Consider the following 444008-nt stretch of genomic DNA (forward strand, 5'->3'; position numbering starts at 1 on the left):
GTATTATAAGTTAGGGTTAACTATATATAGTAGTCTCTTATTATTATAATCAACTTAGAATTAGAGGTTAATCTACTACCTAAATATAATATAGCTTAGGCTCTATATCTTCTTAGCTTAGTTACTATCCTATAGGTTTATAATTTATATCTAATATCTAAGAGGTTCTAGCTCTATTTAGATAGTATATAATAGTATGCCTCTTCTTCTTATAGTAGTAGTAGATTATATTAGGATATTAATTAGTAAAATAGTCAGAAGAGTTATAGCTATAATATTATCTAGGCATACTAAAACTATTACTATTAGAAGGTAGGGCTACTATTAATATTATCCTTAAGGTAGGCAGTCCTCCTATAGGACAGCCTAGTTATAGGCAATCTAAGATATAGTAGCTAGTCTATTAATATATAAAGTATTTCTCTTAAAACCCTAGGTTTATAGCACCTTCTCTAGGTTCTTACTATATATTCTAAGTAGAGAACCCTTCTTAAAGGGTCTTAATCCTTCAGGCTATTAAAACAAGCTATTACTAGATAGTAGGAAGTGCTACCTACAACTTAATAGTGATATAAAGGCTTAGCTTTAATTTATAGAATAGTATGATAACCCTTAAAGACTCTAGTTATCCTATAAAGAGTTTTATTTTAATATTATTATACTATTAAATAAATTCTACAATCAGTTCTATTAGCTCTTAGCTGATATAGGCTAGCCATATAGATATAATGATAGTATAGATCTCTAGATCTAATAACTAATTATAGAGGAACTCCTCAAACTCCCTCTAAGAGATATTCTTAGCCTTATAATCTCCTTCTAGCCTTTTAATAGTTAGATATTAAAGCTAGCTAGCCTTAAAGGTACTAGCTAAGTAGTATACTATATATATCACTTACTTACTATTACTATAAAAGTATTATAGCTATATAATAAAGTGATATTAATAATTATATAGAAAGATCTTTAAGGCCTGGTAATCTTCTCTATAATATTTAGATATAGGTAGAGAGAGAGGTTTAAAGAGTAGGGGTATAGGCGCTACACCCTTAAGATATAGGCTAAGTATTATAGGTGACATCTTATTTAGGCCTATATCTTTACTACTTTATAAGAGTATAAGCCTTACTCTTTTAACTCTTAGGTAAGTAGTAGCCTCCTTCTATAGGATTTCTTTATCTATCCTCTATTCTTCTTCTCTTAGTATAGCTAATATTAATAAGCTACTAGAACACTATATATTAGGTATAGAGTTAAGAGGCACTATAGCTATACTATTAGCTAGTAATAAACTTAGAGTATTATTAGAAGATAGCTATAGTAAGGGGTCCTAGACTTACTATATAGTTACTATATTATTAGATGGCTCTCTCTCTATAAGAGGGGAGATCATAAGGATAGGATTCTTATCTCTTATAGGTAATGCTTAATACTACTAGAATATAGCATAGCTACTATAGGTTTATATAGGGGCTATTACTAATCTCACTAGCCTATCTCTCTAGTAAAGGGTTATATAGAGAGTTTAGAATATTAGAAGTATTAATAAGATAGATAGAGTAATAAGTATTAGTAGTAAAGACATAATATAGGTATACTAAATAAGCAATAATATTAAGGGACAACTAAACTCTACCCTTCTTCTTCTAAATTTTTATTTTCCTACTTCTATTTTATATCCTTCCTTCTAGACCTAACCCTAGCTGTTATATAATAGGCTAGAGATCTTATAGCGCAGACTCTTTATCTTTAGTATGTCTCCTCTACTTCTACACTATTAGAGGGCTTCCCTACCAGCGACTGCTCTCTTAGGCCACCCTCTAGCCCCTTCTATTATGCCTCTTATAAGTCCTTCCTATTGTGCCCTAATATAATTACACTCAATCAGTAATTCTTACTGATTATAAGTAATCTATTACTCTAGCTTAATAATCTAGAATAATCTAGCAGTCTATATATATAGATATATATCTACCCTTAGATACCTACCTTAAATATGTCATAGAATCAACCGCCGTTACTGCAGGGCACTGCCCTAGGGGCGGTCAGCATAATAAGATAGGCAGAAGCGCATAGACCATACGATCACCACAGGATGAGTGATCGTAAGTGATCTAGTTACCATAGATTACAGTGATCTATTATGACCTATTGTCTATATATATAGATATATGTCTATCCTTAGATACCTACCCTAGATAGCTCTTCAATATTTAAAGTATCTTATTTAATAAAGTACCTTTAAGTAAAGCTATCTTAGCTATAATCAACTATTAATACTCAGCAATACCTATTACCTACTGCTTATATAAACCTATACACCTCTAGTCCTATAAAGTAGTCATACCTCTTAGGATTAAGGATCGTCACATATTAAATACTCTTATTTAGTAAGTGGACCATGCTCTAAGTAATATTTATAGAAACCATATCAGGAAAAGCATCTTCTACTAATATCAGGCCTACTTTTACTATAAAACAGGCATATAATAAAATCCTTCAACTTAGGAACTAAGTTAACAGCCTCTAAGGAAGTCAAGCTATAAAAGAAGGACTAAAGTATGAAAAACCTAGGAAGTTTAGTAGGAAGAAAGAGGACCTCTAAGGATGGCTTATCTAAATAAAGACCTATCTTAAGTGCTATTTAGGTGACTATAAGCTTATAGTAGATGAAGTACTCTTTATAGCAAATTGTCTAGAAGGAGAAGCACTTATCTAGTTTAAACCAACCCTATAAGACTACCTAGAGTATGACAGTAAGAATTGCGACATAAAGACCATCACTATATTTAATGAAGGGTTTAGAGAGTTTATAGCCAGACTGAAAGAAGTATTTAGAGACCCTAATAAAGAATAAGCTATAGAAAGACAGCTCTAAAACCTATAATAAATTAGGTTAGTAATCTAGTATTTAATAAAGTTCTGATAAGTAATAAGTCATCTAGAATAGGATGTAGAACCACTTATAACAGCCTTCTACAATAGACTGAAGGATACTATAAAAGATGAACTTACTAAGATAGAAAGGCCTAAAGACTTTATAAGCTATATAGCACTTACTATAAGAATTAATAACTAGCTCTAGAAAAGATATAGCAAAAAGAAAAACCAATAGCCATTATAAAGAATGGTATACACCTTAAACTAGGGAAGAAAGGTCTATTAATAAAAAGGAATTACTGCTTAGAGGAATACCTAATATATCAGACTAATAGAACTTAATGCTGTAAAATATAATAATAATAAGATATGCTATAACTATAGTAAGAAGGGGCACTTTACCTATAACTACTGATAGAGAAAGTAAGAAAGAATACCTAAGCTAATATAATAAGTAAATATAGCTTAGAGAAACATATATAATGGCAAGCATTAGACTATATACTATAATAACTCCTGCCTAGTATACCTATAAGGTAAAGAAACCTTAGGATGATTCCTAAAAGCCACCAGTTAACTAAGGGTTGTTATAGTTAGAGAATAGTACATGCTTAGTGCTTAAGAGTGAAAGCCTACTCTACTAGAAATAGTATAAGTAGGCTTAGGAGACGACTTAGATAGTGGAAATGAATTCCTTTCAAGCTATAATGACTATTTAGTAACTATAGAAGATAATAGCAAGTAAATATAAGTATAGCTTAAAATATAAGAGGAAAGGGGAGAAAACCTATTTACCCTAATTCTAGAGAGTGAAGAAGAGAGAAATAAATGACTTATAATCATTCTATAGCAACTAGTACTAATAGAAGGATAGATAGTCATCATACTTCCTAGAATAACCCCCTAATAAGCAGTAATAAGGAAGAGAAAGAAGACTGTATAAGAATAGGAAGACCTATAACTATACTATTGAAATAAGCGGCATTAAGAGGTCTTATAGGCTGTCTGTATATTCAATAAGTGCTTAAAGCATCTAGTAAAGAAGTTAAAGTACTGATTTATACCCTAGCAATAGAAAGAATATCTACTACATACTTACCTAGAGGAAGATTTAGAGTATTAGAAGATCTACCACTAGGATATGATATAAGGGTATGCTACTTTATAAATAAGAGGCGACTACTCTATTAACTACATCCTAGGACGACTAACAAGCAGTTGCACTATAATGATATATAAGATCTACTACTTAGAAAAACTAGAGTTATAGTATTAATAATAAGAAGAACGAGAAGAAATCAGGAAGAAGAGAGTATATCTTTAATACAGCCTAATATAGAAGTAAATATAAAGGATAAGAGAGGGTGCCTCTACCACCCTAACACCCAGCTTAGATGAATTATTAAGGAATAAGCCTGTTCTAGACCCTAAAGTCTTAAAGAAAAGGGCATAAAGAATCTAGCTTATAATAGAATAAGCTAAGGAGAAAGCCGACTAAAACCTATAGGTTAGCCTTAACTTAGCCTATAAGTAATAATATAAAGTGCTAGTATAATAGATAAGATATTATAACTAAGTGCTTGAAGCTACTATGCTCGCCTTAGAAGAATAATTAAGTATAGGACAACCAGTATGATATATAGAGTATATGAAACAACTCTATAAAGAAGCTATTAGCTAATTAGTGCTAAAAAACAATAAGTACTGTTATTAGAGAGTTAAATGAACAGTAGAAAGATAAAAGGTCTATAAGCAACCTTTAATCTGTTATTATTTATAGTAAAAATATGGCTTAGAGGATATAAGACTACCGTATTAATAGACAGTAGAGCTTAAGAAAACTTTATATCACTATAGATAGTAAATAAACTTAATATACTATAGGCTTATAAAAAAGACCCTTATAAATTATATATAGTAGAAGGGAAACCAGTCTAGTATAATAGAGGAATTATCAACTAAGAGATGTTATAAATCTCTATTATAATTAACTTTAAGAAAACACTAATCACTTTAGATATTATAGACATAATAGGATATAATATGATATTAGAACTACTATAGCTATAGAAATATAACCCTACTATTAATTAGTTTACTAGCCAGCTAATCTAGATAATAAGGTTTAATTAGAAATAATTAGAGAAGAACTCAACCTCTATAGCTTCTTAGAAATAGGATGTATATAAGTTATATACCTATAGAGTATTATTATACCTAAAAAAGGATATGTCTAAAGAGATTATAATGATACTAAAAGAATATCACCAGTATAATAAACTATTCTAAAGAGAACTAGAAATAAGATTACTACTATATTCATACTATGACTATAAGATACCTCTTAAACTAGAGATGTAGCTAAAATTTCAGAAGATCTACAGGCTGAATGAATTATAGCTATGCAAGCTAAAAAAGTACCTTAAGAAAAACCTTAGAAAGAGATATATTTAACTATTATAATCACTAGTAGGATATCCTATCCTCTAGATACCTAAGAAGAATAGTAAATAGAGAATATATATTAACTATTAATAACTTAATAATATTATAATTAAGAATAGGTATCTATTACTATTAATTACTAAACTCTACAACTAGTTATATAGCGCTAACTAGTTTACTATATTAGACCTACTAGATACCTACAACCTTATATATATTAAGGAGGGAGATAAGTAGAAAATAGCCTTTTATACCTAACTAGAACACTATAAGTACCTTATAATACCCTTTAGTCTTATAAATACGCCTATCTTATTCTAAAATATAATCAATAATATATTATAGAAGTACCTAGACGACTTTATTATTGTCTATCTTAATAACATCCTAATCTACTCTAAAACCCTAGAGCAGTATCAGAAGCATATCTACTAAGTACTACAAGCTCTATAGGATGTAAATCTATTAGTTAATCTAGATAAGAGTTAGTTTTATATCTAGAAGGTGGTTTACCTTAGGTATCTAATTAAACCTAGATAAGTCTAGATAGACCTAGTAAAACTAGAGGCAGTTAAGGACTAGTCTGTACTAATAAATATTAAGGAAGTATAATTCTTTCTTAGATTTACTAACTACTATTAAAGGTACCTAAAAGGTTATAGAGGACTAATAATCCTCTTAATCAACCTTATAAAGAAAGATACTAAGTTTAAATAGACACCTAAGTACCAAGCAGTATTTAACTAAGCTAAAAGGAATATACTTAAGGAACCAGTTATATAAATAGCCGACCCTAATTAACTATATAAGCTAGAAACAGACATATCTAACTATACCCTTAGAGGATAACTTAGATAATATAATAATAATAGGAAACTCTATCTAGTAGTATATTTTTTAAAAAAGCTATACAGACTAGAACTTAACTATTAAATCTATAATAAGGAACTTATAGTGATTATTAAGTATTTTAAAGAATAAAGACTGTACCTAAGTAGTATATAATATCTAATTATAGTGTTTACTGACTATAAGAATCTAATATACTTCACTATATTAAAAGAACTTAATAAGAGACAAATATAATAGGCTGAATTTCTTTTAGAATTTAACTTTAAAATTATATACTAAAAAGGATCTAAAAATAGCAGAGTAGATACACTTAGCTAAAGACTAGATTATAAATAGAAAATACCTATAGAAACATAAGCCATCTTATAGATACAGACTAATAGAAGTATAGGAGGTGTTCCTTAATAGATCATACTTATTAAACTAGTTATACTAACAGACTAAGAAAAGAAAAGAGAAATCTACTAATACTATAAAGGCAACCCCTATATTAAGAAGAAACCACTAAAAGGATCACTAGTAAGGCATAATAGGTGATTATATCTACCCCTAACCTTAAGAGAGAAATATATATAAGAAATATATAAGGCTAAAGCTTATAGGCATAAAGGAATCATATAGACTAAGGCAAGAGTCTAAGAAACATACAACTTTCCTAAACTTAATAGGATAGTTAGAAAGATATAGAAATCATACTATAAATATAATAGTAATAAGACATTAAGATATCTACCTTATAGAGAACTACAGCCTATCCCTATACTAGAGTAACCCTAGTATTTAATAGCTATAGACTTTATTATTAAACTACTAAAGTCTAAAGACCTGACTACTAGAATAGAGTATAACAGCATTTTAGTAATATTAGAGCGACTTACTAAGTATATATATTTCCTTCTGTTTAAAGAGACATATATAGCAGAATAACTTATGTTTATATTCCTATAAATAGTAGTAGCTAACTATAGGATGTTACATAAGATTGTTATAGATTAAGGACTAATATATATATTAAAGTTCTATATATTCTTAATAGGACAACTTAGAGCTAATAAAAAACTGTCTATAGCCTACTACCTATAAACTAATAGACAGACAGAATGTCTAAATTAGATGTTAGAAGTATATTTATATAGCTATATTAACTATAACTAAGACAACTAAATAGAACTGCTATTACTTATATAATTTATATATAATAGTATACTAACTAAGACAACTAAAGTCTTACTGTTTTTCACTAACTATAGCTAAAACTTAGAAGTATACTGACAACTATAAGATAAGGTTAATACAGAATCCATAATTCTTAAGGTAGAATATCTTAAGAAACTACATGCATTCTTAAAAGCAGAACTTAAATTCATCTAAGAATAAGTCTGCTATTATTATAATAGAAAAAGGATAAAGAGACCATCCTTCTTAGAGGGAGATATAGTCTATCTACTATAAAAAAACATCACTATAAAGCAACCTAGTGATAAATTAGATCATAAGAAACTAGAACCCTTTAAAATTAAATAGAGAATCTTAACATCTAACTATAAACTATTATTACTAAAGATAATATAAATTCACCTAATTTTTTATATTTTCTTACTAGAACCAGCCCCTCTAGAAGTATGGCTGTAAGAACTAGTAGAAGTAGAAGAAGAAGAAGAGGAATATAAAGTTGAATAAATACTTAAGCAGAGAGTATTAGATAGAAAGTACCTGATTAAGTAGAAAGGCTATAACACTATAGAAAATACCTAGGAATCTATTAAGAATCTAATATATTATTAATAGAAGCTTCAACAGTTCTACTAGTAAAGTCAAGATCAGTTAGTAACTGACTACCGTTTAAACTAATAGTACTCTAGTTAATCATATTAAAACTATTATTAGCCTGCACCTCTAGGACTGCAGAAGACTTCTATATAGTGGCTTCAGACTCCTTTCACTCTATTTCCTCTAGTTTGTCTAGGTTTTATAAATCTTAGGCCACTATCTTTTATAAATACTTATAGGTGTTATGTTTTTATTTATAAATATAAGAAAGACAGGTAGAGGCTTTATTAAACTCTTTCTAAAGGGCTTGCTAATACTTAAAGATAGACTTAATTATTTCCTCACCTACTTCCTCTTGCTGTTTCAGTCTTTTCTATTCAGCTAAGACCTAAGATACTAGGCAGAAAAGTCAGCTAACACAATAGGGAGACAATAGAGAAAGCAGTCACTGATAAGAGCCTACTAGGACACTGATACCATCATATAACCGACCTCTTCTAGTATACTTAGCATACCTCTTCATCTCTTCTATTATCTAGTAAGGTAGAGAATAATCAAAACACTAGAAATAGGGCATGACTTTATGACTGTGATCTTTAATTATATAAGTAAGAGCCTTATGTTTCTTAGAAGAATTAAAAAGTTTCTATTTCTTAACATAACCTAAGGATATGTTGTCAAAAGGATGCTAAAAGAATTAAGGGGAGGGTTTAATACCTACAGTAGAAGTTTCAGTTCCAGGCAGATAGATCTTAAGAACGGCCTTAGGTCATTAGGACGTCGACCTAGGAGGGGGACATTATATCATAGAATCAACCATTATTATTATAGGGCACTGCCCTAGAGGCGGTCAGTACGATAAGATAGGCAGAAGCGTACAGACCATACAATCACTATAGGATGAGTGATTGTGAGTGATCTAGTCACCATAGATCATAGTAATCTATTATGACCTATTGTCTATATATATAGATGTATGTCTATCCTTAGATACCTACCCTAGATAGCTCTCTAGTATTTAAAGTATCTTATTTAATAAAGTACCTTTAAGTGAAGCTATCTTAGCTATAATCAACCACTAGTGCTTAGCAGTGTCTATTACCTACTACTTATATAAACCCACACACCTCTAGTCCTATAAAGTAGTCATACCTCTTAGGATTAAGGATTATCAAAAAATAGCTCTTTAATATCTAAAGTATCTTATTTAATAAAGTACCTTTAAGTAAAGCTATCTTAGCTATAATTAAGTCAACTACTATTACTTAGTAGTGCCTATTACTTACTACTTATATAAACCTATATATCTCTAGTCCTATAAAGTAGTCTTACCTCTTAGGATTAAGGATTATTATATATTAGATACTCTTATTTAGTTAGTAGATCATACCCTAAGTAATACTTATAAAAACTATATTAGAATCTTAATCTACTAATAATACACCCTTATTTATAATAGAATAAGCTAGTATTGAAATCTAATAACTCTTTATTCTAATATAGGCCTTATAGATAGGAGGTACCTAGAGTATAAAGTATAAAGTTCTATCAATATATAGAGGAAGTAAGAAAGGTCTCTAAGAATTCCTTACTTAGTATAGAGGATATCTTATAAAGTATAAATCTAACTTCCTATATCTAGATAATTAGATACTCTTTATAGCAACTTAGCTTAAAGGAGAAGCTCTTATTTAGTTTAAACCTATATAAAGGAACTACTTAGAATATCTAAAGAATAATAGAGATTCTAAGGCTTAAGCTATCTTTATAGGAGGCTTTATTATATTTAAGAAAGCTATTAAGGTAGCTTTTAAAGATCTAAATAAAGAATAAACAGTAGAATAATAGCTAATAGTACTTTAATAGATAGGATCTATATCTAGCTATATTATTAGGTTTAGATAGGTTTTAAGTTCTCTTAAATAGAAAGATAAATCTCTAATAGTTATATTTTATATTAGACTAAAGGTAGAAGTTAAGAATAAACTTACTAAAATAGACTGATCTAAGAAGTTTATATAGTATGTTATAATTACAGTCTAGATTAATAACTGACTTTATAAGTAATAGATAGAATATAGAGAATAATAATAATAGGTATATTATCTAAGGATTCTTAATTAAGAAAGAAAAGTAGTATAAGTAAAAAGCACTATAGCCTAAGGATCTATATAGTATATAAGACCTATAGAACTTAATACTATAAAATAGAATGATAATAAGACCTATTATAACTATAATAAGAAGAGACACTTTATTTATAACTACTAATAGAAAAAGTAAGAGAAAGTATCTAAGCCTATATAATAAGTAAATATAGCTTAGAAGACTAATTATAATAATAAGCATTAGATAATATACTATAATAATACTTATCTAGTATATATCTAAGGTAAGAAGACCTTAGAATGATTTCTAAAAGTTATAGGATAATTAAGGGTTATTACTATAGAAAAAAGAAGGTTACCTAAAAAGAAACTACTTAGGCTAAAGAAATAAAATAATACCCTACTAAAAATAAATAGAATTAGATCTAGAGACAACTTAGATAAAGAATCTAAATTTATATAGGATGAAGATATATACTTAATAGCTATAGAAGATAATAATAAGTAGATATAGATATAGCTTAAAGAAAAAGAAGACTAGAGGGAAAATCTATTTACTCCTCTATTAGAAAGTAATAATAAGAAGTATAGATAAATAATAGCTACTTAATAACAACCAGCCCTAAGTAAAGAATAGATGGTTATTATACTTCTAGGAATAACTTCTTACTAAGTAGTAGTAGAAGGAAGAAAAGAGGTTGTATAAGATTAGGAGGATCTATAACTATATTATAAGAATAAATAATATAATTAGATTTTATAGTCTATATATATATTTAATAAATACTTAAGGTATTTAATAAAAAAACTAAAGTACTGATTTATACCTAGGCAGTAGAAAGAATTCCTACTATATATATATTTAGAAGAAGATCTAAAGTATTATATAATAATCCTTAATCCTAAGAGGTAAGACTACTTTATAGGATTAGAGGTATATAGGTTTATATAAGCAGTAAGTAATAGGCACTACTAAGTAATAGTAGTTAACTTAATTATAGCTAAGATAGCTTTACTTAAAGGTGCTTTATTAAATAAGATACTTTAAATACTAGAGAGCTATCTAGATAGGTTTCTAAGTATAGATATTGTCTATATATATAGACTATTAGATTATTCTAGATTATTAAGCTAGAGTGATAGATTACCTATAATTAGTAAGAATTACTGATTAAGTATGATTACTTATCTTATTTATTCTACTAGTCCTGACTATCTAGGTTATCTACTCTATAGTATTATGTCTTAATTTTATAATATAATGTCTTCTCTCTAGGTTAATATTCTAACAACCCTAGCTACTTCTTAAGACCCCTACTATTAGGTCCTAACTTCTACTATAGGTGCTAAACTCTCCTCTTAATTCTTTCTATATTCTTTTAATAGTTATATCTTCAGGCTATATTAAGAAATAGAAATCTTAGCTATTATATAATCATAATACTTTATTAAATGAAATCCTTTAAGATGGTTTTAAAGTAATGCTATACTTATACTACTTTAACTATAACTTAATCTATAAGATAATTAAAAGGATAAAAAGATACTAAATATATATAGGTTTAGATTAATTATATAATAGGATAGATATCTCTATAGATATCTATATATATTATTATCCTATTAATTAAGAAGATAGTATGCTGACTGTAAAGTGTCCTATATAACTACTAAAGCTAAATAATTAGAGTGAGAGAAGATAGATAAGAAAGAAAAATTCCTAGAACTTTAGAAATAGATTAATAAGATGTCTATTTACTTAATCTACTTATATAAATAATATTATTCTCTCTATAAGAAGAAGGTATAGATAGTATAATATAGTTTATAAAATTTAGATAAACTAGAGAAAATAAAGTGAAAGAAGTCTAAAGCTATTATATAGAAGTCTTCTATAGTTCTAGAGGTATAGGCTAATAGTAGTTTTAATATAATTAACTAGAATACTATTAGTTTAAGTAATAGTTAGTTGCTAACTAATCTTAACTTTATTAATAGAATTATTAAAGTTTCTATTAGTAATATATTAGATTCTTAATAGGTTTCTAGATATTTTCTATAATATTATAACCTTTCTACTTAACTAAGTACTTTTTATTTAATATTCTCTGCTTAAGTATTTATTTAACTTTATACTCTTCTTCTTCTACTTCTACTTCTACTAGTTTCTTTAGCTATACTTCTAGAGGGGCTGGTTCTAATAGGAAAATATAAAAAACTAGATAAATCTATATTGTCTTTAATAGTAATAGTCTATAGTTAGATATTAAGATTTTCTATATAATCTTAAATAGTTCTAGTTTTTTATAATCTAATTTATCACTAGATTATTTTATAATAATGTTTTTCTATAGTAAGTAGATTATATCTCCCTCTAAGAAGGATGATCTCTTTATCCTTTTTCTATTATAGTAATAGTAGACTTATTCTTAAATAAACTTAAGTTCTGTTTTTAAGGATATATATAGCTTCTTAAAGTATTCTACCTTAAGAATAATAGATTTTATATTAACCTTATCTTATAGTTATTAGTATACTTCTAGGTTTTAGCTATAGTTAGTAAAAAATAGTAAAACCTTTATTATTTTAATAGAGATATTATTATATACAAACTATATAAGTAGTAATAACTCTATTTAATTATCTTAATTATAGTTAATATAATTATATAGATATACTTTTAATACTTAATTTAGATATTCTATCTATCTATTAATTTATAGATAGTAGGCTATAGACAGTTTTTTATTAACTCTAAGTTATCCTATTAAGGATATATAGAATCTTAATATATATATTAGTTCTTAATCTATAATAATCTTATATAGCATCTTATAGTTAGCTATTACTATTTATAGAAATATAAATATAAGTTATTCTACTATATATAACTTATTAAATAAAAGGAAATATATATACTTAGTAAGTTACTTTAGTATTACTAAAATACTGTTATACTCTATTTTAATAGTCAGGTCTTTTAACTTTAATAGTTTAATAATAAAGTCTATAGCTATTAAGTACTAGAGTTACTTTAGTATAGGGATAGGCTATAATTCTCTATAAGATAGATATCTTAATATCTTATTACTATTATATTTATAGTATGATTTTTATATCTCTCTAACTATTCTATTAAGTCTAGAGAAGTTATATATTTCTTAGACTCTTATCTTAGTCTATATGATTTCTTTATACCTATAAGCTTTAGCCTTATATATTTCTTATATATATTTCTCTCTTAAGGTTAGAGATAGGTATAATTATCTATTATATCTAACTAATAATCTCTTAGGTGGTTTTTTCCTAATATAGGGATTGTTATTATATTGCTAGTAGATTTCTTATTCTCTTACTATATCTAGCAGTATAATAAGTTTAGTAAGTATGATCTATTAAGAAATGCCTCCTATACTTCTATCAGTTTATATTTATAGGATGGCTTATATTTCTATAGGTATCTTCTATTTATAGTCTAGTCTTTAGCTAAGTATATCTACTCTACTATTTTTAAATTCTTTATAGTATATAATTTTAAAGTTAAATTCTAAGAGGAATTCAGCCTATTATATCTATCTTTTATTAAGTTCTTTTAATATAGTAAAGTATATTAAATTCTTATAATTAGTAAATATTATAATTAGATATTATATATTACTTAGATATAGTCTCTATTCTTTAAAATACTTAATAATCATTATAAATTCCTTATTATAGATTTAGTAGTTAAGTTCTAGTCTATATAGTTTCTTTAAGAAGTATACTACTAGATAAAGCTTTTTATTATCATCATACTATTTAAGTTGTCCTTCTAGGATATAGTTAGATATATCAGTTTCTAATTTATATAGTTAGTCTAGATCGGCTATTTATATAACTAATTCTTTAAGTATATTCTTTTTAATCTAATTAAAAGCTACTTAGCACTTAGATATCTATTTAAACTTAATATCCTTCTTTATAAGGTTGATTAAGAGAATCATCAGTCCTCTATAATCTTTTAGATACCTTTAGTAATAATTAGTAAATCTAAGAAAAGATTATACTTCTTTAATATTTATAGGTATAGGCTAGTCCTTAACTACCTTTAGTTTTACTAGATCTATTTAGACTTATCTAGGTTTAATTAAGTATCTAAGGTAAACCACCTCTTAGATATAGAACTGACTCTTATTTAGGTTGATTAATAGGTTTACATCCTATAGGGCTTATAGCATTTAGTAGATATACTTCTAATATTACTCTAAGGTTTTAAAGTAAATCAGAATATTATTAAGATAGACAATAATAAAGTTGTCTAGGTACTTCTATAATATATTATTAATTATGTTTTAAAATAAGATAGGTGTATTTATAAGATTAAAGGGTATTATAAGGTACTTATAATATCTTAGTTAGATATAAAAGGCTGTTTTCCACTTATCTCTCTTCTTAATATATATAAGGTTGTAGACATCTAGTAGGTCTAATATAGTAAACTAATTAATACTATATAGCCTATTATAGAGTTTAATAATTAATAGTAATAGATATCTATTTTTAATTATAATATTATTAAGCTATTAATAATTAATATATATCCTCTATTTATTATTCTTCTTAGGTATTTAGAGGATTAGATATCCTACTAATAATTATAACAGTTAAATATATCTCTTTCTAAGATTCTTCCTAAGGTACTTCTTTAGCTTATTTAGCTATAGTTTATTTAGTCTATAGATTTTCTAAAATTTTAGCTATATCTTTAGTTTAAGAGATATCTTATAGTTATAATATAAGTATAGTAGTAATCCTATCTTTAATTCCTTCTAGACTAGTTTATTATACTAGTAATACTCTTCTAGTATTATTATAATCTCTTTAGACATATCCTTCTTTAGGTATAGTAGTATTCTATAGATTTATAACTTATATATATTCTATCTCTAAGAAGTAGTAGAGGTTGAGTCCTTCTTTAATTATTTTTAATTAGATCTTATTATCTAGATTAGCTGGCTAATAAACTAATTAATAGTAAGATTATACTTTTATAGCTATAGTAGTCTTAATATTATATTATATCCTATTATATTAGTAATATCTAAAGTGATTGATATTTTCTTAGAGTTAACTATAATAGAGATTTATAATATCTCTCAGTTAATAATTTCTTTATTATACTAGACTGGTTTCTCTTCTACTATATATAATTTATAAGGGTCTTTCTTATAAGCCTATAGTATATTAAGTTTATTTATTATTTATAATAATATAAAATTTTTCTAAGCTCTACTATCTATTAGTATGGTAGTCTTATATCCTCTAAGCTGTATTTTTACTGTAAATAGCAATAGATTAAAGGTCACTCTTAGGTCCTTTACCTTTATACTATTTATTTAGCTTTCTAATAATAGTACTTATTGTTTTTTAATATAGACTAGCCAGCGGCTTCTCTATATACTAGTCGCCTTATTTTTACTTATTTCTTTAGGGTAAGTATTATAGCTTCCTATACTTATTCATCTCCTAGTATCTCATCTTAAGTAAGCGTCAGGATGTTAGAGGTGTTTTCTCTTATCCTCTATATCTATTATTATATCTAACTATATTAGAGGTGCACTTACTCTTTCCTAGCTTCTTCTTATAATTCCTACTGTTAATACTATAACTTTAGTTTCCTAAGTCAGTGAATTTTATATATTACTATAGTGCAATTAATTATTACTCTTTATCTAAGTATATAATTAACTAGGTAATTAAGTCTTATCTATAGAATAATATACCCTCTTATTATATCTTAATAGAAAATCTTCTAATACTTTAGATCTTCTTTTAAGTATATATATAGTAGGAATTCTTTCTACTATCTAGGTATAAATTAGTACTTAAGTTTCTTTATTAGATATCTTAAGTATTTATTAAATATATATATAGATTATAAAATCTAGTTATATTATTTATCTTTATAATATAGTTATAGATCCTTCTAATCTTATATAACCTCTCTTTTTCCTCCTACTACTACTTAGTAAGAAGTTATCCCTAGAAGTATAATAACTATCTATTCTCTACTTAAGGCTAGTTGTTATTAAGTAGCTATTATTTATCTATATTTCTTATTATTACTTTCTAATAGAGAAGTAAATAGGTTTTCTCTTTAGTCTTCTTTTTCTTTAAGCTATATCTATATCTACTTACTATTATCTTCTATAGCTACTAAGTATATATCTCTATCCTATATAAATTTAGATTCTTTATTTAAGTTATTCTTAGATCTAATCTTATTTATTCTTAGTAGGATATTATTCTATTCCTTTAATTTAAGTAGTTTCTTTCTAGATAACCCTCTTTTTCCTATAATAATAACTCTTAGCTATTCTATAGCTTTTAGAAACTATTCTAAGGCCTTCTTACCTTAGATATATACTAGATAAGTATTATTATAATATATTATTTAGTACTTACTATTATAGTTAGTCTTCTAAGCTATATTTACTTATTATATAGGCTTAGGTACTTTCTCTTACTTTTTCTATTAGTAGTTATAGGTAAAGTGTCCCTTCTTATTATAGTTATAGTAGGTCTTATTATTATTCTATTTTATAGTATTAAGTTCTATAGGTTCTATATACTATATAGATCCCTAGGCTGTAATATCTTTTGCTTATACTACTTTTCTTTCTTAGTTAGAGATCCTTAGATAATATACCTACTATTATTATCCTCTATATTCTATCTATTACTTATAAAGTCAGTTGTTAATTCAAACTATAATTATAATATACTATATAAACTCCTTAGATTGATTTATTTTAGTAAGTTTATTCTTAACTTCTATCTTTAGTCTAATATAAAACACAACTATTAAAGGTTTATCTTTCTATTTAAGAGAACTTAAAATCTATCTAAACCTAATAATATAGCTAGATATAGATCCTATCTATTAGAGTACTATTAGCTATTATTCTACTATTTATTCTTTATCTAGATCTCTAAAAGCTATCTTAATAGCTTTCTTAAATATAGTAAAGCCTCCTATAAAGATAGCTTAAGTCTTAGAGTCTCTATTATTCTTTAGATGTTCTAAGTAATTTCTTTATATAGGTTTAAATTAGATAAGAGCTTCTTCTTTAAGCTAAGTTGCTATAAAGAGTATCTAATTATCTAGATATAGAAAGTTAGGTTTATACTTTATAAGATATCCTCTATACTAAGTAAGAAATCCTTAAAGATCTTTCTTACTTCCTCTATATATTAGTAGAACTTTATACTTTATACTCTAGGTACCTCCTACCTATAAGGCCTATATTAAAGTGAAGAGTTATTAAATTTTAATACTAGCTTATTCTATTATAAATAAGAGTATATTATTAGTAGATTAAGATCCTAATATAGTTTCTATAAGTATTACTTAGGATATAGTCTACTAACTAAATAAGAGTATTTAATATATAATAATCCTTAATCCTAAGAGGTAAGACTACTTTATAGAATTAGAGGCATATAGGTTTATATAAGCAGTAAGTAATAGGTATTACTAAGTAATAATAATTAACTTAATTATAGCTAAGATAGCTTTACTTAAAGGTACTTTATTAAATAAGATACTTTAAATACTAGAGAGCTATCTAGGTAGGTTTCTAAGTATAGATATTGTCTGTATATATAGACTGTTAGATCATTCTAGATCACTGAGCTAGAGTGATAGATTATCTATAATTAGTGAGGATTACTGATTGAGTATGATTACTTATCTTATCTATTCTGCTGGTTCTAACTGTCTAGATCACCTGCCCTACAGTACCATACCTTGATTTTATGACATATTAGAAGATTTTCCACTAAGACATAATAAAGAGATATACCATTCTATAGATAAGACTTAACTACCTAGTTAACTATATACTTAGATAAAGAGCAATAATTAATTATACTACAGTAGTATGTAAAATTCACTGACTTAGAAAACTAGAGTTATAGTATTAATAACAAGAAGAATAGGAAGAAATCAGAAAGAAGAAAGTATATCTTTAATATAGCTAAATATAGAAATAAATATAAAGGATAAGAGAGGGTGCCTCTACCACCCTAATACCCAGCTTAGATAAATTATTAGAGAATAAGCCTGCTCTAGATCCTAAAGTCTTAGAGAAAAGGGTATAAAGAATCTAGCTTATAATAGAATAAGCTAAAGAGGAAGCTGACTGAAACCTATAGATCAGCCTTAACTTAGCCTATAAGTAATAGTATAAAGTGCTAATATAATAAATAAGATATTATAACTAAGTGCTTAAAGCTACTATACTTATCTTAGAAGAATAATTATATATAGAACAACCAGTATAGTATATAAAGTATATAAGATAACTCTATAAAGAAGCTATTAGCTAGTCTATATTAAAAAACAATAAGTACTATTATTAAGAAGTTAAATAAATAATAAAAAGATAAAGAACTTAAGAGTGACCTTTAACCTATTACTATTTATAGTAAAAATATAGCTTAGAGGATATAAGACTACTATACTAATAGATAGTAGAGCTTAGAAAAATTTTATATTACTATAAATAGTAAATAAACTTAATATACTATAGGCTTATAAGAAAGACCCTTATAAATTATATATAGTAGAAGGAAAACCAATCTAGTATGATAGAGAAATTATTAATTAAGAGATATTATAAATCTCTATTATAATTAACTCTAAGAAAATACTAATTACTTTAGATATTATTAATATAACAGGATATAATATAATATTAGAACTACTATAGTTATAGAAGTACAACCCTATTATTAATTAGTTTACTAGCTAGCTAATCTAGATAATAAGATCTAATTAGAAATAATTAAAGAAGGACTTAGCCTCTACTACTTCTTAAAGATAGGATATATATAAGTTATAAATCTATAGAGTACTACTATATCTAAAGAAGGATATATCTAAAGAGATTATAATAATATTAGAAGAGTACTACTAGTATAGTAAACTGTTCTAGAAGGAATTAGAAATAGGATTACTATTATACTTATACTATAACTATAAGATACCTCTTAAACTAAGGATATAGCTAAAATTTTAGAAGATCTATAGGCTAAATAAATTATAGCTAAGTAAGCTAAAGAAGTACCTTAAGAAGAACCTTAGAAAGAGATATATTTAACTATTATAATTACTAATAGAATATCCTATCCTCTAAATACCTAAAAAGAATAGTAAATAAAGAATATATATTAACTATTAATAACTTAATAATATTATAATTAAGAATAGATATCTATTACTATTAATTACTAAACTCTATAATAGGTTATATAGCACTAATTAATTTATTATATTAGACCTACTAGATGCCTATAATCTTATATATATTAAGAAGAAAGATAAGTAGAAAATAATCTTTTATATCTATCTAGAATATTATAAGTATCTTATAATATTCTTTAGCCTTATAAATACATCTATCTTATTTTAAAATATAATTAATAATATATTATAGAAATACCTAGATAATTTTATTATCATCTATCTTAATAATATCCTAATCTACTCTAAAACCCTAAAGTAATATTAGAAGTATATCTACTAGATATTATAAGCTCTATAGGATATAAATCTATTAATCAATCTAAATAAGAGTTAGTTTTATATCTAGAAGATAATTTACCTTAGACATTTAATTAAATCTAAATAAGTCTAGATAGACCTAGTAAAACTAGAGGCAGTTAAGAACTAGCCTATATTTATAAATATTAAAGAAGTACAATCTTTTCTTAGATTTACTAATTATTACTAAAGGTATCTAAAAGATTATAGAGGACTAATAATTCTCTTAACCAATCTTATAAAGAAGAATACTAAATTTAAATAGATACCTAAGTATTAAGCAGCATTTAACTAAGTTAAAAGAAATATACTTAAGAAACCAGTCATATAAATAGCCAACCCTAATTAACTATATAAGCTAGAAATAGATATATCTAACTATACCCTTAGAGAATAACTTAGATAATATAATAATAATAGAAAACTCTATCTAGTAATATATTTTTTAAAAAAGCTATATAGACTAGAACTTAACTATTAAATCTATAATAAAGAACTTATAGTGATTATTAAGTATTTTAAAGAATAGAGACTATATTTAAATAGCATATAACATCTAATTATAGTATTTACTAACTATAAGAATCTAATATACTTTACTATATTAAAAGAACTTAATAAGAGATAAATATAATAGATTGAATTTCTTTTAGAATTTAACTTTAAAATTATATATTAAAAAGGATCTAAAAATAGTAGAGTAGATATACTTAGCTAAAGGCTAGACTATAGATAGAAGATATCTATAGAAATACAAGCTATTCTATAGATATAAACTAATAAAAGTATAGGAGATATTTCTTAATAGATTATACTTATTAGACTTATTATACCACTAAATATAATAAGAGAATAAGAAATCTACTAGCAGTATGATAATAATCCCTATATTAAGAAAAAACCATCTAAGGGATTACTAGTTAAATATAATAGATAATTATACCTACCTCTAACCTTAAGAGAGAAATATATATAAGAAATATATAAGATTAAAGCTTATAGATATAAAGAAATTATATAGACTAAGATAAGAGTCTAAGAAATATATAACTTCTCTAGACTTAATAGAATAATTAGAAAGATATAGAAATCATACTATAAATATAATAGTAATAAGATATTAAGATATCTATCTTATAGAGAATTATAGCCTATCCCTATACTAGAATAACCTTAATATTTAGTAGCTATAGACTTTATTATCAAACTACTAAAGTCTAAAGATCTAATTACTAGAATAGAGTATAATAGTATTTTAGTAATACTAAAGCGACTTACTAAGTATATATATTTCCTTCTACTTAATAAGTTATATATAGTAGAATAACTTATATTTATATTTCTATAAATAGTAATAGCTAACTATAGGATGTTATATAAGATTATTATAAATTAAAGACTGATATATATATTAAAATTCTATATATTCTTAATAAAATAACTTAAAGCTAATAAAAAACTGTCTATAGCCTATTATCTATAAACTAATAGATAGATAGAATATTTAAATTACATATTAGAAGTATATCTATATAACTATATTAACTATAATTAAGATAATTAGATAGAGCTATTACTACTTATATAGTTTATATATAATAATATCTCTATTAAAATAATAAAGATTTTACTATTCTTTACTAACTATAGCTAAAACCTAAAAGCATACTAATAACTATAAGATAAGATTAATATAGAATCTACTATTCTTAAAGTAGAATATCTTAAGAAGCTATATATATTCTTAAAAATAGAACTTAAGTTTATTTAAGAATAAGTCTACTATTACTATAATAGAAAAAGAATAAAGAGATTATCCTTCTTAAAGGGAGATATAATCTATCTACTATAGAAAAACATTACTATAAAATAATCTAGTAATAAATTAGATTATAAAAAACTAGGACTATTTAAGATTATATAGAAAATCTTAATATCTAACTATAGACTATTATTATTAAAGATAATATAGATTTATCTAGTTTTTTATATTTTCCTACTAAAACCAGCCTCTCTAGAAGTATAGCTAAAGAAACTAGTAGAAATAAAGATAGAAGAAGAAGAGTATAAAGTTAAATAAATACTAGAATAGTAGATATTAAATAGTAAGTATCTAGTTAAGTAGAAGAGCTATAATACTATAGAAAATATTTAGAAACCTATTAGAAATCTAATATATTACTAATAAAAGCTTTAATAGTTCTATTAGTAAAGTTAAGACTAGTTAGTAACTAACTATTATCTAAACTAATAGTACTCTAGTTAATTATATTAAAACTACTATTAGCCTATATCTTTAGAACTATAGAAGACTTCTATATAGCAGCTTTAGACTTCTTTTACTTTATTTTCTCTAGCTTATCTAAATTTTATAAACTATACTATACTATCTATACCTTCTTCTTATAGAGAGAATAATATTATTTATATAAATAGATTAAGTAAGCAGATATCTTATTAATCTATTTCTAAAGTTCTAGGAATTTTTCTTTCTTATCTATCTCCTCTTACTTTAATTACTTAGCTTTAATAGTTATATAGGATACTTTATGATTAGTATATTATCTTCTTAGTTAATAGAGTAATAATATATATAAATATCTATAAAGATATCTATCCTATTATATAATTAATTTAAACCTATATATATCTAGTATCTTTTTATCCTTTTAATTATCTTATAGACTAAGTTATAGTTAAAGTAATATAAGTATAATATCACTTTAAAATTATCTTAGAGGATTTTATTTAATAAAGTATTATAGTTATATAATAGCTAAGATTTCTATTTCTTAATACAGCCTAAAGATATAACTATTAGAAGGATATAGGAAGAATTAAGAGAAGAGTTTAGTACCTATAATAGAAGTTAGAATCTAATAATAGAGGTCTTAAGAAGTAGCTAGGGTTATTAGAATATTGACTTAAAGAGGAGATATTATATTATAAAATTAAGGTATAGTATTATAGAGTAGATAATCTAGATAGTTAGAACTAATAGAATAGATAAGATAAGTAATTATACTTAATTAATAATTCTTATTAATTATAAGTAATCTATTACTCTAGCTTAGTAATCTAGAATGATTTAGTAGTCTATATATATAGATATATATCTACCTTTAGATACCTACTCTAGATAGCTCTCTAGTATCTAAAGTATCTTATTTAATAAAGTACCTTTAAGTAAAGCTATCTTAGCTATAATTAAGTTAATTATTATTACTTAGTAGTATCTATTACTTACTGCTTATATAAACCTATATATCTCTAGTTCTATAAAGTAGTCTTACCTCTTAGGATTAAGAATTATTATATAATATCTCTTAGTTAATAATCTCTCTATTATACTAGACTAGTTTCTCTTCTACTATATATAATTTATAGAGGTCTTTCTTATAAGCCTATAATATATTAAGTTTATTTACTATCTATAGTAATATAAAGTTTTTCTAAGCTTTATTATTAATTAGTATAGTAGTCTTATATCCTTTAAGTTATATTTTTATTATAAATAGTAATAGGTTAAAGGTTACTCTTAGGTTCTTTATCTTTTTACTATTTATTTAGCTTCTTAATAATAGTACTTATTATTTTTTAGTATAGACTGATTAGTAGCTTCTTTATAGGGTTGCTCTATATACTCTATATATACTAGTTATCTTATTTTTATTTATTCCTCTAGGGTGAATACCTTACTCTAAGTGAGTATTAGGATGTTAGAGGTACTTTCTCTTGCCCTCTATATCTACTGCTATATCTAACTATATTAGAGGTACACTTACTCTTTTCTGACTTCTTCTTATAATTCCTACTACTGATATTATAACTCTAGTTTTCTAAGTCAGTAGATTTTATATATTACTATAGTATAATTAATTATTACTCTCTATTTAAATATATAGTTAACTAGATAATTAAGTCTTATTTATAGGATAGTATATCTCTCTACTATATCTTAATAGGAAATCTTCTAATATTCTAAGTCTTCTTTTAAATATATATATAGTAGGAATTCTTTTTATTATCTAGGTATAAATTAATACTTTAGTTTCTTTATTAGATATCTTAAGTATTTATTAAATATATATATAGATTATAAAATCTAGTTATATTATTTATCCTTATAATATAGTTATAGATTCTTCTAATCTTATATAATCTCTCTTCTTCCTCTTATTACTACTTAATAAGAAGTTATTCTTAGAAATATAATAACTATCTATTCTCTACTTAAGGCTAGTTATTATTAAGTGGCTATTATTTATCTATATTTCTTATTATTACTTTCTAGTAGAGGAGTAAATAGGTTTTTCTTCTAGTCTTCTTTTTCTTTAAGCTATACCTATATCTACTTATTATTATCTTCTATAGTTACTAAGTATATATCTTTATTCTATATAAATTTAGATTCTTTATCTAAGTTATCTCTAGACTTAATTCTATTTATTTCTAATAGAATATTATTTTATTCTCTTAGCCTAAGTAATTTCTTTCTAGATAATCCTCTTTTTTCTATAGTAATAACTCTTAGTTATTCTATAGCTTTTAGAAATTATCTTAAGGCCTTCTTACCTTAGATATATACTAGATAAGTATTATTATAGTATATTATCTAGTGCTTATTATTATAATTAGCCTTCTAGGTTATATTTACTTATTATATAAGCTTAGATACTTTCTCTTACTTTTTCTATTAGTAGTTATAAATAAAGTGTCTCTTCTTACTATAGTTATAGTAGGTCTTATTATTATTCTATTTTATAGTATTAAGTTCTATAGGTCCTATATACTATATAGATCTCTAGACTATAGTATCTTTTACTTATACTATTTTTCTTTCTTAGTTAGAGATTCTTAGATGATATACCTATTATTACTATCCTTTATATTCTATCTATTACTTATAAAGATAGTTATTAATTTAGACTATAATTATAATATATTATATAAACTTCTTAGATTAGTCTATTTTAATAAGTTTGTTCTTAACTTCTACCTTTAGTCTAATATAAAATATAATTATTAGAGGTTTATCTTTCTATTTAAAAGAACTTAAAATCTATTTAAATCTAATAGTATAACTAAATATAGATTCTATTTATTAAAGTACTATTAGCTATTATTCTATTATTTATTTCTTATCTAGATCTCTAAAAGCTATCTTAATAGCTTTTTTAAATATAGTAAAGCCTTCTATAAAGATAGCTTAAGCCTTAAGATCTCTATTATTCTTTAAATATTTTAAGTAGTTCTTCTATATAGGTTTAAACTAGATAAGAGCTTCTTCTTTAAGTTAAGTTATTATAAAGAGTATCTAATTATCTAGATATAGAAAGTTAGATTTATACTTTATAAGATATCCTCTATACTAAGTAAGAAATCCTTAAAGACCTTTCTTACTTCCTCTATATATTAATAGAACTTTATACTTTATACTTTAGGTATCTCCTATCTATAAGACCTATATTAGAGTAGAGAGTTATTAGATTTTAATACTAGCTTATTCTATTATAAATAAGGATATATTATTAGTAGATTAAGATTCTAATATAATTTCTATAAGTATTATTTAGGGTATAGTCTACTGATTAAATAAGAGTATTTAATATATAATAATTCTTAATTCTAAGAGGTATAACTACTTTATAAGACTAGATATATATAGATTTATATAAGTAGTAAGTAATAGATATTACTAAGTACTAATAATTAATTATAGCTAAGATAGCTTTACTTAAAAATACTTTATTAAATAAGATACTTTAAATACTAGAAAGCTATCTAGAGTAGGTATCTAAGAATAGATATATATCTATATATATATAGACCTCACCTTATTAGTAATAGTTAGTGATAACTAAGCACCAGTTAGCAGATAACCACTGCTAACTGAGCACTGGTTAGCATGCCGTTCCAGGCAGGCGGTGTGTGGTTTTCTGCTGGCCAGTCCTGCAGTCCGTCTAGGGCGGTGCCCCGCGGTAACTGCAGCTAGTTTCGTGACATAGGGCTAGACAGTCGTCTCTCTAGTTCTAGGGCCTCTAGGACAGTCATCCTTATAGCTCTAGGGCCTTTACAGCCTCTAGAGTGATAGCTAGTTAAACTAATTAAGTCAGTTAAGCCAGTCAAGCCCTTATTATAATTTAGACTGACTGCTCTCTTTTTTTGACCTGATGTGATGCCTTCTCTACTTGTACATCAAAAATTGGCTGTACGTTAATAGTGGGGCATTTTTGATGGTCTTTCCCCGACTAGGACGACTAGCAGGGGGGGGCCAAGGACCCACTGAGAGAGGTGCGGCCGAATAGCCTGGCCGGTGCTTTCATCCCAAAAGAGATAGAGCCCTGTAAGGCCTACTAGTGGCCAGCCGCCAGACTTGGTCGTCGCTGGAGGCGACGGCGTCGTATGCGCCAACCTGCAGAACAAGATCTTTCAACGTGACAGCCGTCCGTGGCGTGGATGCGACGAGGTACGACCGCGACACCTGCGCGCAACTCGCAAGCCCTGGAAACTCGACCCCGACATCGAACCCGTGCGGTGCCAGGGTTGGCTCCGCTGTGGCTTCCAGTATCTCCGCGGCGATTGCATCCGACATTTGCAGCCAAAGGATGGATCAGCCAGGTTGTTCAACGCAGAGGAACGGGGCCGCGGGCAGGGGGGGTGGGTGGCGATCTCTGGTCGCGGCACAGGGCGCTGGCTGGATGCTGCCTCTGGGTTTCCTGTCATGGAATTAGGTGCTACTGTCGTGTCTCCATTGCTAGCTGTTCCACTTCTGTTCGTGCCTTTCGTTTGAAATTACCTGCTACCTTGCGCAAGACTGCATCGAGTCGGGAGACCGTGCTGCACAGGCACCATCCCGCGGATCGAAGCAAGTCAGGCACAAGTCGGTGGGATGTTGGTCGTCGGCAAGGGCCTTTCATTGGAGAACCTCTGGAGTGCAGAGGTACAGAGGCGGGGAGCAATTGCGCCACATCTGCTTCATGCAGTTGGATCAAGCTTTCATGAGCGCTAACCCCACGATCATTTCCTTTGGCAGCACTGAGGTGGGTTTGGTGGGTCGTGAAAAGGCCTAGCTAACCCCTCCCCGGCGAGACCCCTGCCGATGTGTCATGCCGTCTGTATTGGCGATGTCGTTGGCGTTGGTGATATAAGCTGTGTGCATGGACATGTTGATGTTGGTCCACGACTAGTCACATCGTTTGTCGATGGCAACCGCCTTGCTCACCAAGAATGCAATATGAACGGTGCTATCCGAAACTTGCGAATGGACATCGCCACCGCCCTTTCCCTGAGACATTGTTATGGGAATATTGTTCTCTTGACCGGGCATACAGTGAATTGGCCGAGGATCAAGCGTGGCCCCGGCAACAAAAGGACCCAACGTTGGTTGATTATTTTGGTACCCCTCGGACCAGCCTCTTGTGCAGACGTTCCTTGTCCATGGTCATTCGGCGTAGTGATCATTATTTACAGGCCTGAGAGATGCCTAAAAGCAATGGGAGTGACTTACAAACCTATTCGCCGCTTCCTCTAACTCTGCCATATGTGCGGTAATACGGCACTGGGCCGAGTTTTGCACGAATACAAGTACTAGCGTGCCGGGCACGGCAAAACAGGGCACGAACGATTGCATATCCAACTACGGCACCAATATTATCCGGAGCTCGGCACCGCCTGTTTTGCGTAGCAGAGGCTACTTTGAAGGTTACGGCTTGGGCCGCCTTTGCCTCTATCAGGACGCCAGACAGATCGATGCTTCAAAATACACACACCTGCGTTTCGTCTTTGGCACTTTTACACCCGATGACCAAGTACAGATTGGAGATCAACTCTCCGCATACGAGTTTGAGAATTTCAAGATCGTAAAAGGTTCGGCGAGGATTCTTTCGTTTGGTGGTTGGGACTTCTCAACAAACCCCAGCACGTACATGATCTTCCGCCAGGGAGTGACGCCAGCCAACCGGCTCACCATGGCTGCCAATATTGCCAATATTGTCAAGGCCCGTGGCCTCGATGGTGTTGACATCGACTGGGAATATTCGGTAGTGGGTGAGAGAAATCGATGCTGTTTTCGAAAGAAAGAGATGTTGGTAGTAATCACCATAGATCATTGGCACGTCCCCGACCACACATGCATCTATCGCACTAATCGAGATTGATGGGATGCGCTTCCAGGTATTCCTCCAAAGTAGAGGGTCTCCCTCGAGCATTCTCCGCAGCCCAAGCCACCAGCTCTTTCGTATCCGGTCCCCAGTAGTCAAACTCCTCCCCGTAGCTGAGCGCCTCTATCACCTTCACATGGTCATCTGTCGCATGCGGCAGAGCTTTCCTGAACTCGTCGCTGGTGATCTGCTTGCAGACGATCGTCTTGCCTGTGGCTTTGGACATGATGGCAGCCATCTCGTCGCCGGTGTAAATCCCACCGGCGGCGCAGAAGGTCTTGCCGTGGTACTTGTCCGGCTGTGCTAGAATAGCGCCGATGAACTTGCCAGTGTCCCCGACCGCATCAATCAGCGGCATCCGGCTCCTGGAGGAGTTCAGGCGCTGCAAAGCCCAGGTGCCGTCCGGGAGGCGCTGCGGTCCATAGTAGCTCGGAGGCTGAAAGTTCTCCATGAAGAAGGCCGGCGCGAAGAACGCGCTCTTGACTGGCAAGCTCCGTATGTACTTCTCCGCCTTCATCTTGGCGTCAAAGGAGACGACCTCCTCGGGGAAGCGGCCGCGCGCCCTCTCCGGGACCGGCGGCATGGTGCTGAAGATGATGTACTCGGCGCCCATCTCGACGGCGACGTCGGCGACGGCCTTGGCGCTGCTGAACTCGACCTCTACCCCGCCGGGCGTGAAGGACGGGTTGGTCATGACGAAGACGACGTGCACGCCGGCCAGGGCCGCCTCGAGGGAGGCCCGGTCGAGCACGTCGCCCTGGACGACACGGACCTTCTGCTGGAGTGCCAGCGCCTTCTCCGAGTCTAGCCTGCGGGTGATGGCGCGGATCTCGTATTGCTTGGACAGTTCCGGGTCGTTGAGCACAAAGTCGACGACGGAACTGCCTTGCTGGCCGGTCGCGCCGAAGACGGCTAGGATCTTGGTCATGGCTGGTGGCAAAGAGGAAATGTAATTGATAAAATCAGTGAGACCGACATCGTTTATTTGCCATGCGTTTGACGAATTTGAGATCGCTTTTATACTTCTCTGTAATTTGGCTACACTTGTATGGTTTGACGGCCGAGCTTATTAATCGTTGGCCAGCTCCGGACGAAACGGTGATATGACACCGAACTCCGCCGAGAGCGTCACACGTCAGCCTGTGTGGCATGGCCGGGGCAAAGATGATCCTTAGTACAAGCTCAAACATCGAGTTCTACATTAATTTCAGTGTGCTATTCGATCCAAACTCTGATAAATGATCGAAGCCCACCCCTATATCCGGGTTTCAAGTACTGTTGCTCCTTGTGTATCCCTTCAACTATAGCAAAGACAAAACCACCCTAGCTGTGAAACCGTCGATTAATCAAGATCAAGAGACGAATCTCTCTTCCCTCCAAAGCCCGGAGCGATAGGCACGACGATGAGATCGCCCGTGCCGCGGGCGCGAAGTCTGCGGCTTCCGAGCCGGGCCGGAGGCTCGGTCTGGGACACAATGACCCGCCTGTCGGGCGTGATGCTGAAGTAGAACCTGTAGCCGCCAAAGAAGCCCGTCTGCATCTGGCCGCTGCAGGTGAAGGCGAAGATGGTCGTGACGTACTCGTCGTCGCCGTCGCTGACCCATTTCTGGCCATTGGAGCTGCAGAAAGAAAGCTCATGGTCAGCAAAGTTTGTTCGGTTCACTACTAGAGTGTGGGATATTTATTACCTTTCTAGACCAAAGCCAACCCTTCCAGATCTGTACAGAGTGAGATAGTAGACCTTGCCGCCGTCGCCGACAGTAAGATCAAAGGCGCTGTTGTACCTCGTCAGTGTCGTTTCCCGTATGCATCGGAATGGCCAGTGGTCGAACTTACCCATAAGGAGCCGAGTCGGGATGTACAGGTGTAAACATTGTAGGGACGTAGTCGGGCGTGATCTGCTGTATGACCATGGCGGTAGTATCATTCTTGATAATGGGCAGACGGGTATCAGGGTCGACAAGTTGCTGCCAGGTAGTATCAGTAGAGAGGCCTTAGTGGAGCACGGACAGCTCGAGGATACTTACAAACAATGCTCCGCGGTAAGGATTGAACGCGCATCCATTGTACGAGTCTGGGATGTCCGGAGTAAAAGTGGGACCCGTAGGTTCCGGGAACCGTGTCAAGGAGGTCTTCGAGGTTGTCGTTTTAGACGCTCCTGTCGATGGCAGGTAGATGGTGGACTCCACTACAGTCCCAGTGGGAAAGTCTGGTAGCCTGGAGAACGAGGCTGTTGAAGTGGCTGTTTGATTTGCAGTGTCTGTGGGCCGGTCGAAGGAGATGTTGGCCAGCGATGGGATGCTCGAGATCGTGATGGGGATGAGGCTGCCGGAAGAGTTGGTGACAATGACTGGGAGGACAGACGTTTCTCCACTGGTTATTGGCGCCGAGGTGGTTTCGACCGGCTCGGTCGAGACCGGGCCATTGAGGTCTCCGGTTGATGATGCCACCGTTGGACTCTCGGTTTCAATCGTAGTTGTCGGGACTGGAGTCTCAGTAGTTGACTCTTCCGTAGTGGAGGAAGAAGTCTCGACGGTTGACGATTCGATGGATGAAGAGTTAGGCTCGCTAGTCGTTGATTCCGTCGTTGAGGTTGTCGTGTCTGTGATGACAGGGCCCTGTGTTCTGGATGTTGGAGTAACTGGCAGGGTGACTGTCCGTGTAGACTCTGTAGATGTAGAGGATTGCGTAGAGGACTCTGTGGTCGATTCTTCGGTCGTTGGTTCCTCCGAGCTCGAAGATGGGATATCGATTGACGTGATAAGACTGGTTGGTGAGGTTGTCACGGGCAAGGGGGACGAAGTGGGAATAGAGGTACTCGAGGACGTGGATGATCGCGTCGATGACGTCCGTGAGCTTGGAGACCTGGTCGGCGATGCAGTTCCTTCCACCACATACTCTGTCTATATTACTGTGAGCAAATAAACAGCTCCATAATGACCTTGGGAGGGAGCTCACAGGGGTAACAGTGACAGCCCCGCCACCAGTGACGCCGCCGCATGAGCATGCCCGCTGGTACTCGGCGAAATTACGGCAGTTCAGGGCATACGTTGGAAGGACCGGAACCACGCTTGTTGTCGCGATAGCTGAAGCATTCGACACGGTCACAGTGCTGATTGTGAGAAGGCGAATTAGCATGGACTAGATAGAACAAGCTTCGATAAGCCACTTACACGGCAGATACATAGACCTTCCCCGCCAGGAGACTTGAACAGTCTGCCCTGGCAGTGGTAATGTGCCAGTCTCCGAGTCTATTTCCCAGGACCGCGCGGATGCAGTTATTTGGAGAGCATCCAGGCGGTGCAGCAACAGCCGGTGAGATGAGAACTCCGGCGAGGTAGAGCCCGGCCAGCGCCGATGATAGAGCGGTCATGGTCTTTGACAGAAAAGGATGTCAGGATTATACTGAATTGAATGGTTGTTGAAGCTGATGGGATCTACAGAAGAGAGAAAGCAGAAGCCAGCAGCGCAGACGAGGAACTGGAGAGGTCTTTATACACGATTGAGCACGAAAGATATCTCTCAAATCATCAGCTCGTATCACGATAGCTCGCGGCTGGTCGACGTTGCATTCAACCCCTTGTTGGCACTTCGAAACACTTTGTCGAGGTAGGTTCAGCCACGGGCCACGATCTATGCCGGAGCACATTCTCCAGTGATTGTTCCAGATCTATGGGTTCCAGAACGCCATCCTCTGCCCCGTGAGGTTGGTTCCACACCCAGAATCGCCAGAGAACGTTCAGCTCAGGGCGCCAGCATATCTCAGTGAGGAGACATGTCTCGGAGTATAACCAATCGAAGATGGCGCCGTTGGGCATCCCTCCCTGTAGGGCGTCTGTACCTGCATTGACGATCGGAGGGGGAATGTGGCACTTTGCTCTGGTGCCGCGTGCTCTCGGCTTGGGTTGCATCTATTGGGACTGCCGTCCCTCTCAGTTGGAGCCGTGCCGTGCCGTGTCTCCAGGGAGTTCGATGTGGCGTCTGCATTCCAAACCCCGACCGCCTGCCGGGTTGACCGATGCAATTGTTATCGGCCGGCTTCAAGAGGAGAGCTGAGAACGGACGGTCTTCCGACAACCCATAATGGCCCAGGCCTGGTTCAGAGACATCAGATATGGCGCCACGATGAGGTCAATCGAGGTTTGCAGATGTTGAGTGTTTGATCGACCAAGTTGAATTAAGGGGCAATGCCGGCGGCCTTTTAGCTTGGTGGCCAAAGAAGCAATTCCATATCTCAGGCAAGCTAGAAGCGCCACTTGAAGGAATGGTAATACCATCTTCCAACGGCCAGGAGAGACAGTACATCGATTGTCACTCTCCGTAATCTACTCAATCACCTTTCATCAAAATCAATACTCAAAGCCTCTTTGTCTTGTGCTCCTCTGGCTTAGTGGGATGGATGCTCATGCCTTGTGTCTTTGCGACAGTCATTTGCCTTTGGGCTGGTTAAGGCAATTTATTGGAGCTGAATTTCCCACAAAGTCGACGTCAGATACGAACCCTACTAAAATCCCTTTCGGTCTTCAGACCTGAGTAACTTCCTGTCCTGCCTAAGCCGCACCTGGGCCTCACCTGGGCCTCACCTGGGCCTCACCTGGGCCTCACCTAAGCCCACCTCGTGTTGGGCCGCAAATCGTTAGCCAAACGACCCAAAGGCGGCGAGGAGCGGCAGAAGATGGGCTCCTTTTTTCGGGGCGGGAGATGATGACCTTTTCGTTCCGAAAGGCATTTAGGCACCGATCTGCTCATGGATTTCATCGGATTTGGTCGAGGGGCTTCCACATCTCGACATCTCATTCAGCCAGTATACTATACGGCCTATCTATAGCCTCCGAATTCCCGCGCAACTACTTGTTGGCAGTACCTTCTCGTTTCTCACCATGGATGACAGTGCAGATGTCGGCTACTTTGTCGACTCAGAGGATGAGGGGGAGCTGGAAGACGAGTGTGAACCTCTTAGTCGGTACCGCGAGGGACTCTACTATCCTGTGTGCATCGGCGAGGTCTTGAATGGCAGATATCGGGTCTTGCACAAGCTCGGATGGGGTGGGTTTTCCACGGTATGGCTCGCTCGCGACCTCGATCAGAGGACTGTGGCACTCAAGATCATGGTTGCCGATGAACGTGGCGATACGGAGCTGCCAATACAAGCCAAATTGATCCAGAAATTAGACGACACATCTAGTCTCACCCTCTATACTGCGGCTTTCCAGCTTCGTGGTGCCGACGATCACCATCACCTATGCCTGGTGCTTCCATTACGCGGTACCTCTTTAAGTGACTACCGTACAAGAGTACAGAAGCCAATTACAGAACGCATGTCTGTAGCGAGAACGGCTCTACATGCCCTTGCTTCTGTGCATAGTGTAGGGATTATACATCGAGGTATATGTAAAGTCGCCTATTATCACATCTTAGTTACTAATTATCAATAGACCTCAATCTTGGAGCTATACTTTGGGAGCTACAGTCAATTGATCACTTAACGAATGAAGACATATACCGTCTATTCTGTAGGCCTCGCAAAATGAAAATAGGCGACCTAGGTTGGAAATCGGGTGAGATTGTACAAGGGATGAAAGGCCTGTACCATCTACTCGGCTCTTCAGCCTACCTCGGCGATTTTGGCATGTCAATCCATGCAGGCACCACGGTAGAATATACCGTCCAGGCTCCAATGTCGTTTTGTGCCCCTGAGCGATACCACGGCGCACAGCCAAGCTATGCGAGCGATTTATGGAGCTATATATGCATCTTTGCTACTCTATATCTCAGTGTCGAGGTGGTCTGGGGTCATGGTACCCTCTCTGTGGCCCGTATGGTCGACGCCTTAGGCCCACTGCCTAAAGAGTGGAAGGGATCCTATTGCGGTCCCGGAGAGGCTGAGGATTGGTGGTACGATTGTACTGGTCTGTTACCACGCCCCAAATACACTCACGAGACTCTTGAGCACAAGGTAGATAGACTACGACCAGACATTGGCCGGGAAGAAAGGAAGCTCGTATTATCGATCCTGCATCAAGGCTTTTCCTACCACCCAGAGCAGCGCCTTACTGCTACCAACTTGCTGGCCAGTCCAGAATTCGTGGCGCTCATGGGCAAGTATGGCCTCTGAGCCTCCTAGACTTAGAGGCGGTAATCATTTCAAACATGTCAAGGCAAAGTCATGCATGTATCTAGACAATGGAATATGGAGAACGGGTGAGCCTTCGCGATTCATCTGGTACGTGCACACTGCTTTTCTGGCGCCCAGGAGTTGTATATGTCGGGTCACGTGGCCAGTCAGTCCCATTTGAATGTCTTCAGGCTCCTCTCTCTCGCTTTAAGATTGAGCTTGGGTTTTCCCCATCTCACCAAATTCTCCCGAGGAGTCAATGTAGACCCCACCTCCGGCCGAGCCCGGTCCAGTGTCGTTATCTAGCAAGACACGAATCCCTTCGCCGGTCAAGATGAACATGGCCGCCGGCTCGGCCGGCCCAGTTGGGAGGAGCGATGACGGAATACCATGGCCGTACCCACCAGATCTACAGCCGAGGCTGGTAAGGCAATTTAGTTGTTCTCTTACATCCGGACAAACATTGCCTCGGGTTCAACGGAACTGACCTGCTAGGATCTATGCATTTCTTTTGGCAGCACCGGTATAATCGAACGGTTACCCTGCGGAGACAAGATCAAAAAGTCACCTCACCCCATGGCATGCTCCTGGGACAAGATCCTTATGCGCAAGCAACTCCAGCGTGAATTCGAGGTGTACCAGCGACTACCTAGCCATCCGCGCCTTATCCGTATGTTTGGCTTTTCCGAACCCGATGACGACGGCGAACGAGGACTTATACTCGAATATATGCCCAATGGCAGTCTTAAGGCTGCCCTCGAATCCGATACCGATATCCCTGTGGAACGTCGCGTACAATGGTGCGTAGAGGCGGCAGAAGCGGTTGTCCACCTCCACTCTTACGGCATCATCCACGCCGACATCAGGCCCGAGAATATGGTTCTAGATGCAAGACTTGGTGTTCGGATCATCGACTTTTCCGGCGCCTCGATTGATGGGAAGGAGGCCCTCTCGCTCGAGAGCACCAGGTTCTTCCTGATACGAAACGTAAGGGACAAGGCGAATGCAATGTCACAACAGATCTCTTCGCTCTAGCCTCGAGCATCTATCAGATTGTCGTGAGGAATCAGCCGTATGAGGAGGTGGAGTCCCAGGAGGTGGAGGCTCGATATGCGAGGAAGGAGTTTCCATCTGTGGCTGGCGTCGTGTTCGGTGATATTATACGGCGGTGTTGGATGTGCGAGTTTAACTCAGCTGCTGAAGTTCTTCATAACCTCACGGAAGTGATAGGAAGCAAGGCAAATGGGGTGCAAGTGAGGACGTTTTTGCAACATAACAAAGCCACATTTGAGGACCGCATTTCGTCCTCGCTTCTTTGACTATATTGGTATATACCACTTGAAAATGATGCCTGGACATTTAATTTCCAGAGTCAGCTTGGTTGTCAGGACGTCGCCTCTCAGAATATCCCTCATCCCGGCACGTAGGGCATTTGCCGGGCTTCTTGCTTGAGCCCATAGGACTGTCCTTCAACTTGTCGCCCGTGCATTGCACTCCGGTCTGCGTCGCATTGGCGCACCTTATGACGCTAAATTCGTCTGTAACCCGATGGACTTCGGAAATTGCGCCTCTCTAGCCTTCGATTCGTTGGGTTGGGTGGCTTGACCTTGGGACGTGCATTCTAAGCTTGGTGGGTGTTTTTGGAAAACTTACAGCTGATGATAGCCAAGGATCCAAACCGAAGCAAAACTGGGCAGGTAAAAAGCCTGGAAGCCCGTGAATGCCATGGGAAGCGTCCAAGGTCATCGGCCATAGGAGGGAAAGCAATCATCTGATGGTTACTCAAACACTATTGCAAAGATACAGAGTGAAGGAGTGCTAGATTTCAAAGCACATATCCATACGAGTTTAATGTCTCTCAACGGACGGCAAGGGAGGATATTGAGTGAAAATAGGCCCCCCATTTGAAAGGCAACGCACACAATGGTCTCGAGTGTCCCCGAGCATTGTCACATCAAGACATCTACCCTGAAAGATGATGACTGAGGAATCCCTGCTCATGCTTAGGTTCTTTTTTTAAGGCACTGCGTGTGCCATTCCACTGCGAGAACCAACTATTTGCTCAGCATATATCCCAGGCAATTTGTGGAATGGCCTCGACATTCGTCAAATACACCATTGGCTGGCCGGGTTTCCGTGGGGGGTGACTATGCGCAGGTCGATCAAGTCATTTTCATGGACCCCAACAACGATGACAGGTGGTATTCTGTAGTACGATGGGTGATATGCAAGGCATGGAAGTCCACCAAATCCGACTAGCAACACGTTTAGTTAATTGTTCTGACCGGCAATCAAAGCGACCGAGGTCTCTCTCTGCTTCAATCTTGGACTAAGCTATTCGGAAAATGTTCTGCCAAGACCCAAGAAAGTGTGGTAAGAGTCCGAGAGCTGAAACTGGAAAGCTGGGGTTGACATTCGCTCCGCGAACTAGTACGGAGAAGCACATCCGGACGCGTGAGACAGCCCCTCCGCCATATTTATCAGATTTAGCTTCACTGCCGCCACGAAGGCACGTCACTCCATGGCGTCCAATACGGATATAGTCCCATGCGGGGTCATGGTAGTGCTCTGATGGATGTGTCAGTTCGCAAAACATGATCCTCACGACAGCCACGGCGGGACAGCCCGTCCGGCCATCAGAGTCGCTCTGATAAAATAGCTGGGAAAACAGCTCTAGCTTGAACAATGTCGACCAAAAAAGACCTCTGATACGACACCAATCATAAGATCATGGCAAAGTCAGCGATAATCACAGGTGGCGCGAGCGGCATGGGGCTTGCCGTCGCCCAGGCGCTCGCTGCCCGCGGCGGCTGGGACTTGCACCTCGTCGACCTGAACGCCGAGGCGGGCAAGGCCGCAGCGTCTTCGCTACCAGGCGCGACGTTCCACCAGGCCGACGCCACAAAGTACGCCTCCCTAGCCGCCGCCTTCGAGGCCGCCTTCAAGTCGTCAGGCCGGGTCGACTTTGTCTTTGCCAACGCCGGCATCGCCGAGCGGGACAACTTTTACATGAGGCACGACACGGGCAGCGGGCCGCCGCCGGAGCCGGACATGCTCGTCATCAAGATCTGCCTGGACGCCGTGGTGACGACGACGTACCTCGCGCAGCACTACTTCCGCCAGTCGCCGCAGGACAACCAGAGCCTCGTCATGACCGCCAGCTGCGGCGGCATCTACCCGTCCGCCTACTCGCCCATGTACTCGGCCGCCAAGCACGGCGTCGTCGGCTTCATGCGCTGCGTCGCCACGCACTTTTGGCACAAGGACCGCATCCGCGTGAACGCCATCTGCCCCGGCACCGTCAGGACGAACCTCTTGTCGCAGAAGGAGTGGCAGAACTTCCCGGCCGAGTACTTCACGCCGGTGGAGAAGATCGTCGAGGCCGTCCTCATACTGGTGGATGGCAAGGACGACACACCTGCCGAGAAGACGAGGATCGACGGCGTCGAGGCGGACAAGAAGGGAGTCCTCTGGGGCGAAGCCGTCGAGCTTTCTGGCGCCAACCACTATTACAGAACGAAGCCCAAGTTCTCCGATTCGGGGATGCAGGCTGTCATGGCTGCGACTGAGATGGAGGAAATGCAACGCTAGATAGTAACCCAAGAGACTCATATAGTCTACCTAAAATCCCGATCCTATGTTATGGAGAGCTCGATACATCTGGGCTAGGCCGTGCCTTCGACATGTTCAAGAGCGGCTTTCTCCTTGCGCATCTTCATGTCTATCTCCTGCCGTTCGGCCTCGGTCGCGTCGGTAAGATGCACGATAACCTCATCGCCAAAGATCTCGGCCAGTTCCTCCAGCGACTTGCCCTTGGTCTCCGGGAAGAAGAAGTAGATGACTATGATGGTCACCGTAGTCAGGCAAGCAAAAACCAAGAAGTACCTCCAGCTAATGTTGGCGATGGCCGTCGCCCCTGGAGTCACAAAGGTGATGCAGGCGGTAAAGTACGTGGCGGTGCTGAGAGCGACGCCGCGCGAGCGGATATTCGTCGGGTAAATCTCGCTGCTGTACACGAAGGAGGCGGCGTCGATGAAGAACCCGTACGCGAACACGAAGAGGAAGATGGCAAAGATGGCTGCTTTCTGCCCGGCCACCGATGCGGCACTGTCCTTGACGACGAACTCGGCAATCATGGCCGTCTCGATGATCAGCGCGACCAGACATCCAATGAAGCCTGTCAGAAGCGCCTGGTTTAACAGCGTGAGTAACACATCTACAAAGCAGGAACCGATTGCAAGGGGATATCTCACAAATCGACGCCCAGTCCAATCGAGCGTAAGCAGAGACCCCAAGTTGCCAATGGCACCAACCAAGGTGTAAAACGCGTAGAGTAGTAGCGGCATATGGCCAGTCATCCCCAGATTCCCGTAGATGATGACACTGTAGTAGTTGATCACCAGGCCACCACTAGCGTTGGCAGCATACTGCACAAAGCACGAGAGAAACGCGCGTTTAGCGTACGAGGGAGTGGTCAGGATGGTCCAATAGCCGCCAGGGTTGGTCCTCTCCAGCTCGATCTGCTTGCGCATTTGGTAAAACTCCTCGTTTGTCGCCAACTGATCGGGGTCACTCGCGTCACTGTGCAAGCGGCTGAGCACCGTCCAAGCTTGATCGTTGCGGCCTTTCATGAGCAGCCAACGAGGCGACTCGGGTACCCAAATGCAGCCGATCAGGAGCACCAACGCAGGAACACAGGTAAAAGCCAAAGGCCCGCGCCATCCAAAGGTTAGGTTGGTCGAATACGACGCGCCGTAGCCCACCCAAGCAGAGATATTGTACCCGCTCACCATGAAGAAGCCGTGCAGGCCTGTGAGCATGCCGCGCTTCGATGGCGTCGAGGCCTCGGCGAGGTAAATGGGAGTGAGTGTTGCCAAGGCACCGAGCCCGGCACCCTGCAACACGCGGACAATGATGAGCATGGCAACGTGCACACTACCGGCCGTCAGAGCTCCTCCGATGACAGAGAGCAAGGCGGCCGAGATGAGGGCAATACGCCGGCCCCAGTGATCAGCAACGGGCCCGGCCGTCAGGCCGCCGACCACGGCCCCAAAGAAGAATAGGGCATTGACCGCGCCGATGATGTGATTTGCATATGCTCCGTTGGGCTCGAGGTTGAAGTATCGGAAGAAGCCCGGCTGGCCGATACTAGTGGCGAATGAGGCAAAACCTATGGTATGTGAGTTCTGACCTAAATGAGAAGTATTTCATAGTTGATCATTACCGAATCCATACGTGAAGCTTCCAACAGCCACCGTCATGCCGACGAGCACGTTATACAGCGTAGTTTTTGTCATAGTGTTGAACAAAGAGTAAATTGTGAGGGCTTGGCAAGGTTGTCTGCCATGCTCACTAGGCGACTGGCTGGCTGGGGGTCAGCTAAAATATCAGAAACAGACCGGCACTTCTAATTTACCCCAGATTCCCCATGCTTGCTAAACTAGATGAGTAATGGTGGTGAAGAGGGAAGTGGACAGGGATCGGCGAGGGGTCCGGGAAAGCTTCTCCTGAGGCTATGTATCAAAATCACTAATTTTGCTTTATCGAACACCAAGTAAGCTCACATCCTAAATGCCGCCGGAAGTTCATTTCGCATCGCTCCTCCTCGTATTTCCGAGGCCTTTCATCTCATGTTCACCTGGGCTTCGGTGGAGGCGGGTTTGGAATACCTGTCGTATCATAGCTACCTATGCGCCACGGCCGAAATTGAAATGGAACATTGGGTATGCAACATGTTACCGATAACACTCGAACAGAGCATAGGGATAGCTGACTTTTATTGAACCTGCATTGATCAAGAGTGTGCTTGAACTTGGTGATGTTGTGTTGTAAAGTACGATGGATGGATCCAGGCCATGCGCAAGCAGAGTATGAAGAGGTGCATGGATATCTACAACATTATACCCTGTGCTGATGACAATAACTCGCTGAGGATTTTCTTGATCAATTGTTCATCTAATGGACAGCACGTCTTAAAACCTCGAAGGAAAGCAACACGGGAAAGCTTGTCGACAAAGGTCTGTCTCTCCCGCCTCTCGGGAACGAAAATTCCCGCCTATCGGTCGCTGCTTCTCTGTAAGGACTGGAAAGGATTTAGACGTTCTGTGGTCTCGAAGGAGTAAAATTCTGGGGGTTACTTATGGGGTGAGCCTGCTCTTACAATATAAATGTAGATTCCCCTTCCAGCTCGTCGCACTAGAGTCATGGTTGAACAAGTTGAATGTGAACTTGGTGAGCAATCGGAAGAACTTGATTCTTGCCATTATTTGAGAGAGGTATCTATCTTTCTCGAGAAGTACAAGACCTCCTTGCATCCAGTCACCCACCAGCGTGCCATAGACAAACCCTTGGCAGCAGAGGACGTGCAGGTGAGCGCAGGGAAGGCGAAGGCTCAAGATGTAGAGCGCTCACTGGGAAGGCCTGGACACTTGTCCATATGTTGAAAAGGAGGATATTCATCAGGCCTCCCACAAAAAATATCGAAAGAGGGTTTGCAAATCCCAGCCAGAACCGTGCGTGAAAGACCCACTTTGATATTGATCGATGTCGCCCTTGCTGTCGCTGTGCTGTGTTAAGGTGCGCCGTCCTGGGTTTTCATATTCGGCAACGGACCCATGTTGGTACCAGCAAGCATACAAGAACATATATCAGCGATGTCTTCCAATATTCTCCAGATGGTGTCTTGCGTGAATATTCTGACTGGAGCAAAGGCTGCTCGAGCTTCATTGTGCACAGTGACGACGCTAATGCCCAGCATTCGAGGCCAAAAGAACCTGACTACGACGATGCGGATACCACACAAAGTCATTGTCACTGTTGGCGGCTGGAAGGAGCATATCCCGTGGCTTGCTTGCCTGTGGGGGCCAATCAAACATTGATTGTCTGTCCACATGCAGAAAGCCGATGATCGTCAAATGAGCCATCACCTAGCCAAAGTGCCCAATGATGTCTTGTGGACATCAATGAGTGCAACGGTAGAAACAAAATCGAAGGTAAATGCCCGTACCATCCAGCCTAGCTCAGTCGAGAGGTCCATGAATGGCATGCTGCTCTGCTGGCATCGCTAGCTTAAGGCCAGGATGATGGTCCTGATGCTGCAAATCCTGTCACGCCAGACCCCCAGCTTGCTGAGAAAGATACCGATCTGAAACCATTCGACTACGCTCAAGGTGCGGTTCAGTGCATGGCTCAGGGGTGGCCAGCTTTTGGACGGTCGGCACTCTGTTCAGGCGATGTGCATTGCTGCGGATCCCTCCTCTCCATGGCATCCATGGCCTCAAGTTGCCGGAAGAGCTCCGTATGGACCTGAGGGAGAAGCATGTTGCACCGATGACAGCCATCCCGTATTTGCCACAGAAACGAGCGAGCGGGCCGAGCAGCAGAAAGGTTGCGAACTGGGTCGCGAACCACATTTTGTCGCGAGCAGCAAAACTCGGGCCGTGTCAAGATGTGGCCATCCGAACACGCAACAGCTCAGGCTTAATCAGCTGCGACTCGGGACGCTACTTTCGGGCTAATGCAAGGTGAGAGCAGCAGAGTGGGAATAGCTGAACATAGCGAGCATGCGGAATGATTTCAATGGACAGGGCTTATTTTGTCCGCACTTGATTGGGTGCCCTAGCCTACATCTGCAAGTGGCCATCCGCGTGATATCCCTGCACAATTTCTGGTCTCGATGGTTTGTGTTGCCCAACCCTGCAGCAGCACAAACAATGTAGTCCCGAGTCAAGTCCAGGCCATGGTTCCTGATGGTCCATAAATCAACTGGTGATCCCGACTTGTGTTGAAGATGCGAGAAGCAGAAAAGGCATTGGTGCGCTCGACAACCTCCTCGCATAACCTGCTCGCACAACCTGCTCGCACAACCTGCTCGCACTACCTGCTCGCACAACCTGCTCGCCCTACCTTCTTGCACTACCTTCTTGCATTGCCTTCTTGCACAACCTTCTCGCACCATGTGTTTGAGTGTCCTGGTAAGGATCATTCCAGTCCTGGCAAAGGAAGACGCCTTGCTGACCGAGCAGATTGTGTGGAATTGCGACCACCAGGGCTCTGAGCGAGTGCGCTGCGACGACTATCCCAACTGTGTGGTTGAGCACGATGATTACAATCCGGAATTTTCCAAGGAGTTCTGCCGTAAGTGCCTTTATCCTTTCGATTGGATTGGTCTAGACGCTTGCTAATGTAGTTTAGGATCATGCAAAGAAGTCACATGGGTCGACAAGGCCATCGCCATGACCGAGACACGATTGGGTATACCGAATGATCCAGTGTTTTGGAAGAGACGCACCACCCTCGCCCGGCTTGAGTTTCTGAAGGAGTTTCCCATTGCCAAAGGCAACGGTCGCAAGCCGAACCCGGTCGAGCCAAGTCTTGAGTTGTTCAAGTCGACTGGCATGTTCAGGCCTGGAACCCCAATGCCAGAGCAGAAGAAGAACTAGGTACCTCAGTACCGGTAGAGGGGGCTGGGAAGGGGTGGTGGAACCGGCACGGCCCGGCTTTGAGGTTGGATTCCAACATAGTTGATGAAAAGATTGGCTCTATGTATTCTTCATATTAGATTGACTACCATTCCGCCGCGAGATCACTTTCGGTCAAGGCTACCTCTCCTTTTGTCGGGCCATGTAATGTCCCGTCTCTCATCAATCGGCAAAGTCTAACACTGGGGCTTGTGACCCAGTCTCTAGGCAGGAAGTAGTGCTTAGTGATGTCACCTGTGTTTGTCCGTAGGGACGCAGTGCGAACGTCCAGGTCTTTAAAGACAAGAAGCTTATTGGGCAGAATCCCGATGACATGCCCTACCAGCGCTTCAAACCCTTCCGGGAAATTGATCGGCACAAGAACCCCAGTCCCGGGAGGACTCGATTCGCTCGAAAAGGCCATCTACTGCTTTCGGCGATAGTAAATGAAATTTGTACTTGGGGCTGTTGAGATGCAAGTACGTTGTCCGCAATAGAAGATAGCGGGAGTAATAATTGACAGCCGCGAGACCTGCAGACAGTGAGGTGGTAGTCTGATCTCCATTTGTCGCCTGGAGGCTGAAGACGCGCCGACGATCTGTAGTCGCGATCAAACAGCCATCTTCACGAAACTTGAGCTCGAGTGCTCACTCTTCGGACGGGTTAGGGATAGTCAACTGTAGCAGCCCATCTTTAATCCTCCAGATGTACGTGTTTTTCATGCAGTAGCGCGCAAGCCGCGTACCAATCTGATCAAATGCCGCAGTCGAAGGGTATTCGCCCGTGCTAAAGGTCTAGTGTCTGCGAAACAGGTTGGTGTTCCAAAGCGTAATGATGCGATCCGGAAGGTCACAGCACACAGAGAAGTAACGCGGCGGTGTAGCGGCAAGGATTGCTTGCCACGTGCCCGCTGACACTCGAGCCAAACAGTCATCCCAATCCACGTTGTGTATCCCACTCACTAATAGGGTTATGGATGGAATCCTGCTGAACTTCTGATGTATGAAAGAGGCCGATGGGCTGAGTGGCGGGATGGTTTTGTATATAGAAGCCGGGTCCTGAGATAGCTGGCTGCCGAACCTTGCGTTATTCATATCGACTGCCCATATGTAGCATAGGCGGCCGCTCAACCTCGATTTTCTTTCTCTGTCGGGCATCCTCCGCAAGCCTGCGGAAACACCTGAGAAGATCTGCAAGATGTCCGCTCATGGCCATGCATTGCAGCCAGACCAGAAAATTTGGCCGGTGCAAGAATAGCAGAAGAGCATCAAGCATCCTATCCGATGTAGCCGAGCTCTGTTCAAGATGAAGTGTCCAAGATGTAGCGACGTAAGGGAGAAAGACCAGTAGCTTCGGCGAGTGAACTTTACCGCGGACATAATAGAACCAGTCGGCCCATTTAGAACAGCTCTTCAAGACAACATCGTCTGATCAAAAACAGTGTTGTATAGATCTAGGCGTTTTCTAGCGGCGGAGGCAGGAGACAACCATGTGCAAGAGTAATCTGTGACAGCATTTGTTTAGAAACTGCTTCAAGGTTGAACAACGAGAACAGCAATGTGACTAGATACATTAAGCGCCGATTATTGCCGCAGAATGGCAGAGCCAAGACACATCAACCCAAACCCACATGTTGATGACCATTTCTCTGTGTCGCTCTAAACGGAATCGGAAGGTTTCCTACCCCAGACGATTCGCTGTAGGAAGTAGGGTTTGTTTTCCGGACATTGAAGCTCATTGCGAACTTGTGATGACAGGACTAATGTCTCCTCCCAGCTCCAACCTACAGAATGAGCAACATAATTAATAGTTCCTTGAAGGTCTTCTTCCATGGCAAGCTTTGAGTACTGTCCAATCAGCCTCTTCTCGGATTCTTGTGGCCAAGTACCGATCGGATTCTACTGTTTCCATCAGTCACATCCAATAACCTTGAGTCGCCGGGCTCTGGGCTCACCTCCAGAGTTTCGTCTTGAATGTCAACAAATCCGGCCTCCTTCATAGCTTTGGCTTGCAAACCATCTTCCACTACCGTGAAAGATCGCTGGCTTCTCCTTCCTGCCTCCACGAACAGGTTTCCCCATTGGTGAATGGCTGAAGCCGATGACACCTCCGAATCACAGCCCTTTAGCCGGATAAGAGGCGAAGCCTCGTGGCTTTCGAGGTAGCCGCCCGGTTTGAGGCATGCGAATGCCTGCTTGTAAAGCGCGCACCAGTCATCTATGCTTCCGAATAACCAACTCATGTGTATGTACTCCACGGAGACCGGCGAAAATGACCAGAACTCTAGGCAGTCTTCAAAAAGGCTAGAAGGCCAAGGAGAGGTCAGTGGATTTCTAGTACAAGCCACAAATACACTCACAATTCGGTGTTTGCCACCATCAATTCGGTTTGAATGGGGGAGACGTCAGTCCCAATGACTTTCGCTTCGGGATGCTGTTCGGCAAAATCACTACTGCGAAGTAAGCGGCTGTTGATCTTCGGCGGAGAGCAACTATTGCAACCTAGCCCAATCACCTGGGATGAAACGATTAGTCCCTATTAAATTGATTTATCTTCCAAGACCCATACCTGTTCCTGTGCCGATATCTAACACCGTCTGGATCGCATTCATACAAGATGAGTGTCAATTCACGGCTGAGAATGAGATTACACACATGAAGATCTTGCTGTAGGGGCGCAAGGTTGAGCCTCTCCCCAAGTAGCAGGAATTTAACATGATGCCTAGGAAGGAAGTAAGCTCGTTTCTACTAGGTTGAAGAGCTTACTATAGCTTACCATAGATGTAGAGCTTCACTTTGCTTTTCATCATTCGGGGCCCTATGACTTCAGTTAGATATACAGGGTGGGAAAGATTGAGGCTTCTTCACTGACCAGTATTGGGCATTGTTGTTCTCATTGCTATGATACCGTCGTCCTCGAATAACTCTATATCTCCGAACAGATGAAGTTAGTGATGCCATTGATGATCTATCGTCGCCGAGAGCGGAGTCGCCTCCGTCAGAGGAAGCGGTGTGCACCTAGATATGCGTCAGTTCAAGAGCTGCACAGGGATGATGAAAGTTTCATGAGTGAATAAAAACATAGCAGTGCTACCTCCATCTCGTATTACGTGTCGGGCCAGACAACTCAGCCGTTGTAAACACGGCGTGATATCTGTTGCTTGAAGAGTGAGATGGTTGTTTGCTCCGTCAAGGTTCGCAGGTCAATTTAACGATATAAACAAGACCACTATTTGCTAGGGACAGGAACTAGTCAGCCCGAGAGTATCTTGGTTACGGGCATCATCCGTCAGGTAAGACAAAATAGTGGGCATCATTCCCAGCCCAAGCAGCATTGCTGTATCTGCAGCCGTTTCACGAGCTTATCGGATGCGACGATCCATTGGCCCTGGCTACGCCACCATGCAAACAGCACAGTGTTGTGTTTGATTCAAACAGCACAGTGTTGTGTTTGATCCATACCGTAGAGTGTACTAATGAGTGAAATTGCTTTTGTTCAGCCCAGGAGGGGGCGCAGCGCTCAGTCACCAACTGTTGTAAGATCCTTGGCAAGATCTATCGCAGAAGTGCAGCTCCATGCTGTCCGGTCTACGGTGATACCGTTCAGAGATGGTGAAAGACAGAGTACATTGGGTCGAACGTGAACAGGGTTTGAGATCCGTCGGTTCTGGTCTGTCGCTTGATCCCACAAGCTCTTCCGCTCAGCTCTTTGTCGGCAGCTCAGCGAGGCGCTAATAGGCACAGACCACCCCCATCAATATCAACCCACGCACCACCAACAAAGGAAGAAACCCTTCTCTGTCACAGCTGCGACCAGGTAGGGAGGGACATTAGCTAGGGACAAGCCTTGCGACATACGAGGTCAGCTGGCTGTCTTCGGTCTTTCGGTCTTCGCGCATCAGAGCCCGACGAAATCAGGCATAGCATCATGACGACCTTACCCCCGGCGTTGAATAAGACAGAATTGTTTAGCACGGGAAATTGGCCGGCATAGGGAGCCACCGAATTGCGATAATTCACACACTGAGGTCTAAAAGTCACATCGTAGACCTCGCCCGAGACACGTTCCTGGGCTTCCCTCTGTAATACAAGATCATTGACTCTCTCCCGGTCTTAGGTTCCTCGCCTTTTCTGGCAGCATCTCGGTACAGCCAGAACTCTCTTTCCTATGAACTCCTTCGGATCCACTACAAAGGGTCGCCACTCGCTTGCATACACTCCCTCTGGATTCGTTTCCTCACTGGGAATACAGTGATCGAATGTTACACCGTAGTAATCGATGCAACTAAATCCCAGTCAGTATGGTTTAAGAAGCGGCGGTGGTCATTCCGTACCGTAGCGGCCTTTCCTGGACCCATCCCAGATACTCATCTCGTATAACCAAGTCTTCAGCCTCTGGCTGATTCCCATAGATAACCTGAAAAGCTAATTTGGCAAGTTTCGGGCCTGCTAGCTGAGGGAATACCAAGTTCTGAGGGTCGGTCGGCCATGATACCAACGGGAACAATCTCTCAATTGACAGTGTCGGGCCCTCAATATGAATTTTTAGTGCCTTCTTAAAAGGAGGAGGGTGCAAAGGGTGAGTCGGCTTCACTATGCATTCTGGGATATAGAGATCCAGCGCCATAATAGCCTAGCGATGAGGAGAAAGATCCCTCCAACTTCTAAGCTCCAGAATACTCATATGAAAAGACCTCAGGACGAAGAGCGGGTTAAAAAGCGGTGTACTTGATCAACTCTCAAGTGCGACATGTGACTATCTGACTAATTTCCGACACATGCTTCTCTGGCATTCAACTTTGCGATGGTCCCTAATGTACTTGTATTTACTCCGCTGGAGCCGGAGGATCCGATGAAGGCAGGGTATTGCAAGCTTCCACAACTGTAAAAGAGCGTTGGACAATCAAGATAAGTTGGGAGACGTTTTCCCGGGTTCAGACAGTCCGTTTTATCAGTGCTTGTCCCTTGAGTGTGCCCACAACTGAAGTGAGTGGTGGTAATTGTGCACATCTAGATTATGTCAGCGTGAGCATGGGTGCAGAACGTTGAATCAACCATAGAATGGGGGTCAGGATGTCCTCTTTGCTCTGATGGTGTGTAGTCTTGCATCTTGACTGGCCAGGCCTGCCTTGTTCTTTGCACGAGTACATGCTTCTGCTCGGGTCTTACCGCACGCACTGTGCAGTCAATACTTCGTATGGCCCACCAGGGCATCAAAAGTGGGCGCTTGGATGGACCAGGTTTCGCCACGTCGATGTCAACTTGCTAATGGGCCATTTTATGTGTGGTGTGTTGTGCACAAAGACGATTACACGATCGCCAATCACCGTTTGGCTTCTTGCACTGTCCATACAAGCTGCAGCCCCCCCTCAAAAATTCAAGACGTCGCATTTCAATTGGAGAAAGTCCTGGGGGATGGGGGCTGCAGTGATGGTAGTTACGTACCTCGGAATGGCTTGCCTGAGTCTAAAGAGTACGGCCGACTAGCTGCCGTTTCTAGATACTGGCGGGCGAGCAGAGCGATGAACCAGAACCACTCTGTTTTGTGAGTTGGTTTTCACAAACTGACCACAGAGAAGGTCTATAGTGTGTTTGAAGTCCATGATTGACTGCATTTCCCTCGTGTATGCATGGGTCAACTCTTCAACTGAGATTGGTGACCTCGCGTGTATTGCCCAGGATAGGAAAATCTTGGAGAGGTCCGTGTCCTCTGGCGAATCTATAGCAACGATGGCATCTAGCATGCGATCATAGAGCTCTTCCATTCCGTCGGTATCAATGAGAGCACTTGGGCGACTTGTTCTTGGCGTTGGCAGACAACTAAGCGTCTCAGTACTAGAGATGCCCACAGAAAGCTACCATTGGAACGAGCCACGACCTCCTTGGTAACTTCTATCTTGAAGTTTTCAGCCCACGAGAGGTGCTGGAGATCTTCTGCTACCACCAGACAAATGTCCTCTGTAGTGTTTGGTAAAGGCATGTCGATTAAAAAGATTGACCTTTTCGCTAGTTGGAAAGATTGACTGATTGCGCTGAGGGGACGACTGAATGCGAGAACTCGAATCGGCATCTCAAATTTGTCGATTGCCCTGATCAGTTCAATCACGGCCTTGCTTAGGTTGCCTTCGTCGAGCCCGTCATATAATCCAAAAGACCGGTTCTTTCGACTAGATGGTAGCTAATATAATTAGAAAGATGATTCTCCATACTGTAATACCATCGTCTTCTTGAATAGCCATGCCGGATCGCACAAGAGCCGCCACCTGCTGCCGGAAGCCTGGTATACACATGGCCATCTGCAAGGGTATGGATCGAAGCATGCTCGCTGAAGACCTTCCTTGCATGTTTCCGTGCTTGAAAAAGTAAAACGCACACACGCTGCTGGCGAGAAGGTGATCGACGACATAGGCCGCCACTGTGGATTTGCCACTTCCCGGAGGAGCATGAGCCCAAAGAGGATGGTCTCCAGAAGTCGTCCAGCTCTTCAAGTTCAAGTGATCGGTTGCAAGTATGCTCTCACAGGTTCCATCTTTCCGTAGAGCCCGACTGGCTATAAGATCATCTCGCGGAGGCCCTGCTATGCCCAACAGTTCTTTGACTAGTCGTAGTTCATCTTCAGCAACTTTGTCTTGTGCTTCTGGAGAGGTTATTGAAGCCATGGCACTTCGAAGAGCAACTGATGCGCAGTTTGGATCTTCTGCACCGGTAAATTTGGAGACGGTATGATGGCTGGCGTTGGGAGGTTGGCGAGTCTCGTTGGAATAGCCCATGACCGACGAACTCTTTTCAATGATCATGAACTGCACTGGTCCAACAGAAGTGGCTATAGTCTCACAAAACGAGAGAATCTGCAGCCTGGACGCGTGGTGGCGAAAAGACTCATTCAACTCGTCGATGGTAGGACTTCCACGAGTAAGTTCTGTGACAAAGCCTTTCGGAGAATAACCAAACACCGAGCCGATGAGGATTCTGTTGAGTGTCTTTGCCAGGTGTGTTCCTCTGTGTGATGTGGCGAGAAAGAGCGAAGCCTTGACGTGGGATGTGATGTCATGAAACTCGTCGTTCAAGAGACCCTGGACGAATGCCGTTTTGAATACTAGACCTCCCATAGAGTCTGCTACTACAATTATCGGCACCTGACCGAAACTTTCGGGGCCATTATCCTCGTACTCCATCCGAAACAAGAGATCAGTTATGAAATCGCCGATAGAAAAGGAAGCCTGTTGTAACCAAAGTTGACTGTACGAGCGCTGGGAAGCTCGGCCGCGAGCCATAATTGTGGCCAGAGGTTATCAAGGTCCCGGTCACAACACCAAGTCGTTAAGCTCATTCCACCGAGGCCATGGATAGAGAGTATGTCAACCGATCGATTTTCTGGTCTATGCAAGACCCAATGGCCAAGGGGGCCTTTTCTTCTGTCCTGTGATCTCTTCCTCTGCTGACTGCCTGACGGTTGCGACGAGAGTAGTTGGCGGTCGAGGCGCGACGCGTCCGATGGCCTCGATTGTATATGCAGCCTTAGTTCGGGTAGAAAACCAAGTTTGGGATCGTTCGGAGATCCGTCGGGGAGGCTTTGGGCTCGCGCATGCTGCTCTTCCGCATCCTCGCGGGTCGAGCCGCTCCTGGATTTGAGATGCTTCCACTGTAATCACGAGTCAGCTGACCTCATTACAATGACGACTTCCCCATTATCATCAGAAGTCTTCGAGAGATGTTCGGATTACCATTACGCCGCTACGATTCGCATCGTTTGCTGTGATAGATAGGAGGTCGAATATCAATCACCTTTGTTTATCATACCACGAATCCTTGAACCGAGTCGCTGAGAGAGCCAGCAGACGGCGTGATATTTATCATTAGATTATCCTGTAAACTCGGAGTGACTGACCATGCGCGCGCTTCGCAAAACATGCAGGGATCTAAGCGCCGCACTCTGTACCCTACACAATGGCAGAAAACCCCGCACCAACAAGCAGGATAATTCAACAACCTCTGATCATGACGTTGATTTGTCTTCTCTTGTTCGAGTGTCTCCTACCGTACTGCCCGGTTTGCAAGAATAATTAGATCTTAACCTATGGCTGCCGAAACTCAGACTGCTGATCATGATTTGGTAGATGGCGCTATTTTAGGAGGTAAGGACAGCAATGACTGCCCATATTGGTGAAAGAGACAAAGTTGACTCTAACGTCCTCTTCTTTGAACAGTCCTCCCAGAAGGAGAGAAGGTGCTTAGTGTGGAGCGTTGTGGGACTTCAACCTGGGCTCTGACGGCTCGCATGATAGTTCGGTCTCCTGATGGCTCGGAGAGAAGCTACTTCTTAAAGGTAAGAATTTCACTACGGTATCAATTGGGTTATCATTTGGAACTTTCTTCTCACGCACCAGATCTTATCTTCTTCCGATGCTCCTCTTCGAGTTCGCGGTGAATATCTGGCCATGAGGGAGATCTATCAGACACTTCCGACCTTCGCACCCAGACCAGTAGGATATGGCCTCTGTAGTGACGAGGAAGCGTCCTTCTTCATCTGCGACTATGTGCCTCTCGAAAACAAACTCCCTGACCCAGTTCGACTAGGCCAGCAGCTGGCCGAGTTACACAAGAAAAGCCAGTCACCGACCGGCATGTTCGGTTTCTACTGCACAACGTTTGACGGAAGGCTCCCGCTCAACACGACTTGGGAAAGCAGCTGGACAGTATTCTTTCAGAAATTGATGCTCGGCGTATATCAGCTTGATGTCGAGACGAACGGTCATTGGAAGGAGCTAGATGAGGCAATGCAAGTTACCATCGACGAACTCATCCCTCGTCTCCTTGACGTATTGACGTCAGAGGACCGGTCGATAAAGCCTTGTTTGATCCATGGTGACTTATGGGAAGGGAACATCGGCACGAATGCCAATACAGGCGAGATTTCGATCTTCGACGCTTGCTCTTATTATGCTCATCATGAGAAGGAAGTGGGGATCTGGAGGTGTGAGCATCATGAGATGACCAACCCAGAGTATCGGAAGGAGTACTTCAAAAACATGAGGCGCAGTGAGCCAGTCGAGGAGTATGAGGATCGCAACCGACTGTATGCTGTAGAGACGCGGCTCATCAACAGCGCCCATTTCCCGGGCGAACCAACAAGGCAGCTTGCGCTGAATGATCTGCGTTTTCTGATCAGCATGTATCTGCCAGAGAGTCTTCCTGTGGATTGAAATGCGATGTATAATCCTTTTATCATAGCTTATCATATTGAGGGGTGTATTGGATATTTTCTCTCTTCGTTCCTCTTTTCTTGAAATATACTAGCGCTATATATGTGAACTGACCGAGAATATAACTGCTGGTCAACACATTTGACTTGTGCTAGCTGAAGTGTTCAAAGAAGACGAAATGACTGACAAGTCCACGTAGGCATTGGGACATGGTGACTTTGGTTACCGCCAAGCCAAGCCATGCTTTTGCAGCAGCATTAGTAACGGCACCATCGAGCCTAGAACGAGTCCCAGAAGCAGAAAACATCAGCCAACCCCGAGGGCTCTCAGCAACAAATGCAATATATGCGTCCAAGTAATGCACTTGCCCAGCCTGCTGACTCTACTTGGCTACCTAGATGAACCATCATAGGCTGTATCGGCAATCAATCATAGCAATGGAGCACTTCTCGTGTATCTAAACAGCGACCAAAGTATCTTTATTTGCTCAAGGACCAGGACCTCCATCAATTCCTGCCCTCGTATCGTCCTGTCCGCTTCACAGTATTGCCTCAAGGTACTGACGTCTCTTCTCAACGCTCATGTTTCCAAGCCCTACAACTCCCTTCTGTGTACTGCTGTAGTAAGTTCCGTACCGGAGCAAGTATCCTGCCTTTCTTCCAATGTCAATGCTCTTTATCTGCATTTGAGATAACGGTCCAGCGTGTTGGACGAACACCTTCCAGAACTCATCCCTCAGTACGTTCGCATTGTCGAGGTAGACCCATCCATTGGGACCCATGCTCCCAATGACCTTGTCCCGGGCGTACAGGGTAAGACCAAAGGGCTGGATGCCTGCATCAGTCCAGTCGATCACCCCTGTGATAGTACCGCTGGCGCCATCAACAAGAATATTTAACTCATTGAGGTCGCTATGAGTGAGGACTAATGGTAAATCTCCAGAAATGAGCATCGGCAAGTGCTCTTTCACTTCATCGAAGGCTAGATGGAGGCGAGCGGTGAGAATACCGGAGGAAGAGACGTTGGCGAGCCTACTAGAAAACTCTGTAGCTATGGCCGAGCGAGCATACTGGTCAGGAGTAATTGAGTTACGCCACGCCTGTGCAAAGAAACTTATTGCATAAAGTTAGCTGATCTGAAGTGAAGTTAATAGAGTCTAAGCTTACCTTGCTAGGCTATATATGACGGTCAACTGGGTTTGCAGTCCCTCCGCGAGAGAGGTGCGCACCATGGCGTAATTGTCCCCTGGGAGTCTGTTCATCTCGTAGATTGCGAGCTGTCGTTGCGGGCCATCGCCAATTCGACCCAGGGCAGTACTAACGGGCACAATGTCTCCATGAACCTGCTTTGCAAGCTCTAGCATTCTCGCGTCTAGCAGGGCATCTGTACTTCGAAACTGAACGATCTTATCGTGGTTGCGTCCCGCCACCACGGTGTAGCTAGTTGCACCTTGCACTGAAACAGGTTTGACCTGCCCTCCCAACATCGTGCGGGCCAGATCGTCACATTCAGCTCTGGTAGCGGATGTCTGCGAAAAGAAAAAGCTGATCTCGTCGTCAAGGTCGCCGCAGAGTTGAGCCATACCGTACAAATTGGGATGGGTTACGGACCTCTATTCTGATTCCGTCTGATGCCGAATGGAAAAGTTAAATGAATCTTGAATTTCCTCATAACTTTTAGTGCATTCAGAGAGGAATCCGACATTAGATGTTGCGTGTGTGTAGATCTGGCTTAAGTGTGGGGAGCTTAGCTAATCTACCGGTTGTCTCTTGTCTTCTCCCTCTAGAAAATCTCTACCGGAGACTTCTTTAAGTCGATCTTTAGTGTGCTAATCTAGATTAAGTTTAATTCTATTCTAAACCTTAGATCTCTTAAATAAGTCTTTCCTGCTTCTGTTGCGACATGAGGCGTCTTTCGGAATGAGGGCGTCGAGCACTTGAATGGAGGTATTCTTGGCACCCCCGACCCCTACTGCTCCTTTGAGTCCACGCGCCTCTGGCGATTCTTTGCATTCCTGGCGTGAGACGTAAGTATTGCTTAGATTACTATTGGGAATAGATAACCAAACATGCCTCTCCATATTACTGTACAGTACTGTACGGTGGAGTCTAGGTTCAGCGTCTGCTTTTTGGTGTGAACGCTTTTCTAGAACAAGTCACGACAGACAGTACGGAGCCATTTAATCACCAGCCCTTATGTTACTACATGCTTGCATAACAGCAGGTGAGCGTGACCTCTAAGATAGCATGTATTAGAGAAAAGATGCTAAAGCTGTCACAGTTTCTCGATAGTTTCCTATCCCGACATGTCTTCTTTCAAAGAACATGAACCGCCCTTTCTAACATAGAGATATAAGCGGTTCAAGTTGCCCAACAGGTCGCCATCTTCCGTTGAGACCGGGAAGCTAAGCTTGTCATATTCCTCCCACATCACATTCGTCCGAGGAGATTCGGCATCTGCCCACGGTTTTCTATATCCAAAGTAGGTTAGAGAGACGACGAAGAGCGAGTAGATAGAATCAGATTCTTACGCGGAGTCATTGAACACCTCAAAACCGTCAGTTATAATCAAGATGGGTCGTGCAATATCGGCGATAATCTGTTTGAGAGGCGCTTTAACGAAGACTGAAAACACCACAGAATTATCATCAACTTCGGCAAACCCTCCAGCCCCATGCTGCCCCACAACCGAAAAGCCGTTTATCTCCAGGATCGTCTTTGCTTGTTCTGTATAGTCGGGATCTTGAGCCAGTAGATCGACAGCATTTCCAGTTTTATCGTGGCAGATTTTCATCATTGTCAAGGCGATTGCGTGCTGAAGCATGCTGGGCTGAACAAAGCTCGCTTCGACATCATGCCCATGCAAACTTTCGCTTCTCATCACCCACTCTGGAGGCTTGCGACACATATCTCCAAGTCCAAAACAGACGATCTTGGTCACCTTGTCCATATCGAGCCGTTTGTTGAGTTCCAAGCTCAGCAAGTGGCAGGTCGTACTCAGATTCCAAGCAGACTGACTTTTTTCAAAGGCCAGGCTTGCGTCGGCCAGAACGCCCCGAAAATTTCGAGCCGATGTATTGATCCAGTCTATGAGATAAGCGCAGTGATAGGTCTCTTTGGGCCGATCCGGCTGTGTTTTGACAAGGCGCCAATAGTCCTGGTATACTACGCGTGGCTCCCTGGTAGAAAACACATCAGTGAGGCCCATGTTTGCTAGGTAGCTTCTTACCATATTGGTGCCTGTTCACCAAACATGGGATTTTTAATCAATATCGTGTCTCCATCAATGGACCGAACTTTGAAGTGCTGGTGCGTTGCAGAATGCTCCAACTGCTGCTCAATGTCTCGGAGGTCTTCCTTCGTCCAGAGCTTGACCCCATGATTGTAAAGATTTGATGCAGCCTGGCTACTTATTCTCCAAGGCGAGAAACCATAGTCCAAAGAATGCTGCTCTTGATTTGACAGTGATACCATGTTGCGATGAACTGTTTGACAGGTAGGGTTGAAGTTTTGTTGTGGGAAGAACGACTCATTCATTTATTTGGAGGAGGTGGAGATGGTCAAGTTATGTTGCTCACCGCTGGAAAAGCTTAGCTCCATCTCCGAGCACCAAGGCGACACACAACCGAATGCTGGCTGTATGACGACGTTTACATAGCAGACCAGTAACTATTTCGCATCTATTGTTCCCTCAACCAGACAACAAGGGAACATTTATCTATCTATATATTTCGATGGTATGTAACAAAATGTGTGGTTATTCTGACACCTTATGGGTATATAGCTACCCAGCAGTAACGTAGCTTTCCTGTCAGCAGCAAAAGAGGAATTCCCTGGTGCCATAGTACCAGGTAGCGTGTATGCCTTACGCCCGTCTAGCAATGCCGCCTCCTCTGGCAGGTTACACTCCCTGGAGAAGAACAGGCTTAACCGGCCCTCCAAAAGGTTTTGATGGCAAATGCGTCGCATTGGCTCCTCGTCGTGCATGCTTCTGCCTTCGAGAAGAAATCGGAGATAGACTCCTCACGTTTATTGTCGACAGAGGACATGATGGGAGAGTGGGAGAACGGTGAAACAGAAATCCTCATCGGAGAGTCGCTCCCTAGGGTGATCGGAGGAGGGTTGAAATGAGCAGCAGACCGCCGATACGGTTTTGCTAGGAACGGGAAGGCACGTGCGCTTGGCTGCGGCACTACTAATGTGCTGTAGGGATCAAATCTGGGCAACTGTACCTACTCTATATTCCATCCTGCAATAGACAGTCCTAGAGATGGCAACCATGGACGATAAGAGAGAGCCCAGCTGCCCAAGATACGAACTCGAATCATACGTGACCAGCATTCACGATGACAACGCCAAGTTCACGGTTCGCAGAAACGGCAAAGTATTTCACATTCGCGTGTTGCCGTCGCAGTTTGTCAACTCGCCCGCCACGATGGGCAAGTACTTATCGTAGCTAGAGGTTCTTCGGTCGGGCGAGGAGGTAATTGGCGACATCTACGACACCGACGTCTTTGAGTGGGTTCTCCAGCCATTTGAACGGCTGTTCGCCGAACTCGCGCCAAGCCCTGCGCTGCCAGATAACCATGCAGGCATCAAAGTCACTCTGCAAGAGTATCTCTTCCCCAAGTTCTTCATCTTCGTACTGGACGTTGTGAAAGAAAAGTTGCAACCACGCCAGATCGAAATGGAGAAATCGCCCTACTCTCCGTCCAATGTCTGGCTTGATGATGAGTTCCTTGACGACCTGAAGAAGTGGACAAGCCTATACAACCCGGCTGGGATTGTGTTAAGCTTTGAGAACCCCGAAGACGCCCTCTACAAGCCTCCGCGAAAGGTGCTCATTGATGGTGGGCAGACGGCATGTTTCTTCAAGCAATGTTACTCCACCGTTCAGACCACAAACGAGCTCCAGGCGTATAAGAAAATTGCCGCAGCCAACATAGACCCGCAGTTTCACATATGCCGCCTCTTTGGTGCCGTGATGGACGACGACGGTTTCATCGTGGGCCTGTTACTCACTTATATCGACCATGGCGGCCGTACTCTGTCTACAAATGTCGATCCCGACTACCCCCCAGCTTCTACGAGAAACCGATGGATAGGCCAGCTCGATGCCGCACTCGCAGAGCTACACAAGGCCGGAATCGTCTGGGGAGACGTCAAGGCGGAGAATGTGCTGGTTGACCGAGAGGACAACGTGTGGATTATTGATTTCGGAGGTGGCTACACCCAGGGCTGGGTCGACAAACAACTGGCGGGGACTGTGGACGGGGATCTGGCAGGCATGGCCAAGCTTAGAGAGTTTATCTTCCAAGATGGAGCGCAAGACCGCTGGTGGGCGCGTTAGAAACGACGGGCAGCAGGGTGTTTAGTGGTGACAGCCGGGGACACAAACTTTTAAGAAGTGATTTCTTTGGAAGATTAGAAGCGAAAACATGGCTTATAGTCCACCTCTCCATCTAGCAATGGCCCGAAAAATGTGCATGCGGTTGGCCCGATTCACATTTACCGACCAAGCTGTCGGTGTGGTGGACATACTGCCCACTTGAGGCGATCTATACATTCTATCTGACCTGTGGGACTGAGATATTCGTTCCCACGTTTCCCTGACCTGCCTTGGGGACAAGGAGCGCGCCGGCTTAGCCTCCTCCCTGCCGCCGACGCGCCGCGAGATCTACCCGGCGCCGCCCAGCCGCCACCACCGCCGTGGCGCGCCGGTCCTGTCCCCGTGGCGCGCCGACAGCTAGCGTGAGTGGTTGGTGGCGACGCGGCCGGAGTCGGCACGCCGCAGATCTCCCCGAACCGGCAACGTGGCGGTGCGCGCTGGTGACGGCCGCCGAGGACAGGTACAGCAGCCTCCTCGTTCACAACAGCTACCTGGCGGGGCCCGCGCCGCCGACGTCCGGGCCTTCGACGTCGGCTCGCACGTCTGGCCCCGGCAGAGCTTGGCGAGGCGCACTCCCTCCCCCCTCATAGCCTTCTGGCCCGGTCAGATCGAGTTCGCCAGGACAATGGCGGACGGCTGCGGCCTACCATCAGAATGACGGTGGGACAGAAAACCGCTTGTAGTGTCCCGCTGCCAATAGCTGTTTTTCCTGCTCTTTCGTCTAGAGGATCCGTGAGAGGATGCTGACGGCGATGAGACATTTCCTCTCTGACGACCACCGCTGCCGGAAACGTAGTCGCTCGCAGGCGAGAGCGACTTCGACGAGACAGAGCGAGCTCAACGTCCATCACGGAGGTGTCTGCGCGCGGGACGGCCTTGCCGGGCCATGGCTCTCGTGGCGATGGGAGCTCGACCGGTGACCGTGCTCGCCAGCGTCTTGGGATGTGTAATAGTCGCCAGCTTCGACGAAGCTCTGTTGACGGGAGGGTTGGGCGTCACGGACGTCCGCCGAAGTCGTATCATCCAACATCCGGTAAGGCCCTGTCTGCTGCCCGTGTTCAGGCCTGTGAATTGCCGGATCTGCTGCTCCTTCTGCGCGATGAGCATTTCTGCTGATTGCCGCTGACTACGGAACCATCAGACGGTGGTGGGCGAGACTTTGCCGCCTCGGAAGCGCTCTTCCTGTTTTCCTCTCAAGAATGATATCCAAGGCGTCCCCAATCTGCGTCAGGCGCGCGTCCTTCCCCCAATCAAGAATGTTTCGCACCTGTTTGCGAAAGTTCTTGAATTCTTCGGGGCGTGAGAGCACAAAGGTGTCAATCTGTTGGAGGTAATAGCTCAGATTGTCTTCTCTCCATGAGATGTACACTTTGGCAAGATTGTTGTCTACAGCTAAACAGTAGGACAGGTTGTCGACACGTTCCGTGCTCTGGTACTCTTGTCAATACAACTACAGACGGCATGTACAGAGGTTGAGCTCACTTCACACTCTTGAAGCGCCCAGTTGAGTTGACTGACAGCGTTGAGGCAGGCTGCTGAAGCGCCCGCACACTGGTTTGTGGCAACCCAGAGGTCACCTCGCGTACCTCCAGCGGCTTTGAATTCGATGGCGAAGAAGGGAAACCGGAGGCCCTGGGACGTAGCAGTCGGGTAATCCGGGTTCCTTGGATGGAGCATGGTTTGGGCTAGGAGTTGCGGTTCGGTAAAGGCCTCCATCGTCCTCTCTGAGTATCCATATAGCTTGTCTGGTTTGGGTTGCGTAACTCGGTATGGACTTGCGGGAGCAATAGGATTGAGATGCTGGGCCATGTGCGTGTTGGAGTTGCTCGTCAAGCCCGTGCCAGGCCCATATGTTGTGTCTGCTTCGGGGTTGGGAATTATCGTGCCATGAAGCAAGTCAGCTACCTGGTCTTCGGTACACCCTTCTGCAAGGGCATCCACTCGGTATATTGCCTGGTTCAGTTCATCGGACGAGAGCCCAGGGGAGTCCCGCTGAGCGCAAATTGGATCGATGTGACCGGCAGCGAGGTCCTGCAGCGGTGAAGCCGGGTGTCGGACATGAATGTGATTAAATCGTAGGTTGGTCTGACGGTATCGTGCATTGCGAGCGTTGGCTGTGCTGGAAGCCGACGATCGGTTGGAGTCGTCCCCTGAATCTGCTCGGGATGTACGCGATCTGGTGGAAGCCGGCGTCGGCAGCACTGGAAAGCCATCGGCATCCCGTGTGGAACCTATCTCCGGCGCCGATCTCGTGAGCTGCCTCGAGACGGGGTCGTGGTCTGAATGGCGAAGATGGCCATCCGACCGGCAGTGTTTCTCGCAGTCTGATCCAACAGACTCGAGCCACTCGGACACAAAGGTGTGGATAGACCCGGGATGCGGGTGGACTGGGTCGACGAAGTCCTTAAGGAACGAGGCGTATGACCGCTTGAGAGGCCGAGGCCTTGGCAGTTGTAGAGTCATCTGTATGACCTCCTCTGTTAATGGTTGGCTTGCGTCAGGGAATGCCTGCATACCTTGTCTGTCTGTTCTGCTTTCTAGGCTCCAGGCTGTTGTGCGTCCGTTCGTGTCAATCGGGCGCTCTTCACTGGCGAACAGATCACTCTCGGGTGTCACGTCAGGTTGCGGTGCGAAGAGGAACCTGAATTGTTGGTAGATCGAAGGGGCTGATTGCAATCTCACGGTGGCAATCCTTAGATACCTAGGTAAGGTACCTTAGGTATGTTGCCAGGGTCAGGTCGCAGAAATCGCCTGCAGATCGCGCAGAGTTGCCCACAGGTGCCAAACACAGCACCACAGCAAGCTCCGGCAGTGAGGGGCCCGGCGGCTCGAGCTCTTTGGCGCGCGCAGAGAACAGCGGGTGGAGACGCTATGACGCCCCGTTCATCGGCGCGCCGTCGTCCTGCTGATTTTAGTACAGTGGTCCGTTGGTGCTTAGCGTACCCGCAACGGCCCACTGCATTCAACGGTTACAGCTGGACGGGCAGCTTCTCAGCTTCATTCCATCTTGCAAAAATCTGTCTCGGTGAAGCTTCGACTTCGCTTATCGGATTCCGTTTAAACCCTCGAGTGGGTGCATCTACAGCACAACTGCACATTAAACAGTGGACTAGTTCTTTACCTCGTCGAATTGCCATCTATTTTCCGCTGGAAGCAGCCATCAGAACCCTATAAGGCATCGCGTTTTCATCACGCGTCCCTTAGGTTGCATTTCGGGCTGTGGGGCGGTGTCACTATAAACCATATTGTGGCGGGGACTTCGCCGTGAGTGGCGCCTGTGGCCCGGAGCCGCGATCTCGGTGGCCTGGTGGGTCCCGGGGATATCAAAGTTGGTGGATTTTCTAGCCTCAAGCCTAATTTCACCTCAAGACCCGCCCAGCCTGCCTCGGGGGGCTAGGCAGTCTTGAAAATATAAGGGCAAAATTGGTGGTTGTATTGATGATGCTTGTGTTGCTGCATGGGTCTAGCCCGAAAATTAGGTGAGAAGCGTGCCCATAAAAGCCGTCTGTCGGCTCAGGAGGGTTTGCTTTTGGTCCCCTTACAAGACACAAGGGTGATCCATATGAGAAGACAAAAATTGGGCGTTCCAACAAAAGACTGAACGTGTTACACTTGTCTGACAAATCAAGCCACCCAAAGTGGATGGTCTTCTGGCAGTAGGTTGGAGTTACATCAACTAGAAGATGTCGTTAATACGACCTAGTGAACGAGTTGTTCTCTCATCCCATCGTAGCCACAAAGTCCTAACAGGTCCGTCCTCCTCTCATTCCCCTACCCAACAAGCAGGACAACCAGCAGAGTATAGGGCAAACTCAGACACTCCCACAATCGAGGCTGTAGTCTAATTATTTTCTCCCATCATGGCCCCGCAGCCTCCTTGCCGAGGGGAACACCGTGCCGTGCCCCATGCTCGCGCTCAGATCCGGCATCGTCCGGTTCTCGCTGTCCGCCAGCGCCACGCTGTTGGTCGCCATGGTGCTCCGCGGCCCGCGCTTCTTAAGGGGAACCTTGCTTGCCGCCGAAGCGCTGACGTCGCTAAGCCGCTTGAGCGAGAGGGAGGGCGCAAGCATGCTGCTGCAAGCGCCGCCTTCCTCCGGGGACACGATGTTTTTCGTGCTAGCGGTATTGCTCTCTGTCGTGTCAGTGCGTATGGTGTTGATATCCAGCTGGCGGAGGGCTGTGGCACTACCAGCCGTGCCTGGCATGACACTACTGCTCTCCGTCTGCTGCCTCGAGGCACCGCACCTATCCACGAACAAAAGCGTCTTGCTAGGACTTCTAGGCCTCGCATGGAATGAAGGCTCATCTTTCGCGTGCTGTGAGCGCATGCGATCCACGAATAAAGTGCTGTTGCTCGTTTTTGGCACCACGGTGGGATAGCTGTATTCTCGGCGCCTTGGCGTCTGTCCTGTGGGAACATACTCTCCCAGCTGACCGTGCTCGACGCGCTGTCTCAGCCCTGCCAGCTGTCCGCAAATATGCACCTCCTTGTCAAGCTGCGGCAAGTTCTCGCGCAACGTATCCGTCTGTTCCGCAACATCGTTACCAATGACTTTGACGCGGTCAACTGATGCGCTAAAGGCACTGCCAACATTGGCAAACGATTCTTGAGCGTTCGAGGCGAGCGCAGAAAAGGTCCGCTCCCGGGTATCATGTGCGGTGTTGTTCTGCTCCTGGATGCTGTCGATAATGGTGTCAAGGGCGCCCATCTCCGTGTGCAGGTGCTGGACCTGCTCGTTCACTATTCGAGTAGTCTCGTCGTGGACGGAAGTAGTCACGGCTTTGAGGTTTTCCGTGTGCTTGCTTGCGGTCTAGTTTGCGTTAGTCGAGTTCGCACTCTCTTTTCATGAGCCATGGACTACTTACCACACAATCGCTCTGTATCCGTGTCTTCATCATGTCGCGGGATTCGATCAATCTGTCGCTGAAGCTGATTGATCGTCCCGCAAGCTGCTCGCTACCATCTGCAAACGAGTCTCCAGCAGCAAAGTGGCTTTGTCCTGCAGATCTGAGCTGTGCAGAGATGTCAGCGATCGCTCCAATGCGCAGCGCTTGCTGCTGCATGTTAGCCTCGATGAGGCTCTGGATGCGGAGCATCAAATCCTTATTCTCCTCCTCTCTAACAGACTTCTCTTTGTCCACGAGATCCGATAGCGTGTCAACTGATTGCGTTTGACTCCGTTGCAGCTGTTGGTTCGCCTCAGCCATCTCATCCTGCAGCCGCTGCATCTCTTCGCGCAGCTCCCTGACCTCCTTCGATATGTCTTCAAAGGCCGCCGTGAGGTCCATGCCAAGGAGGGAGTAAGATGAGTTCAGCTGCGAGTGGAAGGTCTCGACTTCAGCCATGATACCCTCTGATATACGTGTCGCAGCTCCACCCAGGTCGTTGAGTCCTGCCCCGATCTTCTCCTTGAGCTCTTCCCTAAGCGTCTTGACCTCGTCCAGCACCTCACTCAGCTCGTTCTTGCTCTGCGTCGTCTGTGCCGCAACTTCTCTGTGCAATCGTTCGAAGGCAGTACCATTCTTCTCGAGGTCTGTTCTCGCCATATCGAGACCGTCTAGCTCGTCCTTGACAAATATATCCATGCGCGTTGAAAGCGCGTTCACAAGCCCTTGGTGCTCCGTTTGGAACCTGGCGAGCCGACCCTCGACAAGCGTTGTCGTGTCCACTACATCTAGCTGCAATCCGTGATACTGCTCCCGGTTCTGGGCTTGCAGCTCCGATTGTCGTCGCAATTTCAGGTGCAGGGCTGTGTTGTCCATGGTACACTGGCCAAGTGTTGTTGTCAGCTCATGGTTGAGGCTCGTGAGCTGCTGCTCAGTGCGCTCGTGCTGTTGGCGGATGGAAGTTTCGTCCTCGAGCATGCGCCTTGTGCGTGCTAGTGCCGCACTCGTCTCTTCCAGCAAGAACTTTGTACTATCAAGAGCTCCCTTGGTGGTTTCGCTGTCCTTTTTCAACATGTCGAAATTACTTGCGAGTTCAAGTAGGTCCTGTCCTTTTCGGGCGAGCTTGGACTCGAGTGTTTGGATCTTCTCGCACTGCTCCTTGACTAGAATCCTATCCGACTCGGATTCATTCATAAGCTTCTCATATGCTTCATGTGTAAGATACACGCCATTGCGCTGTCGCGTAGCGGTGAGCTCTGACTTGAGTCGCTCAATTTCGACGGTGAATTCTTTGAGCAGCATCTTCTTCGGAATCAATCTGATCTGCGGCTTGTTTTTTATGTTCTTCGCGCGAAAAGCATAATCTAGAGACGAAATGGTTTCGTCGAGATTCGATGTCGCAGCAGACACTGTCGTGATGATGCATGTCTTCGTCCGACCACCCAAAGAATCTTGCAAAAGCCGGGTGAGTTTCGACTCGCGATACGGGATGTGTTCTGATCGATCGACAAGCGCATTGATGACGCGACCCAATGTGAGGAGACTCCTATTGATAAGCCCAGCTTCTGCCGCTCGCTTTCTCTCCGCGCCAGATCGTCTAATATTCTCCGATCCAGCGAGATCAACGAGGTTCAACTTTCCAGAGGTTACAACCTCTTCGCCGGAGGCTGACAGCCGTTTAGCGTATGCCGTGATGGTGAAGATTGTATGACTGCGAGAGCTGAGATCGTTGCACTTCGTAGCCGCGACCTGTCGCTTGAGGTTGCCATCTCTTAGTAGCTCAATACCCCTTTTCGCGCTGGTGATGTGCCGTTCCTCCATGCCCTGAACAACAGTCGCCACGCCTCGCTTGCTATCTCCATCGAAAATTTTCAAGTTGACTTTATCATCGACGGAAAGCAGATCCCGAAGTTCTTCGTTGTATAGCTCGATGAATGATATTTTCACAGAGTTTTCAGGGGCAGCATCGCTTGTTGGTGAACTTGGTACAGAGTCAAGCTCGCGAAAGAGGGAGTCCAGCACGCGAGGAATGATACCAGCGTCGTCGGGTAGTAGAGTGTGATCTGAAATGTTTCCGTACATGGTGTAGGTCTTCCCAGTACCAGTCTGTCCGTATGCAAAAACTGTGCAGTTGAAGCCTTTGAGCACCTGTACTGACGTCAGCCTCTCAGCCTCTTTTCAAACGTTTCCCACTCCAAACTCCAACACGATCATATCCTTGCATTCTTACCTCGGCTAACACAGGAGTCACAACTTCATCAAAGACCATCTGCTGATCTGCCATCGGTGAAAAGACCCCATCAAATGAATACGCCTTTTTGCTGAGGGCATTCGGCCCCATCGACAGCTCCACCGTCTTTCCATGCACCCCATCCGTGTTCACCACCACGCCGCTATTCTCTCGCACCTCTCGCTCATTCCTGCCGCGACACCGCACAAATACGTCTATCTTCGTTTCGTCGATCGAGTCACGATGCGTCGTCGACGCCGGGTCGTCAAAATCCCGCTCCTTGCGTTTCGTGCCAGCCTCGGAGGCAATCGGGAGGAAGGAATCGGCGGGAGGTGCGCGTCCGTTGTTCTCAAAAGTAGGTGTCGCCGTGGTGGCGCGACGCGAACCGGCGGCAGCTGCTCGACGAGTTGTTGGCGGGGGCATCGCGTTGCGGGGCCGCGAGCTCGCGGCAGAGGAGTCTTTCATCCAAGGCGAGCACTGAAAGCGTAGAGTCACGGCTTGCTGGGTGACAAAGAAAGATGCGTTGCGAGAAGGTAAGAGTACGGAGAGGCAGGCAAAGTCGCACAGTGTAGTAGTACCTAGGTAGTACCTATGTACCTAGTGTGGGGTGATAAACAAACCGTGGATCCTGCCCCATTTACAGTCTCCACAATTAGTCGCCGATGCATTTCACCGCAGCATGCGGCGTACAATACTTGTACAATACAAGTAGAGCCAAATCATCCACCTTCGACCCACCAACCACCCACATCTTTGCAACATCATCTTGCGACGGCGCTACTCCTGGCAGCCCTTTTTTTCGGCCATCCTCGAGCGCAGGCTCATTTCTCCCTCCTTCATATATCACCATCCTCCTCACCATGACCGACGGCGTCTCCAAGTCGCAGGCACGTTTGCCTTCTTTGAAATCGTCCGATTCCCCGGAAGGAGAGCGGGAGGACGTCGCCACAGAACAACCATCAGGGTCGGGCGAGCTTGGCTCCGAACACTCACGGAGCTCCACGGAGCAGCCCTCTGCGAAGAAAGATCCCACCCCAGACACGCACACGAAGAGGCGGTACGACGCGTCTTGTGACGTTGGCCGCTCGCCGACGAAGAGAGTCCGACTGGTACGGACAAAGCCGCATAGGCCTGAATCCCGGGAGGAGGAAATAAGACAGGTAGACGAGGTAAGACCATAAGCTCACACACAGAACGCCGACTAATGGAACGTCTCACGCAGTCGACCCAACAGCGGCAGCCAGCACCTCCCCAGCTCTCACACGTCTCGTCTCTCGAGCGCCGAGCGGACGGACAAGGCCAAGGATCACCGACTACTGGCCTGCGGAAACGACAGATTGGCAGTGACAGTGACGACGGCGAACATCGATCAAAGCAAAGCCGTCTGACGCGAAAGAACTTGGCTCTTTTCAACAAGATGGCGAAGAGAAAGGAGGAAAAAGCATCGGCATCCGCACCCGCCGATACCACTGTCGGCTCGTCAACAACAAAGACCACCTCGACGACGACGTCTGGCTTTGCTATTCAGGCCAACAACAATGGCATCCTCAACCCCCGCACCTCTAAGCCTCCCGCGAATTACAAGGAAATCCGTGAGCGATGTGCTAGATCTCGCAGAAGTGCTTCACCCACCGAGTCGGTATATGAGGGCTATGTGAAGACAGTTAGAAAGGCCGTTAACGAAGCAACCATGGTCGTTGAAGTCAGTGCGCTGCTGAAGAAAAACGACGACGAGGGTTACACAAGAGCCTTCAATCAGGCATTCACAGGCTTCCCTAAAGACGCTGGTTTCAATAATCGCCTACCTGCTCCTCAGCCTGACTTTATCGAGGGTCTGACGAGGGAAGACTACAAACCGTTCCCAGTTGATGAGCATATCGATGGGGCCGTTCTTTATAAGGACAACACCGACTCTATAACACTGCCACATTTGGCCGGAGAGTGGAAAGGCCCCGGCGGGAATATGAATGAAGCCATGCTGCAAAGCGCCTATGACGGGGCTGCTCTCGTCTACGCCAGGAACCAGGCCCTTGCCTATCTCGGGAAATCCGACCCCCCAGGCCATGCCGAGATTATGACTTTCACTACAGACGGTACCAACCTCAACCTTTTTGCACACTACGCTACTACACTGGAGGACGGCAGCCATGAATATCACCAGTATCCTATGACGTCGACAAACCTCCTAGTCTCTCACCAGGGGCATAACGACGGCCGAAGAGAGCTCAGAAATGAACAGGACCATGCATGGGAACAGTCGCGCGCCCTGAGGGACCAGTTAAAGGAGCACTGGAAGAAGCGTGGCCGCGGTCTTCAGTCCATCGCCGAGGCATATCCTCCGCCCGGGCCGGGCTTCAAGGTGCCCAGCAGCACGAACGTTTACGACGACCCGAACAACAACGAAGGCGGTCTTGATCAGGTCGAGCAGCCACGCAAACTCACTCCCCCAACTTCGTCCAACCTGGAACGCCCATCCACCCACGACAAGAAGACAAGCCCCCGATCATCGTCTTCGAAGTCACCGCCACCGGCAAGGGACCACCACCATGACGGCGGCAGTGCCCAGAAACGCAAAGCCTCGTCGCAGGAATCCTCTCGCAGATCAGACAGACAAAAGAGCAGAGGGAAAAGCTACTGGAAGCAGGATCCTGACAGCGGGCGTCTCTTTCATGAACGTTCCGATGGTAGGATCACTTGGCGAGATGATTACGACGATGGATATTGAACAAGTATCTTCAAGAGCGGCTTGATCTATCACAAGTAAGCATTCGTGTCGCGTGGCTGAGACTGGACACGTCTGGACGGCTACCACCACGACGACCAGGCAGAGTATCGCTCCACTGCCAAATATTACGATGACGAACTGTTCGTGGCTTAGTCGAATGCTTCGAGCTGGCGCTCTCGCGTGCAGTTCCTCCCATTCGATTGGCTCGGCCATCCATACCTTGCAGTGACCCGCAGCGCGAGGAGACAGCAAGCCACCCAGGTCTCGGTCCTCACCGCAAGAGCCAGCCCCCTTCTTAGGGATAGTTTTTGATTTTGTTGAGCTATGTATGTGTCTAACGCGCTGCGCTACGGTAACATGATCAAATACAGCCCTGCGTGGGCGCAACTGTGTTTTTTTTTTTTTGGAAAATTTGTTCCCCAGCAGATGCTGGGTCCGGTTTGCAAAAGCAGACTTCTCGCCAACATCCATGACCAACCAACTTGGGTCAAAGGTTGCACAAGGAGCAAATCACCGTCCCACATTCCCGTACAGTCACTCGTTTTCCCTTTCGACTGAGGAGAGGGGTTCCAGCTGCTGGAGCATGCCATGAGGTTTGCCTCCTGTGGCTTGGCACTTCGCGCCACCAGGAGCTGGTCCGCGACATCGGTCAGGCATGCTCGAGCAGTCATATCGAGAATGCTCCAGTCCTGAGGATATCTAACCAAGTCTCATGTCGCCCGGATGTGAAGTGCTGTGCATCGCGGGCCGACCCGACCCTGAACAGACAATCGAAGGAACACTGCAGCGAATCTTCACCCTGGGCTTGCAATCTCTCCAATCCGAAGGACTGACAACTAGTTCTGATAGTTGGAGGCTTGGTTGACTGTTGCTATAGTTACTTGTGATCTTGGTTTATGATAAACAGGATACTTTCCACAAGCATGATCGACCTTGTATGGTAGTTTCGAATTCCAACCCTGCTTGTCATGAAGATCCCGGAGCGAATTGTCGAGCTGGCTGATATGTCTTGGGTTCCTTCGAGCCTTGATTGCAATACGTTCGCCATCTCCGCCGAGATTGACCATCCTGACAGGCAATTCATTCATGCCATCTTTATGTGCATTCTCCCAATCATAATCATGATGATACAGGTCGCAGACGATGAGTATCGCAGCATCCCAGCGCTCTACTGCCACAAGACGACAGTCACGGCTGCTGTAGTCGTTGGTCGGCGAGACCAGGCCCTCATACCCGAGGTGTATCAATACCCGAGTGATGATTGTTTGCGGGGTGTCCCACGCCTCCTGCCGGATTGAAAGGCCTCCGTCCACGATGACGAGCACGCGAGTCGGGTCCATCAGCCGAGGCTAGAGATCGGAAGCACGTCGCAGTAGCCCAGTGTATGTTGCTGTGCTGTTCGCAGTTGAAAGAAATCGCGGCGTCTATTGGCAGGAAAATCAACATGGCTGTAGGGAATGCAATCAAGACACATCTGGCACCTACCGAGGCGCGTCTCTGTCAGTGATGCTTGCAGCTTGAAGCTTGTGTTGCTTGATGAACGAACGCGTCGGGGAAGAGAAAAGATGGATCGGATGGCAGATGAAAGCTGGAGGCAACGGAGGGACCGGAGTGCGCTCTGTGTACTGCGTCCAGCAATTGTTCCCAGTAGAGAGTGGAAGTCTTCCGATCTGCTAATCGGGGAGGTGCTGCTCCGGCCCCTCGAGGTTTAGCTACCTAGACCCACAATGATGTTCACTGTAAGCCACACGATGTTCGATGGAGGCAGACGACGTTTTGAAAAGCCGTTTGGATGATATTCGACTAGCATGTCTTCCTAGCTGTTCAATATTGGTTGGACGACAACACAATGTGAGAAGCTGTACGTTGGGCTTTGTGACTGGCACTGGCTTCAAATGCCTGGTCGACCCGGGCGCGGGCTAGGGTGCTCCACCACATTTCCAGTTCATGCTAACGACAAGATCAAGAGGTCTAGGACATTACCATTGTCTAGGGTTTCATAAATCAAATCTGGTAGCATTTCCTCGGATACGATTTGAAAAATCTACTCGTCGAATTGAAATGCCTTTGAATCGTCACCCAACCATATGCGAATCTCTTCTAACGCATCGAGGTCATTCTGAGGAAGAGAAACCCGAACCTTTTCATCATACCACTCATATGTGCGGCCAACGTTCTCCAAGCTCTCTCCTTGCCGTCGACATGAGTCGAAATCAATAATGATTGGTTCCTCACCATCCAGCATGATATTGCTGGGATTGATGTCGTTATGGACCAATCCTAACAAATGGAGATGTTTGATACCACTTTCAATGCCTCCCAGGATACGACTGTAATCCTCCTTTTTGTGATGGACGGATCTTAATTTCCTCTTCATTAACTTCGACGGATTGACCCTTTGCATCAGTGTACATTGGTATTTGGTGAAGCAAACGCCGGTTATCCTATTATCGGACACTTGGCAACCAAAGTAGGGGGCAATATTCGGGTGTGGGTGTCGCTTCAGAAGTTCGCAGGTTTCCACTTCTCTGAGGACAGAGTCTGCGATGGAAGTCGGCTGTGATCCTTGACAAATGCGATCGTAAGAGATCAGCCGAGGCCGTTTAACGAAATAGTCGTGGAGTGAGGGGTTCGGTACGCGCGCGAATTCCGAAGAGAATGGGGGATTGTAAGCGGGAAAAGGTATCAAGATGTCGTTGATGAAGTGTTCTGCTCTGATCTCTGAGGGAGATGAGTAACGAGCTTTTGAAACTGCATGGTGAAGATCTCGGCCATTTTGATACACAATGAGGGTATGGGTAAACTTGAAACATGCCTCGACCTCTTCAAATGCCTCGTTCACTTCGCGCACGTCGACATGCTGATTTGGTAGTGCAGTGGTCGACAGCATTTCAACCCTGGAAGCAGGAAAGCGGTACAGAAGCGTGGCGCGAAATTGGAAGTTCTTTTGGAATAGCTCCTCGAGTGCTTCCAAGAGGGGAAGCAATTGGCACGGACCAAGTTACAGCGCATAACTGGAACCCGGATGCTCCTAGGTAATCTGGTAATTAACGCTTAGCTTGCAAAGCCGGCAGGGTCGACTACAGGCCTCAAACCCCTACTGCGATGGGTCTTAGCTGTGATTGAGTTATCCGTTGGCGCGCTAGTCTGCGGCTGATAGCTTGTAGTCTAAGATCACGGCTGTCGTGTGGCACCGGGTTTCATATTGTACTTTCCCTCTATCGTTGCCAATTCAATTCAATTTTACAGAATGAGCCTATGCCCGTGTGATGTTGATTGAGTGTCAGAAATGTGCCAGCACGCAGACAAGGTTCAATCGACAAGGTGGCAGAGTGTCCATTCAATCCACGTCTTCACCGTAGGGCAAGTCGCCTAGCAGATGTTCTTCCAGCCCCTCCAAGACACGTCTAGCGTGGACCCTTGCGGGCTACCCATTGCGGGGATCCCGTAGTTCCCATAGCGGGGTTTATTTTAAGCCTCTCCATCGTGAGCTCGGTGTCTAAGTACATCTAGATCCACGGAGACTACACGACTTAACAGCAAGATTCATTGACCAGAAAGAGGATGGTGTTTATGTCTGCAACACTCAAGCTGCAAAGAACCACGTACACCGCACCACCTTTTGTCTTTGATGCGATACATCAATATCAGAGACTAGCCAAGATATCTCGGCCAACATGCCTCTCGTACCGCCTAGTACCAGATAGACGTCCCTCGATGACTGGGATTATGATGGCTTGAAGGAACGCCTGCAGTCTGCGCTTGCAAGCATCAGCAAAGATGCCCTCCTGAAGCATGCTCGGGAGGTGATGGGGCAAGAAATGACCATGAGCGAACCTTTCTCAGTTGGTCAGCATTGGGTTTGTTTCGAGATGATTGGGAAAAGAGACGGGAAATTGGTCATTGCCAGAGTTCGCTTGCCGCACAAGTCGAGCGATCTATCCGAAGCATATGCTATAGAGTGCGAGATCGCAACAATGAGCTTTGTGAGAGCGAGATTACCCAAAGTTCGTCTTCCAGCCGTCTACGCCTACGAGACTCCAGGCTCAGAGCGGACTTCAACGACCGGTGCACCATACATGCTTCTGGAGGGCTTCTATGGCAATACTTTGCAGGACGGAGCGGCCGATTTCTTCAGCTTACCAGTACGATGCACTCTTACGATGATCGGAGAACCGCGCTGACCATGTCTAGGACGCTATCCAACACCACATCATCACACAATGGACGAGAGTTCAAGCAGAGCTTGCAACTTTCGCGTGGCCCAGGATCGGCTCGATCTCTCAACTTGACAACGGGGAGCCTGTTATCGGCCCACTAGCATCTGCTAGCATCGATCAACTTCAGAATGCCGGACCTTTTCCAACCGCACTCGACTACTTCACTGACCTTTCAGAAGCCTTACGCAAGACGCTCGCCACTCAATCTAGCGCCGGGTCAAGTTGCGGATACTGCCGGCTTGGTACTCTTGTATTCGACCGGATTTTGAGCCATACAAAGCTCTTCAACGAGGACAAGCCAGAGACATTATTCCAACTGAGTCATATGGATCTCGGTTTTCAGAACATGCTTATCGATGATGACTTTAACATCGTTGCCGTGATCGACTGGGAATATGCGCAATCTGCACCCTGGCAAACTTATCACTATCCCATGCCATTCCCACTGAGAGAGCCAGATCAGGAAATCCAGGACATACTCAAGGATCCGAATCATTTGGCACATAGAAACGTGGAGAGACAAAACAAGGCTCGTATGATGTACAAGGACGGATTCCAAGTAGCAGAAGACGAGTTGGAAAAACAGGGAAAGGTCTTTCAGAGAAGAATATCAGACGTCCTGGATAGCCCGGCATCAAGAGTATTTGCCTGTTTCTCTACTCTCGGCGACTTACACGGAGAGGGGGACAAGGCGTTGGTGCATGCAATGCTACAGCTGGCTTTTGGAATGGACTCAGAGAGGGCGGAGGAGTATTTGGAATCGCTGTAGATAAATTTTCTTCTATCAAGACTGCCTCTAATACTGTAGTCAGATGACGCAGTCGTCAATTAGCAAGTCCTCCGGGCTTAGTGATCGCCGAATTGTCGGGAATGCAACTGATATGCACGGCGGACGCTTAGGGATGATTACTTGTCGAAAGACAAGGCCTTTATGCCTCTCCTACCGAAGAGGATGGAGCGGACCTTGTCCATCCTGCTGCCCAGGGCGCGCCATTGATTTCGGGCGACGCGGATCTCTGTGGGATCGTCCACGGCTGTCGTGATAGCGCCCGGGCGTCTGGGTGAGGGTCTCTATGCGGTATCCAAGCGGCGGCAGTAGCATGTGATCGACTCCCTCTTGTGCTGTGTTTGGGCGACGGAGATGCGATGCGCTTTGCTGGAAGAGGCGTCAAGCACGTCTGTTGCAAGGCGACGCCGTCATCAGGCAGCCGACATGGCAGGCAAGGCTCCTTCTTGCGTATTCGGCAGGATCGACAGAGCGATATACAAAATGACTTGATTGCGGTGGTGATCATCACGTACCGAGACACAAAATCTTGAACAGGGCCAGACGACGTCAACTTTACCGGGCCGGGTCAACCTCTCTGTGGCGACGAGCCATGGGCCATAAAGCCTCGAGTAAATCGACTCGTCTCCGACGATGTGATCCAGGTCTTCATTTCTAAGGCTGACCTGGACTGTAGCACCGAGTCTTGGGATATGATCTCGGTGAAGCACAGCTTCAAGTTAAGGGGAGACACCGATATCTGCATCTGAACCGTCGCCCGAGCCACCCCTGATCCCCTAGCAGCGCCGCAATCGAAATCGTGAAAGTCGACGAGGTGGATAGGCCGCTCAATAGGGCTGTGTGCATAATAGTGACCGCGGTGATAACGTATGATGTTCTGCAGAGTAGACCCTGCGGTCGGTTGATGGTAGTCGTTGATTCAGACGAAAATGGGTACTGAAGCCGGATGATGGCGGTACCCCTCGCGCCCGTCCTAATCGCGTTCCCTGTACCTAGGTAGTGTAGCGGAGTTTAATAGTAGGTCTGATCGCCTCTTACAGGCCGTACAATGCTCCCCACAGGAGCAGTCAATGTCAATACATTAAATTCATCATACCATCTGAGTGACGGCTGCTTGCTTGGCCGAGCGACCATGTCTTGCCTAACCTCTAGAAAGGATATCGACTCCCTCCTTTTTGCCTATTGCGCATTGTCTTATAAGTAGTTCACCTCTTTGTATCTCTTTCTTTATGTGGCCAGACTAGTCAGCTTTCTTGTGTCACCTTCAGGGCTTTTCCCCCTTGCCGCCTTGTTTGTTTGTTTGTTTTGTCCACTTTACACTGCACTGCCTCTTCTTCCTTTTTGCCTTGTTATCACCGACATCTTGAACGTTTACACTCTCTAACGCCTAATCCGACCCATCACCATGGCCCAAGCGACGAGCAGCGTGTTTGCCGACATCGACGGCCACATTCACGGCAGCGTCCATGGTTTCTTTGAGAAGTTCTTTGACAGGCCGAGTTGGTCTTCCCGCGCTCAGGCCATGGCTGCCACACTGCCGGACCCACCCCCCAGCCTAATGGGCGTGGACGGCGGCGAGACTGGGGAATTCCTCGCCTGGCTCCAACTACACCACGGCGGCGCTGCTGCTGCTGCTGCTGCCGGCGCGGCGGTGCTAGATGCTGATGTGGATTCTGATGCACCGACGGTTCCATCCGTCTGGTACGCCCCGCCCTCTCCCAAGTCCGAGTCCACGGCGCCCACTCCACCTTTGCCGCCACTTTTCTACCTACAGCCAGCCCAGGCCGGCAACGATTTTTCTTGGTCAAGCGTCCAGGCTGTTGGCCACCTAGAGCCCGGCCGTGGACAGTCCTCCTACTGGCCAGGCCTTCTCCGCCTTTCCAGCCATGCAGCACGCGTGTTTGAGGCCCAGCCGGCACGTCTTTTCTTGCATGGGCTGTACGTGTGGGGACGCTGGGCCGAGCCGTGGGTGTTTGATCGCGCTGGTATCTATGCCGGAACCCCCATCGCAGTGGACAAGTCGCCGAGCCGTTTCAAAGCCGTGCTGGTCGGCTACACGCTGATGAATCGGGAGGAGCTCGGCCTCAATCCCTGGCTCGTGCCCCAGTGGATCGGCGCCACGTCCTGGGCAACGTTCCTAGCCATGGAAACAGTTGATGATCGGGGTGAGGCGCGGAATTTGCGCCTCCAGCTGCAGGATGCGCCTATGTCGTCGCGCAACAATATTGTGGGCGGCGGCACCGCCGCCTTCCGGGCCAAGACGGCCGGCGACACGGCATGCAACGACGACTGCTGGGATGTTGCTGTCAAGTTCAAGTGGCAGCCCTCTTCTTCCAGCGAGACTCATGGCGGCGGGCCGGTCTGGCAACCAGAAGAAGTCATGCTCCAGCGGGTACGGGAGAAAAACGTGTGGGGCGTCGTGCGTCTGATCAGCCACAAGACATTGGTAAATGTCAAGGATCTGCGTCGTGACCTCCACTTCGACACTCCGCGGAAGTTTGCCCCCTACGCTGGCGTCCATGACGGCTCTGACGGCGATGATCCCCTGGCGAGAGGCGTCGTCGATTTCACGAAGCCCGTCCGCCGAGACGACGAGGCCCAGCCGTACTCCGATATGGTGCTCTCTGTCGTGGCTGTGGCTCCACTCGGACGTCCCTTGCAGTCGTTTGCCTCTGCGCTCGAGCTGTTGGAGGCGCTGCGCGACGCCATCCAAGGCCACCATAATTTCCTGCGCCATGGCATCCTACACCAGGACATCTCCATCTGGAATGTGATGATCGCAGAGCGCCGTGGCCCGCTCGAACCCCGGGGCATGCTCATCGACCTCGACCTGGCCTCCCCACTCGAGGACATTCTGCCGGACGGCCGGACCTGTGTCGGCGTACCCTTGTTCATGGCCATTGGCGTCCTTATCCGAAAGCGCCACACCTACCGCCACGACCTCGAGTCCTTCCTCTACGTGGTCCTCTGGATGGCCACAACCGGCCGCAGTGACGGGCTGCCGGACGCCTGCCGCATGAAGCGGTGGACAGGAGACTGGGATTACGACCAGCTCGCTGCGCGCAAGAAGCGCGATATGGAGCCTGGTCCGTTTGAGGCGTTCCTTGCCGACTTCGACACCGAGTTCCGCGGCGACGACTTCCAGGACCTCGCCCGTGCGCTGCGAGCCATACTCTTCCCCACGCTCGCTGATGGCTCCGTGGACGTCGACACGCCGGGTGAGACGCCCGCAGACGCGGATGCCGTGTATCGCCGGGTACTCGGCGCATTTGACGAGGCGATCAGCCGTGCGAGTGCAAAAATATAGACTGGGGGAAAGTAAGCTATATTCTCCACCATCAAAGAGTTCACTATCCTACACGGCTATGTAAGAGATACGTTCATTAACTTCAAACAGACAAAAAGATGTCCTCCGGGAGTACGCTGCATATTGGTGAGCAGCCCCTCGGACTCTGTACAAGCTTGATCATACCGAAAGAGGGCAATCTTCAAGGAGTCCAAGGGCCGAACTCGACACACCTGTCGATGGAGAAACCGGGATGAGAGGGTAGAAGGATAGAAGAAATGGATGAATCGAAATGTAACGCAACGTCTTGATAATCAGGTGAGGGGGTTTTGGCGCCTACTCTAGTATAACCGCCGGCCCAGAGACCTGGTCCGGCTCGGCTGTCTTTCAAAGGCCGAGCCTGCGATTGTCTTCAGTAAGAAAGCGTCGAATTTAGTAGCCCGTCCTTCCTTTCCAAGACCGGAAGAGTTTTGACTTGACGTGTCGCCCCGGAGAAGCCAGGTCGCCAGACTCGGTGCGGTAGGACGCGGGCAGGAGCTTGGGTCGTATTCTTAGGTAGCTGGCATGGCCTATCATTCAACATCTTCAGAACCAACAGCATATTTATATGTGCCTGTCGTTTCACTAAATCGACGCTGGGCAAATGAATCCCAGATCAAGTCTACCAATTGTCACGTTATGCGCTTCCAGGCAGTGGGGCGGCGCATCCGCCGACTCAAGGCACTGGTCGCAAAGACCAACAACAACAACACTTGGTTTGTCGAACGGCGAGCTGATCCCTAACGGCGAGTCGGACCAACAGGCGGCGAGCAGATTTTCCCCTTCTCAGTGCAGACAGATCCTGTACACCATACCTGACGAACCCACCGATGCGTCAAGTCCCGACGGCTGGCTACACCGGCCCGAAGTCCCCGGTCCCTTGGCCCCCCCGGCCACCGACCACCCGCTTTCGACCCTGAGCTTCACTCCTTGGTCTCCGCCGACGCCACAACCTCGACGCTGCCCTGCAAGCCATGCAGTACGTGCTCCAGATATCCACCATTCATCGGAAGTTGTTGTCAAACCGCTTGAAGGTATAACCAATGAAAGGCAAACTCATCTGAAGCGTCTCGTCTGGCGGGGCCTGTGAGACGTCAGCCACGAGATGAACATTCTCGGTCTGGTCGATCTCGTCGGTAGGAAAGTACGCGGTATCGATGTTCGAAGTCAGGCGTGGCTCGAATGGTGCCTTGATTCGGCGTAGCTGATCAAAGTGGACTCCGTGAAAAAAAGGGTGTGCCTTGATCTCGTGCGATCCGCCACGGCCAAGCCGATTCTCGGGGTTGCACACCAAGCTGAGCCATTAGTACTGAAGCTGAGAGAATACAGAACTGAGGCTTACCTTCGTATTAGATTCTCGGCTTGCGGACTCAACTGGACATCTTCAGGAAAGTACAACGCCTGGCTCCAGTTGACAATCTTGCGATACGTATCATGACGATCTTCGGCGCAGAATGGAGGCCAACCGACCAGGCACTCAAACATGATGGTTCCGAGAGACCACCAATCACAGCTGAACGAGTATCCTTGGCCGGTGAAAATCTCAGGAGCGATGTAGTCAGGGGTTCCGACAGCCGAGTATGCAATCAGTCTTCTTGACCGACGCCATTCATTGATCTGCGATCGATTGCTAACCGTGAGGTTGATCTGGTCGAGTGCGATTGAATTTCGGTCCCGTGGCTTGTTGGCCTTTCCGTGGAGCAGCTGTTGGTAGTAGCTATTGTCATGAAGGCGATGAAAACCAGTTGAGAGACCAAAGTCGGTCAGTTTGATATGGCCACCACGGTCTAGGAGAATGTTGTCTGGCTTGATATCCCTAAGAGCAGTGTTAGCAACGGTCGGTATCCTTCATGTATCACCCTACCGGTGAATGAAGCCCAACGAATGCACCGTCTCGATTGCCAGAATGCATTCCGCCATGTAGAATCGAGTGATATCTTCCGAGAAGATTTCATATTTAATGAGCATAGTCATTAAATCACCACCCGGCAGGAACTCCATCAGCATGTAAAGGAAACGTGCATCTTGGAAGGTCGTGTACAGCTTGACAATCCAGGGGCTCTCGGCTTCGGCCAGGACGTCGCGCTCGGCCCGAACGTGGGCAAGTTGGTCTTTCTCGAGCATCTCTGTCTTCACAAGCGACTTCAATGCGTAGACCTGGCCGTCGGTCTTCTTCTGCACCAGTTTGACTTCCCCAAAAGCACCCTTGCCAATCACCTTGATGGTTTGGTAGTTCTCCGGTCTATCTCTGGTCCGCAAAAACCGAAGATACTGGCCCTCTTTACGCCCCACTGAGGACCAAGTATGCTGTCGCCGTGAGGTTGATTCGTTTGGGTCGTTGAGTTTCCTTTCCATGTCGCTTTGCCTGTACAAGCCGGTTAGCATTGCTGCGATATAGGTGATCAAGGTTGTGTTCCGTGTACCTCTGAATCCTCTCTCGAGCCTGCTTTACGCTGTCCTTGAAGAAGTTGGTAGCTAACTGTGTACACTTTTTCTGGTTGTGGCTGGCGATGGGTCCGTACGCGTCTGGGTTTCGCTCTGGGGCTTGCGCGAATCCAGCCGGCGGTATTGAAGTCGCCATACGGATATTCAGCCTCAACACGTCCGGCGCGGGGGAATGCCCCGTCCCAGGACGCTCCGTCGGCACATGTCGTCGAAAGCCGTGTGGAAAGGACCCTGCATCCGCCCCAAGATTCTGATGGGAGAACTGGTGAAGTAGAGTGGGATCCAGATTGGGCGAGGTCTGGGCAGACAATTGTGTTGGTGCAAAAGCACTCGAGCAAGGCGGCTGGAGGGTTCGATTTCGGGATTGTTCACCATCGTCTCGTTCTCGTGGGCTTGAAAGAGCCGGTAGGACCGGTTGGGGGAAGGTCGAGGGAGTCGTGGGGTACTGGTCGTGACTCCATGCAAGAGCATCGTGTTGGAGGCGCGGGGAAGGCCGATTGCGGTTATCCATTGAAAGATCGTGCCTGCAAGACAGGTTTGTTCTGTGTAGAATACGACGGAGTGCAACAGCTGGACAATCGGAATAAACCTGAGATGAGGTGGAAAGGAGACGGGATTCAGAGTGGTTGCTGTTCAATAGCGGAAGGGAGGTGGGAGCGCTCTGACCACCCCGCCGGTCCCAGACTCCCAGGTAATCACACAGCATTTAAGGCAGCACTTTCAGGCCCTTCCGCTAGCTCGTAGGCATTCTCCTCCGTTCGTAGCCACGAAGACAACCGGTACGGTGCCCCGTTTCAAGCATGTTAAAGCAGTGCAGCAACCCAATTTGGCCTATGTAGGCATTGATGCTAACTTCTTCTTTAAACAGGCTGGCTCATTTCGTTACACCTTTACGTAGCGTCGCTCGGCTTCGCCAATCCTCCCAGCAACAAAATTTAAGCTTCCTACGAGACCAAATATCAGCTTCCACACGTGGATCCTCGCCGCACTATCCGCCACCAGCCCTACTATGTGGTGGTCGATCGTCGGGTTAGGCGGTAGTTGTTTTGTGTCTTCTACTGACAAGAGGACGGCTCTTAAAGGGTATCAGGTGTGGGAAGAGGGTGAGTGCCGAGCCTGGTGCCAACACAACAGCGAGAAAGAACTCGCTCGAGAGGCCCTTATATACAAGCACCTGGGCGAACATCCTCATATCCTGCATTGCTATGGCCTAGAGGAAGTACATCCAGGCATCAATTCTCTTCGTCTTGAGTATGCACCATTTGGCGACGTGCGTAAATTCATCCGAGAACACAAAGCGGCGCCACTTACGAAGGGCGTCCGACTGCGAATGGCCCTCGATACCGCCCTAGGCCTGAGCCATATCCACGCAAGGAGAGTGCAGCACTGCGACATGAGTTGCCGCAACCTCTTTCTCTTTGATAACTACCGTGTGAAGATTGGCGACTTTGGCGGCTCCTTGATCGAAGGGCAGGACGAGCTACGGGGGGGTGTTTGCGAGGAGGCCGCCTATGAGCTGCCGCTTCGAGGGAGAGAGTTTTGGAGTCGCCCTGCTCGAAAGAGAGAACTCTTCGCCCTTGGATCTGCTATCTACGAGATAATGGCCTGGGCATCGCCATATGAAGGACAGGAGGATGGTGAAATCGAGAAAAAGTATGCGAAGGGGGAGTTTCCTACCTTAGAAGGGATCACAGCCAGCAATATCATCCAGATGTGTTGGGACGAGAAATATGGAAGTGCAGATGAGGTGGCGGAAGCATTGCGGGCACTGATTGCGTCACAAAGATGAATTGGGTTTTTGGCGAAGTAGGAATAGATGGCCATAGCCGACAGTTTTGATTTGCCTACATAACCACGAAATCCTGGAGGAGCAGACAGTAACATGTTGCCTATGCATATACGTAGGCAGTCAAGCTGGAGAAGGACGGTCAAATGGAACCGATCAGGCTAGTAGCAACGGCCCGACCCAGTCTCTCTCCCGCTCCGCTGGCGCGGGATATTAGTCGGCGGATAAGCCCCACACATCCTCCGGCTTTTGCGGGGTAGGATCAGGACCCATTCCTAACAAGACGTAGAACCAGCATTTGCCCCGCTCCTGATCCCGCTGACCGCCCTTCCTTCCTGCATCCTTCTTCCATCCTCTTCTCATCCCTGCCAGAGCAGCGCTTTCGTGCCAGCGCTGATTGCGGCACGCAGCTTACAGCTGGCCATCGCATTCTATCGGCAAATCGTCGGCTCGGCCCACCGAAACACCGCTATTGGCACTTTTGCTCCGAAACTCAACACCATTCAGGCGAAGATATGGAGACGAAATCCTCTGCAAAGAGGGTCTTGATCTCCGTTGGGAGTAGGAGCTCCCATCTGTCACGTGCGTACGATCAACCTATCGAGATGATTACTATATCGCTCGAACTCTTAAAGGAGAGGATGGGGCTTTTGGCCGACTATGACCGAGACGTTCTCTACGTCGCAAGAGAGCGATCGGGAATACGAACTCACATCGTCTTCGACATCTTTAATGTGGGATACGAGCCGAGTACGGCACACATAAAAGGAAAAAATGACCTTCCAGTCATCTCCATCTTCTGCACTAGAGGCGAAGAAGTAACAGTTGGCGAGGCAGCGGTGCCGGTGGCAAACTCGGTCAACAAGCAGATTCGGGACATCCACGATCTGGAGGGGATAGGAAGCAAGCCCCCTTTCAGTATTGATCGTGCAGACGGCAAGATACCGACTTATTCACGCCCGCGAGTCACTGGTAGATGAGAACATTGGGTTATAGATCGTACTAGCTTCGATACACAGTCTCACAATCTCCTTCGTAGAGGGCTAGAAAAGTAGTACATGTTTTTTAGTCTAGCGGCCCAACAGGTAACGCCCACCTGATGCCCAACGACAAGCCTAGCATCGTCCCCAGCAGACACCCCGTGCCCTGCCGTTACCACAAAGCGACGAGTCCCAACGCTTGGCGAAGCCTTTCACAAAGTAACATTGATCAGATATCATCTGCGTCAGCTCAGACGCAGCCTTCTCTTTGTTCCTCACACATGTGTACCCTTTTTCAACCCAGCTGTGTCCCTTCCGCAGCCGGGAGCTTGCCGCCACGCTCAAAGAAATCTCTTCATCCTTTCATCTTCTCACATAAGGTGCCTAGATGTGCGGTCCAGGCGTTGGCCGTGTGTCTTATGACGACCCCCGGACCTGGGAAACCAATGGTGTTAGCTACGAAGTCGGTGCAACAACTTTCACCAAAACCTCACGACTTCCCTTCCTCTGGACTCGGCCTGATGGCTCAACCATGACCTGGTTTAGGTCTTGGTAAGGAATATAGAGCACCATTTTATTTTTTAAAAAGAATAACCCATCGAAAGGGAAAGAATAACTAATGAAAGTCGAGTGCTTAATAGGAACCATGAGCGTATTACCAATGAAGCGAGAGCGTTGATGCTCATCGCTACCAAGACGACAATTCCAGTGCCTAAACTCCTCGAGCACGGGGTTCATCCAGACGGCCGGCAATACCTAGTCACCGAATTCATCGAAGGCATTACCTTAAACCAACTTTCGAAGCAAGCATGCTCATTTTCAGGAGAACATCACTGCGCCAGCCCACCATGCAAAACCTGCCTTGAAAAGGTTTCTTCCAATGCACTTAGGTTCATTGAAGAAAGTGTTTTGCCCCAGCTCGCTCAACTGAAATCTCACCAGCGCGGTCTCGAGGGGTTTGTCATGCCTCCTCAGTGGCTAGCTGCTGACATTCGGCCTGGATGGAAAGGCCACCGTTGGCAAACTCTTCCTCTCCACGAGGCCGAGTATGTTTTCCAACACGGTGACCTTGCATCTCACAACATCATGATCGACCCGCAAACCCTCAAGGTCAAAACCCTGATCGATTGGGAATATGCTGGCTACTTCTTGCCTGGAACGGAGAGATGGTCTGGAACGCTGGCCGAAGATGCCTATGCTCAGCGCTCCTCTCAACTTTCCAGTGCCATAGCCGAGTTCATTCCCCTAGACTATCTTGAATGTTATGCTGGATTGGACGATCAAGACAGAGCGGCCTGGGATGAGCAGATTGCTGATGGACAACTTCCTGATCCATCATCGATTGAGGCTGATCGATCGAGGAAGATAGGACCATAGATCACATGCAAAACAGATGCTATCGAGGAGAATAATGTAGCTAGATGAAAAGAATACGGGCGTTAGAAACACTATAGCTGGTTCATGATGCTATGAATGAAAAAAGCTACTGTGTGCTCTCCTATTTTGTTTGGTAGCCTCCTACTTCAGTGAGACATAACTAAGACACTATCCTATCTCCCATTCATGACATCCCTCTTATAAAAGCTCAAAAGCGAATCGTTTTCTTACCAATCACGACATAATAATCTTGCCCGTCACTTGTCACATCGCGCTCTTTCTGTTTGTCCATATCCCAGATTTTCCAGGTCTGCACGTTGACTTGATCCCTCGACGGCTGCCACTTGTGCGACGAGCTACCGGATTTTCCAGAGCCGCTCGACTTGTCAGAGCTTTTCTTGTCTCTCATCTTCGCTGGGGCGCTGAGGTCGATCTCGCCGTTCAGATGAATATGACCCGAGATGACTCTCTGTTTTTTAAGCGAAAATTTTGCGCTGATCACTACTGAATGGGTCGCGACCTCATGCGATTGGTGAGCTTTACTACCACTAACCATAAAAATTCATTAGCGACAACTTAGGACTAAACAGAAAGAGGTAATGTTACGAACGAAAATGAAATGGCATCAACGGCATACTAAGTCCTTGTCAGTCTCTCCTGTTAACAGATCAGTGTGTAACTTACATATTCCTGGACCGTCTGGGATGCCGTGTCAATGGCACGCAGCCATTGTTCACCTTCCGAATTCTTCTTCATGATTTCCTCCTTTGAGACCTTGCCGATAACAGTGAGTGCTCTGACCAAAGCCCTTGAAGAAGAGGAAGCCATTTTCGAGAGAAACCAAGAGAAATAGATACGAAAGGTAGTAGTAATGAAAGTGATAGCAAAGTTGTAAATGCCGTCGAATGTAATGTTTAGTAGTATCTGCTTAGTCTTTCTTTCAAATACGAGGAGAGATCATGCGTTAAGTATACTTTTCAGGGCGCTTAAATTGAATCAACAACTTACTGGACAAGCTTCTCTGTTCTTAGTAAACCATTATTTCGAGAAGAACGCCTCTAGTTGGCTGTCTATGTTCGTTATCTGGAAATAGCCGATGTTGTTGGCCGTGTGAGAAGGGCAAGCGTTGTATCGGTTGCCGCCGGAGGGGGTCCGCCGTGCAGAACCGTCCGCTCCACAATACCATCTGCTTTGAACATATGAGGTTCTAATGTGACCTTGTGTGTAGAGAAAATGAAACGACATTGATCGCTCGAATGAAATGCGAGGAACAGCGATGACGACAACAAATTACTCTGGCGCAATGGGCTTTGTAAATAGAATAGCCGTTATTTAAGGTAGAAAATGAGAGACTCTGCAGCTCCAGCCTCGAATAAATAGCCTTGTATCCTTTGATTTCAAGGTGCAGTTACATTATTCCCAATGTCGCGCGTTGCATGCCATGCTGGGAATTAATGTGTACCTAGGCGCCAATTTTCAATCGCGCCTGCATGTTTTGGGCCGCTTTCATGGTCGAAGCTCGCGCTGGATGGAGATACCCAATCATAATTTGTGGGCGGCAATGGTATTGACCCGCTTGGGAGACTCCACCCGTCGGCCCCAATGCTAACAATCCACGCTTAGCGCGCGCGCTGAGGGTTGATGTGGCAAGATCAACCCACCGTCGTCGATTATCGACTCGCGCAGCCACGCCGCTGCAGTGTTTCAACGCCGGCATCTTGTTCATACCCTGCTCCTTTGTGGCACGAAACAAGGCCATGATGGTCGCAACGCGAACTTACGGTTTTTTTCGGCCCTCAATACGCTCGTTCTTATCAGGCAGTCGCTCACTTCCCCTGATTATGGCACGCCAAGGTTCTTCCAGCGCTCCGTCACTCCTCCCACCACGGGTCTTTCCGTCGACTGGGTTCGACTTGATCGACCGGTCTGAGAAGATCGAGGAGGAGAGATTGCCATTCTACAATCGTGACGACTATTACCCCATGAGGATTGGTGAGGTCGTCAACAAACATTACCAGGTGGTTGCGAAGCTTGGCTATGGCACGAGCTCGACGGTCTGGCTTTGCCGCGATCTGAGGTATGCTTTCCCTCATGCTTTGAGAACGCAGTCTGTATGTCATTTTATGTTGACGGTGGTGTAACTTTGACCTGTAAGAGGAGGGAAATACTGGGTGCTTAAAGTCCACGTCAACACCCTGGAACATATCCAGGAGCTCGAGATCTATAAGCATCTATCCACAGTCCCCGAAGAACATATTGGTCGCGGCTACATCCGGGATTTGAAAGATTCATTCGACATCTCGGGTCATCATGGTAAAACACACAAAGTTTTTATCATGACCCCTCTCGGGATGAGCTTGAGGTCGTTCCAGGAAATGCAAAAGGATCACGTCTTTGTGCCGGACCTTGTCAAAAGTGCGCTTCGCCAAGTTCTAATGGGTCTTAACTATCTCCATGCGTCACAGGTGATACACACGGGTAAGCATCATCTTAGTAGATTCATACTGTTCGAATCTCTGCGAGCTAATTACGAGACCGCTTTGAAAAAGATCTTCACTCGGACAATTTGCTCATCGCCATCACCGACGAATCTATTTTCTCACGGGTGGAAGAGGACGAGGCGCAGGCTCCATCAGCAAGAAAGCAAGCAGACAACGGCGCCTATATCTATGTCTCCCGCTATATGATGGGGGGTGCTGGGGCCCTGACCATAGGTGACCTTGGTCAAGCCCGCCTTGGTGTCAGCGGACTCAAGGGCCCTGCTATGCCCACCCCTTATCGCGCCCCCGAGGTTATTCTTAATATGGAATGGGGTGCCGCGGTGGATATGTGGAGTGTGGCTCTCGTGGTAAAGCTACTCTGCTTCCAGCCCTGTCATGTTCCTTGCTGACCCTCCCTGTTGCTAGGCCTGGGATCTTCTTGAGACGGAGGGGCCTTTTCGGATCTACTCCCATGACAACCAGGAGCAGAACGACGCACAGCATCTTGCAGCCATGACCGCTCTTCTTGGGCCGCCGCCGCGGGAGTTTCTCCTCAGATCCAAAGACACAGCCAAGTACTGGGACGAGAATGGCAGGTTCCCTAGCTCATGCTTGACACGTCTAGTCCTACTGCTAACATAGTGCACTAGGCAAGTGGGTAGGTCCATCACCCTTGCCGGGCGACATGAAACTGGAGACCTTGGCCAAGAATATACAAGGACCGGAAAAAGACGAGTTTCTCAACTTTATCAGGTCGTTGTTGTGCTGGCTTCCAGAAGAAAGGCTTGATTCTGGCAGCGCCTATTTCCATTCATGGTTGAAGGCACCTCAGGATCCTGAATCCTGAGAAAGCGAACAATGCCGTACACTGAGCCTTTCGTTGACATTGCCCGCTGGCCGTTGCAGAGGGAACCATATCTAGCCTAAAGCACGTTTCTGCCAGCCCGGTGTCACCCATTTCGTCCATGAAGCTGGTGGGTGCCCAACACTGTGTCATCCCGAACGACATGCAAAAGAATGTACGATAAGCACAAAAGTGCTCTCTTGAATTCTGAACTGAACTAGCCTTATTGTCGCCAATATCAGAGCATAGACCAAGCCTCAGGATGATGGTGGTGTATTGCACTTTGCATCTCCACAGTTCCCCGAAACAGTTACTTCAACATAGTTCTTAACACAGGTCCCAGAGGTTGGACAAGGAGCAGTTGTAGGGCGGCCCTTGACGTGACCGCAGTCCCAAATTGTGGTCGTTATAGTACACATCCTCCTAAATCGGTGTTAGCTATAAATTATACTTGGCGTTTATCTAGACATACTGTGTAGTATTTCAAAAGTTGTTGTAATCGATGGGATATTGAATGCGTTTCTGATGGAGATGGAGAGATATGGGTAATATCTTTCAGCGGCGTGGGGCCTCCTTTTGTACCCCGCTTTTACGACCTGACGGCCTCAGGTTCTTTGGTTCTCAACCTCCTCTTCATGCAAACTGCACATATTTCGTCATCTTTACACAATCAAGTCAGCCTAACAACCATTCAACCACAGAAGAGTACGCCTTACCTGAAATGTCTCAATCCCCGGATGAACAGGCTGCAGGGCACCGCAGTCTTGACCTTTACATTCCGCCATGTATACATTCTCCGCCACACCGTTTCCATCCTCCTCCTGTCGACCAGCCTCTCAGAATTCGCATTCAAGGGCCGCTAGAGACCATACGCAAGGCTTTGCCCGATGAAGTTTGGCATCCGCCCAAGCCTTTCCCACAGCCAGGAGGCCTTCAACTTGCAAGATTGACATACCAGTGCCTGTATGGAAGTGTAGGAAACATCACAGCTCTGGAAATACGGGATGAATACTTGGCCTGGGTGATTGAGGCCGGTATCCCTCAAAAGTTGGTCTCTATTCCTAGATATGATTACCTTATGATCGTAAGGACTAACTGCGATTACCTTAGTCATTTTGACTACTACGGGGTCACCTTTGACCATCTTATACAGAAAGATGACACAGACCCGGAAGTACTCGTCATCAATATCATTGAGGTGGATGATGGTGGTGGAGCCTACGAGGATGGTGGTATTTACGCCCAAGAAGTGCTCAGCTTTCCAGTCGATCCAAGAGAATACACGGGGAGGAAAGTTCTTGCTGTGCCGAGGTGTTGCCAGAGAAAGAAAGGCACACAGGATCGCAAATTGATAAACCAGCAAGTGGCTGAGAGAGAGAGTCCAGTTCCCAGAACCCTTTCTTGATACAGGTCGGTCAAGGGCCTTGTGAGCCCTGCTACCCTCAATCGATACTGTACGGTATGATCCGGGCAAGCGAAGAAGCTAGGCATAGTTCTCATTTCAGACACTACAGACACCACAGAAGCAAATACAATGAAGATGACTGACTGGATTGAGAAGAATACGGCCCATTTTGACATGTCCAATCCCGTGTCCGGCGTTTTGGCGGTCTAAAATACGAGACTCGGCCTTCGGACAGATCGCGTCCCTTCAAGGCAGCTTGAAAGGTGACGGATATGGGTCGTCGTGTTGGGGATTTGGGAAGAAGGGGTTTTTGATTGCTCCACCAGCAGAACTACTGTTCGCCTATGGATATGACAATTTGAGTTGCCTGGTCGAAAGTGTCAATGAGGGCTGGCATATTCCAATGCCTTTGGCTGGGCCTCGTCCGGAGCCGGACTACTCAGTCGGGTTTCGGCGAGAGAGGCATTCTGTGACGAACAGCTCGAGAAGCTGTCACCGCGCATCGGTGACGGTCTTCCCGCTGGCGATCAGTCGGTCTTCATGGCGACGTGCTATCTATATCTCCCGTTCTTTGCCTGCGAAGTGAAATGCGGAGCTGGAGCCCCGGAAGTTGCCGACCATCAGAACGCTCACAGTATGACAATTGCGGCACGTCGGGTTGCACTGCTCTTCCGATATGTCAAACGCGAACATGAGGTCCACCGGCAGATAACTCGCCTTCTTGATTTCACACGATCACTGTTCTGTACAAATGTTATATGGCTATTGTCCAGTAATGGAGTGAAGCAACATCAAATACCACCGGGATCACATTCACACATTTGACTCACGGCACTCGATGGCGAGCAGAGATGGACTGCCTATCGGTTTGCGAGAGATGCTAGATCACAGCAAACGGATCCGCTGTGCCATCGATCAATTACCAGCGGAGATAGACCTTGACTCTGCCTGCTCTAGCTCAACAGGTCTGTCACATGCCTCTGGGATATCTTTCGGCGTCAGAGGCGGACTCGGTGCCGGTGCTGGCCGAAGGAGCTGTTGTAGGGTTGCCCATGGTGTGACTGCAGTCGCAAAGTGTGGCGGTTGTAGTACATATCCTACCGTAACACTCTAGTACGAAGCATTGCTGGCATAGCAGATAGGCGACGCAGTACTGGATCGAGGAGCATGTCACAGACCCAGGCCAGGAATGTCGTTTAGCAAAGCCTGAAACTGCTTGTCACGCAACAAGTTGACCTGGGCAACGGCTCGTAGATCCACGACCAGATCCATGTGATGGGAATAAGGAATGTCGGAGGGCCTCAGCGTGGAGAGGCTCTTGCGGCTGGAGCAAAGAACAGGGTAGAGAGAGAGAGAGAGAGAGAGTCGAGCCGGGCCAAAATCTCACCGAGAACGCCTTCCCACATTCAAATGTGCAATTCAGTGTTCCCACTTGAGGCACGAGGTACATCGCCCAACACTATTTGAGCACACCAATTAGAGTTTTGCGACTGAATCGGGGCTCTCCGGTTGACGCACGCCGCCAACCATACGGATAGCCCCCCGCAGAGCAGAGCAGGCTAGGCAGCCGCACCTAGGGCTGTGCAACCACCACCCTCATGCATATGGACGGGTAGCTACACCGCTGCTTTCCAGCCTGTCGGGCACCACCAGCCTGTGGTCCTCGATTGTATAAATGCAGGTGTAGTGAGCGAACCCCCCCTCTACCGACAACATGGCTCTAGCCTTTCCCCCCCTCCCCGACAACAAGGAACCATGTCAGCCCACGGAGACTCAGCTGGCGAGAGCGCACGCCCTTGCAGGCGCCGCAACTCTCTCCCGACTGCCTTCACGCAAGAAGAGGAAGATTTCCCGCCCGAGATCGAGCCTTACCTGGAACGCATCGTCGCTCTGCAAGGAGAGAGCGAAGGCTACAAAGACAGGCTGGATGACCAGTCCTCGACTCTCGACGAGTACGCAAAGCGGCATCAGCGTCTCACTTCCGAGCTGGAAAGCCTCAACAAGACCGTGTCTTCCCTGAACAAGCTGCGGGAGATCCACGAGATCAAGGAAGCCGAGCGAGCCGAGCAGGAGGCTGCCTTTCGGGAAGCTCGGAAGGCGAGGGCCAAGGATCGAGAGGCATACATTATCTTCCTCGAGAATAAATGCCACCAAGAGACCCTAGCGAAGGAGAACCTGCTCCGGATCGCGACCAAAGAGGGAGAGGCGATGCAACGCGAAGTGGAACAGCTCAGTCACCACGTCCTCGCTCTCAGGGGTCTGTACGACCAGGCTTGCAACGAGAAGCACCGACTCGCCAAAGCGCTTCATGACCAGGTCGCCAACAACAAAAAGCAGGCTCTAGAACACCGAGAGCAAGAGCAGGCCCTGAGGGATGCGATTGAACTTTCCCGGCAGCGAATGGACAGGCTGGTGGAGGCGATGGGTTTGCAGTCTCTTGCTGAAGAAGTTCGCCCATTGGGGTCTGCCTCGCGACAATACGAGCCACTCAGAGGAAAGGAGCTCAGACTGTACGAGAAAAAGTTGTTCGGGCTGCCGAATAACTGGCGAGACTTGTGCAGTCCTGAAATCACGACATATCTAAGCGAGGTGAAGAATGGAAACAACCAGCATCCAGTGCCGAACACAAGTAAGGCAGCAGCAGACCCTGAGCATCACACAGAGGGTGCCAAGGATACCAAGGATACCAAGGACACCAAGGACACCAAGGACACCAAGGATACCAAGGATGCTGGGGTATTGCAAGAGAAGCAACATGGCCTTTCGCCGAATCTCAAGGTGGACAGCCCTGGACAGGAGAAAAGCACTGAATCTGCGCCAGCCGCCGCAGAGACGAAGCCCCGAGGAAGAAGGCAATCTGGCAAGGCTTGGGCAAGAGCTCAACGGCTCCGAAAAGGTTAGGGGGGTTTCACTCATGATTCATTCAGGTAGCTCATTTTGGTAGCCAATTGATTTATGTTTCTTCTTTGGACTGTTGAACCATTTTCAAAGACACTCAGACGTGCCCAGCCATGCCCACCCGCTCAACAATCTGAGCCATCGCTGGTGAAAGAATGTCCCTTGTTCCCCGATCTAATGTGATCCCAGGTTCCAACAGAACTTTGAAGATGTTCAAGTAACTGCGCCCTGCCGCAAGATACAGTGCCGGCCTGGAGATCCCATCGACTTCCTCACCGCACTCGTTCGGATTCGTTCCATGCCGAAGCTATAGACGGACGCACGCGATATTATTATAGAGTTGCAACAATGAGCGATGTTGTATTGAATGGGTCGCGGTTCTTCTTGTTGGTCACCTCTGCCAGATCGGGTATAATCGGTGAACCCTTTCATGTTGTTCCCCAGCAGGACCTGCATCACCAAAGAACCTGCTTGCACCGCTTCCTCGCCCTCAGCAATGAAAGGTGCGCCATGGTGCATGCAGCACAGTACCGTCTTCCTCCACAGACAGTGATGGCACTGAGGTACGACAAAGGAATGCTCCTATCTCATGCCCTGGCGGTCTGAGATATGCTGCATACTGTTTGAGCTCAAGAGTCTGTTGGGCCTGTTTGCTATACCGCGCACATATCGGGGAAATGCATTGCTTTGACGGTTTGGATAGGGAGTCGAATCTGGATCGACTGTGCGCTGTAGCTCAGTGGGACACAGGCGGCGGCCTTGCGGATCATGTTTCCACCGCACAAGCTGTCGGTCAGGAGCAAGGCGCACGGGCCGCAACCCTCACCAGGCCGGTTGCGGCCCGTGCACTCACAACCAGTCCTCCGTCAGCACGCACCACAGACACACCTGGCTGGAATCCTCTCCCTCGGGTACGACACGGTGATTTCTGCACCGTCAGGGATATCTCCCAGGGCCACGACCGACGTCCTGTACCTCCCGCTCACTCTCTTCTGTGTCAAGACCGCGTTGGGCTGGCAAGAATGGTTGAGGAGCCGGAAGCTGTTGCCTCGCCTGCCGCAGTGGATCTTGCAAACAAAAGGCTCGCCTTGGATGTCGGGTCTCGCAAAATCCAGCGTCCACACATCGGCGCGAGTCCCGACGGGGAGGATCTCGCCATTGAGGTATCCGATGATGTCGTCTTTGCGGTAGGCTGTCTCGCCTTCGGTGCTGGCCACCGCCTGGAGTCCTCGACCTTTCGCACCGTAGTACTTGATACGAGGCCGTGGCTGGGAGACGCTGTCCACGCACCGGCACTCGTCCTGGTCACAGAGGTCACAGTGCCTCCCTGAGTATAAGTGTGTGGGATCGACGGGCCACGACCACTCTTCAGGCCATCCGTCGGGAGGAGATGTGCCTTTAAAGTTTTCTGCGTCATACATATTCTCGTTCAATGTAGGAAACGGCTGCAGCTCAAGAAGCGCTGCTGCCGCCGTCTTGGCTCGCCTTCGCCTCTTGCTGCTTTCCCACATGAATTCCACATCGTCAGACTCGTAGAGCATCGCTTTCTGGAATGACGCGGCGGCCGAACAAAGATTGATGAAGAATTCGTTGTCCAAGAGGGCATGGAAGGCCTGGATCTCTTCTTCGCTGTTTTCTGTGCCGACCAGATTCATGTAATCTGTTTGTGATACGCCGAAGGGGTGGCCCTTGCTGCTGAATGGAACAAGGCATTGGAGGCCCTGGTATGGGCGGCAGATCGTCTTCCACCTGTTTCCATTGCGTCTCAACCTTTCATAGATGCTCTGGCTGCACTGAAGTTCGTTAATGAGAGCAGTCGTCACCCCGGGCGCGGCACGCAGGCCTCCCTTGGCTAGGTCTTCCAAGGTCTGCGCCAGCCGGGTTTCAAGCAGCCGGACGCGCAGCTTGTCCAGGTCGGAGCGCCCATGAGCTCCGACCAGATCCTTGACCGTATCTCGAATCGTAACGGGCGGCCTTCGTGCTCCTAGCTGTCTTGATGCCTGAATAAGCTGGCGAAATTGCTCTGTCGCTGCCTCACTCATGATGGCCGCCGCAAGCTTCAACAGGTGCGGTGTGAGTGATGAGTTATTCTCTATCGATGGGGCTTGCCATATATGACTCAGCTTCTGCAGATCGCGGAGTGTCGTTTCCAGTGCCTGTGTGGTGGGCTCGCAGCCTCCCCGAAAGCGACCCTGGCGCTTCTTCTTGAGGCTGGGCCCAACATTTGTTTCTCCGGACCTCTGTGACCGCTTCCTGGTGTTCGCTTCGAGACCGACACGGCACGCTTGTACTTGGCGCAGGTTTGGATGCTCCAGCGGGAAAAAACCACACTCCGGGCACACAGGAGTGTTTTCTGGTATGATTGGCTCTCCAGGGAGGGTGAAGTTGATGGCGATAGCAAGGCATGTAGAGAAATTGACAACCTGATGATAGCAACGAGGGCGAGTAACAATCATCTCGCCAGGGCCGCAGACTTCGATGTCAAACTTGATCCCTTCTGCCTCCAGCCTTGCAGGGCTCACCATAAGAGATGCATGACGGACAAACTGGTCGCAGTCGGCCGACGGGCACATGCTCTTGACGAAACGCTCGAACTTGACAGTCTCCTCTTCAGGGAGGATGAGCCATATCTTGAGTCCGTAGCACACATAATTGCAGGAATAGAGCTGCGTGTCCTCGCAATGGGCCGCAGTACCTGAGTTCTTTGGCCCAATATGTTCCCAAACAGTGTTGACCCCTGAAATTTCGCCAAGTCCTAAGAGATCCTGTCCTGGATGCAGCAGTCCGTCGAACCCGTCGGTCAGGGAGGGGCCAACATAATAAGCAATGTCGCCTCGAGGCGGGTTCTCAACCAGCTCATCCAGGTACTCCCGGGCCTCTTCTACTGTAGGCCTCTCGGCTGGTGCAGGCTCTGTTGGGAATAAGAATTCGCGACCTCGAGCCGCCAGTTTGAGGTGACTCAGCCCTGAGCCAAGCTTGCTCGAGGACCACTTGACGGCGACCTGGTAGGTGTCGTCCTCTGGACGCTTGCGCTTTGCTACTGTGTCCGCCCAGTCACACGCCTTGAAGTCTGAGACTTTGATCTTGTTGACGGAAGACCCATGGTGGACGAGAGGGCGGAGACTGGTAACCATGGCCTCGCCAAGCTGGGCCATTTGCAGTGTCGGAGTTGGGCGAATGATGGCGGACGCGCCAGCCGCCCGGTTGCTTGGTGGAGAAGGAGAGTCGCCCGACGTTGCGGTGCTCTCACCAGCAGGACGATGGTAGGTCAGCGGTATCGTCATTCGTTCCGCATCAGGGTCAGTCTCGCATGGTGACGTCGGCGCGGTTGTGACGTCGGAGGAACGCCTTGATTCGGTCTCAGAGGTGGCTCGATTCCTAGAGATGGACCGGACCTGCTCAGTGATAGATGCCAGAGCTACTTTCATCCGACAGATCATTTCGATGAGACCGTCTATCCAGTCAGGCAACTCGGTTGCCTGGCTGTCTCGTTGTTCGAACTCTGGCGCCGGGTTTCGGGAGAGGCGAGCTCCGTCCTGGCGCTCGGACAAGCGTCGAGAACAGAGTTTCTCCTGCAGTCGATCGCACTCCGCCCTCTCGTCTGAGCTGAGAGGAATTGACGGCGGTCGGCATTTGAGGAGAAGGAACGAGTGCACTTCCTCTAAATCCTCCGCAATCGCTCTGACCTGAGCTAGTGCCATTGTCGCGAACTTGACTAGGTCGATGGCATGGTGCGGGGAGATTGAGAGACAGCAGGAAATTGTTGCATGATGCGCGTTTGGGAGAACGGGGCCTGCCTGGCTGATTAGATAGCTTGGCCAGTGAGAGATTAGCGCTAGTACCTTACGGTTAGGGAACTTCACTAGCGCTGGAGAACCTCCATAGGTGCATAGGTGGGGGGCGCGGGGCACGGATGCCCTAGGGCTGCGAACGGGATGGATCATTCCTTCCCTAACCCATGACTAGGTACTGCACATTCAAAGTGGATCAGCTCGCCTTAGCAAAGAACAGGTAAGCTTCTTCCAAAACATTATTTTGACTGCACATCGTAGGCTCATCCATATCCTTGACACCTAATTACCTAGTTCTCGCTGTAGTCATGGCGTTGCCTATTGGTTTCAGGGGTGCTACGTCTACATTCTACCGACTCGAGCCGGGCGTGGTGCTAAAAAGTCCTCGGGAAAGCAAGGTTTTCGGCGCCGCTGAAATCGAGCAGAGTTTCTCGGTCGAGCGGCAAATCCTTGAAATCTTGGGCAGCCACTGCCGAATTGTCGGGTATGTTCATGGCCTAATCATTGACTTGGCTTCACTGACTTTCAATAAAGGTACCTGGGTTGGAAGGAAGATGCCCCGAGGGGTTTAAAGCTGGCTGAAGCTAGCCATGGAAGCCTTCAGCAGTATCTTTATGACAACCCTGTGATCCCATCGTCACTCAGGGAAAAGTGGTGCCGACAAGCTATCAGCGCAGTCGCATTCGTCCACAGCAAAGGGGTCATTCACTCTGATCTACGTCCTGATAACTTCCTTGTCCACGCCACCACCGCAACGTCTCTTGACCTGTGGCTTTGTGACTTTGGCACGTCAGAATGCAAGCAATACGGTTTAAATGAGGGTCGCTTGCCTTATTCAGGCTTCTATGATCCCAACCTCGCGCCTCAACCAGGACAAGCTATGGACATCTTCAGTCTTGCGTCTGTTCTCTACACAATCCTGACCGGACACTGGCCTCATCGCGATCCGGGGCGGTTTCAGACGATAGAGCAAGTCGATGATTACCATGAAAAGGTCGATCGGCTCTTTGGCCTAGGGGAATTTCCGGACGTGGATGGACTCTTCATGGGCGAAGTGATCATGAATTGCTGGGAACACAAGTACTGGGACGTAAAAGACATCGAGCGGGATTTGAGCTAGCAGCTATAGAAAACGCATGTCACACCTATTCAATCTGCACCGTTCCCCTGACAAGCCCTTCTCTATTGATTTGACCATATCACGGCTTCTCACAACCAGGCGTGCCGCACTTCTGTGCAACCTTGGTAGAGCCGAAAGAAGTCCCGACGACACGATGTCTCCTTTGCCTCTTGTCATCGAAAACATTCATCTCCTTCAGACGCAATCGCCCACGCCATCTACCAAACTCAGCAGACGCGAGCCTGTACTACCCGCGGTACGACTGAAACGGGCCCAGGGTGTGGTCTACGCAACCCTAAAGGCACTACGCAGCCTCGGTAAGGCTAGGGGGTGAAGCTCTCCGAGGCCAAGAAATCTTGATGCAAGGATCTAGAATATGCTGTCGCAAGGCCACGAATCCCAAGCCCGAATCTGAAAGGACCCCAAGTACTGGGAGCAGAAGCGCCAGGAACTCGACAAGATCTATTTGGCCCCTGGTCGAAGCGAGGAGAGCACAGCACCCGAACCAGACGCGGGCCCTCAGGTCGAAGAGAACCGCAACGCCGAGTGTCTCTCGGATGAAAACATGCGAAAAGAAGCGGTGTTAGCTTGGGTTCGGGCGAGCGGTCGAGCGGCTCTCGCCGAGCGGCCGGTGTCCCCGTGCACTGACCCTGACACTCCCGCGCTGTCCCGGCCGAAGAGAAAGAGAGCACATGACGAGGGAGGAATCGTCAGAAGATGGGTATCTTCCCCCGAAGCGCTTGAGGGATCACAGAACGGATTGCTCTGGCGCAGATCACGAACCAGATGTCTCCAGCGAAGGGGCCACACGGACAGCCCGGCACTGCACGATACTGTCTGGGAAACAGCGCACGAATGTCAGGAAACAGATGATCCAATGCTCCACCCAGAGACAGCTGGTACGGAGGAGCAAGCCACTGGAGGCTATGGCAATCAAGAAGAATGGCACATAAGATCCAATGGTATTGATGAAGCTGGACTCTCCAAACAACAACCCCCTGGCCTCCTCCGCCTCTTCTACATGCTCTTCTATATCTGTTCTCGTTGCGTCTGTTCCTAGCTGCCAGTCAGATGGTGTAATTTTCGAGCCAGTGCAGTCATTCACACACCTCTGCTGAACATCGGTCTTCATTCCTTCCGCTCGGGTTCATTCCCAAGTTGCGGAGAATCCCCCGCGCGAAGAGCCCGGAGGCGGCTTTCTTCGTGGACAGTCCTTTCCTGTAGTCTCGAAGCAGTCTTTCGCACCTCTTCCTGGAGTCCGCTTTCGTCGTCCCGTCATTCCTTGTGGGCTCGATTGTCTTTTGGGGCAGGTATGTGGGAAGGAAGATAAAGCTTGAGGCCTTATGCTGTACCTTTGGTAGAGACCTAACTGTCGCTATCCCGTATCAATAATACTTGCTCGGACCGTTCCCATTTGGGGGCTGGCATCCATCTCATTGCATGGCGAAGCCTCGTATCCCGTTGTGCCAGGGGCAGCGAGCTCACACGCACACGTCGGAAGTACAACACCAAAACCCGCAGCTACCGCCATCCAAACTAGCAGCCACCCCATTCGGCCATAACCAACGCTGCAGGGGGTTCGGGCATGTCATAACTTTACTGGTGTGTCTTCGTATGATTCGTGTGTTCGGTCATCTACATGCAGTTTGGTGATCGGGCAATGGTAGAGCATCGACCAGACCTCACTCCCGTGAGAAAGCAGAGGAGTCGGTAATGCGGCCAACACGGCCAAGCGTCATGATAGTGTTCGAAAAACGTCGGCACATTGGGGGGACAAACACGTCGTGTGCCTGCAGTCTTTCGAGTCACTGATCGACCAATCGTGGCAACGGGACTTTGGCACGATCCATCAGATCCGCAGAAGGATACGACTGCAGGAATGCATCACGCGACACCGTAAAGAGATAGTAGTAAGTGTCATCCATCAGGTTGTATTCAATCTTCCCAGGCCGACATCTTGGCCACAAAATAACTAGATAAGGAAGAAAACATAGATTTGAAACGCCGAACCCTGATCCAGAATAGAAGTGATCAAAATCAAAACCGCCAATCACTCGCCAGAGGAACTGGCCGGAGGGGAAATGCCCACGACGACATCTCCCACCGCCGCACCCTCCCTGCCCGAGAATCGAGACTTGTCTAGTCTCGAGCGTCTGGCTTTCTTGCGGCGCCGTGGCCCTCCCTCATAATTGCCAGGCAAGGATTCCCTGAAGAGTTCGCCCAGAGTCTGTACTGTATGCGAGACAGTACCAATTTGCTGCTCTAGGTCGTGCAGCTGAGGGTGGGTGGTCGATGGCCGAGTGCCGCCTGTGCCCTCGAAGGAGGGGTTCGGCTCTTGGTCGCGAAGCAGAACGGTGACCATGTCATGGAGGACGCCGACATCCGGGAGAATGAGGAAGTCGAGAGTCTCGGGTGGAGGAGCCAGGTGTCTGACAGCGAAGCACACCATGATCTTGGTGACAAGCATCACATGCTCAAGACTGTCCCGGGGTGGGACATACTCGTCGCTCAGGCGTCGAAGCGCCTCCCCGAAGTCAAGCGAGTTGACATCGTCTTGGATCGGGTAAGTCCACGGAGTCCAGTCCGCGGAGAGCCGGCCTTGGACTATGAGCAGACGGTCTCTGAGGGAGAGCCCCGGGGTGATGGCCAAGTCCAGCTTCTGCTCGATTCGGCCAAGCACGTGGTCATAGTGCTGAACGTTTCTGCAGTGAGTCGCTTCGGGAGACAGGTTCAGGAAAGTCTCGACATAGACGAGCGGGTGGATGTAAGTCTCAGCCATTGTGAGAACTAGGGTAGGGTGGGCTGTGAATGATCTCAGGGAGCAGGCAGATGAGGTAAATCGGTGTTGGCTAGGCTGGAGCGAGGTTGCAGAGATTCATTTGCCAGCAACAGGGCCTTGAAAGGAGCCAGGCTGAGACTTTATAGACGGCTGTTCATGACCAAGGGCGGGAATTGTGTACTCATTGATCCGAAAATGCAAGTCAGAACTGCAAACATGAGAAGGCGGCCAAGAAGAAGAATTGCACATGCGGAGGCTTGGTGACGTCGAACTGTGACTTGAACCTATGAAGGAACACCGGCCAGCGACGCGACCTACACCGTCTGCCCGGTCACGTATTGCTTGCATGGATCGTTGATCTCAATGAAGGATGTGCACTTTGTGCTTCCGGGGTTTCTCGAGCGTTGGAGCTAGACATGCAGCGACCCCTGGAAGGTCTCATTCAATCTGACCTACCTCCCAGGATGGCAGCAGCTTATTCTCGCGCGGAAGATTACAAGGGCATGACGTCTAGGTCGCAAAAGTACTAGCCCACGGGCCTAGCACCCGCAAGCTGAAAGGGTGTACATTTCGGCTGCAGTTTTCGAGCCAGGCTCATCAGCTAATGCATCAAGCCGAGTATGCGCTGTACTGTTGTTCAGCTTGGTCTTGGTCTTCTGCAGGCTCGGGTTAGTTCCGGGTGGAAAGCCACTGTTACCCGACGCATGGATTCTGTTCCACCAAACAGAGCTTAAGCAGCGTTCAATCTCCTCAGCCATTCATAACGCCACCTCACACCTCCAAGAAGGAATAGCATTCAATGGGTGTAAAGTAAAGTACCTGAGAGTTTATCTTGCACACTAGCAAGCTGCAGAACAAGATTACTTCCTCTCGGATTGAGCTTTGGTGGTGGGGGAAGCTAGAATCGGGCGCTAGTCGCCGCTGGCAGGAAAATATAAAAACCCTTCATTAAGTGTCCTTGCCGGGACCCCAATGGTCATTATTAGGGTCACGTAAATATTCTATATGACTATCCTGCTGTGTAAGTTCATTCTCATTCGCAAAAATCACCCGAACATCCTAGTGCTAACACTGCCATTCCAGCTCCGAGCAACCTCCCACCACACAATCATCAAGGACCATGGTCAGAAGAGTGGAGGGGCGAGGGGAAGATTGGGGCCGGGGCGCGTACGACACAACTGGGGTTCCTAAGCCAACACCACCGAAGCCTATGGATTGCTTGGTCAGGATGCCTCACTGTGGTAGGCGGACTAGACCTACCATGAGGGTGGCCACCAGTAACATGTTATAAAATCGCTGCTTTACATGTATAAACGGATGGAGTCGCGGGTCTTTTACACCAAAGGCTGTCGGTCAAAAGTGGTACATCTCTTTGAATTCTGCTAAGAGATCGGTGTACATATTCTCTCTTAGCTATGGGGGAAAAAACAAGCTCGGTGGAAGTGTCAAGTTCACCAGCGTGGTAGAATGGGCCGAAAGGAGCATCAGAGGATAGCTACGAAATAGGTCCGAGAATCGAAGACCACCCGGGGAAGCAGATTTGTCTCCGAGTGTTGCCGTCAAAAGCATTGTTGCGAGAGTGAACGAGCCTCCGTCGGGGTACGGTCGGAAGTGGAAATGAGGAAGCGAAGACGACGGTAAGGCGTGCGGACTCTCCGCGCTCCCGGACTGAGGTCCCAAGAGCGGGTCGGTCGGGAGTGGGGCCGTGGCACGGCCTGCTCGCCCGGCGGCAGATACTTCCAAAAATTAGTAAAGCAATCCTGATACGGTTCTTAAATGGGTACAAGTACATACTAAAGATCCAACCCAAACATGAGTGGAGAGGAGTGCCAGCAGCAGCTACTACCGACTGGTATTTGGAGGGCTTGCACTCCTCCGATCGACTGTGAGCGCACAGGCCATCACCGCCTGCCAAGCGGCTGTAGCCCGTGAAGTTCAGGTGGGGGGCACTAAGAAAAGGCTTACCCAAGCATATCTGCAACCACAACTCACAACATCTGCAGGCCCGGTTGGCAAAAAGAACAAAGAGAATCATACAACACCCTAAAAAACAATACCGTATCGCAAAAATATGAATCTCTGGTCACGGTGAGGATTGAACTCACAACCTTCAGATTATTAGACTGACGCGCTAACCAATTGCGCCACGCGACCTTTGTTGATGACGGCCGAGCTCCCCCACAGTTCAAGAAGCTGGTTAGGACCGGGCGGGGAGATATCGTGCGCTCCGTCCGTCTCCCGTCTGGGGTAAGGTGGGTGCAAGCTAAAAACGGTCCCGATGTCAACGCCCTCGAGACGCGATAGCTTAAAAGGAGCTTCGCGTGGGCCATAGCCATGTGGGAGTGGGCACCTGTCCCCACTACCCACAGTTGACGACATGGCTTGGGCTTGGGCTCGTTGCTTGACGACTTCATGTCATCAAGGTTCGATCTGGATCAAGTAGGGGGGTGCATGCGGCTCTGCTCATGATAAGCAACCAAAGCTCTGGTTCTCGGCCAACATGTCCTTCAGCAAATGCTTTCTACGCGTGGACTTTGGCGTGATTATTTCACAATGCGTTGTGCGTGGTCTGCGATCTCTACCCAAGCGGTCCATGGAGTTGAGGATGTCATCTACTTCTCTGGGTCGAAGAATTCGCAGCGAATCGGAAGGTTGAGGGTGCTTCGACGGAAAACAAATGCCAGAACACGAGAGGATGCTTTTCGGATGGGAGTCGGTCTGCACATTGGCAGTACACGTCACATACCCACCCTGCCCTGAACATCAAGTGAAGAAATTCAAGTTGCAGCAGCTTGTGTACTTTCCTTTCTGCATCTGGAGAAGGCTAGCTGCTGCCAGGAGACAAGAGAGCTGGCCATTAATAGGACTTAGGAGACCACAAGATAGAAACCGCTCCTGGCGCTTGACGCTTCCCTGGAACATCGTCCTAGTCTTTCGTGAAACGGCTTTCTGGCTTTGGACGAGCCCTACAGCAGACTCCAAAACACCCAGCCCAGCACTAGCACGCTCACATTTCGGCGATGGAGCTCCGGGTACGCTCCTGATACCTTCAGCAGTAGGCAAAGGTCTCAGTCGCCCCTGAGCTGACCTCCACCACCCGTTCCTGAGGGCCGACGGGGTTGGAGACTTTGACGGTCGACCGCTTGCCCTTATGGCTGGTATGCATCAGGCCACGGTATGGGTCGACCAAGATCGGCTAATGGGGACTAAAGCGTCCTCGACTTGAAGGGTGGAAGCCAAGATATTTGGCGCCAAGCCAAGAGCAGCGACATAGCTCCGTCGTGTTGACATGAGGGAAAATGCCATGGGATCTAACATGTTTAGGTTGCATGAAGTGACTAGTGGACCACCATCCACACCATACGTCCTGTTCATAGCAAGACACTGCATGTGCATGATATGGATAGTTTGAGTAGTTGTAGGTGGTGTAAGTGGTGGTATGGGTGGTACGAGTGGTGTGGGTGGTGTGAGTAGTTGGCGTGGTGTGGCTACCAGCGATTGGCTCTTTGCATCCCATCCTTCGTGTGTCAGTGACAATCCAGGCCTAGCTTCGGGTGAGATATGCTTTACGAGGTTCTCTGGCTCGAGCAACCACCAGGCGGGTAGACCATGGGGAAGGGCGCATGGGTGCGAGCGTCACGAATGCACAGTATCCATGGATGTTGTTCCTGTGTACTTCAGGCGGCCCTGATTCCTGGGGACCGGGACCGCAGAGCTTGTCGTCAAGCCCACAGGGTTGTCATCCGTGGAAGGTGCGGACACCAGGAGTAGCCCAGTCTGGACCGCAAGTGCACTCCACTTGGCAAGGTTCTTCTGTTTGCTTTACGCCACACCATCTTCGATGTGACAGGCTTGTTTCGCTAGGTGAAAGCCTGTTAAGGATGCTCTCGCTTAGCACTGATTAACCCAGGTGTGCTAACAGCGACTGGCCACATCGTTGTCGGCGTACAACCTGGTACGCTGAGAAGCACCGCACCTGAGGGCCACCAGCCCTAGGGCTCGACCCTGGAACCGAGAGGTCAGGTCCTACCACAAAAGCCGGCACCGACCACAGAATGAGCTAACAAATTGGTGTGGTGCTGAGCTACCAAGAGCGGCCTTCAGAGAGGTTTCAATGGGTGGCTAGAGCTGGGAGAGGCATGCTACGTCACATCTCAGGTCCGAACAAAACTTTGGTAACGCGACAGGCAGAAGCGAGGGCGTTTAGTAGTATGATAGTTCTGAGGCTACCTGGATAAAATCAAGACGGCCTCCACCACGCCTGCGCCTCCACTTGAGCGGTCAGCTCCTCGACGGGTACCAAAACATACTCAGGAGAAGGAACACCAGCAGAAGAAGTGTCATAATTGAAAGATGCACGCCAATTTCCCGCTTGGACCACAGACGGCCAAGACTCCTCCTGTGACTCGGTCGTGGTCAGCGTCCCTGCCTGCCCTAGCGATGAGTCTGATCCAGGCGCTTCCACAGCACCGGTTTCCTGGCTGGGCACGACGTATGTCGGCAAATTGCCGGTGGTCTGCGTAGTTGGGCGCAAGCCAGCAAAATGGTGCCAGCCGTCTACTAGATCAGATCGATCCGAGGAGGGTGTCGAGGTCACTGTCGACACAGTTGCCCCCTTCCTCTGGTACTTAGAAATACCCCATTCCTGAAGACGTTTCCGATAGGCTCTTGTCCTAGGGTAAGACATGTTAGTGCTTTGTTCGTTTGGCCACTTCTTCAAGGATGGAACTTACGATGCTCTGAATTGGTATTGCGCATCCATTATGCGGATAACCTCATGTAGCGGTTTATTCTCTGTCTTGTACAGGTGAATAATCGTCCACCGAAGTATTTTCCATCGCTTGCTCATGGCGCGGGAGATCATGAAGGATCCTGAAGGGAGACCTCTGGCAATGAGAGGACTCTGACGGTAAGAGAGCTCTGACAAGGAGGGAAAAGCTCAGGCAGGATATATACACATGCCAGTCCAGTGAATCAGGCGAGAGCTTGGGCAATGACTGGGCGTAGTTGGGCGAAGTTGGGCAACGGTTGTCGGTCACACTGATGAGGTGATGGAGTGAGCTGCCGCTGCACGTCTGAACATGGAGGGAGGAAGGCTTCGAGACTGACCTGAGCCTCACTGTGTTATCCAAGGGTCAAATCCGACTGGGCTTCCATTCCTCGGCCAAAACTCCCTGCGTAATAGAAGACGAGAGAATCCTGTGGCAGTCTGAACAAGAATCACAAACTCAACCACCAGGCGGGACGTTGGAAAAACACAAGCTCCTGGGGCCGTTATCTCAGTGCTTATCAGCGGCGTTGACCGTGCGACGCTGGGCCGTGTGAGGGGGGGGGGAAGCTGCATTGGTCTGTCTCATGGCGTTCGTCGCGTACCCGAAGCTGAAGGGGAAGATAGATGTTTACTTTTTTACTTGGACCGGAGTGCTTGTACGGAGTGCTTGTACCTGTACTTCCCGATCCACGGCACCGAGCTAGGCCGATCGCCCCACAAAATTAGGCGTCCGGGACCCGTCCCGTCCAGTGAGGCTGGCCCGCGTGCCACTGTCCAAGTCCCGTCCCGTTAGTTAGCGCAAAGATGGTGCATGAGCGACCTAGGTAGGTGTCTCGGTAGGTATTTAAGAAGTACAGGGGTGAGCATATCCATCTGCATGTCTCTCCGGTCAACCCCTCTCATTACCAACACCTCGCCTACTTCACCGAACCAGGGTTCCTTGGACCGGAGATGCTCACTGCCAATCCGCAGCCAATCATGCATATCCTGCTCCTCCTGCGACCAACGTGCCTCCTGCGACCAACTTCCCTCCAGCGACCGCCTTGCCTCCAGCGACCGCCTTGCCCCCAACGACCGCCTTGCCCCCAACGACCGCCTTGCCCCCAACGACCGCCTTCCCTCCTACGCCCATCTACTTCCCTGCCGCCGCCCATCGTCACTCCTTCGTCCAGCCTCGCTCCTGCGCCCGTCTTCTTTGTTGTGCCCATCTCCCTCTTGCGCCCGTCTTCTCTCCCACGCCCATCTTCTCTCTTGCGCCCATATTCCCTCCCAAGATCGTCCAGATGCCTAGGTTAGGTTCGAAGAAGACAACAAGCCCTGTCGGTGGCCGCAGCGGTGGCCGCAGCGGGCGGTTCCAGACACTCCTGCCATACTTGCTAGAACGCCACTACAGCACGACGGCAAACGAGTTCCAGGCAATCCCTATCGCAGCGATCATTGCTTTCGTTGCCTGCGAAAAACACACCATCACATACATCCGCAATATCTCGAAAGTGCCGTCGTCTCTGAAAGCGGTCCTCGAGCCGTACAAAGCAGTCGGGCTCCAGCACGACTGCCATAACTTCACGTCGAAAGTGAGGACCTTTTGCCCAACCTTTGAGCATTTGGTTGTCTTGGGTATGAGCTGTCTGGACAAGTCTGCATTCTAGCAATTAGGCTGAACAGTTTACAGAGTTGGCTTGCACCGTGTATCTGAATAAAAAGGATGGGGCCCAGGACGAAATCGAAGACACGGCTGTTCTCCCGATTGACGACCTTTTACGGGACCTCAAGGGCTTTGAGAAGCAGGGTCACTTCACTCTACCCAGAGCCCATACCTCAGAGATATCGGGCAGCTTTTCTTCCGCAACAGAGGCAGTTCCACATTCAGGGGGCAAACATGGACACGAGGGTGACATGCCCCATCCGAAACGCCGCGCCCTAGCCAGGCCAGAACGGACGAATGAGCCAGGCGGCAGACACCCAAGACGACGCTCTTCCGCTGTGTCTGATCGTTCGACAGCCTCCAGGATTGCTTTGCCTACACCTCCGTCGCACCATGAAGAAGGATCGTGTGACTATCCAGTCATTGACATGGGCCCGGTCCCCGCTCCAGGGTTGGATCCAGCCCACCAGCACGGTGGCAGTTTGTCTATTAGCGATAGCATCGGTCCCATCATGGATCCGATCACTCAGGACACTCCGGGGTATAACACTTGTCCCGGTCCACCACACCATGAAGGGTCATGGATGGAGCAATTCCCTGCTCCAGGCTTGGATTCGGCGCACCAGCATGATATCAGTGCCGCCTCAGATCCGATCGCTCAGACCCAGGTGTTGAGCCTCTCAAAAGAAAGCGTAGAGCACCTCCTGCGTTTACCAGAGATGGCAGAGGGGACATTTCACTTCGGCAAGCCGGATGGCCTACCGCCATATGCCTCACTACGGGTGCCTCATGTGCTGTACGACAAGATTGTTGGCTATCCAGTCCTCATGCCCGAATCTGATCCGAGCCTGGAGCCTCCGCATGCAGAGATATACATGCTCAAGAATTCAGATTTTCGCAAGTTTGCTGCGCAGGATGGATACGGAGATATTTTCTTCCATTGTGGCTACATCTTTATGACGGTGTTTGACGACGCCTTGCAGCAGACACTTATTGAAGAAGGTGTGAAGACGAAGGAGAGATTAGGCCTGCAGACTCGCGTCATCCTCAACTAAGATACCTTCCTTCCTCAAGGTCTCCACAAGCCCTAGGCAATCTTTGATTATGACCTTTCGATGGCCAATTGGAGGTGCATATATCACACACTGTGTCGTGCCGGCCTGCTTCACGACGTTGTTGTCGACGGTGATGCCCCATCCAGTGACTTGAAACATGTTTTGTCCGGCCATCCATTCTGCCGCCTCCCGCTTCAGCTCCTCCTTCCGAACCAGGATGCTGCCTTCAGTGAAAGAAAACTCGACCATCCTCGCGGCTTGAGCTTGTAAAAGCTCGATTCCTAATACTTTCTCCAGCCCCCTCCCTGTAAGACAGTCAATAAAATCCACAATGAAATCATGACTGAGCTCGTCGAAATTGACTGGTGGTCCTTCTCTAAACTCAGAAGGCAACATGAGTGCGCATCTCTCGCTTCCCACTTTGTAGTCTGCAGTGTTTACTGAGAAGATATGACCACGGATATTCTCCACGTCGGCGTCAACGAGGTTCGTGAGCTCAGTACACCAACCTAGTGGTTTGGTGATGCTCCGGCCGAGGAGAAACTGTCCTTTGGGGATGTCCAGATGGCGATGAAGGAGTCGCAGCTGGATATAGTTCTCGAGTCTATGTTTTGCAATGATGGTACAGAGTTCTTGGAATCCAGCTGACAGCACATCAACGTGTGGAAGGGGTGCGTCTGTGGGGTATTCGTTATGACTGCAGACGATCAGTTGAGATTCTGCACGGCACGGATCAGAGTTGACAGAGGAGCTGACAGTGTGGCTGAGGCGATCAGCATCTCCTTCGTGACCGCGGTGTTCAATCCTGGAATGCTCGCCATCTTGGGCCGACCGTTTGTGTTTCGTGATTCAAGCAAGGAATCCCAGAACGGTTTGCGGCAATTACACCTCGATCTTCTAGTTCTGATGTCAGAGCCCAAAGCATGTGAGAGCGACTCTATCCGACACTGGCCGACAGAACCCCGCACCGCCAGAACAGCCTATTACATCCATTTTGCCGTGCCTACATATGTCTACGGCGTGGGAAAAACATAGATCCAGGCATCCTCTCATGATTCGATCTGAAGTGTGCTGAACAGCGTGGAGTGTAACCAAGATTGAGTCCAGCGAAATGTGTTCTGTGCAGGGCAGATTGATAATCTCCAAGATCTGGCGATACGGGACAGTGCATACAGGGTCCGCCATTGCCACGTGCAATGTAGGTCGGATATCTGAATGAGGCTGTGTCCACGGCCGTGCTCATTATGACGTGCATTGCTCTCGAGTCACAGACCGGGGAGCCGCATGGGACTGTGGCCCAAATGAAAATGGAGAGTTCGTCTGACAGGCTTCAGAAAGACCGGTTCATCGCTCGGGCTCGAATGGAGTTCTGTTTGGCCCAACTCATCTTTGCCAGATACATCGGAAATGCTTTGGTTCAATGCAGGCTTGTGAGTTGCCACCCTCTATCGTTACTCGGTCGCTCCTCTCGGCTCAGCGCGGACGTCTGCATTGGGATGCTGTCATCAAAACTCTCACACTCAGGATCAGTAAGCAACTAATGCTCCCTTCATATCTAACGATGGCCACCGAGAGCCCGATAGGCTCTCTAAGGTTCTAGTTCTGCTTCACTCAGATAGATGCCTGTCTACACCTATCAGGATGTTTCTACAGATGTCAGTTAGCTCGACTTGCGCTTGACTGCTTCTGATGAGTTAAAGTCGGCGAGTACATGTAGTCAAGTTGTCCGTACCTTACTGTCTGGATGAAACTTGTAACACTCATACGTGCAGATCATTAGCTGTGGGCTAGGGCTGGTTGATTGGAGCCTTCCTCTTCGTCGTCTTCGTATGAACAACCATGCACTCCTTGCATTTCATCGATACTTCGGGCAGTGGCTCCAGCCGAATGGATCCAGCATCCTACAATGACCGATGCGTCACGAGAGAGGAAGCCAGTTATGGAACTGCTACAGGCGGTGAAGATGTGAGCTCTTGTGATTCCTCTTGGGTGTGTAGCTCTCGTGTTTGCTGTTACATGCCAGACTAGGACCTGCTCCTCCCTTAAACCCCGAACTACTCGACCACGACCCAATTAAACTCCTCCATAATCTCCTCGAAAGTCTGCCCCCGGATCTCCACGCCAGACTCCTCCCCAGAGTCCTCCCCAGACTCCTCCCCAGACTCGTCTCCAGTCTTCTTCGCAGTCTCCTCCCCAACCTCGTCCTCCGCCTCGTCATCAGCCTCATCCTCGGTCTCGTCATCAGCCTCAACCTCGGTCTCCACTACTTTATGGTCAGGCCGGCGGCAATGTGGTGGGACTGGGGCAGAGGGCGGGTGCCGCCCAATAAAGCACCTATGAAGGAGACCAGGAAGGCAGGCAATAGCGTCTGCGAGTGGGTAGAGGAAACCGGGATCAACCACGTCCATTGGATAGGTAATGAATGGGTGTGGCAACGCCCAATGGTGCAAGCCGAAGTGATAGAAGATCCAGATGAGCAGATGCCTGTCAGTGCAGTCGATGGGCGGCTTCTCCGCCAGGTGGGACGCTTGGATGCGGCACTGAGCATGGTTCGGGCGGTAGTCTCTCCATCTGATGGTGATGGTCCCGTTGAGTGTGGGGAAGACGAGGCCGAGAATGAGGCTGGCACGCGTTGCAAGCGATTCCGGACGCTCACAATAGTCGCGTCCAGGCAGTTGGCGCAAAAACTGCCCTTCGAGCCTGGCGAGGAGTGCATCGAGCGATGAATCGGGACAAGCGCTGAACAGGAATTTCACATCCCTCAGCTCGATGTGAGCGACGCCACTCAGATAGGCCAATAAAACGTCAAGAATCTTCACAGGCTCCATGATGATGAGGATGATGATGATGAGGATGGATGGTCAGATGTCTTGCTGCGGGATTTGAAGAGAAACACACAGGATTCAAAGAGATGGGAGAGAAACACACAGGATTCAAAGAGATGGGAGAGAAACACACAGGATTCAAAGAGATGGGAGAGTAGCCAGGGCCATAAAATAGCAGGAGGGACAGCAATGTCCTGCTGTCGGCGGCTCTGCGTGATGGTTCGCGGCCCCCAAGTATCGACATCCCTGTGTCGAGTACGAGTACATTTGACTGCCTGATGGCGGAAATCGAAGGGTTGGTGGCTTGCTTGTGCATGTCTTTCCTTCACCGCTTGAACTCATGACCTTCCCTCTTCCCTGCAGACTCGTGCATTCAACCTGAGTCCTGTCCCGCGCGCCAAGCTCCGAGTCATTCCAGACCTCCCGCGGTCGAGTCCATGATTCTTTCTTTGCTTTTTGCTTGCTGCATATTGCATATCCATGCCTGCTGATTCGTTGGCGTTGCAGGGTGGGAGGCGTCGTCTGGTCACTTGGGGCTGCAGCTCAAACCGGTCTGTGAGACATCCTTGTCCCTCATTTCGGGAAGTTAATTCCTAGGGCCCTTTGCTTTTGGGATCACCTCCCTGATGACGAGTGGTGTGTGGATTGAAGAACTCCGGCCATGTTGCAGTCTCCAATTTCCCCTACGAACACGACGATCCATCCTGCCCAGGTCACCCTTTGCAAACGCACGGGCCACAACCGTCTCAGTGTCGGTTGTGGCCCGTGCAAACTCCCCAGCCTGCGATATTACTGCGATGGGGTCGGCCTGGAACCGGGAAACGGTGGAGAGTGGGAAATGGGTGGTGGCCAGCACACATGAGGCTGAGCTGTGTAATGTTGCTTCTGCCTGGCTCATCACCTCCTCAACACACGCTAATGCAAATATTACCCCTCTGGAACTTTCCAATGTCCGTGCAAGCCCGGCGGCTCCCGGGGTGTTCTGCACGGTGCTGGCAGAGGTGCGTAACACAGGCAGGTCTAGCAGCGGTCGGTCGATGGCGATCTCGATTGTCTTCGTCCAGTAGGGACTCGGTAGCATTGTCACTGGCCGTGCTTATCAACCAACATTTCTTTTTTTCAGTTTCACCTGGACACACATTGATGCCCAACGAACTGAGCCTGGTGGTGGCGGGCGGGATACTCTATCCGATGGGGGTCGCGTGGTGTGTGTGTGTGTCTCAGCTGTCTATCTAACTTTGTCCTCGACGCCAACAATCAATCCGGGGTCGGATGAGCTACGCACTCTTCCGGGGTCCATCCTTGAACAACTGAGAAGATCCACTGTCCCGCGCTCGAGTCACCCTTGTCGATGTCTGGCTTGTGTTACCCATACATTGTCTCCTCACGCTGACCCGTCCGCCCTCATAGGCGGTGGCGATGGCAACGAACTCACGGCCCAGTTCCGACGCAGAGAGCGACGTCCTCGGGGGTCTTACGTCCTCGGGGGTCTTAGCACTTTTTGGAAGAGACTGTTGGCACCACTGTAATTGGCATATGCTAAGGATAGAGATTGATCAATTTGGGAACTTCGTAAAGATGCATACAAATGGCCGCCAGTAGAGAGACACACCGAATTTTCTGCACCGAGAACATGATAGAAAGAAAAATAGAAGAGAAAAAAGTAGGAAAAGAATAGAAAAAACTAGGAAAAAAAGAGCAGTGAATTAGGGGCTAATCGCGCACTTGTGTACGAGCAACTCTTCCAGGTCTGTCGAGGCCATACCGCAACGTGTGCATGAGGCTCGATCCCCATCCGCTTCCAGATGTTCAAGACGTTCTCTTTCGCCCTCCTCGACAGACTCCCGCAAAACGAGGATGAATGTGGCCATATCCGCTTCATTGAACATCACCAGGTCCTTCCTGTCAGCATCGAAGCACGCTTGTCTATGCCTGTTCCGTAAGAGATGCCCACGAAAATCTTTCAGTGATCTATAACGAGGCTTGGAAAGCTGGGAACAAGGGCAAGCGACCAAAAACTGCGTCTCCTCGTTCCTGACACGCCAGAACTCAAGGGCCTCGGCCTGTTCAGGACGCGGGCGTTTTGGGCTTAGGCGTCTCAGAACGGCCTCGCCTTGCTCAGCATGCGGGCGTTTCCGACTCGCCTCGCCGCGTTCGGGACGCAGGCGAAGCTCAGCAGCCTCGCCGTGCTCAGGACGCGGGAGTATGGGACTGAAGCGGCTCTGGACGGCCTCACCGTGTCCAGGACTCGGGCGTGTCTGAGCAGTATCGCCGTGCTCAGGACCCGGGCGTTCCTGAACAGTTTCGCCGAGTTCAGGGCTCGGGCGTGCCTGAACGGACTCGGCGGTTTCGGGAGTGAGCCATAAAAGATCCTGGAATGTCGTTTCGTGGTCGGGGGGGAACACGGCACGGGGGGCTTCCTGGGATGCCGTTACGTATTCGGGACTGGGGGTTAAAGGCACCTGGAATGTCGTGGCGCGTTCGGCACGGGGGGGTTCCTGGGGTGCCGTTGCGTGTTCGGGACTGGGGGACACGACACGGGGGGGTCCCTGGAATTCCCATGGGTGGTCGGGACAGAGGTACACGGCACCGGAGGGTTCCTGGAATGCCCTTGCGTGTTCGTGACAGAGATACACGGCACCGGAGGGTTCCTGGAATGCCGCTGCGTGTTCGGGACAGAGGCGCACGGCACGGGGGGGTGCCGGGGGTATCCTTGAGTATTCGGGAGGGAGGCGCACGGCACGGGGGCTTTCCTGGGATGCCGTTGCGTGTCCGGGACTGGGTAACACGGCGCGGGGGCGTGGCTGGAATGTCATCCGGCGGTCGGGACAGACGTACATGTCACCGGCGGGTTCCTCGACTTCCCTTGCGTGTTCGGGACAGAGGTACACGGGACCGGGGGGTTCCTGGAATGCCCTTGCGTGTTGGGAACAGACGTACACGGCACGGGGGTTTTCCTGGGATGCCGTTGCGTGTCCGGGATTGGGCCTTTCCTGAACTGCCGTGGCATGTTCAGGACCGTCGTTCTGTTTCGCCATTCAGCACAAGGGCTCTCTGGGCAGCGCAAAGGATCTTCTCACTTACAAGAATAAACGAGAGCCTGGATCTCTCCGCCATGATCAGTCTGAGGACGCTCAGGACTGAATCACATCCGATGATCTCGGCTGAGATCGATGTACGCAGGCCCTCGTAGTGCTCAATCGCATGGGACACCTGTGCTGCCTGAGAACAGAGCGTCTGGCGCTTCGCCTGAGCTTGGTGAATATGCTCGAGAATCACCGCGGTCGAGCAGCTGCTCAGGGATTGAACGGAGTACGGGGCTTGATCCATAACTAGGGCCAACAGCAAGGGAAGAAGATACGATCAGATGCAGTATTTAATAATACGACAGTCCACATGGTGCATCTGGGACGGCTTATCATTGATAAATATACCTGCTCGAGCTATGAGCTTGCAAATCCCAGCCTGCACCGGATGTGGGCAGACCACACACACCACAAGAGCGATGGTCGCTCTTGGCTGGGGGATCTCCTCATCTGGATGCACGGTCATCACACCTCTGGCCACTCGAGAGCCAGGAGGTAGGTCACTGCTGCATTCGCAAAAGAAAAACGAGTCTCACCAGAGTCACAACCTGAGCCGAGTGGCTGCAAACACCCCGTCTGATAGGTGGGGGTTGGCATCTTGTGGGTGTGATATATGCCGTCCTTGAACTCAACCACTTTGGAAGAAGGCTGGATCCGTTCCATGGTACGTGTCTCAGGTATCGGTACCTACGCCGTACCCAGGATGTACATTCGCCTCCGGATAAACTTCCTCCGGTAGGTAGTAAGATGAGTAAGATGAGTAAGATGAGGTAATTTGACCCAGGGTTCGGCAGTACTTAGTTACCCCACACGTCGCGCTTAATCAGGCGCCAGGCGCCAGTGTTGGTCTTGAACCAGAGCTGAACCGTGTAGTTAATCAAAATCCACCCTTGTTACCTAACCCACGCTCCGCACACCCTCCCAATCTGCCAATCTGGACGGACGGTGCGTCCACGACTCGAATGGCGGTGACAGTCGACAACAATGGCTTGTTTACGAATGATGGCGCTGCTGACCTTTTTTTGTTGGGGCGGTTCCCTTCCTGCTTGGCCCGTCAGGCCCCACAGGGCGGCGGCAGCAAAAGCAATGCCGACCACACCACCCGCCATCTCCGTAGGTTGAGAGCGGTTCAGAGACCGCTGGCCGGAGGAGTTGTAAGACACTCCAAGACGGGCCCGTTATTACCCTTGTGGAGGCTATGCGGCCTGTGCGCTCCCCTGATTGGACCTGGATGAGACATTGCGCCTTGCCTGGCCCGCACTGGGCGAGGAACGAGGACGAGGATGAGCGGGCACTAGCACGAGGACGAGGATGGGATGAGCGGGCACTAGCGAGGGCGAGGACGAGCGGGGGCACTAGCTGCGTTGCAAAGTCAGGGTTGAAGATCTGGAATTAGGTCCGAGACGGTCTGCCGTCTCCTACTCGAACTCGATTTTCCTCTCGAGCTCATCTAGCAACTCCGCTGCAGTCTCTCCCATCAATACCCCGATGATATCACATGGTCCACTCTTCTGGTGGATGAAGGTGCTCTGTGTGCTGACCATCACAGACATGTTGATGTCAACCGTACGCCCCTTGCACTCCTCTGGCATGCTACGCATAAATTTCGAGAGAGCAATCCGCCCGTAGTAGGCCAGATCGGCTTCGATATTCGCCATCAGCACTGTTCCTTGAACAATGTTGAACATGATGGCCTGGTCGGATTCGACATTCTGAGGATCGGCAATGGAGATAGAGATGTGACCACGATAACCAAAAAAGCACTTAGTGTCCATTGGAAGTGGCCGCGGTGGAGGAAGCATGGCGCCAGTGTTGGGGGCACCTGTGGGAGAGCATTAGCAAACTGAACGTCCTTTCGGGAGTCTCAGGGATACACACGGGACGGGTCTCCCTTGCCATGGTCGTACGCTGCCGTGATTTGGCTGGAAATTGCTGCCATAGTTTGGTTGGAAAGTGCTGCCATGGTTTGGCTGGAAAGGCTGCAGTCTCTGATCTTTGTGGTGTGGTGTAAGAAAGAAGGCAATTGAGAGGCGGATGGAGGCCGAGGTGCATTGAGGGCGAGGCGACCAGAGCCCAAAGTGCATTGAGAAAGCGGCTTTATGTATTTTACCTTTTGATGATATTTCCTTTGCCTGGGCCGCTTCTCTCCGTCAGTCACACACGAAATGTTTAACCACGACATGAAGGTGCAATGCTTTGATGAGATGCGGACCAACCAGCCCGGCCTCCAGTCGTTCCCAGCCGGCCTAACGTCAGGTGGCCCTCCTTCCTGCTAGTCTCAGTATGAACACGAAGCGAAATGGTTGTTGGCGTTCTTCTACCGTGACATCATGCATGATACCTCCACCCCCTCCCCAAAGCTGCATCCAATATTGGCTAGATCGGGGGTCAGGTTGGTCACCGACTGCCTTGTATGTTTGGAAGAGAGATGTGTGTTTCTGCTCTGTCCATGCCGTCTATCAGGATCGAGACATTCATGATGGGAGGGAGGCCAGGACAACACTTTCGTTCATCCCAGTGGAAGGTATTTTATGACACACTTCCCTCTCCTGACTGATGCCTTTTCTTTTCTCTCTCAAGAAAACACCGTCTACTGCCCCTTCCAACTGTCTGTCACCTTCTTCTACATCAACTTTGGATTTCTGGGAGTACTCTCACCATGACCTGGGACCTGCTTGCCTGGCCATCCTTTCAGAAAATACATGGCCATAACAGAACCAACGTTGTAAGCACTCAGGTGAAGAAAGACAATCCGCCGAGGAAAGCTTCCTACAGTGAGTCTGCTCTCTATTGGTGTTCAAGGCTATCCCTGACATGACTTGTCCAGCCGAGGAGAAGGCTGAGGCTGGGTGGAATGGCCCCAAGGACCAGGGTGTTGACCCGGGCACTGGCACTGGGGAGAAAGCCAGTGTTACTTGAGAAGGGCTTGGGATTTCATGGGTAGCCCAAGCCAGGAACGGATCCCAAGATGGCATGCAAGGAGGTTCATCACCAGGAATTCTAGGAGGGATGGAGGGATGGAGGGATGTTGGGAAGCACCGTGGGGAAGGCACCACAGGCAGAGGAAGCAGCTTTTGCTATCTAGTTCAACTCTCCTTTGAATCTTGATCAATACTATCGTGTTTCCTCTGCTTCGATACCCGCCCGATTGCTCACTTGCACCTCTTCGTTTTTCATGGGGCGCCGTGCTCTCAGTGCCGAGACTGGAGGAGATGGAAGTCCCCGAACACCAGCGGCGAGGATGTGGTCATTAGTACCGGCCACATCGTGTTGATCTTCAAGCTATCGCCATCATCGGAGGCTGTCGCCGGGGCGAGGTGGAGGTCGATCCGTGTGTTGGCATCGACGCTATCGTCGGGACCCGCCGCCGTTCCCCGGTCTGTCACGGCCGCCGCCTAAGAGATAAACTGCGGGTCGCCATTGCAAGGTTGAAGACACAGGTCACCAGCACCGGTAGGTGACAGAGCGTCCACCCTGACAGAGACACACACAATGAGGGCGCGGGAGTATCGCTAGCGTCGGGTAAGGCGTCATCATCATTGTGCATCCAAGGCAGAATGAGGAGCCAACTGCTCCACGATGACCCCGTCAACATCGGATTCGGTCCTCAGTACTGGTGACAGAACCGTCGGGGTCCGGACCTGGATCCTCAGACTTGTCAGTCATTCGTGTGGTGTGAACTTGCTCGCCATGGAGTGTGAAGCGACTTTTGCGATGGATGAGAGCTTGTCTCCCGCTTGTCTCTCCGGGTGGACTGAGTTCAAAATGGAGGCCAATCATTAGATGAGGGTCAAAGAGACTGACGTTCGAAGACAATCCGCTATGGACTACTGTGTAGAAGTGATAACAGAGATCGTGTTAGGGCTGCTGTCTACTCTCCTCCAGTATCCTAATGATGATGCAGGGCCAAGTGTTTCCTTCAGCTGCTACCGTGCTTACACATGACATGGAAAATTAAGCCTCAATGAACAATCTTCCCCAGAGCGCCCTCGCTTAGACTTCGAGTCCGTCCGGCAAATGACGACTTTTGTCGAGGAGGAGCGATCTTGATTCCTGTGGCCTGGTCCTTCCTCTGCGGCTCTGCCCGTGCCTTGGCCGTCACTTTCGACATCAAGTCAGACATGATTTTCCCCATCCACTTGGCTTGCTGTTCGTTTTTCAACACAAGTTCCGCGATATGATCGGCCTGGTCTTCAAAGGCCTCATACATCAAGTCCCGATCCTCAGACACCTCATCGTACTTCTCCTTCTCCTTCTGAAGCAGATCTTCGTACTTCTGTTTCTCCTTCCGAAGCAGATCTTCGTAGTGCAGGAGCTTTTGCGACAGTTCGGTCGTGTTCGCCTTGGTCTCCCTTCTCTGCTCTGTGAGAATGCGATTCTGGTTGTGGACCGCTTTCGAGAGACGATCTTTTCCCTTCTGCGCCTCCTCCTTGCTGTTTCTGAGGGCGATCAATTCGTTGTGAAGGTCTTGCACGTGGATGTTGAGACCTTGCATCTTCCTCTGGAGACTTTCGTTTTCTCCTTGCAGATATTGCCTTTCCTCGCCGAGCGATGCGATGGCGGCATCCCTTTGCAGGGCCCGCTCTTTGCCTCTCGACTTTGCTTGATACTCTCGCTGTTGTAGAGCCTCGACTGCTTTTTCGAGGAACTCGATGCGCTGTACCAGTAATGTGTGGTCCATGGCTGGCGATGGGGGAGCCGGAGAGGCAGATGCGTTGTGGGAGAGAAGACGGAAAGCGGACGGCAGCACCTGTGATGGCGGTGTGTTGGGCTGGACGATCGAGCCCTTCTGGACGTGCTCGTGGCCCATTGGCTTACCGCTCACAGGCGTATCACACATTTACTGGCGGAAAAGGAACGGTCTTAAAAGAGGCCGTGACGCCTTGGGTTCTGACCTAGAGCGCCTTGTTGGTTGGGAGGGGGCCGGTTTCTGCTTTGTTGCATGTCACACGCACGCTAATGTAAGCCCAGTGCACATCTAGGAGGTGTTTATCCGCACACCTTGGGAGGGAGAGCCATCGGATCGAAGGTCAAAGTTTCCTCAGCTGAACTGGCCTAGATCACAGGTTACCAGGGTTCTGACCGGGGATCCTAACCCCTCCAGGAAAGTGCAGGTGGGGTGTAGAAAAGGGCCTGGCCATTGATCACGGAGCTGGGTCTCGGTGACCTCGAGCCTTGTTTTTTGTTGACGCCGAGGCCAGCAGCGGTATCAATACGCCCACCCGCTGTGTACTCCAGGCCAGACTACCTTGGGTACCTACCTAGGTAACCTGTGCGAAGTCGGGCCCTAGTCGTCGTAGGCGTGATGCAGGCCGGGCGGGCGAGGAAAGGCAATCATTAGGCGCGCCCAGAAGACGGCCGGTGGTGCGCGAGCGTGGCGAAATGCCAGCGTTTGCATGTAGCAGGAGGGCGGCAGCATAAGATGCTCATTCCCAGTCACCCTCCTCCCTCCAGCTGCTACGATTCAGCTCCATCAAGCGCTTGCCCACTGCATCTCTGGCCCTTCACACCACTCCAGTCGCTCTTGCCGTTCTAGTCGGTAGGGTAGGTATCTTCTTCAGGCTTCAGCTGCAGGAAGGAGCTTTGCTGCCCTCTTTCCCTCTCTTTCCCTCTCTTTCCTTCTCACCTATTACTCCATTCTCCATCATGGGTGGTGGCACAGGCGAATGCCCGCTCGGTGATTGCGGCCAGCCAAGTGAAGTTTCTCCCGAGTTCGTCAAGGTTGATCCCAGAGACTGCCAGGCATCTTGCTGACGCTTTAGGTAGCTCGGCTGCAATCGATTCTACGGCCCACGGCACTTCGGGCCCTCCCATTCTCACTGCCCATGCATCCGGCTCACCTTCCGTGCCTGGAAGCGCCGTAGTGAGCGACACCGATGCAGGCGATCAGGCCGCCTCTCTCATCGGCCAGGGCGCTGCTCAGAGTGCCGAAGCCGACAAGGGGCATGATAGCCGTCCAATTACTCCGCCGCCGGTGCTCATCAAGCAACTTCCCCAGCGTTCGATCAGTAGCGGCGATTTGGAGAGAGAGACGGACGCCATCTATCGCGGCCTGATGCAGCTTGAAGCCAAATCTATCGTCGTGATGGCGCAGCATTTTGGCCAATATCCGGCTGCGCCTCGACTTCACAGAATTCTGCTGGAGCTTCATTCCAGTTTCTACTTTTCACTGCGGCCGCCTCCCACTGCAGAAGAGTCTGAGCGTTTGTCACACGCTGTTGTTCAACTTTGGCAAGAGCATCACCAATATCTCCGTTCCTTGAAGCGTCCTACCGAGCCAGAAAAGCCAGGAAAGCCGCTGTGCGCCGCCGCCACCAGGCTTGAGCCGAATCAGCTGCAGGCTCTTGTCGAGCTTCACCGCGTACTGCTGAATGAGCATCACGACTTCCTCCTTGCCTCGCAGCACCCTGACGCGTCGGAAGATCTCCGGAATCTTCCAAGGAAGTATTACCTAGTTGATAGGATCTGGGATTGCGCAATACACACCCTCCTTGAGCTTCTGAACTGCCAGCTACCCGAGTCCAAGGAGTGTATGAAACGGTTCATCGGCACGGCATACGCTATATTGTGTCTTTTCGAGGAGTTTGTGCCGCAGTTCGTGAACAGATGGCTCGAATTCAAAGGGGACTTGGCCCTATACGAGTATGTGGAAGCCGATGACCTACACCCAGATGCACTATAACTGAAACTAATACCTGCCGGGCAGATGGATTGTTCTGGAGTTGCAAGATGTGCAAGGCCACTGTGTCAGCTTGTGGTCCACCACCCGGGAGCAGTACCATCGGGTGCTGACCCAGGACCCCACGAACGGCCGCGTCCTCAAGCAGCTGGGGATGCTGGCGCGGCCGAACCCCGAGGGCCTACCCCACGTACACTTCGACAACGTTGTAGTCGAGCTTTTCTACTGGACCAAGGCCCTCGTTGTCAAACGCCCGTTCCATGATGCGCACAGGGTCATGATCACCGCCGCCAACCAGATCGTCGGCCGAAAGGATGAGGAGGAAACGGACCACAACAGCTTCCTCGCCGCCGTTGCCCACCTGGTGCTTGCTTCTGGGGCAGAGGGCGACGCGGAGCGCCAGAGGGACCATCTTCAGGCTGTCAATGGAGTATTGTGGAAAGTTGGTCGAGAGCACTGGCTTGACGACCCTACTTGTAGAATCGCTCCAAGGTAGGTGCTGACCCCGCAGCCTTTTCATCCCAGTCTCTGACTGACACCTTCTAGCGCCCACCTTGGCCTCCTGCTCTGCCAGTTGCTGCTTGGAATCCCTCTAAAGCCGGGAAGATGGAGCCCGATGATGGCGACGTGGGCTCCTGACCTTGTGACGCCTCAGGATCTCGCCAAGCTTGACATCAAGATGGATAAAGCGAGCGCCATTCACGGCGCAGCAGCCAAGATCATCGACCACATGATTCATTACTTCCTAGAGGACGCGGACACACAGGACCTGGGGTTGTGGGCGTTCATCAACGTGATCTTGGTATTCATGCGCTCCTTCAAGACAAGACCTGCCCTGCTGAAGCGGTTCGGCCCGGCGTTTCACGCAGAGCATCTCGTGCCTTTCCTCAACAAGCTCCTGAGCGAGGACGAGGCCCGAGGCGCTCGGGCCTTGGAAAGTGCGCGGCGGTCGCTGCTCCCGGTAACGCGCTCGCCACTCAACCCAAAGGAGAAGCCAGGCGTCTACGGAATGACGGTCAATGATTCCATTGAAAGGTACTTCCAGCGGCAGAAGGACTGTGGAGAGGCCGAGGCTGCTGGGAGCACGGCCACGGCCGGAGAGACCACGGCGCAGGAGGAGGCGAGGCGTGACCCCACAGACGACAAGGATCCGGGCATGGCGCCGGATGCCGAAGGGATGTTTTTCGACATACTACCGGAACATATACTGCTGCAGGGGCACTTCTTTGCCCCAGAGGCTGAGAGCTCCTATGACGCATCCCAGGCTGGTGCAGGAGAGGACGTCACAGAAGTTGTCGACGCACTCGCCTACAATATCGAAGCACAGTCTTCAGAACAAGCTCAGGGGGATGGCGAGAAGGGGCGAGAAGCATGGTGGTGGCTGCGTGACCCGCCCCTCTTCCCCATGGGTTACTTCGAGAAGTCCAAGTACAGCTTCGACGAGACACAAGTCCGCCAGGATTGCGTTCAAGATGCCGAGACGTGGAATGACCGGGCATTGCAGATACTGTGCCTAGTTGGCCAGCTGAAAGGTGTCTTCTTCAACTTTGGGACCGACGATGCAGGACACCTCAAGATCAGTGCGCTCCCGGGGGTATCCGAACCGCCGCTGTGTTTTAGCATGACCATGCCGGAAGTCTTCGAGCGCGACAATGGCAGCAGGATCGTTTTTGTCCGTCCTTACTTCTCGTCGGCCGAGATGGAGAGGGTGAGACGGAAGGAGGAAATGCGAAAGGGGGAAAGGCAAAAGGTCATGGAGGCTGGCCTGACTGCTGATGAGGCTGGTCTGACTGCTGAGGAGGCGGTGTTCGAGAAGGAAGCTGGCGGTGGCTGGACGGGAGCGGACATGATAGCTCTTGAGGCTCTTGAGGATCTTGAGGATCTTGAGGACACACAGACGGTCCAAACGGATCAAGTCGAGTGGGGCTCTGCCACTCGGACGGACTGTTCTACCGTCATATATGATCCCAGAGATCCAGCCCAAGAGTCTTGATCGTCAATGATAACGACTGTAATGAGCTATGATACTTCAATAGTTGCAATTTCCATTTCAAGCCAAGCCCTCAGGGATTCCCATATCGCTCCTGCCCGTGGTGGATTCACTGACAAGGGTATCCAAAACTGTTACTGATAGCTGCAGACAAGGCGTCTCGCATGGTGCGACCCGCTTGGGACATGGCTCGGGCGTCCTCTGTCATCTGCGACCGCCCTCCAGCCACGCAGTAGGTCCACGAGGGCTCGGGGCTCTGTCCACCCGCCGTGGCCCCGCGGTGTCATGCTCGGCGAGTTCCCCGCGGCCGGATCGGACTGGACTAGTGGAGGCGGCTCCGCTTCCCGTACTGCCGCTGGCGACTGGGGTGATCGCCGCGTATGGTCCGGGTCGGCCGCGACGCTCTCGGCGGCGCCTGAACGGATACTTCTTCCGCATGCTCGTCCGGGTCAAGAGCTGGTCGATGTTCTCCGGAAAGATGGTGGTGAGGTGGTGCACGGTATGCCCGACACCGGACTGTTGGTCTCGGCTCGGGCTCCATCAACTGGATGCGGAATGGCTCTTCTGGGCCACCTCGGTTGGCCTCGAGAGCGATGGCCTGACTTCCTGCCCATTGTCAGAAATGATTCGTTCCCATCCTGGATTAGCGAACGCAACACCGAACAGGTTTAGGTCCGCCAAAATACACCGCTTTGGCCAGAACCAACAGCATGTCCAAACCCCGCACTTCTCAGATCATCAAAGATCATCACCGTTGCCCCGTCTTTCAAGTTCGAAACTCAAACTACCCACCCGCCGCGCCGCGCACTTTATCGTGGCTAAATTTTAGTTCGAGAAGCTTATTTGAACTAAGGATCCCGAACTTTTTGTCTAGAATGGCTGAAGAACAGACAAACCGGCCGGCGGCGGTCGCGGAACCTGCCGAACCCGCCGGACCTGAAACATCGCCGCCGGCTTCCTCGCCGCCGGCTCCCTCGGCCGTTCTCCCGCCTCAGCATTGGGCTGAAGTCGCACAGGTTCGTGAACATAGACATTGGCTGTGACAACAGGCAGTCACAGCACAAACGACCACTACCTCTAACCTCGAGTGAAGAATGAGGAACAGGGCGATGTCGATGCTGATTCGACAATCGACGCCGACAATGCCTCCTCTACAGCGTCCATTACCTCCAGCATCTTTGAGTACAGGACGATCCATGGCAGAACATTCAACAGCGACCAGGGAGACGCGCAGTATTGGTAATTAACAAAAAGCCTTGTGTTTTGCCTACACCCATGAATGGAAATCGCTCATGTTCTCTCTCCTAGGGGATCCAACGATGAACCACAGCGCGAATTGATGGATATCACGTAGGTTTGCTACGATTCTCACTGACAAGATATTGCAATCTGATCTCAATCATAGTCACCACATCCTCACGATTGGGCTTGGGGATAAACTCCATCTGGCGCCATTGGACAAGGCTCACGTCCATGTAAGCTAACAGCCCGGGTTCTCCGTTTGAATGGGTCGGTGCTAATGCGCGCGGAGTAGCAAGTCATTGATATCGGCTGTGGAACTGGTACGGTTCCGAAAACCTAATCCGTGTCACCGGATAACAATCACCCGTGGAACGAGGCTAATTAATCTCTCCGGCTGACAGGCATCTGGGCCATGTACGTCGAGCCAAGTTCCACCAGATTCAGACCCTTTCTCTGACAGTAAATCGTTAGTGACTTCGCCGATGAGTACCCTGGCGCAGAGGTCATCGGAACAGACATCTCTCCCATCCAGCCTTCATGGGTGCCGCCCAACTTGAAGTTGTGAGCATTTCCCAGAGACAGATGATAGTCCCGCAGGGTATTGAGCAGTCTAACAACGCATCCCAGTGAGATCGAAGACTGCACTCGAGACTGGACTTTTAAATCCGGCTTTGCCGATTACATCCATCTGAGATGGCTGGTCGGCAGTATCAAAGACTGGGACGCCCTCTGCTCTGAGGCCTTCAGGGTCTGCAAGCCTGGCGGATGGATCGAGAGCCACGAGGCCTCCTCCAACATCGAGAGTGACGACGGCACGGTCGATGGGGACTCGGCCATGGGGCAATGGGGTAAGTTCTTCATCGAAGGCAGCAAGAAGATAGGATCGAGCTTCACGGTGGTCGAGGACGGCACGCAGAGGAAGGCTCTGGAAAAAGCTGGGTTCATCAACATCCAGGAATTCAACTTCAGGGTGAGGCATCTTGATACTATCATCACAAGTTTGAATCGCATCTGACAAGCAAAGTAGAACCCCATCGGCGGCTGGTCGAGCGTTCCCAGCGAGAGAAAGATGGGTCCGTATACCAAATACGGCCTGGAGACGGACAGCGAAGGGTTTGTCCTGTTCATGGCTCACGTCCTGGGCTGGTCGAGAGCCGAGATCCAAGTCTACAACGCCCAATTCCGACGCGAGTTGCGTTCGGGGAAGCATCATGGTTACTTTAGGCAGAAGGTCGTTTGGGGCCAGAAACCCGGTGCGGCCGCTGAATAAGCTGCTTCTCAAGGACCGGTTTTGGGGACAGGGTTCGCATGGGGTTTTGAGCATTTGCCTACCAGACACGCAGTAGTAGACGCACTATCGTTGCCAATTCAACTTGGAAACGTCTCACCTCATCCTCGCTCTCGTGAAACGGAAACTCTGACCGAGGCTGTCCTCTACAGGAAGAACCTCCTGAGCTGCGTCCACATATGCTGACCTTGGAGTGAATCTGTCCAGACTCGCCGATGTATCCCTTTAAACGCCGTAGAAACACTCCAGTGTTTTTGATCCACTGGCCTTTCCAGAGACAAGAATCTTTTGCGGGGATTTCTTACTGAAGAGGGCAACAGTTGCACGTGATGTGTTCCTACGGCGTCTAAAGGGATAACCTCCACAGGCTCGCAGTCCAGCTGGGGTTCTGGGCCATTTGAGAGGTGTGTTCTGGGCGAAGACGCGTTTGTTTGTTTGTTTGTTTGTTTGTTTGTTTGTTTGTTTGGTTGGTTGGCTGGTCTATTCATAGACTGTCCTAGACGCCGTAATGGACCAGAATGCGGTTGTTAGATGACTCGGTGTCCACGGCTGTTGCATGATGAGGTAGGACGTCACGGTCGGGTTGGCTCTGCCGACGCCCACATCGAGATCATGAGCGGTGAAGGGGGATGGCCCGGGGAGCAGATAAGGCTGCCGACGCTGGAGAACCACCGAGAAAGGGCCATGGTGTCTGTTTTAGCATGCAACATTTCGTTGACGATGGGCTTGCTTGTTGGAAGACGGATGGAGGAGCATCTTCTTTTCATGTGCCATAGCCGCCTCCGACAACCGCAACCAACATCCTCTCACCGGCGTTGGCCTCGAAGTCTTGAACAGCAGGCAGAGCGATCAGAGCGGCGCTTAGCAAGCAATGCAGAGAACAACAATGTAAACGGGTATCCAACAAGCCACAAAGGTACGCTCGCTACGCTCTTGTCAACTCATGTCACCTCCACAAACAGCCGGGACGGGTAGTGTTGATGCGCAAGTAGACAGTCAAACAACCCCTCACGAGCTTCTATTCAGGATATGATACGAATGCCCAGTCGCAAAGACACGGAAATACCTTTAAGTATGCAATATGCGTATCCGATAATGCACCAAAAAGCCGTCTGAAAAGAGAAAGAGAAAAACACCCTCAACGCCCAGTACCAAAAAAAAAAGAATATGCAAAGGCCGAGAATCCCCCCCCTGGAACGATGCAAAAGGCAAGAAGACTCAGCAGTGACAACCTTTCCCTCCTTCAAAACTTCTCCATGAAATTCTTCCTCACCGTCCACATGCGCGCCCTCTTGCCGTAGATGTACATGGGCACCGTCGACACGAGCAGGATCAGCTGTATGACGCCGATCCAGACGTACACGGCCTTGGGCCCATCGCTCGTGATCCAGCCCGTGACAAAGAGCGAGAAGACGAGGCCGTGGAAGATGTTCTTGCTGAAGTTGAGCGTGACGAGCGCCTCGCCGGCGTACTGGCGGTAGCTGTCGACGCAAAAGGTGATGGCCGTGGTCGAGCCGAGCGAGCAGCCAAAGGACACGATGCCGAAGAAGACGGTCGGCACGATCCACGCGTCGCGCTCCTCGGCCGACCACCCGAAGCCCATGAGCCCGACGACGGTGGTGACGGCGATGGGCGCGGCCATGACGAGCCGGAACTCGGGCTCGTAGAGGCCGCCGTTGCGCGCGGCCATGCGCTTGACCACGAGGTCCGACACCTTGCCGGCGACGGCGGTGCCGAGGATGCCGCCGATGAAGGGCGAGATGTAGATGAGGCCGCTCTGCAGCGCGTCAAAGTTGTAGCTCTCCTTGTTGCGGTAGATGACCGAGACCGACTCGGAGATGACGATGAGCCAGCCGATGGAGCACGAGTAGACGACCGAGGACCACAGCACGGCCGGGTACGAGAACAGGATGAACGGGCGCACCATCACCTTGAGCCACTTGTCCTTGTTCAGGCGCCCGTGGAAGGGCCGGAGCTGCTGCGCGAAGGACCGGGCCGGGAGCTCGCGCAGGTTGCGCGTGTAGGGCGCTATGCCCGGGGTGACGGACGCGGACGAGACGGACTGGCTCTCGCTATCGGCCACCCTGTGCTGCGCGTACGCCGCCGAGGACTGGTAGTAGTCCCGCGGCGTGTTCGACCCCGAGGAACGGGGGTGGGGCGGGGTGCCTGGGTGCGGCCCGCCGTGAGAGTTCTGCCGGGAGACCGACTCTCGAGCTATGTGGTCGTCGCCGCCGGGCGCAGGGGTCAGAGCCTCCAGCTTTTCCTTAAGCTCCGCTGGTTGGACTGGCCCTGAAGTGCTCGGCACAGCTTGGTCGGGGGTGTCATGATCCAGGGAGCCTTGGAACACGGGCTTCTTGGTGGTAGTAGGGTGGGTAGCTGGGACCTGAGAGGCGTTGCTGTCGGCACGAGGTCGTTCGTGTTGAGGAACGTCGTCACCAGCCGTGTCCGCTTCCGGCGCGAACCCAACGTGGGCATGCTTTTCCTTGGGTTGGTGTTGAGTAGGGCTAGTCGGAGAGGCGAGAGCCGCGTGGTCGATGCTCATCCTGGGAGTGACGGCTGAAGTGGCAGGAACCGAGCTCCGGGAGATGGGATGCCTGGACGAGAGTCTGCGCAGGAAGTTGGGCCGGCTCTGCTTCTTGGCTCGCGGCGTAGGCGCTCTGTCCCAGAACGTCTCGGGCACGAACAAGAAGAGCAGAGCACCGCAGAACCCGACGACGATGGCCACCATCCAGAATGCCCAGCGCCATCCGAGCCGCTGAATGATCGCGGCGCTCACGAGAGGGACCAAATTCTTGCCGCCGAGCAGGAGCAGCGTGTAGATGCCGATGCGGTAGGCCCGCTCGTGGAGAAAGAAGATCTCGGCGATGGTGGCCGACGGCAGGCACTCGACCGGGCTGACAGCCACGCCCTGGAAGATGCGAGCCAGGAGCAGAGACACAAAGTTTGGCGACAAGGCGCACCACACAGAGCAGCAGATGAGGAGCACCGAGCTGAACAGATACACGGGTCGCTTGCCCCACAGGATGGCCGTCGGCGAGAAGACGACGGACCCGAGGCCCATGCCCATCATGTACAGGCCCGTGGTCAGCGAGACGTGCTCGACCTCGACGCTGTAGTCATGAGCGACGTCGCCAAAGCCTGCGGCGAGCAGCGGCGTGAGACCGCCTCCGATCATGCAGTAGAGCCCGAGCGACAGGAGAGCCGAGTCTCTGCGCCAGGTCGGCCAATTCAGAGGGTCGTTGGCGGAATCCTCGGGCTGCGGTTCCAGGATGATCTTGCCGTCCGAGGTCATCTTCTTCTCCTCCTCGGCGGCCGGAGGCGGAGCCTCCTGGGCGTAGCCGACGGGTATGGAAGAGTGCGACGTCCGAGCCGGCGCGTTACGCAGACCCAAGGGCTCGTTGCGGTGCTTGGCCAGCAGCAGGACACTGCCGGGCACTTCGATGGTCTTCTTGTCGTTCAGGATGCCCATGCTCCACGTAGAGACGCGAGGCTTCTCGCTGCTTGGTTCCCCATTGTCGCTTCCCCTGCGGAACGGGGAGAACCATTTGATTCGGGGTGTTGAGGATGAGTCGGACGCCATCTTTGTTGTTTGTGGCCAACAAGGTTGCTGGTCGAAATGTCTGCGCGCCAGACCCAGAGGCTCAAAGTCTGGCAAAGGCAAGGGGGAGAAAGAAAGAAGTTAAGAAGTTGAAACAGAAGACAGAATCTCCAGCCTGCAGCCTGCAGTATCAGCAAAGCCTCGACCGTGCTACACACTTGGCGAAGCTAAGCCTCCGGTGTGATATGATGGCTTGTGGAGAAAAGTTGGGTTGGCTGTGTCCGTCCTGTCTGCTTCATCCCTGGTCGACAGGGGAGCGAGGAAGAAGGAAGGCCTGGAGACGAACTCGGGTCGTCCCTGCTCGCCAGAAGCGAGGTCTCCGGATGGGTTTAAATAGCAAAGAAAGAGTCTTGGAAACAAAGGGCGATACGAGGGCGAGGGCGATCGCAAGGACAACAAGCATATATCTTGGTGGTTTTGGACCGGTCCTCTCTCCTCGCGGCGCGCGCCTCCCCACAACTGCACGCACCCACGCACAGCCTGCCTGGGGCCTGTCTGTCTGTCTGTCTGACTTGATTTACAAGGACGCGGACATGCCTCCTTTACCCACAACAATTGTCTCGTCAGGCATGGAGAATGCTTGACCGCTCCGCGCGGTTGGTGGTGAGGGAAGAGTCAGGTGGGCAGTCGATTGGCCGCCAAGGGGGTGTAGCGTGAGCAGCCACATGAGCAGTTTTTGGAGGAGCCGAGGTGGCCGCCGTTGTTTTGGGGGGAAGAGGCCAGGAGGCAAGTAGGGCGGCTCCAGGGCTGCCGTCCAGCGATCGAGAGACCCCGTGGGCCCTATGACGACAGTGGGGAAGACCCTGGGCCTCTCACCGCGCATCACCGACACTTGGCGCAGGGATGGAATGAATCACGTTTTCGCGCCAGGACGAGCGGGTGCTCCAGAGATCAGCTTCTGGGAGGGTTGTCGCATCTCGAGGTCGACAGGACAGCATCTACAGACACCTTGGCATCCCTTACTTTGTCGCAGAGGTTTATTAGGCGACTGCTATGTGCATCCGTCCGTGTTCAATTCCTCCAAAGGGCCCTCAACAGTGAATTTAGTTAAAGGTGGTGTGTCCTGAATCAGAACAGGCTCCACTGTAGGCCAGGGACCCTCCAGCGCCCAGTCTTCTGTTCTGTAGCGAGTTTGACAGAACGAAACTCCTGGCTCTTCTCTCCAGAACCAGTACCAAAGATCAACATCAATTGCGCGCGCACTCCCCTTCTCTCGATTGAAACCCCTCAACCCTCCTCGACCACCTTTCCGCGATGCACCCTCGCGTCGCCGCCATGCGCGGCTCTCGACTCGCAGGCCCGACGTCGTCTCCCCTCCGGCGGTGGGCCCGCGACAGCTGCAAGCCGGCGTCACCGCGCATCCCGCCGCCCAGCAGCAGCAGCAGCAGCAGGCCCCTTTCGACCTCTCGAAAGCTGCAGGCCAAGAACCAGATCTACGCCTCGTGAGCCTTTCCTTTCTTCCTCTTTCTCCCTCTCTCCCTTCATCCCAGACCTCAAAAACGAAAAAACCTGAAATGTTCCAAAAAAAGATACTAACCCCCCACTGCCAAAAACGAACAGCGTCCGCCGCCCCGAAGACCTCGACACCTACATCATGCTCTCCGCCGCCGCGCGCCAGCCGCTCCTGACGCTCTGGACCGCCTCGTGGTGCCCGCCCTGCCGGACCGTCCACCCGCTCGTCGAGGCGCTGGTCGCGTCGGGCGTCGGCCAGGCCGAGGGCGGCGTCGGCTTCTGCGCCGTCGAGTACGACGCGCCCGACGTCGCGGCCGCCCAGCTCGGCGCGGTCTACATGGTCAACAGCCTGCCGGCGCTGCTGAGCTTGGACGCCGGCGAGGCCGGGCTGGTCCGGAACCGGCTCGTCGACGGCCGCAAGCTCGCCGACCGCCGGGTGCTCGAGGAGTGGATCCGGGCCGAGGCGAGGCGGCAGGGCCACCGCGGCGGCGGCGGCGGTGGCGGGCTGTTTGGTGGGAGGTAGTGAGAGAAATCAATCCGAAAAGGGAGCCGGGTCGTGTGGCTAGTTGTACTTTTTATACTTGTATTTATAGATATCACACGCGAAAGGGACCGGCCGGCGTCTAGGTGCGACTCTCTTCGTCTCTTGGACCCTTCCTCTGTACGATACTGCTCACGGATGTCCGTCTATAACATAAAACATAATACCCTCGCCACAAGTGCAGACCAAGCCAAGCCAAGCCAAACCAAAAAAAGCACAAGATGGCATTCCAAAAATGGGCTCAAGAGCAATAATGACAAGGCAAAAGATCATGACAGGCCGTTTTCCCTGTTCTCGCATGTCGCATGTCGCATGGCCAACCCAAAGCGCCGCCTCTTTTTAAATCATCTCCATGACAAACAGGAATCAAGGAGTGTAAAAGACCTCTTCTATCGGCCTCCACCAGCCCGGCGCCGGGGGCTCGGCCTCGCTGCACGTCGCCCCGGGCACCAGCGACTCCTGGAACCCGTCCGTCATCTTCCACCACTCGCGCACGCGGGGGTTCTCGCGCATGCGCTCCATGTCGCCGGCAAAGTCGTAGCCCACGTACTTGAAGCAGGCAAAGAGCATGCCCGAGGCCTCGTCGTAGAATATGCTGTCTGTTTTTGTCTCCCCCCATTAGTCTTTTCAACTCTCAATCATAAAGAGTCGGGTATTAGGCTTACAGTCTTTGATGTTGCAGTCCTTGATCTGCTTGAGCACCTCGGGCCACACGGCGGCGTGCACCTCCTTGTACCTGGCCGCGTGCTCGGGCTTCAGCCGGACGACCTGGCCGTACCGCCGCCCGTGGTTCTTCTGCCTGATGGTCGCCGGCGTCAGGGCGTCGGCCTCGGGCGTGTGGTCCGCCGGCGCGGCGCTGGGCTTGGACCACATTGTCGCCTTGTGTGTGTGTGTGTGTGTGTGTGTGTGTGAAGGAGAGAAATATTAATCCGGAACAGGGGAAATGGGAACTTCCAAAGTGAAGCTCGAGCTCTTTATTAGCTCTCACAGTGGTGGTTGACGTGCTCTAGCTCCCGAGTTCCGGTCCGGTTGGGGTGGGAATGGATTTGTAAGTGACAGCTGGAGCTTACTCTGTCCGGAAAACACACCAACTACCCCGAAGAGCACGAAAGCCTGCCAATGCGGTAGAAATCGGGCAAATAAACAATAAAAAATAAAATAAAAAAGGAAAGACGGAGAGAAACACGGTGTGTTGAGAGAGAGAGAGAGAGAAAGTGAGAGGTTTCACACACGACCCTCGAGACAATATTCCGCAGCGGTGTTCGGGACAGGAAGCAGCGCCTGGAGGAAGGTGGTGACGAGCGGCGGACGTGGGGCAACTCCGTCTGCCTACAAGTAAAACGCAACGAGGCGAGATCGCCGCGTGGAGCAGCTTTCGCTTTCGGTGGAGTTTTACCGCGAAGAGGAGCTGTGCCTCTCTGCCCACCACCGACCGACGAACTGGTGCGGGGTCCTCGATCGATGGATCTTTCGGGGAACTGTCTGGGACGAAGAACGAGAAAAAGAGGAGCGGGTGCTGGTCAGGGAAGCAAGACTACAGCTGGCCCAATGCAGTTGCGAAGCACACCCAGAGGAAGTGAAGTGGTGGGAGGCCTTTCTCCACGGACAGGACAGGCTGGCGCGCAAGAGGCCAGCAGGGCGTGGGGGAAGGGGAAAAGGAAACCGGTAAGTGTAAGGGGGGAGGGGTGTGAACAACTCATGCGGGATATGCGGGGACTCTTTGCTTATTATCTTGCCCTTTTTAGTTTGATGATTTGTAAAAATGCTTCCTTCCTTGATTACCGTGCATGCATCTCAACAAGAACAAGAATAAGAAAAGCTTCCCGCGCTGGCCGACGAGTGGTAGCGGCCCAACCCAGCGCCCCCCTCCTCCTTCCAGCGCAGGGGAGCTGGTCATGCTGGCGCGAACGCCTGAGGTATTCCTGTGTGACGGGCGGTCATCATCTCATCATGGGACATGGGACCGAGTGAAGTTGAGTGATTTGAAGTCTGAGTGCCCATCATTGCTTTTCTTTTTCCCCCCTCCCGACCCATGAGGAAGGTGATTCGGGGGCCAGCGACGCCCTCGACCTCTTCTGCAGCCTGGCGTCGCACATCTCCAAGACACAAAAGGGCTGGTCTGGTCGAGACCCCGCCCACCCATGCAGCAGCGGCAGGAGCAGCAGCAGCAGCAGCAGCAGCAGCAATCACACCAACAGGGCGATACCTCAGCTTGGAGGCAACTGCGCTGCTGCGGTTCCGAATCGATTGGGACACAATGAAGCTCTCGAGGCCTGGAGACCCACCGGAGTGGGGACCTCCCATTCTCCTCCGGACTCCGGAGCCAACAGCCCCTTCCCATGTTGCAAGGTACTTGTACATGTCGATGCTTACGGACATCAAATGTCCATCATTGCTTCTGACGCACTAGTTCGACCAGGCTGGCTCTTGGGTGCTGGGAAAAGGTGCCGTACCTACCGTAGGTACCGTAGGTGTCGCGTCAAGGTAACAAGGAACACGGGAAAACATCCCAGCCATTTTAGCCAGAGAGCACTTTTAGCCATCTGCATCACACACACCAAAAGGGTTCGTACGGATCTCTCCCGTCTGCCGCACAACCCACACCCCCCAGCTGGGCTGAGGACAAATGTCTCCGAGTAATTCTGGATCAAATGGCATAAGCCTCTTGAACACACTGTGCTCTCCAGCCAGCCTCACGCATGGCAGTCCTCTCGATCCATTCGCTCGTCACGACCCAATCGGAACTTCGTTGCACTTGTGCAAAAGAGGCTTGCCTTAGCCCTTCTCGAACCCCTCGAACCCCTAGACCGCCTCTTCGGTGCGTTGGGCCTCTGAGGTGAGCGAAGGCGGGAGAAAGGGGGGCCAGAGATGTGGACGTGAAGGCGTTGCTCATCGAGCACCCCGTAAGGGCCGTTGAGGGGCAGAGAGTTGGACATCGACGGGCATCCATGACGGTGAGTAGTCGAGCATCGACATCGCCGGTCAACCGCATCGATGCACACCACGCAACGGGCCCCTCGAGCCGCCCCCATGGCCTCAGTGCTACACCCGAGATATGCTCCAGCCCATGTAGCTATCCCTGGTTGCCCAAGTCAGGAGGAGGACTCAAGTTGGCAAAGACCCAAGCTTCATCATTCCCAGCAAAGTTGGGTTTCGCCGGTAATGGGGGTGGTGGTCTGGTCTGGTCTCCCACCCAGTGGACAATGTGTTGGGGGCCCTTGTACTCAGACCAGGACCGACCCCCCAAGGATCTTCGTCAGGCTGTGCTGTTGCTGCGTCCATTGGTCTGGCGCGACCAGAGCGTCTATGTAGGGAAGTCGTTCACGATCTTCGAACCCGGGCAGTCTCCTTGTCCCAACTACAGAGTCTATCTCTCGTTGTGCTTTAAGCTGTACTTCTGGGAATAGTACCATTACCAGCATGAAAGCGGTGAGAGAAATGATTGTAGTGTCCGTAGCAGCATCATAAAGGCTGGCCGCCGACTACATAATGGCCCTTTCGTCTATGATATCGATTAGACCACCGTCCTCAGGCTTGTACGATTCAATGAGCCAGGAAATGTAGGACGACGGGGTCTTCCCGGATTCCATTTACCGCTGAACAGAGCGGTAGGGAGTATCTGCAACTGTATGAATGGAACTCTTCTATTTGCGTGCGGTCTTTTTCAAGCCTGTTCCGGGAAACCACTCGGACTTGGGCACCCGACATTTACCAAGCAAGCACTGGCAAAGATGAGATGAACGTTGTTCAGGGCGTGCGTAAGAGTCAAGATCTAAACCTCCCCCCCTTTTCGTCGGGGGCCAGCTATTCTTTATTCAGTGTAGAACCAACCCTCCCCCCTTTCTACCGTTGCTATCCCACACACATACAACAACACGCACCTTTCTTTAAAATACAAGTAAACGGAATAGTTCTGATAAAAGCTCGTTTGCGTTTCCCCCGTCTTTTTCGCAACTCGTGACAAATATGCGTTTTTGATTTCCCCGCCAAAAAAAGTGACAAAAAGCACCGTGTTGCCCGACGCCTTCGTGGAGATGAGACGGAAAGAGACAGAGAGACAGAGAGTGGGAGACAGAGAGTGAGAGACAGAGAGTGAGAGAGAATGGGTGATTAAGAGAGAGAGAGAGAGAGTAGTTCTGTTCGACACAGAGAGTCGCCTCGCCAACAACAGTGGTGTGATGCTCGTTGCAGGGCTGATATTAAATAGGTGTACATTGGTGGTACTTTGTTGCCGGTCCGGTCTCTGTTTAAACCCCCCCAAACCGTAGGGACGCCGTAGTAGTAAAAAAGGACCTCGAGTGGTAATGCAATGAGAGAAACGCGCAAAGCATGGACCCCGTTTTTCCTTTTTATGAGGTCGAGTAGAACGCCTCGACAAAGTAGATAACTCCGAATAACAGGAACGCGACGGCACCGCCGACGGTGACGACCTTGAGGCTGACGCGGCCGGCAATGGCACGGCCGCCGATGACGGCCACGCTCGTGCAGCAGCCGTGGCCGAGGACGGCGCCGAGCGTCACCCACCAGTAGTCCTGGCCGGCGGCCATGGCGATGGTGGCGATCTGGCTGCGGTCGCCCCACTCGCCGAGGAAGGTCATGACAAAGGTCTGCACCCAGGCCGGGCTCAGGAGCAGCGAGGACAGGTTGTGCAGGCCGGCGAGGAAGCCGCCGATGGCTCCGCCGCGGGGGCTCGGGCTGCGGCCGGGAGACGTCGACGGGCTGCGAGGCGGGGTGGGGAAGCGCGACTTGGAGCGCGGCTTGCGGCCGAGGCCCATCTCGAGGGCGTACGGGGAGATGGAGGAGCGGCGGCGGCCCTGCTGGCGGGCTTGGTTCTCCTTCTCGGCCAGCTCGAGCTCGACCTCCTGCATCTCGGCCGTCACGCCCTCGTCGCGGCTCATGGCCAGACCCTCGCGGAGCATCTTCACGCCAAAGACCAGAAACAGGCCGGCAGCAAGGAAGCTGGTGACGCGCTTCGGCAGGAGCGCAGGGACGGTGTGGCCGAGAATGGCCGAAAGGAGAGTCATGGTGATGAGGGCCGAGAAGGCGGCCGAGAAGACAACCATGCGGTCGTGCTTCATGGCCATCAGAGCGGCCACGAGGAACGTCTTGTCGCCGATTTCGGAAAAGAGAATCATGGTGAGGGAGAGGACGAAGGAGTGCAAGGGGCGAATGACGCCAGCCGACTCCTCGTCGACATCGGCGCCCGTCTTGGCCGAAGAGCTCTTCGAGCCGGGTTTGGTGACATCGAGATGATCCTTGTTGGCCGAGTTGGGAACCGGGGGGCCGCCTTCATGGGTCTTTTGGGGCAAGCCATCGGGTTTCTAGATAGATCATCTGTTAGTATGCAATATAATTCGAGGATGAACGAGCACGACCAACCTCGAGGCCGGTGACGAGACCGGGAGCATCCTTGCTCCCCTTCTCTTTCGCCGTCTCCTTTGTCTGCTCCTTCTCCTTCTCCTTGGACTTTTGCTTCTCCTTCTTGTCCTGGCCGCTGATGATCTTCTCCTGTTCGCTGTGAGGTAGGGGAGGGGCCTCCTTGGGCGTCTCTGGTTTGTTCTGCGCCTTCTCCCCGGTGTTGCTCTCCTGCTGCTTGCGCACCTTGTCCTTCTCGCTGACGCCGCCCGACGTGCCCGTGGTGCCTTCCTTGGGCTCCGGCCTGTTCTTGTCGTCCATCACGCCGTCGTTGGACTCGGGGATGATCTTGCCGTCGATGATGTGGACGTCCTTGGGCTTGTCCTTCAACGGCGGCTTCTCCTTGCCATCCTTGTCCTTGCGCAGGTTCTCGACCTCGACAAAGGGGCCGGAGTGTGGCCTGCCGTCCTTGCCGTCGACGGGGGCATCTTTGGTGCCAACCTCGTACTTGACCTTGGCAGGCGCGGATTCGACCACAGCGGCGGCGGCACCGGCGGCGGCGGCAGGGACCGAGGCAGCAGCAGCGGCCGCCGCGGCTTTTGTGTCAGCCTTGTCGTAGTTTGATGATGAGGCGAGCGCGGCTGTCGCAGCTAGGGATGGGATGAGCAGGAGGAGCAGAGGTGATCGGCGCTGTCGTAGTCTCATGGTCACAGCGGGGAGCGGTCGTCAACCAAGGGTGTTATAGTCTCGACGTCTCCTGATGAAAGGAGGAATATGCTGAGCAAAAAGAAGCCCACCCTTGCAACAGTTGCGATCAAATCAACGCAACAAGTCGCCGAGGAGGAAAAGGAAAAGGCTCGTCTGTCGTCTGTCGTCTGGTCTGAAACGGATCGAAAGGACAGGAAGTCGAGAAGCAGGAGGAATGGGATTCTCTAGGTTTAACGTGTTTCTCATACACGCTAGCAGGAATGACGGGGTTTGCTGTTTGTCGAGAGCCAATCGCCACCAACCCCGATGACCGTGATGACCTCGACCTGGGAAGAATTGGATTAAAAAAGGAGAGTCGTAGAATCGGACGGAGGGACCAAAGAGAAAGGCAAGGGAGGGAGGTTCGTGTTGGAGCCTCAAGAAGCCAATGCACACACACTATGGATTAAGGAGAGATGGAGTGTGCGAATGCTGGTTGGGAATTTTTTAAGATTTGCAGCCACATTTGCCAGCCAAGACCAGTGGAGGTCGAGTTAGGACAAGATGCGATGGGATGGAATTGACTGCTAACATGCCCTCCAGGTTGGCGCACGAATAACAACTGGAGGTTAGGTAACTAGGTACAAGTAACTAGCTGTAGTACTGTAGTGCCATCCATCCTCCCCTTTCTTCCGCAGCCCACTCAGTCTCGCGACCAAAGCACCATCGAGACGCCTGTTGAGTCCACTAGAGCGTCGCTGCATGTGCCAAATGCCCACCGCGCGCACTCTCAGATCCGCACCCGCACCCGCTCGTGCCACTTCCAGCGCGCACCCAGACACAGCCACGCCATGCTGCTGGGGACCGCCCCTGGCCTGTTGCCAATTTTGGGCGGCCCGCCCTGCGCTAGATCAGGCGGTTGACGTATGCTGCAATTTGCATCCCCCAGGTCTGGACTTTCACTCACAGTCACAGACATGTGCAGATCCCTATCTAGATCTATCTACCTATCTCAATGGCATACAAAGCCAATACCGAGAATAGAACAGAAAAGAGGACTCGGAACAGTCTCGCGATTTCACTATTGACATCCATGCACAGATTGCCCGCCTCGGTATGGCTGGACTACCTAGGTAGGTAATGTAACTACAAGTACCTAGCCAGACAAGCCAGACTTGCCAGGACACCATTACGATATGCCTTCCCTCCTGGGACCCACCCCGCAGCATTTCAGTTGCACCCGTACGGAGTACGCTGTGCGCAAGCACGCCCATACGAATCCGCTTGCCTTGACTAATCGCCCATTTGCAATCCACAGGGATGGATGAAAATTGGTCGAGATCTGGTTGGGCGGATCCTCTTTTTACGGGAGAGAGATCTTGGGAGTTGACACGCACGCGCGTGCTCTGCATGCCCTGACTAGCACTGCTAACTAGGGAGGGGCTCTTTGGAAGCGATGGCGCGGAATCCCAAGATCGTTGCCAGACCTGACCAATTCCATCATTCCGCGCCGCAGATGCAGGCAGGTAATACAGTAGGTAGGTGAAGTACAGGCGAAGCAGAGAGTTGTGTCTGCGGCGGTTTGCAGCAAACATGCATGCACGTCCAGCACGTCTAACAGTAGTGAAGTACTTGTCCGTACAGTCAAGCTGGTCCGGTTTGGGATAGATCCTCGGCAAGCCGTTGCACTTCTGCCCCCTCCTGGCTGGTCTTGCTCTTTTGCGTGTAAGGGCCAGCTATGCCCCTTATCTTTATCGGGCTTGGCTCCCTGGAACAAAGCGCCCGCACCCCCCCAGATCTGTGGAGACGTAAGCAATGCTTGGAGAAGGTACATGCGACAGTGTGACACAAACGTGTGCTGACAAGTACACCGACCAGAGCTCGCGCTTTTTGGCTGAGCTGTCCTCTTGTCTGGCGCCTGTTAGCCCAAGAGACCCTTACATTCAAAGGTAGCCAGCACTCCAGCAGCACTCACAAGCGGATTATCGAGCGTCGAACTCGAGATTCTTTCTTGCGAACAGGTACCACCAGACTTGCAGGCATCCTCAATTGACCTCCGACGGGCATGCGGTAGCAGAGACCACATTTGCTGCTGTCCGGCTACACGCAGCGGAAGTGCCTGCACTTGCACGCGCACACGCACCAAAGCGAATCTTCACACCTCGAGAGTTCTCCCGAACAGAAAGAACCCTGACGAGCCCCCCTCGCCCACGATGAACGGCTACGACAGCTATGAGAAGCAGCACATGGACGAGGACGCCTTTGGCGCCAAGGCGGGAAGCATAGTCAGCGCCTTTGACGCATTCCGTGAGTAACTAGCACCACCCTCTCTCGTCCATCCGTCGCCCGCCCGCAAGCCCTTCTATTCTATATTGCCTTTCCCTCCGCAAACTAACCTCCGGGAACTCACACGCCCCCCGACGAAACAGCCAAGGCGAAGCCCCAATACGTCACCCACACCTCGGGCGGCGGCAAGTGGACCGTCGCCATGGCGCTCCTCTCGGCCGTCCTGCTCTGGTCCGAGCTGGGCCGGTGGTGGCGCGGCGCCGAGGCGCACACCTTCGCCGTCGAGAAGGGCGTCAGCCGCTCCATGCAGATCAACCTCGACGTCGTCGTGCGCATGCGCTGCGCCGACCTGCACGTCAACGTCCAGGACGCCGCCGGGGACCGCATCCTCGCCGCCACCATGCTGCAGCGCGACCCCACGGCCTGGCACCAGTGGGTCGACGGCGCGGGCATCCACCGCCTCGGCCGCGACAAGCAGGGGCGGCTGCTCACCGGCGAGGGGTTCCAGGCCGCCGCCGGGCACGAAGAGGGCTTCGGCGAGGAGCACATCCACGACATCGTCGCCCTCGGCCGCAAGCGGGCCCGCTGGGGCAAGACGCCGCGCGTCCGGGGCGAGCCCGACAGCTGCCGCATCTTTGGCAGCCTGGACCTGAACAAGGTCCAGGGCGATTTCCACATCACCGCCAGGGGCCACGGCTACATGGAGTTTGGCGAACATCTGGACCACAGCGGTATGTTTCTCGTCATTGCTCTCTCTAGGCTGGGGAGCTTAAATACTGACTGCCCGATTCTAGCGTTCAACTTCTCCCACATCATCTCCGAGCTCTCCTTCGGGGCATTCTACCCTTCCCTCGTCAACCCTCTCGACAGCACCGTCAACACCGCCTCCTCCAACTTTTACAAGTTCCAGTACTTCATGTCGGTCGTCCCGACCGTCTACAAGCACGGGTCCAACCCGCTCTTTACCAACCAGTATGCCGTGACCGAGTCCAGCGCTGCCATCTCCGAGCGGACCATCCCGGGCATCTTCTTCAAGTACGACATCGAGCCCATCCTGCTCAACGTCGAGGAGACGCGCGACGGGCTGCTCGTCTTCCTCATCAAGATTATCAACATCATCTCGGGCGCGCTTGTCGCTGGGCACTGGGGCTTCACAATGACCGACTGGCTGAAGGAGGTCCTCGGCCGGAGGAGGAGGCAAGGCACCACCGAGGGCATGCTGGGAAAGAAGCCGGGCTACGAGGAGTAGATAGAACGAGTGTACAACCACGGCCAAAACGAGCATAGGTGGATACGGGGGACGAGTATAACTATCTGAGGTTGATGCGTGCTTGCAATATACCAATCTGGGTTAGAAGAGAAATAAGAGAAATAAATCAAGAGACGACAACATTCCCATCTGGTTAGAAGAGAAATAAATGAAGAGATGACAACATCCCCAGACTGTGTTAGAAGAGAAATAAATGAATCAAGAGATGACAACATTCCCAGACTGTGTTAGAAGAGAAATAAATCAATGAAGAGATGACAACATTCCCAGACTGTGTTGGAAGAGAAATAAATGAATGAAAGAGATGGCAACATTCCCAGACTGTCGCCTAGGCCAATCTCGAGCCAGTGATAGTATGAATTGGCTGATCAGGCCCTGAGCTTCTGCATCCACAAGTCGAGGTTCTCGATCTCGCGACCCTCGCCGGACTCACCCCGATTGATAGTCGCGTAGTAGAAGGGCTCAGCAGAAGCAGCAGCTTCCTCGCGGTTCAACTCCCCTTTCTTCTCGGCCTCCCAGTCGTGGAACTGGGCGATGAGAGCGTCCAGGGCCTTGGAGATGTCCCGGACAGACTCGGGGACGGAATACTCCTGGTAGGGAATAGGGGGTCAGCAACTTTGGTCCACTCATCTCATGGGCTGCCGGGCGGGGCGGGGGCGGGCTATGATGGGATATATATATATACATCTCGTACCTCCTGCTGGTGGTTGTCGACGGCCCGGCGCCGCTGGTCCCTGAAGATGACGGTGCCGTTGGCGCACAGGGCCGCCAGCACGACGAAGTAGTGCTGCCAGGCCCTGCGCAGGTCGCCGCCCGGCTGCGCGCGCAGGGCGGCGAGGCCCGCGACGACGCGCGCCTGCAGGTCGCAGCCGGTCTGCAGCGTGAGCACGGCGTCGAGCTGGTACAGCACCATGCGCGGCATCGAGGCCTTCCCCCGCAGGGGGTAGCCCTGGTCGTCGACGACGCCGCTGCGGGCCAGGACCTCCTCGTCCGTGGTGGACGGGTCGAGCGAGGCCGAGCCGGTCTTGTGTGCTGGATGGAAAAGTAAGCAAGCAGCAGAGGTTAATATGGGTATTCATAGATAAACAACTGGGGATTTAGCAAAAGATGCAGCAACAACATACCAGCACAGAACATGAGTGCGGCACAGTCCGGGAAGAGGCTGGCGTAGGCCAAGGTTTTCTGGATGGCATTGTCAGTTTGAGAGAAGAAAGAGGGAAGGGAAGTGTTATGAGGGAGGAAGGAAGTGTCCCCCTTAGACGCCGCAGCAACACTCCAATGTTTTTTTATCCACTGATGTTGTAGATACAGGGATTTATTACAGGGAATACCTGCCTAAGAGGGCAACAACTGCACGTGATGTGTTGCTGCGGCGTCTAAAGGGATAAAGGAGGAAGGAAGTATAGGAGAGGAGAAGTATAAGGGAGGAAGGAAGTGTAAGAGGTAAGAGAGGGAGAAAGAGAGAGAGAGGGGGGGGGAGGAAGGAGGGGAAGAGAGAAAGAGAGAAAGAGAGAAAGAGAGGAAGAGAGAAGGGGGGGGGGGGGGGGGGGGGGGGAGAGGGGGGGGGAGGATAGAGGGAGAAGCCGGTAAGTGAACGCACGTACATCATTCGCCTGGGCAAGGGCAGCCACAGCGCTGATTGCCCCTCCCTGCCTGCTCGCCCACGCGAGAGCATTGTCTCTGATGTGCTTGTCAAAGCGCTTGCCAGCATCGACAACATCCTGAGCGGCATAGGGAGGCAGCTCGATGGTCTTGCTCTCGCCCGCAGGCGAAGTCCACGAGCGCGAGAGGACATCGCCCTCGGCAGGCTCGAAAGCCGCCACGGGGAGCTGGAGCGACGGGACGCCTTCAAGGACGCTGATGCCAATGTTGGCGACCGATCCGCCGGTCGCAACATGGTAGCCCGGGATGAGGGCAAGCCGGGCGCTCTGGTCCAGGTCAAGGACCTCCTTGGACACGGGCTTGAAGCGCTGGGTGCCGAGGAGCCCACCGGCTCTGAAGAGCGGCCCAGGGGCGGTTGAGAGGGCCTGTTACATGGCAAAAGGTCAGTCGACATCCGAGAGGTGTGTCTGTTGGGGTGGATTGAATCACCTGGACACCGGCCGTGTTGACGTCTGAGGATTGCTTCATGATGACTTGAGGGAACTAAGCTGAGGGAACTAAGCTGACTTGGATGTTTTGCAAAGGTCTTTGAGAGATGTTTCGAAGAATGTGAATGATGATGGAAACAGATCAGAGTCGAACATCGGGGGGAATCGAGGGCCTTTTTATACACGAGAGGGAGGGGGGAAGACCTTCAGACCCTCGGGCAACTCGTCGGGCAACTCGTCAAGCAACTCCTCAACTACCTCACTCACATCTGTCGCTTCGTGTTGGAGCGAAGACACCGGAGCCACTCCACCAAGAACAGAAAGAGTCAACCCTCCGACGAGGGTGCCATCATGCAGACCTCCCAATCCTCTCCACGGGCATGGGCGATCACGGGCTAAGAAGTTGGCACTCGCAAAGACAACGCATCTTGACCAATGGCACCGGCATGCGAAGGGGAGAAGGGGATCACCTTGATGACGCTGAGCCCAACTCGGACATGGCCAAGACGCAGAGTCCAATGGGGGCCCCTCCCTCCAGGCCTGTGTGCGTGGAGCAGATGGTGTGCATCCAGTGCATCCAGTGCATCCAGTGCATCCAGCAGTCAACATGTCATTTTCGAGGCCGGCCGAAGTCGTCCTCGATGCAAGTTGGGGGGGGGCAGGGGGGACAGCTCCCGCGTGAACGGTGCCGTCTCCACCCGGGGTGATGTGCAGCGGGAGGAAGACAGCGGGAAGACACCGGTCTCAGGCAAGTGGGCGGCACCAACCGGAACCAATGGGGTGTGTTGCCCGGCCCCGCAGCTGCGCCATCGAACGCGGAGCACGTTGGACAGGCGGGCGACTAATAAGCTTTGGCCCCTAGCTCGACTTGACGTCTTGCCACATGCACGAGGACCAGGAGGACCAGCAGGACCAGGGTGTACTTATGGAGCAACACCCCCCCCAACCGCCCAACCCGTATGCAACCACTACACTCGTGAGAAGCCTCAATTTTTCACCGGTTTCAATTCAGACTGTGGTTCGACATGCCATTGTTCGCACGCCAAGATTCCTCTGGTCCTGCATCCCTGTGAATCGAAGCCGGTGAATGCAGTCCAGCCATCACGCACCACCTCGCACCACCGCACTAGCCCCAATCAGGCACCCTCCTCCCTCCTCCCTCCTCGCATCCGAGAAAAAACGACAGAACGGCCACGATGTGCGCGAGATCGATGCGAGGGCCGCCCACAACACGTCCCCGAGGCATTTCTGCACGGCGATGGGATCCTACAACGTTCCCAGTTCGACTTCTTTTCATTTTGCAGACGACGACAAACTTCCCCCGTGAGAAACGACCGCATATTGGTCCTGTTTGCGTAACCGGGAATCTCAATTTTCGACAACCTGTACGCCCGGCAATCGAGGCATCACCAGGCCCAGTCTCCAGTCTCCAGTTCCCCCCTCCCCGCTGCGCTTGACCAGGCATCCTTGACTGCAATGCACCCGGGATGCGCACTATCACAGATTACTGCCACACGAGAAATTGAAAATTGTTGCGTAAGGATAACGCGGCACAGGACCAAAATGCGTGGTGGCCATGGCCGCAGGTCAGGTCTCGACTGAGATCAAGAACAAGGAAATCCGCAGCTTGCAGCTTGCTCCCCCCCTCCTCTTCTCCGACTATCACGCAGATCCGTGAGCCGACCTTCGCTTCTTTTCTCTTCTTCTGATGGAACATACATGTATGTCACCTCACTGGGGCCGGGAACGAGCACCCAATAGGTTCTTGTACTGTAGCGCCTGTCGATGACAGGTCATGCAGACGCTTGCTTGCCATTCTGACTGACTCGGCAATATATGACAACATGTGCAGGTAAGTCGTTGGGTTAGATGCCATCCGGGGCAACACGCAAGATGGCTGTTACTTGGTCCAATCGGCCTCGGCCGTTGTCTCGCCGTCACCCCCAACCGTCTTTCCCCTATCCCACTCTCGCTTCTTTCTTGACTCCGCAATCTATGTCCAACATGTGCAGGTAAGTCGTTAGGTAGATGCCATCCGGAGCAACACGCAAGATGGCTGTTACTTGGTCCAATCGGCCTCGGCCGTTGTCTCGCCGTCACCCCCAACCGTCTTTCCCCTATCCCACTCGCGCTTCTCTCCCTTCTTTGTCCACTGGAAGTCGCTCCAGTCCGCATCCGCAGCACTGCTCCCGAGGCCTCCTCCCTTTTCCCACTTCTTGATCTGGTCATCCGAGAAGCCTGCCTCGCGCAGCCGGTCCCCTCCCTGCTGCTTCCACTTCTGGCGATCCCTAAACGCCTCCACAGCGTCGTCCCAGTCGTCAGCTGCTGCCGGGTCTGCGTATGGCTGCACGTCCATCTTGGGGTCGTAGGAGGCCGAGAACCGGCGGTCGATACCCGACGAGCTCGACGCTGCCCCTCGGCCGCGCGGTATAGACGCTGCAGCAGCAGCAGGAGGGGGGGCGGGCCCAATGATGTCCTCCAACGGGTCTGAATCGTCGTCCTGCTTGCCTTGCTTTCCGAGCCTGCTGTGTGATTGTGATGCGTGTTTACCCTTGTTGTTGTTGTTGTTGTTGTTGTTGATGTCTGACGTGCGTCTTGCATCTCTCCTCTCGCGTCGGGCATCGGCGTCGAGGCCGGCAGCAGGAGGTTGCTGCAACGGCGACCTCTCACGACGACGATCTCTCCTCTGCCTCGCACTGGGCGAACGTGACCGCTCTCTGCGCCTCCGGCGGCTCCGCCTGTGTGTGTGTTCTTCCTCTTCTTCTTCTTCTTCTTCTTCTCCCTCATCTGACGTGTCGTGCCGCCTCTTGCGACGCTCGCGCGACCTGTCCTTGTGATCCTCCTCTCTGCGCCTCTCCCTGCGGTCGCCCCGGGACGACCTGCAGGGGGGCGACCGGCTCCTGTCTCGGTCTCTCCGATGTGACCTGGACGAGGACGAGGGGCCGTCCTCTCTGGACGACTTGTCGCCCTTCTCTCTTGACCTGGACGAGGACGAGGGGCCGTCCTCTCTGGACGACTTGTCGCCGCCCTTCTCTCTTCGTTCTGCATCCTTGACATCCCCAGCGGCCTGGTCCCTCTCGCGGCGCGGTTTACGGCCCGAGAGGATGGCGGCGATGTCGCCGAGTTGCCGCTGGCGGACGTCCTTGGGTTCTGGTCTGTGTTTCCTCCTCTTCTTGTCTTCGGCTTCGGCCAGCTCCTGTAGCCTTGCCTGCGACTCGGCGGCCTCTTTGGCCAGCAGCGCCTCGTTGTGGTTCTTGGTCTCTTTGATGATGTGTCGGAGGAACCGCGTGTTGGGCTTGCTCTTGTTGGCAGGTCTTTTGGTGGTTGGGGAAAAAAATCAACTGTTAGCAAAGTATAGGGTAGGTAGTATAGTGTCTGCAAGTTTCCGGCATACCTCGACGGGGATTTGTAGCCCTCGAGGCCCAGCGCAGAGTACTTCAAGGAGCAGTCCCTGGCTTCGCTGGCCAGGACCTCGGCCACATAGTCGTCTGTAAGGATGTCGTCGTCGTTCTTCTTGGAAGCCATTGCTCGCCACCAAAAGTATACACCTGGCTGGACAAATAGCACTGCTGTAGCTGCTTCCCAAAAACAAAACAAAAGAACAAAAAAGAACAAGCAAGCAAGTTAAAAGAGATCGCGGTCAGAGCCGACACTGCAGGGGGAAGAAATGCATGGGCGAGTTACTGGTTCTGGCTATGTGCCCTTTGCCGGAGGGCAAGCCATCCAACTTTTTGGGGGGCATCGACAGCGGGCGAGCTTATCGATAACAGGGTACACAGGGGGATGCCAGCACTGAGTGACGCAGTGATCAGTGACTCGATCAGCATGGATGTCCGTGCTGTGTTCTGGTGGGACACCAGTGATAAGACAGTGGACGCTAGCCTGGTTTCGGCTCAAGTAAACATCCATGGATGGGCGCCTGTTGACCCATCTCCATCTCGTGAACATCACAAGACAGATTCGATCCAAAGGTGTGTAGTGTTGCCCATTCACATTGCTGTTTGTCCGAGCTGAAACTAAGCTACCTGCAAGACTATAGACCAACCCCGGCAGCCCCCGTGCGGCTGATCATCACCACCAAACGCGCGGCACAGGGCTTCGAGACAAGCTTCAAAGGGGTGTCGTGGTGCCCATTCACATTGCTACAAGATTCTTTGTTCGCCCCTGAAACTAAGCTATCTGCAAGACTATAGACCAACCCCGGCAGCCCCCGTGCGGCTTATCATCACCACCAACACGGGGCACGCCTCGAGACTGTCAACAACAGTGCACAACATGGATCGCCGTCGGGTCGAGGAGGTTCTCCGCAAGCTGGACGACTTGCAGGAGGGGGGAGGGCAAGAGATATCCATCCTCAAGATCAGCGAGCCGATATCCAGCGCGATGGGCCAGGACGCCGCCAACAACACGGCGGCGGCCCCCCGCACGTCGGACGCCTCCAGCTCGTCCATGGACGCGGGCCCGACGCCGGCGAGCCTCGAGGCGGACCTGGCGCACTACAGGGAGCTGTTCGCCAAGCTGCGCTTCTCCTACGTCGAGCAGGTCACCAAGGAGAAGTTCATCCGGGCCATCGTGGGCGACCCGCCGCTCATCGTCACGCCGCAGGACACCGTCGCCCTCGAGACGCAGAACCGCACGGCCAAGTCGCAGCTCAAGGCGCTCAAGGCGGAGGTCGCCGACGCGGTGGCGGAGCTGGAGCGCAAGGGCCGCGAGCTCAGCCGGCGGTACGAGGGCGTCCGCGCCGAGGCGGCGGCCCTGCGCGCGCTGCCGGACAAGATCGCGGGGCTGGAGGAGCGCATCGCGGCCCTGCGGCGGGCGGGGGACCCGGGGGCAGGAGACAACCCGCTGCTGGCCCTACCGCTGTCGCGCACGCTGCAGCTCGTCGACGAGCGCAGGGCCGAGCGGCACGAGCTCGACCGGCAGCTGCAGCAGCTGCGGTCGCAGGCGCCCCGCAGGCACAAGGAGGCGGAGCGCCTGCAGGCCGAGCTGGGGGCGCTCGAGGCGCGGCGGCAGAACACGGCGGCGGCGGCGGGCGAGGCGCGGCGGCGCAAGGAGGCGGCGCTCGGCGGGGTGCAGGACGACCTCGAGGAGCGGGGGCGGTGGTACCGGGGCGGGGAGGCGGCTCTGAAGCAGATGCTCGATCTCGAGGGTTGATGGTCAGTCAGGGTCAGGGTCAGGGAGTTTGGTTCACTTGGGGCGGACGGGGTAGTAGGCGTTGGTGGGCAGGGCAGGGCAGGGCAGTTCAAGGATATCCGGCGGGCGACTTGGTGGAATGGGGGGCTTTATGGGACTCGGGAGGCGTTGATTGGTTTTTTTGAGGGCTACCTACCTATTATACCACAACATTTGTACATTGAATTGCAATGATTTCTCTTCTCCATGCGCGATGAATACAATACCAGAGTGTTGCTGCGAAGGATGGCTGGCGAGCAGGACAGAACAAGTGCTCCAACCAAACCATCGACCTTGCTTGGTACCACCAACACTAGCGTGCGTGCAGGTGCTGTAAGCCGCCGCACCTGGCAGTCATATCACCATGGTAAGACGGCAAGGAGACAACATCTGAACTTTGCTCTCCTTCCCTCTCTTTTTGTACAAAAACACGGAAAGGCACATCGAGGGCATCATTATCGCATGCCAAAGAATGATGTATTTTGTGTCACCAACACGAGTAAGTGCGACAGAGACTGACTTGATCGCGACGTCCGGTATGGCGGGCCCGTTTAACCTTCAAACACAGAGTGTGTGGAAGACCCAAGGAAGCTGAGCCGTGCTGCAGCTTCTCAATTGTCCAAGTGAAACCCGCCGGGCACGCTGTCTAGGTACGTATGTGATATAGCCGAAATCAGAAATCAGTACAGACATGCCTCATGACGAGCCCATGGGACGCAAAAAGTCGGTAACGCGAGCAGCAGCAGGGCATCATCCATGATCAATTGATCTCATCCCTGGCGGGGCCCTACCTACTGTAGTTCAATCCTGGTCAGGCGATGGATGGCGACAAGTAGCAGGCCGCTAGCCAAGTGCTGTGATAATGCGCGGGGGAAGCCCCGTTCCGGTGGAACCAGCTGCGTCGGTGGAGGCAGCCACCGTCGTTTAGGTCACTTTACCACTCTCGAGTCAACCATGCTTTCTCGCTTTCTTGCATTCTCAGCGTGTGTCTCGTCCCGTGGAGGACATACCTAGCGTACGGCATAGCGCCCTTTCCAGTCAGCCAGACTCCAGTCCACAACCTTGGAAGCCCCGTCCCATCCTTACCTGTCGTTCGTAGTAGCCACAGCGAAGCGGCCGCGCGTGAGCCCAGGTATTAGCGTCCCAGACACCACTACGGCGCACCACCACTTTCCGTCCTGCTCCAACCACCAAACACAAACAGCCCCTCGTCCTTTCTCGGTATTGCTGCTGCTCTGGGGTTGTTTGATTTATATCTTCTCAGACTGTCCGACCGTCCTCGACCTGGCCCTCTTCTTTCTCCCCATAGTTCTGATCTTCTCTCTTCTTGGTCCCCGCGCTGCGATTCTTCTTTGGACGAAACATCTTCTTTGCCCTTCTTCCCGTCGTTCCGACTCGCTTTGTTCCCCAAAGACTCGGGAGACCTGGGCTGGATGCTGGCCTAGATGGTCGCCGTCGTTGTGGTGCGATAGCCTGTTGAACCAAGGCCTGGCCGTGACGAGACGTCGGTCGTCGGTCGTCTGGCGCCGCTGTGCCCTTCCCATTGATCCTCTTCTGATCCAGACTATTGGGCGCAGTCCCACTGACACAGCATATCCGACACTATGCGGCCTCCGCGGATGGCCATCCTTGCCCTCTTCTTCGCCGCTTCCCTCTTCCTCCTCTGCCGCGCAGTCACCTCGTACCGCCGGCCCGACCCCGTCGTCGCTCCTGTGGCCTCGTCCAAGTCCCGACTACAGTCCTTCTTCTCCTTCACAGCGCCCTTCACACTCTTCCCGCCCAACGCGGCCATCTCGCTCACAGATGATAACAGCACCTTCTTCCCTGCGAGGCCCGCCGCCTTTGGCCCCCCGCTGCCGTCTCACGGGCTGAGTGGGCAGCTGTGGATCGGCAGCGGGTTCGGCGATGACAACCTGCAAGACGGCGAGGCGTCGGGCGAGCTGGGCTGTAACGACATCCCCGGCTGGGAGGCTGGCACCAGCACCAACTTGGCGCTCAAGACGACGACCCACGCCATCAATACCCACAGCAAGGCCGTGGCAGACCTGGCCAAGGCCCAGAATAGCAAACGTGACGTGGACGGCATGACCAGAGTTCTTGTTGACAAGGGCGATCACTACGAGTTAGAGCCTCGATCCAAAGCCAAGCCTGTCGACGACGGCACGGACGATTACCTGCACCAAGGCCTACGAAAGCCCGAGATCTCGCTCCGGGAGACGACTTCGGGGCCGACCAGCCATGCCGACATCCAGTCCATCCAAGAAACCGCCGAGATCACCGGAAAGGTCGTCCTGCTGAGGCGAGGCGGCTGCGGCTTCCTGGAGAAGGTCAAGTGGGCACAGCGACGCGGCGCCGTCGGCGTCATCGTGGGAGACAGACACAAGGGCGGGCCCCTCATCCAGATGTTTGCTAGGGGCGACACGTCCAATGTCACGATCCCGGCGGTGTTCACTGCCTACACGACAGCTCATCTGCTCTCGTCCCTCATGCAGCCCGGAAGCTTCATCGAGGACATCATCGACGATAATGGCAACGCCGCACTCAAGGTGCAACAGTTGGACAAGCCCAGAAAGAACAAGATGGTCAAGCAAGCAGGCGCGCCGACAACCACGCGACCTGGAGCCAAAGTCATCACAGCAACGCCCAAGCCCAGATCTCGGCACACCAAGAAGGAGGCTGCCGTGGGCAGCAGAGCCGCCTCGTCCGGCCGCCACCCTGGCCTGATGTCGCGGCTATTCCATCGGGACGTTCGGTCCGATGCAGGGGCTGAGGAGAGTCGTCCGCCAAGCAGTGGACGTCTCGATTGGGTTCTGGTCGACGACTGGAGCGAGGAGAAAGACAAGGCCATTAGAACTGGGCTCGAGAAGGCCTCGGATAAAGGCTCCAAGTCCAAGGCTGGCAAGGCACCCTCTGGCACCGAGGATAGTTTCCAGATCGGTGTCCAGGACTGGCGTGATCCCGATCTGGTCAGTGCAGATAGGAGCACGCCAGGCGATGACGGAGGATCACCGGGTTCAATAATCACGAAAGGCACTACTGGCAAAGCCGACAATGCCCCCAAGCAGAGTGGGAAGCAAATTAAGGATAACATCGGCCCCAAGGGCGGGAGCATCACTCCAGGCAGCGGCGAGTACACAGAGGGCAGGCAGACACCCGAGTCCCCGGCGGCGGGCGATTCGAGAGCGGCCGCTCCGGGTGGCCTTATGTCCAAGATCTTTGGCGATGATGACGGCGCCGACTTTTCTCCTACCGAGCCTCAGATGAACCCTACCACCACTCCGATTGTGCCGGAGCCTGATCTCGGAGATGTTCCCCATGAAGGGCTCTGGGTCACCATCACTCCGACGAGCAGCGCCAGCCCCTTCTTCGACACCCTCCTGGTGCTGGTCATCAGCCCCCTCATCACTCTCAGTGTGGTGTATGCGCTGCTCATCGTGAGGGCGAGAATCCGCAGGCGGCGTTGGCGTGCGCCCAAGTCTGTCGTCGAACGCCTGCCTGTCCGCACCTACCACACCATCGCTCCCTCGCCGAGTCTTTCGCCCCGAGCTCCCTCTCCCAACACGTCCTCCCCGACCACTCCGCTCCTCCAAGGCAGCAGCACGCCTCGCCCCCGGCCTCGCTCTAGGACAACTACCGGTATCCCCGAGGCCGACCTGCTGACGGTAGACGCGGCCCTGCAAAGGCCTAGGTCGCCAGCCCGGGCCGACGGCGAGCCTGGCTCGTCTCACATCTCGAGCGAGTGGAAGAAGTACATGGCGAGACAGTCGGAATGCGTCGTCTGTCTGGAAGAGTATGTCGATGGAGTCAGCCAGGTCATGAGTCTACCGTGTGGCCATGAATTCCACGCGGATTGCATGTGAGTCTTTTCTATCATCTCCTCTCCTCTCCTCTCCTCTCCTCTTTTCCATCACGGATTTTGGTTACTGACCTACCATACCACAGCACGCCTTGGTTGACTACTAGGAGAAGGACCTGCCCGATCTGCAAGGGCGATGTCGTGAGGTCGCTCGCTCGAGGGGGCGCCTCGAGTCCGAGATATGAGCCGTACCAGGACGACAGCGACGACGAAATCTCGCGCATGCCGTCCCGCGCGGCGCATCTCGCCGACGTCAGTGCGGACATCGACATCGAGCAAGGCATCTTGTCTCCCTCGCCGCAGAGGATTAGGCGTCCTCCGCGGCCGGAAGGCTTGTTCAACATCTTGCCCGGCGGGATAGGCCCGAGCCCCGGCCGGTCGAGCTGGAGCACTCCTCATGACCGGATCCGTTGATTCGACTTTGCTCGGCTTCGGCGGTGTTCGCCATGCACGACGTGTGTTGCGGTGGGGGGGAGTAATGGGGAGGGGCGACACACCACATTGTCGTCGTGGACAATGCTTTATATCACGGGTTTACTTTGTTTGTTTTATTGGTGCCAGGAGCATTTTATGGACCGGATCATGGCGCGCGCCTGCAACACACTGCTCACACAGTTCTCATTGATACCTTTTTCTTCTTCTTCTCATTTCCTGCCTTTGCTCTGACCGACCTTGATCATGTCGGGGCAACCGGGTATCTCCGGTAATTCTATTTATTTTATTGTTTTTTCGTCTAGCTAGTAGGCGTAGATATTGTGTCAGGGGACAACGCAGAGAAGGGGGGGGGGGGGGGGGGGGGGGGGGGGGGGGGGGTGGGGGGGGTGATATATACCCGGCCTCTTGCTCCTCGGTGGGGGAGGAGGAGGTTGTTTGGAATAGAAGTTGGGCCCGTCTGGGCTTTATTTTCTTAGAGACTGTGCTGATGATGCTGGATGCTGGATGCATTTGCGTGAAATGATGACTGCTCGATCTTGTGCATGTTTTGATCTGCCAGGATCCTGCAGCCCAGAGGTCACTCCTCGACATCAATGATACGAGGGGGAGTTGCGCTCTTTCTTCCTTTGCAGATGGATGTTGAACCTGCTTTGCATGCCTCCCCCATTCGGATCATCAACACAACCAGGCAGGCAGGTGGGTAGGTAGGCAGGCAGGAACGCCTGCTGTTTCTGCTTCCATTTGGACTGCTGCCGTTAAATAACTCCTGCTAATCCCAACATCTTTCTCTTCTTTCTCAACCCGAGGCATCTAAGCCCTCGCGCAGTCTTCCTTTTGAGGTTCAATCTGTTCTGTCTCCATCCTCGCTTTTGTTGCTCTCATTCCAGCTTCACCAAAACAGAACCAAGTGCTGTTTGAGTTCTTGGACGCGCCAACGTACCCTCATTTAGTGCTGTTCAGCGTACCCTCATTTACTGCTGTTCAGCGTACCCTCATTTACTGCTGTTCAGCGTACCCTCATTTACTGCTGTCGGACTTTCCTGTGTGCGCCAGCGCACCCTCATTCACTGCTGTTCTCCCCGTCACAGGCGACGACTTCAGTGAACTTCGGCGCCCATTAGGGGGCATTCCATTGGTGTGGGGCTCACTACGGCAGGTGTGTCCAATTAAGCTCATTCCGCGCTTGTCATCACGATACGCGACGGGCATCGCGCTCACCTTGGCATACACTGATGCGAACGGCAGGAAGGGGCTAATTCTCATCATCTGTCTCACTATAGGGCTCTTCGATTGCTGGATTACCACCAGTCGCTGGGACTGGGCATCGAGCGCTGACCTCTCCAGCTCACGACAACGGCTCACCCTCGCGAGACCGAAGTTGCGAAGAGCTCGTGCATCATGCGCAAACCTCTTGCGCATCACGACTAATCGTCTTTTTCTTTCACCTATCTTGTCTCCTGCCATAGAATCTTCAAAATGAGCACCCCGAGGTTCTTGACGCCCGCCAGGGTGGTGATGCTGGCACTGCTGGAGCTTTATGTTGCCGAGGCCGTGCCGAGTTACGCGTTCCTCAACGTGTGCTCCTTTCTGGCGGCCGAACTCATCGAGAGCGGTCCGTCCGATCCCGGCATGTCCGGGAGGAGCTGGTCCAAGGCACAGCGGACCGTCCGGACTATCGTGTCCATACAGGATTTCGAGGCGCTTCTCCTCCCGCACATGTCGGCCATCGGCCTGCCGGGGCGGCGCCTCTGGGATGTCTTCCTGAAGCGCCTCTGGGATCTCAATTCGCTCCACAAGATGCAAGAGTTTTTCGAGTACATCCCCGTCATGTTGGCTCTGACCAGAGAAGAGAAGCGCCGCATGGCCGAAGCCGGCCAGGACATACCGCCCGAGGAGACGATCCGCTTCACGGCCAACTCGCCGTGCGGCAAGTTCATTCGGCGGTGTTACCTCGAATTCTTCCGGCTGCGCTTCCACGACGTGGGCCATCTCTGGAAGGAATTCGTCAGGTACAGACAGCCGACGGTGGCGTATGTCTCCAAGAGATACCACGATTTGCCGGCTCTGAGTTTTGATTCAGTACTACAAGAGGGCCAGCACGAGTGGCTCGATCGAACTGGCGATGTAGCTAGTGTCGTGTATGGTGACGTACTTGTTGACCCGCAAGCTGCGCAGCTACCCGTCTCCGCGGAAGATGCTGAAAAGCTGCTCGAGTTTCAAGTCGACCAGATGCAGAGTGGGTTCACCTACCTTGTCGTCTATCTGCAACGAGGTCGCAGGGGCATCAGTGCTGACTTTCCGGCTTGCAGAGTACAACACGCGTGTTCCTCCCCAGTTGAGGCGTCAATTCCACTTCCTTCTGAAGGATGTTTCTATGCTTCCGAGTCTGTCACACTATCTGAGGTACCTACTCTCGTTCTCCCTTTGCGCCCGTGAGTGGATCGTGCTTGCTGATGCTTTATAGCTACCTCGAGGCATGGAGATCGGGCGATTACACGACCGCCTTCGACTGCCTCCATCGCTATTTTGACTACACCATGACAAATAGGGACCGCCTATTCTACCAATACGCCCTCTTGAACCTGGCGGTGCTCCAAGCCGACTTCGGCTGCTACAAAGATGCAGTCTCGGCCATGTTGGAGACGGTGTCGACGGCGAGAGAGAACCGAGACAACACATGCCTCAACTTTGCCCTGAACTGGCTCTTCCACTTTGGACAGGCGCATCCAGAGTTTGTCAGCGAGCTCGAGTCCAACAGCATGCTTGGCTCCAGGAAAGAAAGCCTGGCCTATATGAGGGTCAAGGCCAAGGAGACTGGCGCATGGGCTCTCTGGAGTAGCTCTCTGCTCAGTGAAGCCAAGATGGGCATGTCACATGGGGACAGTGTCGCAACTTGTGCCGAGTACATGGTCCGGAGCTCCCAAGTCATTGTGCGGCGGAACCTCAAGACCATCATGGGCCCGCAGCTCAACGTCTCCATTTCTTTATGGGATAGGCTTGGCTTGGCCTCCCTGTCACGCATGACGTGCGAAGTCTTCCTTCGATGTCACGCGCGCAACTCGACCTTTGAGGATGAGCTCAAAGTCATGAGTCGCCTTTCCTCGTTGCTGGCTGGGAGGGGGAAGTACGACGAGGCCATGGAAAAGCTGGAGAGCATCGACAAGAACTCACTGCGGACATGGAAGTCGAGTCAGTTCTGGCGCAAATACCGTGGGTTCTTGAAGCTGCGGAGAGATCTGCACCGCAACGACCTAGACGGCGCCGAACACTTGCTGTCCCAGCTCCTGCAATGCCAAAAAGACGAACCTCACTCCGACATGTCGTTCATTATCGACGCCCTGCACGTCGAGTTCCTCGAGCGTCGGGGAGATTTCCAAGCTGCGTTTGCTAAGGTCGAGCGGCTACTGGAAAGCATCAGCGACACGGATCATGATATCATGCTACGTATGAGGTTATTTCTCGTCAAGGCTCACCTCTACAGCAAAGCCGGACGCCCGCAACGAGGCTTCGCGCTCTCCATGCGCGCCGCCCGTCTGGCCTGGCGCGCCAGGTCCATGCCCCTGCTGTGGCAGGCGATCGGGGCCGTGGCCAACGTGCTGATATCCCTCGGCGAGTTTGAGGCCGCGGCCCAGATGCTGCTGCCCGTCATCCCGCGCGCCATAGAGTGCGACGGCTCGTACACGGTCGGCGAGCTGTACTCGCTCCTGGCGGACGCTTACGTGGGCTGCGCCGGCGAGGAGGATGCCGCTGCCGCTGCCGCTGCCGGCTCGACGACGACGACGAGGCGGGCGGAGCTGAACAAGAAGGCGCACGCGACGCTCGAGAGGGCCTCGCTCTGCTTCACGGCTGTCGAGGACGTGGAGAAGCAGTGCGAGATGCTGGCGAAGCAGGCGGCGGTCATGGCGGCGCTCAGGGACAAGGCGTCGGCCAAGGTCTACCTCGACCAGTACCGTGTCTTGAGGAAGGTACCGGGAGGGGTCTGACGAGAGCCGAAGGGCCCCTTACGTGGCCGGCTGTTATGGTTGGTTCTGGAGCTGGGAGCAGTATGACGGGTCATGTCATGCCTTGGGTGTGTGGCGGGTGGTGGGGATGTTGTAGGGTCTCGGAACTCTCTTTTGTAGCTGGCTTGGGGGTTTGCCTTTGAACATACATGACTTAATGGGAAAGGCCATGCATGGCACAAGAGGCGACGGGCTTGGCAGGGTGTTTCTCCTCGCAGAAGAATCTCGAGCGGCGAGAGGGTCAGGACGAAGCGTTCCCCTCGTTGCTAAACCCAGATAATGTACGTACGAGGCAACGTTTCTGTAAATCAATGGTACTACTAGTGGCCTTTCGGCTCCTTGAAGACACATTTGCCCTTCTCCAGAGGGAACACGTAACTTGTTTTTGAAATGGTTTGATTGATTGATGGTGAGACTCAAGGAAACATGTACCATGTTGACCAGGCCTTCTTCACCTGCTTGTCCAACCGCCTCTACAACCCCCCTGCCCCAGTTTGTTCCACGGCAACCACAGCTTCGTAGATCAACTAACTAATAGCTCAAAAGAAAGAACCAACTTATGACCGGTCCATTAGTGTTCTGCCGGCTTAGGTGGTCTTGTCCTTGTTGTGGTAGTTGACCTTGTCGTTCCAGCTGTTGTTTTTTTGTCTCGTTGTTAGTCACAGAAAGACAGGGAAGCAAAAAACCAAGTCTCTTGTCTGTAGAGTTCTTGGGGAGTAATAGCCAAAACACGTACAACAGGGTCTTGTCGCCGTCGCCCCACTGGTAGTTCTTGGTGCGGATGTTCTGGTAGGGGTACTCGACGCGCTCCTCCAGGGGGGGCATGTGGCTCCAGTGCTCCCAGTGCTCGTTCCACAGGTAGTAGGCGTTGATGGAGGCGGCGATGAGGGCGGGGATGGTGCCGCTGTGACGACTTTGTTAGCTTCCCTGGTCTTCCGAGTGCAAAAAAGTGTCGGGTCCTGCTGCTTCGGTCCTCCTGTGCCTGAGACTGCCAACAACATCTCGTCATGATGCTGTACATTCCACCTCTCCCGCAGAGTATTTCCTCTTCTCTCCCGGGTGCGGCCTTTCGGATGCTCGTTCGTGAATGCTCGGGAGGGGGGGGGGAGAGGAAATCGGGCTGGGGGGGCGCCGGCATGCATCGAAGGGTATACATACTAGATCGAGATCTTCTTCCACAAAGCTGTTCACCACGCATCATGTTAGCAACCGTTCGTGAGTGCTCGATGTGAACCCCAATGACTGGGACCCCAATGCTGGAAAAACACGCCACATTCAGGGGAGCTCCAAGCTAAGCTTCGCAGCAGCCATCCCAAATGGTCTTTCCTTTCCCGACTCGAAACGGACAGGCCCAAAAAACGTACCAGTGGTGCCGGCGGCGTGGTCCTTGACGGCCTTGCGCTCGCGGATGAAGGCGTTCTCGGTGCCGGAGCTGGCGGTGGCCGGGGAGCTCATGAGGCGGCGCTGGGCGGGGGCGCGAGCCGCCTGGCGGGCGAAGCGCGGCGCCGAGCGGAGGATCTGGCGAGCGTTGAACATCTTTTGAGAGCGGAGAGGAAACCTATAGAAGGAGCGAATTGACGGTGAGCGGAGATGGTTCTCGGAGAGAGTTCGGGTGGGTTGGAGTTGGGGGGAGGAGCACGAACAGAAAGCAAGATGGTTTGGGGATTGATTGTATGGGAGGATGGATGAGGTCAATTGAGCAATGCTCCCGAAGATCAGGTCATGTCATTTTTCCGAGGGACTTTGCTTATCCCGTGATTGGCCAATGCTCTGGGCGTGAGCTGAGGGTGCCCGAGTCAGGTGAGAGGTCATGTGACCGCGCGTCCTCGAGGCGCCCCCCGGAGATTTGAGGCACGTCATTGGCGATATTTGGCAGCGAGCGGCCGGTTTTGGAGTAAGGCTCATCTCATTGGTGATGATGAAAAGGCGTGGTGATTGTTTGACCGTGAAATCTTGATCGAGTCTTTGATTTTCCAAGTGAGGGCATGCTTTGTTGGCATCTCGAGAGGCAGGAACAAGCGACGCCCAGGCACCCCCGCCAATGTCCTCGACATCGCGTGAAGTGAAGTCACGTTGGTTGGGGTGCGGATGAGCGTTCGTACCGGTTATTCACCCGTTGAAGCCTTCTTAGACGTACCTTGCCAGTCTTCCCGGGCTGGGCGAGAGAAAGGCGCAAAGATGGGCTTGCGCATCACGACCTGGAACGGTGAGCTTTTTGTCCTTGGTCCTTCGCCTCTTCTCACAGTCTGCTAACCAGCTCGGCAGTAAATGGCATCAGGTCTGTGGAGAACGATCAGCGCCGTTGGGTGCCAAGCTGACGGATGCTGCAGGAACCCGTTCGGGTACCAGCCATGGAGCCTCGACCGGACATTCCAGGTGAGTCCTCACGTTCCACAGCCCAGAGTCCTTCACTGACCACGCTCTCTCCAGGCCATGTTTGACATCCTAGAGGCGGACATTGTCATCATGCAAGAGACCAAGATCCAGCGCAAGGATTTGCGCGACGATATGGTGCTCGTTCCGGGATGGGATGTGTACTTCAGTCTTCCCAAGCACAAGAAAGGTAAGCTCCGCCAGACATTCCCGTTCCATGCATGGCCGGCGACGGTGCTGACAGTCTCGCTCAGGATACTCTGGCGTCGCTATCTACACAAGGAACTCAAAATGCGCACCGATCCGCGCCGAGGAAGGCGTCACGGGCATCCTGTGTCCCCCCAATTCAACCACCAAGTTTCGCGAGCTCCCCGAGGACCAGCAAATCGGCGGGTACCCACATCCCGGCCAGCTCTCAAGTAGCATCGACGAAGCCACCCTCGACTCGGAGGGTCGCTGTGTCATCCTCGAGTTCCCGGCCTTTGTCCTCTTCGGCGTGTACAGCCCAGCCACCAGAGACGAGACCAGGACCGAGTTCCGGCTCGGCTTCATCGAGGCGCTCGACGCCCGAATACGCAACCTCGTCGCCATGGGCAAGCAGGTCATCCTGACGGGAGACCTCAACATCATCCGCGACCAAAGAGACACGGCTGGCCTCGCCGAGCAGCTCCGCAAGGAAGGCGTGACGCTCGACGATTTTCTCTCGACGCCGGCGCGGCGATTTTTTAACCATCTGGTGTTTGGCGGCAAAGTCATGGGAGAGCGCGACGAGGGCCGCGAGAAGCCCGTCATGTGGGATCTCTGCCGAGAGTTCCACCCGTCGAGGGAGGGCATGTACACGTGCTGGGACACGAAGAAGAACTGCCGCCCTGGGAACTTTGGGAGCCGCATCGACTACGTCGTCTGCACCGACGGAATCAAGGACTGGTTCGTCGACTCGAACATCCAGGAGGGCTTGCTGGGGTCGGACCACTGCCCGGTCTACGCCACGCTGGGAGATGTCGTGAAGCATGACGGGAAGGACATCCACATCGAGGACCTGATGAACCCAGCAGGCATGTTTGAGAACGGACAGCGCCTGCGAGACTGGACCGTCAAGGATCTGCTCCCCTTGTCTGCCAAGCTCATTCCCGAGTTCGATCGCCGCCGAAGCATCAAAGACATGTTTTTCAAAAAGCCCAGCTCATCGACGAACTCATCCACAGCCAAAGCGCCCACAATAAAGCCCGTCAACAATAACGGCAGTTCCTCGACGTCGAGTTCGAAATCCCAAGAACTCCCCGAAGACACCGTCAAGACTGAGACTCCTCCCCCGACGCCCTCGCTTTCGCAGACCTCGACACAAACAAGCCCCCAGAAACGCCAGCTGGCTCGCAGCGAGTCGGCCAGTCGGCCCCAGAAAAAGAGCAAAGCAGCCTCGGGAAGGGAAACATCAAACAAGACCACTCCTGGCCCCGGCCAAAGCAGCCTGACTGGCTTCTTCAAGCCCAAGTCCTCGACGGTCGAGGCCAGCGCTGCTTCCAGCAACCCTGGCAAGAACTCGCCCGCTCTTGCTCTTCCCTCCGAAGCAACCACCGTCCCGCCGAGCCTCCGCAGCGAATCTCTCGATCCGGAGCAACCCCCAGAAATCGCACAAGAAGAATCGCCGCTACGCACACCAGCGAGTGCCTCGGCAGACAAGGAGGTCTTTGACCCCATACAGAATAAGGAGTCTTGGTCGAGGCTGCTCGGCAAGCGGGTGCCTCCAAAGTGTGAGCACGGCGAGCCCTGCATGAGCCTCGTCACCAAGAAGCCTGGCGTCAACTGCGGTAAGTGCTGCTTCTTTTCCCCTTCTTTCCTCGTGAGATGCCACCTTGTCCAGGGTGTCCCTTGGTGTCGTCACACTCTTGACCAGGATTCGCTGACCCAATCTCCAGGCAGATCGTTCTACATTTGTCGACGGCCGCTCGGCCCATCGGGCCAGAAGGAAACGGGCACGCAGTGGCGATGCGGCACATTCATATGGAGCAGTGACTGGACTGGAGGGCAGCAGTGAGGGGAGCGACGGGAGCGAGGGCTCATGACGGACGTCGAGGAAGAGGAAATGAAGTGAAGCTATTCCCATATCGCTTTCCAGCTAGATACCCTTTCAATGTGATGATTCTTTCTACTGAATCTCGTCGCTTGCGGCTACCTTGCTCCTACGTGCGTGAAGACTATGCCATCATCGTCGCGGGGCAGTGTTGAAGCTATCACCACCATCCGCAAGTCCGGGCGCTCACGACACATCACAGGATCACAAGAGGGCAAAGGGGACGCAATAGTTTGGTGAACTCAAGAGTTCTTTTCTGTGGTGTTTTAGTCTAGTCTACCTAGGTTATTGTACAGGTGTTTCCTCCGATTGGGAAGGACTCGATGCTGATGATGATGATGCAGATGCAGATGCAGGTGTTGTACAGAGTGGTTGCTTGCAATGTTCGCTCTCCATCTCTTGCGGTGCCGACAGCCTCGAAACCTTTTGCTGTTTTTTTTTCCTGTTTGAAGAGCCGAGGAGGGGAAAAAAACAGAGGAAAGCAAGCATTCCTGTTGTTGGTCGAAGAGGCCGTTGGACTGACAGAGAGATTGGAGGAAGAAAAAACCCGGCCATGGCGATGTGGCGATGTGGTTCGAACAAAAGAAACAGCCGATGCAGATGAATGAAGATGCAAGGAAAAAAAAGAAAGATGATGACAGACACGACAAGGAGAAACAAGCAGTCGAGGAAGTAGACGATTTCCTGTCTGCTGCTGGGGCTTTTCCATCAAGACTGGCGAGATTGACGGCTACTTGGCAGCAGAAGACCGAGGTCTTTGCGAAGAGAGAACCAAGTTGAGAGCCAGTGATGATGGATGTTCTGTTCCAGCTCAAGCGGCGCCGAAAAGAACAGCCAGGTCAGTGGCAGAGGGAACCAAGACCTCATTGGCAACATCCGTGTGAAGCTCATGAGCAGACAAAAGCTGCTTAGGAGCCCGAGCACGGCCACGAGCAGCGCGAGTCGCATTGTACCGATAGTTAGGGTACAGCTCCTTGTGCTTGGCGTCCTCATCAGCAGCCAAGTTCGCGAAGTACTGTCTAACGGCGGTCTTCTCGTTCTTCCACATCTTGGAGACGATGCGAGCTGATCAGTTAGCAAGATCCTGGAGAAGGAAAACTCAGTGAGAACTTACAAATCTCAGCAGCGGTGAGGGTATTGTCAACCTTTCGAAGCTGCTTGGACTTGTTCTGGCGGTAGATGATCCAGGCATTCTTGGGGCGAGGAATACGCTCATGGGGCTGATCAATAGCCGAAGCAGCAGCAGCAGTGTTGGTAGTGGCACCTTGAGTATTGACAGGAGTGCCAGGCATTTCAGTGGTCATCTCAGCCGAAAGGTCGTAACCGATAATCTCAGCGACGACAGGGTCCATGTCTATGTGAAAGTCAGCATGCTATCAAAGCAACGGAATGGGGGGGACAAACGCTTGACTTCAGTGAGCAGGAAAAGGTCAGAGTTGAGACCCGAGTCCTTGCGCGAGATGCGGTACTGGCGCTTGGCCACAGAGTAGTGAACGTTGACATCGGCACCCTTCTGGGAACTGCATGTGTGGAATGTGAGCAGTCGAAATGTGCAATCGTAAAATAGAAGAAACTTACGCGAGTGCAAAAGCCGCCTGAAGGAGGTAGTTCATGCCGACAGTCTCCGAGACCTGGAGCTCCTCGCCATCGAGGCTGATGAGGAAGTTGCTGGAGGTTGGCTGAGCCATGATTCCGATGAAGCACCGAAGTGAGGTTGAGTGATGGTATGTAGTTGGGGAAGATGATTTGATGATGCAGAAGGTCTTTGTGAAAACCAAAAGGAATCAGAATCGAAGGACGATCACAATTCCTATTGTGTTTGGAGAAAAGACTTCTGAAAAAAGTGGTGAAAGGGGACAGGAATTGGGAGTTGGTGGGGTGGGGGCAGAGAGGATTTATAGAATCAGAAAAGCTGGCGGTTCAACTTCGGGGGCGGGTTTTTTTTGAGAGAGAAAGTGAATTTTGTGCGGTGAGTTCAGTTACGACGAGGGATACTTTGGACTGAGCAGTGAAGAACTTAGGCAGATGTGTTGCTGTGACGATGAGGTCAAAGTGAGACGAAAGTGAATGGGGAGTTGCAAGAGGTTTTTTTGGGAGAGCTACCTCCGTGGCCCAGACTACCTAGGTATATTATGCCGCCATTTCTCCCCCTTCCCCCTTCCCTATTCTTTCTTACAACCATCAAGCGAACTGCCAAAAGCAATCTCAAACCCGAGGCAATTTCCAAGATGGAGTTGTCCCAGGGTCATGACCCCGTCCTTCTGGGCCACAATGATTATCAACGGATCATACAAATGGCCAAGCTCAGCTCACCCGAACTTGCTTCAAAGCTCGACAAAAACCATCTCGTTGAACGCTCCGTGGAAGTTCAGAAGCAGGCGCTGATTTCGTCGCTCGTACTGAAAACCCAATCCTCCACCCCTTTTCAAACCGCCCTGAGCGTAATGAAGAGATATCAGCCTCCTGGAGGGCCATCGGTCTTCTCGCATGCAGCCGCATCTTTGAAGACACTCTTGGGTAATCTCATCTCCTACAGCATTGAGAAGGGGGTCCTTGAGGCGCTCTGGAGAGACTCATATCGCGTCTCTCTCGAGCCCCGAAACGACGCTGCACCAGTCATGACGAACATCTATCCCGACTTCACGGTCGGCTCCACACGACGGAAGCTCCTCGAAACAAACCTCCATGTCCTCCAATATCGAACAATTGGAATCATCCGCCTTGTCATCCAGATGGGCCTCAAGCAGCAAACTCCCATTCCTTTCGTTGCATCGCTGGTCGAGGAGCTTCTATGCTATCTTGAATTCAGAAAGAACGAACTACAGAAGTTGATGCACTGTGAGGAACAGGCTACTGTCAAGCCTGGAGGCGACTTCGATCTGAGTATCCCTAAGGATCTGAGGATTTCCTCCGAGACAGTGGAGTATTTTACCACTCGCAAGTTTTGCTTCGAGGAGGCATATTTCGATTCACCACTCATCAAGATTCCCGGTACACTTTGGACGAAGTGGTTCTGTGATCTGGACCAGGATTTCTTTCGCACCAAGGAAGCTCAAGTTGTTTCCCTCACCTTGCCGGAGTCAGGGTACTTCCTAGCTTCACCTGGAATGTACATTTCTCGCCGTAATGGCCTACGAGCGGTAAGAACCAAGCTCCCCTCGTTGCATGGCTATTGGACTAATCATTCTCTCAGAGAGGACTTAATATCCCATACGAAGATCATCAGGTTAGCACCCTCAATTGAATTCGCGAAACATCTTTCTGACAGCACACAGGCACAGTACCGAAGACTCTCACAGGCTTCAGGCGAGCAGTTCCCACCAGTAACTCGAACAGAGGTGAGTAAAATTACTCACTCAATAGTCGAAAATTTTGGAAATAACAATATCTTGCAGAGAATCGTCGTGATGACGAATGTTCAAGACACCATAGGCGATCCATTCCGAGTAAGTTTAACATCTACCTCTATATTCAAGATACATACTGATCAGAATTAGAACCGTCCGACTCAGGGTCGATACAAACTCTCTTACTGGAATGAAGTTTGCTGCGCGGTCGAGAATGAGCCGCGTCAGAACCTGGCTCAGTCACAGGAATCTACGGTCTCAAGATTCAGGACATATGGCTGGTAATGGCCGGGGGTGGGTAGTGGCTATGGGAACAACTGAGGCCACACATTCTTTCACACAGGGTTACGCAATTCAGTTCATTGTAATTGTAGCCAGATGTCTGCAGCCAGATATCTCTAGATGTCTATTATCCAGTTGAACTGTTTCTTGAGATGATTATCGCCACGACACTTTGTCCTACATGTTACCATCCCATAACATCACACCCGGATCCACGGTTGTGTGGGAATACTGACCGGCACTTATGGGTGGAACTTCGGGCTCTGATGCTCTAGATATAGACCAATGCATGGAACTCGGGCAAGAGTTGTTTGAATTGCTAGGGACAGAGCCGGGTTCCGAGATTATCTGACTCAACTCTTCCTGGTTTGATGTTTCAGTAGTAACACGCGGAATGAACATGGTGCTGCGATATTTGACGGCCATTTTGTCCAGAAGACTTGCCATGTTGTCTACCATATATCCGTTGGAAATGCAGGTACACAGAAGGTCATACTCTGTCGTGGAAATCGGACCGCTCATGATGATCTTTTGCTCGGTTCTCCTCAAGACCAGATGTCCGGTGGTGTCTATGACTGGAACCCAATGAAAGTGTTCAAGGTATTGATCTGGCGGAATAAGTCCCATCACCGGACATGCGTAGTCGAGAAATGATCGTACGGGTACATTCGCTTTGCCAATTTCATCTCTTAAGAAAGAGTACACCCGGGAAATCAGATTCCATTCGTTATGGAAGTTGTCGTTGGCCCATAGCACGGTCAAGAGCCGTGATCTCTCCTTTTGCTGAGTTTTCACGAAGATGCTGGCATAGTAGGCTATGGTTGTGCCACCATATGATGAGTAACCGATCTTCTTGTGAATTGGGCTGTGGAGGTAGCCTTGTGTATGGATTGCTTACTTCGAAAAGCGAGGAATCCGTTCAAAGCGCGCCTCTGAGAAGGCATGGCCGAACGACCCCGTGGTCTAGCCATGGCCGTCCGCCGGCCCGAGTGCGCACCGCCCCGGAGGACCGGCGGATGTGTGTTTTCGTCAAAAGGACAAAAGGTGCCGGTGCGTCGTCGACGGATTACCCCGGCGGGAAACAAAAACAGGAGAGGAAGAAGAAATAACTCTCAGGGCCCAAGAACCATCGTTTTCTCAAGCTGTCCCGTACTTTGTCCCCCTCCTGCGGGATCAAAAGCACGTTTTTTTCGAAAGAAAAGATATCCGGATCGTGGGGGGTCGTTTTCGTTGTCGTTGTCGTGTTTTTGTCGCGGCAGCAAGCAAGCAAGAGAAAGAAACGGACGAGAAGGTAATATAGGGACCGGACCCGTCTCGGCTCGCGGGAGGAGAAGACAGGGAAATGAAGCTCAGGGAAATCAGCGGATTCGCCCACGAGCCCCCTCCTTTTTGCCGTTTTCGTTTTCAGGAGAACCAGCACGGCTGGGAGGAGGGGCAGGGAGAGGGAACAAAGGGAGGGAGATCACGCAGCGTTGTAGACGTGTGCCGGGCGGTTGTCAAAGAAATGTCTGAAAGCATCAAAGGGGGAAGAGAAGGGGCAGACATTGGCACGGAAGTTAGTAGACATGGTGTTATAGTATATTTACAGTAAACACCCCTAGCTAGCTAGATCCCGGACCCGGAGAGTCATGGACGGCGATCACAGGAGTTGATACGACTCAGCCAAAGGCATCATGACAGCTGAAAGCGCCCATCCAAGTAAGCTTATACACATCGCAAAGGAGGGGGGATGGTCGGCGGTGGGCAGCCATGCCGGACGTCGGCCACTCACTCCACTCCCTCGCCAAAGTCAAGTATAAACGCCAAGCATGAGTTAGTTAGGGGCGGCGGCGGCGGGGGGGAGAAAGCAAACCCGCTAAGCAGAGACAGTACGGGGGCCATGACAGGACATGTCACGGTGCCCAAGCCTGGTAAACTATAAACTATTCCATTACACTATTCCCAATATCCCCCGCCCCGAAACGGGGGGAGGGGGTGCGCTATGCCATGTCAAATAGGGGGGGAAGGGGGCGGAGGAGGGAGGGAAGGAAAAACACACGTCTGAGCAAGAAGTTTCCTGCCCGTCGGTAAACTATACAGACCGCCAGCCCCCCTCAACTGCCCGAACCGACCTTTTTCACATCTCTTGCTATCCCATTCCTTGCTCGGGGGTTCCAGAAGTACCTCTGGTCCCAGCCCCAAGTACCTCCTGTCCGCAGAGCCCTTCCCTCGCGTAACCTTAAGCGAATTGAAAAGCCCTAACCTAGAACTGCCGGAGATCTCCCGATGGAGAGAGAAACAGAAAGAGAGAGAGAGAAGCCCGGAGTTCTCCCGACCAGAGAAAGCCGGAGTTCTCCCGACGAAAGGGGCAGTGAGTCACTCAACCTTATTGCGTCGTTTCTGCTGCAACGGGACTAGTGCGATAATATCTATATATCTATTGTGTTGTCGGGCGTGACTCACTCACTCTCGCCGACTTTATTGTCGCCTGATTATACAAGGCAGCGAGATGATGCGGTTGGGAGTGAAGTTAGCGCGAAAGCCGGGCGGCGAGGAAGGGCAGTTGAAGCCGTAGATGCTAATGCTATGCGAGCCAAGGTAGAGAGGACAACGAGCAGATATGCTGCCCGGCTGGAGAGGAGGGAAGGGGGGGCAGATACCAGGGAGGCGGGAAAACGGACCAGGCAAGAGATCGCTGAAAGGAGAGCGCCAGCTCAGCCAGCGCCATTACTCGTCTACAAGAGGGCAGCAAGCAATATCACAACGGGCAAGGTAAAAGGCTGGCGTGGACGATTCGATTCCCCTTCAGCTGGGAGAGAGTAATGCGCTCTGAAGCAAACACGGCAAACCGTCCGTCCGTCCGTCCACCAAGCCAAGCCCAAGCCAAGCCACACGCCGTTCGCGGCCATCGCTTACTTACTTCGTTGATAAAGTCGAGAAACCAAGAAAAAGACGTTGTGTTTGTCGGCGGGCGCGAATATAGTGCCCCCCCCCCCCCTTTCTTCCTGACTCGCCCCCTTTTCTTTGTCCGACTTTCTAGTATGCATACCTTACCTTACTTACTCTTGTCTCCAAAACCGTGATTTACTTACCCATGCAAACTCTCCGTTCCCCATCGCCCTGCCTGCCTGCCTGCCTTCCCTTCCTCTTATAAAACCGTGTGAATAATATCTTTCTTTTTCTGGTTTATTATATTTTAATCGTCCCGAAGATACGGATCCCGAAGGAGAGGAGGGATCAAACCAGTCGAGGTGGGACTAGCCCGCAGGCCGGGGGGCATGCGGCTAATGGGCAAGAAAACGAAACCTCCGTGGAGCTGGAGGAGCTGGGGGCAGCAGAAACCAAAGAGTACCTCGCTTCCGGCGAGGCCGGCCTGCACCTACGAAGGTACACCCTGTTAGTGAGACCCGCACCCATCCCTTCCCAGAGATGATTGCCAATTAGCGCCACGGCTCCCGTCCCAGCGTCGCTCCACCGGTGCATGGGAAAGCTGGAGCTTATCTGGACGTCGCCGTCGCAGCTGAACTAAGAGAGAACAAAGAAGCTCTGACGGAGCTTCCCATCTCCCAGGTTGCCCGCCCGTAGGTTTCAAGACTTGGGTAATTACATCACAGCGAGCCAGTCGCGCAAGAATGGAATGCCAAAAAGTGACAGGTCACAGCCATAAAAAAAAAAAGGTCGTCAATTGCAATTGCTCTAGATAGTACCTAGGTATCCATCATTTCGCTTGCGTCGTCCCCAGCCTGCACCGGATGCTCCAGGTCCGAGCACGGCATGGGGCTTCTCTCCGACAAAAATCGCAGAGAGAAGGGAGCTTGACAGACCAAAGCCCCGTAGATAGCTAAACAGTAACACACCGGAGCTCAGAAACAGTAACACACCAACGCACCAAAACTGTAACAGACCTGAGCTCCTACTTTGTAAAAACACACCAGAGCTCAGGAACTGTAACAGACCAAGGATCCAAGAGAGCAACAGACCAAGGATCCCGGACAGTAAAAGAAGCCCGAGAGCAACACACATAGCTCCCAGGTAGAGAAAAGACCAAAGCTCCAAAAAGAGCAACACACAGTACCGTAGCTCCCAGAGGAGCCACAGACAGCACCAAGGCCAGGAACTGGCCAAGGCACCAAAAGAGAGCAAAAAAACACACAAGAGCACCTAAACATGCTCAAAACACACGCACACTAAAAGGGTCCTTGAAAAGGAAGGAAATGTGCCCAGTTGCCGATCCCCGCGCAGCCCATCAGAGTCCAGCCAGCCGCCAGACCCGGTTTCCAGGCCCAGCCTCCCGTGACGCACGCCAGAGGCTTGGGTCTTCTGTGACCAGCTGCGGATTTTCCCGCGCGAAGGGGATCCACAGAGTAGAAGCTGAAAACAGGCCTCCCCCCCTGTCCACATCCACTCGCGGCGGGGATCGACCAAAATCACACGAATTTCTGTTGAAAAAAAAGAAAAGAAACCTTCCTCTGACGAATGACGAATAACCACAGCTCCCGGGTACCCGGCTAGGTTGGTAGGTAGGTAGGTAGGTAGGTAGGTAGGTAGGCAGTGACGAATGACCTCACCGTACCGTTCACCTTCACCTTGGGGGAAAAGGGAAGAGGGACCGCTTTGCGCTGGCTTGGGAACACCCAGACGGACGGGGTGTCAGACACTCCGTACCCCCCCTCTCTTGTGAATTTTTTTGGGCAACGTCTTCACAAGGTAGTCCGGCGCCGCTGCCTGGGCGGGCGAAACACCCTCGGCTGGCGGCGGCCGCCCCTCTCCCTCACCAGCCTCTCGTGCATGAGGCGGCGCACCTCGAGGAGCGTGCGGGCGTCGTCGAGCCGCTGCTCCCACGTGACCTTGTCGTACTCGGCCAGCAGGTCCATGATCTCGTGCTTGCACGACGATCCGGGGCCGGCGCCGGCAGCCGTCTTCGTCTCCCGCGACGGGGGCGGCAGCGTCGGGCGCGCCTTGCTGGGGCCGTCGCCCTTGGGGGCGGTGGGGACGGGGGCGGTGACGGTGGTGGCCTCCAGCCTCAGCGGCATGGCAGTTGGCGGCATGATGATGGGCAGAATAGCTGGCGGCATGGCGTAGGTGCGCAGTAGTGGAGTCGAGATGGATGGGGAGTCAAAGAATGGGTAGGTAGAATCAATACCGGTAATAGAATCTGGGTGGTGGTATGAGGAGGCGAAAACGTGGTTCTCGTGTGTGTGGAACGGAGTTGGGGAACAAGGGACGGACTCTTTGTCTTCTTAGCTGCTTGCGCTTGATGGATTTCAACGCGAGACAAGGCAGGAAGACAAGACACATGCTCTTGTGGGTGATGGAAGTGAGGCAAGAGGCAAGCATCTGTCTTTGTCTTGGGAGGAGGAAACACCCGTTGTTATACGCGGCGAGAGGAGAGAGGCGAGAGGCTTCTCTTCCGCTTCCGGAGCAGAGACAAGAAACCAAGTCATTCTCTCTCGCCGGTTCGCCTCCCAGTTCCAGTGCCTACTTTCGTAGCTGTGCCCACCACGGTGTGGGAGATGTTGACGTTGGTGGCAGTCCCGTGGCGTCACTGCAGAATCCCGTCCTCTCAGCGTCGTCGGGCGTAGTTTCGGCCTCGGCCTCGTGCAGGAAAAAAGGGGATCAACATGGCTCTCGCAGGCTGCCTTGGTCGCCTTTCCTCCCTCCCGATGTCTGTCGGCCCTGCAGAGAACCGTGTGATAAAAGAATGGTGGACCAATGTAGGGAGCGTCTAGCCGCTGAACCTCCCCCCGGTCTGAGATAATCTCGGAGGGGAGGGGGGGGGGCAGTTGGTTCCTGCTCCGCCAAGGCCGGCGTGTGCGATCGGCAGTGGCATGTCGTAGGTGGTTGTTGGTGTTTGCTAGAAACCAGGATCCCGGTACTCTTGTGTCACGGAGAATCGGCGGAGCAGCGTCTCCAGAATGGGCGTGATACGAAACGAACGCGAGTTGCATGAGTTGAGGAAAGGGAGGGGGGGACCTTATTGGACGGGCACGGGTTCCATGGCCCCAAAGTGACAGCTCACAAAGGGTGCAGGCAGGCAATCAAATCCCCTCAGTGTGTGCAACACGGCTTTCCCTTCCAAGTCTGTTGGTCAGAGCAAGCACATGCTGTGCGATATGAGCAAAAACGGATGGGAGAGCCAATGGGATGCTGCCCGCCAGGGATCAACAGAACGTCAGAACCAACATGACGACTTGGCATCCGAAGGGCCTCTTTCGGGGGCGGGCGAAGAGTGAGACGGGAGTCTGCAGCGAATTTGCGATGCTTGCCTTGCTTTGTCGAATGCCTGTCTGCCAGCGTGCATTCTCGTCGGCTGGCCCTCGCGGATCAGAAGCAATCCGGGCCGGCGAAAAGTGAGACGGGAGTCTGCAGTCTGCAGCGAAATTTGGGGAATGTTTGCCTTGCTTTGCCGAATGAATGCCTGTCTTGCCAACGTGTGTATTGCATTCTCGTCAGCTGCCTGCCCCCCCTCGCGGATCAGAAGCACTTCCGTCCGGCCAACGAACCAGTCGGGTGTCAGCATCAGCGCCATGGCAAACCAACAACCCTAGTTCGTTGGCGGCCACCGCGGCCAGCGTCGGATGGCGTGGTGGTGGTGGTGGTGACCTGGGTCTGGCCGGGCATGGAGTGACGGCTTCCAGCATCGCAAGTTGGAACTTGGGGGGGGCCGGGCGGATGCGAAACCGCCAGAAAAAAAAGGGATTAGCGAGTGTGTGGACGCCACTTTGGTCACTCCGTCCGACGACCCCAGCAGACCGGTATCTCGAAGGGGATGTTTCTGGCGACATGCAAGAGGTGTGGAGGGGGGGGAGGGGTTGGAACGAGGAAAAGCAACAGGTTCTCGTTGCCAACAGAGTTGGTTCCCTTGCGCGCGCAGTAGTGACAGGTTCCCGGGACCGCGGTCAACGCTAAGATCAGCCCAGGACATGGGAGGAGGGAGTTTGTCAGTGACCGGTGAGACGCAGATCCTGGATCCGATGCGTCTTGCCCAGAAGAGGCGTGGCGCATCGGGCTGAGTGTGGATCTGCGTAGGTATGCCTGTCTGCCCAGAAGAACGCTCAGACGTGTGTGTGTGTGTGTGTGTTGTGTGCACATCGGCGGCCACCAAGGTAAAAGTTTGTGTGTGGATACCTATGCATGCGTGCGTCCGTCTGTTTCGAGAGAGAGACAATCGCAGAAAGAAAGGCCGAAGGCAGAAAGGCAAGAAGAAAACAGGCTAAAAAAGAAGGCAACCAGATTTTCAGCCCCCCGGCGAGCTGCGGCGAGCTGCGGCTTGGCAGCAACGGCGGCGGCGGCGATTGGCGAAGCAGAGAAGCTGTGTCGGCGGCGGTTTGCAGAACAAACATGCATGCACGTCCGGCACACACACGTCCAACAGGGCACACTGCCGGCCATGCAGGGCTGCTCTGCTGTGGCCGGGCCGTGGGCTGATGATCCCTGCCCCAAACCAACTGCATTGTGATCCCAATGATCCCTGCCGCAAACCAACTGCACCGTCATCCCAAGGTTGGTGTCATCCCAGGGTTGGATCCGACACACGACATGTCTGTTGGTACATGTCTATTGGTACTACATGTCTGTTGGACAACGGCGGTGCGGGGTTTTCTCGGAGGATCCTGCAGCAGAAAGGGCGAGAGAGATCAATGGCACGGCAGGGAAAATTAGATTGAAGCTGCTGCAGATGTTGTGGATGTAGCGCGCCTGTGTCTTTCGCGGTTAATTGCCGGCCGATGCAACGGTGAACGGTGATCGGTGAACGGTGGTAGTGGTGGTGATGATGATGATGATGATGATGATGATGATGATGATGATGATGAAACGACGGCATCCCTTCCGTCCCGTTCTGTGCACTGCATCTCGTAACCGGGCAGCAACACTGAAAGACATGTATGCATCGAGCCGAAGATGCATGGGTTGTGATTTGGAATTCTTTTCCCTCAAAAATGAGGCGAGCATCACGGAGAGCTGCATGATCAGCATATTACGGAGGCTAGCATGGGAGCAAGGTCGGAGAGGAGCTCGGAGAGGAGCTCGGAAAGGAGCTCGGAAAGGAGCACGGGAGCAAGATAGCAAGGTCGGAAGGGAGCAAAAGGCAACCAAGATGGGATGGGTCGGAAAGGAACCAATTTTCGCGGATCGCCCGCCCAGTCTGTCTTCCAGCAAACATGCCTGTCGTGTGACAAGAAAGAAGGCAAATAAAAAAAAAAGAAGGCTATCTACTATGGAGCAAAAAAAGTAGGCAAACATTGTACGCAGGGGGACATGAAACCTCGTTCCGGCGCCTACCCGTCGGTCATGCCATGTCATGATGCATGCTGGCCGCAAGGCAACCACCGCTGATCACTACTCACTCCTCCCGGTACGAGATCTTGCGCATCTCTCCGAGCCTAGACCGGGCCGCCGACAGCGCATTCTCGAGCTGAAGGATCTCGACCTGCAGAGGGAGACGAAAGAGGGTTAGCCAAACCATGACGTGTAACTAGTATGGATGAATGCATGTATGCAAGAGGAAAACAAAGAAAAGGAAAGCCGAGAGAAGCCGTGCTCCCAAGCACATATCGTGTAACCAGTATGAATAGAATGTGTGTGTGTGTGTGATGACAGAGAGAGAGAGGAGAGAGAGAGAGAGAGAGTGAACATACCTGCTGCTCCATCTCCCGCACCTTGAACTCGTGCGCCCCGAGCGTCGCATAATCCACCCGCTCCTCTTCGGCCCCGCCCCTGCGCTCCCGGATCAGCCCCTGCACCTGCCGGACGAGGGCCCGGCACGCCGCGCCGACCGCCTTGCTCGCCTGCTCGAGCGCCTCCTGGCTGCGGCTCATGAAGCCCGCCTTGACGCGGCTGGCGGCCACGAGCTGCGCCGTCGAGGCCGCCACGTCGTTGGACGCGACGATGAGCTGCTCGGGGCTGTGCCGGCCCGAGAGCACGCCGTCGGCCGTCTCGATGAGCGTCGCCGTCGACGCCGCCACCGCCTTGGCCGCCGACACGAGCCCCTCGGTCCAGCGGTTGTTCTTCTTGTAAAAGGCCGTGCGCGACGACGTGCCCCGGCCGGCCTGCACGATCTCCTGCTGCGTCGCCGTGGCGGCGCGGATGAGCTGCGCGATGGCGTCGGTGACGGCCGTGGCGGCGTCGAGGATCGAGTCGTGCACGCGCAGCTCGTGCGTCGAGTAGCCGTCGCGCGGCTTGCTGCGCAGCTTGGCCAGGCGCGCGGCCGCGGCGGCGATGGCGTCGGCCGCCTTGCTCAGCTCGCGGTCCACGACGTCGCCCAGGTCGCCGCCCTCGCCGACAAGCAGCTTGCCGAAGCCCGGAGCGAACGCCTCGACCAGCTTGTTGAGCTTCTGCAGGTTGATCTGCACGTCGTTGTTGCCGTTGATGACCACGTCGGTGCGCTGGATGGGGTCCATGCCCTCGAGGCGGAAGCTCTGCAGGCCGCGGAAGAGCTTGAGGGCCGACTGGGCCGACTGGCGGGCGCCGTTGACGAGGGCGTCCGTCTTCTTGTCGTCGGTGGCGAGGCGCGTGAGGCCCTTGGTGTTGCTGCAGACGTCGGCGATGGCGCCCGAGCACACGTTGACGGCCTTGATGACGTCGGCGTGGGCGGCGTTGGGCCCGTCGGCGATGAAGTTGTTGAAGGCGGTGGCGAACTCCATGGCGCTGCTCGAGGCCTTTTCGATCTGCGACAGCACGTAGGCGGGCGAGGCGTTCTGGTTGCCGGCCTGCATGGACGAGTCGAGCTCGTAGAGGGCGTCGTCGACGCGCTGGACGCCCGACTGCAGCACCGAGTCGATGATGTCGTTGATCTTGGCGAGGCTCGCCAGGACGAGGGCGTCGATCTGGCCGTCGAGGGCCGAGTCCGAGGCGCCCTGGTTCTGTTTGAGCTCGCTGAGCTCGAGCAGGGTCTGGTCGGTGGCGGCCTTGTAGACCTCGAGCTCCTCCTCCTTGTCGCGCAGCAGCTGCTCGAGGTCGGCGCTGCCGTCGCGCAGGCGGGCCTGGTGGTCCTCGAGGGCGCGCGACTTGGCGCGCAGGGCCTCCTCGAGGTCGGCCATCTCGCGGTTGTACTTGGCCAGCATGGTGGAGAGCTCGTTGCCCTTGCTGCGCTCGAGGTTGTCGGCGCGGTCGAGGGCGGCGCGCAGCTCGCGGCGCAGCTTGTCGACCTCGTCCTTGTTGCTGCCCGTGAGGCGGTCGCGGTCGTGCAGGGCGCGGTCGCGCTCGCGGATCATGTCGGCGAGCTCGAGGTTCTTGGTCTTGATCTCGCGCTCGAGCTTGTCGCGGCGGTCGACGGCCTCCTGGGCCGACGCGGCCTTGAGCTGGACGCCCTTGAATTTTTGTAGCAGATCGAGGTGCTCGTGGCGCAGCTGCGAGTACAGCTTGGCCAGGTTCTCGTACTTGGAGCGCCAGGTGTTGACCTGCTCCTGGAGGGCGCGGATCTGGTCGTCCTTGCTGGCGACCTGCTGGCCGAAGCCGGCCTGCAGCTGGGCCAGCTCGGCCTCGAGGGCCTTGACGCGCTGGTCGTACTGCTGCAGCATGAGCTGGTCGCGCTCGTACTGGGCGCGGGCGTTGAGGTTCTCGCGCTCGAGCTCGGCCAGGCGGCCCTGGGTCTGCCACTGGGCCTGCTGGGCGGCGAGGGCGTCCTGCTCGCGGCGCTGCTGCTCGGCGAGGCGGCGCTGCTGGTCCTCAAAGTCGCGCTGGGCCTGCAGGGCGGCCTCCTGCTGGGCGCGGGCCTGGGCCTGCTGGCGCTCCTCGAGCACGCGCTGCTGCTCCTCGTACTCGCGGTTCTGGCGGTCGAGTTCGCCCTTCCAGAACTCGGAGATCTCGTCGGGCTCCTCGTTCTTGGGGGCGCGGGCGGGCGAAGGGGCGCGCTCGATCTCCTGCTTGGGGCGTGCGGGCAGGGCGGGCGCGGACTCGTCCTCGGCGAGCAGGTTGGGGGGGTCTTGGGGGAGTTTTGGGATGGTGATGAGGCTGGTCAGGTAGCGGAGGTTGGAGCATTCGTAGTAGAACTTGACGAGGCGGTAGTGCTGGGCGTCGTACCTGCCTCGGAGGGGCTCGAGGGCTTCGTCATCGCCGGTCGCTGTGGCAGGTGTCAGCAGGCAGCCAGTAGAAAGTCGGGGGAAGAAGGGGGGAGGCGGGGAAAAGACGTGGCGAGGCCGAGGAAAGACGGAGCGAGGGGAAAGAAGGGGCGTAGGGCAAGAAGGAGTGCGGGGGAAGAAGGGGCGAGGGCAAGAAGGGGCAAGGGCAAGAAGGGCCGGGGGAGGATGGGCGAGGGGGGGGATGGGAGAATGGGAGAATGGGAGCAGGGGAGAGGCGGAGAGGAGAGGGGGAACAGGAGAAGAGGATGAGAGGGGGGGGGATGAGAGAATGGGAGCAGGGGAGAGGAGGAGAAGGTTGCAGGATGAAGCGAAAGAAGGGCAAGGTCGAAGGTCAAAGGGGGAGACCACTAACTCGAGTGCATGGCGCGCAGCATGCTCGTAATAAACTTGTAGATGCCGTAGCTCTCCTGCACGAGCGGCACGAGCGACGAGATGCGGCACTCGTTGTTGCCCGAGTGCCGAAAGTGCGAGAAGACGAGCTTCTGGAACTGGTCGATCTTGTCCTGCAGCGTCATGAGGTCGGTGATGGCCTCGTAGCCCTCGTTGGGGTCGTTGATGACCTTGAGGGAGACGTACTCCTCGTACTCGAAGGTGCCGTTGAACTCGGGGTGCTGCTGGTGGAAGGACAGCTTGGCGAGCAGGAAATAGACGTACTCGCGGATCAGGGGCCCGTACCCGCGCACGCCCTCGCCGGCCATGCCGCGGTTCAGGCTGTCGATCCACCCCCGGTTGGCCATGGCCTCCTTGATGGAGATGGGGTGGCCCTCCTGCAGGACCTTGTGGATGGTGATGAGGGCCTTGTAGGTCTGCACCTCGTCGGCGAGGATCGGCTGTCTGGAGAAGGGTTAGCAGGGTAGAGTAAAAGCAGAGCAGGGCTCGGCTCGGCGTGCAACGGCGGTCAATCGGACGCACACTTTGATGCCGGCCCAAAAGGCCAGCGACGACTTGTTGTCCCACGTGTAGACGATGCAGCTGCGCACATGCTTGCGCTTGGGCGCCGTCTCCTCGGCGTTGGTCGCCTTCTGGATGTTGATCGACAGCTCCTTGTCGGACCTGCGCGGTAAAAAAGCTTCGGGGTCAGCATATATTCTGTGCGGGCGGCGCGGGGGGCGACGATCGGGGGGCTTTTGCTACTGACTTTGCGTGGCCTGCGGTCGCCATCTTTGCGTGTGTGTCCCCCGTCTGCGCGCGCGGGGGGCGGGCTTTTGTTTCGACGTTTGTTTGGGCCGGGGGAGAGAGAGGGGGCGTGATGGTCGGGGCACGCAGGACAGTGGAAGTCGGGGCACGCAGGATAGATGGGCGTGGATAGTCGGGGCGTGGATCGTCGGCGCGTGGATAGTCGGGGCGCGCAAGATGGGCGGGCGTCGGGAGTCGGGACAAGACGCGCGGACGTGGATCGTCGACACGCGAGATGGGCGGGCGTGGATAGGTCGGTGCACGCAGGAGGGGGATCGCGGGGCGTCGATAGCAGGATGCAATAGACTGGAGGGGGGCTGGCCAAGTCGAGCGGATATGCGTCCCTTACGTGCAAACTACCTCACCGCACCGCCGAGAGTGACAGGATATACAACGTGCAGTCTGTTTCCCCAGCGTCGTCAGCCTCGCAAGGTGTCAGTCAGTCTGGGACCACAGCCACAGCCACAGAGACGCGGCAACAAGGCAGCAGAGCTAGTGATTTATCAGTGACTCAGCCACAACAAGTTCGGGAGCGGCGGATTGGGTGGCAGGGGGGTTAGGGTTGTGGGGAATATACATAGGAATGCGCCACAGCTGGAGCCAAAGATTGTCAAATCACAGCGAGAAAAGAGAAATACGCATGCACGGTAGTAATAATCATATGGGCCGAGACAAAAGCAGCGCGAGAATTGCAAGACAAACAAGGATTCCGCCTTTCCATGAGGCGCCAAAAAAGATGCAGGATATTGTTTTATTAGGGGGTGTTGTCGCCATGTTGCAGAGATCCTTTCCCGCAAAACCATTCCTTCTCGATGCGCCAGTAAACAGGGTATTGTATTAGACACAGCTGGCCTTTTCTTTTTTTTTGGTGATTTCGATATGTCAGAGCGCAAAAAAAAGCAGATAGGAAATAGACATCAAGGTCGTGAGAATGCCGGCGAGGGCTGTGCTGTGCGTTGCATCGCAAAAGGGCAACAGAGATAGAAATCGGGTATGATAGCGATCGACTCGAAATGAAGGTAAGGAAAGTAGAGGATTGTAATGTATTGTTCGTCGTGACAGGAGGGGGATCGGGATCGGGATCGGGCTCGGGCTCGGTGCCTCGGGGGCAAAGAACCAGAGACAACAACTTCAGGCCCGGGGACAAGACCCTCAGGCCCGGGATCGCGCAGTGCCCGCGGGCGTCGACATCGCAGAGGGGCCGCCGTGCGAGTGCGAGGTCGAGGTCGAGTGGGCATGGCGCCCGTGTCTGCCGCCGTGGCCGAGCGTGCCGACGTCGTGTTTGCCTGCACAAAAGAGCCGTGTGTTAGTGACATGTCCAATCATCGCAGACAAAAAACGAGACAAAACTCACCGTCGCAGCACGCCCGCACATTCTCCAGCCGGTCCGACTCCCGGTCCTGCTGCTCGTACATCTGCCGCAGGTCCTCGGCGCTGTCAAACGCCTCGCTCGCCTCGTAGATCTGGCCCTGACTCTGGTTCTGCGTGCTCCCCCGTCGCCCCCGCAGGCTGGCAAACGTCCCCGACATCTTGTTGCCCCCCGACCGCCACACCCCGCTGAGCCGCCCCAGCGTCCCCATCGGCGGCCGCTCCGAGGAGCCCCCCGCCGCCTTCTTGTGCGTCGGCGTCAGCGTCGGCACCCGCATCGACCCCATGTCGAACGCCGGCGACTCGTTGCGCGTCGTACGCGAGTTGTACGACGACAGCGACGCCGGCGGTGCTGGCCGGGTGCCCGGGGCTCGCGTGCCCAGGCCGGGGCGGCGTCCGTACGGCGGGTTGAACTCGTCCACGTCCTCGCGCGTCAGCCCCCCCGCCACCTCCTCCGCGTCCGCCTGGCCCTCGTCGTCGGTGCGCTGCAGCAGGTACGACAGCGCGTTGAACCACGTCTCGTGCCGCTGGCTCGTGTGGCACGTCATCTTGACCGCCCGCCCCCGCGACACCACCACCAGGCTCTTCCTATGCAGGCCCGGCGGGTTGGGGTTGTCGTCCGTCACCACCCGCACCGCCTCGATCGGCACGCTCTTGGCCTTCTCCCCGGGGCTCGTAAACGGGTCCCGCTCGCTCCAGTACAGCGTCCGCGTGTACGGGTGGATCCAAAAGTACCGCTGGTGCCGGTACCCCGACATCTCCCCGCGCCCCGCCTTGCGCGTGTACTTCCACAGCGTCTCCCCGATCATCGTCTGCGTGATGGCCTGGATCATGCGCGGGTCCGTGTTGCTGCCGTAGTAGCTCGCCGGGTCCATGCCACCGGCCCCGTGCAGCCCGAACCGGTTGTCCAGCTCAGACACAAACGACGACACCGACGACCGCCGGCTGCGCGCCGTGTTGCGCGACGGCGACTGCACCTCGCCGCCCGTGGTGCCGTGCCCAGAGGTGCCCCGGTTGGCCCGCGGCGTCGGCGTGCCCCGCCCGGACACGGGCGACATGGGCTTCGATATGCTGGGCGTCCGCGGGCGGTACGGGTTCTTGTTGTAGGCCGACGCGGGGAACAGGGGCGGGCCCATGGCGCCGGGGGCGGGGGGGCCATGCGCCGAGCTGGGGGCGCCATGCGCGGATCCGGTGCGCGCCGCCTCGATCGCTTCCCGGTGGTTGGGCGGCAGCGGGGGCAGCGGGGGCAGCTCGCCGGCCGGCCCCGTCTTGACGCTCGACGCGCTGCCCGGCCTGCGCAACGCCAGCCCCTCGACGCTCAGCTCGCTGCCCGCGTCGTCGGACTTGATCTTGTGCCGGATCACGCTGCTGAAGCTGTCCTGCGACACCCGGCGCCGGTGCGCGCCCGGGGTGCCCATGCTCGAGCCCAGCGACTCCATCCGCTGGTGGCCAGACACCTTGCCCGGCCTGGCCGCCCCAGCCACGAGGAGCTCGTCGAGTTGCTCCGACGTCAGAGAGGTCTGGGCGCCCTGGTCCGCAGTCGCCGCGGGCTGCTTGCGCGCCGGCTTGACAAACGAGTTGGTCGAGATCTCCTTGAAGGGGCGCTGCGACTCGGGCGTCTCCGACAGCGGCGTGTCGCTGGGCGACTGGCGCGTCTCGTCCTCGGCGATGATGGGCGTCGACGGCGTCTTGCCCTTGCCGCGGGCGAGCGGGGAGCCAAACACCGCATGGCTGGGCGTCTTGGGCCGCGTCTCCTGCGGCGAGTCGGCGTCGCGGGGGATGATGAAGCCGTTCCTGCGCGGGCTGCGGGGCTCGACGGGCTCGGTGCCAACCCACTGGATCGTCGAGTAATCGAGCGAGTGGTCAGGCGCGGGCTCGGCTTGGGGCTCGACATCCTGCGCATAGATCGTCGACTGCGTCAGGCGCGGCGGCTCGTCCGCCCGGGGCTCCACGTGTTCAGCCCGGATGGTCGACCAGGACAGCGGGGCCGGAGGGGCCATGGGAAGTTCTGGCTCGGCTTGGGGCTCGACATGCTCCCCGCGAATCGAGGCCAATGTCAGTGCCGGGGGCGCCGGGGGCGCAGGCACCTCGGCGGGGGGCTCGGCCACTGGCTCCAGCGACTGCGCGTGGATGGCCGACACCGACAGAGCCGGCTCGACAGCAGCGACAGCAGCAGCAGCAGCAGCAGCAGCGGCAGCAAGCGGGGCGACAGACTTGGGCGTCTCGGGCTCCGCCACGGGCGCGACGTGCTCGCCCCGGATGGTCGACAACGAGAGGGCGGGCGCGGGCGCGGGTGCTTCCGGCTCCGCCCGGGGCTCGACGTGCTCGGCGTGGATGGGCGCAAAGGCAAGCTGGGGAGGCGCGGGCAGCGGGGGCTCGGGCTCTGCCATCGGCTCGACATGCTGCCCCGAGATGGTCGACAGCGACAGAGCAGGCGGTGCCGGGGGCGGCGCTTCGGGCTCCGATACGGGCTCGACGTGCTCCCCGAGAATCCGGGAGAGACCCAGCGCCGGGGGTGGCTGGGCACGAGGCTCGACATGCTCCGAGGCGATGTTGGACATGCCCAGCGTCTGCGGGGGCGGGAGGATCGGTGTGCGCACCAAGCCCAGCCTGCTGCTGGGCGGGGACGGGAACTGCGCGAGCTTCTCCTCCATGTCCGGGTCGTGCTGGGCGCCCGCATCGCTGTACGACAGCATCGACAGGGGCCGCGAGCGCTCGCCGTCCCGCGTGCTCATGACGTCCAGCCACGAGGTCGCGGCGGGGTTGGTGCCCGCGGCCGCGTACGAGACGGCCGACAGGGGCCGCTCCTCGAGAGACCGCAGCTCCACGGGCTCCGTCATCGTGCCGCTGTCCACCATGACGGCGCGGGGCAGGGCGGGGAGCTCGGGCGCCGGCGACGCAGTGCGCCCCCGCGTGAACGAGCGGATGCTGCGGCGGCTGGGCGTCGCCTGCAACGACTCGTCGTCGCTGCCCTCAAAGTCTCCCAGCTCGGCAAACAGGCTCTGGCCGGGGGCCTGCGGCGTGCCGGCGGCGCTGCTGTTGGCGAAGCTGGCCGGGCTGCTCTGCAGGTTGGGCTCTTCGCTCGGCTGCCGCGAGCGCCGCGAGAGCGCCCCGCGGCTGACGCGCAGCCGCATCTTCTGCGGGGGGGCGGCGGCGGTGGGCGTGCGCGCCTCCGAGTTGTTGAAGCTGTACTCGTCTTCGTCGTTGGACGTCGACGCCGTGCTGAGGAACGAGTAGCGGCTGCCCGGCTGGTTGAGCGGGAGGACGGGCGGGCGCTTGATGCGGCCGGCGCCGCGCGACAGGCTCTCCGTCTCGGTGACGGCGTCGTCGTCGTCGTCAGAAAACTCTTCGGCGCCCGTGTGGAAGTCCTCCGTCTCGGTGCCGCGCTCGTGGGCCGTCTCAAAGGCGGCGTCGCTCGTCTCGTTGGCCGTCTCGAAGTGGTCCGTCGTCTCGCCGGCGGCGGCGGCGGCGAGGTCAGAGCCGCGCGAGACCGACGAGCGGAGCGGCGACTGCGACTGCGACGGGCTCGCGTCTCCGTTCTCTTCCCACTCGGGGTCGTCCAGGTACAGCTCGGTGCGGCTGGAGCGGGCGCCGCCGAGCTGGCTGGACCGGAGGGGCTTCTTGAACTCCCTCGAGTCGACCTTGCGGCTGCGCCGGCTGGCAGAGGGGTCGCTCCGCATCTTCTCGAGCTCGTCGCGAGCCTCCTGGAGCATGCGCTTGAGCTCGAGCTTCTCCGTCTTCTCGCGGTGGACGTTGGTGCGGAGGCTCTGGATGGTGCGCTGGGCGTGGTGCAGCGACGTCTTGAGCGTCTCCGACTCGAGCATCGAGTGCCGCGGGGTGCCCTTGACGGGCGACGGCGGCGGCGAGTGCTCGGGCGTGATGTTGTCGGCGGCCGTCTCAAAGTCCTCGTCGCTCAGGCCCGAGGCCGGGTCCCGGTCCAGGACGCGGCCGCGCTGGAGCGAGAAGGCCCGGGCCAGCTCCGTGTTCTGGCTCGTCAGGTCGTCGATCTTGCGCTGCATGGCCGCTCTCTCGCTCTCCGCCATGGCGATGCTGCGCTTGGCCGTGCCCAGCTCGATGTCGTGGCTCTTGACGATGGCGGCGTGCTCGTCGGCGAGCTTGGCGTGGTTCATCTTGATCTCGTCCAGATCGCGCTGGGTCGCGTTCTTGTCCGCCTGGAGGGCAGTGAGGGTCGACGTCAGCTTCTTTTCGCGGTCGGCAGCGTCCTTCTGCGCGGCAAGGAGCTCGTGGACCTGCGTCTCGAGGTTCCAGTTCTCGTCCTTGTAGCGGTGCTCGCTCTCGTCGAGCGTCTTGAGCCGCTGCTCGAATCCCTCGGCCTCGATCTCGAGCTTGGACTTGTCGACCTTGAGGTCTCGCAGCTCTTCTTCGCGCTCCGTCAGCAGCGACTGCAGGTTGCGGACCTGGGCAATCAGCGAGGTGCTGATCTCGGCAGCGAACTCGATGTCGTGCACCCGGTTGGCGGGCTGGTTGCGGATCTTGCGGTTGGGAACGCTGAGCTTGGTTGGGGAGCCCGTCGCCTGGGTTTCGAACTTGGAGGGACTGACGGATCGCTGCTTGCGAGTCAGCACATTGCCTTTCTTTCGGAACGAGTTGGCTCAATCGACAATCACTTACCCGACCGCCTTTGCCTTGCGGTGCAAAGGGAGAGCCAGCGGCCTCGTTGCTGGGCACGCGCTGCTTGGGCAGGAAAGCCCGCGCGCTCTCGCGAGCCACCTCATTGTAGTCCTTCTCGATCTCCACCAGCTTCTGCTTGAGGTCTGGAGTGAGCTCCTCTTCGGACTGGAGCTTCTCCACCTCTTGGAGCCTCTCCTCGAGCTCCTTTCGCTGCTGCACTAGGGCGGTGCCCAGCTTGCCAGCTTCTTCCATGCGGCGGTCCGTCTCGGCCAGGTGGGCCTCGAGCGCACGTTTTGCCTGCTCGGCCGAGCCAGTGCTCAGAGCGAACATCTGGCTGTCAAAAGTGGAATAGCGGAGGTGATTGGGGCCCGCGTTTGGGGAAACAAAAGGATCGCTGGCATCTTCCGAACCTCGACCCCTAGGGGCCAGGTCGGCGCCAGCAGCAAAAGCTGTGGCCATTGTCGCCGAGGTCTCGGGAAGGCAGAGTCCCTCGCACGATCAGGACAGCAGTGCAACCATCCACAATTGCGGACAGGAGGGACTCGAAATTGTCTCTGCGGACAGGAGGACTCGCAATTGTCTCGTCCTGGCGTCACGATGCAATCTCGCCTGCCTTCTGTCAAGGGATGACAGTGAAAGCGGGTGGTACAAGAAAAAAAAGCAGCAGAGCCCGCTGCTCGGGGGTGAAAAGACAGTCAAGACAGTCTAGGTAGACAACAAAAGCAAACAGCCACAACTGGGAAGAGTGACGGCTCGGTCGCTGGCACAAGAAAAAACAAAGTGCCGCGTCTGGGACCGACTTCGGTTTGAATCGCAGTGCAGACAGACTGGAATGTGAGGGAGAGAGGGAGGTCCTGATGTGGCTCAGCGGGTGTTTGTCGCTAGTGGCCGCTTGCTTGCCCGCTCGCGTGGATGGGATGCGAATTAAAACGTACCTTTACGCGTAACGAGCCACTCTGATCAGTGATCGGGGCTTGGTAGGCTGGTCACTGCAGCGTGACGGTTCGACTAGGCGAGCGACTCGACTGGTTAGCAACCGCAACTCGGGACTAGGGGACTCGCTTCTTGGTTTTTCTTGTTGACGCACCTCTGCAGCTTGCTCCAATGATAAGCTCAATTGACGCGTAGATTTCCTCGAATCACCTTTGGACACTTCTTTTTTCGGGGTTGTGTGTGTGCAGAAAGACCAGAGAGACAAAAAAAAAGGAATGAAGAGAAGACTGGTAGTTTCAAAGAGGGCCAAATGAGCGACTAGAAAGATGCAAAGAAGACAAAGAAAGTAGAAGCTGTCGGAAGATGCCAGAGATAGGTAGAGACTGAGACAAGATGTGCCACTCCGGTCGATTTCGAATGAACGAAACGGCGAGATGGTGGTGATGGTGAGGAGGAACAGCAGCGAGGAAAGCTGTGGACTGCTGAGGGCTTCTGCCTAATTTCGCACCGCACAACTTTCTTTTTCCCCTTTCTCATCCGACAGAAGACAAAGAAGGTGCGAGCAGAGGAGAGGTTAGGCAGACAGTCTGGCCATGAAGCAGGAAAGAGAGACAGGAGGAAGTGGCAGTGGCAGACCGTGATCGTGACCAGAGGGCAGCCAGGTAGCCAGGGACTCGAGGAGATTACCGCGTTACCAGGGCCCCAGTCACAGTTGATGGGTCGGGAGATGTACCTACGTAATGCGGATGGGTACCATAAACATGGACGCGACCACTGGCTTGTTTACATGGGGAGTCACGACTACGACCTTGTACCCTGCCAACTCTGCCTGCCCCTCCAAGGGCCGCAGGCTCTGAGGGACTGAGCTGGGAGGTACCCAGGTAGCTTGGGCTCTCTGGAAAGGTACCGAGCTGAACTGTACTGAGCTCTCGCACTGGGTTGAGATGAGGGACAGACTCGGAGCGAACAAGCAGCTGTGACATAGTTACTGGAGAAGCCTACTGGATAGGAAGATGATGGCTGAAAGAGCTGCAGCTTGCAATGAGCTCTACCAGTCAGGGAATGTTCACTAGCAGCACAATGTAGATAGGTACCTGGGGGGGGCCAAGAAGTGGCCCAGTTCTCCATAAGGAGAGGGCCCTGGTGTCCAGCCCAGAGGATTGATGATAACTACCTAGTAGGAAGAGGAAGAAATGACTTCTCAAGGACTGACTTTCACAGACTGATGTCGAAGTAGAAGAGATGCTGGGCATGTAATGGAGCAGATTGCATTGTCCATCCAGCGCTCACAGGCCTGGAGTGATGCCACCCATGGCCGCATTAACTGTTAGCGCCCGAGGTATTTTACCGATGAGCGGTTCCTCCCCAGGCGGTGTCCTCCCTGGAAAGGTGGCCTGGCACAACCGACAGGACTGGGCTTGCTTGGTGTTTCCCACTTGTCAGTGACTTTGTATACCTATACATTCAAGGCCCCCTATGTTGTCACTGGTCGATATCTCTTGAATCCAAGAGGCCAGCAGCGTGTCAAGACCTGCACAGCGGCCTACAGAGCGGCGTCTATCTCAAACCGTGTGGTGTTGATTGACCGTCATGCGCTGAGCCCTGCCCAACCAGCTGCCAGGGATGGCGATGTACAGGCCAGAGCTGGAGCGCAGTCATAGTCGAGAAGTTTCATGCGCTCCCTATTCCCATCAAAACCATTGTCCCTTTATACTTTATGTGATTGGTTCCAAGGCAAATTTCACGAGTCCTTGGGGGTCAAGGGGAAACCCTTGGTGGTGTTGAAGGCTTTCGGCTGTAATGCGTGCTTGTGTACTACTGCACCGTGACAAAGCTCGATGTAGATACCTACCTACAACAACGCGCACTCTTCATTCATTCAGAGCTGCCCAATGCCCAAGTCCAACTGCCCTACAGCAGCCAGCCAACATATCACAGGATATGTACTCATAGCATCATTTCTCATTGCTAGCGGGAGAGGGCCGAGAGGGCGCTGGGAGCCACTCTCAGCCTCTCTCAGCCACTCTGTCAGATGGAGTGGAGGATCAAAGCACACTTCACTTCTCACTCCTCACCTCATTTATTTGGGGCTAGTCCCATCCATGAGTAACTACTTGTACAACCACCAATTTTGTTTGCCCCTACAAGTACATTTTCTGTCCTGTAGCGAGACTACAAGTACATCTGGCCAAAAACAGAGCCGACTCCAAAGTCGATCTCCACGCTAAATTGGCCAGGCTCAAGAAAGACTCATACAGTTCAAAGTCACGAAACAAGCTGAGAAAAATACATTAAAGCTATGATAATAGATTTATAGAGAGTCTAGTGGATCAAGATTATTTCTAGCTATTTTTCTGTCTAGAACTCGTAGGATTTGGCTGTGAGTTTGGCGTTGAATCGCGGCTTGGCTTGTTTTGGAGTCGGTTCTTTTTTGGCCAGATCCAGAAGTACTTGTAGAGACCACACGGCGGACACACCACTGCCGCCCCCTAGGCAGGCCCACTGGACACGCCGGAGTGATGCTTGATTGTTCCAATGTGCACTTGTAGGTGCACTTGTAGGTGCCTTGGTGGAGAAAGACAATCAAGCTAGGCGGCGGCTGCCCCTGACATGGTGCATCCGCGCGCCTCAGCCGCCCAAGACTAGCACCTCTCCGCATCTCCATCCCGATACCTACTTGTACATTACCTTACTTTACCTCTGTAGTTTCTTTACCTCTGTAGTTTCTTTACTTGGTTTCCAACCCAAGGGACTTGACCTTGCCGACTTTACAACCATTCTGAGCAGTCCGGGAAACCAAAGCCCTCCTCGATGTGATCAAGCGCGAGCAATCAGACTGCCGCCCTATAAGCCGGCCGATACGACCATGGATGAGGTTGCCAATACTTCTACTCCTTGTCAGACAAAGCCGGGCGATACTACCGTGGATGAGGTTGCCAATACTTCTCCTCCCCCTAGCCAGACCGACACCAGCGATACTACCGTGGATGAGGTTGCAAACACTTCTCCTACTCCTCGCCAGACCGACACCAGCGATACTACCGTGGACGAGGTTGCCAATGCTTCTCCTCCTACTAGTCAGACCGACACCAGCGCGGCCGTGGCCGAGCCCGAGCCGACTCTCTCCCTGCTCGGTAAACCCCCAATAACTTACCGAGCTGCTCTTGATACCGACGACAACTACATCAGCGAGGCTGCTTTTGTACGGGCAACCGAGCAGCTGTTCCAGGCGCTCTGGGCGCAGCAGCCCGCGATCAAGGGCCTGGTCAGACACCACCTGGGCCTGCGGGATCGGGACGACGTCGTCTGCGACATCGCTGGGCACCGGCGCTGGCTGGTGGGCGGCTTCAATGTCTGCATCCCCGTCCGGGTGACATCGCCGACCCGAAACCACCGGCTCATCCTGCGCTGCGCCATGCCGCACAAGCTGGCCGAGTCCAGGTTCCCCGGCACGGTGGACGAGAAGACGGCGTGCGAGGTGGGTGCCTATGTGTGGATGCAGGAGAAGTGCCCGGACATTCCCATCCCGCGACTCTATGGCTTCGGCTTCTCAGACCGCCGCTGTGTACGTGCCATACATACCCTTCTTCCTTTCCTCCTCCGCATTTAATTCCGTATTAACACTGCTCTCAACAACACGCAGTTTACCCACCAAGACTACCGTCCCTGGTATGTCCGTGCCAAGCACCGGCTTCGGCGTCTCCTCCGCGGCTTCCTCCGATCACTATGCGATGCCTTTCGCGCATGTCCCACAGACTCGAGGGAAACCCTCGTCACGTCGCGGTACATCTGCCACCCTGATGTCGCCGCCTCCCATCAGCTCCCATCGGCCTACATGCTACTGGAGAATGTCAACTCCAAGGACAGCCAGATGCTGGCCCACACATGGACCGCGCAGCGCAAGGATCCTGTCCGGCAGCAGAACCTGTTCTGCGGCCTGGCACGCATCATGCTCTCGCTGGCGCGCGTGCCGCTGCCGCGCATCGGCGCGCTTCGCTTCCGCGACGATGGCACAGTCGCCCTGGCCAACCGGCCGCTTGATTGCACCATGATGCTCTTCGAGAACGACGGCACGCCCCGAGTCATCCCGCGCGACCGTACCTATGCGACCACCGAGGCCTACGTGGCCGATCTCTTCCGCCTTCACGACCAGCGCTTCCTCAGCCATCCCAACGCCACATACGAGGAGGAGGACTGTCGGCGCCAGATGGCTGCCTGGGTGCTGGCCCGCTCGCTCGCCTATCGTTTTATCCGGCAGGACCAGCGGGACGGGCCCTTCTCCCTGCAACTCACTGACCTTCGGCCTCAAAATATCTTTGTCGATAACACCTGGAATGTTACCAGCCTTGTGGACCTCGAGTGGGTGTGCGCTTTGCCAGTCGAGAGGCTGTGTGTGCCATACTGGCTGACGGGACAGGATATTGGGGAATTGCATGGAGAGCCCCTTGCTGAGTATACGGAAGTGTGGAAGGTTTTCATGGCTGCTTTCGAACAGGAGGAGTCCAGGATGGCACTGGCTAAGCAGCACAACCTATCATTTGGCAAGATACTGGAGGAGTCTTGGACATCTGGTACCTTGTGGTTCTGGCGTGGCCTCGCCTCAGTCAATGCTATGCCGGAGCTTTTTGAACAACATCTCCGTCCTCGGTTCTCCCCAGATGTTCTCTACTCCGAGGAAAAAGCCATTTCCAGTTTCTGGCGCGAGGACGCCGACGAAGTAGTCCAGATCAAGTTGGATGCCTACCAAGGATATGCAAGAGATCTCAAAGAATTGTTTGGTAGAACTTAGCCAACTGTACTGATAATGATACCCATCCATCCTATCACTCCGTCCTCTCGTTCTCCCTCTCCCGCTCCGCCTTCTCCCGCTCCGCCTTCTCCTTCTCCGCCTTCTCCTTCTCCGCCTTCTCCTTCTCCGCCTTCTCCTTCTCCGCCGCCTCCTTCTTCACCCTCTCCCGCACCGCCTTTGCTTTCTCCCTCTTTTTCTTGGTATTATCCCCTGACGAGATAGCGAGAGATGCATCTATAGGGTTGATAGATATGCCGATGCCTATCTCCTCTACGGTGCCGCTATACGCTGACGAGCGAGTAGATTGAGTAGCCGCGATGCGCTCCTGAAACTCCTGCGCTTCGCCGGTCGAGTGGCTCCATCGACTGGGATCGCCTTTGTCGTCGGCCATAGCAAAGCAAAGCAAGCAGGGCTGTTATCGCGCTGAGAATTTGTCCTGTGTGAGCGATGCGAATAATGGGTAAAGGAAACGGGGGGGGGCACGCACGCACAGTAGAGGCTGAGAGAGGGATGATGCTGTTGGCAGACTCCTGTAGGGGCAGTTGGGCTTGGGGGGGATCGGGTCAAGTGGATGAAGATGCACATCCGTCGCTTTGTGGTGGTACACAAGCACGTGCTGCATTGCAGCCTGGATGGTTTCTGCCTAGTTGCCCACACCCTGCACACTTCGGGAGGCAGAACATTGTATGTCCATCGCGACAGTGAGAATATACAAGTTATCTCAGCAGTTCTCAAACCCAGGCACTATGCCAAGCTAGCAGACTCGGAAAACTGCAGAGGACAGTCGCGTCCGGCAGGTTGCCCTGCACAACCCGCACATCCCTTTGAGCATCAGACCCGGCGGCATGGAGGAAAGTCATAGTACTGGCCGCCGAATCCGGGCTCGAAGAAGCGCATGAAGACGTTGGATGCCGCCACGATGGAGATGCCGCCGCGGCCCAGGCTGTCTCATCGCTTCCTGGGCTGGGTGTCTATGTGTGGCTCCAAGTCACAACACCAATCCCACGCCTGATTCCTACCTAGGAAGTAGCCAACACACTCAGAACACAATCCAGCATCCGCTGCCCAGACACAAAGTCATATAATGGACATTCATAGCCAAGCTCTGGCTTGCGCAGGCCGCTTGTCCACAAACACAAGCACACGACGACGACAGCAAGGAGAACCCCAGCAAGCCGCTCCTCAACGAGAGCATGCAAAAGGACGAGACCGAGAAGGACATCAGGATGGCAAACGGCATTGACAACATGAAAGAGAAAGAGACAAAGGGCAGGCGGCAGCTTCTGAAACACCAGCGCTACCAGAAAAACAAGAAGAGAAAGGCCGTTCAGGAGCTGGCGACGCCTGGCTGCAACAAGCCGGTGTTGAACCCGGCGCCAACGACAGAAGCAAAAGCACCACCAGCAGCTGCTGCTGCAACAAGAAGTGCCCCCCGAGTCATTGCTCTCGACCTCATCCGCCAGAATCCACAGAGTCGCCCTCTTCCTACCTCCCCGACTCTGGGCCAGCCAGCATAGCAGCCTCCTCCGCCCACGACGACGACGACGACGACGAACCTCGACCATGACAGCCGGCGCGTCCTGCCACCGCCCAGGAACAGCTCGTATCTGTGCGTGAACTTCAGTTGTATCCTGGCTTGCGCGATAGTGCTGCTGGAATACCTGGGTTTCTTCCTTCGAGCCCCGGGGGTTTAGTCGTCGCTACACAAGGCAAGTCTCCCTCCCCCCTTTCCTCTCCCTCATCACGCCAACCTTGTTGCTAATCCCCATCCCTATCAGGTCCCATCGGCAACTGCCCTTCTCTTTGGGGCATACAACTTGCTGGCTCTCGGTCGAAGACATCTATGGCAGAAGAGATCACCAAGGCGATCCCTTCACGCGCCCACTCCTTCTATTGCCATCGTCAATATGCAGGAGATCGCCGCCGCCGCCTCCAGGCGCTCATACTCCTCTCGAGAAGGGAATGGCGACGCCAGGGGCGGCCACCACTGCTGCCGCCAACCCCCCCCCCCCAACACCCAATGCGAACGCTGCGCCCTTTGCCGTTCTCGTCGCTGTGACACACAGGAGGAACTGTACACCAACTTGTACATCCACATGGCCAAGGGCCTCTGGGATAACCCTCAGGCCACCTCGGTGCTTGTCGAAGCCGCCAACATGGCCCAGAAGCCCGACGTGGCTAAGATCCCCGAAACCGAAGACGTCACATTACCGGTTGCCCGCTTTGTGTATCTAGCGAGCGCCTGTCTCGGCTATCAGCAGGATAAGGACTGCCTCACAGATGCTGAGCCTGTGCGAGTTGAGTCGACTCGCGCTGTTCCCTTGCTGTACGTACTTCTTCTGTATGAGGCTGACTATTATTGCTTTCGCTTTCTGGTCTAGGTCTACCGCCCTAGATGTCTCTCCTGGTCACGGCATTGGTATGCTTCTCTACACCGCCCAAAGTACCCTCCCAATTCGTTGCAAAGTTCAAGCAACCTGCGGTTTTCTCCCCAGCCGGGCCCACTCGAGATCAGACGCACCCGCCTTGATTCCGGGTCCCGTTGGTGTGAGGGGTCCGGCGAGGCCTTCCTCGGCCAGCTCTACCGCATCTTAGGCTCAGGAGATGAAAGACAAGACAGTCTAGTTGATAGCTTGAGTGGGGGTAGTCATCAGTCTACCAAGATGTACATCTATGTTCATACTACCTAGGAAGGATGGAGCTGCAAGTTTGGTCTTTGATCCGCTACCGATGCCGCTGATCAGGCTCGATTTGATGCGCCCTGCCACTGGCAGCCACATATAAACTTCAAGGAGAGCGATTTGGCTACTGTTACGTTCTGTTATGCTGCCGTGTGTGTGACGAGTCGGCTGCTGTTCTCCAAACACGGAGATTTGCTGGTTCTCGACAAAGACACAAAGGCGAAAACTGAGGCACGTCCTCATCTTGCCAGAAAGGGTCTTTGGCGAGTCGCCCAAGCAAGAGGGGGAGCGCGCCGAAGGCATTACCTCTCCTCTTTAGGTGGCAAGCCGGGGCTCGTCTGTCCGGAGTGGGACTGGGGATCCTTTATCTACTAGGTAGTGAAGAAACACGGGAACTTGTGTGCCAAATTTGACAAGATGTGGATGGCATTCAGGATAGTGTTATAAAGCCTTACTTCATTATCTCTGGGAGAGAAAGAGAGCCATGAAAGAATCACTACAAGCAAAAAGAGAAGGGAAGCGTATCCACAAGATGCTCGCGATCTCGTGTGTGCGGGCCTCTTGGTGGTGGAAGGGTTTAGTTCCATGTTAGTGATAGGTAGGTAGTTAGATTGAGCAGCAAATGTTGCAGGAAGCCTTGCTGGAGCGATTAGACTACACCATGCCATAAATACAAGTACCTTCAGGGGTTCTAGGAGGAATAATGGACTACAGGGCCCCTGTCTAGATACCTAGGTATCCCACGCTCTCCTGTCTTGTCAGCTAAACAAGCTACAGGCTGTGCCTGCGAGAACGTTCCCCACTGCATTTGTCAGCTTCGGGGCTGAGAGATCGACCTGCTCAGCTGCTAGCGATAAGATAAACATGTTCACAACTCTTCACCCCAGTCATCATGGCATTGTGAGGTTGAATTACAAACGACAAACTTGTGTGTTGCTTCATTCCTGCAATTTCAAAGAGTCCGAGCAAAGCATTCTCAGTCACACGCACAACACCTCTGAGTTCAAAACATGGCGGACGACGTTGCAGCTGCGCCAGCTGCCCCGGTGGCGCTGTTCAAGAAGCGCGGCGCAAAGGCCAAGGCCAACATCCGCAAGAGAGCCGCCACCCCGCCCCCGGCCGACAGCGACAGCGACGACTACAGCTCCTCGGAGGACGAGTCCGGCCAGAGGATAAAGCGGAGGAAGAAGAACAACACGGGCGCTGTGGTCGCGAGTTCCAAGGGCGGCGCGCCCGTCGGGAGAGACCACTCCGCCACCGTCTTCCAGGCCGACCGCAGCGTCCCCCTCACCGACTCCAACGACGCCACCAAGCGGGTCGACTGGTACGACGAAGACGCCCAGGGTGCCATGTCGGCCAAGAGCCTGCTGGGCACAACGAGGTCGATGGCAGACGGCACGTACAGAGGTCTTGCGAACCAGACCTCCTTCATCCAGAAGAACCCCAATGCGCCCACCCGCACCGTCGGCCCTGTCAAGGCGGCCGCCAACATTCGGACAATCACAGTCACCGACTATAGCCCGGATGTGTGCAAGGACTATAAGACGACAGGATTGTGAGTTGAACCCCCCTTTCAGATTATCAATCAGTGACCCCAATACTAACGCAATGACAAAACCAAAAAACAGCTGCGGCTTCGGGGACAATTGCAAATTCCTTCACGACCGGAGCGACTACAAGCAGGGCTGGCAGCTGGACAAGGAGTGGGAGACGGTCACCAAGGGCAAGAGCGTCAAGGGGACTATAGTGGCGAGCGCGGACAAGAGCAAGGTCGCCAGGGACGACGACGAAGACGACGAGGAGTGGGCCATGCTCGAGAGCATCCCCTTTGCGTGCATCATCTGCCAGGGCCCATACAAGGCGCCCGTGGTCACGAGGTGCGGCCACTACTTTTGCGAGCCCTGCGCCCTCAAGAGGTACAGGAAGGACCCGACGTGCGCCGCGTGTGGCGCGGGCACCAACGGCGTCTTCAACTCGGCCAAGAAGCTGCAGAAGCTGCTGGACAGGAAGAGGGAGAAGGCTGCCAAGATGCGACAGGCAGCTATAGACGCGGGCGAGGAGGTCAGCGAGGAGGAGGAGGAAGGGGAAGGGGATGGTGAATAGGAGGCAGCAACAAGGCTGTGCAAACACCATGTCTACATACAGCCTTTGACTGTGTGCAATATCTCAGATGACTAATCTCCTAGAGAGACACTATGGCAAATGATACCCAGTTCCAAGAAGCGCACACTTATTGCAGGCAGACACGGGGAGTGTTATGTTCCTGCGTAATCACATAATCACATGCACGGTATTTTGCCCATAAATGTCGTCTGTCGGCTCAAGTGGGCGTGTTTTCGGTCGTCAGGCGGACCAAAAACTGAGCTATGCGATCGGGAACGGGGCTTTTTCAGGGACACCCGAAAATCGTCTCTTCTGCATGCCATGCAGAGGTGTTACGAAGGTCGCTTGTTGGTTCCGCGGTGCTAATGAAGCAAACAATGTCCGACCTAGACGCAGATACAATCTAATCATATGATCTTACATCTTGAGCTGTTTTCATAGTTCTGGGTCTGGGTTCACTAGTTCAATTTCTTATCAAACAACCTTTGAGTACGTGTCTGCCTAACCACCTTCTCAGTCGGATTTCTATCAGCAGGCACATCCTTTTGTGCAGACAAAGTAGATTGAAAGAGGAGCAACAGTCCATCCTGAGCAGTATACTTTTTTTTTAATAGATTCACCAATCCCCAAGCTCTCGAATAGGCAAACGCCTAATACCCATGTAAGCATGCGGTCCCTAGACTTCCTGATACATTACTTATTATCAGAAGAAGCCAGACTGTGCTCGCCATGTGCCGACTCATCATTTCGACGACCAAGTACACAAACTGCCCACCTTCGTGCACCACGACGAACAAAACTGTGGTCACTGACGGCTGCAGCCAATTCGCAGCGACTGGCCAGCAGTGCACCAAGAAGACCGAGGAAACCTTGGGCCAGACAAGGAGTAGAACACAGTGTCCCACTCATAGGGATGAGGGATATGGCGACAGAAACAATCGCTAAGTCGCAGCTGTGAGGCGATTCCCATGCAGAGGGGTGGACCGGCCCCAAGGGGGTAGGGGAGCCGGTTCCAGTGCGCAGAAGGGAGACAAACATAAATCTAGCCGAAAGCAAATCTGTTGGCGTGCGTAAGATCCTAGGTATGATTGATCTCCCTGCTGTGAACTAAAGCTCGTACAACTCCCGCAGTGGTGAAACGCCCTTCCCAACAACTCTGAATGACTGCACCACAGTCAAGGTGATCAGACACCGGAAAGTTCCTGTTTCGAAACCGACTTTCTATCTCATCCTCATCAAGGTTGCTGTAAGGTTCTTCGTTACACATGATAAAATATAATACAGATCCTAGGCCAAAGATATCATCTGCTTGGGTAGGAATGTAGTCCCTAGTCCATAGTTGTGATTGGTATCTTGGTCCTGGGGCACCAGTTAAGGAAAGATGTCCTGGGAAAGAGCTGCCAGCAAAGTCGCATATCCGAAGATCCAAGTTCTTGTCTAACAGAAAGTTTCGAGGTGTGACATCCTGATGGATTACTCCACGAGTATGGAGACTCTCGAGTGCCTGAGCTGCCTGCAAAGCCCATTTTCGACGAGTATTGATATCGACATGATCATGGTGTCGTAGATAGGTCTCCAAGTCTCCGTTGCTGTGGTTTTCGAGAACTAATGTCTTGGACTGACTATCCCAGTGAATCAGTTTGGGGATAAACGGATTTGCGCCAATGAACCGATAAACTTCATATTCGTGTTCCATTTTCTCAATATTTGTCAGTTCTTCCTTGGGGTCATAAGGGTTAGGGAGGGGGGTTTTGACAATATCGCCAGAAGGTAGCCGTTCTACAAGCGCCGTTGCACCTTGGCGAACGTAAAACCCCTTTGTGATGTAGTAAATATGCCCCTCAGGAATAACAGTGGGAAGTTCAAAGGCCGACTCTGCCCAATGTGGGTGAAGCTTCCGTGCCCATTTACCTGGGATAGGGACATATTGTACAACTCGTGTGGCTTGTGGAGGGTTTTGAACAGAGTCGGGTACGCTCGTGTTATTGGGTCGGCGAGATGATGCTAAGGGAGATTGTGATGTATCGGTCTATAATACGTGATCTCTTGGTCAGTACTTGAAACCCATCTAGATTGATAGCTAAGTCTGATGCTAACCTTCGGGACCTTGGGATCGTCTTGCTGCTCGACATCGCAAGGCGTACGCCTATGATTGAGTAGGAGCGAGATGAATGACCAAGGGCCAGTTACCCAGGGCCATAGCATGGTAATCAGAGACCTGAATACACACTGGACGGCTGTAAACATGTCTGATCATGGCGTGGTCAGTCGTGGCAACGTGGAAAATATCAATAACCGCCTGAAGCACCAGCCAGGTTACTGAAATACGCAAGGGGCCCAAGTAAAACGAGAACGAAGGAACGGGAGCTATTCGCCGATAAGATAGGGAGAAAAATCGGACCGGGGAAGGGTGCGTTAGTCATAAACCACACTCGTGCCGGGGGTGTGATATTGCGCCATGATACATCACTAACCTCACTCCATACCTCCATACATGGGCCCTTACATCGGCGATAAGATAAGAGCAGGCAGCTCTCCAGTTCCCCTCCCATCCAGTGTAGCAGCTGGACCCCGCCATGTGATGCGCCTCTACCACTGTGGCTTCGTCATTCGTCCTAATCATCTACGTACCGCAACCCTGCTGCTGCTGGAGCATAGCATCCATTCCCTTCCCTTTTGTTTATCGAGCAAGCTGAAGCAAGATTGAGCATTTCCAGATTCGCCTTCAAATACATTCATTCCTGCCCATACACATCGAACCCTTCCCACCGGACCAACCAACCAACTAACCAACCAACACACACCCTCTCAAAGTTACAAACATCGATCCTCCGCACACGCGCGAGACAAACAGACCAAAAAACCACCATGAATCTCCTCTACTCGACGGTGAACACCCTCCGGGACAAGTACACGCCCGTCTCCCACAAGTCCACCTTCCGCAAGACGGGCCAGATCACACCCGAGGAGTTCCTCGCCGCCGGCGAGTACCTCGTCTTCAAGTTCCCGACCTGGTCCTGGGCCGACGCCGACACACCCGCCCAGCGCGTCGACTACCTGCCCGCCGGCAAGCAGTTCCTCGTCACGCGCAACGTCCCCTGCCACCGCCGGCTCGACGACAACTTTGCCGGCGACGCGGGCCACGAGGAGGCGCTCGTGCACGACGGCGAGGACTTTAAGAGCAAGGGCAGCGGCAGTGGCGGCAGCGGCGGCAAGGACGGCGACGATGAGGAAGGCTGGCTGCGCACGGGCGGGCTGGCGAGCTCGCAGGCGCTCAAGGCACGGGAGATAAGGACTGTCGACGATGCCGGCAACGTCGGCGAGCGGGAGGCGCTGGACGATGACGACGAGATCCCCGACATGGAGGACGAGGACGACGACGAGGCGATCATCCGGGACACGGAGGGCGACGGCAAGTCAGGGTGAGTTTTTACTGCTTTATCCGCAACCTCATTTCGTTTTCTATCCATAAACACCACCAGAAAACTAACCACATATTTCTCTTGCTTCCCCCAAAACAGCGGCCGCCGCACCTACACCCTCTACATCATGTACTCGCCCTACTACCGCACCCCGCGCCTCTACATGTCCGGGTACGCGCCGTCGGGCGAGCCCCTGCCGCCGCACCTCATGATGGAGGACATCGTCGGCGACTACAAGGACAAGACGGTCACGCTCGAGGACTTCCCCTTCTTCGCCCACGCGGTCAAGATGGCCAGCGTGCACCCCTGCAAGCACGCGCCCGTCATGAAGACGCTGCTCGACCGCGCCGACGCCGCCCTCAAGCTGCGCCGCGAGCGGATCCGCCGGGCCGGCGGCAGCGCCGCCGCCGTCAGCAGCCAGGGCATGGAGGGGCTCGTCGACGAGATCGGCAAGCTCGACGTGTCGAGCGCTGCCGCTGCTGCTTCCGCTACCGAGTCAGCCGATGCGGTGGCGGACAACAAGGCAGGTAGCGGCAGCAGCGGTGGGGCCGACAACGACTGGGAGGAGGTGCAGCCCGAGGAGGAGGAGGAGGAGAATGAGGTTGCCATCCGGGTAGATCAGTACCTGGTTGTGTTCCTCAAGGTATGTTTGTTGTTGTCTTGAACGACCGCCTCCTATCTCTTGTGAATGAACCTACAGAGTGGCTGATCAAAACATGCACAGTTCATCGCGAGTGTCACGCCCGGCATCGAGCACGACTTCACCATGAGCGTCTAAGCGTGCAAGTGCCTCCTTGAAACGATACATTTGGAGTACGGTTGCTTGGTTTACTGTTACGAGGAAATGGGAAAGGGGACACGGATTTGGGGGGGGGGGTTTCATCAGGCTTCAGCCTGTCTGTCTGGTCTGGCGTTTCTGTAGATTTCCATCAAAGCCCTGCCGCTTTTCTTACCCATCAAGAAGAAGATTCATGTATTGTCAGGTCTCCCCCTTATCAAAGACAACCATCATTATGTTATTGGACTGCATTCCAATCCCAGCTACTACCTACTGGTTTCCCCCTATCCTGCCGACCGTAGTTCGCATAGAGGTGTCTCCTCCCAGCGCCGCACTGAATCAAGACTTTGACCCCTTTCCTGTCTACCAGTAGCCGACCAGGTGGCAGCAGCCCCCTACCCTTCACCACACCCGGAACACGCACAAACTACAAGTCCGATCCCGACTTTGCTCGCCTCCTTGTACCTGCCCTCAGAGCAACCTTCCTTCCCATAGGATTAAACCCGAATGAGGGGGGAAAGTGACAGCCAGGAAAGAACCAGCCAACTCATCTGAGAATTTCTGGAGATCTATTTCCCCCCTCCGGTTCCGTCCAGGCAGTAGGTAGAGCAGGGCAAGGCACAGGGCATCTAGAACTCATGCATGGATCGTAAGAGTTGGGCAATTGGCACTTGTTCAGCACGGGAGGAAGAGTGGGAAAAGGTTACTATTATTCCGAGAATTGAGATCGGGACTGAGAGTCAGAAAAAAAAAAAGGAATCAAGACGTAAGACTAGAAAGGCATCCATATCGTGACAGGGTGAGCCTGTTCCGGCTCGAGAGACCTTGACCAGGATGCTCGATTCATGTGCAGTAGAGAAGACAAGCTGGCCGAGACACCTTGCCCCTTGTTCATGCCCAGCAGCATACATACACACACACACACACACATATCCCACCAACCCCCCTGACTCACTCACTCCACTCACCACTCCAGCTCCCTCCTCCTCCTCCCGCTCCGGACGAGCTGCTCGATCGCAGGCTCCGTGATGGCCCTCTCCGCCGCCAGCCGCGCCGCCTGCTTCACGCGCGTGTAGAACACGGGGCAGTCCTTGCTGTCGCACGCCACCTCGCCGTCGAGCGGCGCCAGGCCCGCGCAGCTCCGGCACACCCCGACCACGTCCGCGTACCGCCGCTGCTCGCGCGCCCGCCTCGCCTCGAGCGCCGCCAGGCTCGCGGGCGCGCCGCGCCGGCACCGCCAGCAGATGGGCGACGACCCGGACCCGTTGCTGTTGCGGCTTCTTCTGTTGTTGCCGGGCTTGATCCCGACGCCGCAGACGACGCAGCTCGCGACCCGCAGGAACGACTCGATCGTCACGGGCGCCCTGCGGCGCGCCTGGCCGCCCGGTCCGCCCGTCGTCGTAGGGGCGCCGCCGCCGGCGGGAGGAGCCACGCGCCGCGCGTGCCGGATCTTGGGCATCTCGTCGTACCACTGCCGCACGTTGGCGCCGACGAGGTTGAAGATGCGCTCGAGCGGCGGGATCAGGTTCTTGGAGATGTAGTACTCGGCGTCGAGCGCCAGGTGCGCGCTGCCGAGCAGGTCCTCGGGCGCCACGCAGCGGTCGGCGAGCCGGGCGCCCGGCGCGCCCGTCACCACGACGTAGGGCACGCGCTCGCCGTACTGCGGCTCCGCGCGCGCGTCCTCGAGCATGCGCCTCGTCGCGACCATGGCGCCGGGAGGCGGCCGGCCCCGCTCGCTGTAGCTGCCGAGCTTGACCTCCTTGGCGAAGCTAAAGTCCTGGACCGACACGTCGCCCCGCATGATCTTGCGGCACTGCCGCTGGAAGTAGTCCTTGACCTGGCTGAGGTCGGCCGTCTCGAAGAGCATCCGGAGGGCCTTCTCCTCGATCTTCTGCTCGGCCGGCGTGCCGTCGCGCCGGACCGTCTCGATGCCCTTGGCGTCGAACTCGGGCGTCACCTGGTCCCTGCTCTCGTACTTGTAGCCCACGTAGCGTTTCTTGGCGAGCAAGACGCAGGGATGGTAGACTTTCTCAAACTTCAGCTTCACCGGGCGCGGGTTCATGTCGGTGATCGCCTTGGCGATCTCTTGGCCGATGTCGAACGCCTGGTCGCGCGTTCGGCCTTTCAGGTAGACAAACAAGCTGTCGGTGTCTCCGTAAACTACTTCTGCTCCCCACCGTTCGACCGAGTGAATATACGCAATAGCTCTCTCCAGGGTCTCGCGGCCAGTCTGTACGATGCTGTCCGCAATCTCAGAGCACGGCATCCGCCCAGAAAAGGATGCCGATGTGTAGCCGTAAGTGACGTTGGCGAGGAGCTTGAGCGCGAGCTGTCTGTTATTCAGCAATTGCTGCAATGTCTTGTCGTCCTTGTCCTGTTTCATGCCGCTCTTGACCATGACTCTGGTCTCCAAGATCTCGGTAAGCATCTTGGCCAGAAGAGACTTGCGGACCTCTGCCTTGACATACATCATCCCGTTCGGGGCGATGTTGATATAGTCTTTCAGCAATTCAAGGAGTCCCTGCCGGCGCTTGTACTCTGTGAATCCCATCTTGTTCATGCCGCGCCAATTGGTGATGCGGCCGAGGAATGTCGAATAGCACAAGTTGTACGCAATCATGACGCTGGGATACAGGCTCTGGAAGTCCAGGACCAGGAGAGGGCTGTTGTAGAAAGCGCTCTGGGGCTCCATGACGAGCGGCAGGCACTCGAGTGCATTCTGGCCGCCTACTTGCTTCCTGCTCGGAGACACCAGCAAGAAGTTCTCGGGCTTGGCGATCCTGAACATGATCGATTCGACTTTGAATTGCGAGCCCCGGGAGAAGACAGAGAAGAAATCGACGCCGAGCAATCGAGCTTGCTCGCTTGTCCGCGCAATCAACTCATTCCCCTCCAGGATTTCGATATCCAGACGGCTCCTGGTCTGGTAGTACCGCAGAACCTTGCTGAGGTCTCGAGGTCTGCCATTCGTGTACCAACTGGTCAGGGATTGCCAGGGGTAGTGAGGAATTCTGCGGTGCAGCAGATGCCACACGACATTCTCCATCGTGTACTGCAACAAGTTGAGCTCGCCTCTCATTGCTCGCCAGATGTTGATCATGTGCCGCCCTGTAACCCGGATCGTAGAGGTGGTGTTGAATCCCCACCGATCTGCCTCCTTGCCGAAACGGCCATGCGACTGGACTTTCATTCGCGAGAACTCATCGCAAAGATTGTAGTCGTATTTGAATCTTGCCCTCTCAATGAGATATCCCCACGAGCTTCCGTGGACTTCATACCCAGTGAGGATGTCTGGGTCATGTGTCCGCACGATCTCGACCATTCGAACCATGACGTCGAGCTCGGAGGCCTCTTCCAGCACCTCCACAGAAGTCTCACGCCGCATTCGTTGCGCCATAAGCCCATTCTCGGACAGGACGATCAAGCCTGAAAGGCATTGATCCGGCGATTGTGAGCTATCCCGCGAATGCTCGTCAGATTTGACACACCAGAATATGCACTGCACTTCGTCCTCTTCCGGATTCGGCACAAGCTTGCCTCGAGTGTTGACGTGAAGCTCGAGGCTCATCGTGCTCATGTACTGCGTCTCGTGTTGGACGCTAGTAGACTTCCGTATAGGCGAATACTTGAATCCATGCTTGTTCTTGGGAGTCGGGCCTTCGATCTGAGACAGCCAAGGTCGTGGGCCTTGTGTAGCAACTGGGACCTGGGACCCAGGGGTCTTCCTGGCCTCTGTCCTCGCCTCTTCGTCTCGCCACCACTGGTCAACTTCCTCAAAAGAGGGTGGAGGATCGGCTATCTCCCAGCTCCGAAGTGTGCATTGTTGACGCCGCGCCTTGTATTCCTGCTCCATTCTTGCTCTGTTTGGGGGTGCCTCAGATTTAACACCAGCAGCCGCCAAAGACTGGCCACTGGCATCGAACTCGGGCAAGAATGGCAGGGTGTTGCCCCCAAGCCGGAATTGCCGACCAGCATACTCCCTCATCCGGGGTGGCACGTCCTTCTCCAGGCTGTAAAACGCGTCTTGGTAGATTGAGTCGGGCACGCCTTCTGCCTGTAAAGTGTTGCAAACTTCATCCCACGAGGGCGGGGGGCCGATCAAGAGGTGCACATGCTTGATCGTATCCGTGTCCGCGACTGTCGAAAGGGATGACTCGAGATGCGGCCTCTGAGAAGCTGATGATGCAGACGGCGCCAGAGGAGTCTTCTCTCCTGTTCCTGAGGATGATGATTCCTCCTGTGTCGGCATGGAGGGCGGATCAAACGAGACATGCTTCTTAAGCGCCTCATCCTCACTCCTTTGAGAGCTGCTCAACTGACTCAAGCGCAGCGTCGTGCTAGGATCCTGCGGGTCTTTGACAATGGGAAACCTCAAAGCTGACGAGGCTGGTTTTCGCATGGAGCTTCTCGGCATGCCGGTCTCCGATGGCTCCAACGGCTGGGAGGGTGCATTTTCGGTGCTGCGTGTGCCGTTCAAAGGAAGCGATCGGCCTCCACGAACTTCTTCCCCTGGGGCCGAAGCACTAGGTTCGCTTTCCTGGGCAAGCTGCCTGACCCTCTGCCGCTTCGTGCCCGTCTCATCAAGATGCGAAGCTGAACGTTTCAAGTTCGTCGGTTCTAGACGTGGTAAAGGTGCCTCAGAGGGAATTCTGCTCGCGAGACCCTCGGTCTTCGCGGCCATGATCAACTCCTTGGTAATTGGAACCTGGGGCAATCTTCCTGTGACCATTCCACTCTGGCATACACCCACGCATCCCGCAGCAATATGCGGCGAAGGATATGTCTTTTCTGGAGGGGGTTTGTCCTTCGACTTCCTGACGGATGTTCTTGGCGCCGAAGACGCGCCTTCGACAAGAGGTGCTTCCAAGAACCTAGACAGCCCGTTGACAGTGCGACGCTGCTCGGTATGTTGGGCTGCCATGGTTTGCGTCTCGGCTTTGATGTCCTGGGTTTGGTCGATCAGCTCAACTTGTTTCTCAAGCTGCTCTCCCAACTCCTGCATGACCTCTGTTTCCGAGTCATCGGGGAAAAAGCCGTCATCGTCGTCATCGATGCTCGCCAGGATGGCCTTGTCGTCAACTATGATACTGCTTGCGGGATTGAGGCCGGCAGCATCGGGAGGGGCTTCGATTTCTCCTAATGCTGCGGCAAGATTCTGGGGAAACAGGTCCTCAACTGCCTCCAGGGCAGTATTGACGTGAAATTCGGATGGCACCGGCGCCACATACTTCTCAAAGGTCAGTCCCTCACCGCCGTCTTTGCGTCGTTCTTGCTCTATGAGATTTGCAATCTCTGCTCGGTACTCATCCTCGTGGATCCAGCCAGGCGGTTGAGAGTCACGAGGGTCGGCAGACATGGACACGAGGACCTCGGGTGGGAAGGGGCTGCTTCCAGGGTCCGCATTGCGCATCTGCCTCTTGCGACGCCTCGTCTCGTCCCTCCAGAGACCAGCCATGCTGTGGACGAGCTTGACATCAGACGGAAGCGGCGAGATCCGCTCGATGAAGTCATGATGTAAACGCCGTTCCTTGATAGATTTCCTGTTGGTGATGTCTTGCACGCATATGTCCACCTCTATCGAGCAGTGGCTGGCCCGCGGCAGGCTGAGATCGTCGGTGATTTGGCCTCGCTTGATGCTCTGGCTATGCCACAGGTGAGGAAAGTCTTCATCGTCCTCGTGTCGTGGCACAGGCGCTCGGAACGAGACCTTGCTCGTGTTGATGTAATCGCAGCCGTACAAGTTGTAGTCGGTCATGAACTGGAGCAGATATTGCAGATGGGCCTCATACGGCTGAAACTTGCGGCTCATGATCATACCCTGCTGGAGGAGGTCGGCCAGCCGAGTCATGACGATGGGGTTGAGCATGTAGATCTTGAGGAAGAACCGATAGCCAACGTGGAACCCGTAGAACGGGACGCCCTTGACCAGCGTGATTCTGGCCACATACTTGGGCGCATCCCGGCCATTGGTATCCCGCCGATAGCTAACAGCAAGAGCATGATCAATCGACAGATGAAGACGGTAGCTATACGCGCCCACTTCATACAGTGTTAGAGATGAGATACCGGTATTTCAGCGCTTGTGAAGAAACCAAAACATACCGGCTTCTGGGTCTAGGCTTCCGCTGTATTCGACAAAGAGATACGGGAATGCGCCGTGGATATGGGCGCACACCTTCTGGCCGGTCTCGGTGGATCCGAAGACACGGATGACCGGAACTCGAGGTTCTCTGGAGAGCTGGGACGGGTGGACACCCTTGCGCAGTCTGGGATCGAACCTGGTCGGGACCGCCTGGTAGTGGTCGATGCAGTTGAGGCGGACGCGGAAAGCATCCATGACGTCGCGCCAGCTAAGGCGGAAGCAGGTTGCGCAAAGGTGATTTCATGTTAAGAATGGGCACCAACAGCAAGATCCAGGTCAGAATGAAAGCAAGGAGATAGAAATCACAGCTCTGAAGATTGGGCCCATTCACTGCCACTCCTACATGTCTGGATCAATGTGCGCGCAGGCATCAACGCGTAGTGATGCGCCGGCTTAAACAAGCATCGGACCCGGGAATGTCGCCAAACCACGTGCGATTAGCGATTAGCGATAAGAAACTTGTCCCCCCCAGCGCCACTCAGTGCTGCAAATCGCACCTAATATCAGCCCTACTAAGGTACCTAAGCCAGCAGCTTTTGCCTCGATACAACTTCCCAGGAAACAGCTTTTTCATCTTTGTAGGCCATCCATCGCATAGCTTTCCTGGCCTGATATTCTACTCGCAGCAGATCCGCCTCCCTCGTTTCTTCTCCCAAAGGCCCTCCTTCCACAATCTCCCCATCTATCGTATCGCATCGCATCGCATCACGACATCTCCTCCAACCCTCGCCATGCCTCCGCCGCCGCCGCCACCCCCCAAGAGGCCGATGGGCGGCCGCGCCGCAGCCGGAGGCGCCGCCGCAGCCGGCGCCGCCTCCAAGGAGGAGAACGTCTACATCCCGTCCTTCATCAGCAAGCGGCCCTTCTACGCCGGCGAGGAGGGCGCCTCGTCGTCGACCGACTACCTCGAGCACCAGCGGCTGCAGAAGCAAAAGACGGACTCGCTCGCGCAGACGGGCTGGTACGAGCGCGGCAGGAAGGCCGGCCCCGCGGCGACAAAGTACCGCAAGGGCGCGTGCGAGAACTGCGGCGCCATGACGCACAAGGCCAAGGACTGCCTCAGCCGGCCGCGCGCGAAAGGCGCGCGCTGGACGGGCAGGGACATCCAGGCCGACGAGGTGGTGCAGGACCTGCAGCTCGGGTGGGACGCCAAGCGCGACCGCTGGAACGGCTTCGACGCCGGCGAGTACCGCGCCGTCGTCGAGGACTACAACCAGATGGAGGAGCTGCGGCGGCGGGCCCTCGCGCAGAGGGCCGCCGAGGAGGGCCGCGAGCTCGAGGACGGCGACCACTACGCCGAGGAGTCGGACATGAGCAAGCACCAGCCCACCTCGACGCGGCAGCTGCGGATACGCGAGGACACGGCCAAGTACCTGCTGAACCTGGACCTCGAGTCGGCCGCGTACGACCCCAAGACGCGGTCCATGATCAACGCCGGCGCGACGGCCGACAAGGCGGCCGAGCTGTTCGCAGAAGAAGGCTTCCTCCGGGCGTCGGGCGAGGCAGCAGAGTTCGAAAAGGCACAAAAGTACGCATGGGAGTCGCAGGAGCAGACCGGCGACACGAGTCAGCATCTGCAGGCCAACCCGACGGCGGGAGAGTTCTCCCGCAAGAAGGAGAGGGAAGAGGCCGGGAAGAAGCGCGCAGAGCAGGAGAGGATGCTGCTCGAGAAGTACGGTGGTAGCACAAAGGAGATGCCTGCTGCGCTCAAGGAGATGGCTGTGACGGAATCGGAACGATACGTCGAGTACGACGAAGCAGGCCTGATCAAGGGCGCCCCCACGACCATCGCCAGGTCGAAATACCCGGAAGATGTCTATCCCAACAACCACACCTCTGTCTTTGGCAGCTGGTGGTCGAATTTCAAGTGGGGGTACGCATGCTGCCACTCGTTCATCAAGAACAGCTACTGTACTGGCGAGGAAGGCAAGCAAGCATGGGAGGCTGCCGAAAGGCAAAGGACCGGCGTGGGTCTGGCTGGAGAAGAGGAGGAGGAGGCAGCGGATGTGGCCGAGGCCGAGCCTGAGAAAACGCCGGGAGAAGAAAAGTCATCAGAGACAACTGCCAAGAAGCGGACAGTAGAAGAGATGATGGGTGGTGTTTCAGAGAAGGAGATGGATGAGTATCGCAGGAAACGGGCAGCGGCGGACGATCCCATGGCGAAGTTTATGGGGCAAGATGAGCTTGTACATTAGATCTACAGTTAACTGAGGTCAGATTTCCAAAGCACGACGATACCACACACAGTTGCTCAGGATGGCTAAATATATGCCTGCCTCTCGCTAGGTTACGCAGGAGACGTAGATTGATATTCCTGTGTTGCAACGCTACAACCTCTGCCGAGCACATGGAGAACAGTGAACGTGTTGAGTGAGACAGTGTGCAGATGCAGATCACCAACAAGGCCATGATTGATTACTTTTGGTCAACTTGTAAATTTTCATTGCGAGCCTATCGCTCAAACCGTTGATGCAGTCCATCCCCCAAGGCCAAACGCCGTCATAAGCGATGTAGACTCCAATTTTTCTTGACCACAGCAAGCCTCAGCCACGGCATAGTCTTAGCTGCAATCCTAGCCTCCAATGTGATGATGATGCTGATGATGCTGATGCAACATTTACTCCTCATCCTCCTCCTCCTCGCCGTCCTCCTTGGACTCGGCGGCCTTGGCCTTCTTCCTGCGGACACGGCCGGGGCGACCGCCACCGAAGGGCGAGGTCAGGGCGAAGTCAATGTGCTTCTGGGAGTCGAGACGGACGATGAACGAAGGGACGTTGACGATCTGCTTGCCGACGCGGATGTGGCGCTGGCGGATCAGGACACGGGCGTGGTGGATGGACTTGGCGAGACCGAGCTTGTAGACGCAGGTCTGCAGGCGGCGCTCCAAGAAATCCTCGACCTTGAGGGCCAGGACGTAATCGAGCTTCATGCGGGACTCGTCAAGGACACCGACGCGGACGAGACGGCGAATGAGGGCATTGCCTTCGAAGAGACGCTTGGGGTCCTTCTCGTCGAGGGTAAGAAGCTGACTGCAGAGCCGTTAGCATTCAAGCGTCTGGATTAGTCCACCCCCCCATTGACCGGTTGGTGCAAAGGTTTGTTAGGGAAAAAAACATACCGGGCAGCACGACGAATCTTGGACAGGGTGAGCTGGACACGCCAGACCTCACGCTTGTTCCTCAGACCGTATTCACCAACGAGCTTCAGCTCGGAGTCCCTGAGATATCCCAAATGTCAGTCCAAAGGTCTCATCGACGTAAGCAGAGTCAAGCTACTGCTCAGTGGCCGGTGAGGGTGTATACGAACAGGCGAGCGGCCTCGAAGGGTCTGCGCGGCACCTTGGCCGTCTTCGAGTAGGAAAGAGGAGCCTGAACAGAGCCTGATTAGTTTGGTTGCCATTGATGCTGCGATAGACCATCGTGCAGAGCAGTACTCACCATCGTGTCTTGACCTGGTTGATGACGAGTTGGGTGTGTGTGTTCGTGACAAGAAGTCTCAAGTCGCGAAAATTCGTGGGCGGGTGATGAATTTCGAGTTGGCCGGCCCAGGGTTTTGCCGAGCTAATGAATTTTTGGGTTGTGGGTTTTTACCCTACTTTTTCATTTTGGCGAATGCGGTGTGGCGCTAGTCCCGTTACGGAAACGCTCTCTCTCGTCGCCCAAACAGTGGACCACACAAAAAATTCGCTTAGAATTTCGACCTTTACGAACTTCACGATTGAACCGACCAGCAATCATCACCAACCCGTCCACGATACCCAAGCAACACCGTCACAATGGGTCACCCGGCCGGTCTTCGCGCAGGCACTCGCTATGCCTTCTCTCGGAACTTCCGTGAGAAGGGTATGATCAAGCTGTCTACCTACCTCCGACAGTACAAGTAGGTTTTGCCCGGCACGACTCGACGGCGACATGGCCGATGGAAAAGGGAGCAGAGGAAGGCTAACAGTATGGCAGGGTTGGCGACATCGTCGACATCAAGGCGAACGGTGCTGTTCAGAAGGGGTAAGCATCACCAACTCCATCCTGGCGACTCGATCCGATTCGGTGGAAGGCGCAAACACACGCACGAGACTCTGTGGAAACATTGGAGAAGAGAGGAACAGGGGACGAGAAGCAGCAATCTGGAACGGGGTGCTAACTGTGCATCTGCAGTATGCCTCACAAGGTCTACCACGGCAAGACCGGCGTCATCTACAACGTCACCAAGTCCGCCGTCGGCGTCATCATCTACAAGAAGGTCAAGCACCGGTACATCGAGAAGCGCGTCAACCTCCGGATAGAGCACGTCTCGCCCTCCCGATCCCGCGAGGCCTTCCTGCGAAGGGTCAAGGAGAACGCCGAGCTGAAGAAGAAGGCGCAGGCCGAGGGCAAGCACCTGCAGCTGAAGAGGCTGCCCGCCGCTCCCCGGGAGGCCAGGACCGTCTCGATCAAGGACAACAAGCCCCTGACCGTCGCCCCCGTCGCTTACGAGACCACCATCTAGAGGGTTATTCTGGGCTTGGTGGGGTTTTTGGTGGATGCGGATGCGGTTGCTTGGTTTCTCTTTGCATGGTGTTCTACAGCACGGATCGGAAAGATTTCTCGCATGGTACGGCATGGATGGGGCAAAATGCCCATAGGGAAATAAAAAGACCAAATGGCAATGTCCAATTACAAAGTTATTTTTTTCTACGCTCGCGTGCCGTGTGTGCTCTGCTGTCCGTTTTGGCGGAGGCGCTGGATTCCGTCTGGGCGAGGGATGGCGGACTGCTCTTGCTGTGCATCCTGGCCCGTGTTCTCTGCTGCTCCCTGCTCCTCGTCCCTCTCGTCCCAGCCTGGTCCTCCCTCCCTCCCACCAACAGACAAGTCTCTGGCCGTCCACCCTGGACAACAGCGCAGCGGCCATGCCTGCAATGTCTGGGATGCCTGCAATGCTGCCGTGTAACTTGTTGAGAACTGACGAGATGCAGCTCCCGGATATTTGCTCAACAATTCCAGCTCCAAGCGCTCTAGACTGAGACCGCATATCGCGGGAAGCACCCGTCCGACCAGGCTGGACCTCAGCCATCGCCATTTTTTTTCCATTTTTTCCACGACACAGCGCAGCTCAGTGACCTGCCTGTCTCGGGCGCCGACGCATGTGCGCAGATTGTCGGTGTCTGCCTGCGGGCTGGGCATCGTGCTCACTCTATTGGAATCATGCATCTATCTCCACCGTGTGGGCTTGCTGGTCGGGACAATCCGACAGGCTGCTAGTGTCTGCTTACGGAGAGGTCGATCAATGAGAGCTGCAGCGCTCAACGCAGAATTGCTTCTTTTTTTTTATTGCTTGTCTGGCACTGGCTAGCTACGACCCGTTGGTGCACTGCGGTCTGCCGAGCCAGCCTGATGCGCGGTCGAAACCAATATTTGCCTGTTTTCCTACCCTTGTAGACGGCGATCTCCAGCAGCGGGCTCTCTCGACAGCTCTCATGCGGGGACGAGATGAGGTGACCCGCTGGTACCCAGATTTGCCAGAGCTTGTAGAGGTACTTGACCGTTCATCGTCGATCGAGCCTACCGATTGAAGGGAGTGGGATCACCCCGTGTGCCCGTATCCTGGAATCCCTTTGAGGAAGAGGAACTCCCGTCGAACTATTCAGACTTGGGACCCCTGCTCGGCTCCACAGGTCCAACAGCTTGACCTGCCTCCCTGCTATTACGCAATGAAGTAATCGTATCACCTCAAAAATGTGCGTACATGCAAGGCTCTATCACAGGCGGCCGTTTTGTCTCTCATGCACCTACCTGTATGTTTGCTGCGTGGCTTCGTGCATGTCTTCGGAAATGGGCTTAGCCGTCCACACCGCCCAATATTGATAACTGACCAGGACGTCACTCTGGCGATTGTGCAAAAAAAAAAAAGCATGTTGTGCTTGCCTGGCGATAAGCAAATTGCATATTCCCCCCTCCAGGAGATCTGCACGAGGGGGATGATTGCGGCCATTCGATGGCACAGAGAGAGTCATCGAGCGCTGGCACAGTGCAGGGGGGGGAGAGGAGGGGGGATGCATTGCGTTCCGCTGTGTGTGTGGTCGAGTGGAAAGCTGACCGAGCATGCAGCAAGCCCATTTGGGGCCAACCTCATCGCGGTGGCAGGGGGGTTGGACCATCTCGACGCTTCACATTGTTTGCTACGCCATCCAGCAAGGGGCCCAACGCCGCCCGCGGTGATTGGCGGCCCTGCGCCCCCTCGCGGACAATTTCCTCCTTCATCCAGGTGTGTGACCTCCCATGCTGCAGGCCGGATCAGGGAGCCGTGTCCTTCGAAAGAGACGGGATGCGGTCTGGGAGGGCGCAGAGGGTGTATCAACAAGAGACCAACAACCACCACCACCACCACCACCAGCAGCATACCTGGCACACCAACCAGACGGATATCGGCGGCGCCTGATTCGTCGTGGGGGAAACGGCGCTATGTGCCGTGTCGACGCTGTCCTCCCACGCGGATGAATCCGACTCCCGTTGGATGGGCCACGCCCCGGATGAGGGGGTCTGACAAGCAAGCCGGGCCACTGCTGCGACTCCGTGCAGCCAGCGAGCATGCGGGTCGACAAGACAAGGGTGCGACGGGCTCGAACTGCAGACCACGCGGGACTGATATGATGACTGCCGACTGGCCGATCGAGAGACCAACCACATGCCCGTGGTGGTGGCGGTGGGAGCTGAGCAGTCCAAGAGCCTGTCCTGTCCTCGCCTGCTCCAGCCAACATGTCTGGGGGCGTATTTATATGGCCCCTGGGACGGTGGCCTGACCGAGTCAACCTGGCCACAACTTATTCCACACCTCTCTGCCACTGCCCTGTCTTCCACTTTCTCGTATTACACCTTGACTATCATCATCTTCATCACTTGCAGCCTGTTGCCGGCGTGTCCCGAACGGAGCACCGAACCTTGTCGTGTCGATTGAACCTACGCAAGAGCCAACCCGTCCACCATCTATTCGCCATGAGTAGCGGTCCCGGCCCCGGTTTCTTCAAGTACCGGTGCATCTATATGTACCTGTACGAGTGCCCCAACTGGTCCTGGGTAAACAGGCAGCCGTGCAGCACATGCATGGTACGTATCACCCGCGGAGCGTAGCCCATCTGAGAGAGATCAAACTCTGCCTCGGACGACTCACCAAGTGCAAGTGTGTGTACAATATACTGATCAGGTGAGACAGGGCCTCGGACGCTTCGGCGAGGAGTTTGGCCTCGAGCCGCCGGGCTATAAAAAGCATGAGAAAAAGCCGCAGGAAAAGACGCAGGCTATACAGCCGCCGCCGCTGACTCGTCGGCGCCGCCGCCAGCCTTACCCCAAGCGTCCCGCCGGCTCCCAAGCGCTGAAGCCCGCCCCGCCGCCGGCCTCCGCGCCGCCGTCCTCCGCGCCGCCGTCCTCCGCGCCGCCGTCCTCCGCACCGCCCCTGGCTCTGCGTCCCTTCCCACGAGCGCGCCTTCGGGTGGGCGCCGAGTGAGGTCGCTCCTGCTCAAGGAGCCTCGTCGCAAAGCTCCTATCGCCCAAGACTCTCCTTTTTATCTAACTTGAGGGCAGGTGGGAGGAAGCAAATATGCAGTCCGGTGACGGAACAAGTATCCTATTCTTACTTTCTTTTGCCCGCTGACGGACAAGTATCCTATTCTTACGTTCTTTTGGCCGCTGAGGGCGCCCGATCGTCTCCGGATTGTTTTGGGGATTTTATGCTCTTGTTATTGGTGGATGAAACATGGCAGTAGCAGCTGTTCTTGCTGGCTAATAATCTGAAATACGATTCACTCTCCTTACGAACTGTCCCTAGTCCCGTGCCGTAGTCCTATTCCGTATTCCTATGCCATGTCCCTATGCCGTATCCCTATGCCGACTTTGATTGCCGAGACGGTGTGTTGCAAGGGTTGGCTGGAAGATAATTCCCTTACATTGTACATCACGATAATAAAAGTCCCCCCCCATGGGCCTGAGTATGATAGTGTGTGACCTAGACCCGTTGCTCTAATGCTGAGTTCTCGGCACAGTTTATAAATCTCAAAAGACTCCTCATCCCTCTCTGTGTTGGTAATTATCATAGGGAGAGTCTCTGACGTGGGATTGAGTGATTTCCCATTCCGCTGATAGCTTGGCAGAACGCGATACGCAAGGCAGCAACACGTGCGAGTTTGACAAAGCTCATGATATCACTGCTTCGCCAGCCTACTGAGGACCGATGATACGAAGAAAAAGAATCCTAAATAGTGTCCTCAAGCGGTACTGCTAGAGTCATCGCGGCCTTACGAGGTATCTGGTGCGGTGTCACGGCTTCGCATAGATCAACTCCATTCCTCATGCTGGTTGGTCCTGTCACGTCGAGCACGGCGAGTCTTCAGACGTAAGGCCTTGGATTGTTAGATGCTCTCTGCTGGATGTAGACGGGCCAGGAGAGTGGATGGTTTGTTGGGACATGTACTTCTATAGCTGGAGGGCACCTCCTAATTAAAGGGCGTCGAGCACACTGTGCCTAGGGAAGAACAGTGCGGCTATGAGAGTGTGCTCTCCTTGGCTAAAACCTAGAAGGCCCCAGGTAGGGAGCCACTAGTATGTTATCGCCCATGCGTCCCTGCCTGTGGCCATTCCAAGTTGGAGAGCCACAAGATCCGGAGTACCTGTAATGCTGCTCTGTCAATGGACCTCTCCGTCCTAGTCAACAACTCTCTACCTTTAGGGCCGAGGAGAAAGTTTTTGAGGACAAAATCGTCCTGCCGTTCAGCAATGCACACTCCTAGGAGAATGAGCAGATTGTAATACTCAGACGGTAATGTAGGAATCTTCTTCAAGAGGAGAGTCCTGACCCTTCTCAGTCCAGCACCTCACACAAAGGATAGGGATGTACTCACCGCACTTTATTCGCCTGAATTACAGTGCTCACGTAAAGAGCATTGATTGTAGAAAGGTTCGTGCGCCATGCACCATACATTGCTTCTGAGAAGCCCACCTGCAGATGAAGATGGATAAAGCCCCGGACAGGGAAAACCCCTGGGCCATGAGCGGTGAGGAGGCGCTTGGCAGAAGTGTTATCGAAACAGCCAGGTGAAGTAGCTTCTGGCAGGTCCAGATCAATGAAGCCGCCCAACAGTGCAAGATTCTCGTTTGATGATTTGGATTCGCAATACGTCCGCAGGCACCCCGGCCCCGGCCGCTCCGGCGCCGACAAACGTCTTTGCCAACGCCGGCTTCGAGTCCGGTGAGCTGGCGCCCTTTGTCCTGGGGAGCCAGAGCAGCGACTCGACGCCTCTGTAGGTGTCGGTCGCGACCGACAACCCGCACACGGGCACCCACAGCCTGAAAGTGTACTTCGACGACCGCAACGGCGAAGGGGTCGGCAAGACGCAGTACGTGAGCCTGCAGCCCAACGCCAGGGCCTACTGCGCCATCGTCATACAGACCCTGCCGGGCGGACTGACCAATAATCTACTCGCTGCTCGACCAGCCGGCCAACGAGTGGTTCTACATCAGCCAGACGTTCAAGACGCTCGCGACGGAGGCCTTCGTCTGGGTGGGTAGCAAGATTGCACTCGATTCAGGGTCTACTTCCTGTTGAAAAGGAGCTCGATGAAGTTGAGAGACGAGAAGTGCACATGGTGACAGCGCTACCGCATCCGCCCCTGATTCCTTGCAATGGCGTTCGACGAACTTATCACTGACCAGTAAAGTGGCGAAGAAAATCTCAGCCATGTGTAGCCCGATCTGAACACTGGTAGCGAAATTGTATGTTCATTGGCGAGACAGTGACTACATAATTAATTAAAGCATCGGTAGCGAGACCTCACTCTGACAGAATTCCGCTCTATCCCTCCTCAATACGAGATCATTCACTCTGGTGCGATCTTGAGTGCCTTTCCTCCTCTGACATCATCTTGGTACAGCTAAGACTTTCTGCTTGATGAAGGCGCTAGGGTCGACTTCGAAAGGCAGCCACTCTTTCGCATACCATCCTGTATCGTTTTCAATCTCGATGATATTGATCTGTAGTACTTCAGGATCTAGGTCTCCGCTAGGGATATGGTGATCAAACGTCACACCATAGTAGTCAATACCGCTAGACTTAGTCAGTACAAATCATCTCATACTAGCTACAGTTACACACCATAATGGTTGTTGCTGAATCCATCCTAGGTATTCATCCCGTATCACCAGGTCATCGACCTCTGGTTGTTTCCCATAGATGACGTGAAAGGCCAAGTTGGCAAGTTGAAGGCCTGCTGGCTGTGGGAAAACATTGACTTGAGTGCTTGTAGGCCAGGATGTATCCGGTAATATCCTTTCGATCGCTACTGTAGGTCCCTCAATTTGAATTCTTAAAGGCTTTTTGAGAGGGGGGAAATGTAGATGATGAGCTGGCTTAGATATACAATTCGGAATGTAGAGTTGCAGAGCCATAATGACACGATCCCGTAAGGCGATGAAGTTATAGAAGGGGGATAACAAGTCAAAGTTGATGTGCATCAGGCATCAATGGATGTGCTTATTTACTACCTGCCTATCGGTGACACGTGACTACCAAACATTCCAATCCCTCCCCAACACTCAGCACTACCATTCATTGATTGACGTCCTCAAGACATGACATGATCCAAGTCAGGTTGTGTTTAGCAGCAATTGCCCCGTGTGAAATTTGGTGGTAAGACAAGACCAAGGAGGCTCTGAGATGGAAACATGAATCCAGTGTATCTTGAAACTTGAAAACCGACATCTTCGTAAATAGAATTGAATGTATCGGACGAAGCGCCCTGGTCAGAGTTGTTGGCGTTTGGCGTAGGTTGAACTTTAGTGGACACAGCCTGGTCAGCATCATTGACATTTGGCGTGGGGCGTTTTTATGTTGCTGTTCCAGTTGCCATGTCACCGCCTTTAGAGGAAGCTCGAGCGCGTGAGATTGATATTCTAATAAGTCAGAGCAAGAAGCAGAGCACTGCAAGTTGAGAACTTGCCTTCCCCCTTGCGCTTGGTCTGGCGTTGCGCGCACTGAGATGTTTTAGAGACATGGTTGATCAACTCAGTGACAGTTTCATGTGGGCTAACACTAGCTGCCACGATGGAGACATCTTCAGGAGTGATTTGGTCGACGCGAGCTCCTTATGTCTTGCTATTGACAACTCCTAGTAGGAACCCTTACAAGCCAATAACCCGCTTTCTTGGATGCATCTCAGCGATGAAATGTGTGGTAGCTGCAAGAGAATCCAGCCAGACTAAAGGGTCATTTTGAAATGCCAAGCTTAGAGTGGGATTCTCAGTACACTTGACGAGCTTAGACGGCGTTATCATGTTTGGCATGTTGTTTGACAGAGCCATTTGGAGCCATGCTTTGAACATGCTTTTATTAATGGTCTCGGACTCTCGATCCGGCTTGGATGCTATTTAGAGAGCTTTATTGGCTCTGTTGGTGTCGATTTTGTCGTGCTTCAGGTTGAATGTAAGAAGAGCCTGTACTGTCAGTTTATTCTAAGGTCAATCTATTCTGGGACACAGACTTAGAACCTGATCTTTGTATGGAAGGAGAAAGTTCTGCTAAAAGTCAGGAGGTCGCTGGGGAGGGGGCTGTAGGATGTCTGAAGTAGAGCTTAGGTCTTGGCTGTAGAGCCGTCTAACTCTATAGGGGCTGAAGGCATTATGGGATTTCGCTATGGTGGCTATCGACCTGGATAGTGATCTGACTGATGAGATGGACCTATGGGGTACTGTGTGCGATCACTTAGATCTCAAGGAGTGTCGTGGATTGTCTGAGAGTTTCAGCATCCCGGTAAGATCTCTACAAAATGAATTGCAGAGGCCCGACCGAAGTAGAAGACCAGAGTCGGAACAGACACTCATCAGCTAATGCGTTCGGTCCTGAGCACGACCTGCACTCTATACACCCTGCACACCCTACACATCCACCTGCCCACGAGTCGCGGGATTTGATTTCCTGCTAACCAATCACCCTTTCTCGGTCTCTTCGAAGGCTAACGAAGTAAAGGGGGGCATGAAGCACAGCACACATATTTAACGATCTACCTTTCCTTTTATCGTCCTACATTTCTGCATCCTTCACCATTTTGTTCCATGTCACGAGATCACCAAGAGAGCAATCCTGGCTTAGACGAGAGATAATCCCATACAAAGCTCTGGACGAATTTTCACAGACAGAGGCTCCATCAGCTACCGCTGGATTTAAATGGGAAGAAGCTACTATCCCAACCCCCCAAGTGAGTCGCAATCAGTGCTATTTACCCATGGCCCCATGCTGATCTCTCTTAGTGCATTTCTGCGTTGTCCTATGTCGATTGGCAGACATACTCCCTAGAGGTTGGCTTCAGAGACAGGCACGATGGTCGGTCGTTTCGAAGCTCATTATGGCGACGAAGTCAGAGGGCCCGGAAGGCCTGAAGGCTCCGACTACCGAGCTTGGTACACAAACCTGCTTGCCACTTGGCAGAGCCCTAGGGGACAGTGAAGCCTCCACTAAACATCTTGCTACGTTCTTGACTCTGCTCTGCAAGTTAATGCGTCTTGAGGAGGAGCATATGATTATTCTTCAAGGCATTGTCAACCATCTCGGCCACAATTATGCCAAGGTATACGAGTCTGCAGCCTCCCTGTCTACAACTCATAACCAGAAAGTCAACCTTTTAAAGTTCATGCTGGTAGCAGATAGACCACTTTCCGGCTTTTTCAACTCTTATATAGAAGACAATGTCCAGGAAAGGGTGGCCAAGGAGCTCAAGAATGCAGGCTACGAACTAGTTCAGTCTGAAAAATAGAATGGAACGCGGTCTCTATCACCATAGGGTGTCTATCTAGAGCTTTGCGAATTAGTGATTGTTCTGAACGGGGAGGCCCATCCAGATCGAGCCAGCTTCTGGGTGGAGCCAGCGTGTTCTTCTCTGGCTCCTCTGCCAGCCCTGAGATGAACATGTCAGTCCATGGCTTATGAAATGGTGTGAATGGTGTGGGCGACGTTGTCAGGTGTTTCGAGTGTGGACGGTGTGAAAGCCGTGTGTGATAGCCATTGGCCCGGAGAAGTTTCGGAGGCCAGTGTCCTCTCGGCGGTTCCGATGCTCGATACAATCGTACGATCTCTAACAGGCGGGATGCATCCTCACAAGACTGTTGGTAGCCAAACTCGGAGAGATGCCGCCATTTATGAATCGCGGCAGAGGCTCCTTGTTGGGCTAGAGTTTGGCTTGTCATCATCCTCCAGGGATAGGTGCAGAGCAATAAGGAGCTGCAGTAACTTGGCTTGAAAGACTATTTTCTCCACTAGATATGCAAAGGTCATCCAGGCTAAGGCATCTAGGACTTTGACAGCTGGCCTTCAAAACCCGGCCCAGACAGAATCCCTTGATTCAGATATTGTGATTGGCTTCTCGTCTGGGTGTGTCTAGCTGCTGTTGACTTTAATACTGACTTTCGGAAGCAAGGGTATCACACCTAATCAATAAGCTAGGCTCCCGAGATTGACCACTCACGGCGATAAAGACTATCCCGCAAGAACAAGACAGCAGTCTTAGGCTTACAGACAAGAAGTCAGGTAGGAATTTTCAGGTTGAGCGCCAGGGGAGTGTGCATAGGTAACCACTCGAGGGTTGCACCCACATCCCCTTAGTTATTGGCTTGCAGGGTATCTAACCTCTATGTTCATGAATGTCTTGTCCCGTCCATACGGCTAGGATAGGCCTGGAGTAAATCGCCGATCACTTGCCTCCGCCCTCATCCATCTCTGATTGGTATTCAGTTCCTCCCCCTTCAACCATGTCATAGATGTTATCTGTCCGAGGACATCTTATACACAGTACGTAGTATACACATTGCATGCCGTCTGCACTGCAGTATACACCTAAAAGGTTTATTTATATCACTCATCGCAGAGTAGAACAACGTTGTCCAATACTTTGCTTGGAAGTATCTTGCATGGTGTCTCGGCGCTAAATCATACGCATTCTGCGCCCTTCGCATTTGGACTGACCAATCGGTTCCGACATTGTGCAGAGCCCAATGTTGTATATGCAAGCAGAAGGTTCGTGATCACGACGGGGAGCAGAATGAGACCTTTTGGTGCCAGGCAGAGTTAAGCGTGATGCCCTTGGGGATGGACAGGGATCGCCTCGGAATGGCTTAATCATGCGTGCCAAACCATGCCAAGGTTCAAGCTTACTGCTCCTCTTGATCTTGGGACGTACGCAAGAGAATTACTCGCTGCTCAAGACACCCGTCGCTTCGTCTTGGGCTTTACCATCTGCGGATCACTCATGAGGATATGGGGAGTTTGACCGGCTGGGCGGGATCGCATCCGAACAATTCGACATAAATCAAGATGGGCTGCGATTTGTGTCTACAGTCCTTGGATCTCTCTGGATAAGTGAGGAGGAGCTTGGCTTCGATCCGACAATCATAATGATAAATACCGAACAATTTATCAAGATCGAGCAGGATGGTTCAACAGAGCGACTCATCATTAATAAGGTCATATAACACACATGTTGTATAGCTGGCAGGGCCACAACTTACTGGAAAGCCCATCATAAAGGATACCCACAGACACCGCTCGTCATCAAAGACTCATAGCAGTACCTCAAAAGCAATAAGGAGGTCGAATTGTTACGCGACGCAACTGGGCAAGGCGTTGTCAACATGGCCCGATACTATCACCACGAGACTGTTCAGATACACAGTGAGGAGGACGACATTCGAAGCAACGTTCGCGGAGGACCGGTCTCTCGCCTTTTTCTATCTAGGCGATTCGCCCGGCAAGAATTCCGTCATATGAATGCGCAATATTGTCCCCCACAAGCCAAGTAACTAATTTCAATGCAGACTTGCAAGCCTCCAGATCGCCATCGAACTGTACATGAGCAGCGCCCTTGCAATCGAACATTCTCAGAGTGCCTGCTCCGTGCCCGACCTTTCGCAAGGTAACGGCCCAGGCACTCTTATATCCATCCACCTGATCTTCATCCCAACCTGGCAGACCAAATGCTACCACGAGCCGATAGAGCAATGTCGATGATGCGATTAGGCGGTATAGATAAACCTTTTCTTCGTATTCGCAACAGCGAGACCACGTGCAGCCCGAAGTGTTGTTGCTCCTAGAGGTTTGATATGTGCAGAGCCGAAGCTCGCCTGATTGAGACTCGCGATAAAGGACATCGAAGTTGCAGGAAAACTGTCCGCTGTTTCTGAGAGAGGAGGACTGGGTGTCTTGATTCCTATATTCCCATTGGTGTAGAAAATAATCATTCACCTCGTAGCCGTTGACTTGGTGAACGTCGATCTCTTCACGCTCATCGCTGTGCTGGCCAGCTTCACCACTGGGGGAGATTGGCCCTCCAAGCCCAAAATAAATCTCTTGATCGGCAGCAGGCATGCGTGAAATCTGCGTCCTCAACCGATTCAACTCATGTCGTTCGTCTGCGTGAACCCTGCGTTCATCAACGAGATACTCCAGAAGTATGGTCTTGGGATGCTCGTCAAGGCTGCGGAGGTCGTGGGCACTATTGAGGAGCTGTTCGGCGGATAGCTGAGTTAGGCTCCGGAGGCCTGACGTATCTTCGTCTCGTTTCCTCTCCGACATTGCTAGGTGTGTAAGAACTACACTATGAATCAGAACGAGCGTCTAGACACATGGCTTTCCATAGTGAGGATGGTCGGTCGGACCTACGGGCGTCAGATGCGGCTGGTATGGGTCGAGGGAAAGCGGCTCATGCTGCTGTTCGTGCGAGATCTCTTCTCTGTGCTGACTTGCTCTCTGCTGAATGCGCAAGCGCTATACCTGCAGAATGTGTCGCAGATGTCGGCGTGCTTTGTGAGTCGCGAACGTTTCGCTCTGGTCGAGGACTTTTGAACCGGCGCTAGGTATGTACCGCCGGGCAATCCGTTCACCAAAAGCTGACAGCCTTCCCTTAGAGTGGGAGAAGTTAATTAGAGCGGGAGAAGGTGCGCCAAATCGGTCTGGAGAACGATTGGACGAGGGTTCGTCGTTTGATGTGACTGATCTGGCAGGCAGCAGCAGTGAAAACAGCAAAGTGACGGGAGTGTGACCAATTCACCAATGCGCCATTCACCCATCATCCAGCGCGAGGAGGTAGTGGCCCAACAGACAGGCCAAAGCAATCATTTGGCCGCAGGTGCAGACATCTCTTTCATCAGAGAAGACATGATTGGCTGTATAACATCCTCATCCAAACATTAGACTTGGCTGATGCCTCACACCGTCTCGGAGACAAATCTCATCTTGGTCGCTGCTTAGGGCCGCTGGTTCTTGGACCACGACGCAGCGCTGCACTATCACGCTTTTTCAGCTTACGGCGCTTTCATCGCACGATTCGGAAATCCGCCAGCACCAATCTTTACGTACCATCATCGGCGCGATGGCTTCGCTGGCCATGTGCCCGCCTGAAATCATCTTGCGCATTGCCCACTACCTAGACGACAATGAGCATGACCTTGCAGCACTAGCACTGGTCTGCCGCGCAACGTACGTTGTCGTGAACTTCGAGATATACCGGGGCGCATGGAAGAAATATCCCTACCTTCTTTGCTGGGCAAGTGAGTTCGGAAAGCTGGGTACGGTCAGGACTCTTCTAGCTGCTGGAGCAAATGCAAAGACCCCTTGGGGAAGAGGAGGATGGCCCTGGTGTGTGATAGATGGTGGCCATCCGCTTTGCTCGGGACTGAAGGCCGGCCACGCCAAGTATTCGCCCGACTACATGCTGTATGAGTTCTACGGCCACCAGGGCCGCAAAAAGGCCGTGGAGATCATACCAGACCGACACCCATCTGGATTGGACGTCGGCGTCGACGACCGCGATACCCAGCCGCCCTCTTCCCCTCAGGAGGAGGATGAAGATGTAAGCACGGTTGAGATGGGAGACCAGCACTTGGAGATGTTTGAAGATGTCAATGGCGGTGTCCTAGATAGCCAAGACGCCGGTGCTATGGACGGCGAGCGACCCCTGCCATTCACATCTCGGGGGTGGATGGAAGACGATCCCGGCTTCCCATCCCTCAACCTCGACAGTCTACTCGCAGGAACTCAACAGGATCAGGCATGGATCGAATCAGGCCAGCAAATGGCTTGGTGTCCGCTGCATCTAGCGGCGATGGGCGGGCATGTCGCAGTCGCCGAGCTTCTCCTCGATCATGGCGCCGACCCAAACGCCATGGGCAGGAGAGTCTGCGGGTGCAGGCACGCAGCATTGAACTGTGCGGACCGTCACAGTACTGCGGACGGTTTATCTCGGGAAGAAGAGGCAAACAAGGAGCTTAGAGATCGGGACGTCATCGTCACGCCACTGCACGTCGCTCTCTGCCACCAACAGCAGGAGATGGCACTGATGCTTCTCCGGCGAGGTGCAGCGCGGACCTTTGACGCAGAGGCCTGGAAATCACACGCGATCCACACGGCAGCTGTCCATGGCTGTCTCGATGTCATCAAGTTCCTAGTCGAAGAAGACGACGACACCATCAACCTCAAGGACTTGACAGGCCTGACGCCGCTCTATTACGCCTACTCGACCCGTCAACGAGAGACCTTCCTCTGGCTGCTAGAGCACAGACAACTCCGCGTGGACGCCCGGCTGGGCGCTGGTCTCACGCTCTTGCACCTCGCTTGCATCGACGGAGCCTTTGCCATTGCCTGCCGTCTCGTCGATGCCGGCGCGGACGTGAACTGCGCCTGGTCTCGAAAGATCATCCCCTACTTGGGAAAGCTACGTCCCCTCGAGGTGTGCTGCGCCCTGCACCACAGCAAGTCTCGCCGTCTGTACGCTGCGGGCGACGCCCTGCTCCATGAACGCAGGTTTGAGCTGCGCAGGCTCGAGCTAATGAAGAAGCTCCTCAATGCGGGCGCCCGCACGGGTCCGATCGAGCGCCGCGCCAGATTAGTAGGTCATGGCCCGAACGTGGCCGTGTCGGCCGTAACCCTTGCGGCATCACACCACTCTGTTCCCATGCTGCAGCTGCTGGCCATGTCCGGCGCTACCAACATGGCGCAGGAAGCCTCGGCGGTCCACGAGGCCATCTACCCGGCCTCCATGCGGTGGCGTAAGGCGCACCCAAGCCGCAACCCGCTGACCACGCTCCGATGGCTCGTGGCCCACGGCGTACCTGTCGAAACCGACACCGACACGGCGGCCGATACGATGGCGGTCGTCTGCAGCTTGCCTCCCACGAACTTCCCATGGAAGGCTGATGTCCTAGAATGGCTTCTGGATCACCATGTCCACCCTGACCATCCTATCCTCGTCTCACTCAACCGGTCCTCGACGCGTCGCAAGCATCCTATGCTAGTTCCTCCCGACAAGATTTACCCCCGCGTCACGACGGGTTTCCAAGAAGCGCTCATGGTGCAGGACTTCCCTGCCTGCAAGGCCCTTACCCGCCGCGGCAGTTCCTACCTCAATCTTAAGGATGCGTTCCGGCGCGTGCTCGATCGCATCATGGCGGACGGGCCCCATTCCGTCGACGGCTGGCCGTGTACCATTTATTCGGACCCGGAGGAGCGCCGCCTGGAAAGCATTAAGTGGCTGGCTTTTTTGCTGGAGGTGGATGAGAAAGAAACCATCAAGAATTCCCCCGACACGTTTTGGCCTCTCTTCGCTGCAAGGGAAGTGCCTCCGTCCGACCTTCTGCTCGCCACTCCCCTCCCCTCTGAAGACGCCATCATGAAAAAATGTACCGCGTACCGCCGCGAAAAAAAGCTGTGGGAGGAATTCTGCGAGATGCGGCGCCAATATGAGGATTCTTCAACCAATGCATCTCGGCAGACCTACTCGGACTTGACATTTCGCCTGTTCGTCGCCATCCTCCTGAACAACTGGAACGCCGCGCACTTTCTGGCGCTCCGGCGTGGCGAACGCGACGCCCACGACGACGACGGCCTGTTCTGGGCGAATTCCGGCGAGGCTCGGGAATACTTCCGTGCAGTGCTGGAATCTCTCCGGCAGGCCCCTCTCCCCAGCAGCATCGGTCACGGCGCCTACCAGGCTCTCCTAGCCCGCTGGAACAAGGCATGGCAGCGGGAAGACCGGGCCATCGCCGATGTGCGCACAGTGCTCTTCCACGAAGCATGCGAAGGACCGCTCGACGCCGTTACGCTCTTCCTGAAACTGCCTGACCGCAACGGTGGCGGCGACGAGGATGATGGTGGTGGTAGCGACGACCAGGGTCACGGAGACATCAAGCACCATGGCAGCCAGAACAGCGGGAACAGCAGTAGCATAGACGTCAACGCCGTCGACGGCAGGGGCGACTCGGCGCTGCACCGGCTGCTCAGCTACATCATTTACGAAATGCGATTCAATCATTCAGACGACGGCAGCGCCGCGAGGCAACTGATGGCGCTTCTGAGGGCCGGCGTAGACCCGAGAATCGTCAACGATGCCCAAGAGTGCGTCTTCAGTCACTTGCGGTTTGTGAAGGACCAGCTATTCGGGCCCGGTCTGCCCAAGGGTCTTGAGGTGGTGTCGGTAGTAGATAATGCGCGTTTGTGGCATCTAGGAACGGCGGAGATTACCCTGCGGTTTGAGGGGTTGGAGGAAACATTTGCCTACCCCCCCTCCTTAAATGTCGGTGATCTCAGGCCAAAGACTGCCACTGCCGCCTAGCCTTGACCTTGTGTGCACACACAGCATGCTGCTAAATTGCTGTAAGTCGTGCTGCAAAAATGTTAGTTAGCTTTGTGGGTGTTTCCATATCATACGTCAATACCAACCGATCCACGCGAGTGCTCAACTTTCTTTGGACCAAAGTGTGGAGTGGATGTGGTTCTCTTCCCCTTGCCATCCCCATAGAAAATGGCCTTCTCGTCCTCCTGGCTCGCTCGGGTGGAGCTAGGCCTGAGCTGTTGTCGACGATGCCAGTCACACAGAGATGCAAGATAACGTCCCCCGTCTTTTGCTAAAGCCTGACATCGGTAGACTTTACCGCGAAGACATGTTTGAGGAAACACGACGCTCAGCTCCATAGCGACCGGGGTGTAATCACGTCGGGACGAGCGTGAAGGTGGACTGGCGCGGTTCCCTTGCGCTCTGCGCCGATTTTGTGGCTCTATTCAATTCACGAGTTTCAATTGCGTGGTTCCTCTTCGTTTTACGATTATTCGACGTGTATGGAGGCCCATAGGGCAGACTGTGACAAAACCCATTTTTCGATGTTAGGTCCACCCTATCACATATAGATCGTGCATTTTTAGTTAGATAAGTACATATGCTAAAAACCCTATACCTATATCTATAAATTCTAAATTATATAATAATATATAATATTACTTATATCTATATAGTAGTTCTTATCTTAGTTAGTATATCTAGAGAGATCTATCTAGTCTCTCTTTAATTATATTTAAGATTAAAGAGTATTAATTTAATATAGAATAGCTATTCTTATTATAGTTATTTATTTAATTAAATATCTTAAGTTATTAATCTTACTTTATTATTATTTAAATTACTATCTATTTAATAAAAGTATAGAGAATAATATATATCTAACTTAATTAATCTTAATATATATTCTTCTATAGTAAAAAGATTATTAAACTCTTTTATATAAGTAGCAAGCATGCCTTTCGGGTATTTCGCCCATGGCGAAGAAAAGTTGCGGTGTGAAAGAGGATGTCAGAGATTTCTATGGCGTTCAGGCTGGCCGACAAAATGGCCGTTTGCTGTAGCCTTTGTCGCAAGAGGTTGGTTCGGGCGAGGTGATTGTTGAGGCAGCAAGGTTGGCGGCCAATAAAGTGGGGGCATCGCACGGGTCGTGGAAAAGCACCGAGCATCGCCCTTCTTCCCTCAGCTACACCTTATTCTTTCTAAAGCTGCGTCCCTATCACCATGCAGAAGATTCCCTCGCTCAAAACCTGTTTCGACGAGATAGAGGAGACGAACGGCGACGATGAGTGCAGGGCCTGGTTAGATAGGGTTCTCGATGCCAAAGTTGAGCTAGCAACATTTGTTGCTGCCCGCCGGGGAGGAGGTAGAGCCACAGAGTACGTTGGTTTCCTCAAGGGTTCCTTCAATTTCAGCCTCCGTTTCAAGTTCAGCGATGGAGGGCCAGATGCCATTATCCGTTTCCCAAAGCCAGGACACACAGCTACGGCTCTAAGGGACGAGAAGGTCGCGAACGAGGTCCAGGTTATGGAATATCTCAACCAAAACACCACGATCCCTATCCCACGTGTTCATAGTTGGGGTTTGACTTCTGAGAGCCCGCAGCAGTTTGGTCCGTTTATCATTATGGATTACGTCGAGGGGACGCTCTTGTCGACGGTCCTAAAGCAACCTATGAAAAGCGACCAAGAGGACATGATATTGGACCCAAGCATCGACAACGCAATATTGAACAAGGTCTACCATCAACTCGCCGATTACCTGCTTCAGCTATCTCAACTTTCCTTTACCCGCATCGGAGCCATCTCGAAAGACGGTGACACATGGTCCATTACCAAAAGACCACTGACTTATAATATGAATGAGTTGGCGACTGTCGCAGGCTATTCAGATGACCTCTTTCCAACCTCCACCTTCGATCGTGCTAGCGACTACCTCAACTCGGTCGCGCATGAGCATCTAGCCCACCTTTGGACTCAGCGCAACCTCGCAGACGACCCGGAAATTGCGCAGGCGCGGTTTATTGCCCGGCATCGGTTCGTCCAGCTTATCCCAAAGTATTGCATTGACGACGCTGGGCCATTTATACCATTCTGCGACGATCTACGCCCTTCCAACATGCTTGTTCATCCACAGACGCTTCAAATCACAGCGGTGCTCGATTTTGAGTTTACAAACGCCATGCCTGCACAGTTCACGTACGACCCACCTTGGTGGCTCTTGTTATCTGGCCCAGAAGTATGGCTCGATCGTGGTTCCATAGAAGAATTCCGGAATTGTTATGAGCCCAGAATGGAGCAGTTCCTCCGGGCGTTGGAACTAGTGGAGGGCATGTCGGTCCCCGGCGGGGAGCAACTCACTAAACCACGTCTTTCTACTCGAATGCGTGACTCGTGGAGGTCTGGTCGCTTCTGGTTCGATTATGCAGCCAGAAAGAGTTTCGAGCTAGATGCCATCTATTGGGCTGCACTGCATGACGGGGGCACCGGTATTGAGTTGCTTGACGACGAGGCGCGTGCAGAGCTGGAGCCATTCATAGAGAAGAAGAAGGAGCAGCTGATGGCGTACAAGGAGGAGTGTACTGCTCGTTTCTCCCAAGCAAGCCGATGAATAAAGCTTTCTGTTTGTACTTGTCCAACGACTTCTTCGACATCTATGAGCTTTGGGCATTTTCATCATCATACGTGCAGCTGTGGCGCAAGCCCGGTTTCAGTGATCCTTGAGCTTATCTAGTGCGCCTCGAAGTTCTTGGGCACTCTCCCTTGATTTCCTTTCGAATATCTCTATACCATCGAGATTAGATGGCCGTGTGTTGAAAGCTGTGCTGAAAGACCTACCATCAGGGCTGCCATCGAGTGTTATGGCGTGCCAGTTCCCCGACAGCCAGAGCGTGGCTGGGCTTATGTCGCCGTGCTTGTTGGACTGCCTGGGCAGATCCCGATCGATATCGAACCGTGGTAATGGTAGCTTTTCTGTATCGGAAAGTCGTTGGCTTTGATAATACGGCGCACGGTAAGACGGCGGCGCGGGTTCCCCTACCATGAGCAAAGTGATGTGACCCATGATGAAACCTCAAGGGTAGAGTTTCCACCACGCCTCGCGTCGTGCGCAGGCCCCCTAACAGCTGCGCAATCGCAGACTTGGTTGCGTTCCCGACCGCTGGCTCAATATACACGTACGCTTCGTGTGCGTCGCCAACCCTGATCTCCGTCACGTAAGAGACGGGCTTCCCTTTCGAGTCAATGGTAGTGAATTGCGCGTTTGCCTGGTGAAAGGCGCGGTGCCATGGCACCATGGCACCTATGAGAACACGATTCTTTCGGCCGAAACTGCACGCATGCATTGTTACGTACCGCGTGACGTGCATTCTAAGAAGACGAGTTGTATAATTATGTTGAAACAAATCTGCTGGCGCCTCGTTAAGTTTTCCCGCGGCGTCTCAAAATCATGGATCCATGCTTCCTACCAACCGCGGCACTAGCCTAGACACCAGCCTGGGCACCAGCCACGCACCAGCTGAAACCTTCGTTCCGACCGCAGGAAACACAAGCATTGTAATACTCCATACGGGGTAGGAAATAGCAGCGGCTCATGGTATGTAGAGATTATAGTCTAGTCTCGCCCGCGACTCACCCTCCATTTCGTTTCCTAGCTGTATTCGGCGGCATAAATGGCACGCTTCTCCTCGACTTCTTAGGCTATACAGTTGGGATTCGGTGGATTCGACCTGCGTGTAGATCAGGAATTTTGCGGAGGTCAGTGTTCAGTCTACAAACTGAGCTTCTTGAATCATCCCAGTCTCCCACATCGTGAATATCTGATCCTTCGAACGCCAATTCACATGGCTGATAGAGATGCCATCGTTTGCGCGTTGGAGAGAGAAATCCAGATACTCGACTCACTGCAAATACGAGGCTTTGCGTGGTCTCCGCGGCACCTTGGTTCTTGTTTGACGTTTGACAATCCGATCAAGCATCCTTTCCTGATCCTATCTTGGATTCAAGGCTCGACGCCAGATTGGAATGCGAATTTTCCCTCGAGACCGGTGCGGGACAGGTTTCTCAAGCAACTTGCTTCCATCCAAATATCGATGATTCAGTGTACCTGGCACGAGGGTGCGTACAAACAGAACTAAAGAGATGGGTATCTCCCCAGAAGCTAATGCCACGTACGCTAGGCTGCAAAACATGGCAAGAGTTCTTTGAAAGGCTCCTGGAAAACAGGTGAGCCAGTGTGCTACAGGGCCAGATCCCCGACCTCCTCGAGAGGGATTGTGATGTGCAGAAGGCTCTGCTTCCCCGACTTCTGATGACAAACGGTCGAAACTTGGGCAACGAAAGAGAATTTGCCTTAGACCATGGCGATCTCAAGCTGGATAACATCATTGTAGACGAAGACTACAATATTATAAGGTACTACCAGAATCAATCTAACTACTAGTTGCTCTGTATGAATATGGGCGGAAACGACCAGCCTGCCAACTTCTAAAGCGAGCAGGGTCTATGCACCTTTTCTCGGCCAGGGCCACCACCCCCTCAGGACCTTTTCATCATAGACAGCATTACAATTGCGGTTGGAATCCCGCACGTCAAAGTTGTAAATCATGTCCCCTGCCCTGTTGAATGCCTTACACTTTGCAACATTGTCTGCTGAGAGGTCCTCCACTTTCAGGTTCGACAGTGGCTTCATTGTACTCGCACCTATATCGAGCTTTGCAGTCCATCTGGGTGTTTCCTGTGCTGTGCTCCGAAGCATCCAGATTCTTGTGTGCCCAGGACTGCCTTCCTGTCCACTTGGTGCGGATGACAGTTTGAAATATCCTCGTTCTTTCTGAACATTCGCATCTGCCACATACAAGCCATCTTCCATCAAGGCAGGTATGTCTGTGCATTTCAAGGATAAGGAGCCGAACCACTCCTGCCCATTCCAGTCTTCGTGTGGCCGTGGCGATAGCAACATCATCAAGCTGATGGGCAAGCTGCTGTTCGAGAAACAATCGTCTTCATCGTTCTTGTCGGGTTCTGGTTTGTTTTCGTAGGGTGGTGGCGGCGTATTGACGGGGGCTTGGTCGTCCATGCCGATGCCGTCATTGGGCGGCGTTGGGGTAATTGCCATCGGGACGAAGGGGCAGTAGGGATTGACTGTGTGTTTGGGAGTGACAGATGGGAGAGATATCTCGAGGAGAAAAAAAGAAGAAGAGCACAGATTTCACTGGATATTGCTTGCACCGGTGTTTTATATGTCAGGACACCGTGTCGAATTTGAGCAACCATGAGATGACCTACCGTGGTTCCTCAACTCCCTCGTCGAGTTGTTTATTTGGCCGAGGTGCGCAATTTCGTCATTTGCACAGCTCTCCCCCGAACTACCTAGGTACCTACCTCGGTACTCCAGGTTGGCGACAATTCCGCTCGGCCAGGCACGTGTTTCATTTTTGAAGTTCTCTGCAGCCACAGTTGCCTTACTCGTGGATATCATTGTACCGCCTTAGGCTTTATCAGCTTTTGCAGTTAGATACCTATAAGGCGCATCTTCGGCCATTATCAGTCATTAGTTGTGTTCTTTTGCCGGGCCAGCCGTGCGCTCCAACATCGTCTACCAGCAGTACATTTTCGTGGGGAGTAGCCTGGGGATATCTTCGATGACAGTGAAGTGTGCTCCGAGAGATCAATGAGGTGACTAGGTGACCAAGTAAACTTGGATCATTCTGTGAAGAGCCAGAAAAAGTGTATTGTAGATTTCTAGAAAGCCGTCCATGTATCCGCCTGCTCCCAGTCCATGTGTTCCAGCCCTTGGCCTGTCCCTGGGCTGTGATATGTTTTTTTCTGGTCGTCAAGTGGGCGTCTGAATAGTTGACAGAAGTTCATCAGGAGATACCTTGATCTTGACAATCATTATCCTTGTCGCATCCTTGCCCTGGAACTCGGAAGGGCTATCCCACTACCTAAATCCGATGGGCTTGATGATAGACAAGTACTTCTGTTAGCAGTGCGTCAACTATTCAGACGCCCACTTGGCTCATTAGCCAAAGTCGTGCGTCGCGCTGGCCTTCTGGTAATTCGTAGAATTCATCGTGAGTTCGGCATTACGGTCCGCAACATCGGATTGAACATTTTCGGTGGCTTCCGCAGCCAATTCCAAGAGGCGCGCCTCCGCGAACATGTTCTCCTGGCTGGACTCCTCGGTGATTGTTGGGAGCACTTCCTGTTCCTGGTCCTGCGGCTGTCCTGGGTCCCTCTCCACCTTCTTTACCTCTGCCGCTTCGTTAATCTTTGCCTTCAGGTCCTCGAAATTCTTGGCCTCCGCAGCAAGTTTCTGGACTTTATTCATGGCTTTATCGTGGCCAATCTTCTCAGCCTTGTCGTGTACTTTAGCAAAGTGATCCCGGTTCTCGGCATCCTGCCTCTTCTGTGCCGCCTTGTCGACGAAATGGCCCGAGGCCGCACCGATGACTGTATTGACGCCGGGAATTGCTTGGAATGGCATTTTCGCGATCGCGGCACCGCCCTTAATCAAGATCTCTTTCTTGTGGGACCCCAGGTAGTCTGTAGCCTTCTGCAGCGCGGGCCGCGAGTCCTGTTGGTCCTGGTGGCGTTTCTGGTACAGCAAAGCGTGGCCCTTGGAATTGAGGTCCTCCTCGATATTGAGCGAACTCTTGTGGTCGGAGACGATGCCCGGCTGGAGGCTGAGGGCGGGGTGATGGCCGCCATCGACCTTCGGCTGCGCCGTTGCGGCTTGTTTGGTGAACTGAGGAGCTGGCTTGTTGCTCTTACTTTTGCAACAGAACATTGTGCCGCTGGGATCAAACAGGTTGACAGGCTCGTTGAGCACGTAGGCGTATACGTTGGGCCCGTCCACCATGCCCAGCGGGTCGGGCGACGTCCAGCGGCCGAGCCAGGGCGCATAGTACCTCGCGCCACAGGCGTACAGGCCAGTCTCGTGGTCGCGGTGGTAGAGCGCAAACCGATAGCGGCGAGGCGCCTCGGTCTTTGCTTTGCACATGAGCAGCACCGAGACCCCGAACGGGGTGTACTCCTCGTACGAGACTATCTGGCCCTTGTCATCTGTCTCCAGATTTGGGCTGACTACGTATCGGTATAGCAATGGTTCGTTTGAATTTGACCGAGGTGCCTGCTCGTCGCGTCTGTCGTCAGAGTCACTGCCACCATCACTCTCGGTCTCGGAGGAGTCGGCAGCAACCTGGAAGTCCTCGATAGTCACGACTGACGGAGCCTCGGGATCCGCACTGGCGCCCACCAGCGAGGTAGTCGTCGTGGTCTTGACCCTCACCCCATCCCCGTGGTAGACACGGTATATCTCTACAGAGTCAAGGAAGATCGTCTCCTTCCGTTTCCGGGCCTTGGTGCCAGACTCTACCGCCGCTGCCTCCGAGGAGCGCGCTGTGACTTTGCGCACCCGCTTCCCGCTGTCGTCGTAGACATACCACGTCGTCTCGGGCAACCCAGAGTTCACCTTTTGGCGCGCCGTACATTGCAACTTGTTGCGGTGGTCCCACTGCAGCCTAGAGAAGCCCGTCATGGATGTCATGCAACCAACTTGGCCGGCGGCACCACCGCCGTAGCCGTACCGCTCGGTGAGACGGCCGATGCAGGTCTGACTCAGGCGGTTGCTGTACCTGGATGGCTCGAGGAGAGAAGGCTCCTTGTAGGTATAGAACCGAGTCCAGCCCGGAACAGACTTGTCCGAGACCTCGTGCCGCAGAAGCCGCAGGTTATCCGCATCGTCGTAGACATAGTACTCGACGTACTCGCTGAAGTCGCTGGACTGCCCTGATCCTAGAGCCTGTCTAACCAGGGGACTTGAGGCCGAGACCTGGCGTAGGCTGCGTACAGTGTCGGCTCCTGTATCGACCGTCTCTCGCCCCGTTGCCCGACTGAGTCTTCCAAACGCATCATAGTGGTATTCTCTCACAGGCTCAACCATTCCGTTCCTGAAGAAGAGCGTCTGCTGGGCCCGGTCTTGGCTGCTGGACACGCGGCCCATGCAATCATATACCATGGTCAAGTCTTCAAGGACTCTGCCGTCATCCCTCCACGTCCGTCGCCGCACCACTTGCCCCGTCAACTCATCATACGTGTAACTAGAGTGCGACGTGTTTCCGTAGTCGACTCGTAAGGGCTGCCCATCCGCGGCGTACGTAGCATTGCGTATATGGTAGGAAGCAGCACCCTTCAGCGGCGACGGAATGCCAGTCGATTTTGCTCCATCTTCCATGGCTGCCACGAAAGAACAGAGACTTTGTAGGTTCCCGACGAGATCGAAAGTGCGTATCGTGACACGCCCCGCGGCATTGCACATCGCGATGTTCCTGTTAAGGGCATCGAAGCTGTTCTTTGTCGTGTAAGGCTGTGCTTCTACGGGCACGTCATTCCTCCAGTCCAGGATAGTCTGATACTCGTTGGCCAGACGGTGGTCAAACGACAGACAGTTGCCCTTGAAGTCGAAAACGGTGTTTCTGCGGATACCGGACTGGTCGTGGATCTCGAAGACTTGGCCACGAAGATTGTTGCGCTCAGGGTCCGCCACGGTTTCGCCGTAAACGTATCGACTCCAGAGCACCTCCTGGGCAGCCTCGCGATCAGGCAAAACCCACGTGTGCGTCTTCCTGCCCGAGGAGTCATGCACATAACGCGTCTGTCTGCCTGCACTATCGCAGGAGAGCAAGGGCTGACCAGTGCTGGTCACGACGGTGATCTGCGCGCCAGATTCCATGTTGCGCCGAATAAGAGGCCGGCTCCCCTGGTGCAAATCATACGCCTCGACCAGCCGGTCCATGGCATCGTATTGCGCTGTCTTGCACCCGAACACATCGTACTCGACGCGCATGGCACGCTCGTAGCCATCGCCTGTCTCTACTGTCAGGATGGTGTTGCCCCGGCTGTCAAGGTGGGCAAAATGAGGTTTGGCTGCGTAGAGGCCGGATTTGTGCGCACTTTGCCGCAAGTGGTTGTCGCCTGATTGGATGCGAAGCTCATACCAAGACGGCATGAACAGGCCAGTATACATTCTCTCGAAATGAAACCCAATGTCAGGATCTGTTCGGGGATCTGTCACGAGACAGGTGTCCCCGGTGTCGTAGGAGCTTCTCGACCACGGGGTGAAGCACTGCTTCGTCCAGGTATGGTCTGGATATAGGGTGCCAACATTACGCTGCATGGCATCCCGATAGGTGAACGTCAATGGCTCATCAAGCTCCGGCAGAGGTTTCCACTGATTTCCCGACGAGAAGAAAGGCTTCGAAGCCACGACTGAGTTGCCAGCGGAGTTGTTGACAGTGTTCTTGCTCACGCGCCACTCGTGCTCTGTGCCGCCGTTCCCGGCCCACTGCGTCAGGTTGAATTGTTGGCTTGCCATGCCTCTACCATCGTAGTAAATGATTTCCGCTGTAACGTCGCCAGCGTTTGCCTCAGCGCGGCGGCTCTGCCCAGTCATGGCATGGGTGGTGCGGGCTAGGTTTAGACGAAACAGGGGCAGCTCTACTGGCGAGGAACCGGACAGTCTCAGTCTTCTGCTCGACGAAAGTCTCCGACTGCCCGCCCGCCCAACAAGTCGCAATGCCACAGCTCTGGACGGCTTCTCCATGAACGACAGCAGCTCATCTTCAGAGAGCACACAGGGTATGCCCTCGATCGAATCACCAACAGACTCGCCGCTTTTGCCCATCTGTGCAACAGCAGCAGGCTCGCCCAGACAGTCATAGACCACCGAGACTCGGTTTCCATTCGGGTCCGTCAACACCGCTGGCTTCATGACCCTGTAGTCGTACGTAGCCCTCGTGCGATTCCCTGCAGGGTCGATAGTCTCGACTGGTAGCCGGTGGAATTCATCCATGACCACCTCCGAGACGTGGCCGAATGCATCACGAGACCATCGGGGAACAAAAAACGCCGCACGAGCCGCTCGCAGAGTCTCGGCTGCGTTGTTCTTGGTGTTCTTGCCTGGTCCACTCGCCACTTCCCACAGGGCTTCGGCCGTGGGAGCCCATGCGCACGTGTCACGCTCCAGCTCGACGTAGCCGCCACTCTTGTACAGCAGGTCGCGCGGCGACACCTGGCGGAAGCGGACATCTTTCTGCCCAGAAATGCTTTCAATCATTTCATTGTCCATGGCAAAGACGTATTCACGGTCCACGCGTGAGAAAGCCTCCAGTGAGTGATGGTCCAGACAGTGTGTAAGGTCTGCGCTTCGGTAGTACGTTCTTGTCATGTCGCCGACGTACTTGGTGCCTCCAAGGATGGCAACGCCTCGGCGTCGGATTGCCTCAATGTCCAGGAGCGGCGTTGGGAAGGGTAAATCGTCGAAGTGGAACACTGTCGTGGAGGACGGCGCGGGCTTGTAGTAGTTGTCGATGCTGATCTTGTCATCAATGGCCTTGTAGTCAATGGCGTTGGTGAATGTCTTCTCAGTGTATGTGATGTGGGTTCTCTGCTGAGCATTGCGAGATTCAGGCGACGCCAGCGAGCTCTGCTTCCTGCCGTAGCGTACGAGGAGGGACTTGGCCACGTCTCCGTACGTGTTTGTCTCCAAGATGAGCTGATGCTCGAGCCGCGAATCGTCTCGAAGTCTTTCCAGTTGTTCAGTAAGCGACTCCCGCGGCCGCACCTGACAAACGACTCGGGCTCCAGTCTGCCCGGTGGCTTCTCTCCCCACGGACACAAGGCTGACATCAAACGAGGTCTCGCTGACCGTGTAGGGCACGGCTGCTGCGGCAGATCGATCAAGTCCGTAGACTTCGGAACGCAGCAGCATGCCCTTGAGGGCCCGATATGCCTCGGGCCACTGATCACTCTTGAGACCCGGCATCACGACAGAGGCCAGTCTAGCCTTGCTCCACAAGTCCGAGCCGGTGGGAGCGAGACCCATGTGAACCGCGCCGGTGTGGTACCACATCTTGGTATAGGTCGTTGGTGTTTCAAGGATCTTCTTCCCCCTCGTGACCGTAAAGTTTTCCGTCTCCCACTTCTCGACTGCGCCAAAGCCTCGGAACTCGCGCTCCAACCCGTCGTAGTAGCCATCGTGGTAGCGGAACCTTGTAGTTCGTGTCGAGGATACGATTTCGTCTCTTTCAACAAGACGACTGACCGTATGCACAGGGAAGGGCAGTTTGGTTTTCCAAGGCCTCCCCCGTTTCTCGTCCTGCAGGTACGAGCGCATTGACGGAGCGTACCTGACCGACGTGGTCAGGCCAGTCCCAGTAGACCATGACTTCAACAGGTGTGGCTTGGATCCGCCCGCCAAGTCGAGGTAGTTTATGACAAGCTCGTCGGTCGCCGCGCTATCGGGACCTACCCAGCATAGACACGAGGTTCCGTTGCCCAGGAGGTCAATGCTGAACACCGAGGACAGATTGTCAGCCTTGACAAAAGCCTCGAGGAACAGTTTGTCGCTCCATCCATTGCCGCACTGGTTGAAATACATGGCCACTCCACCATCGGCCGTGAGATACACCAAGTCTGTGGTTCCACTGCCATCTAGATCAAGGAGATGGAGCCTCTGGAAAGAGAATTGGTCGTCAGAATCGAAGAGAGGGGGATTTCCCATGCACAACTCTGATCCAAAACGCCCGTGGCCCAGGTTGGGACAGTACGAGACTCGCCCATTCGCAATTTTGACAATATCGGTCAAGCCATCGCCAGTCATATCCGTGAAGAAGACGGCGCTTCTCTTGTGACTGGTAACAAACATGTCGAGGCCCTCCATTCCCTCGCAGTGGCGCTCTAGGTCGTATCCGTCTTTGCCCAGGGATGGGAACCATATGAGTCCATCCTTTGCGTGGCAGAGTACGTCTCTACGGCCATTTCCGGTAAGATCCAAGCGGTGCATGGAGTCATCATTGACGTTGAAGCTGAGGCACGTAGGGAACTCCTTGAGGTTCTGCCAGTCGTCCATCGAGTTGCACTCAAAGTAGCCAGTCGCACGTCCCTTTTGGTCGCACAGGACGAGATCTTGCAACCCGTTCCCGTCGAGGTCCTCCAGAAAAGAGGCCGTGTAGTCTCCCGAGGCTGGGAAAGAGCTCACAATCTGGACAGGCCCGAAGTCCCTCTCTGGCTTTGGCCAGTCAACCTCCTCCCCGCCATCGCCGTCCTCCCTGCTCATCGTGTCGCCACTGCCATCGTCGCTGCTCACAGTGTCGCCACTGCCGTCGCTTTGGCAGCCAATGTCGAGCGCGTTCTCATTCCGCTGATAATACCAAGCCCCATCACGCTGGACGAGCAGGCCCGGCGCACCCTCGCCGTTCAAATCGACCCACCGGGTATGGAACCTCGCGTTGCTGACCTCCAAGCCCTGCAGGCAGTCTGGTTTCATGGTCTGCAAGCGCAGAGAGTCCACAGGCGCTGTCTTGGAGAATGAGAAGGTGTACGGCGCGAGGCTCTGTTGATCGTAGGTTGCCTTCTCCTGGTTCCACACATGGCCAGTAGCTATGAAGGATCTCAGCAGTGACCCCGTAGGACTTTCATCATACTGCAGGCTGTACGAGGACACCAGGTAATCCTTCCGCGGTAGCTTGTCTTCAAAATGGTGGAAGAGCAGGATTCGCTGGCAGAGGCGGTAGGATCGAATCTCAAAGCCGCTGGAGTAGCGGGAGAAAGCATCCGGCCGCACTAACCAGGGTCTAGTTGGCTCAGCTTCCGGGATATCGACGTCGTGATCGCCATAGTCGAATATCACCTCGAACATCCACTTGTCGTTGGCAGAGAGCGGAGTAATCTGCCAAGAGTCCAAGTCTCTGGCGACATCGACGTTGCCATACTTGATGGACTTGGGGTACCGTGCGCGTCTACGGGCGGCGGAATCCCTACAGACCTCGTGGATAGGAAGAGAGTCATCTGCGCCGCGGATGCCTTCGTCGTTCTCTTCCTTGTACTCGAACAGCATCGCATTGCCGTTCGGATCGTACACCTCAGAGAGCAGCCAGGAAAAGATCCGTTGAGGGCCACTGTGGCCTGCTGCATCCATGATTCGGGACTGAGATTCGCGGCCGTAGAAGCTGGTGACATTGGTTGGAGATATGGTCCTCCAAAACACGTCGTGCTTGTCGACTTGGTGCGTGAACTTCTCGATGCGCATCACTGCTCCGCCGGTTTCAACCCTCGAGCGATACCGCTGCACGAGGTACTGCCCAAGAGACCCCGAGTAGGCGAAGGCCACGCCGTCTTCAACCAGATCATCCAGATTGGAGAGCAAGAATACATCCGAGTCGTCGTAGTGCGGGATCTCCTGCGTCGTCTTGCGTGTGATGCTTCCCAGCGAGAGATTCCAGCCAATGCCAAACGGGCCGTTGCCACCGCCAGAATTGTAGGAAAGGTTTAGCAACGGATGACAATCATCTCGGCCAGCCGTTACGGGCAGTGGGAGGGTCAAGGCCAGGGTTCCGTTGCAAGGATTCACCTCGAACTTCTGGTCGATTGATCTCAACGCTCCGCCTCCCATGCCGGTCGAAAAGGCAGCGGCATCAATCTTGTCGATGGTGGGAATTCGAGATGCAGGCTTTGCTGAACCATTGTTAGCGGATTTGTCGCGTGGGCTGGCATTTGAGCCTTGATTGAGTCCCGGATGCTTTGTAGACACGGTAGGTTGCACTTGAAGTTTGACACGATTGTCCATGATGCGCGTCTATTTTGTTGCTGGATTCATACACATCGAAGGTCTAAAAGTTTATGACGGGACAGCTTCACCGTAAGTGTTTCTGTGGCACCAGAGCAGCACACAGTGTATGGCCTCCCGCGGTATTGTACTGTCTGGGAAAGAACTAACCACCTAGGCGCGAGTGAGGTACTGACCGTATCCCCTTGCTGCGATCACGACAAACAGTCACGAGGTTCTGTGCCCGATTTGCCGAGAAGCTCTATGGTTTTCAGGCCGCCACGAGACGCGAGAGCCCGCAGCCTAGACCTCGATAGATCCATGGATGTTCAAAGGGGCTTTTAGACAGTGCTGATGAGTGTTCCCGGAGACGAAGTCGGAGAAGGTGCGAAGAGCTGGAGTTGACAAGGGGAGGGGTGTGGGTATAGGGACTTGGAAAAGGGGAACAGGGGACTTGGCAGCGGCCACATTATAGTTTGTGATTTATTAGAGGCTAATGCAGCTCATTCTTCGGCAGCATTGGCTAGGTTGCGGGTTGCCCCCAAATCGAGCAGTGACACGCGCGAGTTGAAAGCTGAAAACGGAAGCTCTGGAACCCAAAACGGGCAGACCGCTATGCCACCATCCATCAGCCTGCCGCGCCTCGTGGTCTGACAAGCTCTTGATACCTGCTCTTCATACCTAGTGTAGTTGATAGTGTGGTTGGTAGCGTAGAATTCCTGAAACTAGTTTTCGTCCACAACTCTCAGAGTCTCCAATAGAGGGAGATGCCGCCCGCCACCGCCGCTCGCTACGTGCGTGACAGAGACAGAGACAGAGACACTATTGGGACATGCAAGTTGACGCGGCAAGTGGCACTATATGAGAGTCGTGCTCCTTTTATTGGTGAGTTACTGTATTTGCTGACTTAGACGTGGTGGCTGATCTATCTGTGTCACATCCATGCAAGCCCTCTGTACGGTGCCTCGTTACCCATTGCTTAGGAAGACCCTTGCACCGTGCCTCGTTACCCGTTGGTTAGGAAGACGACGCTCCGCGGGTCTTGTCCGCGTCAGCTTGGGAAGTGATGAACGCAATACCTTCGGTACCATCGATCAGGCTACACTTGAGGAAGGAGGTTGCCGCCCTCTTGCCCTTCATGTTCATGCTGTAGTCGGTGTGGTTCCACAGCTCGTCCAATAGCAAGACGTAATCGCCAGGGCCCGAGACCGGCCCCTCCAGCGTGAGGCTAAACCAGCCATCAGGCGGCACGGTGAAGCGGGGCGTCTTGCTTGTCTTCTTGATGGGGGGCACTGGCTCGATGCGGAAGATGGTCGACTTCCTCTCCTGCTCGAGCGTCACGCGCAGCTCCTCCTTGATGAGTGACTGGCTGAACTCCCAGACCGAGCCAGAAACATTGCTGCTGCTAGTGCTGGGGCCACTGGCGCTCGCGCTGACACTGTCGCTACCTTCCCTTGCGGCCTGCTCGTCCTTTTCGGCCGTCTCCGTCTGGCGCTTGATGCGCTGCTTCTCATCAAGTTCGCTGCGCGCCTGCCACGCGAAGGTACTGCCGCTGAAAAGGCACTTCTCGCCTGCCGTTGGGAGCAACTGAATGGCGACATCTTCAAAGGCCATGGCATTTGGTAGCACGTTGCGCCCCTGGAGCACGAGCTTGGCCGTCCCCTTGCTGGAGTTCCACAGGATCTTGGGGCTCCAGGTGATGTGTGTAGGGTTGCCGGTCACGGTGGAGTCGTGGATGACTGGGTCTGCCGCCTTGCTCGGGGACGTCTCGATGTCCTTGGGCACCCCTACGTTGACCTGGACAAGACCGTCTTCTTCGAGATCGATGTAGTCGACGGTGGCGAGGATGTCGCCAAAGTCATTGAGCTTCGGGTTTCCGAAAACGAGTGTGCGCGTGCCTGGGTAGATGAAGTGGCCCGCATCCGCCACCACGTTCTTCAGGTTGGCACAGGCCGTCTGGAAGCCCTGTTTCAACGACGCCTCGACGGCCGTGCGCATGTTTGTGTCTGTCTTGTCTCGCACAAACTCACCTCCGCCACCCCATACGCGTAGGTCTCTTGGAAGACTGGTGTCCGGGTCCAGGCCGATGACTACGGGGTTGATTACGCCGTTCGGCACTTCGGGGACTTCAGGCGGCGGTGGCGTATTGTTCTTGCGGGATTCCTCGAGCTTCACCAGGTAGCGAGCCCGCTCTCTCATAGCCTCCTTCTGCATTTCGAACGACTTCTCCTTGTCGCAAAGGTCGATTTCAAAACTCCAGGTGACCTTGATCCAGAATCTACCATGGTATGTTAGCCCAAAGTGTACGAGGAACTCGGGAGCGAAGCGGAGCAGGGACACTTACGATCCCCAGAAACAGTCTCCTCCCTCGGACTTCCACCCAAAGTTCATGTTTCCACGGGCATTGTATGCCTCCCAATGATTGTAAAACACAGAGCCCTTGACATTGATGGTATCGTTGCCTGGCACCCAATCAACTTCGACGCTATTCTCAGCTTCGATGGTCCATTTTCGGTAGACGGGCGCCGAGTTGCAGTCTGTGTACGTCTTGACCTCTTGCCCAGATCCAGGAGCCGCCCACGTCCTGCGCCACGCATAGTGTCCGTTGCTCTCCCATTTGAAGTCAAACGTAGGGTTGGAAGCAACCTGGTCAGGGAGGCCCGGGTAGAGCGAAGCCGGGTTCGGGTTTGCGCCCACAACATACCGACTCTGGAATTGCTGCTCGCCGCTGCCACGATCCGTAAACATGTTGGGATACACGGGAATGACCGACGTCTTGACACAGAGCTCCCGGAGGCTCGTGAGAATCTTCTTCTCAAAGTACAGGCGATGGTCCAGGACGAAGGTTCCGGGAATCGCTGGCTTCGAACTGCCCCCTGCAGGCTCCGCCAGATTACCGCCGTACTCCAGCCGCGTTCCAACAGGCAACTTGCGCTTGACAACTTCGCAGAACACGAGGCAGTTCTGTGGGTGGCCGAGCTGGCTTCCACTGTCCAAAGACGTCACTTTGTCAGCCTTGACATCTTTGAAGTGCGCGAGCTGCGCGTCGTCGGTAATGTACGCGTAGTTTTGCAGGCGGACCGCCGTGGGAGCTATTTACGTACTGTCAGTTTCACTCAGGTCTGTTTGACTGCTGCGTTGGACGTGGGAACTGACCGCATGTAGCCAAGGCCTGCTCCTCCACGAGTCTTGCCACGGGGAGACGGATCTGAAGGCCTAGGTTCCAAAAAGCTGATTCTTGATTGTCTTCAGCCCAGTTGCTCAGAAGCTTGGAAACCGCATTCGCCATGAGCCTAGTCGTACTGTCCCGGTTCGACTCCCTCCAGTCTTTCAAGCTGACCCTCTTGGTGCTGTCCTCTGGATCAGGCAGATAAGAGTGGGACTCAACGGGGGTGGACCATGCTCCCTCTACTTCGTGTCAGTGTGTGTCGCGGTTTAGACGCGGGGGACGGCGAAGGGTGATACATACGAGCAACTACACAAAACAGACGGTGAATGGAATAATCCCCAGGCTTGATAGGGGTTGGCTTCTTCGCGCCGCCCGGGGCAGAAGCCTCCTTCTCGGCCGCTGCCACAGCCTCGTCCTGGGCCTTTTTGATGGCGGCCTCAAGCGCGTCCACGTCATGGGACTTCTTGATCTCGTCTAACGCTGCAGACGCCGCGGCCGCAGCCTCTTCGTCAAAAGCACGGTCTGGACTAACCTGGGCCTCAAAGAGATGCGAACGAACAGTGATGACCCAATTGTTGATGCTCTGGATTTGATCCGCGGCTAGTCTGATATTCCCGGACTTGATACTGCGGTAGTTCTTAGCTTCTATTTGTTTTCTTTTCTTTTGTTTGGTAATTATCATTCCTTACTGAATCTCAAAGTACAACTCGGGCGTGTCGGAACTGCCAATCTGAAGCTTGACCTGGGGCGGATCCAGTATGGCATCGAGGACGCCATTATTTCCTCGCTTGTCCTTGTACCATAACTCAACAAGATCCTTGCGTTGGTCGAAGAGAGCCTTGAAATTGTCGTTGATGGTCTGCTGGCTCAGTGCACAGATCTGGTCATAGTAGTCTGCACCATTGGTGCCTTGAATATTCAGTGAGATGCGATTGCGGTTGAATTCAGCCATGATGAGGCGAGTCTTGGGACACAGCTCGGATTGTGATGAAGTAGCAGGGGTGACACTTTGACGGATGGGAAAGAGTCTAGCTCCAGCAAGACAAACATTCGGAAGTTCCTTTAAGGATGAGGTTTCTTGCACAGTGAAAGGCTCATTTGCGCAAAGCAGAGAGCACGACAAAGAAATCCCATGTTCCTATGTTCCAAGTAGTCTACTAGCTCAGCTGCCCACTCAGCTCAAACCCTCGACCCGACCTCAACTCCACTTGCCATCGGCAACATCCGGTGCGTGCCGTAGCGGCATGGGGTTCTCGGGTCTAGGCCCATTGATACTATTGAAAGTAGGGTGGAGCTGGCCCGATTGGGAAGGCCGGCGCTTGAAGGGATAGGGGTGTGCGTGTAGTGACATCCATGCCTCGACTCAAATCGAACAGACACAGGACTCAGCTAGCCACTCCCTCTCACTAATGTCGACACTTGCTCAAAGTAGGTAGCAATTCTTCGCTATTGGCATCAATAGTAGAGACATGGTTACCCCTCCCAATTTTCAGCCCCGGCTGCTGGCCTAGGCCGTGGCGTGGACCCGTCTGCGCAAGCCATGACGCTGCCGAACTGGAGTCGACGACGTCTTGTGATGGTGGAGAAATGGTCTAAGTGCCTGGGAAGATTAGCTCTTTTTATGAGGAAGGCATTTGGAGAGCAAAAGTGTCTCAACAGCTATTAGTTCTGGATGTTAGCAGTACAGCTATCGTCATGAACGATATCAAAATCGAAAATTTACCAAACGTCCGCACTTTGAAAGCCCACATTGGCCATGGCAGCTTTACGAATATTCTTGGAAAACCAGCTGGGGGAAGAATTGCGTACCCTCGGCCGACGTCTTGAGCGTGCAGCGGCGGACGAGTGCGAGGATCGTCGCTCTGCCCTGGACCTTGTGCTCAAAGATGGGAATATTTCCATCAACGGCATCTCGACGCTACAATTCCTACAGTCTGTTCTCGATTATACAAACAACGACCTACACATATGCGGTTGGCTCTTGAATACACTAGAACTCGCCACTGTCCAAGACCTTGCCATCACGTTGTTCCCTCGCTCAGATCTTGTGAAGCTCGCTGCATCAAGTAACGAGGCCGAGCGCTTGGAGCCGCAGACACTCCAGGACATTTGCTCCAGATTCTTTAACGATCACCCAACCTTGGTCATCCAAGTGCTGTTGCGCCGTGGACTGTTTACGCTGTCAACGACTCTGCAAAAGACGGCGTGGTTCATGCTATCATGCCTTGAGCGAGACAACATCGACATCAATGATGAGCAGCTCATTCAGAAGACCCTATCCGCCCTGAGCCAAGGAGCTGCAGAGCTCCAACCGTCTAGGGACGACATTCTCCTGGCCTTGGCTTTCGTCAAGTCTATGCTTCTCCTGAGCCGAGTGGTCGAAGACCCAGAAGATCTGCCTCGGCTACACAAAGCGGGCATTGAATCAGTCCGTCAGATCACGCAACAGCTCAAGGGCAAGTTCGCCGAGCAGATGGTGGCCGAGGGAATGACAAAAGACAATGCCCTGAAGGTGCACGACTGTGCCGAACGTGTGGATTGTTGGAACGAGCAGCTCTGGCTCTCCATTATGCAGTCTAGTCGAGATGATTACATGCCCATCTCTACAGCGAAACCGAGCGCGCTCTCTGGTGGACAGCCTGAAGACCGCTCACTTCACAACCTGACGGACATCTTCAAGCTAGAAGGGACGGACTGCGAAGAGTGCTGCTCGGTAACGGGCCTGTCGGCTTACTTGAGCGATCTCCTGCTCCTACTCCGTAACACAACGTTCATAGACAGGACACCCGAAGATATCTCCAGCGGGAACTCTGCCAAGAACTTACTGGAGATGCTTTTCGAACGCAGGCCAGACATCCGGAAGCTGCAGCTCACTTGTGCCAACTCCCAAACTCTGCTACCCTACATCAGCCTGGTCAATGAGGTGCTAGAGTCCTACATCCGGTCCACTGCCACTTCGCCCATAGCGCCATCCGACAGGTTCGAGGACTCGGTTCGCGCATACCAGACCCCGACAGGCTTCGAAGAGGGCCAAGGACCTGTTGGGGCAGCTTCTAGGATTCAGTATCGTCCAGCGAACATCGATTATGATGTTTACCAGAAGCTAGTGTCTAAAGCTACTTACCCTTTCACGTGTTTCCCCTTCGACTTGGCGCATCATATCGAGGCCGCCGTCTTCGACACGTACGAGCTAGACTTTGTTCGTTTTCTGCGCATATTCCAGTCTCCTCACCGCCTGCGTGATCTTGTCCCTGTCGATCGTCGAGGAGCTGTGGATCGAGAAGTCGGCCAAGCTCTTCTCAGCGGTGCCAAAGAGACGCTCAAGCGCCAGCTCGCTGCGGAGATGCTTGGACTCCAGCAGGCAGAGTTCAGCACCATCACGTCGGAAACGTACTTTCCGGCCAAGTTTGCGGATCTCGTCAACGGACTATCCCCGGTACCCCTGAGGATCGAAAAGACATGCCCTGTTGATGCCGCTTCACTCTGGGGTTTCGACGACGAGGAGACCTTGCTCGACCCTCTGAAAGGCCTGTCTCTCATCAAGAACCAGCTTATGCTCAAATCAGGGCTGGAATTCGACGAGGTACTGCAGCTGGTCAAGACTCGGTGTTTCAGCCAGCACCTAATCATCGCCAATGCCTCAGGATCCTCGCGATTCGACGCACTGGTCGAGGGTCTACTGCTCCTGTCCAACGCGGCTGCTCCTCCCTACCAGCCACTCACCGAAAAACTTGCATTTGCTCTCCAGGCATTCCTCCGGCTCCGGAGCAAATTGTCCTGGTCAATTGCCGACACAGATGCTGCCATCGTCGGGTTCCGTAATCTTGAGCTGTCGATGGTTGCAAACACGCGCAGGACAGAGAGGTCCGATCTTCCCCCACCCATTGATCAGGCCGTGGTTGAGGAACCCGCTAGCAAGGATCCAAGCATCGAGGAAGAGCCGCTCTTGTTCGATCCGACCGAGCCTACAGTTGCCAATTCCGCAGAAGTCGTCAGCATCACGCCCTATGTGGTGAGTGGCATTGCGGCGCTTTCACAGCTGCACAAGCTCTCTGCCATTGATGCTAGCGAGCTGCTCCCAATCTGGACGTCAATCAATACTTTCGGCGATAAGTCCCTGTTCCATAGAAAGTTCATGACGAAGCAGCTCCAACAGATTGACGGCGTTTTTGACCCATATATTAACGAACAAGCGACACCCCCGGCGGCCAAGTACCTGACTGTCAAGGGTACCGAGGAAGCCGTCGAGCTGCATGCACTCGGTATTTGTGCAGCTCTGAAATGGCCGCTGGACTACTTCGACCAGCTCGTAGCTGCTGCCAGTTGCCGAGGCAAGACGCTCGACATCGACGTCTTCTCCGCATTGTACCGACATGCCATCATCAGCCGCATCCTCGCCGTGCCGCCCAAGAGCTCGGAAGTATTCTTTGAGGTATTCTATGCTTGTAGCGGAGCGTCGGTTCTGAAGGATCCGCTTCACACTGTTGCTGTCATTGAAGATTGGAAGCTCCTTCTCAACTCTGGCTGGACCATCGACTCGTTGCTGAACACGCTCAGCAAGAAGAAGCGGGAGACGAACACCGAGACTCTGGCAACAAAAGAGGCTTCGCTCGAGGGCCTTCGGCTGGCGCTAGAAATCGCCACGGGGGCCCAGAATATCGCACAGTCCATTCCATTCACTCTCCCTGGGGCCGTGCCGTCCGCTTCCGATGTCGTCGATTGTGCATCCCGTGTTTTTGACGAGTCTACAGCGAAGGCAGTGGTGGACATGATAGAGAGTAAGAAAGCCGCAAATGCATCCCCTTTCAAGTCTGCTGGACCTTAGCAAAACCTGCCAGAGACTAATCTCACCCGTCTTTTCAGATTCTGTGGCAATACCGGACACCCTCCGCCAGAAACTTCCAGTGGTAAAGCGGATTTCTGATGCCATTGCGCTGCCGGCCAAAAGCACGGCTTCTACGGGACTGGCCGCAACCACACCGCCGGCCAAGGTCTCCAGCGATAGCAGCGCTCGCGGACCAACAGCAGATGACGATGAGAAAGCTGCGGCTAAAGCGGCTGACGAAGCCAGGCTGGCAGAGCAAGCCAGCCTTGAGGCGGCTATGCAACGTCATCGCCGAAGAACAGAATTCATCAACATAGCCTCGCCCATCATCACCGAGTCCCTGCTCAAGACTTTTATCGTCAACACAGTCAAGGCGATATTGCCGGATGCAGATCCAGTTGTTATCCTTACTCTCTTGTCGGACATCGTTACAGTGCCAGCAGCGGACGGCCAGTCCCAGCAGACGGCCATGTCCGCCTTGCAGGATCTCAAGCAGCCCTCCAATGATGGAGCTACGTCTGCGGAGCTGGATGCCTACTTCCAAGCGCCCACGAGTGACAATTATACATTGATTTATACTGGCTCGGCCGCAGAGGGCCAAGCGCTACCAGCCTTGTCGGTTGAGGGCATCGACGTGCCATACAACAACAGCACCAAGTCATTCAGACCATTCCGCCTGACTGGCGGTAAGTATTTCCGCTTCAAGGCGAACTTCAGCGCAAAAGATGTGACCTGGTCCACTTCCAAGTCCAAGTCAACGCCCTTCACCAACGACATCCTCAAGTCGGTGACCATTGCAAACCGGGCGGCCACAATTATCGCAGCGATCAAGCGCGTCGCGGTCATCTGCACGACAGCACAGCTGACGCCCGAAGAACTTCAGTACATGACTCTCAATCGCACCAAGGCGGGTCAGACACTGGTGGTTAATTTCGATGATCTCAAACTGGCTGAGTTGGTGCAGCTGGTAAAGTTCCGCCGCCTTCGCCAGGCCGCCACCGGCAATATCGGAAGTCTCGCTAGACTGGTCGACTGGCTTGGCTCAACGACTTCGTCCACGCTCGAGGTCATTGCAGCCGAGCTCTCAGATGCGACCGGGTGGAAAAAGGCCCGCACTCTGGAAGCCCTGGAGGTCAATTTCTCTGGTTGGTTGCCTCTAGACGTCATGTCAAACCTGAGGAGCTTCGAGGGGTTTTTGAAGTTTGCCGACATCATGTCGTTCTATGACGAGCTCCAAAACGCGAGCGCGGGAGGGTCTCTGCCAAACATGTCTGTGTTGTTCAGTCTGGCCCAGCCTAGGACAACGTTGTCCTCTAGCAAAGACGACTATGCTCGAGCGACGGCAATACAAGAAGGCCTCACACCATCCCAAAAGACGGATATAGATGTTGTCTTGACCCAGAAGCGGCGGAGAGTCCTGGTTGAGTACCTCTTGCAGCAAGAGAAGGTGCGGGACGAGCTCGGCATAGTGAATGCCGATGGCCTATTTGAGCATTTCCTCATTGATGTCCAGATGGGGCCGCAGCTGCGTACATCGCGGGTGAAGCAGGCCATCTCCGTGGTGCAGCTCTTTGTGCAGCGGTGCTTCCTGGGCATGGAAGCCGGCATCGCCAAGGATATGCTCCCTCGCGAGAAATGGACGTGGATGCAGCACTACACGCTGTGGGAAGCGCACCGCAAGATGTTCTTGTACCCCGAGAACTGGCTCGAGCCATCGCTTCGCGACGACAAGAGCCAGCTGTTTCAGAAGTTGGAGACGACGCTCATGCAAAAGGACCTTAGTGTTGGTACCTTCCTGCGAGCTGTCCAGGACTACGCTTACGACCTGAACGGCATATCCAGCCTGGACATTGTCTCGTATCTCCACGAACCGCATCCAAAGGCCGAGGATGTCTTTCATCTGTTTGGTAGAACCCGCTCGGCACCACACACGTTCTACTACAGGACACTGACAATCTACCACTCCGACGGCGCCGTTTTCTGGAAACCGTGGACAAAGATGGAGATCGACTTGCCCTCGGTCGAGAACGACTGGAACTCGGCCCGTCTGCAGGAAAGCGGAGCGTATCTGGTGCCTATCTCCCAAGACGGCAGGCTGTACATCTTCTTCCCCCAAGTAGTCGTCAAGACGGTCAACACTACCCAAGAGTCGAACCTGGCCGCCGGCAAAAGCACCCCGACATGGACACAGATGGGCGATGCCGTACCAGCTGCCCAAGAGCCTCGAACACAGTGGGAGATCACAATGGCTTGGAGCGAGCTTGTCAGAGGCACGTGGACCCCGAAACGAATCTCGCCCGGCAGCCTGTCGGTCGACATACCCAGGCCGCCCGCCCCAGCAGGGAAGCTTTTGGAGCTGCCTCCACGAGGCTCTCTACCCTCTGCCTGGCAGTTTCGCCTGGATCCGATTTTCGAGACCAATCGTGTCAGGCTTGTGCTGAGTCACGCACCTGAGTCGCAGCAGAAGGGACAGGTGGTTGGTTGCTTTGACTTTTCTACGGATCAGGTCACCGCCTGCCAGGATGCGAGAATCGCCGTGCCCTCGAATGGGTTTTGCACCTATTTCGACAAGGTCGCCGGAGACAAATCCACTCTGTTTGTGCCTGGCGTGGAGGACAAGAAAACGGCTCCCTTAGTCTGGCTGCCGAAGAATATCCAACAGCCCAAGTCAGATATCAAGTGGACGCTGTCCAAGACGCCAAAAAGAGTCACCGGCCTGGTTCTCAACGTGAAGCAAGAAGACGGCTCCAGCGTCAGCTACTTCAACGTGCCACAGAAGGAGTTGCTGTCCACGGCTTGGACACAGGAATTGATCGACAACAGGATGGCGCTTACGTCCATGGATCATCCCTTCTCGCAAAGCCTCATGCAGGCCGCCGTGGACCGAGCCGACCCTCTCGTGAGCATTTACAACACCATGGCGGCCACCACGCCGGGGCAGCTGGCCGACAGTTTCGGCCTGGTTGGTGGTGATGCCTTCTACCACGAGCTCGCGAGCCCGTGTGCGCTTTACAACTGGGAGCTTGGCGTCCACGCGGTGATGCTCGCGACCGATCGCTTCCTTGCCACTCAGCAATTCGACGACGCCCTGCAGATTGCCCGACTCCTCTTCGACCCGACTGTCGACACGAAGATGCGACGAGCTGATGCCGCCAAGCCGGGCAAAGAGAAGGTGGCTGAATCACCCTGGCGGTTCCCCCCTTTCCAAGACATCAGCGAGAAGATTGGTAAATCTGGTGAACGGGGCCCTGATTTGACGAAGCTAGCGGCAGAGATTGAACTCGCCATCAAGGAACGCCGCTCGTTCGGCCAGCTGGTCCACGCCGCAGCCCGCGGCCGGCCACAGGTCTACATGAAATGGATTGTCATGAAGTACGCCGAGATCCTCCTGGCAGCCGGAGATCAGTACTTCCGCCAGGGAACACTCGAGAGTCTACCGCTGGCCATCCAGCGCTACACTGAGGCCGCTCACGTCCTTGGCCCTGAGCCGATCAAGGGCCTCAAGCTGGGACGCAAGGCCCCCAAGTGCTTCGAGGATGTCATCAAGGACGAGGTCAAAGTCCATTTGTCCCTCCCGTTCTCCGCACAGTTGAAGAGGATCAAAGGCTCCGCGTCGACGCAGGAGCTCGACGCACGGAAAGAAGCTCTGCGGTCCTTCATCATGACTCCCTACTTCTGCGTGCCCCTGAACCCCAAGTTCAAGAAGCTGCGAAGCCAGGTGCACGAGCGCCTCTACAACATACGCAACTCGCTAGACATCAACGGAAAGCCCGTCGAGTACGCCCTGCGAGAGCCCCCCATCGACCCAGCCGCCCTTGTAGCTTCCGGCGCGGGGGTCGGCGGCTCGGCTGGCGTCATCGCCGCTGCGGCCATCGGTGCCCAGAACGGGCCGCTCCCACGATACCGCTTCGAGATGCGACTGCAAAAGGCGCTCGAACTTTGCAGCGAGCTGCGCTCCATGGCTGAGCGGATCATGACGGCGGTGGAGAAGAAGGAAGCCGACGAGTTCAGCGCCATGCGTGCACGCAACGCCACCGTCATCCAAACACTGATGCTTGACATGAAGCGAACGTCGCTCAAGGAAGCGCAGCAGACGATCGACTCGCTGCAGCTCTCGAGAGATGCGCAGGCCGCCCAGCTGTCGTTCTACCTGGCCTCCATGGGGGAGAAGACATCTGAGGGCCCCAGAGCCTACCAGGACTGGGTCGACCTAGAGCAGGACATCGGACCCATCACCCAGGACGACCTGCGCATGTCGGCGTACGAGAAGGTCGAGATGGACTTGGCCGACGCCGCGGCGGCCCTCAACGTGATCGCGGCAGGCATTGACATGACAGCCTCGATGTTCGCATGGCTGCCCAACATCTCTGGCAATGTGGCGCCTTTTGGTATCGGCTGCAGCGTCGCAGCGGGCGGCTCTCTGATCGCGGGTGCGATCCAGATCGAAGCCCAGGCTATGAAGATGGGCGCGATGCTGGTGGGCGAGGTGAGCAGCGCGGCCGGGCGAAAAGGCCGCATGGTCAAGCAGCTCCAGGAGAGGCGGCTGCAGGCCAACATGCGCGGCCGCGAGATCCGGGTCTCGGACCAGCAGATCCGGATCCAGCGGACGCGCATCGAGGCGGCTGAGAAGGACATGGCTACGCAGTTGGCCTCGATGCAGGACGCGGCGCAGGCCGAGGCCTACTACCGCACAAAGTACACCAGCCAGCAGCTGTACGCGTGGATGGAGAAGGAGCTGCGAGGCCTGTATTTCCAGGCGTACACGCTGGCGGCCGCGGCTGCGCAGCAGGCCGTTGCGGCCCTGAGCTTCGAGCAAGGCCGGCCGATCTCGATGCTGAGGCCGGTGGGCTACTGGGACGCTTCGAGAGATGGTCTGCTCGCCGCCGATAATCTGTACATGGACCTCAAACGCCTCGAAGCGATACATCTCGAGGGCACCAAGCCCGACTTCGAGATCACCAAGACTATCTCGCTGCGGCAGCTCGACCCCTTGGCACTGCTCCGGCTGCGCATCACGGGAATCGCCGAGTTCTCCGTCCCCGAGGTCCAGTACGACATGGACTTCCCCGGCCACTACATGCGGCGCATCCGCTCCGTGGCTGTCTCGATTCCGGCCGTCATCACCCCGACGACCGGGTTCAACGCAACGCTCACGCTCACCAAGCACCAGTACCGCGTCAGCCCTTCTGCAGGCGCCGGAACAGCCAAGGACTACCTTGCTCCCGCGGCCGATGCCTTCCGGAGCGACGGCGTGCCGGTGTCTTCGGTAGCCATAAGCTCTGGCGCCAACGACGCCGGCGTCTTCGAGCTCAACTACGCCAGCAACGGCAGATACATGCCCTTCGAGGGTGCGGGCGCCGTCTCGTCGTGGCGGCTGCGGCTGCCCTCCGAGGTGCGCAGGTTCGACTACGAGTCCATCAGCGACGTGCTGCTCCACGTGCAGTACACGTCGCTCGACGGCGGCGAGCTGCTGCGGTCGGCGGCCGAGGGCGCCGTGCGCGCTGTGGCGGCCGGGGTCGAGGAGCAGGGACGGGCGCGCGGCTTCTTTGCCATGTTTGATCTCCGCAACGACTTTGTGAATGCTTGGCACGCCTTCCAGACGAGTATGCTTGCATCGAACAAGGCGGAGACCAAGGCCAAGGGCACGTTGCAACTTGGTGGTGGTGGCAGTGGTGGCGCCGACAAAGGGGGCTTGAAAGGCCGCCTTCCCTTCTGGTCGAGAAGCCAGCCTAAGCTCGTGGTCAAGACGATCATCTTGGCTTGCCGAGACGCCAAGCTCGTACGCGGTCTCTCCATGCCCGAGGTGATGGGCGAAAAGCCTCTCGTCGACGAAAGCCGGATTGGGACTGGCAAGGCTTCTGTCATTATCAGGACTTTTGGAGATCTGTCGGTGGATAATCTGGATGGCTGGACCCTCGAGGCGAGTGGCGTGCCGCTTGGGGACAAGGTGGACCGTCTCGACAACATCTATATGTTGATTGAGTATGTATTCGGATGAGCCGCTCTTGTTACCCTGGTTAGAGACAACGTATATACGCGCGGCCTAGCCAAGAAACTTCACATGAGACCCGACTTACAGTTTGTCTACCACTGACTCGGTAGGATATTCCAGTGCTTCTGCCATCTATGCCTCTCGAATCCGGGTAGTGCCATATGACACTCCGCTTTTCCATCGTGAACATCATTCATACAGAACACCAGCATCCGACCTACTGCCTGAACAGAGCAGATGTTCTGGACACAGATTCCATCTCGCTCTCTGACTAGGAATCGGATTTCCAAGTCGTCGCGAGTAGTAGAGTGCTTCCCAGTATCTCTTCTAAACCCATGCTGAATGGTCGTAGATAAGTACCGGTATATTGGAAAGGCCACTTTTGTAGCTCAAGCAGCCGGGCTGATAAGATGCATGACCAACAGAGAACAAGCAAGCCCAGCCCTCTTGGTGTGTCTGCTGAATGAAGCTGCTCTGGCTGGCTGCTTATGTGGCATGGCATGGTCTTGATCGCGAAAAGACGCAGTCTTTTCTCGAGGCCATGAACATCTCGTCCCCGCTTCATGTCTTTGTCGTGGCCAGTTCTAATCTGCCAGACTGGTACTCCCCGGAGTTCGGTGGTGGGTGCGTACGATGGGAAGGCAGGGACATCTTCCAGCATAATCGAGGGATCGCAGCAGTGACGAGGTAAACAGCATTTGGGAATGCTGGCCGATTGAGCCGTGAAATACGACCATGTCTGCTCGGAAGTAAGCCAAGTCTGCCGGGTCTGCTCTTGCGTTGGAATGAAGATGTCATCAGGATGGCCGACAAGTTCGCCAAGTGACGATTGCGAGCAGTGCAGATCATCTGTGTCGGTACTTACTGCCTTCAAGCTCGGAGCCATTGATGCTCACTCTCCCTTCACCGTGTCCACACTCCCGACATCTCGGAGACTCATCAGCCCAGGAGGGTGATCCTGTGCGTACCCAGTTGACTATTCGCTCTGTGTTAGAGCATGAGCAGTTCCTTATTGGCGTTGCCATGCTGGATCGTGTACGGTAGGAGGGTGACTGTTCGCTGCCCGCTTTGAGTCGTTGGACTAGCGTCCCCGCTTTGATCTGCCCAATTATACACGCACATTAGCTGGATTCTGAAAACGGAGTGATACATCACTCCACACACCTCATTCAAGAGAAATCGCCTTGTTTACGGTGGCACTGGCCATTCTTAACAAGCCTCTGAGTATTGGAAATGTAGGGGCAAAATTGGTGGTTGTATTGATGCTTGCGTTGTTGTATGGGTCTAGCCCGAAAATTAGGTGAGAAGTGTACTTTGATCCTCCAAGTGATACAGTGGCTCCTGCCCCATTTACAGTATCCATTTCGTCATTCGGGTCCACTGCACAGGATTCAAGGCCATGGTGCCGCTCTCTTGGTCGAAGTGCCGCGCCCAGATAATAGCGGCGTGTTCGAGCGCCTGCTGCGTGTAAGTGGCCCAGCGACCTTTAGGCGGGTCTCGGTCGCGCTTGGCTTCGAAGAAGACGCATAGCCTGGACCCAAGCTTCGGCACGTCGAGCAGGTGCCTGCACAGCTGACCATCAATCCGCACTCCGCATTCGTACTCCTGGGACCCGGTTCCGAAGTCGCCAAAACGGAAGGTCTGCTCAAAGGGGACGCCAATGTAACGAGGGATACCAAATGTGGGCTGTAGCTGGACGGCGATGGCGCCGCAGAGGCCCGCGAGGAACTCGACGACAATCGTCTCTGGGGCGGGCCTCTTCTCCACCTCACCGGCCTCGGTCTCAGCATGGGGCTCATCGCTTCCTCGAAAGGCTCGGTTATCATGACCGCTATCGTTGCGGTCAAGGCCATCCTCTCCAAATGCCCTCCGGGCGCTGGGCTTCTCCGGGGCCTGAGGACGGACCACCCTGGGCCGCTCCTGAGGCTCGCCATACTTCTGCCTCTTTATGAAGTCATGGTAACCGATGAGGGTCGCAAAGGGGCCAGTTGTTTGACCGAGGGTGGGCTCGTCGCAGGTAAGAATGATATTCTGGGGTGGGGTCCGGGGCTCTTTCGGACTCAGTTGCTTGACAAAGAAGGCAAAGGCACGATCCTTTGCCAAGATGGATCTTGCTTCCTTGAGATTCAGGCTCTTGAAGAAACAGCCGGCCTCTATGAGGGCTCCTGCGGCTTCACGGCCGGGTTGGATCCTAGGATGTACGACCCGAAGAGCTAGAACGACCTCTGCAGGGGCTGTGGAGGCTGAGAATCGCTCTGAGAGAGAAGGTCTTAGTATACACTCATGTTGTTGTCATTACTTGACCGGGAGTTTGCAAAGGGGAACAGAGTTATCAGCGAAAGCAAGCGGCAGATTATCACTTACTGCCTCCATTTTGTCGATGTGGTAGGTATCGTTCTTGACATTGAAGCTGGGCATCCTGGATCAAATTGCAGAGCTCCATTACTGTTCGAGGAAGTTCCTCATCGTGCCCGATGCTGCGGGGTGCCTGGTTTGGTGGCATATCCACCATAGGGAGACTGGCGTCAAAGGGCACCCAGGATGAGAGGAGTTGTTTAGAATGGTTGGTTGAGCCGTTGTAGCTCCCCGGGCGCATCCATATTCATATCTTGTCACGAAGCAACAGACCAAGCAAAGCGCTTGCCAGCTTGTCTCCTTTCCCATTACCCTAACAGCAAGCAATAGTGCCGTAGGGAGAGCGCACCCGGAGACTGGCATGACTGCACGGGCTGGATGAGATGCCCGGCTTGTTGATTCCTAGCGATGCAAACCTTTTCTCTCTTGCAGCTTGTTGGGGCAAAGGGGTGCAAACATTGGCTGGTACGACGATGGTTGTCTCTCATCGTCGCTTGACGGCGGCAAGCTTTGCTTATCTGGGCCGGAAGAGCGATTCCAGGAGATACCGACAAAGGCTGAGGAGCTCAAAACAACCAAGCAAACCATTGATGGATCAAGCAAGGCGGCAAGCGGGACCCGGCCAGCATACCAAGAACGACTGACTGTCACAACATCCTAGGTACCTCTACATGCATATGGTGCTGGCAACGGTACATATGGTGTAGGGGAGGGACAATACATCTCGACGTGGTCGCTGTTTGCGCTGGGTAACAGTCTCCGCATAAGTGCAGACCCCCACAGGCAGGCAAGCAAGGTGGTGCGAGTTTGCAAACGCAGGCTTCACCTCATTGCCAGTCATCGAATCTTCTGGAAGCGAAGGACTATCCATCACGGGGAGGAGGCGTGGCGCGAAAAGAAGGTCGAGGCCCGCATGGCGCGTGCCGACTTCCCGCCCGCGGACCAGCACGTCTGCGGCGTCGTCACGGCAAAGTGCTGGGCAATGGCCTACGAGTCGGCCGAGGAGAAGGAGTTTGTAGAGATGGAAGAAAAACCATCAGCGGGATCAGACTGCTAGTCGTCGGTCTCTGGTGTTGGCTTTAGGGCTCGGTGTAGTTGCTTTGTGCTTCTCTGGTATTGGGGTCGGAGGTTGCTCGTAGAGTTGACAACCTGGCGGCCACCTACCGATGGCCAAATACAAGAGATGATCATGTTACTTGGGCTTCAAAGTGCGCGATGAACCTACATTCACCGACATTCTACCCCGGTAAACCAAGGGAAAAGGAGGAGTCTTGGTATCTAGTGTCTTGAAACGGCTAAACTACAGGAATAAAGGTGTAGATGTACAAGGTATGAGGCCTCTTGCCGTGCCATCAGCTGAGCTGTACTGTCTCCCTTTGTCTCCACCCTCTCTCTGTGCGTACATCTCTCTCCATCGTATGTTTATCGCTTCTCAGCGCATGTAGCCTCGAGAACCTCAGAAGAGAAAGCTTCACCTCGAGTTTGGCTAGCTTTGAGAGGCAGAATCCCCGTGCTGGGTGGCCTTTTATTGCTCTTGGGCGATATATGCAGGCCTACTACTCATTTTTGGACTGCTCCCCCTCTCTGGCGCATTGACGGACAGGTAGGTCTAGCTCGAGACTGGAGTCGGGCGATGGTTGTAGCGACATCGCCGGCGTCAGTGGTGTCAGCGGCGGCTCTTCGGTCGAGAAAGAGAACAGAGTTGACGAGTCAGATGTCTGACTGGGGATGCGCACAGCGGCGGTAGAGGAAGGATCATTTGAGGAGGTGGAGGATAAGTCGTTGTTGCAACCCTTTCCCTTGGCAGCCGGAGGCAGGGGTGGATTCTCTGCCCGGAGTGCCCAGCGCAAAAGATCGAGCTTCTCCATCATGCAACCCTTTCCCTTGGCAGCCGGAGGCAGGGGTGGATTCACTGGCCAGAGTGCCCAGCGCAAAAGATCGAGCTTCTGCTCCATGTAAGTCGGAGGGGGGCCGTCTGCACTTGGCAACTTCGACTTGGTGACGCCGGCATCATTGGAGATGCCAGCGCCGGTGGCCGTAGGTGGGAGGGAGGGTAGCGCAGCTACAGGGCGGACGCAGATGGAGAACTTGTCGTCCGCCTCGTCAATGTCGGTTCGGCAGGCAAACTGCACAACTCGCACGGCATTCCAGATCTCGGTGATAACAGTGACATGCACAGTCTCGGGCAACTGGTCGCGGCAGACGAGCTGGCCTCGTTCGCAGTTGTAGTCGAAGATCTCGCGTTCTCTCCAGAAGCGCTTGTTTGAGCTCGACAGGTCGTCCCATTCACATGAGTCCCAGCGGGCCAACTGGCACAATAGCAGAGTAAAGCCAATAAGCAGCTCGCTGCGCAGAAGGGTGACGTGCTCGCCGTTGCTGCCGGTGGTGCGATAGGTCAAAGGGCCTGTCCTGTGGTGCTCTCTAGTAAAATCACTTGCGATGGCGGTATAGTGGCCGGTCCTGGAGATGATGGCCTCGAGCTCCCCACAAAAACATCGGTAGACAGGCGGGATCTTGATAAGGTCCCTGTTACATCCCAACTGTCAGCAATAAAGAAGCAAGCGAGTTGGGGCTGGCCTGGGCTGGCCTGGCCTAGGGCCACATGACCTGACTTGCCTCGTTGTGTGGTACGCCTTCTCCACCTTGATCACGTCGCCGATGGCCGTGCGGTCGATTACGTCCTCGGCAGTCTCGACAAGCCATCTAGCCCAGTGATACGGTTCGTGCCGCTCCGGAATCGTACCCCACTTGGTCTTCTCCCCACCAAATTTGGTCTGGGGTCCCCTTGCGATAACATCATCAAGATCTAGCAATACTTGCTCCAAGAATGGCGGCATGTCGGGTGCGGCCTTGGCAGGGTCACTCTCGTAGTCGTGGACGAAGCGGCCCTCATGTGTCAACAGTTCGAGTCCTGCATTGACCCGCTCGGCGAATCCATTCTCGAGGTATTCCCCCATCTGATTGGCAAAGTCGCACATCCAAGGGCGGTCATAATTGTCCTCGTCTTGGCTGTGGGGTTTGACGTTGGGCAGCAGTGTCTCAAGCACTAGTGAGTTGGTATTCAGAGATCGTGCTTGCTGGGCGAGCGAGGTCTCCTGTTCGGGAGTAGCCATGACGGCTAGTTGGATGTGTACGTGCGCGCGCGCGCCTGTGCGCTTTTGCGTGTGTGCTCTGTACACAGGGGCCGAGTGTGGCGCGAGGTAGACTGTTGAAACGCGCGCAGGTGGTGATGGTTCTGCTAGATGATGTTTTTGGTGATGATGGCGCGCCTGTGGTTTTTTCCCCTTACACGTATGGACCGTGCGCAGGCACGTGCCCCTGCCCGGACACACGCGCGTCCAGACTTCTCCCGGGCAGTTTGCGCATATTCACTTGCACAGCTTGTCCTGATGTGCTTTACTGCTGTGCATATCTGGTAGGCGGCATACTACAAAAAGGTCAGTCCTGTGGTACGCCTCTGTGACACTCTTGTGGTCTTCCATGTCATCTTTGCACCAGGCCTTTGTCAGCCTTGATGTATCTGTATCCCATTCTCATCTTGACAGCAATCACCGTTGTCGGTGCACTCCAATCGTCTGCCAAGAAGGCTGGACATCCACAGGATGCACGCCTCTGAGAGACTTTGAACAAGACAAGACAGAAACTCTGATTAATATGCCCTAGCTGTCAAGCAGGTGCTTGAAGGACGTCTCGAACACGTCCCGGCGGAAGGGGGCACGAGAAGCGGCACGGCTCGCTGCTCCAGCCGTCGATGACGACCTCGCCCGTCTCCGCGCCGACAGGTGCTGGCCCTGGAAGTCGGCGAGCTTGACGTGGAGCCCCCTCGTCGAGCAGCAGGTTCGTCGGGTGCAGGTCGTTGTGGAGGACGCGGCGGCCGTGGACCCAGGCGGGCCCCTCGGCGGCCTCGCGGCACCAGGCCAGCCGCTGCTTTGTGGAGGGCGGCGGCCTCCCCGGCGGCGCCTCGAGCAGGTACTGTGTTACGGTCCCGTTGGTCGCCCGCTCCAGGAGGATTCCTATGCCCGGGAGGAAGCCCTTGTACCCGATGATGCGCGGGTGCGGCCCGACGATTTCGAGGAGCCTGCGCTCGGCTTCGAGGCGCTCCATGGCCCCACCCAGGGGCGAGGGTGTACTTCAGGATGGTGGAGTCGTCCACCTCGCCGATGAAGGCACTGCCTCCCGTAGCAATCACATCCTTCACCCCAGAAGGGCAGTAATGGCGGTATATGGTCACGGTTGGTTCATTTTTGGACATGGTAGATTGAGCAGTTTGGAAATTCAAAACTCGCCGTACTGATTGTTGATGCCAGGAAACGGTAGGTGTTGTTATGAAGGGGTGGGGGGAGCCCTGGGGACCACCAACCGTCCAGTACCTAGGGACTGTGCGTCCCAGCCCGGGAATAAACCCTCCCACTTCTGGCCAGACACCCTCCACATGAGCACAGTCGACATCATTCTTTTCTTTCCTTGCGCTGCGTCTTGTATCTAGAACCTCCTCGTAACTCTCACGATGGATCTCTCATCCCGATCCACGCCGTAGATCATGATCCAGACGTGCATCCTTACGGGCATTGGGGTTTTGCCAGCAAAAAGCTGGTAGGGGCTTGGGCCAACAAAAGCTTCTGGGAGGTCAACGTCACGGCAGCCAAAACCACCGTTAAACTAATGGCAACTGGTCCTACTTCGTACTAGTGGGAGCGGGGATTCCAGTGCGGCTCTGGATGCCTGCCAGTGCCCTGCGGCTCAAAGCGATTGTTTCATGACTGTCGTCATTCTAGGCTGTTCCATGGTCCCCCCGTCCCGTCTAGAGAGTCAAACCACGCTAAAAGCTTTAGGCGGTTGGTTATCTGAGGTCGGTTAGGGCGATGCCAAAAAAAAAAAAACCATAACATCACGAGACGCAGGAATGGCCAATCACACGTAGCCGCCCTCGCATCTTCCTTCACTTTCGCGGCGCCAACAAAGACCGAAGCAAATCTTTGCGACTCCTTGCGACGAAACCAACGACTCTTGAAACGCGGCCAACTTGTTCGCCAGAAACTAGCCCCCTCTGCCACCAGCGCATTGTTCATCATGAACGGGGGAATTTCCAAGACGCGGACGCGTCGCTCTGGCGTGAGACTCTCCAAGGCCTTACAAGAAACGCTGCTAGCCGCCGTCGCGAGGGCAGGTGCAGGTATGAATGTCGACAATACTCTTGTATGTGGACGGTGAGGAGCTGTGCTAACTCATCGGATACAGAGCCTCCTCAGAGCCCCGAGGAGCAATCGCCAGTGGGCAGATATCTCCCCTGGGACGCGCTTTTGCAGTCTACGAAAAGGTCGCTTGATGCGACTTTCGACATCGATCCGCTGCCCGCGAAGAGAGCCCGGCAACAGCCCCCGATTGGGAACGGGAGACCAGAGCAAGCGGCCGAGGTACGACAACGTTCTCCTACGCCGGCCAACGACTAACAGGAAATCATGCAGACGACTCTACAGCAGCCAAAGCCTAAGCGTCCTACGCGACCGTACGCCTCGTTTCTCAAAGACTTCATCGATCCCGTCCGTCCGAACCGCCCCGACTCTCTCGACGCCTTTGTTTCCGAGTGGCTCGAGTCTATCGGGTCGGACAGAGAAAAACGCTGCCGGTCAGATAGCCATCTTTATCATACAGACGACGACCCGGTTTCGAGGCAGCTCGCGAGATCGGCGCCGGAGATGGGTTACACAACGGGCGCCGACGGGTTCACGGTGCCGCCGACGCGGCCTTCGCTTGTATCCCGTTCATACCAGGCAACAGAGGATTCTGCTTCCAGCACTGCCCGTGTTCGCCATCCGTCTTATCGTCAAAACAACCTAGGGTCAAACGGAGTTTATGTTCGAGATTCCCGTAACCAGCTTCCTGACCATGTCTCCTGTCATGTCGAGACATTACGAACAAAGAAACGGGACTCACCCGGTCCGTCGTCAGAGCAAATTGACGGATATCTTGACGGACTGGACTCTCTTGCACGAGGATGTACTGAGGCAGATGTGGAGGGATTTCTCGAAGACACGGTATTTCCAAAAGTCTGGGATCGCACCTATGGAAGCTCGGCAGGCTTGGGAATTGCCAAGTCATCCCTGATGTCTTCCCATCTCATTCCCAACAACCCTGAAAGCCCGTTTAGGGTTTCCGGGCCGAAACCCGATCTCCTCTACGGATATTCTGGGTATGAGGCCTTCACCCAACCACAATTCTTGGCCCAAGCTAGTCTGCATCGAAATGCACGATTTGCGGAAGCGACAACACAAGGCCTCAGGTTTCCGTTCTTGGCCGTCGAATTCAAAGCTGCTGGAGGTACTCAAGGTGACCTCTGGGTTGCTGCAAATCAGTGTGCCGGTGCTTCATCAGCGTGCCTCAGCGCTATGAGCCAGCTAAACAAGTCGCTTCAAGAGTACCAGAGAGTAGAGCGTGTCGACAACTTCTCCTACAGCATTGCTGTAGACAATAACACCGCCCAAATATACATATCATGGAAGGAAGATGACTTGAACTATTGCCTCCAACGAGTTGATGCTTTCCTGCTATCAAGGCCAGAGGAGTTCAAGGACTTCCGTAGTCGAGTGCGAAACATTCTCGATTGGGGAAAAGACACACGCCTTACCCAGATCAGGGATGCATTGGATGTCATCCTTGAGGAACACAGGAAGAGAGCTTCCGAGGTGGCGAAGTCTCGCCTACCGCCGTCTGTTGATTCTGCCACCACCTCACACAATGCCTCGTCGTCGCGCAGAACTAGATCTGACGGTGCACGATAGCAAGGCGAGGGAGCGAACAAACCGTACTGGGACTTGGATGAGGGCAATGATCACAAACCCAGACGTCTATACTCTGGGCAGAGCAGGATGGACAGCCGTCAGTGGAGTGATGGGGTGCAGAATTTGTCTGCAAAGGAAACACCAGAGCACGCAATTAAATGAGTTCACTCTCTTCAGAAAGTTTTTTTTAATTGATCAATCTCGCCTATCATAAGTGTGTTCCTGTTGGATTGAGCTACGGAGCTCAATACATTCCCATCGCGGCGCAAGCAGCTTCCCTTCAATCCCTATTTTTGGGCTGGGGTCCGGGGCGTTCGTGACGTTTCGCAAACTCAGTGACGAAAGTGCAGGAAGATGCAAGGGCGGTGAGTGAGCGGATCGCGATGGCGAGCAGAGCACAGAGGTACGCCAGTTGAAGAGAGAGAATGGAGTAATGCTTCATTGTTGTGTAGGGAGAAGACACTCAAGCTAGGTAATATTTTGGCCCTTTGTTCCATCGGCCTGCAGGTGGCACCTGCCCCTGACACAGTACAGCACAAGCACAGGACATGGAGTCCTGGGTGCACCTTGTGTTCAGAGATGGTAGGTTGGGTTTGGCGCTATCTGACAGCTCCGATTCCTCGACCATCAGCAGTTGGGTCAAGGACACCCGTCACACCCCGTACCAACGGAAAATGGAAGGGCAAAATTGGTGGTTGTATTGATGCTTGTGTTGTTGCATGGGTGTCGACCGAAAATTCGGCGACAAGGAGGAACAAAGAGGAATGTGTTCAGCTGACACTAACTCGACGACCTGACACTGTGTGTGGGGTTTGACCCATAAATAGTTGGCATGTGGGGCATTCCGTGCACTCACACGGACTAAAGTTGCATTGACCCACAGGTAGTAGTGCCAGGTCCACCGGGGTCGTCGAGTAGTGATCCCCTTAGGCCCTGAAAGTCGGCTTTTTCGTAACTAAAGTGGCACCTACAAGTACAGGGATCCCATCAAATAGGAGCTTCTGAAATACTCAGATCGACAAAATAATCACTTCAAGATACTTGTACAAGAGTTTGTCAGCCCTGTCAATGATCTAGGTATTGTCACCAATGAGGCCTATGGTCACAGGGATTGATCAGGGTTTGTCCGGGGTTTGGTCAGGGTTTAGCCAGGGATTTCAGATAATCGATGTTGATCTTGTTGTAGATATCTGTACTGTAAAAGGAACCAAAAAGCCGACTTTCAGGGCCTAAGGGGATACAGTGGCTCCAGCTCGGGGAAAATGGGGCGCCGGCCTGCATCCAGCCCCAACATTACCTCACGACTACGAGTCTCAGCTTCAACCGCAAAGAGCAACGCGGCGACCCTCCAGGCGACCCTCGCGGCGACCCGAAAACCCGTCTCCCACATTTTCCTCTATCCTCTCAACGATGGATCACATCCATGGCGACGCCGCAGAGACGAAGGCGACAACGCGCCCAAAACTCTCCGCCCGCCAGCATCACCGAACGTCCGGCTAAGAAGAGCAAGACGAGAAGCGAGATCGAATTGGACGCCTGGGCATCTTGGAAATACCCTCCCGAGTTTTATGACAGACTGTCCAGCCTCTCGCTGACCCGTGGAGCGGTAGAAGAGCACAACCGCAGGACTAGCCTTCTGCGCCCTTCTCATGTTTCTACCACCACTAGTAATGCTAGAGATCTTGCTCGATTTGCGAGACACGGCGGCCCAGACCTATCTGACCTTCGCGGGGTAAGAAATTCTCTGCGCCATTTGCAAGTGGCTACCTAACGAGTCTGTTCAGTATCCTCGCCCCCCATCAAACAGTCCACCTATCGCCATCAGCACAAGCCAATCTTCACGAAGCCAGAGGACGAAGTCCGCGGCCCCAACCTCTACACTACCCACCTCGGCGACGACCAAAACGACCAAGACCAAGAGGTCGACGCCATACAACCGCGACTTCGACTTGCACCTGACCGATCATCGCGTCCACCCTGGATATTCTTTACAAGAACCAGATTTGGATGAAGTTAGGGCGACAATGGTCATACCTAGGCCGTCGCTCTCCCCGTCCAACTTCTTTGATGGCGCCTTCAAAGCATTTCGGCAGAACCATGCCCGAGGAAAAGACAAAGACGACGTACTAGCAAATAGCAAATGTCATTCCGACCATCCTCGGACCCCCCCCCCCCCACACAAACTGCTCACCCGTCGGCTCGGAACACGATGTTCGGAAACCTCGAGCCGCTCACAGACGGGACGATTGCTCCAGCCAAGCCAGATATCTACTACGGAGCGTGTCCCGAGGAGCTGTCTCTTCCTGTCCGCGACGAACTTGGCCATCACCTCATCCCATCAACCATGCAGGACAAGCCTCTCGCACCCAACTTCTCCTTGAGGCTAAAGGACCGGATGGTAGTGGGGCTGTGGCTGAGCGACAAGCTCGTTACAACGGTGCCGTCGGATCCAGGGCTATTCACGCTCTTCAAATTATGGAAAGGATGTTTCGGAGTTTGATGGTGTACCCTATACCTATATCTCGAGCTACCAGGGTGGGACACTCAAACTGTATGCCCATCACGTCACAGCGCCATTGAGCTAAAAGGGGCCGTCTGAGTACCACATGACCGAGGTGAATGGGTACTATATGACCGGCAATCGGGAGGGTTTTGCTCAAGGGGCCACTGCTGTTCGAAATGTTCGAGACCTCGCCAAGCAACATCGAGAACGTTTCATACAAGCAGCGAACGCGAAAGCATCACAGCGTGAGAGAACAACTACTCCAGCGGGCGCGGCAGAATTCATCGAAGACGAGGTCTCGACTCCTTTTGGATCTACAAATCATTCACATTCTGTCGCTTTGCAGGGCGCTGACTACGAACTCCAGCATTCGATCGCTGGAAGCCACTACGATTCCGAGGACGATGGCGGGGCATATCCTGTTCCTCACTATCCAGAAGATGAAATTCAAGAGGCGAGCCCAACCGACGTGGCTCCCAGCGACGACCCCTCAATGAGCTTTACCGCCAGCTCTACATCAGGCTTCACCACGGACCGGAGCCAATCCAAGCGGTCCAGACCATCCGTCAGCCCGCCTTCAAAGGCTAGTGGGAGCCATGAGTCGAAACGACGGACACGATCAAGTGCATCTCATTCGGTCAAGAAATCAGACAAAGAGTAACCATTATCTTTCTTCTGTGCAACCTCTTTGGCTAATTACAGAACAGGAACAGGAAGGCTGCAAGATAGTCCCCAGCAGCCGACAATGATGGAGAATAGCGTCGGTAGCAAAGGCTCACTCGAGGGGAATGTTAGTGACGAAGGTGTGAGAGAGCGGTCGAGGTCTTACGGCCAAGGTGGTCGTGTTCCGTTCCTGATCACCTCACCGGGCAGCACTGAAACCATCGCTTTGGAAGGCCAGAATAGCGGAGTGGGCTGGTGGATCACGACCAGCGATGAAGAGCGTGAGGTCTGCCTGCATCTTTTTACCGAAAGGCCTGAAGCAGCTCAGTAACGTATCTTGTAGCAAGAGATTATTACCAACCTTGAACCACCTTCGTGACGCCTGAATTCAGCCCTCGATGCATGGTTTAGTTCCCAGAGTGTTCATTGAAGGGTGAAGAACGGAGATTCTTAGATTTTATCAGGACTCTGCTTGTCTGGGTTCCCGAGAAGCAGCTCACACCCAAGCAGAACCTTGTCACACCCATGGCTTAGCAGAAGCACTTGGGTCTGTCCGACCAGGCCAGGAATTCCCTTTGCCCGATATGTATTGGAAGGGAGGCACGTATGAACCTGGCCTCGCCTGGTTCCAGGCCATCCCATCGAATCATTACCAATGCAGCTAGCGATTCGGCACAGAGGTCGCGGCCGAGGTTCAAACGATTGGGACGACATTCAACACGGTTCCCACGTTGCCCTTTTGTACGTCTCAGAAATAGATGTAGTTCACCGCAAGGCAATTAAAGCACTAGGTGCCTTTCGTCAGCTATCGCAATGTCGTGCACGTAGAAAAGACGGGTTCCCATCACTTGCTTGACCTGAACGCCAGATACAAACCTCCCAGTATCACGCGCCTCGAAACCTGGCATGCATCGTTCGCCACCAAAACAAGAAGCGTCTAACAAAGCCCCGATCGTCCTTTTTGAGGGCGTATATTGTGTGGCAAGACGCTCCCGGGGGGGTTGCTGAGAAGGTTGGCGCGAAAGCGCTGACCTTCAAGACTAGGCCTTGTTTCCTGTGCCCCCGTCAACTTGGTAAGGTCAAGAATGGCACAGCATTGGATGAAGGCATCAATCTCACGTCATGCATACAGTGACCAGGGTTTTCGAGCTTTGGCAACTCGATCGGGCACGGGGTCGAAGGCGATTTGGGCGCCTCTGGATAGCCTTTGGGAGAGCAAAGTGAGTCCTGGGAGGGGCGAGTGGTTTCGGTAGAGTATGATGGGGATCTACCCAGAGTTGATGACGGGTTTCATCGTTGGGTGAGTACTTAGTCTTGGTTGCTGTGTGTTCACACGGCCGGGCAAGACTACTCTCGATGCATGTTGATTCAGAATCATCCGCTCTGATGCCGGTCGCGATCGTTACGAATCTCTTCGAAAAAGGGATGGCTCAGCAGCTCCTTGGCAGTCTTCCTCTTTTTAGGTAGCCATTGGAGTATGCTAGATGCGAGGTCAAGAAATTTCTTCTTCTCATCACCGGCTAGTTCCGTCACCGCATCTGCCAGGCTCTTGCCGCCGGTGAGAAGATCCCTACGGAACATCTGGTCTGTTACAGAAAAGCGTGTAAGTTCTCCCATCTTTTTTAATGATGCTTGCAGGTGTATGTTTGGCTGCGTGACTTACTATCATTAGCGAAAAAAGGCCCACCCCAGAACTCATTCATAGTTCTGCACTCCTTGCCGCGTAGGTCCAGAATCGGCGCTTTTAGATGGAGTTCGCGAAAGAGTCGCTCCCTTTTGATGAGTTCCTCCGGAGGCTCTCCGAGGAGAGAAGCAATCTGTGCAAGGTGGATGTGTGCGTCGTATTCGCCATCCTCGCCAGCAGGCCGGTCGAACAGGCTGGTGTCTTCCAGGAGGTTCCACAGCTGTCTGTGTTAGTGTAGCTATTTGGGAGCTCGGGAAACGTGCTTACAAAAAGACCAAAGTTCCAGATGTCGGCACTGTACGACCAAGCACAACCGAGCAGCACCTCTGGGCCACGAAAGCGGTGAGATTGGATGGCAAAAACATGCCCTAGGCCACCAGGTAGGCCAGGGACAGTGAGGTTGAAATCGGCCAACTTGGGAAAGAGGCTGGAGCCCTGTAAAGGGCCAAAGTCGTCTTGCGAGAGATAGGTTATGCGGCCATGTTCAGGTCGGGTATGGCAGACCTGGGGGTTCTTCCTTTATAATCTGACAAAGTCGGCCAAGACAGCCTTGTTCTCAATTGTTACTAGGATGTTATCGTCCTTGGTATCTGACACATCATAGTTAGCTGGAGGAACCATCTATATATAGCAAGGCCTTACCTGTATGGATGAGATGGCATTCGGAGTGCAGATAATCTAGAGCTTCCAGGAGAAGAAAGGTGTAAAGCTTGAACAAGGGTGGACCCAATCTTTCTCGCGGCAATCTGCGCTGGAATTGGAAAAGAGTCTCTCATCGGTTCGTATACGAGACAGATGTGCGTGCCTTCTGGTCCTTCCACCTGAAATTCAGCGATAGGTGTCCTGATCAACGAGAGACCTTCATGTGGTGGTTTGGCGCTGGCGATAAGCTCGGACTTCCTCCGCTCCCCGGAGGCGTCTGTGTCAATCGCCGCAATCTTGATGCTGACATAGCGCGGGATGGTTGGTTTCCCCAGTTTCATCCACTTTTTGCTAACACGATTGTCAGGCGAAGGGTGGAGTGTATGGTATGTACAGGTCGCACGCACGACGGGGGACCGCTTACAATTTGAGATTCTCTGCTAGCCATACGGTCGAGCAAGTTCTAAAACCAAGCTTGGATATCGTCTTGAATCTGCCATCCAATACCTCGTCAGGTTGCGTCGGAGGAAAGTATTTCAGCCGACCGTCTGGGAGCAGCTCCTCCTCAATAGGTTCATTAATCCTATGGATAATTGATCCGTGTTGGGAGACTGAGGAGTGAAGGTGACAAAGAGCTGGCAGGGCCTGGACCGACCGGTTTTGCCAGAGAGAGAACGGCTTTGAAACTGTCAATAGTCTCATCACCATTCCAAATAGGTGATCCTCTATCGATGTCTAAGCAAAAGGCCTACACATGGGCCCTTGAAGCCCAATATAGGTCGAAATCCATTCACTTAATTATCTGGTTGGGCCCGAAGGTAGATTCAATGGGCGGTGCGTGCGGCGCGACGTGGCTGTATTCCGTCCGGGAGGACTAACCCCATAGGGCCAAGTCCGTATGATCAGAAGCTTATTAAGACGACTCGCCCCCACATATGTGGCTTAACAAAGTGGGCATTGCATGTGGCTGACGGCGAAATGGTGGACCCGAGCTCCCGCAGCACACCGAGTGCTGCCTAAGCCACTTACCCACGCCAATAAGAACAAATTAAGAAGTACAAGTCGTCAACTTCCTTCAGCAGCTATTGTACCAGAGATTTCATACTTGATGACAGATTCGCCTCCAAGTGATGGAGGACTTTTCGCCTCGAGTCCTTGGGGTGGGCACCACCTGCTATGTGACGACAACAGACAACAAAACCGTCCTTAAAGGATATCAGGTATGGGCTGGCAGGGAGCTGGTTTTCGATTACGGAGAACCCTGCGAGGAGCGTCTGGCCCGAGAAGCCGCGATTTACACACATCTTGGTCAGCATCCTCAGATTGTGCGATGCTTTGGTCTTGAGGAAGTCTATCCGGGAGTCCACTCGCTACGCCTGGAGATGGCTCCCCTGGGGTCGGTCCGCAATTACATTTGGAAAATGACTAGCCCGCCTCCTCTCCAACATCGCTTGCAGATGGCCTTGGATGTAGCCACCGGCTTGAGCTATATGCACTCGCGGGGCGTGATGTCCTGCGATCTATCTTGCTCAAATATTTTTGTGTTTGACGGACCCCGCCTCAAACTTGGCGACTTTGGCGGCTCCCTCCTTGAAGGATGTGATTTCAAATGGGATCAGACGCACGAATCCCGTTACCATTTGCCCTCACGAGGGCGGGAATACGACGACGTGCCTATCATGAACAGGGAGCTGTTTGGTTTGGGATCGGCCATATACGAAATCACCACCTGGGAAAGACCATATCCGGAGCTGGATGACAATGAGGTGGACAAGAAATATGCTATGGGGGAGTTCCCGTCACTCGATGGCAATACTGCTGGACACATAATTCAGGGTTGTTGGAATGAATCTTATTCAACTGCCCTTGACGTTGTGAACCATTTGAGGCATGCGAGATTGTATACAGTATGGTTCCCCCTCGCCCCCCTCAAACAAAAACAAAACCAACAACCAAACCTTCTTCCATTGATCCCATCAATAATTAACCTCTTTATGTATGCAGAGGAGCTAGGAACCTCTGGAACATGCGGTGCCTAGACTTCTATCATCAACATCCTCAAATAGTAGAGCCGAGAGGTTGGATGAGCGACTTACCGTTCTTAACGTTCAGGAGGGCAGAGAGGGCAGTCATTGTTGGAGGTTGTGCTGCCTAGAACCATATTGTGTCCAAGGATCCCGCTCTCCAAGGATCTTCCTCCATCCCTACCCTATCCATATACCACCTCGAGCCAACACCAACCTCGGCCACTGAGTCTTGTCTGGATTCCGGAGAAGCGGCTCACAGCCAGGTTCGAGGAGTTCAAGGAGTTTCAAGGTGCGAAAAGAGTCCAGGATTGAGGTGCGATGCCCGTCCTCATCAGGTTTCAGAGGTTCGACCAGGCCCGAAATGCCCTTTTGCTGGATATATAGTGAGGGTTGGCGCAAATGTGCCATTTAGCATCCCCTCTGGTAACTTACAAGCGACAGAACTAACCATTACACCTTAGTGTATTACAGCTCGCTGAATAGAGGCGGCTTAGAGGCCGATACCGCTCGAACAGACGAGGCTACAAACAGAAGTCGAGAAACGGATGGCAAGATAAGTGCGAGATGCAGCAGCTAAGGAGAGATAGCAATAGGAAGAGTAGGAGGATACCCTATAGTTAGAGGTACCTGCACCTGGGTCGGCTGAGGCAGATGGTGATTTGCTTCCACAACACCCGAAAGTTCCCCTCAGCATTTTCTTTCCTCGTGCATAAGGGTGAGCTGATGCATACAAAAGATCCACCAATCTAATCAACAGCAAGAGACACCTCTCTGATTGAGCACAGAACATGATCAAGGCCATTAAACTCCATACCTCGCTGCAGACTAGAGGGCTAAGTGTAGTACCACCAGGTCACTACGATGCTACGTGGGAAGTATGAATGCGAGGCTATGCGCAGTAGTAGATGTAATCAATCAAAGAGAAAGGAGGCCAGGCGCTGCCTCGCTTCTTCCCCGTCCCAATCGATCAAGCGTCGGTCTTTTGACTCCTCCATCTTTATCTGCACCAGTGGCTCCATCGCTTCTCGCTCTGCTTCGCTCAACAGCGATACCCTCGTCTTCCAAAGTTCTTCCATCGGAATATCCTTGGAACGCTCGCCAAAGAACCTTTCATCAAGATACTTCCAGTAGATCGTATCAAACGCCCAGCTTCTCCTGGCAGCGTAGTCTAGCCAAAAGCGGCCCGTGATCCAGCTCTCTCGCATATACGCCGACAACAGCAGACCAGACTCCAAGTTCATCTCTTTCTCTGCCGCTTCCATAGCTGCGAGCCAGGTTTGGAGCCGTCTCTCGTAGATATTTGTCCAATCGTCGATGCCACTATCCCACATTTCCGGGACATCAAGTAGCAGCCACCAAGGTGAGTCCAAGATAAATTGTGTTGGCGCGGCATAGGAGAATTCCCAGTCAATAACTCCAACGAGCTGGTCATCGCCGTCAATTAGTACATTGACCGGGCGGAAATCGTCGCACCAAAGATGGAAAGACCCTGAGCCGTCCGGTGCCGGCAGTGTTGGACGAGCTCGCTTTGAGCTGGCGGACCAGTCATCCTCGACAAAGCCATAGCTAGACAGGTGGCCTTGTGCGGCTAGTCTGCGAAAGAGCTGGCGAGCGACATACTTGGTCCGACAGTCATTCTCAGATTCTACTATATCGTTGTGCTGGAAGAGAAGTGTTGCCATTTGCATGTTGGCCAGCGCCAGATACCACTCATCAACAGCCTTGAATGTCGTGCCCTCGGATGGGAAGATTGAAGCTGGGATGTTGGAAAGGTGGACCATATTGCTCATGTTGAGAGTGATAGGCCGCCCTCGTACTTGATAGGTCCCAGGGCTTGTCTCAACAAGAGCTCCTATGCGTGAGAAAGTAGGCTGTGCAAGCTGTAGCACACATCGCGCCATGATCGTGTACAGCCTCTTGAGATCGTGGTCCGAAATGTCGAGGTTCAAGACAGGCGTGTCGCTAGGATCATCACGGGGAGCCTCAAGAGCACGAGTCATGTTTCGCCGGGTCTTCAGGTCCTGAATGATCATGAATGGCCCAATTTCGGAATCAACGCTGTGGTGGAGGACTTTCGCGACCGGCAGTTGAGTACTTTGGCTAATGAATACTGCCGTTGCGGCTTCTGCAAGCGTCTTTTCTTCGGGGAACAGGGCCTGGTTGGGACATGGCAAGCGAACGAGGACTTTGTCGGATGAATCTTCGATCTGGATGGGATATAGCACATTGAAGCCGCCTATAATCACCGGGGCGACGAATGTTGCGGGTTTGCCCAGCAGTCCTTGAGCCAAGGATTCAATCTTGCGACACTGAGACGACAGCCGGACCTGCTTCTTTGCCTCTTCCCAGAGCTCATCGCTCCGGTCCCAAGCTAAGTTATCAGAGTCCTGCCGAGCACTCATTCTGGCTCAAAAAGCTTCTGATATGGTGGAGGGGAGAAACACGATGGAAGAAGAGAGCATAGAGAACATGAAGAGCATACAGCTGTCGAGGGCGGCAACGAGAGGAGAAGCAAATGCGATGTCGATGGTGGGTTTCACCCAGTGCGGCGCAATCCTGGGCCATGAAAACATGTTGGTTCCAGGGCTCGTCCCAACAGCAGCACGCGCCAGCTTCTCGCACCACTTATTACCTAGGTACTCTAGACCACTCTAAACTAGAAAAAGTTGCGACCCGCAATAAAACCAGTTGTCGCAGATGGCAATATTAGTCGTTAGCAGTCAGGGAAGGGTTGTAAATCAATCGTTGAGCCTTGGATCACCAACATCTCTTACAGGGCCGGCTGGACAGACCGAAAACAAATAATGGCTAACCTGATTTTGTACCTACCAAATGTGTTGGTGATCGAAATGGACCCTGGCCTTCATTTCACCAATAACGGGGAAAGCTATTACCTCCTGAATTCTAAGTCACCAAATGCACCAGACCATTGGCCTGACCGGCTTTGGTTTTACTTTCTCTGGGCACTCATAATTGCTTGAGATTGGATCAAGGCATAATTATCCCAACTAACATCGTAAGTCAGACGTCAATTGCGTCTTTAACAGAGCTAATGAAAGGTAGCTAGATGATGCGACGCTGGAGAATGGCTCCAATTTCATATATGTCGCTCCCTTATGCAGACTTAGCATATCATGTTTCCTCCGTTTGCAACGAAGCCACACACATTCTGTACCATTGCTTCCATGCTTCTGCAACCTCGGGAAACCCTTTCTTCCCGAGCTGTTGTGAAACCCGCATCCTCCACTCGGTTAATACTGGATCATCACCATCGACACCGTCCCATGCAAAGTCCAAAGCCCACGACACGCTGAACTTGGTCCTGATCCACTCACAGGAAACAAAGCCAGCCATCTCCTAGTCGATGACACCGACCGAGCCTCCTCGGTCAACCATGATGTTGTATGGTCCGAGGTCGCAATGACAGAAAACAAAGGTGTCGCAACCCATGCCCAGCTGGCTACAGTTCTCCTGGAGCGTCTCGGGGCGGAAGTCGTGTGGATTGTGGAACATATCGAGAAACGATTCGGGAAGCTGGGCGCCATCGACACCAGTCATGGCGTCTGAGCCCCAGGCTGACAGCTCCTCGCAAATTTCACCAACGCAGACGACGCAGTGCTCTTTTTCATGCTCGCTCAGGCCCCTCCAGGCGTCAGCGACACTCCTGCCTGGTACGCGTGAGACAAACAGGTGGCTCCTATCGGCCTCTTCCGTATGGTGTAGCGCGTTAGGGATGGCAAAGCTGAGCTTGCGCCCTGCTAGCCAGCGCAGCGTGACGTGTTCCCTCGTAGCGGCCGTCCTGTCCTGGACCAGCTTGACTTTAAGGAATGCATCGCCGAAGCTCCAGACCGCCAAGGCATCCCCAGCATCATGAACTAAACGCACATAGCTATTGCTTTGAAGTGGTATAGTTATAGGCAGCGGGGTGGGAGCTTCCGCAATACTGTAATAGCAGCCGTCGTTGCTATCCCTCCACAACCATTCCTGGGCGGACTGCTTTTTGTGGAGGACGAGTTTCTCGCCGATGAGCCACGAGTCGCCATCGATTTGTTTGACTGAATTACGAACGTGACTAGCCATATTTACGCCGGTGAGGAATTTCTGATGCACCTTCAAGTATAAGTTAGATGGAATTATCCCCAGACGAAGGTCGAGCAGAAACGGAGCCTGGAGCGAGTCGCACCAAGCGATTGCACACCGATAATTAGTTGCTACAGCGCCCAAGCACAGGGATCAGAGGTCGCCTGACCCGCCCGACGCCACTCCGTCCCTTGAAAAGAGAGACTGGTAGTGATGCTTGATTGATGTGTAGTGGAGAAGACACTCAAGCTAAGACTTTGGCCCTTTTTATGTCCATCAGGCCTACAGGTGGCACCTGCCCCTTACACCCTGGAGGAGACTCAGCCGCCCGGAATGCTACATATCCGATGGCTAGGCATGCTTAGCTGCTCGATGTTACGATTTCACCGGATAAGTCTTGCTCAAGACGCCGTGGAGCTTAAACGACGACGTTACTAACAAAGCCTCACAGACTCTTGAGGTCTATTATCCACGTTCTTTTCCAGTATATACCCTGCATGTCTGCCGATAGTGAATCTTCTGCTAAAGCCAAGCCAACGTCATGAATGCACAAAAACGCCTTTAACTTCTCAATGATGCAGAATGCTCACGCTGGATCAACCTACTCGAGCAGAAGCGCAAGGAACTTGTCAATTAGGTATCGGCTCTACATCCTCTAAGACTTGCTTGTGAGATTGACTGAACTCTCTTCTACTGCTCATATAACCTCAGGCAGGAGGTGACCTTTTGTGATGGCATAAAGTGGCTCGTTCGATTACCTCTAGCCGGACATGTCTCTCCCGACTACGCCGACGAAAAGTTGCTGTGGAAGTCGAAACCGTGTCATTCATCCGCGAGAACACTACCATTCCTGTTCCCCGAAATCAAGTATTGGGGGCTTGCTGCCGCCAACCCGCTAGGCTTGGGGCCTTATATTATCTTGGATTTCATAGAAGGCGTACCCCTCGACAGCATTCTGGGTGATCCTCGTGCGACGCATAATTTCAGGCTCATCAGAGACGACATTGGCGAGAGCGTGATAGAGTCATTGTACAGGCAGCTCGCCAAGATCCTCCTCCAACTTTTCCAATTCGATTTTGACCGTATCGGCAGTCTGCTAGTGCCGAAGACCAGATACCGTGCGCCAGTTCGCCCATTGACCTTCAAGGTGCATGATATGTTGCAGACTGGAGGAGTTGATACGTTTGGTGAGAGAAGCCATTCCTTTTGTTCTCACTTTTGCATCTTAATTAGTTGACAATTAGGGAATCGAAACCTCGGGTTCTCAACAACGAGCGAGTACTTCCGATACGTCCTCGAACAATATTGGGAACAATTCTGGAGTCAACCGAATTCGATCGGAGGTGAATTCAACGCTCGGACGAAATACGAGTCGCTTAGCACCCTGCAGACTCTGCTGGATAGCTTCATTCATCCAGATTTCGATCGCGGCCCATTCAAGCCGATTTGTGACGATCTGAGCCTGGCAAGTGTGATCGTAAGGGGCGAGGATGATCTCGCCATCGTTGGACTTGTGGATTTCGAGTGGTCATATGTCGGACCGGCTCAGTTATTTGGTTCCGCGCCATGGTGGCTTCTCGGAATCCGACTGAATAACGTGGACACCTTCTCTGATGACGATCAGCATGAGATCCTGACCAGATTCACAAAACACTTGAGACTCTTCAGGCACGTCTTATCAGAGGAATAGGAGAGAATGTCGGAAAAGCAAGGGAAAGGACTCTCAGGTCTTGTGGAATGGTCTGAAACTTCGGGAGTCATGATGCTCCATATGTTGTTGTCATGCGGCTTCAATCACCCCCAAAGTCTCCCTTTCACGCAACTGCAACACCATATTGGTTGTGAAGCGTGGGAGCAACATATGAGTCGATACTCGGGGATTGAAGTCGACGATTTTGTGAGGACGAAGCTGGCCCAGTTAGATCAGAGCGACCGAGAGGAGGACAGAGCGATGGAACTCAAGGAGCGAATGGACCAGCACAAAGTATCACTGGAGCAGTTCATTGCTGAGCTTACAACCCGTCAAGTACATGATAACGCGACGCAAACCCCACAAGTCGAACATCGACGCCAAAAGGAGACGAGCCACAAATCTACTTGTGGTCAAGAAGACAGAACAAGCATTACTTCCTGCCTTGGTTCACAAGCTGACAGAAAAACTATGAATTGCAAGTAACGATACAAGGATAAGCGATTCCTGCTGTCCCGCCTGCTCTCTATTGTGTCCTAAGCGCGATCAGCGAGGTAGTGGTTCAGATATCATCCATCATCCGGCGTGCCACCGCCGTCGGGAGTGGCGCCTTCAAAGCTCATGACGTGTAGGCCAAGGCGCCGGCTGCGACAGCCTGGCATCGAATTTTGTCCTGCTATCGGCCGAGTAGCATGGACCTGTGTCCAAAGCTTGGTAATAGTGCCAGGTTCTGTGTCTGGGACATCTTCGGAAATGAGGTCGAAAGATAGGGAGTCATTCTCCCGCATCTTGTGAAGTATGACCGATAATATTGTAGATCACCTATGAAGAACTCTTCAGTGATTAACAACCTTGGATTTCAAACAAGAGGCTTGAGGTTGAAGGGGTGGTCTAGACTGCGCAGCACATTTTGCGTATGCAAACATGATGATGGACGAAACAGACAGGACAGAGTAACGAGACGTGAGGTCAGTGTGGCGTGGCGACAGCACTGTGGCAGCTGATGAGCCCGGAGCGGAAAATCGGTCGCCGAGCCGCACCCTCCACGTCTACACCGTCACTTGCCGGAGGTTCTTCACAAAGTACCAATATAACTTCAATCAATCATGATCAACAACACCTAAAAACATGTCCTCGATTTCGGCAGGTAAAGCGTCCTCGACGAGCGGCGAATATTGGCGATCGGAAAAGCTGAAATTGTGTGCATCTAGGCTGCGACCACACCAGCTCGTGCGGCGAAGGAACTTCCGGCTCCGAGGAACAGCCCCTTGCCAAAGAGCTTCAGACAAGTGTCAACATTATAGAAATCAAGGGCGAATTCATTGATGGAGGTGTAACGGGACTTGTCGAACGTCTTGGGTCTGGAGATGTCATCAAATCTCCGTGGACAGGTCGTCCAGAAGCATTAGACTGCAGAAGAGAGATGGCGATCGAGGCACTGGTATACCAAAGGCTCGGTACACACCCCCGACTGGTGCGGATGAAACACTGGGATCCTGTCGACCACACATTGACGCTAGAATACATGGCCCACGGCAATCTCAAAAATTACATTCGGAAACACGGACAGAAGATATCACCAGCCCAGAGGACACAATGGGTCATGGAGGCCGCTGAAAGTCTTGAGCTTCTACACTCCCATGGTGTCATTCAAAGTGATGTTGGGCCGCGCAACTTCTTGCTGGATATTGATCTTAGTCTAAAGATCTGCGATTTCGGCGGGTCTTCCTTGGACGGCTCGGAGGCTACGGTTGCACCTGGGGTGAGATACAGGCTACCGGGCCTGGCTGAGAGACACATCCAACAGGCGACGATCAAAGAGGACCTTTTCGGTTTGGGCTCGACGATCTACTTTATTGTCAACGGCTATGAGCCTTATGATGACCTGGAGGATGAAGATCAGGTCGAGAGACTTTATATGGGTGGAGTGTTTCCGGAACTGGGCGGCGTACCTTTCGCAGATATTATCAAGCTATGCTGGCAACAGGAAGCTGAATCGGCCAAGATGATCATCGAACTCATCAGAGGCCTGTCGGCTGAGGAATGCAGTAGAGACAATCCCAAGTAGCAACATTCAGCATTAAACTTTGTCCAGGATTTGTACGCCGTACAAGAGGCGGCCGAATGTAGATTAGACTCGTTCGAAGTATTGGGCTCCGTGCAGCGGGGGTTGCGATTCTCCTCTTATATTCCGAGAGACATGTGTTGAATATGATTGGGAGTGACTGAAGGGAGTGACAGAGATGCTCTATATTACACATATTTCAGAGTCTGAAGGCTCCAGAGGAGTTAAGGAGAAACATCACGGAAAGGTTCATGGCAAGGGAAAACAGAGACAGGGCTAGTAAGCATAAATCACATAAGTAGGCTACTCGTTTCTAGTGACTCTCAATTGAATTCTCCCTCGAGCAAACCAGAACTCCAATATTCCTTCCATCTGGAAACATTTCCAATCAGATGAGTCATGTTTGTGTGGATTTTCCTCTGTAGCATACGACATGAATATACCAGGCTCATGTGACCGAGAATCGAGAGAGTTCGAGAAGTAGTGCTGACCACAAAGTCCTGGACTTCTGGCCCAAGATAGGGACCAACGGTCACAGTTCCCGCCAATTCCATATGTAGCTAGATACTTAGTGAGTACGATGGCCTGATATTGGCTCTAAGATGGATAAACCTACCAGCAAACACCAAAAACATGATGAACGTATACCGAGAATCTTGATTCCATCCTGTGCCGGTAGAGGGGGATATACCCACATCAGAAACGCTTTTCCTGGTACCTTCTCTGCAGGGGGGAGAAACCGGTTTAAGATCGGTGGTGTAGGGGTGTCCCAGAACACTACGGTGTCAAGTGCTGATGAGAACTTGAGACGTGCCCGGCCCAGCTAGAACGGATGAGTTAAAGGAACGGCTCTGGGTTTCTTTGGGAGGGTGGCGAACCTTGAACTCGACCTCTGCATCAGAAAAGAGGCACTCTGCCTCAAGCACATATCGAAAACGCGTGCCTTTGAGTGCCCCTTTCCTAGGTCGGAACACGAATCTCTCTATTGATTCCAACCCGAGTGAATCAATTGTGAGACGAATGAAGTCGCCGCCGCTCGTCACGGAATCGGTCATTGTGACCGGAGGCTGGTCACGGTGCCACTCTTGTATTCGACTCAGAGAGATGGTACGTCGACTGTTATCAGCTTTTGACAAGTGATTCTGCAGATCCAGGACAGCGCTCAAACGACACAGATCGTTGCAAGCCAAGTTCCACACCATCCACGCGATCTAATTGGGAAGTGACCCTAATGATGGGAGGCAGCATAGACCCGCCGCTATGCCCATGCTTCTCTGCACATCAAGTCCAGGGCCTGGAGGTAATCGAAGAGGCGGTGCATTTGGCCACGGCAACCTCCACACGGCTGCTGTCCAGAGCCAATCGAGTTCCTTCTTGGATGTGACGTTTTGGGCATAGAGATTGTAGCAATCAACATGTAGAGTCGCACTCCCGGAACCCAAGGCACACCGCCTACAGTCAACAAGACGACAGAATAGCCACCGATCATTGCCTTGTTGGCAGTAGCCAGAGTCAGGGAAGTTGTATGCATCAATCAGTAGGATTGAGCTAGAGTCTTGGATAACTGAGCCACATATAGGTGTTGTCAGTGGTGATACATATCAGAGAGTATGGTTATTATTTTTCTTTCGTACTTGCTAGAATGCGTTCGCCGGCCTGAAAAACAAAACCGCAAGCGCCGCATTGTGCATGAACACGAACATGGGACATGAGCAGCAAATTTGACAAAAGTTGAGATTCCAGGTCTGTGATGTTGAGAATTGAAGCCCCAGGACGAAGTAAAAATAGAATAATAACATGCGAGGTCGTGTGCAAGACCGTTTGATGGCGGTGTGGCTGTTGTGGCTGTGTGGACGGGCGGGGGTTGTGATTCTCCTCTTATTCCGAGAGACATGTGTTGAATATGATTGGAAGGAACTGACTAGGGCTGTTAGGGCGAAGATGCACACTAACCTACCAAGAAGCCCTTGAGGTCTACGATGTCATTTTAAAGTGCAAGACCATAGCCTCGACTTGTAGGCGGTCAGCCATCCATTTCACTTCCTCACACTACCTCATCCTGCTTGCAAAGCGACAACACCAACCAAGCGTACATCTTGCGTGTTTTCAAGGTCTTTCCTGTTGGATCCGATGACGACTCAGGAAGTCGCATGTACAGCATGCAGCTGGACTCTGGAACGTCAGAATGCGTGTCGCTATGACAGCCATGTGAAGTTATTTTATGGCGTGAGCGATCGGGGGGTATGGTCACTGGGCTCCAATTTGATTCTGAAAGAACGATCAAACAACCCTCCTAATTTCGAAGCCGAGAACATTCGATATCTGAAGGAAAAGACCTCGATCCCTATTCCGATCATTATCGAGGACTGGAGCGAAAAGACGGGGCGATATTTCATGATAAGCAGACGTATTCAAGGCGAGCCACTGAGTGCTGTCTGGGCGTCAATGTCAACTGCTGAGAGGGAGCGAGTGGCACGCCAAACCGCCGAATTCCTTCATCAACTCCGACCACTTCATGCACCTCAAATGCAGAGCCTACAAGGCCGGCCCATTTATTCGGCATTCTTATTTCCGGATACCTACGGTATTCCTCATGGACCTTTCTCCTCAGACGACGAGCTTTGGGAAGAAATGGCCAAATCGTTGAGTGGACTTCCTGAAAAGGTTCTTCAACGGCTACGCGAGCGTATGCCCTCCGCGATGCCATATACCTTCACTCATGGGGATCTGAACCACGAGAATATCATTGTTGCGGATGGTAATCTCGCCGGAATCATCGATTGGGAGGCAAGTGGCTTCTTTCCAGTGTGGTGGGAGTTCACTTGCGCAGGAATTGGCTTGGGCCAAGCAGATCAGGAATGGAAGACACTGCTACGGAAGTACATGCCAGACTACACAGAGGCTCGCCAATTCTGGCGGGATTTCTTTTCACTTTCCAAGTCTCCAAATTTGGACGAAAGGGGAGTGATGTTGCTCAAGCAACTGGAACAATAGCAAGACGAGCAGCAGCCCAGGATGAAAAGATCATGTTGGTATTGAGAACTGAGTGTTGCAATAACCTGACTGTGCTAGTCAACCCAACCCTGAAGCATTGCTAACGCTATGGTTCTTGCTAGCGGCATGTTAGTGAAAGACACAATGACCCATCATGATGAAGTAAATAGTACAGCCAAGTGCAAAGAGATCTGTCCTGAAGTCTGCGTCGAATGGGTCGGGTCGGGGACGGAAGAACCTGCAAGGCTCCGCGCTTCCGCCTTCCAGAATGACCTGGCCTTCCTCTGATATGACGTTGCCTTGGAAATCGGATAGCTTCAAGTGGAGATTCTCGTCAAGGAGGAGGTTGGTCGGCTGGATATCGCAGTGAATCACCCGCTTCGAGTGGACATGAGCGACTGCCTCGGTAGCTTCTCGGCACCATGCCAACCGCTGTTGAATAGACGGTGGCGATTTGGTTCGGTCAGTCAGATAACTATACAACGTCCCGTTGGCAGTGCGCTCCAGATACAATCCCGCTTCTGACAGCCGCTTCAGACCAATTATGCGTGGGTGCGGGCCAACAATTTCTAGGATTTGGTGCTCGAGTTCAAGACGTGTCCTGTCTCCGCCCGGGTTGAGGGGATATTTAAAAACGGTTGACTCGTCCATTTCGCCGATCCACGGGCTGAAGCCCGACGCAATGACCCGCTGGGCTCCGGGTGGACAGTACTGGTGGTACTCATATACTTGGACGAAATCGTCGGACATGACGAGAGAAATTAGGGTTGTTATACCCCAGATCTGGATCCTTTTCTGGTTGGCGGTGCGCACCCGAGTGCGCAACACGTGACACTCAGCACCTATTGGTCTCCCGTTGACTTATTTCAGCCCTTGAATTGAAATCACACTTTTCTTCTCCTCTCGCCTCGGCGAAGATCAATTCGCATATCGTGAACATGGACATCTGCATTCCTCGCTGGTGTGGCCTCTGTCAATTCGGTTTACAAGTCGGAGATCTTATCATAGCAGGTAAATTCATTATTTTTATTTTGAGTCTATAGGGAGGGACTAATGATGTAGTGAGCTCTGATGACAACATCTTGCATCTACTTCTCATCGAGGGCGACAAGGCGGTTTCTGGCGACAGATATAGTCTCTGCCGCCGCAGAGACTGTGGTCACCCAGAGACGGCGGCCGGTTGCCACATTGGATGCCACCAAGCAGCAAAGGCGGTCAACCTAAAGACAATCCTTCCAGCCACGCACTACTCAATGGACCCTCCCATCTCTCAGGAATCGGCCCGTGGACGATGGCTTCAGGCCGATCTCAGCACTATTATCCAGCGCAATCTTCGTTTTCGTCTGCCCGCAGAAATCTGCGGAATGATAGCTCAGTATAACATACGCGAGCACGCTGCGCGGCAGGCCTACGCCCTTTGTGTGCCTTCAAGGGCACATAGTTTCAGTCTCACCCTGGACAAGGAAGTCTGGGCTCGTGTCGTCTTTTTTGAGGGATGTCAATACATATCTTCACTCACGAATGTCCCAGGAGAGGGTGCCTGCTGCATCTATACGCCAGAGCACCACAGGAATATTCACCGGTTCCTTTTTGCGGAGGATCACTTGGGTGTGACAGCAATATGTTTCGGTGATATTTCAGAACTGCCGGAGCCATTCCGCCGGCCACATACTCAGGCTCACTCATGGTGGACGACCTTACCAATCTTTTCAGGTTCCAGTGTCCTCTTTGGCCGAAATGATGTATGTATATTTTTCCGTGTTCGAATGACACCCTGACTGATCACTGGATAGGGTTTGAAAATTCGCAATATTTCACTAACGGAACCATCCCCACTGTCCACCCGTAGGCTATGGCCTACTCCTCAACACAATCCAGAAGACTATCGTGTTTTTCGTGTCAGAAGAATTTCCGACTTCAAGAGATGCGTCCAGTTGAATTCAATAACATTCAACGCGCCGAACGTACAGGCGTATTCCTTTTACTGGAATTTTTCCATCATCACGATGCATGCTCACTCTCGTGGCGACAATTTCCACTCCGTCCTGTCAGACCTGCGGGTAAAAGGCGGTGTCTGGTTGTATATGCCCCTTGATGATGGTGAGCATATCGTGGAAATATGGAGTCGAAGGCGAAAAATGAGCAGAGAGGTAGCCTTTATTGTAAGTTATGTTCTCATGTCACGTTATATGATACTAATGCCCCTTAAGTTGAGAACAAATAGAAATCGCATTGGGGTGATGGGTGCCTATCCTAAACGTGATTATCTCTGCAGGGCTAAGCTTTTAGACTGTCTAGCAGGAGCTCAAAGACGCGTCTTCTTCGACAGATCACATCTCGGCATCCATGAAGTACACATAGCGAATCACCAACCCTCACAGCCTACTTCAGGTCTTCAGTTGCCAACGCCTCTCTCGGCTTATCCTCGTGCACACTGCTTCGAGGAGTTCTTCTACACCGAGGCTCCTCTAAGCAACACAACAAGAGTGGCAGTATGCCGCATCGATACATATGTCAGCGGTCTGCTGCTTTGCGACAGAGACGGACATCTGACTCATGTTGGGCAGATACGGCGGGACTGCCTGCAACCCTGGATCCATGTGAAGAGTTCGGAAAGCATGTGGATGGGCTTTTTGCAAAGGCCCAATGGCCCTTACGTGTCGAGCATTGAGTGGACACATCCACCTTCAAGCAATTTATTCTATCTGGAGGTCCGCTGGCAGGATCGGCTGGAATGGTGGTTCTCATATCGGCAGTGTCAAGTGTATCACAATGGTCAATTGAGCCCTTCGACGGTCCGAGGCATACCGGTACCGGACTAGGTAGCAGATTCTCGCCTCCAAGGCACTGTTGCTCCCTCGCTGGCGATGAGGATTGCAATTAGCAAAACAGCCATCGCTCCGTGGTTCGAGAGCGAGGCATTCGATACAGCGCGCGCCGGCTTCAGACTCGCAAAAATGTGACCTACTTCAGCTGCATGCTGGACTCTGCGCCTCGGTGAATGTTGCGAGCTTGTTCAGCATATACTGGGACTGGGTGCACACAAAAGTTTTATTGTGACGTCCTCGCGGGTACTGGTTCTGAAAGACCACGAGAAAGTGCCAAGATTAGCCTGATTGTTGTTCGTGCTCGCTCAGGGACAGCAGCGAATTTGCTGTGCGTCGCCTAGCCGGCGGTCTGAGTTGGGCACCGGCCTGCGAAGCGTATTGCATACCGAATCTCTGTCGACGGAGCAGCAGGAGGGCGAGAGGTGGGTTTGAGGCGTGGATCGCAGTCCCCTCTATCGTGTTCGGCATGGCGTCTCAGCCCTATGGATGGATGTCTGCCAGCGACTGTTAGCGGACGGCCGGAGGTCCTAGTGGTCGGGAATAGCCGCTGACATAGCGCCAACAGACGCTGCCCCAAGCCCAAAGGCGGGCGCCATCGATGACCCACCAGGATGTAATTAGTTACCTAGGTAGTTATGGTCATTAGCCACACCGCTCCACAGATATTCCACAAGCGGTGGTGGCCCAGAGGCACAGGAGCCCTCGTTCCGTCCGAATATTCATCCTCAGTCTCCAGATATTGATACCTGCCAGTCAGTCTGTCCGCATGTCGAGTACTCCCTGAACACGAAAGTATCCTGCTACGAACCAATGGGCTACGAGCTACTTGGCCTCGGCGCTACGTGTTACGTCACGACTGTTGATCACAAGACGGTTTTGAAGGGACATCAGGTCTGGAGAGACGGTGAACTCTACGTCAGCCGGGAAGCATGCGAATAAGAGCTAGCGAGAGAAGCCATCATTTATTCCCATCTCGGCGAGCACCCGCGGATTCTATCATGTGAGGGTCTCGTACAGCATTGTGCTGGCGTCCACTCCCTGCGCCTAGAAATCGCTCCCCTGGGCTGCCTTCGCCACTACATTACGAAGACCGACGTTATGGTTCCACCGATGGCATCACGGCTCCGCATGGCCCTCGACGTTGCTGAAGGACTAGCCTATATCCACTCGAAGGGCGTTCAGCACTGCGATCTAAGTTGCCGGAATCTTTTCCTGTTCAACGATCTGCGAGTGAAGCTCGGGGATTTCGGAGCCTCGATGCTCGAGGGCTACAGCTTCCCACCGTCGTTTTGTGAAGAGCCCCAGTACGAACTGCCTAAGCGGGATAGGGAGTTTGACGCCCGCCCTGCTATGAAGAGAGAACTCTTCGCTTTGGGATCGGCCATCTACGAGATAGTGGCATGGAGGCGCCCTTTTCAGGGTCTTTCTGACGAAGAGGTTGAGTCTAGATATGCGCGCGAGGAGTTCCCGGCCTTGGAAGAGAATCCTGCTGTTGGCAGGTTTGTTAGAATGTGTTGGGACGAACGTATGGAGAGTGCTGACCAAGTTGTGAAAGCGTTGGAAAAGTGTGGCTCGGAACTTGGTCGTTGAGCCAAAAAGAATTCGACTCAAGTTTAAGGTGGTTTGTTTGTTGATACTTTAGACTGGCTACGATGCTAACTTGATGATGATCGCACGTCCAGCATAACTGCGGCCCTCTCTGATTCTTGCAAGCACAACAATCCAACAATGTCCTAGATTGCCTGCATCAGTCAAGAAATGAAGCCAAATGATTGTTGTTCTGGACACTTGTGATAGCTCATGCTAGGGCTTCGGGCACCGGTGCAATTCGCCGCCAGCGACGGACACTGAGCCGAACTGGGCAGTGGAGGACCAATCTGTGAGGTTACAGTGGGTATCTCACTGTGGCTAGCCTGTATCCACCCACTATTATGATTGAATGTTAGTTATTTGTACCAGAAGGTACGCAGTGCCTCATACACAAGAATACCACGATCTTAGCAGAGATGACCCTTGTTGGCCCTTGATTGCTCGCGTTGTCTCACACAATCTCTGACAGAACAAGATATTGGGGAAAGACGACTCCGGAGGATTTCATTCAGGGTCGGCTCAGCCACTTACCTACTGTAGGCTGTGGCTTGACCGTGTGGCTTATGTATTTTGTTATCCTCTTATCGCGATAAGCCCACTGACCAATAGCGTGGGTGCGGAGGGAGGCATGCCAGGCGCTGTGGCTGACGTCGTGATTGTCCGCTGGCCCTATCGTAGCTGTGAATCCGTGATACCGCCACGGTGTACCGCCAACCAAACCTTGGCCAGCCCTTAGTCACTTCCGGCCACCTATCTGCTCATGAAACCACCCGACTTCACCTAGATCTGGAATTGGCATGGTCCTGACCCTTTCAGAATTCGCCTTGCGTCCATGTATTCCGGTGATTCCCACCGCCTGAGCCGCTGACACAGCTTCCAGCGAGCTGGAGCTATGGCTAGCTGGTCATACTTCCTCTTCGTCTACCTCCTCGGAGGCCTTACCTTCCTCCCGCTGGCACTCGCTGCCGTCTTTCTCCATGCATACCTCACATTTCCATACCGAGAAGACGTCACGCCGGCGAAACAGACCGAGCCTGACCCGGACGACATTGTCCAGCCGGGTGACGATGTCGACACGATCCAGTCTGCACGCAAGCTGCTGAAGGAAGAAGCGAAGCCCCGAGTAACGCCCCACGAACCCGATGTCGCCGCCGGCTACTTTGCCGTGTGCAGGGAATACACTCCCATGGGCATCAATGCGAAGCCCATTGAACGAGCCACACCTGCCGGGACCACCACAGTCGCCGCCCCAAGCCAGAGTGTTTACCAGACTATGTATCGGACGCTCTTTGACCGAAAGCAAACAGCGGGTCCTCTTGATCACAACAACAGCACAAGCCAACGGCCGAAGAAGGCTGGGAATGTTTTCTACGTCGTGCTGAGGTAGGCTCGTCCCCAATCATTGTGGGTTCTGGCCTTTGATGCATAGACTAATTGCTCACCAGACACGGCCACCTGATGCTCTTTGACGACGACGAGCAGCTCGAAGTCCGACACGTTATTTCACTAGCACACCATGACATCAGCGTCTATTCTGGCGGCGACAAGACACCCGAAGGCGAGCTGTGGATCAAGAGAAACGCCATATGTCTCTCGAGGAAGACGGATGGAGCGGAGCTGGCACCCGACACCCAGATTTCTAAGCCGTTCTATCTCTTCTCAGAGAACTGCTCCGCCAAAGAAGACTTCTACTTTGCATTGCTTCGAAACCAGGAGCAAACCTTCACTAGCGAGAAGGCGGCGCCAACACCAGTGCAGTTTGAGGTGAAGAACATCATATCGCTGGTGCAGAAGCTGCACTCGTCGGAAGAACACCTGCAGACACGATGGCTGAATGCCATGATTGGCAGGATATTCCTCGGCATCTACAAGACTGCCGATGTGGAGGCCTTTATCCGGGCCAAGCTCACAAAGAAGATATCGCGCGTAAAGCGACCAACTTTCTTGTCCAACATCACCATTCGGAACATAGACACGGGCGAGTCAGCACCCTACTTCACCAATCCCCGGCTCAAGGACCTGACAGTGGAGGGAGAGTGCTGTGTCGAGTCGGATGTCAAGTACACGGGCAAGTTTCGTATCGAGGTTGCTGCCACGGCCCGCATTGATCTCGGGTCCCGCTTCAAGGCTCGCGAAGTGAACCTGGTGCTGGCCGTCGTGCTGAGAAAGCTCGAGGGACACGTCTTCTTCAAGATCAAGCCACCTCCAAGCAACCGCATCTGGTTCTCCTTTCAGCATATGCCCAAGATGGAGATGACGGTGGAACCCATCATCAGCTCCAGACAGATCACCTACACCGTCATTCTCAGGCAGATCGAGAACAGGATCAAAGAGGTACTTGCGGAGACTCTTGTCCTGCCTTTCTGGGACGACGTTCCGTTCTTCGACACAGCGCACAAGAACTGGCGAGGCGGCATCTGGGCCGGCGACGATGCCGTGCTGCATCCGACTACTGCCGAAAACTCGGCGGCCCAGAGCGGCGATGTCGAGGACGTCGATCACTACGAAGAAGCAGGAGAGCCGTCGCCCGACCTACCGCCCGTGGAAAAGAGCCACACCGTGCCTGTGATCGAGACCAGTGGGACCACGGGTCTCTTTGGCAGGAGGCTGAACGGCAAGGCCTCGCCCGTGTCGAAAGCCGCCACATCGGCCCTCAGCCTCGAGAATATTAAGCCGATTTCTCTCGGACGACAGGGCCGGGCGGGCTCGTTTGCCAGCCCTTCCGCTCCCACGGCAGCCACCGATGCCGCACACGCTGACGTCTTCAAACCGTCGACCACGCCGCCCAACGAGAGCCCTGCCGTGAGCGCGATGAGCAACCTGTCCGCGAAGGTGCAGTCACAGGCCTCGATTGCGGAAAGCACGTCTGGCCGTCCCGTCGCGGGATCCCACCCCCCGAGCTACTCCTCTGCCTCGTCCAAGGAGGCCACCGAGACAGAGCACAGCGACAACAACCAGACGCCAAAGCCTCAGGCCCCACGCCGCAACACCCAGTCCTCGACGGGAAGTTCCATCCTCGAAGACCAGCCGCCGCATTCGCCGGCGTCCACGAAGAGCACGACCAAGGCGCGCGGCTTCTTCCTCCGGCGCGAGCCGTCTCAAACTTCGATGCGCACTTCCTCGCCCGGCGGCAACCACAACCACCACCAGCATGCCAACGCCAACGCCGACCCTTCGTCGCCGAAGCGCAGCAACACTCTCGCGGCGATGAGCAACGCGGCCGCCACGGCCAAGCGGTGGGGCATGGGCGGCATCAACGCTCTGCAGCGTCGCGGAGGCGCAAGCGACGAGAAGCACGGCGGCGCTGGTGACGGCGACGGCGGCGACCGCGAGGTCGACGAGGACGGCAGGATCGACCTGTCCAAGCCCATGGGCGGCGGGCGGCCCCTGCCCCCGCCCGGCACGCCGCTGCCCATGCCGGACCGCCGCCGGGGCAAGATCACGCCCATCCCCGTGCCGCCGCGGCGCAAGGCCGTGCCCTCGCCCTCGACTTCGGGGTCCTCGCTGCACCACCACCAGGCCGGCGGTGGGAATGGGGGCGATCACCAGCACAAGATTGAGCGGCGACCTGTGCCGCCGCCGCCACTGCCGAAGCGGCGCCATGTTCTGGAGGATCGTGATGGCGGCGGCGGCGGTAGTGGTGGCGGCGCCGGGGACGTTGATGTGCTTGTTGTCGAGGCGCCGCTTGATGATGAGCCTACTACGCCGTCTGGTGAGGATGACGCGGCGCAGGCGCAGCATTGGGCTGCTGGGCTGGAGGATGGTGGCGATGTGGTTAGCAAGGTTCATCATGAGGGAGAGGAGGGAGGTGGTGTGTCGCCTGCGCTAATGCCGCCGGTGGCGGTTGCGGATAGTGGGAGTGGGAGTGGGAGTGGTAGTAGGAGGAGCGGTGGGCAGACGCCGCTGGGCGGAGAGGTCGACGACGGTGTGGCCATCGCGAGGGGTGCTTATGCCGAGGCTCTTGCTGCTGCCGCTGCTGCTATTGCTCCTGCTGAGGACGACGACGATGAGGACGACGACGACGACGACATCTCGGCGTGGATGGAGCAGGACGATGGCGAGCCTGCAGAGGACGATACGCGGGATCCGGCCGGGCAACAAGCGGCGGCGGCGGTCAAGACGTCGTGAGGCGACGACGGGGAAGGGGGAACAGACATACAAGGACATTAGAGGAGGGAGGGATTCATTGGTAATGCAACAACATTATTGGGCGTCACAGGGGAATAAATAGGGTTAAAAAGTACTACTACAACAACAGCAACGGCAAATAAAGCCCGCAATAGTACGAGCATTGGGCGTTTTTGGGGGAGAGGGTTCAAAGAGATTATTCGAATGGGGAGAAGGGATGAGCATTCAACCTACCTAGCCAGCTAAGCCGGATCAGTTTCAATCATATGCCGCTTTTGGCCAAGGAGGAAAACAAAAACACGCAAATCACCACTTTCTATCCTCCTGTCTTATTTTGCCAATCATGAAAACGTCGTCTCGCAGGTAGTTTTAAAAGTTGATTTGTATTTTCTTCAGTGTAATGTCTTGCACGATGAAGATAAGGGGGGTATACAACAGGTAAAAAGAAAAAGAGTCCACAGCAGTCTTTTTCGTTGTGTTGTGTGCAAATATGAATGCCACTCATCCGTCTGCTTCCTGTCTCGCTTCCGTCTGCGTGGTTCGGTGGCCAGAAGGCCAGTGTGTTGCGTGCTCTTCAGAGAGGGAAGAAATAAAAACAAAGTTTGATTCAATGCCGATGTTCCTGTTTCGTCTCCCGGGGATGGACAACTCGCTCTCCCGAGACGGAAATAGTGTTTTGTTTTGGGGGGACAAACAAGAAGAAGAAGAACATGAATAAAAAGAAGAGATGAAATCCGCCAATGCCCAGTCTCTATTCGCTATGTTCCGATCTGTTGTGTCGTTCATCCGCCATAAACAAAAAGCCCATTCCATGCATACGGTGGCTCCTTCGCAGGGCCCAGCCACGGAGTGTACGCGGTATCACTCGTAGTGTAACAAAAAAGAGCAGAAAGAAAAAAAAAGGGAAAAAGCAAAACGTCCATGTCTATTTGTGTTGGGGGTATAAGTGATAGATCTCTGCATTTGTGGAAAACAAGCCAAGGGGGGAAAGAAAACAAAGCAATGGTTGGTCTGTGGTGTCGTGATGGGGTCATATCAGTTTGTTTGGGGTGGAAAGGGGATGAGTGAGGGGAATATGTACAAAAAGGATTCGTGGGAAAGATTGGGGACCCCTTTCGTCATTGCGGCCATCATGCATGCATGAGGCAAGGAGTCTGGTCTGGTGGTAGGTATGTCCTGGGTTCAAAAGACTGTAGGCCGCACCGCTCCAAAGGGAGCGCCAAAGTTATTGCTGATCTTGAGCTTGAGCGGGATGTCCGGCTCATCTCCGCCAGTCTTGGACCCCACGGAGCTCGTCGAGCTCGACCGCTCCTTCGGCTTCTGGGCCTCGATCACCTCGTCGCCGTCTACCTTTGCGAGGACAGGCTCGGCGTTCAGCTCGACCGGCGCTGCCTGCGGAGGCTCCGGGCCCTGCAGGACCGTGGGCGCCTCATCGTTCTGCACGACGTCCTCGAGCTTCTCCGATAACCTCCGGAAGAAGACCTCGTCGTGGGCAGGGATGTTCCGGATCATCAGGGGGCCCTTGAGCTCGGCGTCTCCTTCAGACGGCTCCATAAGCCGCTCGGGGTGGTCCTCGTCTGCTGCAATCTCAGCATGCTGGGGTTCGGCATGCATCTCCGGCCGCTTCTTAGGTGCCGCGCTCTGCGGACGCGGATCCGCGAGAATCAACCCGTCGGCGCCGAGCTGTATCGTAGGCGTGTTCTCGCCACTGCTCGAAGCCGTCGTGGCAGCGGTCCCCTGCGTCGATGGCAAGACGGACAGCGAATGACTCGGCGTGTGGCCGGCGTGCATCGTCAGCCGCCTGTCCTCCGCAGCCGCCAGCACCTGCAGCGTCTGTTCTTTGGACGAGACCTTGGCAAGCACCAGGGTAGGCTCTGGTTCGGGTTCGGACGGTGGGGACGGCTTCTCAGACGAGGACTTCGAGTCCGATGCCGAAGTATCGCCGTCGGTGAATGTGGGCTTCTTGATAGCCTTGGCCTTGATGAGGATGCCCTCGAGCTCGGGATGAATCTCCTGGACATCGACCGAAGGGATCGGCGCGCCACGAGCGTCGAGGAGCACCTCGGCCGGCTCGTCGTCGGCCAGGAAGTCGGGTTGTGCCTGCTGAGGCAGGGAAATGAAGGGAGCAGACTCAGGGGGTAGGCGGGTGAGGGTCTGGCTAGAGGCGAGTTCCGCAGGCTGTATCGGGTATGAGCGTGGAATTGCGGTCTGTGAAGAGAGGTTGTTGAAGGAGTCTCCATTGAGGATTTGGCCTCGGGCCAACGAGGTCTCGGACCCACGCAAGCTCTCTGGTGAGGCGTCGATGCTCCCATTGCGGGGATTGTCGAGCATGAGTACCGAGGGCTCTTCGTCTATCCTGTGTGGTCGAGAGAACCTGAGCGAGTCGATAGAGGACGAGCGTCCCTCCAGGATGCGGATGCGCTCGAGCAGCATGGCACGCTCTAGGTCCCACTCGGTGCGCTCGACCTCCATGATGGCTCTCTCCTCCCGGTAGACCTCTTCGGCACGAGCCCGGTTGGCTTCGAGATACTTGCGCTCGTTTTCCCAAGCTTCCCTGATGACCTTGTTCTGCTGCTTGAGCTGCTGGATGATGGTCTGGTATGTCTGGGGGTTCGAGCCGTCGACGGAGACAGAGCGGCCGGTGAAGCTGGAGACGCTGTAGCCACACGCCGGACCGGCGCTCACCGACGGCGGACTACGCACGCCGTTGAGCGCGCCGTCGAGGGGGAGCATGGCGTACGGCATGTTGGACGGAGAGCCGACGGCGGACCTAGTCCTGCCCATGCCGTGGCTACCGACGGAAGCAGCTCTCCTGGTCGGCGACAGACTCGCGGATCTCTGCTGTCGCCGCCTCTCTTGTTGCATCTGCTGGTGGATCTGGGTGGAGGTCGGAGTCAAGTGAGGAGAGAGGAACATGGGCGGCTCCGGCTGGGGAAGAGCGCGGCTGCTGGACGAGAGAGGAGAGCGGACGCTCCGGGTCGCACGAGAGTCCGGGACGGGGTTTGTCGTGCTGCCTTGGGGAGCTGGCGAAGCTAGCCTGTCGCGCGAACCGCTGGACGAGCTGTTCTGGTAGTCGAAGTATCCGTGTGCGCCGCCGTGGGCGCCGCGAGAAGGAAGGGCGAGCGGGGAGATGACCGAGGTTGAAGACTCGCCGCTGACGCCGGAAAACGACGAAGTGCGCATGCTGTCGCTGTCGACGAGAGCACTGGTAGGTTGGAGCGAATCAGAGAGCAGCCTCGTCATGTCGAGCGCAGCGACAGGGAGGTGCGAGGGCGAGGGCGAGGGCGAGGGCGAGGGCGTGAGGACGTGGATGTTGCGGGGGCCAGCATCGACGGTGACGTTATATGCGGGCCAAGACGGCGGACTGGTTCATTGAAGCCGTGGTGAGGCCGAATGCGGTAGGGGTCGTCGGTTGGGGGTGTTTGTTGTCGACGTCGTCGCGGATTGGGCGCATGGGGAGTCGATTGTGAAGAAATGATAGATATTGTATGCCGTTCGTGCTGTGCAGGTTGTCGTGTAATTTTTCTGTTTGTCGGATGGTTGTAGATGCATGGTCTGGGCTGGGCTGCAGAGAGAGAGAGAGTCCGGGGTTTGCGTTGTCTCTGGCTGCTCTGCCGTGGCACTTGTTGGAAATTGGGGGTCCAGGCATGGATGGAATGGGAAGGGGGAAGCAGGTCCGCCAGCGATGACTGGGTCTGGGTTGGGTGGTACTTGCTGGAGGTACCTGACGTCGAAGCTCACCCACTGACTGGCAGCTGTTCTGCAGGGTGGTGCTGGCCTGCCAGGTGTAGGAACTTGGGTGAGGTGGGTGAGGTACATGCTGACGCAGGTGCTGACACGCGACCACACCTCCACGACGAAAAAGGTACCCGACGTTCTATCGGGCACCCACGCTCGCAGCAAGTCACTGTGAGTCACTGAACTCAGGGCCACCGCCTGCGATCCATCGTTTTAGGTACCTACCTACCGCATCGCCAGGGCTCTCTCTCTCTGTTCGAAATATGCGTGTGGGGGGCCTTATTAGGCTCGATTTAGCTCCTTCTAGGGTACCCGCAAGGCCGGGCGTGCCAGGGCAGGGCCGAGGGTACTGGAGTGGAGGGTTAGCAAGGGTTGAGGTACATACCTGTGCAAGTAGGTAGGCAAGTCCGCTGTTTTACCGACTTTGCCAACGCATGCCATACCCGCCTTTCCGAAGCTTCTCCTGCTCCTCCCCTGGTCTGGCACAGCTCAACTCTTGAGTTCCCCTTGCTAATGTGTGCTAGAGGAAGTACAAGTAGCTTCACCAGGGTACCTCACCAAAGGTCACAAGCTCCCGAGTCCAGCAAAGGTCTAGGCTCAGCTAGCCGGCATGCTACAGGTACTTGTAGCATCGGACAGAAGGGAGCGGGAGCGGGAGCGGAACGCTCATGTGAGCTTGGAAAAGAGATGCTGTTGTGGGCGAGTTTTCTCTGCTTGGTCCCGTCCGAATAATGCCCATTGGCTTTCATTCGGGAGCCAGAAAAAGAGTGACTTTGCCTGGAGTGAGGCGCCTCTTCGGCGAACTTCTGTACAGGCAGACCAGGGGATGCGTGTATGTGCCTACTTCGTAAGGTAGCTACCCGTACCTGACCGAAAACTGGAGCATCCGTCCTCTTGAATGGATCGTCCCGGCTTGGGTGAATTGGGAAATGTCTCACCGACACGCGTACGGGCGCCGCACGGTGGCCCTACCGACTGGCAAACACTGGGTCGCAGTTCGGCCAAACACACACGCGAAATTACTTCTCAAACGGCTTGCCCTAGAGTCAAGGCAGAGAAGGCGAGACATTTGTGGACAGATCGCGAGACGAATTCCCTGCTGTTGCGTCGGACCGAGACTTGACTCGACGACTGGAGCCGGCCGGTTTGACATGTGCTCTGACAAGAACCCAGGAGTCAACTCGGTCCTTTTTTTTGGTGGTAGGCATTGAGACAGGCACCGAGGGAGAAAACACATCGACAGCCAGGTACTTTGTCTCGCCTTCGAAACGTGCTTTGGGTGCCAAGGGAGACAAAAGGGATTCGCAGCAGGGAACGGCCCGCTGAACCAGTAAAATGCCATCCTTTTTGGGATCGATAAGTTGCCGCAAGATTGGCATGATTGGCGCATTCCGCCCAGTGCACGGATGGCGGCGTCGATGGGGCTGTCTGGCGTGTGTCTGGCTGCAAGGGTCCTCCCGTTCTTTTCCATTGGACATCGCGCTGCTGTCTACCCAGCAAGCCACGACTGCCCTTCTTTTCCTCTTTCGGGCGACTGGCTGGTCCACCTGACGGACGCAAGGGGACACAAAAGAGGCTTGCTGAAAACCGACTGCTGCATGCCGTGGAGCAAACAGGTACGATGTAGGTAGAGCCTCACCGGTTCAATGCCTCTTCCCCATCCGATTCGTTGATCACTCCACGAGAAGTGCCTCCCCATCGAGGCGAGAGGTGTGCCACCACTCGCTTCCCCGATGAAACCTTGGTGGTGGTGCGCCTCCCAACTGGGTGGTGGCCTTTTGGATTCACGCACGGCACGGGATTCTCCCTCCGCATCCCCCGGCGCGCTGCCATTCGCCGCCTCCTCAACAATCGTGGAGGTTCATGCATTTGCGAGCCGCTGCAGGCGAGGTCAAAAAGCTCTTTGGCCTGGAGAGAACGCCCCCCATTGTTCTTCTGCGCTCCCGCATCTCTTGTCCCCGTGGGACAGGCCAGGCCCTTGTGCGCAAGACCCTGCATGTACGTGGTCACAAGGGCTCGTCCAATATTCCTTCCCGTAGCGTGCGTCTTGACCTGGCTCCGATGTGAGCAGATGGACTGCCGCATCAACAGAGGGGAGAGCGAACTCGGCGCTTCCACTCTAGGAATTCGGCTGGCCGCCAGAAGCTGACTAGAACCAAACGAGATCAAGCGGTTCCATCCGCCAGAAGGGGGGAGAAGAGGAGTCGCAATAAAACGAAAAGCGGCCATTTTCCTCCGTCGAAATGTCAAAATGGACCCTGGCTGTGGGGTTGGCGGATAGACTTGAGGGATGCTAAAGAAATCCCATGCCATCAAGTGACCACTCTATCGGGAAGACCAGGCCCGGCATAGCGCACCACCAGGTCGTCGACAGACCGTGGCGGCGCTTGCAAAAGTAGACTCGGGATTGTACGTTCGGAGAGCCGCCCGACGCCCACGGTCCCCAGTCAAGATAATTGAAGTGCTCTTTTCCCTTTCCTTGTGCCCTAGTGGGGTGTGTCTTTGATTGAGGCAGGAGTTCAGCAAAGCCCTTCCTTCCTACGATACTCCTCCTGCCCTTTTCAGGGTCCTGGACCCTGAACCAATTGGTTTGCAGGGAATTTGTGCTGTCTACTACCACTCCCCAGACCCCCGTCACTGGCCCGCCCCAGCCAAAACATCCGACCACACCAGACAAGACAATTCCGCCATCTCGCGACAACTCCGCCCGCGCGCGCTCTCCTCCTCAGGGTCAAGGAGAGGTGTTTGTCTGCGGATGGCGAAGACCGGAGAATTGCCTGGGAGGTTGTTTTCTTGGCCTCGGACATTGTAGTAGCCGGACTGCCGCCCGGCGTGGAACAACGACCAGCCGATGCCGTCGTTGGCTTCCCAGTGTCGCTGCGGACTTGCTTTCTTTCTGAGGCACCGGATATGATGCCAAGCTTTGCATTGGGGTGGAGGGAGGGTGGAGGGAGATTGTTTGCTGCCAGGACAACCTTTGGAGGCCGAAGAGCATCCGTGTGAGCCCAGTGTCCTCGGTCTACCGGTTCCCCATTGAGCACTCTTCTGATCCGGATACTGGCTGGCCCCAAACAGCTCGTCAAACTCTCCGCCATTCTTATCACGGTAAGGTTTCGTAGGCTGTCTCAACCTCGCACAGCAGAGATCTCAGTGCGAACTGCTCAGAGTACACTGGTCGTCTCGCGACAGACAGCCACGGGTGACTGTGTAATGCGCACTGGGAGCGACTGTTGGCGTGGAGTCGTCGAGCGGAATACCAAGCGTCGTCGGACTGTTTCGCATTGCTGTCCCGGTCGAGCAACATACCTGTTTCCTGTTCGATGCCATGGGAATGAACCTGTTTAAGTTCCTTCGTGACGTGTAGTGCGTACCGGACTAGGTGCTTGTTGGTCCGGCGCTGTGAGTCTCTGCGGAGATATAGGGGGGTGCTTGACGGAACGGGCACCGTAGATGTTCGAGAACCATCACGTCAAGTGAAATCCAGTCAGATTGGTCGACAGACTGTCAATATAAGCACATAACTATCCATCAAACTCATTCAGTTTAAGCTATTTTGGTGCGTGTTTCGGATATGCATTGTTATCATTGAAGGGTCTCCTGTCAATGAGCTTCCGTCAACTGTTCCGGACCCCCGCTTGCATGCCTTGTTGTTTCAGTCACCCGGAGAGAAGAAGGTTCAGCTAGAGTACGATATCGTGGGATGGCATGTGACATGACGAGCCGTCACGACCTTCCCGTGCCAATCAGAGTGCTTGGTAGCCTTATCTACCTTCCCCAAAGTCCTGTTCTAATCAAGCTCGAGCCGGGACGGTCCGTGGTTTCATAGAACTCTCATGTCCTTTCCTGGTCCCTGACTTTGCAAAGATCGGGAGACGCCCTCCTGGCCCGAGGTTCCCTTGAACCCAAGAGAATCGGTCGAGAGCAGCTTGCACGCACAGTGCCTCCAACTGGTTGAAGTCACCACGAGGTAGCTTCCATCCGGTAACAGGAGCGAACCGGGATGAGCTTCACGCGAGTGCTATGTCAGTACTACCCACCTCATACATATGTCACGGACAGCCCTACACACACCGTATCTGAGTTGTCTAGCACCAGAGGTGAATCATGGTCGCCCCGTCATTGTCTCTCAGAGGATCAAGGGGTTGCTCTGCAGGAGGAGAGTTGATTTGAGCCTGTTTATCATATAAGATTCGACCGGGGGAACTGAATTTCTCCTCTCCCGAGTCTATGCCCTCACTTTGCGTGGTAACGTTACCAATGAAGAAAGTAAAAAAGTTGGAGACTTGAAGGCGCGATTATCACTCGCAAAGATGATAGAAAGGCCGATCCCCACAGACCCGAATGAAAAAGCGCTCCTTCCACCTTAGACAACTTCAATCTTCAGGATCAGTCTGAGAAAACTTCTCAAGGCTTCTGCTCTGGTTGTGTATCTGCTCGTCTTTCATCGCCGTGGCCCCAGCCCCTTCTAGCGACTTCTCAGCATTGTATCTATCTCATCCCACTCTGCACCAGACCGTGGACTCTGGGGAGCGGCTCTTCACTGTTCAGCAAGTTTCAAGACACCATTTGTGGCCTCGAAGCCAAACTCACGATGCCTCTTACATTGGAAGCTACGCCTCCTGACGGGCTAAAGATGTCCCAGTGCATCAATTGCATCCGTCATGCCACTTGCCTGACGGACCCCAACGTCGTCGTCCCGAGGATATTTTGCGACTTCACTACCATGTATGCCACAGCGGCCTGTCAGAGATGTCTCGACGATTACGGCGGTGGAGATGGTGCACATCAATGCTCCCCTGTACGATGAGTCGAGCCCACACCTTGAAGCTGAAATTGATCCACTGGGACTGACAATGATTGCAGGCACCAGCTGCAATGCTCGGCAATCAAAAGGAGCTGTTCTTGCTTCTCGACTGGATCTCTCCGCTCGTGGATCTGCGGCGGGGCAGCACCAGTCTGGACGGCGAAGCCAGTCTCCCAGGCGGAGACCGCAGAGAGGCATTCATAGATATCATCACCAGCTTGTATGACCTGATCTCGAGTTTCCTGGTGGCCGAAAAGGCTCACCGAAACCAGCATGGGCTTCAACCGCAGGGTCCAACCACAGAAGTAAGTCGGCCTGGCTACAGACCCCCAAGCCTTTGTCCGTGTTGGCTGACAAGCTCTTTGCCCGGGTCAGGTGGACGTAAGCTACCGCAGCTTCTGTGAACTTCAGAAGGTCAACTGCGCGTTGCTCGACTCTGTGGACCACGAGCTTCTATACCTCAGGCCCGGAGACTCTGGCTATGTGATTTGGGCACTGGCGAAGGATACATTCATCCTGAGAGTGCGCTACACCATCACTTCTCGACTAAATGCGATGGCGGAGTGTGCTTCCAGAATCCTGGACAACACCCCAGAGTCACTTCACAACGACGTTTAGAGTTGATGGGGATTGGTGACTTGCTTTAGTTGTTGTGTTTTGGGATCTGTTTGGGAATGGATGTGTCTTGGGATCTGTTTGGTAATGGGTAATGGGTTCGGCGCGAGCGTGTTTCGGGACCGGCTTCTTGGATTCATTGGCTTAGGAGATTGTACACCAAATGGATTACGTAGGTAGCTTGTTCTTACTCAAACCAATTCAGCGGTCGATTCAGAGCTTCTGTGCTGGGTATTATGGCTACGGTGAAACAACAACCAACACATTACCGTGAACTCACGACGAACCAAGTGTTCCTTCACTTGGGTCTATCCACAATCGCCAAGGCAGTGATGCGCGAGTTTAGTCTTTCTCCAAATGTCCCTCGCAGGAGGAGCATGCGTCACACTCGCGAGTCGGGACCTTCCCCAAGCTAGAGTTGTCCGCATTGTTCCGTGGGAACCCAAAACATGATAGCAGGTATCCGGGGGGGGGGAAGTCCGCAACTGCGCCATGTCGCTCCTGTACCAAGATTCAGAGCGACTTGGCGGGACTGAAACAATATGCTCAAGACGTGCTCATCATTAGTGAAGGCAGCAACAAACAAAGGCTCTTTGCCGTGCTCCCTCTGGGTATATAAAGAGAGGCCAGCAGCCCCTCGGTCCATTTCCAAAACTCATTCCTTTTCTATCTTCCAACCTCTTCCCTCATTTTATCTTCGATTCTATCTTCAAACCTCGATCGAACCCCCTTTCCGTTCAACTCATTCCTTTTCTATCTTCGATTCTATCTTCAAACCTCGATCGAAGCCGGTTTCCGTTTAACTTATTGCCCTTCCCGTTCAACCTATCAATCTATTGCCCTTCCCGTTCAACTTATTCCTTCAGCCACCCACCCACCCCCTGTCTCCAAACATCGTTCCGCTTCTATCTATCGTTCCTCTTCCTTTTGTCTATCGTTCCTTTTCTGTCTTCCACAAACAGAAACGCCTGCCCACAATGGACCACTTTACTCGCTACTATAGCTCCCAGGTGGCCACTCGCGAAGAGCGGTTGAAGGATTTGGAGGAGAAGATGGCGAAGGCAGCTCCCCCTGCCGGCGAGTTCAGGGGGAGCATAGCGCACGACGGGCCCAGCACTCGAGTCACGCTCCGAGTCAGCCACCACATTTTCGTGACGACCGAGGCCACGCTGACTGCCGAGAGCCGGTACTTCCGCTGCCGCCTCTGGGGCCTCCACTACGAGGGCTGCCAGTGCTCGGACGGCGCTCATCCCGACGGCAGGCCCGACGACGACGGGACCTACTTCGTCAACGCCGACCCATACATGTTCGAGCACATCTACGAGCACATGCGGCTCGGCCGGTTCCCGCTCTTGTACGACGTCGAGACGGCCAACTTCGAGTTCGGCAAGTACGCCGCGCTCCTGCACTGGGCCAAGGTCTTCGACGTATACACCCTCGAGCGCTGGATCGAGGAGGAGCGGTACCGCGGCGTCGTGCGCACCGTCTACGAGCCCGTGTACTTCTACTCGTACGAGGACCTCATGGACCATCTGAAGTGGCACGACGAGAACGGAGACGAGGACCAGCTCGAGCTCAGCTACATGTGGGTAGAGGGCGGCCGGGTCTCGAGCATCTACCGCAGGCCGGGTTGGAGGCTGCAGGAGCGCAGTGCGGAAGAGACCGGAGAAGAGCGATCGGAGGAGAGCGGTGCGGAAGAGACCGGAGAAGGGCGATCGGAGGAGCTCCGGCTGCAGACCCCAGAGCCACGGTGCCCAGACGACCACAGGTGGTGTCCGTTTCACAGGGAACTGTTGGGCGTATTCATCAGAAAGACCGTTGTTTTCCGCCCGTGGCTTTGCTACAAAGGGTCGTTTCGGGGCGCGGAGGAAGAGGTCCAGGAGGGCGAGGAGGAAGTCAACAATGGCGAGGAGGGGGAGGTCAACGAGGGCGACGAGGAGGCGGTCAAGAAGGACGGAGAGGATGAGGAGGATGAGGTCGCCAGCCTAAGCAGGAGCATGGAAAGGTTCCAATAATTTCTCCGCCATGCCGGCGAAGACGCCTACAACCGCTTTCTCATCTACTTCGTCGCACCGACCGTTTTGGTGTCCATGCTCCTATGCCAGACTTCCGGTACACAGGCGACATCAATCCGACAGGGCCAAGAGGCCGTAGCAGCGGCGGCCTCTATGCCCTATGCCAGACTTCCGATACACAGGCGACATCAATCCGACAGGGCCAAGAGGCCGTAGCAGCGGCGGCCTCTATGAGAGACCCCCCACGAGAGTCTCGGTCCGCTTCGACCACGACCTCTACTCGGGTCCCGACTCCGGACTTGACATCAGCCTCTCCCTCGACTCCAAACCCGAGTTGGCCCTCAGCAAGGCCCCCTGGCGCAGCAGGAGGGGGGGCAGGGCTCGTATCCCAGACTTCGCGGATGAGACACAGGCAACCGTGGACGCTCTCACTATGCCTGCCTACGAGACACAGGAGGAGGTCAACGAGGGCGACGAGGAGGCGGTCAAGAAGGACGGAGAGGATAAGGACCTATATCCATTTGTAACTCGTGGGAAACAGGCCCGCCACACTAGCATGTTTAAAAAATTTCGAATTTTTGATTTCCAAGAGTCGAGTTCATTTCAATCTGCTTCTTAGTCTCTTATTGTAGAAATTATTATGGAAAGAGCTCCCATGTTCAATCTCAATTCTTGTCAGATCTTGGTCTGAGGTAAAGATCTCCTCCCATTTCACATATGAGATCGTCTCCCAGTGCACGAGACGCAGAAAAACAATATTACAAACCTTCAAACTGTGCTGTGAAACCTGACGAATATGAACACGGAGAGTTGAGAAAACACAGGGCTCCAGATCAAGCTGGGGAGTCTGAAGAGAAATTTAGATCAGGGAGGTAATACAATCTCAACAGTAGAAGGAAATGTGCATTCGAAACCCTCAGTCAGACCCAGGGGCGCTGAGGAGGCACCATAGGAGGAGCGTATCGTGGCCTGCTGGCAGCACCGTCCGACCATCGCCACGGGAGCAGGTCTTTGTATCGAGCCGGTTTAAATAAAGTTGTCCAGGAACTCCTGACTTTTCCGCCGGCTTTTGTCAGATACGGCACGGCGTACGATCTTTCGAGCATTTCGGTGCTCTCCATGGATCGGCGTCGCGATCTTCTCGCGACGGGCCAAGTCGGCCTCCCAAGAAGTGAGCGCCAGTCCGTTGGCGACTACGGTATAGCCCTCTCCTGCTGTGCTCGTCTGAGCGTAGAAGCATGGCCAAATTGCCGCAGCGACCTCGGACTCCCTGAGGGGTTGGACGGGCGCTGGGCCGCTCCCGCCAGGCGTACCGTTTGCTTCATTACTCCCGTTCTGCTGAGACTCAGGCCGTTGCTTTCTGAACAGGGGCTCCCAGACAGCGACGGATCCTTGTACGTTCCAATCCAGATCCGGGATCACTCTGCAGTTGAGACCCTGGATGCTCTTCCAGGTATCGCACGCGTGACGGCACCATGCCTCGAGAGCTTGGCTAAGCTGCGGTTGGATCTTCTCGGGGACGAGTCTCTTGAAGGAATCGTGCATGCCTTTGCTGGCGGCATCGATGCGTGAGAGGGCGTTTTGTTCGAGGCGGCTCTCGCCTGCTCTGAAAAGACATCGCCGTAGGTACTCCGCGGCCTGCGTCTTCTGCTTCTCCTCGACGACGTCGAGGAGATCGCTCATCTCGTCTCCAGTCCGTGTGACGTAGACGGGCTGGAACAACTCGCGAGTCGACACGGAGGCGAGATACCCCAGGCCTGCCGCCACGCGCATCTTCTTGGCCAGCGCAGTGTTCGACGGGAGCACTGGGACGCTGACGGTCTCGGCATCTCTGGTGAAATCCTGCCACTCACCCTTGTTGAAGAAGGCATCATCCAAGTCTTGGCCGAGAAACCGCTCGACGAGCTGGGACGCAGACTTGAAGAGGGCATTGAGGCTCTCGTCGCTAATTCGTTTTTGTTCACTGTCAGTATTGACACCATTGGGCGCGTAAAGAAAGACTATGCGCATGATGTAAGAGAGAAGAACTCACACTCCGGCAGTATAAGGTACAGGCTTCATTGCCAGATCCCTGAAGAACGTGTCGGTCCTCGCGAGCCTCTCCAGCTGCTTCTGGAGGTCCTTCTTGTCCTCGAGGGCCTTTTCCAGCTCCTCCACTTCCCTGTCGCGCTCGCCGAGCTCGGTGCTCAGCCGCGCCGTTTCGTCCCGGGCCTTCTGTATCTCCGCGCGCAGCTCCTCGAGGACCGTCCGTACTCTGGCAACCGTGGCGTTGAGCTCCTCGTTGGTCTTGTCAGCCTGCGAGAGCGCGGCGGCCATCTTTTCGTGCTTGGACCGCATGTCTCGGTACTCTAGCTGCGTGTTGGCGATGGACTCGAGGTTCCTCGAGTTTGCGAGGCTGAGCACTTCGTTCTCCTTGGAGAGGCGCTTGGACTCTTCAATGGCTGCGGCAATGGCTTGGGCAGTGCGGCCCTCGAGCAGTGTCTGCAGACCCTGGACGAGGTCTTGCACGGCTGCGGGGGCGAGTGGCGTTGCCTGAGCCGTGTTGCCGTTGGTCTTGCCATTGACCTGGCCGTTGGTCTGGGGTTTGGTCGGTGCCATGGTGGCTTTTGAAGGATGTCTGAGGAACCGGTCATGTTCTTGCTCGGTTCGAAGAAAGGGGGAGTGCTCTTAAATATCCGAGAGTGAGAGAGCGAGGAGACAGAGACAGGGAAGAAAACGCCCAATCGTCATTCTGCAGATTCTGCCTGCTTGTTGATACGGTGCAAGTGGCCCACAGTTTGCTGGTTCTCATTTCAGCCGCAATCGCGACGGAATCGAGGCTGCTCTTCACCGGATACACCAGCCACCCAGATCGCGATGCGGACCACCCTCGCAGACCCCGGCGGCCAATTGGGGCGAGTGGGAGCTGCATCCGCCATTGGACAGCTCCACCCCAGCGCGTCCGAACTTGCAGGTCTCGACCGACGCCCGTTCTGACGTGGCTCGCCCGTACTTGTGCTTGGTCTGCACTTACCAAGCATAATGCGTTGAGTATGTGTTTTGCTCTCTCGAAACCACCCTGTTGCCTTCTCGCCTTGAGCACACCGGTGGGGGGCCAATGCGGGAGGCCCCCGACCTTGGGACCTTGGGGTGCATAATTGCGTACCATCACATGACGGACACTTGGTCGATAATGTGGGAGGGAGACTGAAATGCGTTTTGTTTTCGGGAGCTATGCCCGTCGGATGAGGGATCTTGAGAGGGCTGACGGAGGTTGATACGCTCTTGATGTGTCTAGGGAGATATCATGTTCAAAGCTCCGAGGTCTTGGCACTTTGTTGTTGTGTTGGTCCATTGCCGATCATGCAACGACTGTGGACGTGAAAGACATCACGCAGCTAGGGGAAGCGTTGCCATTGGAGCACAACGTGCAGTATAGCAGACCCATGTTGACATCGGAGCAGGTGGTAGGCGAGGAGAGCATTGAGTTCCAAGAAATACGATTTTTTACTTGCAGATGTGCCTAAAGTGCTGTTTAGAGCTATCCTCTCAGAAGCGAAGGCAGTCTCCGTCCACATGTCCGAGTAGACATTGCCAGAATGCTTCCCGCCCAAACCGCGCGCCTGTCCAATTCTCACCAAGCATGTTTCAGGCCAGCTCCCCCAATCCCCCCTCCCACTCTCAGATATACAAAGTATTGGACCTGAAATTGATGGGGACGGCATCTAACATGCTTAGCCAATCGCAGCCTTCAATGCCACAAACGACATCGATAACATCGCTCAAAAAAGTAGACTTGGCAACTTTCCAGGCGGCGAATCCTCTATCTCCCGGGTCCAAGCCTTGGTAGTAGAACGCCTTTTTTTTTTTGTTAGCTAGTCAATTGAAGTATCACATATGAAACCATGCCGTACCTGATACCGCTGGGCATAGTGATTCCGATAATCAAGCAATACCTGCCAGCGTTAGCGAGTTAGTTACCTTCCAATGGCTCTATCCGGAATGGACAGAAGGTGAGCACGCATACCTTGTTGTCTTGATCAACACGATCGAGTTGGTATTCCTCGCGATGGGCAGACTCCACGGCCAAGAATTGGAGGAGCAGGCGTTTGATAGCTGCGAGTATCCTCGAGATATCATCTTTGGACCATTGCGACGTGTCCAACACCACTGAATGGGCTATGGGCTCGAATATGTCCAAGTGCTGATGAACCCACTCCAGTAACTTGAACAGGTCGACCTCGTCCTTGACCATGGCTGCGGATGCCTAGACGGGGTCGTTGGTAAGCGGCGATTCAACAGTTTCTCGTGGCTGATTCGTCATGGGCTCGGTGCATGTTTTGATACTTACTGCAACGCAGGGCTGTCCTTGCTCAAGGGTGTCCTCACAGCTATCGCAGCGGTATGAGGTTGATGTGATGAGGCAGTTGGCGGTGGCATAGCTGAGCCGCTCCGGGTCGGCGTCGATTGCGTCGGCTGCGGCCCGGATGCAACGGAGGCATTTCAAGAAGCGTACGCTGCCTGCGTCTCGTCGGACATTCGACAGCCAACTACCAAGCTGGGCTGCGTGTACCTCGCGTTCCCCTTGCTCGTAAGCCTCATCAGAGGTGTGTGTGGTATCAGTACTCGATAGGGGCAGAGACATGCGGCGCCGCCACCGCATGGCACCGAAAATGGACAAAGGAGGCACCATGATGAGAGATGTCGTTGAGGAATGGAAGTCGAGTTGGCAGGCACATTTGTTGATCAGGAAGTCGATTATTTATAGACTTATCTGCCGGCAAGTGACAGCTGGTCTGGGGATAGATGACAGTGATCAATACATGATAGCTCTCAAATGTGATACGTACATACGTGGGAATCATCACGCTTCATTGCTAGACTAGACAAGAGGACATGATTTGGGTATTGGTGTGAGTCTACAACCTTCCTCTCCTCGTCACTGCCACAAGGCATGCGGGCCCAAGCCGGCAATTCCAGCTCAAACTTGGAGACCGCCAGACAGGTGTCATAGGCTTGCCTGAGTTAATGGAGGAAGTACAACACTGTAAAATTGCTGAAACCAAAAATATCCAAATTGTCTGTCGCTACACCTTAACTCTGTCTAGCCAACCAGTTCAAAGTGCTTCGTAGGTATGAAAACCAGCACCGGCAGATCCGATGAGACTTACCTAATCTACACACCACGGCATAACGCTTGTATTTACCAAACAATGTAGGTGAATCATATCGTGGTGCACCTGACAAGGCTCTGGGCATGAGAGTGATGAAGGGAGGGAGGATGTGAAAAGTGGGCTCTGTAGTTCGGCTATCCAAGGGAATCAACGGCGCGTCGCCGACCACGTCGGAAAGCCTCCGCGCCCCACACACTTGCACCCGCCTACTGCCGGCTTGGAGCACCGAAGCACGGGTAATGGATGCGGGGGTAAGATGGCGGAATGACCTCGACTTTCCGCCAGCTCCAGAGACGCGGCAGTGCTCAAAAGCACACGCGGCAGCAGTCTCGCCGTACTCCATAGCTCAACACCCAACCCAGATAGCAACAAACTCATCCGCAGTTTTCATATCCCGGCCCTCCATACCACTCAAAGAGTGACGTGACTATGCCAGTGACCAAGTTCAAGCTTGAGGAGAAATACAGCTATCTCAATGGCTTCGGCTCATACCACGAGTAAGACACCTACCTAGATGCCAAACCATCCGATCTCACTCAACCCTCTGGCTAACACACCTTTCTTCCCTCGCTCGACAGGTCAGAGGCCGTCGCCGGCGCGCTGCCGATAGGCCACAACTCGCCCCAGAAGTGCAACTACGGCCTCTACGCCGAGAAGCTCTCGGGCACGGCCTTCACGGCCCCGCGCCACGAGAACCAGCAGTCGTGGCTCTACCGCATCCTGCCCTCGGCCGCGCACGAGCGCTTCCGGCCGTACGGCTCGGCCGGGCAGCACGCCCGGGGCACCGAGTACGCCCACGACAAGTGGCACTTTGTGCCCGACCAGCTGCGCTGGGACCCGTTCGACCTCGACGAGGAGAACGACTGGGTCGAGGGCATGAAGCTCGTCGCCGGCGCGGGCAGCCCCGTCGTCAAGTCCGGGATCGGCATCTTCATCTACGCCGTCGGCAGGGACATGGCGAGCAAGACGGCCTTCTACTCGGCCGACGGCGACCTGCTCGTCGTGGCGCAGCACGGCGCGCTCGACATCCAGACCGAGCTGGGCAGGATGCTCGTGCGGCCCAACGAGATCGCCGTCGTGCCGCGCGGCATCCGCCACCGCGTCACGCTGCCCGACGGGCCCGCGCGGGGGTTCATCCTCGAGCTGTACCAGGGCCACTTCCAGCTGCCCGAGCTGGGCCCCATCGGCAGCAACGGCCTGGCCAACCAGCGCGACTTCCAGGTGCCCAAGGCGTCGTACGACGAGGACACGTCGAGCGCGTGGCGCATCGTGTCCAAGTTCGGCGGCAACCTCTTCGCCGCCGAGCAGGGCCACACGCCGTTCGACGTCGTCGCCTGGCACGGCAAGTACTACCCGTACAAGTACGACCTGGGCCGCTTCAACGCCGTGGGCAGCATCTCCTTCGACCACCCGGACCCGTCCGTCTTCACCGTGCTGACGGCGCCGTCGGGCGCGAGCCCGGGCGTGGCGGTCGCCGACTTTGTCATCTTCCCGCCGCGCTGGCTCGTGCAGGACGACACCTTCCGGCCGCCGTGGTACCACCGCAACACCATGTCCGAGTTCATGGGCCTCGTGTCGGGCGACTACGACGCCAAGGAGGGCGGCGGGTTCCGGCCCGGCGGCGCGAGCCTGCACAACACGATGAGCGGGCACGGGCCGGACGCGGCGACGTTTGAGAAGGCGAGCAACGCGGACCTCAAGCCGACCAAGGTCGGCGAGGGCAGCATGGCCTTCATGTTCGAGAGCTGCCTGATGATGGGGGTCACCGAGTGGGGGCTCAAGACGTGCGAGAAGGTGCAGGAGGACTACCAGAAGCACAGCTGGACGCCGCTGCAGCCGCACTTTAAGAAGCCTGCGAGCCTGCCGCAGCAGGAGAAGAGGGAGTATTGAGTTGAATGTCAGGTTGAGGGTGCTGAAAACTGGCTTTGGGACGTGCAATGATGTTATGCATGTTGTATGTAATGGTTTATGTTGGTGAGACGGGCGAACCAAATGGCTTAACGTCCAGATTCAACGTAGCAAAGCCTCGTTATTTGCCTTGTGAGACAAGTAGCTTTTGATAGCTAAATCTTGTTGAAGAGCTAAAAGGACTCAAGAGTCGCTCCGATACGTGCGTCTCAAACTCTCCAATCCGGGAGACTGTTTCATCAAATGTTGCTGCTTGATGGGCCTTGAAGTCGAACAGCGCAGATAAGCTCGAGAAGGACACGATGGCACGTACGGCGGATTAGCGCCGCCCTCAGTGGGGCCGGACGCTTCGATAGTGGTCCAGGCACGCCGTCACGGGTGCGTCCCCAGTGGCCCATCCCCTGGAACCCCGCCTAGGTATGCATTGCTGCAGGTGCAGTCGGGTCACCCGACCCAACTGGCCCGCGCATAACCACCGGACGTCATCCGGACTCGGCCAACGCCTTCTCCATCTTCACGCAAAGACAGAACGGTGAAGCTACGAGCGATTGAGCCGCTGCACTTGCAAATCGACACTTCTTTCTCTAATTCCGTGCCTTTCTTGTCATCTTCTCGCGCGCTCAGATACTTGCACCCCCTCTTCCACACTGCTGTAGCCAGCCGGACAGATCAACGGCTCTCGAGCTCCACCATGACCACACGCTATCGCGTTGAGTGTGAGTGATACCAAGGGCATTGCCGACACGACCACGGTGCTGACCTCTAGCAGATGCTCTCAAAACCCATAGGCGAGACCAGTTCATAGGTAATGCTGTCCCTCGTCTCCGCAAAGAAGAAATGCAGCTCAGGATTGCGGGCTTCCTTCACCAAACTGCCCACACCGCCCCCGCTCGCCGCCCTAGGCTTGAGCTTCTGGTGGCCGTGCGAGACGCTCTCGACAGATGCTATCACTGCGCATATCATATTCCCATTGTATTCCCATTGGTCTAGACACTGACTGACTGACATGACAAAACCACAGAATGGATAAAAGGATTGCTGGCCGTGCCCTTTGTCCTCTACTCCCAGCCGACGGGCGTCTTTGAGAACCGCGGCGTGAGCGTCACCCGCATGGCCGAGGAGGCGCACCGGCGATACGCCGAGATCATGCGGGACGTCGAGTACATGATAGACGACCACAGTAGGCCTCACCACGCGCGCCTTCGTTTTGAAGCCCCCTACTCCATAATCCAGGTCGCCTCGGACTAACCCGCCCGGTTTTTTTTTTTTTTGGCTACAGTCGCCCACCAGAACGAGGAGAACCCGCTGCCGTCCAAGCTCAAGCTCCTGGTCCCCAGCATAGGGCCCTTCTTCACCCGCCTGCCCCTCGAGGCGGCCTTCAAGTACCAGGACTCGAAGCGGTACATCTCGTCGCGGCGCTTCGTCTCGCCCTCCTTCAACGACGTCCGCCTGATCCTCAACTCGGCCCAGATCATGGCCGTCACCACCTACGGCAGCCTGCAGCTCGCCACCTTTGACGGCGACGTGACGCTGTACGACGACGGCAAGAGCCTCGAGGCGGACAGCCCCCTCGTACCCCGGATGCTCGGTCAGTATTACCCCCCCCCTCCGTCCCTTTCCATGTCTCTCCCACTCTCAAAAAAACCACCACCACGACGTGAAAAAGCTAACTCAGCCCACCTGCACCGGCGAACAGACCTCCTCCGCAAAAACGTCAAGATCGGCATCGTCACGGCCGCGGGGTACACGACGGCGGACCGCTACCACGCGCGGCTGCACGGCCTGCTCGACGCCCTCGCCGCGACCCCGGACCTGACCCCGGCCCAGAAGCGCGGGCTCGTCGTCATGGGCGGCGAGGCCAACTACCTCTTCCGCTTCGACCCGGACGCCTCGCCGCACCTGCTCTCCGCCGTGCCGCGCGACCGCTGGCTGACGCCCGAGATGGCCGCCTGGTCCGGGCGCGACATCGCCGCCCTGCTCGACGTGGCCGAGGCGGCGCTGCGCGACGTCGTCAAGACGCTGCACCTGCCCGCGACGGTCACGCGCAAGGACCGCGCCGTGGGCATCGTCCAGTCCGACCCCGACGGCCCGCGCATCCCGCGCGAGTGCCTCGAGGAGACGGTCCTCGTCGTGCAGAAGATCCTCGAGCTCAGCGCCGCGGGCCGGCAGCGCCGCGTGCCCTTTTGCGCGTTCAACGGCGGGCGGGACGTCTTTGTCGACATTGGCGACAAGTCGTGGGGCGTGAGCGTGTGCCAGAAGTGGTTCGCCTCCTCCGGGAGCGGGAGCGGGGTTGGCGGTGGGCAGCAGCAGCAGCAGGTCGTGCCGATCCGGGGCGAGAACACGCTGCACGTGGGCGACCAGTTCCTGAGCGCGGGCGCCAACGACTTCCGCGCGCGCGTCGTGGGCACGACGGCCTGGATCGCGAGCCCGGACGAGACGGTCGAGTTGCTGGACGAGCTGGCCGGGTTGATGGGGAAGAAGCTTTCGTGAGAGAGGGGCAGGGAGGGAGGGAGGGAGGAGACCGAGACGTGTCAAGAGGGAGGTGGTGTTGAAGGTAATCACTGATTTTCTTGGGCCATGGCATTACTTGTTTCTTGGGTGTTTTTTTTTTGGGAACGATGCAGATGGGTAACGAGATTGATGGACTTTTCTGTTTAATGAACTTGACTCATGATACAACAGGCCATATCACTATGTATGCTGATAGAGCAATGTCGTTCACCAACATCGTGGTCGCTTGAACAGTTATCTATCCTTCTCCCTCTCTCTCACAGGCAACATTGACGACAACACATCATCATCCATAACCATAGCTCTGTCACGGGGAAAACACAAGGGCACCCGTCCGTCAAATGATTGAAATGAGCCCATCAGAAGCATGATCAATGTTCGTATATTAGATACTAATCCCTCTTGTCATTCTTTTTTCAAACTCTCCCTCCTTCTTTTCATAGCTAGGCAGAAAGACCCGCAGTTCTCTTTTCATTCAGAGAGACGGTTCGCGATTTTATCTCGCGGCTTCGCAAACTTTCGAACTTGAGGGTATATAGTTTTCCCCTATTTTGCCCTTAGGCATATCCATCGTCGTTGGGGCTGGCTCACACAACCCCGTCCTGTTCCTCCAACTGAAAATGGCCCACTTCTGGCGGGCTGTCATCAAAAAAACGAGAAAGCCCTGACTGATAGCGGGAGAGCTTCGATGCAGGTTTGTGTGAAGGGATAATAAAAAGGAAGAAGACATGGATAGAGAGTAACAAAAAGGGGTGAATCGCAGGCATGCAGCAGTAGCACACGCTTGATCACACACTGTAAGTGTTGGTATGATACGGAAACAAGAGGTATAGTAGTTTCGGTTGGTTTCCCTGCATTTCCTCCTCCAGTCTCCAGCAAAAGTATTGAGACTTTGACGCATTCCGTATGCAATTGGCAGAGAATCCCTGCAGCAAGTCACATCCAAGGTTGGATGGATGGACCCATATACCCTACTTAAGAAAGGGGGTATTTCCTCTCGAGACCCTGAAAAAAGAGACATTCCCTGAGAAAAAAAATAACGCCGATATATGTATGACATGATATATGTGATGACCGATGACAAAGAGAAAAAAGAACCCATTGGTGTCGTGACTGGGTAAAAGGGTAGGTAGGTAGGTAGATGATTATGACTAGTATAAAGTCGACAAGGCAAAAGAAGTATGTGGGTGTTGGTGGTGATGAGCTGATGCCAGGTTTTGTTTGTATTGTGGGTTGCTGCCCCAATCCAATCAGTAGCCCGGCTTGCCAGGCATCGTGCCGAGCGAGTGGCTGCCGTGGCTCTGCACGGGCAGGTGGTTGTGGCAGAAGATCTTGTTGCCCAGCAGCTTGGTGCCGCTCTTCTTGGAAGCGTCGATATACTTGGCCGGGTCCTCGTAGGTGTCCAGCTGGCAGCACTCGATGTTCTTGAACCACCGCTTCTCGACCAGCCGCTCGATCGTCATGCGCTTCTCCGGGTCCGGGTTCAGCATCTGCAGCAGGATGCGGCGCAGGACGGGCGGGTTGACGGCAAAGTCAAAGGCCGCGACCTTGGGGTAGTTGGTGTCCGAGACCTCGTCGCCAGAGTTCTTGTCGTTCCACTTCTTCCAGCCGATGGCCAGGGCGGCGTAGCCAACCGGGTTCTTGACCACGTTGCCGTCCCACTTCGCGGCCTCCCAGAGGGGCGCGCCGAAGATCAGGTTGATCATGACAATGGCGGCGCCCCACACGTCGAGGGCCCTGGGATCATACTGACCCTGCTTGGCGAGCACCTCGGGCGAGATGTAAGGCAGACTGCCGCAGATGCCGGGGGAGCACATGCGGACATCAGCCATGTTCTGGCCGCACTGACCGCCCGCTTCCCTCAGACCCGGGTGGATGCCGCAGAAGACCTCGGAGACACCAAAGTCGGTGATCTTGAGCTTGCTGTCCTTGGTGATGAGCAGGTTCTCCAGCTTGATGTCGCGGTGGGCGATGCCGTTGGCGTGCAGGTAGGCGAGGCCCTGGACGAGCTGCTTGAACAGACACAGGCGGTCGACGGCGCGCGACTGGTCCTTGAGATACTTCTTCTGGACCAGGCTGAAGAGGTCGCCCTCTTGGCAGTACTCCATGACGTGGTTCCACCGGCCGCGGTCGGTACACAGACGGATGGTCTCGACGACGTTGGGGTGGTGCAGACTCTTGGCGATGCTGTACTCCGACTTGACCTTCTTCTCGTACTCTTCCTTGGTCTCGGACGAGGACTTGCCACGGAACTCCTTGACGGCGTACAGCTCCTCGGGATACCCTTTCCTGAACATGAGGGTAACCTTGGACGTGGCGCCCTTGCCAAGATGCTTTCGGTGCCGTCCCATCTTGTGCATGTAGTCGAACTCGGAGTGCAGGTCGACAATATCGACGGTGAAGTCGTCGGGCAGGCTCAGACTCATGCGGCGAGCCTTGACACCCGTTCCAGCCTCGGCAGGAAGACCCCACGGGTCACCACGGTGCTCGGGGTGCAGGCGGTTCGAGTAGTCGAAGCTGCTCGCCCTTCTCCTCAGAGGAACGGGGCGTCCAGGTTTGGTGTTGCCGTTGCTGTTGCTCGAAGTGACAAAGGTGATTGCATTTCTAATACTGAACCCAGTGGAGGCCCGGTTCTTCTTCTTCTGGTTCTTGAAGAAGTCGTCGGCACTGGGGACGGTGGCTGTCGCGGTCGCCGTATTGCCCTTCTTGAGGCCGGCCATCTCGAGGACCGGAGAGCCGGGAGAAGGAGGAGAGTTGGACTGCGTATTGGACTGCGTCGTGCCCATGGACTTCGGGACCCTCCATTCTTGGCTCTGGGACCTGACCTTGCTCTCTAGGTTGGGATCTGAGGAGGCGACATAGCCAGCGTCGCCGAATGCGGCCTTCTCGGTCTGCGAACCGCTGCGCTTGAAGATGCTCGACATTGTGCGCTTGAAGCCAAAGGTAGAGCTGGAGCCGCGAGTGGAGCGCCGCGAGAGAGTGGGCGTCAATTGCTCTTGCGCAGGGGTCGAAGACGGGTTTGGTGATTTGGGAGGTGGCGGCGGAGTTGCCTCGGTGTTGACGACAACGGGAGGCTTGTGGGCCGGGGTGTTGTCTGAGGCGAGAGAAGGGAAAGGGATGCTCGAGGTGTCGGAGGAGGGATTGGAGCTCGAGTAGGTGTGGATGTCGTGGTTCTGCAGGTTGTGGAAGTCTTGGGAATGCCTTCCGCTCACGGGCGTGACGGGCTCGTTGGGAGTGTCGCTCTCGGACTCATCGCCCTCTTCGAGGATGGGATGGCTCACGTCGACAGTGGGCTGGCGGCGGGGCGATGATGACAAACCATAGTCGACCTGAGTCGTCGTTTGCGGTTCTGCGGCGGGCGATGCGTGTAAGTGAACTGAGTTGGCTGACATGGGGCGATCAAGCCGGCAAATGCGACTCGATCAACGGGCAAATACACAGCCCAAGAGGAATTGGGTGTCGGGGGTGAGTGCAGTGGTGGAAAGAGGAAGGGGGGAAATACCTAGAGAGGTCCGAGCGACGGCCGACGGGAATGAAGTAGTCGAAACGGCCATTGTTGCGACAGCAGGATCAGAGAGATCAGGAATTCGGGGCTGCGCGCGCCGGGGCTGAGAGGCGCTGCTTTGTTTTCCGGTTGTCAGGCAGGGTTGTCAGCCCACTGTGGGTGTCGACAATACGTCAGAAGCAAGCACTTCCCTCCCGTGGTGGTGGGCAGCGCTGGTGGTTGGTCCGCAGGTGGGCGAGCCTATCGAGCCTATGGCCTCCACTGTAGCGCTGAAAAAGGCTTGGAAGAAGCGCTCCAGTGTTCCAGCGGCCTGCCAGTAGTAGCACGCAATGGATGCCACCACCCAATCAACAGGTTGTTCGGTCGGATACGCCGTCGATGCTTCCGTCGGCCCTATCAGTCAAAGAAATAGTCCTGTTCTTTTCGGTGCCTTTCGCGCGCGCCGAAAAAATAATAGGGCCCCCCTTTGTATTAGGCAGGTCGTGGTTGGTGCTTTTGGTGGTGAACGTACACACGGGGTCTAGTAAAAGAACCAGTGTGTTGCCGAAAGAGAGACGATGGAGAGAGTGTGCTGTCCAGGTGATGTGAAGACAGACAAAGGTTGCTTGCTGTCTTTTTTTTCTTTCGTTTTTCTTTCGTCTTAGTTGCTTTCTCCTTTGCTGGTTTCGAGGAAATGGTCGTGTCCCTGATATACTTTTCCGGACGACAAGACGTTGGAGGTTGTCGACTTGGCTGCAGGGAGGGTTGGCTCGTCTCTGGGGCTTGGGTGCTGGCTTGGTTCTGGAGCTCCGCTAACTGCTTATATCGTTGTTGGATTTGTTGGATGGGTGGTGAGGATTCCAAGAGAAAGCCAAGGCGCCACACAAATCACGATCGCTGGTGTCGTCCTGGCTGCCAAGACTGCTTTCGGTGACACAGAGATTCACATGTAGGCCCTGCACAACAGTATTGGCGTTCCTGGCCAAGGGATCAGAGAAATGCTGAGCAGTCTGTCGAGCCCAAGTGAACCCTGCAACTCGGTGTCCCGTATGGGTGGCAGGGCGGGTGGGCCGGTGGACGGCGGTGCGAGAGAGAGCGAGGACGGAGAAGGAGGTCTCGTGTAAGGAGAACTCGTCGATGCCCTCGGGGCGTGCAATGGCGGGGAGGGATCTAGTTGTCCATCACGGAACAGAGGTGAAGGGTGAGGACGGAGGAGGAGAATAGAATAGTATACGGGAGGAGAGGAAGGAGGAGCAGGATAGAGGTTAAAGCAGAAAAAAAGGCGAGATGTTTTGGAAACAATAGCCAAGTCAGTCGGGACGGGGCTTTTCTCGCTCAGTGGCATCAGCGCATGGGGGGGGGGGGGCACTTGTTCTGGGGAAAACGAGGGTATCTACTGAGGAAAGGCGGGGCGATTTTGGCATTGGCGCCTCTGTTTCGCTACTCGCCTCTCTTTTTTCTACTTGTACAGTTTGGGGTCCCTGTTCCCATCAATACTGCTACTTGTACTGATCCATCCACTTGGCTTGTTGTGAATGAATGGAGGAGTGGTGATCACTGATGGGCAATGTGGGTGGGATTAGCTTATTACACTAGCAAGACTTGTATTGCGAGGGTTCTGTCGCGGGCACAGTGACCGTCTAACGGTACCTGCCTCAAACCTGCTGTCGTGCTGCTCGAGATGCTGCAGAAAAATGAGGAAGAGCGCGGCCCATTGGCGGCAGGTTTGGGGTAGCGACAGGGAAGAGAGAGAGAGTCGCGCGCAGCAGGTGCAGCAGGTGCAGCATGTGGAGGGGTGGAGTTTGAGAACCTGGGCCCTGGCAAATCGACAATCGGTGGGCACCCACTGATCAAGGCGCACTTCCTTCCCTGACGAGAACCAGCTAAAGTACCTAAAGTAGGTATCGTGTACCTCGCACCCAGAACGCCAACGCCTGCCAAGGGTAGCGAGTACCTTTCCCGTTTGGGGGGTTTACATATGACCTGGAGCGGCTGTGATTGGCCGATGGGCCTGGTGGGATTAGATCAGGCTTATTATTAAAAAGAATGCAGGTGTGTGTGGGAGGTGGGCACTGTGGGTGAAATCGGAGGAGCTAGAGAGGCGAATCATTCACGATGCATCGCTGCGCGTTTGATTATTGACCTCGTCTAGGTTAGTAGTACTTGTACGCACGATACGCACGTCCGCTGGACCGTTGTTTGCTAATCTGTCTTGTCTGTGCAGGCCGGCCGGAGCTGATTGCGAGATATGCCATGCATTAGTCCTCCTACCAGTGTAGCATCATGGAGGAGTAGTGAGAAGATATCGCGGCACTAGCACGGGACCCCAAGTGCTTGTTCATAGGTTCATGCAACTATCGGACAAGCGCCGCAGCATCAAACCGTCCTTGTAAGTAAGTAGACTCGTAGATACAAACTGAGGCAAGGCAAGGTTGGTAGGTAGGCAAAAGGGAAGGTCACGTTCGTTCGTCCGCTCCGTCTTGATCATAACGTTACCCGAGCAGTAAGATGGACGAGAGACCGACCAAGACGTCAGCATTACGGGCAGAGGCACCTCCAATTTCGGACCGTCTTCTCAATGGTCCCAGTCTTACACAGGTCCCAGAAATCCGATGTGGTCGGTCAGGGCTCGGGTTCGCTTGCTTTGGTGGCATCAGGAGAATATCCCATCCATCATTTTACAGTGAGTGATTTTCTGGCAAGCGAGCGAATGCTCGCACCCGGCGCCAGCATCTCATTTGGTCTCTAGCGGCACCCCAACCAGTGAATAAGGACTGCTGCAGCACTGGTGATGCCCACTAAAGGGCCCCGTAGCCACGAGGCCCACATCAAACTTACAAGGACGTGCCTCTTGAGGGGGTCTGCTGGTCCTCATTACTCCATCCGCCTCATCCAATCCCGCCCGGTCGCTCTCCTTCGACCGACCGCCGTGGCCGCCCACCGATAGCCCCTTTGCCAACACTGAGGCGCCGCTGGCTCGCAGCTCGTGGTCTCTCGTCGTAGTGGCCCAAGAATAGCACCTCCTCGGACCCATTTCGGGGCGCCCTGATTGGCTCGGCCGGCAGACTCGGCATCGATTTTGTGCAGCCTTCTAGAAAAAGTCGACAAAGCTTGAGATGCACAAAGCCAGTCGAGGCGGTCCAGTTACATCACTCCGCTCCGGCGGTGGCTGATGCTTAGTTTGGTTGGTTGGTGAGCTGACCGACTCTCTCTCTCGTGGCCACAAAAACGCAATGCATGTTTGGCATGATCACTCGCCCTCCTGCTGCTGGGGGTCGCCATCTGCCGTTGCATCACTTTCCCTTCGGGCAAGAGCATCATCTAGCGTGTCCCTCTTTGACAGGATTGTCTCGAAAATACCTCGACTGCCGAGCCAGGGAAAAAGCGCCCAGACAGTACCAAGACCTGGATAGCTGCAGCATTTACAAATACCAAGACCATATGGCTGGGTGCGCGTTTTAAACATAAAGAAACCGACATAATTTATGAATGCGAGCCACCGGACCGGCAGTGGGATGGATAGGACGGGTGCGACGGGATTCGAGGGCCACCCGACACCCGTTTCTACCGTCTCTTGGTTCATTTACGCACCCCTCAGCCAGCCAGTCACAGTGGCTAGCGGCCCTTTTGGAGATTCGATGGACGGCGGCGGAGACGGCGACAGCAGCAGCGGACGACGGGCGCAAAAGTACGCGAAGTGCCGACGAGCCGCCCTGCCCCAAGCGTGCCAGGAAGCGCTCTCTCTCCATGGAGAAGACAGGGCCATGTACCGGCGACAGGTACTCGATACCTCAGCAGATACCTCGTGCAAGGGTGTGTGTGGCCGCCCGGTCGTCGGAAAAGAAGGGCAACTGCGTCATCTGGCCCCTCCTTTTCTTTGCCCTTCCCAGATGAGGAGATGAGTGGGGGGCGGAGAACCCTTCCCATTCACGCAATCCGGTTCTCGCGAAACCCATAATTCTCGTTCTGGGACACCACCACTCTGTTGGCGCCCCAATTCCGCCTGGAATGCCGCTGCTGACTCTGCAGCACGTTTCGGCGGAGAAATGACTTGTGTGTGTGTGTTTGCTCTCGAGATATGGGAGGGTAAATGGATGGTTCTATCACGCACGAACCGGAGTCCGGGGAGGGCTGCTTTGTGTTTCTTCACTGGCACGCCTGGTTAAATGACCTCTCGCCGTGGGTTTGCAACGCCCTGCAATCCATTCCACTCTCGGGGGCTAGCTAAACTGAGTCGAGACCAGACGTTGGCGACTGATTGTTGGAGATGCGATAAGTGGACGATGACCATGCCAAAAGAAGCCCATTACCTATCAAGTAAGTGTAATCGACAATCCTCTTTTCCTCCTAAGCAAGCAAGCAAGGGCAGCACAGACCAGCAGCAGAGTGGCTCCTTTGTTATTTCCGGCCGACGATTGCCCGCGCCGCCGTTCGGGGCGGGAAATTACAAGGGCCACTGAAAAGGCGTCCCTCGGCATCTTTTTTAGCGCGCTCAACACGCCAAACGACGGACGGATTTAGTTTACTCGCCGCTGCTAGAAACACGATTCATGTGGCTCTGGTGCTGCCAAGATCAAACGTCAGCTCCGTGTCGTGTCGGTCAAGAAAACAAACGACAACGACGTGCCGCTCAACGACCTTGGAAGGCCCAAGGGATCTACAGAAAATACCACAGAAGCCTGTCCAGCTCGTTGATCTGCCGGTGATTTACATTTGCCAGACCTGGTCGGGCATGTCGGGATATTGAATATTGAATACCAAGCCGCAGCAGCCCCAGGGCCAAGCACCAGGGTCTCAGGCTGGCTGACTGAACAATCTGGCGATGGATAGCCCTGGCCCATCCACTGCGGCTCATCTGACCTTGGCAAAAGAGCAATGGGCTGGACGATGACATGGAGGCCCCTTTCTCCCGCCGGAGCATCCCGTTTGCCAACAACAGAATCAGCATGGATGATGCTCTGTCTGAGCGTCTGCTGCAGGACAATGAGAGCAAACTTCCCTTCTCTTGGCTCCCGCTGGCTGGACTTCCCCACGGATTGGCGCACGGCCCTGCGGGATGATTTAACGTGCCTCGAGATCAACATCACCAGACCCAAGAAAACCAGACCGACTCCCTGCACCAACGCCGCCGTGGCGGACGGCAAATGTCGGCAAGTAAAAACCGCCCACGGCAGTCAAAGGTAGATGGTCTGTAGATGAGAAGGCAAAACTACGTATGCCTATATGCAGGATGTCAAGGATATCAAAGACATGGACGTATTGTACCACCGCCGATCATCCATCTTCCTCCTTTCTTGGCCTGGCAAGTTGGCAAGCCACCCGGCTGCGACATCTCGGCGTTGGGATGATCATCAAGACAGCGACGTCACACGTCACGGCGATTCCCGTCAACAAATACCAAAGCACCTCAACGCCCATCCATTCAACAAGCAGAACAACGACGTCCGTCGTGGACAGTATTTGTGAAACTCGCAGCTCGCTCTCGCAGCTAACTATGCACGCCGTGCTCGCATCCAACCTCGACTCGAATTGAGCTGGCCTGCCGGGTGCTTCACAGCAGCATGGCAGGCAAATTCCAGAGCTGCGGCTCATCTCGGAAGCTCATGGACCCAGCCTTGGCACCAGCAAACCAATCAACCTCGAATATCGAGTCTCACTTTCTTTGCTCCCGCCGGCCCTTTCTGCAGCTCATTCTCGCCTGCCCACGATGCGACGTTCCAGACTGCCCGGCCCAGCTCATTTGCTTCTTCTCGATCCCCCACGCCGGCCCGCTCTTTGGGATGGGGGGCGCCACCGTCCTGACTGGCCCGCTTCATCTGCAGCATTGCTGCACCTGTCCCAAAACATATCATCGTCGCAAAGCTGCCGCACCGCTCGTTCTCATGCGTGCCGTCCCAGCGCCGCCGGGTGAACCCAAAGCAAACAAGCAGCGAGCAACCCACTCTTCTGCCTTCTTCTTTTCTCCTCCCAGGCCAGGCAGGACCAGCATCTTGGTAGGCTCACTGGACTGGGGGCGTGGAGGTGCATCCATTCATCCTGTGACCCCAACTTTTGGTGAGCTCTTTGGCCTGTGCAGGCGACCCTCTCCTGCATTCTCCTGCATTAGCCCAGAGGATTTTTGGCAAATCGAACTTGCTGCCGCCGTTCGGTATGTTGGTTTTCCCTCCCTCCCCTGCACGCAAACAACCTGTTGCAAAGTCGTGTGCTTCTTTTTCGCCTGCGGCCACACCCCCGCAACGCAACGAAACACAACGCACGACTTGCACTTTTGGCGTCCAACCAGGACTCGAACGGCCTGCGGCAAGCATCCTCGCCAAGCCGATCGGCAACGGAGCAAGGCAGGAACAACTCACCAGAAACACACAAATTTGATGGGATGGATGTGTGTGGGCGATTGAAGTCACGGCCGGTTGGAAAGGGTCGGGTCTCAAATCGCCATCGCCATCGCCAAGCTCGTCACAGCGGCTTGGCGTCCTGATCACCCGTCTGGGCGCTGTACGTCGTCCCCAACGGCCGCGGCCTGCTCGAGATTGTCTTGTCTGCGACGACGGATACAGCCTGAAACATAAAAGACCGAGGGCAGGGCAGGGGCGGGCACCTATGGGCTCTCTTGTGGACTGTGGGCAACACAGTCCCGTTTCTCAAACTCTTGCCCGTCTGCCTGCGACTTGGAAACCAGACCGTACTACCCGCTTTTTGTTGTGTGTGTCGTGTATGTTTCCAAGTTCCATGTACAATGACAGGACACACGACCGTACATCGATATTATTGCAAGCCAACGAGCCATCCCCCCCCCTTCAACAGAACTTGCATTCAGGCTGGCATCCCCCGCGGGACGAAGAAGATCCTTGCGGCTTACGGCAGGCACCCTGCTCCTGGGTAGCTGGCTTCGTGTCCCCCTCGCTGCGGTATCACCTCACCTGGCGCAGCCCGTGTTGACGGGCGACGCTGTCTGGCTGGCTGGATATATCTTTATTGGGCCGGCCGTGGGCGGGGGGAAGGGGGAAGGACGACTTGCAGCTACGCGGGACGGCAGAGAGAGGCATTAACTATCCTCGTTCTGTATAGGCCCTCGATGCGACGACACGGGCGAATCTTGTGTGTGTGTGTCCCCGTTACCCAGTCCTCTTTTTCCCCCAACGGCAAAAGCACGCAAGGCCGGTCACGCGGGGGGAGATCCGGGACTCTTCGAGGAGAAGCAGAACTGTGAAACCCAGCCCTAGCTATATCGCCCCGTTACCCCGTCCGTCCGTTAGGGATAGACCGTTTGCAGCCGAGGATGGAAACAGACACAGGGAGGGAGAGAGTGAGTAGCGGTGAGTTTACGATGTAAGTGTTTGGCTGGTGCAGTGCGTGCGCACGGGTCCTACATGCCCCCAGTGAGATGGGGGTTGCTGGCTGGACGGCGGGACATTTTCGTCGTCTGGTGGATATCAATCTCGCTACCTAGACGGCTTTCCACCAGTCCAGGAAGTGGAAGTGGAAGTGAGTGATTAAGACAAGCCTCTCTGTACTGTACTGTACAGTACAGTACAGGGGTAACTAGGTAGACCACGTCGAAAGCAAATCTGGTGGATGCGCCTCTCGCGTGACTGCATTCCGCTTTCGCAGGGCCTTGCCTGTCCTAGCTGTGCTGGTTCCCGAACTACGGACTACGGCTCGATCCGCAGTGGGTTTTCGTTTTCGCTTCATCTTCTTCACTGACAGGGGCCGCCCGCCTGCGTTTGCAAGTTTGCTCCCCTCTCAACGACATGGATGAAGGATGGCCCCGTCTACCTTCCCAGTACAACTGATGCCGAACACCGAGCACGTCGGTGATTACCACTTGCTGTTTTCGATTGGTTCGAGTGGAAACACCTGCAAAAAGAGAAGTGAAAACTCTTCGCTGCTTTGCTGCAATGCAGGGCTGATGTTTGTCCAGCTGGCTGCATGTTTGCCTGCCTGCAAGGGTTGGTTGCGGATCCCCCGCGCCGCGGACTGCCTGTCAAAAAAGCCGGTGACAACTCTGATGATCCCTCCCTCCACCCTGGCTGGTTTCACAATTTGGGTTTCCGTCCAGCCAGCCAGCCAGCCAGTTGGCGTTTCGTTACTATTGATAGTTATCCCGGATTGGAAGGGCAAAAAAGGAGAGGCCATTAAATCGCTCATGCTCATGCTCATGCTCATGCCCATGCTGCAAAGATGCGCTCTGCTTTTTGCGGTCTGTAACATGTAAGTGTGGTCTTATTGTTTCGGGCATTTGCGATGCACACACACGCCGCACCCCTCCCTCCCTCACCAATATTCCCCTTTTTGGCCGTGATCTTACGGCTTCAAGTATCTCCTGATGGGTATCTTCTACTTGTACATCTCTTGGCCACCCCCTTCGAGAGTTCTAGGCCAGGGGTGGGTGTGTGTGTATGTGGTGGTTGTGCAGAGCCCCAGGGAAAAGCCACTCGGGGGATTGTTGCGGCCGGGCAGCCTTTCGTTGGTCCGCGGACCTTGGCCAGCCGGGGTGCATGCACGTCCTTCGTTCGACGAACGGATGTGCGCAAGAGTGTGCAAAGAGATGCATAGAGAGAAGAAAAAAATCAAGATTCCGGGGCATGTTTCTCGTTGCGTTTCTAGTCTTCTTCTTCGCCACACCCGTGCCCTGGGGCCGAAAAAGCTTGGTCTGCCGGGCTCCCGGCTTCGGTAGTTGGGGAGTTCTGGAACCATGGGAGAGGCACGCGTTGGGGGGGCACGCTCGAAAAATTGTCCGAGTTCCGGTGGTGATGTATTTACGTGAGATGCTCTTCTGCTCGTCGCACGGGAAAGTCTTTCCTGGCAGGTGCTTTCTTTTCTCTTCCTCCCCATCTGGTCAGCTGTGATGGCGTCGAGCGCTGGTCTTCTTTTCTCAGCGAACTCTGTGATCCTTTTCCAATCACACCGGTCCGTCGCTCGGGCATTTCTGGATCTGGGTCTAGCTAATAAGGTGACCCGGCCAGCCAGTATCGTGGTTCAAAGTGTCGATCGAAGTCCTTCGTTGTATGTTTGACATTCACGGCAGGTAGACACTACTGCGCCAGGAACACACATCACGAGCGTGCGTAAGCATCGGCTGCCCGTTCGGACTTGATGCATTGCCCTCTGGCCATCACATATCGTGGGGTTTCCGGGGGCCAGTCATCCCATGGCTCTGCTTACCCCGTGGGGGTTGGTTGGGGCCATCGAGATCTTGGCTCCGGGGAAAGATTCCTTATGTTTTCTTCTTTTTCTGTCGAAAAAAGGTGCACTCCGTGGGATGTCTGTCGGTGTCTTCAAGGAGATGGCAGACCGGTTCGCGGCTTGGAACAGCTGTGGGGATGCACGGCAAGGTGACGTGTTGAAAGAGCAGATTTCCCCCACGGCTACTGCATCCCGGAGAAGCCATCGCGACACACGAGCCATTAGGGTGATCAGGGTATGTGTCATGGCATCGGGTCAAGCCTGGGAAAGTACCCCCGTCCGGAGCTCGACAAGTTGGGACCGACCCCGGACGGACCCGGCGTGGTGTTGAGATCTCGGAAGCTCAACAAACTATGGGGGAGAGAACGGGGCCCCACACTGCGCTACGGGGGTTCTAACCTACGAACTAAGGTTAATACCTCTTAGACTCGGGGTGTCCTACGCTATGCTTTGGAGCCGGCGGTCTTTAGGGTGCACATCCCCCCCCAGGTTGGAATTACTGCTTTGAGTTTGGCACGGGCGGTATCGACACGGGCTTCCCGTTGCGAATGGCGACGGCGTCTGCTACTATTAGAACACGGACTCGATGCGAGGCCATTGATAGGCTCTCTCTCGGTTTCATTATTCTTTGGTACGTACGTACGGTGGTGTTTCTGTTGGCGTTCTTTTGCAAGTTCTCTTGGGGATCAGGTCATCACCTGAGTTCCAGGTCTTGCCCAAAGCTGGATCGCTGGATCGATCGATCCATCCGGATGCCCGCTATCTTGGAAGCGATGCAAGACATTCTTTTTGCATGTGCAAGCGGATCAGCCAAGCGTGGAAGAGGAAACACGTCCATTGCTGCCATGTCCTGCCTGCTGTTTGTTTTTGTCTTATCGCGGACCAAGGGCCTGACAGCGAGCAAACACGTGGTATGTCATTTGATCTTTTTGGGTCCCAAAGATCAGGACCAAAATGGCCAGATACTGGACGCGCGCGAGAGGGAGATCGCGCACATCGGCCTATCCGAGAGGCCAGTTCATGCAGGGAGGAGAGAGAGGAGCTTCCCACCTGCCAAGGCTGGCGCGAAGGCGACCCTCCATCTTTACCTTTCCGCGGAGCTATCTCACCCTCCATGATTGAACTTGATGCTGTTGGTGCTGGTGCTGCGATGCACATGCAACCATCCTCGCCCCTCTTTCTGTCTCTTCTCTTTCGCCTCCCTCCCCAGAGCGACATGTCATTTTCTCGGCATTTTCTTCTTCAGGAAGCACCCAAGAGCTTGGGATCTGTCTCCATGGGGCACATTGCTAGCATGCTTGCAATGCAGAGAAGAGAAGAGAAGATCTGGGCAATGCATGTCGTATGCTAATGCCAATACCCTTGCCTTGCCTGCCCGACCGACTGCCTGTCTATCTTCCTTTGCCTTTCCCTCCCCTCTCCCCACTCCTCCCTTGCCATGTGCATTTGACAGCTTCTTTGCTCCTCCAAAGTGGATTCTTCTTGCGCGCTCCCAAGGCTTTCTACGTAATGCCCAGACAAAAGATGCACCTTGGCGTAAGAGAGGGAAAAAACAACGCAAATCCACCTGCCTGCACCTAGCTAGCTAGTACCCTTGGCCTGGGCTTTTCGACAAGGCCTTTGTAACCAGCCGAGTCAAAGGTGGGTGTGGGTTGCATTGGGGTTCAGGTCATGTGGTCTTCCCCGCGACTGCTGCCGATGCTTCTGTTGTTTGCGCCTTGAATAAGGTAGTTGTCTGTCGGCTCCGGTGGGTGTGTTTTCCGTCGTCAGGCAGACCAAAAACCGATGCCTATTGAGCAGCATGCAGTTCGTGAAACGTATACCACCTGGCTCCGAAGGTCATTCTCGGCATCAGGTGCCTCGGCACCGCAGTTCGAGGTAAGCAGCTTCAAGCTCCCACGAAGGCTTCGCCAATGAGCTCCCTGTCCTCTCACAGAGCAATTCCTGATCCTATATGATACGCCATCTCCATGGATAAAATATCCCCTCGCCTGCAAGACCTCTCTTGCTCAATGCAGCCCAACCTTCTTGCGCGACACGATCCCTCCACCAAATATTCCTAGAGATTGTCAAGTCAGATCAAGTAGGTCTATATAATATCATCCTGGAAGAGGTTGTTCTAAGTCTACCTTCAGGCCAATTTGCGCGAAAGAATTAATGTCTGCGAGCTCTGGAAAGGCCGGTATGTGCCGCATATGCGGCCATGCCAATAATGAGCATAACTCGTACACCTGCGAGGCTGCAGGCTGCCGGAAAAGACTCAAAGCCGGCCAGGCCAGCCAGACAGCAAGTCATACTGGCATTGATAGTGGTGCCTATGTTCTCTGCCAGGCTTGCGCAGACCACCCTTATTCATGCAGTATGGTCGATATCAAAGGTACAAAACGGCTGTGCTGAAATGAGTCCAGAATTGTTGGGTCAAGTGACGAACATATGTAGCATAGTCAGTCCTTGACAGTGTGGCTTATCCATTTCTGTATGAATGAAGAGGGCGCAGGAGAATGCCCGCTCTCCGTGAACTCGTCTTCTGAGTCTGAGTCTGAGTCTGAGTCCGAGAGAGCGAACCACTCATGCCCAAGAATGTCCTTCTCACGGCCTATGCAGCCGTCTGGTCTCAACCATAAGAAGATACATCTCGTAGCGTTTTCAGATATAGCCATATTGCCATGCTCTATGTCGTTCACGGACAGGGCCGTGTTCCCACGGTCTGGTGTCTCAAGCAGATTTACATTTTCGGTTGTCGTGGCAATCTCGCCACCTCGTCGAAGCCACCGGTGCGCAAACGGTAGGTCGACCACATGGCGCTCGAGTGTGGCCAGCCATGTCAATCCAGAGGAGAGCCTGTGAGGTGTCGTAGTCGCTTGAGTGTGCGTTTGGTCCGTAGCCCATTCGAACGCCCCAAGGGCCAGCCTATGGCTGCGACAGGTGACATGTTTCCGCACCTCGATGTCCGTATCTTCTATCGCTGTCGAGCCAAAGGGCTTCCATTGCACCAAGGGCAGCCGGGTGTGATCGTCTGACCTAGAGAGATACAGAAGACGGCATTCGTCGGCTCTCGGCACGGTGTAGGTGTACGGACCAGATGCTGGCAGCTGCATGAATGTCTGCGTCGTGCCCGACCACGCAGCAGAGAGGAGATCGATGGGTAGCTGTCCTCGTCGAACTTCCATGAGCAGGTCGTCCTCAAGCCCCAGAGCGATGACCCCTAGCCATAGGAAAGAGACTCTTGGGGACCGACGCGCGAGTAAACACCCAAGGGCGAGGGACGATCGCCCGGTGAGGCGGTCAATCGCAGTCAGCGACCCCTGCAGCCATGTGGCAACCGCATTGCACTGCACGCTCGGATCGTAGAAGACGCTGAAAAGGATAGGACGGATGCCTCTGGTATAGCAACTGAGAGTCAAGAGCCTATCTAGGTGGCCGTCTTGCACCAACGTGTCATCATCAAAGTAAGCCGCGCGCTCCCGGCCAAGCCGCCTCGATGTTATTGCTAGGTTCGAGTTGCTCACCAGGGACAGTGGCAATCGCATGTTTCGGCCACGGCCCATGCAAGGGAATAACAAGACAGCTGCTAAAGCAACGTAGACCTGAGTACCGATACGATGGTGAGCACAGAACCTCGCCAGATATCGGCTCGCTTCCGTAGAGCAAGGAGCGGTTGGGCACAGGACCGGAGTTCTCGGTGTGTCCACTGACAAACATAGTCCCACACAAGATTCCTGCCGGACTGACCAGGGAGACAGAAACGTCTCCTCGCCAAAGTCCATAGTGGCGATCCAACCTTGGTGTTGTTCCAAAATACAAGACCACCAGCGGGCCTCCTCGGCGCTCGCATCGCCAATGTCCACGACGCTTCGCTCAGATGGACTGTGCTCTTCTTGGGCGATGTTAGGTTCTCCGGTGTAGGCGATCAGGCAGCATCCCGGCATGGTCTCGGCCCACCGAGCGGAAAGGATGTACGCCCAGGCCAGGGCAAGGACAGCGACGAAGTTCTGCTCGCCGTGGAACCAGTCGCCAAAGTAGTCGCCCTCCGCAGCTCCTACGGTCACAGTGGTCACCTGCTTTGCTGCCACCTCGATCTCGGCGGGCAGATTGAATGACGGCAATCCGTACCTGCAAGAGACTGATGCCGCCGTCCATGTTGATTCTCCACGGGCGCAGACTCGGTTCTCATCCGCGACCTGCTTGCAATGCAATCGCAAGTCTCGTGGAAAGGATGGCTGGTCCGGAAATGCGTGCCGAAGTGCAAATGAAGGTAATACAGCGAGATCCTTGTCGACGGTACTGTGCAGCTTGGTCCACGTCTCGAAAGCTTGCACGTAGATGTCGTCCAAGCGCCGCTCGGAGAGGCAGATATCTTCGGGCATGATTAGAATTAGAATTGGCGCTGTTGAAGACGAAGACTGTGGTCTACCTACATTTTTTTTCACGACATGGTTACACAGACGTCGCATCCACTAGGCAGCCGCGTGGGCCCCGCTCGTAGGACGCGTTCCGAAGCTTGTTTTGACAATGATTCTATCGCCATGCCATCGACCCCAGCACCCATCAACCAGCTCAACTGGAAGGAGACGGAGTATGATCCGGCGGCTTCTGTGAAAGACACTTTGCGCGAAACAGACTGGCCGAAGCTGTGCCAGCTAGCGTCAGACCTCAATAATGGGCTATCCTGTATACCGCTCAACGAAACCACCAACGGCTTGAACAACCTGGTCCGTTTACTCCAATTCTCGGATATGACTCGATGGGTTGCCCGCATTGCTTTGCGCAGGTCAGCTGCAGACTCGGAGAAGTTACGCAGCGAGGTCCACGTCATGCAGTTCATTCGAGAACGATGCAGTCTACCAGTGCCCAAAGTATTCGCATATGAGGCCGATGAACACAACCCCATTGGTGTCCCCTTCATACTCATGGAGTTCCTACCAGGGAACACTGCTATGGATGCTGCAGGCGGATACGAGGTACATCGAGGGCAAATCCCTTCCCTTTACCGCCCAACATTCTATCGCTCGGTGGCCGAGTGCCATGTTAGTTATCTCTAATTCCTTCATTGCCTAGCCCTCTTCTAAAATTGACCATAGGTAAAACTGGCTGCTCTGAGACTTCCAAAAATCGGGACTATTCACAGGACTCGAAGCGGTGAATACGAGATTGGCCCGTTTCCAGATATTGGCGGGCCGTTCACCACAGCAACGGCATTCTTTGAGGCATGGGCAGAGCATGCTCGATTTCCGCGCGGAAAGGACCAAATCCTAGAGCTGATGAAGGGAGGGCCGGCCGAACAAGTCCTTCATGCGATCAATGTCTTCCCTTCTCGATTCAAGGCGATAGCCAGCTGGCTATTACACAGCGACGAGGGTCCTTTCCCACTTTGCCACCCTGACTTTTTGCATAGCAACATCATCGTCAACGAGAACTTCAATGTTCTTGGTGTCATCGACTGGGAAGGGGCATGTACCTTGCCCCTAGAACTTCTCAGGTTCCCAAGATTCCTAGACGCCATGCCTCCTCAGTTCGACTCGCCCGAGAATTACGACCAAGACGGACGGCCGGTGGATGGCAGCCTAAGGCAGCGGTGGGAGGAACGACAGGACTATGTGCAGATGATCAAATCGATCGAACACCAGGACAATGCCCTCTCCGCGTGTCTTAGTAATGAGAAAGGTTTGGCCTTGTCATACTGCATGACGGCTTATCGCGAAGGAAAGTTGGGACTCTACGACAGAGTACTAGATGAACTGGAGAGTGATGTAGGCCGTCAGATCATGATGTAGCATAATTAAACAAGTTTCCAGGGACACCAACGAGTGTACTAAAGCTGGGACTTTTCGGCAAGCTCCTCTAGGTATAAATGGCAACAACTCTCCGCAAAGCGTCGCACTTAGAGCGGATTATCACAAGTCAGGGTCGGCCCTGTTGGCGGAAGCAGCAAACCCTCCGCCTCTCATATTAAATCTGCGTGCAGGCCGGAAGCGGGTGGATCTGTATCTTATCGATCCCAGCAACCGGGATTCCTTGTGGTAGAACCCCCCGGCAATCCAGGCGAATAGGTCCCATCGCCAGGTTGTAAACTTATCCCACGCCGTGGGGATGAAGTTATACATGCCAGCGTACTCGAAATACTTCGGGTAAAACCCTGCTAAATCCCAATCGATGAGCCATAGCTGTCCTTCAGGATCAACAATCATATTTCGAGGTGCCAAGTCATGGTGAGTGAAGACGAATGGGCCATCATAGAGAAATACCGGCCTTAAGCAGGTTGCATGCTTGGCAGCAGTCTTTATGATCTCCTGACAGATAGAAACGAAATTGGCCTAGAAGTTCAGGAAAGCGTTGACCTGATCAGATGTTGCTCTAGGTGGCAAGCTGAATGAGTCTTAGAGGAAGTAGGACCTGCATTTTCCTGTAACTAGGGACCCAGAGAAGGTAGAAGTGGCCGATCTTAAGCGGTGTATGATGCGATGAAGCTGGAAAGCTAGCCTGAGGCTTGCGAACCAACCAAGCTCTGGCCATACCATATCGAGAGTTTTCCCTGGAATTCGATCCATAATGCAATAAACTATACGATCAATCTTGACACTTCAATAGATATATGGGACAGGAATTCCCAGCTAAGATGCGAATTCCACAGATCTTATAGCATCCTTGACTTTTTCCTCCCGATAGCCCTTTGCTAAAAGGTTCGAGGACAGCGGTAGGATTTTCGAAGAACCAGGCTGGTGAGATAGAGAGATGATGAAGTTGGTGATCTCTGCATCTGTGTAGCTGAACAGTTTCGTATCGTCGAAGCCTGGTTCCATTGAGAGTATGACGTGGTTGGGAGTGAAATATCATCCATCGTGGATAATATTCCACATTCTGCACAGCCAGCCGTACCGGGGAGGCGACTTGAGTGAGCCGAGGTGGAGTCAGGTGACTGTTGACAGACATCCATGTAGACAAAACATCTTTAGCACTTCCAAGCAAGGGAAGGCATTTCATAGAGTTGCATCTCACATAATTTCGGTCTTTTTTCAACCCTCCCCCCACAACTCTTAGCTGTTGATCAAATAAAATCTAGAAAGCTTCTAGAAAGGCAATAGGCAACGTTAGTCGAATGTCGGCTCATCCAACCAATCACGAATCTTCTCTAGAGCGAAAATATCGTGCTGCTTGTCCGAGGTGTGGTAATCCTCCATCTCTCCATCAATCCACCCCTTGGTACCCCGGCTAGTTCCTAATTTAGCACCTATCTCGCGCGCAGGACCAAGGTCGATGAGGACCGGCATGCCCTCCACGTCGACCAGGACGTTTCCCGGATTGACGTCGTTATGAGCCCAACCGAGCTAGTGTAGGTGATGAATGGCCGACTCGAGGGCTTGCATGAAGGGCTCCTTGTTGATCGGCCCTATCTTGTTCTTCAAATAATCAGAGAGCGTGTTGGGGTGGCGATCGAGGACCAGGCCGGTGATGCGGTTACGGCGAACTCGGCAGCCATGATAACGGACGATATTGGGGTGGGGGTGTAGGGATAGCATTTCCATTGTTCTGGCTTCTTCGAGCAGGCCCTTGGGAATCAAGTCTAGAACCTTATGTTCTTGGAAGACATCGTACATGGCAAGATTTGGGCGTTTGATGTAGTAGGTATTGAGTTGGGTCTCCTCCGCCAGTGTGAGATTCCCGCGATGCGGCGCCCATTCCGGAAAGATGGTATGTTCCGGGATATGAACAAGGGCAGACGTGAGTTGTTTAAAGGTGGCGTTGCGTCTAGGATGATTTGTCTTGCCAAAGTAGGCCAGGTTGTCGTTGTCGACCAGCGCAAAGGTTGCGTGCTGAAACTCGCCAGTTTCGTCATCGACTTCCTCATGGAAGAATGCAAGGTCTTCCCATGCTGTGACTTTGGCCATGACGAGGAACACTCTCGCAGATCATAGGGGTTCAGTTTTTCCAGTCTCTTGTCTCCTCAAGGCTGGGTGTACACGTTTTACCTACTCGCTTTTGGCCGCAATTCTTAGTCAGCGGCTATGCCCGGTGACTTCAAGCACCAAGTCAGACTCAAATTCATGATCTGTTCTGTCGTTCTTTGAAAGCGCTTGCAACTCAACCATGGAGTCTGATATCGATAGTTCAACGAAAAGCAAGACCCGCCGGATCTTGTCAGCATGCTCTTTACCAAAGCCGATTACGCCGCCTGAGCGCATAGCACAAGGTGTTTATGCACCGTTGAATATAACAAACGACCATTCCTCGTAACTTGGTCTGGATCGACGCAGTATCCTGAGATGGAGAGTTTCCCCGACATTGCGAACACCAAAGTCCAAGCTCTGCCACAGACGCCGGCCATGGAGTTTCTCTGGAGAGGCTCGGAACTGATGGATTATGGTGCTCATGCGTCGATTCGACTTCAAGGGGAGAGCAAGTTTCCCATCCTCAAATTGGCCCATGCTGCAGAACTCTCGATGAAACTCATCGCATCCGAGTTCGAGGTCTTTTGGAACTACAGACGAGTCTCCCTATTCCCAGAATCGACCCGGTCCCCGTCAAGGACCATGGGGTTGTTTCTGGATTTCGAATGGAGTTGCTTTCTAAACTCGGGCAGGAAGACCTTGCCGCACGGGCGGCGGACATTGAGCAAGCGTGTTGGACGTCTTCATTCTGCCGGATTCTGTCACGGAGATCTCAGTCCGAGTAATATCATGGTGAATGAAGCAGGGCAAATCATCTTGATTGATCTCAGCTTTGCTGGTAGAATTGGGCATCGAATTCCTTCATTCTTCCCTAACTGGGTCTATGAGGATGACTCCTTTGACCTCAAGGCTGACATGGAAGCATTGACAGCAATTAAACAAGCTTGACCCTGAGGTTTACAGTTCCCACAATAACCTGAGGAATACGAGCCTCAGGAGCAGACCCTCGGGACACCCCGAACTACGTCAAAAGACGCCGAGAACTATTACGCCGAGACGAAACCGGAAGAGAACACTACAGACACACAGCTCGTCGAGACCACAGAGCTCAAGAACCTGTTGGGTTTGACCCTCCGGGGGCAAACAAGAAAAACCTTCAGACGCCAACTACACACTATCACTATGCAGACCCATGCCGTTTGTCCATTTCGCTGCCCGAACTAGCACCAACACGGGCACAGCTCGCCCAAGAAACACGTCAGAGGACACCGGAAAGGCCGCCTACACAGGCAGAAGCCACACCTTGTGATGAGGAAAGAGAGGGTTTTGCTGGCCGAGGAGCACCAACCGCATATTCGGCGCTAGCGTCGCGATTGCATTGGAGGGACCACACGAAGTACCCCACACCACCTGGCTGGAACAAACTGCTGAGGACCAATCCCTCGTAGCCGCCCCCACTACCTGCTGCCTGGAATATCGCGACAACTCAATGACCACCTAGGCCCCCTGAGAAGGCTCCCATCCAGCCGGCCCAATTTCTCGACCGCGCCTCGATATAGAAACCAACACCATCCTCCCTCACACCGCAGCTTTCGTCGCCATGGACGAACCGCGCTCTCACGCAGAGGAGAAGCAAGCTTCTCAGAGTACACAGACGCGGAAACGACAGCTAGACGACAACGACGCCGAGCCACGAACAAAGCGCGCACGATTAACGCGAAAGAACTTGGCTCACTTCAACAAGATGGGCAGGAAGAAGACCTCAGACCCCTCGGACGATTCGGGATCGACAAAGACCCTCTCGACAACGGCGTCTGGCTTTGGTACCCAGGCCCGAAAAAATGGTATCCTAGATCCCATCAGCTCCAAACCGCCCACAAACCTCGAGGATATCCGCGAGCGGCTCGCCAGATCCCGTCAGACCGCTTCACCCCCCGAGTCAGTGTACAGGCAGTACGCCCGCACAGTCGCGACAGCCCATAGCGAAGCGACCATGGTCGTCAAGGCTGGCGGGAAGCTGTTGAAGGAATATGATGACGATGGTTATCATCAAGAATTCAATCAGGCATTCATAGGCTATCCAAAAGATGCCGGCTTCAATAATAGACTCTCTGCTCCGCAGCCCGACTTTATCGAGGGACTTGAGATGGAAGAGTTCCAACCATTTCCAGTCGACGACGTCAGCGGGGCGGTTCTCTATAAGGATGACCGCCGTTCTGTAACACTACCGCATATTGCAGGAGAGTGGAAGGGCCGCGGAAAGGATATGGAAGAGGCAGCGCTACAGAGCTCCTATGATGGAGCAGCTCTCGTCTATGCAAGGAACCAGGCCCTTGCCTACCAGGGAAAGTCCGACCCTCCCGGCCACGCAAACGTCACAACTTTCACCACGAATGGTACCCTGCTCAACCTGTACGCTCATTATGCAGCCCCATCAGCCGAAGACGAAGACACACTTGAGTACCACCAGTATCCCATCTCAACAACGGATATCAAGGGTACCTACCAGGGACACAAAAATGGCAGAAAAGAGCTCAGGAACGCCCAGGACTACGCGAAGCAACAGTCATATGCCATGAGAGACGAATTGAAGGAACATTGGAAGCAAAACCGCAATAAACTCCCACCAGTCGCCGAAGGAGTTCACCTACCGGACGTGGAACCACCGCCGCACGCAACAGATGGATACGAAGACGCGAGCCCGCACGTACTGCAAGAAGTAGAAGTAGAAGACGAAGACGACTATGAGATAGTCCAGCCAACGACACCCAGAGAGTCTTCGCATCACTCAAAGTCATCGCATCGTCACCACTCATCGTCGCAACACTCTTCGAAATCGCACCACCACTCGTCGCATCACTCGTCGCCACACCACTCATCCAAATCATCGCACCACTCATCCAGTCACAGCAGCACCCACAAACGAAAAGCCTCATCCTCACAGACATCCTCCCACGGAGCCTCCGCACACGCAAGCAAACATGGAAGTTACTGGAAGAAGAACTCCGAAGGCCATTACTACCACAAGCATTCGGACGGCACGGTCCAATGGTACGATGATGTCAAGGACCACCACCGACATTGAGAGGTCCCGAGCGAGTATGGTCTCTGGGAGATCGACCATAAAGGAGGAGAAACCTGTTATGACGACCAGTCACGCCTTGAACTTGTTTAGCTTACCGTTCTTGCTCTTTTTGACTTCGAATTCCCCTTGACTGTGAGTGGCCGATAGCGAGCTTGGTCGCGGTCAATATGCGCCACGTTCCTTTCGTGAGGAGGCCGGGAAGCTCACTATGTGGTCGCTCTGAGCTAGTTCTCTCCCTGTGTGGACCTTGAAGCGTTTCAGTTATTGTTCTGAGCTTAGTGATCCCTCTTTCTCGGGGGTCGGGCGGCAGCTTGGCTGATGTCATTGATGCTTTCGTTTGTCCATACTGGGGATTATGCACCTCGGTATGTTGAATGTTATTCACTTCGGTCTGGTTTGGGCTTGAAGTCTTTGATTGCTCTGTGGCAGACTGTAACTGGCTTGAGATGAGAGGTTTGTTCGTGTGGATCATCGGCTTAGCATCATACGTAGTTTCGGCCGGGAGATCTTTCTCTCCGACCCTTTTGTAGATTGTTACGTTTGCAGAGCGGACAGTCTGATGACTGTTCCCGCGAGAAGGCACCCAGCAGGTGTAAATCTGCGAACCTTCCATACTCAGGTAGATTCCAGTTTCTCCTCTCGAACCAAACTTGTGCCATCTCAATTTTCGTTCTTGTGGTATGTGAAGTGTGACCTGTGAGCCACAGATTCGCTCTCTAGATAGGTCTGGCTTGTTGCCTTGTCCTGGGAAGACGTCGTTGAGGAAGCTTCCCTTGGGGGTGAGTCCATCAACTGCTCGGGTGGCCGTGACGTTTGTCTTGCGCACCATTTCGTCCAGAACTAGTGGCCAAAAGTTCTAATTATTGGTTCACATTCGTCCATCAATGCTCTTGTAGATGGGCAAGGCCTTCGGACCCAGGGAACAATGTTACTGGGTCACTGTCAAAGCGAAGGATAGCCTCGGATATCTCAGTTGGTAGCTCTATTCCGAAGCGCCGCGCATAGCAAGGCTGAAATCATACGTATATACCTAACCTATGCATTCACAGAACTAGGCCTTTGTCAGGGGGTTCAGTGTCTCAGAACGCAAAACACCTAGCAAAGTGGCACACGGGACGTACCCAGATGGGCACGCAAAACCCCGCACCCTGTTTGTACCTTGTGTTTATCCCATCCCGGATCCGAGAGCTCCCTCACATACGACTGCAGTTTATCACCACAGCTCCTTGGTCTGGGTCAAGCATGGCCCACACCTCGGGCCATACGACACCTCAATCCAAACCGGCTGCAGTAATCGTTGTTGGAATTGGCATTACTGGCAGGATCGAACTGCTCTCTTCCCGCGACAAGGTCAAGAAGTCACCACATCCTTCAGCAAATGACCATGACAGGCAGTGGATGCATGAGCACATCAAAAGAGAGATTGCTATATATCAACGACTCCCAAAGAAGCATAGCCGCTTTATTCAAATGGTCGGTTACTCTCCAGAGGAGAGTGACCATCATATCATCTTCGAGTACCTTCCGAAGCGTGATCTAAGGACCTTCCTTGACATGCAGCCCTCGCCCTCCCGCCGGCTACAATTGCAATGGGCTCTAGATGCGGCAGAGGCCGTAGGGCTTGTCCATGCCTGCGACATCATCCATAGTGATATCAAGCCGTCTAATTTCCTTGTGGACGAGCACCTACGGCTCCGGCTGATCGACTTCTCCGGCTCGTCCATCGATGATCAACCGGCTTTGGTCGTCGAGAACGCACGTTTCTTCCTCCCCCGGAACCGGCAGGAGGACCAGAGTAGTGTATTGACCGACCTATTTGCGCTGGGGTCAACTATATACGAGATCATGACCACACAGCAGCCTTATGAGGATCTTGACGAAGAAGAGGTCGAGGCTAGATATATCCATGGTGATTTCCCTGGGGTCGAAGGGGTTGTCTGTGGAGACATCATCAACAAGTGCTGGACTCAACAATATGCTGCTGCTACCGCTGTATATAACTCCATAGAAGAGATAATGAGGCGCACCGCCATCTAGGAACAAACATCCAGCTCTGCTGTTCTTTAGACTTTCCCTCTAGCGCATGGCAGTGGTTTGAGTTCCTTCACAGCAATGGCCTGACCTCATGTCCGCGAGTATCCTTCTTTACAACTGGACAATCACCCTGCATTCTGGTTGAAGCCATCGCACTCTTCTTCAGCTTGTCACTAGTGTATTGCACACCACTATTCGTAGCATCCACACAGTTCACGACGCCATAGTTCTTGGTTGCTCGAAGGCCACATTTGTAGATTACCGGGCCTGAGGCTTCGGAATAAATGTTGAATGCTGTAGGCTAATATGGACATGGGATTAGTGAAGCTCAGTGTCGTCATTGATAATTGCTCACCTGTGATGTGGGAGTTTTGCAGTCTACTAAGACGAGGAAGATCAGGATGCTAAGCACAGCTAGTCAATAAGGCAAGATATTGGGCTGCAACACGTCAAGAACCCGAAGGATTCCAGACAGGAGGCTGGGCTGCAACATGTGAAGCGGGGTCCTGCCGTTCGCTTCACCGTCATCCTTCAAGCTACAAGCCGTCGCAGCATCTTCGACGGTCTGCCAGTTGCAGCCCAACACAAATTATTCGATCAACTCAAGGCTTTCCAAGCTTCATGTGAGAAGAGGGAGCTTGCAGAGATGAAGCGCGCGGTCCAGGAGCAGGAGAGGAAGATGCGGGAGGGGCGGAACCAGGATTCGAAGTGAACAAGGACGCCACCCGATACTTGTACTCCTTGAACTCATTGGCCTTCTTTTGGACAACCTGGGCAGAATCTTCACGCCAGAACCCGGACAATATCGCTTCCGCTTGGACTCTGTCGACCACAACGGGGAATCGAGGATAGATATGCTTCCAGACTAGTGAGTACATGGCACTAGAATGTACTGCCGTCCATAGCCAGCTCGCTCCCGAATGCCAGTTCTCCTCCATCGCGCTCGCTAGGGGTAAGCCGCCACCCACCGGAGTCCTCTTGCGCTCCTCTTCCTCCACTGCTTGTATGAAACTCCGCTGAACGCTATCGAACTCTGGTTCACTGATCTTGTTAACGGCATGTCCTGTAAGCCAATATGGGACCGCAAGTGCCTCCACAGGCAGAGCGCAGATCCATTCCAGATCGATTAGACACGTAACATTCCAACGACGGTCCACGAAGATATTGGATCGGTTTACGTCGGTAAGTTCGAGTGAGAATGGTCTGTAACGATGTTCTTGTTTAGTGACACGATGCGATAGCAAACAAGCCAGGCTTCTCGCAGCCATATGCCCACGGCAATCCTCGTCATCGAATGCTGCTGAATGCGTTGTCCTGGCAGGTGATGAGGTCCATTACATAAGGCTGAGCACAAGGATACGTGCTATCCCTTTGTATTGTTCTTAGCATATTGCTATTCTCCCATAGCATAAAAGAGCAAGTAAGCGGCCGATTCGACAGAGATATTGTGCAGTCATCGTTGAATCGGAACGAGCCAATTGGGCGGATTCCCCTGCGTGGCCCATGTGTTGGCGAGTATCTCTTCCCACTTATACTCGAGCAGCATATAAGCTGTTGGGAGCCGATGGCCCGACGGATTTGAAACGTAGCGCGGCAGGACAGTGGTGTATCGAAGACATCGGTGGAGGGAGCGTTGGAGAATACGTGCGACCCGAACGTAGAAGGGTCGCTGTTCTTCATGTGTAAACTGAGCGCCGAAAGACCAAGGTCAGCAGGAGACAGACGGCGTTGAGGGACCCTCCGGGGGGGGGGGGAGACGTACGCAGCGGCCGTCAGAGAAGCCAAAGCCATACAGGCGGGGGATGCGAACCAACGGGCATTGCTCTTGCATCCACACGTGGGTTCCCACCTCACAAGCCGTCTTCTCGTCGAAAGTGCCAGGGTCCCGGGCCTCGGCCAGCTCATGTGGCATGGGGCAGCGGAAAATGAAGAGTTTGGCGGCTTGGTTGGCAGACTTGACCTCGACGGGCACGCACACATTGATGGCGCCTCGAATCCATTGCTGCGGACCGGCGGCAACGCAGCTATCTCGATCGCCGAGCTTCAGGTGGTGTCGGGCGAGAGCTTCAATTACATGTTTCTGCCTCCACATAAAATCTTGCAAGGCAACTGAGGAGGCGGCGTGAAGGACGATGTTGTCATCTCGGTTTTCTGCATCCTTGTAAGTGATCGAATCACCGTCGGACAACGTAATGGTAGCAGGCATATTCGAAAATCAGTGGCTGCTCTGAAGGCGACGCCGCTGGAGTTGCAGGGCTGTCGTCCGTTGAAGGCGCCTATCGCGGATGTTGCCAGAGTTTGGTGGAAGTATGCGCTGAGACATGTATGTAAGTACTGAAAAGAGAGACTGGTCGTGATGCTTGATTGATGTGTAGTTGGAGAAGACAATCAAGCTAAGACTTTGGCCCTTTTTATGTCCATCGGCCTACAGGTGGCACCTACCCCTTACAGGACGGAGGTTGTAGGCGAAAGAAACGCCCCCAAGAGGACACGAAAAGCCCCTCAAGATTCAGAATGCTCCGCCCATCAACATGCTTAGAGAGATGGGATTGCCTTAGGCAGAGTTCAAGTAATTCGAGGTTCAGTTCTTTATCAGTCGGAGCCAGAAGCAATCTGGAAGGAGTGGCTCAAACACTGCACACGTCACTGCAATCTTTTATGTGTGTGTGTGTGAAATGAGCAGGTGTGTCCCAATGTGTCTTGGGTGTTTTAATTCTCCTCGCCCTCAGATCCAAGATTCTCAGCTATTTCTCCATGCCCCTTTTATATTCTATCCCAGACATCATATATCATTCTCTATACGGCTGCTCTTGCCCTCGAACGAAAGGAATTCGATAGGTCATAAACTTGGGAAGTGCTTTCAAAGTAACCTGGCCAACGCCAATCTTCCCATCCTCAAAGAAGAAACAACTCAGTAAGGTCGCAAGGATGACAACATCCTGGACCAGGTCAAGGCGCTTCTCCAACATCTCTCGAATACGTTCCGGCATTCCGTCGAACAGTTCCGTCCAGAATCCCCTTTCCGCAACCTCAAACTCATCCGGCATCCAGAACTCGCCTCCGGTAAATTCGCCGGCAAGGGTGTGGATACGGCCGAATCCGGCCCCGAACGGCAGCGGGGTAGACAGTTCCCAGTCGATCAAGGCGGTAACGTCGCATTTCTCGTCGATGAGTAAGTTCACACTGTTGAGATCGTAATGGGCAACCCACAGCGGGAGGAGGGCAAACTCGTCAAGCCTTCTGGCGAAGCTCCCGGCAGTTGCTTTATAGGGGAGGATTTCTTCCAACGGCGACGCCAAGATGGCGTCTAGGTGCGGTCGAAGCTTGGTATCAACAGCTTCGTGGCTAACATCGGCGAGATAACCCTTCGAAAAGACACGGCCCAGTGACTTGTTGATGGCAATACGCCCTTCGGCTCCCTTGCCAGCGACTCCATGCAGCCACATCTTGCCTGGCATGCGGGCGAGGGAGTAAGCCCAGGCGCCTGCGTTCTCCAACTCTTCATTACCGAGAGCTTCACAATCTGGGACGAATGAGCTCAGGGCGCCCTTGGCGGTCTTGAACGCGTCGACGTCAAGCGGTTCAGTACGGAATTGCACGACCACCTCACGGCCGTCAGCGAGGGTAGCGAACAGGGTCCTACTAAACATTCCCTGCATTGGAGGCTTGTCGATGCGGTTCGCGGTACTGCCTAGATGCTCGGCGACCAGCTTCTTTGCCCATTTGGCCTGCTTCGCCGGCGTATCGAGCAACTTGGGCAGATCCTTGTCGGCGGTGACCATTGGCATTGTGGAGAGGATCTCGGGAGGATGTAGATGAAGGAAAATGAAGGCGGAAACAGGTGTGCGCGCAATTGCGGGCTCAAATGCTAGATGCAGAGAGCTTTATCAGAGTGTGGAAGTCCCTTCCTCGTCCGCTCCTTGCTGCGCATGAGCCAGCTTTCATGATGCATCTGCCTGTTGTCATCGTTTTGTTGTCGCTGTACAGCACAGCTGATCCCTGTTGGCTCTGCTGAGTTATCACACAATTAGCAAGCCCGGCGAGCCTACCCACTCTACAACCCAGAAGACCTTGTCATTGTCCAAATCTTTCTTGACAAAGCACCAGGCTCCGTTCAGTATGTCGACAAATCAGGAGAAACAGGACGAAGGATGCTTTGCCGTCACGTTTGAACGAAAATACTACCATCGCGAGGGCACATTCATCAAGAGAAGCTTGCGGCCCAACGAGTTCCGTACAGGACATCGTGGCCTTCATGTCCCTCGCCTCAACAACGAGAGGATCAAGAATGAAGCGGCCTCGATGAGATTTGTTAGGCTCCATACCAACATCCCAGTTCCACAAGTTTATTGCGACTTTGAAGATGATGAGGCATACTACCTCATCACAGAATACGTGGAGGGTGTTCAAATGGCCGACCTTACAGATGACCAAAAGGTCCTTGTGAGCAAGGAGCTCCAGCGCCACCTTGAAACGCTCCAGAAGTTGAAATCTAAAAAGATCGGGGGCCCGTCAGGCATTGTGATTCCACCCTACCGGGTTATGCGTCATACAGAGAGAGATATCTGGTCACTACGGCCTTCCGATGAAGATGAATTCGTCTTCTGTCATAACGATCTGTCCCAACAACACATTATCGTTGATCCCAACACACTCCGGATTAATGCCATCATAGACTGGGAATACGCAGGGTTCTATCCAGCACATTTTGAGCGGCCATTCTACTCCCGCCTGGGCCCTTCTGTTGCTATCAACAGCGAGCCTGACGATTCATTCGAGATTCTCGACTTTTTCAATTCCCACGCACAAACACAAGTCTCTTCAAATAACACAGTGTCGTCTTGCCGGTGACCTTGTTCTGGTCCCTTCACTATATAAGTAATTCATGGACCTGGTGTTTGAGTTCTCACCAAATCAGACTCAGAGCAAGAATGCTCAAAAGGTTACTCGATGGCAGGTCTGCCTTAACAATTTCGATGCATTGATACGCAAGCCTTCAAACTCTTGGAAACGTCCAGTGGGCTTGAATATCTCATAACTGTCAATATGTCTAAGCTGTTCTCTAATATATGATATTCGCGAAACAAGGAATCCGTGTCTCATCTAAAATCTATGAACTTCTTGTTTCTATAGTCTAAAGTCCACCAAGCTTCACAACAACAAAGCCACCCTCTACGCCCCCAACGCAGCAGCGACCATCTCGACATCCTCCCCGGTCCCGCACACAAGCCCTCCTCGCTCGTCGCAGTCCCGGACCGGCACGGCCAGGACGTCCCTCCCGCCCGCGGGGTCGACCGCCCGGCCGCCGGCGCACTCGGCGACCAGCGCCACGGGGCACAGCTCGTACAGCCGGCGCAGCTTGGCGCCGCTCCCGCCCGTCACGGGCGAGACGTACACGCCGTGGCCCTTGGACAGCGCGTGCGCGACGTCCGGAACCAGGCCGCCCGAGTAGCGCAGCGTGTACTTGTCCTTCACGAAGCGCGCGACGAGCGCCATGTACCGCTCGTCCTCGGCCGCCGCGCGCAGGTTCGCCGGCGCGAAGTAGCGCGTCTTGAAGGGCGGCGGCGCGAGGCGCACGGCCGGCCGGGTGATGGTGATCTCGGTGGAGGCTTGGTCATCGCGGAACCCGACCTCGAAGCAGGCGGGCTCCGAGCCGGGGACCCGCAGCGCGATGATGGCGGTGGCGCGCGGGCCGAGCACGCCCAGGATGGCGCCGATCTGCTTCTCCCGCGGGTCCTGGTTCAGCGCCGTCGCTCCGTCCCAGATGCCGATGATGGTCCCGACGGTCCAGTTCGGCGCGATGATGGAGCTGCCGTCCAGCGGGTCGAAGGCGACGGTGTACTGCTCCTCCGATATCTGCTCGCGTCCGAGGTGCTGGTGCCGCTCGACGGGGTCTTCTTCGCTGCTCGCCGCCACCACGGCCGGGCACTCTGCCAGCGCGGCCCGGATGAGGTCCTCCGCTATGACGTCGACGTTGAGCTGGTCGTCTCCGAAGGCGTTGGCGGTGCCGGCGAGGGCGATGTGCTGGGACTCCCGCAGGGCTCTGGCGACCAGGGAGATGGTGTGTAGTAGTTTTGGCAGGACAGTGTCTCGCAGCTGAGAACGAGATTCTGAAGGGAGGAGTTGCTTCAGGTAAGATGCCAGGGTTTCAGCGGCATGGTCAGCTGTACCGTTGGCCGCCATGTTTCGTTGGCGGAGATTTTGATTGCCAGATACCCGCTGCAAGATTTCCGTCTGCCCTGTCTTTTAATTGTATCTTCTGAAGCATGCGATATCAAAGTGAGGCTTTGGGCAATATTGCTGAATTAGAGTTTCTGTAGACTTCCGAGTCATAGTATCAACAAATTTCATCAAATATCGCAAAGAAACTAGCGGAAATGGCGCAGTGGGGCCGCCATACCTACTGTCAGAGAAAACCAACTAACATTCACTTCAACTTCAACTGGAGTTGCAATTTTGTCATTAGTTGTTTGCTGGACAGCAATGTCACTTGAAAGTAATTGCCACTTAATCGCATTGAACTCTCATCATGATGTTCTGCTCAAAGTCCAACCCGGACCTTCGACTTTAACGAAACACAGGTATAACAGCTCCGAGTGTTGGGAACGGAGTATAGCAGAAACGAAAACCCAAGAGCAACTGCAAGTATAGAGCGTTGAAACCGACACAGATCATCCTGGTTGATTCCATCATCTGACATTGCAAGACGCAAGTGCCATCATAAGCACCAGTGTCTGGCCAAGTGCAGTGCGAGGCTACTAAGTGCGTGTTAGTGCCAATGAACCATCGTTCCACGGTAGGATACATACACACTTACTCATTCAAGAGATACGCTCATGTGAGCCATTGCCGTTGACCATGGGCATTTTCCCTTTGCCCTTATCCATGGGTCTTGCACCCTGACCGTTAATAACCATGGGCGATTCACCATCACCATTGACCACAGTCCTCGCCATGTTACAGTTGGCCGGTGGATCTTCCTCATCTCTATCTCTCCGCCAATGTCTTCGCCATTTTCTGGCGTTGCTGTCGGCGGCAACCTTCAGCCAGGCGGCCAGGCTGAGGAGGGCGGCGGCCGCCAAAACCGGGATAAGCAACCACACGCCAACCATGACGACGGGCGCGGAGAGGAGCATGGACATCAAAAAGGTCGGTGCGACGAAGTATATCAGGAAGCGGTTGTAGGCATCTTCGGCGGCACGGCGGTCTTCTGCTCGAAGCGCGAAATCCATGCGGGCTGCGGCCATCCTCGGGTTTGGAGTCGAGGGAGAGGCTGATGTCGAGTCCGGAGTCGGGACCCGAGTGGAGGTCGTGGTCGAAGCGGACCGAGACTCTCGTGGTGGATCTCCCATGGAGGCCGCCGCTGCTGCTACGGCCTCTTGGCCCTGTCGGGTCGATGTCGTCTGTGTATCACCCGCGAAGTCTGGGATACGACCCCTGCCCCGACTCCTGCTGCGCCAGGGGGCCTTCCCGAGGGTGGCGTCTGATCCGTACTCGTCGTTTGGGCTGGTCATGTTGAGATGTCTATAAAAGGTGGATTTGGGGAAAATTATTGGAAAGAGAAAACCCACGGTTGAGAGGCGAGAAGGTAGAGACAAGAGCCATCCTATTTATGTATGAATCGCAGTGGATGTCCTCGGTAGGGGCTAGGACCGGGCCCCGGACGTCACAGAGGTGGTTCCGCGAGGGTTTCCCCGAAACAGGATCTCCGAAACAGAAGATTCTGTTTTGATATGGCGCATGTTTGCGCTGATAAGAGCTGGCGCCAGAAACGAGCGAAAGGCGGTTGAGGTCTGGTCGTCCGGCCAGTGGCAGCAGCCGCAGAATACTGTGGGCTGTGCGCGCGTTTGAGCTGCCACAAGACAATCTCAACCGTAGAAATGACATGTCGATGGTGTGAAAGTCCACCCCATACATTTCACCCCAAACCGAGGCTCGGGAAGTTTTCCATCCTTGATTTACTCATAGGGATCATGATGTTCAAAGGATGTAGTTATCAGGTCCCGTGACCAATCCTATCAGATTTGATCTTCCCGCTCCTCCCCTGCACTGACACTCCACTGGAGAACATTGCACTATCCCGTCCACCAAGCCAACGGGCATCACAACACCGCCGCCGCGCGCCTAGAAATGTGGTGGTCTATCAAAGGAATGGGCGGGTCAGCCTTTGTGACCTGCACTGATGGAGAAACAGTTCTGAAGGGGTATCAGGTCTGGGAGGGCGGCAAGATAAGGGCAAAGTTCGAAGAGTCTTCCGAGGAAGAGCTGTCACGAGAAAATCAAATCTACGAGTTGCTCGGCGAACACCCCCAGATTCTCAAATGCTTCGGCCTCGAGGAAGTCCACACCGGCATCTTCTCTCTCCGTCTCGAGTTAGCATCACTTGCAAGCGTCAGAGGGTATATCGAGACGAACCCAGACAACCCTCCCCCTCTACAGACCCGGTCGCAAATGGCATTGGATGTTGCTACCGGTATCGCATATATCCACTCCTGTGGTGTTTGGCACTCCGATATCAGCTGCCGCAACTTCTTCTTGTTTAGTGATTTTCGAGTCAAGATCGGTGATTTTGGCGGATCTTTGGTGCAAGGCCAGAACTTCCGCGCTTCAGTTTGTGAAGAGCCTGAGTATGAATTACCGTGCCGAGGAAGGGACTTCCAGGCTAGGCCACGAATCAAAAGGGAGCTATTCGCTCTCGGCACTGGCCTGTACGAGATCATTGCCTGGGCTCGCCTTTTTCCCGGCTCGAGCGAGGACGATGTGGACAATTTTCTCTCAGACGAGAAGTTCCCGCCGCTCGAAGGGGTTCTCCTTGGAAACGTCATTCACGGTTGCTGGAACGAACTTTACAACAGTGCCGAAGATGTTGTTCGTGATCTTTCAGTCCCGTCTCTCTGAATACTTTATCAATTCATACCTTGTGGTCAGTATGATTGTCTGATTCTCAATCTTTTTCAATGCTGAAGCTCGAGCAGCCTCCTAGTTGCATAGGGCCGATGATTAGGGTTCTGAGCAACTGTGGACTAGATTGAGTGAAGCAGCGTTGAAGTGGCTGGAGAATTTGAACGTACTCGGTATAAAAAGTTGTTAGAGGTTGTTAATAGTATTCTTGTTGCTGGATTTGTAGCTACGTTGAAAGACTTCATTGAATACCATACAATCGCTCTATCTGGTGATGCGGTGTGCTCTTTCTCAACTTCAAGACTATCATGATGGTGAATAGACGGACATGGTGTTTGTATCAAAGGCCATTCATTGTAAGCGTATTGGATGGCAAGTCTGGTGAACTCTGGCGGCCTAGGACTCCCACCAAGGCTCCTTCTTTTGGCCGCCTTTGACCATTCACTACTCTACACACTCGACTGCACACCAGAACAATAAAAATTCACACAACCTCATTGAGGAAGAGCCGATATTTACCCGATCCCGCACGGATCACCTTTCCCTCCCTAAGATTGATTTAAGAATCCCCTCCTCCTCCTCCTAGTCCATCCTCCACCTCCTCTTCCTCATAATCACCATCCTCAGCCTCATCCTCGACCAGCGGCACTTCGCGTTCTGCACACCGCACTGCGCCATGGCTGACAGCAACGATGACCAACAGTGGGACTCCGACGGTAACTCGGAACCAGTATTCCCATTGATATCCCCTTCCCAAGGTGAGGCCAGATTTGACCGTGCCGTGAAGCATGATCTGACCCGCTAACTTGGTACTCAGTCCTGGACCTATCGCAGCTTCCCAAGGCCCAAGCCGTAGACGAGCTCATACACCATGTCTTCTGTCAACAAGAGGAGATTATCGACGAAGGTGGTGCCTACCTTGAATTTTCTGGTCTCTCCCAAGACGTCGTCGAGCGCTTCTATCCTCAACAATGCGGTGTCCGTGATCATGCGACATATTTCGGAGAAGAGAGTGGCGGTAGACTCTTTATCAAGATGGCTGGACCGGTTCACAGGATGGCCACCAGAGCTATCATGGACGAGCTCTGGGATGGGCTTGTCGGCATGGGCTTAGACGGAGAGATCAAGCGCACCTTGAATGACCGATTTCATGGCAACGGCAGCGCTGTCAAACAGCCTGATGACGCGCTAGTCCCTACCAAAGTTCGCGCCAGCAGCAACAGCTTTCCAACCCTTGTCGTCGAAGCTGGTGGCAGCCAGTTCCCGGAGAGGATGCGTGAGGCGAAGAACTAGTGGTTCGATCACTCCGCCCCAGGCCAGGAGCGAGGCGATGTTCGCACTCTCATTCTGATCAAGATGGACGACAAATGCCCCTTGGGGACCATCCAGCTCGAGGTCTGGTCGCACGGAGTCCAGCACCCGCAGGAGGCCAAGATCCAGCTTGTCAAGCCCGAGGACTGTCCGACCCTGGACGATACGGGCCTCAACCCTTCTCTCTGGGAATGCTCTGGTCAAGTCCCCCTGCGCATCGCCTTCAAGGATGTCTTCCTGCGGGATGCGGAGGGCCCGAGAGAGCACGACTTGGAATTGACTGGCGACACCCTCGTCGCCATGGCTACTAAATTCTGGATCAAACGCCTGCTAGTGAGACGCAGGGTGGAGGTGTACACAGAGGCATACCAACACTCCGCGCCGCTATATAGGGAGGCGCGTCAGCGCGCCGCTAAGGCGTGTGATGAGTTGCGGAAGCGCAACATGGAGAGGCGGAAGGAGTTGTCGAAGGAGGCGCGGGAGATGGCGCAGCAGGGGACTGAGCAGGAGGCAGAGAAGTGGCTGCGGAAGCAGTATGCAGACCTCGGGGAGGCGGAGCGGCAGGAGAGATTGCGAATCTTCCATGAGGCGGCGGAGGAGGCACGGCAACCCAGGAAGGAGGCATTGGGACGCGTGTGGGAGATAGAGGTCCGCATTATGGCGGCACTTGCCAAGAAGGAATGAGCGTCTTCCACGCAAGGCACATGCACAATTGGCTCGAGGGGACGGACGTCTGTAGCATCTTTGTATTTGATCGTAACATCGCTCTCGAGAAGAGATGAATTGATACCTACTACCAAGTCGGAATTGGCCTGATGACAAGCTTCCCCGGGAGCTTGAAGAATGAAGCGATGGTGATGTAGTACCGGAAGGATGAGAGGTGAAGCCACTGGATACCAAGGCCCCTCGTGGCTTGGCACATAGGAACGCTGGTGAGGTGTATAGAGATGAAGAGATCAGGGGTTTTTGATCCAGCATTCCTCTTTGCTGTTGGAACTTCCGACATCGCTCGAGATGCTGTCATGGTTGGGCTCTTGGTCACCAAGTTTGACATCGAGAAGATTGTAGAAACATGTTCGAGTCGGAAACATCAGACACATGTATATTCATCATGAATCATGAAAACGACTTGGGGATAGCTAGTTGAAACGTCCCGAAAGTTAAAAAAAAACTCCGCATCAGCCCAGAATCCCAGTTTGAAAAGTCCCGGTCGAGCATTCTTCCCGCGCTGTTCAAGTGTGCTCTGTACAATCTCCAACATATCCGTCAAAACCTTGGGCTTCATTCCACCCCAAGCCTCAGGTTCGATACTCGATACTCCCACGAAGAACGAAAGAGACAAGTCTCAACGCAAGTCTCCTCGCGTTGAAAAGATGCCAAACGGGTTGGTAAGGAAAGAGATTGTAAGGAGCAAATCTACATGTATGTATCGTTCAGCAGCCACGGGTGTGACAAGGCCTGCTTAGCCGTGAGCCGCTTCTCCGGCTCCCAGCCCAGCAAAGACCGCATGAAATCCAGGAATCTCGTCTGTTCCTCGCCCTCCATCTGGCGTTCTAGGTTCTCAAATGTGCTGCGATGGGGTATGGGAACGATCCCTCTCCAGTCACCTGGGTGAACAATGAACTTAGCCCTTTGCCAGTTGGTGGATTATATCAAATGCGGTTGGATGACTTACCATGTTCGTCCCAAAAGTCCAGGTACTTGTCGCTCCGCTTCAGATAGTCCAGTGGCGGCGGGCCGAACAAGGCAATCATGTAGGCCAAGTGGCGTGCGTCGTTCAACTTCTGATCGACGCTATGGTAGACAGCGAAGAGCGTTTGCGCGTGAAGCATGTCCCAGGCCTGGCGGGTTCAGATAAATGGTCAAGTATTATGGAGTGAGGGAGATAGTGCGGAAAAAGGATAATAGCTCGCTTACCGACAGCCCTACGCTCCACATGTCCACGGGATAACTCCATTTCATGCCCAGGATGATCTCCGGAGCCCTGTACGAGGTGGCCATAGCGTTGCCTGTTGCCTGGTCCCCGATCCGAGCCTGGCCGAAGTTGCAGAGGTACATGGGACCTACGGTGGCGAACACACCTCGAGATCCGTATATCGTCCTATCCTCCAACACCTTGCGAGGTCTGGGGCACGTGAGCTCTGCGCTTTCCAGTGACGGGAGGCATTCATTCAGATCTTTGAAGCTGGAGAACAAGTTCCCAGCATGGAATTCTTGAGCACAGTTAGAACCTAGCGAATCTCATATTGTGGCTTGGCTCGGGTTGCCAGGGGGCCAGACGTGAGAGTGGAGGGGATAACTTGCCAGTGTGGATGACATGAGCGTCCGAGTGAAGGAAGTCTAAAGCGCTGACGACCTGCTTCAGAGATGATTTCACAATGGAGGGCGAGAGAACGAAGGCGTCTGCAGTGCTTTGGCTTGCAACCAGGGATTTCGCAACAGGCACCTGTACGAGAATTTCATGGCTGCCATGCGGTCCCTGGACCTTGAAGGAATCCTCGAGGGGGCGGATATGAAGTGGAGCCAGTTCAGGCGCGTGCTTCTTCATGTGCTCGTAGACAGCAGGTTCACGGTTCTTCTGGACGGCATTGGTAAAGACCTTGATATAGACATATTTGCGGTTACTCCCCAGAAAGCCATTCGTTTAGAACTCGTACAAAGCCTCGCTCAAGAGCGCAGGGAACAACATACTGGAGATCATGGCCAAGCCAAGTGGTGGAGGTCTGGCCAAACCCGAGTTTGGCGACGACCTGATACTGGGACTGGAACACCTCTCCGAGACGGACTGGGTAGAAGTGTTCGGCCTTATACGACTTCATCCGTTCTTCTTCCATCTTCGTGGACGCGTCAATCTCGAGAAAGCCCGAGGTCGGGAAGACGCGGGGAGTGAGCGGCGGCGGCTTCGCTGCCAATTGGCTAGCCCAACGTCGTCCCAGCCAACTGGCTCGCTGGTGTAATCTGCTAGCCATGATAATCCAAGTGGGAGATGAACGTCCCGAACGGAAGCTTGAGAGTGGCGATGCTTGGTGACTAACCTAGGCAGTCAAGCAGTGGCGCAAAGAACCACTGCGTCCTGCAGAGTCGAGGAATGATTTCGCAGAAGACGAGAGGACGGGGATGCGAGAGGGGTTTTCTACGACGCCCGCGCGGGTGACACAGCGCTCGGAGGGCAGGTCATACGAGCTGCACCAGTGACATTCAGCTCAATGGCGTTCAGTGCACTCGGATGCGTAAAGCTCCGACCGTGTGCCGGTCATGCACTGTGTTACACGACAGGCTCGGTGTGCTCGCAGCGGCAAGCTATCGAAGAGGCCGGCATCGATTCGCAGCGCGAGGCCTTGGAGGATTGTCGAAGACCCGGTCAATTGGGCGAGGGCGAGTGAAGAGATAGGTACTGTCTGGTCCTAGACATTGATGGACTTGGTAAGCAGAGTGAGTTAGCATTGGGGGGGGCGCAAGTACTGAGCGCCGCCAGGACATACATCACTTCATTTCGTAGATGGCTGTTATTGATTCGCGAAAGCGACCACTCGAGAGTATCAGGCTTACAGGTAATGACGTTGGTATCAAGTGAGCTCGGTCGTACTTGGTCGATAAAGAGTTAAGGGGTCCTCACTTTGCGCTGCCATATCGTCGACCGCAATGGGAGATACTGGGGTCATGGAAACTTTGTCAATGTGTGATACCTCATGAGCTGATAAGTCACAAACGTGGTAATCATACATGGCTGCCCAGCATCGACTCAGGTCTAGAAGAGCCCACCAACGGCTATTGTCGATCACAGCGCTGTCTCTGGCTCCGCCAACAGGTAGCAGCCAGTGGCAGGCCTGCCAGTGCGATCGCTCTATGCAGTCGCACTCATTCTGTCAGTTCTCACCGACTTCTGAGACCCTTCAGTGACAGTCTCGGGGCTAATCAGAGGTCGAAGACGCACAGCTGGCAATTATCCATGGATGGCTGGTTGGCTCTCTGCTCACACCGGTGTGGGACTCGATGCAGGGCTCATGCGACCTCGGGCCGCGATGTTGAATTCCCGCGAACCACATTGCAACCTCTCCTAGGCGGCGATCCTTAGAGGGGGTAATGTACAATCTGTCATGGGTTTTCCGGTGGCGGCGATAATGATGTCTATGTTGACGGTGCAGCTCTGGAGAGCAGGTCGGGGAGATCGGGGACTGTTATGATCTCCCTGCGGCCCACTTCTGCCGGAAAACGATTACATCAATTGATACCTACTCATACAGACATACCCCGCGCGCGTCATGACAACCAAAACGTTGGTATTCAAGGGTGTAGACGAAGCAGCGTTCTCTTTGTACTTTCCACTCGATTTCAGAGACGGGACGTACGACATCCCTTGCCTGAACTGACAAGTCTTTGAGAACCACTTGCGGAGCTCCATGTATCCTCAGCATGCAGATAATCCCACTAGACGGGGGCGTTGGGGGGGATGAAGTCGCAGATATCGAGCGTCAACCCGTGTTTGTTGACTTCAATTACCCTCACGACCCTCGCTTGCCGCTCAACTGGCCGCTGGCCAAAAAAGTCTACGTCCAGGTTGTCTTGGGGCTCTTCATCCTGGTGGGCACTATAACCACCAGCATCATGGGGCCTGCTCAGAGGATGATCACCGCAGAGTTTCAAGTTGCTGACGAGGTGGCTGTTCTCAACACGAGCTTGTTCATGGTCGTAGGTGTCTTCCTTTTAGCATCCTATATACTCTTACTGAAACTCACCTACAATTTCCCGCAGGGCTACATCGCGGGATTTCTCGTATTCGGCCCCCTCTCGGAGAAGTTTGGCCGAAAGTGGCCCCTGATAACGGGCATGGGCGCCTCCTCCGCCTTCAGCGCCATGCCGGCGCTCGGCCGAGACACGGCCACCATCCTCGCCGGCCGGTTCCTCGCCGGCTTCTTCGGCGTGGCGTGCATGGCCGTGATGGGCGGCGTCGCCAGCGACTGCTTCACGCTGTCTCACCGCGGCGTGGCGATGCCGGTCGTGGTCGCCGTCGTCTTCCTGGGCCCGACTTTCGGCGCTGTGGTCGGAAGCGCCGTCGTCGCGCTGTCGCCGAGCTGGAGATGGACCTCGGGCGCCGTCGCCATCGCCGGGTTCGTCCTGAGCGCGGCGTCCTGCGTTGCGCTCCCAGAGACGTACCCGCCAGCGATCCTCCGCAGCGAAGCGGCGCGCCTGCAGATGAACAGCGGGGTCCTCGAGGTCAGATCAGCCCTGGACAAGGAAGGGTTCACACTCGAGCACATCGCTCGCGTTTACTTGATCCGGCCTTTTTGTAAGTCTTCCATCTCCTCCGTAATTCGTTACGAAGTGGGTATAGACTAAGTAAGGAACTAACCAACTCCCCCGCAGGGCTCCTCGCTACGCAGCCGATCCTCGCCCTCCTGACTCTGTACCAAGCCTTCCTGCACGGCGTGCTGTTCCTCTTCTACCAGTCCTACCCCTACCTGTTCGGGACCATCAGAGGCTGGCCGCAGCAGCTGAGCGCCCTGCCGCTCCTCGGCATCAACGCCGGCGTGCTCGTCGGCACCGCCGGGATCATTCTCTACAACCAGCTCTACTTTAGGCACCTACACCACGTCGCTGCGGAGGTCGCCGACGGGGCGTACATCCCCGAGGCGCGACTGCCCCCCATGATCCTCGGCGGCGTGCTCATACCCGTCGGCCTGTTCTGGTACGCCTGGACGTCGAGCCCCGAGATCTCGTGGGCCAGCACCGCCTGCGCCAGCCCCCTCATCGGCTGCGGCATGTACCTCGTCTTCATCCAGGGCTTCAACTACATCGTCGACTGCTACACCTCCATGGCCAACGGCGCCATGGGCATCAACGGCTCGGTGCGCTGCAGCTTCGCCGCCGCCTTCCCGCTCTTCGCGTCCCAGATGTTCCGCGAGCTCGGCGTCGCGTACGCGACCACCGCCCTGGGCGCCATCAGTGTCTGCCTGGTGCCTGTGCCGGTGTGCTTCTGGTACTGGGGCGACCGCATCCGTTCATGGTCACGTAGACGTATTGTAGTGTAGATTTCAATTCGTACCAGTCAGTCCTCGAGCAAATCAAACCATTCCGGGATATCCTTGATGAGACTCCACATGTGCTTCTCCAGCTTGACAGCACACTTGGTGTATACTGTCGTGGCGTCATTGTACTTCTTGCAATTGCTGAAGATCAGCTCGAGGTCGGCGACCAGGTCCCTAGGAGCGGAATACTGATCCTTTTCCAACTTCTCTTCGATTGTTGACAAATCCATTGGCGATGTAATGACGTTGTAGTAATCAGGGACTTCGTCTCTGTTGACTGGATTGAGGAAAGGCCATGCTTGTTTGTGGTTTTGGATCTGATAGAGGAAGCGTCGAAGTTCGTTGAAATGAGGTCCATGGCGAGGTTCCCGTGCCAATGCATCCATATCTGGAGACCAACCGGTTGCTCGGATAGCAGGGATAGACAGCGGATCAATTGCGGTGACATCGCCGTTGGCCCATTGCTGCGGCGGTTGATGGACGATGTGGCTTTTGCTCAAGATACGAATCTTGGCTTGCACGGTTTCCTTCTGCTTGAGGAGCATTCGTCCAACCTCGAGGTAGCGTATCCGGGGGACCATGGGGCATTGCATAAGGGTGCCCCCTTCATAATCCTTGATGTATCCCATCCAGGCAGATTTGTCCAAGGTGATCTCTTTAGCGAACCCTTGTTTTTGGAAGTAACCAGTCGCATAGTTATCGGCATACGTTAGGAAATGCATAACTGGCGAAGTAGCCTTGACGTAATCTTTCAAATGAGCCATGAGATGGGCTCCATATCCCTTGACCTGCTGATCGGACGAGACGGCGCAAAAGACAATCTCTGCAAACTGGCGGGCGCGGAATTCTCGGAATGTTATTCCGCCTATGACCTCCAAGGGCAACTTGACGATGGCGATGGACAGATGAGTGCGGTCGTACACAAGACGCGCGATATAATCCTTGGGCATTTTCGGAAGTTGCTTCTGGAACAGGCATTTCAGGCCCGTGAGAATGATCATGCTGTCTCTGTCGCCATCGTTGTTGACCACCCGGAACTCGATCTCACCGTTCCGTTCTTCTAGAACTGCAGGCTTGGGAAATAGTCAGGATAAGGTCTCGTCCGCTGGAATACAGCGGCAGCATACCTTCTCTGGGAAAGGGACCGCCACCCGGGTTATGGCCGGAGGTTGAACATCTGACTTGTTTTGGGCGCTATGGGATGTCTTGATTCTCTTGGCTTTCGAAGCCGGGCCCGGGTCTTGGGAAGCCGCGCGCTTCGCAACGAGGGGGCTTTGGCCTCGGCCATTGGACGAGGTAGATTGTGGCTCTTCTACGTCCATCTTGGTCGCGCCAGCCTGGACCCTTCTCTCGTGTGTGTGCGCGCACGCGTTGTCCCGGGGTGTGTCTTTGACAAAGACTCCGCAACCGTGAATGACGTGTTTGCAGCCTAACGTACCCTCACGTGCCTCGTTACTACCGATGCTCGGAGTATAGATCTTCCAGATGTTATGCGCGTCGTGACAATTGATCCTCGGATTGGATGATCAGTGCCCCCTGGCATAAGTTCCGGGCAGTGACTAGGTCTCACCCTCCTACGACGGCGGTTCGATCCTCTCCAAGTTGCCAACTTTGAACGCAACAGTTCGCGATAAAGAGCGCATAACTTCCGCCCGCGCATTCGCTCAGTCAATTGTGGAATCGCCTCCATAGCATGTCACTGTGTATGTATACCGCCGATGTTGGTCGCCCCTGCTGGCCCAATGAGGACGGGAATCCCACCCCTAGTTGCAGATTGGCCTAAACGGCCGGATCAAACGGGACAGGGGTAGCTACGTTGGGTGTTGATGATTTGCACGCATATGGATTTGAGCCTCCGTTTTTAGCCTGCGACTACATAAAAGGGGATCTTCATGCCTGCTCGCTTGTCCAAGTCTCCAACGGTCCAGGTTTCATATAACTTCATCTGGGCAAACTGGGCCAAACAAGGCATAATAATATCCAAGGCGGAACCGCCTTTGATGTCGGCCGAGAATGGGGAATGCTACAAGGCGAGCGGAGTGACTGATGGAAAAAGTCCGACAAAACCAGGATTGGTAGAAGTGATTCTTGGCTAGCAGAGTCCCTCAGCTAATATAGGAATTGCCATTGGTATAATTCGTAAAAAGGACACTGATGTGCTGTTCTTGTTGCTGCTCATTATCGAATCCGGCCGACGCCGTGAAGGTATAATCTGTATCCTGCACCGTGTCGATTGTCCTCATGGAATACTCTTGTAATTACTGCACAGCGCCACACAGATGGACACTCTCTCCTCCACAGGTGGCTGACTCCCGGATCTGGAATCCGGAAGAAGTCCTGTCATGTCAGATCGAAATCCCATGAGATATCAATACGCGTATGGTCTTTCTGTACATTCCGTCCCTCCCTATCGGATCCCATGAACACCTCCAAATGCCAAAAATAGCCACAAGCGGTCTCGATGACCAGATTGACTCAATATCAAGGAGCTGCAAGATGATGATCCCCCCCCCAGTCCACACGCCACGCACTATTTTGGGATCTCCGAGAGGCATGAACTCCTTCCTGTTCCTGGACGCCGTCAGCCGGGAAACGAGCCCCTTGCTTGCACACCCTGCCTCCTCCACCGAGGCTATAATATACACCCCATCTTTGCCGCCACGGGAAGTGCACCTCGTATGGGGGAGAAGTGGGCCGCCGGACGATATTAAACGTTGTTTTTCCCATCCTTTAAGCTTGTTCTCCAAAGACAAGACGGGGAAATGGATCTGGTCTTCGGGGTAATGATACGACGGGCACGGGGGGGTCGGAATGAGCAGAAAGCAGCATGATGATACAAACTCATGCCCTCTCCTCGAACGAAAAAGACACCTTCCTTGCTAGGGCAGGATCCTCCGCGGACTATAACGTCCTCGATAAAGTGCCCCACGGTCTTGGCGGGAGAGCAGCTCGAAAGACTGGTTTCTCGTGAATAAGTCGACTGATCATGAAATGCAGTCCTGTCGATATAAGAATCCATCGACAATCCACCCATGGCCAAGGGGGACAGAGAAATGAATGAATGAAAAAGACGTGATCATCCCTGTCTCCATCAAGCTTACCTTAGCGTCAACCCCGTACCAGGTTTCGACAAAAGCAAAGGCTCCTTTCCCTTCTTCGATATACACACTCGCCGTCTCAACACCCCCAATTCCACGATGAAGCTCCTCCTCCTCACCACAGCCCTCACCCTCCTCCTCCCCTCCCAAGCCCTCGCCGCCGAGCAAGACATCCCCTGCCCGACCGTCACCAAGCAGGCCCTGGCCCGCGGGTGCGACAGGCAGTGCGGCACCGAGGACTGCCTCTTCATCTCCACCGTCGCCAACCCCTGCGGCTGCCCGGCCGCCGTCCCGACCGCGACCCTGCTCTCCCCTTGCGGGGCACCTTGCCCCTACGACGGCTGCGCCGCCGAGTTCCGCACCCGGCGCCTGCCCTGCGAGCCGTCTTCCTCCTCCAGCACGACCACCACCACGCGCCGCACGCGCACCCGCCCGACGTGGTGGCCCACCACCACCACCAGGACCACAAGCACGCCCGCGCAGGTGACGACCAGCGTCGTCACCCTGCCGCCCCGGCCCACGACCCCTAGGCCCTTCCCCTGCCCGACCGTGACCCGCACCACCATGCCGGCCGACTGCCCGCCGGTGCGGTGCCCCGTGCCGAGCTGCGTCGAGCAGACGACGCTGACGGTCGGGTGCGGGTGCGACGCGCCCGAGACGCTGCTCTTCGTGACGGGGTGCCAGACCGAGTGTCCCGGGGGGTGCATGACGCGCACCAGCACGGCGACCATGACCTGCTGAATAAAAGTGGTGAGAAGAGAGAGAAGAGAGAGAGAGAGAGAGAGAGAGAGAGAGAGAGAGAGAGAGATTACATGGACCCAAGGACAAGGGGGAGGAGGGAGGACTGGGAAGGCAAGGAAGGGAATGATCCCGGATAGGGGGGTTTGCTGTTGTTGCTGTTGTTGTGGTTGAAAAGGGTTCAGGCGTGGAAAGGGACAGAGGCTGTCTGTAATGAGATGAAGATAACGAGAGAAAAGCAAAGCTCATCTTGTAACACCCCCCTTCCTTGCTTAGGTGCAGTGTGTACGCCAAATCGACAACAGTGAATCTGATCATCAATCCCTCATGCCGTCACGGGTCCGTCCGCCCGCCATAGTATCACACAACCGCATCACCCAAAACAGCCAAAGGTAAGAAAGAGCGTGTGTATGTATGAACAGACATCAAGATAGTTATGGTATGTATTTGGTGTGGTATTGAGCAAATGGTGTAGGCCTTGGGGTAGTTAATGTCTGCGTCTGTGTCTGTGTGTGTGGGTGTGGGATGGGGGGTAGTTTGCACCTATCTAGCTCTTGCTCTTTCTCTTTTCCATCATCCATCATCATCTGGCCCTCCCTCCCATGTGCTTTGATTTTCCTCCCCTGAAATGAACCCCATCAATCATCCATCCATCCATATCAGTTCCACCTCTTCCTCTTCCTCTTCCTCTTCACAGAGATCTTGGCTTCTCTTCCCTCCTTCCCAAAACAATAAAAAAAAAAGTCGTCGCCATTCCATCAGAGAGCATACAACCGCCTTCCGAGTCGCAACACGCAAGTCAACGAACGGATACAAGGGGGACGGGTGTATTCATCAACGAAAAAAAAGAGAGATGCCCTCTCATTCCAGCCTGACGCAGCCCCCTTATCCGCGTCGGCACAACGTCTCAGCAGAGAAAACCCCCTTGTCGCGCACGAGCAATGCCGTAGTCCTTCTCTTCCTCGCCCTCTCTTGCTCAATAACTAAATCTCTCTCGTCCTCACGGTGATGCAAATCATTTGGGTTCCGCCAAGTAGTCCATAAAACCCACTTGGGTTCAAGATCATCGCTCATAAATTTGCTGGAGAAAGAAGTCCCGACACTCGTCAGGCATTGACCAGAAACACATGAGCCAACAAATACAGACAATCCACTCTCTTTCTGCGGATCAAGCCCCCGCTCTACCTGCGCCAAGCTGTGCAAAAAGGGCCACACGAGCAGGCCCTCGAAAACACTCCTACGCTCGGTCGGCAAAGGCACCATCAAGAGCGCCACCGCTATGCTGCATCCCCGGCCCCAAGGGCTGAAAATTGGCGGCGGCCCTCATAGAGTCAAGGGGCGTGAATACCTAGCTCGCGCCACCGTTGACAGCACCACCGGCAGCAGCGGCTTGCTGTTGCTGCTGATGGATAAGGAGGGCAGCCTCGGCCTGGGCGAAAGCGGAGTGGATGACGCTCTGCTCCTCGGCAGTGAGGTGAGAGGCGAGGGACGAGTAGAACTGGGGCTGTTCTTGTTGCATTTCTAGAGTCATGTTGTCAGCACGACACTCTGATGATATGCGAAGAGGTCAACGTAGTAACTTACTCATAAGAGACGAGCGGAAGACCTGATAAGGGTCGATCTTATCGAGGGGAGATTCCAACAGTACGCTCTCCTCACCCATCTCGTCATCAGACTCGTGCTCACCGAGCTTGCCGAACTTTTGGGCCTGGGTCCACGTCAGCTTCTGCAGCTCACCCCAGCTCAGCTGACCTTGTCAGAATATAAAACATACCTCCTCGTTCAAGAACTCGAGATAAGCAGTGCTCTCGTCCTTGGCATCGGTGATCTCGGCACCCTCGGGCTCCTCGGCAGTCCAGGTAGCCTCGTCCTCGTTCCACTCATCATCGTCGTCATAGTCGTAGTTGCCAGGCTCCAGGGTGAAGTCATCCTTGAGCGCCTCCTCGCGGTTCTTCAGGGCAGCAGGCAGTGTTCTGAACAGCACAGTAATGCCCTGCAGCAACCGCGGCCAGCCGACAGACACGCTCTGGGGGACCTGGTCCGGGTTGAGGCTGAGAAGCGACACGATGGCGACGATGCAGAGCTTCTTGTCGTGGACTCTCGTAAAGGCATCCATGCTGCCGAACCAGAGGCTGAAGAACTTGTTGGTCCACTGCTCCTGCTCGAGCACGTGCAGAGTCAAGACGGGGTTGTAGTAGATGGAGTTGATGACCATCTCCATGAGGTGGATCTTGTACGACTTGATCTTGACGTCCTGCGTGCTGAGCACGTTCATGGCCATCGTGATGAAGCCTCTGACAGCATTGTCGATCTGGCCGGGCAGGGACAGCATCATGGCCTCGGCGAGCTTGCAGGCGCAGACGCGATCGACGCCGCCGACCTTGCCGTCGGTGAACATGTCCGAGACCATGGAGAAGAGGGCCTCGACGTACTCGGGCTTCTGGACCAGATGAGGCGCGCCATACTGGACAAAGTTGTCGAGAGCAGGGAGCATGTCTTCGAGGTAGAGCTCGGCGCCCGACTTAAAGGTCGCGTGGATCAGTTCGAAGGCCTGCCACATGGTAGGGGAGATGGCCTTGGCGGCGAAGGTGCAGCTGTCGATGATCTCAAACACTTCGTTGTACAAATCTAGGAGAATGCATTAGCTTTCCAACACGCCACGGTCCATATGCGCAAAAGAGTGCAGCTTACCGTAGAGCTTATTCTCGAGTGTAACACGAATAACAGGCATCAGCACAGCTTCGATATGCAAAAGCACATCGGGCGTGCTCTCCAGAGTGAGAATCAGGGTACCGATGGTCTGCAGGACACCAAGCGCGGTAATGCTCTTATCGTCGAGGAAGTCGCCGTAATCGTCGTCGTTGCGGCTCTCGTTCTTCTCCACGAGCTCGCGGACGATGCGCAGGTAGGTGTCTCTCAGCTGTTCGCTCAGGGCGACGGCGAAGGGAGTGAGCTCGGTGGCGAACACCTCGACGAAGTCCTCCATGACGTTGGCGAGAGCGTCGATATCGGCCTCGTTGGCGAGCTTGAGCAGCTGCTGCATGATCGTGGGGATGCTCTGCTGCATGCTGGTGCGGATAATGTCGTGGCGGATAAGGGGCTGCAGCGCCAGGGCGGCGGTTACACGGACGGGGAGGGCCGGGTCGGCCATGCAGTCGAGGATGTGGCGGTAGATGGTGAGCAGGTTGGCCTGGTCCTTGAAGTCCAGCTGCTCAAACTTCTCGATGGTATCGCAAGCCCGCGCCCTGAGGAAGCCTTGCGGGCTGGTGAAATCGGGGAAAACATATCGCACCAAGAAGAACTCGACCTGGTCGGCGATGGGGCTCTTCTTGCCCAGGATGACCGGCGCAAGCGTGCCAATCATGCGCAGAGCACCCTCCTTCGCGATGTGGTTCTTCTTGTCATCGGCAGCCTGCTCGTACTCGTTGACGACGGTGTTGATGAATGTCAGGATCTCAAACGTCTGTTTCCTCCGCGCCTTGGTCAGGGTAACAAGGAAGTTGGTCGCGGAAACGTCCGGGGCGGACACCTCCTCGTAAAAGTTCAGCTTGCGGTGCAGATACTCCTCCGGCTCGTCCTCGAACTGCTCAACGTCGTTGCTCGAAAGGCACAGAATCGGGAAGATGAAATGCGTGACAAGGTTGGTCATGTGGGGCTTGAGGTGCGTCCACATCTCCTTGGGCCTGATGCACTCGTCGAAGAAGACGATCGTATACGAAAGGCAGGGGCGGCTGAGCCAAGTCGTCTTGGCAACCCATTTCTCAATCTCTTGGAGGTAGTGCTTGAGGATTTCGGGGGCGACGTTCGCGGAGAACTCCTTGGCGTAGGCCATCTGAGCGGTGTCCTCTTTGGTGATGGCTTGCGGGTTACCGTGCCTGGGCGAGAGTTAGAAAAACCAAAAAAAGAGCCATCGCAAATCCTTGCCCTAGATGAGGCGCATACCGGATGTATAATCGGTTGAGGTTGAAGTAAGCCCACTTCTTCGCCTTCCACCAGTGGTGCTTCTCGCGCTCAAAGATATCCTCGTCCATCGCGCTGGCGGGCGTCGCCTTGGAGACGGTCTGCAGGAAGATGGTGCACCAGCCGAGGCTGACCTGCTGCTCTCGCAAGAAAGCAGAAAGCTCAATCTACGCCACCTTGTCAGCACACGACACGACCCGACTAACCCCTCACGAAACACCGTTCTATCCAGAGAGGGGGAGAGAAAGAGAGAGAGAGAGCAGAGCCTTACCCAAGTTGCGTGCTTCCAAATCTTGAGCGCCAAGTGCAGCATCTCGCCCGCCTCGTCGCTGTCCTGGTTGACCAGCTCGTTGCACACGGCGAGCAGGCGGGGGAAGCTCGCCTCGATGATCTTATCAAAGTGCGACCTGTTCTCGCCGTCGGGGGCCTTGAAGCGGTAGGCGCGGCAGATGGCGAGCAGGCACTGCAGGCCCGACAGGACGGAGAGGGCGTCGTTGGTGTTGAGGGCCTGGATGGTGAAGTCCATGAAGGTGGGCCACTTGTCGGGGAAGTCCCAGTGCAGGATGCGCTGCAGGATGGGGATGAGCTGGTGGCGGATGAGCCCCTGGCTCGAGGCGAGGATGGGCAGTATCCGGTCGCGACATCTCGCCTTCTCGTCTTCGGGTATCGAGCGCTCGCCCGAGAACTGATCTGCCGAGCACCACGAGCGGTTCACGCGGTTCTTGAGGTAGATGACGGCTGCGTGGAGGGCGGCGCGCGGGCCAAGGGGTTAGTCCACCGTGCATTTGTTTATCCTGCAACCAAGGCGCTCGCTCGGGGGATGCGGTCGCGGTCATGCTTTACCGGCGCCGCTAGCGAGGGAGAGAAAGGGAGCAGCAAAGACATACTCGAAAGACGGATATTTTGATCCTGCTCATTCTGGAGCACGTCGAGTAGAACGTCGGTGAAGCCTACATGCTCCTCGGCCTGGAATCGAGGGAGAGGGGGTCAGCAAACCAGTGCGTCGGGCAAAGGGGGTTTCGTGCACAGCAATCGGGGCTCGCGAAGGACTCGAGGGCGTCGAGGCGGCGGGGAACGGAGCGCGCGCCCCGGCTCCGAGGAGGGAGAGGCTCAGCAGTTCTTGTGTGCCATGTTTCAAGAGCCTCGGTGCCTGGTGCTTTGGTGAAGGGGCTTGCGTGCGTGCGTGCGTGAGAGAGAGAGTGTGTGTGCGTGTTCGTGCGTACCTGCTTGAGGTGGAGCTCAGCCCTCCGACGCACGTCGGCGTCGGGAGCCAAGGTGTCAACAATCCAGCCTCGGACAGTCTGAGCATCCATCTTGGGCGACGATGTCAACGACAGGCTGCGCGCATGTAGGTAGGTAGATAAAACAAACTGGAGAGAGGGAGGGAAGAAAATGGATCGAGGAAGGGAGGGGTGGTAGTCGGGGAATTAAAAAATCGAGGACGTGTGGTGGATTTGATGTGGTGCAGCAGCCTTGGGGGGTGTTGGTGCTGGGGCGGTGGTGGACTGGTGGTTGTACTTGTATTGGCGGAGGGGCGGGCATTCGTTGGAAGGTGGAAGGTGCGCGTGTTCACTAGTTATGCGGCCGCTGCAAGTGCGTTGGGGGTCCCGGACTGTGGTTGTCCCTGGATCTCTCTCTGTCTCTCTCTATCTCTCTCTCTCTCTCTCTCGCCGCCCCTGTGAGCCACCAGCAGCCAGGCGTGTTTGTGTCTGGTTTTCAGGGCTACTGTCGGTTTCCCGCAGGGCACTCCAAATTAGCGTGCGTAGGTAGGTACGGTGCGATTTTAGTACAGGCAAAAAGGTTTGGCGGGGCAGACTTGGGAATTTTTTTTTTATTTTTTTTTATTTACGGGGAGCGAGGAGAGGCCGGTGATAGGCCCAGCTGGGGCCACGGCCAGCGTCGAGTATCGTGAATCGTGGGTCTGCGAGGTTCCACAGTCAGGCTCGTCCCGTCAAATCAGTGGCACTGGTTTGCGGCTAGCTACCTCGCGAAGTGCATGGCGCGCATCAAGAAAAGAAAAAGTCTAGTGCAGAGATGAAGAATATGACTATGGCTGCTCGTGCCGACATTGGGATGATCATTACGAGGTTTCGGAGCCTGGTAGTTACCAAGGCCACAGCTCAGCTGTTCAGTGCCTCCTTGATGCATGCCTCAGAGGCAGGCCGTCCGTGGTGACTCGCGGGTTTCAACGCTTCACATCCGTGGGGGAATGTCATGCCCAACACCATACATACCTTCCTCTTCCTCTCTCCAACACTACTAGGGAGCTCTCTACCAGGCTGATGTGAGCAGTGAGCAGAGCAGTGGAGGACAGGGCTGAGCATGACAGACCCAGCGATCCCAGGGGGCTCATCCAGCTGACCAACCGCCCGGATGCTGCCTGCGTACTATGGCCAGGGGGGCGGGGGAGAGTAAGTAGGTCGAGACATTCGGACCACTGCATGGTCGCCAAATGCGGTGCAACACAACAACACCATCATGCCCTCGCCTGAGTGAGTGTGAGGCTGTAGGCTTTCTGCGGGGAGGGGGGAGGAGGGGGGCAAACAAGACATCTCCCCTTCCCTCGAGAGCATGGCAAGCCGCGGCCCGCGTCGAGGCTCCACGGAAACGTTTGTTGGTTACGGAAAACTGCATACTCGAAGGCTCTGGACTCATGCCGATCCCGATAACCTTGCAAAATATCACAAACTCTCCAGCACTCTCCCAATACTCACGGCATAGCCCGCTGAAAAAAAAAAAAAAAGAATCTTCGTAGTTTAGTATATCGCATCACCCAGCGCTACCTGACTGACATAGGTACGGAGTATGTGTGCCATGACATGACCCTGTACACTCTATGCATGCACAAAATGCACCGAGGGTTTTCGTGCTTCCCAAGCCTTCATTGTTGAACCCTGCTCTTCAGAGACCAGCCAGCCACAGGCAGCCCAAGGCCAGGCCGAGAAGAAAGAAAGAAGAAAAAGGCATGGCATGGCATGGCACACATCCCGCCCCAAAGAGCCCCCCCCCGTTCCACCCCCCACCTTTCTTCCCGCTGCCAGGGTCTTTTTCTTCTTCATGCTGCTGCTGCCCGCGCCCGCAACCACATGCGCCGCCCGACCGACTCACTCAACTCCCGTCAACTGAACTTTTTTTGACTGCAGCCCAACCAAACCCCCCCTGCCTGCTGTAGCTACCTTGGGACTTTTGCTCCCCCCGGCGGTGTCACCGCTTCTTTTCCCAGACGTAACTACGTGGTGGTGCTACCCGTACCGATGCCTCCCCTACCTAGGTAGGTGGGAATTCGCTTTTCGGCCTGGTCGGGCAGCGGCCCCGGATGCCGACCGCCCCTAGCTCGCGTGGGAAAAGCCGCCCAGTATTTTCAATCTGACCCGGGTCGTGATTACGGGGAACTTGTGAGGCAAGTGGCTGCAAGAAATGTAGACAGATAGTAACCAGGCACCCTGGCAGTTTTTAACTCTGTGATCTTCTACATTTCCCCTCCAAGTCCGTAAAAGCCAGTGAGTGGCATCGCCACTTGATCAAGGTGTTAGGTACGAAATACTCCTTGATGGAAATCCGTCTTCTTTTCTTGCAGCCACTTGTGAGGCGAGGTCTCCAATGATCAATTATGCACACTAGAAAAACCACCATAACTAGCAGAGCAGGAGGAGGAGGAGGAGGATACGCCCGGGTTGTTTGTCTGGTGGATGTAATTATGTCCCTGAAGATCCCCATGTCGATCCTGGAGCGCTGAAAAGCTACCTAGGGTAGCTCTCGGCATCTGCCAAAAAAAGCAACAAACTGTGATACAAACATAGTTAGAAACCTGGGGGGTCACAACATCAGGCGACAGACAGGCAGAGGATCACGTTCAAGGTACAGCAACCAGCAACGGCCTTCAGGACACACGCGAGAGAGAGACATGATATACCAAAGTTCCCAAATCAAAATTTGTCAAAAGCCAAAGAAAGCCTGAGGCCACAAACTGCAATACACCGAAAAAGTACAAAGAGTCAATGCATAACGAGTACACGAGATAGAAACAACCACTCCCTGACACCTCCCCATGATCCCGCGATGCCAGTCACCAACCACCCACCCATCACCATCATGATTCGCTCCCGCCGATAAAAGCAAAGCCTTGCCACACCACATCACACCACATGTCATGGGCCCAAACAAACAGTGCCACTGCTTCCAAAAAAGCCGCCCGCTCCAGAAAGGGGCAACGAAGCCAGAAGGGTAGGTAGTAAGTCATCGCAAAGACGCGCCCGCGCCGGGGTATCCCCAAATAAGCCAGGAAGATTTGCAAAAGGATAGTCGAATAAAAGTCCACGCAGAAGTCTCCTCCGATCGGAAACAATTGTCCTTGGCATTGTACACTTCCAGGTACGGGTCCCAGGTGATGATGTGATGGTATATCAAACAGTCCCACGGGCACGGGGGGGTTCGTTGATCCGGGAATGAGAGGGTCCAACCAACGCCACCGTCCACCGGGACGGGATGGGGTTCCAGAAGCGGTCCAAGCAAATACATATTCACCTGGGTCTGGGAGGACATACACGGGCCTCAAACAGTAGAAACAAGTCTCCTTCCCTGGCGGGTCGACGGGTCCGTCCAAAAACGTACTCTCTTGGGCCCTTGGGGTAGGTAGCAATGGCTGGATGAAGCAATGTCAAGGCATCTCCTGGACTTTGTCCGCGGCAAGGAATTCATGCACAAGCAAGAAGTTTCCCAAAACGCAACAAACAGATGGGGGTCATCCAGGGGTAGGTAGAGCAGACCAGAGGGCAGCGGAAGACATATTTCCAAAAAAAGGTTTGTTTTTCTTCAAGTCCGCGGGGAGGGAAAGAAAGACGCAATCATCTTTCGGTCCAGAAGCATCGGATGGCATGCCTTACCTTGGACCTCATTTGAGAACAATTCTTGTGACGTTTGGTGGGACGTTGACCCCGAGGGCAACTGATGCCAAAATGTTTGAATGCATGTCTCTCTGCGCCGTAACGGCACGGTCAACTGCATTTGTCCACGGCCGGTATTCCCCGAGGTAAAAGAACAAGTAACAGGGTCTGCTCCCGGTCTGCATGTCCCACAGAACGCCAGAGAGTAAAGGAAGGGTCCGCGCGGGTAGCTCTTGAATCCTCGGATGCAGTGATTGTCCCAGGTTTGGTATTTGGAGTCCAGCCCAAGGCAGTTCCGGTGTCCAGGGGTATGTGTCCAAGGCTTGGTATCCAGGAGGCTGGCTAGCTTTTGATCACGTCTGCTCTTGTCAGCTCAGATGCGCGCAGAAAGATGCGATTTTGATATCCATTGGGGACGTGCGCTCCAGAGTGAGAAAACGGAGATGGAACGGAGAAATCCTTTGCAGTTGTTAGACTAATATATACACTCCCCAGAATACTCACCTTGCTGTCCGGGCCTCGACCGTGGCTAGTTTGGTTAGAGTCAACCAGGGCGATAAAAAGACACGCTGAACACCAACCAGTTCGCCGTTCTTGGGAAATCAGACCAAACGAAACAAGAGAGAAAAGGGACGGGGGCAAATTGCGCCCGTCGGCGATGCCCAAGTGGTCGGATCCGGACAGCAAGGTTTCAAGGCAGAGGGAAACACTGTAAGCAGCAATCCCCTCCCGAAAAAAAAAAGTCACGCTCTTTTCCAATCCAGTCCTGGAGATGGTATAAAGGAGAAAGACATGCAACCGCAAACCCAACTCTGCCTCGATCTCTTCGCGGCAGAAGCAGCAAAAACAAAACATGATTCGTGAAACCATTTCGCCCATCCATATATGCGGTCGTTATCAAGGAAAAAGGAGGAACTCCGGGCCTTGAGCCTCAAAATGGTCCGATGAAGGATAGATCGGGTCCAAGTCCGGGGAATAAAATATCAAGAAACAACCTCTCCCGGATCATGTCGGAGGGTCGTGGCGAAACCGGAGAATTAAGAAGTCACAGGCCATGCAGACACAGTGACAGAGAAGCACTTTGCAACTCCCAAAAAGGGGGGGTTCCACGGGGGAGGGTATCCCCGAGGTCTCGGGTCGACCTCGTGTTCCAGGGGTCTATTCCACGGAAAGCAAAGCAAGACAACGAAGCCAGGCTTGGAAGAGAAAAAAACGGAGTGGTCCATTCCAATGGTGGGTAGGCGGAAGCCCGCAGTGAGCCTTTCTGCGGGAGGGCTAGGGGATCATCCTCTCAAGGGGATCACATCCTGGGATTGGGATTGAAGCAGAGCAAAGACCCATCCAGAACCAGCAAGGGTCAGGCCCATTACCGGTAGTGGTGGTGTCGGGAACGCTTCTCGGTCGCATCGCGGGAATCGCGCTGGTCGCGATCTCTTCGGCCGGATCCGCTGCTGCCGGTTTGAGCCTGTGCACTGGAGGAGACCTTGGTCGCAGGGCGAGAGAGAGGGGGCTGGGGTTGGGATTCTTCATACTGTGTGGGATCTGGAGTCGGGCTGTAGCCTACGGGCAGGTTGCTTGCTGGAGATGCTAAGAAATCAGACGCTGGCGCTTGCGTGGTAGGAGTTGTTGTAGCAGGATACGCACCACGGCCGTAGAAGTTGTCGACGGGCTGCGCGTACCCGGCACTGCCCGCAGGGGCCTGCTGGTAGGCATAGCCCTGGCTGGTCTGGTAGGGCTGCTGCTGCGCAGAGGTAGTGTACCGCGGTCCCGAGTCCACGTTCATCCGGTCGGCGCTGTACTGGTCCGAGACACGGTAGTTGCTCCCATGTTGGTAGGCCCCGACCGCGACCGGCTCCGTCTGCATCTGGTATGCGGCGCCCATGGACCCGGGCACGGGGGCAGCCACATACCGGGGGTCGGCAGTACTCGGCGACGAGTATTGCGGCGACTGGCCTGCATACTGACCAGGATACATACCACCTCCGCTGGAATAGGCGGGGTAAGAGGACGAGGCACCAGCTGTGCTCGAAGAGCTGTAGCCAGGGGCCTCGTTGCCCGGGTACCTCAGGTTCTGGTAGCCACCGCTGCCGTAGCTGTGGTCACCCTGCTGCTGGAAGCGCGTTTGCGATTCCGTGTATCGAACTGTAGGAGAGTTAGATCTTCTCGAAGGAAGGCCATGTGAATCTCTCGGTATCTGAGTACCATTTTGGCTAGACCCATGTTTCCTTCGCTCTTGGTCCCACCGTTGTGAGTCGGCCTTCAGATCGGCAATCATGGCCTGCAGTCGGAAAGGGAAGAAAAAAAACATCAGCAACCGCCCATCGTCGTTGTTTGGTTCTTGTTCAGTTTTGGTAGGCTCAATTAGCCACGCACCGATGTGAGATTCCTGTATGCGGTGATGTAATAGCCCTGGATGACACGGCCGTTGTCCTGTCGGGTAGAAAACGCAGGGGTCAGTCTCGTTGCCGACACATCAGGAAATTCAAGAAAATGAAAATGATGGGGGAAATGACTTACATCGTACGTTCCCGGGCGGACAAGAGCATCGTTGCCGAGATAGCGGCAGATGTCCGCAGTAATGACCTCGCGGTCAATACCGTCGCGAGGCACAAAGTACTCGTTTTGGCGGGGGCCCGATTGAGCAGCCATCGAGGCGGCGGCGGTGGCGCCTGAACCCCGCTGTTGTCTTGACATGGCTTTTCTGCGTCTGGTCTGTGTGCAGGGGAGAGAGAGAGGGACGGAGAGAGGGACGGAGAGAGGGGTTATCGTGACGAGGAGAGGAAAGAGAAGGGGAGGAAGAAGAGAGCCGATGGAGAAAGGGACTGCTCGACAGCTAATGTGGGCCAAGACCTGGTGTTGTTGTTGTTGTTGTCGTCGTCGTCGTCGTTTTTCCCTAGTTTGTTTGACGGGGGAAGAAGATGGTTTGAGAAAAGAAGAAGGGAGGAAGATCCGAGGAGGGAAAATGATGGGAAGATGGGATGGAGCGGCGGAGGGGGGGGGGAAGCGGGCGGTGGCCGCAAGAAAAAGAGGAACGGCGCTTGCCCAAAGGTGGGTCAGCAGTGGTGGGATAGGCAGACGACCAGACCAGCCAGCAGACCAATATGGGACACGCCAGACGGCCAAGATGGCAGATGGACCAGACCGCAGAAAGCAGAGCAGCAAATGGCGACCGCGAGCGGCACTCAGTGGTTGCGGCGGCAGGCGAATCGTCTTGGCCCACACGCTCAACCACCTCGACGTTGGGCATGGACAAGGAACCGCCGTGTGGACAGGAATCGACATCACTCAACAAGGCTTCTTTCTTCTGTCCCTCCCTCGCCGTTGGCCAGCAAGGTCCCGCATAAGCCTGCCTGAAAGAAATGAATCCCTGGCAGGTGGCGATTGGGCCCAAGGAACTAAGGTAGCTGCTCAGATGGGATGGGATGGGCTACGTTGAAAGAGATGGTCGCCTCCAGGTAAGCATGCACCGACAGGCAACAGACGTGGATTAAAACCGGGACACCAAAGCAGATCTTTTCTCTTCTACCTTGCGGCCGGTCCAGGAGAGCTCGCGAAGGGGGCGAGGCCCGGATTTGCGCGCCGCGACGCAAAAGGCACACAGATCGAGAGAGCGCGCGAGGATAACTACGCTTTGAAGGAAGTCCAGCTCCGGCCCGGTCCCCACTGCGATACTCAACGAGGCATAGAGCGGCGGAGCGTGCTGTGTTCCAGAAGCTCTCGGCAGGGGAAAACAATTACGGATCAGGAGAGGAGATGTCCTGTCCTCTCTTCCGTGTCAAGCTTGCGGAAATGGCAGAAATTCTGGCGCAGCGCGCGCACACCCCCTGGACACAAAACACAAAAAGTGTAGGTTTTAATGTTGCGTTTTGCAATATTGCGCGTGGAGGTTGGTGGTTGGCCCAGACGGCACGGGGGGGCGGTGTGTGTGTGTTGTCTCCCTACACAAGCGGCGGCAGTCTACTGCAAGTATGGATGACGAGCAGGTGGCAGGGCAGGAAGGGCAGCAGGTCCTGTCGTCGCCACGAATCAGACAGGCAAGCGTAACAAATGGGCTGTGCCGAAATTCCCTGTAGTTGGGCTGGGAGATCCAGGTGATGTTCTGATCACTTCCATGCCGGACGCTCGTGAGGATGGCGGCCTGGAGCCAAAGAGCATCATCATCACATGCCGCGCCCTGCAGCAATATTTCATATACACACGCTTGACGCAACACGCAACACGCAACACGCAAGGCTGTACGTGTGTTTCCAGGTGGCCCGTTGCAAGTACTGCCAGGGCATCCATCTCTCGGTGTTCTTGATATTGGGCCGGCCAGGCCAGGCAGCTCCGTGCTGGTGGTGTTAGTGCAGGTTTGAGAGGGGCGGTCCGCCTAGCGGCCCCTCTCAACACCAATCCAGCGCTTGACCGACACCCTTTTCGGAGCACGGTAACAAATCGATCCAAACCCAGGCCTCCTACTCGCTCGGACATGCATGTCACACACGGACGATGGTGACAAGAGATTCGGCAGTGTCTTTTTTACAGCGCCGCTCGTGTTCCCGTCCGTCCAGAAGACGGGGGTGCCTCTGGGATCTGTCCTCCTTTTTCTATGGTCGACAGGCTCGGTGCAACTTGACACCACGACTTTTGTCTGCCAGACTTACTCACTCGCTCGCTCATGCAGCAGGTGTTGCGGGATACCTGTTGCGCACTGCATTGGGTTTCGTCCTGGCAGAGCAGCTCGACTCGCGGCTGGTGTTTGGCCATAGGCTGATGTAAGACCCATCCCGATGCAACACCTGTCACTGTCGTACGTGCTCTTTGGGCCACTGGCTGGTCACAGGTGCACGTAGATGGATGCTCAGGCAGGTGCCGAGAGCCATAGAGATATTGCAACGTGGAATCTTGGGTAGAATAAGCTCTGGTCAGAAAAAGGTACCTTTTCATGATGTGCAGGCTCGCAGGGTTGCATGGCTGGGAAAGTTGGCTAGGTTGGGTATCAATGCACGCACGGATGGAGCCTAACCATGTCGCAAAAGGTGCAAGGGGGTTAGTGCCTGACCCAACAGCCCAGCCAATCACCGCCGTCGCCGCCGTGTTAGCATCCTGACGACACCGCACAGTGATCCGGCATGACCGCCGAATGCTTTGACAAGTCTTCCGCCCACAATAATCCGTCAAACTAGCCATCGCACGGCTTAGCTGCAGCGGCCTTCTCCAGTTCGTTCCCTGATAGTGCCCAGGGAAGGAGGAAACCCTCCTACCGATCGCGCGGGCCCTTACAGCATTGACAGTTCTCCTGCGAGCACCCAAAGTGAAGGCTGCAAGGGCTCAACCAGAGCTGCGCAGTGCTGCGCTTCCTGACACACTCCTTCCAAGCTGGTGTTATGACAGTTGTCTGCCGATCAATGATATATCCCAGCCGTGTGGGTTGCCATGACCCCGGCAGCACGAACCTGGTTCCTCCCCCGGAAAGGGCAGCGATGATGCCCGTTGCCAGACATCCTGGCCCGTATGGGTTCCAAGAAGAGCTTAGAATGACGTACCGGATGCAAGGCGCAAGTGCCCGCCGTCATCGTTCCGTCTCTACTGCAGTCTGTGAGAACGAGGCCCACTTACGATTTCGACGTCGCCTTCGGATGATTCAAACATGCATGAGGTTCTTGCGTTTTGCGAGCTGCCCATGCCGTGGCGTCCACTGGCGGTCGGCGAACTGAGTTGAGAGGGCCCGTCGCGACGTGTAAACTGCTTCTTCGAGAAACTGCACATCTCAATCCCTGTCCGGGTCGAATATCGGAGAGGACGTGCCCTTGCAGGTCTCATTTGAGGCAGGGGGCTTCATATCGTTTTCCACCGATTTGTTCCGCTGTTGCATCCGCTTCCCGTGATGCATCTTGCTGCCTCAGCCAAACTTGAGCTTTGTTTGCCCGGGGCTGATCTTGCTGGAACGCACTGCCTTCTTGGACTGCGTCGCTCCGCCCTTCCTGGACCCGCCGCCAGATGAAGGCATTGCGGTGGATGCACCGTGGACAAATGCTCGGGTGCCACGTTCTTCTTCGTCCTGGAGGTCTTTGGCCAGATGCCAGTCCTGGTGGCTCTGCAGAGCTTCATGTGTCTCGAGCTGTGAATCACAGCGGGGACAGGCATATAGACTGTCTCCCATCTGCTGTTCTTCCTCCTTCTTTGCGACACTGGGGACAGGCGAGCCTGCAGGTGGCCCCTGTTGATACAGGTCTGTCGAGGGACTCCGTGATGTCAGGTCCACGTCGTCATGCCCGGCGCGCATGTCTGAGGATTCCGCAAAGTCAGTCCTGTTTGGCGTCGACCTCTTGGAGAAGAAACGCTCGATGCTGGGCCCTTCGCCATTCGCTTTTCTCTTCTCTGCAGATGTCTGGCCGCTTCCCAGGCTGTGAGTGGCCGCTGAGGAGGCCGTGTTGAGTGCTTGCGCCTCCTCCCCTCTGACCAAGAACGCGCCAATGCCCTTGTTACCTGTGATGCCGTCCTCGAATCCACCAACACTGAGACTCAGGTTCGCGCAGGGCCAGACCCTGCCTTCAAATACAATCTGGCTGAGGAGATTTTTGGCGAGATCGAACAGTGTCTCCTCGTCAAGAATCTTGCCTTGAGGAATGGGACTCTGTCGAGAGCGTGTCTGGCCCCCATGTCTATGGTGCAGGTTGATCGTCTTTGGGCGTCGCTTGTTTTCAAGAACGCCTTCTTCAACCAATCGGGAAAAGATGTCGGCAACGAAAATACGAAGCCACTTGACCCCCTGCTCGTAGGTGTTGATGCTGGGCCGAAATGATTTGGCAGACAGCATAGATTTTATCTGCGTCCTAGAGTTGACCTCGCTCGTATCGATCCCGCGAATCGTGTTGTACACCCATAAGCCCGTGTCGTCGCCAAGCTTCAGTTTCATTTGCTCGACGGGCACCGACAGCAAGTCCTGGACGGTTTCTTTTTGGAAGGTGTCCACGACCTGATCCCCGAGCTTGCCGCCGAGATTTCTAATCTTTGTGATTTTGAAATCGCCCAGGAATTGCCGGATCGCCCGGTTACGTATGACTGTCTGCTGATTGGGCTTCTTGTACCCAGACCCCAGCTTGCTAAGCATCTTGTTGTGGGCAATGCCAGCAGAGCAAGTGTACTTTAGCTTCTGGCGAACGGCCGCTCTGACCTCTCGAACGATCTCGGATCCGATGAGCATTGCCACGTCGTCCCAGTCCGGGTCCTCTGTCTCCGCCTCCACCTCGTCGAGATCCACAAGGGCATCAGCTCCCCAGTCAAGAGCACTGATTGAGGGCAGCGGCAGCTGCTCTGAAGGGTCATCGTACGGTGGTGGATGTGCGAGTTCCGTGAACCTCTGCAGCAAGATGGAGTGGATCTGGCCGGAAAGGTCGAGGAAGACCTCGTCAATGCTTGCCTTCTCTACTTTTTGCAGGTCGGACGGGAGGGACTCCTTGATTGTGGAGAGGATCTTCCTAGATTCGAGACGATAAGGATCAAGGGAAACTTTATGAGTAGCAATGTTGGCGGCAGCATCGTCGTGATAAGCCCACTTCTCGTCTCCTTCCTTCCAGGTTGCGACATGCTGAGCAATCAGCTCTGGACAGAGCTTTTTAGCTTCTTGGACGTTGCGCATGCGTCCTATCCCGAACTTCCGGGCCGGGTAGTTGACGGCAATAAGGCCCTCCCTAGTCGTCGCTCGTCAACACGGATGAACACAAACACGACACCACTGCAGAAGATGAACATACCATTGCTGGACTGCAAGAGGCTGGTCTTCGCCGACGTTCAGTCTGACCATCTCACACTGCGCGTAGAACGCATCGAGATCAATGTGGGCGATGACTCTGAGGGGGCAACCAGCAGAGAAGGACGCAAGCTGGCTCAGGTTCCGGTACGTAAATCGGGAGCGCCTCCGGCCTGGTGCGCCCGCCGGGGACGAGTCCCGAAAGGACTGAGGAGGAGATGTCATAGCAGGGATAGTGTCAGCGACCAGAATACACCCGCAGTGTGACGATTTCGCGTGCCACCGCGCTGCCTGTCGTACGCGCGAGAGACTGCGGAGGGCGTTCGCGTCGTCATGGATTAGAATGGCACAAACATGAATCCGAGAAAGAGACATGCGTTTCAGCAGCCGACTGCAGCCATAATCTTTACAGTCTCTAGCGTCTCTCGCATACGACCAAGGAAAGATGGTATGGGTGGATGATGAAGGTGGTGGATGAAAAAGACCAGCGTTGCGATGAATCGATCGACGACGTCAAAGTCGATCGCGAAGTCACGTGATCGCGCGCGGGACCTTAATTGCTCCTCGCATCTATGCAGTCCACGGCGAACTGGGGCCAAGGACCATTGTCATTCTCGTTCTCCTTGATATTGTCGTAAAGATTGTTTGCTTTCGTTGTTTGATCCCTTGATTGAAAAGTTGTCATGTCTTCGCCTTGGGTAAGTAGTCGTCCGGCCGTAGCCGCGAACGTTAACCTGTCAGATATCAAACCCACGAATGCACATCAACGAACAAGAGGGAACGAAACCTCAAATGAGAAACGTGCTCAAGTATAATCAACATTGAATGTTTTGATTTTATATCCTAGACACTATGTAACTCTACACCATAATACTGTGATAGATGCTCAATATACTCATGTAGCCCAACGTTGATCCTTATGTCTCGTTCTGATAATACTGGCTTCGAGAATGAGTACCAAGTGAAGTATACTGCAAATACTACAATACTAAGCTGTATTGTCCAACATTATCAAGTACCAATGGTTTCAAAGACTGGGATGTTCTTCAATTGCAGAACACCACTCCTGGTCGATGAATCACAATATCAAGAGCCAGTGAAGAAGTTTTGCCAGTGGTCTGCAACAGAGCTTTAAACAACCTTGAAAACAAGCAAGAACTCCAACAGAGAGACGTTAAAACGGACATGGTGTTTGTAAAACCCTCGGCGCTTGGAGAGAGATTGCGTGGGGGAAGCTCTATTCAGCGACGCGGAGTTGAGTTTTGAACGAAAGATCTTTTTTCCCCATTATAGCAAAAGTCTGTGTTGACAACAAGCCTCCATTTCGCTTCTTCAACCAATTCCCTCGGTTCTTGCTTCCTTGTATCGTATCGAGTCCTCATCAAGGCGGTTGGTCAGCCTGACGACTGGGATGTCCCTTGCAGCCGCCCACGCAGAAACTTACACTTCTCCGCAAAAACCCCCAAGATCTGATGAGTGACAAGTCTGTTCCGAACGGCGTTCATGCATGAAATAGTCTGCAGGCTCGGTTATGCTTGTGCGGTGGCTAGCACCCTTTTGTTTTTTGGGACATGGTCTCATGCATAACGACACTTTGTTCCGCACGCTCTTTTACCAAAGTGGAAAAGGCTGTTGACGAGACGGGGGCGCGCGCGTGGCTGATCGGCAGGAAGAGTTTGACCGGTGAGCAAGCCACCACGGTCCCACTAACATTTGCTGGACGGACTTCTTTTTCCCCCAGGATTATCGTGCCCTTGAATTTAAGACTGAGATGGATAAGAAAAGAAAATAAAGACGCGGAAAGTCGGAAGGCACTGAAGGGGGCGTCCTCGAACCTACATCAGATGCTCTGCAGGACTGTCCGTCTGAGGTTGCATCACGCACACCCCCTCAGAGATGCGGAGGATGGAGCGTTGCAGTCTTCTGGAGCTTGCCGAAGCCCCGGAATCGGTCCGCGAGCCCCCCCTCCGCGGAAAGTGCCAGGTAGTTCGGGACGATGTATCATTGGGGAAGGGCATTTTTATCAGATCATCTCTCCCTGAACAGGAGTGTCGTGTCCCATGCTCGGATTCCGGGATCTTGATTTCAGTGTTCGAAGTGCCGCCGTTGCCGCGCGACAAGATAGATCGGGATCCGACGACACGTGGGCCTGCCAGGCACAGATGGCCCTCCAGAACCCCCCCTTGATCCAAGCTGATCTTTATCAGATTCATAGTGCCGAGGGATGTAGCCATAACTAGTAGCCCGAGAACAAAGAAGCAGCAGCTCTATCCGTAGTGAGCCTCTGGCCGACTGTCGTGGGTGCGTCTCCGTCCATCCATCCACACCAATGGCTCAAGCCACTGGACGCACATGGATCCCACACCGGCGAGGCCAGCCAGGACCGTGTTGGTGGATCGGTTCGCGCCCCAACCCCCCAAAGAGGGTGTAACCCATAGACAGGCACCGGGCTGCATAAGGGCAGCAGTGCCCTGAAAGGAGGAGCAAGCAGCACAGAAGGACATTCTTCCAAGTGGAAGCCCGCCGTTGGCAAGCTCTCCCCCCTGGTATTTTTCTCGTCCTATCATCTTGCCGTTGGACCCTCGTTCTTCCAACCCTTTCCCTTTCCACCATCTCATAAGGCAACTCGGCTAGCCCTACGATCGAACCGAGACACCCGAGCCCCGATTCCATATCTTCTTTCCAACCGTCTTGCCTCCAGGTGTCGTCGTCGCCCTCGCGAAAACATCATATCTCCGATGTCATCAAGACGTCATTGTGTCCAACAGGCAGCCTCGCCAATATCTGTCGTGATCTGTCACGGGGCACAATAACTTGCCTTGCGCCTGCGGTCTCCCTAGTACGAAGCTATCAACCAACCCCCTTGGCACGTCAATCACCTCTCGATCGCACCAGAGCTTGACGACGATGAGCATTCTCGAATAAATCGAAGGCTCGACTCCGTCCCACAAAGCGGCTCCTCTTGTCGGCAGTGCCCAGGTGGCTGAGAGGCGTCACCCACTCCCGTCGACCTCTCCCATACGGTACCATTGCACTATCGCTTCACCCGTGACATACGAAAGTGCAATTCTTCATTCTCGCAGGAGCAATATCCGACGCCAATAAGCAAGAACCCCAAGTCTCGTACCGAGAGGCTTGGGGTGCCTCTCGAGAGCAGAGATCCGAGGGGATCATGACTACACGCACGCGCATGGGGATAGAGTAGACCAAAGCGAGTTGTGTCCTGTCAAGTCGGACAGAGTGTGCATGAAACCCTGTACCCCCGGGGGACCTGGAACCCGCCCATTCTGGGTAACGTGAGGGAAGGGCGTGAGAAGAAACACAACCAGTGCTTGGGCTTCGTTGCGTTACCAAGGAGCTGCGGCCTACCGTGCCACCTTACGACACATCCTATCGCCGATATGCCGCCTACTCCACGCCTTCCAACAGGGCAACCAGCAAACATCGAGGGATTATCATTTCGTGATACCGACCACGCGTGCGTAGGATCCAAGGAGTATTCACATTGGCAAACGGGCCTTGCAAAAAAACATGGGATGCAGACGCGAACCCCCCGGAAGGGGCCTAGGTGATTCTCTCGCTCTCTGATCACTCGGCTCCACTGTGTCAAGTCCCTTTTGTATTATCGGTCCGGTAGGAGTGCAATGGAAACGATCGAGAAACGACGCTAGATGCACTGGGGCCTCTCTGGCACCCCCTCGTGGGGTTACCGGCGCGCTCGTCGTCGGCAGGGTGCTGCTGCTTGTTGGGAAAAGCTAAGCCGCCCTTCTCGACATGTCGCTCCTCCTCCAACCAAGCTACGCGTGGGGCATCACTCACAGCTGCTCTCTCTCACCTGACCTGGGGCCGGGGGTTCAAAAGTGCCGATCCTGATGATGATCTCTTGCCGCGAAGCAAGCTTGTGCTCGTCGTCCCTCGGAAACAAGACGAATGGCGGCATGGGGATCGATATCACACTCGAGCTTCACGAGAACAGAGGCCGGTCCTAAGCCCCCTTGATCTCCGACGGACTGTGGTCACGATGGTGCGGGTAGGCGAATCTCGTTGGACACGACCCGTTTCGAAACACACGATGCTGGAGCTCCGAGAGATGTATTGGTTACAGGACCTGATGGACCATGGTTACAGAGACTTCGAGAGGAGAAGGAGCTCTGTATGTATATAAAGGACACCGTGAGCCAGAGACAATGCGAATGAATATCTTGTTGACTGCAAAACGCAATCACACAAACATCTCCAAGCCATCATCTCAATATCCTTTCTACTACTGTGAAGAACTCTTCTCAAGCTTTCAACCTTTCAACTCAGATCTAACAGCAATGTAAGGGACTCTATTATACTCTAAGCCGGGACAGCCAAAGGCTCTAACACTTAGTTTCCAACAAAACACCAGGCCTGTCTCTGCCGTTACTTCAACGACCCGGCCGCGGACTCTCGGCTCCGAGGGCGGCGGCGTCCCGATGTATCGGAAGCTGTGGACTTGCTGCAGATGCTCAAACAGGGAGAACGCCGGTTCCGACTGCGACAAGTGCGGTCATGTCAAGGACGACACCTGCACGGAGTCCTAATCGGGCAGCATCCTCGCCCTGTCACTGGGAAACGGTTGGTGGTGGTGGTAGGAGTAGGGAGGGGAGAGAGAGAACAAGGAGGGAGTTTGATATTCTCATGTCGTTGCATAACTACTATGTAGCTACGTAACATAGGCAGAGAGGAGTTGGGGAGACCGGGGACGAAATTTTGCTTTTTTGATAGACAGGGACACCCATGCCAATATACATCCTTGCCTTGCCGCTCCAACGCACTTCTCTCTGCCTCTATCTCTCTCTCGCTCTCTCAAACGGAGTATATACGCACGCACATGCACAATGCCGTCGTCCTCTCCTCTGCTCTTGCTGCTGCCCCTTGCTTGTGCTCCGCTTCACCACATCCTGCGCGCCGATATCAACGCTTGCTGCTGCGTCACGGTAGAACAAAAGAAAAAACCGCACCGGGAGCTTCCCAGCCCAATCCCAGCCGAAGTCGTCGAGTCGAAATTTTTATCTGGCGCAGGGCACCGCCGTCGCACCAAGAGCGTAACGCACGCAGTGTAGCCCCCCCAATCACGCACCGCACCGCACACCGACGCTGACACGGCAAGGCAAGCAGACTGCTTACATGCCGCAACGCAGCGTAACATGTCCAACTAACGGGGGTCTAGACACTTTTTGTTGCCTTTCCAAAGGTTTTCCCAGTTGAGTTGTATTATCTAATATGCTGCTTCGTAATTGTATACAGGAGAGAAAGAAAGAAAGAAAGAAAGAAAAAAAGAATACTTTCTCCTTTCCCTCTTCCTTCCGAGCGTTCAAGGTTGTATCCAACAGGTCATGTGGTGCGAGTGGTAACTCCATGAACGCCGAGCTGAAAAAGCCAGTAGCCCTTTGTGTAAAAAAGGGGGTATCAAGAAACGACAATAAAGAAGAAGAAAAAAAACCCACGCGTGTCTGGCTCGCCGGAGTAAATAATAATAATTATGACGATAATCAGAAACGCCGTCGCTCTCTCCACCTAGGCAAATTGCCATGCCATGCCATGCCATGCCATGCCCCTACTTCAGACCTCCCGCATCTCCACGCCGCCGTCGCTCTCCTCGCGCGGCAGCGGCGGGAGGTCATATCGCCGGCAGATCTCCCTGTATACCGGGCCGAGGCGGTAGAAGCTGCGGTTGTCCTCCTCGCGGACGCAGGGGGAAGGCCGGAACGGCAGGAGCCAGTCCAGCACGTCGCCGCCCATGACGGACTTCCAGTTGCCGTAGTACCCCCGGTCCCAGGGGTTCTCGCCCCTCTCGGTGCGGACAATGGCAAAGGTGCGCTGGGCGCGCAAGTCCCTGCTGGAGACGGGCTCATCGCGGGATGAGGCGTGCTGGCCGTTGGGCGGCGGCGCGGAGCCTTGGTAGGTCTGGTACTGCGGCCCGGGCCAAGGTTCGGCGTAGCCGTTGCCGTTGCCGTTGCCGTTGATGTGGCCGTTGAGCTGCTGTTGCTGCGGCGGCAGGCTGCCGTTGGGGCCTGAGGACATGGGTGGGGGTGGGGGTTGGGGGAGAGGGTAGGTGATGACGGGGTACCGGCTCGTGGCTGGGGACCCACGGGGGATGCGGACGGCGAGCTGGTACACCTTGGACTTGTAGCTCAGAACGTCGACGTTGGTGAGGTTCATGAAGATGAAGCGGAAGGAAGTCAGGGTCATGGTGGCGACGAAGAGGCCGAAGAAGGCAGAGAGCGCCAGGACGCCTATCACGGTGCCGTCGACGCTGTAGTTTGTGATTTGGTCGCTCAGGGTGTAGGCCGAGATGGCTAGGACTACCGCGCAGTAGAATGTTGCATAAAAGGTGAATTGGACAAAGAATTTGAACGCTGATTGGCTGCGCTGTTAGTACTCCCAAGGCAGACAGGCACTGGCGGCGATTGGAAGAGCGAGAACGCCCACGTACAGGTTTCCGAGACAATGCCGCCAACCCAGGGGCAGTAGTGGTCCATCTTGCGCACGCAGCGCTCCATCTCGCTGCTGTGGTGGGAGCGGTCGGGCTTCCAGTTTCTGCAGCTGCTGCACCACACAGGGCGCCCGTCTGTGGCGCAAACGAAGACGTCCTTGCTGTAGAACTGCTCGAGGCCAGGGCTGTCCGGGTTCAGATCGGGCTCTATGCCTGCCGCCTGGGTATACGGCTGCGACTCGAGGTCGTCTGCTTCTCGCCTGCTCCTTCTCCTCCTGTGGCGCCTTCGACTATCTTTGCCGTCACCCCCGCGCAAAGACATCCTGTACTGCTCGGTATCGTGCGGCACGGTATGCCCCAAGGGCACGAGCCCCGGATTCGTGTTGATGATGATCAACGTCCGCAGGTAGGTGACGACCATGAGGGTGAAGAAGACGCAGTAGAGAACGAGAATAGCGATCGCGAGACCGGTCTGGTCTTTGGTCCGAAGGAGATAGTCAACTGTTGGAGGCGAAAAGCCTTGTCAGCCGCTGCGGCCGTCCCATCGTTCAATGAGAGAGAGGAAGACCGAGACACCCATACCGCAAATGCGCACGATGGTGACCCAGGTCGCGTAACCGACACATCCTGCGAGAACCAAGGGAATGATGCGCGTGGTCCACCGCGTGACAGCTCGAGTGCTGCCCGGTGCCAATGCCATTGTCGAGAGCCTGCCTCATCTCGAGTCCCCAAGGCCGGGCTGGTGGCTGATTGGCAATACGCCAGCGCTCAGCTGGGCGCAGGACGGGTTGGGATGACCCTGCGAGCGATGCGGCTCACGCCGAGGGCAGATCCAGCTATGGAACGCAGGGTATAGGACCAGCAGAGTATATAAGTGTGGTTCACTGCCGTACCAGGTGCGGCCCGAACCTCAGCAGCGACCAAGACCTGGGACGATCTTCGCGAAAGTCTGGACGAAACGAAACTTGAAAGTCACAGAAACGATGCTGCTTTGTTTGGTTGGTGCAGTCCTCGCGCGGTGGAGAATATTCCCCGAGACAACCGTGCACGGCGAGGCCTAGCGCACCCGTCATCGACCACCTGGGCACCCTTGGATCAAACATAGCGCCTATTACAGTGGAGTGTCGCGAGTTCTGTAGCGGGCAAGCCGTCAAACTTGGCGCCTTCTACCCCTTCGACCATTGGAAGGATCCATTGATGATAGGCTTGAACAACTCGGACCAGACCAGACTCTACTTCCTCGAGGAGAGCTCGCTCGCTTACCGCGGAAGGGAGCATTAAAGCGACATTCAATGTTGCATTCTGTTGAGCCTGAAGTGTTTTCTTTGGAAAAGCAAATTTGCTCGCTGTCCAAATTTCCAGGATTGCCAAAGATGGGGGGAAACATCTTCTGTGCCCTTCCTGGACCACATATGCAAGATCTGGCCAGTTCATCTCTCTTCCTGGTCTTGGCCTCCTTCATTCATGATATTAACTCTCAGGCTGCCTTTTTTTCCTTTTTTCCTTTTTTGGCCATGCTTGTCCCATTCTGGTCATGCTCTGGCCCTCTGGCCATCTTTGGTTCTGGACAACTTCTTTTGCAATACTCGAGACATCAATACGGGAAATTCCTTGGACTGCTTAGCTTCCGGTCTTAACCAGTGCCTCCCCGTTGGTTTTCAACTCCTATTTCCGAATTCATAAGCCTGGCAGCAAGGTTGAGGGAGGGAGCAGTCATATCCCCACCACGCCGGATTTTGCTGCAAGCGCAGCGGGGACTTGGGAGGAGGGGGACCGCATTCTCGATGATTGCGGCTCAAGTTTCTTGATCCCGGCTTTTTTCGACCCTTTCCTCGGTCAACAGCCTCGCCACCCTTCTTCGGGCGTAAATAATGCCAGCTTGACGAGGTCCACACTCCGACAGGCGGGGCCCGGGTGGCTGAGTCTCTGTCTACAATGAGTCGAACAGACAGAAAGCATCGGCTTGCGTGGTCCGCGAACCATGGCGAGACCACACCGCACGCAGGGGTCAGGATGCTTGATGGAAGTTCATCGAGCGATACCCCAATGCTACCACTGCACACAATTGCCGAGCACCCCACAGTTTATCTCAGTATCCAAAATTGACGGGCTTGATGGGCAGTCAAGTACTTGTGTGACTGGCCCGTCGACTGACTGATCGGATCGTCACTGCCACCCGCATTACCTCGAACACACGGGACCACTGATCCGTGTCCGTTGCTTCGTCACCTTGCTTGCAACATGATCGAGGGTCACTCTTGCGGGTGCGCCTCTTGGAATGCCTAGCGGCCTCACCGCTCGTTTGGAGACCAGAGTTCTGGCTCTAGCCAATGGCTGCCTTGTTGCCTGTTGACCAGTGAGGCTGAAGAAGCGTTGACCCTGAGTTCTACTAGTACTTACTATAACCAAGCCGTCCTACCGAAAAGGAGACAAGGAATATTGTGCTAATTGGGCACTTTATTGTCAACCTCTGTTTATGTATTCCTTCCCTACACTTGGGTGCGAGAAACTGCTGTGTTTCGGTGACTCTCTGGACGATAACTCGACGGTTTCCGCTTTCCACCGCCGGCGCACCCGCCGCCTGGACAGACGGACAGACAGAGAAACGCAATCATCTTCGGAACCTTGCTCGCACGTCTTCTCTTCCGACTCTGCTCGCCCCGACGCCATCCCCACTGTGACAACAAATGCACTGCGAGGGGCCGAGCTCTCGCCCCTTGTGACCTGCCCAAATCCGAACAGCGACGTACACACACCGAGATGGACCTGGTCGTACCTCGTCCCAATTATTTTCCAGCCCTCCGCTTCACTCGCCATCTAGAGGCGAAGCAACGTCGTCCCCCGTACCTCTCGATTCCTTTTGTTTTTGTTTGGAGGCCAGCCGCTACGATATGGATGGACGTGAAGCAAATCACGAGATCCCTCGTGCCCCGGGGGCCTCCTGTGGCACAGAATCGCGAAGGCCCCCCCTTTATGGAGATCGAGGCCGGGCCCCGTCGTGTCCTGGACGCCGCCGTCCAGTCGTTTCAAGGCCACGACTCGGTGGACGCTGAGCGACGAGGGATCGTTCTTATGCTGCGCCATGGGAATGGACTCGCCGTCAGACTTCAGGGAGCGAGCGTCACGTCGTCCCCGATCGCCTTGGATTTTGGACATGCTGCACCGACTCTCGGTGACGCCTTTCCAACAGAGTATAAAGAAACGCCCCTGCCCTCAGATATCGCGAGAGTTGACCGATCGCCATCGATTTCAGCAGCAGAGCTAACAGGATAACATATATTTGACCTAATTGACAACAATCTTTTCAGTGTCTTATTTGAACGATATCGATCGAGGATCTACCCCTTACCTTTTTTTTTCTTCCCAGTAACCCTCAGGAAAAATACATCAACAATGCCCAAGGAGCCGACTTCGAAATCTTCGTCGGGGAAGTCCAAGTCTTCGTCCTCCAAGTCGAGCTCTCACAAGCACCACAGGAAGTCCGGCTCCCTGTGGCGATGTGTATGTTTGTTTTCCCATCACCCACCACCACCTCTGAGCAAGTGCGAAACGAAAATGTCTGACAGCAAGTTCTGCGAAAAGGGCCATTGTCACTTCGGCATGATGTCAGTCAAGAACGACGACTACTGCGCCAACTGCCAGCGCATGCAAGACGCCTATGCCCACTACGAGTGATTGAGCTGTGATAGCCAGTCGGTGAGTTCCCGAGTCCCATTCCCGAGCTGAAGCAATGGCTGATCCGTGTTGACAGCCACCGAGGCCGAAGGCGATGGGACGCCAGATGGTGGCATTCACTTTGCCCATATCCCGTTTCTGTTTCTCGACTTGTCATTTCCTTCCTCGTCTCTCTATTCCCTCTTCATTCAAGTCAACGGTGCTCTCCGTCGCCGGACCCAAACTCGACAGCACGCCGATGCCAAGATACAGAACACCCACCAGCTACACCATCGACCCGGACCTGACAGCACGGGCTTGGTTCCCCATAATCTTTTCCTCTCTTTTTTCTCTCTCTACAGTTTTCTTTGAGTGTGTAACCATGACGTTCTTTCTTTGGCGCAGGGTAGATGCTAGATAGAGGACTTGCTTTGGTTGGTGCCCCACGGCACCACGGTGTTGGCGCAAAAGAAGCGTGGCATGGGAAAAGGGGGGGGGCTTTCACGATCTCTTTTCGGCTCAGGCTAGATCTCTACGACTACATCTCTCTCTCTTTTAGACCTAGGTAATTTCCTTTTTCAACCTTTACACGACTGTCGCTATAGACTAGACTAGAAAACAAAAAAAAGGCATAAAAAAATAGACCGTCATTCGCTAACTCTTTTCTTCGCTCCTGGCTCCCCGTAGCCAATCGTCCCACGTCCACATGTGTACGCTCTTCCACTCCAACGCACCACCAGTTTAGTCTAGTCTGCCCTGGACACACAGAACATGGAAGAGCTTCCACATACGTCAGAGTATATAGCCAAAAGTGCACAAAAGCAGAAAGGAGTTTTGTGTGTTGTGCTTTTATAATTTCATCAAGTAGACCAAGGAAAAAAAAAAGAGTAATCTGTCAGCTGTAGTAAGTGGTGGGTTTGTTGTAGTTTTTTTTTTTTTTTTTTGGCGCAGAGCAAGACGACCAAGCCCTTCCTTCTTCCCCTTTTCCGCCCCAACGACACAGAAAAGAAACCAGAAACACCGTTTAAAGAGTCATTCCCATTTCCATCCCGGGCCACCACCACCCCGGCCACTAGTTCCCCGTCGAGTGAACCTTTTGCTTTGCCGTCCCAATGTATCTTTGTGTGTGTGCTTTTGTATGGCGCCAAGAGAGATCATTTGGGAAATCCTTTCTCAGCCATCTCTTTTTCTTTCTCTTCCGTCATTAGATTCTAGCAGGTTCGTGTTGGAAACAAGTCAAAAAGAAAAAAGATTAGAGCAAAAACATAAAAAAAAAACATTTGGTGGTGTACAAAGAAGGGTTTTCTCATATCGTCCGGCACGAAAAGGAAGGGGAAGGTCCCAATCCGCCCCAGCCTCATAAGGGGTAAGAGGTACCAAAGTCCTTAGACGGTCGGCGCCTCATTCCCCTCGCTCGCAGGCTTGGGCCGGTTCTGCTCCTTCTCGACCTGCCCGTCGGCAGACTTGTCCGCCGACGCGCCGCCCCTCGGCTCCTTGTCGTCGCCGCCGCCGCCCTCCCGGTTGCGGTTGCTGTTGACCGTCTGCCTGTCGACGCCCTCAACGTCGGGGTGCGGCGGCGCGACGCCAGCCGGGTTTCCGCGGCCCTCGCCCGAGCCGCTCCCGCCTCCGCTCTCGGAAGGGATCTCGACGCCGTTCTCGTCGACGACGCGCGTGCGCGTCTCGTACCTCGTCTTGAACTCGACCTTGCCCTCCAGCTCTTTGACCTGCTCCTCGTTGAGCAGGTTTCCGTTTTGGTCCCGGTACTCGACGCGCTCCTCGCGCGACAGGATGCGCTGGTTCGGCGGCGGGGGTGCGCCCGAGATCCCCGCCGCCTGCTGGCCCGGGGCCTGCTGCGCGGCCTTGTCGTCGGCGATGGGCACCTGCGCTGCCGGCTCGCCCACGGGAGGAGCGACGGCCTGCTGGTCCTGCTGCTGGGGAGGAGCAGAGACCTCAGGGGTCGGCTCGGCGGAGCTGCTGACCTCGAGGGAGTTGTAGGCGTCGTACTATACATCATGAGAGGTTAGCTTAGGTTTGGATACGAGACATGTATTATCCAGCATTCCCACAAAGCAATGGTGACAAACATACATCGTCCATCCATTGTACATGCAGTTGTCCCCACGTAGCACTTGCTCCATCCTCATGCCCTAGCCGGCATGTCTCTTCCGGGCACAGTTTCGGGAGGGACAGCACTTACGTTGTCAGGGAAGGTGTTGCAGTCCCAGTCCCAGGTGTCAAAGAGCTTGACGCGGTTGCACTCGGACTTGGTCCAGGCATTTCCGTAGGCCAGGGGCGCAAACAGAAGGAACACAACAGCCGAGAGAGCGAGGAAAGCGACGGCGGCGGCCTTGCCGACGACGGGGTTCTCGCGCAGGCCGATGCCTCGGACACGCGAGGTGGCAAAGTCGAAGACCTGAGCGAAGGCCATGATGGCGAAGTAGAGAGCGGGGAAGTAGTGGTGGAGGAACAGCTGGCGCTGCATCAGGTAGAAGGGGAAGAAGTGCAGCGCCCAGCCGAGCACCGAGGTGCCGATCTCGTAGTCGAAGCGCTTGAAGACCGTGTTGGAGTAGTCGTTGCAGCTGCGCTGCCAGCGGAGGACAGCGACACCCTTGAAGATGGCATAGACAGCCACAGCAACAGTGGAGCTCCACCAGACGAGGGGGTTGCCGATGAGGTAGATCTGGCGGTAAGTCTTACCCCAGAAGTTGATGCCACGGCGCAGGATAGGCCAAGAGCTCGGGCGGGAGTCCCAGGCGTGAGAGTCGGTCAGGCCGGCGTTGGTCTTCCACATGACAATGTTCAGCTCGATGAGCTTGCCGAAGAAGCCAGGGTTGCGGTAGTTGACCTTCTCAGCATCGGGACCGAGCTGAGGGTGCTCGTTGGACTCGATGTACCACAGGCTGTTGGGAAGTGTACCGCCACGGGCGCAGGTCACCTCCTGCTGCTCAGAGGCCCACTGAGGAAGCTTGACCTTGTGCGAGAACAGAACACAGCCAGTCATGATGTGGACGAGCCTGAACTTGGTCTCAATAGTCCGGAGGCGCTGCTTGGCGAGCTCGCCGTGCGACTTCTTCTTGACAATCTCGACGCGGAACATATCGTTGGCATCGCCGTCGAAGCCCTCGTAGCCATACGCCGAGACCTCGTTCTGCCAGTCAGCCTCGGTGACAGGAGGGCGGACGTCGTGAGAGTGGAGACGGCGGTGAGTAGGCTGGTGGTAAAGGCGGAGGATGTCGCCATCCTTGATGTAGGTCGGCTCGAGGTTGTCCCAGGCCAGGGTGCCGTTGATGGGTTCGCCGTGGATGTCGAGGGGCTGGGTCTGGTTCTCGAGGAGCCAGATGTTGTTCTCGTCCTTGTGGGGGTACAGGGTGATCTGCTGCTGCTTGCTTCCGGTGGGGTACATCAGAGGGTGGGAGTGGAGGTAGCCACCCTGGGTGTTGACGTGCCTGATGACAACGCGGCTACCCATCAGCACGTCCACGGGGGTATCCTGCATGCCCTTGGAGTTCAGAGTCGACTGGAACTCGGAGCTCATGAATCCATCACCATCGCCGGGGTTCACCAAGCAGAGGAAGTGTATAGCGAACATGGCCATGTAGAAGGTGGCGGGAATGACGATCAGGCAGAAGACACGGGCCATGAAGTGCTTGGCAAAGACACGGACGGTGACGTTCTTGGTATCGGCGAGCAGAACCCAGAGCTGGACCAGGGTGAGAAGACCGACCCACGCGATGGTGAAAAGACCGGTCCACTTGATGCTGACAGTAGCACCAAGGCCAAGACCGCTCATGGCCAGCCAGAACCACCAGCTCGGCTGGAAAGCCTTCTCGGGACCAAGCTCGTGCTGGTTGGTGAAGCAGGTGAAGGCGAGGCCGGTGAAGGCGGTGGCAATCATGAGGGGAGAGTCGAGCAGGATCAGACGAGCCTGGGTAAGAAGGCCGTTCTCTGTATGTCATTGTCAGTAGCCATTATCGAGCGGAGGCGTAGAGCTGGAGCATACCAAAGATGATCAGACCAGCACCCATCATGGCGGTGGCCGTACGGCAGCCAGCAGCCTTGAGAGTGAGGAACATGGTAGGCGCGAGGAGAATTCCACAGATGGCAGGGAAAAGGCGCATGGCGACGTATGGGACGCCGGGCTCGAGGTAGTCCTTGCCAATCTCCTTGAAGTCGAACTCTCCGTCGAAGCCGGCCAGCCAGCCGGCAAGGGTGATGAGGAGCTTAGCCAGAGGGGGGTGGACATCCATAAAGAACTTGCCCTTGATGTACTTGGACGCGAAGCCACCGAAGCTGGGGTGTGAAATGGAACGTTAGTCAAGGGTCTGCAACAGTTTGCGGACTCGATCTCCCAAGACTTACTGGACCTCGTCGAAGACAACACTGGTGGGTTGGTAGATGCGGAAGAGACGAACGACGGCAGCCAGGACAGTGACAGCAATCATCACCTGGTAGTCGGAGACGGGCAGGAGGAAGACATCGTTGTCCTCGACACCTTCAGAGGTGTAGTCGGTCGCGCTCTTGGCCTTGGTCTTGGACCGGGTGTGGGCTGAGGGCGGCGTCGAGGCCCTCGCAGGGGATTTGGCTCCCGAGGAGCGCGCCATGATGGGAGAGGGGGGAAAGGAGGAATCAGGAGATGGAAACTCGGGGATTCGTCTCGAGGACAGCAGCTATGCCTCAGTTGCCTCTGTTTCTGTCAGCAATGGACGCGCAAAGGCCGGTTGGTGCCAAGGCGCGGCGAGAGAAAGAAAAGAGGACAAGTGTTGGTCAAGGGTAGCTTAATGAGAGTGTCGAAGGGAAAGGAGCATTACAAAAAAGCCGTCATCCGGTCAAAGGGCAAGAAGAGAAGAAGGAGCCCGACGGAAGAAGAAAGAGGGAGCAATTGAAGAAGAGAAGAAGAAGAGACAATACCAGAGGCAATGTCTTTCACGGATCTCTCTGCGGATTCCCCTTTGCGAGACGGATGGGAAGGGAGTAGAAGGAGGAAAGGGGTGAAGCTGCGCAGAGCATCACGTACTAAAATTGTAGCTTAAGTGGCCTCACGGGATGGGAGCAATGGGATGGCAGTGGAGGGCAGGCAAAGCGGGTACGAGCTTCGCTACGGCAGGGCGGAACGCCTAAAAAGGGAGCAACATTGAAAGCTTGGGGGAAGGGGGGGGGGGCATTGGCGGGGCACTATTGGCTGCGAACCTGCGCTGGGAGGAGCCGCTAGCCGGGTTCTCTCAGGTGGTCCCAGGTGCAGCCAGAACACTGTGCGGGAGATCCAGTTCGGGAGGCCACTGAATCACCGATGGATGCTCCCAGACGCGACACAGCTGGCGATCAACTCCACAATTCTTCGCCCTGGTCTAAAGTGTAAAAAATGTGATGCAGAGCGAGAATGCGTGAGCATCGATTGACTCTGAAAGGACCACCTGCTGCCCGGAGATTCTTCAATATCTTTTTGAAGCGGTAACTGCAGTATCATGGCAGTGTACATACGCTCAAATAGACAGAGTACGGAGTACGTGCGTTGAACCCGGCCATGCCAAATATAGCCATACAGGGTAGCCAGTCTGTCATACAAGTACAAGTACAGACGAACACTTGTGTTTCTCGTATTCAGGAGATGATAGCACTGTCGAGCAACCGGCACTGTGCACACCCAAACTCGAACCAGGTTTGGGACGCACGCCTAGCTGAGGACTCGCATTCCTTACACGTATGCCAAAAGAGCACAGTGGGAACCAAAAGCCCATCTGTCCAGTCTTTCGTTCGCTTGTGTGTACCTACTTGTACCACTGGAACTACTTGTACTTGTAATGGTCCAGCCAGCCCGCGAATGCTAGGAAAACTAGCCCAGACTGGAGCGCGTCTTGCCGCGACGGGATCTTTTTCTTATCGCTATCAATCTGACCTGTGCCCCACAAATATTTGGTCTGATCTTGAACCTGAATAGACCACGGCAGCGGAAAATCTCTGCGGCCGCCATATCCTTGTTCCTCCAGTCAATTTGATGGTGCTGATTAGCCTCGCAACTTTTCGAATAGCTTCAAAGGATATCTATCGCCCAGACGCGCCACTGCCATTTCCTCCCCGCCAGCCGCCAGTCCAGGTTAATTCTGCCCCCCCTGATGTCCTCGCTACTCGGCCTGGCATACTAATTACCTCCCCTCCCCCACAAAGCGACTCTCGGGCAAACAAGACAAAAACCATGGCAGCAGCCGCTGCAGCCCCGAACGGGGACGCGCCGGCCAACACCACGGCTGCCGCCCAGCTCGACAGCATCAGCCCTCCGCCCGGCGTCATCATCCCGCCCCCGGGCGAGATCCGCGAGGTCATCGAGAAGACGGCCGGCTACGTCGTCCGCGGCGGCGTGGGCATCGAGGAGCGCCTGCGCGAGAACCACGGCAACAACCCCAAGTTCAGCTTCGTCACCAGCAAGGACGACGCCTACAACCCGTACTACGAATGGCGGAAAGAAGAGTACAAGGCCGGCCGCGGGACCTCGGTCGCGGCGGGCCGCGCGGGAGAGGCGGCGCCCGCCGCCGCGCCCAAGCAGGACGAGCCCAAGGGCCCGCCGAAACCGCCAGAGTTCCAGTTCTCGGCGAGGATGCCGCGCATGAACCAGAAGGACCTCGAGATCGTGCGGCTGACGGCGCTGTTCGCGGCGCGCAACGGCCGGCAGTTCATGACGACGCTGGCGCAGCGCGAGGCCGGCAACCCCCAGTTCCAATTCCTCATCCCGAACCACACCTTCCACATCTTCTTCCAGCACATGGTCGACCAGTACACGATACTGCTGAAAGAGGGCGGCGCGGCCGGCGAGGGCACCAAGGCCCAGCAGGCGCGCATGGGGGAGCTGCAGCGCAACGTGGACGACAAGTACCACGTGCTGGCGCGCGCCAAGACGCGGGCCGAGTACGCGCGGTGGCAGGAGGCCGAGAAGAAGAAGAAGGAGGAAGAGGAGGAGCAGCAGAAGGAGGAGTTTGCGCGCATCGACTGGAACGACTTTGTCATCGTCGAGACCATCGTCTTCGGCGAGGCCGACGACCAGGCCAACCTGCCTCCCCCGACGACCCTCAACGACATCCAGTACGCCTCGCTCGAGGAGAGGAACAAGGTCTCGGTCGGCGCCAACCTGCGCATCGAGGAGGCCTTCCCCTTTGACGAGACGAATTACAACGCCTACCCGCCACAGCAGCAGCAGCAGCAGCAGCAGCAGCAGCAGCAGCAGCAGCAGCAACCCCAGCAGCCCGCCGTCGCCTCGCCGCAGCACCAGCAAAACGCCGCGCCCCCGGCTCCGGCCCAGGACCCGGAGGAGCTGCGCAGGATACAGGAGCGCGAGCAGGCGCGCGCGCGCATGCACCAGGCCCAGGCCGAGGCCCGGGGCGGCGTCGGCCCCATCAAGATCAAGGAGAACTACGTGCCGCGCGCGGCCCAGCGCGCGGCCGCCAACCGCACCGCCGTCACGATGGCCCTGTGCCCCAACTGCAAGCAAAAGATCCCCATGGACGAGCTCGAGGAGCACATGCGGAGTAAGTGTCTATTCTATAAACCCCTCCTTCATCTCGTCGTTTGTTGTCATACCCCTTTGCAAACGTGGTCCCTCTCCTCTGTCTCATTATGATATGCCTACCTTTTACTGACACTTGAAAAAAAAAAGTCGAGCTCCTGGACCCCAAGTGGAAGGAGCAAAAGGCCAAGGCCGACTCGCGCTACTCGACGACCAACCTGTCGACCGTCGACGTGGCGGGCAACCTCAAGCGCCTCGCCAGCCAGCGCACCGACGTCTTCGACGAGATCTCGGGCCAGCCCGTCTCGGAGGAGGAGCAGGCGCGGCGCAAGCGCGCCGCCATCAACAGCTTCGACGGCAACCCCGAGGGCAAGAACCCGGCGCACCTGCAGCACGTCAACGTCGAGGAGCAGATCCGCGCCATCCACCAGAAGTTTGCCGGCGACAAGAAGTGACTTTTTTCTGCTTCTGGCTGTCGGTCTTTGCATGCAAAGTGCGGCAATGCGTCAAAAGGGCGTGCCGAGCATGTTTTCCGTGATAGTATGAGACTACGCCAAATCCAAGCAAGTCTCGAGCAATTCCCAAAACCTGCCCTCGTCGAGAGAGAGAGAGTCGGGTTCGGATGCCAAACACACCTTTCCCGGCTAGAGGGTGTCTTTTGAAAAGTAAGGCAAGTGTTGCCCATGCAACGGTCGCGAGATGCGGCATATCGCCCAGCAGCACAGCCCCATGTGGAAAGAGGGCGAGCACACCACCACCAGTGGCATACGTCACGTGTACCATGTAATATCACAAAACATACAAAAATGCGAGGGCGGAAAGGTACATAGGGCATTAGCATCGGAGTTGGAGTTGGCTTTCTTGGATTTATTCGGGATCGGTCAGAAGAGAAGAGAGATCGAGGCTGCTCTTTTGGCTTCTCTTGCCCGGGACCTAGGCGGGGGGCAGCTTGAGCAGCCACAATGTCACCCTGGTTATATACATCGGGCTTTTTTTTCGCAGGGGAGGGAGCTTGCGCATAATAAAGTTCCGATGCCTTTGAGGGCAATTTAAAAAGAGAAAGTCGCATCATCAGCTAATCGGATGCCGCCCGAGAAGGGTCATGTTCGCGACGTGATTAATACGAAATATGATATTAATATCAAAAGGCCAGCCTCAAACTTACTCAACTATCGCTCTTGGCCGCAGAAGTTTAAGCGAAAGTTTGAACGAATTGGCTGCCTACCTAACTTTGACCCCTTCGTCGCTAGAGTTTTCCTTTCAGCACACGCAGGCATCCTCGCGGTCGTATCTGTGGCCGGGTGCTGCCTGCCTGCCTGCCTGCCTTGTCTTCATTCGACTTTTTTTGCAGTCGCCGATCTCCGGGATGCGCAGCCTCCCAGGGGCCCGTCGCAACTCCGCGGTGGGTGCCCGTCTTTTTAGATTGTGAGAGTGGGTTGCCGACTCGCAGCTCTGCATTGGTTTGATATGACGTAAAAAGATCATCCTTTTCCCAGAGTCAGCTGCATTTGGCTTGCTGGGAATATGCAGTCGGCGGCAACAAGAAGCAAGCCTAATAACCTACGGAGCTACGGAGCGTGCGCAAGCCTGTAAACCTAGACCTAGTTGCTGCGCTGCAGCTGCGTCTGTCTGGGCCAAGCGGTAGTCGGAGTGGGCTCCTTTCTCGCCAGAGTTGCATTAGCGTTACCCGAATCCAGATGGCCGGTGGAGGAGGAGTCGGCAGGAACATCGCTGGACTGGGACGCGGCGGGCATGTCGCTCTTTGAGCTCTAGAGCTGACCAAGGCGCAGCCGGTCTTTCGCGTTGCAGCAGAACACTCTTTTTTTTTCTTTTCTTGTCGAGTATCATCCTCACCGCCATATGGGGTAGCAACAGCCAACAGATGTCCGTGCCCTCATCTCCATCGGGGCTGATGTATCTGGAATATGGGCCGACAACTCACAGCACCAGGATACGTGTTCGCCGATCCGGAGCTAAAGCTGACCGAAGGGAACGAGTTGCAGCAGGTCAGCTCTGTGTATCTTTTTTCAATGTAACAGAGCTGGCTCGTGAGAAGGAATAAGCGGAAAAGCAAGCACCGGGGACGACTGGACTCGTATCGTTCAATGATACTCTCGAGGTTTTAATTCCGCTGCTTTATGCCGAGGGAGCCAGCCCAGGCAGGCACAGCATGAGCAGCTGTTCGTTCTGTCTCTGGCAGGCGCGGGTTATCCTCCCAATTGGCTGCCGGGGGTGTTTCATCCCCTTTTTTGCATGTTGTGCTGGAGAAAAAGCAAAGTCCAGCATCTGATCGCGCCGGAAGAGGATCTTGCATGAGCTCGAGTCGATAGCGAGTTCTGGACCTACCTATGTGCAACCCTGGAGGTGGTAGCCCAGCTCGCTAGGTCTTCCCTGTTTAGCGCGGCACAGGCGGGGAAGGATTGGCAGCCGTCAAATCTCGGGACGGGACGCGCCTTGGACCAATTGCTACCGCGGACGGGGGCGCTGTAAGCGGGAGAAGATCGTCCCCCTCCCACGCCGCCCCTTGCAACCTTGGCCTTTCCTCTTTGAAGGGCCTTCACAGCCCCTCCCCCCCATGTATGTAGTCATCGGTCGGGGTCGTTGGCGACGCGGCCCTGGTTGAGGCAGACAAAGACTAACCAGAATCGTGTCGAGCACAGAGGTGCGTCGGACCAGCCGTTGGGTGCAATCAGAAGTGGCCGCTAGCGAGGGTGGGCTTGCTCAATGCCAATAGGGTAGCTAGCCGGAGGACCTGTTGGTGATCCAGAGCGTCGGCACCGCATATAGCCGCCGACAGGATGGTGATGATGGGTCTTTTGCATCGGACACGGGAGTTTTGTTGCTTATCGACCCCCTTCTTGCTTGTACGCCCTCTCCCGTCATGCATGGTGCGCCGGTGGCCCTGTTGGTGGTGGTGCGGAATCCTGATTTCAAACAAAAGCCCATGTGCCTCGTTCAGACGGGAAGTCTAAGCCCGGGACATGAACCAATGGAGAAGGTCCCCGCCCATCCACCATTGGGAGCATCATCGTGATCACGGCAGGCATACTGCAGCATCGATGCTGTTGTGACATTGTCCGATTGCGCACGCTGATTGCATCCTTGGAAATTGCGCTCGTGGTCAGCAGACTATCCGGTTCGTAGACGAGGGGGGAGGGGAGGGGGCCAACAGCATGCTCTCCAACGAGTGGCGCTCGTTCGATTCGTTCGCGCAGCATCGAGGGCACCCTCTCACCATCGCACCCTCTGTCTCTCTCTGTCTCTCTCTCTCTCTCCCTCTCCCTCTCCCCCTGCTGACTAGCGAACACGCATTGGCAAGAGGCGCGCTTGTATGCAGACTGGGGAGAGAGTGCGGGAGACGGCGGCAAGGCGCGTGTTGCGCTAGTGAAGCCGATGTACCAATGCTATGATGGATGCAGTAATCTAAAAGATCGGGCATATTCACGATCAGATCGATGCTCTCGAGGCGATCCGAGCGAGAGGGAATTGCGGAAGGGCCTGTTGGCTGGGGTTGGTTGGCGAGGGAAACGGGCTCAGGACAGACAGAGAGAGAGAGAGAGAGAGACAGAGAGAAGGAAAATCGCCATGCCCACCCACGCCGGACGAGATGGTGTTGGGCCGGGCATGAAAGAGGCAGGCATCATCCAGGCAGTTGCCTGCATCAGTTATGAAGCCGGTGTAACCCAAGGGGCTGTGGAGGCTTGCTCCTTCTTTCTTGATTAAAATGATTAAAAGGAAAGGGAGGGATGGAAGCCTCGTTTCTGGAAGGGACGGTACGTTTTCTGGAAGGAGCCCTGAAGTACCTTCCGAGGTCGTATCCCAGAGCTGCGGTCGGTGTTTCCTCCGTCTGCCCATAGAAAACTGGAGGATACGGCACAGTACATGTACTTTAGCATCCATGGATCATCTCTACCTAACATCTCGCTCTACCTACTCCGTAATGATTCTCTCCACAACACGCTGCTGCATCCGTCTCTTCACAGGCTTTGTGTCGCCATCTCTTGCATGAAAATCGCCGACTGCAGGTCTCCAACCAACCTGGGACCATCTCCATTGACCGGCGAGAAACGACTGGACTGGCTCTCGAGCGGCGACCATGCAGTCTGCATTCGCCCTTCCTCACTCCCTTCCTCCCTCTTGAATCGGGCATCATGCCTTGCTTACCTAGTTACCGCAACCGGACGCCCCCATCGTCCTCTCTCACACCACCTCGCAGGCACCAACTGCAGCCGTTGAGCCCGTCAGGGATCGGGAGCGGACCAACAGACACATACAGGCCACATACGGACACCACCTCGATCAGAAAAGGGTCGTGCCATTCGTTTCCATGCTACTGCAGCTCTATCACAACAGTGCCGTACCCATACCGCAGTCACTGCCTACCTAGAGCGAGCGAGAGGAGCTGTAAGCAAGCCACAGTCCCTTGGGAACAGGAGAAGAATGCGAGTGGGTTGCGGAATGTGACGGTACGGTAACGATGATGCTCCACATGGGGGGTGGACAGGGCCGTGGGAGACTCTTGTTCTCACTCTCGGGAAAGGGTGGGGAATGGGAGATGGCCGCCGGCCGCGCTAGCAACAGGCACATGGTTGGTTTGACGGGTAACTAGCAGCAAGGGTTGTCACTTGTCGGACGGGCCTGTCCCCCACACACCAAGCACGCACCCATGGATGATGGCACCCATGCTGAGCCATGGCAGCACACCCAGGAGAAAGCACCCCAAAGCTGGCCGGCGGCCCTGCACACCTGTACCAGGGATACCGACGCAAGGCCCTCTAGCGCCACCCATGAGGAGGTTCCGTCATGTAGTCATGTAAGGCTGTTGGTTGCTGCTGCTCACCACCCTCCTTTCCTGTCCTGCCAGCGTGCAGTGTGCAGCGTGCAGTGTGATATAGGCCGAGGTGCCTTAGGTGATTAGTACGAGGTCAGCAACCAGCCAGTTCCAAGACCTTATCCGACGGGAGGGTGGCCCTTCTCTGCCGAAGGCCGAGTCAGGTTGATGGTGTGCAGAGCGCAGAGGAGAAGGGGCGCAGAGGGCAGCGAAAAGGAGGGAGAAAAAGCAAAACGGACAGAGGCAAGCGATCAAGAATGGCACGTCTGTTGGCCAGAAACAGCGATCATCCCGCAGCGGACACCCCGGCTGGGGGCCACACTACTTACGCACATGCACATACTGACCACCACCCTTTCTACCTGTCGTCCACCCAACAACCCTCGACCTACATGACTTTTGCTCACCCTTAGGCTATAAGAATGAGAGCAAGGCCCGTCAGTTGTACGAGAGTCATGCTGCTCACTCTCAAGGTTCCCGCGGCTTCTCCGCCTCACCCACGAACACCCACCACCCTATTGGTAGCAGGCTGCACATCCCGGACGACCAACCAGAGCTCCCTCCAAGACACGTCTTGATCTTTCAAGACCACTTGCTCTCCTTGCAGCGACATAGAATTGCGTCGTCAGCACTAGACCAGCATAGCGGCGATGCCCTCTACCGAAGACCAGGAGCAGGAGCAGGAGAGCGGCCCGCCGGTACGACGCTCTGCCGCCCCTCCAGGCTTCGACGACCCTGACTCGTGGCGCCACAACTTGACTCTGGACGAGGTCGAGGAGAAGGACATCGGGCCCGTGGCTCGCGGTGTCGAGATTCCCGCCATGGAGAACAGCGCCCTACGATTGTTGATGCTACGCGACTCGCTGCCGGACCTCGACTCTGCCGGCCACAGGGAGCTGGAGCGATGGTACATCGACGGCTTCGCCGAGGCCGTCATGTGCGGCGACGGGTACTACCTCAAGGTGTGCAAGAGCTCGTCCGGCATCCCGGTCGGCCTCGGCGGCTGGACCGTGGACTCGAGCTCGCCCGCAAAGGATCCTCAAGGCGGACAAGCCCGGCGACGGGCCCGCGACGACCGCCACGCTGCGCAGTACCGGCGCGATTGGTTCCCGGCGGCGGTGAAGGGCGAGAGGCACCGCTTGATCAGTGAGATGCTCAAGCAGGAACGAGAGCGTATCATTGGCAACCTTGGACACGTCTGCTGTAAGCAACAAAAAGCCCCTTTGTCAACGAAATTGTTTTCATTGGCCCTGTCCTGCGCCATGTGTCCAGCTGACTGACCATACCATACGTGGAAAACGGACAACAGGCGTGGACTACATGGCTGTTCACCCGCTGTTCCAGCGCCGAGGCGTCGGGTCGTGGCTGCTCCAGGAGATCTGCGACTACGCTGATGTGCAGGGATACCCTGCCTATGTGCTGACGCCGAAGCCTGAGGCGCCGTTCTTCACCAAGTTCGGATTCTACAACGTTACAATCTTTGACTCGGAGGTGGGCAGCCTCGTGAGCATGATACGATATCCTCCCGCTGTTCTCGACGGCTGAGACATGGGGGAGAGCGTGGATGGACTGGTGAGTCTGAGAGCCCGGAGCATGATGGTTAGCAATGCGTTCAACAAAGGTTTCCCTCGCAAGCACATCTCAATTGCTAATTGGATTGATATGGCAGATAAGACTGCTGTGTCGATGATCAAAGGGTTTCCCTTCCTGTGGGAGGTCGTGTTCTTGTTACTTTCAAACTTCTTGGCGATGCTGATTGAGCCCTTGACTTGTGGACCAAGTCGGGACAGGGACTTGTTCTCTGGGCGTTTGTATTGCACGATGAACTTACACAGAGACCACAGCCTAGGTCTCGCTTGGCTTCAGAGCCTCCCATGAGCAAGATGGTTTCTCTAGAGCCCTATCTACTGGGCTTTGTTACTCCTCGCGGACTTGTTGTTGATTTTTGAGGTTAGTTAGCTTCAGCGTGGATGTATTGTCGAATTCTTCGGGCGATCATTTCTTCTTGGCTGAGAGGGAGGTATCTATCTACCTTGGGACCCGGGACAGGTTTTGCTTTACTACGTATGCACAGGGTCAACAATCCAGTCTCGTTTTTTTTTGGCTTGCCGCTATTGCTATTGCTCGATGCCGTGAAAGCATGTTTTGAATTACGACGCCAGGCCATGTTACTGATATACAGGGGGAAGCACCCGATTCTGCGAAAGAACATTGAAGCACACGTTCTGCGGGGGATCTGCCGGGCCCAGCCATGGCACGAACTCTGGAGGGAGGCTTGATGGCATCGGACAAATGACGTCATGCAAAGAAGAGCATGCGGCCCTAGAAAAGGATGCAAGGATGCAGAAATGAGGCTTCATCTGGTGCTACATTGCCGGTGTGGCCAGGTTGTGCAAGGCCCGAGATGTGGTGGAAGCAAGAGTCGAGGCTGGTCAATCGGAAGAGCAGAGAGCGAGAGGGGAGGCCCCGTGCCCGGAGAGCGATGATCTGATCGGCTGCAATGGCTGGCTCACTGCACTGGTCTTCTGAGGCCGTGACAGGTAGGTCCTGGATCACTAGAGCGTGGGGAGTGAGTATCTGACTTGCATGTTGGCTACGATGGCAGAGCCAGAGCACTTGGACAGCTGCACACGAAGGAGCACGAAGGAGGGAGTCGGGAATCGGAGAAGCACAGCTCTGCGGGCAGGTGTGTATGTGTGTGAGTGTGTGTACCTAGGCCAGATCAGATGGCTGGCTGGCTGGCCTGGGACACCCGCGAATAGCAGCCTCTCTTCCCGGTCCCGCTTCTCCATTCTTCATCGAGAACGAACGACAGCCCGCCTGCCTGCCTTAACAATTTCACTCTCCCCCCGCCCTCTCTCACCACCGCCGCCCGCTGCACCACCAAAACTTAGCCTCGCAGTTCTTCCAGCTTCTCCCCACCCTTCTCTTCGACTCTTGTCACACCAGATCCCAGATCCCAGATCCCAAGACCAGGGCACAGGAAGAAACACACCCCCCCCGACAACTCAACTTCCTTCCTTTCTTTCACCAGACGAACGCCACCTGTTTCCGACTTGCGCCACACCACACCCCAAGCAAAACTCGCCCACCACGGATCCCGTCAGCAGCACCCCGAACCCAGCTCGCGCGACCGCTGACACCGGCGCCGGGCCCTCCTCCCCTTCCTCTCCGACAGCGGGGGCCAACAACAGACCTCCGACCTCGCCAACCTCGCCCACGTCGCCCACGTCCCCTACTACGAGCGCACAAGCGGCTGCTGCTGCTGCTGCTGCTGCGGCTGCCCGCCTCCACCGGCCCATCATGCAGGCCCTGCCGGACACGCGCCAGCAGAGCTTTGACGAGATCTACGGCCCGCCCGAGAACTTCCTCGAGATCGAGGTGCGCAGCCCGCGCACCCACGGCGTCGGCCGCCACATGTACACCGACTACGAGATCCTGTGCCGCACCAACATCCCGGCCTTCAAGCTGCGCCAGAGCTGCGTGCGCCGCCGGTACTCGGACTTCGAGTACTTTCGCGACATTCTCGAGCGCGAGAGCGCCCGCGTGACGATCCCGCCCCTGCCGGGCAAGGTTTTCACGAACCGGTTCTCGGACGACGTGATTGAGAACCGGAGGGCGGGGCTGGAGAAGTTCCTACGGATCGTCGTGGGGCACCCCCTCCTGCAGACGGGGAGCAAGGTTTTGGCTGCTTTTGTGCAGGGTGAGTTCTTTTCTTGTTTCTTGTTTCTTTTCTCTGGTTTTTTTTTTTATTTTCATTTTTTTTTGTTATTTTTTATACCTTTCTTTAGAGGGGATAGTTGGGGGAGAGTTGGGGGACGGGGGGAGCCACTCCCCTACTGTCCCCCGACTGCCCTGGACCGGCCCCGGGTTCCCCCAACTCTCCTCAACTCCCCCCAGCTGGCCCCGGCTGGGACCCCATCACCCAGCTGGGGCCGGGACGCCCTCAGGTCCCGCCCCAAATCCCCCGATGGCTAGTCGGGGCAGTCCGGGGGCAGCCGGGGGAAGTTGAGGAGAGCTGGAGGAAGCCAGGGGCAACCAGGGGCAGCCCGGGCAGCTGGGGTACAGTCGGGGGAGTCGAGGGCAGTTTGGGCTCGTCGGGCGGGTCGCGGGGCAGCCCGTGGGCAGCTGGGGCTGACCGGGGGCATTTCTCTGGAGGAAGGGGAGGAAGCTATCCAAAGGCTACGCAGGCGGGGATGCCAACATTCACTGACATTCGACCTCTAGATCCCAACTGGGACCGCAACGCCTGGTGACGGCTCCGATTCGCTCGATTCGCGGTTCCGCCTTCTTCTGATGGGCATCGCTCCCCGAGGAAGCTGCGCAAGCGGCCGCCCAGGGGGTGGGCCGAGCACCAGATCCTGCGCAAGCTGGCGGACGAAGAGGAAGATGACGACGGATGAAGTGGCCACGGTATGATGGTCTTGGGGGGCGTTTCCCCGTCAGTTCCAGATTGTATTCCGTTGAGCAGAGGGCTCGCCCTTTTGACGTATTCAATTTGATGGAGTTGGGGGGTGGAGTTGAAGGAGGCAGCAGCATCAGTATGTTTTCCAGACCACCATCTGGGAAAGACATCGGTTGCATCAGGTTCCTTGGACGATGACGGGGTTCCCAGAGGGGCAGGCAGTAAGTGAAAAAGCCGATTCGCAAAGCCGGGAAGCATTTTCTTCAAGCACTTTTTTCCTCTTTTGTTGTTTTCCCTTTCCAAGGAACTTATACGAGTATGTGTATGTGGACGAACCACTTTTGGCCCCCCCCCCTGGGAAGAAGAGTCGAGGGCATCTCTTTTATTGATTCTCTTCTATTGCATTTAGCTTTTTTTGTTCGTTCATGACTTCTATTTTGACTGATTGTGGTCTTTGTTCGATCGCCGCTCAGCAACGTGCATGCAGGACGGGTGTGAGCATATGAAAGCCATCTTTCTTGAGCGGAACTGTCTCGCCCCCAATACTATGTGTTGTTCTAAGCACGTAAAAAGTACACAATCGAAAGGCTCGCGGGCCCGGTTGGATCTTCATCTCGGTATCCTACACTACAAGAAGAAAAAAGCCCCCCCCCCCCCGGGGGTTCCCCAGTCTTTCTCGTTTTTATGTACCATCCAACGCCAGGTGAAAATGCCAAAAACAACACACCAACCGGCCCCCTTCTATGGAGAATGTCTCTTTTCATATAATACATCGGAGGAGGGAATTGTGAAAGAGAAGAGAAAGCCCAGAGTCGCCTCTTGGTGAATGCAGTCGAAGAAGGAAGGGGGAGGTGGAAAATAGAACTAAGGGCAGAGTATCCGTCTGCCCGGGCCAGAAGATGCTGGATTACAAAGGCAAGTCGTATATGCGCAAGGGGGAAAAAAGACTGCCCGTTCTCCGGAATCGTACAGATCGATCAAAGATGGTGGCAGCAGCGGCGAGAGTCGGGATGGTTTGGAGCGGTCGGAGACAAGCAGTCGGCAGTCGCCCCCCCGCTCAGGCCGGGGTGTCGAGCAGCCTCAGGATCCATTCGTACATGCCAAACATGATGGCGGCGCTGGGGACGGTGCGCAGGAGATGGGGGGTCAGGCCGCCGTAGAGGCCGATGAACCTCTCCTCGCGCCAGACGAGCTTGAAGCACTGGACGAGGCCCGTGTACTTGGGCCGGCCGTCCTCCATCGGGGCTTGCCGGAGGCGCGTGCGGGCGACCTTTAGTTTTCCATGAGAATCAGCATTTTGTTTTTCATTCAGCAGTCGGGGTCGATTAAACAACCCGTCTGCCACTGCCCCCGGCCAGCCGGGGGCAAAGGGGGGGCAAAGGGGGGGCGAGGGGGGGCGAGGGGGCAACCCCCCCCCCCCCCCCCCCCCCCCAAAGAAAACAACTCACCTCGTGCGGATACGTCAGCACCGCCGCCAGCAGCTTGGCGCTGCCCGCGGCGCCGACCTTGCCCGTCCACTGCAGCGTCGTGTCCCACCAGGTGGGCTCGCGGCCGGCGGCGACGCGGCGCTCGTCGCGCAGCCGCAGCGACTTCTTCATCTGCTCGTACATGGTCCACTGCAGCGTCGACTCGGTGACGCCGAGGTAGCTGGCGCTCATGCCCTTGTAGAGCGCGCGGAACCCCTCGTTGCGCACGACCTGGCGGATGCAGTCCCAGCTGTTGCGGTACTGGCGCCTCGTCAGCCCGCCCGACTTCTCGGCCACGTTCTTGTCGAGCTGCAGGCGCGTCTTGACGAGCCAGATCGGGTTCGTCGCCGTCGAGGTGATGACGCCCGCCGCGGCCGCCGCCGAGAGGTGCACCCAGGCGGCCTCCTCGCCGCCGTTGAGGTACTTGGCGATGAGGCGCTTGCCGTTGCCGTAGCTGTAGAAGTTGATGGCCCGCGCGGGCACGACGCCCACGAGGTTCGGGCCCAGGCCCTTGAAGAGCGCGCGCGACCCCTCGGTGCGCTGCACGGCGAGCAGGATCTGCAGCGTCTCGGCGAGGTGGTGGCCCGCGGCGCGCAGGGGGTTCGTCATCATGGTGTGCGGGTGCGCCGCGGCCGCGGCCGCCGAGCGCGAGAGGCGCAGCTGCTGCTGGTAGAAGTCGGACTGGAGGCGCGTCTTGAGGACGTCGAGGGGCGCCGTCAGGGCTGCCGCGGTCATGCCGCCGACACTGTCAGTGGGCAAGAAAGAATGGCTTTGTTAGCGTTGGGTACTCGAATAGTCGGGGTCTCCCTCCCTCGAGAGAAGGGGGAACTCCCATGCTCCTCCTCCTCCTCCTCCTCCTCCTAACCCTGGCCTCGGCAGGACTCGGGGATTGCTTACTTACCCTCCTGCTATGAAATGGTTCCATGACTTGGCAAAGGACAGCGCCTGCTGCGGCGAGACATCTCCTGTTTCCCTGGACTGCGTGCGAGGCACATTGGGATCTGAAGGCGGGATCGCCTGGTTCGGGGTTGACTGGGAAGGCATTGTGCAGCTCTTTCGGCCGAAAGTGTGCAAGACCAGAAACTTCACACACCAGCCCAAAGGCGACAATGAGAGGAAGTAACCACTGCCAGGCTATGGCTTTTCCATGTGATGGTTTGTGCCTTATCTGCGGTGCACAGGAGCTGTCGGGAACCAGAGAATAGAGAGCAGAGGAAGAAGGGTCCAGAAGTGAAAATATCTACATAATAGTATAGTTACAGTGAGCACTCCAGTCCAAATCGTCACCACTATCGCCGATAAGACTCGATAAGGCACAATAATTTCGAATCAGGAGACTGACGCGCTAAAAAGGCAACTCGACAGCAGTTGAGACGCGCTAGGACTTTCCTCCAAGGTTGCGTTGCTCCTCCTGCACGGACCTGCAACAGCATCAACTGGAATTTCAACGCCATAAATCAAATCCAACCCCCCCATTCCACCCTTCATCTTCTGCTCACATTCACACAACTTTTCCCTTCCAATATCCTCAAGTCGTTTTGAAAAAAAAAACCCCAAGGCCAGTCAGGACAAGGCCGCGTATCAACAGCTGTACCAACAGACATCCAGATCAACAGCCGCTCTTCTTCTTCTTCTTCTTCCTCTTCCTCTTCCTCTTCCTTGCTGCACAGCTCCAGTTGAACTGAACTGAACGGTGTGCTCTTTCCACTCTTCAGCACGTCTCTGCCCCTCCTCCTCACCTTCCCTTCACCGCAGTCCAGCTTGAACATTTAGGCAGCAGGCGAGTTGCGAGACTCCTTGCAACACACTTCCCTTCTTTGCCTTCTCTCTTCAGTCTCTTCTTCAGTCTCTTCTTCAGTCTCTTCTTCAGTCTCTTCAGTCTCTTCAGTCTCTTGTCGCCCTCTTCAGTCCCTTGTCCTTGCTTTTCCAAGCTAGGCAAGCCATCACCAACACTGGAGACAACTCGGATGGCCGCACCTGCCATCCATATCATCTGAGCCTCAGGTGAGGAGCAGGTGAAGATGCGTCTTTCCTCCCCAAGAAGCGCGCCAAGAATGGCGTCGTCACTGTGTGAGTCTCCTTCTCGGCCTTCCCATTTCCAGAGATTGCACAGAGAACTCTACTGACTCTCCTTCGCCGCAAGACGATAGAGATCGAGAAATCTAGGCGAAGATGGGCTTACTTACCCCTCAGCCGATGATGGCAGTGTGAGCCTTGGGTAAGCCTCAAGACAACATGCCGTAAGTCATCTCTTGTTTGCCCTGCACCTGTACCGTTAGCTCTATGCTGACGCGTTCCCAGGCATCTTTGATTTCTCGAGAGGCATTCGAAACTGACCGATTGGCCGACTGGGATCCCAGCCTGCCGTCTTCGATATCCTCTTGATGCTTGACCCAGAGCAGACTTGCTCTGGGCCCAGCTTGCAGGGCATGATTGCCTTGCCGAGGTGTCTGCCGCCCTCCAAGGAAGTATGTCTCCGGACAGCTGTTCCTTGGAAGGCATCCTCTCTGTCAGAGGCACAGGCCTCCAACAAGAAGCAAGGCACCGGCAAGCCAGAGCCAAAGCCTCAAGCTCCTGCGGAGTCCCTCTCGCAGCAGTCGTCATCCCCGCGAGTCCGAAGAGTGGCACCGTGGTGCACCTGGGACACGCCTCTCAAGCCGGAAGGCTTTGGGGCGATGATGGCCTTGGAGTCGAGTGCTCCAAGGAACTGTACTGTACAATTGGTACTGCATGCTGCAGTGCGCTGCGAGAATGAACTCGTGGCCGCACTGAGGCCCTGAATTTCAGGCCTTTGCCGAAGCTCCTCCGACTAAGTCGGCATCACTGAGCGTGACGAGCCCAGCCTGGGCCTCGACCCCAGCCTGGGCACCGCACACGCCCCATTCATGCGCCTGGGCGCGGCCTAGGCGCAAGACCCGTATCGGGCTACTGGCCCACGGCCGAACCCTCTATTCTCGTGCGGGCCTGCCGAACTTCCGCCGACCAAGTCGGCACCACTAAACCCAACAATCCCAGCCTGGGCCCTCGATCCCAGCCTGGGCACCGCGTACGCCCCAATCATGCGCCTGGGCCCTGCCCAGGCGCAAGACCCGTATCGGGCTTCTGGCCCACGTCCAAACCCGCTCTTCTCGGGCGGGCCTGCTGAGCTTCCGCCGACCAAGTCGGCACCACTCAGCATGACAAGCCCAGCCTGGGCCTCGATCCCAGCCTGGGCACCGCACACGCCCCATTCATGCGCCTGGGCGCGGCCTAGGCGCAAGACCCGTATCGGGCTACTGGCCCACGGCCACACCCTCTCTTCTCGGGCACGGCCAAACCCGCTCTTCTCGCGCAAGCCCGCCGAGCTTCCGCCGACTAAGTCGGCACCACTCAACGCGACGATCCCAGCCTAGGCACCGCGCACTCCCCAGACCTACGAGCGTGGTTCTCCTATGAATAGCGACGACGGCATGCCGCTGCCGCCGCCAACGCCGCCGCCGTCAGCCCTGTCCAGGGCCGGGGTGCCGTGCGGGTAAGATGGGCTCTCAGCGGCCTGCTCAACCGGCTTGCCTAGCTATAGCGTCCCAGGCGCTGCTGCTGCTAATGCCGGCACTGGTGCGGGCCTCGCACGCCCCAGACGTACGCCCACGCCTACGAGCGTGGTTCTCCTATGAACAGCGACGGCGGCCTTCGTAGATATGCCGCCGCCAACGCCGCCACCGTCAGCCCTCTCCAGGGCCGAGGTGCCGTGGGCCTGATGGGCACTCAGCAGCCTGCTCAACCGGCTTGCCTAGCTATAGCGCTCCAGTTGCTGCTGCTGCTGGTGTCGGTGCTGACGCCGGTAGTGGTGCCGGCCGCCGCACCTCAATCGTGGGCTTGGGCCCCGCCAACATGGGCCCCGCTGACATGGACCCGTTCAGCAGCAACGCGGGCGCCATGATCAAGTCCTCGATCGTGGGCTTGGGCCCCGCCAATACAGACCCGTTCAGTAGTAACGCGGGCGGAATGGTCAAGTCTGCGACAATACAGGAGCTGAATCCGGGTCTCCAGCCGCAACAGGGCTTTGGAAGCAGTTGGGACTTCCGTCCCCCAAGGGCCATGATCAAGTCCTCCACAATCCAGGAGCTGATTCCGGGCCCACAGCCGCAGCAGCGCTTTGGCAGCAGTTGGGACTTCCGTCCCCAAGAGCCATATATATATATATCAAAATATATATATATACTGATTCTTTATCAAATTTCTGCTTGGTCGGACTTCTTCGGCAACCTCAGCTTGAGCCGGGCGGGCTCGGGCGACAGAGAACTCTTTCTATCGCACCACTGGGCCCCGCCCCAGCCCGAGCCCTCTCTTCGCCAAGGGCCCGAGGCGGAGGAGACCACCGCGCCTCTGAGCATCCGGTACCCCGCCCGGAACCACCCGATCTTTGGCGAGAACGGGGAATGCTGGCCCTCGGCATGCTGGCCCTCGGCGTGATCTGTCTGGGTCGCGGACAATTCCCGACCTGGGCCCGGCGCAAGAGCCGTATCGAGCTAGTCCATCCAGATGCATGCCGGTTTCATACCGACAACGATCCTCTGTTCAATCATGAACACGGAGGGAGACCACCGCGGCTCCCAGCATCCGGTACCCAGCCCGGAACCACCCCATCTTTGGCGAGAACGGGGAATTCTGGCCGCGGTCTGTCTGGGTCGCAGACAATCCCCGACCTGGGCACCGCGCACGCCCCAATCATGCGCCTGGGCGCGGCCTAGGCGCAAGACCCGTATCGCGCTGCTGGCCCACGGCCAAACCCTCTCTTCTCGGGCAAGCCTCTGAAGCTCCTCCGACTAAGTCGGCTGCTCAACATTGGCGCCTACTCGAGCGACAACTCGTTCGAGGCCAACACCTCGGACAAGTCCTCCACCATGCAGGCGCTGCTCCCGCCACCGACGGTGGCCGCCAGGAAGCCGGCCAAGAAATCCTCCCCGATTGTACTGATCCCTAATGTCTTTCGGGAGGTCGCACGTTCGATTCGTGCGCAAGAGCAGGCAGCTGAAGTGCGCTGGCTTACCAGTCCCTTCAAGAAGCTGTCTGGCCTGTATTACAACCAGGAGAGGGAGGTCGACCCCTCCGCCCGAGGACGTCCCTTCGATCCGGTCCGAGTTGATAATAGATACGACTGTGGGCACCCCTTCGAGCACATGATTAGTGTGCTCAAGAAGCTGCCGTGGAGTCAGACGACGATGATCACCGTTGCGCAGCGACACGCGGTGTATCAATCGTGTGTCCACCTGGTCTCTCTGTTGCAGAACCTCCTGCACACCAGGGACGACAGCCGCCTGAACCAGATGCTCCTCAAGCACGTGGAGTGCCTGCCCTCAGCGGCCCATCGAGCAACATGATCAGCGTGTTCAAGAAGTTGCCCTGGAACCAGACCACGATGATTACCGTTGGCCAGCGCAACGCGGGTATATGTCCTGTGGCAGGCTGGTCTACCTGCTTGCCAAGGACTGTCCGCAGCGGCCCTTCGAGCCCTGGAATAACTTCAAGGGCTTCATTACTAGAGAGGAGATGACGATGCTCGTCAAACATGTGGAGTGCCCGCAGCGGTCTCCTTATGCAAGGGACTGTTCCCAGCGGCCCTTCGAGCCCTTGAACCAGTTCAAGGGCTTCATCACCATAGAGATGACCATGCTGGTCAAGCATGTGGAGTGCCCACAGCGGTCTCCCTTTGCGAAGGACTGTCCCCAGCGGCCCTTCGAGCCCTGGAATCAGTTCAAAGGGCTTCATCAGCAGAGAGGAGATGACGATGCTCGTCAAGAATGTGGAGTGCCCGCAGCGGTCTCCTTATGCGAGGGACTGCCCACAGCGGCCGTTCGAGCACATGATGAGCGTGCTCGTCAAGCTCGTCGAGTGCCCGCAGCGCTCCCCCTTTGCAAAGGACTGCCCCCAGCGGCCCATCGAGGAGATGGCCATACTCATGAAGCACGTCGAGCGCCCCCAGCGGCCCATCGAGGAGATGACCATGCTCGTGAAGCACGTGGACTGCCCACAGCGGCCGTTTGAGCACATGATTAGTGTGCTGAAGAAGTTGCCGTGGAACCAGACGGCAATGATCACCGTTGCCCAGCGCAACGCGCCGTATCGGTCCTGTGTCGGCCTGGTCTGCCTACTGCAAGAAGTGTATCTCTCTCAAGGATTCACTTCGGTCTGATATTTTCGGGCTTCAATGTCGGAATTGATGTTTCCGTGGGTGGTGGCCCCTCGCCAGTTGAGGCTGAACGTCTTGTTCATCCCTTGGTCGATGACCAAGAAGACGCAGGCAGTCGTCTGGATGTACAACCGCGTGCCTCTACCGCGAACTCCATCCCATGCCTTTCCTCTGGGAAAGGCAGGAGATGCACTTCGCGATTTAGTCGTTCCTCAACATCGCCCTCCGGTAGTTTGGACGCAAAACTTTTGGTCAGCAGCCATTTGACGACGGCCTCAATAGATGAGTGAATGACAAAGGCTACTCACCTGCCAGCTTCACCTGCCAGCTTCGCCGGGCAGTTCTCCTGCCAACTTCGCCGGGCAGTTCTCCTGCCAGCTTCATCTACCAGCAGGTCTCGCGCACATCGCTTGGTCCTTTTCAGCTCCCAAGATGGCGACTGAGCGATTCAACTGTTAACGATTTACCCCCGGACGAGGTCCCCTGGGACCTTCGAACCTGCCCCCGGCGGCTTAGTAGTTAGGAACACAAAATACTATTGGCTTTGAGCCGGCGATTCATACCTACCAGGATCCTGTTGTCCAAATCGATTCCGTGATGGAGATGCTTCCCCCAAGCAGTCCCTAAGCATGAAGTGACTGCAAAGGATGACCTCTCAGCTCGAGACTTGCAGGACTGTCAGGGCAGAGGCGCTCGAGGGAGCACCTTGGTCCTGTCGATGTCTCGGTCAGTGTGATTCGCTATGAAACATGTAGGCTTGATCTTTGCGGCCCATGATGAAAGCATCAGGGTCGTCATCAGATCCCCTACTGCCAATGTCAGGTGCGCCTGGGACTCAGAGAACTCCCATGCCATACTCACGTGTACAATAGGTCCTCAACAGACAACAAGACCGAAAGGGTTGAGGCCTCAAGGCCCCAACACCGGCAATGCCGGCAACAACACTACCTTGTCTGCCCTTTCGGACGGAGAGCCCATTCGCAAGCCTGCACCGAGCTCTCGACGGGGATGTTGCGCACGTCTCCGCCCTCGTTGAGCCTACCAGCTCGTCAGCAAGAATGGTCAGGATAGAACAAAAACTCCCTGGCAGATACTTCCCTGTGCGGTTTAGATGGTGGGATAATCCGTCGGAGAAGGATGGTACCCGACCACGGCATCGACTCGTCGACGCTGCAACTCCTGCGGGCGTGTTCGACAAGGCCTTGCATCCGAAGATGGCGCCTGTTTAATCATCACAATATCGAGCACCAAGATCAGCAAAAAGCCAATCTGGCTGAGGAGAAAAACGCAAATCCCATTCCTTTGAAGCTGTTGCTATTGTACAAAGCACCTCATATCCCATCTCGAGCCTTCATTTTATCGCGGAATCATATTCTCCGCGCCGCATCACCATCATCAATAAGAAAAGAGGAAACAGGAACCTCATCCTCTTTGAGTCGGAAGCTCATTCCTTGCTTGGAAATAAGCCCAGAGTCGATCCATTTGCCAAGCCGACAGATCGAGAGCCCAGAATCAAGCCATTTGTCAAGCCGACAGATCGAGAATCCACCGTGGCTTGAACAGGGAGATGCCATCGAAAACGAAAAGAAAGAGTGAAAACAAGAAAGAAACACGAGAACAACTTCGAGGCAAGACAGAAGTCGAGAATCTTGGTCAATGACAGCCGTCTCGAGACACCCTCATTCGATGTGGGCATAAAAAGAAAGGGGAGAAATCAGTTGCGAATGTGGCCGCCGGCAAGGGCGCGGCTAAGAATGTTCTCGAGGGCGCCAAACTCGGCGATAGCAACCTCAGCCAGAGTCATGTTGTCGAAAGCGGCCTCGTCCGGATAGCCGACCTCCATCCAGAAGTAGCCGAAATAGCCGTCGGAGTCGCTGAGGGCCGCCTGCGCACGGCTGCGCTGCAGGAACGACATGTTATGGACCTTGCGATTGGTCTCCTCGCGGATCACGGCAATGTACCACTGGAAAAGGTCGTCAGCTCTCTTGTCTTGTCATCTTGCACAGCAGTCAAGAGTTGCAAAAAGGAAAACAAAACTCACCTCGATGACATCGAGTTCACAGTTGCGCTTAGGAGCGAACGAATACGCGTGGCGCCAGCTCTCAGGGAAGCGAGGCATGCAGTACTTGCTGAGCTCGACCTCCTGGAGTCGAGCCAGGTGAGCGATGCTGTCCTTCATGAGCACGGTGAAGCCGTGACAGTCCATGGCAGCACGGACGAGACGCATGAGGAGCATCTGGTTCACGCGGCTGTCGTCCCTAGTGTGCAGGATGTTCTGCAACAGAGACACCAGGTAAACACACGATTGATACACCGCATGTCGCTGCGCAACGGTGATCATTGTGGTTTGGCACCACGGCAACTTCTTGAGCACACTAATCATGTGCTCGAATGGCCGCTGTGGGCAATCCCTTGCATACGGAGACCGCTGCGGGCACTCCACATGTTTGACGAGCATCGTCATCTCCTCTCTAGTAATGAAGCCCTTGAAGTCATTCCACGGCTCGGGGGAGTTGTCTTCCATGCGGTAGGGAATACCGCCGCCCCAATGGACACCACGGGCGTGGGGGAAGAGGTTCTGCATCAGAGAGGCTGCGCTCGAGAGCTCCATGGCCGCGGGGCGCTCGCCGAGGCGGGCGGACCGGCCCGCCGCAATGAGCCTCTGGTTCCTGTTGACGGCGTTTATGGCGTCGGACAAGTAGTTGAACTCGACGTACACGTCGTTGGTCTTGCTGGCGGTGCGCTCCATGATGATGTGCACGGGCTCGTCGTTGTCGTTGAGGATGCCGGCGTTGCGTCCCAGGTAGCCGATGACCTCGGCGCGGGTCACATAGAAAGGGACCTAGAGGACAAGGAAAACATGTCAGTCACCCTATATTATCCACGGCAACTACGACGACGACGACGACGACGACGACGACGACGACGACGACGAAACGAAGAACAGGAGTCTTGAGCAGTTGTTGGGGGAGGAAACTCACATTGACAATCTTGACCACACCGCGGTTCGGATGACTAGTAACGTGCATCGTCGCTGACTCGACAAAGGGGAAGTTCTCAGGTGCCATGGCCTGCTGGAAGGTTGGGCGACCTCCTGGACCTTTGGTCAGGTCGTTCAGCTTGCCCGAGCGGAGAGGGCGGAAGTCCCAGCTTCCAGAGCCCTGCTGCGGCTGGAGACTCGGATTGAGCTCCTGTATTGTCGCAGACTTGACCATTCCGCCCGCGTTACTACTGAACGGGTCTGTATCGGCGGGGCCCAAGCCCACGATGGCGGTGCGGCGGCTGGCACCACTAGCACCGACACCAGCAGGGCCCGGAGCCCTGTAACCCGCAGACGCGCGAGGGTCAGAAGCAAACACCAGCTCGTGGGTGTCCGTCATGACCAACAGGTCCGGATGGCTCATGTTACCTGCGGCGCCGCGGCCCTGGAGAGGGCTAGCAGCAGCAGCGGCATTAGCGGCGGCATATCTACGAAGGCTGTCGTCGCTAGTCATGGGAGAACCACGCTCGTAGGCGTGGGCGTACGTCTGGGGCGTCCGCGGTGCGCAGGCTGGGATTGTGGGGTTCAGAGGTGCCGACTTAGTCGGCGGAAGTTGGGCAGGCCCGCGCGAGAATAGAGGGTTCGGCCGTGGGCCCGAAGCCCGATACGGCTCTTGTGCCGGGCCTAGGTCGGGGATTGTCCTCGACCCAGACAGACCACGTCGAGGGCCAGCATTCCTAGTGTTCGTGATGAACAGGGGATTGGGGCTGGGTCTACCACCAGCGGCAGCTTCCTCGTCGGCCGAGTCATCATGGATGGGGGGAATGAGGGGAAATGTCTTGGGGCTGGGTCTATCACCAGCGGCAGCTTCCTCGTCGGACGAATCAGGGAGAGGGGAAAGGAAGGAAAATGTCTCGGGGCTGGGTCTACCACCAGCGTCAGCTTCCTTGTCTGCCGAGTCGCCATAGTTGAGGCGAGAGCTGCTGGCGGCGGCCTTGTCATCCTCTCCGAAGGTCTTGGCCTCGGGTCGAAAACGCCAATTGCCCTGGATACCTGCAGCGGCGGAGGGCTTGTCGTCCTTGCGACGCCAGTTACCCTCGCCGGCCCCGAACTTGGGCTGGCTGGGCTGGCGGATCGGGTGGATCTTGTCGTCCTGGGTGCGGAACTGGACTGGGACTGAAGCCTGCTCGTCACGCGTCAAGAGGGTCGACTCAGCGGCACGCTTCTTGTGCTGGCGGTGGCGAGGGTTGTTGACGGTGCCGGTGGGGACGGTCTGCAGCTTCTGCTGGTAGGGGTTCTCCTGCTTGGAGCTCGATGCGACAGCATTGGTGAGCTTTTGTGGTTCTGTCAGCGAAAAGGTCCCACGACTCCCAACGAGAAAGAAGGGAGACATCATGCAACTTACATCCTCGGAGTCACCAAAAGTGTTGGAAGACTGGCGGTAGTCGGGCTGCCTAGGAGGATTCTCGGCACGATGCTTGGCGTAGCCCTTCTGGCTCACGTCCAGCAGTGGCTCGGGAGACTCAGCGTGGCGCTCGTCGTCAGGCCTCTGCTGCTCGTAGGCAGATGTGCCGGAGAAACGACGGCCAGTGGTGAACAGACGAGAAGACGGTTGATTGTCTGGCTCAAAGTCACGGGTGATAGAGGCAAGGCGACCGTGGCCCTGGGTCCTAAGGGACGAGGTAGACTCGGCACTGCCATCTAACGATCCACAGAGGGAGCTAGTAGCCTTGCGCTTACGAGTCTCGTCAACGCCAGGGCCCTGGGACGTGAAAACGACCTGCTGGGGGTCACGCTGCTGGTCATCGGAGCCACCATGGAGGAGGGAGGCTCCACCGGCGCCCTCGTCGTGCTCGGGGCTGCCATCGGGGCTGCCATCGGGGCTGCCGCGAGCACGGCGCTCCTCATCGAGGCGGCGAAACATCTCTTGACGCTCGGCGGTGCTCATTCGCGGCGGGGTCGGCGCCGTCGACGAGCGATACATGATGAACCCAAGCAGAGGTTCTTTTCTTTTTTTTTTTCTCGGGGAAGGGGAAAAGATGAAATCTAAATCTGAAGAGATCTGGACTTGAAAGGGGAAGAGATGCTGTCAACAAATCATGCACGAAATGCGTACAATGTGTTGATGAAGGTTGCGAGACAGAGGAACTGGAAATGTTAGTCGATGTTTTTTTATTTCCTTCTCAGCATGGGAGTGAAGAGGTCAGTGTTGGGCAGGTGATGAGTTGATCTTGGGACGGGTGTGGTGAGAAGGAACAAGCGGTGGCTGAGGTCGCCCTCAAGATGAGAAGGAACTCAAGTCTGCCTCACGTCTGCCAGGGAGAGGGAGAACGTACGGTGGGAGATGTCCTGGACCAAGTGGCCGTGGACGTGCGAGAGGAATCAGGAGTGGAAGTGATGGGCACAGGAGATGGAGATGTGCCTGGCTTGATGGTTGAAAGAGGAAGAAGGATGTGGTTCTGATGGTGGTGGTAGGAAATGAGGGAGGGAAGTGTGGCCTTTTTCCAGGCAGACGCTGCACTCACTGTCTTGGGAAGGCAAAGGGGAAGGATGCGAAGTGTGCAGATATGGAAGGAAACGGGGATCGAAGGTGATGGACAGCTGGTGATGTCTGATCGATGGCTCACCCGAACTGGACACCCTCACGTGGATGAGCGCGAGGTACAAAGGGAAAGCATGCGATGTGTGGTGGACGGAGAGGTACCCAACTGTCGTTGTGGTCGGAAGGGGAAGGGGCAAAAGGATAGGAGGGACGGCTGGTGGTGTCTGATCGATGGCTCACCTCAACTGAACACCCTCACGTTGACGAACGCGAGGTACAAGGGGAAAGCATACGATGTGTGGTGGACGGAGAGGTACCCAACTGTCGTTGTGGTCGGAAGGGGAAGGGGCAAGGATAGGGGGGAGCAGTGCTGGTGGTACGAGGCGGGCGGACGACTTACCAGGTCAGTGTCAGACGCGGTTCAGACTCTCGAGAGGTTGAAGGTACGAGGAGGGCAGGTCAAACAGGCCCGACGACGCAGCTAAAAAGCCCTCGAGGTACAAACGGAGCTTGTTCAGTCCCCAAAAACGGAAGGTATCGTGAACGAAGCCTTTGTTTTGGTCCGGGTCGTGATGGGAGGTCGGGGGACAAACTCAAGAAATGATCCCACGATGAGGGGTTTGTTGACAGGATCAAAACAAAAGGAGAAGGAAGGAGCTCGAGTCGACGATTTTGAAGAGGACTCGAGAACACTCCAAGGGCTGATGAGCCCTGAACGTGTGCATGGACCGGCATGCGCCGGGAGAGTCGGTGCCTGAGGGCGTGCCGAGAAGCGGAGACACAGGCGGAGACCTTCCGAACTCCCGGCCTATCACGGCCTGCCTTTGCAGGTGCCTTTGGGGGTGTTAGGGGGTCTTGCACTGGTTCTCTACAGGCAGTGACTCAGGTCAATAAAGGGAACATAGGGGGTGAATAGGCTGGCACAGATTGTGGACTGGGAGAGTGATGTGGGTGGAAAGCCACAGAACAGGAGATCAACGGGTGAATATGAATGTCATTGTCCATGGGTATTGGGGTAGCATTGTGGTTTCTTTTGCAATCTATTTGTTTGTCAATTGCAGGATCAAAAGGGGGCTTTGAGAGGAACTGCAAAGATCAGACGACAACTGGCACGTGGTTCACCATCAAGCATAACAAGCATATCAAGCATATCAAGCACATGTCCAGGTATGGCTTGGCATCAAAGTGACTCGGAGTAGACTATTGAGATCTCGAAAACCAGGTCAGCTCGGTGTTTGTTCGGCACAAGAAACAGGGCGGCCTCGTGGAGAAAGCCAGCCAACAGAGACCCATACATCAGCCACGCTCGAGCTCCGCGACATCGAGGACAAGCTCACCTCTTGGCGTTGCTGAAAGAATACAAACAGTTCGTCGAAGAGATGCGAAAAGAGTTCGAGAGCGTAGCCAACAAGGGCGATATGCAAAACGGCACAAGTGGCTGCAAGAAAAGCAGACGGGTTTCCATCAAGGAGTACTTCATACCTAACACCTTGATCAGTGGGAATACCACACTCACTGGCTTCTATGGATCTAAAGTAAACAACAGCCATTCAGTGCCTGTCTATCAAAACTCCGAGGGGAAATTAGAAGACCACAGAGTCATAACTGCCAGGGTCGCTGGTTACTATGTTAGGATCTGATGTATCTCTGTTATTCTTGCAGCCACCTGCGGCATCAAGTATCTCGAGAAAGGGCTGCCCTGGCTGGACGACTACAAGATGCACGCGCGGAGGCAATGAAAACAGCGTCCACGGCACGCGCGGGGATGTCGCCAGATATGCAGTAGTTTCACGAGTTGGCTAGAGACAGCTGTAAGATTCCGTGGTCTTTGATTTGAAATCCCGACAATCTACCCGTTGCTCTCCTTCAATGCATCCACATGGCTTTCTGTCCTGAGCCATCAGCAGACCTAGAATTACGACTTTTGGTATCTCGAGTAGCCTCCCAGCGCCTCGAGGAACGCAATGCCTCCGACCGAGGCTCTCGTGATTACTATGTAAAGGCTATGGGCTCCTCTTTGAGCGTTTGCCCATGCCCACGGACACGGACGACAGTCCGGTCCCACGTAACCAACCTGTGCCCGCCCCCATCTGCTCTTGCACTCAGTCATCGCCTTCGGTTGCAAAAGGGTTAGCGATCTCCTCGCTCCCGTCGACGGGGCTGACGAGCACCAGAAGCGTGCCGCGCACAACAACGAGACCAAGGGCCCGCGTCCTCTCATTGCCCTCGTCATCTGCGACAGAGTATCAGCATGGCTCCCAAAAAAACACATACTACCAGCCACAATAGCAACCTACCGCGCATCATCTCGTGGCCGTCGTCCAGCACCAGGTTCATCAGAGCGTCGTAGCCCTTGAGGGTTCCGGTAACTGTATGTTCCCAACCCTGTCAGTACATCTCCCCCTTCTCTGTATCTCTCGCCCCGGGGGGGTCTGGACGAGAGAAAGATGTTCCTGCCGCCGCGCGTTCACTCACCCTCTCGTCCGCCGTTGAACTTGACGGTAATCCGCTTGTCCATGTACTTGCCCAGGTCGAGGATGTTCTCCTTCTTGGGTCTCTCCTTGTCGCCGCCGTGGTCCGCGCTGCCGCCGTGGCCGTGGGAGTCCCTACCGCCCCTGCCTCCGCCGCGGCCTCCGCGCCCGCCGCCGGGGCCACCCCTGTAGCCGCCTCGGCCCCTGTGCGCCGGCCTGTCTGCCATAGCTATGTGCTTGTGTGTTGTGTGTGAGGGTATGAGCGTGAAGGGTTGTGGTGGTGCCGCCTCCTCCCTTGGGATGCTCTGCTCGTTGGATGTGGAGGTGTGCGCTGGTCGCGTGGTGCCGACTCTACGGGACCAGATTCGAGGGATCAAAGATTTGGGTTTGTAGAGAAGACGCAGGCGTGTCGCTGTTCGAGAAATGGGCGTTGGTGCTCTTCTTCTCCTTCGCGTAGGTACCCGTTGTTGCAGTGTCGTTGGAACTGAGTCGCAGGGCTGAGAAAATTGGCGTTTCTTGGAGCCAGCGAGCGGGCTGGCGAAAAAGAGCCCCGCGTACGCCCGCGAATCGATAAGGGCGGCTGTGGGCGGCGACTGGCGACTCGGACAGGAGACAGGCCAATGCAGCAGAGCAGAAGCTCGGGTGGGGCGTTGATTGTGGGGGCCTTTTTGCTGTAACGACTCCACTAACACCCACACCATCATCGCCATCATCAACTACAACTGCATGAAGAAAGAAGAAGGGCACCCGTGAACAGCCCTCTTGTTGATTCCTTTCTAATGGACATCTTCTCAAGACTTGGTCAGGTCCTTCGACAACTCTATGCCGGTGTTTCTTTCACGGTGCAAAACGGATTGCATTTCTCCTGAATTTTTAAAACATCGAGTTTAAATCGCAAAATACAGATTTGATTTCATCAACAGAACTCAACTGTAGCTCGCCGCACTTCCCTGTAGATTTGTATTCGAACAGTGGCAATGCGAAGCTTCCTTTGGTAGAAAAGAGCCAGGGAGAAAAGAGCCTGTTGCTTCTAAAACGCCCTCGTTCAGATCGTAGTTCCTACTGCGCTTCAAGTTTTGAGTTCCTCACGCAGACTACAGGCAGTGAGCAACAAGGCATGCTTCGGAGGAGAACAGACCGACGGGGTTCAATGTTCTTTCCACTCTTCGATTATTCAAGACCATGGCTCCTGGAGTACCGCAGCCATTCCTATCGTGACTTCTGTTCGCTTGTAGGGCCTGCTACCACAAATACAAACTTTTTGCCCAGCGCCTCTTCCCAGTCATCCCAACAGCTGAGAGAACGGGAAGCTGAGAGCATATCTGTGCAGATCCTACTTCATATCAAAGATCATTAACTAAGCAAGCAAGCAAGACAAAAACCCATCCCTCACAATGAAAGACCTCTCTCCCATGGACACCTCGCGCCTCGGCCAGCGGCACCGCCCCTCCAACGCGGGCAGCTACCTCGGCGACGACGAGCTCTCGGCGCCGCTGCCGCGGCACTCGGACGCGCGGTTCCGGCTCTTCCAGCGCCTGCAGGGCATCGTCGACGCGGCAGGGCACCGCGAGATGTAGGGCGTCCCCCTGCGGCCCCTGGACCCGCAGCACGCGCCCACCCAGTTCGTCCTCCAGCGGTTCCTCGACCAGGCCGCCGAGGGCGGTCGTCCCGGCAGCGGCGTAGGGCGTGCCGCGGCAAAGCTGCGGACATGCCTGCAGTGGCGCAAGGCGGCGGCGCTGGACGACCTGCGGAGCAAGTGCTGGAGCCACTACTACGACGGCTTCGCCTACGTGAGCGTCCACTACGCCGGGGGCGCCGGCGAGGCGGGCGAGCGGCGGAACGTGCAGTGCGAGAAGGTCTGCTGGAGCGCGAGCCTGGCCCCCCCAGGGGAAGGAGCGGTGGTGGTGAAGAGGGAGGGCCGGGAGAGGACCCGGGCGGCGGTCATACACTACATCTACCACAAGAAGGAGCAGCAGCACCATTGTATCTTTCAGAACATGGCAGCGTGAGTGGCAACCTCTCTCCGTGGCCCCCCCAGAAACACACAAACAAAGAAACAAGGACAGCGTGTGGGAGAAAGCTTACATTGTTCACTGGGGATCTAGGTTCAACCGCTACCGCCTGGCGCTCGTCGAGCTCGCCGTCGCCAGCCTGCAGCTCGACCAGGTCCAGTGGCGCCAGCTGGGCAGCAGGGCGGAGCGCGCCCGGTTCCGCGTCCACCAGGTGCACGACTTCAAGTTCACCGACATGTTCCCGCGGCTGTCCGAGGCAGCCTTCCGCGAGGCGGACGCGCGGCTCGCCCGGGTCCTCGCCGAGAACTACGCCGGGCTCATGGGCGAGCAGTTCCTGTACCGCATCGCGCCGGCGCGGCGGTACGACTACTGGGTCCCGCGCGGCCTCTACGTGCCCGACAGGCTGGGCGTCGTGCTGCGCTCGCGCAAGGTCTGGCGCAAGGAGGACCTCGGCGGCCAGCTGGCGGAGCTGCTGGGCAAGCCCGTCCACCACATCGCGTCGGAGCTGGGCGGCTCGATGCCCGGGCTCGAGCCGACGCGGCGCCAGCCGCAGGTCATGCCGTGCTGTCTCAAGGGCCCGCCGGTGCGCAGGCAGAGCGCGGTGGAGGCTCGCCGTCGGGAGGACAGCGACGGGACGGATGACGAGGGCGAGGTTCCGCACGATGATACGATCCAGGGAGGCTGGTCGAGGCGGAGCTATTGAGAGCAGCACTCGAGAGTAGAGTCAGGTAGAATTTGCACTAGAAGCCCTCGGAGTACATGGAGTTTGATCGTTAATAAACATCCGATATACAGTCAACGACCATGGCCAGCGAAAAAAAAGCCTGGGTGACCTTGGGCTTGGAGGATGATGACTCGGAGCAGCCATCCATACGGTGTGGTTGAGGACTTTCATGTGAGCGAGAAGAAGAAAGACAGCAGCGACTCTCCCTTTTTAATACAGCAATCGACATCTTCGGTTCTCTTGTAGAGTCCTTGTCAATCCTTCAGAGAGGATGGAGGTGGAGATCACACCGCAGACACCACAGACACCGGAAACACCGTAAACACCACAGACACCGGATGGACAGTGCGGGGAGCGTCACGGTCAACAACACCGCACTGGCGCCGAGCACACGACACGCCATTTCATCAATTTGCCCTCGATTCCTTACGAAAATGTCTGCAATAGAAGCTCCTATTTTTATTATTGCACGCGGTACTGACATTTTGTCGATTACGCGGGAGGAGCGCAAAATACGCGCGAGTGACATCGAGCCTGCCAAGATACGAGGAGCACGACTTTAGGGAGCTACGAGCAGTCAGTCCAGCGTCTTTACCTGGGGCCACCAGGTTCTCCTGAGTAGTCTATCGTTGCCGGATGGAATAGCTCCTGGTTGGCATTGGTTTTTAAACGAGCTTTCGCGCGCGTTGCTGCCAGTATCGCTGGGTTGAAGTGCCTTCGCAGGCCCGTCACGGGGACTCATGACGGAGGAGGGCTTGCAGCATTTTGGCTCTGTGATATCGACACCTCTATGTCTGTCCCATCCTTCATCAGCCGTATGTCGATGATTTGGAGCAAGGTAGCAATCATGCGCACGAGTCTCCCGGCCATCTCTCTTCACCACTCTAGCAGCCACATGGCAGCAACGAGCCGCAAGACAGGGCGGAGCCCATCCCTGATCCTGATACCAGGAACAAGAATGACTACTGCGAATCTTGTTTTCTACAGTGGACTTTCTCATTGGCATTTTTTGGCCGGGGTAGAATCTCGGTCGACTTGGTGAAGTGTCTCCCCCCCCCCTTGGGAGCTTGGTGGCAAAGTGGAGGTGGTCATCCCTAGCAGCAAGAGGTAATACGCGCACGGCTCTGGCGCTGCTTCTCCCAAGCTTCGGGGAGCCGGAGACGAGGAGGGGGATGTAAGGGTCGTCGACAAACCGGTGAGCAATCACGCAAAAAGTGAGCATCCCAAACCATGCGGGGCCGCCTTTGCGTTCAAAGCCGGCAGACATCTTCGCGAGCAGTGACGACGACGGCAGCATTGGTGATGATTGGGAGTAGGCACCACTTTCTGAGGAAATTAGTTGCAAGTCGTGTCCTCCGGGTCACATCATCAGACATCTGTCGTCCACTTCAATGATCCTCGTCTTTCTCGCTCTCCACCAGCCCCCTGAACGGCGCGATGTGCGGGATCAGCTTAGCCGCACCCGCCGCGGCACTGCTACCAAGATCACTAGGCGAAACCCAGTGGTGAGTGATGAAGGGGGGTTGCCCAGCCGCATCAGCATTCATGAACTTTCGCCCATGACAATCTATCCACGCAATCTTGCTCTCCACCATTGCCTACCCGTATTCCTCAATACCAACCAGTAAGTAAGTACCTAGGACGGACTTACAATGGCAAACCTCTACCACCCCGGATGAGGGGGGGGTGGTGATCCATCCACGGTAGTCGACCTCAGGTAGTCGGGATGGGCATGGGCGGTTTGCCAGCTGTCTATTGTTCCCATCTATTGTAGTCAATAGACGATCCACCTATTCAACGACCTGCCTCTACTGCTTGACGAGAGGCAAGATTGATGATGCATGGCACCCAGGCCAGTGACGGCGGACAACCCGCGTGTGTCTGGACAATGAAGACGGGGATGCTGCACGTCAATAGAGCAGGAGCCATTGAGAAGGAAGAAGGGCGAGACAATGCAACAGTGGTCATGACCACGCCAGGGTCTCTCGAGAGGGCCGTCCGGGCAGCAGGCCAATGAACGGATGAGCTGTCAGTCGTGGGTTTTGTTTTTCTTGTGACCCCATCCGGAAGCGAGGCAGCAACCAAGTAAGGTACTCCGTAAGTCGGGGGTGAGCGAGAGGTGTGAATGCTGGTCCGGCAAGTTCCTATTGTTAGCGACGGACTGGTATTTTGCGTCTTATTAGCTATTGTTGGGCTATTGGCCTCGACTGGCATCCATCCATTCATGGATCCCCGCCTCCTGCTCCTCATCCTGTCTCGACTGAGCACTCCCTCCTCGCTCACCTGCACCGTCCATCCGTGGCCGTGGCCGGAATAAATAGGCTGGCCCGCTCGATCCAATCCCAGTCCTCCATCCGCAGTCCCACACAACAACCTGGATCCTTCATTCATTCATTCATTCCCTCTTCCCACCTACTCCGTGCTCCGTGCCTCGAACCGCGCGTGGACCAATCGTCAACAACCCTTTCTTCCCACCACACACCACCCCAGTTTACTTGCACTTACGGATACTTTACTCAAAGGGCTGGCTGCTGCTGACTTTGACTCGAAGCTCGCAACAACACGGACAACGCACACGCATCACTTCTCTTCCTTCTTTCTTTCTGCTCTCCCTCCGTGTGGTGGCTTTGTCGTTTTTGCGAGATAAACCCATCTGTGCAAACAGCCAATTTTCTGCATTACGGTCCTTTTTTTCTCTTCGACAACTATTTTTGCCCTTTTCCCGCGGCCTGCCATTGGGAGAGTCGTCGGTTCTGGCTAGAGACGCCCTGGTCTCGTCTCGCCTCTGTTGTCTCTCTCTCTCCCTTTCTGGACTTACGGAGTACCTACTACTTCCCACCTCCACCTTCCGCCTACCAAAAACGGGGCTCCAGGCGCGTTTTGGGTGACACTTGCCCGTAATTTTACACCTCCCTCCGGAATCACGCCCGCAAAAAACGCGTCGATTCTAGATATACCCTCATCTCTCCTCGATCCTTGGCCCTCAGACTTTTACTACTGGAGCTCATCTTGTCTCAATCGCCGTTTTTTTGCCTCGTGCTATCATGGCCGACCCCGTCAGCCTGACCCCCGAGGTCGAGTTCTCGCGTGCACCGACCGATGCCTCGTCAAACAGCGCGTCTCTGAGCGACACTCCTCCCACCACAGTTGCCGACAGCGTCTCTCTCGCCTCGGACCACTCAAAGTCGGAGCAGACTCCTCTGCTCGAGCTCGACCACGCGGTACACGTTGCACACCAACAAGAACACGGTGCCGAGCCGGCGGACGCCCCCACCCACCACGAGGACGAGCCTCGCCAAGAAGCCCTCTACGACCACGACGATGACGCCGCTGAAGCTACAGAGGGACCGTCCGCGACGCGACCTCGCCGTGCTCGCGCCAGCCTGCCCGTCTACAACCTCTCCAAGCTCGCCGGCACCGATGTGCACGGCAAGCGCCGCTCCAAGGGCGACGTCGTGTCCGACCGCCGGCGGCGCACCATCTCGGGCGACACGCTCGTGAACCAGGCCCCGGCGGGCGGCGAGGCGCGCGACTCGGTCGAGAGCTCGATCGAGGCCACCGGCTCCGGCAGCCCCGCCCGCAAGAAGAACAAGGAGGACAACCTCGTCGAGGACAGCATAAACGCGCTCGACATGGACTGGTCCGTCCGCCGCCTCAACACGCCGCGCGGCTCCAGGTCGCCGCGCAAGAAGGGCCAGTCGGCCTCGGCCTCGGCCTCGCCCGCGGCCCGCCACATCGCCACGCGGCGCTCCGGCGCGTCGGCCGAGACGCTCGCCACCAAGCTGTCCTCGCTCGGCAAGCGCGGCCGCAAGACGTTCGAGAAGGGCATCACGCGCATGTCGAGGGAGCTGCGGCGCCTGCAGGACACCAACGAGTTTGCGCACATCGACACCAAGCCCGTCCGCCACACCGTCTGGAGCAATGGCAAGTTCGTCGACCCCGACGCGCCTGCCGAGGAGGAGCCGCCCCGCAAGAGGGTCAAGACGGAAGAAGAGCCCGCGTCCGTGGAGGCGGCGCCCGCTAAGACGACCCTTCCCGGTCAGCGCCGCGCCAAGACGTGGCTCAACAAGGGCCTGTACGCCGGCCAGGACCTGCCGGCCGACATGACCAAGTCTCTGACGATGGCCGAGAAGAAGGCGATCGCGCAGATCCCGGAGCTGGCCAAGCCCGCGCCTCCCAACAAGTCGCTGCCTTTCCCCGTCTACAATGGCATGCGCACCCTGATCACGGGCCGGGACTTTAAGCTTCCATACGACGTGTGCAACCCGCTGCCACCAGGACAGCCCAAGCCGGATGAGTGGAGGAAGATGACGAGAAGTGAGCTTTGACATCAAACTGAGATTGTTCTTATGTTCTTTTCGATACTGACGACATTGTACTAGACCGCTTCATCGGCGACGCGAAGCAGATTTGGATCCAGAACTCGGATTTTAAGGAATACCAGTCCAAGTGCGTCTGCAAGCCCGAGGACGGCTGCGCCGAGACGTGCCAGAACCGCTCCATGCTGTACGAGTGCGACGAGCACAACTGCAACATTGGCCGCGAGTTCTGCACCAACCGGCAGTTCAAGGACCTCCAGGAGAGGACCAAGAAGGGCGGCCGGTACCGCGTCGGCGTCGAGGTCCTCAAGACCGAGGACAGGGGCTTTGGCATCCGCGCCAACAGGTGCTTCGAGCCGTACCAGATCATCATGGAGTACACGGGTGAGATCATCACCAACGAGGAGTGCGAAAACCGCATGAACGAGATTTACAAGGACAACAAGGTAAGACGGGGTTTGAAAGCTGCGATATATGAAAGGCAAAAAAACAGTTGGCTAACATGGATATTGATTTAGTGTTACTACCTGATGTCCTTTGACCAGAACATGATCATCGACGCGACGACCGGTAGCATCGCCCGTTTCGTCAACCATTCGTGCTCGCCAAACTGCCATATGATTAAGTGGATCGTATCAGGGCAGCCGCGCATGGCCCTCTTTGCGGGATCCCGCCCCATCATGACGGGCGACGAGCTGACGTACGACTACAAGTTCGACCCCTTCTCGGCCAAGAGCGTGCAGAAGTGCCTCTGCGGCAGCCCCAACTGCCGCGGCGTCCTGGGCCCGAAACCCAAGGAGGACCTGTCCAAGAAGAAGGAGGTGGCGACGGTCAAGAAGGAAGGCGTCAAGACGGCGGTCAAGGCCACGGTCAGGGCCGGCAAGCGCAAGCTCAAGGAGCTGCTCGACGGGCCGAGCGACGACGAGGACGAGAAGAAGGCGGCCAAGAAGCGCAAGACAGCAGCAGCAGCCAGCGCCAAGGCGGCGGCGGCGGCGGCGGCGGCGAGCGGCGGCGGCATCAAGCGCTCGCTGTCGTCGGCGAGCCTCAAGGCGGCGAAAGGCGCGGCCAAGGGCGCGGCCACGGTCATCCGGCGCAGCGTGAGCACCATCTCGGTCAACGCCCGGGCGCGGCTGTCGAGCGGCGGCGGCGCGGGCAGCCTCAAGAAGAAGAAGGCCGCGCCGAGCCCGCGCACCGTCAAGGGCGCGCCCGGGAAGAAGATCACGGCGACGGCGACGGCGACGAAGACGACGATCCGCAAGTCGAGCTCGACGAGCGTGCTCAAGACGTACGGCAAGCAGGGCAAGAAGATCGTCGGAAGCCCGGCCTCGAGCAGGAAAGTGGCGGCGCGCCGGTCGGTCGAGGTCTCGGCGTCGCGCAACTCGAGCCTGACGATCGTGGCTAGCAACAGCAGCAGCAGCAGCGACGGCTGTAATAAGAAACAGCAGCACCCGCACCCGCTGGCCAAGAGCAAGAGCGCGACGGATCTCGGCCGCGGTGCGTCTTCTTCGGCGGCGTCGACGCCCGTGTCGACCAAGTCGGGCCGGGTGGTCAAGCGCAGGAGCTTTGACGACGAGGACGACGAGGACGGGTCGCGAGCGGCGACGCCGACGCCTGGGAGCGGGAGCGGGAGCAGCAGTAGGCCTCGGGCTGGGATCGAGATTGCGCGCGTGGAGGCGCAGATTCGGGTCGTGCAGGCGGATGAGTGAGTGTGGCCTGGGAGGAGAGCTGGATGAGTGAGGCAGGCAGGCAGGCAGGCAGGCAGGCAGGCAGCAGGATGGGACGGTAGGGGCAGCGAGAGGCACAGGGTGGAAACGGGGATGGAGGGATGTCATCATCTACACGAGTCTTTTTGTGTGTCTTTTTTAGAGGAGGGGACAAGACGGGGAAGGGCAGGCAGTAGGTGGAGTTTTTTTTATTTTTCCCTATTTCTATTTCAAAAAAGGTATGGAATAACGGACTCGGAGCCAAGGGGTGGTGGTCACGGGCGGGTGTTTTTCATTTTACTTTTTACAGGTCTTAACTCCAGGGTGTGGTGTTTTGTTTTTTCAAATCCCAAGTTTCTTCTCTCTCTCTCTCTCTCTTGTTGTGTCCCTGATCCCCTCTTGTCTCTCTGTTTCGTCCTTTCTATTGAAAAGAAAAAGGAGACGAGAAGCGATGGATGGATGGATGGGGTGGAGAGAAGAGAAGGCGAAGGGAGGACGGTCGTCGGAATTGCTTTACAATGAATTGTTCAAAGGTCAAGTTTCTTGTTGTTTTTATCGGTGCCTTTATTGCTGAAGCTCTTTCGTGTGGGGAGAGAGAGGGAGAAGAAGAAGAAGAAGAAGAAGAAGAAGAAAGTGGTGTTTGTATAACATGTAAGGCAGAGAGGGAGGGAGGAGGGTTGTCCTAATCAACTTTGTGTTCCCGGAAGAGAGGAGAGTTCTCCTAATCAACTTTGTGCTCCAGGAAGAGAAGAGAAGAGAGAGGAGGAGAAGGGTATCTATGTCGTGATAGAACGAGAAGGATAGATAGCAGGGAGGGAGGGAGGGAGGGAGGCAAGACGACGAGGAGAACGGTGAAATATCTTCTATTACTTACCCTATACCTCTGCCCTTATCTTCAAAATTATAGGGTAAGTTAGGAGTTGTTTGACTACCTTGTACTTGGAAATCTCAAAAATATAGGGTAAGTGAGGAGTTTGACCACCCTGTACTTGGAAAAATATAGGGTAGCTTAGGATCTAACTTACCCTATATCAAGAGGCGAAAGGGGCGGGTGAGTTAGGGGGAATATGACCGTGTCAGGAATCTTCAACAGAACGAATTATTAGAAACCAAAACCCAATGTCCTGACATGATTTGTGCAGCTTGAGAGAGAGGCACACCCGATTAGCACGCACAGTCGGTGTTGTTGGCGCATCAAACATCCCGGAAGACCTTAACGTCACACACACATCACCAGTACGACACAGCATTTCACATGGCAGAGAACTGGTAACAAACATATCAAAGCTCGGCATCATCAACCACTTGTCGTCTCTGGTATTAATCCTCTCTCTCTCTCTCTCTCTCTCTCTAATGCTTCAGAAGATAACGAGAGTGTATGGCCTCCCTTCCTGTCCATCCCATCTCTACGAACCAGCAAGTCCCGTTTCAAAAAAACACTCGTCCCATGGCTCTCCCTCCCTCTTCCGACTCGCGAGAGCACGCACGCACGCTGGCTGCAGAATCACATGCGCCTTCTGAAGCTTAAAAAAAGAACAAAATAAGCGCATTCCCCCTCATTACCAACCCTAATCCCCTTGGTCTTGCAATTACACGACCTGCCCTGAGACTGAGAGCCAAAACCAAAACCAAAAAAAAAAGGAAATCTAAAATGCATAAACAGATGCCCCATGTTGAAAGAGAAAGGGGGGGGCCAAAAACTTGCTCTCTCAGAACGCCTCGATGATGAATGAATCCCCGTCTTGGAAACGAATGCTGTTTGTTGTGTCTCCCCCTTCCCTTCCCTTCCCTTCCCTTTCTCTTCCGACTCGTCGTTCAGGGGAAGTAGTAACGGATAAGGCCATGATCAAACTATAACAACACGAAGAAGAAAAGTCCCAAGCAGAAAAAGTTGCGCCATGAACAAATTCCCGATTTCGGTGTGTTGTACAACGGGGATCAAAACGATTTCGGATCCCCACCACCTCCTCCTCTCAACGAACGTCAGTCCTAGTCCCCTTCAGCTCGGAATCTGCAGCGAGAGCCTTTTGGGCGCCCCCTCCTTCTCCGCATGGGCCTCGTGGTGCTCAGACGGCTCGTCCTCGACAGCAGCCGGAGCGGGAGCGGGAGCGGCAGCGGGAGCAGTTGGCTGAGGCGTCGTCGACTCAGGCCTCGCCTCGGCAGCAACCTTGGCGCCGCCGCCGTCCTCCTCTCCCCGCCCCTCGTCCTCGTCCTCCACCATCTCGGGCGCCGCAACCTTCTCAGCGCCAATCGTCTCCTCCGAAGCGACCCTCTTGGCCTCAGACACGCCTCCCATGACCTTCTCGTCGATAGACGGCCTCCCGCGCGCCGCCTCCTCTTCCTCCTCCTCGCCCGCCGCGAGCCTCGGAGACCTGCCGCCCCCAAGCCCGCCGGGAGGACTGCCCATGACGACAGGAGTAGGCACGACGCCGCCGCCGATCCGGGACCAAAACATCTGCTCGCGCAGGCGCACACTCTCCTCCCACGCGGCCCGCTCGCCCTCGTCGTCGTCGGCGCGCCAGTGGCCATCCTTGACGATGCGCAGGAAGCCGAGGAAGTCGCAGGTCGAGCGCACGCGGCCCAGGCAGTACCCGCAGAGCGGGTAGCGCTGGGCCGTCGGCGACTCGCTCGTGCGGAAGCGGTGCCTGCGCAGGTGCTCCCCTTCCTTGCGCGAGTCGCCGCACAGCGAGCACGGAAAGTTCTGCGGCTTGGTGATGTGCGCCAGGGGCTCGGTGGGGAGCACGGGCTCCACGACCAGAGACCCGTCTGTCATGGCGTGCAGGACGCTGCGGCGCACGAGCCAGGACAGGCCGGGGGCGGTGTCCAGACGCAGCGTGGGCTCGATGTCCTCTGCAAGAGCACGCTTGTAGAACTTGGTGTCCTTGAGAGGCGGCAACGGGGCCGCCGAGCCCATCGAACCAGAGCTGACGGTCGAGTTGGGCGTGTTTGGAGTCTGCGGGGACGGTGCGCTCGCTGAGACGGCCGTGCCACTTGTTGTTAGCGATGTGGTCGACCCGTTGCTCGCCCCGCCGAGACCGATACCGAGGGCGGAGAGCCCGGACTGGTTTCCAGAGGGCGGGCGGCTGCGCGCCTGTCTCTTAGACAGCCTCACAAGGTCGATAAAGTCCTGATAAGCCGCCAAGTCGAAGCGGAGCACGGGCTGCAGAAGGTGGCTGAAGCTGGTCGGGTGCGACGGCGATGCGGGCTCGGCAGTCCCAGCGTGGGAGATTCCGTCCGATACCGCTTGGTCGTCGTCCTTCTGATCGAATTTGCTGAATCCGGGGGATGACGGGGCGGTGATGGCCGTCTGGTCGTCCCGCTCCACACTCATCTGCTCCATGACGTTCTTGAGCTCGGCGAGCTGTTCCTGAGATGACTTCAGGAGTCCCTCGGTGTCGACCAGCTGGGCCTTGAGGAGGTCGTTCTTCTTCTGCAAAGCCTCGTGCTCGACCCTCGCCTCCTCCTTGGCCGAGATGACCATCTTGTTGGCCTCCTCGAAGAGGGCCGTCGTCAGGTTCTCCAGCTCCTGCTCGATCTTCTTCTTCTGCTGGTCCACCTCCTCGCGCGCCTTCTTCTCCTCGACGAGGCGGTTCAGAACCTTGGCCTTTTCGGCATCGGCGGCCTTTCTCCGGACCCAGACGTCGCCGGCGAGCATCTCTCGCTGCTGGGCGAGCTGCTCCTCGAGCTTCCTGATGCGCTCGTGGGACTGGTCCAGCTCCATCCTCGTCCTCGACAGGGTGTCGTCGAGGGTGGTCTGGTGGTTGATGGCGTTGATGAGTTTTGTGCTGAGGGTGGCGACCTCGTCGTCGAGGTCGGGGTGATGTTCGGATGAGGCCATGGCGTCGGCGCTGGCTGGGCTCATGGCCCTGCTTCGGGGGTCCGGGAGGGTGGTCAGGTCATTCTTGTCGTCGTACGAGGTGGCCGAGATGGACGAATGGATCCTGCGGACCTGCTGAGGGTGAGAAGGGGCCGAGGTGGTGGAGGCGGTCTCGACCGAGTCAGATACGGTGGTGGTGGTGGTGACGGTGGGCTTGGTGACGCTCGAGTAGGACCGGATGTGGCCGTATGCCCTGGGGTTGTGGTGTGGGCTTTGGTACTGCGACCAGCCGGCGAGGTGGACGAAGCTGAGGAAGCGATTGTTAGTCATGCCCATGCTCGAGATTGGGCGAAAAGCAACAAGTCGTGCGTGAGAAAGTCGAGGATGACTGGGCCGCGAGAGGTGCAAGCGTCGGTAGTTGCCGAGGGCAGCACAAGTCGCACGATGGACACAGAAGGGCCAAGGTTGGGCATGAAAGCAGCAAGGAGCTCGGAGGCGACCAAGGAAAAGAAATATCTCAAGACATACGAATCCACGGTTGGCGAGGGTCTGTTTTCCTGCCTGCTTGGCTGCTCACAGTGGTGGGAGGCTCGGCCGCCGGATCAACACCCACCCAAGCCGCTCGAGGCTGCCGAACGGCTCCAGGTTCAGGCTGGGCTGAAAGCTTATTGATGGCGTCAATATGGGAGACGAGGAATGCGACCTGTTCTTTGTGTGCTCGGGTGTCCCACGTCTCACAAGGAGGAGCGGCCGTTGGGTTGGGCCGAGTGAGGCGCGGAGATGCTGCTAGTGCGGATGCGCGGAATGTCGAGCGAGACTTGTGTGGAATTGGCAATTTATCGGCCGGGCAGCATGGCTCTGGAGATGACGACAAGACGATAGAGTTTTGGGAGGATGTCAGGACGAAAGGAGCAAGCCAGACAGACAATGCGAAGCTCTGGTGTGTCAATGGTGTGGAAACTGCGTGTGGCGTGGCAGGAGAGCAGGAGAAGGAAAACAATGTCTGGCTCGGGCCTGGACTCCTGGTGAGGATTCCCGTGGTGAAGCAGCGATGACGAGAGAGGAGCGAGAGCGAGAGCCAGACCAGAGCAAAGGAAGGGACCGCCGTTATTCCCTCGCTCTAGTCCAGAAGTCGCTGTAGCCTGCAGGTCGGCACGAATAGCGTAGCGTAGCGCTTCGAGAGTCTGGGGCTAGCCAGAAGTCAGCCAGACATGGGGTAGTTCCTTGTAGTTGGCCGTGGAAGCGATAGCTAAGTTTGTCAATCCCAGTCGTCGACCTGCTGGACACGGGCCTAGACAAGGATCTCTCTCACACACACAGGGTGGTGGGTGGTCCAGAAATGTGATGACATGATTTGACTGATTGATCCGCACGGCGACGGGACGGAGGGCCACACCACATGCAATGCACCCGGGCTGTCCCTGCTGTTCTTGATCTGCTCAGATGATTCAGATGTTTGGGACTGGTATTCGAGTGATAAGTGGTAGCATCGGGATCTTACGTGCGCTAGGCGAAATGTCTTTTCAATGTTGCTTACATGCCCGGATTGATCTGAAGTCCGTTTCTTCCGTTTCTTTGTTGTTGATTGATTGATGTTGCGACGGAAGGAACATGCGGACACCCACTAACTATTGATTGATGGGATGGGCGCCCAACTGGGCAGCTCCAGCGGATTGGACCGCAACTGAGAGAGCCCAGACCTCAACTCTTTCCCCTTCCAGCGCACCCGAACTCCGTAACACGGACCCCTGCAAGTACTCCGTACCTACCTACTCCGTACAAGTTATTGGGTGACATTGGCACAGCTGAAGCCGCGCCAGCCAAAAAGACACAGAAAACCAGGTCCATGACCAGGGGTGTGCCATTGATGCCCCCATTCGACCATTCCCTCTCCCCCTCGGCCGTGCATCGACTGCCAGCTGATCCGAGGCCTGGCACCACCAACCCTCTTCAACGTCATTCTTTGCTTATCAGACCCTCTGTTCATACGCGGTCCCCTCCTTTTTTTGCAGGCACGGGAAACGGGGATCGTCATGGGACAAAACACGCGCGCTGCCAAGGCTGCGCCAATGTGATGCCACTGATCTCACTCATCCCTCATGCGTGTTCAAACCGACGGGACCCAATGCTCAGTCATCAAACTTGCTCGCGAGGTTCGAGAGAGTTCCTTGTTGGGGAAACAGCCGCTTGGCCCGCACCCAATTGAGCCAATCCCCCAAGTGTAAACAGACCGGACTTGCGAGCCGGGATCGTCGCAGTCCTGGCTGGGCTGGGCACTAAGGCAAGGTACCGTCAACCATCGCATCGTGGGACGCGCACGGCCCAAGCAGTGCAGCCGCTCCCAATATCTGGTCTAATCAGCTCAGCTCAATGACCTACTCCATAGGTACGCAATCGCAATCTCTTATATTTCCCTAATTCACAAGTGGGAAAGAGAAAGTAGAGGCGGAGAAGACACAGATACAGTCCCGCAATGACGGTGTTGATCGTGGCGCTGAGTCCCACCAGGACCGAGAGCATTGCATTCCTCGTGTGCCGCCCGCATGCTTTGTGTTTTGTGATACGAGCAGGTGCTATTTCGGGCTGCACGCCATTGCGGATCTTGGTACATACTGGTACAAGCATGTCTCCGTCTCCGCTTTCCCCATGATCTCGGGATGCGGCCCTCCAGATCAGGACATATTTGTTGTCGAACTTCGTGTCCTGCGCCCCAACAGGCAATTGCATATTCTGACATTGTATCTCGAGACTGGTAGCCAGCAATACGTCCGTTCCTGACGTCTGTTTGTTGATTGATGTTGCGACGAAAGGAACCTGCGCACAGTCTATTTTGGCACGATGGCAGGCTTTCCGATCACAGATCCGTGTCCCTTTCAGACAACGCCCTTAGTAAGACTACCTCGGTCCATTTCTCGTGCTAGGAAGAGAACCAAGTGATGGCAGATATTGATCCTGATGCTGAAGCTTCAAAATGGCTTTACCTTTGCACTTTATAACTGAACATTCTTCTTGGGCTGGAAGTCAGGCGACGCACATCGCGAAGTGATTGGTCTTCTGAGAACAATTTCGTCTACACTCGACATTCTACTCGCCATGGAGGTGATTGAATTGTCTCCGGCATTTGTCCAGGATCGCAGCAAAGACGGTCTCGTCTTCGATCACACCACACTCATCATTCGCAAACAAACAGACAAAGTATCCAGCCAGAAAGAATCATCCTACCAAAGCCAACAAACACGGCGGTGCGATTCCTCAAGTACCACGGCTTGCCAGCCCCACCCATGCCGGCTTGTACGGTGTTTCGTGGGGGGGGGGTTCCCGGCCCCGCCCCGGACCACCGGTCTCTTCCCTGACCACCTCGCCAAACACTCAACTCTTCTTGCCTTGACGCAAGCTGCAGAACAGATGGGTGACACGATCCTATGGCCGGTTCCCCCGGAAAGACCTAAAGCTCATCTGGTCCGCTCGGCAGCGTTCGTGTACGAGGTGAATGACAATGTGGTCCTCAAGGCCTGTCAGACATATCGCAGCCCCGAGCGAGATGCCCCCCCTCCGAGACTGGTGGGAGTACCCGGACGCGGCTCTGTTCAGCCTCCAGCTCAGCCGTCGAGAGAAGGCCGTGCTCCGCTCGCTCGAGCGCCTCCCCCACCCAAATGTTGTGCAGGCCATCGCCTACGAGGACGAAGGCATCTATCTCCGCAGGTGTCTCCCGCTGAACCGAGCAGAAGGATATCCACGGCAAGGAGTCCGTGTCCAATGGTACAGGGATGTCCTCCGCGGTCTCGGCCACCTACACCACCAGGGGATATGCCACTCTGACCTGAGGCCTGACAACATCCTCTTCAGCGACCACCGGGATGCTCAGGCCGTACTGTGCGACTTCAGCAAGGCGAGCCGCTTCGGAGAACCGAACGACACCCCGCACAGCGCTACGCCGGTGCCTCCCACCGGAATGGCAAAGACGGCGTCGGACGCTACCGACCGCTTTGCCATGGCCTACCTCATCTTCGAGATGGAGACGGGTGCGAAGCCTGGCCTGACCACCAGTTCGGAAGGCCAGCTGTCTGTACCACACCTGAGCCTAGGGAATCACATCCTCGAGGCTATGGTCAGAAAGGCATGGTCGGGGCATTACAGGACAACGTCTAACATGTTGGCGGACGCTGAAGGCATGATAGACCACGAGGACGACGGTACTATCGAGGCACGAAACCCGGCGCCTCCACAGGATACACTTCGCGAGCAGGTCAGGCAGTGGAGACAGGGACGATTATCGAAGCATGGTACCGTATCTTTGAGATTTCCATCGTGAGCCACAAACTAATCCCTACCAGGCTTGGTGCTCAATGGCCTGATCACGGATGGCGATGAGCTTGACAGGCTCGCAGGCCTGTGTCGATGGGAAGGCAAGTGGTGGTAGAGTGTAGAACACGAAGATGCGCTCTTGATCAAGCGCCGTTTGGTGCACCTCTGCAGGTGGGACACTTAAATCAAGCGATTGTGGGAGCTGGCTGTGTTCGTCTCTCCCGGTCTCTCCCCAGGACTCGGGGTGGTTTTTAACACGTTGTGATAATTGAAGCCTGACTCCGTGCACAACTTGAATATGGCTTTTAAGAAGATCTACACTTCTTTTCCAAATAAGATCTTGATATAATACCGATCTTAATATCAGATAGGTATACTTAGAGTTTACAGGCCTGAAAGAGGTATACTTCGAGTTTACCGGCCTGAAAGACATTAGATGAACGTTCAAAGATCCTCCAGCTTTGATATTTGATTGCGAGACGACAACCCCAAAGATGGAGACTTTTAGGCGCCCTCGAATTAGAAGTTGAGCGAAGCGTGCACCGTCCGTGTGCTCGGAACCCAAACTATTCGTACATAGGCATGTTGTTGTCATATTTCATGTCTTGGGCCGCAAGAGGCAATTGCATCTTCTGACATCGTATCCTGAGACGGGTAGCCAGCAAATACGATGTTCGTCTCTAGTTCCATCAATGTCCCCTCGCCGGACCTTGGACAGATTAGTGTTGCAAATACTACTTGTCCTCACAGCGAAACATGCCGTCAAAAGACGCCGTGAAAACAGGCCGCAATGGACAGTGATGCGTAGTCGCTCTCCAATCATATTTTGTAGATATTCTGGTCCGGGGCAGTGTGACACATGCAAAACGTGAACTCGCCCATCTACGTTGCAACCCAACCCAATCCATCTATCTAATCCAGATGTCCGTCTAGATCTATCCCCTGTACAGTACGACACTCTCTTGACCCCGCCCAACACTCGTGGGTAGCATATCGTCCCCTACGCCAGCTTCTTCTCCGTCTCCTCCGCCTCGTCCTCGTCGATGATATCCACGATAAAGGCACCGCCGAGGAGGATAGCAGGCTCCTTGATACTGTGGTGTTCGTAGCTGCAAAAAAGAGGAAAAATCCAACGGGGGGTCCAGGTCAGCTTGGGATCCATCCACACCACCGCCTGCAACACATCTTCGACAATCCCCTTCCCCTTAAGTCATAAAAAAAAAAAAAAAGAGAGAGAGAGAGAAAACTCACCTCAGCGTGCCCACGCCGCCGGCCTCGAGCAGCATCGTCGGCCCGTCCTGCAGCGTCTTGCGGATCCAGCGCATGGCAAAGGCGCGCAGGATGTGCCCGTGCGCCACGACCAGCACGTCGCCGGGCCTGTCGGTGCCGCCGCCGAACGCCGGGCGCTGCCACCGCTCGCGGATGTCCATGATGAGCCGGTCCAGCCGGTGCGTGACGTCCCACGGGCTCCTGTGCCGCCGCCCCCTTTCAGTCAGCCCCGAGCCACAGGCACAGGCATAAACGTGGGGGTAGGTTAAAAAAAAGGGGGGGAAACAAACAACAAACTTTTATCACAGAGGGATGAAAGGAAGGGTAGAAGGGAGGGACTCACTCTCCGCCGGGGCACCCGTCCTTCCAGATGTCCCAGTCGGCCGACAGCCCCTGCTCCCGGCGCATCCTGCGGATGTCGGGCGTCGTGATGCCCTCGTAGTCGCCGTAGTCCCACTCGCGGATGTCCTCGGTGACCTGCACGGCCGCGCCGCAGGGCTGGGGCGCGCCCTCGGACGCGGCGCCGTGGGCGTGCCAGGGCAGGCGCTCCCGCGAGCCCAGGTTCAGCAGCTCAAAGGTGCGCTGGGCGCGCTTCCTGGGCGAGACGTAGCTATAACGATAGAAACACGAGGGGCCAGAGAGCGTCAGCGAGCGGAAGCTTTTCATTTTTGTGTAGAGTAGGGAAAGGATACAAGATATGTGTGCCATTCTGTGTGTGTGTGTGTGTGTGTGTGTGTGTGTGTGTGTTCGCTTACATGTGAGCCACCTTCTTGGGCACGATGAGGCGGTCGCTGCCGATGAGGGCGCGGCCGGTGGCCTTGACTCGCTTCTCGCCGTTGGCGGTGAGGGGAATGTCGGTCGAGCCGGTGTGCCTGCCGTTGAGCGACCACTCCGTCTCGCCGTGGCGGATGAGGAAGACCCTGGGCGTGGCCATTTGGTGGTGTCGTCAGATGCTCGCGAACCTCTGTGGTGGGTTTTGAGCTTTTGCAGAGGCAGGAGCACCCTCAATGGAGACCTGGCAAGTGTTTGGCGTCGTCTCTGATGTCTCTGATGTGGAAATAGATCACGAGAGGAACCAGGGGAAGCCTGTAACCTGTATGGCTCCAGGACGTGAAGTGAGAAATTGGCTCTCGTCCATGTTCCTGATATCGGGGCTCCCACGTTGCGGGCGCCACACCCCACCTTACAAGTACTTACAAGTACTTACAAGTCCACATTAGCGGGACGGGCTACCGGTAGGTACCACTCAAACCTCGCACCCCTTGACCAGCAGCAAAGGGGAAAGGAGCCATGAAAGTGAAATCTTGAGAAAGAAGTTTCTTTGCGCTATAGTTCTGGCCTCTGTCTCATCCAGGAGGAGTCTTGATATTCTGAATTGCATGCCTACACCATTTGGATCCCTAGCTCACTGAGGAGCGTCTTGTTCGGGAATGACGTCGCTTGGTTCCCTGATATTACTAAGTAGCCTGCCTACTTCACTCTTCTGTATGGACGAAGCATTGCACCCACGAGGGTTACCCGGGTGGGAAGATGAAGAAGGAGCAAGAAGTTAACGTCGTAGTTTCAACAGCTCATGAGACAACGTGCTCGAGATTGTCCAGAATCTGGAAGCTGGCAAGGGACATCATCGAGCACTGACTAACATGGGATGATCCCAAATGCAATGAATGGGATGTTAGGTAACTACCTACTCCGTTGCAAGCACGAGCCAATGCCACCAGCCAGCCACGGTCCACCTCAGCTCGTTCTCCACAACCCCAAGAGTGTTGCGAGCTGGAGCGGAGCCGACTTATTTTCCTGCAACTCCAACAGCAAGACAGAGCCCAACTCGGATCCTGCCACCAGCAGCACCCTCACGCGCCCTTCGAGCCGCAACAGAACAGAAGCTGGCGCTCGCACTTCCAGGCCCGTGACCTGGTCCACAGGATCCCCTCCCAATGGCGGCTCCCGGCCCTGCCGCAGCGCGCCTGCGCCGCTACGTCTACACGGGCGCCTTCGCGGCCATCACCATCGCCGGCACGATTTACGGCGCCGGCCTCAAGACGCAGCAGGAAGTCAAAGTCGTATGTACTTCTCTCTCTCTCTCTCTCTCTCTCTCTCTCTCTCCATGACATGGCTGTGCCTGCAACCCCCTACATAGCATACTCGTTTGCCAGACCAGACCAGACCGCTAAACTCGGGCTCAACCCATCCCTGCACACAGGAGCGACAAAAGATCGTCGAGGCCACGGCAGAAGACAAGATCGCCATGCTCGAGGACCGCAAGAAGGCGCTGATACTGCAAAAGGCGCCGCTGGACCGCAAGCTCGAGGCGCTGAGGGAGAGGATGAGGGCCAACAGCAGCGACAGCGACAGCGACAGCGACAGCTCCGGCTCCGGCCGGTGAATTTATCAAAAGACCAAAGAGAAACAGGAAGAAGGAAGCTGCATATTCCATGTGGGAGCCCGGTCAATCGTCCCGAACCATAACCCTTTCAATCAATCAATCAATCAATCAAATCAAATCAATAGCTCCTCCTCTCCAACCACTCCCCGCACGCCTCCAGCAGCGCCCGATGGACGCCCTCGTCCTCAGTCCGCCTCAGCACCTCGGCAAACACCCGGCCATCCACCCTCTCGAGGAAGGCCAGCAGCGCCACCCACACGAAATCCGCATACGACACCTCCCTTCCCATGAAGAACGGACCGCCCTCCGCCCTCCCTTTCAGCAGCAGCGCCGTCAGCCCCCGCAGGTGCGGCTCCGCCGCCGCGTACGCCGCCTCCCCCCCCCTCGTCTCCTCCAGCTCCCGCACCGTCACGCCGAGCCGCCGCCGCCGCGTCTCGTACCAGTAGCCCCTCGACGCCTCGTTCAGGATGGTCGCCGGCACGCGCGCGTAGACGGCGGGGCCCAGCGCCGCGCCCGCCGCCGCGACGAGGCGCTCCACCTCGGGCAGCAGGGGCGCGTCGAGCCGCAGCGGCGGGTCCGGGTGCGCGGCCTCGAGGGCGCGGGCGATGTTGGCCGAGTCCATGATCCACGTGCCGTCTGGGAGGACGGCGGCCGGCAGGGTGTAGGGCACGCCTGAGGGGTTTGGGGGCAGGCTGTTTTTTTTTGGGGGATGGAGGGGGGGTTTTGTTAGTTGGGATGGAGCGTTTTCTCGCTTCGATGTGACGGAAGAGGGACTGCGGGGGAGGGCTTACTGGGGTTCGAGCTTGGGCTGGACATCGGGGTATTCCATCTAAGCAAGTGCAGCGCAGTGCTGGTGTCAGTTGTCCTGCTGCTTCTCACTGGGACTTGCTGGGCCGGGATAGGGGAACTGTGTTTTCCCTCACTCACCCATTCTGTCTTGTAGTCTAGACCCTTGTAGTTGAGGACAAGCCGAGCTGTGTTCACACGGCAAGAAACACATCAGTAAACTGGGAATGCGTAAAGCCAATAAAGGGTAAAACCACCACATCACAAAGCTCTCGATAATCGGCAGCAAGTCAGAGGGGGATCAACTCTTACTCTTCCACGAGTGCCGCAGCCATGCCGAGCAGGGCTCCTTGCTGGCATAGTCCAGCAGCGTGATCTGTCCAGTAGCCATGTCTCCTTCAGTAAATCTCCCCCGAATAAGTTTTGTTGCAACAATTGGTGACAACGGTTTATGATGATGTAACCTCCTCTATGTATGAAGCTGGAGATATTAGCTTGGCAAGAAGCTTGGGAAGGGGAGAGCCTCCCTCACCTTCAGATGGTTGGTGAGAGAAACCCCGCACCGCACTTTCGCCTGTCCGCTCAGCTAGAGTTGAGGGGGTGGCACTTATATATATACGCCTTTCCAGTGACATGCGCCGCAGTCGTCCTTGGATCTCGGCCTTCTTCCCGACATCTCTCTGGTGAGTCAGTCATTTGCAACTTATCTTGGGTATCTTTTTGCAATCCCGCATGGGGAGGTATATTACCCTTCTATGAGACTGTAGCCTCTTATTTTCGCTGGGACAAGAGGGCAACTGACAGATGATCCTCCTCATGGGTGTTGATGGCAAAAAAGCTCACAATACACAGGCAGGCAACCAAACCAAGGGGGACTCCAAACGCAATCACGTAGCAAAAAAAAGTCTCTTTTTCTTTTGATAGAGTCTAACCATGAAACCCCAGGTCATCATGCCCCCCGACCGAATTCTGTGCATGTCATGTTCCGTATCCCGTGAATTCGTAACAACCATGCATCCACATTCCATACCCTCTCGACGGAACGCCCACCCCCCCAAATGCATCATCATCCCCTTTACTTGTTACCAGCACACAACACACTCCCTACTCGACAACCCCCTCCTTCGACGGCAGCGGGATAGCCCGGTACAGCAGTATCAGCGCAGAGTGCGACTCCCCGCCCCCGGCCAGCGCCTCGACCTTGTCGACCGTCACCTCGGAGACCTTGTCGTCGTTGAACCACCACCACTTGCCGTCCTCGGCCTTGCGCTTGCCCGTCGCCGGGTCGAGGGCGCCCGTCTTCTTGATGTACGACGTGTAGTGGCCGCTGTCGGCGCTCGCGCCCTGGTGCGTCACCACGCCCCGCAGCTCGTACAGCCCGGACTGGTTCGCGCCCTCGTCGGCCGCCAGCTCCGGGCTGATGAGCGCAAACAGCTCCTTCTTGGCCTCGAGCAGCGCCGCGTCCTTCTCGGCGTCCACCTCGGCGTCCGTCTTGTAGACCTCCGTCGTCATCTCGGTGTCGCCGTCGCCGTCGCCGGCACTGGCACCTGCCTTCTTGCCCTTAGCCTTGTCCTTGTCGGCCGCCTCGTCCTTCTTCTTGCTGCTGCTGCTGCTGCTGCTGTTCTCGAGCTTCTTGCCCGAGGAGCCCGGCTCGTCGGCGGCGCCGACGTCGCCGTCCAGCAGCGGGTTCTTCTTGCGGCGCTTGCGCGCGCGCTCAATGTCCTCCTCGTCCTTGCGGATCTCGCGCACCTTGTCGCGCACGGGGATCAGCATCTTCTTGAGGTCGTCGGTGCAGAACTCGACCACGTCGAGCTCCTGCGGGAACGTGACCTTGCGCATGATCTTGGCCTTCTTCTGCACCTCGCGCTTCCAGAAGAAGCGCACAAAGTGCACCGTCAGGTACTTGGGCAGGCGCGAGATCTTGGACTTCTTGGTGAAGAGCGCGTCGCGGTCCAGCACCGCCGACCGCTTCTCGATCTGCTCCGACAGGCCGGCCAGGATGCCGTCCCGCAGGTGGTTCGTCTGCGCGTCGATGTGGCAGTTGAGCTTGAGGAACGGCTCCTTCTCGCGCTTGACCTCCTCGCCGCCGTCCCGGGCCTCCTTGTCGTCGCACTCGAGCGTCGACTCGAACTCGCCGGCCATGTAGCGGTCGACAAACGAGAGCTGCGCGTCGTCGGACGAGGACCCGCTGCCCTCGCGCTTGAGCTTGAGCTTCTGCCGCAGCTGCGAGATGATCTGGGACCAGACCTCCTCGGCGTCCTGCTGCGCAAAGCCGTTGCCCGTCTTGGACTTCTCGGCGAACTGGGGGAAGGAGACCCGGAGGGCGCTGAGGAAGGCGTGCGGGGCGAAGCCGGACTGCGTCTCGCCCATGTACGTGTAGAGGTTCTTGAGCTGGCCCGTCACGTCGAGCTGGGGGATCTGGTCGCCGAAGCCCGTGCGGACCTTGGCGGGGTCGTAGGTGGCCAGGGCGTCCTGGAGCTCGGGGATGGCGCGCAGCGTCTGCAGGGTCGAGTTGAGGTAGCAGGTGTTGCCCAGGTTCTCCAGGCCGGCGGGAGTAGCGCCTTCCTGCTGGGCGGCCTCGGCCTCGGTCATGTCCTCGACGAACTTGACCTTCTCGGCGGGGCGGACGAGGGTGCCCGACGAGTCGCCGCCGGGGGTGCCCATCATCATGATGACCTGGCCAGGCTTGAGGCCGAGCTTGGCCATGTCGGCGTCATCCTTGAGCTGGCCGCCCTTGACGAGGATCTTTTGGCGCTCGGGCTCGACCTGGGTCAGGCTGTAGAGCTGGTATTTGAAGACCTCGCCGGTAGAGGTGGTGTCGACCTCGATCTCGTACTTTTTGCCCTGGTGCTTGACGACCACTGAGCGTCGAGCGGTGACAGCCATTAGTAAACAAAACAACACCAAAAGAGGCCAACAGCTAGCCAGTAGCTCGTGCACAAGTGACAGAGGTACTCACCGTTGACCGTCGCCATCTTGAAAGTCCTAGTCAACGCTGGGGAGGAAAAAAGGGAAATGCCGATGGGAAAGGTTGAGAAAAACAAAACACGATGGGAGGTGGGATGTTGACAGGCAATGAAGAAAAAGGCAAAGTCGCCCCTTGATTAGATGAAATGGTTGCACCGTGGTTCGAGGCAAGCAATGCAGGTGCGTGTACCTGTTGAGAGTGTTGGTGGGGTCACGGCCTACAAGTAGAAGCCCACAGAAAGGGCGGCAAATTGTCGGCCTGGAAGCTCCAGCTCCCAAGGCGGTGAGGTGAATAGCTCAAACGGTCCTGGGGAGCTCACTTCACTGATCTGGCGGCTGACGTAATGCCCGGCGCAGCCACACGACAGACAGCTGGGCGCTCAGGCGGCTCTCTCGCTCCCCTCCTCCACCGCCTGTCGCCCCCAAACCCCACCATTCATCGCCAGCCATCCCACGACGACAGCTCCTAAGGTAGCCAGCCAGCCATCGATCCCAACGACACCACCGGAGCAAGGAGGTCGTTTTGGAACGCGATCAAGAAACAACCACGCCCAACTCGATGAGCTCATAAGAGCAACCCAGTCCTTTCCATCATGGCAAGTCCACCTCCACGCTCTCCGCTCCCGCGCAATCCATATACAAACTCACACAAACGCACACACGCACATACGCACGCACACAGCCAAGCTAACACACCTCTGCCGCCAACCAGTCCCAATCCCTCCGGCCCTACCTCCAGGCCGTCCGGAGCACCCTGACGGCGGCGCTCTGCCTCTCCGACTTCGCCTCCCAGACCGCCGAGCGCCACAACGTGCCCGAGGTCGAGGCCCGCACCTCCCCCGAGGTCCTGCTGACGCCGCTGACCGTCGCGCGCAACGAGAACGAGCGCGTGCTCGTCGAGCCCAGCGTCAACAGCGTCCGCGTCAGCATCAAGATCAAGCAGGCCGACGAGATCGAGCACATCCTCGTGCACAAGTTCACGCGCTTCCTGCAGCAGCGCGCCGAGAGCTTCTTCGTCCTGCGCCGCAAGGCCATCCCCGGCTACGACATCTCCTTCCTCGTGACCAACTTCCACACCGAGGAGATGCTCAAGCACAAGCTCGTCGACTTTATCATCCAGTTCATGGAGGAGGTCGACAAGGAGATCTCCGAGATGAAGCTCTTTGTATGTTCCTTGGTGGCTCTCGTGATCCCCCCCCGAGGTGACCGAGTGACTGACGTTTTGTCTTTTTGCAGTTGAACGCGAGAGCGCGTTTCGTAGCCGAATCTTTCCTGACTCCTGTAAGCTATCCGTCTCTCTTTTCTGACCACTTGGCCGCCGCAGCTGACTCTGGTTCCTCTAGTTCGACTAAGCTTGTATGTTCTTGGATTTTTAACCTACGTGCCGTCGGCCGCTCGCTCGTGTGGACATGACATACATACATGTCCGAGCAGTCGACGGCCGCGCATCAGGGCCCGGCGTTCAGGTGGAAAACTTGTTGTTTAGAGTAGTTTGATGTCCTACTTCCTGCGAGATACGGCTAGACTAGGTATTGACTATGATTCTTGGTTAAAACATATCCCTCTCTCCCTTTCCCGTCTTGGCCATGTACATCCAGACGACGCTGCATTTCGTCAGTAAGCTGTGGGACGAACCTTTAAAGATTATACTGTCGGGTACTCAGCCCTCCTGTGTAATATCTTGCTCGGATCAACCGATCACAGATATACATAATGATTATCGTCGCGTCAGGCTCACAGGGCTTACCAGTTGACCTTACTATCTCTTGTATCTTGGACAAGAGTTGCTCTCGCCAGGAGCTTGGTGCTCAGCCGAGGTCATTTCCCGTTGGCTTTGCTGTGGCTCTTCTGTTCAATGACAACTTCCATTCCAAAGTATAATGCATGCAAGTGGGAGGCTGTCCGTCATAGGGCAAGTCTGGATCTCAGTCTTTGTCGGGCACGGGTGACAAAGCCGTTTGAGTAGGTCGCTGCTGGCTCTGCGGAACATTGTTGCAGGAATCAAGTCCAGACTCGCTGTCACGGGAACAATTACTCACGGCACCATCCGCATTCATAATCAGCTCACGTAAACAGAGGTCCGACGAGGGCGTGTCCTCTAGCGGACCAGGCACGTGCTTAGAGCATTCCCCCGCACCTTCGTCTCCACGAGACAGACGAGACAGAGGTCATCTGTGGTCATCCGGAGCTTCGCCTGCACGATGTTGCTATCAAGGACCTGGAGAGTACGGGCGCCCGAGTTCAGATGCATCGACGAGCTTGTCAGACAGGGTCCGCCTCTCGTCATCTTGCAAGCTTGTACTCCACTCGTCCGAGTTACAGAGAATCGACCTCTCAAAGTCGATGTACTTTGGCCCTTCCTCAGTGATCAATATATTGTACTTGCATAGATCGCCATGGACAAGATGCCGATGCAGTTCGGCAAGTGATCGAAGACATGGGTCGAGATCGGTGATACCCGCAGGGCGGCCTCCGAGAAACTCGACGAGAAAGCCTACAACACGGTCTATGCCCTCTTCTTCAAACACATACCCGAGCAGTTGCGGCGCCGGAGCGTGTTTCGGGAGGCAGTGATACGCTTCGAGCTCCCGGATCAAGGAGGGCAGCTCGAACGGAAACCGTGCGATCTTCAGGACGCAAACCCGCCCGTCGACGGTGACTTTCGAGACTCGATGATTGAAATCGCAAATCGTAGCGCAGTCGAAGATGTCATAGGAAGGATATTTATCGAGAATGTATTCTCTCGGTACTGTATGTGGGAGAAACGAGTCTTTCTCAGCCTTGATGGCACCGGCTTCCTTGAAGACTCGGAGAGTCGTCCAACAGCTATGCCAGTCTCCCAACTTGCTCAGTTCTTTGATAACTGAAGGGCCGTAGGTACGCTCATCAGGAGGGATAATAGTCAGGTCGGCGACTCTAACGTACAGCACTCGTCGATGCTCTGGGGTCACTCGTCGTATTCTGTAGAGGATGTCGGAGGGACCAGGGTCAAGAGAAAGTAGAGTGTCATTGACTGAGCTATATTGGTTTAATAGGAATGCACAAAAGCAGCACAAGTTCCGCGTTTTCGTACCTCATAGCCACAAAAGACAGTGCATGCTTCACACGGCAGGTATCAGGTAGGTGAGACTGGGGTCGTTGTCGTGTTGTTAGTCCACCTAAGGCGGTAGGAAGCAATGATGATGAATGCCCAAGTGACGGGGCGGTGTAGAGGGGCAATTGCCGATAGGTGGTTGTATGTACCTAGGTACTCTCTTTCCAGAGTAATCCTGAAAGGATGATGTATGGACACTACTTGTACTTGCTTCGACAGGAGCCACTGTATCACTTGGAGGATAGAAGTTTTCGGGCTGGCCCCAATGCAACAAGCAACAATACAACCAAGGGCCCCTACTTGTACATTTTCAGTGGGCACTAAGACCATGAACCGCACTACAATGTCAGCCGCCGCCTTTGGATTACTAGTTACATGTTCCATCCCATCAGGTCCGGTACAGGTTGCAGTTAGTGGGGGGTAGAAGTGACCCTAACCCTGAGAATCATTTGTAGAAGTGACCCTAACCCTGGAAATTCACGGGGTCTGTATCTAACATATGATTCTCAGGGTTAGGGTCACTTCTACCCCCCGGCACTAATTTTCTACCCCCCGTCAACTGTGACCTCGGTACGGTACTCTTCCTAAGTAATGTATCCTTTAACCCGCACTTCGACCTAAACAAAGACCAAGGAGGACAGCAGTTTCGCTCATAGTTGTTTCTAGCCCGCCATGTGAATGTTGAAATGAAGGATTGGAATTTATCGTTTTTGCTCTTTCTGTCTCGAAAAACTTAGCACCGCTTCCCCGAGCCAACAACACGATAAGTTGGCTCGGCAGATCAAACACACACAACAATACAGACAGACAATCGCTCTCCTCCTTCGTCCGCTCCCCACCCCATACACGCTGGCTGCTATGCTATATGCAGCCCTTTGTCTCAAGATATAAACTCGAACCAGGTCATCCATCTTCCCGGGGGTTCCCGAGGTAGTGATAGGCCCCCCCCCATGAATGACAAAAGTTCCCCGATATATGTCTCCTGCCCCGTCCGTCCGGTTGCAAGAGACACACAACACAATCAATCCAGTGGCCATAGCCCTTCCCTGTAACCCTCTATTTCTCCCTCCCATCCTCTCTCTCTTTCGTGAACCAGACAAGCATCCATACATCGTTCAAAACCCCATGCTGTGTAGTCGTCGTGCGTACCCAAGCATCCCCCACAGACCGCCCGTACCGAAAAAGTGTCCACTCCCACCCCCGTCTTCTTCGACACCCCCCCCCCCCCAATGAGTCCATCTAGTTTGTGTGAAATGCCGACTCCCTGAACAATACCATAAAGACTCAAATCACCACGAAACCGTATCTGCCTTTCCTTACCACTAGTCCTCCGGGCTGATCTGGAACCCATCATACCGCATCGTGCTCAATCCCGAGCCGCCGCCGCCCGAGCCACGGCCCGAGCCCGATCCGTCATCACCCGCCGCCACCGGCGACTCCGACCCCGGCGGGGGCGTCCCCTGATGCGACCCCTGCGCCGGCGACCCTTGATTCGCCGGCCGAGTCAGCTGCTTCTGGCGGCCGACCTGCCGCCACCGGATCTGCTGCTGATGCTGATGCTGCGGCTGCGGCTGCGGCTCCTTCCCCTTCGGGCCCAGGACCGGGACCGGGACATGCGGGACGTCCTAGATCCCCACGCGGTTCTGCCGCTTGTTCTTGAACAGGTCGTTGAACGCGCCGTTGAGCGCCGCCTTGAGCTCCTTGTAGCTGACGATGAAATCCGTCTCGCCGTCCCGGCTCGTCAGGCGGATGAGCTCGGGGCTGCCCGCGTCGAGCCGGTTCAGCGCGCGCAGCATGTGGCCCATGTCGGCGACCGGCTGCCCCTGGTCGTCGACGCGGTGAAAGACGTAGTCGCGGAACAGCTTGAGCGGGTAGCGCTCGCCGTGCTCGGACCACGCCGGGTCGCCGTCGAACTCGCCCCGCTCGTTGACCGCGCCCAGCTTCATGAGCAGCCGCGCGACCCGCCCGTTCTCGAGCTCGCGGTACAGCTCCGAGCTCAGCACGTCGTCGGCGTGCAGCGACGCGTCGAACGCCTTGACAAAGTGGTGCGAGATGCCCGACACGAGGTTCTGCACCGTGCGCGTCGAGTTGGCCTGCGGCGGGCTGATGAGCCACGTCAGCATCTCCTTGAGCTCGGGCGAGTAGACGCGCGCCACCTGCTCCATCGAGGCGGCCAGGTTCGCGAGCTGGCTCGGCAGCGTGTTTGTCGCCAGGGACATGATGACCTTGCCAAAGTGCAGGAAGTCTTCCTGCTGCAGCTCGGCGAGGGGCCGGCGCGCGTCGAACCGCACGACGTCCAGCACGCCGCAGCCGCTCAGACGGATGCGATGCTTGTCGGTAATGATGATCTTGGTGAGGTCGATGCACCTAGCCGCGAGATTGGCGTCGTGGATAGCCTTCAGGGCATTGGAGATCTGTGTGATGTAACTCCATAGGACGTTCTCGTGGATAGTAGGGCTGTTGCGGAAACGGTGTGTCGGGATGGTGGGGAAGTGGTGCTCCGAGAGCGTCTTGGACAGGGGGTGGTAGTCACAGGCAAAGACCAAGGATCCGTTGTCCTGGAAGGCCCTGGTGGTGAAGGCATCGTGAACGGTGACGATGTTACCATTGTCGATGCGCTTCCACTCCTTGACCGAACGAATGGCGTGCTCATTCGTCAGACGGTATCCTTCGAGGCGCCGGAGACAGTAGAGCCTGCCGTTCTTGAAAGACGTCGCCTTGTATACCCAGCTGACGTAGCCAAAAAGGGTACTAACCTTCCTACCAGTTGTGTCAAGGGCAACGAGAGAGTGGTAGTTGTCAAGTTGGAGCGAGTCTGGACAGCAGGTCAGTCATGAGATCCATAGAATGGTCGCGTGTGACAAATGAAAGGCATACTTGGCAGGACCTGTTGAGCTGCTTGAGCCTTCTTAAAGAACTCTTCTCGCAGCTTCTCAGGCATGAAAAAATCGTGCGTCAACTTCTGGTAAGGTTGCAGGTCGTCCCGGAACGGGCCCACGGGGGCATAGTGATGATACTGAAGCTGCAGGCAGGCTGTCAATCGCGTTTCCAATGGGCATGCTTGGGGGTTTGTGCAACACTTACCGGCTGCGCAGGGGCGGCATAGCCGGATTGGCTGGGGAAGAATGGGGCGGTAGATCCGCCCAGGTTGTTCTGGTCATTTGCGTAAGGGTTGTACTGGGTTGAGGGCATCGCCTGGTTCACAGCTGACATGCTGAAAGGGTCATATGGATTGCTGGTGTCACTAGAGGAGCCATTTTGGCTCGGGCCATCAAACTTCTGCATGGAAGGGGTAAACTCTCGGATTGCCGCCGGGTTGAAGGATGGCTGCTCGGAGTCGGATTGCTGTTGCAATTGCTGTTGTTGGGGTTGCTGCTTCGATGCTGACGCGGAAACAGGCGTCGCCGCTATGCAATGAATCAGTCCATGCCGTCACCTTGAATTTGTTCACAGGGCTGTACGAACCTCCAGGACCTCGAGGTGTGAAGACAGCCGCACTGACGGCTTGCGAGGAGAATGTTGACTTTTTGCCTTGCTGCTGCTGCTGCTGCTGCTGCTGCTGCTGCTGCTGTTGTTGCTGATGCTGTTGAGGTTGCTGGAGTGCCTGCTGTTGCTGTTGCTGCTGCTGGGGCGCCTGCGGCTGTAGGCTTGCGGGAGTAAAGGATGGCGACTCGACATTGAGAGTCTTCTTGGCGCTACTGTACGAGTAAAAGTCAGCATATTCGGCACCAAAAGGCCTCTGAAAGGACCCGCGGTTGCGGAAATTGCGCGGCCGGCCCGTGGCCATGAAGCCTGTATGGCGATTCGCCATGGGAGTCTGTTGATGGGTTGTCGGGAAGGGAGAGCCGGAATGTTGATTGGCCGCGGTGTAGCTGTTGGGGGCCATCTCTTCTTGTTCTCTGAAGGAGGTTCCCAAGGTGAGTGAAGGATGTCCAGCGACGACGAGCCCGCGTAGTTCAAAATCCCAATTTTGCCGAAGTTGAGGCGGAGGTGCGAGGCCTGGCCAACATATATAATGCTCAATTCCGCCACTCCCATAGTCCGTCATAGACATCTTGCTGCAAGTCGGAGAGGACAACCATCCAATCCGGCACCTGGTTCGCTAGCTGCCCACCATGCATCTGGCCATTCCGTTTCTGTTTCATCGCGAAATGGTACAAAACCGAAACTTGCTCCTTTCATGCCACTGGCAACCAGGGACCAGGCATCCCAGACAGCGTATGAATGACAGCTTTGGACCCGAGACTCGATCGTGGACAGCCGAACACGCGGTATATATCGGGCCAGAGACGAGTGCGCGCGATTCGTCGACGCTGGAGCGGTACAAAGGGTTGGGCGAGGACCCAGTGTATGCGCGACAAGACGCAGGCAGCCGTCGGGAGCCAGGACGGACGGCTATGCGGCCTCGTCATAGCAAACATCCGGAATGACGGTGCATGCGGAGAACGACCCAGTCGCACCCAGACAGCCACCACCAGCCTCGTCCTTCTCCAAAAGATCCAATCTCGGGCCGCATCTCGAGTCGCGCAGGTCGGATGGAGGTTGGTATTTCCATACACACGGGAGCTGCAGGGCGGGTACATATTCACGGCCACGGCGCGCGCCTGGGCAGTCGAGGGAGGCAGTGGACGGGGGGAGTTGGCACCTACACTTCTGTACTTGATGGATTCTTGTTCTGATCATGGTTGAAGGAGCAGGTGTCCTCGTAGCGGCAGTGGCCATAGATATAGACGTTGCGACACAGCGTATCCTTGTTATCTGCGGCGGGGGTCGAGACGGTCAGCATCTCTCCTCGTCGTCCCTCGATGGACCGGTGCGAAGACGCGCGCCAGTCGCGCCGGTCGGAGGTAGAGCAGTCGTCGACTTACCACGGCCTCTGCTAGGCCTAGGCGACCCGACGGGCCGCCTTGGATCGGGCGGGTTGTATCGCGTAGTGGCCATCGTGATCGTCGATTCGGAAGCGCCGCATCCCCGTTACCGGCTCTACGAATGCTGGCGAGAAAGACGGTAAGAATACAGAATAAGAGAGAGAGGACGGTAAGATGCAAACGCCAGTCGCGTAGCCTTCGGCTGGGGGCAGAGCAAGGGCTAACAAGAAAACAAGACTGGTTTGAAGGTATACAAGCAGCCAGGTAGACAGATAGACAGATAGACAAAGCGTTGCGTGCGGGCGCGGCCGCAGAGGCCGAGACAGAGAGACGTGTGTACGTGTGCGGGAGGAGTGGTGGTGGTGATAGTGGGGCAGACGCGGCGGACTTACCTGGGTCTTGTGGAAGTGTCCCATGGCTGCGCGGGCGGTTCAAGTGCGACTGCTCTCTCTCTCTCTCTCTCTCTCTCTCTCGGTATAAAGAGGACGGGCAGGTGTTGTCTTTGCAATTGGGCGCCTCCTCTCTGTGTCGCGCGCCTGCCGGGGGTTGCGGTAAGGGGAAGAAGGGAGAGGAGAGGAGAGGATGCAGGGCGAGGACGGCGTCAAAAAGATCGCGCCTTGTGCAAGGGCGGTTGTCCTGGGGTGGTATCGAGTCGGAGAGAAAGCGGGCGGGACGAGAGAGCCCTGGAGCATCAATGGAGGGTCGCAGCAGGAGGGAGAGACGCCTAGGCAGGCAGGGCAGGGCAGGGCCAAGGAGACGGGGCGTCACTGGGGCCAAATACGACAGGGGGTTTCTTCAGCCTTGGAGCTTCCAAGTTGGAGGTACGAGCAACCTAACTGATGCTCAAGGCGCTGTTAGCACTGTACCTTTGCTGTCAACCTAAGATGAGTATAGAGTATGTACCAGCCTATCTAAACTAGCGTCTGACACAGCCAAAGTCAGCTTCTTTGCAGCTGAATCAGCACATGACGCAGATGGACGGCTCTGGACAGACAGCAATTACTACTGCTTGCTGCTCATGAGATGGAATGAAAGAATACGAACCTGGCTTCTATTGGGCGAGAACCCTTTCAGACAAAGATGGGAGGGAAGGGTGTCGGTGAGTGTTTAAGTGCCTGCATTATTCGGTGTAGGTACCAAAACTGCACTTTACCAGGTCTACACAACGGCTTTATCCTTCAGCCCATGCGTGGGCGCTGCATAGGTACATATGCATACGTCAAATGCATTTGGAGAGTGTACACTTGAGAGACACAGTTTACTGGCCATCCGAGAAGTACCAATGCAGCGTGCAGCTGGGGATGGCTCTAGTTGCAGTGACAGCAGCACGTTGAAAAGCAATGGGTGGCGCATGCGTGCGTGTGCGTCTCCATGTGAGTGGGTGGACGCGGCAGGTGACAGGGAAGCTGTGCTGAAGAAAGGCGCGGCCGTGAGTGAAAGTTACCTTGAGGTGACTCGCTATAGTTGATCCAGACAAGAAGATCACAGGTGTTGAGCTGGGACATGATTGAGCAGGATGGAGATGGAGCAATTGATACCCCCGATGGTCTGACTGGCAGTGGCAGTGACTGCTGAATTCTAAATCCTCCAGCTGGCATCAGTCATTCATTCAGGAGGAACCTGAGTCGGTACCTAAGGTAGGTAGGTAAGTAGACTTCTCCAGCTGCCGACGTCAGTACTGTACCTGGATTACCTTAGGTACCTAGGTAGTTGTACCCCCCAACACCTGTACCTGGGTACCTACTTTTTATCTTATCGGAACCGTTCAACGTTGTCAATCTACCGAGCTTACAGAAGCCCACTTGGCACATCTGGAGCTTGGTCGTCATCCTCCCAAATTACCATACTTACCTAACTGTTAACTGCCCTTCCCCTTCGTTGCGGCCAAGCCTGTCCTTTTGAGCGAGAAAAGTCCCATCAACCCCAAGGCTGAATGAAGGATCAGTCCGGGCATCTCCCTCCTACAACAGCCTTGCGTTGGCTTTCCTACTGCCGACCCCGAAAATCCGAGGCAACCGTGTTTCGTTCTAAACGCCACAGCCCTCCCCTTGTTCTCGACTCGACCGACTGACTTCGAAAACCTGTTGATCACGGCTCTTGTTCCTTGACGGTATTCTGCGGAATAATTCCGATCATCTCACACAACACATGGCCCTCTACTAGTCGTTGGACGACCATCCCGAGAGTCACTGGTGGCACACGCCACGTTGTCCGATTCAGACCATGGCGAGCGAGGGCGACTTCGACATCGGCCAGCTGTCCGAGAGCCAACAAGAAGCTCTGCAGCAATACACCGCTGTCACAAACCAAGAGGTCAAGGATGCTGTTCCCCTACTACAACGGTCACAGTGGAATGTGCAGGTTCGTAATGGCGCCCCAGCCCCGTCTCGAGCTCTTGCTCTTGCTCACATGTCCACCTCGAACCCAGATTGCCATAGCAAAATTCTTCGACGGCGAGGGGCCCGACCCCGTAGCCGAAGCCCTCGCAGCGCAGAACGACATCCCGCGCGCAGGCGCAAGGCACGAGAACCTGCAGGAAAGCCTCTACGCCGCAGCCGGCGCTCCTGCCGGCAGGGGACCGAGAGCGCAAGGGACGGACCCGGCACCCCGCATCGTGCCCCGGCAGCCCTCGGCCACATACCGCCCGCCTTTCCTCCTGTCTGTGATCTTGGCCCCCTTCAACATCGGCTACAGGCTCTTCTCCACGCTGTTCCGCGCCCTGTCCTACGTCCTCGTCTTCCTGCCGGCCCCCCTGCGGCCCCGCGCCGTCACGGGCGCGCTAGCGAGGACGGCATACGGCCGCCGGCAGCTTCTGCCGCGCGACACGGCCGCGCGCTTCCGGCGCGAGTTCGAGGAGCAGTACGGCGCCGACGGCGCCAGCGAGCTGCCCTTCTTCGAGGGCGGGTATGCGCAGGCCTACGACGCGGCGAAGAAGGACCTCAAGTTCCTCCTGGTCGTCCTGCTGGCGCCCGAGCACGACGACTGCGAGCCGTTCGTCCGGGAGACGCTGCTGTCGCCCGAGGTGGTCGACTTGGTCCAGGACCCGGCCAACAACATCGTGCTCTGGGGCGGCAACGTGCGCGACTCGGAGGCCTACCAGATCTCGCTCGAGTACCAGTGCACCAAGTTCCCCTTCTCCTGCCTCGTCTGCCTGACGCCCAGGGAGGGCAGCACCCGCATGGGCGTCGTCAAGCGGCTCGTGGGCGCCCTGACGCCGACGGTCTACGTGCAGGGCCTGCAGGGCGCCATGGACAAGTACGGGCCCGACATCGAGGCCGTGCGCGCCGAGCGGCGGGCCAACGAGGTGGCGCGCAACCTGCGCACGGAGCAGGACAGCGCCTACGAGCGGTCCCTGGCGCGGGACAGGGAGCGCGCGCGCCAGAAGCGCGAGGCCGAGGCCGCGGCGGCGCGGGCGGAGGAGAGGGCGGCCGAGGCGGCGCGGGCGCCATGGACCGGGCC

General features: G+C 53.9%; 134 protein-coding genes across 134 annotated transcripts; 65 read left to right on the forward strand and 69 right to left on the reverse strand.

Annotated features, from left to right (window-relative positions):
* Positions 1–27786: 27786 nt before the first annotated feature.
* E0L32_004928 (uncharacterized protein) lies at positions 27787–28731 on the reverse strand (the record flags this gene model as incomplete). The annotated part of the gene is made up of 1 exon (XM_031139393.1): positions 27787–28731. The coding sequence occupies one exon, from the start codon at positions 28729–28731 to the stop codon at positions 27787–27789; it is 945 nt and encodes a 314-aa protein (XP_030996530.1).
* Positions 28732–29145: 414 nt separating this feature from the next.
* E0L32_004929 (uncharacterized protein) lies at positions 29146–31176 on the reverse strand (the record flags this gene model as incomplete). Its single annotated transcript, XM_031139394.1, has 7 exons — positions 29146–29422; positions 29492–29578; positions 29640–29770; positions 29831–30421; positions 30471–30702; positions 30745–30915; positions 30977–31176. The coding sequence occupies 7 exons, from the start codon at positions 31174–31176 to the stop codon at positions 29146–29148; spliced, it is 1689 nt and encodes a 562-aa protein (XP_030996531.1).
* Positions 31177–32683: 1507 nt separating this feature from the next.
* E0L32_004930 (uncharacterized protein) lies at positions 32684–33918 on the forward strand (the record flags this gene model as incomplete). Its single annotated transcript, XM_031139395.1, has 2 exons — positions 32684–33188; positions 33239–33918. The coding sequence occupies 2 exons, from the start codon at positions 32684–32686 to the stop codon at positions 33916–33918; spliced, it is 1185 nt and encodes a 394-aa protein (XP_030996532.1).
* A 334-nt stretch (positions 33919–34252) lies between these two features.
* E0L32_004931 (uncharacterized protein) lies at positions 34253–34953 on the forward strand (the record flags this gene model as incomplete). The annotated part of the gene is made up of 2 exons (XM_031139396.1): positions 34253–34342; positions 34414–34953. The coding sequence occupies 2 exons, from the start codon at positions 34253–34255 to the stop codon at positions 34951–34953; spliced, it is 630 nt and encodes a 209-aa protein (XP_030996533.1).
* A 1695-nt stretch (positions 34954–36648) lies between these two features.
* E0L32_004932 (uncharacterized protein) lies at positions 36649–37509 on the forward strand (the record flags this gene model as incomplete). The annotated part of the gene is made up of 1 exon (XM_031139397.1): positions 36649–37509. One exon carries the CDS (start codon positions 36649–36651, stop codon positions 37507–37509), a length of 861 nt encoding a protein of 286 aa, XP_030996534.1.
* Positions 37510–37583: 74 nt separating this feature from the next.
* Positions 37584–39215, reverse strand: E0L32_004933 (uncharacterized protein; the record flags this gene model as incomplete). The annotated part of the gene is made up of 2 exons (XM_031139398.1): positions 37584–39088; positions 39143–39215. 2 exons carry the CDS (start codon positions 39213–39215, stop codon positions 37584–37586), a joined length of 1578 nt encoding a protein of 525 aa, XP_030996535.1.
* Positions 39216–41873: 2658 nt separating this feature from the next.
* On the forward strand, positions 41874–42359 carry E0L32_004934 (uncharacterized protein; the record flags this gene model as incomplete). Its single annotated transcript, XM_031139399.1, has 2 exons — positions 41874–42054; positions 42112–42359. 2 exons carry the CDS (start codon positions 41874–41876, stop codon positions 42357–42359), a joined length of 429 nt encoding a protein of 142 aa, XP_030996536.1.
* Positions 42360–44035: 1676 nt separating this feature from the next.
* On the reverse strand, positions 44036–45261 carry E0L32_004935 (uncharacterized protein; the record flags this gene model as incomplete). Its single annotated transcript, XM_031139400.1, has 7 exons — positions 44036–44275; positions 44332–44680; positions 44737–44826; positions 44879–44891; positions 44946–44963; positions 45153–45194; positions 45249–45261. 7 exons carry the CDS (start codon positions 45259–45261, stop codon positions 44036–44038), a joined length of 765 nt encoding a protein of 254 aa, XP_030996537.1.
* Positions 45262–48543: 3282 nt separating this feature from the next.
* Positions 48544–49650, reverse strand: E0L32_004936 (uncharacterized protein; the record flags this gene model as incomplete). Its single annotated transcript, XM_031139401.1, has 1 exon — positions 48544–49650. The coding sequence occupies one exon, from the start codon at positions 49648–49650 to the stop codon at positions 48544–48546; it is 1107 nt and encodes a 368-aa protein (XP_030996538.1).
* An 803-nt stretch (positions 49651–50453) lies between these two features.
* Positions 50454–51579, forward strand: E0L32_004937 (uncharacterized protein; the record flags this gene model as incomplete). Its single annotated transcript, XM_031139403.1, has 3 exons — positions 50454–50511; positions 50584–50702; positions 50764–51579. 3 exons carry the CDS (start codon positions 50454–50456, stop codon positions 51577–51579), a joined length of 993 nt encoding a protein of 330 aa, XP_030996539.1.
* Positions 51580–52117: 538 nt separating this feature from the next.
* E0L32_004938 (uncharacterized protein) lies at positions 52118–53161 on the reverse strand (the record flags this gene model as incomplete). The annotated part of the gene is made up of 2 exons (XM_031139404.1): positions 52118–52691; positions 52746–53161. 2 exons carry the CDS (start codon positions 53159–53161, stop codon positions 52118–52120), a joined length of 990 nt encoding a protein of 329 aa, XP_030996540.1.
* A 944-nt stretch (positions 53162–54105) lies between these two features.
* Positions 54106–54786, reverse strand: E0L32_004939 (uncharacterized protein; the record flags this gene model as incomplete). The annotated part of the gene is made up of 1 exon (XM_031139405.1): positions 54106–54786. The coding sequence occupies one exon, from the start codon at positions 54784–54786 to the stop codon at positions 54106–54108; it is 681 nt and encodes a 226-aa protein (XP_030996541.1).
* A 1071-nt stretch (positions 54787–55857) lies between these two features.
* On the forward strand, positions 55858–56928 carry E0L32_004940 (uncharacterized protein; the record flags this gene model as incomplete). Its single annotated transcript, XM_031139406.1, has 2 exons — positions 55858–55944; positions 56035–56928. The coding sequence occupies 2 exons, from the start codon at positions 55858–55860 to the stop codon at positions 56926–56928; spliced, it is 981 nt and encodes a 326-aa protein (XP_030996542.1).
* Positions 56929–58093: 1165 nt separating this feature from the next.
* Positions 58094–64507, reverse strand: E0L32_004941 (uncharacterized protein; the record flags this gene model as incomplete). The annotated part of the gene is made up of 6 exons (XM_031139407.1): positions 58094–58396; positions 58450–59608; positions 59682–59836; positions 60861–61778; positions 61834–64002; positions 64085–64507. The coding sequence occupies 6 exons, from the start codon at positions 64505–64507 to the stop codon at positions 58094–58096; spliced, it is 5127 nt and encodes a 1708-aa protein (XP_030996543.1).
* A 437-nt stretch (positions 64508–64944) lies between these two features.
* E0L32_004942 (uncharacterized protein) lies at positions 64945–66809 on the forward strand (the record flags this gene model as incomplete). The annotated part of the gene is made up of 2 exons (XM_031139408.1): positions 64945–65253; positions 65307–66809. 2 exons carry the CDS (start codon positions 64945–64947, stop codon positions 66807–66809), a joined length of 1812 nt encoding a protein of 603 aa, XP_030996544.1.
* Positions 66810–70786: 3977 nt separating this feature from the next.
* Positions 70787–71798, forward strand: E0L32_004943 (uncharacterized protein; the record flags this gene model as incomplete). Its single annotated transcript, XM_031139409.1, has 2 exons — positions 70787–70954; positions 71004–71798. 2 exons carry the CDS (start codon positions 70787–70789, stop codon positions 71796–71798), a joined length of 963 nt encoding a protein of 320 aa, XP_030996545.1.
* A 1423-nt stretch (positions 71799–73221) lies between these two features.
* E0L32_004944 (uncharacterized protein) lies at positions 73222–75123 on the forward strand (the record flags this gene model as incomplete). Its single annotated transcript, XM_031139410.1, has 1 exon — positions 73222–75123. One exon carries the CDS (start codon positions 73222–73224, stop codon positions 75121–75123), a length of 1902 nt encoding a protein of 633 aa, XP_030996546.1.
* A 1021-nt stretch (positions 75124–76144) lies between these two features.
* On the reverse strand, positions 76145–78097 carry E0L32_004945 (uncharacterized protein; the record flags this gene model as incomplete). Its single annotated transcript, XM_031139411.1, has 4 exons — positions 76145–76436; positions 76484–76957; positions 77006–77506; positions 77565–78097. 4 exons carry the CDS (start codon positions 78095–78097, stop codon positions 76145–76147), a joined length of 1800 nt encoding a protein of 599 aa, XP_030996547.1.
* Positions 78098–78595: 498 nt separating this feature from the next.
* Positions 78596–79375, forward strand: E0L32_004946 (uncharacterized protein; the record flags this gene model as incomplete). Its single annotated transcript, XM_031139412.1, has 1 exon — positions 78596–79375. One exon carries the CDS (start codon positions 78596–78598, stop codon positions 79373–79375), a length of 780 nt encoding a protein of 259 aa, XP_030996548.1.
* Positions 79376–80740: 1365 nt separating this feature from the next.
* On the forward strand, positions 80741–81729 carry E0L32_004947 (uncharacterized protein; the record flags this gene model as incomplete). The annotated part of the gene is made up of 2 exons (XM_031139414.1): positions 80741–80904; positions 80994–81729. The coding sequence occupies 2 exons, from the start codon at positions 80741–80743 to the stop codon at positions 81727–81729; spliced, it is 900 nt and encodes a 299-aa protein (XP_030996549.1).
* Positions 81730–81937: 208 nt separating this feature from the next.
* On the reverse strand, positions 81938–82557 carry E0L32_004948 (uncharacterized protein; the record flags this gene model as incomplete). The annotated part of the gene is made up of 2 exons (XM_031139415.1): positions 81938–82198; positions 82414–82557. The coding sequence occupies 2 exons, from the start codon at positions 82555–82557 to the stop codon at positions 81938–81940; spliced, it is 405 nt and encodes a 134-aa protein (XP_030996550.1).
* A 1013-nt stretch (positions 82558–83570) lies between these two features.
* E0L32_004949 (uncharacterized protein) lies at positions 83571–84851 on the forward strand (the record flags this gene model as incomplete). Its single annotated transcript, XM_031139416.1, has 4 exons — positions 83571–83806; positions 83885–84207; positions 84264–84577; positions 84636–84851. The coding sequence occupies 4 exons, from the start codon at positions 83571–83573 to the stop codon at positions 84849–84851; spliced, it is 1089 nt and encodes a 362-aa protein (XP_030996551.1).
* A 3362-nt stretch (positions 84852–88213) lies between these two features.
* On the forward strand, positions 88214–89359 carry E0L32_004950 (uncharacterized protein; the record flags this gene model as incomplete). Its single annotated transcript, XM_031139417.1, has 1 exon — positions 88214–89359. One exon carries the CDS (start codon positions 88214–88216, stop codon positions 89357–89359), a length of 1146 nt encoding a protein of 381 aa, XP_030996552.1.
* Positions 89360–90009: 650 nt separating this feature from the next.
* Positions 90010–93057, reverse strand: E0L32_004951 (uncharacterized protein; the record flags this gene model as incomplete). Its single annotated transcript, XM_031139418.1, has 2 exons — positions 90010–90142; positions 90245–93057. The coding sequence occupies 2 exons, from the start codon at positions 93055–93057 to the stop codon at positions 90010–90012; spliced, it is 2946 nt and encodes a 981-aa protein (XP_030996553.1).
* A 398-nt stretch (positions 93058–93455) lies between these two features.
* On the forward strand, positions 93456–95327 carry E0L32_004952 (uncharacterized protein; the record flags this gene model as incomplete). Its single annotated transcript, XM_031139419.1, has 4 exons — positions 93456–93631; positions 93682–94227; positions 94277–94523; positions 94686–95327. The coding sequence occupies 4 exons, from the start codon at positions 93456–93458 to the stop codon at positions 95325–95327; spliced, it is 1611 nt and encodes a 536-aa protein (XP_030996554.1).
* A 990-nt stretch (positions 95328–96317) lies between these two features.
* Positions 96318–97046, reverse strand: E0L32_004953 (uncharacterized protein; the record flags this gene model as incomplete). Its single annotated transcript, XM_031139420.1, has 1 exon — positions 96318–97046. The coding sequence occupies one exon, from the start codon at positions 97044–97046 to the stop codon at positions 96318–96320; it is 729 nt and encodes a 242-aa protein (XP_030996555.1).
* A 4240-nt stretch (positions 97047–101286) lies between these two features.
* E0L32_004954 (uncharacterized protein) lies at positions 101287–101808 on the reverse strand (the record flags this gene model as incomplete). Its single annotated transcript, XM_031139421.1, has 2 exons — positions 101287–101719; positions 101780–101808. The coding sequence occupies 2 exons, from the start codon at positions 101806–101808 to the stop codon at positions 101287–101289; spliced, it is 462 nt and encodes a 153-aa protein (XP_030996556.1).
* An 813-nt stretch (positions 101809–102621) lies between these two features.
* E0L32_004955 (uncharacterized protein) lies at positions 102622–104517 on the forward strand (the record flags this gene model as incomplete). Its single annotated transcript, XM_031139422.1, has 3 exons — positions 102622–102641; positions 102752–103434; positions 103490–104517. The coding sequence occupies 3 exons, from the start codon at positions 102622–102624 to the stop codon at positions 104515–104517; spliced, it is 1731 nt and encodes a 576-aa protein (XP_030996557.1).
* Positions 104518–106571: 2054 nt separating this feature from the next.
* Positions 106572–107345, reverse strand: E0L32_004956 (uncharacterized protein; the record flags this gene model as incomplete). The annotated part of the gene is made up of 1 exon (XM_031139423.1): positions 106572–107345. One exon carries the CDS (start codon positions 107343–107345, stop codon positions 106572–106574), a length of 774 nt encoding a protein of 257 aa, XP_030996558.1.
* A 1703-nt stretch (positions 107346–109048) lies between these two features.
* On the reverse strand, positions 109049–110672 carry E0L32_004957 (uncharacterized protein; the record flags this gene model as incomplete). The annotated part of the gene is made up of 2 exons (XM_031139425.1): positions 109049–110368; positions 110427–110672. 2 exons carry the CDS (start codon positions 110670–110672, stop codon positions 109049–109051), a joined length of 1566 nt encoding a protein of 521 aa, XP_030996559.1.
* Positions 110673–111225: 553 nt separating this feature from the next.
* E0L32_004958 (uncharacterized protein) lies at positions 111226–112367 on the reverse strand (the record flags this gene model as incomplete). Its single annotated transcript, XM_031139426.1, has 5 exons — positions 111226–111288; positions 111373–111567; positions 111614–111814; positions 111913–112250; positions 112307–112367. 5 exons carry the CDS (start codon positions 112365–112367, stop codon positions 111226–111228), a joined length of 858 nt encoding a protein of 285 aa, XP_030996560.1.
* Positions 112368–114389: 2022 nt separating this feature from the next.
* Positions 114390–115268, reverse strand: E0L32_004959 (uncharacterized protein; the record flags this gene model as incomplete). Its single annotated transcript, XM_031139427.1, has 1 exon — positions 114390–115268. One exon carries the CDS (start codon positions 115266–115268, stop codon positions 114390–114392), a length of 879 nt encoding a protein of 292 aa, XP_030996561.1.
* An 806-nt stretch (positions 115269–116074) lies between these two features.
* E0L32_004960 (uncharacterized protein) lies at positions 116075–119100 on the forward strand (the record flags this gene model as incomplete). The annotated part of the gene is made up of 4 exons (XM_031139428.1): positions 116075–116139; positions 116195–117070; positions 117135–117599; positions 117654–119100. The coding sequence occupies 4 exons, from the start codon at positions 116075–116077 to the stop codon at positions 119098–119100; spliced, it is 2853 nt and encodes a 950-aa protein (XP_030996562.1).
* Positions 119101–119382: 282 nt separating this feature from the next.
* On the forward strand, positions 119383–119769 carry E0L32_004961 (uncharacterized protein; the record flags this gene model as incomplete). Its single annotated transcript, XM_031139429.1, has 1 exon — positions 119383–119769. The coding sequence occupies one exon, from the start codon at positions 119383–119385 to the stop codon at positions 119767–119769; it is 387 nt and encodes a 128-aa protein (XP_030996563.1).
* A 203-nt stretch (positions 119770–119972) lies between these two features.
* On the forward strand, positions 119973–121609 carry E0L32_004962 (uncharacterized protein; the record flags this gene model as incomplete). Its single annotated transcript, XM_031139430.1, has 9 exons — positions 119973–120113; positions 120191–120336; positions 120406–120447; positions 120503–120572; positions 120632–120659; positions 120741–120753; positions 120811–120900; positions 120967–121309; positions 121367–121609. The coding sequence occupies 9 exons, from the start codon at positions 119973–119975 to the stop codon at positions 121607–121609; spliced, it is 1116 nt and encodes a 371-aa protein (XP_030996564.1).
* Positions 121610–122870: 1261 nt separating this feature from the next.
* On the reverse strand, positions 122871–125207 carry E0L32_004963 (uncharacterized protein; the record flags this gene model as incomplete). Its single annotated transcript, XM_031139431.1, has 1 exon — positions 122871–125207. The coding sequence occupies one exon, from the start codon at positions 125205–125207 to the stop codon at positions 122871–122873; it is 2337 nt and encodes a 778-aa protein (XP_030996565.1).
* Positions 125208–126479: 1272 nt separating this feature from the next.
* E0L32_004964 (uncharacterized protein) lies at positions 126480–127200 on the forward strand (the record flags this gene model as incomplete). The annotated part of the gene is made up of 2 exons (XM_031139432.1): positions 126480–126667; positions 126786–127200. 2 exons carry the CDS (start codon positions 126480–126482, stop codon positions 127198–127200), a joined length of 603 nt encoding a protein of 200 aa, XP_030996566.1.
* Positions 127201–127584: 384 nt separating this feature from the next.
* Positions 127585–128091, reverse strand: E0L32_004965 (uncharacterized protein; the record flags this gene model as incomplete). Its single annotated transcript, XM_031139433.1, has 2 exons — positions 127585–127817; positions 127884–128091. The coding sequence occupies 2 exons, from the start codon at positions 128089–128091 to the stop codon at positions 127585–127587; spliced, it is 441 nt and encodes a 146-aa protein (XP_030996567.1).
* A 1020-nt stretch (positions 128092–129111) lies between these two features.
* On the reverse strand, positions 129112–129579 carry E0L32_004966 (uncharacterized protein; the record flags this gene model as incomplete). The annotated part of the gene is made up of 1 exon (XM_031139434.1): positions 129112–129579. One exon carries the CDS (start codon positions 129577–129579, stop codon positions 129112–129114), a length of 468 nt encoding a protein of 155 aa, XP_030996568.1.
* Positions 129580–131567: 1988 nt separating this feature from the next.
* On the reverse strand, positions 131568–133278 carry E0L32_004967 (uncharacterized protein; the record flags this gene model as incomplete). The annotated part of the gene is made up of 2 exons (XM_031139436.1): positions 131568–132539; positions 132598–133278. 2 exons carry the CDS (start codon positions 133276–133278, stop codon positions 131568–131570), a joined length of 1653 nt encoding a protein of 550 aa, XP_030996569.1.
* Positions 133279–135473: 2195 nt separating this feature from the next.
* Positions 135474–136795, forward strand: E0L32_004968 (uncharacterized protein; the record flags this gene model as incomplete). Its single annotated transcript, XM_031139437.1, has 3 exons — positions 135474–135567; positions 135690–136277; positions 136341–136795. The coding sequence occupies 3 exons, from the start codon at positions 135474–135476 to the stop codon at positions 136793–136795; spliced, it is 1137 nt and encodes a 378-aa protein (XP_030996570.1).
* A 389-nt stretch (positions 136796–137184) lies between these two features.
* Positions 137185–138946, reverse strand: E0L32_004969 (uncharacterized protein; the record flags this gene model as incomplete). Its single annotated transcript, XM_031139438.1, has 5 exons — positions 137185–137406; positions 137511–137848; positions 137941–137998; positions 138421–138843; positions 138908–138946. The coding sequence occupies 5 exons, from the start codon at positions 138944–138946 to the stop codon at positions 137185–137187; spliced, it is 1080 nt and encodes a 359-aa protein (XP_030996571.1).
* Positions 138947–140965: 2019 nt separating this feature from the next.
* On the reverse strand, positions 140966–142431 carry E0L32_004970 (uncharacterized protein; the record flags this gene model as incomplete). Its single annotated transcript, XM_031139439.1, has 2 exons — positions 140966–142220; positions 142301–142431. 2 exons carry the CDS (start codon positions 142429–142431, stop codon positions 140966–140968), a joined length of 1386 nt encoding a protein of 461 aa, XP_030996572.1.
* A 300-nt stretch (positions 142432–142731) lies between these two features.
* On the forward strand, positions 142732–144060 carry E0L32_004971 (uncharacterized protein; the record flags this gene model as incomplete). The annotated part of the gene is made up of 2 exons (XM_031139440.1): positions 142732–142877; positions 143100–144060. 2 exons carry the CDS (start codon positions 142732–142734, stop codon positions 144058–144060), a joined length of 1107 nt encoding a protein of 368 aa, XP_030996573.1.
* A 1622-nt stretch (positions 144061–145682) lies between these two features.
* E0L32_004972 (uncharacterized protein) lies at positions 145683–148348 on the forward strand (the record flags this gene model as incomplete). The annotated part of the gene is made up of 2 exons (XM_031139441.1): positions 145683–147934; positions 148021–148348. The coding sequence occupies 2 exons, from the start codon at positions 145683–145685 to the stop codon at positions 148346–148348; spliced, it is 2580 nt and encodes an 859-aa protein (XP_030996574.1).
* A 1497-nt stretch (positions 148349–149845) lies between these two features.
* Positions 149846–152352, forward strand: E0L32_004973 (uncharacterized protein; the record flags this gene model as incomplete). Its single annotated transcript, XM_031139442.1, has 2 exons — positions 149846–150801; positions 150918–152352. The coding sequence occupies 2 exons, from the start codon at positions 149846–149848 to the stop codon at positions 152350–152352; spliced, it is 2391 nt and encodes a 796-aa protein (XP_030996575.1).
* Positions 152353–152957: 605 nt separating this feature from the next.
* On the reverse strand, positions 152958–153906 carry E0L32_004974 (uncharacterized protein; the record flags this gene model as incomplete). The annotated part of the gene is made up of 4 exons (XM_031139443.1): positions 152958–153003; positions 153107–153274; positions 153529–153553; positions 153735–153906. 4 exons carry the CDS (start codon positions 153904–153906, stop codon positions 152958–152960), a joined length of 411 nt encoding a protein of 136 aa, XP_030996576.1.
* Positions 153907–154721: 815 nt separating this feature from the next.
* On the forward strand, positions 154722–156778 carry E0L32_004975 (uncharacterized protein; the record flags this gene model as incomplete). Its single annotated transcript, XM_031139444.1, has 4 exons — positions 154722–154746; positions 154820–154933; positions 154998–156551; positions 156660–156778. The coding sequence occupies 4 exons, from the start codon at positions 154722–154724 to the stop codon at positions 156776–156778; spliced, it is 1812 nt and encodes a 603-aa protein (XP_030996577.1).
* An 847-nt stretch (positions 156779–157625) lies between these two features.
* E0L32_004976 (uncharacterized protein) lies at positions 157626–158502 on the reverse strand (the record flags this gene model as incomplete). The annotated part of the gene is made up of 4 exons (XM_031139445.1): positions 157626–157879; positions 157929–158168; positions 158219–158334; positions 158393–158502. 4 exons carry the CDS (start codon positions 158500–158502, stop codon positions 157626–157628), a joined length of 720 nt encoding a protein of 239 aa, XP_030996578.1.
* A 540-nt stretch (positions 158503–159042) lies between these two features.
* Positions 159043–160446, forward strand: E0L32_004977 (uncharacterized protein; the record flags this gene model as incomplete). Its single annotated transcript, XM_031139447.1, has 5 exons — positions 159043–159954; positions 160008–160040; positions 160090–160152; positions 160210–160260; positions 160312–160446. The coding sequence occupies 5 exons, from the start codon at positions 159043–159045 to the stop codon at positions 160444–160446; spliced, it is 1194 nt and encodes a 397-aa protein (XP_030996579.1).
* A 4676-nt stretch (positions 160447–165122) lies between these two features.
* On the reverse strand, positions 165123–165497 carry E0L32_004978 (uncharacterized protein; the record flags this gene model as incomplete). Its single annotated transcript, XM_031139448.1, has 1 exon — positions 165123–165497. The coding sequence occupies one exon, from the start codon at positions 165495–165497 to the stop codon at positions 165123–165125; it is 375 nt and encodes a 124-aa protein (XP_030996580.1).
* Positions 165498–168766: 3269 nt separating this feature from the next.
* E0L32_004979 (uncharacterized protein) lies at positions 168767–179138 on the reverse strand (the record flags this gene model as incomplete). Its single annotated transcript, XM_031139449.1, has 7 exons — positions 168767–168898; positions 169062–171484; positions 171856–172337; positions 172416–172556; positions 172642–172996; positions 174034–178615; positions 178680–179138. 7 exons carry the CDS (start codon positions 179136–179138, stop codon positions 168767–168769), a joined length of 8574 nt encoding a protein of 2857 aa, XP_030996581.1.
* Positions 179139–182478: 3340 nt separating this feature from the next.
* On the forward strand, positions 182479–184401 carry E0L32_004980 (uncharacterized protein; the record flags this gene model as incomplete). The annotated part of the gene is made up of 2 exons (XM_031139450.1): positions 182479–183177; positions 183256–184401. 2 exons carry the CDS (start codon positions 182479–182481, stop codon positions 184399–184401), a joined length of 1845 nt encoding a protein of 614 aa, XP_030996582.1.
* A 34-nt stretch (positions 184402–184435) lies between these two features.
* E0L32_004981 (uncharacterized protein) lies at positions 184436–184792 on the reverse strand (the record flags this gene model as incomplete). The annotated part of the gene is made up of 1 exon (XM_031139451.1): positions 184436–184792. The coding sequence occupies one exon, from the start codon at positions 184790–184792 to the stop codon at positions 184436–184438; it is 357 nt and encodes a 118-aa protein (XP_030996583.1).
* A 454-nt stretch (positions 184793–185246) lies between these two features.
* Positions 185247–185918, forward strand: E0L32_004982 (uncharacterized protein; the record flags this gene model as incomplete). Its single annotated transcript, XM_031139452.1, has 2 exons — positions 185247–185262; positions 185500–185918. The coding sequence occupies 2 exons, from the start codon at positions 185247–185249 to the stop codon at positions 185916–185918; spliced, it is 435 nt and encodes a 144-aa protein (XP_030996584.1).
* A 390-nt stretch (positions 185919–186308) lies between these two features.
* E0L32_004983 (uncharacterized protein) lies at positions 186309–186996 on the forward strand (the record flags this gene model as incomplete). Its single annotated transcript, XM_031139453.1, has 2 exons — positions 186309–186727; positions 186783–186996. 2 exons carry the CDS (start codon positions 186309–186311, stop codon positions 186994–186996), a joined length of 633 nt encoding a protein of 210 aa, XP_030996585.1.
* A 1096-nt stretch (positions 186997–188092) lies between these two features.
* E0L32_004984 (uncharacterized protein) lies at positions 188093–189185 on the forward strand (the record flags this gene model as incomplete). The annotated part of the gene is made up of 2 exons (XM_031139454.1): positions 188093–188637; positions 188711–189185. 2 exons carry the CDS (start codon positions 188093–188095, stop codon positions 189183–189185), a joined length of 1020 nt encoding a protein of 339 aa, XP_030996586.1.
* Positions 189186–190263: 1078 nt separating this feature from the next.
* E0L32_004985 (uncharacterized protein) lies at positions 190264–191432 on the reverse strand (the record flags this gene model as incomplete). Its single annotated transcript, XM_031139455.1, has 3 exons — positions 190264–191189; positions 191243–191331; positions 191416–191432. The coding sequence occupies 3 exons, from the start codon at positions 191430–191432 to the stop codon at positions 190264–190266; spliced, it is 1032 nt and encodes a 343-aa protein (XP_030996587.1).
* Positions 191433–192053: 621 nt separating this feature from the next.
* E0L32_004986 (uncharacterized protein) lies at positions 192054–193385 on the forward strand (the record flags this gene model as incomplete). The annotated part of the gene is made up of 3 exons (XM_031139456.1): positions 192054–192607; positions 192707–193250; positions 193332–193385. The coding sequence occupies 3 exons, from the start codon at positions 192054–192056 to the stop codon at positions 193383–193385; spliced, it is 1152 nt and encodes a 383-aa protein (XP_030996588.1).
* Positions 193386–194157: 772 nt separating this feature from the next.
* Positions 194158–199722, reverse strand: E0L32_004987 (uncharacterized protein; the record flags this gene model as incomplete). Its single annotated transcript, XM_031139460.1, has 4 exons — positions 194158–194271; positions 194354–194668; positions 194719–199424; positions 199488–199722. 4 exons carry the CDS (start codon positions 199720–199722, stop codon positions 194158–194160), a joined length of 5370 nt encoding a protein of 1789 aa, XP_030996589.1.
* Positions 199723–200258: 536 nt separating this feature from the next.
* E0L32_004988 (uncharacterized protein) lies at positions 200259–201722 on the forward strand (the record flags this gene model as incomplete). Its single annotated transcript, XM_031139461.1, has 1 exon — positions 200259–201722. One exon carries the CDS (start codon positions 200259–200261, stop codon positions 201720–201722), a length of 1464 nt encoding a protein of 487 aa, XP_030996590.1.
* Positions 201723–202144: 422 nt separating this feature from the next.
* On the reverse strand, positions 202145–202967 carry E0L32_004989 (uncharacterized protein; the record flags this gene model as incomplete). Its single annotated transcript, XM_031139462.1, has 4 exons — positions 202145–202556; positions 202646–202744; positions 202834–202895; positions 202965–202967. 4 exons carry the CDS (start codon positions 202965–202967, stop codon positions 202145–202147), a joined length of 576 nt encoding a protein of 191 aa, XP_030996591.1.
* A 335-nt stretch (positions 202968–203302) lies between these two features.
* Positions 203303–204012, forward strand: E0L32_004990 (uncharacterized protein; the record flags this gene model as incomplete). Its single annotated transcript, XM_031139463.1, has 3 exons — positions 203303–203406; positions 203484–203531; positions 203682–204012. 3 exons carry the CDS (start codon positions 203303–203305, stop codon positions 204010–204012), a joined length of 483 nt encoding a protein of 160 aa, XP_030996592.1.
* A 2483-nt stretch (positions 204013–206495) lies between these two features.
* On the forward strand, positions 206496–207003 carry E0L32_004991 (uncharacterized protein; the record flags this gene model as incomplete). The annotated part of the gene is made up of 2 exons (XM_031139464.1): positions 206496–206606; positions 206713–207003. The coding sequence occupies 2 exons, from the start codon at positions 206496–206498 to the stop codon at positions 207001–207003; spliced, it is 402 nt and encodes a 133-aa protein (XP_030996593.1).
* Positions 207004–209408: 2405 nt separating this feature from the next.
* On the reverse strand, positions 209409–209936 carry E0L32_004992 (uncharacterized protein; the record flags this gene model as incomplete). The annotated part of the gene is made up of 2 exons (XM_031139465.1): positions 209409–209595; positions 209644–209936. 2 exons carry the CDS (start codon positions 209934–209936, stop codon positions 209409–209411), a joined length of 480 nt encoding a protein of 159 aa, XP_030996594.1.
* A 4330-nt stretch (positions 209937–214266) lies between these two features.
* On the reverse strand, positions 214267–215106 carry E0L32_004993 (uncharacterized protein; the record flags this gene model as incomplete). The annotated part of the gene is made up of 1 exon (XM_031139466.1): positions 214267–215106. The coding sequence occupies one exon, from the start codon at positions 215104–215106 to the stop codon at positions 214267–214269; it is 840 nt and encodes a 279-aa protein (XP_030996595.1).
* A 796-nt stretch (positions 215107–215902) lies between these two features.
* On the forward strand, positions 215903–219139 carry E0L32_004994 (uncharacterized protein; the record flags this gene model as incomplete). The annotated part of the gene is made up of 1 exon (XM_031139467.1): positions 215903–219139. One exon carries the CDS (start codon positions 215903–215905, stop codon positions 219137–219139), a length of 3237 nt encoding a protein of 1078 aa, XP_030996596.1.
* Positions 219140–220363: 1224 nt separating this feature from the next.
* On the forward strand, positions 220364–221749 carry E0L32_004995 (uncharacterized protein; the record flags this gene model as incomplete). Its single annotated transcript, XM_031139468.1, has 1 exon — positions 220364–221749. The coding sequence occupies one exon, from the start codon at positions 220364–220366 to the stop codon at positions 221747–221749; it is 1386 nt and encodes a 461-aa protein (XP_030996597.1).
* A 1740-nt stretch (positions 221750–223489) lies between these two features.
* On the reverse strand, positions 223490–224254 carry E0L32_004996 (uncharacterized protein; the record flags this gene model as incomplete). The annotated part of the gene is made up of 2 exons (XM_031139469.1): positions 223490–223536; positions 223771–224254. 2 exons carry the CDS (start codon positions 224252–224254, stop codon positions 223490–223492), a joined length of 531 nt encoding a protein of 176 aa, XP_030996598.1.
* A 906-nt stretch (positions 224255–225160) lies between these two features.
* Positions 225161–232765, reverse strand: E0L32_004997 (uncharacterized protein; the record flags this gene model as incomplete). Its single annotated transcript, XM_031139471.1, has 1 exon — positions 225161–232765. One exon carries the CDS (start codon positions 232763–232765, stop codon positions 225161–225163), a length of 7605 nt encoding a protein of 2534 aa, XP_030996599.1.
* A 996-nt stretch (positions 232766–233761) lies between these two features.
* Positions 233762–236865, reverse strand: E0L32_004998 (uncharacterized protein; the record flags this gene model as incomplete). Its single annotated transcript, XM_031139472.1, has 5 exons — positions 233762–235022; positions 235089–235836; positions 235901–236152; positions 236214–236539; positions 236603–236865. The coding sequence occupies 5 exons, from the start codon at positions 236863–236865 to the stop codon at positions 233762–233764; spliced, it is 2850 nt and encodes a 949-aa protein (XP_030996600.1).
* An 804-nt stretch (positions 236866–237669) lies between these two features.
* On the forward strand, positions 237670–246736 carry E0L32_004999 (uncharacterized protein; the record flags this gene model as incomplete). The annotated part of the gene is made up of 2 exons (XM_031139473.1): positions 237670–240691; positions 240777–246736. The coding sequence occupies 2 exons, from the start codon at positions 237670–237672 to the stop codon at positions 246734–246736; spliced, it is 8982 nt and encodes a 2993-aa protein (XP_030996601.1).
* Positions 246737–248080: 1344 nt separating this feature from the next.
* On the reverse strand, positions 248081–249242 carry E0L32_005000 (uncharacterized protein; the record flags this gene model as incomplete). Its single annotated transcript, XM_031139474.1, has 2 exons — positions 248081–248985; positions 249095–249242. The coding sequence occupies 2 exons, from the start codon at positions 249240–249242 to the stop codon at positions 248081–248083; spliced, it is 1053 nt and encodes a 350-aa protein (XP_030996602.1).
* Positions 249243–250641: 1399 nt separating this feature from the next.
* On the reverse strand, positions 250642–252198 carry E0L32_005001 (uncharacterized protein; the record flags this gene model as incomplete). Its single annotated transcript, XM_031139475.1, has 2 exons — positions 250642–251611; positions 251693–252198. The coding sequence occupies 2 exons, from the start codon at positions 252196–252198 to the stop codon at positions 250642–250644; spliced, it is 1476 nt and encodes a 491-aa protein (XP_030996603.1).
* Positions 252199–252751: 553 nt separating this feature from the next.
* On the reverse strand, positions 252752–253189 carry E0L32_005002 (uncharacterized protein; the record flags this gene model as incomplete). Its single annotated transcript, XM_031139476.1, has 1 exon — positions 252752–253189. One exon carries the CDS (start codon positions 253187–253189, stop codon positions 252752–252754), a length of 438 nt encoding a protein of 145 aa, XP_030996604.1.
* A 966-nt stretch (positions 253190–254155) lies between these two features.
* Positions 254156–255864, forward strand: E0L32_005003 (uncharacterized protein; the record flags this gene model as incomplete). The annotated part of the gene is made up of 3 exons (XM_031139477.1): positions 254156–254258; positions 254324–254499; positions 254563–255864. The coding sequence occupies 3 exons, from the start codon at positions 254156–254158 to the stop codon at positions 255862–255864; spliced, it is 1581 nt and encodes a 526-aa protein (XP_030996605.1).
* Positions 255865–258073: 2209 nt separating this feature from the next.
* On the forward strand, positions 258074–259361 carry E0L32_005004 (uncharacterized protein; the record flags this gene model as incomplete). Its single annotated transcript, XM_031139478.1, has 3 exons — positions 258074–258262; positions 258453–258990; positions 259075–259361. 3 exons carry the CDS (start codon positions 258074–258076, stop codon positions 259359–259361), a joined length of 1014 nt encoding a protein of 337 aa, XP_030996606.1.
* A 1043-nt stretch (positions 259362–260404) lies between these two features.
* Positions 260405–261376, reverse strand: E0L32_005005 (uncharacterized protein; the record flags this gene model as incomplete). The annotated part of the gene is made up of 4 exons (XM_031139479.1): positions 260405–260616; positions 260694–260934; positions 260982–261231; positions 261357–261376. 4 exons carry the CDS (start codon positions 261374–261376, stop codon positions 260405–260407), a joined length of 723 nt encoding a protein of 240 aa, XP_030996607.1.
* Positions 261377–264294: 2918 nt separating this feature from the next.
* On the reverse strand, positions 264295–265785 carry E0L32_005006 (uncharacterized protein; the record flags this gene model as incomplete). Its single annotated transcript, XM_031139480.1, has 1 exon — positions 264295–265785. The coding sequence occupies one exon, from the start codon at positions 265783–265785 to the stop codon at positions 264295–264297; it is 1491 nt and encodes a 496-aa protein (XP_030996608.1).
* A 955-nt stretch (positions 265786–266740) lies between these two features.
* On the reverse strand, positions 266741–267463 carry E0L32_005007 (uncharacterized protein; the record flags this gene model as incomplete). The annotated part of the gene is made up of 1 exon (XM_031139482.1): positions 266741–267463. The coding sequence occupies one exon, from the start codon at positions 267461–267463 to the stop codon at positions 266741–266743; it is 723 nt and encodes a 240-aa protein (XP_030996609.1).
* Positions 267464–268045: 582 nt separating this feature from the next.
* Positions 268046–269153, forward strand: E0L32_005008 (uncharacterized protein; the record flags this gene model as incomplete). Its single annotated transcript, XM_031139483.1, has 3 exons — positions 268046–268131; positions 268175–268650; positions 268708–269153. The coding sequence occupies 3 exons, from the start codon at positions 268046–268048 to the stop codon at positions 269151–269153; spliced, it is 1008 nt and encodes a 335-aa protein (XP_030996610.1).
* A 1128-nt stretch (positions 269154–270281) lies between these two features.
* Positions 270282–271221, forward strand: E0L32_005009 (uncharacterized protein; the record flags this gene model as incomplete). Its single annotated transcript, XM_031139484.1, has 2 exons — positions 270282–270300; positions 270365–271221. 2 exons carry the CDS (start codon positions 270282–270284, stop codon positions 271219–271221), a joined length of 876 nt encoding a protein of 291 aa, XP_030996611.1.
* Positions 271222–273348: 2127 nt separating this feature from the next.
* On the forward strand, positions 273349–274212 carry E0L32_005010 (uncharacterized protein; the record flags this gene model as incomplete). The annotated part of the gene is made up of 1 exon (XM_031139485.1): positions 273349–274212. The coding sequence occupies one exon, from the start codon at positions 273349–273351 to the stop codon at positions 274210–274212; it is 864 nt and encodes a 287-aa protein (XP_030996612.1).
* Positions 274213–274341: 129 nt separating this feature from the next.
* On the reverse strand, positions 274342–274962 carry E0L32_005011 (uncharacterized protein; the record flags this gene model as incomplete). The annotated part of the gene is made up of 1 exon (XM_031139486.1): positions 274342–274962. One exon carries the CDS (start codon positions 274960–274962, stop codon positions 274342–274344), a length of 621 nt encoding a protein of 206 aa, XP_030996613.1.
* Positions 274963–278138: 3176 nt separating this feature from the next.
* E0L32_005012 (uncharacterized protein) lies at positions 278139–282758 on the forward strand (the record flags this gene model as incomplete). Its single annotated transcript, XM_031139487.1, has 4 exons — positions 278139–278539; positions 279240–279282; positions 279511–280013; positions 280076–282758. The coding sequence occupies 4 exons, from the start codon at positions 278139–278141 to the stop codon at positions 282756–282758; spliced, it is 3630 nt and encodes a 1209-aa protein (XP_030996614.1).
* A 1182-nt stretch (positions 282759–283940) lies between these two features.
* E0L32_005013 (uncharacterized protein) lies at positions 283941–286001 on the reverse strand (the record flags this gene model as incomplete). The annotated part of the gene is made up of 1 exon (XM_031139488.1): positions 283941–286001. The coding sequence occupies one exon, from the start codon at positions 285999–286001 to the stop codon at positions 283941–283943; it is 2061 nt and encodes a 686-aa protein (XP_030996615.1).
* A 5086-nt stretch (positions 286002–291087) lies between these two features.
* On the forward strand, positions 291088–291918 carry E0L32_005014 (uncharacterized protein; the record flags this gene model as incomplete). The annotated part of the gene is made up of 3 exons (XM_031139489.1): positions 291088–291294; positions 291360–291605; positions 291712–291918. The coding sequence occupies 3 exons, from the start codon at positions 291088–291090 to the stop codon at positions 291916–291918; spliced, it is 660 nt and encodes a 219-aa protein (XP_030996616.1).
* Positions 291919–292892: 974 nt separating this feature from the next.
* E0L32_005015 (uncharacterized protein) lies at positions 292893–293930 on the forward strand (the record flags this gene model as incomplete). Its single annotated transcript, XM_031139490.1, has 1 exon — positions 292893–293930. One exon carries the CDS (start codon positions 292893–292895, stop codon positions 293928–293930), a length of 1038 nt encoding a protein of 345 aa, XP_030996617.1.
* Positions 293931–294090: 160 nt separating this feature from the next.
* Positions 294091–294549, forward strand: E0L32_005016 (uncharacterized protein; the record flags this gene model as incomplete). The annotated part of the gene is made up of 1 exon (XM_031139491.1): positions 294091–294549. The coding sequence occupies one exon, from the start codon at positions 294091–294093 to the stop codon at positions 294547–294549; it is 459 nt and encodes a 152-aa protein (XP_030996618.1).
* A 407-nt stretch (positions 294550–294956) lies between these two features.
* On the reverse strand, positions 294957–296528 carry E0L32_005017 (uncharacterized protein; the record flags this gene model as incomplete). Its single annotated transcript, XM_031139493.1, has 2 exons — positions 294957–295875; positions 295963–296528. 2 exons carry the CDS (start codon positions 296526–296528, stop codon positions 294957–294959), a joined length of 1485 nt encoding a protein of 494 aa, XP_030996619.1.
* A 1062-nt stretch (positions 296529–297590) lies between these two features.
* E0L32_005018 (uncharacterized protein) lies at positions 297591–298602 on the reverse strand (the record flags this gene model as incomplete). Its single annotated transcript, XM_031139494.1, has 4 exons — positions 297591–297767; positions 297824–297865; positions 297937–298176; positions 298261–298602. 4 exons carry the CDS (start codon positions 298600–298602, stop codon positions 297591–297593), a joined length of 801 nt encoding a protein of 266 aa, XP_030996620.1.
* A 910-nt stretch (positions 298603–299512) lies between these two features.
* On the forward strand, positions 299513–300973 carry E0L32_005019 (uncharacterized protein; the record flags this gene model as incomplete). The annotated part of the gene is made up of 2 exons (XM_031139495.1): positions 299513–299580; positions 299662–300973. 2 exons carry the CDS (start codon positions 299513–299515, stop codon positions 300971–300973), a joined length of 1380 nt encoding a protein of 459 aa, XP_030996621.1.
* A 709-nt stretch (positions 300974–301682) lies between these two features.
* Positions 301683–303481, forward strand: E0L32_005020 (uncharacterized protein; the record flags this gene model as incomplete). The annotated part of the gene is made up of 4 exons (XM_031139496.1): positions 301683–301707; positions 301758–301796; positions 302013–302171; positions 302271–303481. The coding sequence occupies 4 exons, from the start codon at positions 301683–301685 to the stop codon at positions 303479–303481; spliced, it is 1434 nt and encodes a 477-aa protein (XP_030996622.1).
* A 1271-nt stretch (positions 303482–304752) lies between these two features.
* Positions 304753–306894, reverse strand: E0L32_005021 (uncharacterized protein; the record flags this gene model as incomplete). Its single annotated transcript, XM_031139497.1, has 1 exon — positions 304753–306894. One exon carries the CDS (start codon positions 306892–306894, stop codon positions 304753–304755), a length of 2142 nt encoding a protein of 713 aa, XP_030996623.1.
* Positions 306895–318616: 11722 nt separating this feature from the next.
* E0L32_005022 (uncharacterized protein) lies at positions 318617–320539 on the reverse strand (the record flags this gene model as incomplete). Its single annotated transcript, XM_031139498.1, has 1 exon — positions 318617–320539. One exon carries the CDS (start codon positions 320537–320539, stop codon positions 318617–318619), a length of 1923 nt encoding a protein of 640 aa, XP_030996624.1.
* Positions 320540–320605: 66 nt separating this feature from the next.
* E0L32_005023 (uncharacterized protein) lies at positions 320606–321946 on the forward strand (the record flags this gene model as incomplete). The annotated part of the gene is made up of 2 exons (XM_031139499.1): positions 320606–321133; positions 321254–321946. The coding sequence occupies 2 exons, from the start codon at positions 320606–320608 to the stop codon at positions 321944–321946; spliced, it is 1221 nt and encodes a 406-aa protein (XP_030996625.1).
* Positions 321947–323497: 1551 nt separating this feature from the next.
* On the reverse strand, positions 323498–324058 carry E0L32_005024 (uncharacterized protein; the record flags this gene model as incomplete). Its single annotated transcript, XM_031139500.1, has 1 exon — positions 323498–324058. One exon carries the CDS (start codon positions 324056–324058, stop codon positions 323498–323500), a length of 561 nt encoding a protein of 186 aa, XP_030996626.1.
* A 1600-nt stretch (positions 324059–325658) lies between these two features.
* Positions 325659–327143, forward strand: E0L32_005025 (uncharacterized protein; the record flags this gene model as incomplete). The annotated part of the gene is made up of 1 exon (XM_031139501.1): positions 325659–327143. The coding sequence occupies one exon, from the start codon at positions 325659–325661 to the stop codon at positions 327141–327143; it is 1485 nt and encodes a 494-aa protein (XP_030996627.1).
* A 91-nt stretch (positions 327144–327234) lies between these two features.
* Positions 327235–327972, reverse strand: E0L32_005026 (uncharacterized protein; the record flags this gene model as incomplete). Its single annotated transcript, XM_031139502.1, has 1 exon — positions 327235–327972. The coding sequence occupies one exon, from the start codon at positions 327970–327972 to the stop codon at positions 327235–327237; it is 738 nt and encodes a 245-aa protein (XP_030996628.1).
* A 296-nt stretch (positions 327973–328268) lies between these two features.
* E0L32_005027 (uncharacterized protein) lies at positions 328269–329180 on the forward strand (the record flags this gene model as incomplete). The annotated part of the gene is made up of 1 exon (XM_031139504.1): positions 328269–329180. The coding sequence occupies one exon, from the start codon at positions 328269–328271 to the stop codon at positions 329178–329180; it is 912 nt and encodes a 303-aa protein (XP_030996629.1).
* A 599-nt stretch (positions 329181–329779) lies between these two features.
* E0L32_005028 (uncharacterized protein) lies at positions 329780–331383 on the reverse strand (the record flags this gene model as incomplete). Its single annotated transcript, XM_031139505.1, has 3 exons — positions 329780–330380; positions 330707–330846; positions 330940–331383. The coding sequence occupies 3 exons, from the start codon at positions 331381–331383 to the stop codon at positions 329780–329782; spliced, it is 1185 nt and encodes a 394-aa protein (XP_030996630.1).
* A 583-nt stretch (positions 331384–331966) lies between these two features.
* E0L32_005029 (uncharacterized protein) lies at positions 331967–332965 on the reverse strand (the record flags this gene model as incomplete). Its single annotated transcript, XM_031139506.1, has 1 exon — positions 331967–332965. One exon carries the CDS (start codon positions 332963–332965, stop codon positions 331967–331969), a length of 999 nt encoding a protein of 332 aa, XP_030996631.1.
* A 331-nt stretch (positions 332966–333296) lies between these two features.
* Positions 333297–334028, forward strand: E0L32_005030 (uncharacterized protein; the record flags this gene model as incomplete). The annotated part of the gene is made up of 1 exon (XM_031139507.1): positions 333297–334028. One exon carries the CDS (start codon positions 333297–333299, stop codon positions 334026–334028), a length of 732 nt encoding a protein of 243 aa, XP_030996632.1.
* Positions 334029–334349: 321 nt separating this feature from the next.
* E0L32_005031 (uncharacterized protein) lies at positions 334350–335360 on the reverse strand (the record flags this gene model as incomplete). Its single annotated transcript, XM_031139508.1, has 1 exon — positions 334350–335360. One exon carries the CDS (start codon positions 335358–335360, stop codon positions 334350–334352), a length of 1011 nt encoding a protein of 336 aa, XP_030996633.1.
* A 638-nt stretch (positions 335361–335998) lies between these two features.
* On the reverse strand, positions 335999–336691 carry E0L32_005032 (uncharacterized protein; the record flags this gene model as incomplete). The annotated part of the gene is made up of 1 exon (XM_031139509.1): positions 335999–336691. The coding sequence occupies one exon, from the start codon at positions 336689–336691 to the stop codon at positions 335999–336001; it is 693 nt and encodes a 230-aa protein (XP_030996634.1).
* A 616-nt stretch (positions 336692–337307) lies between these two features.
* E0L32_005033 (uncharacterized protein) lies at positions 337308–338075 on the forward strand (the record flags this gene model as incomplete). The annotated part of the gene is made up of 1 exon (XM_031139510.1): positions 337308–338075. One exon carries the CDS (start codon positions 337308–337310, stop codon positions 338073–338075), a length of 768 nt encoding a protein of 255 aa, XP_030996635.1.
* Positions 338076–338754: 679 nt separating this feature from the next.
* On the forward strand, positions 338755–340073 carry E0L32_005034 (uncharacterized protein; the record flags this gene model as incomplete). The annotated part of the gene is made up of 3 exons (XM_031139511.1): positions 338755–338836; positions 338896–339354; positions 339394–340073. 3 exons carry the CDS (start codon positions 338755–338757, stop codon positions 340071–340073), a joined length of 1221 nt encoding a protein of 406 aa, XP_030996636.1.
* Positions 340074–340805: 732 nt separating this feature from the next.
* E0L32_005035 (uncharacterized protein) lies at positions 340806–342358 on the reverse strand (the record flags this gene model as incomplete). Its single annotated transcript, XM_031139512.1, has 5 exons — positions 340806–340996; positions 341065–341230; positions 341307–341574; positions 341621–341988; positions 342047–342358. 5 exons carry the CDS (start codon positions 342356–342358, stop codon positions 340806–340808), a joined length of 1305 nt encoding a protein of 434 aa, XP_030996637.1.
* Positions 342359–343802: 1444 nt separating this feature from the next.
* Positions 343803–345418, forward strand: E0L32_005036 (uncharacterized protein; the record flags this gene model as incomplete). Its single annotated transcript, XM_031139513.1, has 3 exons — positions 343803–344078; positions 344142–344676; positions 344754–345418. The coding sequence occupies 3 exons, from the start codon at positions 343803–343805 to the stop codon at positions 345416–345418; spliced, it is 1476 nt and encodes a 491-aa protein (XP_030996638.1).
* A 17-nt stretch (positions 345419–345435) lies between these two features.
* E0L32_005037 (uncharacterized protein) lies at positions 345436–349244 on the reverse strand (the record flags this gene model as incomplete). The annotated part of the gene is made up of 4 exons (XM_031139515.1): positions 345436–346488; positions 346543–346893; positions 348517–349017; positions 349074–349244. 4 exons carry the CDS (start codon positions 349242–349244, stop codon positions 345436–345438), a joined length of 2076 nt encoding a protein of 691 aa, XP_030996639.1.
* Positions 349245–350599: 1355 nt separating this feature from the next.
* Positions 350600–354524, reverse strand: E0L32_005038 (uncharacterized protein; the record flags this gene model as incomplete). The annotated part of the gene is made up of 8 exons (XM_031139516.1): positions 350600–350772; positions 350836–350977; positions 351026–351879; positions 351943–353126; positions 353194–353378; positions 353483–353949; positions 354099–354177; positions 354435–354524. The coding sequence occupies 8 exons, from the start codon at positions 354522–354524 to the stop codon at positions 350600–350602; spliced, it is 3174 nt and encodes a 1057-aa protein (XP_030996640.1).
* A 4936-nt stretch (positions 354525–359460) lies between these two features.
* Positions 359461–360743, reverse strand: E0L32_005039 (uncharacterized protein; the record flags this gene model as incomplete). Its single annotated transcript, XM_031139517.1, has 2 exons — positions 359461–360480; positions 360612–360743. 2 exons carry the CDS (start codon positions 360741–360743, stop codon positions 359461–359463), a joined length of 1152 nt encoding a protein of 383 aa, XP_030996641.1.
* Positions 360744–363975: 3232 nt separating this feature from the next.
* Positions 363976–366051, reverse strand: E0L32_005040 (uncharacterized protein; the record flags this gene model as incomplete). The annotated part of the gene is made up of 2 exons (XM_031139518.1): positions 363976–365767; positions 365831–366051. The coding sequence occupies 2 exons, from the start codon at positions 366049–366051 to the stop codon at positions 363976–363978; spliced, it is 2013 nt and encodes a 670-aa protein (XP_030996642.1).
* A 5364-nt stretch (positions 366052–371415) lies between these two features.
* E0L32_005041 (uncharacterized protein) lies at positions 371416–372989 on the reverse strand (the record flags this gene model as incomplete). The annotated part of the gene is made up of 3 exons (XM_031139519.1): positions 371416–372158; positions 372290–372790; positions 372872–372989. The coding sequence occupies 3 exons, from the start codon at positions 372987–372989 to the stop codon at positions 371416–371418; spliced, it is 1362 nt and encodes a 453-aa protein (XP_030996643.1).
* Positions 372990–377328: 4339 nt separating this feature from the next.
* On the reverse strand, positions 377329–380544 carry E0L32_005042 (uncharacterized protein; the record flags this gene model as incomplete). Its single annotated transcript, XM_031139520.1, has 4 exons — positions 377329–377946; positions 378141–379888; positions 379944–380233; positions 380303–380544. 4 exons carry the CDS (start codon positions 380542–380544, stop codon positions 377329–377331), a joined length of 2898 nt encoding a protein of 965 aa, XP_030996644.1.
* Positions 380545–382133: 1589 nt separating this feature from the next.
* Positions 382134–383890, forward strand: E0L32_005043 (uncharacterized protein; the record flags this gene model as incomplete). Its single annotated transcript, XM_031139521.1, has 2 exons — positions 382134–383457; positions 383586–383890. The coding sequence occupies 2 exons, from the start codon at positions 382134–382136 to the stop codon at positions 383888–383890; spliced, it is 1629 nt and encodes a 542-aa protein (XP_030996645.1).
* A 5026-nt stretch (positions 383891–388916) lies between these two features.
* E0L32_005044 (uncharacterized protein) lies at positions 388917–389811 on the forward strand (the record flags this gene model as incomplete). The annotated part of the gene is made up of 2 exons (XM_031139522.1): positions 388917–389469; positions 389576–389811. The coding sequence occupies 2 exons, from the start codon at positions 388917–388919 to the stop codon at positions 389809–389811; spliced, it is 789 nt and encodes a 262-aa protein (XP_030996646.1).
* Positions 389812–390864: 1053 nt separating this feature from the next.
* On the forward strand, positions 390865–392522 carry E0L32_005045 (uncharacterized protein; the record flags this gene model as incomplete). The annotated part of the gene is made up of 2 exons (XM_031139523.1): positions 390865–391969; positions 392494–392522. 2 exons carry the CDS (start codon positions 390865–390867, stop codon positions 392520–392522), a joined length of 1134 nt encoding a protein of 377 aa, XP_030996647.1.
* Positions 392523–393728: 1206 nt separating this feature from the next.
* E0L32_005046 (uncharacterized protein) lies at positions 393729–395181 on the reverse strand (the record flags this gene model as incomplete). Its single annotated transcript, XM_031139524.1, has 3 exons — positions 393729–393941; positions 394120–394882; positions 395039–395181. 3 exons carry the CDS (start codon positions 395179–395181, stop codon positions 393729–393731), a joined length of 1119 nt encoding a protein of 372 aa, XP_030996648.1.
* A 2015-nt stretch (positions 395182–397196) lies between these two features.
* Positions 397197–400309, forward strand: E0L32_005047 (uncharacterized protein; the record flags this gene model as incomplete). Its single annotated transcript, XM_031139526.1, has 6 exons — positions 397197–397401; positions 397705–397755; positions 397925–398293; positions 398452–398793; positions 398875–399367; positions 399799–400309. 6 exons carry the CDS (start codon positions 397197–397199, stop codon positions 400307–400309), a joined length of 1971 nt encoding a protein of 656 aa, XP_030996649.1.
* Positions 400310–402020: 1711 nt separating this feature from the next.
* On the reverse strand, positions 402021–405270 carry E0L32_005048 (uncharacterized protein; the record flags this gene model as incomplete). Its single annotated transcript, XM_031139527.1, has 4 exons — positions 402021–402269; positions 402348–403148; positions 403288–404619; positions 404692–405270. The coding sequence occupies 4 exons, from the start codon at positions 405268–405270 to the stop codon at positions 402021–402023; spliced, it is 2961 nt and encodes a 986-aa protein (XP_030996650.1).
* Positions 405271–407930: 2660 nt separating this feature from the next.
* On the reverse strand, positions 407931–408526 carry E0L32_005049 (uncharacterized protein; the record flags this gene model as incomplete). The annotated part of the gene is made up of 3 exons (XM_031139528.1): positions 407931–408061; positions 408126–408197; positions 408304–408526. 3 exons carry the CDS (start codon positions 408524–408526, stop codon positions 407931–407933), a joined length of 426 nt encoding a protein of 141 aa, XP_030996651.1.
* A 1167-nt stretch (positions 408527–409693) lies between these two features.
* Positions 409694–411014, forward strand: E0L32_005050 (uncharacterized protein; the record flags this gene model as incomplete). Its single annotated transcript, XM_031139529.1, has 3 exons — positions 409694–409846; positions 409907–410304; positions 410354–411014. 3 exons carry the CDS (start codon positions 409694–409696, stop codon positions 411012–411014), a joined length of 1212 nt encoding a protein of 403 aa, XP_030996652.1.
* Positions 411015–414079: 3065 nt separating this feature from the next.
* E0L32_005051 (uncharacterized protein) lies at positions 414080–417060 on the forward strand (the record flags this gene model as incomplete). Its single annotated transcript, XM_031139530.1, has 3 exons — positions 414080–415352; positions 415418–415800; positions 415873–417060. The coding sequence occupies 3 exons, from the start codon at positions 414080–414082 to the stop codon at positions 417058–417060; spliced, it is 2844 nt and encodes a 947-aa protein (XP_030996653.1).
* Positions 417061–419056: 1996 nt separating this feature from the next.
* Positions 419057–422225, reverse strand: E0L32_005052 (uncharacterized protein; the record flags this gene model as incomplete). Its single annotated transcript, XM_031139531.1, has 5 exons — positions 419057–421181; positions 421235–421262; positions 421403–421691; positions 421744–422064; positions 422193–422225. 5 exons carry the CDS (start codon positions 422223–422225, stop codon positions 419057–419059), a joined length of 2796 nt encoding a protein of 931 aa, XP_030996654.1.
* A 2145-nt stretch (positions 422226–424370) lies between these two features.
* E0L32_005053 (uncharacterized protein) lies at positions 424371–425294 on the forward strand (the record flags this gene model as incomplete). Its single annotated transcript, XM_031139532.1, has 2 exons — positions 424371–425157; positions 425209–425294. 2 exons carry the CDS (start codon positions 424371–424373, stop codon positions 425292–425294), a joined length of 873 nt encoding a protein of 290 aa, XP_030996655.1.
* Positions 425295–426179: 885 nt separating this feature from the next.
* E0L32_005054 (uncharacterized protein) lies at positions 426180–427382 on the reverse strand (the record flags this gene model as incomplete). The annotated part of the gene is made up of 4 exons (XM_031139533.1): positions 426180–426273; positions 426431–426649; positions 426792–427043; positions 427204–427382. The coding sequence occupies 4 exons, from the start codon at positions 427380–427382 to the stop codon at positions 426180–426182; spliced, it is 744 nt and encodes a 247-aa protein (XP_030996656.1).
* A 1003-nt stretch (positions 427383–428385) lies between these two features.
* On the forward strand, positions 428386–428834 carry E0L32_005055 (uncharacterized protein; the record flags this gene model as incomplete). The annotated part of the gene is made up of 2 exons (XM_031139534.1): positions 428386–428511; positions 428610–428834. The coding sequence occupies 2 exons, from the start codon at positions 428386–428388 to the stop codon at positions 428832–428834; spliced, it is 351 nt and encodes a 116-aa protein (XP_030996657.1).
* A 169-nt stretch (positions 428835–429003) lies between these two features.
* E0L32_005056 (uncharacterized protein) lies at positions 429004–429510 on the forward strand (the record flags this gene model as incomplete). Its single annotated transcript, XM_031139535.1, has 1 exon — positions 429004–429510. One exon carries the CDS (start codon positions 429004–429006, stop codon positions 429508–429510), a length of 507 nt encoding a protein of 168 aa, XP_030996658.1.
* Positions 429511–430724: 1214 nt separating this feature from the next.
* On the reverse strand, positions 430725–432595 carry E0L32_005057 (uncharacterized protein; the record flags this gene model as incomplete). Its single annotated transcript, XM_031139537.1, has 2 exons — positions 430725–432481; positions 432580–432595. 2 exons carry the CDS (start codon positions 432593–432595, stop codon positions 430725–430727), a joined length of 1773 nt encoding a protein of 590 aa, XP_030996659.1.
* A 166-nt stretch (positions 432596–432761) lies between these two features.
* E0L32_005058 (uncharacterized protein) lies at positions 432762–433939 on the forward strand (the record flags this gene model as incomplete). Its single annotated transcript, XM_031139538.1, has 4 exons — positions 432762–432767; positions 433300–433752; positions 433824–433868; positions 433931–433939. The coding sequence occupies 4 exons, from the start codon at positions 432762–432764 to the stop codon at positions 433937–433939; spliced, it is 513 nt and encodes a 170-aa protein (XP_030996660.1).
* An 858-nt stretch (positions 433940–434797) lies between these two features.
* E0L32_005059 (uncharacterized protein) lies at positions 434798–435665 on the reverse strand (the record flags this gene model as incomplete). The annotated part of the gene is made up of 2 exons (XM_031139539.1): positions 434798–435605; positions 435661–435665. 2 exons carry the CDS (start codon positions 435663–435665, stop codon positions 434798–434800), a joined length of 813 nt encoding a protein of 270 aa, XP_030996661.1.
* A 1641-nt stretch (positions 435666–437306) lies between these two features.
* E0L32_005060 (uncharacterized protein) lies at positions 437307–439567 on the reverse strand (the record flags this gene model as incomplete). Its single annotated transcript, XM_031139540.1, has 4 exons — positions 437307–438496; positions 438559–438703; positions 438766–439088; positions 439147–439567. 4 exons carry the CDS (start codon positions 439565–439567, stop codon positions 437307–437309), a joined length of 2079 nt encoding a protein of 692 aa, XP_030996662.1.
* A 3205-nt stretch (positions 439568–442772) lies between these two features.
* On the forward strand, positions 442773–444008 carry E0L32_005061 (uncharacterized protein; the record flags this gene model as incomplete). The annotated part of the gene is made up of 2 exons (XM_031139541.1): positions 442773–442910; positions 442978–444008. Coding segments are annotated over 2 exons (1169 nt in total), but the record flags the coding sequence as incomplete, so codon positions are not given.

The sequence above is a fragment of the Thyridium curvatum genome (genome assembly GCF_004353045.1).
Source record: "Thyridium curvatum strain D216 chromosome Unknown NODE_25_length_444008_cov_73.864110, whole genome shotgun sequence".
Classification (NCBI taxonomy): domain Eukaryota; kingdom Fungi; phylum Ascomycota; class Sordariomycetes; order Thyridiales; family Thyridiaceae; genus Thyridium; species Thyridium curvatum.